This window comes from Bos grunniens, chromosome 2 (genome assembly GCF_055505025.1).
Source record: "Bos grunniens cultivar Pamir isolate PY7600 chromosome 2, Bosgru_T2T1.0, whole genome shotgun sequence".
In the NCBI taxonomy this organism is placed as follows: Eukaryota; Metazoa; Chordata; class Mammalia; order Artiodactyla; family Bovidae; genus Bos; species Bos grunniens.
This window is the reverse complement of record NC_141166.1, coordinates 16,714,228-17,264,281: the sequence shown is the minus strand read 5'-3', so window position 1 is coordinate 17,264,281 and position 550,054 is coordinate 16,714,228. Positions and strand designations below refer to the sequence as shown.

Sequence of the window (550,054 nt, the reverse complement as noted above, 5' to 3'; positions counted from 1 at the left end):
CTTCAGCATCAGTCCTTCCAATGAGTATTCAGGACTGATTTCCTTTAGGATGGACTGGTTGGATTCCTTGCTGTCCAAGGGACTCTCAAGAGTCTTTTCCAACACCACAGTTCAAAAACATTGATTTCTTCAGCATTCAGCTTTCTTATAGTCCAACTCTCACATCCATACATGACCACTGGAAAAACCATAGCCTTGACTAGACAGACCTTTGTTGGCAAAGTAATGTCTCTGCTTTTTAATATGTTGTCTAGGTTGGTCATAACTTTTCTTCCAAGGAGCAAGTGTCTTTTAATTTCATGGCCTCAGTTACCATCTGCAGTGATTTTGGAGCCCCCAAAAGTAAAGTCAGCCACTGTTTCCCCATCTATTTGCCATGAAGTGATGGGACTGGATGCCATGATCTTAGTTTTCTGACTGTTGAGTTTTAAGCCAACTTTTTCACTCTCTCACTTTCATCAAGAGGTTCTTTAGTTCTTCACTTTCTGCCATAAGGGTGGTGTCATCTGCATATCTGAGGTTATTGATATTTCTCCTGGCAATCTTGATTCCAGCTTGTGCTTCATCCAGCCCAGTGTTTCTCATGATGTACTCTGCATATAAGTTAAATAAGCAGGATGACAATATACAGCCTTGATGGACTCCTCTCCATATTTGGAGCCAGTCTGTATGGATCACAGCAAACTGGAAAATTGTTAAAGATGGGAATACCAGATCACTTGACCTGCCTCTTGAGAAATCTGTATGCAGGTCAGGAAGCAACAATTAGAATGACATGGAACAACAGACAGGTTGATCTGTTAGGGTTGAGAACTTTATCCTTTGGTTAAGGATGAAACCCACAATGAAGTTAACTGGGAGAGCAAAGTTCAGAGGCAGCCCAAATTTTGGGGTCACTTGTTCCTGTCTTACATTGTTTTTTCCTAGCAAAACCCTATTAAGGTCTCATCCAGTTGGTTACCTTTCCAAATTTTTGAGTCACAGGAAATGAAGTGTCACCATGGGCGTGGATCATATAAGCTGTGGAGAATGTATACAAGTAAAAGAAGTCACAGTGGAACCATAGAAGATGCTTTGGTGGATTCTAAAGGAAGTGCTATCCCTGAAGAAATGTTACAACAGAGCGCCCATGGAATCTAAGGAGAATGGGGCCTCATACAGTATCTCATACAGGCACTGGAGAAGGCACACAGCTGCGGGGTGGTGCCTCTTGTCTCTAAACGGGCTCCTCAGAGCTGTGGGGCCATCCCATCACACGCCTCTTGTCAGCTCTCACTCATTCCCTAGAGCTAAGTTTCATTTTTTTTTAATTGAAGGATAATTGCTTTACAGTACTGTGTTGATTCACTGTTCTTTTAAAGTCATTTACTCCATCTTACCCCTCACTTTGAGCAGAAGACTATTCTACTTCAGAGTAGAATAGTGAAAATCTCACCAGATGGGGAAATGCCCAGTTTCTTGTCTTTCATCTACAGAATCGCCTACATCTACCCTTTACACGCAGCCTCCTTCCACAGGAGTGTACTTTGTCCACCTGTGTGGTAGGGATCCGCCTCACCTCTTCTCCCAAGAGTTTTCACTTGTGTCTTTGGCCTCTCCTAGTGGCTGTATGTGATGGAGACCCTCTCTGAGCCTGATGTCTCTTTCTGACCACCACTGCTCTTTCTCTTTAACAAGTAAGTTTCTTGAGAGTTGTGTACACTTTGTTTCTACTTTCTCCCTCATCCACACCTAAATCCTTGGCCACATGGCTCCTATTGCCAGCCATCTGCTGGTGGTTTTCTTCCCAGGTCTACTCTCATAGACAGTAAATGATGCCCACAGTTCATCAAATGTAGTGTTTTATAGGGCTGTCATAATGAAGCGCACAGACTAGCTGGCTTAAACAACAGAAATTTATTCCCTCACAGTTCTGGAGGGAATCAAGGTGTTGGCAGGTTTGGTGTCTCCTGAGGCTTCTCTCCTTGATGTGCAGACAGCCACCCTCCCCTGTGTCCTCACACTGCTTTTCTTCTGAGCCTATGCATCCCCGGTGTCTCTTCCTCTTCTCATAAAGACATCAGTCATATTAGATTAGGGCTCCACCTTTATGACTTCATTTAACCTTAATTATTTTAAAGGACTAGTACAGTCATATTGGGGTTAAAACTTTAATATATATAAATTTGGGGAGAACGTAATTCAGTCCCATAACACAGCTACCTGAGCCAGAACTTGGGGGTTCATCCTTAATTTCTCCCTACCTCACATCTGATATACCACATCCTCACTATTCTATTTTTATTGTTTTTTGAACCCATCTTTTTCCCATTTTTCTGCCTCTTTGAAAATTCATTCATTCAGTGTACTCTGTGGATATCCACTATGTGTTAATAGTAGGAAGGCAGCCAAAGAAAAGTTAAAAAATATGAAATTAAGAAAAGTATATGGAAGGAAACTATAAAGATAAATGCAAAAATAAATTAACTGGCCAGATCAAAAGTTAGTTTAAGAGGGCTTTTTAAATAATGAAAAAGATATATACCTGGCAAATCTAATTAATAAAAGGCAATAAATGAATAAAGAGAACAGTATTTTAAAACTAAGATGTTACATCAATCTATTTGAAACTCAGTGATAAAGAGAATTTTCTGGAAAATTGAGTGACCATAATTCAAGAAATAAAATGCTAGAACTGGCTAAAAACCAAGAAATGAAACTTAAATGCTACTGAAGATGTATCTTTAACAAGGCTCTGAAAGTGAGTTTCTCTGTTGTATCTGACTCTTTGTGACCCCATGGATTTAGGAATTCTCCAGGCCAGAATAGTGGAGTGGGTAGCCTTTCCCTTCTCCAGAGGATCTCCCAACCCAGGGATCAGACCCAGGTCTCCCACATTGCAGGTGGATTCTTTACCAGCTGAGCCACCAGGGAAGCCCAAGAATACTGGAGTGGGTAGACTATCCCTTCTCCAGTGGATCTTCCTGACCCAGGAATTGAACTGAGGTCTCCTGCATTGCAGGTGGATTCTTTACCAACTGAGCTGTCAGGGAAGCCCCTAACAAGGCTTCACAAGGCTCTGGGTTCATATTATTTACTGGGTGAATTCCTGTTATTAAATGATTCAGTGATTCCCTTCATCATTATAGGCTGAACAGGTTTTTGTTTAAAAAAAAGGAACTGAAAACAAAAGTTTCTAGGTTAGTCCTATTAACCCAAATCTAAGATAGCTTTTATTTTTCTTGGTCTCATTTCATTTATGAATGTAGATGAAAAGAATTTTATAAAATTAGATATACAATCCTAAACAACCTTTTAGGAATCTAAGAGAAGGATGCTTCCTTAACAGGATAAGGAACCATATATATTAAGTCCAGGGACCACATTGTCATTTCAGTAAATATGCCAGGATTTTCCCACTAAACCACTGGTCTTTCTGTGCTGCTGGCCATTGAGAAGGAGTTGTGAATCGGAGTGTTCTGGCGGGTGCTGATGGTTCTGGCGGGAAGAGCACCTTCACTCACCTCATAAGCTTCTCGAACACCTGAGGTCTTGAGTGGGACAGGGCCATGGAGAGGCAATATGGCCTGCTGGTTGGGGAAGAAACTCTGCAGCAGGCAGTGTGGCTGGCCCCTCTGGCTTCTTCCTTCCTCTGTAAAGAGTCATGAGAATTACAGGAAGCAAAGCCAGATTGCTATGAGCACAGGTGTTAGTGCTGGTTAACTGACTTTCATATTTTGGTTGTAGATGTTTGCATTCCAGTGGGGTCAGGATCATGAAAAGAAAATGAAAGTGTTAGTCTCAGTTGTGTCCAGCTCTGCAACCCCACAGACTGTAGCCCACCAGGCTCATCTGTCCATGGAATTCTCCAGGCAAGAATACTGGAGCAGGCTGCCATCCCTTTCTCCAGGGAATTTTCCTGACCCAGGGATCGAATCCAGGTTTTCTGCATTGCAGGCAGATTTCTTTACCCTCTGAACCACCAGGAAGACCAAGAATTTCTAAGCAATACCTAGAAGTCACCAGCAGAGGACAGCAGTGCATCAGGATACCAAGGGGATGGTGCTGGAACCTGAAGCTTAATAGTATATTTTGGACAAAAACACAGCCTAGCCCCTGGGGCCTTGGCATCAGTGGACTAGGGAAACTTAGAACAAATAATGTGGTTAATTTCCTCTCCAAGTTGAATTATTTGTCTGAAAGTCTATAGGTGGGCTAGGAACAAGAAGAGGATAAACCGGTAGGTCCCAGAGTATCTGATGGGAGACTCAGGTTATCGCAAGAATAATGGGATATGTGTGTGAATAAAAATGTACACCCACCCTCCAGAAAGATAGCTGAATAAGCTTCACATATACCATCCTCTCTGTCTGAGCTGGCTCCTCCTCTGTCTCAGTGAGAAATTGAAGCGGCTTGATAGGCAGGGCCTGGGTGGTCACGTAGGCATGGGGGGGCGGGTCCTAGAAGGGGGCCAGCCGGTGGGTACTTCTTTGCCTCTCCCTGGAGGAAGCTGGATGAGCCTCAGGGAGATGTAAAACCCCTGAAATCATATGCAGAATTGTCTATGTACTTACATTTATGTGCTTGTTGCTTAGTTGTGTTGGACTCTCTCTGACCCCATGGACTGTAGCCCATCAGGCTCCTCTGTCCATGGAATTCTCCAGCCAAAAATATTGGAGTGGGTAGCCATTCCCTCTCCAGGGGATATTCCTGACCCAGGGATGGAACCCGAGTCTCCTGCACCACAGGTGGGTTCTTTACTGTCTGAACCACCAGGGAAGCCCTGGTAAAAAACATTTAATTTTTAAATAATTTTAGATTCAGACACAGTTGCAAAAACAGTAGAGAGGCTCTGTGTACCTTTCACCCACTTATCCCCAATGATAACATCTCATGTAACTTTAACCAGGAAATTGACTTTGGTTCAATTCAGGCCTTATTCCGATTCATGCGCGCGCGTGTGTGTGTGTGTGTGTGTGCGTGCACGTGACATTTCTGGGCTGTGTGAGAAGCTCTGGATCTCCATCTTTTGGGCTTTGTGTAAAAGGGTACCCGTATTTGTTTAACTTATCGTTAGTAGAGCTTTCTGTACTTGAAGCCTTAACATTCCTAACCATAACATCTAATTATAACGTACAGAAAACCTCATGTAAACTGGCTCAATTTAAAAAGAAAAGAAAAAAGAAAGGGGGAGGAATATTGGTTCATGTAATGAAATCCAGAGGAATGACCTAACTGGTGCCAGTGGTTCAGGAGGTCATGCCAGAGCTCACTCCTTTTTTCTGCAGTGACCCCTCTCTCTGCACGTCTCAGTTCTGGTTTTATTCTCAGACATCCTCCCTCAAGGTCCCAGCAGTGGCTGTGGCTGTGATGATTCCAGACTTTTCATCATCATCCCATACCACAGAGGAAGCGGGGTTGGTGGGGCGGGGTTTCAGGGGGTGAGTCTCATCATTCCTATAGAAGTTGTAGGATTCATTCTGATTGGACTAGCTTGGATCCAGTGCCCACACCTCAACCAATCACAGGGCCAGGAGAATGAGCTACACTAGTTGGCTCTTGCCTGGACTCCTAACCCCTCCATGAACACCTGGTGATTGGGATAATTTATTGGTTTACTCTAATCTCAGACGGAAGGTTGGTTTATTCCACCCTGACCACATGGGACAGGGAAAGTGTCTGAAAATAAATTTGGGTATTACTAGAGAGTGGGAATAGATGCTGGCAGTAAACCATAGGTGTCCCCCATCTTTGGCATGGAGTCTGTCCCTCCCTGATCAAATCAGCTGTGACCGGGAGGACTGGACCATGTGGTACAGACATGTCTCCTGGGATAGGGGTCAGTTCTTGGTTCAGGGGAGTGAGTGTTGGACAGGTGCCCCAGGAGGTCTCTACCACAGTCAGGGTTTTTGTGTCTAAAACAGTGTTACTGCCCATCTCCCCTCGCCTTAGGATGTTAACCTGGTCATGGCATTTCTAGCCACTCCCGCTGGCCTGCTGTAGGTCTTCGGGGGCCCAGGGAACAGCAGAGGAGATGCTGTGTTTGAAGCAGGATCCTGGGTTTCAACTGTATATGTTGGGCTTGGGATGTATTTAGGTAGGACTCCCCAACAGCGCACCATGCCCACTGGCTGCCCTTTGTACCTTCCTGCTGTCCAATGTAGACATCAGTTTTCTGCTCTGCCCCTCCATGAAGTCCATGCATTCCCAAGGCTACGGGAAGGTGGGCAAGGTGGCTTCTAGGGTCTGAGTCACTCAGGTTTATGGAAAAGGTCGGCATTTCTCCAGGCATGCTGTTCATACCATTCTAGTTTGTGACTTATTTTTATAGATATGCATTAATTTGTAAACAGTCCTTATTTTGAACATCTTTTTGTGAAATAAAATACAGAAAAAGCTATGAGATAAACATAGAGTTTAATAAAGTTTAATAGGGCAAATACCCGCAGTGCTCTTGTAACCCAAGAGATGGAACATTGCAGCCACCCCAGCAGCTCCTCCATGTTGCCTGTTCCAGTGGTAGACCCTCTCTGCCACAGCTGGAGGAACCACCACCTGGCTTTCCCCCCGTGGTCAGGTACTCCTGTCTGCTCTCCCCTGGTGTTCTGCAAGCTCTTCCGTGTCTGAAGGTGTATTCCTGATGTATCCATGGAGAGAGACGTACTCCACGTCCACCTACTCCTCCACCGTCCCCATTTGACTTTTATTGCAGTCACTTCCCCCTGTTTCTTGACAGTTGCATCATCCAAGTGTGCATCTTTCAACTATGGTTCAGTCTTGCCCCCTTTAAAAAAACCAACGTTTTACCTCTTATAATGCACAAGTTCTTCCTGCATTGCTTTCTTTTCCTTTCATTTTACTGCTTGAGGAAACCAGGCCATCTGACTGCAGTTTTCCCCACAATCTGGATTTTGCTGGCTACCCACTCTTGGGACAGTCAGCTGGATCTAGAGGCTCCACCAGACCCAGCTTCTGTCCTTTTGACAAGGCTCTATGGGTTCCTGCATCAGCTGCCTCTCTGCTGGATGTTCTTAGCCGTGGAGGCTCAGGCCCTGGATCCATTACTTCACTGGGGGGCCAACATGGTGACACATTCTTTTCACTGTGCTGTGGTTCACATTTTATTGCTTATTAATTTTGTCATTGCACACAATTTGTAAGTAAATAGGCTTTGAGAAAAATATACTTGAGTTCAACAGATGATGGCAACGTTGATGAGACTGTTCCCGTGTTTTACATAAGGTAATGAAAAGCACTACAGCTGCCACCCCTGCAAAATGATGATGCTATTCTAATTCCATCATTTCTTTTTCATTTATTTGCTGGAATTCTTCATAAACAGATGCTTTCTTTCGTCTATCATGAGGTTACCCAGTGGTATAGCTCACAGAAGAGAGGCAGGGTAAATGCTCCCTTCTTTTCCTGTATTTGCCAGTTTGCAAAATAATAAACTGGTTCCTTATTATCCTCTGGTGGAGACCATTTCATTTTTTCAATATCACCATGAACTCATGGATTTAAATAAATTTGGTGAGTTTTTGTTGTTGTTGTCAAATCAGTCATGTTCGATTCTTTGCGACCCTGTGGATTGTCACCTGCCAAGCTCCTCTGTCCCTGGGATTCTCCGTGCATGAATACTGGAATGGGTTGCCATGCCCTCCTCCAAAGGATCTTCTCAACTCAGGGATTGAACCACGTCTCTTTTTTGTCAGGCAGATTCTTGGTGGGTGCTTGTGTGTGTGTGTGTTTTTTTTTTTTTTCTTCTATGTGGACCATTTTAAAAACCTTTATTGAATTTGTTATAATATTGCTTCTGTTTTATGTTTTGGATTTTTGGCCACGAGGCATGTGGGATCTTAGCTCCTCAACCAGGGGTCAAGCCCACACCCCCTGCATTGGAAGGTGAAGTTGTAATCACTGGACAGACAGAGAAAGGCCCTTCTGTGTTCTTTTGGCACTGCTCCAGTCTGCATGTGGCTTATCTGTGGTGGCTTGTGTGCTGTCGTTTATGTCAAGATGCTCCAGGCTGCTTTTGTACATTTTTTCCTCAGACCAGCAATCAGTCACTTCTCCACACAGCCCTGACTTTTAGTGGGAAATGATGTTTCCTGACCACAGTGTGGACTCTGGGTATTCTCAGTGCTACTCAGCGGGTCATGGTTCCTAGGTCCTTTCAGTGGTTAGAGCTAATAGATACAGATAGAATGATAGATCAAATACCTTATAAGGTCGTGCTGTTATTTTCAATTAAATTTCAGGACTACAGATTTTATATTTAATCTTTAAAAAAAATTACTGCTGTATCTCTTTTCTTCCATACTGAGAATCCTAGTTTTAGGACACAGGGGATAACATTTAAAATATCCCGTAATTACTCATTTGTTTCAGGCAACATTACACACACAACAGGGAATACTAATGCTACCACCACCAGAATGACAAGTGAAAATAGTTTTAAAGTTCTCACCCCCATTATAGTTATTGAATATCTACATCAATTGAGCCTATAGCCTCTTATACCATATTCTCTTATTTTTAGCTTATGTTTTTTATTGAAACATAGTTGGCGTATGGGGTTCCCAGGTGACACAGGTAGGTAAAGAACCCACCTGCCAATGCAGGAGACATAAGAGACAAGGGTTCGATCCCTGGGTCGGGAAGATCCCCTGGAGGAGGGCATGGCGACCCACTCTAGTATTCATGCTTGGAGAATCCCATGGACAGAGGAGCCTAGTGAGTTATAGTCCTGCTGCTGCTACTGCTAAGTCACTTCAGTAGCGTCCGACTCTGTGCGACCCCATAGACAGCAGCCTACTAGGCTCTGCCGTCCCTGGGATTCTCCAGGCAAGAACACTGGAGTGGGTTGCCATTTCCTTCTCCAATGCATGAAAGTGAAAAGTGAAAGTGAAGTCGCTCAGTCGTGTCCAACTCTTAGCGACTCCATGGACTGTAGCCCACCAGGCTCCTCCGTCCATGGGATTTTCTAGGCAAGAGTACTGGAGTGGGGTGCCAGGGCCTTCTCCGGAGCTATAGTCCATGAGGTCACAAAGAGTTAGACATGACTGAAGCAACTTAGCAGACATGCATGCATAGCTGACGTACAATATTACGTTAGGTCAGGTGTACATAACGATTTGACATTTGCATACATTTTGAAATGATCACCACAGTAAATCTGATAACCATCTGTCCCCATACAGTTATTACAGTATTACTGACCATATTCCTTATGCTGTGTACTACATCCCCGTGACTTACTGACTTACTTATTGTTTAATTGGAGGTTTGTATCTCTTAATCCCTGTTGTCTATTTTCCCCCCACCTCTCTTCTGGCAACCGCCTGTTCTCTGTGTCCAAGAATCTGTTTTTGTTTTGTCTTATTTGTTTTGTTTTTTAGAGTCCACATTTATATTCTCTTCCTTTTACTTCTCATATTGTTTTGGTACTCCAAGTAATGTATTTAATGGTCCCTACTAGTTTTTATGCTTTCTTATGCTGATGTGTCTAGTAATTTTGGCAGCCTGAGGCTTGTTTTCCAGTAAATTCTTCAGGAAGGGTTCTTAGGAACAATGTTCCCTGAGTTCTTGTATGCTGATAACAGTTTGTACCTTTTATACTTGATAGTTTTCCTGGATATAAAGTCAGTTTTCCTTGGCTTACTCTTTCACCCTCTTAGATAGGTCACACCCTTTTCTTCTGGTGCAAAGCAGTGTTGTTGAAAAGTCTGATGATAATCTAATTTTCATTTTCTCATAAGTCACTTATTCCTTTCTCCATAGTTGTCTAAAGGATTTTTCCCCTTTACTATCCAGTAAATTTACTAAAATTTACTAAGATATGACAGTGAAAGACGAACTCCCCAGGTCAGGAGGAACCCAATATGCTACTGGAGAAGAGCAGAGAAATAGCTCCAGAAGGAACAAAGGGGCTGAGTCAAAGTGAAAACAATGCCCAGTTGTGGACGTGACTGGTGATGGAAGTAAAGTCCGATGCTGTAAAGATTCATGTTAGGTCCATGAATCATGGTAAATTGGAAGTGGTCAAACAGGAGATGGCAAGAGTGAACATCGACATTTTAGAAAGCAGTGAACTAAAATGGACCTGAATGGGTGAATTTAATTCAGATGACCATTACCTCTACTATTGTGGGCAAGAATTCCTTTGAAGAAATGGAGTAGCCCTCTAGTCAATGAAAGAGTCAATGCAATACTGTCATAATCCCAGCTGGCTTCTTTGCAGGGACTGACAAACTTATCTTAAAATTCATATGAAAACTCAAGAACATCAAAACAATCTTCAAAAAGAAGAAAGTTGGGGGATTTATCAATTTCAAAATTTAATAAAAAGAACAATGATTAAGACGGTGCGGTAATGGCTTAAGAATAGACATGTAGATCAATGGAAGAGAATTTAAAGTCCACAGATAAACCTCATATTTTCAGTCAATTGATTTTTTACAAGGTTGCCAAGACAAGTCAGTGTCTTTAACTAGTGGTGCTGGGACAACTGGAAATTGAAGTACAAAAAAGTTGAAGTTGTAAACCCTCAGCACACCAGATACAAAATTAGACCCAAATGAATCATGGGCTTAAATATGAGCTAAAACTATAAAATTCTTAGGAAAAAATCCATAGGAATAAAATTTCATCACCTTTATTGGTAATGGCTTCTTAGATATGACACCAAAAGCATAAGAAACCAAGAAAAAAAAAAGGTAAATTGGACTTCTGCAAAAGCTTTTGTGCTTCAAAAGACACCAACAAGAAAATTAAAAGACAACCCACTGAATGAGAGAAAAAATTTACAAATTACATATCCGCTGCTGCTGCTAAGTCGCTTCAGTCATGTCTGACTCTGTGCGACCCCATAGACGGCAGCCCACTAGGCTCCCCCGTCCCTGGGATTCTCCAGGCAAGAATATTGGAGTGGGTTGCCATTTCCTTCTCCAATGCATGAAAGTAAAAAGTGAAAGTGAAGTCGCTCAGTCGTGTCCAACTCTTAGCAATCCCATAGACTGTAGCCTACCAGGCTCCTCCGTCCATGGGATTTTCCAGGCAAGAGTACTGGAGTGGGGTGCCATTGCCTTCTCCATATATCTGCTAGGGGACTATATAAAGTACTTTTATAGCTCAATAATTAAAAGACAGTGCAACTGCGGTCTAGTAAGAAAGATGTTTGGTCCTAGTTCCTGGCACAGAGCTCCTAAAACCTTTGACATTTCCCAAGTGATAAGGGTAATAGGAACATCTTTTGTTACTACTGAGGTGATTTTGGGTGTACCCCTAGGTAGCTCAGGATGGGAACTGGTTCCCAGAAAGACCAAGCCTCAATTGTAAGCTTGGAACTTTCAGCTCCATACCCCAACCTTTATGGAGGAAAGAGCTGGAGATAGAGTTAATCACCAATGGTCGAGACTTCTGTAGTGGCCCTGTGGTTAAGAATCTGCCTGCCAATGCAGGAGACACAGGTTCAATCCCTAGTCCAGGAAGATCCCACATGCCATGGAGCAACTAAGCCAGTGTGCCACAACTACTGGGCCCGAGAGCTACAACTACTGAAGCCTAAGTGTCTAGAGCCCCTGCTCCTCAACAAGAGAAGCTGCTGCAGTGACAAGCTCACACACTGCAACTAGAGAGTACCCTGTGAGCAGCAAAAGAGACCCAAAAATAAAAAATGAAAGTGTTAAAAAAAAAAAGCCACCAATGGGCACATTAAGTTCTCATAAGAACACCTAAATGATGCTGTTAGGAGAGCAGATTTGTAGGTGAACATATCCATATGCCAGAAGGGTGTACACAGGGACTCTACAGGGACAGAGGCCCCTGTGCTCAGGATTCGCTGGCATTCTCCCGAGTTCTGTGAGTTGTTCTAGCAAACTGTTGAACCTGGGGCAGGTGGGAGCCTCTGACTGTAAGCCAAGTTAGACAGAATTACAGGTAACCTGGGAACTTGATCCTTGTGGCTGGTATCTGAAATGGGCCAGTCTTAGAGGACTGAGTTCTTAAACCTGTGGAATCTGATGCTCACTCCAGGTAGTGTCAGTGTAGGGTTAAATTGTAGGACTCCCTTCAGTTGGTGTTGGAAAGTTGGAAAAGTGAGATTGGAAAAGATACCGTGTGTTTGTGTCAGGAAAAAAAAAAAAACCACTCACCAATTGAAAAATGGGCAAAGGATCTGAATAGACATTTCTTCAAAGAAGATCTACGAATGGCCAATAAGCACATGAAAAGGTGCCCGACATATTTTATTGGGGAAATGCAAATGAAGACCACAAATAGATACCACTCTACACTTACTTGGAGGAGGGCATGGCAACCCACCCCAGTATTCTTGTCCAGAAAATGCCATGAACAGAAGAGCCTTGTGGGCTACAGTCCATGACATCACGAAGAGTTGGACACAACTGAAGCGACTTAGCATGCATGCCACACTTACTAGAATAAGCTATCATCAAAAAGGCAGTTAATGCCAAGTGTTGGTGAGAATGTGAAGATATTGGAGGCTTCATACACTGCTGGTGGTGATGTGAAATGGTGCAACCACTCTGGACAATATGGCAACACTCAAAAAGTTTAACCCAGAGCTCTCATTTGATATGGCAATTCCACTCTTAGGTATATACCCAAGAAAACTGAAAATACACGTCTGCACAGAAACCTGTACATGAATGTTAGCCCTTCTTTCAATTGAAAGGCGGTGATCAAAGATGGATCAGGCGGACTCCTGGTTGAGTGTTCTTTCCAGGCTGTTTTTGATACCACTTAGAGGACAGTCTTTCCCCTCTGTCTTCTACATTACTGGGGAGGTGGGAAAAGCCTTATTGTAAGCCCCGAGGAGTGCTGTCAAGCACTCATCCATAACTAATCAGGCAGTATTGCAGGGCCTCTGGGTATGGGGCCTGAAATGTGACTTCCAAACCATGAAGACAGTGGGTATGGTGACAGGCACATGCACGTCTTGTTGTTTGGTCCAGCGTCCCAAAGGAACAGGAGGGTGGTCATCAGTGCTTTTCTGCCACGAAGAGTGAGTCCGTGGGCCTCCACATTGGAAAGTAAGTACTCTAACACAAGAATGGCAGACGCTAGGTGGCTGTCCCCCTATCTGGGCTTTCCTCTCAGAAGCATCTGGGAGATTAAATTCTATCCATGATATAGTTCACCAGAGACATTAGTCAGCTCTGACATTCTGTGACCTCATAAAAATGCGAACACTCTTTTTCTCATCCATATGTAACCCTAGAAAAAAATTAACCTGGCCTCAGCCATAATTTATATGGGCATTTAACACCCCACTTATACTTTAACACTGTCATTGAAAAACTTCCTTATCTTTGTCAGTAAATGGCACAATGGAAGTTTATTATCTGGCTCGGAAGCTTTCTTTTTATAGCTCTTTGAAGATGTATGGTCCTTCGACACACACAAGAGAGTTAAACAAACCAGCCGAACTTTCACCAAGAATGAGCTCCCATCGTAGCGAAATTCCTTTATAAATGATACGCTTCCAAAACCATGATTCTTATCAGCTGTCCCCTGAGACCTGGTGCTCAGACCCCCGAGGTAGAGGCCTTGGTAGGGTGGGACTTACTTCGGGGCAGTGGGCATGTGGCTGGTATGAGGCCCATAGGTGCCTTTGCAGGACAGGGCAGGATTGTTTCTTAGGGAACTGGAGCCTGGGTGTGAGTTTGACGCCCTCTCCCATATGCTCTGCCCCACCCCCTGTGTGAATATATGTGCTGCAGGATGGCCACCCCTCTCTCTCCTGCTTTCTCTCTAACAACACTTGAGCCCACATGAATATTCTTCTGTCATCTAGTTCTCCCTCCTGCTGCTAGTTGTCCCTGTCCACAAATCACCTTCCTTCAAGGCTAAGTCCTCCCTGAAAACTTCTCCCCAAACGTAGCCTCCACCCAGTGCCTCTCTCCTTCTGTACCTCATCACGGGGCCTCTCTTAAAGCACTTACCTGATCCCTTCTTCACCCACCTGTGGGTGCGAGGCTCCCCGAGGCTCACTGGACTCCATTCCTCTTTGGGTTGCCTCTAGCCCTGCCCTTAGTGGGTGCTCCGTTTGTAATTCTTTTTTAAAAAACTGAATTAGTTAATTTTTAAATGTTTTGGCTGTGCTGGGTCTTCGCTGCTGCAGGGCTCTTCTCTAGTTGCGGCGAGCGGGGGCTTCTCTCTAGTTGTGCTGCGCGGGCGTCTCATGGCAGAGCCCAGGCTCAGGAGTTGTGTTGCTCAGGCTTAGTTGTTCCGTGGCACGCAGGATCTTCCCGGATCAGGGACTGAATCCGTATCTTCTGCATCGGCAGGCAGATTCTTCACTACTGAGCCACCAGGTGCTCTATTTACAAGACGTGAGAAATGGTCTCTTGTTGCTGGTTTAAGTTGTGGATGTTTTTATTTCCAGCTGGAATGTATTTCCTATGCTGTGCTTTCTTTTTTGAGAAGGACCAGTTTTCACCCCTTGCCCGTCTGTTTTTAAGGGCTTAGTGTTTTTATCAGTCTTTATGAACTCTTTATATAATTTTGTTGTAAATATTTTCTGTACTTGGATAAGCCTTATGATTATGGTAAGGTAAAAGAGGAAAAATACAGAAGTTATAAATTCCTATATAATCACATCTGTTCATGTTTTCCTTTGTGATTTCTTCCTTTGCATCTGAGTACAGTATATTCCTTCTGTCAGCAGAGTTTAACTTGACAGTCGATCAGGTTCTTTTGGTCTTCGTTCTAGTTGTATTCTGGGTAACACTTCCAGTGCTGATGTGCTAATAACCCAGGAGAAACTGGGGGTAACAGGCCTCCCTGTCCTCCCCCAGGAAAAGGGGCCTGGATGGTCCTGAGAAGAGGGACTCTCCTATTGTTCAGGGTTGTTCCTAACCCTTTGTCTTTACTTCCTCAGTGTTTAAAGGTTTCTGTGCTACTGCTGCTAAGTCACTTCAGTCGTGTCTGACTCTGTGTGACCCCATAGACGGCAGCCCACCAGGCTCCTCCATCCCTGGGATTCTCCAGGCAAGAACACTGGAGTGGGTTGCCATTTCCTTCTCCAGTGCAGGAAAGTGAAAAGTAAAAGTGAAGTCGCTTAGTCGTGTCTGACTCTTAGCGACCCCATGGACTGCAGCCTACCAGGCTCCTTCGTCCATGGGATTTTCCAGGCAAGAGTACTGGAGTGGGGTGCCATCTGTATCTTTCCTCAAACCAATAGATTGGAGACTCCTAAAAGCAAGGACCATTTTTGCCTTGTTCACTGCTATATCCCAATTGTTAGGAAAGTAACTAAAAATAAATGCTCCTTCTGCTATATGGTTTTAATGTCTGTGTCCCTTCCAAAAAAAAAAAAATTCATATGTTGAAACCTATTGTTGTTGTTCAGTTGCTAAGTTGTGTCTGACTCTTTGTGACCCCATGGACTATGGCACACCAGGCTTCTCTATCCTTCACGGTCTCCTGGAGTTTGCTCAAACTCATGTCTACATTGAAACCTAACCCCCCAGGTAATAGTAATAGGACGTGAGGCCTTTGGGAAGTGATTAGGTCATGAAGATGGAGCCCTCAGGATTGGAGTAAGTGCCCTTGTGAGACCCCACACAAGGGTGGTGTCTAACTAGCTCATCCCTTCCACCAGTGGGGACACAGAGATCGTCTGTCTGCCACCTGGAAAATGGTTCTCACTAGAACCTGACCATGCTGAACTCTGAACTATTTTTCCTCCAGAATTGTGATAAATGTTATAAATTTATGTTATTTTGTTATCATAGCCCAAATGGACTAAGATACCTGCCAACTCAGAAAAACTCTCCACAAAGGTGGAAGAGAAAGAAAACAGTTTTACTATTGAATAAACATTGAACAAGACTGCATGAACATTACAGGTATCCACCAAAGAGATTGGAAAGACAGAAAGAAATCTCAGCCTTTCATATAGCCAGGCAGAGCCAGCCCATACATGTTAACGGTCTTTATCTGAAGGAAAGGTAAAACAGCTCAGATCCTTTACTTTCTTTCTTCTTATTATTTTTTTTAAATGGGAGTATAGTTTCTTTCCAATGTTGTGTTAGTTTCTGCTGTACAGCAAAGTGAATCAGCTATACATACACATATATCCCCTCTTTTGTGGATTTCCTTCCCATTTAGGTCAACACAAAGCACTAATTAGAATTCCCTGTGCTATACAGTTGGTGAAGAAGGCTGAGTGCCGAAGAATTGATGCTTTTGAACTGTGGTGTTGGAGAAGACTCTTGAGAGTCCCTTGGACTGCAAGGAGATCCAACCAGTCCATTCTAAAGGAGATCAGCCCTGGGGTTTCTTTGGAAGGACTGATGCTAAAGCTGAAACTCCAGTACTTTGGCCACCTCATGCGAAGAGTTGACTCATTGGAAAAGACTCTGATGCTGGGAAGGATTGGGGGCAAGAGGAGAAGGGGATGACAGAGGATGAGGTGGCTGGATGCCATCACCGACTCGATGGACGTGAGTTTGAGTGAATTCCAGGAGTTGGTGATGGACAGGGAGGCCTGGTGTGCTGCAGTTCATGGGGTCACAAAGAGTCGGACACGACTGAGCAACTGAACTGAACTGAACTGATACAGTTGGTTCTTATTAGTTATTTATTTTATACATAGTAGTGTATAATTGACAATCCCAATCCACCCCACCCCCACTTCTCCCCTTAGTATCTATATGTTTGTTCTCCATGCAAAACAGCTCAGATCTTCTCAATCAGCAGGAAGTTGCATCTGGAGTCAAGCACCTAGGCTAAAACTCCCATAGAGACAAACAGAAGGGGGTCCCCTTTATTGATGGTCACATTTCAGAGATGGCTTCAAGACCCCCAAGAAAGGCATTCCAGCGGCTGCAAAACAACAGACTCATTTGGCTTTTAAAAAGATTTACATACATCTCAGAGACATAGAAAGCATTCCAATTTCACATTTCTAAAGGGGATGCTAAAGAGGAGGGACATTCCCTTTCCTGGTGGCTCAGATGGTAAAGAATCTGCCTGCAATGCAGGAGACCTGAGTTTGATTCCTGGGTTGGGAAGATCCCCTGGAGAAGGGGATGGCTACCCACTCCAGTATTCTGGCCTGGAGAATCCCATGGACAGAAGAGCCTGGTGGGCTGCAGTCCATGGGGTCCAAAAAAGAGTCAGACACAACTGGCACCAAGGGAAATCAAAATTAATTTTAAATTAGATTTGTATCTAACCTTACAGAAGCACCCAGCAGAGTACATGGCACACAGTAGGTGCTTGATGAATGCATGAATACACGATCTACTGCTTCCTTTTGGAGAGTGAGACTTGTCCCGAGCTTTCCAGGTTCCAGGAATGAAGTCCTGGCTCTGGCTCTGGGTGTTATCCTTCTCTAGGGGAAGGTGATAATCCCCTGGCCTCCAGAGCTCTTGTCTCCCCACCTACTGTTCCTGACTTTTCCCCCGGGACTCAGAAGGCAGGTGAGACCAGGGGAGGCAGAACCTTTGGGGTAGGGAGTCTGGGTTGGGTGGGTGAAGCCTCTGCAGTGGTCTGGGAACCCTGGTGAAATCTGGGAGCTTAGGTCTGGGCCCAGTCGAGAGAATCTGTCACCCCCTCTTTGAGGTCCTTGGCTTCTGAGAGTCCTCCTGCTAGTCACTTGGAGTCTCCTGGATGGGTGCCTAAGGAAATCCAAATAGGTAGCTGTCAGTGTGTGGGCAGCCCAGTCAGATCCAGGAACAAAGTCCATGGCCCCCAGCCCGAGGATTCCAACAGGGACTAGCTTGGAACTGGAGGGTGCTGGGAGTTTCCACACAGGCGCTGACACTGGTTTCTCCCTTTGGACCAGTACAAAGTCCAAAGCTGTTCCCTGGGCATTTTCTTCATCTGTTGAGAGGGGGCAGTAGGTGTGAAATCCAGGATTTTGAGGCAGCAGTTCTCCTATAAACCATTAAAAACCTACCATTTTAATACTTTTCCCACACAAAAGGCTTCCCAGGTGGTGCTAGTGGTAAAAACCCTGCCTGCCAGAGCAGAAGACATAAGAGACAAGGGTTTGATCCCTGGGTTGGGAAGATCCCCTGGAGGAGGGCATGGCAACCTACTCAAGTGTTCTTCCTGGAGAATCCTGTGGACAGAGGAACCTGGTGGGCTACAGTCCATAGGGCTGCAAAGAGTCAGACACGACTGAAATGACTTAACACACACCCAGACAAAAATTTTTTTTCTGCAAGAATCTGCCTCTTCATATGAGATCACTAGGGCTTCCCCAGTAGCTCAGCAGTAAAGAATCCACCTACAATGCAGGAGCTGCAGGACATGCAGCTTAAACCCCTGGGTTGGGAAGATCCCCTGAGTTGGGAGAAGGGCATGGTGACCCACTCCAGTATTCTTGCCTGGAGAATCCCCATGGACAGAGGAGCCTGGTGGGCTACAGTCCATGGGATTGCAGAGTTGGACATGACTGAAGTGACTTAGCACACACACATCTGATCACTAAATGAAGAGCATTTCAAAGCAGAAACCAACGTGAGGTTTTAAATTGAGATGTAGCATGATTTCTGAACTTGTCCATTGTTTGCTGAGGACAATCACTTGTACTGAGACATCAGGGTCCACATGGAGGCCCCCTCCTTGCCCCTCTCTTGACCATTCTGCCGTCATCAGCCCTTTTTCCTGCAGGAGAGAGAACAGTGAGGGCAGCTGACTTGAAGGTCCTCCCTCCACTCTGTTCACTCTCAGAATAAGCGAGCATGAGATTTTGTTGTTGTTCCTGCCAGACTTTCTGCTTTTGGAGCTCTACCAAGGACTTTTTCCACCACTTCTTTTCCCTCCATGACAGGACTCCCTCTGCAGGTCAGTCAGCTTCTCGAGAATGTTAACAGTGCGCAGTGATGAAAGTCACTGCTTTTGTTTGGGGAATGCAGAGCTCCAGGTTCAGCATTTGCAGATTGGATGTGAAGTGTTGAGGCAGCCCAAGCACGGGTTGAAAAAGAATTTCCAGACACAGAGCATTTCAGAATGGAGGGAGTTTATTAAGAACAAAGAGCAGAGATAATGTGGGCATTGTGAACACAGTGGGCCAACCTCCTGACAAACCAGGGAAAGTTGACAGTTTTTGTGGGTTAGTAGTCAATTTTTATAGCCTTAAAACAAAGAAAATTTCTGCTGGAGGTTGGCGTTAGGTGATTGGTTGGAGTGCTATAGGGTGTTTACTGGAGTGGGCATCTTTGCCAAATGGGGAATCAGGAAGCTTGTTAGTGATGGTTAGTGAGGTTTTGGCAAAGGGGCTCAGTCAGCTTCGGAGGTGTCCTTGATTCTGGGCTCTGCCTCTGTGGCCTTGGTGCAAGGCCTCGCACCTGCGGCCTTGGAGCAGGACTCAACATGAAGGAGAGGCACCTCGAATGCAGTAACACAGCCAGAAGACACCACTGCTTCACTCCTTCAGAATCTGATTTGTGTGACAGGAGAGATGAGGAGCTGGCAGTCGGGCTTGATTTATGTTTCAGAAGCAAAACCGAAGTTACCCTTTCGTGGTTCGCAGCTGTGTGTGTTAGTCGCTCAGTTGTGTTTGTCCCTTTGGGACCCCATGGACTTACCCCCCCAGGCTCCTCTGTCCATGGGATTTTTCGGGTAAGAATACTGGAGTGGGTGGCCATTTCCTTCTCCAGGGGATCTTCCCAACCCAGGGATTGCAGGTGAGTTCTTTACCATTAACACCACCTGGGAAGCCCCTTGCAGCTGTAGATCATGAAACCATAGGCTATTTTAAGGAGCACATACTGGGCATAGAGGGTACAGGCCAATAGGCTCTGTTAGACACTGCTGGTATCAACTGGTAAAACCTTCTTTCCTCAAGTGGGGAAGTCCTTTGGCATGAACATTGGTGTTTTAACTTTCTGACCCACTAATTTCCAGGCATTCAATCCTAAGACAATAATTCTATACATGGTGAAAGCTCAATGTCCAACTATATCTAGTATAACATTATTATAATAGAAAAAAGCAGAAACAGCCTCATTATACATATGCATGGGGTTAGGTAAATATTTCATCTACTTGTACTTTACTTTGGTTTTTCCAGCTGCAAGGAAGAGACTCACATGGGGTTTGTTGCAAGGTGGCCAGGGGCCCGGGACAGGCTCTCATCCTTCCTCTGGGGCTTCCTGCGGTCTGCTCCACTTTCCTTGTGTGTCTGCCCTAACCCCCCAGCTGCTCTTGACAGCCTTCATGTGCACCTAAGATCCACCAGCCCTTTCCCCCTTGCTTACAAATTCTCCTCCCTCCCTCTGCCCCAGCCTCCCAGATCTCCTTTCTATTTTCTCTCCTCTCTGTTGCTCTGAGGTAGAGGCACACTGAACATTCCTTAGAATACCACAGAAAACAAAATCAAAACTGCTTTTGCATCTTGTAAAATGTTCCATGAAATACAAATTGTCAGCTTTATACACAGTGAGAAGCCACGAGTCTGTACATCCGTACATCAGCTAAACTTATCAGATTGGTCACTCAGAGAAATTGGTATGAGAATTCTAACGGTGCTAAATATTGACAAAACAGAAGATAACTCAAGAGAATTCAAGAGAAATCAGTGTAAACTGAAAATTTCTATATGAATTGTTTTAAATTTGGAGTATCTTAATATAAAGAGTGAAGTCAAAAGGTTAATTTGGGATAGTTTTCAACAATTTGAACATTTCTTAAAATGATGGTAAGATATTAAAAAAAGAATATTAAACATTTAAAAAGCATATTCCCTAAAACAGTGCTTTGAAAATCAATGTACATGCTAAGTTTGGTGAAGTGATTACTTGGGGACCAATTGATAAAAAAGAATTGAGAGACCCACGAAACTGAGAGTCAGGGGGCCCTGGAAGGTCATGGGTGGTTTCCCTGTTTCCTTGTTTCTGTCTCTCTTTTGTCCCTCTGTCTCCATCTGCATCTCTCTCTTTCTCTGTCCCCCTCTCTCTCTGTCCCTCTGTGTTTTTCTCTGTCTCTCTCTTCTGGGGACAGCCAAGTCCCTGCTTTCCCTTAAACAGCTTCAGCTGCCTTCAGCTCCCACTCCTCAGCTGGCAGGTGGTCCAGCCTGTCCACTGCCCCTCACTCCCCACCCCCCACTGCTCAGCGCCCCTTTACTCAAGGATTCTGTTCAGTCAATGTGTCTGATTTAAAATTCCCTGAGAGAGACTGCCTGGCTGTCTCAGGTCCGGTGTCTCTCTAACTGGGCATGGCTACACCTTCCAAGGCAGCGAGGCTTCTGTGAAAAAGGAGTGAAGCAGGAGGGAGGGGATGGCCAACCCAGCCCTCCCCTGCCCGGGTCCTGCCCCTTGCTCTCATGGGTCCAGTTCTGGCGATGCCCTCACCCTGCATGACCGTGCAGCAATGATCCCACCCCCCATGGGTGCCTTCCTGCCCACTGGCTCTGACTCAGGTCCATACAGCACCTTGATGTGCTAACACAAGTTCCTGGTCTGTGGTCAGCCTCCCCAGCTAACATCAACTCCTCAGGGCAGGGTTTTGTCTTGTTCAGCACTCCATCCCTGGTTCCTACAATCATACCTGAAGCTCAGTGAATATTTGCTGAACAACTAAAATAAACTCACACCCTCCTCAGTGGGAAAAACCCAAAGTCTCCTTTGAAAGCTCAGGCACAGCTAGACCTCAAGTGACAGCTAGTCCTCTGTCCTCATTTGTCCCTCCCACTCCTGCCATTAGGCCCCCTCACGCAGCCCAGGAGGAGAGGTAGGGAAAGGTAAGTCTCTTGTCTCTTTATTTTTCCAGATGAGCTTCAGAATTTTTTGGGCATGGTTCCCAAAAACTTCCACTGAGATTGTGATGGACATTGTTTAAATATATACATCAATTTGAAAAAAAAAAAAATGACATCGTTACAATGTATGGTATCATTGATGTATTACAATGTATTTCCTTGTCTTCTTTTATGACTCTCAGTTTTCATATAGTTCCTGCATATTTACTGCTAAAGTCATTTTCAGGGTACTTTACTCTCACAGTTGCTATCATGGCGGTATCTGCCCCCCTTCCACCCGACTCTTGTTTTCTAATTGTTCGTATGGAGGAAAGGAATTGATTTGTGAATGTTTACTTTGTATCCATTCACTTTAACTAAAGTTTTATCAATCCTAAGAATTTTTCATTTGATTATCTTAGGAATAAAATCACATTATCAACAAATGACAATTTTATCTCCTTCCTTCCCTTCCTCTAGTTGAACCTCTTTTTCAGCTGTTTTTTATTGCGTTTGGCAGAGCAGATACTTTCTTAAATAAACCTTTCATTAGGGAAGACATTTAGGACTCCACAGAATATTTAAAGAATAAAAGCATGCAAGTGACATATCTCGATTTCTGGGAAACTGCCAATGCAGTACTTAGGGGAGATTTATTGTTCCCAGGGCTTATATTAGGGAGGGAAAAAAAAAAGAGCGAAACAATAAATCAAGTCGATACCTGATGAACTTTGTTCCCTTTAAGTTAGAAACCAAGAGAAAGGAGAAAAAGGAAGTAATAAATTTAGGCAAAATGGGGGAAGAAGAGAGAGAATTGATAAATTTAATCAATAGCACATGGGAAGAAATGGCCCTTCAGCCAAGTGGGGCAAAGAGGGATAGGATGGAGGAAGAGACTTGGGTCCCACCCGGCAGCCTGGCTCTTCCTTCTACTCAGATGCCGGGGGTTGGTGGGGAGCGGCGGGGAGGCAGGTGGGCTTGAGCTAGGGGGTTCTGTTGACCTTGTGGCCACCCACTGGCCATGAACTCTTGACTGGAGTTCTTGCCCCAGCCAGCCTGGAAGTTCGTGGGGTGGGGTAGAGAATGCTCACAGTTAGGACAGCACCCGGTGGACCCAGTATGCAGGGAGAGCGAGGTGCAGAGCTTGCGGTGAGCAGGGTGTGTGTCCTGGGTAAGCCCCTCTAGCCTCACGCTGCTTGTTGTGTCTTCCTTTCCCTCTGTCTCCTTGGTTTTAGTAACAGTCCAAAAAATTTCACCCTGATGGAGAAAAGGTTTTGCCTGCTCCCCAACCAGAGCAGGTGGGGGTCAGATACCCTGTGCTGGGTATAGTTGGGGCACAGGTCAGCCAGTGTGGGCTCAGAGAGGGGAGACTGGTTATGCTGGGCTCACAGGTTCTTTGGGGACTGGTTCTTTTGAGGATTTAACGTTATGTTTATCTGAAGGGGCCATTCCCCTTACAGTCAGCCTTAAAAAAAATTAACAAGTCATTAGCCAAACTCTAAATAGGAGCAAATGCAAATTAATATACTCTGGAAAAAGGAAGGAACTAATACAAAACATGTTTTACAAACAAAATGAGGGGATCAGATTCTCAGCAACCTGCTTGCATGTTTTTGTAGCAAAATGGAAATTAATCTCTTCCCAGGGGCTCATCATCCATTCCCTCGGCTCAGTGTAATATGCAGAATTTTTTTTTTTAATAGAGAAGAAAAAGCTGCCAGCTGTTTTTTTTTTTTTTTTTTTTACGAAGCCAAGACAGAAGGACATCTTGGAGCTGGGTCTGTGGAGAGTCACTGGGTGGCCCCTTTGTTTTATGATGGAAGGAGAGTGATCTCTCATTTTCCAGGTGGGGGTCAGTGAAGAACATGCTTAGCAGGTGCTGGCTTCCCCTGTGTGCAGGGATCTGGCACAAGCAAACCAAGGGCGTCCTGAGACCTCAGCCCCTTCTCCCTGAGATTTTGAAGTTAGGGAGGCCTATAGAGTCATGTAACGGACTCTGGCCAAAGTTGCTTGACTGACAGGGCTATGCAGTTCCTGGTACAGTGTGGGCTGAGCCCGGAAGTCCAGCCACCCTGCTGGTGTGGAGGTTTGTGAAGATGGCCTAAGGAAACTGAGGCTTTGGAGCCCCAAAGAGGGGTACCCTTGGGTTAGAACCTACAGCGGCATCACTGCAGTGGCCCTCAGCATCCTGCAGACTTTGGGACGAGTTTTCAGCAGTGATGCTGGGTGACAGCATCTGGCTGCCCTCATCTGGGGCATGTTAGAGAGGCCTCAGGTGGAAGCACTGAGTTTCCTGCTAATAGAAGCCTGTAGACACGAGATAGGAAATTCAGAGAGATGTGACTCCTTTTTGTATGCTAAGCTGGTGGAGTGAAGTGCCACTGTTCCTCTCGGCACACTTAGTTGCTTCAGTCGTTTCTGACTCTGTGTGATCCCACGCATTGTAGCCCTCCAGGCTCCTCTGTCCATGGGGATTCTCCAGGCAAGAATACTAGAGTGGGCCCTCCTCCAGGGGATCTTCCCAACCCAGGGATCAAACCCAGGTCTCCCACCTTGCAGGTGGATTCTTTACTGTCTGAGCCATGAGGGAAGCCCATACACTTAGCACCATAGACTAATTTTCAGTATTTTGCAAAATCGAATTAGTTTGAGCAGCTTTTAGGAAGGAAGCAGATGTTTATCACAAACACATCTAAGTTTCAAAGTTTAGAATAGAACCACATTTTCTCTAATGGTCAAATATATCTTCCAGCTGGCTTTCCTTCCAGCTTTTACTTTAAAATAATGCTAGTGGCTATAACAAACAGACATCAAAATACCTAGGGCTGAAACATCTAGGAAATCCAGGTGGGTATTGTGCTTGGCTCGCTGGCTCTCTTCCAAGCACTGATGCCTGCACCCAGGATTCTGATCTCTGCAGCATGTCGCTTCTGGGGTCATCATGCTTGTCCTGAGGGTGAGGAGTATGAAGACCCATACATGGGAGCTTTCCACAGGCCAGGCCTGGGAGCAAGACATGTCATTTCTGCCCACAACCTACAGACTGGAACTCAGCTGCAGGGCCGCACCTCACCACGAGGAGACTGGGCAGAGACAATGAGAGATGCCTAGGAGGAAGGGAACACTGTTTGGTGAACAGATCACAGTTTGTGCCCCAGATGGCACACTGATTATCACAAGACATCCAGAGCACCCCTCACAGAATCTGGACTGGAAATGCCAGGTTCAGTGTAAACCTGGCGGAGCCCTTGGAACAGGTATGTTGGATGAATAAGTGAGCCATTGCTCTGTAGAGGAACGAGCTGATGACCGTGACCCTGGAGCCAACTCGCTTGTGGTGTTGAAGCTGGCTTGAGCGCCTTTTCAGTTGGTGGTTCTGATAGCTTGGGTCAAGGAGCAGAATGACATTCTTCTTTTTGTTTTGACCTCACCATGTGGCTTGTGGGATCTTTGTTCCCTGACAAGGGATTGAACCCACACCCCCTTCATTGGAGGCAAAGTCTTTACCTCTGGACTATTAGGGAAGTCCCTAGAATGACACATTCTTTAAGACTCACATCTGAACCATTGTTCTGGGCATGCCTCATAGCCCTTTGAGTGCCATCTGCCCAGGGGACACTGATGCAGCTCTGGCCCTTTGAGGCATCCAGAGTATTGCAGGCTGTGCTGAAGGGAGACATCTGTGCCTGCCTAGAACAGATGGGGTGGCTGTCACACACCCCAGGAGCTCCTATGTAACCTCCAGGGGTTCCTAGAGCATGCTTGTGGGGAACTTTGCAAAGGGGAGCATTCTTGGGAGTAGATGGGGGTTATTCCCCCAGAATACAGATGTAGGGAAAGAGTAAATTAGCTAAGATGACGGTGGTCAGGTTCTCTTGCCCCACGTTTTGTAAATACAAGATTATGTAACAGCTGAGATCACTTATATTACTGTGCATGCATCATGGTGGACCTGCTTGACCATGGGCCACTGTGTTCTATATAAGCATCACCTGAGAAGCCCTTGTGGCTGCGTTACAGCTGTGTCCACTGGGTTATGCACGAGAGGAGAGAATACAGCATGTCTGCTGCTAAGGCTGCCACACCAGCCAGGAGAGAATAAACATGTCTGCAGTTCCTATGGCTCCTCGAGTTTTCTTCCAACTTCCCTGCTCATCCCCTGTCTACCCTCGGTTCAGTGAATGGTGTGCACAGTGAGGAACAGCAAGACAGTTGGCATAGGTCGGCAGGATTCCCAGCAGGTGGAGAAGCCTGAGGCGCCAATGGATGGAGGAAGCCAAGGGCCACCACATGGCATGTGGTACCAGTGGCTGTGGCCCTCTCGGCATGGGCCCAGTGGAAGACTGGGAGGTAGTGGACGGGTCACTGGAGAACATTGAAAAGGTGTTACGGGCAGTGAGTTCCCATTTGCCAGACAAAGTGGCATGGACTGCTGCTGACACTGTGGTGCAGATTTTCCAGACTTCTCTGAAAGCAAATATGGACAGTGCCCTGTGTGAAACCATGCAGGCGTGTGATGCGCAGAGACGCTTGGAAGAACTAGAGCAACGTACGCTGACATTAGAGCAAGAACCCTGTGGCCCTGAAGAGCCCAGCGTCTCTGAGAGTGAGGCAGTAAGGGACAGTGATGATAAACATTATGGAACGTTTTGAGACTGCGGGTCCCCACTGGTTAGCGAGGCCTGTTCTGCAGCAGGATGGGGCCAAGAAGGCATGGAAGCCCTGGGAAGCCCTGGGAGGCCTTGGGCACTGAGGAGGCCAGTGCCCGACTCTGCAGCCACGAGGAAGTAGGCTGACAAGGAGCAAGGACCAATCCCACTGGAGAGAGAGAAGAAAGGAAAAAGGGAAGGGAAACCACAGGGGAGAGTTTAGAGCTGGATCAGGGCCTGCCGAGCCCATCCCTGCAGAGCCCAGAGGAGTCCACTGGGTCTGCAGACAGAAACATCACTCAGGACGGCAAATGAAGTTCAGAAAATACAGTGAGGACCTGGACTTCAGGGTGGTGGACGACGATGGGGGAAACTATTGCAATGCTTGGAGCTGGCTGGAGGTCCACCCTCTCAGCTTCTACACTGGCTGGGCAGGCGGAGGAGCCTCCAGCAGATGGCGGGTGTTTTACAGACATCACACGAGATGTCATTTTGAACGATGCCCTGTCCACCTCTTTTTGGTTCCCTAACTGCTACCTCGATAGTGGCAAGCTTGGGGAGAGGTCGAGGGACGGCAGCAGGCAAAGGGGATAAGGAGTGAGATACACTCCGAAGAGGGCCGAGCTGGTAAAGGCCCAATCCGGGTATCGCAAATGTGGACAGATTTTCTGACAGCGGGAGTTGACAGGAATAAAACTGATAGACAGCCCAACGCTCTGCTCCTGGAGCTATGGAGGCAACTGAGGCCGGAGCAGCAGTTTACCAAGTTTGGGAAGCACCCACAGCAAGAGATACAGGCGGTTCAGTTAGAAGATCACGTGGCTCCCAAGGATGTTCCTTTAGATGTCCTTTTCCGCTTTGAATAGGGCTCAGACCATGGTGCCCACCCAAAGAGCCCAGGCCAGGGACTGGAGGCCCCATGTAGAACTTGCAATTCACTGGTCACCGGCTGATGTACAGAGAGTAACAGCCCTGGTTGACGCCGGTGCTGAACGTGGCCGTGCTTTCAGCAAGCTGAAGCAGTTTCCTGGCCCTAGAGCCTACATTGCTGGCTCTCGTGGCCAGATGATGTAGATTTAGTAGACAGTGTGCTGTAAAGGTTGTGCGTGGTGTGTTACTAACATCTGTTTCTCTTGCAGATTTCGGACAGTGTGAAAGCATTTGGAATCACGTGGTGGGCTGTGAACACCACAAAAATCCCCTCCTTGGAGGGGTGGGCCTCGTGCCTGTGGGGGGTTTTTCAGTCCTTGGGGGGAAAAAAAACGAAAGGCGGGGTTGCCCTTGTGGGGGCTTTCCTGCAATCTCACAAGGACACATGGTGGACTGGCCTTGCCCATGGAAGATAAAGGCACTCCAGTCCCAGTGGGGCTGTTCTAGCCCCATGAGGGCAAGGACTGCAACAGGAGTTCCAGGTGATACCTGGCATTGAGTTTTGCTATGTGTTGGGGGTGTGACTGTTTGTTGTTGTAGCATCTACTGCTGTTGCAGAAGGGGGGTTCAAAGGTCGGTGTTACTCACCAAAAGAATATTGCAAAAGACGGACTGTGCGTAGGTTGTGAGGCGAGAGACCCTGAAGGGGTAAGAGCAAATTAGCCAAGATGGCGGTGGTCAGGCTCTCTTGCCCTGCATTTTGTAAATACAAGGGCATGTAACAGCTGAGGTCACTTATACTACTGTGCATGCATGTCATGATGGACCTGCTTGACCACCGGCCACTTTTGATCTATATGAACACCACCTGAGAAGCCCTTGTGGCTGTTTCAGCTGTATCAACCACGAGAGGTGAGAATACAGCATGTCTAATGCTACAGCTGCTGTGCCAGCCTGCAGAGAATAAACATGACTGCAGTTCCTATGGCACTTTCTTCCAGCTTCCCCGCTTGCGCCTTGCCTACCCCGGGTTCAGCGAACCATGTGCACAGTGAGGAACAGCGAGACACCAGGTAACTACCACGGGGTCTGGGGAAATGGGCCATGCAAAATCCAGAGCACATTGGTGTTTCAGGAGGCACAGTGGTCCCTTTGAGGCATCTAGCATCTGAGGAAGATGCTTTAGGGGCATTAAATTTTCTCCTGACAAATGCACCTGCCCTCTCAGTCCCTAGGTCAACAAGGCTCTTGCTTATCTCAGTAAGATCATTGCATGTTCCTCCCAGTGGATACTCTGGAGCTGGTCCTGGTTGACCTCTGTGTGGTATGTGCGTTGGGCTCCTGCTCTGGGCCAGGTGCTGTGTTGGGCACTCAGTGGACACTGTTTCCTGGGTCCATGCAGCCCATGGTGGGCAAGGTTCTGCTGCAGACTCTTGGCTCCAGGAGCAAGAGGCTTACTCTGGCTGCCGTTGGCTGCGGGTGCTCCTTGAGCGATCTGGAAATTCCTAGGTACTGTCTTCTGCAGTATCTTTTAAATGGCCATTTTGTACTATTTTACTGAAGGTGTTGGATGTGGAAAGGTACAAACTGCTTCACTGTGAATATTTTTATAGTCTTAAGAAGGCTTTCTGTCTCCATCACAAGGAATTTCCCTGAATCCCTCTTAACTGCCTGTAGCCTCCAGAGTGCCAGAGAGGTGCCCCCAACCTAAGTGGATTCCACTTTGCTCCCTTAAAACTCGATCCTTCTCATTATGCTGAGCAGTTTAACTCCCCCCACACTGGGTCCTGGGCCTCCCTGGGCACCCCAAACCCAATAATATTCTCTGCTAAACAGAGAGCTCCCCTAGCCCACATTTTGGAAGCACCGAAGAAGTGCCAGAGGCATTACCCTTCCCACTTTTTTTTTTTTTACCTCCCCCACAAGCAGGTTGTGTCCATCACCTCCTCCTCCACCCCAGGCAAAGGTGGTTTCTTTATATAACAGGACAGAGAAGTGTCCTGCCACACTCCAAGCACAGGGACCCTGGGCTACCCCTGCTTGAAGATGAGCAGTTGTAGATTTAGGGCAACTCCAGGACCAGATATCCTGTCATCTGTTCCAAAGAGGAGCTTCACAACATGGATGGACCTGAGAGTGTCACGCTGAGTGAAGTAAGTCAGACGGAGAAGGAGAACTATCATGGCATCCCTTATAGGTGGAATCTAAAAAGAAATGACAGAAATGAACTTACTTACAAAACGGAAACAGACTCACAGACTTCAGGAAAGAGCTTACGGTTGCTGGGGGGAACCACAGGGGCATGGGATGCTTAGGGACTTTGGGAAGGTCATGTACACACTGCCATATTTAAAATGGATAACCAACAAGGACCTACTGTAGAGCACAGGGCACTCTGCTCAGTGTCATGTGGCAGCCTGGATGGGAGGTGAGTTTGGGGGAGAATGGATACATGTGTACGTATGGCTGAGTCCCTTTGCTGTTCACCTGAAATATCACAACATTGTTAATCAGCTATACCTTAGTACAAAATAAAAGGTTTTTTTTTTTTAAAAAAAGAGTTGCAGCTGGCCAGGCTTTCTGGCTGCTCACCGGTGCCTGGTCCCCAGCCCACCCCTTGACCAACTGAATGACTTGCTCCTTGTTTTTCGCAGTTAAGATTTCTGAAATGAAGTCTGATTGGTTCTCCTTTCATGCCAGGCACTCATGGGTCAGACGCCCACTCTGGCCAATCGGCTGTGGTCAGTGTAACACTGCCCGTGGGCTCCCTTACTAGGAACCGCTTCTTTCAGAAAGGACCCAGGGGTAGAGTGTGTTCCCTTTAGAACAGGGTTCCCTGCTGCTCCCAGGACTGACTGTAGTACAGCCCCTACGCATACAGTTACAAGTGCCAGAGGCAAGCTGCAAATCTGAGCATGCTCATGCCAAAGCCACTCAGTCCCTTGGTCTACACTGGGCTTTCAGACGTAGATATGGGAGATACAGGAAGAATAGCCAGAAAGGTAGAAATAAGAAAGTGGTATTTTTTTGATTCTCTCCTTTAGTATTGGGTTGGCCAAAATGTTCATTTGAGTTTTTCCATACCTGAACGAACATTTTAGTCAATCCAATAGATACATTGACAACCCTCCTATCAAGGGCAGTTATTAAACAAACCAAAAAAACCTCACACTGCAGAATAGCAAAAAAAAAAAAAAAAAAGGCCAATAAATTGTTACCTGAAGTTTAGAAAAGTGACGTGAATTGCATATTGAAAAGTCAAGGGAATGGGGTGAAGTCATCTTAAGATGGTGGAAGGCCCCTCAAATTAGAGCCAGCTGTGCTCAGCTCCACACCTGGCTCCACACATGGGTCTGTCAGCGTGAGAGACGAGTCAGGAGCAGAATACAAACCAGCTCGGGAACCCACAGGAAGCAAGAGTCCCTCACCAGGTAGGAGTTGAAGTGGGAATGAAATGATATTAGCAGCTCTTTCAACTCTCCACAGTTCAACACTTCAGAGAAATCCTCAAAGGTTTTTTTTTTTTTTTTTTTTTTAAGCTTTCCATCCTTTTATTTTTTGAATTTTAAAAACTGCATTCTCCCAATCTCTGTTTCCTTTGGTCTCATGGTTATTTCCTGTTCCAGGCACCTGCAAAATAGTCCCTGTTTCCCTTGATTCAGACCTCTTGAGTATTTGTCCTGAGTTCCTGTGGCAACCTCTGAAGAAACATTAAATGATATTCATGGAAATATTAAGTGATTTCAACCAAGACTATCTGGGTTTGAATCCCCATTCAAATTCTCCTCAGCCTAGTGATGCTTTGCTTTTCTCATGTATAAAACAGGGCTAAGTATAAGAATCTCCTTAACACCCAGCTTTATTCTTCCTTCCTGACACTTTGCAAATCCAGTCCCCTCTTTCCATTCCCTGACTGCATTCCTGCACATTCGTCTCACAGGTCTCCCGCCCCTGGTCTCTATGCCTCCTGAAGCCATCAGGCTGGTAGCAGATGGAATTCTCTGAGTACTGAAGGTTCATGATGGCCAGAGCTGGAGGAGATCTTGGGAACCCACCCAAACAACCATCGTATGTGGAGGAGGAGAATGGAGGTTGTTGATGAAATGACTTGCAAGCTGGGGTTAGAATCCAGGACCCCAGACCTCTCCCAGCACTCTGTTATACTACACAGCCACTCATGAACCAGGAGGGTAAAGTTGAAGAAGGTAGGTTGGTGATGGCAGTAAACAAACCTTTGTTTCCAGTCTCTGACCCACGCCCTTTTTGGGGGGATGCTGAGTCATCCCCACTAGAGTAGGCACAGTGTGATTCTCTGCTCTGTGGCTCTTGGGTTTGGCCATGTGATTTTCTTTGAGCATTAAAATATGGGCAGAGGTCAGTTCAAAGAGCATCTGTGTTGCCACCCACCCCTCTTGCACTTTCTGATGTTTATCATGGAAAGAACAAACTCCAGGTGGCCACTGGTCCCAGAATGTGAGACATGGAGAACTAAACACCATCAAGAGCCTGAGGTAGAGCTGCTACAGCCAACCTGCAGACCTGTGAATGTGAACTCGATGGCTGCCGCTCTCAGTCACTGAGATTTTTGAGTATGTTTGTTACCAGCAGGACTCAGCAGGAACCTGTCTGATAACAATGTTCTCAACCTCAAAGGCTGAGTAGTGTCAATAGCAGAGTTCTGGCTGCAGGCATTGCCAGGGTCTGTGGAGTGAAATCCACTGTCCTTGGCGAAGGCTCCTCTCACCTGAAATGCAACCAATTTTTCAATCTGATCTCTTCTTTTCTCTGCCAATACCTAAGCCACCTGAACATTCCTCCCCAAGCCCAGACTCTCTACTCCACCTAATTCAGCCCCAGACCTCATGAAGACAACCAACCCAGTCCCATTCATCCCTCCTTCCCCTGAACACAGGTTGTCAGACAGCAGGTCACTCAGCCATGCAGTCGAATTCTCACCTCTCTCTCACCCCAGTGCCCTGCCCTGGCCCCTCCATCCTTCTGTGTTAGAAGCAGGGTCTGGCACAGCCCTGCCTGCCTCTCACCCAGATTCCCCTGTTGCATAGTCCTGGCTGCCTTGCGTCACCCCTCTGCCACTCTGTATCCTGGTCCATCCTCATGTTAGCAGGACCCAGGTGACTCCTTGAATGGAGGAGAGGATGTTGGAAGCTCAGGGGAAAAGCCCTCAAAGTGGCGAACAAGACAAAGCCGCTGGGGGCTTTGACCAGGCTGAACCTGGATGCCAGGCCTTTCCTGCCACCTGAACCTGGAGAGCTGCTGGTGGGGACCCGGGGAAGCCCAACCTTGACACTGGGAGGTGACTTAGAGCTCACGAAGGCCCTTCTCTTCCTGGCAGGTGAGCATCAGGACTTCAGTGCATTCAGAGCAGAGTGGGAGGGAGGACCTGCCTGATCATGGCGAAGGAAAACAGCCCACTGTTTCATTGGAAGTATTTTACTGAGTAAACTTTTTCCTAGCTGGCCAGAGTACTCTAGAGGTGGATCACTCGGATCACAGAGGAAGTCCTCTGGAGGTCAGGGCAGCTCCTGATGCCCTGACTCAGAGAGTTGAAACCACCACCGGGAAACCTGACCCCTCGAGACCCCTGTCTGCAGTGCAGTCTAGAGAACCTTCAGCCCTCCAGGGCCCAAAGCTGGAGAATGTGCCTGAAGAGAGTTTTATTGCAGGAACCAAAATTTAACCAGTGGAAGGTCTTTTTAAACAATATACTTAAATTGTGCCTCCTTTAGCAGGCATTAAAATGGAAGATGGGACAGTGTTCTTGGCTGCGTTGGTCCGAGTCCAGGCTCCTCTTCAGGACTCCTCAGCGTGTGGTAGAGCGGATTTATTAATGTGCACATGTGTTTCAGGCCTGACAGTCTGGGGGCCCACATGTCTACACAGCAACAGCTGCCAACAAGCTGAATGGCACGTGGAGAAGCCTTTCCGAAATGAGGTCATTCTCTCCTGACCTTCTACCAGATGCCTGGAGGGAGCAGGGCAGTTAGAAAAGAGGAGTTTTAAAATGCTCAACGGATTTACCAAATATCTGGGTAAGAGACACTAAAATACTTTGTAGAGTTATAAAAGTTAAAATAGTGTGAAATGATTTTAAAAAATGAGCCAGTTCCAACAGATCAGTTTTGTTTTTTTTTTCACAATAGACTTTAGTTTGAGAATGATGTCAATACAAAATAAAGGGGAAAAGAGAATCATTTTTTGAAAATATCAACAAATGATGAAATTTGCTGGCCAGTCTTACAGAGGAAAAGTCCTCAGAATTAGAAATGAATGTGGAGACCCAGTCCCTGAGGCAGCTTTGATACCAAAACCTGAAAAAACAAACTTTTACCAAGATGGCAGAAAGTTACCAAAGAAGAATTGAATAAATGAAGAGATGTATTCTCTTTCAGGATGGAAAGTCTTTGTGGATGTTAGTTCTACCCCAAATGAATAAACACATTTAACACAATTCCTATGAAGAGCCATGAGAAAAATTTAACTTTATATAGGTATTGTAAAATTCATCTGGAAGAATAATAATTATCAGTTCAGTTCAGTCGCTCAGTCATGTCCGACTCTTTGCAACCCCATGGACTGCAGCACTCCAGGCCTCCCTGTCCATCACCAACTCCCGGAATTTACTCAAACTCATGTCCATTGAGTCGGTGATGCCATCAAACCATCTCATCCTCTGTGGTCCCCTTTTCCTCCCGCCTTCAATGTTTCCCAGCATCAGGGTCTTTTCCAATGAGTTCCAGGGTTTTTTCCAGTCAGTTCTTCAAATCAGGTGACCAAAGTATTAGAGTTTCAGCTTCAGCATCAGTCCCTCCAATGAATATTCAGGACTGAGAATAGAAAAGCATTTTTTTGGAAACAGCAATGAAATAAGAAGGCTTACCTTGTCATGTATTTTTAATTGAGATAATTTACATACGCTATAATGAACACATTTTAAGTGTACAATTGAATGAGTTTTGACAAATGTATACACCAACCCAGTCAAAATATAGAACATTTCCATTTCCCCAGAAGGCTCCCGTGTGCCCCTTTAGGTTAACCTTCGTCCAATCCCCCCAGGTCCCAACACTAGACTTGACTCAGGTGACCACTGATCTGACATTATAGGTGAGTTTAGTTTCACCTGCTCTGGAATATCATCTGACTAGGAACTTACAGAATGTTCTCTTTTGCATCTAGTTTCTTTCCCTCAGTGTGATTGATGTCTGTGAGATTCATACACTATCAGATATAAAAATTTATTGAGCCTGTAGAAATCAAAGAACTGACTCATTTGAAAAGACCTTGATGCTGGGAAAGATTGAAGGCAGGAACAAAAGGGGATGACAGAGGATGAGATGGTTGGATGGCATCACTGATTCAATGGACATGAGTTTGAGTAAACTCCAGGAGTTCGTGATGGACAGGGAGGCCTGGAGTGCTGTAGTCCATGGGGTTGCAAAGAGTCAGACAAGACTGGGCAACTGAACTGAACTGAATAGAAATCAAAACAGTGTCAGGTTAGCATAGGAATAAACAGATTGATCCACAGAATAGAAGAGAATCCAGATCTGACTCTAAGTTACAGTGGGAATTCAGCAGATAAAAAGATGGCAATTCAGATTAGTCTGGAAAGTATAGGTGAGTCAATAAATGGCCTTGGCTCATCACTGGGGGAAATGAGATTAGATTCCCTCCTTTCCTCTTGGGCTTTCCAGGTGGCTCAGAGATTAAAGCATCTGCCTGCAATGCGGGAGACCTGGGTTTGATCCCTGGGTTGGGAAGATCCCCTGGAGAAGGAAATGGCAACCCACTCCAGTATTCTTACCTGGAGAATCCCATGGAGGGAGGAGCCTGGTCCGGACACGACTGAGTGACTTCACTTCACTTCACTTTTCTTCTCAGGCTTTCCAGGTGGCTCTAGTGGTTAAGAACCTGCCTGCCAAAGCAGGAGATGTAAGAGATGCAGGTTCGATCTCTGGGTCGGGAAGATCCCCTGGAGGAGGGAATGGCAACCCACTCCAGTATCCTTGCCTGGAGAGTCCCGTGGACAGAGGAGCCTGGCAGGCTGCAGTCCACAGGGTCTCAAAGAGTCAGAGTTGAGAGTTGCAGAGTCGGACATGACTGAAGCCACTTAGCATGCATGCACTGTTCATCTTATGCTGAAATAAATGACAGATGGATTAAATATTTAAATAAAAACAAATCTGTCAAAGAAAAAAAAATAAGTAAAATACTTTATAGCCTTGAAGTTGGAGACATTTCTTTAAGCATTGATCTAAAGCCTATAAATATATATGTAAGACTGATAAAGATTCATTGTAAGATTTATCTGGCAAATTAAATCATCTGGGGAATGTAATTGCTACATATATGACAGATAAGGAGTAAATATGCTAAACAGCTTAAGAGCTACTGAAATCAATTAGGAGGCAAATACCCAAGAGGAACAGAGAAGGCAATGGCACCCTACTCCAGTACTCTTGCCTGGAAAATCCCATGGGTGGAGGAGCCTGGTAGGCTGCCGTCCATGAGGTCTTGAAGAATCGGAAACGACTGAGCGACTTCACTTTCACTTTTCACTTTCACGCATTGGAGAAGGAAATGGCAACCCACTTCAGTGTTCTTGCCTGGAGAATCCCAGGGACAGGGGAGCGTGGTGGGCTGCCGTCTATGGGGTCGCACAGAGTCGGACACGACTGAAGTGACTTAGCAGCAGTAGCAGCAGCACCCAAGAGGAAAATAGGCAAAGGATAAGAACAAGTCCTTCACTGAGGAAGAAATCCAAGTGGCCAATAAACAAGCAGTGAGGTTCAAAGAAACACAAATGATAGCAGTTGTTTAGTACCTAATTATTATTTTTTAACTATCTGATTGACTTCAAAAATGTTTCAAAGATTTCGCCGCCGATCCAGTGGTCAGGACTTCGCCTTCCAGTGCAGGGGGTGTGGGTTCCATCCCTGACTGGGGAGCTAGGATCCCACAGGCTTCATGGCCAAAAAACCAAAGCATAAAGCAGAATCAATATTGTAACAAATTCAATAAAGACTTTTAAAATGGCCCATATCAAAAAAATCTTAGAAAAATAAAAGACATCCATTTTTGGTATGCAGATTGAGACATCCATACATATTCTTCAGAAGCCTTAGTTTTGAGTGGTATTTTATGAAATGCCCTTGTGTGTGACCCTACTTGATCTTTAGCAGCTCCATACAGTAGGAAGGTGAGGTCTGATATTATTTTACAAATAAAGAGCCCTAGGTTAAGTGAAGTTACTTTCCTGATGTCACAGAGATAGTAAGTAGTCAGGGGTTCATTTGTAGTTCTCTGAATGTTTATTATATCATGGCTTCTTCCTGGATATCTCAGTTGGTAAAGAATCCTCCTGTAATGCTGGAGACCCCAGTTCAATTCCTGGGTTGGAGAAGGGATAGGCTATCCACTCCAGTATTCTTGGGCTTCCCTTGTGGCTCAGGTGGTAAGGAATCTGCCTGCAATGTGGGAGACCTGGGTTTGATCCCTGTGTTGGGAAGGTCCCCTGGAGACAGGAAAGGCTACTCACTCCAGTATTCTGGCCTGGAAAATTCCATGGACTGTACAGTCCATGGGGTCGCAAAGAGTCGGGCATGACTGAGCGACTTTCACTTTCAGTTTCTTAGAGCCAAGCTGGCTAAATCTTTCTTCAGTGAATTTCCATCAGTTCATACGTTTCAGAATTATTAATGCTAATATACGATGCTCTCATTTCAAGGAAAATAAATTTGATGCCGTAAGAATTTCCAAGCTTGTTTCTTTTTAAAAATAACTTTATTTATGGCTGTGCTGGTCTTTGCTGCTGCGTGGGCTTTCTCTAGTGGTAGTGCCTGGGCTTCGTATTGCTCTGGCTTCTCTGGTTGCAGAGCACAGGCTCTAGGTGCACGGGTTTCCATAGTTGGATCACGTGGGCTCGGTAGTTGTGGCTCTCTGGCTCTAGAGCACAGGTTCAATAGTTGTAGTGTTCAGGCTTAGTTGTTCCTTGGCATGTGGGATCTTGCCAGATCAGGGATCGAACCCTTGTCTCCTGCATTGGAAGGCAGATTCTTTACCCCTGAACCACTAGGGAAGCTCCAATCTTGTTTCTTAATAAAACATTGCATCCATTTACTGTAAGACACAAGGGGCAGATTAAACATCTTAAGAAGAATGTGAGGATGACCGTCTTGTATTACTTCTGTAGTATGGCAAAGAAGCTATGAGTTATAGTGCCAAAGGTATTTTAAATTTGTGAAATTGATTAATTGGATAATCCCCTCCTTCAGCGAATACATATTGCACACCTGCTCTGTGACAGGGCTCTTTTCCCGACACTTGGGGAAGCAGAGATGAACAAGATAGGCAAAAATCCCTGCCTGCGTGGAGCTGAGGTTCTACATTTACTTTTCACATATTACAAAGCAATGTTTGTGCTAGTTTATAAAACACATGATGACTGCAATGTCTTAAATAATCTAAGTAGTATAAAAAGCAGATAATTTAATAAACATGAATTGTAGTGTAAAGTATACAAAAATGTTCACTATTTTTATTATGTTCAGTGTTCCTTGTTAGGGGTTATGTTTGCATTTTGTTCCTCTTCTCCTTGAGAAGGTATCAGAAAGCCTCCTTGGATTCGAGGGCAGTCCTCACCCCCATTAGAGCAGGAAAGGACACGTGGGTCCCTAGACTGAGTTTGCAGGAGAAGAGGGGTCAGGCGAGATGACTCCAGTCCTAGAGAAGGAACATAACAATGGCCTGTGCAAAGGGGAGGTAACCAGACCCTCTTGTTTCAAAGGTTTAAAAGAAAAAACTCTGACTAACCTCTTGGAGAATCCCTGAGAGACAGAGGACCTTAGTTGTAGGGCTTCTGGGAAACTGGCTTTGGAAAAACTCTGGGCATCCTGAACCAGCTCGTCCTGGGGGTGTGGTCAGGTATGTGCCCCAGACTGAGGTCCACCTGGTGGTGCTCTGCTGGCTGGAGGTGATGCCAGCCAAAGCTCCAGACCCCTATGTGCCCAGTGCCACCGGCAGCCCAAGCCTCTGTACACCTGGTCGTTGCTGAAAGACATGATGCCCTGCAGGCTCCTGGAGCAGTGGTGGTCAACCCCAGTCACACCCCAGAGCTTGACAGTCTCAGGGGCCACATGGAGGGGAACAAATGTTAGGGGTGCAGGTACCCGGACATCTGTCCATGGGACAGAAACACAGAAGGGAGCCAGGAGGACACTGGTTACTTGGTGATTCAAAACACTGACTATTTTGACATGGACACATTGGCTCAAGAAAGCTAAAGAGCTGTATGATGCATCTAGAATGTTGCGGTCCTTTCCCAACTGTGTGCCTGTGAGCTCGGCTGGTGTGCGTGTCAGCTGGCGGTGTCCTTTGCGCCTTGGATTTGACAGAAGCTTAGCCTGGAGCCCACCACACATGCTGAGCACTCTCCCAGGAGACTGCGCTAGATTCCTGCAGCGCCCGGTGGGGCCTGCTTTCCCCAGGTCACTGTGAAGTGACCCAGCATTGCAAGCAAAGTTCATGGCTGGGGCTCAGGCCTTCATCCCTCGTCCCCTCAAAAGCTGAGCCATGGGAGGTGGATTTATGTCTCAGCAAAACATCTTCAAAGGTTTTGCATCAGTGTCCTTCCTCATCACGCCCCTCCCCCGCCCCCAACCACCACAAACGGAACAACTCAGGCAGCTCAGCCTCCCAGACGCCTGTCACCTTCTATGTTCTGAAATCTCACCTTTCTCTCAAAATATCAAGGTGTTTTTCTCTATAAGACAGCGCCTCTCCCATGGGGTCTCTGCTGCCAGCTGTTAAACTGAGAACAAGTTTACTTCCTTTCACCTGACATTGAACCTCTGAATCAGGAAGCACGACTGGACAAGGATGAGCTGTTTGATATCAACTGTTAATTTAAAAACCAGCTATAGTTATGAAAATATTTTATGTAAGCCTCTGGCGATATACTTGGAGTTTGTTAATGATGGATATTTCGGAGGTTAAAAGGTGCGTGCCAGGGACTTCCTAGGTGGTCCAGTGGTTAAGACTCTGAACTTCTGCTGCAGGGGGCATGGGTTCGATCCCTGGTCCCGGAACTAAGATCCCACGTGCAATGTGGTGTGGCCAAAAAACAAACAAAAGGTGGAGGCTGTGTCCAGAGGTGGTAAGGTAACCTTTAACATTCTATGATGAATTGTACACTTTAAAAGGCAAATTGTACGATAGCTCAATAAAACTGTTACAAAAAGATCTTTAATTCTGGGATGGCTCCTGGTGAAGAAGGACCTGAGGCCCTCCAAGAGCTCTGTACTCCTGGGGGATCGTTCACTTGCTCTGGCACCACAGATGGAGGGGCCACTCCACTCTGATGAGGTGGCATAGAGCCCCCTGGAGGCACTACATTCTTGAGCACCCACCTGCTTCAGGAAGGGGCAGCACAGCCTTGTGCAGAGCCCAGCTGGGAGGAGAGCAGCCATGGAGGGAGGGAGCTTATGTCTTGGCAGGGGCGCTGCCTTGGCACTGGACTTGAACTCCAACCCCTGGGAGCCTGGGGAATAGTGTATGCCCCCACCAAGCTGCTGGGACCTTTGCTTTGTCTGCCCTGTTCCTCAGGAGGGTGAATCTTGTCCCAAGCCAAATTGTCCTCATGGGCAGAGGTGGCTCTCATGAGACCTCTGAACTCTGGCTACAGTTAATTGGCCCCAGGTAGGTATTTGACCCCTGCTAGGCCAGTTGGGGTCCAACTCTTGGACTTTTCTTTCCAGAGTGACCCCTGCCCAAGCCCCCAGACCCTCTGTGATGGTAGACCTGGGAGGGGGAAGGTGTGGGAACATCAGTTCTCATGGTAGAGCTAAGTGTAGCCCAAGCCTGACATCAGCAAACAAGTGGGACGGGGACTGGGGGTGGTGGGAGGAAAGGCATCTGGAGTCCTGGAAGAAGGTGAGAGATGGCTCAGAGGAAGAGGTGGCTCCTCCGGGGGACCAGCCCTCATTTGGGGTGTCAGCCCCACAGCATTGGGGTACAGCCCTCATCTACCCGTTGGGCCTTTGCAAGCACAGCGCCTTAGACAGAAGGCTTAGAGTGGCCAAGAAGGGCCAGACTGAAGTGCCCAGTCCATCTTCACAAAAGTAGTCTGTGCTCGTCTCTTGGGAGGGCACTATCGTAACAATTCTTCAACAAGAGTAATGGACTTCGGGTCTTCTTGGTTTCGCTAAAATTTTTTTTTTAGAGTCATGGCCATGGTACAAAATTTAGAAAAATCAACAAAAGCGTCACCCATAAACTACTACTGACATGTTGAAAACTGCTGTTTTAATTAATTTCCTAGCGTTCTTTAGTCACTAAATCGTGTCCGACTCTTCTGTGACACCATGGACTGTAGCCCTCCAGGCTCCTCTGTCCATGGGATTCTCCAGGCAAGAATACTGGAGTGGGTTGCCATATCCTTCTCCAGGGGATCTTCCCAACCCAGGGATGGAACCTGCGTCTCCAGCATTGCAAACAACTTCTTTACCACTGAGCCACCAGTGAAGCCCCGTTTCTTAGCACGCAGTTTAGTATGACACAAACAAGGTGCTGGGATGGATAAACCTACACCAGTGGTTCTCAAAGTGTGGCCTCAGGAACGGCAGCAGCAGTGGCAGTGTCAGCTGGGGACTTGTCAGAAATGCTGAGTCTCAGGCCTCGCCTTCCAAAATAGAAACCGGGGTGGGGCCCAGCCAGCTCTGCTTGAATAGATTTGATGAACTCCAATTGGGGAACCATGGGTTTGAGCAAACTCCAGGAGATAGTGAAAGACAGGGGCGCTGGGCGTGCTGCAGTCCATGGGGTGGCAAAGAGTCCGACACGACTTAGCCACACTGAACGACAACAGTTGGGAAACCGTTGGTTGGCACCTTTGTGATCCCAACGCAGCCCTTCTACGTTACCACCAGAGGGCACCAGCAGGCTGTGATTTTCCCCTGCCTTGCCAACTTTTTCATTCTCTAAGGACCTGCGACAGAGACCTTGCAACACTTTCTTCCTTTTTAAAAATTGGAATAAAGATTGCCTGATGATATTTCGGTAATTATCGACAAACTTTAAATGCCACCGTGTTTGGGCCAAACTGAGCTGTCATTCTGGTCCTTGCTTGACCGTGGACCCAGTGTTTTGGCAGTGGTAGAACATACTTGACAGCACTCGTTTTGTTTGGAGCATCAAGAAATGCAGAAGCATTATGGGTCAGTAGTAAAGATGATCACTTAAGCTTTTCATGAAGATGGCGCCGAAGGCGAAGAAGGAAGCCCCTGCCCCCCCTAAAGTCGAAGCCAAAGCAAAGGCTTTGAAGGCCAAGGAAGCAGTGTCCACAGCCTCACACAAAAAATAAGATCCAGACGTCACCAACCTGCCGGTGGCCCAAAACACTGCAACTCAGGAGGCAGACCAAATATCCTTGGAAGAGCACCCCTAGGAGAAACAAACTTGACCACTATGCCATCATCACCATCAAGTCAGCCGTGAAAAGAATAGAAGACAACACACTGGTACTCACTGTGGATGTCAGGGCCAACAAGCACCAGATGAAACAGGCTGTGAAGAAGCTCTATGACATTGTTGTGGCTAAGGTCAGTACTCTGATCAGGCCTGATGGAGAGAAGAAGGCATATGTTCGATTGGCTCCCGACTATGATGCTTTGGGGAGAAGGCAACGGCACTTCACTCCAGTACTCTTGCCTGGAAAATCCCATGCATGGAGGAGCCTGGTAGGCTGTAGTCCATGGGGTCGATAGGAGTCGGACACGACTGAGTGACTTCCCTTTCACTTTTCACTTTCATGAATTGGAGAAGGAAATGGCAACCCACTCCAGTGTTCTTGCCTGGAGAATCCCAGGGACGGGGGAGCCTGGTGGGTTTCCATCTATGGGGTCACACAGAGTCGGACACGACTGAAGTGACTTAGCAGCAGCAGCAGCATGATGCTTTGGATATTACCAACAAAATTGGGATCACCTAAGCTGAGTCCAGGTGGCTAATTCCAAATATAAAAGTTTTCACTATGTTAAAAAAAAAAGATGATCGCTTAAGAAATGTTTGTATTCTATAAAAAGCAGGAGACAGCTCTTCCTTTTTGTTTCTCTGCATTTCCCGACTTTCTATAACCATGGCTGGGGGAGTGCACCCTGGGCCGAGAGCCTGGCTCTCATCAGTGTCCCTTCCTCCCTCTGGTTGCCTCTTTTTTCCCTTGTTGTTATTTTCCAATCAATTGCACTGAGGTGTAATTTACATATGGTGAGTGTACCCACTGGAAGTGTACAATGAATTAAATTCAATACACTTTGAAAAATGTAGTCACTGCCCCCATGGATTTTTTTAAAAGTGAAACTTACAGTTCAGTTCAGTTCAGTTGCTCAGTCATGTCCGACTCTTTGGGACCCTGTGGACTGCAGAACGCCAAGCCTCCCTGTCCATTACCTTCCTGGAGTTTACTCAAACTCGTGTCCATTGAGTCGGTGATGCCATCCAACCATCTCATCCTCCATTGTCCCCTTCTCCTCCTGCCTTCAACCTTTCCCAGCATCAGGGTCTTTCCAGTGAGTCAGTTCTTCAGATCAGGTGGCCAAAGTATTGGAGTTTCAGCTTCAGTATCAGTCCTTCCAATGAATATTCAGGACTGATTTTCTTTAGGATGGACCCAATTATTTCCCTCTCTCCATCTTCCTTCAAACACAGTGTTTGGTGGCCATTAAATCACCTGATAGGTCTTCCGTGATATCAGGGCTTCCCTGGTAGCTCAGTTGGTAAAGAATCCGCCTGCAATGCAGGAGACTCCAGTTCGATTCCTGGGTTGGGAAGATCCCTTGGAGAAAGGAGCGGCCACCCACTCCAGTATTCTGGCCTGGAGAATTCCATGGACTCTATAGTCCACGGGGTTGCAAAGAGTCAGATACAACTGAGTGACTTTCACTTTCAAGGCACCTGAGGGCCTCCAAGTGCACTTCAGAACTCAGATCAGTGGGCCCTGGGCAGGGAATCCCTTCTTGCAAGTCCCAATAGAAGGACAGGGTCCAGCAGTGACTCGGTGGGTCCAACTTGGTGACACCTCGCAGGAGCGTTTGGCTCTCTGCCTCATATGGTTGCTGACGTCCTTTTTCTGAGAACAATTCAGACCTCAGCAGTCTCTCTGTGTAGTTTGCAAAGCCCCTAGACACCTCCCTCGGGTACCCAGGTGCTCTTCCAGGTCACAGGGCTTTGCAGGGTTTTGAACAAGATACAAACGTAAAAGAGAAGTCTAGATTTTCAGAACTGGATAAATTTTATGTATTCAAAAAATTTTTTTAAATTTATTTATGGCATTCAGGATCTTAGTTCCTCAACCAGGGATTGAACCCATGTTCTCTGTAGTGGAAGCATGGAGTCTTAATCACTAGCCCACCAAAGAAGTCCCAACTTGCATATTTTTTTAAACCTACTTGTAACCGAATGTTTATCTAGGACTCAGCTGTCAAGTACTCATTTGACAAATATTTATTGAGTACTTATCATATTCTAGATGCTAGGCTTTCAGTGTAAACACAAATCCTGCCCCTACAAAATTTACATTTTAGTGCAAAAGGCAAGCAATAAATAAGCACAGAATATCATCAATCAGTTCAGTCTCTCAGTCGTGTCTGTCTGTTTGTGACCCCATGGACTGCAGAACACCCGGCCTCCCTGTCCATCACCAACTCCTGGAGTTTATTCAAACTCCTGTCCATTGAGTCAATGATGCCATCCAACCATCTCATCCTCTGTCGTTCCCTTCTTCTTCTGCCATCAGTCTTTCCCAGCATCATGGTCTTTTCCAATGAGTCAGCTCTTTGCATCAGGTGACCAAAGTATTGGAGTTTCAGCTTCAACATCAGTCCTTCCAATGAATATTCAGGAATGATTTCCTTTAGGATGGACTGGTTGGATCTCCTTGCTGTCCAAGAGACTCTCAAGAGTCTTCTCTAATACCACAGTTCAAAAGCATCAATTCTTCAGCGCTCAGCTTTCTTTATAGTCCAACTCTCACATCCATACATGATTACTGGAAAAACCATAGCCTTGACTAGATGGACTTTTGTTGACAAAGTACTGTCTCTGCTTTTTAATATGCTGTCTAGTTTGGTCATGACTTTTCTTCCAAGGAGTAATCATCTTTTAATTTCATGGCTGCAATTACCATCTGCAGTGATTTTGGAGCCCCCCAAAATAAAGTATGCCACTGTTTCCACTGTTTCCCCATCTATTTGCCATGAAGTGATGGGACTGGATGCCATGATCTTAGTTTTCTGAATGTTGAGCTTTAAGCCAACTTTTTCACTCTCCTCTTTCACCTTCATCAAGAGGCTTTTTAGTTCCTCTTCACTTTCTGCCATAAGGGTGGTGTCATCTGCATATCTGAGGTTATTGATATTTCTCCCGGCAATCTTGATTCCAGCTTGTGATTCATCCAGCCCAGCGTTTCTCATGATGTACTCTGCATATAAGTTAAATAAGCAGGGTGACAATATACAGCCTTGACGTACTCCTTTTCCTATTTGGAACCAGTCTGTTGTTCCATGTCAGTTCTAACTGTTGCTTCCTGACCTGTATACAGATTTCTCAAGAGGCAGGTCAGGTGGTCTGGTATTCCCATCTCTTTCAGAATTTTCCACAGTTTGTTGTGATCCACACAGTCAAAGGCTTTAGCATAGTCAATAAAGCAGAAATAGATGTTTTTCTGGAACTCATCTGGAACTTACAGAATATAGTGTCAGAAGAAAAATAAAGCAGGGTGAGGGCATAACCACTGTGTGGGTGGTAAGATGGGAAGATATTTCAAATAAGATGGTTCAGGAGATTACAGATAAGACAGTTGGGACGGTCTGGCTAAGACGTTGGCATCTGAGCAAAGACCTGAATAATATTAATAAGCGAATCTATCAAGAGAATATCAGCCCTGAGTATTCATTGGAAGGACTGATGCTAAGGCTGAAGCTCCTATATTTTGGCCACCTGATTCAAAGAGCCAACTCATTGGAAAAGACCAAAATGCTGGGAAAGACTGAGATCAGGAGGAGAAGGGGAGTGACAGAGGATGAGCTGGTTAGATAACACCATTGACTCAATGGACATGAATCTGAGCAAAGTCCAGGAGATAGTGCAGGACAGGGGAGCCTGGTATGCTCCAGTCCATGAGGTCTCAAAGAGTCAGACACAACTGAATGACTAGACTCACACACATGCCAATAGCTGAGACATTATTCGGACATCTAGCTCTCTCACAGAGCTCTGAATTAGGTCTTATCTCAATTTTACAGAATAAGAAACTGAGACTCAAACAGGCAAAGATATTTGTTTGACCACACGTCTCCTAAGTTGTTATTCATAAGTCCAAAGGATCAGAGAGACTTAGCAGATTGGGAACATTGTCAGAAGACAGATGGAAACCATGAGCCAGGGAAAATGGGCTTCGCAGAAATTAGCCCTGAATATTCACTGGAAGGACTGATGCTGAAGCTGGAGCTCCAATACTTTGGCCATCTGATCTGAAGAACTGACTCACTGGAAAGACCCTGATGCTGGGAAAGGTTGAGGGCAGGAGGAGAAGGGGATGACAGAGGATGACATGGTTAGGTAACACCACTGACTCAATGGACATGAGTTTGAGCAAACCCTGGGAAATAGTGAAGGACAGGGAAGCCTGGCGTGCTGCAGTCCATGGGGTCACAAACAGCCGGACACGACTGAGCGACTGAACAACGACAACAGGGGTCATAAAGGCAGTCTTGAAACTTTGGTGGTGGCAAGGACGGAGACTGAGCAGCCATTTCTATTGCTCTTGAGCGGCGATGTGCAGGGAGTAAGCCCAGTTCTGAATGGGGCTTTTCCTAGAGGCCTCTCTCCTTTACCACGTGACTTGGATGCGACCTGTCCTGAGCACTCTGATTCTGGGACCATCTCAAGGGACAGATGCTCACATCCCCAGGCCAGCCACTTTGGCTTCGCTTACTGGAAATAAGAGTGTGATCTGCTCACAGCTCCCTGACCCTTCTGTGAGACCCCAGGGGTTTCACCCATGAGAGTCACTCATTTTCCCATCAGCAGGGATCAGCGCTGGAATCTTGAGCCTGCTCTTTGTTGCCACAAACTTTCAGTGAGCGCCTGTGATGTGCCAGTCACTGGGCTGGATGCTGGGAACATCAGGATGAGAAGACCTCAACCTTGCCCTTGAAGAACTTGCAGCCACTCTGGGGGAGCATCTTGGTTCTGCCCAAATGGGATTGTTCTCACTGGGAGCTAATGATGCCATCTGACTACCTGTTAGTCGGTGTCAATAGGCACAAAGACCTTTACCGCTTGGCTGAAGGAGAAAGAAGTCTGGGAGGGGATTAGTGCTAGGAGGTGTTGGATGGCCTGTAAGGACAAAGCAAAGGACGAACACAACAGTGTGATGAGAAGAGAGGCGAGAACCTGGGGTCACCGGCCACCCTCCGCCCCTGCCCCTCCCCCTATGGATTGACTTCAAGACCCAAAGACCAGAGCGGCTGGTAGGGGCAGCTGAAGGAGGGGTTCATGAGATCCGACCCAGCAGCACCGCTTAGGGATCAGAGCTTCCCACACCTCAGCTCCAAACAGGAACGCCCAGCAAGCCTCAGAGTGGCCTCAGGGGGCAGTTTCCGTGTCCAGCAAGGTGGCATTCCTGGGGGCGGGGGCTTCGACAGTGTGAGGTGGCCAGTGTCCCCTTCGAGGGCTGTGAGCCATCGATGGTCCATCTGGAGGATGGGGAACGAAAGTGTTTGGAGATTTCCCTGAAATTACTGGGGTGACTGTGAGGGGAGGCACAATCCTACAGGCTGCGGTAATTCAGGTTGATGAGACCTGGCTTTCGTGTGCAGTTTGGGAAGCCTGGGCGCTCGTGTGTTAGAGCGTGCCTGCACCTCGTCTTGTACTGGATTGGCCAAGAAGTTCTTTTAGGTTTTCCCATAAGACGGTGCAGAAAGACCCGAACGAACTTTTTGGCCAGCCCAGTACTTTCTGCTTCTAGAGATTCACCTGTTCTGGACCTTTTGTGTATATGGAACCATTCAATACGTGATCTTTGTGTCTGACTTCTTTCACATGATGTTTCTAAGGTTCATCTATGTTGTGGCACGAATAAGAACTCCATTTCTTTTTATTTCCAAATAACATCCTGCTGTGGGAATAGACCAGGGGCTTCCCAGGCGGTGCTAGTGGTAAAGAACTCACCTGCCAATGCAGGACACGTAAGAGACATGGGTTCGATCCCTGGGTCGGGAAGATTCCCTGGAGTAGGAAATGGCAACTCCAGTATTCTTTCTTGGGGAATCCAATGGACAGAGGAGCCTGGCGGAATACGGTCTGTAGGGTTGCATAGAGTCAGACAGCATTGAAGCAACTCAGCACTCAAGCGCACACATGTGGCTAGACCACATTTTACTTATCTATCCACTAATTGATGGACATTTGGGTTGTGATGGACTTTAAAAATTTTTTTAATTATTAATTTATTTATTACTCTGATAATTAAATGTTAGATAGATCAAAACATTTCCTTTTACTCATAGAGTGGTTCCAAGATCTATTAATCAAAATAGTTTTTACTAAATGGCAAACTTAAAATATAATAATGGCTTTCTTACTATAAATTAACATTATGAAGCTAGACTATTAATTATTTAATATTAATACTATAATTATATATTATAGTATTTATTATAGTAATTATTCATATATGTGGATAAGATGCTAAGCTTGGTATTAGAGCTAAATTTGATTCATTTCTTAGTATTAAATTTTTCACAAGCTTTTAAAACGCTAGTAGTATATCAGAACAAACTGAAGAAATTCATTTGAGATTTTTTTTGTTGTTGTTATTATGAATAATGCAGCTGTGAACACCTGTGTGTGTCTATATGCTTGTGTGTGTGTGTGTGCTCAGTAGTGTCTGACTCTTTTTGATCCTATGGACTGTAGCCCGCCAGATTCCTCTGTCCATGGGATTATCCTGGGAAGAATACTGGAGTAGGTTGTTATTTCCTCCCCTAGGGAGTTTTCTTGACCCAGGAATTGAACCCGCATCTCCTACATTGCAGGCGGATTCTTTACCACTGAGCCACCGAGGAAGCCCCTATATACATGTTCATACAAATAACATATATATGTGTATGTATACACACACACACACATACACACATATATATATCTTCATTGCAAACAAGTACAACCAAAAAGTACAAGAAATAAAAGCAGCCACCTGAAATCCCTCACCTAGAGGTAATAGCTGTCATCACTGGCAGACATCCTACCAGATGTTATCCCATTTCTAGTCTCAGAAATTATCTAAAAGGTTTCTTTGAGTTTGGGCACTGCTTCCTCCTCGCTCATGGGTCATGGATCACACAGGAGAGGGACACCTTCCCCCCAGCAGGCCATGGATGCAAAGTTGCTGAAGGTTCTTTGGGTCAGTGCTCTGCAAAAGGAGTGTGAGTGCATCCCATGGCCTGGGAAGAAAGTATGTGTGTATACACACAATACTATCATACTTTTATTAACACAGAAGTGCTTGTATTTATTTGAGCCCTCAGTGGTAAAGAATCTGCCTGCAATGCAGGAGATGCAGGTTGGAGCCTTGGGTCAGAAAGATCCCCTAGGGGAGGAAATGGCAACCCACTCCAGTATTCTTGCTGGGACAATCCCACGCACAGAGGAGCCTGGAGGGCTACAGTCCATAGGTTTGCAAAGAGTCAGACGTGACTGAGCATGCACATGCTTGCACTTAATGTTCAAATAAATAATTATACTCAACCTTTTACTGATGGGGTATGTTCAGTGATGAAAAAGAGGTAGATTCGAGTGGATTTGGCAGCCTTTCTGCAGACGGCCGTCCAAAGGCTCCCAGTCCTTCTCCGAGCTGCCTGAGCCCTGGCGGCACTACAGCTTGCCTGCCTCTCTTTGCTTACATTCACAATTCACACCAGCCCTGGTGTCCACAGACCCCCCAAGTGACCCGAGCCCTAAGCCAGGAGAGGGAGCCCCGCAGTGCTTCTTGGGTCTCAAAGCCCACCTGGGGTCCCCTACCCCAGCCCAGGTAGAAGAGATGCCTTGGAGAGCCGGACAGCCCCAGAGATGACTGGTCTGTCCATTCTCCAGCTCCGGACCCACTACTCTTCGGCCAGAGGAGGACACGCTGCAGCTGTGAATTTCTCTCAGGAATGCAGTGCAGAGCTTGTGTCTGAACAGCCACTGGAGAAATGAAAGGTTTGGCTGACTCTAGTGGGGAAGCACACCTGTGCTGCCCAGTGTAACGCACAGCACTTGTACTGCCCTGAGACGCACACACGTGTACACACTCACACTCCATACACTGAACCTGAAATTCAAACCTCCGACACACACACACGCACACACACACACACCCCATACACTGAACCTGAAATTCAAACCTCCAACACACACACACACACACACACACACTCACACCCCATACACTGAACCTGAAATTCAAACCTCCAACACACACACACTCACACACACACACACACACCCCATACACTGAACCTGAAATTCAAACCTCCAACACACACACACACACCCCATACACTGAACCTGAAATTCAAACCTTTCTCTCTCTCTCTCACACACACACACTCACCCTATATACTGAACCTGAAAATCAAACCTCTGACACACACACACACACACACACACATGCTCACAACACCCCATACATATACTGAACCTGAAATTCAAACCTCACAATCGTGGGATGGGCCCGGCTGCCATGGAGAACAGGCCGTGGAGCGAGAAGCTAGCCCAGACTAAGATGTGTGCAATGGGGCCCTGTCTGGAGAAGTGGGTTTGGGTGGAAAAATCAGAATCTTTGATGAACCTGGGGGAACAAAAAGAAAGCTGAAGGTGTTTTGGAGAGAGGGTGTTTGGTAGCTGTAACATCCAGTGAGGGAGCTTGTCCTCAGATTATGTTAATAGAGACCCAGAGATGGCAGAGGAGGCAGGGGGAGGAGCAAATGGGCTGAATTCTTGTCCCTCATGTGAAGGAGCTCAGTGTTTGTTTGTGATTTTGATTTTGATAATAATATAAATGTGTGTTTAATAATTTTCATGAAAAACTAAATGGAACTGCTAACAGAATTAAAAACAGGATATCTACTTTCCAAATCATTGCAGAAGATAAAAGCAAGCACCAGAGTCTACAGAAGAAAAAAAATTAAATTAAAAGGATCAAAAAACTTTAAAGAACCTTAAAAACACAAAGTCAAAATTCAGATGAAAAAGTTGGGCCAAGCATAAGCAATAATGACAATAACTGTGAACAATCTAGTTTCCTTATTAAAAGGCAAAATGTCTCGAATTACATATTTTTAATCTAATACATTATAAACACACCTAAATTTTAAAAAAATACCAGAAAGGGAAAGAATCAAAGCTTGGGCAAAGATATCAAGCACAAATAAAAATTAAGTAGGGCTGTTACATTCACACCAGATAAAGTAGAATCTGCTAGGAAGTGGACAGCTCACATCAAAGGAAGGATTTAAGTGGTGCCTACATGTGGGTGCAGGCACTCGCTCCTGTTCCCTGAAGTCCAGGTCTCCTCCAATTCTGGGCACAAGGGAGAACTGTGCTTCCTCAGCTCCAAAAAGTAAGTTACGGGCCACGTGACTTGTTTTGGCCAGTTAAATGTGACTGTAAGTCTCACATCCTGGGTAGAAGCCTTCAGTTCCTTGAACTCCCAGCAGGCTCTCTTCTATGTCCCATCAACTGAGGAAAAATTCCTTGGTTTGGAGGTGCCACACTGAGCCATTGAATGGTAAGGAGCTGCCCTGGAGGGTTGCCCAGCCCCACGACAGACAGTGCAAGCAGGAAATAAATATTTTAACCCACTGCAATTTTGTGTTTGTTACCACAGCAAGACCTCACATTTCCTATCTAATATAAATACTAAAATTGAACCTTAACGTACTGAATAAATAACACCTATATGACTATTAAAATATAAGGACAAATAAACACCGTATCATTTCACTTATATGTGGAATCTAAAAAAATAAAACAAATATAACAAAACAGAAACAGACTCATAGATATGGAGAACAGCCTGGTTGGCGGGGGTTGAGGGGCGCTGAGTGAAGGATGTGAGGGGTGCTGAATGAAACAGGAGAGGGCGATAAGGAGGTACAAACTTCCAGTTATGGAATAAATAATTCACAGGGATATGACGTACAGCATAGGGAATATGGTCAATGATATTGTAATCCTTTTGTACAGTGACGGATCGTAACTAGACTTATTGTGGTGATCATTTTGTAATATATAAAAATACTGAAACGCTATGTTGTACAGGGCTTCTGTGATGACTCAGACAGTAAAGAACCTGCCTGAAATGTAGGAGACCCAGGTTTGATCCCTGAGTTGGGAAGATTCCCCTGGAGAAGGGTATGGCTACCCACTCCAGTATTCTTGCCATGGGGTGGCAAAGAGTCAGACATGACCGAGCAACTAACACTTTCACTCGCATGTTGTAACGCCTTGTAAATCAATTATAAATGATAATATTAATAATAAAAGAAAAAACAAGGATAAACAGAAAAAAATCACGTGAATTTTTCTAACAACATTATCAGTCTTCAGGGGGCAGGAGGGCCGTGAAGGGTGTAGATGGTGTGGCGGGAGCCCCAGTGAGCCTCCAGACAAGTTCAGTAAAGATATGAATGTGGGACCATTCCTAGAGCGGAAACTGCCGGTCACACAGCACCCACACTTCATTTTATAGTTTTTTTAAATATTTTTATTTGTTTGCTTGGCTGTGCCAGGTCTTAGCTGTGGCCCGTGGGATCTTTGATCTTCATTGAGGCAAGCAGGATCTTTAATTGTGTCAAGCGGGATCGAGTTTCCCGACCAGGGATTGAACCCAGGCCCCCTGCATTGGGAGTGCGGAATCTAAGCCACTGGATTAGCTAAGCCCACAGGAAGGTCCCCGTGCCCATACTTTGGACCCAATCCTCTGTCTCCTACAATCAAGACAATCAGTGGCCTCCGGGGAGGTGACATCACCCCCATACCTCCTGCAGGACTCATTCTTGCAGGAAGGAGGTGTATGCAGGACCCCTGGCTCAAGCAACATCCCTCTGGTGCTTTGTGATTCTGTCTGCCTCCCACCCTACCCACCCTGCAGGCTGCAGGACCCAGGCTCCCCTGCTGGCTGGCTTCTGGTGGGTTTAGCCACCAGAATACTGCCATTCCCTCCTCCAGGGGATCTTCCCGACCCAGGAATAGAACCCAGGTCTTCTGCATTGCAGGCAGATTCTTTGCAGTCTGAGCCACCAGGAGAAATCCATCATGCATGTTGTTTGCAGCTGATTCAGGGATGAGAGCTACTTAGGAGGAGACTCTGTGGTGCTTGGGCCCCAGGATCCCGGGTGTCCGGATACCGTCCGCGGAGAAAATTTTTTTTCTTTCGGTGGCAGCTCCTTGAATCCCAGAATTCTCCATTCCTTGTATCTGGGCTTTGGAAGATATGCCCGCTTCCCTACCAGTGAAGCCCACAGTGGACCCGCCGCCTTCCTGCTCCTCCTACTCTGGCAGCACCCCTAAGCATCCTCTGGCAAGGGGTCGGCAGGCAGCCCAGCAAACTGAAGCACTGGCGAGCCCTGGGTACGGCAGCCCCTCACCCTCATTGACCTGGCATCTGAGTTCTGAGCTACGGAAGCGCGGTGAGACCGAGTAAGAGAGACAGCTCCTAGTGAACTCGGCTCAAAGAAGGGCCCCCGACAGTGGTGGAAATCAAGGGGTGGGAAGAAGGTCCCTTGTGTCCCCAGCTGGAACATGACTTCAGAGCTGTTTCCTTACCTAGGTGAGGTCACTGTGTTGGCCGTCCGCCCACCTGAGAACCCACTGCTCAGGGAAGAGAGGTCAGGGGCTCCGATGTCCGCAGAAAAGCCAGGTGCCACAGGTCACTTCCCTACCCTCAGTAGCAGCAGCATGGGGCTTCTTGGGTGGCTCAGACAGTAAAGAATCTGCCTGTAATGCGGGATACCTGAGTTCGATCCCTGGGTCAGGAAGATTTCCTGGAGAAGGGACTGGCAACCCACTCCAATCTTTTTGCCTGGAGAATTCCAGGGACAGAGGATCCTGGCTCCACTGGCCACTTTGCTACCCCCATCCCCAGCCAATTTTCCTCTGGAGACACTTGGACAGGCCTGCTGACCCCATGATCTTGGGGCCACAACCACTCTGGATCCCCCTGAGAGGAGTCATGCCCGCCTGGCAGAACCAGCCCAAGAGGCTCTATTTGTCCTTGTTTTCACCAAACTAGGGACAGAAGGCAGACGGGGGAGCTGTCCAGGAGAGGCACATATCAAGGATAGAGTAAGATTAGCTTGAAATGATTTAAATTTCCTGATGGCTTCAGGAGAAGAGGTTCTAAATATTCATAATTTCTCATGCAAGGCTCCATGGGGCGTATGAGCCAAAATTGTGAACAGCTTCAGGTGAAAAGAAAACCCACATCCCCCTCAAAAAGCACATCACACACACACACACACAAAAGCACATCACACGATGCAAATAGGAAACCAACCACAGAATGTGTTCTTTCTGAGATCCTTGGCCTTACCCCGCCAAGCCTGGAGAAAACCACCCACTCCATAATTCCCTGAACTGAGATTCGTAAGGTAACCGGACCCACTCCGCAAGTTACACAGGAACCTTCTGAGTCTCCAAAGCAGAAAGGAAATTTTCAGTCATTTGTTTCCTCTGATAACAGAGAGAAGATGGAGTAGAATTAGAGGGCCCTCTGTTAGCTAAATTTAATTTTAATTTAATTCACCACATCTGACTTCTCAGCTGTCCAGTGTCCTGAGCAGAGCTTCCTGACATGGCCAAGATGATCAGAATCACTTGGGACAAAAGCCACATGGCCAATCCTATCCTCGGAGACACGGATTCACTGGATCAGGGGGTGGGTGGGGGAAGGAATCTGTATTTTTAACAAGATTCCTGGAGGATTTGGATACAAATCAAACCAGAATTGGGAACATGGCTGTTAGATCCATTCAGAGGCAAAATCCTTGTCTCCACCTCTTCCCTCCTCCTCAGACTAATTACTAAAAAAGAAGTGCCGTGAGTAAATAAAGACAGCTTTCAAGATGTTCACGGAATGAATTTTTTTTTTTTTTACATTTTTCAACTAGTTAAGACAAAAACATTACAATGATTGACTTCTTTCATTTAGTTACATAAATAAAATTTTTATAAATATCTCTTTATAAACAATATAAATAGCTTTACAACATAAATACATTTATGCATGACATGAATTTACAAACAGCAATGTTTTACAGCTGGTTTTGTCAGTCTCTTAAAAACTGTCCCTTGTCATCACGTTGGTGTAGGTGTGTGTGTTTCATGTATATAATATATATATAATATATAACTTTTTATTTTTCATTAAAAAAAAAAACAAATGACAAAATCATACCCCCCTCCCTAAATAATCATAAAACAGCTGGTGTTGTGTATCCCCAGTACCAGGAAAAAAAAAAAAAAAGAAATGTAAAAGCCACATTGCGCTGGAGGTGCTTCCAGATGCGAGGAGGCTGATGACCAAGGGTGACCTCAGCAAAACGCAGCAAGTCCCCAGTCCTGAAACACAGAGGGCCAGGGGAACTCAGCTGAGCAAGCCCAGCCTGCAGGGCATATCTAGAACCTTCCTCCCACTCCAGCTGTAGCAGGAGGCGTAGTCCCTCCACCTCTGCCCTACAGGCCCTGACGGAGGCCTTGCTGCAGAGGGATAAGGCCCTTCCACTCAGGTCCTCCCCAGGCCCTCAGCCGTCACCTGTCCAAGCACAGGTGGAACCAGAAAGTCAGCCAGCCCTCCGCCCCCTCTGTCTAAGCGCAGGCGCTCAGTGGGACACAGTGAGGGAAGGGAAAGGGAAAACGCCCCTGCCCAATCCCCCCGCCTCCCAATTTTAGCTACGATACAGACCCTCGGTCACGTGCTTGCCTTGGCTTTGTAAGTCTGGGGGACAATGGAGGGAAGGGGGAGAGAAGCGTCTGAAGAGTGGGGAATTCTGGGCCCAAATCCCGACTCGGACAAGTACTTCCGGGACAGCTCTGGAGAGCTTTTTAGGCTCGCTTTCCTCACCCATAAAATGGGATAATAGCCACCTCCCAGGGCTGCCACACAGGGCACTGGCAGGGTGTCTGGGTCACAGCGGCCCAGTAAATAGCACTTCCTTCCCCGGCTGGCTTCTCCTGAGAACATCTCGCACCTGCCCTGGGGAGATGAGTGGTCGTGCTGGGTTAGCAGAAGCGTTTGATGAGGGCTGCATCCAGTCTCTGCTAGTGGGTATGAGGGTGAACGGGTGTGAGGGTGCCGCAGGACTGGAGGAAGGCCGCCTCGGAGGCAGGGTGGTGGACAGCGCGAGCAGAGGGTCCCTGGGTCTCAAGGCCTTGGTGAACTCTCCCCCAGCCCCCTTCTCTGGCCGTCCCATGTGTTTAAACAGATGACAGATGTCTGTGAGGTGTTCATTCAGGCACCCTCCACACCTCGTCTCTGTCATTAGCATTTTATAATCAAGGCTATAACCATCAGCGATAGTCATTTTGGCGGCTGGTTAGAGCCAAAGTCAACTCCTGAGTGGAGGCATGGCCACTGCTTCGGAAGAGCTTTCATCAATGGGGAACCCTAAGCTGTCTTTCTCTTTTTAGCCCAGACAGTGAGATAGCTTGGGCATCGCCACTAGGAGGCTGCTGGCAACAGGAAGGATGCTCTGCCTTCTCACGGAGATAGGGGTGAGGGTGGGGCTGAGATGGTTGTGGATGTTGGAGGTTAGTGTTCAGCTAAAAGAGAACTTCCAGGAAGTTGACAAACTTCCTCATTCAAAGGGGTCAAGAAGTCTTAGCAACCTCGATTCCTCCCTCAGGGTCCTTCTCCCCACCCCCACTTGATACCCACAGACAACCACATCTGAGAACAAGGAACCTACGGGATGTGCACGGCAGGGGCTTGACCTGATGCCAGGACCTTATCCCATCCTCTGCTAACTCATAATACCATTTGTTTGGATTCTCAAGTTGGAACTTGATGCTTAAATCACAAGTTGAAAGTCTAAGGCCTGTGGCTCCATCTCTTCGTTGCTGAGATAGGAGAGAATAGAACAAACCCATCACAAGGGTAGCTTCTAAAGACTGGGGCACATGTGCTAGAATCACAGCAAGTTAAGATCTCAGACAAACGAAGCCCTTGCAGGAGGAGCACACAGCCCAGCCATGTCTGGCTGCAGAGAGGAAAGATACCAGCTAAATGCTAGGGCAGGTGGGTGAGGAGTGCCCCTAAGTTGGGTGAGGCAGGTTTTGTGGATCATTGACAGACATTTTTCAGAGCCCCTTTGGGCATCTTACAGGCCCCAGACCATCTTTGGCTGGCATCTGGCCCTTAACATGCTCATGAGTTCATTTGGGGAGGTTCACAGACAACTATAGCTCAGGTGAGGTTTTCAAAATTTTTTTTTTTTTTTTTTTTTAGGTGAGGTTTTCTGTATCGAAGCCTCAGGCGTTGTGCTGGAGAGCTTCAGAGAGGGGCGCTCTTGTCCTCTGTGGGGGAAGACAGTGTGGACACTGATATGGCTTCTGGGATGAGAGAACAGCTTGGTCTGGAGTGGGACAGAAAGGCTGTGGGACAGGGAACGACAGCAGCTGGCCGCAGGCAAGGCTGGACACCGGAAAGGGTCAGATTCTAAAGCAGCTGAATGTCAGTTCCAGAGGTTGGATGTTGTTTGTTGTTCGGACACTGATGGGCAGCGGGGATGGAGAGGATGGGGAAAGGAGGGAAGGACCTTGGCCCAGTATCTTGCCAGGATGCAGCGCTCGGCAGGGGCAGAAGGTAGCACGGGGGTTTCCAGCCTGGTGCAGGGGTAGAAGGCCATGCCAGAAACCCGGGTGTGGAGCCTCCGCATGGTGGGGGTGGCGGGTAGCGGGTGGGGAGGAGCTCAGTTTGGGATATGTTTGAGTTTGAGGTTGGGGCAAAAAAAGATTTATTTTAGTTTCTGTTTCCTTGCCCTGAAATAGTGCCATGAACACTGAGGTTGGATCCTGAAGTCACATGGATTGCAGCAGCGTCAGGACCCTGGACAGGCCAGCTTGCCCACAGCCACGGTTTAGAGACCAGACAAGAACCAGAATGCTCTGGGACTGAAATGCTCCCTGGTGGTGCTAACAAGTGGCTATTCTGTATATTGGGAGGGGGCAGGTGTCACCCCAAGTCTGTCCCATCACAGGGACAACAGACCCAGGGAGCTGTCCTGACCCCTGGGCTGCTTACTACCCAGCACCATGATGCAGTGGCTGGCAAGTGAATTTACCCTTGACTTGTATGTATGCCCTCCTCCTTTGCTCCCACAAACCCAGGATCACCCCTCAACCTCGCCCCTCCCCCACCCCCAGTTGGAGAACTGGGGCCAATGCTGCTGGTTGCTCTGTGGTCCTGGGGTGGTTGGGACCCCACCAAGCTGTCTCTGATTCTCCAGAGGAAGTCAGATGGGTTCATCTATGCTAAGCCATTTCTGACCTTGCCAAAGTTCCCCGACTACTTTTCCCTCACTTTATCCATCTGTAAAATGGGATGATAAATGTTCCTGGGGTAAAAGTCAAGCACACACACAGTCCTATGTCCGGATGGGCTGGTCGTGAGGAGGAAAGCTCCCAGGGCTACGGGATCAGGGGGGAACCGGCCTGCGGGAGAGGGTACAGGTTTGGTTCTGGGGGCTTCGCGGGGGTGCTGGGTGTGCAAGAGAGCCCGGAGGCCAGGGTTGGTGGTACTCACCGCCGCCAGGGGTCGCCGCACTAACATCCCAGGCCGCTCATGGAGCCGATCCTGTCCAGCTTGAGGCCGAAGCAGCCCTTGGACAAACCCTTCTTGTTGCCTCCTTTGTATTTGCGCGCGTTGGGGTGCTCGTGCAGGAGGCGGGTCCACGCCGCCCGGGACTTGGTGTCCACGCGCAGGTCCCGAAGCAGTCGCGATCGGTCGTCCTTGAGATTGGCGCCGCCGCCCCCGGGAGTCTTGTCGCCTTTCTTCTGACCGCCGCCCGCAGCCTGGGGCTCGGCCACCTCCTCGCCGGACGGAGTTCGCGGGACCTCCAAGGGAAAGGACGGGTAGGTGAAGGCACGCGCCGCGGCAGCACGGGGGACTCTGCGGGGCCGCCGATGGTCCGGCGCGGAGTCCTGAGAACGCCCGTCACAGGTGCCCGGCAGCTCGGCCCTGCGTCCACCTGCCTCGAGGCCGCCGTGGTCCGCTCCCTCGGGGAGCCCTTTGCCCTCCTCTCCTTTGCCCCTTGCGGGGCTGACCACTCTGTGGTCGGGGCTGCGCATTTTTGGACGCTATCCTGAGTCCGGGCTTCGAGGGCCCCCCAGCTGTCCCCCGCGCGCATCTCAGGGGAGAGAGCCGTCTTTCCGCCCCCACTGCTCTCACCCCTCACCCCGGTGCGCCACACCCTCCTAGACACCCCAGCCCTCCCATTGCCCCTCACAGGTTCCGACGTCCCCGCGACAGTACCCACCTTTGGCGGCGCCCCGGGCTTGGCTTCGGAGGGCCGGAGCGAGAGTAGCGCGAGCAGCAGGGCGCAGGCCAGCAGCTGGGAGAGGTGCATGGTGCCCGTGGGGTGCCTGGGCGCAGACGAGCGGCAGCGAGGGTGCGCGGGGCCGGCGAGCCGACAGGCAGGCGAGCGCGGAGCAGGCTGGCCGGGCTGCGAGGCGGACGCGGGTCCCAGTGCTGCGCGGCGCCGGCTGGGTGCGCTCTGAGTCCGCGGCTCCGCTCGCGCCTTTATAATCCAACCTGCCGCTGATGTCATCCTCCCGCCCACAGGGCCGTCCGGGCCAATGGCACACGCGCCGAGGGCCGGGAGGGGGCCGCGGGGGCTCCCCCTCGGCCCCCACCCTCACCCTACCCTGGAGGGATCCCGCGGCTCGGCGGGCTCCCTCTGGACTGCTCTCCAAGCTGCAAAGCGGCGCGCACAAGGGACCAAGGATTGCAGGGAGCGCGCCCTAGCATGCCAAGCGTCCGTGCACCCGGTGCCCTGCGCACAAGCTTGGCCCTCAACCCACACGCTCGTCCTGGAAAGGATCAGTTTTCCTCTTTGCAGGTGCAAAGATGGGCTCAGAGGAATTAAATCACTTGACCAAAAGCACACAGCCAGAAAGTTGGCACAGTCCGAAATCCACCCAGAGCTGCCTTGTTGCCAATCTCTTCCCCGGGGCACCTGACGGGCGAGAGGCACCGATGCCTTGAGACTGAGGAGGCGGATGGTGGAGCGGGAGGTCGGGGAGGGAGGCGCAAGAAGACAGGGATTTGCCCGGGGCCGCAGGGGGGGAGCGCAAGCCCTACACCACAGAATGCAAGCTTTTCGCCTGCGGGTGAGAGCAAAAAAACAGAAAACTGCGGGTGTGTTTGAGATGCGAGTGTTCCTGCGTGTGTACCGAAGCCCCGTGTGCCGGACGCGGTGACTCTAAGTGCGTCCTCAGCCCGGGTCGGCTGCACAGAACGTCCCCGGGTCTGACCCGCCAGATGGCTCCCGTCTGCACCGGCGGGGGCGCGCCTGACCCAGTCTGCACCCACGCGAGGATCCGCAGCGCGGGGCTGTCGCTCCAGTGTCCTGTGCACCTGCACAGTCTGGGGCGCGAGCTTCACCCAACCCCGAGCCGGGTCCGGCTTCTGTGAGCCGTAACAGGTGGTCGCGTTCGCGTTCTCTGCCCTGAGTGGTTCCCGTCGTAGTTGTCGGTACACGCCCAAGTATCCCTGCCGCCCACGACTCCTTCTCCTGGAAAGGGCGTCTCCGCAGGCTGAGGAGTCATTCGGGATGGGCGGCGGAGACAGAGGATCCTAAGAACTGAGTGAGGTGTGGGAATCTATGACTCCGTGACTGCCTCCGAACAGGACTCAGCTGCAGAGCAGAGACCAGGGGAGGGCGCGCTGGCGGACCCCTGCGGCCAAGACGACCCGGAGGGTTGGAGGCACCAGGATGACCTTTTTCGGGGAAAGGAAGCTGCTCCCCATGCCTGAAGGCTACTGGAGTCAAGAGGGACCGGGAGAACCAGGTGTCTTCTGGTGGATCCCACAGCAGAGGCTGATGCAAAACCATATGCTCTCTCTTTCCCACCCTAGCATTCTGCGCTGGAAAGTGCAGGTGCCTTTGTTTAGGAAATAACCTACGTGTGAGGCCTGAGCTTGGGGTAGCAGATCTCCTGAATTCCAAGATGACCATCAGCAGTGTGTCCTTTGTGTTTTGATGAGTTGGCTCACCACCTTCAGGCAGCCACCCTGATTGCCTGTCTATAGTTGCACCAGGACAGTGGCACCACTCTTTTCATTTGAAGAGAAAAGAAGAGATACTGAAGAGGAAAAGGGAGGGATCGCCGGGTGGAGGATGGAAGTTCCCTCTCCTTTTTGTCTATTGGACAAACAGGATTGTTACCAACCTGGAACTTCTTTGAGATTTGCTTTGTTTATACAGGTTTAAGGAGCCAGGCAGATTGGGCCAGGCATGGGGTTGGTTTCCAGGGAGCAGCAGCTACATCCTCTGAAACCCCTTATTAAGGACAGGTTGGGAGCTTCATGGGCACCTCCTTCTGTCTGAATATCTGTAGGCTGGTTCTTCCTGTCTTCTTTGTCCCTTGTTTGTACTTGGTGACGGCTGGGTAACCATCTAGGTAGGTCTCCTCTCTCTTTGAGCTTTGAGATTACATGCAGTAAATCAACCCTGCCCCACCCCCATCCCAGGGTGGACAGAATCAACACCTTGGGCTCTACCTGCCCCCGTCTGTGGAACAGTTTTCTGGTGAGCCCTCACTTCTGAACACTAGCCTGCGGTCCTTTGGGGCAGGTCAGATCCTGGAAGAGTTACTTGTGGCATGAGGCTTCCCTGGGACAGATTAGGGTTCAGTTCCTGCTTCCCTGGGGCCTGAGAGGTGGGATGGATAGAAGTGGGAGGATGGTGCTGGAGGGACCTCCAGGGAAGGAGGTAGTCAGCACATGACTGCCTTGGCGATGGAAGCTCCCCACCCCTCCTCCCCGTTTCCTTGCTCAGAAAGCTGCAGAGAAGGCTCTCTCTGCCTCCTGGGCTAGACCTGGGACTCAGATTCCTTCTTCCTGTTTTTTCCTCCATAAGGTCTGCTCCTTCTTGCTCTGGCCCCAGAGGCCAGGCCTGGGAAAGTTGGAACCACTGAGCAGCTGAGCGTGAGCTGTTTGTGGCCCTTTATTGAATGCCCAGTGTGATAACTCCTCTTGATGGCAAAGGAGAGAGAAAAGGTCACTGGGTCTCAGGAGCCTGGCCGTTCTGTAGGGACTCTTGTCATTTGTCACTTCTCCATCCACTGATTCCCCCAAGTATTCACTGAACATCCATGCAACCTGTAGGGTTCCATCCTGGCAGGACCCCCTCCCCCCAATCCCCAGGCAGCAGACACTAGCTTTGTGGGCTGAAAAGGACAATGGCAGGGAGACAGGCAGTTTCCCCAGCTTGGGCTAGGAGGGCAAGCTTCCTGGAGAAGGAAAACTGTGTGCTGAGCCGGGAAAGGTCACCTGGCAGGCAGGAGGAGAGGAAGGAGAGGAGGGAGACGTAGATGGAAAACAGAGTGACTCCCTTTGGGTTAATGGAGGGGGCATGCACCCAGGCTTAGAGCGGGCAGTGAAAGAAAAACACGAGTACTCAGACCTAGGGAAAGAAAGAGGGGGAGATCTTTGGGTGGGAGTGCCCAGAGGAGGGCAGACTTAGGAGAGAGGCAGGTAGAGACAAGGAGCTGGGGTAAAGAGGGGGAGGGGCTTGTCTTCCAAGGGTTGGGGGTGTTGTGCTCCTGAGGATGAGGAAGGCAAGCAGCTTAGGGGGTGGGGCTTGATTGATGGGGCCAAAGGAGAGTGGTCAGTTGTGGAGGGGACATAGAGAGGGAGTAGGAAAAGTCAGAGCCAGGCTGGATTGTGCCAAGCTCCAGGCACCCCAAAGTGGCATGCCTGGGACCTCTTCTTCCTCCTGAACCTCTGAGAGGTGGGGACATGGAGAGAAAAGACTCCATTATTATTGGCCCTTCTTCCTTTTTTCTCCTTCCTCCACAAGGGCAAGGTTAGATCCTTATGCCTACCATTGGTCGGCCCTTCCAGGGGGCAGTTGATGTTCAGTCCTTTACTAGGACCCTGTAGAAATGGGTGGCTCAGTGGTAAAGAACCCGCCTGTGATGCAGAAGATGCAGGAGACCCTGGGGTTCAGTTCCTGGGTGGGAAGATCCCCTGGAGGAGGGCATGGCAATCCATTCCAGTATTCTTGCCTGGAGAATCCCTATGGACAGAGGAGCCTGGTGGGCTACAGTCCAATCCACTCCAGTATTCTTGCCTAAAGAATCCCATGGACAGAGAAGCCTGGCATGCTACAGTCCATAGGGTCGCAAAGAGTCGGTCGCGATTGAGCACCCACGCGCAGAGATGAGAGGGGGCCTTGATGAAGTAAGAAATGTGTGTATAACCTTTTAGGAGGCTGGGGAATGTGTGGCTAAGAGAGGATTGTCCAGCCCCCTCCCCAGGATTGGGGAACAAGCGCCCCGTGTAACAGCGCCCCCTCCTGGTCCTGCGGAGGATTCTCAGGCACACAGAGGAGGGAAAGATTGCTCCGAGGCCCATCTGTTTTTCTCTGCAATTATTTCATCCCGAGGGGGCCCCCTTCCAGTTGCATAACTTCCCAGAGAGGACACTGAACAGGCGGTGAGCAGATCTCAAGTAGGCCGGGCCGGGAAATTGCAGTGGGACCCTCGCCAATCCCATCACTGCATGGGGCCTTCAGTTTCACCACCTGAATCAGGGGGAAAAGCTTTCCTTGCCTCCTGGATGGGGGCAGATGAGTCTGGAGGCCCCTTCTAGAAGTTTCGGAGTCCTAGACGAAGGCAAGAGGAAGCAGCCAGGGCAGAAGAGGGTTCTCAGTGTCAGTGCACCAGACACACACCCCCAGGTGGGAGGGCCCTGCAACCCTGAGATTCTCAGATCTGTTGGTGATGGGGACCCACGGAGGGTGCAAGGGCACCACATGGCCAGGTCTCTTTGAGCTTGGACCTCTTCCATGAGTCCTGCACCTATAGGGCCTGGGTTTAGGAGAGGAGCCAGAGGCCAAGGAAGTATCATCCATCCTTCCCAGGCCAGAAATTCCAGAAAAGCTTAACTTCATCATGCCGTGAGGTCTTTGTCTGACCCCAGGACACCCCCCACCCGGTGAACCAGCTGCCCTCTCTCTCCTTTCCCAGGGGCCCTGCCAGCACCTGCTCCAGATGGCCTCCAACCCCCATGTCCGACGCCGGCCCATGACGTCAGAGTTTATCCCTTGCAACCCCTCCTTTTTTTCCTTTTCAAAAATAAGAGACAGACAAGCCCTGCAGATAGGCTCAGTTCCCTGGGGGTAGTGGGTGGTGGTGGGGGACAACTGTTCCCTCTGTGGCTATCAACAGGCAGGTAAGGGAGGAGAGGCTAAGGCCTAAATCCTGAGAAAGTGAACGGGGTGGTGAGGGAGAGGGACCTTCCCAGCAGAAGACAGTTCAGCATCCTGACCTCAGCGTGGTGCATGCACCAGATGTTTGCAGAGGGAATGGATTTGCTCCCAGGCTCTGTGCCCTGGGGACTGAGCTTGCCTTGGCTGGGTTTCTGCTATAATATTGGTCATATGGAGCTTTTCCAAGCAGGGAGCTACTTCTTGCTGGCCTGGGGGTCCCTGCGTGCAGTGAGCCCACCCCCTTGGTGGGTACCAGAAAGAGGCTGTCTACCATGTGGTCTTGGAGACAGGGTTTCAGATTTGTTGGAGGCCACAGTCTTCAAGGAAGGGGGTTTCTCCCAGGAAGAGAAGGGGCCCCAGGTGACTTCCAGAAGCCTCTTAATTTTGCCCTTTGGCAGAAGGCACTCTAGGATGGGCCTGCTGGGACCCAGGGCCACCAGGCAGCTCAAGGAGTCACCTCTCTGGATTTTCCAAGCCAGAAACTCCTCTGCAGATTTCTGCCCTCAGAGTGTGTGATCACCAACTACTTTCTGGTGAACAGTCAATTTATGAAATGAAAATGACCAGAAAACCCTAGCAACAGAGGGTCATGACCAAGCCAGATGCTCACAAGGCTTGGAGGAACATACTTTTTTGCAATCTGGTCTCCACAGGGATTAGAAAACACTTTTAAGCCCAAGGTCCATAAATTGTTTGAAAACCACCCCAGTGCCTGTGTGAATTTTTTTCTGAGCTTCATGTGCAATAATACCATACAACAAACCTTTTCTCTTGGATCGCCTGGGAAGGTCCCTGTGTCCCAGTTCAGGCTGGGCAAGGAGAAGAAGGGTCTTGCCCTACAAATGACAACCTCTTTTCCTTGTGGGTGAAGTAATTTAAGAGAGCAGGCCCCCGCTTTGAGTTGAGCAGGGTTTAGAACTTCAGATTAAGCAATTGATTTGGGGGCTTGGGGTGCTTGGAGATGGTGAGGAGGGGAAAGAGTCTGTGTGTAGTTGACGCAAGTCAGTGGGTGTTTGCTGCCTGGCTCTCGGCCTGTTGAAGAAGCTGAGATGCCAAATGCTTGTCCCCCAGCCCCCACCCCCACAGACTGCACTGGTGTGTGACCTGGAGTCCCCTAGCCAGATGGGCCAGCCCTAGTTTTTAAACGAGGAGCCATTCCTTCAGAGAAGCCAGGGCCATGCAGAACAGTCTTCAACATGCTGCAGGAGCACTTCTTTGGGCACCTAGGTCACACCTCCACTGTCCTGTGTCAGGGTTGTCATTGTCGCAGTGCTATTATACATGCTGGTGGCAGTGGCAGCCTCGCCAGATCCATTCTGTCCTGGCTTAGTCCTGGATAGGTTGTTTCCAAGCCTTCTCCACTACCTGATAGCCACCTGCCCCCCTGCCCCGCCCCGCCCCGCCCTTTCCATGTGCTGTGTAGCACGTGGAATCTTAATTCCCCGACCAGGGATCGAACCTGTGCTCCCTGCATTGGGAGCAAGGAGTCTTAACCCCTGCACAGTCAGAGAAGTCCCTACACAATACCCTTTAAGTAGATTCTTTTCGTACTTGACCTACAGCCAGAGTCAGGATTCTTTCCTTGTAAGTAAGTACCCTGAAAGGCTTCCCAGGTGGTCCTGGTGATAAAGATCCTGCCTGCCAAATGCAGGAGACAAAAGAGATTCAGTTTCAGTCCCTGGGTGGGGAAGATCCTCTGGGGGCATGGCAACCCACTCTAGTATTCTTGCCTGGAGAATTCCATGGACAGAGGAGCCTGGCGGGCTACAGTCTAAAGGGTCACAAAGAGTCGGACACGACTGAAGCGACTTAGCATGCACACACAAGTACCCTGAATGATTCTCAGGGTTACCCAGGTGCTGGTGCCCACAGCCCGACCTCTCCAACATTTCATTCCTGGAATAACCAGTCTGCCAGAACCGCCCCCTGCACCGCCACCCCCTCGACAGCACCTGACGTGAAGGTAAGGACATCTGGGAACATTGGCCTTCTTCCTGTACCTTCAGTGATGGATACAAGGGTGAAGGGACAACACGGAGAGAAGCATGAGGAGGAGAGATGGAGTGGTTCCCCTATGGAAACAGAAAGCAAATAGTCAGGACAACGTTTGATGCTTGGGTCCAAGCTGCCTGTGCTGGCTGGGTTGTCCTGAAAAGTCTGTTTTAAATTATTTTATAAGATGACTAAAAATATCACCCTGATTCTGTGGGAGTAGACAGTCTCTGACCTGAGCTCACAGCCCGGTGGGGGAGAGTTAACTTCGGGAGAATGGATGTGACATAAGCACATACATATTACTAAATTAAGCAAATATTTCTAACTTCAGCACCTTCTTACCCTGTTAGATCCAAATGTGTTTCTCAAGCAGAAAAGTCTTCATGGAGCTAAAAGAAACACGGGGTGGTGAGTGATGTGTTATGAGAAAATCCAGGAAGCTGGGTGGTGGCTGAGTCAGGAAAGCAGGGGGTGGAGGGCTGAGAGTCTGCGCTCTGGGCTGGGAGAAGGGGCGCCGGGCTTCAGAGAACAGGGCCTGGGTCAAGGAGCCCAGAGGCTGGGGTCCTGCCCCTTCTTTTTACCAAAGGATCTTGACTCAGAGGGATTAAGCATCGTACGCTGGCCATCCTGGCCCCAGGACCCCAGGTGCTAGGCCCCACGTGGACCGTGGGCATGCCACCTCCTCTTCGTCCTCTTCGAGTTTTCGTATGGTGCGGCCTGCAGGGCAGCAGAGAAGCTGTCAGACAGGGATGGCCTGGCCAGGGCTGCTTACTGAGAACCGGCTGGGAGGTGAGGGTCATGGACGAGGGTGTGTGACCCTTGGGACTGGTTTCTGAGCCCTGCTGGGGCAGGACATGCTGTAGGACTGCCTGGTTTCAGACAGAAGGGCCTGGCCTGGACCTGAAATGCTGTGGGGTCTTGGTGTCATGACTCTGCAGAGCACTGTCTCTTCCCGGGCCAGTTGATGCCCACGGGCCTCTCCTCAGGTTCAGCACGGACAGTGGGGACCCAGCCCTGGCACCTGCAGGGCTTCCTCCTCTGCTCCTATCAGCTTCTCAGGGGCCTCCCGTGTCTCTCAGTAGCCCCAGCCTCCTGCCTGTCACAGAGTGGGCACTCCATAAATGCTCAGAGATGAGCGGCCAGCACTGTCCTAGGCCAGGGCAGGGGGGCAGCCTGGGCAGACACAGCCTCTGACCTAGTTGGGGGGAAGGTGCTGGCAAATGGGGTCGTGGAGGCATTGACCAGCTACTCGCTCTGCCCTCAAGCCATACTACTCGGGGCTCTTCAGGCTGCTCCAGTTTAATGGGTGAGCTGGCCAGACTCTACGAGTCACGGGGATGGGCTGGGAGCGGGCGCCCCCTCCCCGCAAGCATCTGCTGAGAGGAACAGCTGTCTCCACGCTGCGCTCGGGCTCCCGTGGGAACGTGGTGAGCAGCTTGGCAGAGGAGCGGACACGGCTCCCTGGCCACTCTGGGGCCAACCATGGGGTGGGAGTGGGACTTCGAATCCTGGGGCCTTTGTCGTATCTGTCAGCGGCCAGTTTTCCAGGACGGTACTGTCCCTCTCCTTATTCTTTTCTATTTAATTTCTGGGAGGTCTGGACGGGACAGGCCTGGATCGCTTGGAAACCCTGGGGTCATAAGGTCTGGGGAAACAGAGCTCTAATGTCAGGAAAGCAGCTTCGGTGTGTGTGTGGGGGGAGTGGGGTGGGGCAGGGAGTCGTGTGCAATTAGGTGGTCTGGGGCCACAGCTGGCCAGCATGGGAGGTGGGTTCTGAAAGTGCAAAGCAAGGAGCCGCCTGCACAGGAAAAGAGCCAGGCCAGGGAGACCCTAAGGAGATGATGCTGGTGGGCAGTCTGGGGGGGGTGGGGAGTGCAGCTGGTGGAGCAGAAAGACCCACCCTGGATTTCCAGCAGCGGGGGGCCTGGCCCAGAGTGAGTCCCTCACGCCCGAGATCCATGAGTGAACCGCCTTTGACCCACCTGGAGAAGGAACCTCGCTGTACTCCCCCAGCCATGCTCCCCTCCCCTGCAGGCTGCCAGGGAAACCACCCTTTCTGCCTCTAGCAGGGGTTCTCCCAGCCTCTGACCCCCTCCCCCAGCATCTCCTCTGGCTGACACCCACCTGGGAGGCTGGGGTTCAGGGCTGCTGTGGAGTCTGGGACTGAGACAGAAACAAAGACGGTGGCGCAGGGGTGGGCAGGGGTCTGTCTGGTCACAGAGGCTGAGCAGTTCTCAGAACAGGCAAGGCCATGACAGGGGTGGGGGGGCAGACTGGGAGGGCCTGTTCACCTCCAGGACCTTGGCCGTGCTCACACAAGTCTCTGTTCTTGTGCGGAACCACGGAGTGGGAGTCAGGGCAGCCCTGTGTCTCCTGGGGGCACGGGGCAAGGAGCAGGAGGCTGGGAAAAGAGCTGTCCCTGGCAGTTATCTGACCTCAGGAGGACTTGCCCAGCAGCGATGAGCTCATGGGCACAGGGGCAGAGCTGGGTGGTGACAGGAAAAGGATGGCAAGTGTTCGCTGAAGACCTGGAGGCGTGGGGTTTTCACATGAGCTCATGAGATAAGACGCGCCCCAGGCCAGGAGCCGGCGGGCAGCTGTGTCCTGCAGAAGGAGCCCCTGCTGCCTGCCCTGCTAGCCCTCTACCCTTCATACACCCGCTCTCACTTGCTTGGAAATCTCGGGCTGAGACCTAAGAATCCAGTCTGGAGATGACCTGGGCAGCATCCAGCTTACGTGGGTAGAATGCTGAAGGTTCTTCCTAGTTTTGGTTTCTTAATTTTTATGGTGTATAGTTGATTTACAAAGTTGTGTTAGTTTCTGCAGTACAGCAAAGTGAAACAGTTATATGATACATATGCATAGATCCACTCTTTTTTTTTTTAGATTCATTTCCCATATAGTTCATTACAGAGCGTTGGGTAGAGTTCTCTGTTATACAGTAGGTTCTTATTAGTTCTCTGTTATACAGTAGGTTCTTATTCCTATCTGAGGGGATATTCCTGACCCAGGGATCAAATCCACATCTCCTGCGTCTCCTGCATCAACAGGTGTATTCTTTACCACTGCACCACCTAGAAAGCCATTTTATATGTGTATGTCAATCCCGATCTCCCAATTTATTCCTCTTCCCCACTTTCTTCCTTGATAACCATAAGCTTGTTTTCTACATCTGTTTTGCAAATAAGTTCATTTGTGAAAGTTCTTTTGTGAAATCAATCCTTTAAAAAAATAGAATATTTACCCAATGATACAATGTGAGATCACCAAAAATGTCAAACTTACAGCAAATGAGCAAATACCTCTACTATTCTCCTAGACTTTCAGATACTTCTGGCAAAGATTATGCTTAGTTAGAATCAATGTGCACTTATTACCTTGTGATCAACTTTTTCATGCAGTGTTATTTTGTATAATTTTTTCCATGAGTTTTTCTGATGCAAAGAGTGACTCACTCATTGGAAAAGACCCTAATGCTGGGAAAGATCAAGGGCAGGAGGAGAAGGGGGCAACAGAGGATGAGATGGTTGGATAGTATCACCAGCTCAATGAACATGAGCTTGAGCAAACTCCAGGAGATATTGAAGGACAGTCAAGCCTGGTGTGTTGCAGTCTATGGGGTCACAAAGAGTCGGACATGACTTAGTAACTAAACAACAACAAGTAGTCTGAAATAGTAATAGTTCACAGGATGTGGGCTGTCTTAAGTGTTGTGTGCCTGCAAATCATATAGGTAAAAACATCTTGATACGAATAGGGTTTTTCTTTGTTCTCCTGCCCTCCCTTCTTTCTTTCCTTTCCTCCTTCTCTCCCTTCCTCTCTCTCTTTCTTCCTTCAATCAGGGGAACTGCTGGTTGAAAGGTTTGATGGTGTCAGTGTGTTGTGGTTGGTAGCTCTTCATCAGCTCTGGGCCAATGGGCATGATCTGGTATATGTGCAGTGTATTCTTTTTCAAGTCCTCTGCTAACTCCACATCTGTATTTGTATTTGCCAGAGACTGGGCTTTCTTAAACTTTTAAAATCAGTTTCATATATATTTTGATATTATTTTTCATATTTATCACGAAGTGTTCTTCCACTCCATTGCTTTTCTTTATGTTTATATAGAGATGCTTGCAAATTTTAAAAATGTGTTCTATTCTTATAGCCTCCCATACTTTTTTTTGTTGTTCGTAAGTATTTTATTATTATTATTTTTAATTTAAATTTATTTATTTTAATTGGAGGCTAATTACTTTACAATATTGTATTGGTTCTGCCACACATCAACATGAATCCACCACAGGCGTACACGTGTTCCCCATCCTGAACCCCCCTCCCACCTCCCTCCGCATACCATCCCTCCGGCTCATCCCTGTGCACCAGCCCCAAGGATCCTGTATCGAACCTGGACTAGCGATTCATTTCTTATATGATATTATACATGTTTCCATGCCATTCCCCCAAATCATCCTGCCCTTTCCCTCTCCCACAGAGTCCAAAAGACTCGTCTATACATCTGTGTCTCTTTTGCTGTCTCGCATACAGGGTTATCGTTACCATCTTTCTAAATTCCATATATATGCGTTAGTATACTGTATTGGTGTTTTCCTTTCTGGCTTACTTCAATCTGTATAATAGGCTCCAGTTTCATCCACCTTATTAGAACTGATTCAAATGTATTCTTTTTAATGGCTGAATAATACTCCATTGTGTACATGTACCACAACTTTCTTATCCATTCATCTGCTGATGGACATCTATCTAGACACTAATAATGAGAAAATAGAAAGAGAAATTAAGGAAATAATTCCATTCACCATTGCAATGAAAAGAATAAAATACTTAGGAATATATCTACCTAAAGAAACTAAAGACCTATATATAGAAAACTATAAAACACTGGTGAAAGAAATCAAAGAGGACACTAATAGGTGGAGAAATATACCATGTTCATGGATCAGAATAATCAATATAGTGAAAATGAGTATACTACCCAAAGCAATCTATAGATTCAATGCAATCCCTATCAAGCTACCAACGGTATTTTTCACAGAGCTAGAACAAATAATTTCACAATTTGTATGGAAATACAAAAAACCTCAAATAGCCAAAGCAATCTTGAGAAAGAAGAATGGAACTGGGGGAATCAACCTGCCTGACTTCAGGCTCTACTACAAAGCTACAGTCATCATGACAGTTTGATACTGGCACAAAGACAGAAATATAGATCAATGGAACAAAATAGAAAGCCCAGAGATAAATCCATGCACCTATGGACACCTTATCTTTGACAAAGGAGGCAAGAATATACAATGGAGAAAAGACAATCTCTTTAACAAGTGGTGCTGGGAAAACTGGTCAACCACTTGTAAAAGAATGAAACTAGAACACTTTCTAACACCATACACAAAAATAAACTCAAAATAGATTAAAGATCTAAATATAAGACCAGAAACTATAAAGCTCTTAGAGGAGAACATAGGCAAAACACTCTCTGACATAAATCACAGCAGGATCATCTATGACCCACCTCCCAGAATATTGGAAATAAAAGCAAAAATAAACAAATGGGACCTAATTAAAATTAAAAGCTTCTGCATACTTTTCTTTAATTACATACTTATATGGTTACTTGACTCAAATCTTTCTCCCCAAGGGCATCTATTCTCAAAGATGCCCTCTTGCAATCCCAGTACCCAGTCTGAGGAAGTCCACTACAGAGGTTAAAGTGGGGGCCATGAGGTGGCTTTGATTCTTGTGAACTGGGTATTTTTACCTACATTGTGGAGCTTCCCAGGTGGTGCTAGTAGTAAAGAACCCTCTTGCCAGTGTAAGAGACATGAGATGTGGGTTTGATTCCTGGGTTGGGAAGATCCCCTGGAGGAGGGCATGGCAACCCACTCTGGTATCGTTGGCTGGAGAATTGCTTGGACAGAGAAGCCTGATGGGCTACAGTCCATGCAGTCACAAAGAGTCAGACACGACTGAAGGGACTTAGCACACATGCACACACGAACTTACACTGAATAGATAAGGAACTGAGCTCACAGATGTTCAGAGGTCTGTTTCCTCTGAAACCCACACTTTGTCCTGACACCAGTGTCTCAGTAGACAGAGTGAGAAAACATTTTTATATTCTTCTGCTGTTGGAGAAGGCAATGGCACCCCACTCCAGTACTCTTGCCTGGATCCCATGGACAGAGGAGCCTGGTAGGCTGCAGTCCATGGGGTCGCTAAGAGTCGGGAACAACTGAGCGACTTCACTTTCACTTTTCACTTTCATGCATTGGAGAAGGAAATGGCAACCCACTCCAGTGTTCTTGCCTGGAGAATCCCAGGGATGCGGGAGGCTGGTGGGCTGCTGTCTTATGGGGTCGCACAGAGTTGGACACGACTGAAGCGACTTAGCAGCAGCAGCAGCAGCTGTGGGTTTATTTTTTTAATGGTTGTGTATGTGTACATAGCACAGGTGGCTGCAATGGTGCACAAGTGTGGCCAAGAGGAGCTACCCCACGTCCGAGGTCAGGGGTGGCGGCCGGGAGGAACAACCCCACGTCCAAAGGGCGGTGGCTGCGTGGGCACAGAAGGGCCTAGAGGAGCTATTCCACGTTCAAGGTCAGGAGGGGTGGTGGTGAGGAGATACTCCTCGTCCAAGGTAAGGAGCAGCGGCTGCGCGTTGCTGGAGCAGCCGTGAAGAGATACCCCACGTCCAAAGTAAGAGAAACCCAAGTAAGACAGTAGGTGTTGCAAGAGGGCATCAGAGGGCAGATACACTGAACCATAATCACAGAAAACTAGTCAATCTAATCATACCAGGACCACAGCCTTGTCTAACTCAATGAAACTAAGCCATGCCCGTGGGGCAACCCAAGATGGGTGGGTCATGGTGGAGAGGTCTGACAGAATGTGGTCCACTGGAGAAGAGAATGCAAACCACTTCAGTATTCTTGCCCTGAGAACCCCATGAACAGTATGAAAAGGCAAAATGATAGGATACTGAAAGAGGAACTCCCCAGGTCAGTAGGTGCCCAATATGCTACTGGAGATCAGTGGAGAAATAACTCCAGAAAGAATGAAGGGATGGAGCCAAAGCAAAAACAACACCCAGTTGTGGATGTGACTGGTGATAGAAGCGAGGTCCGATGCTGTAAAGAGCAATATTGCATAGGAACCTGGAATGTCAGGTCCATGAATCGAGGCAAATTGGAAGTGGTCAAACAGGAGATGGCAAGAGTGAACGTCGACATTCTAGGAATCAGCGAACTAAAATGGACTGGAATGGGTGAATTTAACTCAGATGACCATTATATCTACTACTGTGCGCAGGAATCCCTTAGAAGAAATGGAGTAGCCATTATGGTCAACAAAAGAGTCCAAAATGCAGTACTTGGATGCAATCTCAAAAACGACAGAATGATCTCTGTTTGTTTCCAAAGCAAACCATTCAATATCACAGTAAACCAAGTCTATGCCCCAACCAGTAATGCTGAAGAAGCTGAATGGTTCTATGAAGACCTACAAGACCTTTTAGAACTAACACCCAAAAAAGGTGTACTTTTCATTATAGGGGACTGGAATGCAAAAGTAGGAAGTCAAGAAACACCTGGAGTAACAGGCAAATTTGGCATTGAAATACGGAATGAAGCAGGGCAAAGACTGACAGAGTTTTGCCAAGAAAATGCACTGGTCATAGTAAACACCCTCTTCCAACAACACAAGAGAAAACTCTACACATGGACATCACCAGATGGTCAACACCGAAATCAGACTGATTATATTCTTTGCAACCAAAGATGGAGAAGCTCTATACAGTCAGCAAAAACAAGACCAGGAGCTGACTGTGGCTCAGGTCATGAACTCCTTATTGCCAAATTCAGACTTAAATTGAAGAAAGTAGGGAAAACCACTAGACCATTCAGATATGACCTAAATCAAATCCCTTATGATTATACAGTGGAAGTGAGAAATAGATTTAAGGGACTAGATCTGATAGATAGAATGCCTGATGAACTATGATCGGAGGTTCGTGACATTGTACAGGAGACAGGAATCAAGACCATCCCCATGGAAAAAAAAATGCAAAAAAGGAAAATGGCTGTCTGAGGAGGCCTTACAAATAGCTGTGAAAAGAAGAGACGTGAAAAGCAAAGGAGAAAAGGAAAGATATAAGCATCTGAATACAGAGTTCCAAAGAATAGGAAGAAGAGATAAGAAAGCCTTCCTCAGTGATCAATGCAAAGAAATAGAGGAAAACAACAGAATGGGAAAAACTAGATCTCTTCAAGAAAATGAGAGATACCAAGGCAACATTTCATGCAAAGATGGGCTCGATAAAGGATGGAAATAGTATTGACCTTACAGAAGCAGAAAATATTAAGAAGAGGTGGCAAGAATATACAGAAGAACTGTACAAAAAAGATCTTTACAACCAAGATAATCACGATGGTGTGATCACTCACCTAGAGCCAGACATCCTGGAATGTGAAGTCAAGTGGGCCTTAGAAAACATCACTATGAACAAAGCTAGTGGAGGTGATGGAATTCCAGTTGAGCTATTTCAAATCCTGAAAGATGATGCTGTGAAAGTGCTGCACTCAATATGCCAGCAAATTTGGAAAACTCAGCAGTGGCCACAGGACTGGAAAAGGTCAGTTTTCATTCCAATCCCAAAGAAAGGCAATGCCAAAGAATGCTCAAACTACCGCATAATTGCACTCATCTCACACGGTAGTAAAGTAATGCTCAAAATTCTCCAGGCCAGGCTTCAGCAATACGTGAACGGTGAACTTCCAGATGTTCAAGCTGGTTTTAGAAAAGGCAGAGGAACCAGAGATCAAAGTGCCAACATCTGCTGGATCATCAAAAAAGCAAGAGTTCCAGAAAAACATCTATTTCTGCTTTATTGACTATGCCAGAGCCTTTGACTGTGTGGATCACAATAAACTGTGGAAAATTCTGAAAGAGATGGGAATACCAGACCACCCGACCTGCCTCTTGAGAAACCTATATGCAGGTCAGGAAGCAACAGTTCGAATTGGACATGGAACAACAGACTGGTTCCAAATAGGAAAAGGAGTATGTCAAGGCTGTATATTGTCACCCTGCTTATTTAACTTATATGCAGAGTACATCATGAGAAATGCTGGGCTGGATGAAGCACAAGCTGGAATCAAGATTGCTGGGAGAAATCTCAATAACCTCAGATATGCAGATGACACCACCCTTATGGCAGAAAGTGAAGAGGAACTAAAAAGCCTCTTGATGAAAGTGAAAGTGGAGAGTGAAAAAGTTGGCTTAAAGCTCAACATTCAGAAAATGAAGATCATGGCATCTGGTCCCATCACTTCATGGGAAATAAATGGGGAAACAGTGTCAGACTTTATTTTTGGGGGCTCCAAAATCACTGCAGATGGTAACTCAGCCATGAAATTAAAAGATGCTTACTCCTTGGAAGAAAAGATATGACCAACCTAGATAGCATATTCAAAAGCAGAGACATTACTTTGCCAACAAAGGTCCGTCTAGTCAAGGCTATGGTTTTTCCAGTGGTCATGTATGGATGTGAGAGTTGGACTGTGAAGAAAGCTGAGCGCCGAAGAATTGATGCTTTTGAACTGTGATGTTGGAGAAGAATCTTGAGAGTCCCTTGGACTGCAAGGAGATCCAACCAGTCCATTCTGAAGGAGACCATCCCTGGGATTTCTTTGGAAGGAATGATGCTAAAGCTGAAACTCCAGTACTTTGGCCACCTGATGCGAAGAGTTGACTCATTGGAAAAGACTCTGATGCTGGGAGGGATTGGGGGCAGGAGGAGAAGGGGACGACAGAGGATGAGATGGCTGGATGGCATCACTGACTCGATGGACGTAAGTCTGAGTGAACTCTGGGAGTTGGTGATGGACAGGGAGGCCTGGCATGTTGCGATTCATGGGGTCGCAAAGAGTCAGACACGACTGAGCGACTGAACTGAACTGACTGTGTATGTGTATACATGTGTTTATTTAACTTTAATCTGTCTGGAATGTTCTGTGGTAAATGGTCTGAGTAAGCATTTGCTATTCACATGCCATTATTACCCATTTCCCTTATGAATATAGTGATAATTATTTCTTTCATCATTCTATTTTCACCTGATTTATTACATATTAAATATAGATAAGTGTGTTTACATCCTCTACCAGAAAGTTTTCACAACTGCCACATATGTTCTGTAGACTGGTACGTATTTCCCTGGTTTTGCCTTCAAATTAAAAAAAATTCCTGAACAGTTGCTTTTCCATATAAATGTTATTATAATATAAACTTTTATAAAATTACATTTAATTAGTTGTATTTTATTTCCATTTAAACTTTTCTTCCCATGTGGCTCAGATGGTAAAGAATCTGTCTGCAGTGCAGATGACCCGGGTTTGATCCCTGGGTTGGGAAGATCCCCTGGAAAAGGGAAAGGCTACCCACTCCAGTATTCTTGCCTGGAGAATTCCATGGACAGAGGAGCCATGGGGTCACAAAGAGTCAGACACAACTGAGTGGCTAACACTCTCACTTTCCAACTTTTCTTATGGATTTTTAATTTTATTGCATAGTGGTCAGAGACTAGAACTTACAATATTTCAAAGATTTGACATTTTCTTTATATTTGAATACATGTTATTTTCATAACTATTTCTTGGGCACTTAAAAATAGGACTGTTTTCTGTAGCATACAAAGCTTAATATATGCAATTTAATTAAATTTTCTATGTCCTTTTTCTTGTCAACTGATTTGTGATAAAGTACTAGGAGTGGATAAAACCCCCATTTATTTGATCAGTGACATTTCCATACTTGACTAGTCATTACTGTTGGCTGTGCCCCTCGGCAGCAAGTCCTCCTTTGGAGAAATCTTCCTCTACTCCTACCTTGTGGTTTTATTAGGGTCTACTAATCTCAGTGAGGAGAAGGAAATGGCAACCCATTCTAGTCTTCTTGCCTGGAGAATCCCGTGAATGGAGGAGCCTGGTGGGCTGCCGTCTATGGGGTTGTACAAAGTTGGACATGACTGAAGTGACTTAGCATGCACGCATGCATTGGAGAAGGAAATGGCAACCCATTCTAGTCTTCTTGCCTGGAGAATCCCAGGGACAGGGGAGCCTGGTGGGCTGCTGTCTATGGGGTTGTACAAAGTCGGACACGACTGAAGCGACTTAGCATGCATGCATGCATGCAATCTCAGTGACCTGTCTGTTTCATCACAGATAAGGGCACATGGTTTAGATCTCACCAGGCTCGGGCCTCTAAATTGGCCAATGACAGAAACCCAGCTCAAGCTGGAAAGGACTTTCTTGTTTGCATAGCTGGGAAGCCCAGGGAGGGTGGGCTGTTAGCTAATCCCAACCAGGTCAGTTCAGTTCAGTTGCTCAGTTGTGTCTGACTCTGCAACCCCATGGACTGCAGCACGCCAGGCCTCCCTGTCCATCACCAACTCCTGGAGTTTACTCAAACTCATGTCCATTGAGTCGGTGATGCCATCAAACCATCTCATCCTCTGTCATCTTTCTCCTCCTGCCTTCAATCTTTCCCAGCATCAGGGTCTTTTTCAGTGAGTCAGTTCTTTGCATCAGGTGGCCAAAGTATTGGAGTTTCAGCTTCAGCATCAGTCCTTCCAATGAATATTCAGGGCTGATTTCCTTTAGGATGGGCTGGTTGGATCTCCTTGCTGTCCAAGGGACTCTCAAGAGTCTTCTCCAACACCACAGTTCAAAAGTATCAAGTCTTCAGTGCTCAGCTTTCTTTATAGCCCAACTCTCACAACCATACATGGCTACTGGAAAAACCATAGCTTTGACTAGCTGGACCTTTGTTGGCAAAGTAATGTCCCAACCAGGTAAAGGGATTCAAATAGTGTCTCTTTCTCCCCACACCTCTCTTCTGCCTCTGTGGAATGACTATTCTCTCCCACCATGGGGGACCTTTCTTCATATGCTGGGAGATACCCTCAGGTATCTTCCTCACTTTATTGATAGAATATTATAGAAGGACCACCTGGTCCCATTTGACTTGAGCCTCCAATCACTGTGGCCAGGAAGATGGTTTTTCATAGACTGGCCAGTTTTAGCTCAAGTGCTCATTTCTGGGGCCAAGAGGTGGGGTGTGGAGATGCCAGCCCCAACAGAAACCTGTGAAATGAGGAAAGAATGAGTCTCCAAAGGAAGTCTGATACTGTTACCAGAAGAGGGAGGGAAAGGGGTGGTGAGAATTGAAGAACAACAGTGTCTACCACAAGTTACCTCACCCTGGCTATATGAATGACTGAGTGGTGGGCATGTGACTCATGCTAGGCCCTTTCAGAGAACTTGCAGGGATTTTCCCTCTCTGGAGCTGGCAGGGAAGAAACCTCTTTCCTGTAGTGCATAAGGTGGTCAGCCTTGAGCTGCTCGTGGGTGTTCAGTTTTGGGGGTTCCCACTGTACTGAAGCTGGGTGAATTTGGGGAAAAGGCTGAGGGCATTGGAACTTTCTATAGAAAGGAATTTGGTCCCCTCCAGCCCAGAGGGGTGGTGGTGGGGTTGATTTCCCATAGTCATAGTCCCCCAAGTGAGCCTCAAGCATTGTAATGTTTAAAAAATTATGAAGGTTTTTCATTATATTCTAACTTTTGAAAAATGAAAATAGTTTTTTTTTCCTGATTAATATGTGACTGGTATTGCATCACCAAGTTCACATGTCAAGATTTTTTATGTTAAGGTTGACCAGAAACTTCTGGAAATCTTCTTTCTTGTCCATTTCCTGAACCAGTCTGAGAAGATAAAGTCTTAAGTGGTCACTATAACACGAACAATGCAATGATGCAAATGGATGTGTGAGCCACCACCTCAAAACAGGCACTGTTCACATTTTAGGTGATATCCTTCCATATGTTTTTCTACATATATACATATAAAGAAGCATATATATATATATATTTATTATTTTAAACATTTTTTTCTGTTATTTTTTAATTGGAGGATCCTTGCTTTACAATTACTGTGCTGGCCTCTGCCATACATCAACATGAAGAACAGCATGGAATCATATACATTATTACCCTATGTAAAATAGATAGCAAGGGGGAATTTGCTGTGTGACACAGGGAGCTCAACCCAGTGCTCCGTGACAACCTAGAGGGGTGGGAGATGGGAGGGGAGATGGGAGGGGGTTAAGGATGGGAGGGGGCATCAGTGACTGATACCAGTGACTGATTCATGTTGATGGATTTTAAACTTTTTACTTTGTGTTGGGGTATAACCGATTAACAGTGTTGTGATAATTTCAGGGGAATAGGGAAGGGACTCAGCCATACACATACATGTATCCATTCTCCCCCAAACTCCCCTCCCATCCAGGCTGCCACATAACATGGAGCAGAGTTCCTGGTGCTATACGGTAGGTCCTTGTTGGTTATCCATTTTAAATATAGCAGTGTGTACAAGTCCATCCCAAATTGCCTAACTATCCCTTCCCCTTCCCCCCAGCCCCCTGCCCAGAACCATAAGTTTGTTCTCTAAGTCTGTGAGTCTCTTTCTGTTTCGTAAGCAAGTTCATTTGTAAAAGGTGCATATATTTTAATAACGAAGTGCTTTTGAACCATAACACTGTTTTGTAGTTTCTTTTCCCGCTTAACCACAAACTCTTGAGCACTCTGTGTGGCGGGTCGTGTGCTGAGCACTTGGATTGACTCAAGTCACCTTCCCATCCTCTTCATTTCACATGACTATATATAGGCATATGTCATCATTCTCTATGCATTCTATGTGAGGAGGTCTCAGCTTACTTAGTCACTTTCTTAGTGATGAATGTGTACGTTTTCGTATTTTTACTCTCATAAATGTAAGAACAGGACCACAGTTGAGCTTAGATCTTGCAGTATAGTGTGATTATCTTAACGGGATCAGAGACTCAGACCCCAACCCTGGAGAGGCTGGAGAGGAGAGGCCCCTGCAGTGAGTGGGTATTTCCTGGGGCAGGAAGTGAAGAATAGGGAGGGTAGTGGAAAAACATCCTTTCTCTGAACTCATGGTTGCGTCAGTGGGGCCTGGCTCTGCCGAAAGGAGAGGGCCCGAGCCCAGTTCTGAGGAGGGTGATGACTGCCCTTGGCCGAATGGAAGCAGGGGCTTCCGGTGAGTGACCCTGGCCTGGGGCTGGGCCCGCAACGGTCATTATGCTGCTGTCTGTACTGTGCTTGTTGTTCAATTACGGGCACCTTCAGGCAACCTGACCTCTGATCTCTGGGGGAAATTAGGAGGAGTGGGTCCCATGTTCTGGATGGCGTGCGTGGCCTAAGGAGACTGTGTCCCTGCCCTCAAGGCCAGATCAGGAGTAACAGGAGCATTATTAGGTTACAACATATCCATTTAAAAAGGCTTCTGATACATATTGAGCAACTGCTCTCCAAAAAGTTCCAGTATACTTAACACCCCTGGCACCAGCAGGGTGAGAAGCCCCTTTCAGAACCCTCACCCGCACTGGGTGTTGCAATCTTTTTTCACCTTTGTTCTTCTGGGGTGTGAGGAAGGACCATCCCACGAGCTTTGTTGTGGTGGCAGCATGAGTGGTTTTCTTTTTCCCTTTCTTCTTTTTAAAATATACCCTCGCCTACCGGGGAGGTTGAACATCCTCTCGTGAAGTCACTGCTAAGTCACTTCAGTCGTGTCCTACTCTGTGCGACCCCATGGACTGTAGCCCACCAGACTCCTCCATCCATGAGATTTTCCAGGCAAGAGTACTGGAGTGGGGTACCATTGCCTTCTCCTGTGAAGTCCCTGGCCATTTGCAAAGCTTGGTCAATTTCCACTTCATATTCATTGCTCATCTTCCTATTCAGTTCCGTTCAGTTCAGGCGCTCTGTCATGTCCGACTCTTTGTGACCCCATGGACTGCAGCACACCAGGCTTCCCTGTCCATCACTAACTCCCGGAACTTGTTCAAACAGTATTCTTTTACTCCTAATTGATTTGTAATGGCTCTTTGTGTGTGTGTGTGTGTGTGTATGCTCAGTCGCTCAGTAGTGTCTGACTTTTTGGGACCCCATGGACTGTAGCCTGCCAGGCTCCTCTGTCCATGGTATTTTCCAGGCAAGAATACCAGAGCAGGTTGCCATTTCCTCCTCCAGGGGATCTTCCCAACCCAGGGATTGAACCTGGGTCTCCCGCATCTCCTGCGTTGGCAGGCAGATTCTTTACCACTGAGCCACCTGGCTCTTCAGATGTCAGGAACATTATGCCTTTGCTTCTCACATGTAAAAATGCTGCTTTTCAGTTTCTGCTTTGACTTTTAAACATTTGTGAATACCATATGGAAGTCTCAGATTTTCATATAGTCAAATCCATCATATTTTGTCATGGTTTCTGGCTTTGGTGTCATTTTTAGAAAGGCCTACCTTTTCGCCTCCCAAGATTAAATAAACATAGCCTTCCCTAGAACTTTTATGGAGTTTTGTTATGTGTTGGTGTATGCATACATTTTTACTTCTAATACATCTGGAATTTATTAGGGTGTGAGGTAGGGATCCAGCTTTACTTTTTAATATGGAAAAATTTAACACAGGTGTTACCAATCACCTACCACAATCATTTAAAAAATCCAAATAAAGCATAAAACATCTAACTTTAGACAATTATTATTTTTTGATGAAAACTCCAGGCTAGCATTATTTGCAGAACACACTGCCAGACCCAGCAATTAAATTTTTTGAATTCCTTTATTAAGTTGTTTAGCTACAAGCCTGTCATCAGTTGAGAAAGTTTTGTCCGGAAAGCACTATTTTTAAGAAAAAAATTACTGATGCTTAGCCATGTTTTCCTGGCAGTACTTAGGTATGTACCCTAGCCATTAACTGGGTCCACACTAGCTCGTGGCAGTCAGTCCCTGTCACAGGAGGGTGTGTAACTTTTCACTCTCTCTAGTGCAGTATTGTGTGGGGCACAGTTGGGAGAGGTGAGCATCCAGCTTACCCAAAGAAGACATCAGTTTGGCAGAAACCAACACAGTATTATAAAGGAGTCATCCGTCAATTAGAAATAAATAAATTTGAAAAAAGACATCACGTCATTAAAATACAACTGAAGAAGCTTCATTGACGGGCCAGTGGTTAAGACTCTGCCCTTCCACTGCAGAGGGCATGGGTTCAATCCCTGGTCAGGGAATTAGGATCCTGCATGCTGTGCATAGCCCTGCAAAATTATATATATAATATAAAATTATATAATTTAATTTATTTTATATACTATTTAATATAAAATATTGTAATATTCTATAATATACTATGTGCTATGCTGTGCTTAGTCTGACTCTTTGTGACCGCGTGGACTGTAAGCCCACCAGGCTCCTCTGTCCATGGGATTCTCCAGGCAAGAACACTGGAGTGGGTTGCCATGCCCTCCTCCAGGGGATCTTCTCAACCCAGGGATTGAACCCAGGTCACCTGCATTGCCGGCAGATTCTTCACTGTTTGAGCCAGCAGGGAAGCCCAATTTTATACTATACTATAAAATATAGTATAAAATATTTATTGTATATATGTACACACACACACAAAACTTAAAGAGAAAGGAGAGCCGTATCCAACTGTTTTACTTTGCTTGAGATTCTATCCGATCAGTGTTTCTCTTTGTAACCAAAGTAGCCTGGTCCAGGGCCTTGGGTGGTTAAACTCTAGATCTGTGTGAGGAACTGGGCTCCTTCTGAGCACCTGGGGCTCAGATCCACACTGATTCTACCCCTGGAGCCGAAGCTAAGGAGAGAGCTTTAGACAAAATGATAAATGGTCAAAGCCACCTGAAATCTCTTCATGAAGTGATGAAGAATACGAGAGGACTCTGAGAGGCAAAGTGACCGAGAGCCCAACTGCTCCCAGAGGCCAGACGTTGGGTCACAGTGTGGATTTGCTCTGCAATACTAGCGTGCAAGAAATGCTACATTTTTCTATTTTTCTGGATCAGATTAAATGTGGTTCAGCCTGCAGCTCTTCTACTGATAGGGTGGTCAATTTCATCATTGTTGGGAGTCAGTTGTCTACTCTAGGACTCCTCAAGCATCCTGGGGTGGGAGCCACTGGAGTCAGGCTCATGGCAACTCAGAGGGTTAAACTGGGAGAATTTAGTGAAGGGACTATTCACATGATAAAGTAAGTAATAGGGGATAGTGACAGAGAGCTAGTACATGAAAGAAGAGCCTTTCAATACTACTTTTAAACAAAGAAAGTAGCTACTGTCAGAATCATGGCCAAGCAGGGCAGAGAATGGAGAGGACAGATTTGGGAGGTGAGCGGGTAAGTGGAGAATAACCAGCATGAGGACCCGTGGGATTGCTGAAAGAAACCCTCCCCTCAGGCTGTGGTCACTCCGGGTTCCCGTGCCCTGTTGTAGGGAATCGAGTCCTCCCAGGCAGGACTCACTCCCATCTCTGATCATCCAGGTCGAATGGCACCTGCCCAGGCCCCCAGGGCTTGGCTGTGTGTGCACAGGAAAGGCTGCACTTCCTTGGGGCGCTGGTGCTCTCCCTGGACACTCCGGCAACATGGGGAGGCAGCCCCCCTTCCCTTCTCTCTCAGGGACCCCTGTGGGAGAGCTCACCTCCAACGTGGCAGCAGAGGCAGTAGAAAGTTTGCACTAGCATTACAGGGACTGTGTTTCGGAGCCACTGCTGGGGCTCCCCTGGTGTCAGGAGCTACAGTTGTACCACGGCCTGCAAGGCCAGGGGCTGGGTCCACCTCGGCATAGGGGCTACAGGGTGGGAGGCACCAAGGCCCGTGAGTGAGGCTGAAAGTGGGAGCAGAGGTGGGGTGGAGATCTAAAGTGGTTAAGGATTCTGGTCTTGACGGACTGTATTTCTGCTTCCCCAGCAGGTTGCCAGAGGGGAACCAGGAGGACAGATTCAGGATGTAGGCAAGCACCCCAGGAGGCCCTGACAGATTAGGGAAGGCTTCACCCTCAAAGCGACTGGCCTTCCTGCTGGCAAGGCGGGGAGGCCCCAAAGGCAGGGTGACGTGGCGCTGAATGAATATGGGATCTTCCTTGCCTGCCAAGCAGGCCATGTCTATGGCTTTCCCATTACCTTGGTTTTGATATTGTGAAAATAATCAGTGTTTCTTGGGAAAACAGAAATGGATGCATGAAGTCCATGAACTTGCCTATATAAACCTGAAATTGAACAAAACCTGGAACTGTAATTGCCTTTTGAAAAGTCACCTTATCTGGTGGAGAGCTTTGAGTTTAGCCAATCACAAGGAAACCTCCTTTTTATGATATTGTCCCTGTGAAAAACAGAGTGCCAAATTTTTATCATAAGTCTACGCTTTGGACAAGCTTACATCTCTGGAAGGAGAAATTCACTTGGCATTTTGAAAAGTTGCCCCAGAGGCAAGAAATCTTCTCATTTTTCAGTGACTCAATACAAGTTTATAGAAATATTACAGGCACGCTTCAGAGATATTGTGGGTTTGGTTCCAGAACACTACAATAAAGCCATATCACAATAAAGCAAGTCAAATGAATTTTTTGATTTCCCACTGCACATAAAAGTTATATTTATACTATACTGTAGTCTATTAAGTGTGCAATAGCATTATCTCTAAAAAAAAAGTACATACCTACCTTAATGTAAAAATACTTTATTGCTAAAAAGTGCTAACCATCATCTGAACCTTCAGTGAGTCACAGTAATAACATCAAAGATCCCTAATCACTGATGCCTAGACTACAGCAATGATGAGAAAGTCAGTGGTATCATGACACCAGAATGTGACCCAGAAACACGCATCTGTACTGTGTCTGGAGAGAAGCGAGGTAGTGTGGTCCCTCTCAGGCCTGGCTGCCTGTACCTGCAGACCTTGAGCTGGTGGGGAAACCTAGCTCAGGGTGAGGGGGAAGAAGCCCTTAGTTTCCTCCAGAGGCTGACTGATTTGGGGTCAGCATGGTCACCTCACAGGTAGCAGCTCCCTGGGGGCAGAAGGAACCAAAAGCAGGAATGGAAGGAGAGACTGGCCTCCAGGCTGCAACTCCCCCAAATGTGGGAGTTTCTTTGTCTTCGTCTCTCCCAAGAATCCCTCCACTCACCAAAGATGCCCCTCCCCAGAGTGTGTTTTCTTAATATGTTCAGTGGCAAAGTGAGAACACTGTGTTAAAAAAAATAAACCCACTGGCAGTTTCCTGGCAGTCCAGTGGTTATGGCTGAATTCTCACTGCTGAGGGACTGGGTTCAATCCCTGGTCAGGGAACTAAGATCCTGCAAGCCACGCAACATGGCCAACAAACAAACAAACAAACAAACAATCACCACGCATGCTAAGTTGCTTTAGTTGTATCCAACTTTTTGTGACCCTATGATCTGTAGCTCACCAGGCTCCTCTGTCCACAGGAATTTCCCAGGCAAGAATACTGCAATGGGTTGCCATGCCCTCTTCCAGGGGATCTTCCCAACCTAGGGATTGAACCTGTGTCTCTTATGTCTTCTGAACTGGCAGGCAGGTTCTTTACCACTGGCCCCGTCAGGGAAATCCAAACAAAAACCCCATGTCTGGAAATAGGTATTTTCAGACTGAAAACTTGTTCTTCTCTGCAGATAGATGGCCTGGCTGGTAGGGAAGATGTTGGCCAATATTTTCGAACAGAGTTCAGGGATGATTTTTCTTCAAGAAGAACAAAACCATGACGCCTGAACCAGGTGAGTGAGTTCACTGTCTATCTTTTCTCTCCATGGTTGAATACTTGCCATCCATAATGTTTAGACAAAAGTATAAATGCTTTTACAGCTTCTGACAAGATACCACTGGTGAATATGATGCTTGATATTTAGTCAAAAATTCTCAGGGACAGAATCAGGCAGTGGGAAGCCCCAGGCTTCCACCTCATGCCTGTCTGCAGGGCCCAGCCCTGTGGATGGACTCCTTGCAGTTGCAGGAGAGATTCTAAGCTGGTAGCCAGAAAAACAGCCTGATCCAAAGAGGGGAAAACAGGAAGGGGGAGCTAAGATGCAGATCTGAGACGGGTGCTTGAACAGAGCTCTTGAGGACAGGGTTGACATCTGAGGACAGCTCTTGATGACATCTGGCTTCATGGTGGTATCCATAGCACCCAGGCCTCTGCTAGGTACCTTGTAATATATCTTCTTGATGATGTATAAGGTAATTGTCTTTATCCTCATCTCACAGATGAGGAAACAGAGACTTGACCAAGTGGTCTGCTCGAGGCCATAGGATGTCAGTGGTAGACGTGGGATTCAAATCTTCCTGATCTACTGTACCTGGTTGTCTTCACACAGAGCAGACACCATGAAAATGTTAGTTGGATGGATGGATGGATGACAGATGTTGGGATGGAGGAAACTGGTAACAGAGAGAGGAGCTGGGTGCCGTTGGGAGACTTATTCACCAGCTTCTCTTTAGTATCTCTTAAATTTTGCACTAGGTGAATGCATTAGTTTATAAAATGAATATATGAAATAACAAGGATTAATATCTTCCAGGTAGAATATAGGCGGCACTAGTGGTAAAGAACCCATCCGCCAATGCAGGAGACAAAAGAGTTATGGGTTCGATCCTTGGGTTGGGAAAATCTCCTGGAGGAGCGCATAGCAACCCACTCTAGTATTCTTGCCTGGAGAATCTCCATGGACAGAGGAGCCTGGAGGGCTATGGTCCATACGGTTGTAAAGAGTCAGACATGAATGAAGCAATGTAGCACACACACAAGTAGAATAAAAGGCCACTCCTGAAAGATTAAAAATCAGCATAGCTTCAGTTTTCATTTCTTCCCAAAATAGTCTAAGCAGCAAGATGCCCTGGCTGTTGTTTCACTCCTGTACATTACGAATAAATGAGACAAACAGAGACAGGAAATTGTTTATAGCAAGAATGACAGAAAATGGTTAATATTACACTTAAAAAATAATCTCATTGGTCTATTTATTTTTGGCTGTGCTGGGTCTTCGTTGCTGCACAGGCTTTTCTCGTTGCAGCAAGCAGGGGCTACTCTTCAGTTGTGGCGCAGGGGCTTCTCACTGTGGTGGCTTCTCCTGTTGCAGAGCACAGGCTCTCGGGCACGTGGGCTCAGTAGCTGTGGCTCCCAGGCTCTAGAGCACAGGCTCAATAGTTGTGGCACATGGGCTTAGTTGCTCCGTGGCTTATGGGGTCTTCCTGCATGAGGGATGGAATCCGTGTCTCCCACATAGGCAGGCAGATTCTTTACATCAAACCTCCAGGAAAGCCCAATATTACACTTTAATAGGAGATTTTACAGATTATTTGGATTGAAGGTCTTAATAGAGAATTGGGTAAACTCATGAAAAAAATATACTCAGAAGAAAATACATTTATAGTATCTAAGATAAGCCTAATAAGTAAAAATTAAGTTATTTATTAGAGCAAAAGGTTGGAAATAATCTATGAATCTAACAATATGCTATAATTATTCTGGTCAAATAGCTACTGGAAAATTCATGTAGGATACTACACATTTACTTAGACTGATGCCATAGAATTGTATTTGTTGACATGTTGATGTGAATATCTTCAAGTTTTTAAAGTGAAAAAGTTACAAAACACTGTTGAAGTATATTCTACTGGAGGACTCACTTTTCAGTTTTCAATTTCAGAACTTACGATAAAGCCACAGTAGTCATGACAATGTGGCACAGGCATGAAGATAGATCAATGGACTAGAATTGAGCCCAGAAATAAATCCAAATGTGTTAATTGATTTTGACAAGGATGATAAGATCATTCAATGGGAAAAAATAGTCTTTTGAACACTGGGACAACTGGATAACTGTATTCAAACAAGTGAAGTTAGACCTCTACCTCACTTCACATACAAAAATTTATTCAAAATGGATCAAAAATCCAAACATGTGTGCTAAAAGCATAAAATACTTGGAAGAAAACATAGGTATAAATTTTCATGACCTTGCATTAGGCAACAGTTTTTCTTAAGATATGATACACTGCTGCTGCTGCTGCTGCTAAGTCGCTTCAACCTCAACTCTGTGCAACCCCATAGATGGCAGCCCACCAAGCTCCCCCGTCCCTGGGATTCTCCAGGCAAGAACACTGGAGTGGGTTGCCATTTCCTTCTCCAATGCATGAAAGTGAAATGTGAAAGTGAAGTCGCTCAGTCGTGCCTGACTCTTAGCAAGCCCATGGACTGCAGCCTACCAGGTTCCTCCGTCCATGGGATTTTCCAGGCAAGAGTACTGGAGTGGTGTGCCATTGCCTTCTCCGTATGATACACTAAGGACAAGCAACCAAATGAAAAATAGATAATTTGGACTTCACCAAGCTTAAAGCTTACTTTTCATCAAAGGACATTATTAAGGTAGTGAAAAGACAACAGTCCAGATGAGAGAAAATATTTGTAAAAAATATATTTGATAAGAACCTAGAATCCAGAATACATAAAGAATTCTTACAATCCAGCAACCAAAAGACAACCTAATTAAAAATGAGCAAAGGACTTGAATAGAAAGTTCTCCAAAGAAGATATACAAATGGTCAATAAACATCATTACTAGCTGTTATGGAAATGCAAATTAAAACTACAATGAGATGCCACTTTACTAGATAGTACTGCATTCGAATGACTGCGTTTAAAAAATGGAAAATAACAAATGTTGTTGAGGTTGTGGAGAAATTGGGACACTTACACATTGTTGGTGGAAATATAAAATGGCACTGTTATGATATGACCCAGTCCATATGACCAAGCAATTTTACTCCTATATGCCCTAAAGAATTGAAAATGTATGTTCATGCAAAAACTTGTACTTGAATGTTCATAGTAGCTTTATTCATAATAGCCAAAAACTGGAAACAACTCAAATGTCCATTAACTGATGGACAAAGAAAATGTGATATATATATATGAATATGATTTTACGATAAAAAAGAATGAATCAGCGATCATATTATAATGTGGGTGAATCTTGAAAACATTATGCTAAGATAAATGGTTTTTCCAGTAGTCATGTATGGATGTGAGAGTTGGACCATAAAGAAAGCTAAGTGCCGAAGAATTGATGCTTTTGATCTGTGGTGTTGGAGAAGACTCTTGAGAGTCCCTTGGACTGTAAGGAAATTAAACCAGTCCATCCTAAAGGAAATCAGTCCTGAATATTCATTGGAAGGACTGATGCTGAAGCTGAAACTACAATACTCTGGCCACCTGATGCGAAGAACTGACTCATTAGAAAAGACCCTGATGGTGGGAAAGATTGAAGGCAGGAGGAGAAAGGGATGACAGAGGATGAGACGGTTGGATGGCATCACTGACTCAATGGACATGAGTTTGAGTAAGCTCCGGGAGTTGGTGATGAACAGGGAAGACTGGTGTGCTGCAGTCTACTGGGTCACAAAGAGTTGGACACGACTGAGCGACTGAACTGAAGTGAAGCTAAAGAGGCCAATCATAAAGGGCCATATATTGTATGATTCCATTTATATAAATGTCCAGAATAGGGAAATTCATAGAAACAAAAAGTAGATTGTGATTGCCTAGGGCTGGAAGGATGGGAGGGAAATGATGGCATGGGATTTCTTTTTTGGTGTGGTTAAAATGTTCTAAAATTTATTGTGGTGATGGTTGTACAACCCTGTGACTATACTATGAAGAACCAAATTGTACACTTTAAAATGGTGAATTTTATGTTATGTGAATTATATCTGTTTAAATTTTCAAAAAAGTATATTTCAATCTAAATCCAAATGTATGTGTACCTACCTACGAATGTATGTATGTGTGTTTGTACATATGTATCTACCTACAGGGACTTGCCAGGTAGCTTAGTGGTAAAGAATCTGCCTGCCAATGCAGGAGATGGAAGAGATGCACGTTTGATCCTTGGCTGGGGAGGATCCCCTGGAGTAGGAAATGGCAACCCACTCCAGTATTCCTGCCTGAAAATTTTCCTGGGCAGAGAAGCCTGGTGGGCGAAGGTTCTCGGGGTCACAAAGAGTTGGACATGACTAACACACATTCACTGGAGAAGGCAATGGCACCCCACTCCAGTACTCTTGCCTGGAAAATCCCATGGATGGAGGAGCCTGGTGGGCTGCAGTCCATGAGGTTGCTGAGAGTCAGACACAACTGAGCGACTTCATTTTGACTTTTCACTTTCATGCATTGGAGAAGGAAATGGCAACCCACTCCAGTATTCTTGCCTGGAGAATCCCAGGGACGGGGGAGCCTGGTGGGCTGCGGTCTATGGGGTCGCAGAGTCGGAGACGACTGAAGCGATTTAGCAGCAGCAGCAGCAGCAGCAACACACATTCACACATCTACTTACCAGTCTATCTCATTTTGGGTATTGGAATTACACCTACATTTTAAGTTGCTTCTTCATGTGAATATTTATAATTTATATAACAAAGAAAAAAATAAAAGAAAACCCTAAAATATACATGCAACTGCTAAGATACAATTTGTAAAAGAAGGGATGTAAAATGGTTGCACTTTGTGCAGCTCTGCAACATAAAGATATGGTACTAGTAACAGAATAAAGTGAAAACAAATGTGCAAAAGTGGTAAAACTACATATGAGGCAAAATTTGTTAAACTTTTTTTGTGTTATAATCTTTACCTTTACAAGCAGGCAGAAAGTGAACATATTTGTCTTAAATGAATTGAGGTTTTGTTTATTAACTTGCTACTGAAAATGTTAATGACAACAATATCAAGTCTAGATGCTTTTTCCAAAAAATTCACTCATTCTACCAATCTTCATTGAATAGGTTTTAGATATTTCTTTTTTTTCCCCTAAACTTGTTATTTTGTATTGGGGTATAGCTGATGAACAAGCAATGTTGGGACAGTTTCAGATGAACAGCGAAGGGACACGCCCATACATATACATGTATCCACTCTTCCCCAGATTTTCCATATTTCCTGTGAATTTTTCCTTTCACTCATCTTTTCCTGATGTTTTGAATTTTCTTCTTGTTTGGTTTTATTCAAAGTTATTAATTCCTTTTAATTTTAAAATGTATTCAATTTTAACTTTGAATTGTATTTCTTAATAATTGAAACATTTTTGCGTTTATATAGTCTTTAGGTTTTTGTACGTCTTATATTTTCTTGGCTACTTAATCGACTGTACTTGTAGTTTGAAAATATTATATTAGTTCATTTTAAATTATTTTGCATCTTAGCAGATATTCTTATTTTCCAATTAATTTATTTGATTTCATATTTATTCCTGTTCCTTTAAAAATTTGTTACTTATATCTTTTTAAAAAAATTTAGGTGTAAATTTAGTTGATATTTTTTTCCCTTTTTCTTTCTTGTTACCATAAGCCCAAAAGACACCAGAATTTTCTCAATGCAGCTTTAACTGTGTATCCAGTATCTCTTTTTTTGTTTGTCTTTTAAATAACATTCCCATATTTGGTGTTGCCTTTTCAACCTATTAATAATTGTTCCATCACAGAACTTTCTTCCTTTCTTGCCTGGTCATGTGCATACAGGTGGCATACCGGTTTTCTCCCCAATTTTATTGACTGAGAAAGTATGTGTAAAATCTTTGTGTGCTAGGTCACTTCAGTCATGTCCGACTCTTTGCGACCCTATAGACTGTAGCCTGCCAGGCCCCTCTGTCCATGCGATTCTCCAGGCAAGAATACTGGAGTGGGTTGCCATGCCTTCCTCCACGGGCTCTTCCAGCCCAGGGATCAAACCCGTGTCTCTTATATCTCCTGCACTGGCTGGCGAGTTCTTTACCACTTGTGCTAGAATCTTTGTTTATCTATTGTGAATATCTTTATCTTCAAAATTGCAGTTCATTTCTGTGAAAGCCTAATACACATTTGAGAAAGCTCCCTATTTCCTAATTTTTCCCTTTTGGATCAGATCCTCTAATCACCGTTTTGTAGAAGAGAAAAGGAGGCCCCCTCACCACCACCCCAAGGTGTAGGGACTTGCTGACAATCCCTCAGCGGGGCTGGGTCAGAGCCTGTCTTGGGGGCCAATGAATGGAGTATTGTGGAGAGTTTCTGCCAGCAAGCTCCAACAGCACCCTGCCTTTGCTGGCGCTCCGTTCTGTTGAAAAGCTACAGAGCAGGGGGGCCTTGGGCCAAACAGCTTGTTTTGCCGGACTTCCCCTGCAGCCTCCCTGCTGTTCACAGCATTATACTGACCTGCTGTCTCAGGCTTCTCCGTGGCCCTGCCTGAACAAGGGATTATTTTCTAGGATGCTAGCTTCTCATGAAAACAGTCCTCCAGTGGGTCCTGCCATTGGTGTTCAGGGCATGTCCGGGTTTGCTGGAATCCTGGGATGAACACAACTTATTCAGTCAAGCTGGGACCCGCTACTCTTGCTTTTGTACAAGCCTGACTTATCTGAGCCAGGCTTTTAAATTATTCTCTCCCTTTTCTTAAAAAAAATTTTTTTTTTAAAAAAACAAGATTCATAGGTGTGGATTTGTCTTTTTAATCCAGTCTATTATTCTATTTTTTTAAATAGGAGAATTTAGTCCCTTTACATGTTATCTTATAATTGTTCTAATTGTATTACTCTGTATTTTTCTCAGTTAATAAAACTGTTTTCTCTTTAACTTAAAATAGGATTTCTTTTGGATGCTGTGTTTTTTGATTCATTTAACTAAGATCAAATGTAACATTTTCTGAACAACTCAGCTTCCCTGTGTTTTTACTATATTTTCATTTATCCATCAAGTGACCGTGCACATTTCTTTTTATCTGTTCTAATTTAAAAAATGTTTTTCTTATAAATAGATTCAGAATTCTTTTTGTCATTCTCTCAACTTCTTCAAGTCCTCTTTGGTCAAATCCTCTTGGTTTGGTTTTGGCCTTTAGAAAAGTTAAATATTTAAAAATACACTATCACTCTTAATGACAACCATAGCTTTATGTCATTGCTTTTCAGGCTAGGATATGCATATCCGTGGAGACAGGCTATAATACAGTGCATGAAACTATCACTTCTCCCTTCACTGAAATTTTGCTCCCCTCTCCTCCAGTAAGTCTGCACCATGCACACACACATACATTCCCCGCCCACTCCAGCCCCTAAGAAAGGTGTATACTTGAGTAGCCCTAATTCTACTGGGTGATTCTCTTTCCCTTGCTCAGCTGATTGGCTCCAGTAGACCCCTAGCCCAACTCATAGACTGGCCTGAGCCATTCAATAAGATGTTTTCTGTCTAGAATTTTAGAATTCAGAGAGTTAATCAGGGTTGGACACTGAAAAAGGAGAAACAGATTCACCGGTCACTGAAATTGTTCCCCACCCCCACCCCACACATAAGTCCTTGGAGAAGTGTTGATATCTGAAAAAAATATATATTGGGTTTGGTTAGGAAGAGAAAGTGCCAAGGAGAACTTTGGTAGGCTACAGTGTCTGCTCTAAAAGGAAGAATAAAAGCTTCTTATGTCAATTAAGACCATCATTTACAAGATACTTGGCTATTTTATACTCCTAAAAGCAACTACTATATAGGATAACTACGTGTTAAATAATATTAACAAACACATGAATTTTACTATGTGCCAGGCACTGTTCTAGGTCCTTTACATATATTGACTCATTCAAATCTCACATAAGCCTTATGAGATGCTATCGTCATCATCTACATTCTACAGGTGAGGAAAATGGAGACACAGAGAGGTTGGTTAACTTACCCAAGGTCACACAGCAAGTAATTGGAGGAGTTGGATTTCAACCCAGCAGTTTGGTAACCCATGCCTTAAGTGCTATGCCACACTGGTGCTGTATCAGAGTTGCAACTTGAGAGTGCCTTTTCTCTTACACCGGCTTCTTATGTGGCTGGTATCTAGCAGGACACAAGGCATAGAAGAAAAGTAAAATTCTGTCCTATACATATCTCCCTCTGCAGTAAATTCTCCAGCAAAGAAAAGTATGAGCATTCTGGATTTTGTGAATGAAATATGACTCTTTATTTTCTCATTTAAAGTGCAATGATTGTTAGATGACATTTGCAGTTGCTGAGATACATGTATAATTCAAGTCCAAAACCAGAAAAAATATGCAAGATGGAAGATCAGAGAAATAAAAATCAAAATAAGATGATGAGGGAGTATAAAAATTAAGACAAATTTAAAGCTAAAGATGTGGAAATAAAAATTTAGGAAGAATAACACTGTAAATGAGAGCATTTTCTGAAATTCGTATTTAAAGTAGCATATGTAAAATTAAAAAAAAAGAGATAAAAAGGCAAAAAACTATAAAAATTTAAAAAATGAACCTAAAAAGTTAAGAATAATATGTTAATTGAATCCTGATAAAATAAATAGTGAAAATATTTAAAAAGATGAAAATTTAAAGAGAAGTTAGTAGGTTAAAGAGACATTAAGGCAAAAGCTAACACCTATGAGGCAAAAATGGGAATATTATAGAAGAATTTATGTCTTAAAAATTAGGATAAAAATAATACTATGAAGCTAGAAGGAAGAGAAAAATGTAATTTTTTTTGAATTTAAAAAATCTTGTATTTTTACTTTTACAATGAAAAACTATTAAGTATTTTTTTTGTAACTGCTGTATCACACACATGCATAGAAGAAATACACAGAATCAGCATCAGGATTAACAAAAGACAAAGGTCAGTAGGTCAAGACAAGAATGATAAGACATTAGATTCATGGATCAATAAGAAAAAATTGTCAAATAGGAAAAAAAATGAGAAAAAGCAATTCACTGAAGATGAAATGCAAATGACAGTGAATATATAAAAAGCTGCCCAACCTCACTAATAATTGGAAAAATGCAAAGTAAAACAAAATAAGATTGTATTTTCAAGCACAGGACTAGCAGAAATTAAAAAGATTTATGATATCCAGAGCTGGCAGTGATAAGTGCAAATAAGCACTCTCATACACTGTTGGTGGGAGTATAAATTAATAAGCCTATTTTGAAGAGCATTTGGCAGTATCACAAAATTTCAATTTGTAACTTTTAGCCAACAAGAACTCTTTTCCACAGAAATACTTTCACATGAGAACAAACTTATGTACAGGATACTGAAAGCACCATTATTTATGATAGAGAAAATTGAATGCAAATGAAGTATTCTCCAATACAGTAATATTGAATCAATAATTACACATTTGTACAATAAAATATTATATAGATATTAAAAATAGTGAAGCTGACTTTCATGGATTGACTTGGAAAGATCTATAAAACATAGTGTTAAGGGAAAAAATTAAAAGCATATTGGGGATATAAATTTTTAAGACTAAATTTAAAGTGAGATGAGAACAGCATCAGACTATAGACAGACTCCAAGTTGGAAATCATGGTCTGGGTGATCTAGCTGCAGCAGTCTGGGAGGCTAAGAACAATTGATATGGTGATGGTGATATTTTCTGCTTACTCAGAGCCCTCTAAGCCCACCATACTCTGCCTGCACAGGTATGGACTTTATAATGCATCCCACAGCTGATCTGGGCTTGATTAGCTAGTGGTAAAGAACCTGCCTTCCAAGGCAGGTAGACATAAAAGATGCTGGTTCGATCCCTGGGTTGGGAAGATCCCTTGGAGGAGGGCATGGCAACCCACTCCCAGTATTCTTGTCTGGAGAATCCCATGGACAGAGGAGCCTGGCAGGCTGCAGTCCATAGGGTCTCGAAGAGTCAGACACAACTGAAATGACTTAGCATGCATACACGCACAGCTGAGCTAAGACCTTCCAAAGTCACACTCCCAAGCCAGCAAGCACTCTTTTACTTTGGTTGTGGGAATGTGTTCAATTCTCTTTTTTAAAAAAATATTTATTTATTTGGCTGTGCCAGGCCTCAGCTGCATCATGTGGGATCTTCGATCTTCACTGTGGCACGCGGGATCTTTAGTTTCCGCATGCAAACTCTTAGTCATAGCATGAGATCTAATTCCCTGCTGCTGCTGCTAAGTCACTTCAGTCGTGTCCGACTCTGTGCGACCCCATAGACGGAAGCCCACCAGGCTTCCCCATCCCTGGGATTCTCCAGGCAAGAACACTGGAGTGGGTTGCCATTTCCTTCTCCAATGCATGAAAGTGAAAAGTGAAAGTGAAGTTGCTCAGTCGTGTCCGACCCTCAGTGACCCCATGGACTGCAGCCCACCAGGCTCCTCTGTTCATGGGATTTTCCAGGCAAGAGTACTGGAGTGGGGTGCCATTGCCTTGAGCAAGGATCAAACCCAGGTTCCCCGCATTGTGGAGTGTGGAGTTTTAGCCACTGGATTACAGGGAAGTCCTGGAATATATTCAATTCTACCTTAGATTTTTCTTTAACCTATTTGGTAGTCCTTTCACTATCTTTTAACTTCCTTCAAGGTAAAATTAGCAGGTGAAAGGCAATCAAAATGTGTTGTTGAATGAATTTATTCCATCCTATCTCCTTGAAGTTTTTGTGCTGTTTGGTCAGTACGTTGTTCAGACACACACACACACAGCTTTAGCACCTTGCGTCATCTCTGAGGTTGTAATCCCTTCTTACTGAACCCAAGTTACTTGGTTATTTGCTCCTTTCACCGCAATTGGTGGCAATGGAATTGGGTGGGGGAAATGACACAGTCTATAGGACTTGTTCTTGGACTGGGTTATTAGGGTGAGAGTGTGGTGATGAGGGAAAGTGGAGTCAAGAGTGACTCCTGGGTGTCTGGCTTTGAGACAAGGTGGATGTTAGTAAAGGAGAAACCCAAGTTGGGGATGGTGGTGGTTAGAAATCAGGATTGGCACGGAAAGCTCTGGGGCAACAAAAACTTAGACTTCATAACAGACACAGTTCCTCCTAGGGCCAAAATGGAATTCTCCTGGAGGCAGCAGATGGCTCATCTCATATAAGAACCAGGCACAGTAACTCTGATCCTTCACTGATATCTTGGGTCTTGGGGGGCATTCCTCTAAGCCATTAACTGGCATCCATCAACCAGAGACCAGACAGACAACATCACTTGGAAACTTCCATGCCCATACCACTCTGAAAATACAGAGTTCACCTACAATTCCCTGCAGTTCTCTAAGAATATGCCCTTCATAGCAATGATAAATTTCTACCTCTTGAAGCATCATTGAGATGTCCCAGAAGCCTAGCCAACTTGAGCCTAATGAATTACCCTGGCCCTTCAATAGAACACAGTTCTTTAGAATAGATGCTATATTCAAGGTTGCCAGGAGAATGTGGGGTGGGCTTTATCTTATACTTCATGTATTTGGGTTTCCTTTTTCCAGGTTACAAGTTGACTTTGTCCCTCCTTTTCACAAAAAATTAATTGATTTAACTTTCTTTTACTGAGTTGTAACCATTTTCTGGGCTTCCCTGTTGACTCAGATGGTAAAGATTTCACCTGCAATGCAGGAGACCTGGGTTCAATCCCTGGGTTGGGAAGATGCCCTGGAGAAGGGAATAGTTACTCACTCCAGTATTCTTGCCTGGAGAATTCCATGGAAAGAGGAGTCTAGCAGGCTATAGTCCATATGGTTGAAATTTCCATGGGGTTGATGTTGCTTCTAGGCCCTCTGGACTGATATGTTGGGTGTCCTAAACTCTTCAGCTACACATTTAGAATTTCATGGTTTCTTTCCATGGATGCCTGGTCACATCCATTGTGGACAGATTTAGCAGTCTCTCAGAGAATTATATTTCTCTCTCGGGCATACACGTGCACACACACACACACACTGTAATATTTGTGATAACAAAAATTGATTGGAATTATGGACTGGGATATATGTTTTTGGGGCAAGCCTCTCATTTCAACTCACTCCAGAGTGTGTTGCGGTTACCCTTTGGCCCAATTGAAGAAGCCCAGGGTGCACTTCATTTAGACGACTTGGGGATATGTCTACCTAGCCCTGTAGCCTTCACACTGGCTGAAACCACACTTTCTGCCTGCAGCCCAATCTCAGTGAGATATCTCTGTTATGGACAAAAGTTGTCTTTCTCTCCTATTCCTGTTTCTAATTATTTTTGGCTTCACTTCCCATTTCTGGCCCTGAAAGCCCAGCTTCTATGTTTTCAGTCCTTTATCTTTCTTCTGGATCTTCCCACCTCTCGCTCCACTGGGCTCTCTCCCATCTACTGAGTCCCTGGGCCTCCATCACACTCTGCTTCCTACCCTTGCTGAGTTTCTTCCACCCTCTACAGTTTGAATAGACAAGTAAGTTCTGCCCACAACACACCTTTGCTGAGGGTTTGGAAGGGACTTGTGTGAACATTAAAAATCAGAGGCTCAGGGGTTCTTTTATTCTTTAAATAAACATCGATTGAGGCCTTTGCATGTGGCAGGCACTGTAGATGCAAGGTTAAATAACAATATCTTCCACCTTCAAGGAGATTGGTTATTAGTAGAGGAATTCTGAAATTTTCAAATACAGTGACAGTGCTTTTAGATACATCAGGCATTCAGGAACAATTTAATGTTATCTCTTTCCCTTGTTTCAACTAGGAGCATATGGTGGTGGACTCTTACTACACAGATTCAAGTCATTGTCAGCTTTGACAACCCAGTCCTGAATTTTGATTTTTCTATGGTCACCACTGGGCTCTGGATCCACACAGCATTTGACACTGGTGATCACCTCCTTACCGAAATTCTTCTGCTGTCTTCTCAGCAGTCTTTCAAACGAACAAGCTGCCTGCTCTTTGGGGGTTCTTTTTCCTTTGTGCACACCTACGATATGTTTTCTAGGTTCCAGCCTTAACCATACTCTCTTCTCTACAGTTTCCAGGGGAGGCCCGTACATACCTTTCTTTCAGTGGGTTTCTCAACAGGGAGCCTACTCTCCTCCCTGGATCACTCTTCCCTACCCTTTTAACTTGGCTGAGGTCCCTACCCCTGGCTTTTCCCCACCTGAGTCTGGGTAGGCTCGCCTCGGGCTGGCTCCCCTACCTTTCTTCACTCTGAGCATCCCAGTCTGCAGGATACTGCCTGCCTGCCTGCCCTCCCACCCGCCTGTCCGTTCAGCGGGCAGGAACCACGCCTGGGTGGTCCACCTCGGTATCCCAAGGCCAGCCCTGCACCTAGCTAGCTCTGAGCAGGTGTAACCGAGCGTGGAGTAAGTCAAGGGATGAGTTAAACAAACAAACAAACAAAAAAACAAAAAACCAAACTTGTCACAGGAAAGGACCGGCAGGCTACACCCGGGAGCTAGAAGCTGCAGCCCGGCGGCGTCGGGGGCGAGGATAGCGGGGGTTGGGGGGCTATAGGGGGATAGGAGGATAGGGGAGTGGGTGGTGTGAGACGCAGTTCAGCAGGGCACGGTACCGAAGACTGGGGCTGGGCGCGATCAGGAGCAGGGGCGGGAGGTCGCCCGCCAGCCGCTGGCCCGGGAGCAGAGGGCCGGCATCTAGAGCCACTGGCTACAGCCTGCTGCCGGGAGAACCCTCCGCTCGGGCTCTGCTGCCGCCGCCGCAACAGAGCTACCGCGGACCCACGGCCGCGGCCGCGCGCGCTCACCCCTGCGCTTCGCTTTTGGCCCCTCCCGGCCACCGTTGCTCTCTACAACTCGGCGCCCGTGACCCGGAAGAGCATTCTCCTTAGCAACTGCGGGACGGCGGCGGTGCTGGCCTCCCGGGAGCCACGGTGAGGCCTCCCCGCCCCCTGCCCCCACCCGCGTCCGCGCGCCCATCTCGACCCCTCCCCAGAACCGACCTCGGGGCTGCCCTTCAAGGCCACCGCAACCCTTCGGGGTGGTGGGGGCACCTGCGCCGGCGGCCAGGCGCAAGTGCTCTCTGTCTCTGGCATCGATTCTCCGGTCCTGGCGTCGTCTCTGCCCACCCAACGCCCCCGGCTCAGGGCCCACCTGGTCTCTCAGGCCCGGCTCCTCGCGCCTGAGCCTCGCCGGCCCTCCCTTGTACCCAGTATGATGCCCCGGGAGGAAAAGTAGAGTTAAACAGCCTGTTGCTGTCCAGGGGACGCTTCCCGAGGTTCGGGTTACCTGTGGACGCGTTCTTTTGGGTCCCGATACAGATGTTTGGGATTGACAGGGGAGGGACGCCTTAGGATTCCTGAGCAGCAGCGACTTTGCTGTAATACTTGATGTTTGCCTGTTGCTTTGCGCCTTCCAGAGTGGTATACTTTTATCTGCTTCGTTGATCGTGGAGACTCATCTAGTTCAACATTTCGAACTGATCCTTTAGCTGGGGATTAGCTTTCTGGTTTTTAGTTTATTTGTGCTGTGCTGAGTCGAGTCGGAGTCTTTGCGACCCTGTGGACTTGTAGCCCGCCAGGCTGCCCTGTCTATGGGGATTCTCCAGGCGAGAGTACTGGAGTGGGTTGCCATGCCCTCCTCCAAGGGATCTTCCCAACCCAGGTATGGAACCCAGGCCTCCCGCATTGCAGGCGGGATCTTTTACTGTCTGAGCTACCAGGGAATCCCAAGAATACTGGAGTGGGTAGCCTGTTCCTTCTGCAGGGGAACTTCCCAACCCAGAAATTGAACCGGGGTCTCCTGCATTGCCGGCAAATTCTTTACCAGCTGAGCTACCTGGGAATTTTAGTTTATTTAGTATTCTGTGAGTTAGATTTTGTGTCTTAACAGTTTTCTACAAAAGGAACTCTCCTTGGGACTGAGTGGATTTGGGGGAAAAAGACTGAAGTGACATTTACCACGTTGAAGAAGTAGGGACAGGTGTTGTTAATATCTCTGACTTACATTTGAAAACAGTTTCAACACAATAGTAAAATCCCAGCTGGCCTGTTTCTGACCCCCTCACCCCCACCCCCCGCCTCCACCCCAGAAATTGACAAAGTAAAATTTATATTAAAATACAAAGGACTGAAAACCTCCCTTAATTGAGTTTGAAGCAGTGGGACTAAGGATGCTCTAAGCCAGCAGTCGTAATCTTTTTGGCACCAGGGACTGGTTTGCTGAAGGTAATTTTTCTGGGGTTGCGTGGATGGCTTGGGGTTGATTCAAGTACATTACATTTATTGTGCATTTTATTTCTAGTATTACGTTATGATGTATAATGAAATGGGGCTTCCCAGGTGGCACTAGGGGTAAAGAACCCGCCTGCCAATGTAGGAGATGTAAGCTAAGACATGCCAGATCGATCCCTGGGTGGGAAAGAACCCCCGGAAGAGTGCATGGCAACCCACTCCAGTACTCATGCCTGGAGAATCCCATGGGCAGAGAAGACTTGAGGGCTACAGTCCATAGGGTCGCGAAGAGTCGGCCGGGACTTAGCACGAACGCACATATAATGGAATAGTTTTACATATAATGGAATAATTGTACAGCTTACCATAATGCAGAATCAGTGGGAGCTCTGAGCTTGTTTTCCTGCAACTGGATGGTCCCATCTAGGGGTGATGGGGGACAATGACACCTGAAGTGTGTTGCTTATGTCAGTCTACTCCATAGTCTTGTTTTGGTTTGAGCTCCTGTGAGAATCGCATGTGGCTGCTGATCTGACAGGAGGTGAAGCTCAGGCTGTAATGGGAGCAATGGGAAGCCGCTGTAAACACACCGGAAGCTTCGCTTGCTTACCGGCTATTCACTTCCTGCTGTGCTGCCCAATTCCTAACAGGCCACAGACCCGTACCATGGGGTTTGGGGACCCCCCGCTCTAAGCCTTATTCGAACGTTATTGGATAACGACATTATAATTAATCCAATGGTAATGGAGATAAAACTGAGGCATATGAACAATTTTTGGAAATATTATTTGGGACTAAAATGCAGGAGTTTAGTTATCAAAATCCATTATTCAAAAGAGTATAATTTCATTTCAGTTCAGTAAGTATTTATTAAGTGCTTAGAGTGCTCAGTATTTGCTTAGAGACAGAAGGGCCAGGGAAATTTATACAGGCATTTGAGTTGACTTTCTTGTTTTTTTAAAGAGTTGAGTAGGGACTTCAGGCTCAGTTGCTTTGGGCATCCTCCAAGATTGATTTGTGAAGATGCATAGACTCCTAAGGAGACATTCTGTGATATTTTATTATTATAGATTTGGTGCCCGTTCACTTATTCAACAGGTATTTGAGTGCTTAGTTGGTACTAGGCGCTGAGTTTAGCATTGGAAATGGGGGAAGGTGAATGCATACAAGACCGTTGTGCTCAGCGGATGCCAGCAGATTAACCACACGAATGTAAAACTGCAACAGTGACAAGTATTTGAGTTAGGGACATCCCAGAAGTGACATTTGATCTGAGATCTGAAGGATGCACAGGAAAGGAAGAACGTTCCAGTCAGAACAAACGCAAGGATAAAAAGACCCTGTGATGGCAGGGTTCATGGAGATGACTGGGGACTTAAGGTACAGGCCTATGTATGGATCAGGAAGCGTACAGAAGAACCTGGGGGGAGAGGGGGCTGGTGAAGTGGGCCAGAAGGTGCTGGGCCTTGCAAGCAGGTAGAAGAGTTTTTCTTTATTCTTGGTGTAAAGAGAAGCTTCCATACAGTTTTTTAAAGATTTAACGTAATTTTAATTTATTTGGTCACGCCAGGTCTTAGTTGTGGCACGCAGGATCTTTGATCTTTGTTGTGGCATGTGGGGTCTAGTTCCCTGAGCAGGGACTGAACCTGGGCCCCTGCATTGGGAGCACAAGAGTCTTAGCCATTGGGCCACCAGGGAAGTCCCTGTACAGTTTTCCTTTGAGCCTTAGACTAGATTGTGGGTGGGGATGGCTCCATTAGATTGGGTTTACTAGCCTGCTCTGTATTTTGTACCATCACTTAGTGTTTGTATTGTCTTCTTTTGGTTTTCTCGCTCCTTAAGTTTTATTGTAGTTGAGGAAACCTGCTTGTACCATTAGCAAGATACGTCTACTTTTTTTTTTCCCAATTAGGGACAAAAGGAATTTTAGAGATTAGGACTGAACACTGAAGTTAGTCAATTTGAAATATTTTTGCATTAGTATGACTGCCAGGGCACTAATTTTTGTGACTCTTTTTTTCTAATTGTAGTTTAAAAAAATGCGTAGTCTAAAATGGACCCTCGACCATTTTTCAGTGTACGGTTAGCTGTATTTACACTGTTGTGTAGCAGTGCTCACCCTTTTTCATCTTAGAAAAGCTAATCTCTGTACCAGTGAACAATTCCCCATTTCTCCTTCCCGCCACCTCCCGGCAGCCACCATTCTCCTTTCTGTTATCATGATTTTGACTACTCCAGATACTTCAGAGGAGTGAAATTATACAAGGTGTGTCCCCTGTACCTTCATATTCCTCCTCTGCACATGTCCTTCCTTCTCCCGTCAGTCAGTTCAAATCCTGCCTGTCCTTTTCCCTCTCGTTATGGCATGTATTTGCCCATGGCAAATACTTGGGTTCCCCTGCACAGTTTGATGAAAAAGCCATCAGAAAAGAAAAAGAACACGTTAAACTTTTTAGCTTGACTGATTTGAGACAAAGATTTGTGCTTATTTGTGAGTTTAATTACTGCTCAGTGGTTTTGAAAGAATCATATTTGTACCACATTTTATAGTGTTCACCTTGCAACACTTAGAGACCAGTTGATTTTAGGTATTGGATTGGAGATGATTTTGAGGTGGCTCGGTATTTTAAGTACAAAAAAGGTATAGCAAAGGATTTTCTTGTGTGGGGAAGATTTGTAAACTTTTGTTTTCAGTTTCCGCATTTATCCCAAACTTTGGTTTTCTGTAATGTTGACCAGCCTTAGAGGATCAGCCTCATAGGATCCAAGTTGCAGAGTGTCCTTTTATTTTAACCTTCAGAAGTATTTTGTTTTCTCTGGGGAGTTTCTGTAGGAAATGAAGCTCGTTTTCATTCAAATACTATTGAGCACATGTGCAAATCCCGCTATGGGCCTGGAATGGTTCTGTGACTCCCTCTGCGGTCTGGCCATCTGTGCCATTTTTGGCGATGTGAAGGAAGCGCAGGCAGAATTCTTGTTATCGCTGTTAGACTGAGGGTGGTGGGAGGTACACAGGATGCTCCTCTGTGTTGTGTCACGAGAGGTAGAGGATTTGACAACAAGAACTTTTCAGAGAGCATTTAATTTGGAACCGTAGCAAGAACTGGATGCCCCAGAGCTGCAATTAGGTGATTAACTCATAGATTTAGTCAAGTGCAATCAACCACTAGTCCAAAAACACTCCCCACCCCCATTTTTAAAAATTGTGATAAAATACACAAAATCCAAAATTTGCCATCTTATCCATTTTCCGTGTGCTGTTCAGTGGTATTAAATATATTCATAATGTCTTGCAGTCATCATCATTCATCTCCAGAACTATTCATCCTGTAAAACTGAAACTCTTTACCCATTAAACCATGACTTCCTATTCTTCCCAGCCTCTGGCAACTATTCATCTACTTTCTGTCTCTGATCTTGAGTACTCTAAGTACCTCGTAACAGTGGAATCACACAGTATTTGTCTTTTTGTGCGCTGTGTTCTCAGGGTTTGGGCTTCCCTAGTGCCTGCAATGCTGGAGACCCAGGTTCGATCCCTGGGTCGGGAAGATCCCCTGGAGAAGGGCATGGTACTCCAGTAATCTTGGCTGGAGCATCCCATGGACAGAGGAGCCTGGCAGGCTATGGTCCATATGGTTGCAAAGAGTTGGACACGACTGAAATGACTTGGCATGCACGCACACATGAACCCATGTCTGATTTCACAGTCCATAATCCTTCCACAACTCTGCATTATGCATGCTAAGTCGCTTCAGACTCTTTGCGACACTGTGGGCCATAGCCCATCAGTCTCCTCTGTCCATGGAATTTCCCAGGCAAGAATACTGGAGTGGGTTGCCATACTCTCCTCCAGGGGATCTTCCCGACCCAGGGATCGAACCCTCATCTCTTAAGTCTCCTGCATTGGCAGGTGGGTTCTTTACCACTTGGAGAAGGGAATGGCAACCCACTTCAGTATTGTTGCCTGGAGAATTCCATGGACAGAGGAGACTGGCGGGCTGTAGTCCATGGGGTCGCAAAGAGCTGGACATGACTGAGCAGCTAATACTTTTTTTTTTTTTTCACCACTACCACCACTTGGGAATCCCACACTGAATCATCCTACTTCTGTAAATCAGGTTCTGATTTCAGCATGAATGCTAGATGTGTCAACATCAACCTGAGATCTAAGGGAACTGTAAGGAAAAGGGCAAGTAATGAAGTAGGTGGATACAGTAGGAAGTCACCTGTTCCCTGTGGTTTGAAGAATCCTTCAAATGAAGGACAGTAATTGTTGGCGTATTTAATAGACTTGAGAGCTTGGGTGCCCAAACCAGGAGGAGGCAGGAAGTTATATAATGCTAACTGAGGAACTTTGCTCTTTAGGTTCCTTTGCAGGATTCCTTTAATGAAACTGAATTGTTTCTGTCTCCCATTAGGCTTTGATGAGGAAGAGGTTTCTAGTGATTGTTTAGGTGCTGAGGGATTTGCAGAGAATCTGCAAACATTTCTGTGTAGCTTCATGTCTTTTAGAGAGCATTTCTCTGCGTGGGAATAGTTGCTTCTTTCTCTCTTTGCCATGGTCCGCTTTAGTCAGTTTTAGAGTGTTGAATATGAAACTAGTAGCAATTGTACCAGGAAGGAGATAACAACACATGGTTATTTTTGTTTAATCCGATTTAAGATCCATAATTTACATGGTTATTCTTTTTAGTTATCTTACATTTAAAAAATGAAAATATATTTGCACTGTTCATATATCTTTTGCTGCATTAAGACATTTGTTACCATGATTTACTGAATTTTGTCAGTTCAAATCAGTCTTCCTTAATATTTTGCATAAAGATGCTCTGTGAATTTTATAACTATACATTATTCGGGCTTCCCAGGTAGCTCATATGGTAAAGAATCTGCCTGCAATGCGGGAAACCTGGGTTTGATCCCTGGTTTGGGAAGATCCCCTGGAGAAGGGCATGACAACCCACTCCAGTATTCTTGCCTGGAGAATTCCATGGACAGAGAAACCTGGTGGGCTACAGTCCATGGGGTCTCAAAGATTCGGACACGATTGAGTGTCCGAATACACATACATTATTAGCAGGAAATACTTTTAATGATTGAATACAAACCAGTTTGGATCATGAAGCATTATTAATTATTGGTTAAGACCATGTTTTTACAAAGCTGGTTTACTGAGATATAGTCAACATATATAAACAGTACTTATTAAAAATGTGCAATTTATAAAATGTTGATAGATATATGTACTTATGAGACTGTCATCACAGACAGGATAGTGAACATATCCATCACCCCCAAAACTTTCATTACATCGTTGGCTCCTTGATCCCCATCCATGACAACTACTGATTATTCTGTAATTATATATTAATTGTGTTTCCTAGAATTTCCTAGAATGTTATATAAACGGAATCATATAGTTTGTGGTTATGCTTCTTTCATTTAGCATGGTTATTTTGATATTCATTCTTTAGTATGTCAGTAGTTGATTCCTCTTTAATGCTGAATACTGTTCCTTTGAAGGGATATACTGCAGTTTATTGATACATTCACCTATTGTTGGACATATTGGTCATTTCCAATTTTTAGTTGGTAACAAATGAGGTTGTTATGAATATTTGTATACCAGTCTTTTTGTATGGATATATACTTTTATTCCTCTTGGTTAAGCACATAGAAGTAAAATGGCTAGATCATGTGGTAGGAACATACTTAACTTTTAAAGAAACTGTCAAAATTTTCCAAAGTGGCTGTACTCTTTTGCTTTACCACCAGCAGTGTATAAGAGGTCCAGTTCTTCCACATCCTTGCCAACACTTGGGATGGTCAGTCTTTTCAATTTTAGTCTTTCTTATAGATGTGGAATGGTATCTCATTGTGATTTTAAATTGTATTTCTCTAAGGACTAAGATGTTGTGTGTCTTTACATGAGCTTATTTCCTATCCATATAACTTCTTTGGTGAAATGGACAAAAAATGGTTTGTCCATTTTTGATTGGGTGTGTTTTCTTATCACTGATTTTTAGAAGTTCTTTATATATTCTGGATGTATATCCTTTTTCAGACACAGGATTTGCAAATGTTTTCTCTTCAGTTCAATCCAGTCTCTCAGCTGTGTCTGACTCTGTGAACCCATGGACTGCAGCATGCCAGGCTTCCCTGTCTATCACCAACTCCCGGAGCTTACTCAAACTCACGTCCATCAAGTCAGTGATGCCATCCAACCATCTCATCCTCTGTTGTCCCCTTCTCCTCCTGCCTTTAATCCTTCCCAGCATCAGGGTCTTTTCCACTGAGTCAGTTCTTCCCATCAGGTGGCCAAAGTATTGGAACTTCAGCTTCAGCATCAACTGAATATTCAGCTTCTAAGGAATATTCAGGACTGATTTCCTTTAGGATTGACTGATTTGATCTCCTTGCAGTCCAAGGGACTCTCAAGAGTCTTCTCCAACACCACAGTTCAAAAGCATCAATTCTGTGGCACTCAGGTTTCTTTATGGTCCAACTCTCACATGCATACATGATTACTGGAAAAACCATAGCTTTGATTAGACGGACCTTTGTTGGCAAACTAAAGTCCTGCTTTTTAACATGCTGTCTAGGTTGGTCATAGCTTTTCTTCCAAGGAGCAAGCATCTTTTAATATCATGGCTGCAGTCACCATCTGCAGTGGTTTTGGATCCCAAGAAAATAAGTCCATCACTGTTTCCATTGTTTCCCCATCTATTTGCCATGAAGTGATGGGGCCAGATGCCATGATCTTAGTTTTTTGAATGTTGAGTTTTAAGCCAGCTTTTTCACTCTTCTCTTTTACTTTCATTAAGAGACTCTTTAATTTCTCTTCACTTTCTGCCATAAAAGTGGTATCATCTGCATTATCTAAGGTTATTGATATTTCTCCCAGCAATCTTAATTCCAGCTTGTGGTTCCTCCAACCTGGCGGAGGAACCAGGCTGGAAGTTAAATAAGCAGGGTGACAATATACAGCCTTGACGTACTCCTTTCCCAATTTGGAACCAGTCAGTTGTTCCATGTCCAGTTCTAACTGTTGCTTCTTGACCTGCGTACAGATTTTTCAGGAGGCAGGTCAGGTGGTCTGGTATTCCCATCTCTTGAAGAATTTCCCACAGTTTGTTGAAATACACAGTCAAAAGCTTTGGCGTAGTGAATAAAGCAGAAGTAGATATTTTTCTGGAACTCTCTTGCTTTTTTGCTGATCCAGTGGATATTGGCAATTTGATCTCTGGTTCCTCTGCCTTTTCTAAATCCAGCTTAAATATCTGGAATTTCACTGTTCACGTACTGTTGAAGCCTGGCTTGGAGAATTTTGAGCATTACTTTGCTAGTGTGTGAGATGCATGCAATTGTGCAGTAGTTTGAACATTCTTTGGCATTGCCTTTCTTTGGGATTGGAATGAAAATGGACCTTTTCCAGTCCTGTGGCCACTGCTGAGTTTTCCAAATTTGCTGGCATATTGAGTGAAACACTTTCACAACATCATCTTTTAGGATTTGAAATAGCTCAACTGAAATTCCATCACCTTCTCTAGCTTTGTTTGTAGTGATGCTTCCTAAGGCCCGCTTGATTCTGCATTCTAGGATGTCTGGCTCTAGATGAGTGATCACACTATTGTGGTTATCTGAGTCATGAAGATCTTTCTTGCATAGTTCTTTTGTGTATTCTTTCCACCTCTTCTTAATATCTTCTGCTTCTGTTAGGTCTGTACTGTTTCTGTCCTTTATTGTGCCTATGTTTGCATGAAATTTTCTTGAAGAGATCTCTAGTCTTACCCATTCTGTTGTCTTCCTCTATTTCTTTGCGTTGATCACTGAGGAAGGCTTTCTTATCTCTCCTTGCTATTCTTTGGAACTCTGCATTTAAATGGGTATACCTTTCCTTTTCTCCTTTGCCTTTTACATCTCTTCTTTTCTAGCTATTTTTAAGACCTCCTCAGACAACCATTTTGCCTTTTTGCACTTCTTTTTCTTGGGGATGGTCTTGATCACCACCCTCTGCACAATGTCTTAAACTTGTGTCCATAGTTCTTCAGGCACTCTATCAGATCTAATCCCTTGAATCTATTTGTCACTTCCGAATAGAGTTCATGATGTGAGCCACAATCAGCTCCTGGTCTTGTTTTTGCTGACTATAGAGCTTCTCCATCTTCGGCTGTAAAGAATGTAATCAATCTGATTTTGGTATTGACCACCTGGTGATGTCCATGTGTAGAGTCGTCTCTTGTGTCATTGGAAGAGGGTGTTTCCTATGACCAGTGTGTTCTCTTGGCAAAACTGTTAGCTTTTGCCCTGCTTCATTTTGTGTTCCAAGGCCAAACTTGTTTGTTAGTCCAGTTATCTGTTGACTTCCTATTTTTGTATTCCAGCCCCCTGTGATGAAAAGAACATCTTTTTTTGGTGTTAGTTCTAGAATGTCTTGTAGGTCTTCATAGAACCTTTCAGCTTCTTCAGCATCAGTGGTTGGGGCACAGCCTTGGGTTAGTGTAATATTGAATGGTTTGCCTTGAAAATGAACAGAGATCATTCTTGCACCCAAGTACTACTGCATTTCAGACTCTTTGGTTGACTGTGAGGGCTACTCCATTTCTTCGAAGGGATTCTTGCCCACAAGAATTTAATTTAATTTAATTCATCTGAATTAAATTCACCCATTCTGGTCCATTTTAGTTCACTGATTCCTAAAATGTTGATGTTCACTCTTGCCATCTCCTGTTTGACCACTTCCAATTTACCTTGATTCATGGATCTAACATTCCAGGTTCCTATGCAGTATTGCTTTTTACAGCATCGGACTTTACTTCTATCACCAGTCATATCCACAACTGGGTGTTGTTTCACTTTGACTCCATCTCTTCATTCTTTCTGGAATTATTTCTCCACTCTTCTCCAGTAGCATATTGGGCACCTACCGACCTGGGGAGTTCATCTTTCAGTGTCATATCTCTTTGCCTTTTCATACTGTTCATGGGGTTCTGAAGGCAAGAATACTGAAGTGGTTTGACATTTCTTTCTCCAGTGGACCATGTTTTGTCAGAACTCTCCAAAATGATGACTTTTGAAGAGCAGTTCTTAATTTTGATGAAGTCCAACTTAACAATTTTTTCTTTTATGGATTCTGCTTTTCTTGCTTAAAAAGTTTCTTTGCCTATTTTCACAATAATATGTTTGTGATATGTTCTAGAAGCTATAGTTTTAGATTTTACCCTATATCCCTGGTGGCTCAGATGGTAAAGAATCCGCCTGCAGCGCAGGAGATCTGGGTTTGACCTGGGTCAGAAGTATCCCCTGGAGAAGGGAATGGCAACCTACTCCAGTATTCTTGCCTGAAGAATTTCATGGACAGAGAAACCTGGCGGGCTACAGTCCATGGGTTTGCAAAGAGTCTGACGGGACTAAGTGACCAATACTTTCACTTTACTGTAGACTTGTGATCTACTTTCAGTTCATTTTTATACATAGTGCGAGCTATGGATCAGAGTTCATTTTTAAGTATATGGAATCTGATTGTTCTAGAACTGTTTGTTGAAAAGACTATATTTTCACTAAATTCCCTTGTACCTAGGTTATACCTCAGTTGAAAATTTATATATATTTTTGGTTCCGTTTCTGGTCTTTTTTTGTTTTCATTCATCTGTTGGTCTGTATTGATGCCAGTACTACACTGATTTGATTACTATAGCTTTGTAAAAAAGACTTGAAGTCAGACAGTGTAAGTCCTTCAGCTTTGCTGTTCTTTCGCAGACTTTGGCTTTTTGAGGTCCTTTTCATTTCATATTAATTTTATAATCAGCTTGTCAGCTTTTCAAAAAACTCTGCTTGAGAATTTGATTCAGGTTGTATTGTGTCTATCAGTAATTTGGGGAGAATTGCCATCTTAATGTGGAGAAGCCAATGGCACCCCACTCCAGTACTCTTGCCTGGAAAATCCCATGGACGGAGGAGCCTGGTAGGCTGCAGTCCATGGGGTTGCTAAGAGTCGGACATGACTGAGCGACTTCACTTTCACTTTTCACTTTCATGCATTGGAGAAGGAAATGGCAACCCACTCCAGTGTTCTTGCCTGGAGAATCCCAGGGATGGGGGAGCCTGGTGGGCTGCTGTCTATGGGGTCGCACAGAGTCGGACACAACTGAAGTGATTTAGCAGCAGCAGCCATCTTAATGTAATCTCTGTAGTTGTGGCGTACAGGCTCAGTGGTTGCAGTGCATGGGTTTTAGTTGCTCTGCAGCATGTGGGATCTTAGTTCTCAGACCAGGGATTGAACCTGTGTCCCGTCCCCTGCATTGCAAGGCAGATTCTCGACCCTTGGACCAGCAAGGAAGTCCCCAACACAGCTTTTTTATATATCTTGTCATTTCAACTGCTGCATGCTTCTGATTCAGTGATGTAGACTTTAAAATTTCCCTTCATTCCTTAGTACAGTCTTGCACATAATTCATTCCTAGGTTTATTGATTGATTGATAGCAGTTTCTTACATAGCACTCTTCAGTTCAGTCGCTCAGTTGTGTCTGACTCTTTTTAAGACCCTATGGACAGAAGCACACCAGGCTTCCCTGTCCATCACCAACTCCCAGAGCTTGCTCAAACTCATGTCCATCGAGTCGGTGATGCCATCCAACCTTTATTAGTACTTGTGATTGCATTGCTTATTGTATAAGAAGTCTTAAATCTTGTGTTCATAAAATTCCTTCTGAAGAAGTCAGCATACTTTACGCTAATTCATTTATTGATTGTGTCAGCAGTCAGCTTACCATACCCTAAGAGTATCCCACTTTCTCAGGCATCTAGAATCCTGCTTCAACTTAGGGGTCATTGTATAATCTTGTATTGTTCTAATGAAAGGAATGCTCAGATGACAGTGTTGTGGGCAGAGCCCAAGCCTGTTTCTTTGGGACGTTTTTACTTCTGGCTGCTAGTAGGAAGGAGTACATGTGATACTGTCTTTGCACTCACAACTGCCCACCACATGCAGAATTGGTCCGGCCACTTCAAGTGCTCAACTGGACTCACTCTGATCTTTGTATCTCAAAGAAATTGAGAACTGAGGTTTCATCCAGGGTTTCATTATGTTTCAGTTGCTTAAAAAATAATTAATGGAAAAATGTCTTATTGTTCAAGTCACATCATTCTTCTTGCAGGGCTTTTAATTATCTTCAGCAAACCTTTTTACTCTTCGGTTCCAACAACTGCCCTTCTTTCTGGAGCCCCCTGAAGTGATCACTAGTGGTTCTCAGTGAGTTTCATCAAAGAGCACACACATGTCTTTTGCTGTTAACCCTCTCTACCCCCATGAATTCCTTGTTGATGCAACTTCAGAAGAAAAGATGAAAATCAAGGATTTCTAACTCCCTACCAGGTGACTGGGCTTCCCTGGTGGGCTCAGCAGTAAAGAATCTGCCTGCAGTGCAAGTAGACACAGGTTTGATTCCCTGGGTTGGGAGGATTCCCTGGAGAAGAAATGGCAGCCCACTTCAGTATTCTTGCCTGGGAAATCCCATGGACAGAGGATCCCGGAGGGCTATAGTCCATGGGGTTGCAAAGAGTCAGAGACAACTGAGTGATTAAAACCACCACCAACAGGTGTCTAGGAGTTATTTTCTAGATTTGAGTATGAATGAGCCTCATGATTTTGGACATCTTTTCATAAATTTCTTGGCTATTAATATATCTTTTCTGAAAGAATGTCTATTCACATTCTTTGCCCATTTTTTCTTCCATTTGATTTTTAAGATCAGCTTCTTAGTTTCTGTAAAAAAGTTGTGACTGGAATTCAATTGTGGTTACGTTGAATTTTTTTTACTGTATCTGACCTGTGCCCCATGCATTGGAAGCACAGAGTCTTAACTACTGCTCCGCCATGGAAGTCTCAATTCCTCAACATTTTGTGATTTTGGTTGCTACTTAGAATTGATCTTTTATCCTCTCATATTTTTAAATTTATTATTGTGGGCATATAGGAATTTTGTTGATAATTTTTTGTTGTTGAATCTGCCTTTTCTGTCATTCTTGCTGAAATCATTGGTCTTAATAATTTGTGAGTTTATCCTTTGAGATTTTTCAAGATGGGCAGTCATATTATCTGTAAATATTGAAAACCTCTTAAATTACTGAACCAACTTGATTTCTGAGAAAGCATAATTATTTTTAATTAACAAATCTAGACTGTTTTTATTATTAGTGAATAGAGGTAAAACTTTATGTGTACATATATATGTATATATAATGTTTGACAAAAGTAGTTCATGCTCTTATAAGAAAGAAAATACCAAACATTACTAAAATTAAAGAGATGGTTCATTGCTAGACTGCTGGCATTTTTAGGATGGTATAGGCCAGTGCCATATTTCGTTTGAGAATTTAATCCCCTGCTGTTTTTGGAGTGAAAATGTTACGAGAGAGTTGAATTTATATTAAAATAAAATGAAAGAAATTCTTCCTTTTCTTAAAAATGTATGCCATTCTTTGCTTCTCTAATAGGCTCCATGCTCTTCAAGAACTATGAAAATAATTTATTTTCTTCTATCCTTTTTGCTTCTTAACTGAGGATGTTTCTTGTTATCCTGGGAGACCTGGAACTTAGCAGGAATGTATAAGGACTCTGTGTAAGGACTGAGACATGGTCTTGGCTTTTACCTAGGATGCACCCCATAACAGATCCACCTGGAGGAAATGGATTGGGCTGATGGTGGTTTAGCAGCAGCTTGCATTTGCAGTGGGGGCTCGTGTGAGAGGCTCTGACTAGAAATGGATGGATTAAATGTGATTCTACTCTAGAATGAGGTTCACTGTCTGTGAAATTGGAATTCATAGGAGAGAGAAACCTCTTGAAGATGTTCCTGAGGTCTGCAGAAGGATGCACTCTTAGAGTCTCCTAGAGCTGACTGAAGGGATTCTAGCTCCTGGCAAGATGGAGATTGAGAGCTGGAAGAAACCTTAGATCCTCATCTCTATATCTGGCTTGGGCTTGTTCCAAGTACTTAAAGCTTTGGAGAATTGGAAAATAGGTTTGAATCTGCTTTCTAGAATCTTTGGGTTCTCAAGTGAAGTGTGGACTGGATACTGAGGAAGAGCAAATCAGAGAAAGATAAACACAATACTTAATGGGGGAGAACTGGTAATATGTTGTTTTGGAGAAGCTTATTAGAGGTACATAGTCTTTATATTCCTGGGGGAAAAATTTAAGTAGTAAAAAATAGTTGCAAATGACTTATGTAAACGATTTAAAAGTATATATAAATAGAACAAAATTCTTTTTTACAAAATTTTCTAATTGATTATTCAGTTCAGTTCAGTCGCTCAGTCATGCCCAACTCTTTGCTACCCCATGGAAATTGATTATTAGTGGAATATAATAAAAAGACTGTTGACTTTTATATACAGATCTTCCTTATGTTGGGATCCTTGTTCAGTCACTAAGTCACATCCCACTCTTTGAGATCCCATGGACTGCAGCACACCAGGCTCCTCTGTCCTCTACTATCTCTTGGAGTTTGCTCAAATTCATGTCCATTGAGTTGGTGATGCTCTTCCAACCATCTGATCCTCTGGCATCCCCTTCTCCTGCCGTCTATCTTTCCCAGCATCAGGGTCTTTTCCAATGAGCCGGCTGTTTACATCAGGTGGCCAAAGTATTGGAGTTTCAGCTTCAGTCCTTCCAATGAATATTCAGAGTTGATTTTCTTTAAAATTTAGTGGTCTGATCTCCTTGCAGTCCAAGGGACTCTCAAGAGTCTTCCCCAGCACCACAATTCAAAAGCATCAGTTCTTTGGTACTCAGCCTTCTTTATGGTCCAATCCTCACATCCATACGTGACTACTGGAAAAATCATAGCTTTGACTAGATGGACCTTTGTTGACAAAGTGATGTCTCTGCTTTTTTAATACCCTGTCAAGGTTTGTCATGGCTTTTCCTTCAAGGGGCAAGTGTCTTTTAAAAAATTTCATGGCTGCAGTCACTAGATGCAATGCTTTTGGAGCCCAAGAAAATAAACTTTGTCACTGCTTCCACTTTTTACCCTTCTATTTGCCATGAAGTGATGAGACTGGATGCCATCATCTTAGTTTTTTGAATGTTCAATTTCAAGCCAACTTTTTTACTCTTATCTTTCACCCTCATCAAGAGGCTCTTCAGTTCATCTTCACTTTCTGCCATTAGAGTGGTATCATCTGGGATTACTTCTCAAATCAGTGAACCAGTGAACTTGCTTAGTCGTGATCAACCCTTTGTAATCCCATGGACTGTAGCCTACCATGCTCCTCCATCCATGGAATTTTCCAGGCAAGAGTACTGAAGTGGGTTGCCATTTCCTTCTCCATTATTACACCTAACCTACCTAACTGGGCTTTCCTTGTGGCTCAGTTGGTAAAGAATCTGACCCCAGTTTGGTTCCTGGGTCGGGAAGATGCCCTGGAGAAAGGGAAAGGCTACCCACGAAGTATTCTGGCCTGGAGAATTCCATGGACTGTATAGTCCATGGGGTCAAAAAGAGTTGGACACAACTGAGCGACTTTCACTTAATTTCACTTAACCTACCTAACATCATAGCATAGCCTTGCCACCTTAAACACGTTCAGAACACTTATATTAGCCTTCAGTGGTGCAGAATCATCTAACACAAAGTCTATTTTATAATAAAGTGTTGACTAGCTCATGAAATTTATTGACTGCTGTACTGAAAGTGAAGAACAGAAGGGTTGTCTGGGTCCAGAATGATTGTAAGTGTATCAGTTGGTCACCCTTCTAAGGGTGTGGATGACTGCTTGCTGCAGCTCAGCAGCAAGCATCACAGTAGATCATCTCCCATATATGACTAGCCTAGGAAAAGACCAAAATTCGAAGTAGAGTTTCTACAGGAACTCTCTGTGTGTCGCTTTCAACCGTTGTAAAGTTGAAAAACCCTCAGTCAGTTCCAGATAACAACCATCTGTGTTGTATTTGGACACTACTGAACTCATATTGTAATACTTTATCACTTGATTATGTTGGATTTTCTAGGTAGACGATGATTTCATTTATAATTGATCATTTTGTCTCTTTTCTAATATTTATATTATCCTTTTTGTCATATGGCAGCAACTAGCTTCTTTAGAACAATACTGAATAACTATTATAGCTGGCAGCCTTTTCCTGTTCTCAGAATGCCTCTAGTGCTTTACCATTATCCATGAATTATTTTCTGGCTGTTTGTCATTTTAACTTTTATCCTTTTTAAACTTTACTTTTAAATTAGGCTCTTTATTTTGAGATACTTGTGGAATCACATGCAGTTGTAAGAGAGATCCTGTGTGCATTTCACCGAGTTTCCTCTTGTTGAGCTATAGTATATCACAACTTGGAAATTAATTATCAATACAACTCACCCATCTTATTGCAATTTTACCAGTTTTATTTGTACTCTGTGTGTGTATTTCATTCTGTCACATCTGTAGATTTGTATGATTACCACCACAGTCAAGACCGAGAATAATCCCTTCCCGAGGATCTCTTGTCTTGCACTTTCATAGCCGTAGTTGTTTCCCTTGCTCTCTGCCTCCCTGAACCCTGGCAGCCACTAAACTCTGTCTCTCTAATTTGTTGTTTCAAGAATGCATTGTACATGGGACGAGATACGTAGTACATAACCTCTGAGACTGACTTTTTTCACTCAAAATAGTTCCTTTGTGATTTCTCCAGGTTGTTGCATGTATCAAGAGTTTGTTCCTTTTTACTGCTGAGCAGTATTCCATGGCATGGATGTACCATCACTTGTTTAACCATTCACCTGTGGAAGGGCAGCTGGGTTGTTTTCAGTGTTTGGCTGTCATGAATAAAGTTGCTATAAACATGCATAAGCAGGTTTTTGTGTGAACCTAAGTTTTCAGTTCTCTGGGATAAATGCCCAAGAGTGCATATACCCTTTTTGTGCTTGCTCACCCTCCCTCTCTCTCATCCTCTACACACACATGCACAGGCACACACACATATATAAAATAAAAATTTTCTTGAGCTTCTTGAGGTTATTGTGCATGATTGCACACGATTACTCCTAAATACTTCAATGAGTATTTTCCAAGTGTAGGGATATTTTTTATACACCTAAAGAAGAGTTATCAACTTAGTTCATTTAACACTGATACAGCTTTGATCATCAGTTCAGTTCAGTTGCTCAGTAGTGTCCGACTCTATGCAACCCCATGGACTGCCGCACGCCAGGCCTCCCTATGCATCAGCAACTCCTGGAGTTTACTCATATATGCCCTCTATTACAAGTTGTCAGTTGATCCAGTAAAGTCTCTTTCAGCATCTTTCCCCCTCGAGGACAGGATCTGTTGAGGGATCACACGTGGTATTTACTTGTCGTGTTTCTTATGTCTCCTTTAATCTAGAACAGTTCTGTAGTCTTCTTTGTCTTTTATGACATGATAGTTTTTGAAGAAGACAGCCTTTTTTTCTTTTTAAATATAACGTTCCTCATCTGGTTTGTCTGGTGTTTCCTCATAATTAGATTCAAATTATGTATTAATTTGGTCTGAATGCTACATAAGAGGTGTTGCTTCCTTGAGATCTTATCATATCAGAAGAAAATTTCTTTTTAGTCCTAGTTACTAAGAAGTCTTAATTAAGAATGGGAGTTGGGTGCACATTGTTAGAGCTTGGAGTTGAGGCTGTTGGCTGGCCAATGAATTCACAGACGTAGGTCATGTACTGTATGAGTGGCAAGAGTGACTGGCCCAGAGAGTGGAGTTTGATAGTAATCCTTGCTCCAACTAGAAAGAAAATGAAATGGGTGTTGGACTTGATCAGTGCCTTTTGTCTTTTAGCTTGATGATAGCTTGATTCCATTGCGTTTATTTAATTTACTGTATAGTGAATATGTTAACAGATTTCTTAATGTTAAAATAAACATTCTATACCGTGCATGCATGGAATTTAATTTTTAACATTTAAATGTTGGATAGATTTTTTATTTTATTTTGGGTTTTGCATTTATGTTTGTAACAAAAATTCTTATGTAATTCTGTATGTGAAAGAGTGTGTGTTCTTTCTTTGTCACATTTGGTATCTAGTTTATTATTTATCCTTAGAGCATAAATCCAAAAATTTTTTTAAACCCCTCTCTCTCCCCAGCAGTTTAAATAACACTGAAATTACCTGTCTTTGAAACTATCTGAACCCGATGCATTTCGGGGAGGGCTTGTGGGTCTTTGGCAGCATTTTCTAGTTTCTTTTCTGGTTAAAGATCTATATAGGTTTTTACCTCTTCTTGGGCTTCCCTAATAGCTCAGTGGTAAAGAATCCTCCTGCAGTGCAGTAGTCGCAAAAGTTAATGTGGTTCCATCTCTGGGTTGGGAAGATCCCCTGGAGGAGGAAATGGCAACCCACTCCAGTATTCTTTCCTGGAAAATTCCATGGGTAGAGGAGCCTAGTGGTCTACAGTCCATGGGGTTGCAAAGAATTGGACATGACTGAGCAGAGCAGAGCCTCCCTGAGGGGACTTCATCTACAGAAGTGATCAACTCCGCTCCGTGTAGCTACCCAACGCTTTGCTCTTTTGTGACTATAGTTACATCTACTGAAACTATTTTTGCTTATGTCTTTTTCTATTATTTTCTGTGGTCTTTTAAGGGCAGACTCTGTGTCATCTTTGCATATAATGTTAGCACACTGCTTGGCTCCATAGATTCTCAGATCCTTGTTGAATGAGTACAAGGTGTATTTAGAGGACTGTGAGAAAATTAGTTGAAACAGAAGGTTCTTACAGGAGTATGCAGGATGTTGAGCCAGGATGGACCAGCAGAGATGATGGAGCAATTTGAGTGTTTGGCTGAGGAGTTCGGATTCTGTCTTTAATTACAAGACAGGTAGAGGACAGAGGCAAGAGGAGAGAAGGTCATTTATTATTGTTGTGCTAAAGAGACTGGTTAAAATTTCATTATAGTATTAAAATTATTTTTAGATTTTTAAAATCTGTTTGTGTGGGTGCTGGTTTATCAAATAAAGATTGCTGCCAAGGTGAAATAAATAAAAAGCTTTACATTAATAATGTGTGCTTAGTTTGCGACCTCATGGACTGTAGTGCACCAGGCTCCTTTGTCCATAGGGATTCTCCAGGCAAAAATATTGGAGTGGGTTGCCATGCCCTCCTCCAAAGGATCTTCCCAACCCAGGGATCGAACCCAAGTCTCCCGCATTGCAGGCAGATGCTTTATTGTCTGCGCCACCAGGGAAGCCCATGAATACTGGAGTGGGTAGTCTGTCCCTTCTCCAGGGAAACTTTCTGACCCAGGAATCAAAACAGAGTCTCCTGCATTGTGGGTGGATTCTCTCCTAGCTGAGCTACCGGGGAATGCTTATTGAGTGCTTACTGTCTGCCAGTTACTGCTCTGAGAACTTTGCAAATATTACCTCATTTAATACTCAAGACAGCTGCACATGCTAGGTTTTATTACTGCCCGTTTTAGATGGGGAAACAGGCACGGAGACATTAAGTGACTTGCCGAAAGCCACAACTTTTAAGTGGTAGAAGAGGATTCAAACCTGGGCTCTTTGGCTTCAGAAGTCTTTTAACCACTAAATTCTACTTTCTTCTATTAGCCTTTTAGCCTATTCTAGTAGTACTCAGCCCTCTGGAAACTGGCATTTTAACCTTAAATTAAGAACCAGGGAACCATTCTCTGTGTTAACTGACATAAGCAAGTATTATTTGACTTGTTTTTCAATAGATGATCTATTTAGTAATAATTTAAATATTTCATCTGTTGCTTCAAGTGAGAACTAAAATTGAGCCTATTCTGCATCTGATTAGCATTTGTTACTTTTTGAAAATATTAAATATTTGAAATGAAGTTCTAAATATCTAACAGCTGGTTGTCATAGCAAGTTAGAAGTGAGTGTTCAGAGGAAACCCCGTTAAGTTGTCTGGCCCTTGTCCTTCAGGCCAGGTAAGAATTGTTCCAGCATAATGTTCTTCAGTGCTTGGGCTAGTCTTTGTTAATTGTCTCAAAGAAAGAGCTCCACTCTCTCTGAAGGAAGGTAATTTCCTGATCTCCGATCTGTCTGGGAGTTTTTCTTTGTAATGTGCTTTGTTCTTTTTAAGGTCACTACCATCTGAAGTAGTTCAAAATACATGTGTGTGGGTTTGCCAAGATTACAGTTGCCGTGGGAATCATAACTTTGGAATTCCTCACATCTGGATTAATGCCGTGTACACAGAGGCTCTGTGTGAATATAGGTTTCCTATTTTATGTGAATCTGAAAGTAGCAAGGTCTTGATAGTGGAGCTTCCCCTAAGTGACAAGTTGAACTCTCATAGCTGAAGTTTTAAAGTAACCCCAAGATCCTGAACTTTGCTGTGGAGCTGCTGTCACGTGTTCTGCTCATCTGCTGGGAAGGCTTATGTCAGTGCTGGGAAACTCAAGCTCTGGAGTGGAAGTGGAGGCCTGGCTTATTTCCTGATACCTGTAGACTTTAGGTTTGTTTTGTCTCCCTGAGAAGCAAGGATTCCAGTGCTGCTGTTTTGAGTTCTGTTTTTGAAGCAGTGATAAGGAAGGCCGCAGGTCTGTCTTTGTTGTGTTTCAGTATTTTTGGAATTGTTTCAGTTATTTGTTTTCTTGGATTGTCCTGTTTCTTTGCTATCTACCTGAAGTTATTACTTATTAAATCCATGGTGATGGTCTTATGAGTGGTAGAGGTTTTTATGTTGGAAACAGAGTTTTGAAAAGACTGCAAACCCTAGAGTCACCATCTTTCAAACTTACGTTGAATGGTGTGAACATGGAACATAGTTTCTCTACAAAAAGGAGGACTGGCAGCAGTTTGTCTTTGTAAGGCCTCTTTCAGGTCTCCTGGTACAGGGTGATCACCTGACAGACCAGATCCAAAGTCCACAGATTGGCTGCGTGTCATTAGAGTGCCCTTGTCTTTCTATCTGTGGTCTGCATTTTGTCTTAGTCATTTTGCTGTTAAGGATTTTAGGTCTGGTATTCTTCCAGGTGCCTGGAATGATGCTACAGTTCTTCTCTGTGACTTTGAGGGGATGGTGTGATTGCTTCTGAGTTTGCATGTCTTCTTCTGGAATGTCCTGTGAGATGCCATGGCGACCTTGTGTTGGAGGCAGGAGCATGGTCCTTAGTGAGACCTTATCTTCCCTGGGGCTGAATCTGTAGGTTCAGTTCAGTTCAGTTCAGTCAATCAGTTGTGTCTGACTCTTTGCGATCCCGTGGTCAATAGCACGCCAGGCTTCCCTGTCCATCACCAACTCCTGGAACTTCCTCAGACTTATGTCCATCCAGTCGGTGATGCCATCCAACCATGTCTGTAGGTAGAAAGTTCCAGATGTTTGTGGCTGCAGCCCTGAGAGTAGGCATTGGTGTAGCAACACCTTCCTGAGAAGAAAGTCAGATAGAACCGACATTAAAAAAGAGTAAAGAACTAATAGAAGCCAGGTTAATGTTAATCTCTTGTTTAACGTTTAAAAAAAAGTAGTTTTCATGGAAACTGGCATTTGAAATAAAATGAACCTAGGGATGTGAGAGTTGGACTGTGAAGAAAGCTGAGTGCCGAAGAATTGATGCTTTTGAAGTGTGGTGTTGGAGAAGACTCTTGAGAGTCCCTTGGACTGCAAGGAGATCCAACCAGTCCATTCAAAACGAGCTTGGTCCTGGGTGTTCTTTGGAAGGAATGATGCTAAAGCTGAAACTCCAGTACTTTGGCCACCTCATGTGAAGAGTTGACTCATTGGAAAAGACTCTGATGCTGGGAGGGATTGGGAACAGGAAAAAAGGGGACGACAGAGGATGAGATGGCTGGATGGCATCACTGACTCGATGGACGTGAGTCTGAGTGAACTCCGGGAGTTGGTGATGGACAGGGAGGCCTGGCGTGCTGTGATTCATGGGGTCACAAAGAGTCGGACACGACTGAGCAACTGAACTGAACATGTTAAACTATCTAATGTTAAAAACTCAAGAGGAAAAGCAGTATAGTTTCATTTACCTATGAAGTTAATCACCATTAGTTACTTTTTACTTCTAAAAGTTCTGTTTACTTCTTTTAAAATTTGTCTTTTTTAAGGGTCTTTTAGTTGTTTGTATTTTTTCTTTTATTTCTTTATGCACAATATAATTTTAAAATATTATGTCTTGTAATCTTTATGACGCCACATTCCTTTGCATCACATTTTTCTGTTTTTGATTTCTGGTTGTGGTGGCGCTCTTCCTCATGTGTTTTGTAAGCACTTTTCCGGCTTTTGACTGTGGGAATATTCTGAAGTGAGTAGTTGTGATGATTTTTTTGGTTCAGCCAGCGCCCTGGGACACTGCCAGCATGGGGTACCTGAAGTTAGTGCCTGTGTTTGGGGTTAGCATGACTACAATGCATGAGTGCAGGCCTGTGGTTATGAATCTTCTGGGGCAACTCTCCTTTGCTCCCATTTGGAGCCCAGGTCAAAACAGGCATATCTCTTGACTTTTTTTTTTTATCAGTAGGTGTATTTTTTTTCCAGTCTACCTTTTCACTGAGTTGGTTGCCCCTCAGTGGTCTTGATTTTTTGCATTGGGGCTAATCTCTGCTCGTCTATATTTCATATCTTCAGGGCTTTGTCTCCTTTCCCCCTTGTAGCTTTATAGGCCTTTGGGTTCTTGGTTCTGATACCAGGACATGCTCCCACGGTCTCTGTAGCCTCAGCGTCTACATATACTGGTTTCTACCTCTCATTTGATTTTTAGCTCCAGGGGATTTTCTTTTCTCTCTTGAGAGCTCAGCTGTGCTCTCAAGTCGGTAATATTTTGTTCAGCAGTTGTAGTAATTTGGTATCAGAAGATTTTTCAGAGAATATTGACTCCAATATGTTACCAGAAATAGACTGTTTCTGACACATCATTTGATAGATCGTAGATGTTGGGATAGGGACCTATTCCTGGTTCTTTTAGAACTGGTTCCCTGGGACAAAGGTTGTCATCTCTCAGGCGGGGCTATGGATGCGACCCTTGCTCTTCGAAGGAAGAAGCATGGACGTCTGTAGCACTTCTGTCTTGTCTGCCAAGGAGGTGGAGTCTCAGGAAGAGGTGGAATTTTCATCTGTGTGTCAAGTGCTAACACCAAGGTCAAGTGAGATCAAGTCTGAAAACTGACAGGATTTCACAATCTGGAGACCTTTGCCAGAACATTCTCCAAGGAATGGAGGGGAAGAAGCCTATTGTGTTTTTTTAATCTCTGGGAGGATTATCCTTAGTTCAGGCAATTCCTGTTTTTCTCAGAGAGAATGACTTCTTGTTTATCAGTATGTGGCTGTTTATTTTATAGTCTCTCATTTTAATTCTCTCTGGGTTCCAAACCTGCCTTAGATAGTTTATTTCTGTTTGTTATAAAAACTGGACTCAGCCGTAGAGTGTCAGACCTGTCTAGTGTGTACTTGTTCTGAAAACTTTCCTTTATGTCTCTTCAAATGAGGTAATCAGGATACAGAACTGCAGAGGTAAGAGCTGAGCTGAAATATTAAAGTAAGAGAAAGAAAATATGAATGAGGTTTTGCCATTTTTTGCATGAAGTTTCTGTTATGTGGAGTTTTCTAAAATAATTACAAAAAATTTCAAACATAGAAAAACTAGAAAGAGTAGTTCATCAGCCTTCATTTTTTACCAAAATCAAGAATTTTTTCACTTTTGCCTTATTCATTCATATTTTATATCTCTTTCCTTTAATGAAATATTTTCAAGAAATCTCTGATGTCGTTTATTCTATATACACATACATATACATATGCAATATGTAAATTGTCATACAGAGTCACGGTGCCATTATCACACCTGATACAGACTTGACAATTCTGTGGTATCATCTACTGTATTGAGAATATTAATGAGATCCGTTTTTAAAAGTTCTTTGAACATTCTGAGATTGTTTCTCCTTTGTTGTCTTTGCGCTTGTCATTCCCTCAGCCCAGAAGGCCATACGCTGAGACCTTCACATGGATTTTTTGTCATTCAGATCTTTGCTTGGAATTAACTTTTCACTCGAGGCTTTTTCTAATTGCTAGAGGTATAGTTGTGTCCTCTTTCCCCATCTCATTTGTTACTACCTCATCATTCTGTTTCACTGCCTTGTTGTCTGTTTACTTGTTTATTGTCTTCTCCATCCCCTAGATTATAAGTACTATGAGAGGAGAGACCTTGTCGGTCATGCATTTATTGCTCTGTGCTCAGGGCCTTACAAGGTCCCTAGGATATATTAAGTTGGTGCAAACATAACTGGGGTTTCAGACTGTGACTTTTAAATCACTTTCAAAAGCATCTTTAATAATTAAAATAAGAACCGTTGCAATCAACACATTTTTGCCAACAAGAACTAAGTGTGTTTATTCCTATAGCATAAAAATCTGTGCTTCGGGATTTAACAAACTCTTGGAAAGCGTTTTCTGTCTCCTGCTGGTTGTGGAAGTGGTTTCCCTGCAAAAGTTGTCGAAATGCTGGAAGAAGTGGTTGGCAAGAGGTCAGGTGAATACGGCCGATGAGGCAAAACTTCGTAGGCCAATTTGCTCAGCTTTTGAAGCGTTGACTGTGTGACGTGTGGTTGGGCGTTGTTGAGAAGAATTGGGCCCTTCCTGTTGACCAATGCTGCCTGCGGAGATTGCAGTTTTTGGTGCATCTCATCACTTGCTGAGCATACATCTCAGATGTAATGGTTTTGGTGGGATTCAGAAAACTGCAGTGGATCAGACTGGCAGCAGACCACCAAACAGTGACCATGAACCTTTTTTTGGTGCAACTTTGGCTTTGAGAAGTGCTTTGGAACTTCTTCTTGATCCAGTCACTGAGCTGGTCATCACTGGTTGTTGTATAAAATCCACTTTTCGTTGCACGTCACAATCTGATTGAGAAGTGATTCATTGTTGTTGCATAGAATAAGAGAAGATGACACTTCAAAACAATGATTTTTTTGATTTTTGGTCAGCTCATGAGGTACCCACTCACTGAGCTTTTTCACCTTCCAATTTGTTTCACATGCTGAATAACCGAAGAAATGGTCAATGTTGAGTTCTTCATCAACTTGTCCTCTAGTTCTAAGAGGAACAGCTTCGATGATCCTCTTAATTGGGTTGTCAACCTCCAATGGCTGGCCACTGTGCTCCTCATCTTCAAGGCTCTTGTCTCCTTTGCAGAACTTCTTGAACCAACCACCACTGCACTGTAGGTTCATTAGCAGTTCCAGAGCCAAATGTGTTGTTGTTGAGAGTTGTCTCTGCTGCTTTACGGCCCATTTTGAACTCAAATAAGAAAATCACTTGCATTTGCTTTTTGTCTAACATCATTTCCCTGAAAAAGTGAAAGGGAAAGTTGTTCAGTTGGGTCTGACTGTGCAACCCCATGGACTATATACATCCACGGAATTCTCCAGACTAGAATACCGGAGTGGGTAGCTGTTCTCTTCTCCAGGGGATCTTCCCAACCCAAGGATCGAACCCAGGTTTCCTGCATTGTAGGTGGATTCTTTACCGGCTGAGCCACAAGGGAAGCCCTAGTCTAAAATAATTATAAAATAAACATCAAGTAATAAATCATTAGCAAAAAAACATAAAGTGAGAAATGCACATTAAAATGATGCAGAACATAATCACATTTATTTAAGGATGTATTTCAGTATCAAATGGCAAAGTTCAACAATGCAAAATTGCAGTTACTTTTGCACCAACCTAATAGTAATAAAGTACATATTTAGCAACAGGTCAGCTATTAAGGAGATTCCAAAATTTTCTTAGTATTTTATAACCATTATCTCTTTGTACAACTGATTCTCATTCCAGAGCTTTTCTTTTCTCAAGAGCTTTAACCAACAGCTGTGTTTGCAGAAAGTGCTGGGTTGTTGTCCCTTTCAGGACATTCAATCTTTTAAATCCTCCAAATATTTTGTAAAATTTAAGTGAGTAAAGTCACTTCTGACCTGTTGAGAGGCAGTGTTTTTACTGACATAACTCTCATTTGAGATCACTTTATTAGAGCCTGCAGCTAATAAATCTCTTGGCCCACGTGAAACAGGATGGAATGATTTTCTAGAACACATATCCTTTAACTGATTATTTGAGCTTCTTTTATTAAGTATATCATTTGTATAATGTTAGGGAGTGCTTTTCAATTGATATATTCTTAGCTGTTGGCAATGTTCTTTAGCATGATAAAATTATAACTCAATAAACAAATATGGTTTTATAATTAAAAACTTGGATTATTTTTGAAGATGTGTAATTTTAGACCAACAGAAAAGATGCGAGAATAGTACAAAATATTACTCTCTACTCTTCACCAGATTCCTCAGCATTAATATCTTACTGCATTTAGTTTAATAGCCCTTCCCACTTTACCTTTGTTTGGAGCTATTTGAGAGTAACTTGCAGATAGTCAAAACATAGCCTTTCTCTTTTGTGACCATTATGCAAGGATCAAAATCAGGAAATTAACATTGATATAATGCCATTAGCTAGTTTATAGATCGTATTCACACGTCTTCAAGTTTCCCAATTCTGGATCACAAGTTGCAAAGAGTTGTCATGTGTCTTTAGTTTCCTTTAACTTGGGAATTTTTCCTTTAATGAATTTAACATTTCTGAAGGTTATAGACCAGTTATTTTGTAGCAGGTCCCTCAGTTTGGGTTTAATTGATGTTTCACAAGCGACATGTTTTTCTTAATGTGTCGTATCAGGAGGCATATGATATTGATTTGTCCCATTACAAGTGTTTACTTTGATCACTTGGTTAAAAGTGATCTTCCAGATTTCTCCACCATCAACATATGCTTTTCCTCCTTGTTTTCAATAAGTATCTTTGAGACTATTTTCAGACTATTTAATATTCTATTATTCCTGAAATTTTCATCCACTAGTTTTAACATCCATTGATGAATGTTAATTAATTATGATTATTACCAATGGTAATTTTCCAATTCCATCATTTTTTTCTACATTTACTATTTGGGGTTCTTAGGTAAGGAGAGCTTCCCCCATTTTATTTATTTACATATTTGTCTTTATCAGTATGAACTCATGGATTCTCATTTTATTTAATGGGTTATATATAATCTGTTATCATGTAAAATTTTTGATACTTAAAAGTTGTCATAATTTTGGCCAGTAGGAGACTTTTTAACTGCCTCCTGTGAACTTTTGACATGTCCCCCTCATTTTTTGAGTCTTTCCTTACTTTCTGGAACAACAAGACATTCTCGGCCAGGGCTTGGCAAACTTTTTCTGTAAGTAGCCAGATAGTAAATATTTTTGGCTTAGTGGGCCATACGGTCTCTGTTGAAATTACTTGACTCCACCCTCACAACAGGAAAGCAGCCATAGACAATTTATAAATGAATGAGCATGGCTGTGTTCCAATAAAACTTTATTTACAAAGACAGGTGGCTGATTGGATTTGGCCTGTGGGCTGTAGTTTGCCAACTTCTTTTCTAGGCTCACTTTGTTCTTTCCCTTCTGCAGTCTAAGAGTTGGCCCTTTTTCTAAGGAGCCTTGATTCTTTTCAACAGCGAATCATATTTAAACACTGAGACATGGACCCCAGATATGCTCATTGCTACTGGAATATCACTGATTCCTGGCCCTCTTAGAAGACAGGTAATATATGAATATATACATACATACTTGTATACATTTGTGTGTGGGTATGCAATACAGACATATATATTTGTATATTATAAACCACTGAATTACAGTGATAGTTCCAATTACATCTCTGTACTGTGGAGTTTATTCTAGCCTTTCTACTTTCTATGTTTCTTTCTCCAACATTGAAACACCTCGCTCTTATTATCTGTAATAGTACCAACAAGTAAACAAATATTTAGTTATTTGTTCAAGCCTAGACTACACAGAGGAGAAGGCAATGGCACCCCACTCCAGTACTCTTGCCTGGAAAATCCCATGGATGGAAGAGCCTGGTAGGCTGCAGTCCATGGGGTCGCTAAGAGTCGGACACGACTGAGCGACTTCCCTTTCACTCTTCACTTTCCTGCATTGGAGAAGGAAATGGCAACCCACTCCAGTGTTCTTGCCTAGAGAATCCCAGGGACGGGGGAGCCTGGTGGGCTTCTGTCTATGGGGTTGCACAGAGTCGGACACAACTGAAGCGACTTAGCAGCAGCAGCAGACTACACAGAAAGTAGAGTTGCTAACTCATATCTCTGTGAAAAACTAATCTATGATTAGAATTTAATTCTCATTTACCCTTCTTTTTTGTCTTCAGCCTTAGGGCTTAGTTAAATAATATGCTTAAAAGTTACTTGGGTTAGTTTTGTCCCTCAATTCCTTTATTATGTTGTTTATTTTTCATTTTAAATATAGTAAGGATCACTTGTTTTTATTTGTACTGCATTTTAGCTATTTCCCCCATTCTTATTTTATTTTATGTTGCTTTTTTTTTTTGAGTACGTGAAACATGAGTATGATTTCAAAAGTTAGAATATACAAGAAGGCATATGCAGTAAAGTGTTAACATTGATTTCTTTTAGTGAGAAAAGAAATTCCAGTTCCTACTTTTCTCCTTTTTACCCTGTTCTCACCTACCCCCTGTAGTTATCTAGTCTCACTAGTTCTAATTTATTATTTTGTGTGTCTTTTTGCACAAATGAGCATATGTTTGTGTGTAATTTTTGTTTTTCCTTCTTTTTTATATATATAAAAGGAAGCATACCGTGCTTATAATCTGTCCTGTAATTAATTCACAAACTCATAAGTTGATGAAAGTATAACACTTGCGTGTGGAGAAATGAGTGACTTCAGCTGAATCAAGTTACTGCAGGAGTGAGTGGGGACTTCATCTGGTTATGGTCAAGTTGACCCAAGAACAGGAAGCAGACTGGATTCACTCAGACTTTCTGCTTTAGGTTAAAAAGACAATAGTGATTTTGGTAGCAGGGATCTTCATATCATTCTCTCTCTTGAGACTATTCTGATCTACTCTCTTGTCCTCCAGTCTAGCAGTTGCCCTCTATACCTAGTGCATTTGTGATCCTGGAGCCTCCTCTCTCTGTCATCCTGGGCTTTGTACTTCTTTTGTGCTGTGTTTCTTCCTTATTGTATCCCATGTCATCCTTTTCCTTAGTTTACTTTGTCATTTTGTGGAACATACCCTTTTTTAGCTTCATAAGAAAAAAATACATGAATTTTTTTAGATCTATACTTCTGAATGTCTTTTATTCTACTCCCCCATATTTGATTTTTAGTTTGACTGCATATAGAATTCTAGGTTAGAAATAATCTTCCTTAAATTTTTTTTAGTATTTTATTGAGATCTAATTTATGTACATTAAATATTTCTAATACTTAACAGTTTTTTGTGAGGATCTAGTTTTTGCTCTGGTATCCCTTACCTTCAGTCTGAAGAACTTCCTTTGGTGTTTCTTGTAGTACAGTTATGCTGGTGATGGATTTCCTTGGTTCCCCTTTATCTGAAAATTGTCTTTATTTTGTGTTCATTCTGAAGAATATTTTTAATGGATGTAGAATTCAGGTTCGATAGTTTTTTCTTTCAGCTCTTTAAAAATGTTGTCCTGTTGTCTTCTGGCTATCATGAAAGAAGATGATGTGTGCTATGTCACTTCAGTTGTGTCCGACTCTGTGCGACCATATGGACTATAGTCTGCCAGGTTCCTCTGTCCATGGGATTTCCCAGGCAAGAAATACTAGAGTGGGTTGCCATTTCCTTCTCCAGGGGATCTTCCCAACCCAGGGATTGAACCCAAGTCTCTTAGGTCTCCTGCATTGGCAGGCGGATTCTTTACCTGTAGTGTCACCTGAGAAGCCCCTAGAAGATGATAAGAAGATGTTTTACAAGTGTTGACAGTGTTCCGCTGTCTTCTGGATGGCTTGAAAGAAGACAGTAAGAAAGGATAAGAGGAAATTCCCTGGTGGTCCAGTGGTTGGGACAATAAGCACTCACTGCTGAGGGCCTGGGTTCAATCCCTGGTCTCAGAAACCAGATCACAACAGATCAGATCAGTCGCTCAGTCGTGTCCAACTCTTTGCGACCCCATGAATTGCAGCACGCCAGGCCTCCCTGTCCATCACCAACTCCCAGAGTTCACTCAGACTCACCTCCATCGAGTCGGTGATGCCATCCAGCCATCTCATCCTCTGTCGTCCCCTTCTCCTCCTGCCCCCAATCCCTCCCAGTGTCAGAGTCTTTTCCAGTGAGTCAACTCTTCACATGAGGTGGCCAAAGTACTGGAGTTTCAGCTTTAGCATCATTCCTTCCAAAGAAATCCCAAGGCTGATCTCCTTCAGAATGGACTGATTGGATCTCCTTGCAGTCCAAGGGACTCTCAAGAGTCTTCTCCAACACCACAGTTCAAAAGCATCAATTCTTTGGCGCTCAGGTCTCAGAAATAGGATCCCACAAACTGTGTGTCATGGCCAAAAGAAAAAAAAAAAAGGAAATCTGCTGCCATTTGAATGTATTCCCTTCTGTGTAGTGTACCATTTTCCTTTGCTTGTTTTAGATTTTGTCCGTATCTTTGGTTTTTAGCAGTTTGATTATGATGAGTCTATATGTAGTTTTCTTTGAAGTTTTCCTTTTTGGAGTTCATTGAGCTTCTGAAAGAGATGGGAATACTAGACCACCTGATCTACCTCTTGAGAAATCTGTATGCAGGTCAGGAAGCAACAGTTAGAACTGGACATGGAACAACAGGCTGGTTCCAAATAGGGAAAGGAGTATGTCAAGGCTGTATATTGTCACCCTGCTTATTTAATTTCTATGCAGAGTACATCATGAGAAACGCTGGGCTGGAAGAAGCACAAGCTGGAATCAAGATTGCCGGGAGAAATATCAATAACCTCAGATATGCAGATGACACCACCCTTATGGCAGAAAGTGAAGAAGAACTAAAGAGCCTCTTGATGAAAGTGAAAGAGGAGAGTGAAAAAGTTGGCTTAAAGCTCAACATTCAGAAAACGAAGATCAGGGCATCTGGTCCCATCACTTCATGGCAAATAAATGGGGAGACAGTGGAAACAGTGTCAGACTTTATTTTTGGGGGCTCCAAAATCACTGCCGATGGTAACTCAGCCATGAAATTAAAAGATGCTTTCTCCTTGGAAGGAAAGTTATGACCAATCTAGACAGCATACTGAAAAGCAGAGACATTACTTTGCCAACAAAGGTCCGTCTAGTCAAGGCTATGGTTTTTCCAGTGGTCATGTATGGATGTGAGAGTTGGACTATAAAGAAAGCTGAGTGCCGAAGAATTGATGCCTTTGAAGTATGGTGTTGGAGAAGACTCTTGAGAGTCCCTTGGACTGCAAGGAGATCCAACCAGTCCATCCTAAAGGTGATCAGTCCTGGGTGTTCACTGGAAGGACTGATGTTGAAGCTGAAACTCCAATACTTTGGCCACCTGATGTGAAGAGCTGACTCATTTGAAAAGACCCTGACCTAGATAGCATACTGAAAAGCAGAGACATTGCTTTGCCAACAAAGGTCCGTCTAGTCAAGGCTATGGTTTTTCCAGTGGTCATGTATGGATGTGAGAGTTGGACTGTGAAGAAAGCTGAGTGCCGAAGAATTGATGCTTTTGAAGTGTGGTGTTGGAGAAGACTCTTGAGAGTCCCTTGGACTGCAAGGAGATCCAACCAGTCCATTCTGAAGGAGATCAGTCTTGGGATTTCTTTGGAAGGAATGATGCTAAAGCTGAAACTCCAGTACTTTGGCCACCTCATGCAAAGGTTGACTCATCGGAAAAGACTCTGATGCTGGGAGGGATTGGGGGCAGGAGGAGAAGGGGACGACAGAGGATGAGATGGCTGGATGGTATCACCGATTCGATGGACGTGAGTCTGAGTGAACTCTGGGAGTTGGTGATGGACAGGGAGGCCTGGTGTGCTGTGATTCATGGGGTTGCGAAGAGTTGGACACGACTGAGTGACTGAACTGAACTGAACTGAACTGATGCTGGGAAAGATTGAGGGCAGGAGGAGAAGGGGACGACAGAGGATGAGATGGTTGGATGGCATCACTGACTCGATAGACATGAGTTTGTGTAAACTCCGGGAGTTGGTGATGGACAGGGAGGCCTGGCGTGCTGTGGTCCATGGGGTTGCAAAGAGTCAGACATGACTGAGTGACTGAACTGAACTGAGCTTCTTGAATCTATATATTTATGTCTTTTACACCAAATCTGGGATGTTTTGGTCAACATTTATTCTAGTTTTTTGGACTCATTCTCCATCTTTTGAAACTCCCAAGTACCTGCATGTTTGGTCTTTTAACATTATCCCTTAAGTCCATAAGACTCTGTTCATCTCTTTGTTCAATTTTTTTCCTCTATTTTTCAGATTGTATTATATGTATTAGTAAATTTAAGCTCATTGATTTTTTAATTATTATCTCTGTTTTGCTATTAAGATTATCCACTGAATTTTTAGTCTCAGCTATTGTATTTTTCTGTTTTAAAATTTCCATTTTTAAAGTAAATTTTATTTCTCTGTTGAGATTTTTCTATCATTTTATTCATTCACATGTCTTTTCCTTTACCTCAGAAAGCATAGTATTCATGGCTGGCTTAAAGTCCTTGTCTTTAATTCTAACCTCTGTGTCATTTGGAGATTGGCATGTATTAATCTTTTTCAGTTTAGAATAGGTCAGATTTTCTGGGCTCCTTATATGCTTTTTGATGTGGTTACCATGGGCTTCATCTATGATGACTTATAACTATACCTACTTGTTTTAAACTGATAGTCATATTAGTTCAGACACATTCTAAAAGATCTTCTATTTTTACTCCTCTCCGCCATATTTCATGTTTTTAATGTTTTAAACATTAAACATTTTAATGTTTATCCTTTGCTGTTTATTATAGTTATGTGTGCGTGCTAAGTCGCTTCAGTGGTGTCTAACTCTTTGCAACCCTATGGACGGTAGCCCTCCAGGCTCCTCTGTCCATGATTCTCCAGGCAAGAATACTGGAGTGGGTTGCCATGTCTTCCTCCAGGGGATCCTCCCAACCCAGGGATTGAACCCATGACTCTTACACCTCCTCCATTGGCAGGTGAGTTCTTTACCACTAGCACCATCTGGGAAGCTCTATTATAGTTGCTTTAAAATATTTTTATAAATATTTTAAGCTCTAAGTTATAGTTGCTTTAAAATATTTTTGTCTTTTAATCTTCATAACACTTTATTTAAGTGGTTGGTATCAGCCCTTACAATTAGTTTGCCTTTCCTAGTGGGATTTTCCTTTTCCTGTAAATTGTTACTTCTTGTTATAGCCTTTTCTTTTTTACTTAGAAAAGACCCTTTAATATTTATTTTAGGGTAGGTTTAGTATTGGTGAACTCTTTTAGTTTTTAATTGTCTTGAAGTTCAATTTTAAATGATAATCTTGCTGGGTAGAGTATCCTAGGTTCCAGGTTTTTCCCTTTCAGCACTTTGAAGGTATCAGGTCATTCCCTTTTGGCCTTGCAAAGTTTCTGCAGAAAAATCAGCAGATAGCCTTATAGGGATTCCCTTGTACATGACTCTTTTTCTCTTGCTGCCTTTAGGATTCTCTCTTTATCTTAAGTCTTGCTGTTTTAATTATGACACAGCTTGGTATGAGTCTACTTAGGTTCAACTTGTTTGGGTCCTTCCGTGCTTTCTGTACCTTCTTCAGGTTTGGAAAGTTTTCAGCTGTAATTTCATCAAGTACGTTTTTGACCCTGTTCTCTCTCTTTTCATTTTCTGGGACCTGTATAGTGTGAATATTGGTATTGGTATGCTTGGTGTTATTTCAGAGATCTCTTAAATTGTTCTCATTTCTTAAAGATTTTTTTTTTTTTTGCTGGTCTTGTTGGGTGATTTCCATTATTCTGTCTTCCAGATCACCTGTACATTCTTTTGTTTTACTGAGTCTGCTACTCATTCCTTATAGTGTGATTTTCCTTTCAGTTATTGTATTCTTTATTTCTCAGTACTTCTTTTTTATATTTTCTAGTTCCTTTAAAAAGAAGTCACTGTTTGTCTATTCTTTTCCCTAATTCAGCTAGTATTTTTATTTACTAATGCTTTGAATTCTTTAGTTGGTAAATTGTTTATTTCTGTTTCATTATTTATTTATTTATTTTTAGGTGTGTTCACTTGCTCTTTTAGTTGAGAGCGTTTCCTCTGTATTTTTATTTTGCTTAACTTTTTCTGTCTCTATGCATTTAGGTGAAATGGCTACCTATTGAGATTTTAAAATGTGACAGCGTTCCTGTACAGTCTCTGTTTACTAAGTGCCTTCAGTGGGAGAGCTGGATTTATTGTTAACAGGAGTCAACACCTTTCCCTGGGGTGTGCTGTCACCTTGGTAGGAGGTGGAGCTGGGTGGAGCCAGCTGTAAGGGCTTTCGCCTCTGTTCGGTAACCATTACTTCCTTATTGGGGGTGGGGTTGGATCTCAAGTTGATGAAGCAGAAGTCCTGGAGGTTCTGATCCAAGTGGCTCTGCTCCCTTTAAGTGTGTGTCTCCCCTCTCCCAGCACTGGCTCAGTTGCCCCAGAGGGGGTCATTGCTGGAGCAAGAAGGGCCTGTGTGGTCTCTGAACTCATGACAGGGCACAGGCTGTGGTGAGCTGGCTGCCGTCACAGATCAGAACTATCCCCATGTGCTGCCCATGTAAATGCCAGCAATGTCTGCCTTTGCCTTGCTGAGGGACACCACCCTGGTGTTACAGAGTCACCTCTGTGTCTCACAGCCAAACTCTCTTCCCACTTGTGGTAGCCTTCGCTCCTGTGTAGAGCTGCAAGGTGAATACGTGTGCCTCTGGTATTCACTTAGCTCAGGCTTAGGCACGTGCCAGTGCAGTTGTGGGAAACTTGGCAGCCACTGGGGCAGTCTTCAATCTGCCTTCTCCACCCTGCTTAGGATGCAAGCCAGCACTTGTGCACTCCTTGTGAGTGGAATCCAGGTGTCCTGCAGCTCTTCTGTTAGTCCAAATAGCTGTCCAACCAGCCAAGGAAACTTGTCTTCTCTGGCTTGGACCCCAGGACTGGGGCACCCTATATGGCTCGAAACACTCACTCCCCAGGGTGAATATCTGCCTGTCTATTCTCCCTTTTCCTCTGAATCCCCTCCCAGTGGCACAAGTCCTGACCTTATTGCTTCTCTTACCTTCCTACCCAAATCTGTGTGGATCTTTTTTACAGCCTCGGTTGTACAGGAGTCTTTCTGCCAGTTTCCAGTTAGTTTTCAGTGAGAATTGTTCCTCATGTAGATGTATCTTTGATGCGTTTGTCAGGGGGAGGTGGGTTCCATATCTTCCTCCTTTGCCATCTTGACTGATTCCCTCCCCACTTGCCCCTATTTGGTTTTAAGCTTTTCCAGCTTTGATGCCAAGCATGGGCTCTTCTGACTTATTTGTTTTCATCAGGAATTCACATGGTGTGATATTGAGAAAATCTTTAGTAAAGGATTATTTTGCCGAAAGTTTAACTTTCATTTTAGATTCAAAGTATTTGTTAACAAAAGAAACCATTTGTTGTACAAAAACATTTTCAATTTTTTTATAGATTATTGAGTTAATTTCAATATATGGGCATTAAAAGAAAAGAAATAGAAGCAATAGAGAGAAGTAATAGTGTGTACATCACCAAATTGGGACAGCAACCTACATCTAAACTTGAACAGTGCTGGGAATTTCCATGTTAACAGCAACCTGGAGTTTCAGTTGGAAAGGGGTCCTAGGAGGTGTGTCCACCCCATGGGCGAGACTTCAGATTGCAGCTTTGAGGGCTCTTGCTTATAATTCCAGGCCACAGAGTGGTATCATCATCAGTTTGCACTGCACATAAAAATAGCTGCTTTTCTTTAGCTTTTATAATGCTATTTGTTTCACCTTGTGAATCAGAAGATTTTGTTAGACCCCAGAGGGTTAGCCAGGCCCCCAGGGGCTTAAGCAATTCCAAGACCCATTCCCTTTCTTATCTTGGACTTGCTGGTAACAATTGATGTGTTTGCAAGTAGGCACATAGTCCAGGCAAGGTCCAGGCAAGCTCAGAAGTTGGTCAGAGGCCTGCTGCCCTACTTCTGAAGTCTGAACAAGACTACCTCTTCCTAACAAAGATGAGACCTGGAAGATAGATGCATTAGGGTTTTAAAGAAACAAAACTGCTAGGACATGGATATTGGAGGATATTTATTATGATGATTGGCTCATGCAGTTATGAAGGCTGAGAAGGCCCATGATCTGCTCTCTGCAAGCTAGAGACCTAGGAAAGCAGGTGGAGTATTTCAGCCTGAGATGAAGGACTGAGAACCAGCGGGGCTGAAGGCAAGAGAAAACCAGGATCCCAGCTCAAGTAATCAGACTGGAAGGGTCAAATTCTTCCTTTCTCTGCCTTTTCATTTCACTCAGGCACTCAACTTAGTATGATCCCTCCCCCTCATTTGGGAGGGTGAACTGCTTTACTGAGTCCATCAATTCGAATGCTAATTTCATCCGGAAACACTTTCACAGATGGACTCGGAAGTAATGTTTAGCCAAATTTCTGGGCACCCTAGGATCCAGTGAAATTGACAGATAAAATTAACCATTACAGTAGGTTAGATTAAAGAGTTGCATTGAAGAACCCTGAAGAGTTTTGCAAATGCTGTGCCTTCAATATATTTTGTATTTTTAAGTGAAACATGGATTAAAAAAAAAGAGATTAGTGGTTGAGAGACCTGTTAAACTGTTGTCACCTTTAGGCTTAGGCTACAACCTGAATTCACACAGTGCTAATCAAGTTGCAACGGAAGGAATCTGTTTAGGATACATTTTGAAGACTGAATAGACAAAATTTGGTAATAGAATATTCTTAATGGAGAGAAAGAAATTAGATGACTACTGTTTGCTGCCTAGAGATGATAATGATGTCATTAATCTGGATGCAGTAGAAGGCTGAAAATCTGGTTTGAAGACAATAATAACTTGAATTAGAAACATGTTGCATTCAAAGTGCTTGCCAATATTCAGCAGGAAGTTGGAAAGTTCAAGAACTGTAGAGAGAGGGGTTGGAGATGTAGATTTAAAACTTTTTAACAGAGAAGTGAGATGAGACTTAATAGAATGTTGCAAATGGTAGAAACTGAAGAGGTACAACAAAGAAGAGGAGTCAACAACAAAATCTGAGAACTGCAGAGAGAGAAGAGTGAAGAGACTGCTGTGTCCTGGATGTCAGTGGAGAAGAATGTGTAGTTCAAGGGGCTGATCAGTGGCTCCTGTTCTAGGCAGGGCCTGGAAGAGGAGTGAGACTGTACCATTGTTTTAGTGATGAGGATTTTCCTCCCTCAGAATTATGAAAGCCTTATTTCATTGTAGAGGTGAAGACAGAAGTCATATTCCAAGGGGGATTACAGAGTATGTCATGGGGAAATGGAGCTTATGAGTCTTGACCATATTTTCAAACTTTGGCGGAGATGAGAGTGAGAGAAATGGAATGGTAGCTGGTAGCTTGAAGTGTGCAGAATGAGAGCAGGGCCAGTCTTTTAATTCGAATGTATTCTGTTGGGGAGGCTGCTGTGAGAGAAAAATGAGTATGACGAAGTTCTAGAGTAGATAGATAAAAATTGGGTGAAGAACGCACATTAAGGAGGATGGGTTTTAAATCTGTAGGGATGTTTCTTCCTCTCATACAGGATGAGAGGATAGGATAGATGAAATCATAAGACAGCTTTTGTCAGCAAGAAAGAAGAGTGAGTCCGTATAGGTGTGAATTGGGAATTGAAGATATTGACTATGAATGAGAGAGTTAAGTGTCAGGTCGATACTTCCACTTCCAGTTATAGCATAGAAAATAATTTGAAACCGATCTTTCTTCTGAGAACTAGAAAAGCTCACTACTACCCTCCCTTCATCAACACAGGAAAAAAAAACACGACACTGAAAGGTATTTGAAAGGTCATAAATGAACATCTAGGAGAGAATAAAAGCTTATGTTTTGGATTGTTTGCCTCCTACAGATGTTTACTAATTTTTTTGGAGGGATCAACTGAAAGACTTAGAAGCTGAGAAGCTGAGTAGTGCATATGATAATCCCTTAAGGCCAGAGTGATAAGGATTAAAATTTAGGCCCTGCTCATGTGGGAAGCGTCTATCTACAATGCGGGAGACCTGGGTTCAATCCCTGGGTCGGAAGATCCCCTGGAGAAGGAAATGGCAATCCACTCCAGTACTATTGCCTGGAAAATCCCATGGACAGAGGAGCCTGGTTGGCTACAGTTCACGGGGTCGCAAAGAGTTGGACATGACGGAGAGACTTCACTTTCACTTTCTTTCACGTGGGAATCTGCCTGCAATGCAGGGAGACCCAGGTTCAGTCCTGGGTTGGGAAGATCCCCTGGAGAAGGGAATGGCAACCCACTCCAGTATTCTTGCCTGGAGAATCCCATGGACAGAGGAGCCTGGAGGGCTGCAGTCTATGGGGTTGTAAAGAGTTGGATGTGACTGAAGTGACTTAGCACAACAGAAGATTAGATAGAGCTGGAGAGAGAATTAATGAATTGGAGAATTACTGAAGTGATTGAGGGAGACATCAAAACATTGAGAAGGTCAAAAGTGTGTGATTGGAGTCCCAAATGAGGGGTTGAGAGAGAATGGGACAGAAATGATACCGAAGGAGATTTATTTGCTGGAAGCTTTCTATTGGGTTGACTGAAAAGTTCATTTGGGTTTTTCCATAACTTCAGCCAACCCTGCATAACTGTTGAAACTTATCAAGCAGTAGATTCTCAAAACCTTACTAACACCAAGCAGAATAAAAGTAAGTTCATATCTTGGTTTATTGTAGTAAACCTATAGATAACCAAAGACAAAAAAAAAAAAAAAAAAATTCAAAAGGCACCAGAGATGGGGAGAAGGAATAGAGTATATTTTCAAAGAACCAACAAGTAGACTAATGGCTAACTTTTCAACAGACACAGTGGAAGCCAGAATGCAATGGAATGGCTGACAATCTGGAATTTTAAAACCTGAAATAATGTCCTATAAAAATAAAGATGAAATACAGATAATTCAGAATTTAGTTTTTCAGTTGTACTAGCCACTCTTTAAAATGCTCGGAAGATGTATGTGGCTAGAGGCTACTGTATTGGGCAGCACAAATAATGAAAATTTCCATCATTTCAGGAAGGATAGCAGACTGCTATTGGTATTAAAAAGATCATGAGGATATTTTAACATCCATCACCACACCCACCCCCCCCACCCACCCCCACCCCGAAGAAAAAAGGAACCTTTAAGTGAAATTGACAAATGCCTAAAAAATGCAAATTAACAAAACTGATCTAAAAAGAAATTTAAAAATTGAAACTATTTAAAGTTAAATTTTTGGGATGTCTTTGTCTGCTTATAGTATTGGGGAATACTGTCTCCATAAAATTAATTGGGGAAATATTTCCCCTATTTTTTAGAAGAATTGGAAAAGGATTGGTATTATGTTTTCTTTCACTGTGAAGGTTCCTGGACTTTTTTAATTGAAAGATTTAAAATCACCAGTTTAATTTCTTTATTTTTTACATGTCTATTTAAAATTTCTGTTTCTTAAGTTGGCTTCAGTAATTTGTGTTTTTCTAGGAATATATGCATTTCACCTAAGTTGTCTAGTTGGCATAAATTTGCTCATTGAGTCCCTTATAATTGTTTTCATTTCTATAAAGTTAGTAGACCTGTCCCTTCTTTCATTCCTGTTTTGTGGTCAACCTATGGAGGTGGAACGGACCCCTTCCCAATTAGTAGGGTGCCTGTATTGATTGCACTCCATACATCAAGAAAGTTTGAGAGAAAATGTACTACTTACCCAGGAGACTCCTGGGCAAAGCAGGTCAGGTATAAGCATGTCTGGCCTGGCTTGAGCCAGGTGAAAGGAGTGAGTTACGCCTTTATAGTGGTTAGGGGACTGGAGATTCAAAGGTCCCATGTGCAGGCTGGGCATTTTGAAATTTGAATTTCCCCCTTGTGCCAAAAAAGGTGAGGATCAATGGATTTTCTTACCAACCTGTCCAGGATGGGTCAAAGGGGAAGGGGGAGATGAGGCTTAAGATGAGTTAGTGGTCATACATGAAAAAAATGGAGCCATATTCTTTATTACAAATCCTGAATTTGAGTTAATTTTCTTTCATTTTTGTTTTTTTTCTTCAGATTGGCTAATCTTGATTGATCTGTTTTTCCATGTCTACCTATTATTTCTTCTGTTAGCTCAAATCTGCTCTTGAGCTCTTCAAGTGAAATTTTCATTTCAGTTATTCTGTCTTTCAACTTGCAATTTACATTTAGTTCTTTTAAAAAAATAATTTGTATGTCTTTATGGATATTTTTGTTTGATGAATCATTGTCATCATGCTTTCCTTTAAAGACAGCTTCTTTTAGTTCTTTGAGCATATTTATAATAGCTGCTTTGAAGTCTTTGTTGACTGAATCTAAAAATCTAGACTCACTTAGAGATAATTTTTATTGAAACTATCCCCTGCCCCAGTGTATGGATCACACTTTCCTGTTTTTTTTTTTTCTTTTTTGCATATCTTATAATTTTTTGTTGAAATCTGGACATTTTTGATAATATATTCTTCATTCTGATTCCTTTTCCTTCAGAGTTGAAGGTGGATGCTCTTTTGTTTAGTGGCTTGCATGGACTAATTCTATAGAGTCTGTTTTCTCCTGTAGTACGTAGCCACGCATGTGTCTGTTCAGTTCTTTCTTTCTTGTTTTTTTTAAGCATGACTGTCTGGTAGTTGCCTCGGAGTCAGCATGTCTTAGCAGTCAGCTTATGATTAGTTAGAAGTTATGTTTTAACTCCTTGCAACAATAAGGCCCCCATCCTGTGTCAGTGGTCCTGACCAGACTTGGGAAATGTATTCAAAATTGAGGCATTATATGGCTGTGCCCTGGCTTTTGCTTTCTGTATTTGCAAGGCTCACATTCATCCAGGGATGAGCGCTCTAGGGCCCACTCATTTCTCTCCTGCATGTTTACAGTCTTTCCTGCACATAGGAGGAAAAAGTAGATTCTTAACAAGGCACCCATTGGTTGTCTTGTTGCCTGATTCTCCCTGTTAAATTTTTGGTTAGTCTATTGGTCTGGTACTTGCCCTAACTAGTATTGCAATCTCAGACTAGCTGTGATATTGGCCTTCCCTGTTTTTTTGCACCTTGAATCACTATTGATTTTGAAAATGCCCGTGGACATGGAATTCTTCTTGTTCTGCTCTAAACAAATTTAGTTCCTATGGCCATGGGCTTGCTGCCTTAGTAGGACTTCCACGTCAAGGAACTGGGAGTAGGTGTAGGATGGTGGGAGCTCCAGCCTAAACCACCACACATTCTCACTGTTGTTACTGAGATTCAGTAGATTTTCTTGAATAAACACTTCTCAATTTGTTGTAGCCTTTGGTTAGCATCTAGACCCTTAAAATGGTTGGTTTTGATGATTTTGTCCATATTTATTGTTGGGGGTATATAATATTTGTCAGACTCTTCATTCAGCCATCCTGGGAGATTCTTCTCCCTGCCTTCTCTGTGTTTCTCTGACTCATTTTTAAACATTTATATTTTATTTAAATCTTAGTTCAGAATATGTTATGAAGGAGGGATTTACTGGCTATTTATAAAAAATAATATTAAGTAGTGTTTTAGCATTACTTAACTATTTTAGTGAAAGTGAAAGTCTCTCAGCTGTGTCCCGACTCGTTGCGGGTCACATGGACTATATAGTCTACGGAATTCTCCAGGGCAGAATACTAGAGTGGGCAGCCTTTCCCTTCTCCAGGGGATCTTCCCAACCCGGGGATCAAACCCAGGTCTCCCGCCTTGCAGGCAGATTCTTTACCAGCTGAGCCACCAGGGAAGCCCAAGAATACTGGAGTGGGTAGCCTATCCCTTCTCCATTGGATCTTCCTGACCCAGAAACTGAACTGGGGTCTCCTGCATTGCAGGTGGATTCTTTACCAGCTAAGCTACCAGGGAAGGCCTTAATTATTTTACGTGTTTCCTAATTATTTGTAATGTTAATTTTCTATTTTTAAATGTGATGCTTATTATAATCCTATCTCTTTTTTTCTTTATTCCTTGAATTATATCCTCTTCATGTGTTTTTATGATCTCTCGCTTTCCATTGGCTCCATCTTAGCTTCTGAATAGGCTCAACCTTTCTTTCTTTAAACCTCTCATGACTTTATCTCCTTGAGTTTCTTTCCTTCACTACCCAGATTCATAACTTTCTTCTGTTCTTGCTACTCATAAGGCTGATGGAGACGCAGGGCTAAGGCAGGTGCGATACTCCGGGCACAAACACTTCAGGAGGCACTTCCTCTCGGAGTCCTGCAAGCATGGAGTTGGCACTTGTGTGACTTTGCCTTTATGAATATTGTATCCTACATACCTTGCTTGCCTCTCCCTAGTCCTGGTCCTGCTACTCATATTTCTCTCTAGTATATATTCATTTTAACCTGGTTTTTGTCCCAGATAGTCTTCATTTATTCAAAATTTTGAGCACTTACTCTGTATTGAACATTGGGTCTTAAGCCATCACTTCTTTCACCCAAATGCTTTCTTCATTTTCACTTTCTCAAGTCTAGTGCTTTTGCTTCCTCATTCCTACTTTTTTGTACCATGTAGCACTCTTGCCCAGTACTGCGTGTTCATCCTCATCCCAGCCCAACTTTTCAGAATGTGTAGCTATTTCCATGGCAAAACACCCTCTCTAGGAGCTGGTGGGCGGTTGGGCGGTGTATCGGTGGCATGTGTTCTGGAAGCTGGTGAGGATCAGAGAGTAACCTGTGCTTGCAGTGTGCTTGTGCTTTCAGGATAGGAGCATGCAGGTCTTCTGCAGGGGTAATGGGCTTCACGGTCGTATCACTGGGAAGGGAAGAGTGCTTGTTTGTCCACCTGCTGCTCAGTGTCTTATATTTTCGGAATCTTTCCATCTGCTTTCAGTACTTTGAAACCCAAAAGCAGACTTTGACTCTCTGCTCTGCTTAGCCGGTCTGGCTTATTCTTGCCAATGGGCTTTCCTGGTTTTTCCCATTCTTTGCTGACTTGTTTTTAGCATGGTTTCCCTGAATGACCTTGTTTTGCTTGGTGTTCTCACTGCTTGTTCATGAAAACAAAACTCGTCCAGTCATTTAAGGAATGATTATTGGGCACCTGTTCTGTCCTGGATACTATGGGAGCCAGTGGGGTTTACAGTAATGAACCCAACCAAACATTTCATATCTTCCTGAGCTAGAGAGAAAAGTTAGGTGCATATCACACCAACTGAGATATTTGCTGTGGAAAAAAGTTACAAAGGCAGCTTGCCTGTGGACTTTTGAGTTGAGATCTCTGTACCTCCATCTCACTGGACTGGCAGTACCTCCCTTGAATTTTGACCTCTTGCCTACATCTAGACTTGATAGGAAGTACCCCATTTTCAATTCTATCTCTTGTTTTTGAATTGTCTTTCTTCTGCTTGCAGCTTGCTCCAACCCCTCGCCCCACCCTAAGGCTACCATTTGTTTTCGTACCCTGGTGCAAACCCTGGTCATGAACCTGTCTTCCTTTGAAAGTTATTTTTCTCTTGTTTTCTTGTCATCAGACTATACTGGTTTTTTCCCCACTATATCTTTACTAGCTTCTTTTACATAGCTTTTACTATGTTTTCTACTTCTTCTTCCTCTTTGCATTTCCTAAGAGTTGCCCTAACCCAGATTTTGTCCTAGGCCCTCTTCTGTATCAGCTTACCCTTTTGGGGCAGTCTCTTCCATTCTAGAAAACTTTGGCATACCGTCTTTGTGCAAATGGCAGGCTAATTTATCTCTCTAAGTGATGCTCCAGTTTTCAAGTTTTTGAGGTAGAAGTGTGTAGTTCCATGTGTAGAGTATAAATAGAGGTATGTAGTGCCACATAGAGGGATGTAATACTTCACGTCGTTTATATCTCCCAGTCTCCTTACTTGAAATCTCACCCAACTGCCACCTCCTTGCTCTCTTTCAGATACGCCTGGTTGCCAAGTGGTGCTAGGCTGGCCTGTGTAAGGCCATGTTCACAGTCTCTTTGTTTCCATGTCTACAGCTGCAGCTCTAGTTCAGGCCTTCCTGTCCTCTTACCAGTCTGTTCTGGTTCTTTCCTAAGGTGCAGCTGCAGCCAGTCTCTCTGGACTCCAGATGACTCTCATTGCTCTGCCAGGTTAATCTTTCTTGAAACACAACTTTGATCTGTTGTTCTTCTCTTCCGTTCATTCACGCTTCAGAAACTTCCCTACTGCCTTTGAAAATAGGGCTGGTTTTCTAGACCTTCCAACTTGTTTTGTTTTCCTTGCCACTGCCTCCCTTCATATAGGCTGGACTCTGTCCAAATGGAATTAACGTTGCAAGAAGCTCCGTGTGTTTTTCTGTTTGCGTGTCCGTATTTCCCCCCCGCTTTTGCAGCAGCATGCATTTCTCACATTCTCAGCTCTTAAAATCTTTCCTGGCGCTCTCTCGGATTTCTGGACCTGGAGGTACTCTTCTTCCATCATACATACATATACCCATACTTTAAGAAAATAAAGTGCTTATCACTCCCCACCTGTATTACTTGTTATTTTAATATGATTTTTAAGTCTCCTTAACTTTTGTATCCCTCCTTGTGCCTAGCATAGTGCCTTGTGGAAACAGTTGTTGAATGAAGGAGTGGGTGAGCACATTTCTGAATAAAGCCAATGGGACAGCCTAGACTCTGGAAGGTGCCATTCCCTCTGCCTTGGTGCTTGTCTCAGACCATCTGTTTCTCTCCCTTCTTGAAACTTTTCGACTTTATCTCTGATTCTCTTCATGTATCTGAGTGGTACATGTACACTGAGTGGTTTGTTACTCTTGGTCTCTGTTGCTTGTTTCCTGAGTTAGTATTGATTTCGACTTAAAGAAGAATGACATCATTTTGGTGAAGGATATGTGTGGGAAATTTAGCAGAAATGGAAGCTAGTGTTCAGAATGACATCTTGATCCATTTTATTGGTAAGCAGGCTGCCCACCCGGATTTTGGAAATTTGCAAGTATAGGCTTGAAGCCTGGGCCGGTGGCCAGCAGAGAGTAGACAATGTTGTGATGACATGTTCAGTATCCAGGTGGAAGGCTGGGGTTGGGGGTGCTGGCTGCAGGGCCCCACATTCCAGTCTGCTGAGCCAGGCAGCTGCTTGTATTCCTTAGGAGTAGCCACCTGAGCTTCTAATCAGAGGACTGGTTTGAAGTGATGGCAGGTAAGAGAAGGGAAGTAGATGTCTAACTACAATATTTCATTTTTTTTTTTTGAAAGCTAGTGAATCATCCATGCATAGTTTTGGACATCTGGTTGTGGCAGTAAGTTAGGTTATGTTGCTGAACTCTAAGAAATTGATTTATTTGATTTCACAGAAGAACATCGTTTGTCTAACGTTAAATTTAGTAAATACTGCATCTCTTGAGCCCTAGTTTAGTACTTATTTCATGATAGCCTTTAGATTCTAGATCTTTATACCATCTTCAAAACCATATTCCCTCCTGCTCTTGTGCATTTTACTAGCTGAACAGGACCTCAGAATTCCTTAATTTTCACCCCATTACCCTATTTGTGGAGGTTTTTAGTAGAAGTGGTCCAAACAAGCAGGCTGTGATACCCATGAGGTTGAACGCTTTGAAAAGCAGCTCAGGACAGATGGTGTGCTTGACTAACTGCCGACCAGAAACTGACACCGGGATCCAGGGGGGGGATACCATGTTGCCTTTGCCATCCAAGTCCTACATTTCCTAGAGCACAGAGGAGGCTTCAGGTTAACTGTTTCTCAGTCACCTGTCTCTTTTTGGTTTCAGCTAGTGACACTTGAGCTGCTCAAGGCGGGAAGAATTCAGAGCAGTGGAGGCCCTGCGGGATCTGGAGAGAAGAGGTGACCTTGGAACCAGTAATGAGCCATCCTGACTACCGGGTGAACCTCCGGCCCCTGGGGACCCCCAGAGGTAGCACACGGAAAATGGAGTCTACTCTAGCAACTGGAAATAAAACTGGAATGGAGGCACAGGGCAGGTCTTAGGACTAAAGAGGGACTATAATTCTTTTGGTGATCTCTTAAATATTCTCCTGTAGGTTATTTACTTTAGAATTGTGTGGTTTCTTGTTGTCTTAATATATTGTTATATTGAGTACAGCTGTTTGATTTCCTCTAGAAAAGTGATGATCTTTTAGTAATTCCTATTTTTAAAAGTTTGTGTCTATAAACAGCAAAGCATACTGAACCCATTACTTGTTTTCTGTTCCATGTATATTGTGGTGCTGATTTAAAATTCAGGTCTCATCTGTGTACATTTTATTCATGTTTTCTTACTCAGTTTTCCTTTTTATGACTATTTTAAATCATTATCAGGGGATTTTATTCTTTTTTTGGTCTTTAATTTTTTTTTTTAAAGGTAAAATATCCCCAGTTTTAAAAATACAGAGATGTTTGAAGAAAAAGTTGATTGCTGCCTCATGTTTCTAGGTGTGTCCTCTTTGGTTGGCCCACATGGTGTTGGTGCTTCGCCAGGTGACAAAAAGTCAAAGAGCAAGACCACACGAGGGAAGAAAAAGAGCATATTTGAAACCTACATGTCCAAGGAGGATGTTTCAGAAGGCCTGAAGAGAGGAACACTTATCCAGGTGCTTAAAATATACTAGAAGGCTATTCCTTGAATATATGGAATCAGAAGTAATCAATTATTCATGAAACTGTTTATTTTTCTGTGCTGTGTGCATGAAAGAAATGATGCCATCACAGGCTCAGGGCTTTCCACTTCTTGGACCTCCAGAGTAACTAGAGGTGAGAAGTGTCACAAGGCCATCACAGAGTGCTCTGAGATTTGAGAGGAGGGAGCCATGACTTCCGTAAGGGTTGTCTAGGAGTGCTTTATTGGAAGGGGTATATTAGAGCCAGGCCGTGGACTGGTGCAGTTAAGTGAAGAGAAGGCGCTTCTCTTGGGGACCAGTGTGAGCTCCTGAGAGAGAGTGGGATATAGGGTGTGGCTGTAAGACACATTGTAGGTCAGTTTGCCTGGAGCACATGGACGCTGACTGCAGGGAATAAGGTCGAAGAGGAAACAGTTAACAGCAGCAGACAGTATTTGTTGAGAGCTTTATAGTTTGCTAAATATTTTTACAAGCTAGTTCAGCAGTTTGGCTCGGCAAACGCTGGGGTATGCACTGTGAGCCAGGAGCCGTTGTATAGGAGCACACCGCATAGGTGCTTCCAAGATGAAGGTGGGTGAGGCTGCCTTTCTGTACATTGAGCCTGTGGCCCCGTCGTGGAGCAGACATTTTTGTGGACAGATGATTTGAAGATAAAGGGTAAGTGCTCAGATAACAGTATGACCAGGGTGTATGGGAGAATGTTTGGGGAAACTGGGAAGCTGTAGCAGGTGACCCCTGCGGTGAATAGTGAAGGATGACTGTATTAAATGAGTGACGTGTGTGTGGGAGGGAGATAAGGAGAGGGCGTGACTCTAATGAAGCCGGGAACTGTGAAACAGTATGGAGCAGGACAGCTCAGGTCTTTTTAAGTGTGAAATCTGAGGCAGGTAGTCGGTAATGAGATGAACAGGCAGGCGAGGCCACATATCCTTTGAATTGAGTCTGTTTTATAAAATTCTTAGGTTAGTATACAAACATTGCCATGTGTTACTTGGCTCACTTGAAGATGTTGACTGTGTTCCATTTCTCTCATTCTGAGTGTCCGGCTTCTCTATTTGTATTTGGGGCTGGAGATCCAGCCAATTAACAGATCCTCTTATTTTCTTTTCCTTTTTTATCACCTTTTGTATTTACCTGTGGTCCAGTACATACGCTTAATATAGACTTTGAATGAAAAATTATTTTTAACAAATTAGTTGCTTTTTATGATTTCAGAGGTACCATTGGTTTTTTTTGTTTTTTTTTTAAGCATCCCTTGGTTTCTTTGATAAAGCCTCTCAGGAAAGTTAAAGCTTTAGCTGGACATTTGTTCATTCATTAATCCATTTATTTGCTGTTTATCGTTCAGCACACACACTGCACTCCATTCCTCTGCAAGTGTCTTGGCCCTCGTCTTGTTCCATGTATGAGGACCTGTTGTGCTTTTCCAAGTCTTATCTCCTGCCCTTCTCTTCCAGGTACGCTCTGCTCCATTCACTCTGATCTTCGAAACGTCCCCAATAAAGACTCTGCTCTTTGATTGCCCTGTGACTCTCTGTACACGCTGTTCCTGATGCTGGGAATGCTCTCTCCCACTATCTTGATATAATCATGCTTGACCTTACCTAAATGTTACCTCCTCTGTGAAGCTTTACTTAAGTCTCCAACCAGAATTGGTCATTACCACTTTTCCTGAAGCCAACCTTTTTGTTTACCCTTTATTCTAAACTTATTATCATTTCTTGGCATTTGAGTTTCCTCAAACAGATTGTTCACTTCCCTGTGGTCAGGGTCATGTCTTATTCCCACAGATAGGCCCAATGACTGGCATTTGATCGATGCTTAATACATTTATATCGAATGAATATTTATTTACTAACTGAATAAAGGATCAAGGTATAGTCTTGGAAGAAGAGTGAGCAGACCCTCAGTTGTTATGACTTGGAGGAAAAATCATTTATAAAATCCATAGAGATAGGCTGAGGGAAATATTCTGCAATGGTATTATTTTTGCTCCCTCATATTAATTTTTGCTTTTGAAACAACTCTTTGCTAATATTAAAACAAAAAGCTGATCAATATAACAACTCTGGTTCCCAGGAGTTTGTAAGTGATTCCTCCTGGCCTGTGACATCATGGGACTCTGCAGCCAGAGTATCCCCTCCACAGATGAGAGCAGTTGTTCTCTGCAGATGGGAAAAGAATGGGTTCCAGATATGAGGTCACCTTGTAAAATATACAACACTGTAAATAAGGGTTTCATAGGCAGAGAAACAGTCCATCTGTGCAGGCCCTGATGGGTAAGGTAAAAAGCTAGTCAAGGAAAGATACTTGAATGCTGTGGCCTTCAAATCTTAATGCTACATCTTAATTAGATGTAAGTGTTCGTTAACTTTTGTATGCAGGCTTAAGTATATCGTGACATCCTTTGTCTTTTCCCCATCTAAAGAAAATTTTATTGAAAGACAGATATTTTTTAATAGAGTAGAATAATTATTTTATTTTCAGTGCGTTCATTGTTTTGTCACGTGTGGTGAAGAGAAGTCCACAGTGACCAAAGAAATCTCTTTCCTGTGTTTGAACTGACCGGCAACAACAGATGGTCATGTACATGTAGTTTTGAAATTTTTTTTTGGAAAATGAGTTTTCGTGTTGAAGAACATATGTCCTTTTTCTCTCCATAGGTACAGTATTTGGAAGTTATTATGTGATGTATTGGGGAAAATGAGAGTCTGGGATAGAGCAGCCTGGAAGGAGTTCCGGTTTTGGGTGATGACCAAAGTGACATGGGTATAAAGATGGTAAAATTGGTTTGTTTCATATTCCTAGGTGGTTCTTTGGCAAAAGATGGTTCAGGCTGAGCCCCCAGAGCTGCCTGAGGCATGAAGTCAAGTTTCTCCTAGGCTAAAATGTTGGTGTAAAGTTGTTATTAGACCCTGAAAGAAATCCTTGTCCAGGAAGACAGGACAGGATGTCCTGTCTCTAGGACATTCACCATTTATTAAGAGGGAAAATCAGCTAGAGAACATTTAGATGTGAGTTAAAGAGAAGAATCAGTTCAGTTCAGTTCACTTGCTCATTTGTGTCTGATTGCGACCCCATGAATCGCAGCACGCCAGGCCTCCTGGTCCATCACCAACTCCCGGAGTTCACTCAGACTCACGTCCATCGAGTCAGTGATGCCATCCAGCCATCTCATCCTCTGTTGTCCCCTTCTCCTCCTGCCCCCAATCCCTCCCAGCATCAGAGTCTTTTCCGATGAGTCAACTCTTTGCATGAGGTGGCCAAAGTACTGGAGTTTCAGCTTTAGCATCATTCCTTCCAAAGAAATCCCAGGGCTGATCTCTTTCAGAATGGACTGGTTGGATCTCCTTGCAGTCCAAGGGACTCTTCAAGAGTCTTCTCCAACACCGCAGTTCAAAAGCATCAATTCTTCAGCGCTTAGCCTTCTTCACAGTCCAACTCTCACACCCATACATGACCACAGGAAAAACCATAGCCTTGACTAGATGGACCTTTAGTTGGCAAAGTAATGTCTCTGCTTTTGAATATGCTATCTAGGTTGGTCATAACTTTTCTTCCAAGGAGTAAGCGTCTTTAAATTTCATGGCTGCAGTCACCATCTGCAGTGATTAGTGGGTTATAGTGGACTGCCCAGTCATTTAGAAGGAACAGATGATATGCATGACATTAATACTGGTGTGGTGGGAGAACTTCAACTCTGCAGACATGAATTAATAAGCTTTAACAAGTGTTTCTTGACCACCTGCTAAGTGCCAAGCATATACCAGTGAGCAAAATAGGCAATTCACTGGGGGAGACAGGCAAAAACAACTGAAGAAATAAAGAGAAAATTACAGTCTGTGTTGTGTGCTTATTAGAAAGCAAGAATAATGAGAGAGAATAACTATGGGGTGCTACTCTACATAGGGAGGTTAGGCCTCTTTGAGGAAGTGACTTGAGTTGAGATCTGAAGGGTGAGATTGAACCAGACATTTGGAGAACTAGGAAAAGAACATTATAGGCAGTGATATAAGTTAGTAGAAGAATGGCAAGTGGTGATTGTGAAAACTGATAAACATCTTTTACTATTGTGATTATGTAACTATTACTCACTTAATACCATTGTATCATGATTGGTCAACAGAAAAAATAATAGAACTCTGTATCACAGAAACTGCCATTTAATGGAAAAACCTGTAATCATTTTTAAAAATCCAGATGCATATCAGAATTATCTTGGAAGTTTTTGAAAAATACAAATGTGCAGGTATTGCTTTGTTTTCACTAGAGCTCCAGATATGTTTCTGTGAGCAGCCATGTTAAAAACAGCTGGACTATATGATGATTTTTTACTTTTATCAGTTTGTTTCACTTTTTCTATTTCATATTCAGTGCTCCTATTTCATTTAGTTTACATTTTCCAATTTCTCTGTCTCTTCATTTTTTTTTTTTTTGATCTTCTTTCTCAAGACTTTATCAGGTTTAATACAAAAGCTTTTGTATAGCATGTACATATAAATAATATGTATACTATATATATTTTAGAAAACTTAATCAGTTTTTGCCTAACAAAAAATTATGACATTTCTATTCTGTTTGTTTGACTTAGTATGAATAGAATGCTAGATTTCTAATTAAAACAAAAAGATATGCAACGAGCAATAAAGGTTTACTGTATAGCATAGGGAATGATAGTCAATATCTTGTAATAACCCATAAAGGAAAATAATTTCAAAAATAATATATGTGCAGATGTATAACTGAATCACCTTGCTGTGTACTTGAAACATTGTAAGTCAACTATACACCAGTAAAATATATACATTAAATTAAAAAAATGAACCTATACAAGGGAACAGATTGGAAAGTAGAAACAAACCTAATCTTGAGCTGTCATTTTATCCTCACTTGAAGCCACATAATCTTGGATTTTATAAACACATAAATCAATAAATGCCTTTATTCTTTTTTTTTTTTTTAAGTATGGCAAATGGAAAAAGGCCTAGTATTTTTGAGGACTTAGAAGAAGGCCTGTTGAATATACTGAGCAAAGGGGATTATGTTGGGAATGAATGGGAGAGTTAGGTGGCTGCCAGTCCATGTAGGTTCTCTAGGCTGTGTTGGAGGGTTGGATTTTGTTTAAACAACTGATGGGGAGTCATGGAAGAGTAATAAGCAGGGGAAGGACATGGTCTATTTTATGCTTTTAAAACAACTCTCTGGCAATTGTGAGATGAATAGAGTAGAAGCTGGGAGATCACGTAAAAGGCTATCACTCTACACCAAGCAAGAAAATATGGCGATGTGAACATGGGTGGTGGCAGTGAAGTTGGAGAGAAGTGGGTGGACGTGGAGCTAGTGCTGGCATGACCTGTTGATGGGTGAATTGTGGAGGGTGAGGCAAAGGAGTCATAATGGATGACTCCGCAGTGTTTGAGTTGAGCCGCTGGATGGATGATGATGCCATTCACCAAAATAGGGTAGACTGAGGGTTGGAATGTGGTACTGGTTTTTTGGGAGAAGGGGACAGATGGCACAAACGAGTGAAGAGGGGTCTGGTGGTGGCTGTGGCAAATGGAGAGGAAGTCTGCAGTAGTTAAGACCAAGGACTCTAGAACCAGACTGCTTGGGCTTGAATGTGGTGTGCAAGCGGGCACCTCTCAGTTCAGTTCAGTCACTCAGTCATGTCCCACTCTTTGCGACTCCATGAATTGCAGCACGCCAGGCTTCCCTGTTCTTCACCAGCTCCCAGAGCTTGCTCAAACTCATGTCCATCGAGTCGGTGATGCCATCCGACCATCTCATCCTCTGTCTCCTTCTCCTCCTGCCTTCCATCTTTTCCAGCATCAGGGTCTTTTCCAATGAGTCAGTTCTTAATATCAGGTGGCCAAAGTATTGGAGCTTCAGCATCAGTCCTTCCAATGTATATTCAGAGTTGATTTCCATTAGGATTGACTGGTTTGATCTTGCTGTCCAAGGGGCTCTCAAGAGTCTTCTCCAACACGACAGTTCAAAAGCATCAATTCTTCAGTGCTCACCTTTCTTTATGGCCCAACTCTCACATCCATACAGGACTACAGGAAAAAACCATAGCTTTGACTAGATGGACCTTTGTTGGCAAAGTAATGTCTCTGCTTTTGAATATGCTGTCTAGGTTGGTCATAGCTTTTCTTCCAAGGAGTAAACACCTTTTAATTTCATGGCTGCACTCACCATCTGCAGTGATTTTGGAGCCCGCCCCCCCGCCCCCCAAAAATAAAGTCTCTCACTGTTTCAGTCATTTCCCCATCTATTTGCCATGAAGTGATGGGACCGGATGCCAGGATCTTAGTTTTCTGAGGCACGTCTCAGTGCCCCCATTTTCTCATTTTATAAAAAGAGGGTAATGGTACCTACCTCATAGGGTTGTTTTGAGGGTTAAATTAGTTGTTAGACATAAAGCCCTTAAAACAGTGTGACATGTAATAAGCCAGTATAAGTGTTATTTGCGATTGTTTTCATTGCTGTAAGAGAAGCATCTGTTATTCAATTCAGGTGGTTGCTGCCATGTGGCTGATTTTTCATGAAAATCTGGAAATACATATTTATGTGTGAAATTCCTCAGTTTTAAGCATTTTCAAACATCCTGTAAGCCAAATAAAACATGTTTGTTATTGCCAAGTTAGACTCATTAGCCCAGCTATATGGTATTTTTCTACAGTAATGTTCAGCTCCTTGGGTGTAGGCATGGAGACTCAGGCAGGTAGTTGGAGTCAACTGAGAGTGAGGTTTCATTAGCTGACTATAAGAGGAGAAGGACCCTTGGCTCAGGGTTTGCAGGGGTGATAGATAATGACAAGCCATGGCAACTCGGTAGCTGAGGAAGGAAATAAACATAGTGAGGGGAAGAGAGTGAGCTAAGAGGCAGAGCATTAGTAAATCAGGGATCTGACCAGAAGATCTGAAGATGACAGCACCAAGGTGCTGGAGCAGGAGCCAATGAATGAACTGCTAAGGATTCTGGGGATCTTGAGAGAGACTGGGCAAAAAAAGGATACTTTTAAAGTTGCAGTGGGGAAGCAAGGGGGGAAAGTTTTTCTCCTCTGGTCCTTGAGCTGTATGGGATAGGAGAGAAAAGCGGCTCCTTCTGAGAGGACTTGAAGGGAAGTGTTTCCGTGGTTTCCATGGAGGCCAGGAGGCACCAGAGCCTTCAGCAAAGAGATGGAGGATGTAGGAGCCACACATCCCAGGCCTAGGAGAGGGTTTGGGGGGGAAATGAGGGGTGAGGGTTTGGGGCAAATTAGGCAATGGTCATAAAAAGGTGGAAATGGAAGTTCTAGACTTACGTAGGCAGTGAGTAAGACAAGGCGTCTGCTAGACGTCTCTTTCAGTTACAAGGCCATTTCTTGACATGCTTTGCTGACAGCGTCTTCTGTCAGGCTGTGGGGATGACTGAGGTCCTCTCTGGACTCTGCTAGAGATTCTTGTTTCTTAGTGTGGTCACTCACAGGGCGCTGTGTTCCTGAGGTGCAGTTCGTAAAGTCTGCTCCAGTCGAATTGCAAATGCTTTTCTCGAAACAGGCTTCTGTCCCTGCTTGTACACTTTTATGTATCAGGAAGTTTAGGACAGACAAGAATAGAATCTTGGGACTTCCCTGGTGGTCCAGTGACTAGGACTTCAAGGTCCCAATGCAGAGGGGCCTGCGTTCGATCCCTGGTTGGGAAACTGGATCCCACATGCCACAACTAAAGATCCTGCGTGGCGCAACTAAGACCTAGCACAACCAAATAAACAAATCTTTTAGGTCCTTATAATATTTGTTCTTTTAAATAGAGCTGAGGTATTTTATAATAACTGTGAATGGAGTATATAACCTTTAAAAATTGTAAATCACTACCTTGTACACCTGCAACTTATACAATGTTGCACATCAACTATATCTCAATTAAAAAAAAATCACACACACACAAAATCAGGCCAAGATACAGACCTGAGCAAACCTGTTTCTTTCCCCTGAACCCAGTCATGGCATCTCTGAGTGCTCTATACGTAAAGGAACTTTCAAAGCAGAAGGTATTCTTAGCTCTATGCTTTTTCATGTACTAACTATTTACTGGAAAAAAAAAAAAAAAAAAGAAACTTGGGTCAGAAAATGAATTTTAAAAAATCAACGAGTTTACTTTTATTTATTTGGAGTGTTTATTTCCCCTCACTAAACAGTAAGCTCTGAGGGTAGAGACCCTCTTTCCATTGTGTCCTCATCACCTAGCAAAGTGTCTGGCATGCTAGCTGTCAGTAAATAAGGAAATATTTGTTGAGTGAGTGGATGAATATATAGGATAAATGTAATAAGCTTTTTCCTCCCTCCCCCAACAAGAAACAGCTGTCCTAAAAGTGAAGTTGTAATGACATTTATAAGAAGGGACAGGCCTCTGGGGGCTTTCCCTGCCTCACTTCCCAGTCCCTCTGTCTCTTACCCTGATACAGCATGGTGGTAGAAAAGTGTTTGTCCTGTTAATCACTCTTTTTAAAAATACATATATTTAAAATTTTTTTCATTTATTTACTTTTGGCCGCAGTGTATCTTTGTTGCTGTGTGCAGGCTTTCTCTAGTTGTTGTGCGTGGACTTCGCGTGGTGGTGGCTTCTCTTGCTGCAGAGCACAGACTCTAGAGTGCTCAGTCTTGAGTAGTTGCAGCACAGGCTCAGTGGTTGCAGCTCTTGGGCTCTAGAGCACTGGCTCAGTACTTGTGGCACACGGGCTTAGTTGCCCCTGGCATGTGGGATCCTACCCATGTTCCCTGCCTTGGCAGGAGGGACTCTTAACCACTGGGCCATCAGAGAAGTCCCCTCCTAATCAGTCTTGCCTATATTTCTCTTCTGACTTATCTTCAAATTTTGCTCCTCCATCAAGGACCAAATCGGACACCATCTCTGGAGCCTTGCTTAGTATCCCCAACTAAAAGTAAGCTGTCCCCTCACTTGCAGCTTTCTTCATGTTTTACTCTATAAATAAGGACTGAGCTTGGTTCTCATTGTCTCTTCCACATTGTTTGAGGATCTTGCATGTAATCAGAATTCAATAAATAATTATTGAATTAAGGGCTGAATGAGGGTTTGTAGTAGTCTATGTGGGATTTAATAGTAGTATAAACTGTTACATGGAAATTTGTAATTTAAACATGGTGTACCAGTGAAAGAAAGAATTACTTTCTGCTTTATTTTATGCCCTCACCTATTTTTTAATTGTGTATCTTTGAGTCTTTCAATATTTTAGGGGAGAAATGTTATTTAAAACACTTTCTCAAGACTCCCTTTGAGCCTAACTCTTAGGAAAACAACTGCCTCCATCATGTGTTCCAGTGGCCTTCCAGTGCAGCTGTAAGTGGGGAGGGTTACAGCTTCCTGCAAGGGCCTAAAATACTGAACTGCTATTGAAGACAGCCCCTACCTGCACCTCTGAGCATAAACAGAAGCAGACCCTGATTTGGTGCTGGAATAACATGAAATTGAAGGCAGACTGGGTGGCCTGGCTGTTGGAGCCAGGATTCCCATTTACATTAAGAGCTGGTTCTGGACCAATTTGAATTATTGACTCATTCAGCTCTGCAGAGGGGCCCAGAGTAAAAAATATACATCCAGTATCTTGAGACTCACTATTCAACTTGGAAGTCAACCTGTATCGCTTTGAAAATTGTCACAGAAACAAGCAGTTGTGGGAAGGCCCTGTAGAATTAAAAAAAGGGCGTTGTATAGTGATGCCTAATCTCCAGGTAACCTTGTTCTTTACACTTGAAGACTAGCATATAGGGGCACAGAAAACCCCAGTAGCTGCCACTTTCCCATTCCACGCCAAGCTCTGTTGCTTCTCACCTCTGCCCGTTCACTGCAAGGTGCCAGTGTGAGCTCTCAGTGTTTGATGGAACTCTGTGGTATAGACATCAATGTGAATCATTTTATGCATTCAATGAATAGTTCTCATACATCTAACTTGTTTCCTAGATCGAACTGTTTAATTAATTTTAACTTTTTTATTGAATAATAACGTATGTATGGAAAAATCCTAAGCGTGTAACTAGTTAAATTTTCACAGACTTTATTTTATTTTTTTATTTTAAAGGGTGTTTTGAGAATTAATCCAAAGAAGTTTCATGAAGCCTTCATTCCTTCCCCGGTAAGTTCAATAACTTTATAATAAACCTAATGTCACGTTTAATTTTTTAGATGTGCTATGAAACTGAAATCATATATTCTAACTAAAAAAAGAGTAGTGAAACAGAATTGAAGATGGGCAAGGATTTGTTTCAAATTTAAATAAACAGCATTTGCCTTGGGTTGACAGCCCCTTCTGCCAGTCTTAAAAATCACACTTCAAATGAAAGGGATGGCATTTGTTACTGGCTGCAAGGCTCAGCTGAACCCTCACAGACAGCCACCACTTCTTAAAGGATTTATGGGTGTTTCCACTGGTTTAAATTTAATCTTTCTTAAACAAACATGCTATCTACTTTCAATCTACTGCATGAGCTAATCTTCAGATATGTCCAAAAATAATGTGTGATGCTTTTTTTTTTTTTTGGTTAGAGTTTCTCACTTCACTTTTCCACAGGTGATAGGACTTGGTACAAGGCTCTTTACTGCTAAGTCTTTATATGTTTTCTTAATTCATGACTCATTTGAACCTGCTGTCTCTGATTAAAGGAAGTTCACTCTGACATCTAATTAGCAGCAGGTCTCTGGGTAAGGCTTGATTGTGCAAAGCTGGGAGAGCAGTATTCTTAAATTCTTGACTTATCTTTTCCAGGATGCCATAAATAGTATAGCCATAGAAGTAGGTTTTTCACAGTGGAAGAGATTATAGGAAGAAACTTTGGCTTCTACTTGAAGAAATGGAATACATATATTTCGGTTATTGCATTTCATTTTGAGAAATGACACATTTAACGAGCATACAAGTTCAGTGGTATACTCCATAGGTATTATTATTGTTGTCGTTTTCAGTAACCAAAGACCTATTCCAAAGCTCAGTTTAGTCCTTTTTTCCCTTGCCCGTGTCCAGAAGCTAAGGATTCATGTTTGTACCTGAAGTTTAGGTCTTACACTGGGTTAGATAAGCAGTATCCCATGTGACCTTGTGCTCTCGTAGTCATCTTCTATTCCCGTGACAGAACATGGTATGTATGTACTGACCGTGGTACTTAGATGAGAGAATTGAGTGTCAGCTTTGAGGTAGTAGCTTAGCTGTGGGAGCTGTTCCATCATGCAGTGGAAGCAGAGTTACATGGGTGTTAGATTTCAGAGTTTGCTCATAAGGTAAATTCATAGTCAAGATTGATAAAAATTACCCATGAAAACCTCTTAGGAATATGCAGTGTTGGAGATAGATTAACCATTTTTCAGAAATCTAGCATAACCAGCATTTTCTCTGCATTTGAAAGAAGGATTGTTTCTTCATTGGCACACCAGTTGGAGGAGCTCAATTGTATGAGGGGCCCCAGTGTGTGAAAAACATGGATTTTTAAGCATGAGAATCACACCTGTGCAGTAAGGAGTTGGCCCTGAGACGTACCTGGTTTCAAATCACCCATCTCCCTGCATACTGACGTTTGCTCTCTTTGATTTGAACGATAAGTGAAACTACATACAGCATTTTGAAAACTTCACTGCCTGCTTTCTCTCTCTCCTGAGTACACAGTATTGAATTTCTGTAAGTTAGTCCCCTGTGAGGCCGGTTCCTGATGAATGTATGGCCTAGGACCAAAGTACAAGTGGAGGCATGAATACCTTATATTAAATACGTAAAAGTAATACACCAGACAAACAAACTGTTAAGTGAAATATGTTCCTTGTTAAATATACCTCCATGTACTTGAACTTGGGTTCAAACGTAGAGTTCTCAGACTACTTGGAGCTCCATGCTGAAAGGTGGCTGCATGGAGAGGGTCCACCTTCTGGCCTGCCCCTCTTCCCTTCCCAGTCCTGGCTCCGTGTTGCCTCTTTGCTGCTTCCTGCCTCCTCCCCCCATTCAGTGACAGCCCTTGCCCTCTAGGTGGGCATCTCACCCCACATGTCCAAGATCTCCCCATACCCCTTAGAGATACCCACCTGTTAGCCGCCTGAGGTGTGTGTTTGGGAAGACAGACCTGGGGAAGATGCTCATATATGCCCTGGAAGTGGGCTTGGGGCTGATTACGATTCATCTGGCCTTGAAAACTCCTTACCTGATGAGGAGGGATGTGGTCAGAAGAGGGCCAGGGCAGGGGTTCTCTGAAGTGCGGGCCTACTTAGGGTCCCTTAAGTTAAATTCATGTGATTTAAATTTGCAAGTGACCTGCTGCCCCTGTTTAATCTGGCTTGTTAAAGAGAAGTCATTGATGTTTCAAGAGCTCAAGTTGTTCTACTTGAAATTGTGTTCCTGGCATGTCCTACTTAGAATTTTTTATAAAGTTGTGGTATTAACACTGGCTTATTTCTATACCTCTTTTATTCTCTTATCTGGCTATTGATGGAGTAATAAAATTGTCTCAGAGGGAGGGAAAAAGTGCTAAATGACTCACCTCTAAGTAATTAAGAACCTAGCATAGGGAGCTTAGCTTGGTGCTCTGTGATGACCTGGGGTGGGGGGTGGGGTTGGGAAAGAGTGGCCCACGAGGGAGGGGATATATGTATACCTATGGCTGATTCACTTTGTTGTATAGCAGAAACTAACACAACATTGTAAAGCAGTTATACTTAAAAAAAAAAAAAAAGCCCAGTTGTAACTGATTGTAGATAGTCTGGTTTTGGACACTGGAACAATCCTGCATTCCAGTTTTGTGGGTTTTCTGGTCAGTTTCAGGTTTTAGAAGCATTATAGAAGGCAGTTGAAGGAGGAGATAATAGAGGCAGTAAATTACATGCCTCTGTAAATCCCATCACTGGTCTAGCTTTCTGAGTGTATGTAGCTCATGTCCATGTCAACTGTGAACTTGTATGAACTGGAAACATGCTCCTAGCCTCCTAGATAGGCTAGGAGGTGGGCTATGAGATCAGGGCCTGAATATTACCTGCCCTCTGCTTTACCAGGGAGAATAGAGATAGGAATTGGTAGGAGATGTGGTTTCTGCTCTGACAATAAGAAACAGAAAGTTTGCTTAATTGTAAAATGAAGGGGTAGACTAAATATTGTCTAATGTTCCTCATAACTTTAAAATTCTGAAACTTTTTGAGAAACAAAATTAGACTAGATTTGATGAAATTTACTCTTGTTGACTCTGAAAACAGCTGAGAACTTACACAGTGTCACTTTCTGTGTTAAAATTGCTACATATGTCAACAGGAACAGTGAATTGATCGTCAGGTATAAAAAAAGTACTTTGTTTTGGGAGAATATGTTTTAGGTTTATTATAATTTCTACTGATAGAAAGTTGATATTCATTTTCTTATGACAAACTCAAGATACAGAAGTCATGTCTATGTGTACCTGCTGGTGTCCTGTTGTTCTCAGTGAAAGTAAGATATAGAATTAGAATAAAATCATGTGTCTTTTTCCAAAAGACCAAGATAAACTGATGTTATTGAGATGCTTTTTTATCCTCTTTGGGGATAAGATAAAGAGAAGAAATAGACTGGATGTCAAAACCTGGCTTTTTAGGTTTCAAAGTTTCAGCTCAGAACTATATTGCAAAAAGTTCTGTGCAGCTTTTTTGTGCAACTTATCACCAAGAGGCACTCTTTGTGTATCTGTAGAATTTATGTTTGGCCCAGAGGAAACTGTTGTATCGATGGAGGATGTTCTGATCATTATGGCATACTTGGGTTGCTTCCCAACTCCAGCCTCCTAAATACTTAGTTAGAATACCCCCAGATCCCTTTGTATTTCTAACAAATTGATCATTAACCACTTCCTCCCTGCCCAATCTTTCTGATGGGTAGAGCAAGTCTTATGGCATTCAAATAAAGGACTGAACTCTTCGGCTTTAAAAGGTAGTTAGAAGAGGTTGACTCAAACTTTAAATTTTGAGCTGCCTGTGAGTATCTTTAAAATAAGAGATTCTGTAATAGATGCAAACTCCTGAATGAATCAAGTATGAGCTGAGTTGTAATGCAGTCTACTCATAGATCTGGATTGTTTGAGATTCAGCTGAGCTCTTCAAATTGCCGTAGGTAAAATAGGTAAGCAACAAGGATTTACTATATAGCACAGGGAATTATTAGAGAAGGAAATGGCAACTCACTCTAGTATTCTTGCCAAGAGAATTCCATGGACAGAGGAGCCTGGCAGGCTACAGTCCACGGGGTTGCAGAGAGTCAGACACAACTGAGTGACTAACATTACACTACACTACAGGGAATTATTATATAATCAATATCTTATAATAACCTCTAATGGAATATAATCTGAAAAAATTACTCAGTCACTATGCTGGATACCTGAAGCTAACACTACAACTCTAAGTAAGTAAGTAAGTAAGTGAAGTCTCTCAGTTGTGTCCAACTCTTTGCGACCCCATGTACTGTAGCCTTCCATGCTTCTCCGTCCCTGGGATTCTCCAGGCAAGAATACTGGAGTGAGTTACCATTTCCTTCTCCAGGGGATCTTCCCGACCCAGGTATCAAACCTGGGTCTCCCGCATTGGGGGCAGACGCTTTAACCTCTGAGGCACCAGGGAAGATACCAACACTACAACTGTACTTCAGTTAAAAAACAAACCACGATTTGCTTTCTCTGCTGCTTTCTTCGGGGGCGGGGGTGGGGGGAGGGCAGGGAATATGCCGGCTTCCTTGTAGAGAGCCCAAATCCTGGAGCTGGTTGTTGTCCCTGCTTGTGGTTGGTTTACTTAGGGTTTTATATGTTGATTTTCTTCTATCTTTCAAACTGTCTGCTTTTTACCTTTCCCTTTGCTTAAAAAAATTCAGTATAGAACGGGTACCATCATGCTTTATTTTATTCAAAACAAAAAAGGACAACTTACTCCTTTCGTATTTTGGTTATGAAAGCATGCAATCCTAGTTTTTTGCTTTATATATTTTTGTTTTTGACCTGCCTATAGTAGATCTTCTCTTATTTGGTGATTTTTTAAAGAATCATGTTAACCTGCTCTTATGTGTTTATCACCAATTTTATTAGTTCCAAAGAGACTGAACTTCTCTAGGTCTGTTTGTGGCTAAATAGCAATACCAGTGTTCCTGTTAAGTCAATGGGCAGATTGTAGAGTCTACAGTTTGTAAGCCAAGGGAGTTATTTTTGATTCTAAGCCTTGGTAAGCTGACTCTTAAATTCCTTTCTCCAACCTAGGATGGTGATCGAGACATTTTTATTGATGGCGTTGTTGCTCGTAATAGAGCCTTGAATGGGGATCTGGTGGTTGTGAAGCTGCTTCCAGAGGAGCAGTGGAAGGTGAGTTAAGTTTTCCTCTTAAAACTAGAGACTTCTCAGGGCCTTTTGCATTCCATAGTGCGTCAGCGAGACAGCATAAACTGATGCAGTCCCAGACCCCTCAGGCCCTTCGTTGTCTCAGAAGCAGGCCACAGGACACTTGGGACGTAGATTCATTGGATGGGCACACACCTAATGATTTGAGTTCTCCTTGTTCCCGCCCCTGTGATCTGTCTGCCCTCTCACATGCTTTGCCTTGATTTCTGGTAATTTTTCAGGTAGAAGAAAAGCTTGCAGGGGACATTCAAACCTGGTAATGTGTTGTTATCCAACATTTAATCCTGGGAGAACTGGAAAGAAAAGACCATAGGGATGGTGGCCGTCTTCACACATCCCTGTTGCCTTTCCTGTAAACCCAGGCAGTACATGTCTAGTTCTGTGATGTCCGGTTTGGTGGTTGGGCTTCCCTTGGCAGGCAAAAATAGACTGTGTATTTTTATAAAACAGAGATTTGATAGCAGATGAAAATGTTTTTAATATGAGAATATTCTGGGTTTTAGTTTCTATCTATGTCTGTCAATTGAAAAGGAAGATTTGCTTTCGTTTTGACTATTGTTTTAAATAAGGGTCAGGCACTAGAATGATTCATAGCAGTTTCTTTTTAATTGTATAAAACTGGTAATGTATATCTAAATATTAATTTTTCTTCCTAGTATGCTTTATATCACATCTTTTATTTTATTTGTCTCAGTTTATTGCCACTGAGATTTTGGTGTCTTCTTCAGTGAGAGGTATTAAAGCAGAGTGCTTCATAGAGTGGGCTTTTAGGTGAGGCTACTTGGGTTTGCAGCTCATCTTTGCCACTTGCCTGTATAACCTTGGGTGAGTTATATAACCTCTCTGTGCTTCAAATGCCTCATCTATAGATTGGGAATAATCATAGTACCTACTTCATACCTACTTCCTAGATTTGTCATAGGATTAAATGTGAATATATGTAAAAATCTTAGAATAATTCTTGACTCATGGTAGCAGCTCAAGTTTTTATTATTAATTTTTCCAGGAATGTGGAAAGTACTACCTTATCTCAGAGCTTTGTTGAGGCATAAATTAAATTCTTTTTTGTTATCTCATAGGGCTATAGTAATTGAGTAAGACCTACGTGTCAGGGATTTGTAGGGTGCATGGACATTAGTAATGATCAAGGTGGACATAGTTGTTGCTCTCATGGAGTTTTTAGTTAAGTGCAGAGAGGGAATTATGCTAGTCCAGATCTACCCCCGACCCTGCCCCCAGCTCTCATCCGTCTGCTGTGATGTGCTTAGTCGCTCAGTTGTGTCCGACGCTTTGCGACCCCCTTGACTGTAGCCCGCCAGGCTCCTCTGTCCATGGGGTTCTGCAGGCGAGAATACTGGAGTGGGCTGCCGTGCCCTCCTCCAGGGAACTCCCATCCCTAGCTGCTGCCAGTTGTGCACAGTCTCCTTCCTTGATTCCTTGAAAGCGCCAACTAGGGGTTGGCTCCAGGTCCTAGGAATATAGATTGATGTAGGTCGTTTCCTCTTTTCTTGAAAGCATCATCTAGCACAGTGTTGACCAGGTTTAAGATGACAGGAAGAGTACATTACAGTCTGGTCCAACCAGAGGAAGTATTTCTAGAGGTCATTAGAGAGCTCTATAGATAGCTTTATAGCAAACAGGCAGCTGTACAGTAAAGGTAAACCAGAGAAGGAACAAGAAAGATGAAGTCTCCCAGCTGTTCCATTCCTGGATATTTACCTTAGAGGAATTAAGGTATTTGTTCATATAAAGATTTATATATGAAAGTTCATAGCAGCTTTTTTAGTGATAGCCCCAGACAGATTGGAAACTGCTGCGGACCACCTGCAGTTGTTGTAATACAGCAAGAGGAAACCACCCAAATGTCCATAAGCACGTCAACCAATTTTGTTATATCCATTCAATGGAATATGACTTCGCTGGTAAAAAAAAAAACAACAAAAACTAATGGTATTGATTGATATATGTAATATTTAACATGGGTGAATCTCAAAATAGTTGTGATGGGTGAAAGAAGCTAGACAGTATACGCTCAATGATTCCTTTATATGACTAGAAAATGCAGACTAATTTATAGTGACGAAAGGCAAATCATTGGTTGCCTGAAGTGGGAGCAGGAGAGATGGATTACCTTGGGGCCCCAAAGAGACTTGGGGCTATAGGCATGTTCATTTTCATGATGGGATAGTTTCATAATTGTGTATGTTAAGACCAATCAATTTGTGTACTTTAAATATATGTAGTTTATTGGATGTCAGTTATACCTCAATAAAGCTGTAAAAAAAATCCTGAAAATGAAGAAACCAACGAATGAAATAAGATATTTGGACAAATGAGTCTGGAGCTTCAAGAAGAAGCTTGAAGCTCGAGATGTCAATTTGGGAGTCATCAGCCATATAGTGAATGAGGTCACCTAGAGAGTGTAGTCAGAGAAGGCAGCTGAATACTGCGTTTTGGGGAAAGCCAACATTTAGAAGTCAGCAGGAGGATCTTTAGAGGTCAGCTAAAGAGCCTGGAGAGAGGACTCTGCTCCTGATAAAGTGGAGTGTGAACCATGATGATTAAATTCCAACTCTGCCTGGTTTAGAGAAAAGGCTGCTGCATTCTGAGGGTGCAAGGGGCAGAGGTGTAAGTGAAATGGTATCAACACACTCAGGTGTTCATAGTCCATATAACCTGCTTGAATCTGGGGAGGCATTTTTTGATCTACCTTGCTTGATGACTTTTTCAGCCCTCTTGCTGGCAAGAGGAAGCTTCATGGAAGAAGTCAATATACCTTTAGCCCTTAAGCATGGAGGAGGAAGATGTTTGGTGAAATCTGTTCTCAGGATTAAGCATAGAAGCCAAGTCTGAAGAGGGGCAGAGTCAGGATCTTTAGAAATCCTTTTAGCTGTCATTTGTAATGTTCTTCCTGTTGTATTTGCACAGTATAAAAATTGCTTTTCAGTTAACAGTTGCTGTTGTTTAGTTGCTAAGTCATGTCCAACTCTTTTGGGACCCCACGGATTGTAGCCCACCAGGCTCCTCTGTCCATGGGATTCTTCAGGCAAAAATACTGGAGTGGGTTGCCATTTCTTTCTCCAGGGGAATCTTCCTGACCCAGGGATCGAACCTGCATCTCCTGCCTTGCAGGCAGACTCTTTACCACTGAGCCACCAGGGAAGCTTGCAGTTCTTAAAATGCTAGTGCTCCTTGTTTATCCTTTATGTTGTCCACTCTTAATCTCTTTAATAGCAGTCTTGTAGTGAGAAATATTGCAGAGACTAGAGTGGACCGTGGCATCTTTCAAGTCAAAAGAAAAGGAGGCCAAGTCCCTAAATCTTGGGTGCTAGGTATTGGCTGAGACCCCAGAAATTGTGCTAGAGCTTAATTGTAGAAAAGCCTCTGATGATTTTCTTACCAATGCCTAAGACTTGTGAATCAGCACAGAAAGAGGAACTTTGGAGCTCTCTTGGCCCGGGAGGCTGCCTTCAGAGTTACTGGAAGGTAGGCCAGGCAGCTCATCAAGAATTAGGGCAGTCACTGCCCCGTGTGGGAATGCTTTCTAGGCAGATGGGTAGAGGGGAGTCTGGAAAGGAATGGTATTCATGAAGGAGGTTTGCAGAGCAAAGCTAAGAGTAGCTGTTAGATAAAGATAGATGCAAGACTATCTCATTAGAATTGAGGCCAATCCTATAGGCCAGTACTTGTCTCTAAGCTGCAAATGATTCAGCCCAGGGATTTTGTTAAAATGCAGATTCTAATTCAGTAGATCTGAAGTGGTGCCCCAAATTGTGCAAGGCTCCAGTCAACATTGGTGCTACTGGTTCTGGAACCACACTGAGTAACAAGGCTATACTATGTGACTCAGGGAAAAAGAAAGAAGAAGTTAGGGAGCTGGGGCTGAACTCTGTGGACCTAGGATCTGAGACTTGATTGGCGGAAAGATAGCTGAGGGAAGAAATGTGAACCTTAACACCTTATGGCTGGGCCATGACCTCCCCCTGGGACGCTGGATCCTTTATTAATGATATCTGCTGGGGTCCAGCCCTGGCTGATTCAGGGTATTCGAAGGGGAGACGGCGTCGGCGACTATTTAAATATTCATCAAAGATATAAAGAGTAATAGAATGAGGATAGCTCAGTAGTAAAATTCAGTGGAGAAAGGAGGCTGAGTAGCTTGGTTTACGCGGGAGACCAATAAAACTTCAAGACAAGAAGTTTGCACCACTTACGTAGGCCGCAGGCGTCCTTCCGTTCTCCCGAAGGAGAGGAGACACTGAGGCCTCCCCTGTCGGATCGTAGAAGCCCAGGCATAATTAGTAAGCATGGCAGGTTCCGCGCTCCATATGGAGACTCAGCCAGAGTGAGAGAGAGAGCGACATGGGGAGACCAGTATTTTGAGGAACTGATCCCCATTCTTTATTTTCCAGAGTCTGTTTTTATACACTGAGATGTTATACAAAAGTCACGTGGGGACAGCAGTCCTGACTTTTATTAAAGTCAGGTGCTTCATACAAATGTATACAGAGGTCTTAGGGGTGTTACATCATCTTCTGGCCAGGGGGGCCTGCTGACAATTTATGACCCTCTCCTTGTGACAGTGGTCAGTCAACCAGAACACTTTTTTCTCCAAGGGTGATTATTCTTAAAACAGACGCCACCCAGATAAAGTTACATTCCTATAGGGTGAGGGTGTAGTGGGTTTTAGTTAAGGAAAGAATTTACTTAGCCTAAGGTCTAATGTGATTTATATCAAAGGTTAATACTTATTTCTTCTATATATTCATTAATATGTGTAAGGGCAGGGGATGTGGAGTCTTAGCAACAAACAGTGGCTCAACAAATGAAAAACCCTTCACCAATACAATTTCTAATCAGCCCACTATACTTATACTAATGGTTTTCTAACTTTTCTAAGGAACCTGTTTTTAGAAGGTTTAAAGCATCTTGTGCCTCTCACGGTTGGGAGGCTGTGAACAATCACATGTGGCCGGACAAGCCTGTCAGGCAGGCTAGAGACCCTTCAGAGGAGTTTGTAGGTTGAAACACTCCTATCACGCCCAGGAATTATTATTAACTGGAGCTCTAAGTTAACTCCTTCTCCGAAAGAGGTGGTGGGGGACAGCCCCCCGTAAAGTCAGAGGTGTAGGGGAGAGCACAAAGTAGTAAAGTAGGCAGGGTCTGGTTGTGGGGGTAGATGCTCAAGGATTTCCAGGGGGACTCCTGAGGCTCGATCCCGCCTTTGCGATGTCGAGCCTCCTTCCTCATGACCTTTGCCATGGGTGGAGTGCCTCACGCCGGCCCCCAACAGATATCCTTTTGAGCAGAGATTGGCATGGATACAGAGAAAGATCTAGACTGGCAAGGGGGACCCTACCCTTGGAGTTGCTGCTTGAAGTAGAGTCAGGGCAGTGACATGGGGTCTGTCTGCCTGGGTATGTGTGTAGACCCTCTTGGGCTTTCAGAAGATTTGAAGTATGGAGGATGGCTCAGGGTTCCTTACTTGTTCCATTTCTTTGGAGTTCCTAAGGGTCTTCACAGCGGCTACTTGACAATGCTTTTTATATTAAAGTCAGCCCTGTCTGCCTACCAGTGTAGGAGACGCAAGAGATGCAGGTTTGACTCCTGGGTTAGGAAGATCCCCTGGAGTAGGAAATGGCAATCTGCTCCACTATTCTTGCTTGGAAAATTCCAGGGACAGAGAAGCCTGGCAGGCTCCAGTCCTTGGGGTTGCAAAGGGTCAGACACAGCTGAACGACTGAGCATACACACACTAAGTGCAAGCATTTTACAACTTCCCCTTCTGAAGAGGGGAGCTCTGTTGGCTGTAGCCCACCTGTGACAGTCGTTGGTGACAGGTTCAGATGAGAGAGAAGAGAATATTCAGACTGTCATCAAGAACCCCTGACATGTAGAATATAAACATCTCACAGCATACTGGCCAATTGTATTACAGGTTTGTTAGTACAAAAGCATATTGTTATCAAAGGAATCTGTAGTCAATGGTGTGAGCAAATGCGAATTAATTGGATTATTCATCTTTGCTTCTTTATGCTTGTGTGCAAACCCCTCTTGGGTATGTAAACAACAGTTCTTTTCGCTGTAGTAGTAAATAGTCAATTTATTTCACAGCATGTTTTTTGGCAAAATAGATAGCTGTGAAAGTATCAAGCTGTGGAGCAGTAATAAGAAATAATTTGCTCTTACATAACAATTTTAATTTTAGAATTCCTCCATGCTTTTAGTATGTATCTGTATTTTTTATTACAGAAATCTGGTGAAGGATAGTTGAGGCAAAGGATAGTTTCTTCACTTTGTCAACTGATAAGTTTAGTGACTTGTTTGAGAACTTGGAGTTTTGGGAACCAAAGGTAGACTACATATCTCTTGACTTAGCTTATTGCTTGTTCCTTTCCTTATGTTTGCTTTTGTTTTTTGTTTTTTTTTTAAAGTGCGAGTGTGTGTATGGATTCTTATAGGCTGAGGGTCCATAGCTTTCCTCAGGTTTTTAAGGTGGATGGTCATATTCCCAAATGGTTAGAACCATTGATATTGATGATTCTGCCTGGAACAGTGCAGGGTACTTGATGGCTTCTCACCCTCCACACATCCTGCCCTGTGCTAGACGCTGGAGGTACACGCTCGAACAGGTCACGTGCTTTGCTCTTAAAATGCTCATAGGCTGGTTGGAAAAGGGATGGGAAAAACTGTAGTATAGTTTGTACGATGGAGAAATACATGTTGTTGTGGGAGCACTAAACTCTTGAGATAAATGGGGAAGATTTCATAGAGGAGGTTTCATTTGAACTATGGTTTGAAAGATGGGAATGGAGAAGGAGAGAGGTTTGGCTTTTTTTCTCTGGGGGAGGGGGCACGGAATGAGAATGACTTGGGCTGAGAATTAATTTGTTAGCAGAGGGCTGTGAAAATTTCCACTTCCAGGGAGGAACACATGAAGTAAGGCTCTGTCTTCCTGCCATGCAGTTGGCTAAGTGCTGCAGCCTTTCAACCAGCTCTCTTAGACACTGGGAAGAGCAGGGAATTCCTAACTGTTATCAGGATTCCCCCCTCCAGGAAGACTAATGTCCTTGACCCCGTTTTACTGAAGCTCACAGAATCCTGCTCTTTGCTCTGTAAACTCTTCTGATTGCCATTTATTTGATCTTTGCCTCTTCCATTTCCTTTCCTTTTCCCCATCAAGTTCATCTTCCATAATCATAAACAACCTTGCCCTTCATCCTTTTTAAACTCTAATAAATTAATCCTCTTATTTTACTTCTCTTAATAATGTAATACAGTGCATTGCAAATAAGTTTATATAAACTCTGTGGCTGCTGCTGCTTGCTAACTTTTTAGTATTTACTGTGTACCAGGAATGTGTTTAGTGCCTCACACCATTCTTGAGTCTGCTCGTTTGTCTTTCTCGTTTCGTAAATGGGAAACCTGAGCTTTTGCTTAAACATCTTACTAATTTAGGTAACGTATAACCAGGGAGTGACAGAGTTGGGATTGAGTCACATCAATTCATGATTCCATTGCTATTTGTTATTCTGTAGATACAAAGGAGAGAGTTATTTGATCTAGATATGATACTGTCAGGTATCATAAAAATCAACATAAATCCAGAAAACAATAATACATACTTTAGCATAAGGCAATGTCCTGAGTTACCATCATGGGTAAAGAATTGACTTTATCATTTGAGATACCCAAAGGCCTAGTATTATTCTTATACGATAAAGAATTTAGAAATAGTTAATTAGAATTTGAGTGAATTGAGTGGTTGTATTCTGAAACTAGAGAGATATGATAGCTGCCCAGGGCATTATGAAGGCAGGTGTTAGGAATGTATCTTACTAGATATCTACCCTACATAGTAGATAAGAAACTGAGAGCGCTCACCCAATTATAAAGTCAAACCAAGAGATACAACCCGCTGGACAAGAATAGAATCAAAGAGGTTGCAGACCCCGATGCCATTCTGGCTCTTGGTACCAAGTCTCAAATTCATGGGGCATGTGACACAGGTATTCCGAAAGCAGGCAGGCATTTGTCATGTAGGGAGTACATCCTTCTGGGACTTTGGGACAGGGTTCTAATTCCAGAGATGTGGGACCATCTTATTACAAAAAGACTGGTAGATGCAGCCATTAGGCTGGGAGTCAAGGATAGTGTATAATCCCTAAGCCAGGAGAATTGGTTAGAGCAATACTGGGAACAGGAACCAACGCAGAAGACCAACCTTGAAAACCAGAATTCTGGGCCTTTTTTGACTGTACCAAAGGAGATTTGGGAGCCCAGAATTCAGCTGCAGTATCTTGGATCTGGGAGTTGGGTTCAAGCTAAGTCCTCTATAGGAGGAGCCAGAGTTGCTTAAATATTAACTTCTTTGCTTGATCGGTAACTAGGGTGAGCAGATTAGTTGATGCAGCCATAGTGAGTGACCCAGAGAAAATCAGAATAAAGGAGGCTGATAAGAGCATATTACAGTTAAATCAGGTGAAACTGAAACAAGAGTTGACTGGCTGATGAGTCAGGGGTGGATTTCAAGTGAAATTTCTTCTCATTGAAACTTAGCTTCTTTATTCTTTTGTCTGAATATTTAAAATATAGTAAGATAGACTGGAATAGGTTTGGTATATTGATGCCCCCTGGAAAACTATAATGTTATTCATTTATCACCTGGGTATTTGTTGAATACCTGTATTGTGCTGAGAAGGTAGGGTGAGAATAAATCAACCAAGCACTTTGTTAGCCAAGTCTAAATTTCTCTTGGGACAGGATTATTTTACTTAGTTTACAACAGAGCAAAGTTTATACATGAATTAAGGATGGAAAAACAGGGACAATTATTTGATGTTTTCTAACACGTCTTTTGTACAGTTGAAATAAGAAAGAAAACTTATTTTTATTCAGAATACTCATACTTCAACAAGGAAATAATAGAAATATGGATGGGTATTTTGGAAGAGATTGGCACAGAAAGAACTTGAGCTTGAAAGAATAAAGGAAGTGCTGATAGGAATAGCTACTCTTGTTCTACATTAAACAAACAAAAAAAAATCAAAGTACACATTTAATCCCTAATTTTCAATGGCTGTTCCAAATCTTCTTATGGTCACATGATCTAGTACAGTAAATTGTTTCCTTTGACAACTAATTTTTCCTTCAAGTGATTGTTTTAAAGTTTTGTCTTCCAAGTTCTTCTTTAAATATGCACCCATCATACTAGATTATATTTAATCCAATCTCTTATATAACCACTATCATTTTGGATTGTTCTCAATTCCAGTGGAATTAGGATTTCTTAGAACTGTTTGGTTTCTTGGCTGGTGTGGCAGGCCCAAAAAAGGCTTGGAAGGTATTTCATCTTGAAGGGCAAGGTCTCCGGAGCCTCCACCCATAACAGTATGGTAGGTAAGGTATATCTACTACCATGATCAGATTTCCCCCAAATTGTTATATACACAAACCTATTTTTAACAATCTTCTTTTCTTCTTCTTTATTGCCAGCTCTCGGATCAAATACTTCAGGTTCTTGCCTGCTTTAAACATGCCTTCACATCTCTATAATTCAAATTGAAATGTCTAAAATAAGGAATGTATCATTTAAGGATAGAGTCGCTTATTTGTGCTGGGGAACTCCCAATTAATATTTTAGGATTATTTGCTAGAGAACTAATTCATTCCTCCTTAGATCCATAGAGATGGTTTGGTGAATTCACATTCATTGTAAGGAATGAGTTAATATAGATAAAGTACTTAAAGCAATATCGGCACATTATAAATGCACAAGAAATGTCAGATATTATTATTCTTCTTTGAAACGAGGACTGGGAGTTATAATTTGGCCAAGATCATGTAATGACTCAAGTTTACTATTCCTAGCTCTTGAATTTACCAGTGATAACATTTACTCATAGCAGACATAAAATGCTCCTACAAAGTGTTGACATAAAATGTTAGTATTTCAGTATACATTCCTTTGAGGAAATTGCTGGATAATTGGATGGTAGGCAAGATTATGCAATGATGTGGTTTATTTCTTACTCATGCCCTTTGCCCATCACTGTCATCTAGGGTTGTGTTTTGCCTGATCATCACTCCAGAGTCCAGGCTGACTGAAACAACTGCCGTCAGGAGGAGTCCACTTTTCTGTGGCAGAAGGAAACAGAGCCTCTGAGGGGCCATATTTAAAATATGGAAGCAGCTTGTCAGTTCTGTTCACAGCTCATTGGCCAGAATGAGTCACCTGACCCTGCTCAACAAGAGGGCCAAAAAGTACAGTTCTCCAAAGTGTTTGCAATTTGGGGTGATCTGGTGAACTGCACTGATAACTGTCATGCTGGATTAATTAGATTCCTTATACTTGGCATTCCTGGCTAACCATCTGAAAAACGTATGCCACTGGTCATTAGGGAGATCGGGCAAAAATTTCTACATCACTTACTATAAATTCATCCCCACTAATGAAAAAAGAATTCAGAAATACCTGAAAATGATCTAGATGGGCTTTAAGATCACCCTTAATTATGTAATTCTTGCCTTAAAGTACAATGTGTAGTACAAAGTAAACTTATTAATCTTTGAATTAAGCTAATGATGTAATTTTTGTAATGAAAGGCAAGGAAATTTTAAGGCATTTATTTGGTAATATTTATAAACCATAAAGGGCTTCCTGGTGGCTCAGATGGTAAAGAATCTGCCCACAATATGGGAGACCCCGGTTCAGTCCCTGGGTTGGGAAGATCTCTGGGAGAAGGGAATGGCAACCCACTCCAGAATTCTTGCCTGGAGAATTCCATGGACAGAGGAGCCTGGTGGACTGCAGGTCATGAGGTCGCAAAGAGCTGGACACGACTGAGTGACTGACACACAGACACACACACACATAAAGAGTTTATCGTTATTATTAGTAGTATTTTGATCTTATTGCTTCCTACTGCTACTGTTAAAAATGTACATTTTTCATTTAAATTTTGTTAAAATTTTCATTTTTGAACAATTTTTCAATAGGCATATATTACCCTACCTTTTATAGAAACTAGTCATGATTTAGGACATAGACATAATTGTTTTATGAATTTAGGCAACTAGGGAGAGGAATGTGGTAGATTTGGAAACACCTACTATTTTAGTATTTTAGAGCTTAAAATGCAAGATAGAGATATAAAGTGGCAGGAGATGAGGCTGGGCTGGTAAATGGCAGGTCAGGAGAGCCACATCATGAAATGTCTACATACTGTGTAAAAGAGTTCTGCTGTTACCCTGTAGGTATTGGGGAGCCATTCAAGGATTTTGAGGAGAGGTGATGCAGTCAGATTTGAATAGTAGAATATCATTTTGGTGGTAGGGTGGAGAATTTAAAGGAAAGGAGTAAAATTGGTGGGAGATTGATAACAAAGTTATTAATATTTAAGAGTCTCAGTGCGAGATGGTAAGAGTCACAGTGGCCATGAGGGTTGTAAGGAGATGAATTTAAGCCTGTTTAGTAAGATAGAACATGGCAATTGGATGTAGTAGGCAAGAGAGAAGGAAGAAGCTAGGATGACTCCTACTTTTCAGGCTTGGGTAATTCAGAGGATGATGGCACCATGTGCTAAGTTAGGAAGGGGAGCAGGGACAGATGATGGGTTTGTTTGGATATGGTGAGTTTGTGAGGCCTGGGGATGTATACGTATGTAGAGCTGGGAGTCAGTTGGATATTAGAATTTGGAGTTCACAGGTGAGACCTTGGCTAGAGGTAGAGATTTGGGTAACCTCAATGACACTTGAATAAATTTCCTGGGGTTGACTTATGGAGAGATAAGGCCACCGAGAATGGAGTCTGAGGAATACCAACACTTCATGGCCTTGGAGAGGAAGAAAGATCCAATATAGGAGACTGAGAAATGGTGTCCAGAGAGGAAGGAGGAAAACCAGGAGAGAATGTTAGGCTGGGAGCCTAAACAAGGGACATTTGAATGAGGAGAAATAGTCCACAGTGCCCTGTTGCTGATGGACCCAGTGAGAAATTTTAATGAGAAGTTAGATTTGGCTAGTATGGAGCCATCTGTGGTACAGATCAGAGCAGTTTCAGTAGGGAAGAAAAGAAAAGGCAGAAACCAAGTCACAAAGAGTGAAGGACAGCACAAAGAAGGCTGAGAAAGGGTAGTAATTCAAGGAAAGAGACACAAAGATGATGGTTACCTTTGTTTTCATATGAGAAAGAAAAACTTGACCTAAATGTAGTATCTTACGTCAGATTTCCTAGAGGCAGAGCTTGAGATAGAAAATCTTGCCCAAGTTGTCTATTTTTAATGAAAGATTTCTGAAATATACCAAATTACTTAAAATTTATCAGTCAAATCATGACAGATTAAAAGTTCAGATTTGAGAACAGTGTACAGAGAATGAACTAGATTTAATGCTAAAAGAAGTTGGGACTGGCTGGTAAGAGAATGAATTGATAATGCAGAGCACAGAACCAAGGGTAGGACAGGGACACACTGTGAAGAAAACCAGATCAGGTTTAGAAGCAAATGCCCTGTGCCCAGTTGATGTCCCTATGGTACTTTGGGGGACATAGGCACCTTCGAGGGTAGGAATTGGCAAACTTCTAAAAAAGACAAGATAGTAAAATGTTTGAGGCATTGTGGGCCACATGGTTCTGCTACAACTTCTCAACTCTGCCATTGTAGCACAAAAGCAGCTATGTTCCAGAAAAACTTCATTTCCAAAAGCAGCTGGATGTGGCCGGTCAGCGGTGATTTGCTGATCCTCGTTCTAGGGGTGCATTAGGCCTCATGAAGGACTTTGCTCCTGCCCAACTGACCAAGAAACTGTAGGAGCCTTCACAGACTCCTGCTTCTCCTCTTAAATAGTGTGACAGCTATGCTGGGAAGAGTTTTCCTGTTTTGACTCCATCTCAGTATTTCAAGCTTTTAGTTCTTGAATCTTTTGATTTTGAATTGGAAGATGTTAGAGTCTCTGGGGAAGAATGGATTTGTGTATAGCTGAATCCCTTCACTGTTCACCTGAAACTATCACAATATTGTTAATCGGCTGTACCCCAATAAAAAATAAAAAGTTTTTTAAAAAAGAAAATGTTAAGAGTCTCTATCTCTGTGAGTTCTTGGAGATTAGCTTGCTTGGATTCTGTGTTTTGTTTTGATTTGTTTTCCTTATAGTTTTCTCTTGAACAATATATGTGAAAATTATAGTGGCAAAATTAACCTTAACTTTGTTTCCTTACTGCTGCTTATTCCAGCTTCATTCAGTTTCTCATCCAGTGTCCCTGGGCTCTACCCTTACGCTTCAGGTCTTTTTGCCATTTACTTGAGCAGTGGGTAGTATGCATCTGTGCTTGAAGTGATCAGAGAGAAGATAAGCAATTTTCCACTCAATCCGTGTAAAGTACCAAACGAGGCCTATTTGTGTTGCAGGAAAAATTGTCAGTGGCACGGTTAGAGGAGGCCTATAGTAGATCAGCTCAAGGTCAGTGCTTGAAGCATTTGACCAAAGATCAGTTAAGGGATGAGTATAAGGCTTCAAATGGGAAGTGAGCTCATGGTCAGGAACCAAGATTTCTAGCAGGTGGGAATATAGAATGAATGGTGGAGGTAAACAGTTTAAAATACAGACTGTCAGCAGGGTCAGGGTAGGGCTTGTCCACTCATGCAACTCCTCTATTACCTCTTTGCTTCGTGCTTACTGTGAGTCAGGCATCATGCTGTGCCTTAGAAATGCAATATAGAATGAGATCGGTGGGATCTGCTTCTGCATCTAAACCACAGACCATGGAAAATGACTTGAATTTTCTCAGTTCTCCCAAAGATGATGCTTAAATAGTGCCATTCTAAATTCAAAGTAGAGAAGGTAACTCATTATGTGTAACGGATGCCTCAGTGTATATGGGTTTAATTTTCTTGAGAAACCTGGGTTGAGAAGGTCAGTGTAGTAGAGCAGCCTTGAGTGCTGAGGGCAGTATATAGTAAATCCTGGAGTGTGGTGGGCCTCCATGATAGGGGTATCCTGTTAGGCTGCAGAGGGTCTGGGAATGCTTTCTGGGGGACATGAGGTCTGAATGGAAAGTAAGTTTTAACTCCATGAAGAATAAGGAAGAGAGATTGGATGGAAAGGAGAGCCTGCTGCTGCTGCTGAGTTGCTTCAGTTGTGTCCGACTCTGTGCGACCCCATAGATGGCAGCCCACCAGGCTCCACTGTTCCAGGGATTCTCCAGGCAAGAATACTGGAGTGGGTTGCCGTTTCCTTCTCCAGTAAATGAAAGTGAAAAGTGAAAGTGAAGCTGCTCGGTCGAGCTGACTCTTAGCGACCCCCATGGACTGCAGCCCACCAGGCTCCTCCATCCATGGGATTTTCCAGGCAAAAGTACTGGAGTGGGTTGCCATTGCCTTCTCCGAAAGGAGAGCCTAGCCTGCTCTAAATCCTAAAAATTGTTTATTAGCTGGAATGGAGGCTGGGAGGAGAAAAGTAGTGCCTGGAGATAAGTCCTTGTCACCCTTGTGGGCTCCTCCTCGCTGGGCACTGGCCAAGGCTGGTTGTAGACTATTAAGACCCTGATCTGTGAGCGTTAAGATGAGCTGGGTACTGTGGCAATTCTTAATGCATGGTTATTTCTTTTCCTGGAACTGCTGGTAGAATGAGTTTTGTAATACACTATGATGGAGTCATCAGCCCATAAACATAGTAGTCTCAGATACTTTGAGATAAGGTCGGGTTGTCTTTTGACAGTACAGAGTTTGGTTCTTGGCAGTCTGGGTGCATTGTTTTGGGGCCTTCTGTCTCTCCTCTTCAGTATGTACTCAGTTTTGGGTGTGGTATTCCTTTCGGGGTGATCTGGATCTTTGCAACTCAGAGTGTGGGATGTGTACCAGCAACATTACAGACTCTCCGGCTCTGCCCCAAGACCCACTTGGGAAAAGATTCCCGAGTGATTTGTGTGAACATTTTATTTTGTGAAGCACTGAGGTGGATGATAAGAGAGTTAACTCTTTGGTTTTTGTTTTTAAATTACTTTGGCACTATAGAGGAGGGAGGAAGAGATATATGACACCATTATAGGAGAGTCACAATTTCAGTGTAACTTGTTGGGGCTTCAGAAATTTGAAGTAATGTTTGCCGTGTTTTAACAGAATTAGACTTTGGACTTCCCCTTACACCCTGCTGTTTCCTCAGTTAGCTCTAGCAAATGAAGGATAGAGAGATTATTCTTGTAGCTGTAGTTAGAAAAAGTCTACTAATTAGTTTATTGAAAAAAGACTTCAGTCTGCATCTTGAGTTGTTTTTATGCCAGTGAGTTTTCTGTAGCGCCCTTCTCCCTCGTTTTTGGAGTTGAGAGGAGGGGACAGTTCTGCCTAAGGAAATTGGTTAAAATTTCTTAGAACAAATGACATTTGAATTTTAGTTTAAAAGGAGGGTTTGCCAAAAGAAAATTCAGGCAAGAAGAGAATCTTTTAGGCAAAGGAACTATATGTTTGAATGAATATAAGCATATAATTCCTCCCAGGTCTAATCTGGTGGGGCAAGCATTGTGTCCTATTTATGTTTATATTCATGGCATCTTGGGAAGAACATGTGCTTTTTGAGTTAGACTGGGACCTGCATTCTAGTGCATATGTGCTCAGTTGTGTCTGACTCTTTGCAACCCCATGGATGTAGCCTGCCAAGCTCCTCTGTCCATGGGATTTTCTAGGCAAGAATACTGGAGTGGGTTGCCGTTGCTTCGTCCAGGGGAATCAAGCCCTAGGCTCCTTTGTCTCCCGCATTGCAGGCAGATTCTTCACCCTGAGCCACCCGGGAATACTAGAGTGGGTTGCTCTTTCCTCCTCCAGGGGATCCTCTGACCCAGGGATTGACCCTGAGTCTCCTGCGTCTTCTGCATGGTGGGTGGCTCTTTACCACTGTGCCACCTGGGAAGCCCTGCATTCTAGGCCCTTTGCTTATTGACCTTGAGATTCAGAGCCCTCATTTACAAATATGATTTATACTTCAGTTTTTTGGTAAGGATTAATGAGCTACAGTGACCTAAAGTAGTGTCTGGGAAGTAAGTGCTTTAAAAAGTTCTTTCATTTCTTTCCCTTGTATCTAGTTTCCCAGTAACAGACGTACAGTAGGTACGGGATAAATACTTGAACGATTTTAGTGTTTCCAAACAACATGAGAAAAATGACTGATTTTGTTTCTTTTGATGTAAAATTTTGTAACTTAAAAGCACAGGGTGAATTCACTAAATTTAGTAGTCTTACAAAGCAAAAATTTGTTTTCTTAAGAATGAAGTTTAATTGTAGGAGAAAACAGCACTGGATCAAGTCAGGTTTGCTGGGTGTTTGAATATGGGAGCTGGATGTGATTTATACGCTCTGAATATCCAAGATGGACTGTGTTGATTGTAAATGTTTTCTATAATGTTTCTTCACTGCAGATGATTTTTTATTTATTTTCATCTTTGAAAGGTTTTATCTTTCAAACCTTCCTTTGGTTTGAAGAGTTAAATAAGTATGGTTGTAGAATAAATTGTTCCAGGGTAGTCTTTTTCTCCCCAAGGCCCAGATACTGCAGCTCACCTACTTCTCAGTTAATATTAGCTCAGACTGGAGTCATCCAGCCCTTTGTTCCAATTACATTCTTACTCCTTTGACATGAAAGCCGTTCATGACCTGCCCTCTGCCCTCTTGGGCAGTCTTAAGTGTACCCTTAGACTTTAGACATGGTAGACTGGAGGTCTTTAAGTAAGTACCATGCAACTGCATGCCTGCATTTTCTTTTCACACACATTGTTTCCTTTGCTTGCAGTTAGTTCTCTGCTTGTATCTCTCCCTCTCTCCCCAACTCATCTTTCAAGACTGGGTTCACAGGTTTTTGCTCCTGGGAATGTTTCCTTTCGACAGTTGTTACCCACGGTTGCTGTTTTACTCAATTGAAAAATCTTCAGGTTTTTTTATCCTTATTATGGAGCCTTTGTATTATTTTAGTTCACATTCCAATAGTATTTGATGTTTTCTTTTGGTTTTTATCTATGTTGCTTATTATGAATGATTCCAATTATATGGTGATGTTAAAATTCGCAGCTACCATTTATTGAGTCCTATTCCATAACAGGGAGGCCTGGCGTGCTGCGATTCATGGGGTTGCAAAGAGTTGGACACGACTGAGCGACTGATCTGATCTGATTCCGTAACAAGCACTCCAATAGGGCCTTTGTAAACATTGTATATTGCAAATATAAATTACTTTGTAAGGTGGGCTGAACTGTAGTATTTATTTTTCATTATTCATGTACTCATTTCTAAACAGGCCAAAGCATATTGATTTAATTCATGAAGGGGCAATGTGTGGCAACAGATGGAAAGTCAGTCCCTAAATCAGAAAATTCTTGAATTTAGGTTTTTGTTCATTACTTCCATCTTCAAGGTATTTCTGTTAAGGCTGAAAAAACTTAGAAAATAGGTTGGTATCAGTTTTATTATTAAATTATTTTAAAAGTAGTTTAAAGATGTGTTTTTTATAATAAGCAGGCAGATACTTATATATATGTTAGTGTCTCCTTTATTCTTAATTCATTGGTGTGATGATTCATTGTGCAAATACTATTCTGGACGTCTGTGGTGCACCAGATAAAGGAATAGATATGTCATTGAATATAACAGACAATGTGCTGCCCTCATGGAACATGCAGAAAGCTTATATCATCTGTTAGGCCTGAATGGATCCAGGGAGGCTTTTTTTCCAAACCTCTTTTTGTTTCTTTGTTTATGAACCCTAAGGAGATTTAACGAGATTTCCTAACATTTGAAAACTACTTTAACAAATGCAAAAATGAGAGGTGCTTTTTAACGGTTTCTAATTCAAAGGAAAATTCTGTTCTTTCATCAGAAAATAAGTTCTCTTTAGCTGAGTTCATTTGGGGAAAGAAAAACCAATACTGCTATTATATAGTTATAGTATGATTTTTGTCTTAGAATTAATAAATGACTTTCCTAAACTCATTCATTTTAGGGTTATTTGGCACATTTTATGAGGTGTAAAACTGATTAAAAATGAATCACCTTTCATTTTATTTTGCTTTCTTCCATTTTGCCTTGCAGCCTTCCACTGATAGCTTTTGTTTCTGAGAAGCTGCATTGGGAAAAGGAATAGCTCCCTTCCTACTTCCTTGTTCTTTAGGCCATCATCTTGAATCCCTAATGTGAGTTGAGAAACAGAATGTGCACTTATGTCTGTATGCATTTGTTTTGCCTAAAGTTTTACTTTTAAGTTCAATGGATTCGTTAACAAAAGAAACCACTCGTTACATACAGATAAACAGTTTCAATTTTTATAGATTATTTGACTTAATTGCAATATACAGTCATTAAGAGAAAAGAAGGAAAAATAATAGGGAGATGTAAAAGCATATATATCACCAAATTGGGGTGACAACTATATCTAGACTTGAACAGTGCTGGGAACTCTCAGGTTAACAGCAGTCTGGAGTCCCAGTTGGGAAAGGGTACTGGGCAGTGCATCCACCCCACTGGTGAGACTTCAAATTGCAGTTTTGGGGGCTTCCACTTACAATCCCAGGCTGCAAACTGGTATCATCATCATCAGCAGTTTGTGTGCAGAAATACATCTCTGGTTTTACTTTAACTTTTACAATGCTGTTTGTTTCACCTTGAGAGTCATAAGACTTCTTAGACCCTGGGGGCTTAGCCAGACCTCCAGGGGCTCAAGAAATTCTAAGACCCACTCCTTGTCTCATCTGAAGTACTGCTTGACTTGCTGGTAACAATTGGTGTGCTCACGGGCAGGCACATAATCTAGGCAGTGCCAGGCAGGTCACAGGCCTGCTCTCCTGTTTCTGAAGCCTGCACAAGGAGGAAAGGAGAGAGAGAATGAGACTCAAACAGTATATTAAGGAATAATGGCCAAGAATTTTCCAAAACTTATAAAAGACATCAGGCCCAGATTTGAGAGACTTGAAGAAGCCCAAACAGGATTTAATACAAAGCAAATCATATGTAGGCACACTATAATAAAACTTACCAAAGCCAAAGGGAAAATTCTTGAAAGGAGAGAGGAAAATAAGATACCTTCAAAGGAACAACAGGGGAAATAAACACTGACTTTTCAAATGAAACTGATGAAATCCAGAGGCTGATAGAATGGTATCTTTTAAAGTACAGAAAGGACATAATTGTGAACCTAGATATCTGTACTCAGGAAAAGTATTTTTCAAAAGTAAAAGAAAAATTTTGATGTAATAGATTTCTTGAAATGTCCAAGAAAATGTTTAGAAGAAAAATAGAAAATCTAAATAGTTTTATATCTAGCAAAAAATTGAATCTTTAATTCATTTTTTTAACAAGGTAAATTCCAGGGTCAAATAGCTTTACTGATAAATGCTTCCAAATATTAAAGGATGAAAAATAGCATCAATCTTAAAAAAATTTTCAGGGGAATAGAAAAATGCTTTATGAGGCCAACATATCCTTGATATTAAAAAATGACAAAGACAGTCCAATGTAAGAAAATTATAGGAAAATCTCTCTCATTAACAGAGATAGAAATATTAAAACAACAGGAAATTGAATCCATAGGTATATAAAAGGGATAACATATTAGGACCAAGTGGGGTTTATTCCAGGAATGCAAGGTTGGTTTACTATTCAGAACTCAATTAATAGGGGAGGTGATGGTCCAAGAATACAGAGTTATACAAGATAAATTCTGGAGATTTGTTCTATAGCTTAAAATTTGCTAAGAGGGTTGATCTTAAGTATTTTTACCACAAAAATAAAATTAAAGTGAGTGGGAAAAAACTTGGGAGGTGATAGATACATCTATGGTCTTCATAATGGTGGTCATCGTTTCACTGGATGTAAACTTATCCCCAAACTTACTGACTTACATACGCTAAATATGTAGAGCTTTCTGTATGTCATTCATCATCTCAATAAAGTGGTTAAAAATAGGGGGAAAAACTCAATAAAATCAACCACATTAATAGAAGAAAAGGAAAAATCATATGATTTACCTCAGTTTTTGCAGAAAAATGTTTGGTAAAATTCAGTACCCCCCCAACCCCTTTTTGGGGGCTGTCAGTCAGTTCAGTTGCTTAGTCGTGTCCGACTCTTTGTGACTCCATGAATCGCAGCACCCCAGGCCTCCCTGTCCATCATCAAATCCCGGAGTTTACTCAAACTCATGTCCATCGAGTCGGTGATGCCATCCAGCCATCTCATCCTCTGTCATCCCCTTCTCCTCCTGCCCCCAATCCCTCCCAGCATCAGAGTCTTTTCCAATGAGTCAACTCTTTGTATGAGGTGGCCAAAGTATTGGAGTTTCAGCTTTAGCATCAGTCCTTCCAAAGAACACTAAGGACTGATCTCCTTTAGAATGGACTGGTTGGATCTCCTTGCAGTCCAAGGGACTCTCAAGAGTCTTCTCCAACACCACAGTTCAAAAGCATCAATTCTTTGGCTCTACTATGGCAAAAAAAAATCTTGTGAGATCTTAGTTCTTGAGATCTTGTGGGATCTCAGTTCCCCAGCCAGGGACTGAACCTGGGCCATGGCACTGAAAGCCTAGAATCCTAACCATTAGGCCACCAGGGAACTCCCAGTACTCATTTTTTTATAGAAGTTCATAGCAAACTAGTAATAGAAGAAACTCCTTTAATGTGATAAAAACTTTTAACCAAAAACAGCTATAAAACGTCATAATTAATAATGAAACTCTGAAAGGTCTCCTTCTGATAGTCTAGGGTATAAAACAAAAATGCTCATTATCACAACTTCTGTTCCACGTTGTACCAGAAATCATAGTCAATGCTATAAAGCCTAGGAAAAAGGTATAAGGATTGGGAAAGGAAACCAGTGGTTGTTATTTTTAGACTGCTTGATTTTATACATGAAAAAATCCAAAACAGTTAAGGCTGCTACATGCAAAGTCAGCCTACAAAAATTATTTGTATCCCTGAATACCTATAACAAACCAATAATCATTAAAAAATGATACCCTTTACGTTAACATATAAAAAGGAATGCCTTAGGGTAGATATAATGAAAGATTTATAAGACTTACTTCAACATGAAAAATGACATGATGTTATCAAGAGAAGTTAAAGATGCCTTAGCTAAATGTTCATGAACTGAAAGGTTTGATGTAGTAAAGATATTCTTTCCAAACTGATGTATAGATTCCATACGATCCCAGCAAGCTCCCTGTACACTCACTCTGTTGAGATTTGTCTTCTTCTTTTTTTAATAATAAATGGATGTTGAATTTTGTCAAATGCTTTTTTCTCCATCTATTGAGGTGGTCAAATGGTTTTTTATTTTCATTTTGTTAGTATAACTTCAGTATTTTAAAGGTGAGGAAGCTAGGATATGTTTCCAGTTAGAAGTAATGTGACATGCTTCAAGCTAAGCAAATCCAGGACCTTAGCTCTTGAGGGCTCTACTTCTGTGACTGTCTCTTGAATACCACAGACGTTCTGGAATCCAGAGGGTATTGGTGCACGCTGTTTGGTTGCCATGTCATGCATCAGTTTGGGTCAGGATGGAGGATGCTGAGAGTGGGTGGATTTCTCTGGTTCTAATTAGAAATATAAGCTGATATTGAAGATTGCAGGGAGGTGCAGCCGAGAAATTCATTTAGCCATAAATGTCTACTATGCCTGTGTTAATGCTATGCCCTGGGATGTCCTTGTCATTGATTTTCATTGTTTTGGGTACTCACTTCCCAGAAATTGCTTCCTACTGTTCCAAGTTTTCTAAGACTCATGCTGGTTTATAGCCTTCCTTTTCCTTGAATCAGGATGAAATCAGATAATACCCTTACTTTTCCCAAGTGTGGAAAACAGGAACTGGACTCTATATAGTTGAATGAGTAGAAAGCCAGGTTGAAGTCAGTCATTGCTTACAAAGGATCTTTGGGGTAAAATGCCCACAGGTTGAAATACTGCCTAAATGGTTGAAGAAAGCTCTTGAAAATTAATGTAACAGGTGTTGCAAATAAATATATGTAAACATGTTTGATCCATAAAACATTTTTATTTGTGGCTGTTTTTAAAAAGACAGCTTTATAACTTAGGGTTTCTTCTTTTTTACATCTCTGATCCTGAGTTCATAGTACTGTATTTTGGAAAAGCTAGAAATATTAAATAATGCTTTGAGGGTAAACCTTCTCTCAGTATTTCCATTATAAAATGCAATTTTAAAGGGTTTAGAAGTCAACTATAAAAATTTGTTCTTGGCTGATACTTTGTATACAAAAATCTCTGCCCAGGGTAATTTTCAGAAGAATTTTTGCAGTGGCATAAACTGTGAGGTTATATGGTAGTACCAGCTTACATTGAACTCATTTTTTATGCTTCTATCAAAGTGGAGGAAAAATGACAGCTTTTAAAATGATTCAAATAAAACAATATGAAAATTATATTTCTAGCTCTTGGTTAAAAAATGTTATTCTACCAACAGAAGACTCACCATTGGCCTAAGTATCCAAACCCAGTGTAAGCCACCAATCAAAATGATTTTAGAGTAATTCTTCTAAAACCAGATCTTAACAGCTGATTTTGAAAGTAGCATTTGGCCCATCAGTGACTGTGTAACCCTGAAGAGATCCTTTTGGGCCCTGCTTGTTGAAAAACAAACACAAACCATAGGGCTTCCTTGGTGGCTCAGATGGTAATAGAATCTGCCTGCAATGCAGGAGACACGGTTTTGATCCCTGGGTTGGGAAGAGCCCCTGGGGAAGGAAATGGCTACCCACTCCAGCAATCTTCCCTGGAGAATCCTATGGACAGAGGAGCCTGGCAGGCTACCATCATGGAGTCGTAGAGTCGGACACAACTGAGCAACAAACACCTCACTTCACTGTTGAAAAATGGCTTTTTGTTTGGTACCTGAGCTTACCTGTCTGCAAATTAAGGAAAAAAGTACTAGTGGGAAAGCAAAGACATGTTTCTTCCATGATTGGAGAATTACCCAGTGAAGCTGGAAAACCTCTTGTTCTTGTAACATTCTCAAAGCTCTGGACAGGTCTTAGCTTGAAAAGGTCGACCACAATGAAGATAAGCTCCTTGCTCTTATGTTATTGTGAATACATGTGCACTTTACAGCCTGTGGCCAGGTTTCCTTTTTGTTTTTTTCCTACTTCTTCTTCAAAGTTAAATCACATAAGCAGATTTCCTCAAGGGATAATTCTGTATGTGGTGGCCAGACTGGTCCCAGAGTTCATAATAACTTTCTCTGGTATGTCAACTTGTGAATGTCAGAAGTACAGTTGTTGTGCATAGAGCCCATAGGGAACAGTAGAGGTCTTGTCAGTTTGAAATGAAACATGACTTTGTGCGAAATATGAATAAAAAATTGTATTGGGTATATATAATTGTTCAGAAATATAGTCTGCATGGTAGAGAAGGGATTACCTCATTAGTGAAAGTCTTCCCTACTCTATTGTCTAAAGTAATGATGCTATATCATACTTTGGTCCAAGCAAGATAAAAACAACAACAGGACCAACAGCAAAACCTTTTAGTTTTTGCTCAGCAAACAACTTTCTTAAACAAATATATTTATCAACATTTATTCAAAGATCTTGGGAGGTTTGCTTTAGATTTATAAGGTCCTCTTGTGTACCTGCTGGGGCTTGTAGGTCTGGGTGTGCCGAGGTAGAAGAAAACTTGCCTTGGCTTCAGAGGTTGAGTCTTGTTGCTTTCTTTACATATAGTAAAATTTAGCCTTTTTAACATTCAGTTCTATGAATTTTAAAGCATGTGTAGATTTGTGTAACCTCTACCACAGTCAAGATAGAAAACAGTTTCATCCTACCCACAAATTCCCTCATGTCTCTTTTTACTCAACACTTCCCCTTACCCCACAGCCCCTGCCAACCATTAATCTGTTTTGTGTCCCTGTGGATTTGCCTTTTGCAGAATGTCATATAAATGGAATTGTTTTGAGTCTGGCCCTTTCCTATTAGCATAATGCATTTGAGATTCATGCACGTTGTTTAGAGTTGCTGAATAGTATTCCATTGTATTGATGTTTCAGAGTTTGTTTACCCATACACCAGTTGAAGAACATTTGGATTATTTTCAGCTTTTGACCATTAAGAAGAAAACTGCTGTAAATGTTGCTGTACATGTCTCTGTATGAACATTTTTTTTTTTTTTTCCCCTCTTGGTCAAATGCCTAGAAGTGGAATTGCTGGGTCATATGGTAAGCGTATGTTTGTCTTTATAAAAAACCATGCAGCTGTGTTCCAAAGTAGTTGTACCACTTTTCACTCCCATTAAAAATACGTGAGAGGTTCTGTTTTTCCACATCCTCACCAGGATATAGTAGTAGTATTCTAGCCGTTCTCATGGGCGGATGGTGATATTTACTTTTTGTTGTTGTAGTTGTTGATTATCTTTTGTTTTTGTGTTTTCCTGATGAAAAAATGATACTAAACAATTTGTGGGTGTGCTCACTGGCCATTCATATAAATTTAGTTTTTTTCTGGGATGTCTGTGCAAGTTTTTTACGCATTTTGCAGTTGGTTTGTTTTTGTGTTAATGAACTGTAAGACTTTGTGTCCTATGAATAAAGACTTCTGAGAGGTGTGTATGTGTATATACATTTATTTATCTCAGGTCTTCTGTTACTGTTGTTGTTGTTTTTTTTGTCTAGTTGTTTTATTACCTGATAAATATCTGTGATTGAGGATCTTTTTTATTAGGTACATGTAACTTACAATTATTATAACTTGGTAATGCATTGACTCTTTAAAAATTAAAAAAAATTTATTATCTTTAAGATTTATTTGGCTGTGCCAGGTCTTAGTTGCAGTGCATGCGACCTCTAAGTTGTGGCATGTAGAATCTAGGTCCCTGACCTGGGATCAGACCCAGGCCCCCTGCATTGGGAGTGTGGAGTCTTAGCCCTGGACAATGGGAAGTCCCTGCATTGGCTCTTTCATTAACATGAAATAATCCTCCTTGACCCTTGTGATGCCTTTTTTTCTTGACTTCCACTCCGTGTGATTATTTAGCTACTTCAGTTTTATAAGAATGTTTTCCCAGGTGGGAAATGATAGAGAACATCTGACATGACATAAGAAAGATTAATCATGGAGGAGGAGGGGGCAGTGGCATAGTAGGGGAGAAGGTCCTACCCAGTGAGCAGAGCACTCAAGGGAAGAAAATAGGATTCCAAGCTGGATCACTCTGTCTGTGGTTTGAGGTGGGAGGAAGGAAAGGATGGTTGCAGATACAATTAGATTTTTTAGAGTTGGCCATACCTTAAATCTATTAAAAATCTAGCAGTAAGCACACAGATTATAGTGTGCCAGCAACCACTAATCAAACGTGGTTTCAGTTTTTATTATCAGTACATGAGTGTGGTAGTTAAGTGTTGGCTGACTTTTCAGATAATTGTGGTTAATCTGTTAGTAGTAAATTGGCTATATGGAACATCTTAGGTTCTGGGATTGTGGCCCTGTTTATATTAACGTCCTGAATATCCCTTGCTCTGAAAATTTTTTTATTGTATACTGCCTGGTTTTTTGAAATGGTGTCTACAAATTGAGCTTATTTTTCAGTGAGGGCCAGCATAGTCAAGTATGTCTCAAGGATGTGAAATTCATTTTGCTACAGATGATGTGAAGTGAAGGAATCTGAGGGCAGGCACTGCAGCTACGTCTCTGTACATGTAAAAACTTCAAATACAAATAATCTTTATTTGACATGTGCTCTACATCCATGAGCATGTTGTTTAAATTTTTTTAGGTTCTTTTCTTTCCTGAAGGATGTTATGTTCTTGCTTTGATTCTATATCAAAAATGATCATGATTCTAAAAAGGGAATGATCTTTGGTTCATGGAAACAGTTGAAAATTATTACTAGTAGGCTTCTGTGAATACAAATGCAAAGAAATTACCTTTAAAAAGAACCCTACTTTGATCATTTCTGAGGAGAACTTCAACTTTGTTCTTTACTAGGATTGAAAACTGGCCACAATCCTCAGACACAGGAGGGTATCAGTCCAGTCTACCTCCTTGCTGCGGGAATGGGCATGTGATTGATTCAGGAATGAACGTGTGACCCGAATCAGTCCCAGCAACATAGTCCTGAGACTTTTGTGCAGAGCACCTGGGCACGAATTTCTCTCTTTTTTTTCCCCCACTCTAGTCTCTAAAAGAATGGGATATATTCTAGAGCTATTGGAGTCCTTGACACATGAAGAGAGAGGCTGCCCTGGTTTTGAAATTAATATTGAGGAAATCTGAAATCTGTCTCTCTACCTCTCTTTCCCACCCTCCCCCACTTCCATTCCTCCCTCCCTTTGCAAATTCAGATGAGCCTCTCAGTCTGATCAGAATGACTCAATTATGTAAGCTAATCAGTTACTTTAAAAAAGCCAATTCAAGTTTTTCTGTCTCTTGCAGCTAAAACAGTCATTATTAATACACTGAGTATATTTTAGAGACTTAAGTCAACATACAATAAAGAGTAAGGTTAAGAGAAAAGAAACCACTGTACAGAGTTACCAGTAAAATGTGTGTATTCTTTCACTAAATCTCAATAATCGTCTATTCCTTTCATGAACTCTGCTCTTGGAAGTTCTTCTGTCCAGTTCTTCTCTCTCTTAGGAACTCTTCCCTAGGGTTTGCTTTCCCACTTTTGCTTCTATCTACCTCTTGCCTGACTGTATTTGTTCCTGAGTTTCAGAACTTGGTGTGATAGTCTGCCAAATTCTCTTCCCTACCTCTGTACTCTTTCCTGGCGTCTAAATATTTGATATCTTGCTATGGAGAGTATTCTTGGTGGAAATCTGCTGAGTTCTGTGAATTGTCCCCACTCTAAGGGGAAGTGTGCCTGCTTCCTACTCTTCTTGGTGACTAGGCACAGAGGTTTGGTTGCATCAGGGTGAGGTTGTGGGTAGTTAGTTTCTTGTGGTGGCCATGAAGAAAAGAAAAGAGGGCATGTGTTACGAGACACCCAGAATTCTGTTTCAAGCCCTGCGATCTCTTAGGAACCATGTGCAGAAACCCTAAAGCCAGCCTCATCAGACCTCTGCACTCTGAGAGAAGTTCTTATCCTGAGCCCAGGCCTGCCACTGTATAGGCTCCTTGATGAATACAGATCGTTTCTCCAAGAGCCCTTTTTCCTTTTTTTCTTAAAATATTAAAAAAAAAAAAAAGCTGAACAATTTAAAAAGGGAGTTAATAGTTCTCCTAACTGCTCACAGGGAAATAGAAAGGAGAGATGGATCCTACTGTTCTGAGTTGTTAGAAACCTGTGTTTGAGTTGCTGTGATCTAAGCCAGGAAGCAGTTTGAAGTCTGAGTGGTGTCTAATGGAACGAATTGGCAGATAAGATTAAAATGGTTAAAAAATGTCAGTGGATACTGAGAAGGTAAGGTCTTTGAATGCTAAGTCAAAGAACAGAGAATTAGTTTCTTTAGGGAAGAAAAAACCATGAAAAATTTTGAGTAAGAAGGTAATTTAATCAGATTTTTTTTTTTTTAATTTCCGGAAATCTGTAAGATGGTGGCACTGAGAATACCAGGGAATTTGTGGAAATATAAGCACTCTTGTAAAAAAGACAAGTGAAGGACTTGGCAAAGCAGTATGCTTGGCAGCAGAAAGAGTCAAATTTGGTTGTGAGGTTTTGAGTTTGAAAGGCCTGGAAGAAAATGCTTGTGGTATTAATAAAAAAAGAGAAGAGGAAGGGGAAATGCTTTGAGGGGAAGGACTAGAGTGGCTTTTGATGGTTTGAGTTTAGGTGATAGTAGCGCATGAGAGTGGAATCGTGTTGGAAACATTGTGCTAGGTTCTATGTTAAGTGCTGGGAATACAACATTGACCAAATGGGTGTGAAAAAGTCCCTGCTCTCATGGAGCTTGTGTTTCACTAGGAAAGACATAATAATGTACATACAATGCCATGGTCAATAGTGATAAGGACTGAAGAGGAAAAATAAAATAAGGAAGAGAGATGTGAATTTGGGGGTGGGGTTGAGATTTTACATAGGGTGACCAAAGAAGGCTTCATAGAGAAAGTGATGATGAGTAAGCACTGAAGGAAGTGAGGGTCCTTGTGAGGATCTTGGAGAACAGTGAATATATACCTAACTTGCTCAATGAGTAGTAGAGATGCTGAGGAGGGGAGTAATTGAAGTTGAAGTCTGAAGGATCACCAGGTAGGGGTAGAGCTCAGGTACGGCCTCTGCATCACTCAGGATCTGCGATTTAGCTCTGAGGGAGTCAGAAAGCCTTGCAGGATGTAGAGCAGAGAATTGACCTGATTTGACCACCTTTCATAGGCTCACTCTGACTGCTGTGTTGGGAGAAGACGAAAAGAGGACAAGAGTAGGAGCAGCCCCCTTACGAGGCTCTTGCCTGTATCTAGGTGAGAGATGATGGACCTGAACCAGGATGGAGGCCGTGGTGGCCACGAAGCTAGAGCTGATAGGATGAGTTGATGGCTGTGATGCAGGTTGGGGGAGAAGAGGAAGGAATTGATTCATTGATAAGGCTAACAAGAGTTTTGGCCTGAGTAACTGGAAGAAATGGGAATAGTTTTTTCTACTCTTGTTAACTGAATAAAAGGTACTTTTGGATTAACTACTATAGGCAAACAGAATTCCCAATTAACATATATACCTTTAAGAACATCTGTAATATGTCTTTAAATTGATAGGATCCCTGGTCCTGTTTTAAAATGAAAGAAGCATATTGGCAAGCCTTGTCAAGAACTCCCTGTGGAAATATCAATTGCTTTTCTTGGCTCCAAGGTATTTCCTGAACAGTGTATTATACTTTGTCCCAAGTGTGCCATTAAGGGATTTGAAAGTTTGTTAAAACATGTGTGGCAAGTGAGTGCCGTCACTTAAGCCCAGCCAGAGAAACCAGGAAACGAAAAGCAGCTCCTCGTGGACTTTGTGACATGCATTACCTGTGAATCAGAGGCTCAGGTGGGTTAGGCAGGGCAGTATCTCCTGTGCACAAAGCCTCCAGCAGACTCTTGTAAACAGCCCTTTCAGTAGAAAGTGCCCGAGGACATAGGGATATGTAAATCTTCTCAGAGAAGCTCCATCCTACCAAGTTGATAACAACTCCCTGCCCCCCAGGAATGTCATAGAATTTATTTGCTTGAAACAGAATTTTCCAGTACTAATATAGACTTGCTCTTTTATGCGATTTAAAATAGTACTCTTCAGTGATGGCTTTTGTGTTCAGGGAACGGTTTTTTCTATATCGGTACACAGGGAGGCTATGAAATGTTTCATGTGTGGAGCTTGGGTAAGCCATCAAGATGAAAGGTTACTTGGCATTTTTCTTTAGGATTCTGTTTAAATTGGTTACAGGTACTCTGTTGCTCACCAGTTTTGAAATGCATTATATTAATTCTAAAAAAGATGGGGAAGAAAAAAACTAATATGAGTTTTGAAGTCACAGGTTTCTTCATTCTGGTGAGTTTGGGTTGCTCTCTGCAGTTGATCACGTATACCACTCAGTGTAGACATCACCCACCCCTCTTCTAAAAAACAGAGACATCACTTTGCTGACAAGTCAAAGCTATGGTTTTTCCAGTAGTCACGTATGAATGTGAGAGTTGGACCATAAAGAAAGCTGAGCACCAAAGAATTGATGCTTTTGAAGTGTGGTGTTGGAGAGGACTCTAGAGAGTCCCTTGGACTGCAAGGAGATCCAACCAGTCCATCCTAAAGGAAATCTGTCCTGAATATTCATTGAAAAGACTGATGCTGAAGCTGCAACTCCAGTACTTTTGCCACCTGATGTGAAGAACTGACTCATGGGAAAAAACCCTGATGCTGGAAAAGGTTGAGGCAGGAGGAAAAGGGGACCACAGAGGATGAGGTGGTTGGATGGCATCACTGACTTGATAGACATGAATTTGAGCAAGCTGTGGGAGTTGGTGATGCACAGGGAAGCCTGAAGTGCTGCAGTCCATGGGGTCACAGAGAATCAGATACGACTGAGCAAACTGAACTGACTGACCCCCTTCTAAGGGATGGATTGGTACTTCACACTGCGGGAAGCGGTGCTTGCATCTTGGCTTTCTCTTCATCTAGGCATTCATGGTTTTTCTAGCTAAAACTGTTGTTTTCAAATTGGTGACAGTGTACTTTATGGTTACATTTGGGTTTATATTGAAACTGGGGTTATAATTTAGATATAAAGGTTTAGAATTATTTCAGAAAAATGCATTTATGTAAACATCTTATGGTTTTATTCATTTGCATGTATACTTATGTTTGTGTCTTGTGATAAGTTTCTTCTCTGGTAAAATAACCAAGTTTCCAGACAGGGCAGTCATGGAGGGCAGTGCAGTATGGTGTAGACAAGCATACTCGCTTTTCCTGAAGGAGAACGTGCATTCTCTTGTCTCCCTCTTCTGCACATGTGTCCTTCCCCAGCTTAGTCCCCTTTTCATGTGTTCACCTGTCCGAATCCTGAGGGAGGTGGGGTGTGAAGTGAATAAGCCAGGTTGGGAGTTGAGTGAATCTGTTTTCTACTTTTCCCTCAGTCTTGATCTGTTTCACAAAGGGCTGGACCAGTTTATTCATTTTGCTGTACATTCTTGCTGATATTTGGTGTTATCAGAATATTTAGATTTTGCCCATCTGTGGGTCTGTAGGGATATCTCATGGTGATTTTAATTTGTATTTCTGTGATGACTTAATGAGGCTGAGCTTCTTTCCATGTTTATTGGCTGTTTGGCAATAAAGATTCACTATTTTGTTAAGGGCCTTTAAGCCTTTTCCCCATTTGTCTATTGGATTGTCTTTCACTGATCTATAGGAGTTCTCTATGTATTCTGGATTATGAGCACTGCCATGGCTTATCTTTTTAAATTTCTTTTACATTACTGTAGGATAAAAGGAAAATTTAATTTTAATGGAGTTGAATTTATCATTATTTTCTTTCATGGCAGTGCTTTTTGGTTATGTTTGAAATGTATTTCCTTATGTATTTTCTAAAATTCTGCCAGCCTTTTAGATTAGCGTCTTCCTTAGCCATTTCCCCATCACATGGTTGCACAGGGTCTCTGATTTAGCAAGTGTTCTTGTTTTCAAATTAGGGATGTTCCTTAAGGCCTTTTGCCATTCCTTTGTTAACACTGGGCTTGTGTTCCCTTTAAATTACATAAGTCATGCTGTACTCACTGTCCTTTTCCAAAACGTGTATCTTTTCTTCTCTTTGTCTCTGGTCTCAAGATTCTGGGCTTAGGCCTATTCCTTTCAGAGGTAAGCTTCTTGGAACCTCCTCTCAATTTCATCCCTGACGGGTTCTCAGGGTCCAGGTCCTACTGAAGAGGCCACATTAATGCTGTCCAGCCTCCAGAGATTGCAGCCTGTTGGAAAAAGGGGATCACCTTTTCCTTTCATTACACTACCACCCTGTCTCCAAAAGGAGACAATAGGTAGATTACAGATGTATCCATGGTAAAACTAACTGCAGGGTGTGTTTGACGAACATTTCTCTGTGTGTGTGTATGCACGTCCTTTTGTATTTTTACTGTTTGCTTTTATGAGCAGAGTTTTGTCATGCTCATCCTATCCCGTTTATGGAATAAGACTGAAAGTGAAAAAGTTTTGTGTGACCCAGTGATTTGGTTCCCGCACAAACCTGTTTCTGTCCTGTCCTCCAGAGACTAGACTAAACCTCCAAGAGAGAAATAGCCCCAGTTGCAGTGTGCACCGGAGAAGGCAATGGCACCCCACTCTAGTACTCTTGCCTGGAAAATCCCATGGATGGAGGAGCCTGGTAGGCTGCAGTCCTTGGTGTCGCTAAGAGTCAGGGACGACTGAGCGACTTCATTTTCACTTTTCACTTTCATGCGTTGAAGAAGGAAATGGCAACCCACTCCAGTGTTCTTGCCTGGAGAATCCCAGGGACGGGGGAGCCTGGGGGTCGCACAGAGTCGGACATGACTGAAGTGACTTAGCAGTAGCAGCAGCAGCAGTGTGCACTCTCAGAATAGTAAGTGCAGGCAGCTGCCTTGTTCCCTCAGGTCTGTGGAGGAAACCTGAGGAAGTTTTAAAGTCCTCAGTTAACCAGGTCAGTAATGTATCCATTTTCCTAAGGCCTCCCTCCTTTCACCCTGAGCTCAGAGCTTTCCAAAATACTGATCAATCTAAACTAGTAGCCTCCAGCACTAGACATTTCATATTGTACAAATATAAATTGTATTATATCCTCACAGAGCATTTACTGTCTACTTGTAGATGTGTGTTTTTCTGTGGAGAAAGGGTTTACAGCTTTCACGTGATTATCAGAGGGAATGAAAATTATCACAGGGAATTCTTAGTATGTCATCTCTGTGAAACTTCAAAATTGAGAACCGCTGAACTAGACTTTTCCAACTTTTTCAAGATCAGTCCCACAGAAGAAGGCCTGTAACTTTACAGATCCAGGAAAAATTGGGCTGCTATTTTCTAACCCTCGTACTCTTGTGTCTGGAAACTATTCTGAAAACTCTCTTGCATCCTGATAGTCTTTTATATTCCTTTTTTCAATTTTCTACCCTTTTATCCATCTGTTTATTCCTTAAACATTGAGCACCTAGATTGACTATGCAAGTTGCTGTAGAATAATCAGATATATAATTGGCGAACATATAATCTGAGGAAAATCACATGCATAGATAATACCTGTGCTTGTGTTCAGTCACTAAGTTGTGTCCACTCTGTGTGACCCCAAGACTGTAGCCTGCCAGGCTCCTCTGTCCATGGGATTTCCTGGGCAAGAATCTTAGAGTGAGTTGCCATTTCCTTCTCCAGGGAATCTTCCTGACTCACGGATTGAACCCTCATCTCCTGCATTGGCAGGCGGATTCTTTACCACTGAGCCACCTGGGAAGTCCATAGATACACTGTAGTGAAAGAAAAGGAAAGTCCAGTAGAGGAGGTGCGTATGAATTGCTTTTGGACTTTAGAAAAGGATACCTGCCTCTGTTCTGGGGCAAGTACCAAGGCGTGAGGAGGAAGTGAAAGACTATGTGGTGGATTCTAGGGTTATAGAATCCAAACGATTTGGGTCTTTAGAGATGGGTGGATTTTAGATATATGTAGATGTTAAAGAAACCTGAGCACCGAAGAATTGATGCTTTTTAACTGTGGTGTTGGAGAAGACTCTTGAGAGTCCCTTGGACAGCAAGGATATCAAACCAGTCAATCCTAAAGGAAATAAGTCCTGAATATTCATTGAAAGGACTGATGCTGAAGCTGAAGCACCAATACTTTGGCAACCTGATGTGAAGAACTGACTCATTGGAAAAGACCTTGATGCTGAGAAAGAATGAAGGCAGGAGGAGAAGGGGGTGACAGGGAATGAGGTGGTTGGATGGCATCATCGACTCAATGGACATGAGTTTGAGCAAGCTTGGGGAGTTGGCGATGGATAGGGAAGCCTGGCGTGCTGCTGCAGTTTATGGGGTTGCAGAGAATCAGACACGACTGAGCGACTGAACTGAACTGAGATGTTAAATGCAGTCATCTCTGGTTCTTTATTCATTCAAATGTGACTTGAGTATATATGTGACCTAGCCTTGGTCACTTTATGGAGTTTATATTTATCAGGGCAGGTGGATTCTGAACAGGTCATTTTCTAATTAATTGCTATTTATTCATTCATTCAACAAATACTTGAGTGGCTACTAAATGTTTTTCCCAACTCTTAGAATATAGCAGTAAAGAAAATAACCTCTGTGCTCATGAAACCCACATCCTAGTTGAGAGACAGAAAGTAGGTAAATATATAATAAATTGCCAGGTAGTAATAAGTGCAGTGATGAGAAATAACAGTGAGGTGGGGCTGTTTCAGTTAATGTGATTAAGGTAGGCCTCTCTGAGAGGAGGATATTTGAGCAGAGACTTAATCAGAACGAAGATAGCAATTCCTGTGAATAGCTGGACAGAGAGTTTCTTGATAGAGGGAATAGCAAATGTTAAAATCTCAAGATGAAGATGTTTATGTTCTAGGAACAGCAAGGAGATCTCTGGGATTGGAGTGTAATTTGCAAAGGAAGAAACTGTAGAAGATGAGAGTGGAAAAGTAGATATGGGCCAGATTGGACAAGACACCATGGCCTGGTGATGGATTGATGTTGGGAAGCTATTGGGAGAATGACATGGCGTGATTTGTTTTAAAAAGACAACTCTATCTCCTTTGGTCCAAAATAGAAGTCGGGAGACCGGTTGTCATAGTAGTTCCACAAGGACATAAAGGTTGCTTGGATTTGTACAGTGACAGTTGAAACATCACGAAGCTATATTTTCAGGGAAGGATCAGTGGGCTATCTTGTTGGATTGGATGTGGGTGTGTGAGGGAGACAGTCAAGAGTGATGTCCCAGTTTGGTGCCGTCTGCCAAGAGGCAGCACTGGGAAAGGGGTGGGATCAGGTGGGGACCAAGGGTTCTTGTTTGAGGTGCCAGCTGACATCCAGATGATGTTAAGTAGGCAAATGGATATGAATCTGGAATTCAGGGAATGGTTGAGGCTAGGGTTTTAATTTTTTGGAGTTAATGGCATATAGAGAGATTTAAAGCCAGGAGACTGGGTGAAATCATCTAGGGAGTGAGTGTAAATGATCCCCTCCCTAGTGGTGTTTAATATCTTCCTCTGTTCCTTAATCACGTCAGATTCAAGTTCAACTAGGGGAAAATACTTCACAGATAGTGGTATGTACTTCCTAATTATAGTACATCAGGAAGCAATTTGGTTCTTTCTCTTTTTTATGATATTTGTATTAATCAGTGGGTTCAGGTATTGCTGTTGTGGTCTATCTGTTATAAAATTCCATCCCCATCAGCATTTAGCAACCATTCATGATCATTTTTGGAATCCATCATGTCAATAGGGATAGCAGAAAGGTGTTAATGGATGTCTTTCCTTCCTTCTTAATTAGCTGAAATTCTTCTGTAAAGAAGCACTTTACCTCATCAGCTGTTTGGTTAGCCTGAGGTACAGTTTGTACAGGAAAGGTAGGATGAATGTTTAGAATTTCCTAAGGTTGACCAGAGACACCTCTTTCATGATGATTTCTGAGTCCTTTTGATGAGACTCCAGTAGCCTGTAAGTGCTTCCTTGTTTTTCACATATGACAAGATCTTCCAGGTTCATCTTGTTGATTTCTTTTTCTAGACTTGAATTAGCCATTTCTCTAAGGAGTTGCACAGCCCTCACTCTTAATCAATATGTGGTATGGAAGGGTTAGAGTGCCTTTTGTATCCTATGACCTTCAGGTGATCTTTTCCCCCCATAACATTTATTCTAATGGGTACTGTGATAATAAAAATAGAATGAAAATACTTTAAAAATGCAGTGTATTGATTTATATTTTAACTTCACTGTTTTGAATGACTTGATTTATACACTAAACCCTACTACCTTAACAGCATTTTCTGCTTTAGTAACTCAAAATTGAAATTAGTGCCTAAAACACTAATTCTTGAGTATAGCTAATCTAAACCATGGAGATTATCGCAAAATCAGAACTGGGTTGATTTTGAAATGTGCTCTTCAGTTAAGCTTGCTGTACTCTGGTTATTGTTTCCCACTGGGCTCTTCTTCCCATTGACTCTTCCTTGAACTTAGCGTGTATAAGCCAAAGCATAATTCTTCATATGTAGGTAGGCAGAATCATGGTGATTACAGAATTCTTTTTATAGATTACTCACACACTTATATACCCATACAAAGACTACGTTTCAGTGTGGGATAGTTAAGCCTTCACACTGTATAAAGTCCATATTCTGGTTAGCCCTCTAATATTTTCTCCATGGTCTATAGGAACCAAATCCTTTGTGGAAACCATTAGCAGCAGAAATAAAAACATAATACAGTGTAATTCAGGTATGACCTAAATCAAATCCCTTATGATTATACAGTGGAAGTGACAAATAGATTTAAGGGACTAGATCTGATAGATAGAGTGCCTGTGAACTATGGACAGAGGTTCGTGACATTGTACAGGAGACAGGTATCAAGACCATCCCCAGGAAAAAGAAATGCGAAAAAGCAAAATGGCTATCTGAGGAGGCCTTACAAATAGCTTTGAAAAGAATAGAAGCGAAAAGCAAAGGAGAAAAGAAAAGATATACCCATTTGAATGCAGAGTTCCAAAGAAAAGCAAGGAGAGAGAAGAAAGCCTTTCTAAGCGATCAATGCAAAGAAATAGAGGAAAACAATAGAATGGGAAAGACTAGAGATCTCTTCAATAAAATTATAGATACCAAGGGGACATTTCATGCAAAGATGGGCTCGATAAAGGACAGAAATGGTATGGACCTGACAGAAGCAGAAGATATTAAGAAGAGGTGGCAAGAATACACAGAACTGTACAAAAAAAAAATCTTCACGACCCAGATAATCACAATGGTGTGATCACTGACCTAGAGCCAGACATCCTGGAATGTGAAGTCAAGTGGGCCTTAGGAAGCATCACTACAATCAAAGCTAGTGGAGGTGATGGAATTCCAGTTGAGCTATTTAAAATCCTAAAAGATGATGCTGTGAAAGTGCTGCACTCAATATGTCAACAAATTTGGAAAACTCAACAGTGGCCACAGGACTGGAAAAGGTCAATTTTCATTCCAATCCCAAAGAAAGGCAATGCCAAAGAATGCTCAAACTACCGCACAATTGCACTCATCTCACACGCTAGTAAAGTAATGCTCAAAATTCTCCAAGTTCCAGATGTTCAAGCTGGTTTTAGAAAAGGCAGAGGAACCAGAGATCAAAGTGCCAACATCTGCTGGATCACTGAAAAAGCAAGAGAGTTCCAGAAAAACATCTATTTCTGCTTTATTGACTATGCCAAAGCCTTTGACTGTGTGGATCACAATAAACTGTGGAAAATTCTGAAAGAGATGGGAATAGCAGACCACCTGACCTGCCTCTTGAGAAACCTATATGCAGGTCAGGAAGCAACAGTTAGAACTGAACATGGAACAACGGACTGGTTCCAAATAGGAAAAGGAGTACGTCAAGGCTGAATATTGTCACCCTGCTTATTTAACTTATATGCAGAGTACATCATGGGAAATGCTGGGTTGGAGGAAGCACAAGCTGGAATCAATATTGCCGGGAGAAATATCAATAACCTCAGATATGCAGATGACACCAAGTGAAGTGAAGTTGCCCAGTCGTGTCCGATTCTTTGCGACCCCATAGACTACAGCCTACAAGGCTCCTCTGTCCACGGAATTTTCCAGGCAAGAGTACTGGAGTGGGTTGCCATTTCCTTCTCCAGGGGATCTTCCCGACCCAGGGATTGAACCCAGGTCTCCCACATTACAGGCAGACACTTTACCTAGTGAAGAGGAACTAAAAAGCCTCTTGATGAAAGTGAAAGAGGAGAGTGAAAAAGTTGGCTTAAAGCTCAACATTCAGAAAACGAAGATCATGGCATCTGGTCCCATCACTTCATGAGAAATAAATGGGGAAACAGTGGCTGACTTTATTTTTCTGGGCTCCAAAATCACTGCAAATGGTGATTGCAGCCATGAAATTAAAAGACACTTGCTCTTTGGAAGGAAAGTTATGACCAACCTAGATAGCATATTCAAAAACAGAGACATTACTTTGCCAACAAAGGTCCGTCTAGTCAAGGCTATGGTTTTTCCAGTAGTCATGTGTGGATGTGAGAGTTGGACTATAAAGAAAGCTGAGTTCCAAATTGATGGTTTTGAACTGTGATGTTGGAGAAGACTCTTGAGAGTCCCTTGGACTTCAAGGAGATCCAATCAGTCCATCCTAAAGGAGATCAGTCATTGGTGTTCATTGGAAGGTCTGATGTTGAAGCTGAAACTCTAATACTTTGGCTACCTGATGCAAAGAGCTGACTCATTTAAAAAGACCCTGATGCTGGGAAAGATTGAGGGCAGGAGAAGAAGGGGATGACAGAGGATGAAATGGTTGGATGGCATCACCAACTCAATGGACATGAGTTTGGGTGGACTCCGGGAGTTGGTGATGGACAGGGAGGCCTGGCATGCTGCAGCTCATGGGGTCGTGAAGAGTCAGACACGAATGACTGACTGAACTGAACTGAACTGAACTGAAAGGCCTGGAACCTTTGTTTACCATCTTTCCAGAAACTGCATTTTACCTTCTAGTTTAACTCTGGCATGTCAGTTGTTTTCTCTCACCCCTGCCCCCAGCACTCCTCTCTCTGAGATGAGGTGTGTAAGGCATGACTCTTAGAAAAGAACAGTAGACCAGTGATCGTGTGTAGCCACCATGCTTAGATACGGGGTACACATGTGTACCTCCTGCCTGTGTTTTGGGCTGTTCTGACAGTGCCTGAGGTTGTGTTAATTCTGAGGATGATCAGGGGCAGATCTTCCTAAATGTTATTGAATTTGCTGGGCACGTTTAAGGAAATTGAGTGAGTCTGCTGATTTGAGAGATGACAGGTTCTTTTTCTTCTCTAATTTGTTAGTGAGTACTGTCTTTTGAATGATATGCTCTGGGTCAGGTGTGTAACCAGGACTTACGTATCAAGGTGAAGTGCACATAGAGGAGAACTGGTTTTGTAAATTGTGTATTAATTTCAAACTTAGCTGTTGCTTCAGTCTTATATATTCTCATACAGTAAAGGGTCTGAGGGGTATCTCTTCAGCTAGTTCTGGCTTAGCCAGTTGAGCTTTTCTTTTCTTTTTTTTTACTATCAAAGAAAAAAAGTCTTGTTTGTTTGGAAATAATGAACAAACGTGGAAATAATGAACAAATTAATGAATGACCAAGTGAATAAATCAGTGAATCTGACAAGAGTCAAAACAAGGCAAGAGTTGAAAGAAAATTTCATTAAATATATTCAGAAATTGGAAATCAAGTTTTCAAAAGATTTTATTAAAAGGCACCATTTGCTCAGAGAAGTTCACCATTTCTTACAATTATTTCTGTTATGACGTTTTCATGAAGTCAAATATTTTAAAACTTTGGGAATATATTTTTAGAGTCTATATTTTGATGGTGTGAATATCTTTGGAGTATTTTATTTTGATTTTTTTTGGTGGATATTATAATATTCTTTGTCTGGGGACAGTTGTGTTAATTGGAATCTGTCACATTATAGTGTTTGGAGAGAGATGTTTTTTGATAACTTTTTCTGCCTGTATAAAATGAAGATCTTTCATTAAGTGTGATCTTTTTGTGATCTAATTTGAACATTAATCTGGTTTGTTGAAAGCAAGCATTTAATTTGAAACCTCAAAGTTAAACTCAGGAAAATATTCAGTTTAATCGCTCAGTCGTGTCTGACTCTTTGTGACCCCATGGACTGCAGTACCCCAGGCCTCCCTGTCCATCACCAACTCCCAGAGCTTGCTCAAACTCATGTCCATTGAATTGGTAATGCCATCCAACCATCTCATCCTCTGTCGTCCCCTTCTCCTCCTGTCTTCAATCTTTCCCAGCATCAGGGTCTTTTCCAATGAGTCAGTTCTTCCCATCAGGTGGCCAAAGTATTGGAACTTCAGCTTCAGCATCAGTCCTTCCAATGAATATTCAGGACTGATTTCCTTTAGGATTGACTGCAAGGATTGATCTCCTTGCAGTCCAAGAGACTCTCAAGAGTCTTCACCACCACCACAGTTTAAAAGCATCAATTCTTTGGCACTCAACTTTCTTTATGGTCCAACTCTCACATCCATACATGACTATTGGGAAAACCATAGCTTTGACTAGATGGACCTTTGTTGGCAAAGTAATGTCTCTGCTTCTTAATACGCTGTCTAGGTTGGTTATAGCTTTACTTCCAAGGAGCAAGAGTCTTTTAATTTCATGGCTGCAGTCATCATCTGCAGTGATTTTGGAGCCCAGGAAAATAACGTCTGTCACTGTTTCCATTGTTTCCCATTCTATTTGCCATGAAGTGATTAGACCTCTCGATTATAGACACTTAGGGAAACCGCTAGAAGCTCTCTCACTTCACTCAGGTCTCTGCTCAAATGTCGCTTCATCCAGGGGGCACCTACCCTAACCACCTTACTGGTAAACCAGCCTCAGTCTCCAGTGTCTATGTATGCTTTTTCATTAGCGTTAAACTTTTTGCTGTTTACACTGCTGCATCTTTGCCACTTAGAATAGTGCCTGGCACCATGAAAGGTATTCCATAATGATTTGTTGAATGAGTAAATTGTTTACCGTCTGTCTCCCCAATAGAATTCAGGCCTCATAAGGATGCCTGGCACAAGTTTGGCCTTCTAGCATTTGCTTGAAAGAATGAAGTGAATGTAATACCAATAGTATTCAAATTCACGTGTGTGTGTGTGTGTGTGTATGCTGGTCAGTCGCTTCAGTTGTGTCCGACTCTTTGCGACTCGATGGACTGCTGCCCTTCAGGCTCCTCTGTCTGTGGGATTCTCTAGGTAAGAATACTTGAGTGGGTTGCTGTGCCCTTCTTCATATATATGTATATGATATGTATATGTATATATATACATATATGATCACATCTTGGTTATATGTTTAAACTGCACATAGGTTTCTCATCCAGAAATGGATTGTTGGAAGGATGTAGTCTCTAAGTAAAGTCTAGAACCAACACAGTCTGCTATCTTTTTTGCTAATGTGGATGGGCAGGTTTACATACAGGGTCACCTTTTTTTCAGTGGCTAAATAACACTGGTATATGTTAGTATCATGCTGATAGAAATCAAAGGGTACTGTCATGTGAGTATCACGTGACCAACTCATTGAATGGATTAGTAGTGAATTCTTTTCTCTTTGCTTCATTTTTTAAAGTTGAAAAAGTTTGTCATTCTTATTTCTAGTGTAAATGTCTGTTAGTTGTGTGCTTTCTATGCTGATCTCAGGTCTCAAAATGGAGGTTGAGGGCTTATATTTTTTATGAGAACATTTCATAAACTCTTGTTCACATTGGATTTTGTTTCTGTTTCATTTTACATTCTTGTGGTTTCATTTGGGAATGCAGTAACATACTGTGTTGACTTCTATCATTTCTCAACATCGTGGTTGGTCCCATGTGATGAACCCTTGTGAAGCAGGGTGGTACTTCTGGTATTCAGGTCCTTTGTGGGAGAGGGGATGAAAGTATATGTCAGAAAACTGAGAAGTGGATATAGCATTAATCTTGGGCATATTGAAGAGCTGGGTTGATCATAAGGCAGTCTGTACATCTGGAAAATAAAGATTCTTTTTCAAACTACATGGTGAGTATCTACTGCTTTCAAATGTGCAGATTTTTCCTTAGGAAAGAAGAATGAAGACAGAAGAATCTGCACTTTCCCTTTTTCTCCTCCAGTGATTTAGCAGAACATTTCAATTTTCTTCAGGTAATTAAATCGGAGAGCAATGACAAGGAAACAGAAGGTGCCTATGAGTCCGATCTCCCTGAGGAGCTCTGTGGAAGCCAGCTTCCGCAACAGTCCCTGAAAGGCTATAATGACAGCCCTGATGTCATTATAGAGGCGCAGTTTGATGACAGCGACTCAGAAGATGGACATGGCAACACTCAAAATGCTCTGGTTGATGGTGTTAAGAAACTCTCAGTGTGTGTGCAGGAAAAAGGTGAGTACAGGACGGCTTTCTGACATTTTATTTGGTAGATTGTCTTAAGTATTGGAATTCTTTCTGTGCCACAGAATTCATCACACAGTACCATTGGTGTCTTTCTAGTTTTTAACCTGTGGCAGCTTTTAGGAAAGGGGGATCTTTGACAGGCTTCAGCTGCTGTTTATGAGGCAGGAACAAACTGCTGCTGGTGATTTGTGTGGTCAGTGGCTGCTGTTGTCACAACAGCTGTTGTCCTAGGGGGCTTTGCATTGTGTTGATAGCTCACCTTGATTTTCCTGTGATGAGTCCAATCCCACCCTGTGGTTGATGGGAACAGAATTAAACCATTAAATCCTTCCCCCCAAAAAGCACTTCATTTTACCCTAGAATTTGCTTTAATTTTAACTCAGAACATTTTGTCCTTAGTGGTGGGAATGAAAAATGAAAAGTGTTTGCAAGTGAAAATGTTAGTCACTCAGTTGTGTCTGACTCTTGCAACCCCAGGGACTATATAGCCCACCAGGTTCCTTTGTGCTTGGAATTCTCCAGGCAAGAATACTGGAGTGGGTAGCCATTCCGTTCTCCAGGGGATCTTCCCAACCTGGGTCTCCTGCATTGCAGGGAGATTCTTTACCATCTGAGCCACCAGGGAAGCCCAGTGGTGGGAATGGATCACTTTACATGTGATAAGTAGATGATCCTTACAGAGTTTCGATTGTAAACTTTTAGAAAAGCTAGTCTTATTTTCTCTGATCAAAATTTAAACCATGAGTCCCCTGGATGCTGAAAAAGCAATTGCAGACATTTAGGGGAGGAGCTGTGACCAAAGGCCCTACCTGAGTGCACTCTGAGAAACTTAAGGGAAAGGAGCAAAAACTGGAATATTTCAATGAATAGATTTCTAGAAGGTTTTAAGTGCAGGGAATCTGTTTTCTAGCCAGATTGAGTTTTATGTATGTCGTGAAATGGAAAAAATTGACCTGGCTAGGCCAACTAGATTATGAGGTTTTTTTAATCAGGAAGAAGTTTCTGGCACAGCCCCCATGAAAGGCTGGAAGAAATGCCAGAAGATTACTAAAGGAGGATGTTGAGCAGACACGCTGTGATAGAGACTGGTGAGCACAGTTCTCTGACTCCTGAAGAAAGTTGGAGGTGATTTCAGGAAGTGACTGCATATAAGGATCGTCCTGTGTCTCCACTGCTGATGAGGGAGTGATCTGGGGCAGCAAGCATTTTCTGAAAGCATATGTTGTGTTCTGGTGCCAAGTACTGCTCATCCAGAAGGACTTTCCAACTTTGAAATTCTGTCTGAATGAGGAGGCCACTGCTTCCTCACTGCCCTACCAGGTGTGCTGACCTGAGGACACCCAGGTTCTTTCTGTTTTTTTGTGGCCTGTTTAGAGACAACTAGTGGTTTCACTGTTCACGGCCCAGCCGATTTCATTTGGATGTTATTCCTTGAAAATTCATTCTTCTGATGTTTCTTCTTTTTTCTTTCAAAAATAGTTGGATACTGTGACCCTCTTTTGAGAGTACATGTGTATCATAATGGCATTAATACTGTGAGTCATGTCTTTGTGGGAAGACCCTAAATAGTTAAATCGTTTATCAACAAGGTCACCGAGAGAGATACTTGAAGGACAAAGCCAAGGGGGGTTAGTACTTTGGAATTGAGGGGGTAATTATCCCAAAACTACTTTGTGGAATCCTTGCTCAGGTGATTGAAGTTGGTAGACCTCAGTAGCCTCTTTTCCCCCAGGCTCCAAGTTGAAGGGTTAAGATGCCTCAGTTTCTCATTAGTGGTTGGTACCAATACAAGGACAAGGAAGTACTGATGGATGGAAGTGATGGCAGAATTGATGCCTGGGGTGGATATTAGTAATCCACTTTGCTCTTTGTTTGGGAAATTCTGATGCTGGACCTACTCTTGATTTGTCATCTGGTCCCTCCATCTCTGTTGCAAGTAAGTATCATTGAGTGTTTTGCAAGTCCACTGTAAGCAGTGTTTTCCTTACTCTTTTTATGGTCTTCCTATCCTACTGTTATTTATATTGCTTCCTTACTGGCCCTGACTGAGGGAACAGCCTTAATCCTTCCCTCAGTATCTGGTACCAATTTCTCTTTCCCGCTAGCCTCTAAATAGAGAGAGTTGGTGAAACCGCATGGCTGTTTCTCATTTCTTGCCCTCTTGATATTTAGGAAAATTGCAATTTGCTCTTTTAAATATCATGGTGTTTTTAGAATATTTCAACCAGCTTCTCTTCTCTGGATAATATAAAATCTGGTTACAGTTAGGATGTTAGTACTTTTTGCACCATTTAAGGGTTTGAAATTTGTTATTGAAACAAACCATAACCTTAAGAACATCATAAACTTTTCCTATGACTTCTAGAAAGGTTCTTTGCTTTGTCTTCTAGTTACAGATTGTGTATTATCCTAATCACACTTATGTGCAGAAGAGGGGTTTTTATTTATTTTTGTTGTAATATCTTTTTTTTAAAACCTGAAGCAAATGCTATATATTACAGTATGCATTGTATATCCCTCTTTGCCCAGGAAACATTCATATCTTTACTGTAACTACCAGTTTCTCTGGTAAGTGAGCAAGTAACCTCAGCTGTCTGCAGCAAATACTTTGCATTCAGAGAAAAGTTTCTCTGAGCATCTCAGACCTACATAGTAGTTTCTTCTAGAAAGACAGCATGGATCTGGATCAGCCTCAGCCCTTGAGAGAGAATGGGCCAAAGACCTAGGGCCCTTTTCTAGGTCGAGCCCCACAGCCTCTCAAGGCTAAGCTTTTACCACTTTCTAGGCAGTGGCATTATCAGCATAGGAAATGGCCATCTGGTCGAGACCAGGGACAACCCAAATAAATATCTTTTGGTATCAAGTATTTGAGTAACAGTCACCTGATTAGCCAACTCCTAAGGAGAAGAAAAGTCATGACTGAGTGGCGCAGTAGCTCTTTATCATACATCTTTGGGAACTTTAAGAAGAGTTTTGAATCTTAGCATTGGTGACTCAATCAGGCTGTGACATACTTTTCCTGTTCTCTACCTTAGTAGGGTCTGTCAGAGATCTTGTTCAGTTTCCTGGTCTGGAAGTAGGCTTCTGCAAGTACCCTGAAGGCTGAACATGGGTTTGAATGTAGAGTCGGTGACATTTTCAATTCTCTCTTTTTGTCTCTGGCCGCCTTTAGCTCTTTCTTGAAGGGAGAATCCACAGGGAATCCTTGTCCCTTTATGGGGTTTGACTCAATCTGTTACTCCTCCTCCTGGGGCCTGCTCAGGTCAAGCTCAGGAATCAGGAAGAGCCCTTTCTTTCACACTTAAAATTCATCTCCTTCCAATGACAGCCCTGTTCAGTGTCTAGGTTTAAGTTGCCTTTCCTTTGATAAAAAGTAACTGTATTTCCCTTTGGCTGAGAAAAGCAGGTCTGTATGATTATTCATCTGTGATACTTTGAGGTTACTGAAATCCCAAGATCCCTAGCTGTTTGGAAACCCTTCTTTCCTTCACAGAGAGGAATGGTTGGTCTAGCATAGGATTTGGGTCTTAGGTAGACATTGTAGGTCCTGACCATCTTTCTCTGCCTGAATCACACATGATACGAATGCAACACCCATTTAGTCTAAAAAGCAGGGAAGCAAAAATCCCCACTGTACCCTTCTAGCATAGGTTTGGACAAGACTTTGCTCTCTCTTTCTTTTTAATGATACTTTAAAACACTGGCAGTCTTTTGGACTCTGTGGGAGAGGGAGAGGGTGGGATGATTTGGGAGAATGGCATTGAAATACGTAAAATATCATATATGGAATGAGTCGCCAGTCCAGGTTCGATACACAATACTGGATGCTTGGGGCTGGTGCACTGGGACGACCCAGAGGGATGGTATGGGGAGGGAGGAGGGTTCAGGATGGGGAACACATGTATACTTGTGGCGGATTCATTTCGATATTTGGCAAAACCAATACAATATTGTAAAGTTTAAAAAAAAACAAAACACTGGCACAAAACATTATTCAAAAATTAAATAGATGGCAGTTGCCCATCAACCACAATTTTTGACTGAGTGGGCAACCATTCCTCCCCGTGAAGTCCTCAAAAGAAATATATGAACCAAGGATAGAGCAATGCAGAGGAGCACTTCTTTATTAACTAAGGTTTTGACCAAGGCAGAGTGATTACACCAGTCTATACTTTCACCAGCAATTCATGAGGCTTAAAAATTTTTTTTTATTTTATTGAAGTATAGTTGATTTATAGTGGTATGCTAGTTTCTGCTATACAGTGGAGTGATTCAGTTATACACACACGCATATATATGTGTGTGTCTATATATATATATTCTTTTTTCATGTTCTTTTCCATTATGGCTTATTACAGGATATTGAATATAGTTCCCTGTGCTATATCATAGGACCTTGTTGTTTATCCATTCTATAGAAAATAGTTTGCATATGCTAATCTCAAACTCCCAGTTCTTCCCTCTTCCGCCCTGCCTCCCCCTTGGCAACCACAGGTATATTCTTTGTATCTGTGAGTCTGTTTTGTGGCAGTTTATTTATGCCATATTTTAGAGTCCACATATAAGTGATGTCATATGGTATTTGTCTCTCTTTTTCTGATTTTCTTCACTAGTGTGATAATCTCTAGGTCCATTGATGTTGCTGCAAATGGCATTATTTCACTCTTTTAAAAAATATTTATTTTTTAATTGAAGGATACTTGCTTTATAGAATTTTGTTGTTTTCTGTCAAACATCAACATGGATCAGCCATAGGTATACATATGTCCCCTCCCTACCTCACTCTCTTTTTTTTATGGCTGAGTATATTCCATTGTGTGTGTGTGTACACACAATATCTTCTTTATGCATTCATCTGTTGATGGATATGTCTTCCTATGTCTTGGCTTTTGTAAATAGTGCTGCTGTGAACAATAGAGGTACATGTATCTTTTTGATGTATGGTTTTGTCTGGATATATGATCAGGAATGGGATTGCTTGATCATATGGCAACTCTGTTTTTAGTTTCTTAAGAAACCTCCATACTGTTTTCCATAGCGACTGCATTAATTTACATTCCCACCAACAGTGTAGGAGGGTTCCCTTTTCTCCACACCTATGAGGCATCTTCTGTTTTTTTGTTCCTGCCAACAGTTTTCAAGTTTTTATCCTCTAGAGATTAAGTTCTGTAAATTGCCTTTTCGTATTGTTTGCCCATTGTTCCATCAGAGTTACTGTTCTATCGTTGATTTGCAGGAATTTCTTGTCTATTCTCCATAATGATCACTTTTCCATTTTAGGCATTGCAAACAACTTCTGTTTTTCTGTCCTTTATTCATTCATCTATTAACTTTATGGTGTTTTCATTGAACAAAATTTCTTAATTTTACTGCAGGAAAATTAATCAAATACTTTATAGTTTTTTTTAGTTTTTCCCTCTGCTGAGGTCACATATCCCACACAACCTTTATTAACTCCACAGTATTACCTTTTGCTGAACTTTATGAAGCTAATTCTTTACTGATTGAGAGTATTATTTGGTTTCTGTCCTTTAAATATATTTTTGTTATTGAACCATCCTTGAATTCCTAGGATAAATCCTACTTAATCCTGATATATTTTTATTTTTTAAATATAATACTAGATTTACTTAGGTAATATATAGTGTAGGGTTTTTAGTATTATGTTAAATGGCCCTATCATTTTCTTATCAGTATCTGATTTTTAGAATCAAGATTATGTTAACTTCATGAAGTGTCCTGATCAGTTTTTGACTGTTTACTATTTTCCCGGAACGACTTGTATAAGAGAGGAATTAAGTGTTCCTTAGAATTTGGTAGAACTCATTGTAAAATTGTCTACACCTGCTGTTTTTCAGAAGGCGAGATCTTTGCTCTTTCAGTCTTTTATACTAATTGGTCTGTTTAATCTCTCTCTCTATTTTTGGTGCCAATTCTGGCATAATTTAAGGGGAATTTATCCATTTGAATTTATGAGCACATAAATATTCTTAATACTCATTGAAAGTAAAAGTTGCTCAGTCCTGTCCGACTCTTCATGACCCCGTGGACTATACAGCTCATGGAATTCTCCAGAGCAGAATCCTGGAGTGGGTATATGTTCCTTTCTCCAGGGGATCTTCCCAACCCAGGGATTGAACCCAGGTCTCCTGCATTGCAGGGGGTTTCTTTACCAGTTGAGCCACCAGGGAAGCCCAAGAATACTGGAATACTGGAATGTGTAAGTCTATCCCTTCTCCAGGGAATCTTCCTGACCCAGGAATCAAACCAGGGTCTCTTGCATTGCTGGTGGATTCTTTACCAGCTGAGCTACCAGGGAAGCCCATTAATATTCTTTAATTGTTAAAAAATTTCCTTGTATCTGTACTTTTGCCTCCCTTTTCATTCTGTATTTTAATTGTTTGACCCTTCTCTCTTTTTTCTTAACTCTTGCTTGCCAAAGATCCATCTTATTGTGTTGCTAATCCTTTCGTGACGCCAGTTGTCATGCTCTTCACACCATGCACACTGTTCGCTGAACCCATGGTAGGAAAGTTGCGAGCTAAGAGGCTGGAAGGAGACTCAAGGAACCGTAGGAACTGCAGACATGTTTTTTCTCTCCTGGCTGGCATGGCAGCCATAATACAGCCTCTCTGCTGGCTGATGCAGCAGCTGTAGCAGCAGCCACAACATAATTATAACATAATAATAACGAACTTTCACTTTTCACTTTCATGCATTGGAGAAGGAAATGGCAACCCACTCCAGTGTTCTTGCCTGGAGAATCCCACGGATGGGGGAGCCTGGTGGGCTGCCTTCTATGGGGTCGCACAGAGTCGGACACGACTGAAGCGACTTAGCAGCTTAGCAATAATAACAAAGCCATAACATAACCTCATATAACATAACCATGATGTTGCTCCAATGTAGCCCTGATGCAGTTCATACTGGCATCCCGCACAAAGTAGCCCATGACCAAGCGAGTGCCTTGTGATGTGCATGTACAGTGCTGTAAGCAATCTCAGCCTATACACAACTGTGCAAAGTCATTGTTTACAGAACATGGGGCCAGAGGGCATGAGAGTGTGGGGTGAGAGAGCCTGACTGACGCCATCTTGTTAATTTACCCACATTAATCTTTTCCAGGAGCATGATTTTTTGTTGTGTTATTCTTCTGTTTATTGTTGATGGGATGTTGTTCTTTGTATCATTGATATTTACCCTTATCGTAGTTACTTAATTCCTTATTTGGGAGGGTTTCCTTTTTTGCCCTTTTCCCAACTTCTTTTTTTAAAAATTCTTTTTATTTAATTAATTTATTTGGCTGTACCAGGTCTTAGTTGCAGTATGTGGGCTCTAGTTCCCTGACCAGGGATTGAACCCAGCCCTTTGCATTGGGAGCACAAAGTCTTCGCCACTGGACCACCAGGGAAGTCCCTTCCCAACTTCCTCAGTTCAGTAACTCTTTGCAACTTTTCTTGTTTCCTTTGAAATGCTTTTAAAGGTATAAATTTCCCTCTGAATACTACTTTTGCCATATCTAGGATATACCTGGATATATTTTTGTATACATACTAACCATATATGTAGTTACAAATAATAATCACTGATATTTATTGAGCATTAGCTATGTTCTAGGACCTAAGTACTTTATAATTAGTGATTATAACAGATTTCTATATATTAATATTGTATCCTGTAACATTACTGAAGTCATTAGTCACCATTGGGTGTGATGTTAGCTGAGAGTTTGTCATAAATAGCCTTTATTATATTGATATATATTCCTTCTCTACCAACTTTGATGAGAATTTTTATCATGAATGGATAATGAATTTTGTCAACTACTTTTTCTGTGTCTATTAAGATGATCATGTGATTTTTATCCTGTTTGCTAATGTATCGCATTGATTGATTTGCAGATATTGAACCATTCTTGTGTCCCTGGAATATATCCCACTTGATTACAGTGTATGATCCTTTTATATATTGTTGGATTTGGTTTGCTAATATTTTGTTGAGAATTTTTGTATCTATGTTCTTCCCAGATATTGGCTCGTAGGTTTTTTTTTGTCGTTTCTTTGGTTTTGGTATTAGGGTGATGGTGGCTTCATGGGGGTACTCTGTCCTCTTCACTTTTTTTAGACTAGTTCAGGGAGGATATTATATTACTACTTCTTTATATGTTTGGTAGAATTCCCTTGTGAAGCCATACAGTCCTGGACTTTCATTGGCGGGAATTTTTTTAAATTACAAATGCAGTTTCACTACTAGTAATCAGTGTATTCAAATTGTTTGTTTCTTCTTGATTTAGTCTTGGCAGTTTGTATGTTTCTAGAAATTTGTCCATTTCTTCTAGGTAATCTGTTAGTGTATAAGTGTTTATAGTATTTCCTTATGATTTTTTTTTTTTTGGTATCTCTGTGGTATTGGTTGTTATTGTTCCTCTTTCATTTCTAATTTTGTTTGTTTGAGTTCTCATTTCTTCTTGGTGGGTCTGGTTAGAAGGTTATCAATTTTGTTTATTTATTCATTTAAAAAAAACAGCTCTTGGTTTCATTGATCTTTTCTGTTGTTTTTTCATCTCTATTTTATATCCTCTGTGATCTTTATTATTTCTTTACCACTGCTGACTTTGGGTTTTGTTTGTTCTTCTTTTTAGATGGTAGGTTAGATTGTTTATTTGAGATTTTCTTGTTTCTTGAGGAAGGCCTGTATTACTATAAACTTCCCTCTGAGAACTGATTTTGCTGCATCCAGTAGAGTTTGGAAGTCATTTCCATTTTCATTTGTCTTGAGGTATTTTCTGTCTTCCCTGTTGACCCATTGGTTTTTTAGTAACATGTTGTTTAATCTTTACATGTTTGTTCTTTGCCCACTTTTCTTTCTGTAATTGACTTCTAGTTTCATACTGTTGTGGTTGGAAAAAGTGCTTAATATAATTTCTATCGTCTTAAATTTGTTGAGACTTGTTTTGTGGTGTAGCATGTGATTTATCCTGGGGAGTGTTCCTTGTGTTCTTGAAAAGAATGTGTATTCTGCTGCAATTCATTCTCATTTTCTCATGTCTGTAAAGTAAGGATCAGTAAGCTTAACTGGCCCCACAGGCCAGACCCAGTCATGGCCACTCATTTACGTATTCTCTACATCCACTTTCAGGCTACAAAAAGAGTTGAGTAGTTGTGACACAGAAGTCTGTCTCTGGGTATCCCACAAAGCCAGAAATACTCACAACTTATTTAAACCTGTAATTCTCAGGTTATTTGGTCTCAAGACACTTCTATGTTCTTAAGAATTACTGAAGACTCCAAGGTGCTCTTATGTATGTAGGTTATATCTATTAATATTTCTGTATTTAAAATGAAAACTAAGAAAGCTTTAAAATATTGCAAAATTCTGCAAGTACACAAGTCTACATTTAAGAAAAACTTCAGGTTTTAAAATAGTGATTTAAAATTGGGTATTAGTGAGGTTAATGAGATTATGGTAGATAAAACAATAGTCAAAATCCAGAGGCAAAAAATGGAAGTAACATCTAAAATGTGCTTGTTTATACTTTAAATTGATTATCTTAGAAAATTCTAGAAAACACAGGATACATCAGCACACATTCCAGTAGTCATTAGAGCAGTGGGTAGCAGAGGTATTCTGTAAAGGGCCACATTGTAAATATTTCCAGCTCTGTGGGATACCCAGAGACAGACTTCTGTGTCACAACTACTTAACTCTTTTTGTAGCCTGAAAGTGGATGTAGAGAATATGTAAATGAGTGGACATGACTGGGTTTGGCCTGTGGGGCCAGTTTAGCTTGAAGTGAAGTTGCTCAGTCGTGTCTGACTCTTTGCGATCCCATAGACTGTAGCCTATCAGGCTCTTCTGTCCATGGGATTTTTCAGGCAAGAGTGCTGGAGTGGATTGCCATTTCCTTCTCCAGGGGGATCTTCCCAACCCAGGAATCGAACCCGGGTCTCCCGCATTGCAGGCAGACGCTTTACTGTCTGAGCCACCAGGGAATCCCCAGTTTAGCTTACTGATCCTTATTTTACAGACATGAGAAAATGAGAATGAAAGAGACAAATAATGTCTTAGTATTATTACGAAGAGTCCTGACCGTGTGAATCCTTTGGCAGGATCTCAGACCACACTTGAAGAACCACTGGCTTAAGCTATTGAAATTGATAGTTGATGCTGAACAAGACTTTAGTGAATGTTTTAATTATATATTGTTAGGAAATGTAGCACCGCTTCATTTCCTTAGTTTCTTGTGGTTATTGGATTGGTTTTTTGTCCATGTATTGGTACTTAAAATAATTTGGATAAAAATTTATTGCCTCAATCCTTTTGCTCAATTGTGTGGTCCTTTTTGGGGACTGTTTGTGCCCTGTTTTGACTACAGCATGATCTGTATATGTCTTGGTTTATCAAACCTGTTCACAGTGTGAATTGCAGAATCTTTACATCCTCTTAATATGTTTAATAGTTTATAGCATTATTGTACTTTAGGAAAAACCAATGAGTATTTTGTGTTTTTTAGTATTAATTTGAAAGGAAATTTTCCAGCAATTTCCTACATATAATCATTGATACAATAAGAAAGCTATTGGTGTTGTTTTGTCTCTTTAAACTAGATACCTTAATGAATGCTCTAATATTTCCAATAATTTTCTCATTGGTGGTTTTGATTTTCTAGGTATAAAACAATTTTATCTACAAATAATTTTGTCCTTACCATTCTAATTTTGTGCTTTTCATTTATTACCTCATTGCGTTGGCCATTACTTTAAAAACTGTATTACATAATGGTGGTGGATGCCTTCTTCCGGACTTTAATAGGAATGCTTCCAGTATTAAACCCTCAAGCACGGTGCTGGTTGTTGGCTTGAGACCTAGTTAACCAAGTGTCCTCTTTCTTTTCTACTTAAAGTTTATATGGGAATGGATATTGAATTTTTATTTTAAGTGCCTGTTGAGCTTCTTTCAAGATTTCATTTTTTCCCCTTTGGCTTGTTTACTTGATAATGTATATAACATTGAATAATTCTTACATCCCTCATACAACCGTGACCCTCATTTGGTCATGGTGTATAGCATGTTTTAACATGTAACTCAATTTGGTTTGCTAATGTTTATTTTTGATTTTTGGATTTATAATACAAGATGTGAGTTTCTTCTTACTAGGCAGTCTTTGTTATGTTTTGGTGTGTGTGTATATATGCTCAGTTGCTCAGTTGTGTCTGACTGTTTGTGACCCTATAGACTGTAGCCTTCCAGGCTCCTCTGTCTGTGGGATTTCCCAGGCAAGACTACTGGAATGGGTTGCCATTTCCTCTTCCAGGGAATTTTCTCCACCCAGGGAGTGAACCTGCGTCTCCTGCATTGGCAGGCAGATTCTTTACCACTGAGCCACGTGGGAAGCCCTGTGTCTTGGTATCAGGCTTTGTTAACTTTGTGGGAAGAACTGGGAGTCTTTCTTTTTCTCGCTGCTTTGGAGCACTTAGAATAGCATTCAGGAGGATGAAGTGTTCTGGTACTTGAACCATTTAAAGCACTGATGGTTGAAACATGGGTTAAGACTTTATCTGGCAGCTTTTTCCATGTCTAATGATTGTTTGTTTCTGTAGGGTTTTCCCCTCTTCTTGTGTTAATGTTGATAATTTGTATTTTGCAAGAAAATTATACATTTTAGCACCTATTCTAATATTAATATTTTAGAATAGAGTTGTACAAAGTTTTTTTCAATTAATTTCCTCTGCATCTATAATCAAACCTTTCAGTTTGCCCCTAATTTTTTATTACACTAGGAAGTGACGTGTCTGTGTTTTAGTAGAGATTTATTTCTCTATTTTTATTTATTGTCAGTAATCTCTACTTTTATCTTTAGACATGTTAAGTCTGAGGTAGTTAGGTGTAGTTGGAAATGTAGGTTGAATTTCATGTCATAGTTTGGGTGGGAAATGTAATTTAAAGAATCATTGGCATCTAGTTAGTTCCTTGAAGAGAACCCCTCCGTTCTAAGGGTTTCTTTAAGGGACTGTCAGAGTACAGGGCCTACCTGTTCTCTCCTGCCACCTGAGTTTCCTTCCTTGAAAGAAATAAATATTATCGCACTGCTCCCTGCCCTACAGACTCCATAAGAAACTCTTATAGGTTTAAAAGTCTTCCGTGTGTGTGATGAAATATATATAGCACAAAATTTGCCTTTCTAATCATTTTAAAGTTTACACTTCAGTCCTGCTAATTACATTCATGATGTTCAACAGCCATTACTACTATCTAGTACTATCCCCACACTTTTTAAATCATGTTACACAGACACTCTAACAGTTAAACAGTAACTCCCTGTTTAATCCACCCCAGCCTCTGCTAACCACTAATCTGCTGCTGCTGCTAAGTTGCTTCAGTTGTGTCCGACTCTGTGCAACCCCGTAGATGGCATACTTCTTCTCTTTAAGTGGTCTCTTCTTTTTTTTGTTTTGGTCTATTCTCGATATGTCATATGTAAATGGAGTCATACAACATTTCTCCTTTTGTGTCTGGCTTATTTCATTTAGTCTAATGTCTTCAAGATTCATCTATGTTGTCACATGTATGAGAATATCATTCCTTTTCATGACTGAGTAATATTTCATTGAATATACATTTTGTTTATCCATTCATGTTAATGGACACTGTTTTGCTTCTACCTTTTGGCTCTTCAATAGTGAATAATGCCAAAATGAGCCTTGGTGTGCAAGTATTTGAGTGAAAGTGAAAAGTGAAAGTGAAAGTCACACAGTCGTGTCCTATTGTTTACGACCCCATAGACTGTACAGTCCATGGAATTCTCCAGGCCAGAATCCTAAATGTATTGTAAAAATGAGCATTGGTGTGCAAGTATCTGAGTACCTGTTTTCAGTTCAGTTGGAATTACATTCAGGAGTAGAATTGCTGGGTCATATTCTACTACCAGCATATTCTACTACCAGCATATTCTTCTACCAGCATATACTACTACTGCATTCAATATACTACCATATACTACTACCAGCATATTCTACTACCAGCATATACTACTACTATATTCAGGAGTAGAATTGCTGGGTCATATTCTACTACTACCTACATCACACTACCTACACTACCTATATCAACTGTTTGAGAAATGTGGGTATTTTTAAAAGAATTTCCACATGTACACCCATGGTGGATTCATGTTGATGTATGGCAAAACCAATACACTATTGTAAAGTAAAAATAATAATAAAGGATAAAAAAATAAAATTTCAAAAAAAATCATTAAATACCTAGTGATTAGAAGGGTTAACAAAGATAGAAAACCATGAGGAATCTTGAAATAATAACAGTTGCATTTGTTCCTTATTGAAATATACCTGGAGCTTGTCTAGTTCTTTCTCTGGCTTGTTGTTTTCACTTTCTCCTCTTTCCATTTTTTATAGAGTCACTCCTACCTATTTTCTCTTTGATGTTTCATTGGACCTAGGAAATTGGAGCTTCAGAACATTTTTCTAACATTTTAAGTAGTTAATTTTATAGAATATACTCTGCTCCAATCCATTCCTTACAGCACCTAGGAATAGGCACACTTGTCAGCCTTTTTGCTAGCACTTAAACACTGAATTACTGGGATAGAAATTTAAATAAAAGGAAATAATCTGTATTGAGTGCAGTTCATGCTGTTACCGAGAAACAGAAGTTCCCCGGTCTCTAGCAGTCAGTCTCTATGTGTGCCTGCCCTTCTCCCAAGTAGAGGTGAATGAAGACTTGAAGGTCTCTGGAGCCACCCACTGCCCCCTGGTTCTTTTAACATCTTTTGTGGTATTACGTTCCTAATTCTCTTGTTTGACTTTTAGCTTTATACTTGCCTACCTGGATTACTTAATAATCTACTTTGGGGGAGCTTACAGATCAACATCTTTGTGTGATGGTATCATTTTCTCCCTTTTTCCAGTCATCCTTGGAATCTTTCTTCCAAGTATGTCTACTTAAACCCCTCTCTGGTACTTTTAGGTTAGGCAAGTCCATGCTAGTGACAAGAATCATATCTGTTTACAGTTACATTAGACATCATAAAATTTTGGACCTACTCGAGTCCTACAAGATCAAGTACTCTCCTTGACATGTGTTAGTCTATCCCAGGGGCTTCCCATGGAGCACTGTTTCATGACAGTAAATGAAAATAGTTCATTTACTTTAAGTAAGATGGCAAGGTCAACTTATTTTACTTTTGATACAAATGATACCAGCCTACCATGGTAATATAGACTTTTCTTGCTGATCAGAGGCTCTAATGAACAGTTGTGTGCTTTTGGTTAAGAAGTAGGATAACATTAGTTTTTGATGCATGTAAGTTACTAAAAACACTTTAAAGTGTGAGATCTGAGGCAAAAGTTAATTAAAAATGTATTGTAAAAAATTCTGCTTTGATTAAAAGGTTAGAAACAACTGATCTAGTTCACCCCTTTTGTTTTACAGACGAGGAAACTGAGACTCAGAGAAGTTACTTGGCATGTCCAGTGTCCCGCAGGAAGTTAGTGAGTTCATAAAAGAAAAACACCTTATACCTCTAATTACAACAGATAATTTCTCCAAATGGGTTGCATTTTTTGAAGAGCAAATCGTGCCAGATCAGTTTAATTTCTTTCTACAAGAATTTGTTGAGCATTGTTCATTGCCCACCTAGAGTCTATTTCCCTCTTTCCCTTTTGCCTATATACCCAGATTTTCATCTGGACATCTGCCCATTCCCCGAATTCCTTGGACTTTGAGCTAAGTTGACCCCAGCTGCTGAATTTTGGTTGCCTTATACCAATTGGTTAAGTTGCTTGGTCACCTTGTGCCGATAGGACTTTCTGTACTGTTCAGTACTGTCTCTAGCCACTTAGTCACATGTGGCTATTGAGCACTTGAGATATGTGACTGAGAAACTGAATTTTTAATTATATTACTTTTAATTTATTAATAAATAGCTGAATGTGGTTTGTGACTACTGCATTGGGCACATTGTAGTGTCCTACCATTTCCTCTTCTCGTAGGCACATGACCTAAGCTGTCTAATCAGGGTGACTCCTGTTTAGAATTCTGGGATGTAAATAGTGTCCTGGTGGATGTGAACATGAAACACATATCCCTGATTGGTACTGGAAGCTGTCGTATGACTTGCCAAGTGTCGTGGAGAGAAGAGTGAAGAAGCAGAAAAAACTCTGGGCCCCTACAACCATCACTGGGCTGAGCCTTGGATCAACTGACTTAAGGCTTGCCTTCCTTCTGAACTTCTAATTTCATTAGCCAGTGAATCACCTTTGAGACATAAGCCAGTTTATGTGGAATGTTCTGTCATCTCAACTAAGAGCATTCAGACAGATACAGAGGGAACGACCAGCCAGGCATCCTGCCACTTCCTCGGTAAAGAAAGGTGAATGAAGAGTAAAATCCAGATGCTTGTCCTTGAGGTGAAATTATTCCATGAGAGGAGATAAAGGAACAGACACGTGTTCTGGATCTTGACGGCCCTCTTCCCCTTCCATGGGAACTGCCTTTACTAAAGTGGTCAATGTGCTCTGCCCTGTCCCCAGGACTTATTTGGATCCTGAGTGGACATGTGACTTAAGTCATATCAATATATTGGCTGCCAGGGACCCATTAGATTTTGTTCTCCACAGCTTGAGGACTCTAGGGAATAGCACAGGATGCACGGGGCGGGGGATGAGGGGCAGTCTGGAGAGGAGGCTAGAGAAACAGGCTGTGGTGAACTTCTGTCCAGTTATCTGTGTTTGCTAAGAGATCTGGGTAACGGGAAGTCACCCAGCATTGTTAAGGAAACGAGACTGATTGTTAGGAAGAGGGGAGAGATTGGGGCATGGCAATGGAACCAGTTAAGATGTTTGAAGACCTGGCTGAGAGCAAAGGCAGCTGGCATGCAGGAGAAGGGATAGGGAGGCAAGATATTTTGGAACCAGAATTGACAGAGTTCGATAGTAGATCTGATATGGGACATAAGGCAGAGGAACACTCAAGAATTCAACTAACTTGATATCTAATTAGGCAACTGCACAGGTGTTGACATCTTACATGAGAAAAATAAGACCAGGTTTGAGAAGGACGATGAATCTAGATTCTGATTATGTGTTGAATTTGAGTTGTATGGGGGACATTCAGGTTGTGACATTCAGTGAGTGATTGAAAATAGAAATATAGACCCAGAGGAGGACTGATGCAAGTTCTAGATCTGAATATTGTTAGTTAAAGCTGTGGGAAATAGGAGAGATTATCGGGTAGATGGTCCACAGTTGGAATTACCTGAAGTAGTCAATGGCACCCCACTCCAGTACTCTCGCCTGAAGAATCCCATGGACGGAGGAGCCTGGTAGGCCGCAGTCCATGGGGTTGCACAGAGTCAGACACGACTGAAGCGACTTAGCAGCAGCAGCAGCAGCAGTCATTATCCTATAAACCAAGGCCTGAGCTGGTACATATGGAAAACTCAGGGTCAAGGGTGATGTTTGGTACTTAACTCTCATAAAGATTTTGAAAGCCTTGCACGGGGCCTAACAGAAAAGTGTATAGAAATAAGTGATGACTGTTTTCTAGAAATGAAGGAATGTCTTTCTTACCTTAATGAATATCAAATGATTAAAGATTATTTTTTAAAAAAAGGCTGATTCTCACAATTATTTAAAGTAACTTTTATTCCTATCCACTCCAGTATTCTTGGGCTTCGCTTGTAGCTTAGCTGGCAAAGAGTCTGCCTGCAATGCGGGAGACCTGAATTCGATCCCTGGGTTGGGAAGATCCCCTGGAGAAGGGAAAGGCTACTCACTCCAGTATTCTGGCCTGGAGAATTCCAGGGACTGTATAGTCCCTGGGGTCACAGAGTCAAACACGACTGAGTGACTTTCAAATTATTCAGGAAGGGCCTCTTTTTTTTTTTTTTTTGCATTTAACCATTATTTTGAAAGAATGGCTTGAAAGAGAAAAGTTTAGTTTTGTACTTATTGAACTGGAAAGTGAGAATCATTACAGGTGGGGATGGTTAATGTCTTCATCCCCACTTAGCTCGACCTGGGGTTCTGAACAGTTTTGTCTGTGAAGTTAGTTTTCAGGTCCTCAGACTCCAAGAAGGGAAGGCCCTGTCAAGACACCCTTCCTTGTCCACCCCTCCCGTCAGCGTATGCCAACTTTATTCAGTCGAGTAGTGAAGCCTTTTTTGTAGCTTAGTGTTTAACCTGCTTTCATAAGGTTTCATTTGGCTTTTTGCTTTGATGGAGACTCTTTCATTGCCACTCTGCAGATTTATGACTCATCTCTCTGGCATTGGTTTCCCCTTTTAGTTTGGTTCAGTTGCCCAGTCGTGTCTGACTCTTTGTGACCCCATGGACTGCAGCACGCCAGGCTTCCCTGTCCATCACCAGCTCCTGGAGTTTACTCAAACTCATGTCCATCGTGTCGGTGATGCCATCCAACCATCTCATCCTCCATTGTCCCCTTCTCCTCCTACCTTCAGTCTTTCCCAGCATCAGGGTCTTTTCCAAGGAGTCAGTTCTTTGCATCAGGTGGCCAAAGTATTGGAGTTTCAGCTTCAGCATCAGTCCTTCCAGTGAATATTTAGGACTGATTTCCTTTAGGTTTGACTAGTTTGATCTCCTTGCAGTCCAGGAGACTCTCAAGAGTCTTCTCCAACACCACAGTTCAAAAGCATCAATTCTTTGGCTCTCAGCCTTCTTTATAGTCCAGCTCTCACATCCATACATGACTACTGGAAAAACCATAGCTTTGACTGGACAGACCTTTGTTGACAAAGTAATGTCTCTGCTATTTAATATGCTGTCTAGGTTGGTTTTCAGATACTGCTTTAAAAAAGAAACCTAAAAAATGAATGAGTCACCTCTATCAGTTTAAGTGGAACCATCCTCCCACCCCTGCACACCTTTCACTAGGCCCCTGAGTCAAGCTCAGCTGCCTTAGTGAAGTCTCTCAGCTCTGCCTGCAGTTAGTTGACCCCTGTCTGGCCAGTCCCCTCCACTCTGACTCATTTGCTTGAGCCAGAGGCAGCAGTCGAGTATGAACTTGATAGGCTCGACTTGGGAGCTGATGTTCATTTCTACCCTCCTCATTTCAAGGCTGTCTTAATATCCGCTTCTGCAGACTCAACTACTATATTCTCAATTCTGCAGTTCTCCTAGGTCTCCCTGTACCTACTATTACAGGTATAAATGCTCCTTGAGCCCACCCTGGAGCACTGAGGCCAGGATCCAAACCTGTCTGGCCAGTCCTGTTTGCATCTCCACCAGGGAAGGAAGAGCCAACAAAATGTGGCAACACTCCTAGTAGGAAACAAAAAAGTACTGAACAAAAGCTTTTGCCAGTCATTCTTGCCTCTTAGTGCTTCACTTTCCTTATTTGTTAAAAAAAAAAAAAAACACTTGAGAATAAATACCTGCCTTGAGTTCTTCACAGGTTCTTACATAAATCAAATGAGGTAATGGAAGGGAAAATACCTTGAAAGGGATAAATCGTAACATTGAGTTACGGGCCTTTTCCAAATCTTTTTTTTTTTTTTGAAGCCTGTTGCCTCTTAAAGCAACAAGTGTCAAATGAGTTTTCCTGTAGAAAACTGATACCACATGATGTCAGTGATGAGCTCTAACGGCCCTTTACAGCTGTCCTTGTCCACCAGGGGCCTCCTGCTTGTCTCTCCAGCTTATGTTCTTGGTCCTGCCCACTCAGACCTCACCTCCAACCAAAGTGGACCTTGTATTGTCCCTGAGCACCCACTTCCCTCTTCCATCTTGGTGTCTGCATGCCTCTTTTCTGCCGAGAATGCTGCCTAATTCCCCAACTCTTCCTCTGAAAATTCCTCTAACCTTGACATTCCTCTAATGTCAACTGTCATTTGAAGTATATATTAATTATCACTGTGTAACAAATTTGCCACAAGCTTAGTGGCTTAATAGAACATGTTTACTATCTCACATCTTCCTGTCCCACTGACTTATCCCACTGTAGGTCAGTAGAACATAGTAAGAAATATGTACTTGGCTTCTGCCTCTGGCTCCTGATGGGCTTCCCTGGTGGCTCAGCTGGTAAACAATCCACCTGCAATGAGGGAGACTGGGTTCAATCCCTGGGGTTGGGAAGATCCCCTGGAGAAGGGAACAGCTACCCACTCCATTATTCTGGCCTGGAGAATTCCATGGATTTGTACGGTCCATGGGGTTGCAAAGAGTCGGACATGACTGAGCGACTTTCACTTCTGGTTCCTGACACAGAGCTCCTAAAGACCTTGGAATTTCCTGAGTGATAGGGGTGCTTGCCCTCATATTTGGCCTTTGACCCTAGTTCCTTGACACAGAGTTCCTAAAACCCTTGTAATTTCCCAAGTAATGGTGGTAATAGCATCTTAACAGAGCTCCTACATCTCTTGGAATTTCCCAAGTGGTAGGAGCACTTACTGTTCTATGCGGCAAGTCTTGGTGGACTCCTGGATAGCTTCAGGATGGGGCTGTTCATGAAATGATTCTAACCATTTCACACAATGGTTAGAAGCTTGACATTTTCAGCCCTACTGCCATCCTTCAGGAGCAGAGAGCAACTGAAGGTTGAGTTAATAATTGCTGATGCCTACGTGGTGAAGCCTTCATAAAAAGTCCTGAACTGTGGGGTTTGGAGAGCTTATGGCTTGGTGAATACATCCACGTCCTGGAAGGGTGGTGCACCACTCTACTCCATGGGGACAGAAGCTCCTGTGCTTGGGGTCCTTCTGGGCCTCCGGTGTCCCTCTCTGGCTGTATCCTTTATACTAAGCAAGTCAGTATAAGTTAAGTGCTGCCCTGGTTGCTGTGATGACTCATCAGTCATAATGATGACAGATTATCAGACCTAAGGGTGGGCCATGGGAACCCCTCCATTTGTGGCCAACTCAGAGTGTAGGGTATCTGGAGACCCACAGCTTGTGTTTGGTGTCTGAAGTGGGCAGGAGCAGTTTTGTGGGACTGAGCCCTTCACTTGTGAAGCCTGTGCTAATCCCAGATAGTTAGTGTCAGGACTGAATTAAAATGTAGGACGAGCAGGCAGTGTCCACAGAGAACTGGAGACGTGCTTGGTGTGGAAACCCATACAATTGGTATCCTAAGTGTCGTGAGTAGAGGAAACGAGGTTCCCCTTTGGTCAGGAATCCGGGCATGGCCCAGCGCAGTCCTCTGCTTCAGGGTTTCTCACAAGGTTGCAGTCAAGGTGCTGGTCATCGGAAGGCTCTACTGGGGAAGGGTCTTCTTCCAAGTTTATGTGGTTGTTGGCTGACCTCAGTTCCTGGTGGGCTTTTGGACTGAGCACCAGTTTCCTTGCCAGCTGCTGCCATGGGTCTCTCTGAATGGCAGCGGGCTTCATCAGATCCAGCAAGGGACAGAGTCTGTTATTAAGTGGACATTACAGCCTCTTGGAACCTAATCATGGACGTGACACCGTGTTGTCTTGGCCATGTTCTGTTGGTTAGAAGCAAGTCATCGTCCTGCCTACTCTCAGAGGGAGGAGGGAGTTATGTCATAGTGTGACGAGCAAGAGGTGTGAGGGTCCTTGGGGGCCCTCTTTAGAGTCCACTCACCATAAGAGGTTTTCCCCATGAGCCTCTACTTACTTCTTTCAACTAAATGTGTGATCTTTCCTTTCTGTGACTTCTTTTTTTCTGTGTGTGAGTCTTCTTTACAGCTACTTTTTTGTTTTTCTTCACTTTCCATGACTGATATTATTGGGGTTGAATATTTCCTTTGTTTCCCTCATATAACTATTTTTGCTCACCTTTCATCTACTTCTAACCTCCAGAACAAAGTCTTTTACTCAGGAAATGTTCTGCAAAAGATTATTCTTTCCTCCTTTGAAACTGAAGAAGGACCAAACTAGTTGCTCTCCTGTCTAACACCTGAGTCCTTTTTCTCCGTAGCAGCCACACAGGATCCATTATCAAACCTTCAGATTTGCCAGTTAGGCATCAGAAGCAGTGACTCATCCATGTCTATATAACCTGGCAGCAGTGATCTGCCTGATTTGCATTTAGAACTATTCTTGTTACCTTATTAAGGAGAAGAAATTTTCCATTAAAGAAGCTTCAAACATTAGCTACTTTTGAGTGGTGCATTGTTTCATTTGCTGGGGGCTTGATGGTTCTCAGGAATGACGTAACCTCTATGAATTTTTTTCTTCTTTAAACTGTTTTCTTTTGCCTGGTAATGATTATTTTGGAGCCCTGCCATTTTTAGGTATTTAATAATAACAACTGAATTGATAAAGGGGGCTGGTTCTTTAGAAGCAGCATTTTAATTCTTCCCTTTTGCCCAAGCAGTGAGCTGCATCTTATTATCCCTGTTGGAAATGTTCAAGAGGATGAAATGTCATATGTGCTTTAAGTGACTTAGAACATGAGATATATATGTATATATATATGTTTGCTGTATGTGGGGTCCGGGTTCAAAACACAGGGAAACTCATTTTCTTTAGCTGCCTATGCTTTGAGGCCAGTCTCTACCCTCTACAATAGCACAGCACCTTGTTCAGTTTTTGAAGTTTTGATGGATAGCTAATCTTTAGAAGGCAGGTAAAGAAACATTAGTCAGACACTGTTATTTCAGGTACTGAAAAGTAGCAGGTCAAGCTTGGTGCCTTTAAGAAAAACTCAGATGGAAGTCAGCTTAAACTTGGAGGAGTCATTCATCTGTGGGGAAAAATGCAGAATTAGATGGGAGCACATAAGTATGTGTGCCTACATTTTGGGTCTTTGGGGAGCCATGAAGCTCAAAACCAATTAAAGCTTTAGTAGAGAGAAATTTAAAAGTGGTTTCTCCTAAGGCAAGGGAAAGATTTGGAGCAGAGCGTATTCAAAGAAAAGCAATGTTGATGATGTAATTAATACAGTTAACAGCTGGAAATGGGAATTGGTGCAAAGCCCCATTTGAGAAGACCCTGTGAAGGATTCAAGTTTGGGCCCCCAAAGTCACTGTATCCAGGGCACAGCTTCAACTCAGGAACCTGAGCGTATCTTCATGGTCAGCCTGGTGAGAAGGGTGACCAAGTCCTGCCACAGTGAGTCCCCCCGTTCTTCATCTCTCATCAGTCTATGAATTAGAACAAGGAAGGGAACTGGTTGGTGAAGGAATTTTGTTTTTTTCCTTTTAATGCTGGAGTATTAGCATTCTTTTCATTCATTTATTCATCTTGTTACTCTTGTGTGAAATCCTTCTTTTCCAGTCTATACACATCTGTCTACTTTCAGACAGTGTTATCATCTGATTGATAATCCCAACCTCTGCCCCAAGATGTAGAACTGGATCTCCAGCTTGAGTGGAGGAGGTAGTCACACTTATATCCCATAGTCACCCAAACTCAGGATGGGCCCAGGAGTTGATCAACTTCTCCTAGTATCTTATAAAGGCACATCTCTCTAAAATCATGTTTTCTTTTTCATTCTCCCTCCCACTGTTGTTCAGTCACCCAATCGTGTTTGACTCTTTGCGACCCCATGGACTGCAGCAACTAATCACTTCCATTAATGCTGTTCAAATCTTGAAAGTTCTGAGGCATCATGGGAAGAGGGTGAGATTTAGGATTGAATCCTGCCCTTGTCATTTCCTAGCTGGTATCCACAAGCAAGTGTGTTATTTAATTTTCGTGATCCTCAGTTCCTAAACGATCTTTTAGAGCTTCATCTCTAAAATTGGCATGATAATCGTACCTACCTCATTGGAATATTGGAGAATATTACATGGGAGGGCATATAAGCCCCCTAACCCAGTGCCAGATGTGTGCCACAGGTGCTCAGTAACTAGTTACCATCACTGTTTTGAATTCATGGAGCACAGTGCCCGGCATGTTCAGGGCTGCTGTCTGAGGATGCCGTTTGTTTGTAATCCCCCCCTGGGGTTGTGAAGCCTAGCTCTGAACGTATTAGGTATCCTCTGCCTCCCCTAGCACTTTTCAGCAGATGAATTGGCTTCTGTGTTTCAAAAAGCAAGAGCTGTCACCCACCGACTTCCCCTGTGGAACCCCCTCAACTTTCCAGCGCCAGACAGAGCAACTGGCTTGTGTCCAGGCTCATCCCCAACCTGATTTATTTTGATGCAGGGAAGGTGGACTCTCTCTGTCCTGCTGCCTGAGGTTAGTCCTTCCCTCTGGTTCTGGATCCTATCCCTTCCTGCCCAGGGTCCCCTCCCTTTCTTCATGGTGCCCTCTTCAACCACACCTTCCTTACTGATTCTTTCCTATCAGCAATTAACTGTGTTCAGGCTTCTCTTATCTTAAAAGCATAAAAGGAACCGTGTTGTGATTTCCTTCTCCCTCACAGCTTCCACCCTGTGCCGCGCCCACCTTCACAGCCAGCCTTCCGGAGCCTGGTGCATGCACACCCTCGACCCCCCAGTTCCCACGCCCCGTGTTCTGCTTCACTCCATTTCCTCCTGTGACCTTGTCACCACGTACACCCTACCGACCATACTTTCCTTATTGAGAGGCTTGCTTTCTTTGGCTCCTCTGACTTCACATTTGCCTGATCGTTCTCCTACCTTTTCTGATCATGCCTTACTTTCCCTTGCAGACTCTTCTACTTGTGCTTTCTTAATGCTGTTCCTGCTGTTGTTCCTAGGACTGCTCTGCTCTGGACTCTCTTCCCTTCTGATTCTGAACCATTTCCAAGGGAACTGGTCTATTCATCAGTCCTATGTACACGTGTTCAGTTCAGTTCAGTTCAGTTGCTCAGTCGTGTCTGACTCTTTGCAACCCCATGAATCGCAGCACGCCAGGCCTCCCTGTCCATCACCAACTCCCGGAGTTCACTCAGACTCACGTCCATCAAGTCAGTGATGCCATCCAGCCGTCTCATCTTCTGTGGTCCCCTTCTCCTCCTGCCCCCAATCCCTCCCAGCATCAGAGTCTTTTCCAATGAGTCAACTCTTTGTGTGAGGTGGCCAAAGTACTGGAGTTTCAGCTTTAGCATCATTCCTTCCAAAGAAATCCCAGGGCTGATCTCCTTCAGAATGAACTGGTTGGATCTCCTTGCAGTCCAAGGGACTGTAAAGAGTCTTCACCAACACCACAGTTCAAAAGCATCAATTCTTTGGCACTCAGCCTTCTTCACACATGTAATATGCTCTTTTCTCTCTCCCGCCCAGACCTCTCTCTCTTAAGCATCAGATCTCATAGCCGTCGCCTCAGACTCACCAAGTCCGACTGCACTTAGGTCCCTGCCTGGTTGCCTGAAGACTCTTCCTCTAGCTGGTCAGCGCACAATCGTTTAGAGCAGTGGTTCCTCACTTTAGGGGCCATCAGAGTCCCCTGGGAGGTGTGTTCAGTGGCTCGGCCCCATCCCTGGAGGGTCTGAGTCAGTAGGTCTGGGGTGGGGGTCTGAGAATATGTCTTTCTAAGAGTTCTCAGTTGATGCTGATGTTCCTGGTCGGGGAACTATACTTTGAGAATGTCTATTCCAAGGAAATGAGGCAGTCTTTTCCCATTCTTTATTGTTGTTGTTTAATCGCTGAGGCATATCCAACTCCTTTGCGACCCCATTGACTATATAGCCCACCAGGCTTCTCTGTCCATGGGATTTCCCAGGCAAGAATACTGGAGTGGGTTGCCATTTTCTCCTCTAGGGGATCTTCCCGACCCAGGGATCAAACCCACGTCTCTTGAATCTCTTGCATTGGCAGGTGGATTCTTTACTACTGAGCCATAAGGAAGCCCATTCCCATTCCTTACTCTACCCCATGTAATCTCCCCAGCCTCCAGTTTCCCACTAGCATCTGAATAATCTGGTAAGTTTTGCCTTTTAAATACCTCTCTATTCGGAATCCTCCATTCCCTTTGCCACTAGTCCAATTTATTGAAGTCACCTGCTACCTGGCCTTTCTGCCTCCAGTTTCACTTCTAAATCTGTTCCCCATTCAGCCACCGGTTAAACCATGAGCTGATTAAACCGTGTCATGTTAGTCCTCTGTATGCTTCCTTCCCTAGCTCTCCATTGCCTTTGGGATAAATCCAAACTTCATGACGTTGACCTCGTCTCTGCCTACTGATGTAGCACCATTTCTTCTCCTTCCTTCCTTTGCACAGAATGCACCCAGCATACAGAAAAGTGCAGGCAATTTAAATACATATTATATAGCAGTTACTAAGTGCTTGCTGTGCTCTAGCCACTGTATATACGTTAATTTCATTTACCATTCCCACTAACTCTGTAAGATGGGTTACATTTTACAGATGAGGAAATGTGACCCATTTTGTAATGTTGCCATTGTCCTGCATACCAGTCCCTGTCCAGTCAGTTGTGTTCAGGGTAACAGGGTTGGATTTACTCAGAACTGACTACCAAGAGCTAATGATAATGACTGTGACAACAGTAACATTAATAGTAATATCTAACAATTTTTGTTAATGTACTTTCCGCCAGGACACTACATGTAAACATAACTTACGTGTACTGTTCTTGATTTCCAAAGGAGGAAGTTGAGAGAGGGAGTAACTTGTTCAAAGTTACAAATTCAAGATCACAGGACCTAGATTTGATTTTAGGTCTTGGGACTCCAAAGCTCATGCTTTTAACCACTCTTGTCATTTCTGTGAGTGGAAGCAATGAAGTTATTTAGAGAGCTGTTTATCACTTGGCACCTTCTAAAATTTAAAATCCAGAGGTATCTTTCAGTGAATTATACAACTTTTGGCAACCTTCCTATCTCCTCATTGGAACCCACCCACATTCACCTGTCTTGCTTCTAGATCTTGTCATACTGTGGTGAGAAGACTTTAGACTTGGAGTCTTACTGGGTTCTGATGCCACCTCTACTAACCATCTCCTTGGATGAACCCTGGGATAAGTTATTTTACCTCTGTGAACTGCTGATTGCTCTAAAAACCAGAATAGTAATGCTTCCCTCATGGGGTTGCTGAGAATCAGTGTGAGAATACCTGGCTCTTCTCTCCATCCCTTGTGATTCTGCTTAATGTAGCACTGGGCCCTGTCACAGTACACTCCTTGCTGCGTTTCCTGCTCAGGTTACATTGTCGCTCTCCTGTTCTCACTCCTGTCACTGCTCACTAGGCTCTACGCTGTTACCTGAAAAATATTTCTAAGATACAAACCTTAGTGACTTTCTGTTGATAGTAATGGTTGATGGTTACTCAGTCATGTACGCTCATACTGAAACAACAAAAAATATTTGGATAAAATATAAAACCAAGACCAAACCAAACCCAATCTTCTTCCTAAAGCATTAGAGAGCTCATAGGCATTACCATCTTAAAATTGTAATGGAGAACTCATGCAAGAGTGCAGATTTGCCCAGCGGCTGTAGGGGACAGAAATAAAGCCCAGATTTCTCATAAGAAACTGGGACCCCAAAGGACTACACTATCAGGCTGAGGGTAGACCTGAAACATACCAGCTCTCTTGTGAAATTGCAGCCCAGGTTCAAGCTGACTGGATCAACCAAGGAATCGAGTCTTGAACTGGTTTATGGGTTGGTTGTACCTCGGGGTATCTGGCAAAATCTAGTGGAAACTCTTTCAGAAGGAAGGTTTCTTCAGCCTAGGCCTCAAATTATTCAGTAACCAGCACATAAATATAACCAGGTACCCAAGGAAACCATACTCAAGGGCAAGAATCATCAGCAACACAGACAACAGAAACAGCCCTTCATAGATGTCATCACATATTGGAATCATTACCATCTATAAAAGCTACTGTTTAAGGAAATAAAAGATAAGCTTGAATATATCTGCAAAGAATAGGAAACTGAAATGGGACATAGCAAATTTAAAAAGGAGCCAAATAAAACTTCTAGAAGTAAACATAACTAATGAAATTTAAGACTCAGTGGATGAGGAAAGATATATTAATTAAAAGTTTAAAGAGAAGAACTCAATGGATGAATTTAACAGAAGATTGAATAAAGATGAAGAGAAAAATTAACAAACTGGAAGACAGAAAAAGTTATCCAGAGTAAAGCATGGCGAAAACAAATAGAAAATGCAGAGGGAGAGGGTTAGAGGCATGGAGAATAGAGAGGTCTAAATAAGAGACCTGGAAAGGGGATGAGAGAGAAAATGAGCCAAGGTGAAATTTAAAGGTAATCATGGCAATTTCCCATAACAACTGGGACACCAAACTTCAGATTTATGACCAATGATTATATGTAGAATTAAAAAAAAATTAAAACTTAGATACATCAAGATGAAGTTACAGAAAACCAAAGGGAAAATCTCAAAAGCAGTTAGAGAAAAAGACAGATTATCTTCAAAGGAGCAATAGGCTGACCCTTGACTCCTCATCAGATATAGTTCTGATTACGTTATTCTCAAATCTTTCCATCCCTACAGGTAAAATACATGCGGTTCAGTGTGAGGCCTTTTGTAGTAGTCTGGTCCCCGCAACATGTTTAGACATAGAGAACCTTTGTTCTCCTCATTTTAGTCTTGATTGTGTACCTTTACACTTGGTTTTCTCCCTTTCTGGAATGCTCTGCATGCCCATACATCTAGCCAGCTCTTACTTAGCCCTCCCGTTTCAGCTCAGGGCTTCACCATCAAACTCCCTAGCCCCCTTCTTACTGTACTCACCAACTACGTGTACTTTCAGTAGTGTTTACATTTTGCTTCCCCTTGTGGCTCAGCTGGCAAAGAATCCACCTGCAATGTGGGAGACCTGGTTTCAGTCCCTGGGTTGGGAAGATCCCCTGGAGAAGGGAAAGGCTACCCACTCCAGTATTCTGGCCTGGAGAATTCCATGGACTGTATAAGTCCATGGGGTCGCAAAGAGTTGGACACTGAGCGACTTTCAATTTCACTTTCCCACACATGAGCTTTCTGAGGACAGAGCCAGGGTCATTTGTAGTGCCTGACACCCTACAGGTACCCAGGACCTTCACTGAGTTGATGCTTCAGGGAACGTTTCATACTCAAGGGCATACCATACTTGCCTTGAGTGGTATGCCCTTGAGCATTTCAGGGAGTCCCATGGCCACTTAAGCAATGTCTTTTTTAAAAAACATGGAACTGCGGGGTTTGATTTTTTAATTTAATTTATTTCATTTTATTTTTGATTGTGCTGAGTCTTTGTTGCTGCACGTGGGCTTTCTCTAGTTGTGGCAACCAGTGGCTACTCTTTGTTGAGGCGCACGGGCTTCTCATTGCAGTGGCTTCTCTTGCTGCAGAGCACAGACTCTAGGGCACTTGGGCTTCAGTAGTTGCAGTAATGGTGGCTCTTGGGCTCTAGAGCGTGAGCTCAGTAGTTATGATGCACAGGCTTAGTTGCTTCGTAGCATGTGGAATCTTCCCAGACCTGGGATTGAACCCATGTCTCCTGCAACTGACAGGCAGATTCTTATCCACTGTAACACCAAGGAAGTCCTTAAGCAATATCTTGACGTAGGTTTTCATGGCATTTCCCCTGATGCTCTGATTCCTGCTTAAGTGGAGAATAGGCTGCCACAGCACCAGGATCTGCCTGTCGTCATCGCCTGCTCTGCCCTTTCATTACCCCCATTTCCCTGATGAACCTGGAATAACAATGTCCGCTCTACCTATTGTGTGAAGTTATGTTGTGGCTCAAACGAGGTCATGTGTGTGAACACACTGTGGACATTCTCTGGCACCAGGTGATTTCAGTAGCTTTACTTCAGAGTGAGAAACTTGCTCGGGCTGGCAAACTTGCAGCACAGAAAATGGGGATAACATGAGTGTTACCTGGCCTGGTGAGGACCTCTGTTGTCATTCCTACATTTCACTGGGGCCTGTAAAATAAGTTATCCTCATTGGCTCATTTTGAGAGATCTGAGGGGAATTGTTTTCATGTACCAATTTATATGACAGTTTTCATTGAATTCTTGGTGGAAATTGTAAATTTCTGTGACCACTCAGAGATGGAAAAGCTTAGATTTGTCAGAGTTTGTCACTCTTTGCATTGGAAAGGTTGAAACACCTTTTTTGCCCAATTTCTTGCTTTTTTCTTCACATTGCTTTCACTTATCATCACAGTCTAATCATCTGAAAAGCCAATGAATTTGTCAAGTGTTCAGAATCATCAGCCTTGTCGATCTGTTGCTTATGTATGAGAAGGCCAAATCAGAATGATTTTTAAGTAAGTGACAATGCCAACTCCAGCAGACCATGGTGTTTTACTTTTTGAATGTTTAAAATAGAAGTTTCAGATAATCAGCATAAAGAGATTAGGATTTCACTGGATTTTTCCTCAGAGTGTTTCTTGGAGAACATCATGAGCAGTTGCTGTCCTTGTAGTGTGTCTAGTTTTTAGAAAGTTCTCTTTTTTAGATGAAGAATATTGGTAGTCGCTAGTTTCTAGACATTTTAAGCTAGAAGGGACCACAGAATGCATGGGGCCAGCTCTGCCTTCAGTATGGCAAAACTGAAGACTGTGGGCCACACAGCCTTTTCCTTTGTTGAGGACTGCCAGCAACTCTGCCCTATTCTGGTAATTGATCAAGGAGTTTTATTGTTCTGTCAAAGCATTCTTCCTGATATTCAATCAAAGGTCTTTTAACGTAGCCCCTTTTCTGGTACTAAGTCATTCATAGTGATGCAAACACACTTAGCAACATCCTTCTCAGAAATCTCTCTCAAATTTTGCCTCTGTTCACTCCCACTGCCACTATCTTAATTTAGATTCTGATTGTGTCTTGCCTAGCCTGTAAACCCAGCTTTCAAAGATCTCTTTAACTGTTGTTTCTCTGCTCCAGAATACCACCAAATTCAGAGCTATAAAATGTATGTGTCCCTGGCCTTTATAATGCTTGGTAGATTAGTATCTAAACTTATCAGTTTCACTGTAAGGACCTGTGTGTTCGGTTCGGTTCAGTTCAGTTGCTCAGTTGTGTTCGACTCTTTGCAACCCCATGGACTGCAGCTTGCCAGGTTTCCCTGTCCGTCACAAACTCCCGGAGCTTGTACAAACTCATGTCCATGTGTCTTAGGAAGTATGTTCTGCTGAGAGTGACATTAAATCCTAAAATATCACTGACTTAAATAAGAAGGTTTTTTTTTTTTTTTTTCTAGCTCACAGAAAAGAACAGAGGTAGACAGGTCAAGTCTTGTAGGATAGCTCCATAGTCTTCAACTGTGCTGTGCTTCTCTGCACAGTAGAATGCACACTTGTCTTATAGCCTCTAGGACCAAGATGAGTGCCCGAGGGCCAGCTCTCACATCCAGATTCCAGCCAGCAAGAAGAAGGAAAGGAGAAAAGGCTGTGCCTCCATCCTTTAAATTACAACTTTAATCTTCATCTTCCTTTACCACGTCAGGCTCTTTCACAGCTCTGGGCCACTGTACCAGGGCTGGCCTTTACCTGGAATGCCTTTCAACTTTCTTTGTTCAAAACATCTGTATATCCTTCAAGTCCCAACTCACTTCCTCAGTGAATTGTTCTTTCTTCCTTAACAGTGACAGTACATTATTCCATACTTGAGCATGTGTCAGTGGTTGAGCTTCATGAACTTACCAGCTGAAGTGACTTGGGTTTGAATTTCTTCTCTGTGGCTTGTGCTGTAAAGTATAAATATGGTTTAGTTTAGTTCAGTCACTCAGCCGTGTCTGACTCTTTGCAACCCCATGGACTGCAGCACACCAGGCCTCCCTGTCCATCACCAACTCCCGGAGTTTACCCAAACTCATGTCCATTGAGTTGGTGATGCCATCCAGCCATCTCATCCTCTGTTGTCCCCTTCTCCTCCCACCTTCAATCTTTCCAGCATCAGGGTCTTTTCAAATGAGTCAGTTCTTTGCATCAGGTGGCCAAAGTATTGGCATTTCAGCTTCAGCATCAGTCCTTCCAATGAACAGCCAGGACTGATCTCCTTTAGGATGGTCTGGTTGGATCTCCTTGCTGTCCAAGGGACTCTGAAGAGTCTTCTCCAACACCACAGTTCAAAAGCATCAATTATTCGGCGCTCAGCTTTCTTTATAGTCCAACTCTCACATCCATACATGACTACTGGAAAAACTATAGCCTTGACTAGATGGACCTTTGTTGGCAAAGTAATATCTCTGCTTTTTAATATGCTGTCTAGGTTAGTCATAACTTTCCTTCCAAGGAGTAAGTGTCTTTTAATTTCATGGCTGTATCACCATCTTCAGTGATGTTGGAGCCCCCCAAAATAAAGTCTGCCACTGTTTCCCCATCTATTTGCCCTAAAGTAATGGGGCTGGATGCCATGATATTAATTTCTGAATGTTGAGCTTTAAGCCAACTTTTTCACTCTCCACTTTCACTTTCATCAAGAGGCTCTTTAGTTCTTCACTTTCTGCCATAAGGGTGGTGTCATCTGCATATCTGAGGTTATTGATGTTCTTGGCATATAAATTATACTTTGAGCCAGGGTCCAGATCTCTTTTCTTGAGTTCCAGAACTTCATGTTGAACTGCTTACTCAATATCATCACTTGAAGGTCTCATTGGTGGCTTCTCAAATGGAACCTCCTCCGTAATACTGATTGAACTCCTGATTTTCACCTCCTCTAGTCTTCCCTGTGCCAGCAATTCCTCTAACAACCTAGCTGCAGATATCAGAAAGCTGAAGTAATCCTTCATTTCTTATATGTAATAATCCTCACACTCTCATTTAATTGCCACCAAAGTCTATTAGTTCAGCCCCAAAACATGTCTTAAATTGATCCTTTTAGTTCCATCTCCAGTGCCGGCCTTATAGCACTATCCTCTCATGTCTGAACTTGGCAGTAGCTCTTCACTGACCTCCCTACATCCACCCTCTTAGGTTGGCCCAATCTCAAGTCAGGCAGTCACTTTCTTGAACAGAATCCTTAGCCAGCTTCCTAATGTATGCAGGTTTAAACCCAGGATCCTTAACTTCTGCAGGGCCCCATCTGACTTGACTCCTGTCTACCTCTCATTTCCATTTCTTGCCACGCCTTTTCTTGCTCACGTGCTCTAGCCTATTGGTCTTTCCATTCCTTGACCGTGCCTAGGACTTCACACCTCCACCCCTTCCCAAGTACCATTCCCCACCCAGGGTCCCCTTCCTCACTCCTATGCATACCTCCTCATGTCTCAACTCAAATGTCACTTGCACACAGGGCCTTTCTGTGACTTCTTAATCTAAATCGTATGTTCTCTGTTGTTCCTCCTTGTGAGTGTTCATTCTTAGCATTTATCACAGTTTATAACTTCATATTGATCAAGTGTGTATTTATTGAATATCACTTCAGTGTTAAACTGTATGTTCCCTAAGAGTTGGGATCATCTTTCTTTTATTCACACTGAATCCTCAATGCCCAATGCTAATAAATACACATGGAATAAGTATAATAAACAAATGGTCTTGTGATTAAACAATGCAGTAGGTTCTCTCATTAAATTGACAGCTTTGCTATTTGATATGCCAAGATGTAGGTTTGTTGGAAACTTATTAAGGTGACTCACTTTTCTAACCTGGCAGTGTGTTTCTTTACATTTATTGAACACATTTTTGGTGCTTACCTGTAAGGCTACAGGCTTCAGTTTACCTTATAATATTAGAATGCATCTTTGTCTGAACAAGCCTTATTTCTGCCAGGATATCCAATGCAGCATGCAAGTCTTTTTTGTCCTTCATTATCTCCTGGAGCTTGCTCAAACTCATGTCTGCTTGGTCAGTGATGCCATCCAACCATCTTATCCTCTTTTGTCCCCTTCTCTTTCTGCCCTCAGTCTTTCCTAGCATCAGGGTCTTTTCCAGTGAATCAGCTCTTTGCATCAGGTGGCCAAAGTATTGGAGCTTCAGCTTCAGTATCGGTCCTTCCAATGAATATTCAGGGTTGATATCCTTTAGGATTGACTGGTTTGACCTCTTTGCTGTCCAAGGGACTCTGAAAAGTCTTCTCCAGCGATCCTTATGAACATAGACCCTGAAAAGGTCATCTCTGAAAATCACGATTGGCCACTTCCTCTTTTTTTTTTTTAATGCAACTTGGCATAACCATTAGAACAGAAGAGTTGCTTATGGTTGGAATGGAATCTGAAGCAATAGTTATTTTAAGATGGAGCCATCAGTGACCATCACAGAAAGCTGCCTGCCCAGGATTTTGGGCTATCTTGGAAACCCCCTCACTACCTTTTCTTGATTGCCAGATCTTGATATCAGACATCTGGGTAGAGTATACTTGTTCGTGGTAATTCCAGCCTCCTAATCTTTCCTGAATTTACCTTGTTCTGCAGAACACATTGACAAGATATGTTATGGGATAGGTCAACAATTTGTATAGGTCTTTTTTTTCTCCCTAAGAGTGTCAATCTTCCCTGGTAGCTCAATCAGTAAAGAATCTGCCTGCAGTGCAGAAGACCTGGGTTCAATCCCTGGGATGGGATCCCCTGGAGAAGGAAATGGTAACCCACTTCAGTATTCTTGCCTGGAAAATCCCATGGAGGGGAGGAGCCTCGTGGGCTATAGTCCATGGGGTTGCAAAGAGTTGAATACGACTTAGCAACTAAACCACCAAGAGTATAAAAGAGGTTGTTCTGGAAGCATCTGATGCATTTGGAATCCTGAACTTGGTCTAAAATAAAAGATGAACTTAGATGATGTCCCTCTTTTACTGATAAACATGGTGATTGACAACGGGAAAGTTTTCATTTGTTTTTCTTTTCAGAAAACAGTAAGAATTCTGCTTTCAGTGGGCACTAGGTAGGTAGATTTTAGCATAGATGGAAAAGCATACAGTTGATGGTTCTTAAGCCCCAATAGGTCAGATCATGTCAGTGTTTCCAGAGTACGCCCAGAGTAAAGTTGGCTTTCAGCTAAGCCTTTGCTAAGAGGCCAGTCCTGAAAAGGATTTACTTATTTATTTTGGCCATGATAATGTCTAAATGATGATAAGTACAAGTCTCTCTCAGCTAGCTGGAGTGGGTCCCACATGAATTGGTTGTGACCCCTAACATCTAGAAACTCCAGGGTAGTTGGATAAGAATATTTTGTGGGGGAAATCTAATGTAACACATGAAAATATAAAATATTAAATGTTCAGAAGTGTGTAATTTGCTGCTTTTTTTTCATGAGTGGTTTTAATACTTCTGGTCCAGAGCCTAACTCCCTCTTTACTGGAGAGATGTGGTTTCAGTTTTTTGGGTGAATGTGCATTTTATAAGTTTTTTAAGAAAGGAAATTAAACATTAAAAGACTTTAAGTACTTTACTCTTTATATAATGTCACTAAGAAAAGCCAGGAAAATCAGGGTTGGCTTTTTTATTTGTTTATTTAATAAATATAATCTATTTTCCACCATTTTGTTTGTTATGGCTGGTACCAAAGTACTTTTAACAGTTAACATTTATTTTGCTTTTGTTTTATTTCAGCAGATGTGCATATAAGTTAACATGTCTCTCTTCTTCCTTACGGGTAGGGACAGTGTATAGCATTTAGTTTTTTTGGCATTTTGACACAGGTGATTTAGTTTAATTCAACGTAACTCCACTTATATGATGCCTAATATATGAATAATGTTAAACAGATAAAATGTGGCCTGCTGAGTGTGAGCATTAATATAAGTTGGTGATGTAATTGACCTTAGCCAAGTCACCTAACCACCGTGGGCCCGGGTTTCCTTTTCTGTAAAATGAGTAGTTTGGGGTAAATGGTATCCAAGAATCCTTGCGGCTCTGAGTTTAAAAGCACCATAAGTCTGTATGCCTCATAGCTCTGCATCTACGTCTCCTCTTCTTCTGTTCTCTTGTTTTAAATTAGGCAAAGAGGATGCTGGTGCACCAGCGATAAAAGACGAGAACACCTTCACGTCACAGGACTCCAGAGTGTTACCAGAGAAGTCGCTGCAGAGATCAGCAAAGGTCTTTGCCTGTTTCTTTCACTTGTCTGACTCGTAGCTGCTTCCTCTTGCAGGCCTCGCGTACAATTCAGTTAGGACTGAAGTTGCTCAGTTCATAAGAAAAGTCAGTGGAAGCAGGGAATCATAAAAAATGAATCTTTTAAATACATACATACATACATATATATATATATATATATATATATATATATATATATATATGAGCTTCCCTGGTGGCTCAGACGGTAAAGCATCTGCCTGCAATGCGGGAGACCTGGGTTCGATTCCTGGGTCAGAAGATGCCCTGGAGAAGGAAATGGCAATCCACTCCAGCACTCTTGCCTGGAAAATCCCACGGACGGAGGAGCCTGATAGGCTACAGTCCATGGGGTCGCAAAGAGTTGGACACGACTGAGCAACTTCACTCACTCATATATATATAAACTGTAAACATATACCTATATATTCACTTGCCTGTCTTTGGCTGAATGGCCAAGGCCCTTTCTTGGTGTATGGAGGTATTTATTGAGGTTCTGTGTTATCTTTCTGCATAAACTGCACTATAATTTCTGGTTTGGTTTATTTAAAGCAGCGTGAGAATTTAGGTACTGGTGAAGCAATATGAGTGTAGACGCCTAGATTTTTATTGTTGTCATGACCATATATAATTCAAAAGTAAGTTTTTAATAAGGTATTTTCTAGTTCCTCCAAAGTATTTAATTTAGGTGTCATAGTAACAAAACCAATTTGTTTGTTTGTGGTTTTTTTTTTTTGCATAATTCAACTTTATTTTTTAATGATATATGCTGGTGACATATTCAGATATGGGATTAGATCCAGCTGATCCTCGCTATGGGGGTAGCTCTGGGTGGAAGGAGTGGTACCAAGGGCGAAGTGTGTGAGAGCACGTGGTCTCCTCTCTGTTGGTACGTGTACCCTGGGAGTGCAGTGTTGACGCTCAGTCTAGCAAGTTGGCTAGGAGAGTGTCTCCTGAATACCAACATGGGGAATTTCTAAATTATATTACATGTATATTATTGCCCCCCACCCCACCCAGCCAAGTGCCCATTCAGTTACCTAGATCTTTATTTTAAGAAGCATTTTGAATACTAACCATACACTAGGCAACATGATAAGTGTGAAAGATTATAACAAACGGAAAGACCATGGGCTGGATCTGGCTCACAAATTTGTGCCTTTAAAAAAAAAAAAAAGCTTTAGTTTTTTAATTTTTTTGGCCACACCACGCAGCTTGTAGGATCTTAGTTCCCCAACCCTGGATTGAACCTGGGTCCTCAGCAATGTAGTGGTAGTGGAGTCCTAACCACTGGACCACCAGGGAATTCTCACAAATTTGTTTTTTGTTTGACCTATGCAATGTTTAAAAATTTTGAGTTAGTAGCTTTCATTTAAAAAAAAAATGGAGTGGTTCGAGTTAAAAAAAAAAAATCAGGCTTCTGGCTTCTGTTGACAAAACAAAACATCTGGGAACACTGGGCCGCCTTCTTAAATGGCTTTGACTTTGGTCAGAACTGAGTAGAAGCAACCTCTGTAGATGGAATTTGTGTTCTGCAATTTGCTGCTGCCCCCCAATGGTGCGCTCTCTATTTTTTGTGTGTGTGTGTGTAGTTTCTTTGTTTGATCTAAAATTACCAGGCAAACAGCACTCATATGCAAAACTGACACTGTGGTAAAGTCATTTAGTCACAGAGCCTCACTGAGAAGTAGTATTTCAGTAGGTCTTAGGAAAACTCTTGGACCCAGCGAGGTGACCAGGTAACGTTCTGCCTTCTCCCGACTGTTGTCTAGTTACTGTAGATAAACAACACTAACCATATATGTATCCTCGGTATTTTCAGGTGGTTTACATCTTGGAGAAAAAGCACTCACGTGCAGCGACTGGCTTCCTCAAACTCTTGGCTGATAAGAACAGTGAACTGTTTAGGAAATACGCCTTGTTTTCTCCCTCGGACCACCGGGTGCCTAGAATATATGTGCCTCTCAAGGACTGTCCGCAGGACTTTGTGACCCGGCCCAAAGACTATGCCAACACACTGTTCATCTGCCGCATCATGGACTGGAAGGAGGACAGCAACTTTGCCCTAGGGTAGGTGACCTTTGGCGAGAAAAACTACCGAAATCAGACACAATTTGGTTTAGGTAGCATTTAGATAAACGTTTTTATGTGTATTTTAATTACTATTTCTTCATTAAAGCATGGGTCCTAGGCATATTTTGCTCCTAGTTCCTCAGAAATGGCCCTTAGCTACCACCTCAACTGGTCACCTATAGGTTCCTTGAATTGCCACCCTTTTTGTTTGTTTCTGTTTTTTGGTGTAAAACGTAAGTACATTCTAAGCCTCGACTTACTTCCTGTTATGTTACAAATCCTGTTTGTACTTGTGAATTTGCAAAGAATTCATCACATCCAACAGTCACACCCCTCCTTTCATACACTAGCATTCAAATATGTGAAATTGGAGGTATATTCATGGGACCTCAGTTTCCCGGGCTTATAAACTAAGAATGTAAAGATATGTTTGAATGATATGCTTTTTTGGTATTGATCCTTCAGAGGTTTCCTGGAGGAAGAAATGGCAACCCACTCCAGTATTCTTGCCTGGAGAATCCCATGGATCCAGGAGCCTGGCGGGCTACGGTCTATGGGGTCGCAAAAAGTCAGACACGATTGAGCGACTAACACTTCAGAGGTTTCACTTAATAGCATTAAATGTTAAATCTTCCTGCCAAAAGCAAGGGAAGGGTGCCATGTTTTTAGGGAAGCTTTCAGAAACCAGTCTCACTTAAGTATAGATTCTGTAGCCACAGAGCATCATCACCAGCCACTTCATTATCATCTGAAGAAGCTGCTGGAACCAGCTGTTTGAGCAAATGCTGTGCCTGTTTCTTTCTTACAATTGATGTTCATTTTGAAAGAGAAGCAGTATTAAGTTTTAGCTAAATTTGTAGCCCTTTATTATGGGTGGCATGCTTCACAGGAGATGAAAATGAAGGCATAAAAGCTAGAAGAGTTTGCTCTGATGCTACTCTCAGCCTGATTTGGTGCCTTACTGTTGTACAGGACGGACCCTCCTGGGAATGTTCCTTGGTTATGAGTGTCAACACAATGGATGGCCACCAAGTGCTGCCTTGATGAAGTTTATTCTCTGCTTAGCCTTTTATGGTTAGTGAAGTAAAGCAGGTCAAATCTGTGTGTCCTAATAATGCAATTTAAAATATACTATCCTGGGACATCCCTGGTGGTCCGGTGGCTAAGACCCTACACTCCCAATGCAGGGGGCCCAGGTTCGCTACCTGATTAGGGAGCTAGATCCCACATGTTACAACTAAAAGTTGGCATGCCACAGCTAAAATTTCCACATACAGCAACTAAGATCTCCTGGCACAGCCAAATAAATAAATAAAAATATACACTATCCTGGGCCACTTTCTCAGTGATTTGATTGATATGTTCTCAGAGACACTCAGGAGCAGTTGCACTTTCTTTTCTGTTCTCAAGTGATGTGATTGCAGTGTCATCATTTTGAAGCCTAACTCATTATCCAAAAGTGACGTCAACCCCTTGAGCCCTAAATAGCCCTTCTCAGCAGCTTGCCAGTTTCTCACCATCCGCTCAAAAGGCTCGATAATGGCTGTGCCACCTGGCCCTGGTGGTTGTGCCCGCCACACTTTGCTTGGCAGTGAAAAGGGAACATTTCATATCAAGGCAGGAAATCCAGCCTTGTCTTTATCTGCCTTTCTGTCATATCCCATTGTGTATACTTGATTGGGCTACTTCCTTAGTTTTTGAGCTGTAAGGGTGTAGTCAGGGTATAGTCAGGAAATCTTCACAGACTGAGTTTCTTATTGTTCAAATGGCCCTTCAGGTGCCATTACTTCATCAAATGATGAAGACTTACTTCATCAAAAACTCTTTTCTTGTGGGTAAAGTACAACAGTAATCAAAAAAGGAGTTGAGTCTTTGAAGCAGCAAGGACATTTGCTGAATCCAGAAAAATAATATTTTAAAATAATAACCATATGTTAATTGTCTTTTACGTACAAAAAATTGAAGATTCTCCTACTTAGATGGAAAGGTGTGCTTTTTCTCTACCTTCTTACTATAAGGATATTAAAAATTGTCTTTTATGGAAGTAAGCCTGTTAAAAAGTCTTTGTGGAAAAGAGAAAATTTATCTTCGGAAGTAAAGTGCGGCAAGTTTCCACGATGAAGTTCTCCGCTGACGTCTGTCTCACAGGGGGTGTGGGCCGCAGCTGTTGCACGTTGGTGGTCGCCTTGCCGTTTTGTTCTGGCTATCAGTTACTGATCTTCAGGAGCTGAGGTCACCGTTTCCCAACCAGAGCGTGCTGTGCTGTGACTGCCTGGGTTTCCTTTCTCATCCTTGCTAGGTTTTGACCAGGAGTGTGGAGGTAGTGCTTGCTACGGGTGTGAATATGTGTGGTTTGCTTCCATAGAAATCATGCCTCAAAACCAAGTTTAACCAAAAAGCCTTCCTTTTGAATTTGTTCTCTGCCCCAACACTCTATCCTTGAGAATTATTGAACCTCTACCTGTACAGTTGCCACGGATCATCCAAGTCCAAAGCCATTTACTTCATCTATAGTTAAATTCAGTTCACAAGACAGGTGTTAATCGTATGTGTAAGTCACTGCTATATGATGTGAGAAATACAAAGGTAAACAAGCCCTGGTTTCTTTAGAGAAATTATAGCCTAACGCAGAAGGACTTTACATAAATGTCATAGGATTAATTATTTTCTAGGAAATAGACTTCTGCTTGTACTAATTGAAGTGAAAGTGGCAATTGGTGTAAGGAACTGGTGGTTTGCCTAAAGCCCAGGGCAGCAAGTATAGCACATCTCATGGGGAACTCAGAACTAACAAAGTAGCAAGGGAAACACAGCTTCTGTCTAAACCACCCTGACCAGTCCAGCCACCACATGGTATCTTTTCTTTACCCCGTTCTGCACATGAGCTGTTTTTATTCTGCTCTTTTCCACACAGTAGCCATTTAACTTCTCAATAACATACATGGCCCCTAAATGGTACTGCCAGTCCTCTGCAGGTCACACACTGAAGTCTAGAGCACAGAATTTCTAGAGTAGAAAATCTTTATTGGTCTATTGAGACCGTTATTTGCTCAACAATTTTAAATAGAGGAGGCGGGGGTCCAAGGTCCCACAATCCACTACCTGATTATCAGGGACCATGGGACTCAACTCTCTGGCGTGGAATGTGAACAAAGCAGATGGATTGAATGGCCTGTCTTTTTAGCTCTATGTATAATACAAGGCAGAGTGCTATATGTTCTTCCTTAGGAATAAAATACTTTCCTGAAAGTGTAGAGAAGGTGGATGAAGGGGGAAATCTAGAGTTGTTTTTTGGAGAGTGGAAGCCTCTTTGCTAAAGAATCACTCTGATAAAAACCATATTTGACCACTAAAAAAAAAAAAGAATCACTCTGACTAGGAGTCCAGAGTAGGTGGGACGGGCCATGGCTGGAAGCAAGCTAGATGTCACTATGAGATGAGATGTGAGAACCTGAAGTGAAGGAGCTATACAGAGGGAATCAGAAGGAATGAAAAGAGTCAGGGGAGAGGAAGAAGCAAATTTTATCAGACATGGTGACCAGCTGGAAATGGGGCATGAAGGAGAAGGACAGAATCTTGAATGAACTCTCAGGCTTCTGATTGGGTGACTGGATAAATAATGATGATGGCATTTAATCACGATTCACTAAGAGCATCTTTATCTCTTGCTGTTCCCTTCACTTGTGCCTCATTGCTTGCTATTTCATTGTTAACTCTGTTCATAGCTCCAAACTTCTGCACATAGCACTTCCTTTCTCAGCAGTGGCTTTCTCCTCTCTGTAGTGTTTAGTGAAATACTCAACTTTTAAACTTACGTCAGTTATCTGCTCAGAGAGTGTTCCCTGACTGAGTCTTCTGTCATGGGTACTCCTGTCATTTCTAATAATACCACTCTTATAGCTCTTGTCTGTATTACAGTTGCTTGTGTAAGTTACTTACTTAGCCATGAGCTTCTTTAGGACAAGGATACTCAGTGAATGTTTACTGGCTGGTCAGATAGGTAGATGAAAATGATTTGGTGACCCCAGGGTCTTTAGCCATGTTGACTAGCAAGATATTGTACCATAAATCAAACTGGAAAACACGAGTGGTTTAGAACAGAAGGTGATGAGAACCAAGGTTCCTTAGCTTCAAAATCAACACTTGATAACAACATCCAATCAGTATATAAACTCAGGGGGAGAACCCCAAGTTTCGAATTTTTAACAAAAAGGTTAAGTAGAATATGCACATTAATAGAATACATAATTTCAGTAGCTTTGGAAGGGGCCTTCAGGAGGCCATCAGTCTTAGTGCCTCCATCAGTGTAAGCATGGCTTCTCTGGCACTCCCAGTAGCACCAAAGTGCCAATTAAGAAAAAAGAAAGAAAGAAAGTGAAGTTGCTCGGTCGTGTCCGACTCTTTGCGACCTCATGGACTGCAGCCTGCCAGGCTCCTCCATCCATGGGATTTTCCAGGCAAAAATACTGGAGTGGGTTGCCATTTCCTTCTCCAGGGGATCTTCCTGACCCAGGGATTGAACCCAGGTCTCCCACACTGCAGGCAGACTCTTTACCATCTGCACCACCAGGGTAGCCCATTTAAGGGGAGCCCAAAGAGTATTACAGTACTAGAGACTTCTGGTTGTTAAAAAGTTATTTTTTATTTTGTTCTTGGAATGGTCATGAGAGATTTCAGTTGAGCCCTATTCACCTATGTGTATGTATATATATCATATACCACACTTCCATGAATCTTAATCCTGTAATGCTATCAAAAGCCTAAAGGTAATCTGTTCTTAAGGAACTCTTACTGGCTTTAGGCATCACTGCTTTTTGCTATGCATCACAACATACTTAGTACTTTTTCTATTTAGTATTAGAACTCTTGTCCAAGATACTTAAAAAGCCACATTTGCTTCCTTGCTGGAATGATTTGTAACTATATAATCAGACTTACAGATTTAAGAGCTTCCCAACTCTCATAAAGGGATAACTAGAAAGTTTGGGATGGACATGTACACACTGGTATACTGAAAATGGATAACCAACGAGGACCTACTGTATAGCACGTGGAATTCTGCTCAGTGTTATGTGTCAGAGGGGAGTTTGGGGGAGGATGGACACTTGTATATATGCGTGTATGGCCGAGTCCTTTCACTGTCACCCAAAACTATCATAACATTGTTTGTTAATTGGCTACACCCCAATACAAAATAAAAAGTTTAATTAAAAAAAAAGAGCTTCCCAACTCTCTTAAATAATTTTTTCCTTTAGAAACTCTTACAGTGAAATCATGCCTGTATTATTTGTGAAATCTGTTCTCCTAAAGTCTAGAGTTTACAGTCCAAGCCTTTCCTCCCAGGATGTCATAAGCATGGAAGTACCAAGATCACTTTCTCCTAGATTGGTCATAGTTTCTTCTTCTGGAATATTTAAAGATAAATCTTGAAGAAGATGGAAAAGTTTTACAGCAACTACTGTGAAAAACATAACAGTGTCTCTTGGCAACACTGAAGACTGACTAAAGATCTATGGCATGAATTGACCTAGAACAAACTGACATATTTTATTTTATTAATACTATAAACTAGCAAAGTTTGGTAGCTTTGAGGCTTGAGAAAGAGGAAAATGAATAGGTCAGTGCATGTGCCGCATGGTTGAAAAAATTGGTGTTGAACATGGGATTGTCCAGGCTTAATGTCGTAGTACTACACATTTAAAGAGAGGGAATGGACGGCAGCTTGCACTGCAGAGAGGGACTGGGTGAGGTGAAAGGAGAAGGGGAGTTCTCATTGACGACGCGTGTGGTGGGGAGGGAAGTGGTTGATGGGGAAGGGGGTCTGTTCTGGTATCTTCTTCAACTCTTGCCTTTGTACCCTTAAGATTTCAGTAATCAGACCATCAGATACATTTGTTGACTGACAGAAGCAAATACTTTTACTCTTCTATTTAGGTTTGATAGATGCAAAATTTCTTATGTGGTAGATACGAATTTAGGAGGTAGACATTACATTAACGTGTATTTAGGAAGATGAAACAATAACTAGGTTGGTAGAAAAAAACAAACAGGATACATTGGTTTGTTTCATGGAAGCATAGCCTATAAGGTTAGTAAATTGAAAAAATAGCTCCATCCAGTCCTTCCCCCTGTGCGGAGTATTTCACCTTTTCAAGAGGATGTTCGTTGTCTGAAGACTTTCCTGAGGAAGAGGCTGTGTTATGTAATTCTGAAAACTTGTATTACCAAACTCAGACTTTGTAAGACCTTTTCAGGAGGAGTGACTCTGTCTTGGCTGGTGGACATGAAGCAAATTAGGCTGAGGAGGGAGCTCTTTCTGTGTGACTGTTGGGCTCTACCTCGTGGCTTCTGAGGACCCACTTTGGAAAAAGCTATGTAAGCAGCACTGAGAGCATCTTGGTCCAAACCAAACAAAAATAAAAGGAGTGGAAGAGAGTAGTCCTGATGCAGGCTTTGCTTCCGAATTGTTCCCTCCTTGCACCACGTGCAGTCATTAACACTTCTTCCACGGTTGTCAGCTTCATCCACAATCTTCTTGAAAATATTAAAGTACTAGAGAAGCTTAGCTACCATCAGCCTTCTCCTTTACCCCTTAAATGCTTTCAGCCTCCTCTTTGCTCCCTTCACATTGACGTTAAACTCTTTACTGTCAATCTTCTGGGCCTTCCCTAAAATCAAACGTTGTTGAGCCTTACTTCTCTTCCGCATTTTGTCATCACTGATCCGCCCGAGCTTTCTCTAAAATCCCCAATTCCTTACTTACTGACTTTTGCGGCATCATAATACTGAGCCAGAAAAGGGGAAATGATGTGTTCTTTTCTCTTGATTTTAGGAAATAATACCTAAAATAATACAGCCCAAGTATTTGCCACACTCTGTTTTCACTGTGTCTTGTTACCGAAGTTCTGAGCCCTAGATGAGGCCATGTTTATTGTTTTCCACTTGCAGGTTCTCAGGGATCGGATACCATTGTATCTGTTTGCATGGGGTTTCCAACATGGGCCAGTATGCGTGAAGGCGTGTGAGGGTGATAATGATAGTGACAATCACTGCAAGAGGGCAGGGCTGCCTTGCTGTGTGTAGCCGAGTTTTAAGGCTAAAACTTGATGAGAAGTTGTGATGGAAAAGGAGGATGAATGGCTTGCAACACCAGTGTTGACTGTTACCTTCCCAATTTTCTTTAAGGCCCAGGGGCCAATTTGTAGGACTTTCTTATCTTAATTTCTCCTGCCTGTAGCTGGTCTTTTCCCTCAGTAAGGTTTTAATGGCACATTACCCAGAACAGTGAACCCTAAAAATGCTGATGTGTATAGAATGTTTACATGTACACATAGCTCCCAACTGTAAGGAGCTAGAAATGTTTCAGCTCTGTCCTGATTAATTTTATAGTAGGACCCAGTTGTCATATCATGGATTGTGAATGGGAGCAGTATGTGTGGAAGAACTCTGGTGAATGAGGAAAATTGAGGTAGTGATCATTTAGATTATTCTAACTAGGAAAGCTTTCTCACATCTATTTGTTATTGCAGTAGCAAAAATTTTAGAAAATTTTAATTTTTTCCAGGACATATATGCTATATACTTAATATTATTTAAAATATATACTATAGAAAGTGAAAAATTTCCAGAATTTCATCCCCTGAAATAATCACTATTAAGGGTTTGGTATATATTTGTCTAAAATATTATTTTTAAAATATTTACTAACATCAATTGCAAAATATGTTTCACAGTTAAAAGAATACATGTAACATTTATGTGATTTTTGAGTTCTGGTATTTAAACCAACCCTTGAACTCACCACCCAGATTAAGGAATCTGTCACAATAGTGTTGAAGCTCCTTGTGTATTCCTCTCTATCCTAACCCTTAATGTTTTCCTAAGAGGTAACCATTGTCTCAGACATATGCTTTTCCTTATAATTTGCTCATATTTATATCCCTAAAAGTGTTAGTTTTGCTTGTTTCTGAACCTTATAAAAAATACAAGGCTACACATATTCTTCTGTGACTTGCCTTTTTTTCTTTTAACATTATGTTTCCAAGATGCATTCATATATTTCATTCATTTTAATTCATAATATTTCTATTTGCAGAAATATAATTTATTTATCTAGCAGTAAAGAGTAGGACTTGACTCAGCAACTGAACAAATGACAACAAATTACTAATGAGATTGAGCATCTTTTCATATATTTATAGTCATTATGTTTCCTCTCTTAGAGACTATCTTTGTGTCTTTCCTCATATTTTTTCCACAGTTAATTTTTTGTTTAGATAATTTAGATTTACAGAAATTGCAAAAATGGTAGAGAGTTCCTATGTTCTTTACCTAGCTTTTCCTTATGTGAACATCTTATTATAGAATATTTGTCAAAACTAAGAAATTAACCCTGGTACAATACTATTATATAAAGTATAGAATTTATTCAGATCTTATCAGTTTTTCTACTAACCCCCTTTTTCTGTTCGAGAATCTGGTAGGATTCTACTTTGCAGTTGTCATGTCACTGTAGTTTTTCCAATTTGTGACCATTTCTCAGCCTTGTCTTCCGTTGACGATTTTGAAGAGTACTGGTCAGTTTTGTAGAATGTTTCTCAGTTTGTGTTTGTCTAATGTTTTCTCATGGCTGGATTCAGCTTAAGCATTATTGAGAAGGATACCACAAAATGAAGTGCAGCATATCAGTGGGTACATGATATCAGTATGTATACTGGTGATGTTGACCTTGATCACTTGACTAAGGAGTTATCTGCCAGGATTCCTAACTTTATTATTTTCCCTTATAAATATACTATTTAATATACTTGGGACTTTGTAATTCTCTTTTCTTAAAATTTTACCCACTCATGTTAGCATTCTTTTTAAATTGGCCTCTTTGTCATTTGATTTTCTGGAGTTAAAAAAAAAACCTAGAAAGTAGCCTTTTAGCAGTTAATAATATGGAAAACACCTTTTCCTTGGTTTGTGAATTGTCTGTTCATGTTGTTAATGTTGACTTCTGAAAAGCAGGCACTTAAATTGCATTTTTTAGCTTTTTGGTGCTTGTGTATAAAGTTATAATTAATTTTTAAAGTTATAATTAATTTTTGTTTATTAATCCTTTATCCAGCCTCATTGCTAAATCCCCTTATTAATTTTAATACTTTGGATATAATTTCCTTTGGATTTTTTCTGTAGGTAATCATATCATTGGTAAACAGATTTGTTTCTTTCATTCAAATCCCTAAAATATTTCTTTTTCAAGTCTTCTTGAACTGGCAACTCATAATTAAAGAAGTGATATTTTCCACATCAGTAAGTAATGTCAGGTCAATTTTGAGTGAAAGAAATAGTAGCAGGCATTTTTTTTCTTGTTCTTGGTTCTTTGATATGTTAATATTAATAACTTTGCTAATGTGGCAGCTGGTTATCAAAGGACTCAGGTGTTTACTTAGGTCCACGACTTTGGGTTTTATTTGGTTGTATTTTACCATCTTCAGTTTTCTTCTTTTCCTTTGGAGTTTCAAGTAAGGAATAGAATACATTTTTTCCAGGCTCGAGAGCATTCATTTGTTTATTTATTCATTCAACCATCTTTTACTGGGCTCTTAAGATGAACAGAGTCTCAGTGTAAGATACAGAAACAAAGAAATGTGTATTCCCTCTAGGATGATTCTCCTCATCTATTAATAAATAAGAGATGTACCTAAAGCATTGTTAGGCAGCTGGAAAGAGGCATGTTCCAGAAAGGAAATAGAACCAAAGGAGAGTAATAGTTCTGAGGAGAGAGATCTGCTCTGGGGGAGGAATGACTCCATAGCCTTGCTGCTATATTCTGTGAAGGTGAATGAGCTTGTTTTGTTTTGTGGGCCTAGTTCAACATGGAAGTCATAAAGGAAGTGCCTTTAAGATAGAGATACATTGCTTAAGGAAGGAGCTGTATAGCCCTTTTATGCTCTAGAACCAGCAGTACCATGTCAGTATGTCATGGATTTGTTGTTCAGTTGCTCAGTTGTGTCCAACTATTTGTGACCCCATGGACTGCAGCACACCAGGCCTCCCTGTCCATCACCAACTCCTGGAGTTTACTCAAACTCATGTCCATTGAGTTGGGGGTGCCATCCAACCATCTCATCCTCTGTCGTCCCCTTTTCCTCCTGCCTTCAATCTTTCCCAGCATCAGGGTCTTTTCTAAGGTGTCAGTTCTTTGCATCAGGTGGCCAAAGTATTCTAGGTTCAGGTTCAGCATCAGTCCTTCCAATGAATATTCAGAACTGATTTCCTTTAGGATTGATGGGTTTGATCTCTTTGTAGTCCAAGGGACTCGCAAGAATCTTCTCCAGCACCACAGTTCAAAAGCAGCGCTCAACCTTCTTTATAGTCCAGCTCTCACATCCATACATGACTACTGGAAAAAATCATAGCTTTGGGTATATGAACCTTTATTGGCAAAGTAATGTCTCTGCTTTTTAATATGCTGTTTAGGTTGGTCATAGCTTTACTTCTAAGGAGCAAGCGTCTTTTAATTTCATGGCTGCAATCACCATCTGCAGTGATTTTAGAGCCAAAGAAAATAAAGGTCTCTCACTGTTTCCATTGTTTCCGCATCTATTTGCCATGAAGTGATGGAACCGGATGCCATAATCTTTGTTTTTTGAATGTTGAGTTTTAAATCAACTTTTTCACTCTCCTCTTTCACTTCCATCAAGAGGCTCTTTAGCTCCTCTTCACTTTGTGCCATAAGGGTGGTCTCATCTGCATATCTGAGGTTATTGATACTTCTCCTGGCAATCTTGATTCCAGCTTGTGGCTCCTCCAGACCGGCATTTCACATGGTGTACTCTGCATAGAAGTTAAGCAGGGTAACAATATACAGCCTTGATGTGCTCCTTTCCCAATTTGGAATCAGTCAGTTGTTCCATGTCTGGTATTAACTGTTGCTTCTTGACCTGCATACAGGTTTCTCAGGAGGGGGTAAGGTAGTCTGGTATTCCCATCTCTTTCAGAATTTTCCACAGTTTGTTGTGATCCACATAGTCAAAGGCTTTAGCATAGTCAATGAAGCAGATGTTTTTCTGGAATTCTCTTGCTAGCAATTTTCGATGATCCAACAGATGTTGGCAATTTGATCTCTCCTTTTCTAAATACAGCTTGAACATCTGGAAGTTCTCGGTTCATGTACTGTTGAAGCCCAGCATAGAGAATTTTGAGCATTACTTTGCTAGCATGTGAAATGAGTACAATTGTGCATTAGTTTGAACATTCTTTGGCGTTGCCCTTTTCTGGGATTGGAATGAAAACTGACCTTTTCCAGTCCTGTGGTCACTGCTGAGTTTTCCAAATTTGCTGGCATATTAAGTGTAGCACTTTAACAGCATCATCTGTTAGGATTAGAAATAGCTTAGTTGGAATTCCATTACCTCCGCTAGCTTTGTTCATAGTGATGCTTCCTAAGGCCCACTTGACTTCGCATTCCAGGATGTCTGGTTCTAGGTGCATGATCACACCATTGTGGTTATTTGGGTCATTAAGATCTTTTCTGTACAGTTCTTCTGTGTATTCTTGCCACCTCTTCTTAATATCTTCTGCTTCTGTTAGGTCCATACTGTTTCTGTCCTTTATTGTGCCCATCTGTGTATGTATGAAATATTCCCTTGGTGTCTCCAATTTTCTTGAAGATATCTCTAGTCTTTCCCATTCTATTATTTTCCTCTATTTCTTTCCATGTTCGCTTTGGAAGACTTTATTTCTCCGTACTATTCTTTGGAACTCTGCATTCATATGGGTATATCTTTCCTTTTCTTCCTTGCCTTTTACTTCTCTTCTTTTCTTAGCCCTTTGTAAGACCTCCTCAGGCAACCATTTTGCCTTTTTGCATTTCTTTTTCTTGGGAATGGTTTGATCACCCCCTCCTGTACAGTGTCACGAACCTCCATCCATAGTTCTTCAGACACTCTATCAGATCTAATCCCTTGTCTCTATTTGTCACTTGCACTGTATAATTGTAAGGGGTTTGATTTAGGTCATACTTGAGTTTCCTGGTGGTTTTCTCTACTTTCTCCAATCTAAATCTGTATTTTGCACTAAGGCATTCATGATCTGAGCCACAGTCAGCACCTGATCTTGTTTCTGCTGACTGTATAGAGCTTCTCCTTCTTCGGCTGCAAAGAATATAATCAGTCTGATTTCGGTATTGACCATCTGGTGATATCCATTTGTAGAGTCATCTCTCTGTGTTGTTGGAAGACGGTGTTTGCTATGACCAACGAGTTCTCTTGGCAGAACTCTGTTACCCTTTGCCCTGCTTCATTTGGTACACCAAGGCCAAATTTGCCTGTTACTCCAGGTATCTAGGAAATGGCAACCCACTCCAGTGTCCCCGTCCAGGGACGGGGGAGCCTGGTGGGCTGCCGCCTATGGGGTCACACAGAGTCGGACACGACTGAAGTGACTTAGCAGTAGCAGCAGCAGCCAGGTATCTCTTTACTTGAACAACAACAATAAAGTTGGTTTTTAAGAGAATGGGCCAGACATTTTGATGCAACATTGAGTCATATTGTCCTAAAGCAACTGTTTCCATTTTTGCAGACAGTGAATGAAAGACAGAAATTACTTAGAAAGCTGTAATATTTGAGCTCTAACAGATGAAAGTTACTTTCAGTATTCATATAAAATAAAATTTACAACTGAAATAAAAATATAAAACAGATCCTTCTGTAAGAGGAAAATATACAGTGTATAAATCGATTCTCTACTAGATTCTGCTTTTGTTTAGATCCTAAGACATTATGGATTTTAGAGTGACAGCAGAATTCATAAGTAGGCAGCATATGATTCTTTCTGGGGCATCTAAGTTCTGAATGCATCTAAGTTTAATGCTGACCTGTTAGATTTTTATCTCCTGCAAGCTGTTTAGTCTATGCTGCTATCACATATATCTCAAGTGAATATCCATAATAAATTATTTAAATATGGCACTTGAGAAACGTTTTCTGGAACTTAATAAAAATAAATATTAATTACTACTAATAGAAACTTGGATGCACGATACTGGATGCTTGGGGCTGGTGCACTGGGACGACCCAGAGGGATGGTATGGGGAGGGAGGAGGGAGGAGGGTTCAGGATGGGGAACACATGTAAACCTGTGGCGGATTCATTTCGATATTTGGCAAAACCAATACAATATTATAAAGTTTAAAAATAAAATAAAATTTAAAAAAAGAAAAAGAAACTTGGAGTCATTGATCGCAGTTGGAGGCCCTAATCAAAATATAATTTCATCTTTATGAGCCATGTTCCAATTTCAATGAACAATTCAAGATTCTTTGGACTTAGAATAGAGCCTGGTGAAAAAAATATTGCCAGAACACAAAGCAAGAATAAAATTAAATGAGATGAAAGATAAAGTGTTTTTTTCTTTAAATGTCAGCAAAGGGCCGATGATTGCTGTGACTTGTTCTGACAAATACTAGGTCCATCATCACCTGCTTGCTTTTGTCCTTTCTTTTCACCTTCTCACCCCAGTGGAAGTGGATACAGCACTCAGCACTAGTCTTTTTTTATTTTATTAATGTTACATTTATTAATATGATACAGTAACATTATATATTGTTATTTTTTAAAACTTAATTTGACAACCAGGAGTCTAATGATTTTGTATTAAACAGCTTCTTACCCAGAATGGCACAACGTATAATACTTTCTAGTATTTTTTATGCAACTTTGCTTTGTTTTTGCAATGGTTTCTTTAGCAGATTTTCACCCAATTCGTGGCCACAGTCATAATTATGCTTATATACGTATCTATAAAGATAGAGCATAGGAAAATACTCTGAGAGCAGAATAAGTACAAAACAAGAAACTATGTTGAAATACATAGAAATAACATATGTGTGCATGATACAGATGGAAAAGTCAGGGCAGATGACTTGGCAAACATTTACAAAACATTTGTTTTCATCCAAACATAAGGCACAATGCAAAAATGTTAGCACTAGTCTTCTTTTGGAAAATTTCTCCCTCTCTTGGTAGACTTGTTTTCACTTAGTAGTCTTTCAGAAAGGGTTTGTGAGAATTATATTCCCTGAGTTCTTGCGTGTTAAAAAACCCCCAAAAACTTCATCTTTAAGTCCACAAACTTCAGTGATAATTTTCTGTATTAGTTTTTCCTGAGACATGGCATACCATGTCTGTAAAATTTCTTTGATTTCAGGGAAATGGTCTTATGATATTTTGGAAAATGCTTTCTGTTTCATATATGTAGTTCCTTCCTTCAGGAGTATAAGTCATGCCAAAATTTGTTCTCCTTCATTTGCCTTTCATATCTGTTTTCCCTATAATCTTTTCACACTCTTTGCATAATACTTTCTAATTTCATTTTTCCCCCACTTCTTTCAGACTTTTCTCTATGAGTCTTATTTTTTCAGATAGTGTCAGTTCTTCATTAATTTTATTTTTCCTTTCTACTTATTTCCTATTTCCTAGACATAGTTAGAAAACTAGAAATCACACTAGTTTTTATTTCCTTTTGTGAAATTTATTTCTTATGCACTTGGATCTTTACTTTGAGCTGTTCTTTAGTGGTGATATTTTCATAAAATTTTTGAGTTCTTGCTAGCATCTCTGGTTGTTAGTAATTTATGTGTCTGCATGCATGTAAACTATGTTTTATTCTTCTCCCATTTCTCTTGCCTCTTTCTTCCTGTTTACATGAAGTATTTTTTTAATAGAACACCTGGAATGGCTCTTCTTCCTGCCTCCCACCCCATCTTTAATGAGTTCTTAGATTTTAGTGTTATATTTTTAAAGTTGGATATTACAAAATGCCTTCTGCTCAGGCATTTAAGCCCTCCATTACAAGCATAAGATAATTAGTTTTGACCACTGCAACCTCACCAAGTAGGAATAGGATGGCCACTGTATTTAAAGGCAGCCTCACAAAAACTGAGACTCTTACCACGTGTCAGAATGTGTTTCTTTTCATATTCTCTAATAAATGCTATATGATCTGCTTTGTTGTTTATGCTTCTCCCAGAAACTGTGTATGCTGTTGGATTATATGTATGGTTAATTATTTTACATGGTATTTAATACTATGGGGAGAATCATGTGAAATTGTGTTTTCTAGGTAAAACATGGTCAAATATATTGGTAATTTCATGTGTCTCAATATATGATTATCTTCTTTACATCATTACTTGCTACCTTTGAATCCTTATTTCTGAATCATCTCTCAGCTGACTTGAATTGCAAATAGTTTTTTTAGAAAATATTTTTTCGCTGTGTCTGGTCTTAGTTGAGGCAGAAATTGTTGACTACAAAATATTGAATGAGATAACATAATAAGCTTGAACAGTATTTGATAAATCTATGGATTATGATGCTTATATAAGCAGGGTGGGTAGAACAAATGAAGACGGTCAAGCCAAACCCAGGTTTAGTGTTTCTTTTAATGGAGAAAGATTACTGCCCTCTCCATCAGAGAAGAGCTCAGCAAACTTCATCTGCCTTCAGCAGGTTGGTGGGTCCTCCTGCCATGGTTCTGTATTGGAGGCTCAGAGTTGGTTGCTGCTGCTGGAAAACTGGCATCCTCTAAGTGTGGTGGCCTGGTTGTCGTTGGTGAGAGGAAGCTCATGTGTGGAGCTCATTTCCTGCTACCAGGTACTTTGTTCTGATGCCAGTTGAGCAAACACTGCAGTGCCTGGGGAAGGGGGTTGGTTGACATTTTCAAGGTAGATCATCTTGCCCCCACAGTGAGAGTCTTATGCTGAGCATTCTCATGGAACACAAATAGCTATACTCTAGGCCCATTTCTCCATGTCTGTCCCTCAGATGTCTTTGTCACCAGTCCTCCAATCTTTCTTCTTTCAGGTCCCTATCCATCTGGCTAAACTTGTAGCCACTGCCCATCAGGCCATCTTTCTTCAGCCAAAGTAGCCCATGGATGTATTGCTTCAAGTTCTACCTGCAGGGAGGAAGTTTCTGCTCCACTGTCTTTTCAGAGACCATCCCTTAGAATGGATATACTACCAGAGTCCACTTATGATTCGTGACAATGAAAGGTCAGTTGGAACTAGGCATCCAAGGTACTCAGACCTTTCTGCATCTTCCTGTATCTTGTATTTCTTAATCTTGTATTTCATGTATATATATATATATATATATGAAATATATATCATATAATATATATCTATATATACATATATAGATAAATATATATGGTTTGGTTCTTTTGAGGCTTACTCTTTCTGATAAGTATTCCTACTTTTCATGTAAGAGATTTGGTGAGACTCTGAATTTAATGATGGTAGTGATTTATCACCCTTTGATTTTTGTTTATTTGCTGTCTTAGCCTGGAAGCTGCAATAGACTCAGAAAACTTTTTTGATATACATAGGAAGTCACTGAGTTTCCATCTTAGCCTGAAATTAAGACTTTAGAGGTTGAGCACATAGTTCTTTTGTTTCTATCCTCTTTTCAGGTTTTCCACATCTCTCACTGTTTCTGTGAGCTTTTGGTATCTTTCCAAAAACTTTCTTTTCAAACCAGAGTTAGTTTCTCATGCTTACACCAAGAACCAGACAAACATGTTTGTATTAGGAAATGGGTGTAGAGAACAGAACCTTAGGAACCTGTGAGAATAATTAATTCTTTAAGTGGGTTGGACGTAACTCATGTCCCACTTGATTTTCAAAATACGAATCAGTCTCCAAAATGTCCTTTAAACTTAAAAGGCGTTGACAACAGATTTCCCAGATCCTCAACAGGAACTTCATTCTAGAGAATGAGGATAATACACAGATAATAATGTTGTCATTTTGAAAATTAGTGAGACCTGAGTTTTTAACTATCTGGATCCTTGGTTGCAAAATAAGAGAAAACAACTGTGGTTGAAAAAGGAATTTATTAGAGGGATACTGAAGGGTTCATAGTAACAGTGAGAGTCTTGAATGTCCTGAGAAAGTTATGGGAAGGAAGAAAGGCCAACCTGGAAAGCCAAGAGCAAGGTCTAGCCATTGTCTTTTATCAGGATTAGTTTGGTCACGATGGCAGTGGTTCTTACCACTTGCAAGACAGCATTGCCACTGGGCACTGCTGCCACCACTGCTTTCACTGGCAGCCCTGTAGCCACCACGAATGGGTCCTAAGCACCCCTTTGTCTTTGTGTCACTCTCTTCACATTCAAAGCCTTGAGCTGAAGCAGAGTCTAAGTAGGAAGCTGCTCATTTCTGTAATGGGAATTATACTCCTTTGGCCCACTCACATGCAATGTGGAAGTCTTTCTCATTTGCATTCCTTTTCTTCATTTTCTTGCCTTATGGTTCTTACTGGGACATCTGATACCATGTTTGGTACTATTGGTGAACAGTACCAACCGAACCAAAGAGAGTGAACTTGTTTTCTTCCTGATCTTGAGGAAAGCATTTAGACTTTCTCTGTTAAATTGAAGATGTTCCTGTTCATTACTCATTTGCTGAGTGTTTTGGTCATAAATAGATGTTGAATTTTGTCAAATTTTTTTTTTATTCTGTTGAGATGATTGTATGTATTTTTTCATTGTTTGCTAGCTGAGTAATTAAATAGAGTAAATTTTTGAATGTCGGACAGATCTTGAATTATTTGGCCCTTTTATATATTGCTGAACTCTGTTTGCTAATATTTCATAAGAATTTTAAGTCTGTTTTTCATGAGGGATATTGATCTCATGAATCTTTTGTCTCATTTTGGTATCAGAGTAATGCTGGCTTCATAAAACTAGTTAGGAAGTGTTCCGTCCTATTCTATATTCTGAAAGAGTTTGTGTGAAGTTAGTATGAATTCTTTCATAAAGACTTGGTAGCATTCTCCAGTGAAACCATTTGGGCCTGCATTTTGTCTTTGTGGAAATATTTTAAACTATGAATTTGGTTTCTTTAGTAGATGAAGGGATATATAGTGTTGGTATCTCCTTGACTAGTCTTAGGCAGTGTGTGTCTTTCATGGAATTTATCCATTTCATCCAAGTTATTGGATTTATTGGCCTAAAGTCATTTATAATTCCCTTATTATTATTTTAATGCTCAAAAGATCTATAATAATGAAAACTTATTCCTTATTTTTCTTGATCAGCCTCACCAGAAACTTACCTATTTTATTTTCTTTTCAAAGAATCAGCTTTTGATTTTATTGGTTTTCTTTATTATTTATTAGTTTTCTAGTCATTGATTTTTATTTCTTTATTATGTCCTTCCTTCTGCTTACCTGGGATCTAGTTTGCTTTTCTTTTTTCAGTTTTTTAAGATAGAATTTTAGTTCACTGACTCATTTCTTCTTTTCTAATATGAGCATTTAATGCTGTAAGTTTTCCTCACAGCACTGCTTTAGCTGCATCTCACAAATATTGATATATTGTATTTCATTCAGTTCAAAATATTTTCTAATTCTCTTTTTATTTCTTCATTAACCCATGGGTTATTTAATTTTCATATATTCATGGATCTACCAGATAGCTTTCTTTCATTTTTTTTCCCATGTATTTTTGCTGTCTTTTTGATATGATTTGTGGGAAATCACCACCTAACTTTGAGAAGAGGCACTGGTCTGAGCCACCATTGTATGTGAAATGCCCACAGGCTGCCTCAAGCCTGTGCTGGTGGGCAGGTGTATGTATCAGCAGTGGGCTGCTCTCTCTTGGCTGGCATATGAGAAGTGGGGCCAACCGTTCTACCACCACTGCCATGTTCCAGGATTGAGGCCGAAAATTTGTTAAAAGTCTGCATATAAGGCAACCACGTTCCCAGTCCTCCTATACCACTGTGTACCTATGAACTCTAGTACCCAGGCATCTACCCTCATATAAGGAAACAGAATCTTCTTCAAAGAAATCACGTGGCCCCAGAGAAGGCCCTAACGCCAGAGCTAAACTCCTTGCAGGAATTACTGAAGGTAGATTCCTGGGTCACCCTGGTGGATGAATAGACCTATGCAGTGGAGGAGGTAGCCAACTCTGGTCTCCTCAACACTCTCAACAAAGGCAGCTGATTTAAGACTCATTTCGTATTTCCTATTGACTATCAGCATTCACCACTTAACTTTAGACTTGGCTGTATGTGGCATGCCAGTACTTACAAGAATGGAGGGTTATCAGTTTTGATGTTTGTGTAGATGACTCACAGATAAAGAGTAAGATCAGCCTTCTAAAAGATGGAACCCTACTCATAGTGACAGGACTGTCCTGTTCAATACAGTCTTACTTTTAATGGTCCAGGACCCTAAAATGTGAATGATCATTTGCTGGGTGACTGGATTAAAGATAACTTCAGTTTTCTTCTTGGTATATTTCTATCTTTTCTATTAATAACTTCTCTAAAGTGAATATATATAGCTTTTGTGTTCAGACAAAACGTCTTAAACCATTAAGGCAAAAATTAGTAGTTGTGAAATAAATGAAAACATCAGATCTGATTTAGTGAGCATGACGTAAGGTATAATCAGTGTGAAACTAGTGATTTAACAGCAAACTGGGTTGATCAGAATTGTCTCTAAAGGTGTTTACAAGAGAAGTAATTGACAAAAGCTTTCACTTCTCCACGAAGAACAACTGCAGGAGTCCCACAGAGGGTTGTCTGGCCCTTCTCCGTGGGTCAGCATTCCTGAGGAAAGGTAACAGTACACTGTAATCATGGCATTAACAAGACAAGAGTATCCTAAGCTCTTCGGCTTGGCCCCCTGTTCATTCACTGGTGATGGTGTTCCTGCCGGGGGAGGGGCAGGAGAGTTCGAAAGACAACCTTAACTTGAGAGAGGAGACAGGTTGCCCACGTTCCATTACTAACACAGTCTTTCCTGTCCATCCCGTACACAGGCAGCTGGCAAAGAGTCTTGGACAGGCTGGTGAAATTGAGCCTGAAACAGAAGGGATACTTACAGAATATGGTGTGGATTTCTCTGATTTCTCTTCAGAAGTTTTAGAATGCCTCCCTCAGGGCCTGCCTTGGACAATACCACCAGAGGAATTCAGCAGGAGAAGAGATTTAAGGTAAATATCTGAAACCCTTTAAAAAATGACACGTTTTCTACCTTTCTGTCTTCTGACTTAACTTTCTGAGGAGCTGGCCTCAGATGTTGCCATCTTTCCACCAACGCTCAAGTTCCGTACAATTGAAACTCAAGTGCTCTGTACCAGAGGTTGACCAGTCATGCCTTGTGAGCTAAACCTAGCCTATTGCCTGTTTACTTACAGCCTGTGAGCTAAGAAGGCTTCCTAGGTGGCTCAGTGGTAAACAATCCATCTGCCAATGCAGGAGACACCAGAGACGTGGGTTCCATCCCTGGGTCGGGAAGATCCCCTAGAGAAGGAAATGGCAACCCACTCCAGTATTCTTGCCTGGAAAATCCCATGGACAGAGGATCTTGTTAAGCCACAGCCCATGGAGTTGCAAAGAGTCAGACGTGACTGAGCACACTTGCATGCACTTGTGAGCTAAGAATGGTTTTTATATTTTTTCATGGTTGCAAAAAATTAAAACAATAATTTTTTATGAAAATTATATAAAATTCAAATTTCAGCATTCATAAAGTTGTGCTGAAACTTAGCCATGCTTATTTGATTATATATTGTCTTTGGCTGTTTTTTTGCAATACAATAGCAGGGTTGAATAGTTGCAACAGAGGCCATATGGCCTGCAAAGCCTAAGATATTTGCTATCTAGCCCTTTATTGAAAATGTGTGCTGACTCTTCTAGACCATTCTAATTTCAACAGGTACAGTTGCCACCTTCTTTTTTCATTGCTAAGCCCCATAGGTCTGGTCCAATAAAGACAGTGTTATCTTGTTAGAAGTGCCCTCCTTTAAGTGGGCCTCTTCAGACACAGAGCAAAGGATTCAAAACTTCTGTGCTTGGAGCTTCATTTTAAAGCTTTACTTTTAGGTCTGGAATTTGTTGGAAAGTACTTTTGTGGTATTTTTTTTTAACAACATCTTCTTTGAAGATGTTTCTTCATTGTGGGATGTTAGTTCTTTTCTGATATTTCTCTTCAGAATTTGGTTTCAGTGCTGGCATTCATTTTGGATGCCACATGGAGATATTCAGAACCAAGAAACTTTTCATACAACCCACTGAGGCCGTGGAAGGTTTTTTGCTAAGGTCATCCCGTGTCAGAGTCTTTTCCACCACCACACTTGCTCGCTTCATGCAGCTGAACTTATGGTACCTTAAGCTTGTGGTGCCCATTACTCCACCTAGTTTGAGAATCCTCCTTTCCGGCTCCCTCTCGCTTTTGTATCTTTTAGGAATTTACTTTTTTTTTTTTTTTCCTTTTCTTGCCAAGGGTAGGCAAGGAAAAGGAGTTGATGGTTCCCTTTCCTACTTGTTAGTGACTCAGATGGAACACACATTATATTTGAAGTCAGTTAACTCAAGTTGCTTTCTTGGCTTTCAGCAGTAACCATTGTTCATAGAACTGCTTCTGGTCAGTTATCTTGTCAAGGGTTTTGGGATCCTGAGGCCATAATCTTATTCTCTCTGAATCTTCATATTCTCATATATAAATGGAGGGACTTGTTTTCTGAGATCTTTTCCTAAATCTAGGAATCTATTAAAAAATTAATAAGAAAAAGATAGAATGGATGACTGAATTTTGTTGTTTGAAGTGTAAGTTAGTAGAGCTATTCCTCCGTAGCTATCGACATTTTAAATGTACCTACCCTTTCAATTCATGCTATTCAAGGAAGTATATTAGGGCACATGTACTTGAATGTTTGTTGCTACCTTATTATAAAAGTGACACTGCTGATGTCCGCTAGTAAAGGAATGGTTACATAACCTATGTCATATCAGTAAGCTAGCATTCTCTGTCACTGTGAAAAAGAAGCTAGACCCATGTGGACTTTCCTAAAAGAATGGCTTATTGCAAAGTGAAAGAAGCAAGTTTCAGAACAGTAAGAATATGAGCCTAGTTTTTAAAACTATGTAAAGGTATATGTATAATATACATGTATACATGAAAGTATATATATATATATTTTAAAAAGTCCCGGAAGGAGACACAGCAAACTGCTGACAGTGATTATTGTGCATGGACTCAGTGAAGTGGTAAGAGGCATGGAGGCAGTATTTTACTTTTCATTTTATAAATTGCTCTATTATTCAAGTTATTTAAACAAATAACCTTTATAACTTTTTAAAATTATGAATGGAAATATCAGAAGAGAGAGGTGCTCAATCTTTCCAAGCCTGACTCCTAGTGTGCAGGTAAATAATAAGTCATGCCAGTAGTCCCTGCAGCCAGTATTGCTCAGTTCCCCTCTCATGGCCCCACATTACCTTTTTCTTCTGCCCCTGTTACCTTCTGAGTTAGACCACAGACTGGGAGGTCTTGCTCTGCAGAAGGCTTCTGTTAAAATATACCTATGTGTCCTGCACAAGGATCCAAAGATTCAGGGAGCCTGTGGGATGCTCTCTGCTGTTAGCATAGTAACAGGGATTTTTTTTTTTCACTTTTGTAAATATCATTTTTGCCTATCACTATCTATTTTATTTTTTTTTAATTTTATTTTATTTTTAAACTTTACATAATTGTATTAGTTTTGCCAAATATCACTCTTTTTTTAAAATTTTTTATTTATTTATTTTAATTTGGAGGATAATTACTTAACAGTAGTGTGATGGTTTTTGCCATACATCAACATGAATTGTTACAGGTATACATGTGTCCCCCCATCCAAACCCCCCTCCCACCTCCCTTCCCACCCTATCCCTCTGGATTGTCCCAGAGCACCAGCTTTGGGTGCCCCGCTTCATGCATCGAACTTGCAATGGTCATCTGTTTTACATATGGTAATATACATGTTTCAGTGCTATTCTCTGAAATCATCTCACCCTTGCCTTCTCCCACTGAGTCCAAAAGTTTGTTCTTTATGTCAGTAACAGGGTTTTTTTTTTTTTAAAAAAAAACACTTTAATTTCTAGGAGCTGTTTTCCTGTCCATTATCCTCTAGAATTATTTTTCTAAAATTCAAATCATTCTTTTGTTTCTACTCCTTTGGCTTAAAATCTTTCACCTGCTTCCTGATGCCTAAAGTGGTAACCTCTAAACTTTGTTGGACATGCATTTCCTGTAACTTCTGCGCCTTTATTCTAAAATTACAAGTGTACATACTACTTCACTAATTTATTATGTGTTATTAACATACATAAAAGTGGAAAAATAAGAATGAAACAAATTTTAATGTATTTTATTTTACTTTAAAATGGTAGAGAAAGATGTTCATATTATCATTAATCTTTTGGTGAAAGCAATGTGATTGAATATTTTAATTTTTTATTTTGCTTGAGCAACTTGCAATATGGAAATACAAAGGTCTGCTGCTAAATCGCTTCAGTCGTGTCCAACTCTGTGCGATCCCATAGACGGCAGCCCACCAGGCTCCACCGTCCCTGGGATTCTCCAGGCAAGAACACTGGAGTGGGTTGCCATTTCCTTCTCCAATGCATGAAAGTGAAAAATAAAAGTCAAGTCGCTCAGTCGTGTCCGACTCTTTGCGACCCCATGGACTGCAGCCTACCAGGCTCCTCCGTCCATGGGATTTTCCAGGCAAGAGTACTGGAGTGGGGTGCCATTGCCTTCTCCACAAAGGTCTGAGTGTATTTTGTATTTTGATACTTAGTTTTGGTTTTAATGGTTATCATAACTGAAAAAGATGCCTCATATCTTAGGAAGAAATGAGTTGAACTCACTAAATCATTTTTCAATCCTATTCACTGATCATATTCAGATTCATTTTGAAATCAGTCCTTTCTTTTGAACAAATTGAAAGGTGCTACATTTTTAGAGTTTTTAAAAATGGTTTCATTATCTTCAATTATTTTTCAGTTGGCATCTTTAAAAACTAGTTATAAAATTACGTGAGAAAATTTAAGTGTACGGATATGAGCAGTTTGGTAGCTTATAAGATTAGGTCATTTTAGGTCCCCAAATTGTATAATAATGAAACATTTCAAAACATCCAATTTTAGAATTTTATATTAAAAACTTGAGTTTCTTGTTTTATTTTGCTTTCAAAAAGCAATAACTTTTAAAAATCATTGTTAAAAGATCACATTTACTTGAAGGGACAGATTAAGTGTATTTTTTTTTTCTAAGTATCTGCTAGGGAACATATGATTGACAGTCATTGTTTTGGAATCATAATGTGGCTGATGATGAATTCATGTTACGAGCAGAAGAAAATGTCAACTTTGCTATTTTCATGGTATTACTATTATTAGTTTAATATTATCTTCAATCTGGATTTTTGCAATAGTCTTTTTTTAGCCACGTACCTATTTTGTAAGGATTAACTTCGCTAAAACCATAAATCCATGGTACTGGGCATGTATAATTACCCACTGTTCATAGTTGGCTGAAAATAAAAGAACCAACAAACGTGCCAATATCATTGCCTTTTGTGTTCTGGAACACCTGAGGTTCACCTCATTTACCACCTGATCCACACATCTTGTGAGTATGCCAGGGTTAATTCATGTGTGTATGTAGCCACAGTAAATAATTTCTCATTTTTTTACAATAAAAAATAGAGAAGTACTTAGTATGCTGAAGCGTTTGGATCTTATTACCTTTTCCTCTCTTTGATTGGTCTTGTAATAAATTTATTTCATTTTTCTATCAACAAATATTTATCGAACACCATCCACAGGCAGTAGAAATTCAACATAAGTAAAAGTAGATGATGGTTTCTGTTCTTGTGGAACTCTGTCTTGGAGCAATAGTCAAATATGGAATTATAATGGACGAGAGATACTTGGTACAAGAATTTATAATACTCTTATTTATTTTGCTCAGAGGTTCAGTGCCCTCAAAGAGGTTTTGCCAATATTTTTCTAGGAAAGTCAAAAGAACTAGGACTGAATCCTAATATACCCTAAGAAACATGCTATGAATAAATAATACATATTCTGTAAACTCCTAAATCAAACTTTTTTTCTTTTCCTCTCTTCTTCTCTCTATGGTGGTTTAGTCGCTAAATTGTGTCTGACTCTTGCAACTCCATGGACTGTAGCCCACCAGGCTCCTCTGTCCATGGGATTCTCCAGGCAAGAGTACTGGAGCGGTTTGCCATTTCTTTCTCCAGGGGATCTTGCCGACCCAGGAATCAAACCCGGGTCTCCTGCATTGCACGCACTCTTTACCAACTGAGCTATGAGGGAAGCCTCTTGTGTTTACATATATATATATATATTTTAATATATATATTATATATATATATAAATATATAAAATATATATGTACATATAATATATACCAAGTATACTAAATCAGTCACTGGAAATGCAAGGCAAGTAAGGCCCAGCCCTTGTTCTTCATGACTTTACTGTTCACAGGAAGGCAGATTTATACTCAGATAAATTATAGCAGAGAATAGCAAGTCCTATAATATCCGTATGAACAAATTTCCAATGTCATTGGTGCTAGAGCTGAGATCTGAGAAATGAGCAGGCATTTCTAGAACTAGAGTGACTAAGTAGTCTTCAGTTTAGTGGCAGGCTATGGCTGCAGAAAGGGTAGGGTGTTCCCTTAAGCCTTACAGATCTACTGTAACAGGGCTCACAGCTCCTATGGTTTTGATGGCTTCTTGACCCCCTCTGCTGGGCCGCCCTGCCGTGGAGCCTGTGATGTTGCCCTGGCTCTAGCTATGTAAGGACTTCTACATACCCGTTTAGGTTTGGTATTTGAACAATTATATTTGGAACAGAAAAGTTCCATCAATCTTTAAACCTCATAATCCAATTATGTCAGTAAAATTCCAGTTTTTTAGTCCAGTGGAATTGGGGTAATATTTTGCAAACTGAAGTTGAGAGAAATAGTGTTTATTTTGAAAAGAAAAATGGTTGGTTAGCAATTTTCAAGAAGGAAGGCTGGTGTGAACTCCTAGGAGGAATCTGGCCCTTCTGATTGGGAGCACCATTTTTCTGGACCTTGGGCTTCAGTCTCTGGAGAATTGGTGCTTGCATGGCCTAACCTGCAGCTCTCCTTAGCAGGGCATTTGAGGTTAAAAAAAAAAAAAAAAAAGGAACGCCAATACTGCAAGCCTTTGGGGATCAGGAGGAGAATATATCCAAGGAAACTGCTTAAAGGGGGTTGCACCAGAAGCCCAAGAAACCCCAAGGTTATTTCTGAGACTGGCTCCAATTATTTCCAATTTCATTCATATTGTTTTGCTTCCTTTGTTGCTAAACTGAAACCAAAGCTTAAAAGCTCCATTAAAGTAGAAAGTGAAAACCTAAATTATTGGAGGGGGAAAATACCATGCTAAACTGATTTTTATACTTCAGTAGTATTGTAGAAGTTTGGATCATGTCACTTTTCAGTAAAACTATGAGCTTCCTTTAAGTAGAGGTGATTTCTATAGTTTTTCACAGCAGAACTTGTAGATATCTATTTCTTTACTATTCCCTCAATAAAAAGGAAGCCCAGTGACCTCCACTGGACCATTACAAATGCAAAACTTGGCACTTAAAATTGCTTGCTCTAAATTTTCCAATTGCTTTCCCCCCTCCCTTTTTTTTTTTTTTCCATTTAATGTCGTTCTGCCAACTAGTGATTTTATTATTATAAACAGGACATTGTATTCACTTTTAAGAAGAAATATGAAGCTGGAGGTAAAATTACAAACTGCACCTTCTCAGCTGCCAAAATAGAAAACAATGAGCTAAAAATACTGATCACAGAAAGGGTGTTGTGGTGAGAAATATTGAAATATCTTCAGGATGGAACTGTTCCAGATAGACAGAAATTTCCTCTCACTCCAGGTAAAACCAACCTTGAAATAGCAACTTGAAAGGAGAGACATATAATACTAACCTCTTTCAGGTCAAGCCTCTTGTGGGAAAGCTTTCAAACATAACTAACATTAAATGACTAATGATCTTGCTGTTTATCAGGAAGTCCAGTCTGATTAAATTGCCATTTAGAAAAGGTCCCTCTGGTGAGGGAGTGTGGCAGTGTAGAAGGAGCACTGGAAGTTAGGGACTAGCTGGGTGACCTTGGGAAAATTAATTACATTTGGGGAGACAGTGAACACAGATGAAACTGAAGTTTCATCTTTGGTAAAATGGATTATTTGACCAACTTAGGTTTTCCAAAAGATGTTGGTAGGCTGCAAGTTCTTTGGGATTTTAATATGTGCTATGGAGAAAAAAGATTCCGTGGCCATCCTGTTTCGGAAAACGTTGGGTTAATACATTTCTTACAGCACTTTTTTGTGGATCATCTCATGAAACTAGTGTTCCTTAGTATACACTATGAAATTGCTAAACTAAATATTTCACAACGTAATAGGTCTAATGGTGTGTGACTGTGTTTGGGATGTCCTTTCTGAATTATTCAGAGCAAAATTCTTGGCTTTGAAAGAAAGTGGTATTCCACTGGTGATTATCTGCCACATTTATCTGACAAATATTGACTGTGCTTCTCTGTGGGCAACAGAAGGAATTCAAGAACTGTGCTTTAAATTAAAGCATAGTCTTTAAAGCATTCTCAGCTCTTCCATTGCCAAGGGAACCCCTTCTTTTCTTGCCTGGTGGGAAGCAAAGTTTAATTGTATTAGTTGCTTAGTTGTCTCCGACTGTTGCAACCCTATGGACTGTAGCCTGCCAGGCTCCTCTGTCCGCGGAATTTCCCAGGTGAGAATACTGGAGTGGATTGCCTTTTCCTTCTCCAGGGCATCTTCCTGACCCAGGGATTGAACCTGGGTCTCCTGCATCGCAGGTAGACGCTTTACCGTCTAAACCACCAGGAAGTCTGGGGGAAGCTGTCATTGTCATTTGAAACAGCAATGCTATTCCCTTCATATAAATCCCAACTCACTGTTTATGAAAATACAAGAAACTCATAGATAGTAACAAAGATGAATGGGTCTGAAAGTAGATCCACAAGTGGATATTCTTAACTATAAGTACTTGAGTAGTTTGTTAACATAAAATTTATATTGATAAGTAGCACTAAATCTCAAAGAAAATAAATAGCCAAAGATTAGTAGATTTTATCTGAACAGGTAGAAAAATGCCTGTTGACAGAGAAGACAGTATTTGAACTTATACTCAGAAATAATTTTGTACCATTTTGCAAATATGAATGCATAGCAAAGATGATTAATTTCTATATATTCTAAATACATGAGATTTGTTTGGAAGTTATACTGTAATGATTAAAAAAAACTTATTTTTATGTGGGTGGCTGAGGATTTAGAGTAAACTAGTAGGATTTAGAGATAACTAAATGTCAGAGTGGCAAAGTCTCTGAAATGTTTTTTATGTTGAGATATTCAAATACCATAAAATTCATCTTTTTAATGTACAATTTGACAATTTCTTGGACATTCTTAAAATTATGCAACCATCACCACTAATTTCAGAACATTTTCACCCCTCGCAAAAGAAATCCTAGACTTACTGGCAGTCGGTTCCTGTTCCCTCTCCACCCTAGGTCCTAGCAACAGTTAATCTACATTCTGTCTCTATGAATTTCCCTATTCTGGACATTTCATATAAGTAGATTCATGTAATAAGTGGCCTTTGTATCTGGCTTCTTTTACTTGGCATAATGTTTTCAAGGTTCACCCGTCCTGTAGCATGTGTCAATATTTCAACCCTTTTTATGGCTGAATAGTATTCCATTGTATGGATATACCACATTTTGTTTACCCATTTGTTAATGGACATTTAGGGTGTTTCTAGTTTTTAACTGTTATAAATAATGCTGCTGTAAATATTTGTGTACAGATTTTTGTGTGGACCTATGTTTTCAATTCTTTTGAGTGTATACCTAGGAGTGGAATTGCTGGTTCATATAGTCACTTTATATTTAACCTTTTGAGTAACTCAACTTTTTTCCAAAGTGACTGCACAGCTTTACATTCCTACTAGCGGTCTGTGAGTGTCCTAATTGCTCCATGTTTTCACCAACACTTGTTATCTGTATTCACAATTACAGTGATTCTTACAGGTATGGAATAGTAGCTCTTTGACAGTATCTTGCTGATAACATTCACTGGGTGGATTGATTCTATTATCATTATAAACTGTCCTTTTTGTCTCTAGTAACAGTTTTTATCTTGAAATCTATTTTGCTATTAGTTTAGGTACTCTGCTCTTTTTGATTATTGTTTGCATGCTGTATCTATAATCAAAAAGGTATACCTATATCTCTTCCATTTTAAATGATATAAATGAGAAATAGATTTAAGGGACTAGATCTGATAGACAGAGTGCCTGATATACTATGGACGGAGGTTCGTAACACTGTACAGGAGACAGGAATCAAGACCATCCCCAAGAAGAAGAAATGCAAAAAAGCAAAATGGCTGTCTGAGGAAGCCTTACAAATAGCTGTGAAAAGAAGAGAAGCCAAAAGCAAAGGAGAAAAAGAAAGATATACTCATTTGAATGCAGAGTTCCAAAGAATAGCACGGAGAGATAAGAAAGCCTTCCTCTGTGATCAATGCAAAGAAATAGAGGAAAACAACAGAATGGGAAAGACTAGAGATCTCTTCAAGAAAATCAGAGAAACCAGAGTAACATTTCATGCAAAAATGGGATCAATAAAGGACAGAAATGGTAGGGACCTAACAGAAGCAGAAGATATTAAGAGGTGCCAAGAATACACAGAAGAACTGTACAAAAAAAATCTTCACGACCCAGATAATCACGGTAGTGTGATCACTCACACTCACCTAGAGCCAGACATCCTGGAAAGTGAAGTCAAGTGGGCCTTAGGAGGCATCACTATGAACAAAGCTAGTAGAAGTGATGGAATTCCAGTTGAGTTATTTCAAATCCTAAAAGATGATGCTGTGAAAGTGCTGCACTCAATATGGCAGCAAATTTGGAAAACTCAGCAGTGGCCATAGGACTGGAAAAGGTCAGTTTTCATTCCAATCCCAAAGAAAGGCAATGCCAAAGAAACTCAAACTACCACACAATTGCACTCATCTCACATGCTAGTAAAGTAATGCTCAAAATTATCCAAATCAGGCTTCAGCAATACGTGAATTGTGAAGTTCCAGATGTTCAAGCTGGTTTTACAAAAGGCAGGAACCAGAGATCAAATTGCCAACATTCACTGGATCATTGACAAACCAGAAAGAGAGTTCCAGAAAAACATCTATTTCTGCTTTATTGACTATGCCAAAGCCTTTGACTGTGTGGATCACAATAAACTGTGGATAAGTCTGAAATAGATGGGAATACCAGACCACCTGACCTGCCTCTTGAGAAACCTGTACGCAGGCCAGGAAGCAACAGTTAGAACTGGACATGAACAACAGACTGGTTCCAAATAGGAAAGAAGTACATCAAGGCTGTATATTGTTACCCTGCTTACTTATATGCAGAGTACATCATGAGAAATGCTGGCCTGAAAGAAGCACAAGCTGGAATCAAGATTGCTGGGAAAGAAATCAGTAACCTCAGATATGCAGATGACACCACCCTCATGGCAGAAAGTGAAGAGGAACTAATGAGCCTCTTGATGAACGTGAAAGAGGAGAGTGAAAAAGTTGGCTTAAAACTCAACATTCAGAAAACTAAGATCATGGCATCCGGTCTCATCACTTCATGGCAAGTAGATGGGGAAACAGTGGAAACAGTGGCTGACTTTATTTTTTGGGGCTCCAAAATCACTGCAGATGGTGATTGCAGCTATGAAATTAAAAGACGCTTACTCCTTGGAAGGAAAGTTATGACCAACTTAGACAGCATATTAAAAAGCAAAGACATTGCTTTGTCAACAAAGATCCGTCTAGTCAAGACTATGGTTTTTCCAGTAGTCATGTATGGATGTGAGAGTTGGACTATAAAGAAAGCTGAGCACTGAAGAACTGATGCCTTTGAACTGTGGTGTTGGAGAAGACTCTTGAGAGTCCCTTGGATTGCAAGGAGATCCAACCAGTCCATCCTAAAGGAGATCAGTCCTGGCTGTTCATTGGAAGGACTGATGTTGAAGCTGAAACTCCAATACTTTGGCCACCTGATGCGAAGAGCTGACTCATTTGAAAAGACCCTGATGCTGGGAAAGATTGAGGGCAGGAGGAGAAGGGGATGACAGAGGAAGAGATAGTTGGATGGCATCACTGACTCAATGGACATGGGTTTGGGTGGACTCTGGGAGTTGGTGATGGACAGGGAGGCCTGGCGTGTTGCGGTTCATGGGGTTGCAAAGAGTGGGACACGACTGAGCGACTGAACTGAACTAATGTGTGAACTCTGAAAATCACCTTCCTATCTCCCTAAGGTTTGTTATTGTTACTGTTTTTATTGCCCTTGTGACTTCACTGAACTAATTCTAATTGTGTAGAGTCTGTATTCTTTGTTGTGTGAAGTCACTAAAATTTCTGCTTTGCTAGCTTAATGGTCAGCTAATGAATGAACGGAGATTTTCTTAAATGCTTTGAACCAATGGTCTCCTAGCCTTTGCTGAGAGCCTCTGTGCATATACTGATTGGGTCATACCTCCAATGTTCAAACATGCACTTTACAGCTCTGCCTTAGTCTTCACTTCCTGCTGTGCAGAGCTTCAAGGTCAACCAGAGGTGAGAGCTTAAGTCCTTTTCTGGTGTCTGTTGGCATGTACGCAGCCTTATGCATGTATGCAGCTGTCTCAACCCCCAGGAATATGTCAAGTCTTTGCAAAGGCCCCTGGGGACTCCTTTAACTTTTTTGGTCAGCTTCTTATTTTCCAGCTGTTACTGCTATCTCAGAAATCTGTGATGTTAAATAATTGCTGCTGACTGTTTTTAGCAAGCACCCCTGAGGCTATAAGGCTTTTTGCATAGGAGTTAGGTATGAGTCAGGTCAAAGTAACATGAATGGGGTTTTTCAGAGAACTGCCAGACAACTTCCATAATGACAAGAATGCAGATTTTGGTGAGCTTCTGAACCTGCTGTGTCCCCTCCAGTGGCTGCTAGGCTGTTGATTTTCACCAGAATTAGAAAGCTGTTGGTTTTCAAGGCCACCTCAGAGCTGGGGAGTGGGCCGTGAGAATTAAGGCAAGTAAAAAACGCACAGAGCTCACTATTCTAATTGAAATTCATCTATTTCTCTTGAATAAATGTACATCAGATTTTTATAGGCCTCTGGTTAATTTCTGGAATTATGAAAAGGTTCATTTTAACCATTCCACCGGTGTTACTAATGCCTGTGTGGAGAGGTCCATACTCTGCCAGTCCCACTGCCGTCATTCTCAAGGCTCTTCACTTTTTCATGCCAGGGATGGGGCTAAAAGGAGACAACTTCCAGCAGAAAGTTTTGAGAAAGAAGCAAACCCGCACTGAAGATAATAGTGAGAAGAGAAAGAATTTGAAAATAAGGGCCATGAGAAGTAAATAATTGTATGGGCAAATCATTCTTAAGATTTAGAAATGTTGGACAGCTTGACATCCACATCAGTGGCGTGAAATTAACAACTTTATTGATAATAGGAAAAGAGGGGGATAAATGTCTTAGCTTTCTATGAGGTATCTTGTTCTGTACTTAACCCTTCATCTTTCCCCAAAGATCTTACTCTGCTAGTTCTGTCTCTTGCCCTTGCCCTGTACTGCATTTCATCCACTTTTCAGGACCCATCTTCACTACTGTGAATCTTTTGACATCTCACTCTGAAAGTATTAGTCATGCCCCGTTCTTCTTTCCCTTGACCATTTGTTCATACCTATGTTATAACACTTGCCATATTGTATTTCTAATTTACCTGTGTACAGCTCTCTCTTTCTGATGGAGAGCAGTGTCCTCAAGAACAAGGACTAGATCTTTCTGTTTCTAGAAACTAATTGGTATATAGTAAATCATATATGTATATATATGTATAAGATAAGGGAGAAAAAGACAAAAAGGGTTTTATTTAGAAGTTTGCAGAATGTGTTAATGTATTCAGAACTGAACTGAATGTGTTTTTAAGCAACAGTAGGAATCATTCCTATTTCTTTTTGATATTCCTAGGCAAAAATATAGATAAAACACGGTGCAGTGCCTTCAAAAAAGAAGTTGTTAAGATGTTTTCCTATCTGATTTTCACACTAAAGAGTAAAGTGTTAAAATTACTGTAATAAAATACGGCACAACTTATATTTCTGACAAAGATGGAGTAAACGCATTCTTTCCTGGCTCTTTGTATTAACAGCTGTAAACGTGGAGCATAACACAACAAACACGTGTAGGAAGATTCTGAAGGAAGGGGAAGAGAAGGTGGATTGCCTAGGGGGGTCTCAGGACTCGAGGGCCAGCATGACAGTGATCCCCTGGTTTTCTTATTGTCTCCTACAAATCCTAAATAGGGTACTGTGGAAATTGCCAACCTAGAATGGCCAAAAAGCACAGGAAAAGTGGTCTCCAAGAGAAACCTTTCTCTTCTAGCCAAAAGACCAAGAAAAGGATAGTCTAAAACAGAAAAGCTTTTAAGCAGTGCTCACCATACTCCAACCAAATGCCAGTGGAAAAGACACACACACACACACACACACACATACACACACCGTGGTTTCTGTGGGCCTGGGCACAGTGTTCACAGTCTACACCCCACCCCATCCTATCTCATGAAATCACGCAGCAGTGCTCCAATTGCTCCCTCCCTCCACCCCACTTGGTGATGTCTGTGGAGCCATGCAGGGACTTAATCTTCCATTCTGCCTGCCACATTGCAGGTGACACTGATTCCTGCTTAGGGAGATGTCTGTGGATCTGAGCAGGGGACTAATCTTCCCTCCCCTGCCCAGGAGAAGTGGTTGGCGGTGCTCTAGTTCCCCTGCCAGAGTGGTGTCAGTGAAACTAAGCATGAAGCCGTTCTTCCTTCCCCTCCTAAGTAGAAGCAGGCATGCTCCAATTCCCTAACTGCGATAGTGTCACTGGGGCCAAGCAGAGAGCTCACCTGTTCCCATCCAGTGGAAGCAGACTTTTCTGTTTCCCCTGCATGGGTAGAACTGACAGAATCAAGAGTGGAACTGACCTTCCATCCGCTCTCCAGTAAAAGGAAGCATTTTCCCACTGTCCCCTGAGAGCAGTACCAGCAGCTTCCAGTGATGAGATGAGCCTCCATTCCTGCCTGGCAGCAAAGAGACTATTGGTCAGGGCCGCTTACCATAACATCCTTGCCTGGTGTCAGTGGAGCTCAGGGCAAGCTGAGCCTCTGCCTTCTGCCAGCATAAACAACGTGGTGAGAGAGGGATATTTAGCACTTAACCTGCTTCCCTCTCCTTGTGTCAACAGGGATTTGAACTTGTGCCCCCAAATTATAGTGACAAAGTAGTATACACCAGACTTTAGCTTTTCCTATTCCTGATGGCAGTGGGGCTTAGTGGGGAACTAAGCTTATACCCAGCTAATAATGGTTGATAACTTCCCGAATTTGGCCAAAGACAAGCCCACAGATTCGGTAAGCTCTGCATACCTATAAAGAAAAGCACGTTCCTCCTTTGTGTCTTCTGCTCTCCGTGCTTGCGTGCCTCTGACACCAGATGTGTGTAGGAGTAAGTCTTCGTCACCTTTGGTCAGGCAAAGGAAAAGTGATCACAGAAAAAGACAGATTAACTAGGATAGCTATGGTCAAAAATACAGATAACAAGTGTTAATGAGGGTGCAGAGAAATTGAAATCCTCACAGATTGCTGGTGTGAATGTAAAATGATGTAGCCACTTTGGAAAACTGTTTGGCAGTTCCTCAAAGGGTTAAACATAGAGGTAATGAGCCACCAATTTGGCTGTTAAAGAATTAGAAACATATGCACCCAAAAAGTTAAATGTGGATGGATGTTCATAACAGCATCTCCTTAATAGCCAAAAGATGGAAACAACCTAAATGCCCGTCAGCTGTAAACAGGTTAACACTACGTGGTGCATTCATTCATTGGAATATTTTTTGGCCGTGAAAAGAAATGAAGTACAGATACATGCTGCAACATGGATGAAACTTGAAGACATAATGCCAAGCTAAAGGAACCAGACATAAAAGGTCGCATGGTGTCCTACAGATAAGAGTCACATGGTGTTGGCTAGGGGCTACAGGGAAGGGGAGATGTGGAGTAAGTGCTAATGGGTACGGAGTTTCTATTTTGGGTGATGAAAATATTATGAGGGTAGGTAAGGGAAATGATTCTGTAACTCTGAAGTGTCCATGTGATTATTTCCAATTAGCAGTAATCATGCCTTGAATAAACCTCACTGGTTGCAGTACTACAGCTGTGCAAAGCTTGAATTGTATATTTTAAAGGGTGAATTTTATGGTGTGTGAATTATCAGATCAGATCAGATCAGTCGCTCAGTCGTGTCTGACTCTTTGCGACCCCATGAATCGCAGCACACCAGACCTCCCTGTCCATCACCAACTCCCGGAGTTCACTGAGACTCACGTCCATCAAGTCAGTGATGCCATCCAGCCATCTCATCCTCTGTCGTTCCCTTTTCCTCCTGCCCCCAATCCCTCCCAGCATCAGGGTCTTTTCCAATGAATCATCAACTCTTCGCATGAGGTGGCCAAATAAAATTATTATTAAGGGCTTCCCTGGTGGCTCAGTGGTAAAGAATCAGCCTGCCAATGCAGGAGACATGGGTTCAATCCCTGGTCTGGGAGGATCCCACGTGCTGCGGAGCAACTAAACCTATGCACCTCAACTATTGAGCGTGTGCTCTAGAACCCGGGAACCACAACTACTGAACCTTCTTACTGCAACTGCTGAAACCTATGTTCTAGAGCTCATGCTCACAGCAATGAGAAGCCTGCATGCCACAACTCAAGAAAAGTTTGGGCAGCAATGAAGACCCAGCACAGCCAAAAAAATATAAATAAAAAAATTTAAAAACCATTGTTAAAAATCAATACATGTAATCTATCATGTCAACAGAATAAACAAAAATTTAAAATTGTAAGATCCCGTCAACTATTACAGAAAAGGCATTTGGGAAAAATTCAACACACATTCATACCAAAAGCTCTCAGCAAACTAGACAAAGAGAAGAACATTCTCAGCTTGATAAAGATCATCTACAAAAAACCTATGGGCGATAGGCACGTCGATAAATGAAACAGAATAGAAAGCTCAGGATTAGTTCCACACAAATATGCCCAATTAATTTTTGATAGAGGATCAGAAGCAATTCAATGGAGGAAAGATAGCCTTCCAGCAAATGATGTTTGTTGGAGGAATTGAGCATATATAGACAAATGAATGATCCTTAACCTAAACCTCATGCTTTAGGCAAAAATTAACTGAAAATGGGCTTCATTATAAACTATAAAACTCACAGAAATGTGTATAGAATACTTGCATGATAGAAGGTTAGTAAAGGGATGGCTTCTACTTTGCCACTTCCCTGGTGGCTCAGTGGTAAAAGAATTCACCTGCCAATGCAGGAGACACAGGTTTGATCCCTGGTTCAGGAACATCCCCTGGAGAAGGAAATGGCAACCCACTTCTGTACTCTTCCCTGGGAAATCTCATGGACAGAGGAGCCTGGTGGGTTTTAGTCCATGGGGTTGCAAAGAATCAGACACAGCTGAACACACGTGCTTCCACACTTCAAAAGAGTTATTAGACTTGACACAAAAAGCACAGTCCATGTCAGGAAAGATGGATAAATTGGTTCTCAATGACATTAGAAATTTTGTTTTCCTGTGAAAGACTCTGTTAAGAAGATGAAAAGACAAGCTAGACTGGGAGAAAATATTTGCAAACCGCATATGCAACAAAGGAATAGTATCTACAATATGTAGAGAACCCTTAAAACTCAACAGTATAAAAGCAATCCAGTTAGAAAATTGGCAGAAGACACATGCTGCTTATGGCAAATGCATAAACAAAAAAACATCTAAGAACTTCCCTGACTTTGGTCCAGTGGCTAAGGCTCCACACTGCCAATGCAGGGTGCCTGAGTTCAATCCCTGGGCAGGGAACTAGATCCCACGTGCCACAACTGTGAGTTTGCAGGCTGCAACTTAAGATCTCCCTACTGCAGTGAAGATCAAAGAACCTGAGTGCTCCAGCTATGACCTGGTGCAGCCAAATGAATAAATAAATAATAAATATTTTTTAAGTTGAATATCATTAGCCACTAGAAAATGCAAATTAAGTCTACAATGAAAATACCAGTACTTACCTATCAGAATGGCTAAAGTAAAAGCAAAAACCAAAGTCTGTGAGAAGTTCCAAGCAGAGAAAGTGATTCATTCCCACACTGCTAGTGGAAATGTAAAATGGCACAGCCACTCTGGAAACACTTTTTGCAGTTTCTCAAAAAGCTAAGTGCAACCACCATATAGCCTGGTAATTGCATTCTTAGGCATTTATCCCAGAAGAATGAAAACTTATGTTTCACACAAAAACTTATGCACAGGTTTTCATAGCATCTTTAGTTGTAGCATCCTCAGACTGGAAACAACCCAGATTCCCTTCCATGGGTGAATGGTTAGACAAGCTGTGGTACATCCACATCATGGAATGGTACTCAGCAACAGAAAGGAATGGACTGTTGATATACACAACAATTGCATGAATCTTCAGGAAATAAGCTGAGTAAAAAAAAAGCCAGTCTGCAAGGTTTATAGCTGTATGATTCTACTGATGTCACTTTTTAGGAAAGACACATTTTGAAAATGGAGAGGTTTGTAGTTGTCAGGGACTGAGGCGTGCAGACGGGTGGGAGTTAGGTATGATTATTATTAACAGACAACTTGAAGCATCCTTGAGATAAGATAGCATTCTTTATCTCGACTGAGGTGGTGCTTATATGAACCTCCGCGTATGATGAAATTGTTGAGGACTTCATGAATACAGGTACCAATGGGTTATCTAAATAAGATCAGTGCACTGTCTCAACATCAACATCCTGGTTTTGATATTGTACTATAATTTTATAAGATTTACCATTGGAAGTCACGTAAAAGGAAGATGTGTGTCTGCTCAGTTGTGTCCAACTCTTTGTGACCCCGTAGACTGTAGCCTGCTAGGCTCCTCTGTCCATGTAATTTTCCTCTCCAGGCAAGAATACTGGAGCCAGTTGCCATTTCCTCATCCAGGAGATCTTCCCGACCCAGGCATCGAACCCACATCTCTTGCATTTGCAGGCGGATTCTTTAACCCTGAGCCACCTTGGAAGCCCCAACAGAAAGATAGCATCTCTCTATTATTTCTTACATTGTGTATTAATCAATGATTATCTCAAAATAAAAGTTTAAAATTTTTTAAAGGGGCACCAGATGAACACAGATGAGAAAGTAATTAATTTTGCATGAGGAAACTTTAAAGCCAGGTAATCTTTGAACTTGATCATGAGGGATGAATAGAATTTCCACAGGCTTTTGTCTTATTATTATTTTAAAAGGAAGAGGAAAAGGCAATTAACACTGTCACTGACATCGTCTGAGAAGACCTCTCAGTAGGAGGATATGTCTGTATGTCAGTAACCTTAGGCCTAGGTTAAGTTCAGGAAAATCTGAGGGTGTGAGTTAGAGGGCGAGAACAGAAAGTTTGGATGGAGGAAGATGAGTAAAATTTGGGTATTAAGTGCCTAGGATAATCAATAGGAGATGTCCAAGAGGCAGAAAGAAACAGCTGGCACTCATGAATGGAGTCTGGGCTGCAGATACCTACTCAGGTACATGAAGTAGTAGTTAAAGCCACAAAGTGAATGCATATACCTGGTAAGCCTATAGTCAGAAAAGGGAAAGAGGACCAGTGATGGACTGTGAAGAGCTCCGACATTTAAAGGGTGGAAGCTTCTTAGGAAAAGGTGAGGAGCGGGCTACAGAAAGGAGGGTGTTAGAAGAGGTAAAGGGAAGGCAAGTTCCAAGCAAGGGTGAGCTGCCCTGGGCTCTGGGACAGAAGTCATTGCATTTATCTATCAAGCCCTTTTCTTTGTCTTTGGACTATCTCGTGAGTTGTTTCAGTGGCACCACCAGAGCCAAAAGAGTGGAAGGGACATGAAAAAGTGGGGACGCTAAATACATACATGCCTTTCAAAGAGCTTTGCCACACCAGAGGCTGTGACAGGGAGCTTGACAGAAGCAGGGTCCTGAAGATGTTTGTGAGAATGAGGAGGGTTTGAGCCTGCTGGCAGGCAGCGGGTAAGGAGCCATACACATTTTTGGACTCCTCTTCGGAAATTGCCTTCAGAGCCTAAGGCACATTTTCAACAATGGCAAATCTTCATCTTTTGAGAGTACATTTGAATTTTGGAAACAGCTAAGTCAGTTTGGAGCCAAGAGTGGTAAATCAGGTGGGTGATCAGGCTGGATAATACGACTTCAAAAGAAAAAAAAAAGTATAATTATAAAGTAGTAAAACTGATTTTCTTGTGAAGCTTGTGAATTGGCTTAGAAAGTAGTTCTTACAGAATTCCAAAAACCTCTTGAGCAGTTGTGGCATGATGTGAGCAAGTGTATGAAGTCTCTTTGTAGGTTTCAGAGGAAGATATTGATGTGCATAGAGGTCCTGTTACATGTGTGATGGTTTTGTTGCATATATTTACTCATATTTGTTACATATATTCACTCAGAGTTTGCAAATGTAAAGTTGCCCTGTATTCTTTTTGCCTGAGAGGTGACCTAGTGGAATTATACCAAAGTTTGTATGTGGGAGAATCCAGAGTTTCAAATTGTGATTGTTTAAACAGTTCTCCTGTGGTCTTACAGATGTAATTAGAATTCCTAGGATAGGAGTGTTCCCACAAGCATAATAATGCTTTAAATGTGTGTTCAATTATCCTTTTCTATAGCCATATTTAATCGTTTCTTTTTGAAATAGAGCTACTTTGAAAATATTAAATCACTCGCATGATCTTGACTGTTGGTCAGACCTGACGCAGTGCTGGGCACGGAGGAGGTGCTCATTGGGTGTCCCTTTCCTGTTGTCTCTGCCTTGGGGCTTGATACACACCAAGGACACACCAAGAGAAAGACCCGTTCCCTAGTAATAGATCATCTCCGTTACGTTCTGCCAGACATATCCAGGATAAGGGAAATTAACACATGGGAAAGTCTGAAGTTTTCATTTAGCCTTGTTGTTAATGTGGCAAATAAACATATGTGCTAAGTTGCTTCAGTCATGCCCGACTCTTTGCAACCCCATGGACTGTAGCCCTCCAGGTTCCTCTGTCCATGGAATTCTCTAGGCAAGAATACTGGAGTGGGTTGCCATTCCCTTCTCCAGGGGATCTTCCCAAACCAGGGATCAAACCTGGGTCTCCTGAATTGCAGGCAGAGTCTTTACCATCTGAGCCACCAGGAAAGCCCAAATATACATATACCAAAATATAATTTATTGACTGCATCCTTTGTACTTTTTGATAGGTATAATTATTTTATACTTAAGCATTACCCTATTTAATCATTAAAACAACCCTGTGAAATATTGGATTGGCCAAAAAGTTAGTTTGGGATGGTACAGAAAAACCCAAATGAACTTTTTAATCCAATAATCACCCCTGTTTGACAGATGAAGAAACTATGGCTCAGATGAGTGTAGTCACTTGCTCAAAGTCACATGGCTGAGAGGGGCAAAGCATGGACTTGAATTCAGTTCTGCAGTCTAGGAACCTCTTACCACCATCTCCGTATGTCTCCACATTAAAACTCATACCCTTGATAAAACATTAAAAAAAACAAGGAAAACATCAAATCAAAACAAACAAACAAACAAACACCACATGCTTCCCCTCCCCATTTTGAGAAAGGAGAAGTTAGAACCTCCTTCAAATCTCTGCTGGCCAAAAAAATGTCATAGCATTCATTGTACTTTGTGTAATTCTAATTACAGAAGCAATCCTAAAAATTAATTTGTTTTTGAAATAGAAACTTGAGGGACTTCCCTCGTGGTCCAGCAGTTAAGACTCTGGGCTTCCACTGCAGGGGGCAAGGGTTCGATCCCTGGTTGGAACTAGATCCCGTGTGCTATACAGTGCGGCACTTCCCCTCCTCCCACAATAGTAACTCAATATTGATACCCTGCCATGCCCTCCCTCTGCTTCCCAGCACCTGGTGCTCCCAGGAGTGGGCAGTGTGGAAGCATCAGCTGTAACATTCTGTCATGGCTTGCTAATGAGAAAGCCTTGGGGAAAGCCACAAGGAGTTAGCCATTCTAGGAAACTTTCCACAGCTGTTGCATTAATTAAGACTTTTGGTCCCAAATAACAGAAACCACTGGAGCTCACTTAAGCAGAAAGGGGAATTTGTTTTAAGGATCCTGTGATGACTCCCAGAATTCAAGGGCAGGGAACCAGGGACTGCAGTGAGGCAGGAAACCCAGAAAGGTTTCTTGCTTCACCTCCGCCCCTCACGCCCTCTACACCCTGGCTTCCCCTAATTCACACCAGCCTCTCTTGCTTCCTGTCCCTGAGGGGGATGGCTGCTACTAAGAGCTACCACAGCTACCCAGAAGGAGCCTTGCTTCTCTCTCCCTCTCCCCGCCTCACATGCCTTCCTCTTTCTTTCACTCTCCCTGTCCTGATTCCAAATTCAAGGGTGAGAATTAAATTTTGTCCTGCTTTGGGTTACGTGTTGGTTTGGGAGAGGGAGCGTCAAGCCAGTTAACAGTCCACCACAACTCTTGTTTCCTCCTCCCTTTATGCCATGGTGCCACTGGTTACTTTTCTATCCCAGGAGTTTGAAAATGTTAATGGCCCTGATAGCATAGGAGTGAAATATTAGAATGTAGGTTTTAGAGACAAATTTGGCTAGTGTTATCACTCTGCCACTTACTAGGTATGTGTTCTTGGGCAAGTTACTTAAATACTCTGAGCCTTTCTTTCTGTACAAGTTAAAAGGAATGTACAGTTGCTATATTTCTTATGAGGTCGTGGCAGGGATTAAATATAACACGTATAATGCTTAGCCCAGGTCTAGCATACATTATGCTTGATAAAATACTGCCCCTTCCTTCTTTCTGGTGAGCATTAAGATGCATTGCCTTGGACTTGGCAAAGGACTTGGGTTTTAAACCTAGAAAAGTTTCTAGGGTTGTATTCTCAGGCCAGAGCTAGAGGTCCCTAGGTATCACCTGAAGTGGATTCCACTCTCACAGATAGATGGTACTTCCAGTCAAGGGGGTATCAGCTCTACCACAGCTCCAGCCTTTTTTCCTGTGGTTAGAGCTGAAGGAGCCTGATTAAAGATTCAATTCAGTAAATATTGATTATCTTTACTATTTGCAAGACCCTGAACTCTAGGTTCTAGATCCAACCAGTCAATCCTAAAGGAAATCAGTCCTGAATATTCATTAAAGGACTGATACTGAAGCTGAAACTCCAGTACTTCGGCTACCTGATGCGAAGAGCTGACTCATTGGAAAAGACCCTGATGCTGGGAAAGATTGAGGGCAGGAGGAGAAGGGGACGACAGAGGATGAGATGGTTGGATGGCATGCCCAACTCAGTGGACATGAGTTTGAGTAAACTCCAGGAGTTGATGATAGACAGGGAAGCCTGGCGTGCTGCAGTCAATGGGGTCACAAAAGAGTCAGACACGACTGAGTGACTGAACTGAACTCTAGGTATTGTTGGAACTGAAAAATATGTAATTGAAAGAGATAGTCCTTTCTACCCGAGAGAATAAAATCTAGAAAAAGAAATGATGGATCTACACAAGTCATTAATTCAGGATGCTGGTAGAACTGGCTTACTAAGGCACTATGTTGATGAAGATAGGTCATCTTAAGTAAGGGGGGGCAAAGTAGTTTGAAGCCAGATCATGGAGGATATGGAATGCCAAACTGAGGACTGTAATGTCAGGGTGGCTGGAAGCCAGTGCAGATTTTTGAGAAAGCATACATTATGAGAAAGAAGCATAATCTAACGGTGTGTTTTAGGAACTTCATCCTGGTAGTCAAATGCTAAAGGATCTGAAAGGCAGGAAGGCAAGAGAGGAAGGAGACTGGAATCCAGCTGGGGAGCTGTTTCAGTAGGATGTGAGGGTGGGATTATGAATTCGTGGTCAGTTCAAAATGTCATAAAGGCTAAAAGATGGGGATTGGGCTGAGATAGAGGAATTATGCTGGATAACTTGAACCCTGAAAGTGCAAGAAGAAGTGTAGGCTGTGGATGAGGTCATTGGGGATCACTTCGGGGCTCCTCGTCCCCTGAAGTTGGAGTGGGAATGAAGGGAACATTAATGGTTCACTGCACCCTGAAGGAATACCTCCTGTGACTAGAGGTGCTATATTAGAGCTTGACTTGCCTGGGGAATTTTTGGGTGGTGGTGGTGTTTTTTGATAAAGGAAATCTAGATAAATTTCAGTGCCTTATTTGGAAACTCTATGGCGCAAACAGTATTTTGAACACATTTTCATCCAAAATCTAAGTATTCTATATTAAAATCGGCCAGAAAGTTACTACCAGGCTGCCTTTTTTTTTTTTTTTAACTATGGAATCAGTTCTGTGAACAATGAGAGATAATTTTGACCTAAAATTAATATTTAAAAGACAAGACTAGAATTTGCTTTCTCCATTACTCTTTTCTGTTAAAAATTACAAAATCCTACTTATGTTGGCCAAAGTGATTTTTAAAGAGTCCCTGATCATCATGAAATACAGCTGAAATTTTTGACATTTTAGTTTGCTGTATTCATGTTATTATTATTTTCTACAGTAAATTTAATTAAAATGCTTATGTGTTTTCTTAAATCTCTCACTTTCCTGAACTGAGACTCTAGTAAATGTTCTCTGTACTTTGCAGAACTGATCGAGGTCTAATAAGGCTCATTCATGGTGCTCTTATTCATGCTTATAATAAAATCAGTCATTTAGGGGAATACATTTTCCAGGCAGTTCCCCTGCCTCCCAGGGGAAATATTTCGAGGCCTCCCAGTGACCATGGGATTAAAAGGCTTGACAGGGAAGTCCTAGAATTCTTGAAGAACTGGGCCTTTGAAAGATTCATTGTTGTGGACTCTCCCTTTGAAAGAGACCACTTTATCTTGCTCCTAAACATCTATAGGACAGACATAGCACTTTCTGAAAAGAAATTCTGGGTGATGCGGAAGAGCAGACTATGTAGGTAATCCAGTATGGGTAGTGTGTAATTTGAAGAATGATAGTTCCATTTTTATGGTTGCCATAACAATCATACAGTTGTGCAGAAAATGTGTATAGCTTTTATAGAAGGGAGCTGGCACCATTGTAATGATTCTTCTCATATCAGAACAACTGTTTTCAGATCTGAAAAATAGGGGTGGCTTAACCCTTCCCCAGTTAGCTCAGCATGCTCCCTGAGAAGGCTCTTTGGAGCTCCAGTGCTGTGGAAATGTATTCACCACTTACATTTGCATTTTAGCCTGATAAATGGATTGAGAATTAAGGATGATGATCCTTTCAACAGCAGGTTCTGAATTCCTGGCTTGGGAATTCAAAGGATGACTGTTCCTCAAATAGAAATCTAGGAGAGATGTCTAGACATAGTGAATTCCTTGACTTTGTGACTATTCTTAATTCTGTCCACTAGAATTTAAATCTGTCCAATACTAGCCTTTACCATTGTGCTTAAGTTGCTAATAAAGTCATATTAAAGTTTGGTTTACATTTTCTGTTTTATTTTAATATATTAACTATGGCTTTTCTGGAAATTGCAAAGCCAAATTTAAAAGAGTGGTATTTTAAAGTAGTATACTTTATGCTCCTCTTTGGCTACCTTTTCCTGCTTTTGGATACTTAGAACTTGACTTTCTCTGGCATACTAAAGAATATTCATTTTGAATAATAACTTGATGTCAGAACTCTGTATGTGGATTTTCAGGCTGAGGGTAAAAAGTTGTCACATTTAGATTTGGTACCTAAAAATGAAGTCATTGTCAATTTAATCAACCATAGAGAAACATTTCTCAAAGAAATTTGGGGTAATTATTGGTTCCGCCAAAATGCTTCTGGGCTGTTTAAATCTTAAGTTAAACTATGGAACCAAGGGTGACTAGAAGAGATTTCAGCTCCATTTGAAATCAAACTTCTTGGTCTAATTAACTTCTTTTAACGCCTTCTCTTTTGAATTCTTGTTCCTTTAAGTTAAAGTTCTGCAGTTCTGTGGTGTTAGCAAGTTAGTTTAATTCTCTGAGCCTTAGTTTCCCATCCATAAAAGGAGAGTGAAAAATCACCTCTCATGAGATGATTTCTAGGTGATGTAGGGGGAGGAAAAAGCATTTTTAATGAGTGTGAGATTTCCTGTGTCTTGAGCTGAAGACCTCAGATACATTTTACACATAGGAGAACTTTTCATGCCTAAACTCTTAATCTTATATTTAGGGGTTTAGATATTTGATCCCCCTATGAGAACATTTCCTGTAAGCTTACTGCTACTTCATTTTGTCTGATTTTAAAACTTATTATGTATCAATCACTGTTCTTCCACTCTGTTTTAAAGCAACCCCAATGTGATATTTTAAATCTGGGTTATAAGAAAGCTCTACTACCAGAGGTCAAAGAAGAGAGTGAGATGTTCAGTGAGCATTTCTGGTAGAAAGACTTTCTGGACCCAGAAAGTGGAACTGGGCTGTTCTTGTTACTCCCTTAGCTGTGCAGAGCTGCATTCTGAACATCCGCAAGCCTGGGTTTTAGACTTGGACTGGAAGTGAAAGAGCGAAGAGGACAAGCCATTCCTGATCTACACGTCAACTGTTTTGGTTGAATTGTGCCCAGTAGTTCAGGGCTTTCAGATAAACTAATTGGTGGCTTCCAGGCCTTTGCACTAGCTCTTCCTTTTGCCCAAGTCTTTCTTCCATATAAAGTCCGTGGCTCACTCCTCACCTTCATGTCATCTTCAGATGTCACCATCTCTTTTGAAGCCTATGTTGACTTTCCTATTTATAATTGTTATCAGTACTTCCAGCCCTCCTTACTCTGTTCTAATGTTCTTTTTTTTTTAACCTCCATCACACTTAATCACAATACTGTTTATTTTCTGCAGCCCTCTCCCTCACTAGAATGTAAATGGGTAAGATTCTTTACCCTGATGTTGGGAAAGATTGAAGGCAGGAGGAGAAGGGGACGACAGAGGATGAGATGGTTAGATGGCATCACCGACTCAATGGACATGAGTTTGGGTAAACTCCAGGAGTTGGTGATGGACAGGGAGGCCTGGCGTGCTGCGGTTCATGGGGTCACAAAGAGTTGGACACGACTGAGCAACTGAACTGAACTGAACACTCAATTACAATACTGTTGATTTTCTGCAGCCCCCTCCCCCACTAGAATGTAAATGGGTAAGATTCTTTGTTCTCAAATGTGTCCCAGACACCTAGAGTAGTAAATGCCCATAAACAATGAATGGAGGAATTCTGGCCTTCTTTCTGTTAACCTATGATAGCTTCACCTCTGATAGCTTCACATTGACATTCTACTGGTTCCTACAGCTTCAATTTGTTCTTGACACAAAATAAGTGAAAATTTATGAAAAGAGCTGCACCTATACATAGGTATCAACCATTTAGTACAAGAAAGTCGGACACAGCTTAGCGGCTGAACGACAACAAAAGCAAAATATCTAAAACTGACGTAAGACAATAATAAATGGTCCTAATGTTTATCAGATGTGTGGCATCACCACGCGGAGGAAAAAGTAACTTTTGGGCACTGTGCTGGACCTCCTTTGTGCCTGTGTTCTAAGGATAAAGCTCCAAAGAAATCTTAACAGATACTTTGTTGCTGGCAGATATTGGGATTGTAATTCTGAAACTGTTTTGAATATTGAAGCCATGGGGAGCTGAGGTTCTCAACGGGAGAATAAAAATGTAAATATGGAATGGGAGAAGATGAGGAAGAACTCTGTAGTACTAGAGTACAGTTGGAGGTATAAATATGACTGAAACAGTATATACTAGGTTCTACCATATGAAACTACCAGTTTTAGGTCATAAGTAGTCAAATATCAGCAATTTCACATGACTTAACTCAGTATTTTCTAATTCTGCTTTTTAAAAGGGCCAAGTAATAATGAGCATAGCAATCTCTAGGACCCTATCTTGGTTTCTAAATAGCGTTCATTCTCCACTGAAAGAAATTTGGGCTCCTTAGGGACGTGCTGATTATTAGTCTGGGGCAGGAAATGTTTAAGGTGAACCTGAACTATTTACTGTGCCAAAAAGCATAGAAGTGCTGGAAGACTTAAGGAGACACAGCACAAGCACATAGAGATCACTGGAAGGGCTTCCATCAGCCTAATTTGGGACAATTTGAGTATTAGAATGAATAGTAATGGTAATGGATTATACTTCATATCATTTTTTTTAAAGTCAGTGCACCTGTAATAATACTCAAAGAGAAACCAGAAACAAACAAAAAGTAGGGAGCAGAGCAGGAAAAGCTCTTGACAGGAGAGTGTCTGCTAATAATACAGAAGGTTAAAGCACCATTTTATAGCTTGCAAAGCTATGATTGATTCAGGCAAAATTCATCAGTGGAAGCTAAAATCACTGGCTGAAAGGTTATTTGAACCTTTCTTTAATTGTTGTTTTTGTTGTTTAGTTGCTAAGTCATGTCTGACTCTTTTGTGACCCCATGGACTCTCACCTACCAGGCTCCTCTGTCCGTGGAATTCTCCAGGCAAGAATACTGGAGTGGGTTACCATTCCCTTCTCCACAGGATCTTACCCACGCAGGGACTGAACCCACTTCTCCTCCATTGATAGGTGGATTCTTTACCACTGAGCCACCAGGGAAGCCATGAAAAGTTGTTTCCGAACAGGATATTCACATGATCTAAAACTTTTATTCCACAGATTAGTTATTAATTAATAAAGAGTAAAAGGAAGCCAGAACGATCTGGCTCTTAGCACCTTAGCAGATCAAATCTGGCACCCTGACAGCTTGTACCTTCTGAAGGAATGCGGTACAAAGCACGCCGTCACCTGTGAAGGGTTCATGTCAGAAGTTCCCCCTGAATCTAATCAAGACTTAAAACCTAACTTTCTGTTTCTTGGAAATTTAGACATTAGTTTTGCCACATTTGATTTATTTCTGTCCTTTCCTCTCTTCCTCCTTCCATAAGCTGATAAATCTAGAACATGAGACATTCTACAAAACAACTGGCCTGGACTCTTCAAAAAAAAAAGGCAGTGTTATATTTATAAGAAAAAAAAAAAAGAGGGATTCATATACACTAAACAAACTAAAGAGACATGATTACCAAACACAATGTAAACCTTGATTAGAGCCCAGATCAGGAGGAATACAAAAAGCTAAAGAGCCTCTGTGAGACAACTGAAGACATTTAAACATGATCTGCAGACTGTATATAGGGAAGTACTGTTCATCTTAACTGTGATAGTAGTACTGTGGTTCTGCAGAAGAATGCCTTTATTCTTGGAAGACACATGCAGAAGGATAAAGGGGTAAAGTTTCATGATCTGTACTATGTAATTTAAAATAGTTCATATGTTTAAGAAAAGCTAAGTATATGAAAAGAGGGACAGAGGGAAGAGAAAGATAAAAGAAATAGGTCAAAGTGTTGACATTTGATGAGTCTTAATGAGAGGTATATGGATGTTAATTTTACTATTCTTTAAACTTTCCTGAAAGTTTTACATTTTTCAAAATGAAAATTGAGAAGAAAGTTAATTTTAACATCTCTAAGATTTTAACATTTTCTTTAAGGTTTTTAAATTTTGTTTTCTTTATTGTTAATTGGTGGAAAATTGCTTTACAATATTGTGCAGGTTTCTGCCATACATCAACATGAATCCATAGATTCTCCAAGGTTAAACCATGGCTTTCCTGGCCTGTGCCGTGACCTCTGGCTCCCAGGGTACCAGTCTAGCCTCATCTGCTCCATGGTGTTGGGTTTTTGAAGTGTAAAAGGAGCATAGAATGGCGAGAGGTTCAGTGAATGGGTGAGTAAACAAATACAACAATGGAGACCATTTCGGTCATTTCTGACCCAGTTCTTGTCATATCACAATCCTTTGGAAAGTAATCTAACAACTACATTCATGTGGTCCTGGATTTTGCTAAAGCTGGAGGTAGACCTTCTGTGGACCCTAGATTAAAACCCTCTAGGTGGGTGAACAGATGCTCAGAGCACTGCACCCTTTCTTTATGTTCACTCTATGGCCTCATGGACTTCCCTAGTGGCTCAGATAGTAAAGAATCTGCCTGCAATGCAGGAGACCCAGGTTCGATTCCTGGGTCGGGAAGATCCCCTGGCAAAGGGAATGGACCCACTCCAGTATTCATGCCTGGAAAATTCCATGGACAGAGGAGTCTGGCAGGCTACAGTTCATGGGATCACAATGAGTCAGACACGACTGAGCGACTAACTCTTAACAGTATGGCCTTGTATGTGTCATTTCATCACTTAGGGGGAGTGGAGGGACAGATGGACCAAGATCTCTTTCTGCTTTAAATAGTCCTTAGTCTTTTTCTGTTCTGAAAAATCTGTGATTTGTGTCCGGCTTTTTAGCATCTGTTGTGGTAGTAGTCGTGAGTGAAAGAGTATTAACATATCCGCAGCTGCCATCAGAAAAAAATAAAAGGTCCAGCCCGGCTGTACTTAGGGGGGCTGATTTAGGTTTGAATGGTGCTCCCAGCTCCTTTTGCTTTTGACAGGAGAAGTCGGCCTGTCCTGGAGGAAAACCAGTGTAAAGTAGAAGCTCGGATGAATTCAGCATCTGACTTGACTGGTTCGTCCTAGCAATCATCTGGCTGGACTCTGTACATGATGCTCCATAGAGATGCATTATCATAGTGGAGTGCTTCAGCTCCGTAGTTATTTTTTCTGCTCCAATTTACATAAAATTTTCTGCTTTCTATATAAACTGTGTTGTTGTTTTTCAGTCACTGAGTTGTGTCCAACTTTGTGACCCCAGGGACTGCAACACACCAGGCCTCCCTGTCCATCACCAGCTCTTGGAGTTTGCTCAAACTCATGTCCATTGAATCAGTGATGCCATCTAACCATCTCATCCTCTTTTGTCCCCTTCTCTTCCTACTTTCAATCTTTACCAGCATCAGGGTCTTTTCCAGTGAGTCAGCTCTTGGCATCAGTTGGCCAAAGTACTGGAGCTTCAGTTTCAGCATTAGTCCTTCAAATGAATATTCAGAGTTGATTTCCTTTAGAATTGACTGGTGTCCCATCTAATCTAAGAAGGCAAGTAAAAATAGTACTCCTTATCCCTTTAAGTTTATTTCTTAAATATTTTCCATCCCTTTCCATCCATTCACCATCATTGACCCAGATCTTCCTCACAGAATTGCTTGCTAGCAAGGAGACAAACCCAGAGTCACGGACAGAGGAGGGCCTCTATAAATTTTGTTAGTCTGGAAATGGTCCCTGAACCGCAGTTTGTAAAACACTGTTTTATGAGAAAAGAAGATGGGATGAAGACAGAAAAGGACACCCTTGGAAACAATAACAACTGTGGTGTGACCACAGGGTTGGACGCCAGGAGGTCATGAGTTCTAATCCTAAATGTATTTCCCAAGACACAGTGGCAAAACTGCATGGAAAAGTGCTCAAGGGAGCCCTTTTGGTCATTTTTTTTCATTCACTTATCCATCAGCTATTCATTACATGTGTGCCTTCAGTGTGCTGGAAGAGATCTACAGGTTGGTCAGTGTCAGAGCCAGACCTTGAGGAGCTCCCAGTCTTGTCACAGTGCTGAGGCATGCGTCCATAATTAACCCCCAGCATGCCGGTTGTAGTGGTCAGTGCTGTTGGATCGGGCCCAGTTTCAGGCTTGGGCAGGGCAGCTGTGGGGAGGTGACTTCTACTCTCTGGAGCCACAAAGCTTCCCTGGATAAAAAAAACAGAGCATTGCAGCCAGGCCTTTAAAAGCTAGGTAGGTCTTAGGCCTTGGAGACCAGTGGGATAAATGTCCTAATGTTAGGAACTTCACCAGCAGTGTCTGAGGGACCAGAAGGTGTAGAGAAAAGGTTGGCACATAAGGTGCACTTTGGGAGTATGCAATCTGATTAGAAATATACGAATAGGTGCCATGTCATGAAAGGCTTTGAATTCTAAGCTGCATTTCTCTTTTCCTCAGTAAGGAGTTGATGAAGGTTTTTGACCAGACTCATGCTCTAAGATGATTAATCTGGCAGCAACCATGACCTTGGGGAGAACAATTTCTGTGATGTGGTAGGGGCCACGGCCCAGATCCAGGGAGGTAAATGGTGACAACATGGTGAGTAAGTGTTGCCGTGGAGACTGGACAGCTGCTTCCAGCTGCAAGGAGGCAGAGCGATGGGTGCCTTGAGGAGGAATAGGACTTAAGGTCAGAGGAAGAGCATGTGAGTGACAGAGGGGCAGAGGTTCTTTCTATGCTTCTGCTGTTTCCTGGGATCGTTGGCCAGGTTGTAAGAGATTGCAGAAGGCTTCTAGTTATTCTTCATGTGTTCTTTTCCAGGACCAATGGCCTTGAGCAAAACAGTCTTCGAGGTTTTCTGTCACTTTAAAAAGTTTGACTAAGCCCTTGAGTCACGTGCCTTCAGAAGCTGGTTACATAACCCGGCTCCGGATTGGGTTTCTGCAGCCTCATGCACTGCAGCCCCCGTCCTCTCCCTCCCCCACCTGGCACTTGATTTTCTGTGGGTCAGGGTTAGTTTCTTTCTAACCATTGTTGCGGAACTCTTTAAATATTTGGTCTCACAGGTTCTAAAAACTGGCAGGCCAGGCTGCTCCCTGCAGGTTGTGAGACCAAAGGCTTCCAGAAGAGGAGCCAGTACAATCCCAAGCATGTTAACCGAGTGTAACAGCTGCACGGAGCACCACCCCTGCAGGGCCGGGCTCCCAGGGCTGAGGCCAGCAGCTCCCAGCCGCTGTGGCCCGCAACCAGGAAGAGCCCTCCTGCACCACATCGTGGCCGAGTCATAATTGTGGCGATGACAACAGATTAAATCCCTGGCTCTCAGCACTGAGGACTGGGGTTTGTCAGGGTCACTCACTGTTCCCTCTCTTCTCCCAATTTTCCATAGTGAGAGAGCAAGCTTGGAGTCCACTGCTACAGTGCAAACACTGGCCCAGAGCTCTCTGAGTTTTACTCTCTCTAGAAGTTAGTTCTCTTAGTAGCCTAGACTGCCTGTCTCTCTTTTCTTCCAGCACCCCCTCAACACATGATTCCGAATGTTGTAACCCCTCAATATATGTGCATATGTTTTTATACACTGTTTTTTTTTTAATAATTTAAGACCACTTGAAGATACACATATAATGCAGTGAATAACTTTTATATCAGGTTTCAGGGCAAAAGGAATATATGAATAGGAGAATAGGCACACCCAGGATAAAGATTAGTTCATAAAGTTCAAATTATAAATAAGATTCTCTCGAAACAGATCACACATGTTTTTTTCTGAGTTTCCTAGCAGCCAAAGCAAAGAAGGAAACTTAAAAAGGATAAAATTCACACGTGTGTGAGGTACAGGCAGACTGTCAGCTCAGGAAAAGAAGAGGGAGTCTTTGCACTGCATAAGCTTGTTGTGTAAGTGCCCGTGAAAGGGGCACTGAATGAGCAAGAGCAAGGCCCTCACTGGCTTCCCTGCAGTGAATAGCGCAGCCATTTGGTTGACTTCTTGTGGTGTCCCATGGGGTAGGCTTGGTGGTGAGGCCCTGTATGACGAGATTCCACTGTGATGGGTGTCTCAAGGGTGCATTTATCACCCCTCAAATCTGGGAGATTCTCTGCCACAAAAAAAGTACCAAGATCAAATGAGTCTGGCAAGGATTATGCGATTCCAGCATGTTGAAGGCTCTGAGAAGTTCTTCAATTAAAAAATTGGCTCAAAAAAAAAAAAAAATTGGCTCAGCATTTACCAAAATGATTTAATTATATGACCTTTAAAAAAAATTAAAACACTTATTTTGCAAACACTGAAGGAAATGGCAACCCATTTCAGTATTCTTGCCTGGGAAATCCCATGGACAGAGAAGCCCGGTGGGATACAGTCCATCGGACAGTCCACGTGTCCACAAAGAGTTGTATACAACTGAGCGACTAACACTTTGACTTGATCTAAAACAAAGATCAGCACACTTTCTGCTAAGGGTCAGACAGATATTTTAGCACACAGCCCCTGCCAAAAGTACCCAGCTCAACTCTGCCATCGTATCCTAAAAGCTTGATGTTTTGATAAAGCTTCGTTTCTGTATGCTGAAATTTGAATTTCATACAATTTTCACATGTCATGGAATAACATTTTTCTTCTTATTTCTTTTTCAATCATTTAAAAAGACAAAAACCATTCTTAGTTTGCAGACTGTTCACAAACAGGTGGCAGGCCTAGTTTGGTCTGAGAGCTGTAGTTGGCCAAACCCTGATCAAGATACTGTTTGGATGGTACATCTTCCAGTAACCCTTCCTGAATACCATTCCTCAGAGTTGTTTTCATTCAGACTTTTATCTTTCTGGTTTAAGAGCAGATTTTCTTGAAAAAGTGTAATGGAGCATTGGTTTGAGTGCTTATGGGCTAGTCTTAAGATTTTTCTCAAAGGTTGTTTGGGCCCTCTCAGACATATACAAACTAATAATTGAAGTCTTAAAGTTTTATTCTGTCACATATGGCTGAATCAGTTTGAGGCTGGAAATGTTTTAGCGAGCCTTATCTTTCTTTCATAGAAATAAAATTCTCAAAGCACCTAGAGACATTTGATTTTAAGAAAACTTAACTTCCCGGTTAAATCTCTAAGTAAACTAGTAAACTGCGGCCCTCATCAAGCTAACAGAATATCCTTTTTGATTTTTACTAGAGGAACGTTCTTTTAGTTTCTTATGCTGCCCTTACGGTGATTGTAGGTGGGTCAAAACTTTCCCACCACCAAGTTGGACATTTCAGTTTCAATTTAAAAAGTATTTATTGAGTACTCAGGGTTTACAATGCAGTTTGCTGACTTTTATGGAGGATACTAAAAGGAACAAGAAATAGACAGCTTTACCTTGTGAATCAAGTTCAAGAGCCTCACCGATTTAGAGCCCATTGCCATGGTATCAGGATTAGTTTCACCTCGTTGTCTCTTCCCATAAGGTTACACTTGTTACTTCCTGTCAGGATGCATTCATTACTTCCCATCAGGTGGCATGCATTACTTCCTGTCAGGATGCACTCATTACCTCTGGAGGAGAGTCCAGTGGGAGTGGGGAGTGCTGACTCAAATAGCCTGCCTGTGGGGAAGGGAGGGTGGTTTCTTCCAAATACCCAAACCTCCAGGCCAGTGCCTGGGTAGATGGGGCGGGCGGTGTGGGGAACTAGACTGCCCAAATATTAGATATTTACATCGTAGGAAGGGCTGGGTTAGGTGGGGCATGTTACTTGGGAAATTATAAAGCAAAATGAGACTGTCCAGGGGCTTCACAGATTAGGAATGAGATGTGCACAGGGATACTGTGGTGATAAATAGGCGTGGGGTGTACTTAAGTGTATGAGCTTGGGGGAAGTATACAATTATTTGAAGAGAAAAAAAAATTGTTATTAGGGCCATTTCCAAGTAGAACTGCGTCACAGCCAACTAAATGGGCCCAAAGCTTTTCACAGAACCTACTCTTGGGGCTCATCCCTGTGTCACGAGTCAGGCCATTTATTCTTAGGCACATCCTGCTTTTGCAAGGCCGGAGAAGACTCAGTAAATCTTGCTCATATAATCCTTGAAGGACAGACTCCCATCAGCCATCGAGAAAGAGGGAGGCGAAGAAAGGACAGCCCATCAGAGAGTTAATTTACCGAAGGGACTTGCCCCTCTTCAGATGGACTTCCTGGGAAGCCTCACTCCCAGAGGCTGCCTCACCTCCACGTGCCCGCACCTGTTTCTCAGGATCAAAGAGAAAGAGGGGCCAGGCCACAGAGAGGAGAAGGGCCCTCAGAGACAGTACAGAGCCTTGTTACCCTCCCTAGTTCACAGTTTACTAAAGATCCCCTTCTCAGAGAGACAAGAGAGAAGTTCCTCCCCACTTTGCCTACTATTTATACATTTGCAAAATAACTATTCTTTAAAGCTGCTCTCCGGTGGGGTCAAGTTTCGGTTATTTGTGGCCTTGCTAATTATGTCTTCAATCTTTCCTAGAAAAGACTGTATCTTCACCATTGACCCGTCAACCGCCCGAGACCTCGATGACGCCCTCTCCTGCAAGTCCCTCGCTGATGGTAGGATGGGATTTCTGTGCACTCTGGGTGGCAGGCAAGGGCGCACAGTGTAATGTGCAGGATTAGGTTTGCTCTGTCCCTGAACTTGCCCCTGGCCACGGAGCCTCCACAAGTATGTGACTTCAAGACTGTGCTCCTGAGCCGACTTTGGTGAGAGGTGGGAATGAGAAATGTCCTCTTAAGGGATCCTCCTCAGGCCTCAGAAGGGGCAGCAGGGAGGGCGGAAGAACTGATTTCAGGCCTGGCCCTGCAGGAAGTGCCAGTGTGGGCATGGCGTGTTAGAGAAGAAGAAGCCCCTGAGCCCTGCCTGGGAGAAGCACGGAGTTCTTCATCTGAACTGAACGACACACAGTGGTGATTCCAGGCCCAGCAGGGTAGCAGGACAGCCCCTCTGAGGAAGCCCCTCAGGGCCAGTGCCGCTCAGCAAGGGTCTTCAACCTGCCCAGTAGGCTGTGGAAGGCAGTTGTTAGTGGCTCTTGAAACCTTCTTTGGGGACAGAGATAGGTAGGAAAAAGTAGGATTTGAAAACTACAGTAGCGGGAAGGGAAAGTGTGTGAGGTGTGAGAAGAGTAACCCTGCTATCTGCTTCTTCACGCCCCCCACCCCAACCACCATCATGTGCTGCTCCAGCTTCTCAAGCTGCTTCCTGCCCTGCTCTGGGGTGGGGAAAAGGGTGTCTGGTGACTGCTGTGGCATGAGTCATTCTCCAGTATGGCTTTCGCCGGCCTGCCCCTGATGGTATCCACCTTTGGGACTTAAATATACTGCAGAGTGTTGGTGGCCCAGCGACCTGGTCTTTGCAAACCCTGCAGAGATGTTCACATGTTCTATTAATATCCAGAACTCCATGGGTTCAGTGTGTTGTCTCTTCTCCATAATAGACAGGGAGGCTCTCAGTAGATGGAAAGCTGAGAGACAGAAAATACTACTGCCAAAAATGCTCTCATCTTCTTCTAGTAAGAGTTCTCCTTGAGATTCTGGGCCATGTTGCTTGGTGTTTTCAACCACAGAAAACTCAAAGGACGAGAAAGGATAAAGAGAGAGGAAAGGTCTCATGGGAATTTCAGACGAATTACGTATTTTTACAGTCCAAAGTTAGAGCAGTCTACTTAAAAAAGCAAATAGCACATTGGTTTCTTATATCTGAGCAATCTTTGCTACATGCAAAGGCTTGGGCTTTCTCACACTCACGTCCACTCCCCTGAGCTGCAGCTGAAAAGTGTCCCCAGGGAGAAAGCCCAGTGACACTGGACCTCACTTCCTGTATTTCCTTTCTCTCCAGGTTCATAGCCCTGCTCTATTTGTAGCCAAATGCTTGGAAACTGTTGCTTCATTTACTTTGGCCGCTTCTGTAGTTAATGGTGGGAGGGTGGGCCTGGTCCCCATCTCCCCTGTCTCAGCTGGCCCGCATGGTATCCCCCTTGCAGGGACACTGGGGAGCAGGTGCGTGTCCTGCCCCCACTCACTCCACACGCTATGTGTCCTGTCTAGGGCACCAGGTTATCAGCAGAGGCTTCGTGTAGGAAAATGGTAAAAGATGGGGCCAGAAGGGTTGACTGGGGACAAGTTGTACATGTTTAGAAATTTCCAGCGTATTCCAAAGAATATGCTTCATCAGACAATCGAAAACCGACTGTTTTCAAACTGCTCTTCAGGGAAAGCAGTCCCAGTGAGGGAAGTCATTTAGCAGCGCAAGGTAGAGGAAAAGGACAGGAAATAGGAGCCGAGAAACATTGTGATTGGTTAGAGAGACAGATTGAAGCGCCTGGACTGGAGAGGAGAGAAGTCTTAGTTGCTCAGTCATGTCTGACTCTTTGCGACCCCATGGACTGTAGCCCTCCAGGCTCCGGGTAGCCATTCCCTTCTCTGGGTATCTTCCTGACCCAGGGATCGAAGCTGGGTCTCCTGCATTGCAGGCAGATTCTTTACCATCTGAGCCACCAGGGAAGCCCGGACTGGAGATGCTGGCATTATTATTAATGGGGGTGGGGAGGACAGCTGTGAAAAAAGCGGTAATGACAGAAGATCAATGGGGTGGATATTGGAGTGGAGGGAGGGGAATCCAAGATGGGGCAAAAGTTCCAACCTGGATGATGAGGACATGGAATCTGTGTGGTAGAAACTGGGAAATAAGGAGGACAAGCTTCAGAGAGAGCATGTCTATATGGAATCGCTGCCTGACGACATGTGTTTGGGTTTCCCTGTAACCTGCTGCAGATCCTCTGCAGAGGAGGTGGGGGACAGGTGGGCTAAATGTGTGTGGTTCATCTCGTCATATCCAGGGAGCCGTGGAGATGAGTAGATAATGCAGCAGAACTCAAAGGGTGATTTTCTTAGGATGATGGGACTGTAAGTGATTTTTCCCTTTTCCCTAGTTTCCAGATTTTCATAATGTGGTAATAATAGCTTTATAATGAAAAAATTTTGTAATAAAAAAAATTATGAGGTGCCAGAAATTACTGGCTGCCCGGTAGCCACCATCCCAGGTGATGAGATACCTTCCATCTGCTTCACTACTCCTGCATGCCAGAGGAGTAAGGAACGTCTGGTCATTTGGCAGAGCAACAGAAAAAGAACATGGAAAGGAGTCAGGGAAGAGTCTGAAAAGACCTGAGTTGGGTAGTCAAGCATTTTTTTGGTGGCACTTCTACAGTTGGCCTTTGTGACAGCAGTTTCTGCCAAGGCCATTTATCCAGGGGGATGAAAAGTGAAAGTCAATTCCAGTTTGGATTGGGGACAGGTTGGCTAAGTTCAGGTTCCGTTAGTTAACAGTTCGTGTCAGTTCTTGCTTAGAGGAAAAACTGTTTAATGTTTCAAAAAGCAAGTGATGTTTTCTGGGCATATGTTCATCATCTGCAACCATTTTTATGTAAAGAAAACGTAAAGGCTAAACTTGCCTTTGGTCCCATTGAAATCGTCTGAATGACTCTTCTGTGAAAATGAAACACACAGTCCGAAGTAACTTATTTAGTCCTTACCCTCCCTTTCTGTAGAGTTCAGAGGCCCCCCAGGACTTGTTACGAGTATCTCTCCCATAGGTATGAGATTTAGGCATTACAGTCTGCAATGAATCCTGCAGAAATGCTATGACACCTGCTCCCCAGTAGGCTTTGGTCAGGTTGGGAGGCTGAGGAGGAGGTGCCCTCTCCCTTTGAGGGATATCGGCCTTGGAAAAGATTCTGCTAGTCAACTCGCTTGGTAGTTCCCCACTTCTTACAGCCTGTGAACACACTCAAGGGCCCCATGAACACACTCGAGGCCCCCAGGAACACACTCGAGGGCATCATTCCCGCAAGCATTACCAGCCCGCCAACTTTAACATGGAGTCTTTCAGCTTAGCTCAAGAAAGTATTTAAAAGTGCAAATGAGAAAGACTGGTGTCATAATGATAACCCAGCACCTAAAACCAGTAAATCACATGCTGCAGTGTTTGATGGCTGTAGCAGATCACTCACCGCACACCCCACAGTTGACCTCACCAGTCAAGTGTGGGAACGTCACAGTTGTCACACTACCCTCTGCTTTTCAGATTACTTCTCCAGCGTCTGCTTATTGAATATCCAGATTGCACTTTTGACTCTCTACCTGACAGGCAGCCCATTCAGCCTTAAGATTGTGTGACTATTGGGAAATCCTTCCCAGTAATGATCTCAAATACTCTTTCTTCCTGTGACTTTGCACTTGTTGGTCTCATGTGTGGCCCTTGGGGTCCTATAGAATAAATCTTGTCTCTCATGTGACAGCCCTCAGATACTATATAACAGCTGTCCTGTATGTCGAACCACAGCTTCTCAACTGAGCATCCGGTATATTTTTCTATGTCCTGTAGCTTATGAAATTTGAGCCCATTTCCCTTGTCACAGAATTACTTCTGCCTCTGTGAGTTCTGAGGTAGGTGGCTGCCTGTATTCGGACTTCTCCGTGTCTGCCAGAGCACGGTGATTCTGTTCCAGCCGGTTCCAGCCACCCATTTTATTCAGTTAAACCTGCCTTATTGCTTTGCTCTAGTCTCTGAGAGAGGAAGTCATCAGCCAGACAAGTCAGGACTTTTATTCAACTTTTATTCAGGCTCCCAACAGATCCTACAGGAAATTGCTGTTCTCTGCTTCTCTGGCTCTCTTTGCTTCTCTAATGTTTTATTCTGCAGTGAGTGCTCTGCCATTGAACATGGCAGGAGCAGCCTTGCCAGATCTTAGAGCTGAAGGACTGGGGAAGGAGTGGGGGGTTGGGACTGACTGCTAATGGGTTTGGGGTTTCTTTGGGGGGAGATGAAAATGTTCTGAAATGACTAGTTATAGAACTCTGTGAATATACTAAAAACCATTGGAGGAAAAAGAGTGAGTAAATGAATAAGAATAAATACATAAACAAATCCCTTCATCCTTGAGGCTTTCTGGAAATGGGAATTCACACCTTGACGATCACTGAACAGAAGTCTTGATGGAATGAACACCTGGCTGGATTCCCATAGTTGCATCCCTCTTGCCTGTCTCTCCTCCTCGCTGCTTTCAACCATGAACCATGAAAATCTTGCCCAAGGAGCGAGCACACATCTTAGGTACTTAGCTGCCTGTGCCTTTTCTCCACCCCCTCAGAGGGCAGCTGGCCAACTCACAGAAAGGAGGAACCGTCCAGCTGACCGGGTGTGAGAAAGTGCTCCGTGAGTGGACGGCGTCCTGCCTGAGGGACCCTAGGAGAGCACTGTGCCTACGCTGCTGTAGGGGGGCACCAGTCTCCCTGCCACTTTGTCTCTGTGATCTGGCTTTCGCTTTCCCTTCCCTGAGGAGGGAGGACTCGGGAGCTCTGTTCCTGGGAGCCCTTCTCACTCAGGGAATAGGAACAAGACACTAGGAGAGAGCCTGTAAGAATTCCATAGAAGTCCTACCCATGTGGTTACATGTGTCACTTGCTGAGAGTTCTTGTCATGACCTGTCACCCTTGGAGGCAGTGAGGAAGTAGAAGCTGGAAAGACTCTGCCCCTGCTGTGTGCCAAGCTTAGGCCAGAGAACCTGAGCCATAGAAGGGGGCGGGGGTCGTAATTTTAATGAGTGGAGAGTGGCCTTGAAGGCTCTGGGTCTGCTGCTGGAAAGGAAGAGGGCATGGGAGTCCTGAAGGTATGAGCACAGGGTTCTGGCGAATCCTAGCACCCGGACTGGACCCTATTCCTGGGTTCAGTCCCACGTCTAGAAAGATCTCACCCCACCAGTCGCTCTCCACGGCCCCTTCATGTTTCCCTTTAGTCTGGCTTCCTCCTCTCACAAACTTAAGTCTCCATCCTGTAAAACCTTCCTCAGCCCCCTACAGCCTCAGGAGCAGCTGTGTTCCCTTGCCCATCAAAGAACCGTCTGTACTTGCTGCAGTCACTCTCCAGTCTCCCACTTTTTTCTTATTCCCTTTGCTACATGGCTCCAGAAAGTTCAGTGGCACAGGTTGTGCCTGATTTCAGTTCAGTAAACGTGTGCGTTGTTTTGCTTTTCACCTACTCTTCTTTGGGCTCTGGCGGCTCTAGTTGCTCTTGGTCATTGGACTCTTTTTCTCTGGTTGTCCTCTTTAACTCTTCTCTATCTTCCCCCTTCTCTGTCTGCCTCATGGGAGTCTGTGGGACTTCCGCTCCAGTCCCCTTCCTTCCTAGTGCCTCAGCCTTTGTGCCCTGTTCCCTCTGCTTGATTGCTCTTTCCTTGGAGAGCTGCGTGGCTGATTCAAGACAGGTGGCTGTCTTCAGAAAGACCTTCCCTAGCCATCTTGCCTCTAATTTCTCCACTCCCCTCAGCCCTCTCCAACATCCTTGCTGTACTATTTTCCTCATCACTCATCACCCACTGACATGCTGTTGACTATCTTGTTTCTTATCTACCTTCTCACCATCCAGCCACCCCCTTGCAGTGCAAGACTCAGAGCAGGTGCTCAGTGAATCTCTGTACCTGTGCTGATGTTCATAACCTCTCAAGAGGGGAGGGGGTTCTCAGGTAGAGGGAAGATTGTGTGAAGAGCCCCAGGTGCCAGACACGTGGTAATTTGGAGGGAAACACACAGAATTGGGACTCTCTGGACTGTGAGGTTCAAGTAGGGTGGTGGTTGTAGATGAAGCAGGGAGGAGACTCAATTCTTTCATAGGTCCTGCTAGAAAGTTTAGACTTTATGGAGAAGACAGCATTTAAGTTGGAGAGCAACATCATCCATCCATTCAAGAAACGAGAAATGTGATTTGAGGAGCAAGGGCTCCTCTTTCTGCTGGATCTACAACAGAGGAAAAGCCCTGACAAGCTCCCTGTCCTTCCCAGTTCAATGTCAAGTAACTGTCAACCAGAAGTATGGGAATGGCCCATGGTTGAGATGCGAGAGTGGTGTGAGGGACAGACAGTAGTATTTAAACCTAGATTTGAAGAATTAACGGAGTGAGCCACACAAAAGAGTGGGTAGAAAGAACGTTTCAAGCAAAGGGAACAGAGCATGTGGAGGCCCTGAAGTACAAAGACTTTGGTATGGAAAGGAACCGGAAGTCAGCATGGCTGAACTGTGGCGGGGTGGGAGGAGCCTCTGAGGGCTGGCAGGCTCTCTTCCAGAGTGGGAGTTTTATCCCAAGTGTAATGGTAAGCAGAGAGCTTTAAGCAGGAGAGATTCAGGATCCAGCCTGCAGGTTGGAGAGCTCGCTCTGGCAGCAGTGAGGAGTCAGGATGGAGCATGGGGTTAAGATAGTCCAGGTGGGAGATGGCAGTTGCCCCAACCAAGGCAGAGGCTGCAGAGCTAGAAGTGCGGGAGGCACTAGCCAAGGGTGACATCGGGGCAGCTGCAGGAGCCTCTTAAGTGCTCTCTCGTGACGGCCCTTTTCTTCCCACTCATGGAAACCAAGGCAGTCCTTATAAAATGAAGATCTGATCAGGTTGTTCCCCTACCCCACCCTTTCCAAGACGTCTCATCCTGCTGAGGATAAAAACCGAAGTCCTCACTGGGACCTACTGCTCTCTCTCTCTAACCACCTCTCCTCCAAGTCCTCAGCGGGACCTGCTGCTGTCTCTGGTTCTAACCACCCCTCCACCCTCCTTTCCTGCAGTCACTTTCTCACCCAAACTCCTCCAGCCATCATGGCCTCGGTGCTGTCCTTAAGATGGGCCAGGCTGCTCCTAGCTCAGCACTTGTGTACTTCCTGTTCCCTCTGTCTGGATCCCCTTCTCCCAGATCTCTCACTGCTCTTAAATTCTGCTCAAATTTCATCTGAAGGAAACCCTTCCTGACCACCCTGTCACTACAGTCTTCTCTCCCCACCCATTTGTTGATTTTCCTTAAGGTACTTGTGTGGGTCTGTCCCCCTGGAGGTGAGCTTTACGAGAGAAAAGACTGTCCTGTTGTTCACTGTTGAACCCTCAGTGCCCTGTGTACTGTGTGTTACATAGTTGACACGCGTGGCAGTGTTTGTAGAATGAGCAAGTTAGTAAGCTTTTGATACTGGAAGTAGGAGAAGAATCTAGAATGTCATCTAAGCTTCTGCCTTGGGCAGTAGGTGGAACATAATAGAGGAAAACAATAGAATGGGGAACACTAGAGATCTCTTCAAGAAAATTAGAGATACCAAGGGAACATTTCATACAAAGATAGGCTCAATAAAGGACAGAAATGGTAGGGACCTAACAGAAGCAGAAGATATTAAGAAGACTTGGCAAGAATACACAGAACAAGTACCAAAAAGTACAAAAAAGAACTTCACAGTCCAGATAATCATGATGGTGTGATCACTCACTTAGAGCCAGATATCCTGGAATGTGAAGTCAAGTGGGCCTTAGGAAGCATCATTACAAACAAAGCTAGTGGAGGTGACAGAATTCCAGTTGAGCTATTTCAAATCCTGGAAGATGATGCTGTGAAAGTAGTGCACTCAGTATGCCAGCAAATTTGGAAAAGTCAGCAGTGACCACAGGACTGGAAAAAATCAGTTTTCATTCCAATCCCAAAGAAAGGCAATGCCAAAGAATGCTCAAACTACTGCACAATTGCACTCATCTCACACGCTAGGAAAGTAATGCTCAAAATTCTCCAAGCCAGGCTTCAGCAATACATGAACCGTGAAGTTCCAGATGTTCAAGCTGGTTTTAGAAAAGGCAGAGGAACCAGAGATCAAATTGCCAATGTCTGCTGGATCATCGAAAAAGCAAGAGAGTTCCAGAAAAACATCTATTTCTGCTTTATTGACTATGCCAAAGCCTTTGACTGTGTGGATCACAATAAACTGTGGAAAATTCTTCAAGAGATGGGAATACCAGACCACCTGACCTGCCTCTTGAAAAACCTGTACACAGGTCAGGAAGCAACAGTTAGAACTGGACATGGAACAACAGATTGGTTCCAAATAGGGAAAGGAGTACGTCAAGGCTGTATATTGTCACCCTGTTTATTTAACTTCTATGCAGAGTACATCATGAGAAACGCTCGGGCTGGAGGAGGCACAAGCTGGAATCAAGATTGCCAGGAGAAATATCAATAACCTCAGATATGCAGATGACACCACCCTTATAGCAGAAAGTGAAGAAGAACTAAAGAGCCTCTTGATGAAAGTGAAGGAGGAGAGTGAAAAAGTTGGCTTAAAGCTCAACATTCAGTAAACTAAGATCATGGCATCTGGTCCCATCACTTCATGGCAAATAGATGGGGAAACAGTGGCTGACTTTATTTTTCTGGGCTCCAAATCACTGCAGATGGTGATCGCAGCCATGAAATTAAAAGACGCTTACTCTTTGGAAGGAAAGTTATGACCAAACTAGACAGCATACTGAAAAGCAGAGATACTACTTTGTCAACAAAGGTCTGTCTAGTCAAGGCTATGGTTTTTCCAGTGGTCATGTATGGATGTGAGAGTTGGACTATAAAGAAAGCTGAGCGCCGAAGAATTAATGCTTTTGAACTGTGGTGTTGGAGAAGACTCCTGAGAGTCCCTTGAACTGCAAGAAGATCCAACCAGTCCATCCTAAAGGAGATCAGTCCTGGGTGTTCATTGGAAGGACTGATGTTGAAGCTGAAACTCCAGTACTTTGGCCACCTGATGCGAGGGGCTGACTCATTTAAAAAGACCCTGATGCTGGGAAAGATTGAGGGCAGGAGGAGAAGGGGATGACAGAAGATGAGACGGTTGGATGGCATCACTGACTCAATGGACATGGGTTTGGGTAAACTCCGGGAGTTGGTGATGGACAGGAAGGCCATGCTGTGGTTCATGGGGTTGCAAAGAGTCGGACATGACTGAGCGACTGAACTGAACTGAATGCTGTTCAACAAGAAATACTGAGAAGAGCCAACTTTAGAGGGGAGGATGGTGTGTTCAGACAAACACATGTTGGGTTTGCAGTCTGAGAGTCATTCAGATAGAAATACCAAGAGGACAAGTGAAAGGAGTCACTTGTCCAAGGCTGGAGATGGAGATATGGGGTCATCAGTGCATGGGTCTGGGAGAGATGGCCCAGGACAGGTCACAGGCAGAGAGAAGGACCCTAGCTGGACTCCCGGGAAGATGAGGAAAATTAACCAGGAGATGAGTCCAGGAAGACTGGAGGTGAAGGGGAGTGGGTAGAGGAGGCTAAAGTCAGAAAGCCTGAGTTAAGTCAGGTAGAAGAGAACTGGAGAGTCTGGGCTTGGCAACCAGGTCACTGACGACCTTGATGAGACTAATGTCAGGGACTTTGAGGAGGGGAGGCCAGACTGCAGGTGGCAGAGAAGGGAGTGGAAAACAGGACTGGAGATGGTAATGGCGATGGAGGGTGAACAGCTCTCCTTTTGAGACAGAGAAGCAGGACATAAGGAGTGGGATGCCTGCTGAGTATTTACAAAGGATAATACTTCAGTCATGAGAGGAAGTGGCTGGCCTGTTGAGGGCAGAAGGGGTGGGGGCTCTGCGGGGAGCAGGGGACAGTAGAACGGCTGGATGGGAGCTGACCAGGAGCCCATTGCACCCAGCTACCCTGGACTGAGCTGGAATACTGCCAAGCCTGGCTGATTTCCTCTAGCCTCTTAGATGTGGGAGCAGAAGTTGCAGTGATCCAAATTTGGGGGTTTGCTGCGAGGGAGGACATGGTGGGCACCAGGGGAAGGGCGCTGGGACCTTGCTTCCCCTTAAATCTGTTTCTTCTCCGTCCCCTGCTTTTATAAAGGCATCATCACCTGCTACCTAGTCAACCAAAGCTTTTTTTCAAAAGGGAATCCTGAAATCACAGTTAATTCCTTTTCCTCTCAGCACTGTTGTCATGGCCTTGTCAGTAATCTTCCCCCTCCTCCCTGTCCGTCCTGCACTTGGCTACCCAGCTAGTGTTCCTTCATGTACACGCAAATACCAGCTCATGTCACTGTTCTGCTTGAAAACCTCCTCATTCCTATAGCACAGTCCACGTTTTTCGGCAGAGCTTTGTTATCAAAGCCCTTTACTTTAAGATTAGCACCCAGCCTCCTTTCTCTCCTTCCCCACCTCCAAGTGCCACTTCTCCCAACACACACGTGCGCGTGCACACACACACACACACCCTAATGAGACTTCTCCCAACACACACACATGCACAACACCCTAATGGGATCTGGCCACTCCTCGCTTTGCATGTCTACTGCACTCTACCCTGCGTCCTGGACCCCGCTTGCCCTCTGCCCTCCCCTTAGAACGCCTGGCCTCCCTGGATACTCCTGTGTCAGAATTTCATTCAAGAGCATGATGAAACCTCTGTGGAGCTTTCCTTTCCTCCTGGCAGAATGAACTGTTCCTACTCTATTAGCAGATTGTCTTCATGTGCCTAATGCAATAAACATCATGGCTTGTGGATGTAATTCTCCTTTTTGCTTGTTTCCTAAAAGCAGGGCATTCCTCAGACATCTCTGTATCCTGAGTATCATGCATGGTACCCTGCATTTGAAAACTGCTTGATCTAGTCAGCCTAAGCATCTTGTTACAGACTTTTCATCTTTCTCTCCCCTTTTTCTGTTTCTTGCCTTGCCCTTTTTATTTCCATCATGCTTCAGCCCTTATTTGTAGGTTGCCTGTATACTTAAAAGCTGACATATAAACTTATACCACATGTCCTCCTGTGATGTCTGTTTCTTTAGAATTAGGTTTTCCTTTCCCTCATCACAGTCAAGGTTTTGAGTCCATCTCATCATGTCTCAGTGATCGTGTAAGATCACTGAATTACATCCATGACCATGACATTTGTCCCTGTACCTCTAAGAGTTGGCATATCTGAGACTCACTTCTTCCCCAGTATTTTCTTGCATGAGTCTGTTGTATAGCCTGTACTACTCTTCTCATTTCATACCTACAGGCTTCCATAGTAACTTGTTTATTGCTTTTATTTGTCGTTTTTATCCATCTCCTTCTTGTTTGATCCTTACCATTTCCAAATTCAATGAGTGCTAATTTTCTGATAAAATTTACCTACTGAATGAGCCTTAACATGATAGTGAAAAGCAACAATAACAAAACTGGTTTATGATACAAAAGCCAGAACTTTTTCCCTTTAATTATTTTGACAAACAGCCTTGCTAGTTAAGAAAGGGCTTTTTAGCAGCCAAGCACATCTGCAGTGACAATATGATCATCTGTTAGTTTGGAGAAATGGGAAGTTGGTATTACAAAAATCCAAGTGTCCCTTTGGTAACAGATCTTAATTAATGGTATGTTTCAGTTCAGTTCAGTCACTCAGTTGTGTCCAACTCTTTGCGACCCCATGAACCTCAGCACACCAGGCCTCCCTGTCCATCACCAACTCCTGGAGTTCACTCAAACTCATGTCCATTGAGTCGGTGATGCCATCCAGCCATCTCATCCTCTGTTGTCCCCTTCTCCTCCTGCCCTCAATCTTTCCCAGCATCAGGGTCTTTTCAAATGAGTCAGCTCTTCGCATCAGGTAGCCAAAGTATTGGAGTTTCAGCTTCAACATCAGTCCTTCCAAAGAACACCCAGGACTGATCTCCTTTATTTATTTATTTACCAAAAAATTCATCATTTTATTTTTTTTTAATTTTATTTTATTTTTAAACTTTACAATATTGTGTTAGTTTTGCCCAACATTGAAATGATCTCCTTTAGGATGGACTGGTTGAATCTCCTTGCAGTCCAAGGGACTCTCAAGAGTCTTCTCCAACACCACAGTTCAAAAGCATCAATTCTTCAGTGCTCAGCTTTCTTCACAGTCCAACTCTCACATCCATACATGACCACGGGAAAAACCAAAGCTTTGACTAGACGGACCTTTGTTGGCAAAGTAATATCTCTGCTTTTCAGTATACTATCTGGGTTGGCCATAACTTTCCTTCCAAGGAGTAAGCGTCTTTTAATTTCATAGCTGCAATCACCATCTGCAGTGATTTTGGAACCCAAAAAAATAAAGTCTGACACTGTTTCCCCATCTATTTGCCATGAAATGATGGGACCGGATGCCATGATCTTCATTTTCTGAATGTTGAGCTTTAAGCCACCTTTTTCACTCTCCTCTTTGACTTTCATCAAGAGGCTTTTTAGTTCCTCTTCACTTTCTGCCATAAGGATGGTGTCATCTGCATATCTGAGGTTATTGATATTTTTCAAGTGGAAGTGAGAAATAGATTTAAGGGACTAGATCTGATAGAGTGCTGATAAACTATGGATGGAGGTTCGTGACACTGTACAGGAGACAAGGATCAAGACCATCCCCGTGGAAAAGAAATGCAAAAAAGCAAAATGGCTGTCTGAGGAAGCCTTACAAATAGCTATGAAAAGAAGAGAAGCGAAAAGCAAAGGAGAAAAGGAAAAATATACCCATCTGAATGCAGAGTTCCACAGAATAGCAAGGAGAGATAAGAAAGCCTTCCTCAGCGATCAATGCAAAGAAATAGAGGTAAACAACAGAATGGGAAAGACTAGAGATCTCTTCAAAAATATTAGAGATACCAAGGGAACATTTCATACAAAGATGGGCTCGATAAAGGACAGAAATGGTATGGACCTAACAGAAGCAGAAGATATTAAGAAGAGGCGGCAAGAATACACAGAAGAACTGCACAAAAAAGATCTTCACGACCAAGATAATCACAATGGTGTGATCACTCACCTAGAGCTAGACATCCTAGAACGTGAAGTCAAGTGGGCCTTAGAAAGCATCACTACGAACAAAGCTAATGGTATGTTTAGACTTCAAAAATTGAAGAAATTTGTGTCTAATTTCCCTCCATTGGAAATGTTTGGAGGTTAGGTTGGTATATGGAGGTAATGCCAAGGTGATACCAGGTTGTAGAAATCAGGTGACATTTTGAAAATGGGAATCAATTTTTTAAAAAAATTATCTTATTGAAGTATAGCTGATTTCTAGTGTCATGTTAGTTTCAGGTATACAGCACAATGATTTAGTTATACATTTATATGTATATAATCTCTATATACATATAATAGATATGATTATTTTTATATATTTAGTATATATATCAGAGAAGGCAATGGCACCCCACTCCAGTACTCTTGCCTGGAAAATCCCATGGACGGAGGAGCCTGGTAGGCTGCAGTCCATGGGTTCGCTAAGAGTCGGACATGACTGAGCGACTTCACTTTCACTTTTCACTTTCATGCATTGGAGAAGGAAATGGCAACCCACTTCAGTGTTCTTGCCTGGAGAATCCCAGGGATGGGGGAGCCTGGTGGGCTGCTGTCTATGGGGTCGCACAGAGTTGGACACGACTGAGGCGACTTAGCAGCAGCAGTATATATATTATATATATATTTATGTGTGTTTTCTTTTCAGATTCTTTTCCCTTATTGGTTATTACAAAATATCACATTTAGTTCCCTATCCTATACAGTAGGTCCCTGTTGTTTATCTCTTTCATATATAGCAATGTGTATATGTTAGTCCCAACCTCCAAGTTGAGCTTTCTCCCTCCTTTTCTCTTTGGTAACTATAAGCTTGTTTTCTTTGTCTGTGAGTCTATTTCTGTTTTGTAAATAAGTTCATTTGCATCTTTTTTCAAGATTCCACATCATAATGCTGTTTGTCTGGTTTACTTCACTTTGTGTGATAATCTCTGTGTCCATCCATGTTGTTGCAAATGGCATTATTCCATTCTTCTTTATCAATTCAGTTCAGTTCAGTTGCTTAGTTGTGTCTGACCAATGCCCGGAGCTTACTCAAACTCATATCCATCGAGTTGGTGATGCCATCTAACCATCTCATTCAGTCTTTCCCAGCCTCAGGGTCCTTTCCAATGAGTCAGTTCTGTGCATTAGGTGGCCAACGTATTGGAGTTTCAGCTTCAACATCAGTCCTTCCAATGAATATTCAGGACTGATTTCCTTTAGGATTGACTGGTTGGATCTCTAAAAAAACTAAATTCTTTTTTACACCTGAGTAATATTCTATTATGTATGTGTATGTTTGTACACACACACATACCATATGTTCTTTATTCATCTGTCCTCTTGATTAAGGTGAAAGAGAAGATGAAAAGATTGGCTTAAAGCTCAACATTCAGAAAACTAAGATCATGGCATCCAGTCCCATCACTTCATGGCAAATAGATGGGGAAACAGTGGAAACAGTGGCTGACTTTATTTTTCTGGGCTCCAAAATCACTGTAGATGGTGATTGCAGCCATGAAATTAAAAGATGCTTACTCCTTGGAAGAAAAGTTATGACCAAACTAAACAGGATACTGAAAAGCAGAGATATTACTTTGTCAACAAAGGTAGTCTAGTCAAGGCTATGTTTTTTCCAGTGGTCATGTATGGATGTGAGAGTTGAACTATAAAGAAGGCTGAGCACAGAAGAATTGATGCTTTTGAACTGTGGTGTTGGAGAAGACTCTTGAGGGTCCCTTGGACTGCAAGGAGATCCAATCAGTCCATCCTAAAGGAGATCGGTCCTGGGTGTTCATTGGAAGGACTGATGTTGAAGCTGAAACTCCAGTACTTTGGCCACCTGATGCGAGGGGCTGACTCATTTGAAAAGACCCTGATGCTGGGAAAGATTGAGGGCAGGAGGAGAAGGGAATGAAGAGGATGGCATGGTTGGATGACATCACTGACTCAGTGGACATGGGTTTGGGTAAACTCCGGGAGTTGGTGATGGACAGGGAGGCCTGCATGCTGAGGTTCATGGGGTTGCAAAGAGTCGGACACGACTGAGCGACTGAACTGTCTGATGGCTTGGCTATTGTAAATAGTGCTACAGTGAACACTGGGATGCATGTATCTTTTTAAATTATAGTTTAAGACTGGAAATCAACTTTAAATGGTTATCTTAAAATTTCCTCTATCCTGGAGATCTGTAAAACATAAGATAAAATTTGCTACTTTAATTTGCATAAGGTTGAAACAGAATGTATGCTAGTGGTTTTAATCTATATTTAGAGTCACAGTCTCTCCTCAGAAAAAAGTACACAAATGTATATATTCACTACATTTTGCATAGGACTTACATTTCCAGTGGACTTCCCTGGTGTCTCAGACTGGAAAGACCCCGCCGGCAATGCATTAGACCCAGGTTCAGTTCTTACACTATATCACGTATGGGTCAGGAAGATTCCCCTGGAGAACGGAATGGCTGCACTCTCCAGTATTCATGCCTGGAGAATCCCAGGGACAGAGGCTCCAGTCCATGGGAGTCACAAAGAGTTGTACATGATTGAGTGACTAACTCTTTCACTTTACATTTCCAGTAATATGATAGAGTGGATAGCCTGAAAAACTCTTCTTCAATAAAAACTCTTTCAGATGATGCATCTTTTAGAAATGTATGGCTAAGGTGGCAATAAAGGGCTTGCCAGCCATTAGAAGCCAGTAGTGAAACAGGAGCAGATAACTGAAGAAAGAGGTATGTGCCAGCAGAGCTAGTGGTATCGTCTAATATCTAGTGACCTAGAAAGTTTGCTCCAGACCTGAATTAATACTCCCTGCATGGTCCATAAAATTCCAAGCCAAGCACGTCTAGTTTAAAATGGCACCAGATGGATGGTGTTTCTAGAAATCAGTCAGAATCATAAGCATGTCTTTCCAGAAGAATTAACTCTTAGCCAGAGCCTTAAAGATTTGCCAGAGATAAAGTTCTAGTGAAACTGAATGTACAGAAAAGTTATGAAACATGGAATGATGCAGCTAAAGCAATACTTAGAGGAGATTTTATAGCTTTAAGTGCTTATAATGAAAAAGGAGAAAGTGTAAAAATTTGAGCCTATAAAGGTTAGCCTCACAAAGGTTCGGAGCTCAGGAAAGGTAGAAGATGACTTGCTATAGGAACATAATTGTCGGTACAAGTACTGAACCAAAATATGAGAATTATCTATTATAACTGTAACAGTAGACATTCCCTCTACTCCCCAAAGAAACACAGCAAATAACTCAACTCTACTGTTCCTTTCATGCATGTCGTTGTGAAAGGTAGGATTCATTTACTTGAATAATAGAAGTTCCTGTTTCTACTTTTGGCCCTGCCAAAATGGAAAGCTTAAAAAGTAGAAACAAAATATCAAACATAGCTATTAGATCTCATTTTCAATTTTATAGTATTAGAGTTACTATTAATTGTCAAATTAAGGTCTTTTCCGAAAAGTCATTACTGTTTGAAAAAACTTTGCCATGTTATTGTTAACTTTGTAACAGACTTGGAAGCATATAAACATATGATTTTAAATATTCAGTTTCTGTGTTATTTTATATTTTATATCATATATATTATATTTATAGTGTTCATGTTCCATAAATGTTTCAACTATCTTTTAAATAAGAATAGAAATACAGTAAATAACTTGCAAAGTAGTAGAGAGTGCAGGAAATATAAAAAGCACATATTAAAGTACCAAAAAATTAATAAGCACATCAAATTTAACTGCAGTTAAAAAGCAAAGATTGTTAGACTGGATAAATCTAGCTATATGCTGTTTATAACTACGCACTTAAAACATGAGGATGAAAAGATGAAATGTAAAAAGATGAGGAAAGCTTTCAATAAGGTACTAAGCAAAAGAAAGCTAGTATATTTTTTTATAATGTCTGACAAATAGCTCTTAAAATAGAAAACATTACTAATTGTAAGGAAAGTATCTAAATGATAATTAGAAGGATCAGTTCATCAGAAAAGATAATGTCTAAACAGTGTGTCAGGCCTTCTATAGCCTCTTGGAATTTGACTTCATCTCTGACAAGGTACCTTAATTTAAGCCCTTAGATTCAGTCCCTCATATTCTCTTAGCCCATTGGTCATGTATGCTTGTCTCTGTTTCATTCACTTCAACAAGCTGAACCCTGAAGTACCATGTTTCTAAGGGATGTCCTTCCTAACTACTGATTACTATACTGTAAGAGGCAACTCACACTTAATTAGGAAAATTTCATTTATTAGCCATTGGAAATATATACCACACGTGGTTTAAAAATAAGATTTATGGGAATTCCCTGGTGGTCCAGTGGTTAGGACTCAGCAACACTTAATCAAAAACGGTGTTCTAAATCCATTCCTTGTTTTCTAGAAGAGAACCCCTGAAACTCTTAACACAGATTTTGGAAAAGAAAAATTGCACTTTAAGGCCATTTTCTACTTGGATCCATTTCTGGGTTTTGTCCCTGACATCTTTATGATGCCCAGCACTTCAAATACTATTCCTCCTACACTCCTCTTCTATGTGAAATAATTTCTAATCCTGGTTTTGAAACACTGATTATTGCTCTTACTATCATTTATGTCAGAGGTCATTCTGACCTCAGGCAAATCCAGGCAACCCAAGTACTTGATCACAGACAAATCCTATTTTCATAGTATGGCTCTTGATAATGAACCTGGGAAGAGAAATGGAAAATTTCTGTAGAACCATCAGCTCATAAGAAAGTGCATGTCTTCTCCGTTCATTTAGGGCACTGGTGAGTGAACAGTTTTAACTGTCCATGTTGAATGGTCATTTCTAAATTGAATTGTACCTTGACTCAAAAAATCCAAGTAACTGAATAGTCATGCAAAGCCTCTGGCATGGAAGTGGGCTTCTGGGATGCTTGCCAATGAGTTCCTGTTTTGAGGACACAGAATCGAAGTGGAAAGATTAAGTGGAGAGGCAGCTCCACCCCTCTAAGTCTTATTCCTATGTTCCATTCAAATCTTGCTTGCCTGATTCCTGTGGGGTCTGGGCTTTGGAAATTCTCTTTTTTCATGGATGTCTCAGTGCACCTTGTTAAACCATATTTGGACTGTGGCCTGTTCATCTGCTTCCAGCTCTGCTGATTGGTTCCAGTTTCCTTGCTCATTAAAGCCAAGATAATCTGGCACCCACTACTCAGGCATCCTCAAGGACCTGGCACCAGGGTAAACCTGGAGGCCAGCTAAGAAGCCTCCATGATCCAGCACACTTGACTGCCTGATGAGAGGCAGTTGTGGTCCCAAAAAGAGCACTGAAATAGGAGCAGAGCTGGGTTCTTGTCTCATTGTTGCCTCTACTACATCACGTAAGTTGGGGCATATCTGCAATCTCTCTGGAAGTCTCTTTCCCCAACTATATATGTGTTTGGACTGGGCAGTTTCTCAAGTGTCCTGCAGTTCCAAAATACTGAGTATATGAAAAGCTAAAGGAGCAAAACTTCATTTGTGCCTGTTGTTGCAAAAACACAACCTAGCTTTAAAGGTTTTAGCAATAAATGCCTAGAGTTGCATAGGTTACTGATGCTTTTGCACAAAGGTAGATAGTGTGGCCAAAAAATAAGAAGAGCACAGTTCATATTCTAGAGATTAGAATTAACCTCTCTAGGCCTGTAAAACTTGGATAATAATGCCCAATTGGAAATTGCCTAGAAGATTAAATGAGATAATCCTTGGTACTTAGAACTGTGCCAGACAAAAAGTAAGTGCTCACTGAAAACTATCATTAGTATAAAAATGGAAAGTTTAAAATTGGTGCAGAATTTTAGTAAGCTTGTGCTGAAATAATAAATACTCAATTGCTGTTCAGAAGTCAAGGTGAGAACAGAATAGAGAATCCAGACACAGACCCACGTGTGTATGATCACCTGGTTTGCAGCAAAGGTGCAGCATAGTGAGGAAAGGATGGGTCCATCACCACCTGGATCAGTTGACTGTCCATATGGAAAAAAATGAACTTGGACTCCGACTTCGTGCCATATATAGAAATCAGTTTCATGTGACTCATAGCATGAAAGGTAAACATTAATGCTTCTGGAAGTGTCAGCTCTTCTCTAGAACATTACATAGAAAAATAACCTCATGACCTTAGCAAAGATTTACGTGAGATACAAAAAGCATTAACTTCAAACAAAAAGAGTGGTAAATTAGATTTTGTTAAATTTAAGAACTGTTCATCAAAAGACATCATTAAGATAATGAAAAGGCAAGTCACAGAGGAGAGAATGTTTGTTTTACATATATTTGTGTGTGTATATATGTTTGTGTGTGTGTGTATCGAGCAAAGGATTCTTATTGAGAATATGTAGAGTTAGACATTTTATAAAAGAAGATAGCCAGTGCCAAAAACATATGAAAAAATGCTTAACATCATTAGTCCACAGGGGAAATGGAAATTAAAACCACAATAAGATATACTATGTTCCTACAAGAATAGTTGACAAATTTTAGAGCTGACAATACCAAATATAATGGGAATATGGATGGATCCATGGATCTAATGGATACATTAGAACTCTCATACACTGAAAAAGCTGACTTAAAGCTCAGCATTCAGAAAACTAAGATCATGACATCTGGTCCCATCACTTAGTGGCAAATAGAAGGGGGAAAAAGTGGAAACGGTGGCCGATTTTATTTTCTTGGGCTCCAAAATCACTGCAGATGGTAACTGTGGCCATGAAATTAAAAGACACTTGCTCCTTGAACGGAAAGCTATGACAGACCTAGACAGTCAATTAAAAAGCAGAGATGTTACTTTGCTGACAAGGTCCATATAGTCAAAGCTATGGTTTCTCCAGTAGTCATGTACAGAACTGAGAGATGGACCATAAAGAAGGCTGAGCATTGAAGAGTTGATGCTTTCGAATTGTGGTGCTAGAAAAGACTCTTAAGAGTCCCTTGGACTGCAAGGATATCAAAGCAGTCAATCCTAAAGGAAATAAACCCTGAATATTCATTAGAAGGACTGATGCTGAAGCCCCAATACTTTGGCCACCTGATGCAGAGTGGACTTATTGGAAAAGACCCAACTCACTGGAAAAGACACTGATGTTGGGAAAGATTGGAGGCAAAAGGGGAAGAGGACAGCAGAAGATGAGATGGTTAGATGGCATCACTGACTCAATGAACATGAATTTGAGCAAATCCCAGGAGACAGTGAAGGACAGAGGAGCCTGGTGTGCTGCAGTCCATGGGGTTGCAGAAAGTTGGATACGACTTAGCGACTAAACAACAACAATGCTGAGTAGGGAAAAAGTTAGGTACAACTACTTTGAAAAACTGTTGTACAGTATGTAATAGATCTGGATAGATTTATTCTCCATGACCCAGCAGTTTCATTCTTAGATAAATACCCACAGGAAGAGTACATGTGATGTGTAGAAGAATGCTCATAGCAACATTATTTATAATAGCAAAAACTAAAAACAGCCTAAGTCTCTATCAACAATAAAATGGATAAATTGTACTGTGGAATACTGCACAGCAATGACACAGAGTAAATTCAGACACAACATGGATAGATCTCAAAAGCACATTGAGAAGAAGCCAAATACACACATACATACAGAATACATACTGTACAAATCCATTTATATAAAGTGCAAAGACAGGCAGAAATGACCTATGGTTATAGATTATAAAGATCAGAAAAGCAGTTATCTTTGGTGTGTATGGAGACTGAGGAGCGCCAAGAGAAGCTTCTGGAATTCTGGTTACGTTCTAATTTTTGAACTAGGGGGAGGTTCAGTTCAGTTCAGTCGCTCAGTTGTGTCCGACTCTTTGCAACCCCATGAACCGCAGCATGCCAGGCCTCCCCGCAGCATGCCAGGCCTCCCTGTCCATCACCAAGTCCCAAAGACCACCCAAATCCATGTCCATTGATTCAGTGATGCCATCCAACCATCTCATCCTCTGTTGTCCCCTTCTCTTCCTGCCCTCAATCTTTCCCAGCATCAGGGTCTTTTCAAATGAGTCAGCCCCTTGCATCAGATGGCCAAAGTACTGGAGTTTCAGCTTCAACATCAGTCCTTCCAAAGAACACCCAGGACTGATCTCCTTTAGGATGGACTGTTTGGATCTCCTTGCAGTCCAAGGGACTCTCAAGAGTCTTCTCCAACACCATAGTTCAAAAGCATCAATTCTTCAGTGCTCAGCTTTCTTTATAGTCCAACTCTCACATCCATACATGACCACTGGAAAAACCGTAGCCTTGACTAGATGGACCTTTGTCGGCAAAGTAATGTCTCTGCTTTTTAATATGCTATCTAGGTTGGTCATAACTTTCCTTCCAAGGAGTAAGCGTCTTTTAATTTCATAGCTGCAATCACCATCTGCAGTGATTTTGGAGCCCAGAAAAATAAAGTCTGACACTGTTTCCACTGTTTCCCCATCTATTTGCCATGAAGTGATGGGACCGGATGCCATGATCTTAGTTTTCTGAATGTTGAGCTTTAAGCCAACTTTTTCACTCTCCTCCTTCACTTTTATCAAGAGGCTCTTTAGTTCTTCCTCACTTTCTGCTATAAGGGTGGTGTCATCTGCATATCTGAGGTTATTGATATTTCTCCTGGCAATCTTGATTCCAGCCTGTGCTTCCTCCAGCCCAGCGTTTCTCATGATGTACTCTGCATATAAGTTAAATAAGCAGGGTGACAATATACAGCCTTGACATACTCTAGGGGGAGGGGTGATTACCTAATTGTGTCTCTTTTATAAAAATTCACTGAGATTTGTACTTAAGGTGTGTATACTTTATGTATTTTATGCCTCAATAAAAGTTTATTTTAAAGAGTAAAGGAGTGCCCCCAAAGTGGAAACAGCCCAAATGTCTAGGAACCAGTGAATAGTTAAATAAATGTGGTGTAGCCACATGACAGAATATTATTCAGCCATGGAAAGAAATGAAGTACTGATGTAGGCTACAACATGAATGAACCTGGAAACCATTATGCTAGATGAAAGACAATCACAAAAGACTGTGCACATATCGTAAGATTCCAGTTAAGTGAGATGTCCAGAATAGACAGATCTACACAGACAGAAAGTCAATTAGTGGCTGCTTGTGGTTAGGACGGTTGGGAAGAAGCAGAGAGTGACTGAAAACAGATATGGGGTTTCTTTTGGGGTTGTTGAAATGTTCTAAAATCAATTATGGCAATGGTTGTGCAACATTGAATATACTAAAAACCATTGAATTGAACACTTTGAGGGAATTGTATGTGAATGAAATCTCAAGCTGCTATGAAAGCAAAAGCCAAGGGATACCAATTACTGTGGAATGATTAAACCCCTTAGGAAAAGGCTGTCCCATGTAGACCTGTGGCATGATGGTGAAGAACAGGATTCTAGAGTCCAACATTGCTCCAGTCCTAGCTCTGACGTTTGCTGTGTGGCATTGGGCAAATCATCACACCTCTCTGAGCCTGAGTGTTTTCATCTGTAAAATATGAATATTAATAGTATCTGTTCCATAAAAGTTTTATGAAGATGATTCATTTAACTGAGAATTATATGAGTATTTTCTGTTTGTCAGGTCAAATCAGTGATAACTGCTGTTATAGTTGGCCAGGAGGTTTTGCATCTGAAGAGTCTTTACTCCATTTTAGTGATGGGGGTGACAAGTAAATTTGAGTGTGTGTCCTGAGGCCAGGACACGTTTGCCCTATTGTTCTACACCAGCATCTATTGCAAAATGCAAAAGAAATGTTCATTTTAGTGACCCTAAGTTATTAATATTGAATTATATTCTGATATTGAGAAAAGGAAGTATATAATACATTTATAGAGGTTCCATCCAGAAATACTAAAGCTATAAACAATTATTAAAAGTTTGTCGTTCAGTTATCTAGAAGATTTAGCAATTCAGAATATTTTATACGAAAACTGAGTTATAACCACAATTGACATATCCCACCAGGTTCCTCCGCCCATGAAATTTTCCAGGCAGGAGTAATGGAGTGGTGGGGTACCATTTCTTACCCCAGGGAATCTTCCCGACCCAGGGACTGAACCCATATCTCTTGCATCTCCTGCATTGACAGGTGGATTCTTTACCACTAGTACCACCTGCTGCTGCTGCTGCTAAGTCGCTTCAGTCGTGTCTGACTCTGTGTGACCCCATAGACGGCAGCCCACCAGGCTCCCCCGTCCCTGGGATTCTCCAGGCAAGAACACTGGAGTGGGTTGCCATTTCCTTCTCCAATGCATGAAAGTGAAAAGTGAAAGTGAAGTCACTCAGTCATGTCCGACTCCTAGAGACCCCATGGACAGCAGCCTACCAGGCTCCTCCATCCATGGGATTTTCCAGGCAAGAGTACTGGAGTGGGGTGCCATTGCCTTTTCTAAGTACCACCTGCTGCTGCTGCTGCTGCTGCTGCTAAGTCGCTTCAGTCGTGTCTGACTCTGTGCGACCCCATAGACGGCAGCCCACCAGGCTCCCCCGTCCCTGGGATTCTCCAGGCAAGAACACTGGAGTGGGTTGCCATTTCCTTCTCCAGTGCATGAAAGTGAAAAGTCAAAGTGAAGTCGCTCAGTCGTGTCCGACTCTTAGCGGTACCACCTGAGAAACCCACAATTGATACATGGGTAATTCGGAAATAGAAAGTGATTATTGATTACAGAAGTGCATGACAGGGTTTTTGTTTCAGTGAATATGTATTGTTCCCAAAAAAGTCACATTTAGTCATGTTGAAAGTGATACTCTCTTTTAGTTGTCTTAAAAATGTATGTTCTGTGAAGTTAATGTATAACCCCTTGTAAACGTTGCATTGAGAGTGCTTGTAGCCCATAGGAGTTGAGAAAGAAGCAATTACAAGTTAGGCAAATACCTGACACTAAGGGGTAAATCCCATAAAGTACAGGTTAAGAGTTTAGTTTCAGGAGTCTGACCTGCCTGGGCCCAGTGTCCTTATCCTTATCTAAAGAAATCTGTCTCACAGCGTTGGGAGCATCGACTGAATTAATACAAATGAAGTGCTCTAACAAGCAGGCAATTGACACGCTGTTATTATGGGAGAACCAATATGGTGGGTTCACACTGTCAATGTGCATAAATTACAGATACAATTTTTGGTTAACTTTTGTGAAGCTTTGGGGAATTAGAAAACAGTTTTTCCTTAATGCAAAGAGATTAATTCATAAAATTGAGTAATTAGATCTCAAAGGAGCTGATTGGATATGGTGAAAAAAAATCATGAACCCCAAAAGAGTTCTCCAGAATGAGAGAAAAGCCGTGAAAGAGTTTTGTCACCAGGATATATTAAAAATATTTTACAAGCTTTTTATACCTCAGAATTCAAGGTGACTATGAAAGGTGCTTTGGGCTTCCCTGATAGCTCAGTTGATAAAGAATCCGCCTGCAATGCAAGAAACCCTGGTTCAATTCCTGGGTTGGAAAGATCCCCTGGAGAAGGGAAAGGCTACCCACTCCAGTATTCTTGGGCTTCCCTCGTGGCTCAGCTGGTAAAGAATCTGCCTGCAATGCAGGAGACCTGGGTTCAATCCCTGGGTTGGAAAGATCCCCTGGAGAAGGGAAAGGCTACCCACTCCAGTATTCTGGCCTGGAGAATTCCATGGACTGTGTAGTCTGTGGGGTTGCAAAGAGTTGGACACGACTGAACAACTTTCACTTTCATGAAAGGTGCTTTACTTTTAACTGAAAGGATGTTTGGGATTGAAGTAAGCAGTTGTCTTCTTAAAAATTTGTTTGTTTGGCTGAGCTGGGTCTTAGTTGCAGCACACAGGATCTTTTGTCTTCTAGTTACAGCACGCAGGATCTTAGTTGCGGCCTGTGAACTCTTAGTTCACCGGGCTCTATTTCCCCCACCAGGGATTGAACCCGGGCCCCCTGCATTGGGAGTGTGGAGCCTTAGTCATTGGAACACCAGGAAAATCCCTGGATTAAGCAGTTGTTGATAACAGTTAACATTTTGTAAATAGTCATTTAAATACTCATGGATGTTTATATTTTAAACTTGTTGAAGATTGTTCATCTCTTTAAATTTGTATTTTGAGACACTAGTTGATTATGTTTTGTTAATAGCGAGGCTTTTTAAAATAGAAAAATCCATAAGTGAATGTGCAAACATGCTAAAATTTGGTTTTCAGACTTGTATCTTTGGGAAACCAGTTTGCTGGACTCCTGCAAGCCTTGTTACGCTCTTGCGGGCAAGAGAAATAGGCTCTTCAAGCGAGCCATACACACCAAACCTCCAAAGTGGTGGCAGAAGCCTGGGAAGTCACCTTTCAGCCATGGGAATGGTTGTTTCCTGTTCCACAGGGGTGGGGTAGGCCCAGCTCCTGCTGCTTCATTTACTGAGCACACCTTCTAAGAGCTTGCCTGCAGAGTGTGGAGGTCCACTCTCCTCCAGGACAGTGGCTCGCGAGCTGCCACTGGCTCCTTCCTGCCTCCTGCCTGGGGTGGCCACTGGTGCTTTTCTCTTGCTGTGTGGTGAGGAGCCAGGAATGGGGGGCAGCTGCTGAGGAGGGACCCAGCATTTTGTTAGTGTGCATTAAAAAAAAAAAAAAAAAAAACAACAAACTGTAAAATAAGTAACCCACTTACATAAAAATTAGAATTTATGTATCAGCAGAAAGAGAAGTCAGGGTCCTGCCCCTCAGAGAAAACGACTCTTACCATCTTGATATATTTCTTTCCAGACATTTTTAAACTGGTTTACATTTTTTTTTTACTTTAGACTTTTCATCTTTATTCCCTTTCCAGCCTTTGGAAGCTGGAAACATGACAAATGTGTATGATGTAGGAAGGAACAGTCCCCGTATCCTCAGGCTGCAGAGGTCGTCACTGCGGGCGTTTTTAATTCTGTTCCTCATAAGCGGTAACCCTCTCCTGCCTCTGTTGGCTGGCCTTCCTTTGAAAACTTGTAGCTAGTTTTACTTAACTGGATTTTTCCTTTTTAAACTTTTTTTTCTTTCCTTAGCTTCAACCTCTACAGTTGTGTTTTTTGTTTTTGTTTTTTTTTTAAATTTTGGATAGAAAATGTTGAACACGCACAAAAGCAGACAGAACAGTATAATGAAACCCCTTGTTCCCCTCTCCCAGCCCTGGCAACCCTGAAACCATGGCCAGTCCACCCCACTCCCAGCCCACTCCCAGCCCTTACATGGACCTGCGAACCTTGTAACTGCCTTTGAGGGTCCTTCTCGGCCCTTCTGACCTCACTCTCTTCTGGCAGTGAGGAAGGACGAAGTGCCTGCCCTCCTGCACTCCAGACTTCTCGTGAGCCTGTGCTCTCTGTCCCAGGTCTGACCTGGGCTCTCCCCGCTCCTGAAACGCCTTGAAGTTCCCAGACGTTGGGTGTGGCAGCCTCCCATGCTCAACTGCTCATTCTCTTCCCTGTTAATGAAGGAGGCCATCGCTCAAATCATTTGGAAGGGGAAAAGTGGAATTTACTACCTGGGTGTTCCTCTTCCATGCTGTTCGTATAAATTTAAAACTTAGATTCCTGAGAATTAGATTGAACATGACAAAAATTGCTGTGTGGGCAGTTTAGTGAGCACTTGCAGATTGATAGAGCCCTTTGTAATAATGAAGGAAAAAGGTTCTGTAGGCTGCTTGGTTCCAGAAGGTGAGCTCACCAGTTACGGTGCTGCAGCTAATACTTCTCATTAACCCTTTGCTGGATGGCCAAAAGAAAATACAAGAAAGACAGTCCCAGACTCTTCAAATCCTAGCCTTCAGGAGAACCTAAGAAATCATCTTGTACAACCCTCTTCTTATGCACAGGGACCTTACATTGCATTCAGATTTACTTATCCTAGAATTTTTTATGTTGCCTCCTTTTAAGCTTATGAAATATTCTCAAACCATCACTATGTCATGGCCATGGACTTCTGCCATGGCTTGCTGTACCAGTGGTCAACTTTTGCATTTGATTACATAACCAAATACCACACAGAACTGGAAGACGTCAGACTTTTACTTGCCCCTCTTACCTGGCAGCCCAGTCAGTGTTTCCACCAGAGTCAGAGGGAATTTTCTTAGCCCAACTAAAAGATGGAGTTGGTTGTGTGACTACACGGTGATCCAAGCCCAGTTGTCCCTAGGAAAGGGAGTTGGTCTCTAAAATTTAGTGGGACCAAACTAAGGTCTTAGTTTAGTTTGGCTTCCCTCGTGGCTTTCCTGGTGGCTCAGATGGTAAAGCATCTGCCTGCAGTGCAGGAGACCCAGGTTCAATCCCTGAGTTGGGAAGATCCCCTGGAGAAGGAAATGGCAACCCACTCTAGTACTCTTGCCTGGAAAATTCCATGGACAGAGAAGCCTGGTGGGCTACAGTCCATGGGGTTGCAAAGAGTTGGACATGACTGAGTGACTTCACTAAGGTCAGGGCCTGCATTCCGACTGGGTTGCTGCTGTATGTGAGGCCCCTCCCAGCTGGGGATGTCTGGATGGCAGAAAGTCCCTTTCTCTCCATCTTCTCGACTGGCTCACCATTTCTGAGCTTCCAGAACACTGTTGTTGTTGTTGTTGTTTTTTTTTTTCACTCTCTTAAGACATGTTTTTAGGAAAACCGACCACAAGGTCAAGAGAGTGACCCTAGCCAGAGCAGTGTGTTCCCGTCACGTGGACCAGATGGAAAGCAGTCTGCGGGACAGGAAGCCCGACACCTGCTGCATCTGTCAGTGTGTCTAGTGGGCTGTGCTCCTTTTCATCTCCCTCTGTTTATCACACGTGTGACGTCACCGAAGGATTGCTCAACTTTGTTTGCCTGTTGGTGTTGTTCCTGAGAGGTTGTGACCTCCTTCAGGCCTGCTGTTTTCAGTCCGGTCTGACCCTGGGTGCATCAGTAGAACATGGTACGAGGACGAGGTCACTGGCAGCATGAGGAGGTGAACGTGGCATATCCAACATGTGTCGCTTCTCTGCTTAAAACTCCCTGCTGGGTTCCAATTACACGCGAAATATAAACACTTCCTCCTGGCCCATCGGGGCATCTCTCACTGGGCCTCCTCTCTAGCCTCCTGGCTTCCAGTTCCCTCCTTTCCTATCTTCTTTCTGTTTCTGGAATGCACCCAGCCACCCCGCACTGCCCACACCCCCAAACCTTTGCTCTAGTGATTTTCCTCCATGGGATGCTCTCCACTCTGTCAATATATGACTTCCTTTTATATACACAAATCTCAGTCTGTTTCCTCAGGGACACCTTTCCAAACCAAATCTGAGGTAGGTCCCAGGCGTTCTCATCACTCACTGTGTTTTATTTTCTTCCAAGTCGTTTTTGCTATGGTAAGCAATCTTAGCATTTATTTGTTTGCTTATTGTCTTTCTCTCCTCTTCGAGAGTGTAAGCTCCACAAGAGAAGGAACCTCGTCAGTCTTGTTTACTTGTATGTCTCCAGCGCCTAGGAAAAAAACATGCCTGTCATATAGTAGGAGCCTAATAAGTATGTGTTAAGTGGCTAATTGAGTGAATGAAAGTGGTTATTAGGAGCACGTTTGGGAGGAGGGTGTTGAGGATTCCAAAGTGACTTGATCCCAAGCCACGTGGCTGTTTCACTGAGAGAAGACCCAGGGGCGGCAGACTCAGGGGGTAAACATTCGGAGCTGCTGCTGCTGCCCCCCAAGGAGAGCCCCTCCCCCTCCCCCCCACCCCCGGTGAAAGAGATGGGCCACTTCACTCATTATTGAAGGCAGAGTGCTGTCCCTGGAGGAGATGTGGCGGCCCCGTAGGGGGTGGAACTGGGCCGTCAGGCGGGGATGCTCAGCAGGTGTTTTGGTTCTGAGGGGAGATTTGTCTACATCGTCATTGATGTCTGAGGGTGGAGTGGGCTGCACTAGCAAGTAGGGGTTTGGCAGGCACGTCGGACGTGCAAATGGAAGGTTGGACACTTTCAGGGAAGAACCTGGTGTGGGGAGGACTCTGCACAGTTAGACCAGGCAGGGTTTACAGTCCCTTTCCACCCAGAGTGGCAGCGAATCTGCCCTGTGTTTTTATTTTCTTGCGTGTGTGCTCAATCATGTCTGACTCTTTTGCAGCCCCATGGACTGTAGCCCACCAGGCTTCTCTGTCCGTGAGGTTCTCCCAGCAAGAGTACTAGAGTGACTTGCCATTTCCTTCTCCGTGTCTTTTCCCGACCTTCTCTTCCTGACCCATGGATCAAACCCCCGTCTCTTGCATCTCCTGAAATGGCAGGCAGAGTCTTTACCACTAGCGCCACCTCATGTGCCAGCCGTGCACTCTATCTTTTCCTTGCTCTTTGTGCTGATTACAGAGGATAGGGGAGATACCTATGTCAGGACCTCCTTCCAGTGGGGGTGGGGGCTGCAGGGAGGGTGTAAGATTCTGTGGGAGACACCAAATTTGGGAGGGGGGCAACCTGGTCTAGATCATTGGGAAAGCCAGCCAGAGGGAGTGGGTTTTACACAGGGGTCTACAGGACTGGTGGGGGTCATCAGGAAAAGAAACAGGAAAGCGCCCTGCAAGGGAGGTGATGGGTTTGAACAGTTTAAGAAGTTTGGTGACAGTTTGTGGTACTCAAGGGCTTAGGGCCAGGAAAGTTGAACGTGCACAGGGCAGACCTACATGATGACAAATTTTGTCACGATTACTGCTTTGTGATACAGTGACAGAGCACAGCATGCAGAGAGAGGAGTGGAAGAAACAAGCCAAAGGGCAAGAACGCTGGCAGGAGCCAGGCTAGTAAGACCTTAGAAGCCAGGACTGGGCTGCATGCTCAGGGCTGTGGGGGCCTGCAGGGTTTGCGCAGGGGGTAAAGGTGAACACTGGTGACCCACGTCTGGAAGGCCCTGCTCTCACTCCTGGTAAAGGGACGCTTGGTACTTTCCCTTCTGCAACAGGCTTGACCCTTTCAAGTACCTAGGACAGTCACTCTGCCACTGCTAAAGATGACTGCAGAGCAGAAGTGTGGAAAGGAATGGTTCCATCTCAGGGACTTTTAATTGAATAGGACTAGAGTTGATGGCTTAGAGGTTGTTCTGCAGTCAGTCCCTGTGACAAGAGGCTAAAGAGATGGCTGTGGGAGTAGGGATGTGGCTGCAAACAGCACTGGGAAAAGTCCCTGACAGGACTGCTGAATCCAGAGCCAAGAATGTGGCTTCTGCTCAATGAGAAGAGACAGGGAGGGACTTCCAGCTGTGACCCACTGAGATGGAAACATGGGCTGTGTTGGCTCGTCCTGGAGTTACCCCGACAGCGGTTGCTGGCGAGGGCGGTCATAAAAGGGAGCAGAGGCTCTGGATCTGCCCCAGTTTTGAATCCAGGGTTTATTGCATTACTAGCCAGGTAACCTTAGACAAGTGACCTGGAACCTCTCTGAGCCTCAGATGACTCATCTGTGAAACACGGTTTATATGGCTATTGTCAAAGCTACATGAATGTGTGTGGAGCCCCTGGCACAAAATAGATATTAAGTAAATGGTCACTACTGCTATCCTTATCATTTTTATGATCATCATTGTCAACGTTATGTTCATGTTGTTGTTCTAGATTGCAAAACACTTTCACGTGTTCTCAGTGAAGTTGAAACAGATTTCATCTCAGCTCGCTCCCACAGAATGAGGTTTTGCAGCCTTCCTCTCTCATAGCCCTGGTCACACCAGACCGCCACCGTGTTAGCATGCCTGCCCGCCCCATTAGACTGCGGGTGCCTTACGCAGACGGATCCTCTCACAGATGCCCAGTGCTAGAATAATCTCGTGGCCCCATTTCTGTGTATCCTGGGTCTGTGTAAGGAAGCTCTTGCTCACGACCAGAGCTCCTCAGAGCAAGTGGCTTCAGGATGTGAGCTCCCCACCCAGGAGGGCCTGTCACGGGCTGCCTGACAGGGACGCAGTCGGAATGTGGCTGACTGACTGGGAGGCCAGCTTGGAAGAGAAGACGCTTAAGCCCCTGTGTTGTGTTCTGTCAGCGTTTTCATTGGTGGAGCGCTGTGGTGTTCACTCAGGTTCATCCAAAGGGGCAGTCATGGAAGTCTGGGAGTGTGCACAGTGAGCCACACACGGCTGGCCTTGGGAACTCTCCCTTCCTCTGCTTCCGCAGCTCTTCACAACTCTCAGGACTCACCTTAGCCCCAGCAGATGAACATTTTTAATGTTTAAAAAAAAAATTAAGGAATACTTTTGTATGGAAGACTACTTTTTGAAACATCAAATTGGTCCTAGATGTTTGGCAGCATATACTACATAACCTTTTGGATTTGTATTTTCTCTTTCATAGAATAAAAACTCAAGAGTTCTGCAAGTTCACATTATGTAAATATATGTAATAAAATATTTACTTAGGGTTTCCATAAAAAAAGGTCCAAAGGAGAGAGTAAGAGAGCTCCTCTTTGCTGGTTTTAGAGGCTCTTCTGGGAATCCCGAGAGAAATTTAAGCCTCTCAAATCTGTTTTGATTGGCCCCTGCATGTTTTATCTCCTGTAATGAGCTCTTTGTCAGTTTGTCAATTTTGACTAAGGACAGAAAGTTCGTGTGTAGTAACAGCACACAGACTGAATTTAAAATGATGGTTTGTATCATGATGTAATAATCCTCTCTCTTTTCCTTTAGTCAATATTGACCTGGTAGGCCAGTATATTACAACTCTGACTTCAAAAGAAGACACTTTATTTTACCTTCTCCCAGTGTTGGTTTTAGATACTGGTAATACGGAAATTGGGAGTTGAGCCGTCTGAGACGCTTGGCCACGTTCTCTCCGGGCTGAGTTCCTCGATCTTTGCAGGCAGATCTCTCTGCTCCTGGTGACCCAACAACACAGCTGCGAAGCTCACACAGGGAAGCAGCTGAACTTTGAGCCACACTGGTTTTCCTCAGCTTTCCAGACAGCCCCTTCCTCTGTGGGAAATAGGCCTGTTCTGTGATCCCATAGCGGCCAATATTTCTTAGATGGGTTTGGGTTTCCCCTAAAGTATTAATGTTACAGGACTGGGTGGAAAACCCCAGTGCTGCCCTGTAGGAGGGTGGGCCCCGAGTGTGAGACAGATGAGAGTGGGGAATCTTAAATTCTTTTTTTCCCTGAACCTCTTATTTTAACCACCCCAAGTTTAAACACTTTTCCATTTTAAAAAATTGAGGGAAAAATCTTCCCCCAGTTAAGAAGAAATAAGGGAAATAGCTACAACAGCAAGGAGATCAAACCCTTCAATCCTAAAGGAAATCAACCTGAATATTCATTGGAAGGATCGATGCTGAAGCTCAAGCTCAAGCTCCAATACTTTGGCCACCTGATGCAAAGAACTGACTCATTGGAAAAGACCCTGATGCTGGGAAGGATTGAGGGCAGGAGGAGAAGGGGACGACAGAGGATGAGATGGTTGGATGGCATCACCAACTCGAAGGACATGAGTTTGAGCAAGCTCTGGGAGTTGGTGATGGACAGGGAGGCCTGGCGTGTTGCAGTCCATGGGGTCACAAAGAGTTGGACACAACTGAGTGACTGAACTGAACTGAAATAGCTACAGAGTTTGCAGCTAAAATGTGAGATACCTTAAGACTGATTATCCAGGTAAAGCAGAAGAAAAAGTGGTGACATGTTAGCGAGCGCCTCTGAGTCAGCTTGGCTATCAGGCTTGGTTATTTTAGTGAGTCATAACCAAAAGGAAATTGATCGACACGTGAACTTCCAAGTCTCCAGGTAGGCTGGTTTCATGTTCAGCTGTGCCCTCAAGTCCAAACAAGGCCATTGTGCATCTCCCTGTGATTCTCAGCCTTGTTGTTTTCTCTGTCAGCATAATTATGGAGCAAAGGTGTTTCCTTGACAGTTCCAGACTTATTGTCCAGAGTCTGGGGAGAGAGACCCTCTTTTCTGAAGTCCATATCAACCCCTGGAAACAGGCTCAGACGTAAAGAATAGACTTATGGACATGGGGAGAGGTGAGGAGAGGGTGAGATGTATGGAAAGAGTAACATGGAAACTTACATTACCATATGTAACATAGATAGCCAACAGGAATTTGCTGTATGGCTCAGGAAACTCAAACAGGGGCTCTGTATCAACCTAGATGGGTGGGATGGGGAGGGAGATGGGAGGGAGTTTCAAAAGGGAGGGGATATATGTATACCTATGGCTGATTCATGTTGAGGTTTGACAGAAAACAGCAGAATTGTGTAAAGCAGTTATCCATCAATAAAAAATTAATTAATTAAAAAAAACAGGCTCAGAGTAAATCTACTTGGGTCACATGCCTATACCTAGACCAGTCACTATGAACCGGAATGGGGTATAGTGGAATTCCGTCAAGCACATATTTAAATGGTGAGCAGTTCCCCTCTGTGCTTGTATCATCAGTGCCCATGCTGCTCACTGTCTCCAAGTCAAGGGCCATTTCACAGGTGTGCTTTTTTCCATATTCTGTCCACTCTGTGCATTTTCACGTGTACATGTTGGTGTGTATGTGTGTAATCACATACAGTATATCCGATAGATGATGTAGAGGATGTTCAAGAGTAAATCCTAAATGTATACCCTAACTAGCCCCCAAGCCCACTTTGATGCAGTTCCCACCAGCCTGAGTCCTTGGATCAGGTCTCTGGTAGAACTGATAGAGCAAGCGGGACCTGCTGAAAAAACAACTCCGCCAGGAAGGGAACAGGCAATTCTAAAAGGGAAAGAAAGTAGGTCTTTTACCAGAACAGCAAAGACAACAGGCAGACACACTAATTGTTGATTCATTCACTCAGGAAGTATTTATTGAGTGCCTACCATGTCAGGGATTTCCCTGGTGGCTCAGATGGTAAACGCGTCTGCCTACAAATGCGGGAGACCCAGGTTCGATCCCTGGGTCGGGAAGATCCCCTGGAGAAGGAAATGACAACCCACTCCAGTACTCTTGTCTGGAAAATTCCATGGATGAAGGAGTGTGGTAGGCTGTAGTTCATGGGGTCGCAAAGAGTCGGACACGGCTGAGTGACTTCACTTTCACTTTCACCATGTCAGGCATTCTTCTAGGCACTGGGCCCACAGCAGTGGACTTGACACTAAAGGCACTGCCTTACTGCAACCTTCACTGTAGGGGCAGACAGTGAACACAGGAGCCAGTAAAGATGCCCTGTGGTGTCTGGGAGTGATGATAGCTCTGAAAAGACCACGATAAACATCTTCAGCTGTGGGTTAGGTACTGTAGTGGTGCAGGTGGGGGAAACAGGTCAGAGCATCTTGTCTTGTTCTGGGATTCTGTCTCCATCGACCCTTATATGGTGAGAAGGATTTGGGTGGGCAAATCCTGTTGCAATTATTATCCCAAGTGTACGAAAAAGCATGAGCCAAGCAAGCATCCAAATGGGATGAGGTAAGATACATTCTGGGAGTGGGAAGAGGTTTCCCACGACGTCTGTGTAGAGAGTGCGTGGAAGATGAGCCATAAGGCTGGCAAGGTGGATTGAGGCGAGCCTGTGCAAGGGCATGAGTAAGAGGCTCGACATCACTGCACCTGTGGTTCTGCCGGGTATTAGCAGCAGTGTGGAGGGTGGGATGGGGGGAAGGGTGAAATCAGGTAGGAAGGCCAGCCCTGGGGCTGAGTGAAGGCTGGCATAGACCGAAGGGGCAGTGCTTTCAGAGGCTTTAGGGACTAATTCCTTCTGGTGAGCTGAGGATTCGTTAATCATCCAAAATGAGTCTTCTTCTGCAAGTGTACTGATGTTTACTCAGAGACAAAGAAAACTTTAGCAGTGGTAAACATCTTGTAAAAATGGTTAGTGTCGTCTATTCAGGATAAAAAAATCTCATCTGTTGGACTAGTGAGGAAAGTAACCCTAGCGTACTCCGCAGAGGGTCGGTGGAGAGCCTGAAGGAGGCAGCCTGGGCTCCCCGCCCCCTGACCTCGAAGAGCGACCTGCCTTCTCGGGGTAGATTCCCAGGAAGGGTCACCCTGGCCTTCAGTTCCAGGCTGATCAACCTTCTTGTGCATTTACAGGCAACTTTGAAGTGGGCGTGCACATTGCTGATGTCAGTTACTTTGTTCCTGAGGGATCCAGTCTGGATAAAGTGGCTGCTGAGAGAGCTACGAGTGTCTACTTGGTTCAGAAGGTAAAAATCAGTCTCTAGTTTCTTGGGTTGAAAAACATGCTTCTGTTATGTTATCTTCCTTTGTTTGTTTGTCCTTTTAAAAAAAAATCATGAGGAACAGCTCTTGTGTGTGCTGCTCACTCTGGAAATGCCCCACCCCTGGGGTCCCAGGAGCTTGAGCCCATGCTCGTATCATGAGTGGGCCATGGCCATAGGACTTAGCCTAGGATGTCTAGTATTTACCAAGTTCCTCTGGCATGCCCAACTTGTCCACCCCAATCACTGACCCCCTCAGAAGGGAAAGGACAAAGATTAACTCAGGTGGACCACAGACCTAAAGGGAAGGACTCGTGTCATCCTGGCAATGTGAAGGGTGGCAGTGGGTCTTTTTAAGAGGCAGTACTCTACTGGGTCGTTTTTTACTTGGTAGAGACCTTAAAACTGTCACTGACGATTTCATGTCAGTTTTCCCGCGTGTCCCTGTGGCACCACCATGCCCACTGCCTCCCCATCACATCATTTCCCAGATCGTGCCATCTGCCAAGGGTGTGTCTTTTCAGACACAAAGACAGAGGAGCCACATTCCAAACGCGTGACTGGCGTGGGGCCCAAGGCCTGTAAGTTCGCCCCACTATTAGAGTATACATTCCTTTCAAGTCTGAAACCAAGGCTCTGTACAAATAGAGGCATCAGCTGTGTCAGGGATTTCTTAGCTGCTCTCTCTTGTCTCTGGAGCCCACTTTGACCAGGGTCGCTGCAGCTTCAACATGGCTGTCATCTGAGGCTGTCACCTTGGATAATGGTGATATTATATATCCCATCATTCCTCAGCTCCAGGACCTTCTAGAGCTGTGCTCTGAGGCCTGAGCACCTCAGCCATACCTGGCAGCATGGGTGACATGTGGAAGATAGACTTCCAGACATGTCCCTGCCAGGGTCCAATAAGCCATGTCATTTGGCCTGTGAGTGCCCCAGCCGTCTGCTAACAGTAAGAATCTCTGCTGGGCAGAAGGGTTGTTGCATAGTTGAATCCTCATTCATTTCCCCAACCCAGTCCTGTACAGTCCAGCACTCCACCTGCCCCCCCCTTACACACATGGTCTTGGATAACTTATACCAGCAGTCTCCTTGCCAACCCCAAGAGGGGTACATTCTAGAATCCCTGGAGTCCGGTTTTAGCAACGTGCCTGTGTTGTGCTTACAAAGGTGCTGGCAGTTCTAGAACAGGAGTCCTCAGGGACAATCCAAAAGGTCCTAGGATGTCTAGTATTTACCAGGTTCCTCTCACATGTTCAACTTGTCCACCCCAATCACTGACTCCCTCAGAAGGGAAAGGACATAAATTAACTCAAATGGACCACAGACCTAAATGTAAAATGTGAAACTATAAAACTCCTACAAGATAACATTGGAGAAGATTTAGATGCCCTCAGTTTGGCAATGACCTTTTTGATGCAGTACCAAAGACACACCTCTGAAAGAAAGAATCGATAAGCTGGGCTTAATTAAAATTAAAAATCTATGCTCAGCAAAAGACACTGTCAAGAAAATTGGACATCTGGTTTATTCAGGTGTTCAGCTTTGCCTGCCATTTATAGTAGGTGCTCAGAACCTCCATGTAGGTGTTTTCTGCTGCTCCAGATATGAGAATACTGAAAGAGAGAGGGATGGAGTTGATCATTGAGCTGTGAAATTCTGGGTCAGATGCTGCATAATCATTCAGACCCAGTTATAATTAACAGTGTGTTATCAGTGACAGGTAACCTCTAGGCATAGTGGTACTAAAAGACCCAGAACCTTCAGTCACCCCTCAGTGGGAATGGAAAGCTGTATCCTCTTTTGAACAGGAGGTGTTCTACCCCAAAGACTTAGCTTATGTCCAAGCATCCATGCCCATCTGGCCTCTGTGGCCTGTTCAAACCTAAATGTGGTGTTTGAGGACTTCTGTTTGACCCCCATCCCACATGATGTCTGTGACACCTGTGCCCAAGCCGAGGGCAGGTATAGGTGGCCTAAGAGAATGCAGCCCAAATGCACCATCCACACAAATCACTGAACATCAACACGTGAGGCTTGCCGCCTGACCTCCCCTCCCCTGGCTGTGAAACCTGAGCCATCACCATTGCACTTCTATCCATGTGAATGAACAGTGCTGGCCCTCAGTGCGTGTTTGTGTTTTTTGGAGGGTCTACTCAACATTTTTCAAGTTCATATTCCACTCAGTGTTCACTTACAACCAAATAAGACCTATCAACTGGGACCAGAAGAAGTATTGTTATTGTTACACCTATTTCTACTGATGACATTCCTTGTTTCCTTTATGAGTTTCCTCATGCCTTTATTTAATATCCTCATTCATAGTAGCCTCAATTTCTGAGCTTCCCCAGTATAGGGTAGCCCACTAGTACCTCAGGAGCCATGAGTTACTTAGGAGGATATTGCATTTCTGGTAGGCTGACCTGAAGTGAGAAATATATCATCAAGCCTGGGTCTCATAAGGCATCCATTCAGAGTTATGGACTGAATGTTTGTTTCCCCCTCAAACTCATGTATTGAAATCCTAATCCCTAATGTGATGATCTTATGAGGTGGGGCCTTTGGGAGGTGATTAGGTCTTTAGGGTGGAGTCCTCATGAATGAAATTAGTGCCCTTATAGGAAGAAAGCCCAGAGAAGGCAATGGCAACCCACTCCAGTATTCTTGCCTGGAGAATCCCAGGGACGGAGGAGCCTGGCGGGCTGCCATCTATGGGGTCGCACAGAGTTGGACACAACTGAAGTGACTTAGCAGCAGCAGCAACAGGAAGAGAGCCCAGAGAGCTTTCTCATCACCATATGAGGATCCTGCAGGAAGGTGTCATCCCTGAACCAGGAAACGGGCCCTCCTAGACATTGATCTGCCATCACCTTGATTCTAGATGTCCCAGCCCCCAGAACAGTGAGAAATTAGTATGTGTTGTTTAAGCCACCCGATCTGAGTGTGATAAGATAGGCAGAATCTTTTAAAGTTGAATGGCCTGACAGTTTTACTTCTAGGTATGTACTTAACAGAAATGCATGCATGTGTTAGAAGGAAAACGTATGACAATATTTGTTGCAACACTATTAAAGTAGCCAAAAAACTAGAAACTATTCAATCCCATCAGCTGTGGTATAGGCACTCAGTGGGATGCTGTACAACAATGAGTGACAGCTCCACACACGAACGTAACGGGGAAAGAAAGCAGACACGAGAGTACACACTGTGTGAGTCCATTTACATAACGTTCAAAAACAAGCAAAGCGAGAAGTCAGGATAGTGATGGTGCTCAGTTGCTTCCGTCATGTCCAACTCTTTGTGACCCCATGGACTGCAGCCTGCCAGGTTCATCCGTCCACAGGGTTCTCCAGGCAGGAGTACTGGAGTGGGTTGCCATGCCCTTCTCCACAAGATAGTGATTACCCTTGAGGAAAGGGGCCCATCTGGTGGGGGCTTCTTATGATTCTTGGTCTGGGCCCATGAGTGTTCAGTTTGTGAAAATGCTTCAAGCTCTTCCTTATGAATTGTGTGTGGGGGGTGTGTGCGTGTTGAAATCTTTTTTCTTCTGAAGCTTGTGGGGGTGACTTTCAGCATTCCACTCTGGTTCCTTTTAGCGTATGCAAGCAGCCTACTCAGGCAAAGGAACTGACCTCAAAATCCAAGACCCCGACTCAGACTTGGCCCTCCTGAGAACACAGCTCTGATGTTTGTACCTTGACGACACTTATAACCTCAGGTTGGAGACATCCCGTCTACACCTCCTGCCCAGAAATGCGGTTGGCTCAATCCAGCCTTTGTTTGGCCCAGAGCCTTACTTAGGGAAGGGAGATGAGACTTTAAAACCCCTTTTATCTGCAAAAACTGTAACGTTGTGATGGAAAGAGAAATAGAGGTAGCAGTCAGACTCCATGAGGTGAATAAATGTGAAACGTTCTTCCCCTATAGATTCAAATGTTTAAGAAGTTTTGACCCAACTAGAAGTTCTTATTCCAAGCAGATGGCTTTCTCTTATCTAGCAGCCACACTCTCCTTTTTATAGCCAGGAATTACATTTCAAATTCAGAAAATGAAAATTGAGTTAAGTAACTAATCAGCCTGTTTCCTTTGCTCTTCTCTTTCCTTTGGTTTTGTGACTGTCACCGTTCTAGCATTTCTCTCTGGGACTGCAGAGTTGGGGCTTCTTGGCCCTGAAAGGCCAGGAGCTGAGTGGAGGGAGGGCTCCTGCTGCCGGACCCTGCCCCCAAGCTTGGCATTCGTGAGTGGTGCCGGCCGCAGCCTTGGGCAGCAGCAGCTGTGCTTTCTGATTCCTTTGAACTACTGCTCTGACCTTTCTTCCTACTCATTTGTGTTTCTTAAAGGACCGTGTCCAGGAACTTTTCTGCTGTTTTCACTTGACTTTGCCTATAAACGTCTGCTTCAAAGCTGCTGCTCTCCCCACCCCCCACCCAGGTTCCCTCTGTCTCATTTGGCAAAATCGTTTCTCTCTCTCTCAAGTTCATCAGACTGGGGCAGAGTGTGTGTGTTGGGGAGTGGGGGAGGGCATACCATCTGTAGGGAAGGTGGCATCAGTCTCTTTTCATTCCATGTTACTCACCTATAAGTAACTGACGCCAGCATTATAGTCTAAGCTTGATTTGGGAAATTCTCCCATAGATTAGGATAGTCTTCAGTGAAATAGATCTTGGGTCCAGATACTATGTTACTATCCAGATTAGCATCATGTGCATGCATTCTAAGTTGCTTCAATCATGTCCCACTCTTTGCAACCCTATGGCCCTGTAGCCTGCCAGGCTCCATGTGGAGTCCATGGGGATTCTCCAGGCAAGAATACTGAAATGGGTTGCCATGCCCTCCTTTAGGGGATCTTCCCGACCTAGGGATCAAACCCGCGTCTCTTATGTCTCCTGCATTGGCAGGTGGATTCTTTACCACTGGCACCACCTGGGAAGCCTCAGATATCACCATACTATCTTATACATGAAATTCTTTTTGTTGGGATTTTACTCACACTAATACAGATTTAGTTACTCGTTAACATTAGGGTACACTTAGAAGGAAAGATAAATTTGTATATTGTATTTAAATCCTATGAAAAAGCACTCTTTTTGACAAAAGATAGATATCTGTTAGGATACGGGACAACTGTCTATCTCAGCTTAGTCTTGTCCTGCTCAGAAGGATGTGACAGCTAGCTACTTAATATCCCCAAGCTATTTTCTCTGAGAGGGAAATACAAGGCAATAATAGAATTTAAGGTAATGTTTAAAAAATAAGTGAAGAAGTTTTTAAAATAAAACCTAAACAGTTGAAACCTAAACCTAAATTTTCTGCCTGTTGGCTCAAGCACTTGTGTTATTTTAGGTGTGAAACAGCTCAAATGAAAGTTCTCCCATAAATCTCTACGATATTTTATTGGTACTGCTTTATAATAGAGATCAAAGATGGGGATTGGAAGCCCGACTTAATATGGAGTCCAAAGAGTTTTAAGATGTTCCTTTATGACCCCAGCAGGTTGTCAGAGTGTTGATGTTTTGTTAATGTCAAACTGTGGAGCAAAGAGTTGATCAAATTCAGAATTCATGGAAGTGTTGATATGAAAAAGAAAACTCTTTAAGCAGAGATGTTGGCTGGCAGATGAATTATCTCTTCGCTGTAAGTCATTTCAGCCTGTGAGTGGGGAGCTAGCTGAATGTACCTTATCGTTAAAACCTCGAAGTCCTGAGAGAACAGGAGGAAAAACTCACCAAGTTCTCAGGCTCTCATAGCCAGTGGGCACTGCCGGTGGGAGAGAGGTTTGGGAGCTGGCAGAGGCCTGGGGTAAAAGGGGCAGAAGAAGCCCCTGCAGCCTGCCTCCACCCCCGCACCCCACCCGGCGCTGGAGAACCCCCAGTGGGCGTTGCCATCTGCCCCCTGCGAGCTGTTGTGACCCCTGTATCACGGCTAGTCCTTCCTGTTCCTTTTTTCCTAGATGATTGATTCTCCCCTGTCTGTGGCCCTTTCCGCTGGTCACAGGGCTGTCCTGGCTAACCCATTGCTGAACTTGGCCAGCCTGCCCGCTGTGGCTTTAGCAGATGTTTCTGCTCTGTGAGGCTAACAGAAGATTTTATAGTCTTGATGGTACCCCCACCCAGCTGCCTTGGGCAATTTACCTAAGTGATCCATTTCTCTCCACTGTCCTAAGCCCTGGTCCACAATGCTTAGAAAGTCAGTGTGGGATCTTCAGTGTCCTTTTTTCCTGTAACCGGCTTTTAAGATCTGCCCTGACCCAGCTTTGATTCTGGCCCTGAAACAGGCGTAAGAAGACTTAGCACCCTTTAAGCCCCTTTCCTTTTCTGCTGCCTGAAGTGTCACCAGTTAGCATTTGTTGAGTACTGGCTGTGTACCAGGTCTGGAAAGACAAGAGAGAGGCTGCTCTTGCCCTGGGTGGTCAGGGGAGGTAGGCAGGGAACAGTGACAGTACCCTGCACTGCCTGTGGGTGTGGAAGTGCTCCGCAGAGAGGGAGCATCAGAGGAGAGAGGAACTGTCTCTCCCTGGACTGGTGGTGGGAGAGGAAATTTTTTAAGAGCCAGGAAGGCTTCATCAATTGATTTTTGAGCAGTGTTTCAAATTGTGAGTAGAAAATTCCTTGGTAGACAAAAGTGGTTGGAGAGAGCATCTCAATTAGAGGTTAGAGAAAGCATGGAACATCCAAGGAACAGTACGTAGTTTGGAATTGCTGGGGTATGAACTGCAGGGGGAGCCAAGAGATGAAGTTTCAAAGGCAGACCAGGGAGCTTGGGTTTCATCTTGCGGTCAAGCAAGGAAGTGACATCATCTCCTTTGACTAAGATAGAAAATCACCTTAGCCACTGTGTGGTTGAGGAACAGTGAGACAGAGCAGAAAGGTACTTATCGGTACGAGGGCCCCTCCCCTCAGTCATGGCCCCTTGAGGCTTTGAGTAACCACCCCAAAACAGAGAGAGATCTTTGCTCACAGAATCATAGGCGAGTTGAGCACCGCAGTGGTATCCAACTGGACCCCAGAGAATAGAGCAGTAGATGTCTTCAGCCTGGTGGTTGAGGAACATCCTGAACAAGGAGCATTCACATCCGCCCCCAGACTCGTCTCCTCCCAATCTAGCAATCACATCCCACAGCAGAGCATGGCCAGGTACGTGGGAGAGGTTAGCATCCCCTGTCAGCTCTGCCATCTCTTTGGAGATGGATTCTGTGGGCCCTCTGCCGGCTTCCTCTTGAGAGCTCCTGGCCGCTGCCCATGGAGGATGCAGGCTTGTACTGAAGACCTCTTGGCCTTCATGATGACGTTTGGGCCTTTGCTCATTAGCGGGATGAGCAAAAAAATAAAATTTCTGAATTCAGCTCATCAGCCATTGGGGGAGATAAAGACAATGTGTCCCAGTGTAAATAGGATTGCAGATTATCACTGGGTGGAATTTAGTAAGAAGATTTGAAAGTCTGGAAAATGATATGGAAATCTTACCCAGAGTAATTTCAACTCTCGAACTCTGCTGATGGTTTAGGATACTTAGGATATGTCCCAAGACAGACGAAGGTTCCACATTCGAACAGCAGAAGAGGGAGAGGAAAAGACTCAGAGAGATTTTGAATGCACAACTTGCGGGACCCGGAGCTAATTGGATGGAGTAGGGGGGGAGGACCTGCCCCTCTTGGTTATTTTCTCCATCATTGTTCAGCCAGGACCTGTGCAAGACTGTCAGAGGACTTGTGGATCTGTAGAGTTGGGACAGGGAAAGTGAGAGCGTTTGAGAACTTAGAAGGAACTCTCCACGTGGGCCACACTGAGTAATGAAGCTGAAAAAGACACTGTGGAAAACTCTCCAGGGATGAGGGATGCCTATGCGTTCACAAGATGCTGGTGACGGTCAGCGGTTTCTCACCTGCTCGAGCACTCACTTCTCTTTTCCAGTCAGACATTGTGTCCTGTACTTAGCACCCTACCCCAGGGTCTCTCCAGGACCGTGGCAGGTCTCAAGTAGCCAAGTGTGGGGACCACTATGCTGTCTAGGCGAGTCTCCCCCGAAGCAACAGAACTGGTACGTGCAGAAGCCACTTTCCGAGTGGCTGTCTCAGCCTCCCTCCCACAAGGTCCCTGACGTGCTGCGCACTCGACACACGTGCCGTGCGCCGCGGGGCAGTCCCAGCACCACGGGCGGAGAACAGGCCCAGTTTATGAGAGGCCCTGACATGCCGAACCACGGATGTGCTTGTAACATCTTCATTCCTTTGCTTTTCGGAAATAACTGTCTATACAAAACTATATGGATATAAAGACTGTTTTCTCAGAAGTCCACCTGAATCCTGCCTTAAGATCTAGTGAAAGCTTATTGAAAGGAATGCCCTTTAAAAATTAGGCATAATTATACTACCCCAAAAGTTTTAATGTTTAGCTTGTTTTCCTCTGTGTAAGACATAGGATATCAAGCAGTGTTTATAACCTTGGTCAGCTGCTGAGTGTACCGATAGTTTTTAAGCGAGAATAGCCAGAACAGTTTAATAACAATAACAATAATAATAATAATGTGTGCTCAGTCATGTTCAACCCTTTGCATCTCCAGGGACAATAGCCTACCAGGCCCCTCTGTCCATGGGGTTTTCCAGGCAAGAATACTGGATTGAGTTGCCATTTCCTTCTCCAGGGGATCTTCCCGACCCAGGGATCCAACCCTGGCCTCCTGCACTGGCAAGTGGATTCTTTACTACCAGCACCACCTGGGAAGCAGGCTTATCATACACTTAAAATACTAGCTGCCTATCAACTTGTTAAGTACAGATGTTCAAGTGGAAGTTTACTATGTAGTTCATAAAATGTTTCATGTGATAATGATAAACAGTTAATTAAAATAGACAAAAATAGGTGATTTGTTTTCTGGGCAAAAGTCAGCCATTCATTTGTAAACTGTAAGTGCCTGCTGTGTGTCAAAGCGCTGGACAGAGAGACAGAAACAGTCCTCATTCCTGAAGATTCCGTGGTCTAGTGGAGAGGAGAGTCACATAAAGGAGCAATTAGGCTGAGAGCAAGAGCCGTAGATGCGTCATGAGAGCTCAGGGGGATACAGTGAGTGACAGTTCAGAACTGCCTCAAGTCCTTTTGGAAAGAACAGGAGCAGGTCGGAGGGAGGTATAAAACACAGTGCCTGGTCCCCCTAGGGGAATCTGGATAACTGTTTCAGAGATGCTGATGAGCTGAATCTTAAAGGATGTACAAAAGTCGGCCACATGAGAAACTCTCAGAAAGGTGCTCCAGAAAGAGGGAACCACAGGTGCACGAGTGGAGCAGCAGGCAGGTCCGGGGCTCTGGTTACTGGAGGGGCCCAAGGCAAAGGCTTACGAAGAACGAAGGTCCCCTGGGAGGACTGAGGGACCCGGCAGACCGTGGGGTGCCCAGTGGGCTGACTTTGAGCATCTCCAATATTAGTTTACTAATGACAGAGCCAAGACTCGGAATTACACTAGGTTTCCCAAATTACACAGGGCAAGACCCCTATGTCTGTCTTTTTTGTTTTTTTAGTGGTAAAGCCCTTTTTGCAAATCAAATCTTAACCCCAGTCTCCAGTATGTAAAAATAGATTGTATTTCATTAACATAAACTTCTTCCACATTTAAATGTATAACAACCTCACACCAGTCACAATGACCGTCAAAGATTTAAAACAGTTATGAGATCAAGTAATGAAAACCGGTGGCCTTCTTTTTATAAACTCTTCTGTTTTTGTAATAAATTTAAATTTACAGAAAAGTTGCAAAGATAGTACAGAGAGGTCCCGTATACCACACACCCAGCTCCCCCCACCCCTTCCTAACATCTTACATTACCATGGTACATTTGTCATAACTGAAAAGTTGACATTGGAACATTGCTATTAACTAAATCCATACTTTATTTGGATTTCCCCAGTCTTTCCACCAATTATCTTTCTGTTCCAGGGTTCAGTCCAGGGTACCACGTTGCATTTAGTTGCAATGACTTTCTTTTCACAAACACTAAAACACAAAGTCAGGAAATATGTTACATTCTCAGATGTTCAGCTGTATGATTGAAAAAAGATACTGCCTTGAACCCTTAGAAAAAATACTGCTGCTGCTGCTAAGTCGCTTCAGTTGCGTCTGACTCTGTGCGACCCCATAGACAGCAGCCCACCAGGCTCCCCCGTCCCTGGGATTCTCCAGACAAGAACACTGGAGTGGGTTGCCATTTCCTTCTCCAATGCGTGAAAGTAAAGTCGCTCAGTCGTACCCAACTCTTAGCGACCCCATGGACTGCAGCCTACCAGGCTCCTCCGTTCATGGGATTTTCCAGGCAAGAGTACTGGAGTGGGAGAAGAAATACTAACTCTCTGTAAAAGAAAAAAAGGTACTAAGCTTGGACTGCAAGCATGCAGGGCGAGCAGCTTGCTACTGAAATGGTGTGCTGTGCTTAGTCACTCAGTTGTGTCTGACTCTTTTCGAGCCCATGGACTGTAGCCTGCCAGGCTCCTGTGTCCATGGAATTCTCCAAGTAAGAATATTGGAGTGGGTTACCATGCCCTCCTCTAAGGGATCTTCCCAACTAAGGAATTGAACCCGGGTTTCTCACATTGCAGGCAGATTCTTTAACATCTGAGCCACCAGGGAAGCCCAAGAATACTGGAGTGGGTGGCCTGTCCCTTCTCCAGGGGCTCTTCCCAACCCAGGAATTGGAACCGGGGTCTCCTGCATTGCAGGTGGATTCTTTACCAGCTGAGCTACCAGTTGGTATAATTGTCTGGTAATGCAGTGCAGAGAAGAACCCAACAATGCTCACTCAACAAACTCGATTTACTCTGTTTTACTCAGCTTGGGCCGCCATACAGTATACCATAGACTGAGCATTTTTTTTTCACAGTTCTGAAGGCTGGAAGTCCTAGAAGAAGGTGCTGGCCAGTTCAGTTCCTAGTGGAGACTCTCTTCCTGGCTTGTGTAGGGCTGTGTGGGTCTTCACAAGGCTTTCTTTCTGTGTGTGTGCAGGGCAGGGAGCCACGAATGACTTCTCTACTTATCAGATCAGGGCCCCACCCTTATGACCTCATTTAACCTTAATTACACCTAAAGACCCCACCTTTGGGAGGTGACTGTATTGGGTACAGTCACATTGAGGGTTAGGGCTTCAATGTAGGAATTAGGGGGTGGGGGAGACATGATTCAGTCCATAGCCTAGTCCAAAGGCTGAAATTATGTGAAATCTTTACAATTCAATCCTGAGACAATATGGTATTAAAATTTTCTCCATTTTTATAGTACATTTATGCAAGTTAATAAGTGTTATTTTGCAAAGCACTCAATGCATGCAAGAAAATGTTAATTATTTAGATCACTTTTGAATACTCATTAAACAAGTTAACAAAGAAAATACAGTGTCATCTGAACAGATGGTTCAGAAACAATAGCAAGAACATTTTTTCAAAAGTAGGTGCCTTATAAAAAGCTTTTGGGCTTCCCTGGTGGCTCAGTGGTAAAGAGCCTGCCTGCCAGTACAGTAGACGTAGGTTCAATCCGTGACTCAGGAAGATCCCACGTGCTGTGGAGCAGCTGAGCCCATCTGCCACAACTGTTGGGTCTGTGCACTAGAGCCTGTGTTCTGCAACAAAAGAAGCCACTGCAATGAGAAGCCCACCCACCACAGCTAGAGAAAGCCCACACAGCAACGAAGACTGTGTCCCAAGATTAAATAAATAAATAAAATTAAGTTTTTTAAAAAAAGCTGTTACCAGAAGTCTTCAGGTGGTCATTAGGTTTTTATATACAAAAGATTCAGCATCCTTCAGAATAATGCTGAGTAATGCCATATAGTTACTACCATTTTTTGTTACTGGTGTGGGCTTTTCCATATCAAAGGTTACTGTAACGTATTAAAACAGAATAAATGTCCAAATACTCTTCACACAGAGTAAGATACCACTGGGGTTTGTTTTGCTTTTGCTGAGGAAGGATCTTGACTAGCTAACTTGACCTCAGCTAGTGCACAGCTGCCGCTCCGTTACAGTGCTCCCTGTGCCTGACACTGCACATCCTGGAGGCCTGCAGTAAGTGTGCTGGGTAAACATCTGTTAATACGGCTGTTTTTAGTTTGGGAGGTAGATGGGAGTCGATGTCATTAATCAAAACTATGGGAGAAAGAAAAGATTTAAAGGCAGGAGGGAGACAGTCAGAAGTATCCTCAGGACATCCAGGAAGAGCCACTCATTTTGTCTTTGGAATTTTAGAGAAAACAAATAACATTCCAGGATGGCTGTAAGTCATCATTTGAAAGTACGTTGAAGAGGATTTCTTTTTTTTTTTTTTTAATTGAAGAGGGTATACCATTGAACTGAGATAGTTATATCCAAAAGTACAAGTCATTCTTGAGTCTTGAGCTTCAATTTTAGTATATAGTAAATGTAGTTATTTTTTTTATTGCTATCATGTATTTTTCCCTGTATTACCAGTTCTCAGCTTTCCGGTTCACATTCCCATGTAATGTTAAAGCCTCACGGAAAAGTATCAGATAATGTGGTCTTTCTGCTGAATTTTCAGGGAAAAGAGCTTCCACCATGTTCATCTCACTCTGGAAGCTCAGGCTATTCCCCGGAAGGAACCCCCCCTCCCTGGGCTGCTTCTCTGCTGGCAGGTAACTGCTGCAAATCTGGCAAAGCCACTCATAGCCTGTTCCCTGTCCATAGGTTGTCCCGATGCTTCCCAGGCTGCTGTGTGAAGAGCTGTGTAGCCTCAATCCCATGACTGACAAGCTGACCTTCTCCGTGATCTGGACGCTAACTCCGAAGGGCAAGGTAAGGACTTAACACACATGTCCCTTCTGTTTGGTGACTTCCTCATAAGCACCCACCGTGTTCCTGGCGTTGGTCTGGAGCCCCGTGGTGGGAGGAAGAGGGCAGCGAAGGAGCCTCCCCAGCAAGGAGGACGTGGGAGAAAAGCTCTCAGTCTGTTTAGAAGGCTGAACCTCAGTGGTTTTCAGTGTGTCACGTGAAGGAAGAAACGGTGTAAGCAGAGTCCCGTGGGGGAGGCCTCGCGCAGCAGAGGGTGTCCGTGAAGGGGACAGTGGGCAGGCCCTGGCTGCAGTTAGGAGAGCAGACGGGGTGAAGGGGGTCATTTGGGGAAAGGGTGGCGAGTTTGGGTAGGTGAGGTGGACTCAAACCATGGGGACCTGCAAATGCCAGGCCCCATGAATGATGGCTGTTAGGGTTCCTCTGAAGTGTCATGAGAAAGGATACATTTTAGATTAGTGCTGTGACTTCCCTGGTGGTCCAGTGGTTAAGAATCCACCTGCCAGTGCAGGGTACATGGGCTCACTCCCTCGTCCGGGAAGATTGCACATCCTGCAGAGCAGCTAAGCCTGCGTGTGCCCAAGAGCCTGTGCTCCACAACAAGAGAAGCCACTGCAGTGAGAAGCCTGCGCACCGCACCTAGAGAAAGCCCACGTGTAGTAACGAAGACCCAACACAGCCAAAACTGATTAAATAAATCTTTTTTAAAAAAGAAAGATGGGTGCTGCATCATGGTGCTGTTTGAAGAGGAGCAAAATTTGCATGAGGTCGTGCTGTAATCAAGGCCCAAGGCGACGAAACCATGGACTGAGAGCAGAGGGGAGCAGGATGTCAGGAGCCATTCCCTAAATATAGGGAATAAATGAGACAGATAAATGAAAGATGACTCCAGAAGAAACTAGGCACCTCCCCCACAACAGAAGCAACACTGAACTTCTGAAAATAGGGTAATGATTGGGGAAGCTATGGTACCAGCTCAGTGCAGTGCTGCACAATTTCTAAAGCTATTATGGAGACCGTGTAAGAACATGGGAACTGTTTATGCTGTAATATTAAATAGAAGTTAAAAAAAAAAAGATATTTAATTGTAAAGAGGTTCCAAATAAAGATGGAGGATCAAATGCCCACATTTACTTTCATTCCCTCCCAAAACCTCACTAAAACAACAGTGAAGAGATTTTTTTTAAAGACATAAACCCACAAGGACAAAGAGAATGGGAGAGGAGACAACAGCAACAAAAATTTGGAAGCCGGGAAGCAGATGGATGAGTGGTAACTGACTTAGCAGTCCCGAGAAAGCCAAATCCTGAGCCAACAATAGCGAAAGCCAAGAAACAACCCAGTTTACACAGAAGAACCCTGAAGAAGTTCAGAAATTGACAGCAGCAGCTATCTCTGGGAAGTAGGGGAGAGGTGGGCGAAGAGGAGACTAACTGTATTGGTTGAAGGTTTACTTTAAAAGATTGTCGCTTCCATAACCTAGTAGAAGATCAGAAATTTGTCCCCAAGACAGGATAAAGGAAAGGATGCTGAACTGGGGGCCACCAAACACAGCTGTGGTCATGACCCACTGCAGGAGGCTGAGTGAACGCTGGCACACCAAACATTAAGAGGCCCATCTTTTCTTCCCCGGCAACCTCAGAATTCTAGTAGCCAAGCCTATACCCTTGACTCAGAAGATAGGAAAATCTTTCTCTGAGGAATCTGAGTGGTGAAGATTTAAAGATAAAAACCTCAAGGATTTCCCAACCAGCAGCCCAGCTGTATTTCCCTACAGTAAACCCTGTGGACAACAAGCTCCACCCACTCAAGCAGAGCTTTTTAGGATTTCACTAAAAATCAGCCTTTTCACATTTCACTCTCCTGTATAGAGACAAGAGGAAAGCCTCTAACATGGAACAGGAAAACCAAAGTAAACAAGTGGGGAACAACTGGAGCAAAACAAACTACACAAGGAATGGAGGAGGAAGTGGCTACCGCTCTAGTATTCTTGCCTGGGAAATCCCATGGACAGAGGAGCTTGGCAGACTACAGTCCATGGGGTTGCAAAAGAGTCAGACATGACTGAATGACTAACAACACATAAGGAGAAGAAACTTTTTTGTATCCTCAGAGAGTCCCTTTCTAAAAGAAAGTATCTATACTACAAGATCTAGGTACTTTGAAAAAGAAACATTCAGAAGGGGGCAGGGGGAGGAGCTCTTTTTTAAAAATTCCATTAACAGCATGAAATTAAAAACATGATAGAAGAAATGAAGTCTCAGGGTTCAGATTGGAAGATAAAGTTGAAAAATTGTCCCAGAATAAGACAGAAAAGTAGAGCACCAGTCCAAGATATCCAACATCTATTCAGTGACCATTCCAGAAATAGGGAACAGAGAAAGAAGAAATCATCAACACGATCATTCAGAGAGATGCCCCATCACCACAGGGTGTGACCCTCCAGGCCAAAAGAGCGCACTGCCCAGCACGGTAATGGGAACACTGTCTCCAAGCCACATTGCCATAGAATTTCAGAGCACTGAGGATAAAGAAAAGATCCTATAGGCTGCTAAGAAGAAGAATAAAAAAGAAAGAAAGAGGCTCATACAGTAGATCAGAACTCAGAAAAAACTTCAGACTTTTTTGTTAGAACCCTAGAAGTTAGATGACAATGAAGCCAAGTTCTCTAATTTCTGGAAGACTGTGACCTCCGTGCTAAAATGCTGTACCTAACTAAGCCATCGATATAATGTGAGAGTAGGAAAGGACATTTTCAGACTTGCAAGGTCTCAAACAAAAAATGTTCATCTTACATACCCTTTCTCAGGAAGCTTTCACCAAGAAGAAAGAGTAAATCAGGAAGGAGGAAGACATGGGACTCGGGAAACTAATAAACCCATACAATAAAGAAGTGAAAGACTTACCTAGATCACAAGTCACCAGACTTCCTTGTCGGGGACCAGTTAGTAAACCTGTTTTTGGACACCATGTGGTCTGTTAGAGTTACTCATGAAAGAAGACTATATAAATAATGTGAGCAGGCTGTGACCCACTAAAACTTCTCTTAAAAACAAGTGACTGACTGAATTTGGCCCACAGACCATAATTTGTTGACCCCTGACCTAGATGATGGTGAAGAAAATTCCCAGGGTACCAGCTCTATGCAGATGCAGAAAACAGGGGATCAGATTGGAGCAGGTCAGAAGGTGACCATCTGCAAGTCAGGAAGAAAGCTGGCACCAGAAACTGAATTGATTGCCATCTTGGTCTTGGATTTCCCAGCCTCCAGAACTATGAGAAAGAAATTGTTCAAGCTCCCCGGTCTATGGTATTTTGTTATGGCAGCCCCAGTAGACCAACACCACATCAACTTGAACTTTTATACTGGGTTACATTAAAATCTATCCATCTGTTTTACACTTTGAATGGATTTTTATTCATGCATGATTTTTTATCCAGTAGTCACGTATAGATGTGAGAGTTGGACCATAAAGAAGGTTGAGCACCAAAGAATTGATGCTTTCGAATTGTGGGTTGGAGAAGACTCTTGAGAGTCCCTTGGACTGCAAGGAGATCAAACCAGTCAATCTAAAAGGAAATCAATCCTGAATATTCATTGGAAGGACTGATGCTGAAGCTAAAGGTCCAATACTTTGGCTACCTGATGGGAAGAACTGACTCATTGGAAAAGACCCTGATGCTGGGAAAGATTGAGGGCAAGAGGAAAGGGGGGCAACAGAGGATGAGAGGGCTGGAAGGCATCACTGGCTCAGTGGACATGAGTTTGAGCAAACTCAGCCATGAAGGACAGGGAAGCCTGGTGTGCTGCAGTCCATGGAGTTGCAGAGTCAGACACGACTAAGTGACTGAACTGGCTGGTATTTTCAGACTAGTAGTCTGATTTTTTAAATGTGGACACATTTCATTATATTAAAAAGTCACATTTATTAGTGTCTACTTGTCTACAGATCCTAGACAAGTCTAAGTATTGGAAAACATGTATCATTTACATGGGTATATGATACAAGGTTTCCAAAATTCTAATTTTTATGACAGCTTGAATTTTATCATTAGCAATGGATAACGTTCATTGTTTTTCTTGACGTGCCAGATAACCATAATGTGTCATTCTTCCTCCAAGTAAAAATGGTGTTCTGTAAAAAAAGATGGTCATTTCACCTCACTACAAAGTATGTAAGTGCTTTTCCCCAAGACAGCCGTCATACTTGGCCATGCTGCTAAGTGGAAAAGACAAGTACACAAGAGTTGAGCCACAGTAAAAGCAATAAACGCGGTAAGTTCCTTACCGCTTCATCAGGAACATGCTTAAGTGAAGGAGGTTTTTACTTTCCTGTCAGTGTGAGCCAGTGACGAGACCCTGACCTCTGGCAGCACTTGCTGTTGTGTGATTCATGCCAAGCATCAACAGTTTTCCCCACCAGTGCTTCTGGGCCATCAATATAAATGGAACATACACAGAAAAGGCCACCTGATGCCTTAGTATTAATACTATTACGAAAATAGTTTTGACCTCATGGATCCCTGAATGGAGTCCATAGACCGTACTTCAAGAACCACTGTTTTAAACAATTGATGGAAAGCTTGAAGTGGATTAATGTACAGAGCAGACAGAAAAACCAACCAAATTGAAACAAAACAGTTACTAATTTCACTAAAAATAAAAAGCTGTATAGGGAAGAATAGTAACCTTGAGTATTTACATAGTTGTAATAGTTAATTCTCATAGTGATTATGTAATTTTATTGGTAGGATGAGGGCCTGGGAATGCTTACATGTGTGTGTGTGGTTGGGGGAAGGGAGCATGTGTGGCAAGAAGAGTTAATTTGCCCCTTCTATAGTGAAAAAGTTTGTGAATGATGCCTAAAACTGAAAAATCAAGAAGTAATCCGGCAGATTGTATAGAACTGTGAAAGTAAATACCAAAATAATCTACTGAGAGATGACAGTGGTTACCCCTGGGGAGGGGCAGAGGACTGCTGTTCTTCTTAACAAGCCTTTAAAACCACTTCACTGTTTGAAATGTGGCCACTTTAATTTTTTTATTTTTATTTTGAAAAATTTCAAATATACATGAAAGTGCAGAAAATAGCACAATAAATCCACCATCCCTATCTCCTAGATTTAACAACCGTCTTTTCTTTGCTAAAGCATTTTAAAGCAAACCATAGACATCACGTCATTTCATGCATACATATTTTCATATGTGGCTCTAAAAAATTTGGATATTTCCTTATATAACCACAATGCCATTGGCACACCTAACAGTTAATATTAGTGCCTCGGTGTCATTTAAAACCTAGTTCATAATTTCATTTCCCAGATTGTCTCCAATTGAGAGACAATCCACTCCAATCCACAGGGGAATCAAAACAAGTTACCTACATAACATTTGGGTTTTGTGACTTTGAATATCTGATAATAAGTTCCTTTTTAAGAGTTAAGAAGCAAACACTACCTGAAATACGAAGAAAGAAATGTGAAGACAGTAGGCCAGCAATCATATTTCTGTGAAAGTGGGAACTTGCATGGGGGAAAAAAAATGAATGGAAAAAGACCAGAAGGAAATAAAATAGAATGCCAGTAATGGTTGTGTTTGGGTAGCAAGGCTATGAGTAACTTTTTCTACTTTTTTGTATTTTCTAGTGTTTTTCAAAAATATGTATTACTTCCATATTTTTATAAATGTTTATTTTTGCAAAAGTTTAACTAAACAGAAAAATAAAAGCCTGAAAGTTAGAGGAAAACTAACTTGAGTCAACAGAAAAGAACTTTGAATCTGAACTAAGCCTGCCAGGGTCAGACCCAAGAAATAAAAAGCTTCCTGATCTAACAAGCTTCTAAAATATGAGGGTCATAAAAGAAGCACTCGGAAGAGGTAGACTCTGAAAACTTGGTTGGTCTGTAGGTTTTCTGTCGGAGGCAGTGTCTGGTGACCAAGCCTTCTGGCACGAGGGGCTGGAGAGCAGGTGTGAAGGAGGCACAGGGTCCAGGAAGGGATGCCGGGCCTCTGGCAAACCCAGTCAAAGAGGAAGTGTGAGGCTTTGGACTTGGGACAGTCATGGAGCAAGACTCACTAACCATACTCCTTATGCTGTAGTCAAACATCCTACTCAGAACAAGAGGCCACACGGTGGGTTGACCTGATCAGTTAGTCCTGGAGTGTAGTGACAATAAGTGTCTTCCTGCTCACAGTCAAGATACATGAGAGTTCAGATCCCAAACTCGTGTCCAGGAGCTAGTGCTTGTTCAGATCCCAAACTCGTGTCCAGGAGCTAGTGTTTGTTGAAGACACTGGCAAAGGAGAGCCTGAGTTGGTGGGGTTGTTGTTCAGTCACTCAGTCATGTCCATCTCTTTGCGACCCCATGGACTGTAGCACGCCAGGCTTCCCTATCCTTCACCATCTCCCAGAGCTTGCCCAAACTCATGAGTTGGTAGGGAGGGGTGGGAAAAAAGATGGGGTGGTTCAGGGGGCCAAAGAGAACTTCCCAGGTGGTGCTAGTGGTAAAGAACCTGCTTGCCAGTGAATCCATAAGAGACATGGATTCAGTCCCTGGGTTGGGAAAATCCCCTAGAGGAGGGCATGGCAACCCACCCCAGTATTCTTGCCTGGAGAATCCCATGGACCAAGGAGCCTGATGAGCAATGGTCCATAGGGTCTGAAAGAGTCAGACATGACTGAAGCGGCTTAGTACAGGGTGTCAGAGAAGGCTGGTAAGGAGGAAAGCAGCACGCATCAAGAACCCAGTAAGCCTGAGACTTGGTTAGTACACAGTGGTGGCTTCTCATAGTGCAAGGGCTTGAACTTCAAAGGAGCTGGGGCATGGCCAGCAGCATCAGGCATGGCTGCCAGTCTCCCCTGGAGCTGAAGTGGAGAAAGGTTTTGTTTTTTTCCTTCATCTACTGGAATGCCTTACTTTGTAGAGCTATAGAAAGCCTATTCTAACTGTTTTTAAACACCCAGTAGATTTTTTTAAGTATCTACTAGGAAACCTTGGTGTCATATATGTTAATAGTTTCCTTAAGCCAGTGTTCAGGTTTTTAGAATGAAAAACTCTGAAAGATCTGGTTTTTGGCGTGTTTCTCACATATTGGTGGTAAGAGTGTTGTCCTCTGATCTAGATAGCTCTGATTCTATGTTTTCCTAAGGGAAACACACCCAGCTGAACCTTGTGCTTTGGAAGTCCAGCTCTGGACCCATGGAATCCTCTCCGACCATGTCAGTGCAATCTCATATCTGGTTACCTCCAGCACGTCTGTCTCACTGGGCACCAAGCTCCTGCAAAACAGAGACCATGTCCACAGGCCCTGGCTCATCAGAGGTCTCAATTTGAAGTCACCTTTGGGAAATAAACACCAATGTCACACTTTAAAGAAGGTCACAGACAATGAATCTAACTTGATACCTAAGTCCTAAAGCCTGGGAACCCTAAAATCTCAGGTCAGAGGTCAGAATAATAAAGGAAGAGTCTCGCAGTTACAGTAGCAATTCACAGCCTGTGTGTCCTGGCTGTGCTGTCTGGCTCAGGCAGAACGCAAGCATGTACTCCAGGGGGAGCCCAGTTCAGCCCCAGTCCATGGTGGACCTCTTTCAGCCACTTCTGTAGCCCCCAGCCCCAGTCATTGTTGACTCCGGTCATCTTCTGACCCCTCACCTCCTGGCCAGCAGTGAGTCACCTCAGCTTTGTCTCCAGCACCTCCTCTTCCTCACCACTGTCAGCACTGACGACTGCCTCCAAGCTGCCACCCTCCTCCACCTGGACTCCAGGGGCCTCCCAGCTGTCCCCCGACCTTCGGCTCCTACCCCACCTCATCTTCTCCCTACACAGCGGTCCGAGGGAGTCTTCTAAATCAGAAATCAGGTCTCATCTCTCTGTCCTTTTTAATGAGCCTCCAGTCTCTCATTCGGAATAAAATCTAGGAAACCTTTAAAGTGGGAATTTTTTTCCTATTCTTTTTTTTCCTCTGTCTTCTCTGCTAGAAATGCATGGATTCCAGAGAGTTCTTGGGACTCGAGTCTTTCCTCGTTCCTGGACCATCTTTACTCACATGGGAAGAGTGGCTTTTAGGGTGTGGCTGAGCTTTCCGCTGTGTGGCAGCTCCCCAGCCCACCTTCCGGGACCTGACCTCAGCAGGGGTCAGCCCTTCTCAGCCGCCACCTTAGAGCACCCTGCAGGTCATTGGCCACTCCTCGTGGCTCTGGGGAAGTGTTTCCAGTCCCCACCTAACACCTCTTTCTGAACAGCAGACATTGTAGGGGCACTGTGGGATGTGCCAGTCCAGGCTGCCTTTTTTCAGCTGGACCTTCAGTGCTGCTTAGAGGGATCCTTTTATTTGTTGCTTATGTATTTGTTTCAAGCCCTTATTCTTGGACATCCTCGCAGTCCAGTGGTTAAGATGGTGCTCCCAGCTCAGGAGCACGGGTTCTATCACTGGTTGGGGAGGATCTCACATGCTGTGTATGGTGGCAAAAAAAAAAAAACAAAACCAAAAAACGAATAACTTTGCAGTTAATAATAAAGATAAATAAGTGTGAAATGGTATTAAAAAAAACTTTATTCTTGGTTCTGGCTTCCAACTTTGCTTCCATTCCTCTCTACTTCGAGACCAATGATTCCCCCAGGTGACTTTCAGTTTTCCTTCTGGGAAACCAGAGAGATCAGCCAGCTGGGTCTGCTGAAGTTCCTCCCTTCGGAGTCATCCTTCCCGTCTCGTGATGCAGAAAAAAACACTCCTGCTCCAACCAGAGGGTAAGCCCTCCGTCCTCAGATCTGAAATGGCATCAGCATCCCTCTGAACCACTCAGATCTTCACTGTCTAGCCCACCTCACCCCTGCCACATCCCGGCAGTTCTAAGTGATAACAGCTCTACCTTTGCCAAGCGTCTCTCATCAGTTCTTCCTTTCCTATCGCCACAGTCACTGTCCCTACTCACCATCCTCCCTGGGTGACAAAGGCTGTTTATGGCCTCTTCCTTCCATTTCCCCAGTGGTGTTAGGTGACTTTTAGAAGCTGAATCTGGTCCCATTACACTACTACTTAGTATCCTCTTACAGTGGGACAGTGGGTTATGATTATCCACGAAAGTCCGTAATCTCCAGAGCATGACCAGCGCAGGCCTCCACCAGCCCCTTCTCGCATTGCGTGGCCATCCTTCAGCCCCTCAACCTCTGCTGACCGGTTCATTTGTCCTCATACAGAATTGTTCTACTACTGAGACTTTGCATATGCTTTTTCCACTTCCTAGAGTGTCCTTCCCTTCATCCCTACTAACATGAATCCTACTTATCCTATGAGACTCAGCTAAAATGTCACATCTTCCATGAAAGTGTTATTATTCCTTCCTTCATTCATTTAGTAAATACTCATTGAAGATTTGCTATGTTGAGACACTATACAAGGTGTTGAAGATATAGGAATTAAATATGCACCAAAATAGAAATAGTAGTTAATTCCCAATGGTGGATTCATAGGAGATTTTTTTTTCCTTCTCCTTTTCCCACATATATATATTTTTTTAAGTTTTCTGCAATGAATTGATATTGTCATTGTAGTAAAAATAAGATTTTGAGGGTTTTTTTTCCTGTTTTTTTTTTTTTTAAGTGAGGCGGGGGGAGATATTGGAGTATGTTTGTAGGCTGCATAGGGAGGCGAATCAGAGATGTTGCTGATGAAGAAAGAAGGAACAAAGCTTTGGAACCATGAAGGAAGGGGCTTCCCTGGTGGCTTAGACCTACAGTACAACCATGAAGGAAGGGGCTTCCCTGGTGGCTTAGACCTACAGTACAGGAGACCCAGGTTCGATCCCTGGGTCAAGAAGATCCCCTGGAGAAGGAAATAGCAACTCACTCCAGTATTCTTGCCTGGAAAATTCCATGGACAGAGGAGCCTGATGAAAGAAGTGGGAATTTCAGGACCTAAACTCCAGGAGGGGAGATTAGCTCCCACTAGGAGGATGAGGACCACAGACTTCCCTAGCGCAGAGAAGGTGCAGCGTGGGGTCCCTGCTGAAATCTGGAAAGGAGGCAGGTTGGCCTTTCTGAGGATGTGCGTAGATGGGAAGAGCCCCGCCCTCCCTGTCAGAGCCCATTTTCCCACCTCGCTGCCCCTACAGCACCTGTCAGTGCCATTTGTATGCACATCTATCATCCGACCGGACCTTAACATCATGCTTAATTTTTTTAAATCTCTTCTCCTCATATACAGCACAGGGTCAAAAGCCCAAAAATGCTTAAAAATTACTTCATAAAGTGAATTGCATATCCATTTTCCGGGACTTCCCTGGTGGCTCAGTGGTAAAGAATGCACCTGCCAAGCAGGAGACATGACTTTGAACCCTGGATCAGGAAGGTCCCCTGGAGGAGGAAATGGCAACCCAGTCCAGTATTCTTGTCTGGAAAATTCCATGGATAGAGGAGCCTGGAGGGCTACAGTTGATGGGGTCACAAAGAGCTGGACACTAGTTAGCGACTAAAACAACAACATACCCATTTACACAGTTCTGTTTAGCCTGCTTTATTAGAATGGTGTTTCCTTGGTAAGGCGTTTTTATCGCAGCAGCCTTTTCAGCACCCTGAGCTGTATCCTGGGGTTGAGGAGGGTCTGACACAGCTGCCCGAGTGTCTTCCCCCTACTGCCTTCCCTGCTCACCTTGCTGCTAACACACCAGCTGCCACCCATGGAAATGCTATAGAACTTGAAAATTAAAACTATGATCCTCCCGGGTCATCTTGTGTCTGCAGCAAGCCCACAGAGCCAAGCACAAGCACAGGACTGTGTGACTGGGGGCTGCAGGTCATGATAAAGAAACAGTGCTGGGTTTTATGTCTCCTCTTAGGACACTTCAGTGCAAATCTTGCCCAATCAACTCCCAGTGAGAGACCATAGCTCCCAAGGCTGATTCTGAAAATAATAGAAAATTTCCCTGAATTTTAATTTTTAGTCCTCAGCAGAGCAGGGCACAGTCGCTTTATTTCAGACCTATAGAGACAGCCGGGGCAGAGGAGCCTTTGGAAGAGCTCGGTTGTGTCCTTTGTGTCCTGGTTTGCTAACGAAGATAGCAGGCAATTAGGGGCTGACCTGAAGTGAGGTCACTTCAAGGGAACAGCAGACCTGAGCACAGATTTTGCTATGAATCCTTGAGTTTAAAGTAAAAATTCAAAATAAAATATTTTCAAGACATAACAAGACGTGTATCATTCATAGGATTGTTGTCGCTGTTGTTCAGTCACTAAGTCGTGTCCGATTCTTTTGCAGACAAAAAAATTTTTTTTTTAATCAGCCTTTCCTGCATTTTGAGGTTACTAATCATGAAGTTGATTTAAAGTTAAGGACTTGGGCTCTGAGGTTAATAAACAATGTGTTGCTGTGCTGCCTGCCTTTAAAAGAAGGATGGACCTCGTTTTTGGCGAGATAACTTCGTTTGGTCTTTTTGGAAGGTTGGGACTGAATTATCCTCACTGGCTTTAGAAATCTGTGATTCTGTTTTTCCTGCATCTTTCTGAACCCAATCCTTAGAAGCTTCCTCCATGGCTCTCCTGTGCTTTCCTCCCTCTCCCCTACCTGCAGCTTCCTTCCCACAGCCCTCAGGCCTCCCAACCAGTCCACCACCTCCAAAGATTCCTCCTGCCCCCGCAACCTGCCTCTCAACTGTCTGCAGTAAAGGGAACACTTTTCAAAGACTTCCCTGGCTTCCCTGGTGTTTCAGATAGTAAAGAATCTGCCTGCAGTACTGGAAACCCAGGTTCAATCCCTGGGTCAGGAAGATCCCCCGAAGAAGGGAATAGCAACCCACTCCAGTATTCTTGCCTTGGAGAATCCCATGGACAGAGGAGCCTGGCAGATTCCTTGGCATTGCAAAGAGTCAGATGCGACTGGGCGACTAACACTTTCCAAAGACTGCCCAGTCGGGGTCCCTCATCCTGTGTCACAGGAATGGAATTCTCGTCTCTTAACCATATCCTGCCTTCAGACTCTTGTGCCATTCTAAGGTTTACAAGGCAGACAGTTGAGGGAGTTGCCTTATTTCTTTCATCTTTGGATTTGAAGTTTAGACTTTTAGGTCAAAATGCTGGAGGGGAGTAAAATTTGGCATTCCAGAATATCTTTTGGGCTTCTCCTCATAGCTCAGTTGATAAAGAATCCGCTTGCAATGCAGGAGACCCCTATTCAATTCCTGGGTCGGAAAGATCCACTGGAGAAGGGAGGAATAGGCTGCCCACTCCAGTATTCTTGGGCTTCCCTTGTGGCTCAGCTGGTTAAGAATCTGCCTACAATGTGGGAGACCTGGGTTCAATCCCTGGAGAAGGGAACTTGCTACCCACTCCAGTATTCTGGCTTGGAGAATTCCATGGACTGTATAGTCCATGGGGTCACAAAGAATCAGACACGACTGAGTGACTTTCACTTTGACTTTCAGGATGTCTCTTGGGCATGTGGATTGTTTCAAGCTGAAAACAATCAGGATCCAAAAGACTCAGGAAGAAACTCTGACTTTACCTTCACTGTCTAAAGAATGTAGATAGATGACCTGCTTCTAAAAGGGAGAGAGCTATCATCACAGATAACTCTAGGATGGACTAGGTATGGTAGACAGGAGGAACCTTTCAAAATCTGTTTTGTTTTTTTAATTCCTGTGTGTGTCCCATTGTCTCTGCCCAGTCCGTACGTTGTAAACATTTGTTTATCAAACATTTGCTTTTCCACCTTCATGTGAATTTCCTTCCTCCCCTTCTAAGTCCTGAATCACTAGCCCAACATTCTCTTTTGTCATTAGCTGAAGATGGTATTTAAAGTGAAGCTTTCAGCCATTTTAGTGAGTTACTCAGCTTTCCTGAGTCTCTCCCATGTTTTGTTTGATTTTCTCCTGTTAATCTATCTCATGACAGTTTAATTCTTAGACCAGAAAAACCTGGAAAGGTAGGAAAAAATTTCTTCCTTCCCAACAATAGGAGTAGGCCTGATTATAGTCTGAGGGGCAACAGACTAGGCTGGCAGCAAGTGAGCTCAAACTGTAGATGAGAACACAGTTGACGCCATACAAGTTACTCTTCCAGAAAATTCTTGTACATACACTGCCTTATAAACTAACATTAGCAAACACATGGCCCTCTGGTACCCATGCTCCCTCCTCAGCTTCTGAAAACCGGGTTTGCCTCTTGATGGGTGTCAAGCCAAAAGACACCACTAATCCAGGGTGGGAGAAGGAAGGATTTATTACTTGCAGCAAGTAGGAATAACATGGGGGATCTTTCCCAAAGCAGTGTCTCCCCAGATAGCAAAATTGGGGACGTTTTAAGTTAGGATGCATGCAGGCTCCTAAAGGGGCTTCAGCCAAGGAGGGTTCAGCATAGAATTGGGGCAGAAGTTGGCAGAGTCCATATGATAGTTGATTGAAGTCACAGGCATCAGAAAAGGTCAACATCATCATTCATAGGTTCCAGTTAACCTGGTAGTTGAGCATTGTCAAGGGTGGTTGAATTTTGCAAAACAGCTTCAGGCTAATCTTTACCATTGGAACAGAACTAGGAGTCTTTACAACTGATGTATCATCTCCAATCTGGTGAAGTTAGCTCCCTGGCCTGGTAATAGCTGTTTGTTTTTACCTTCTTTTGTTCCCTTAAAATCAACTACTGAGACCCATTCTTCTGCAAGAGCAAGCACTGTGGCCAGGCTCAGATCATCGAATGGCTTAGGGCTGAAGTGGCTTCTCTTATTTAAGAAAGTCGTGTCTGGCTCGCTACCTCCAGGGACCCCTACCCAATCTACTTACACAGCACCCCCAACACTGAGATATTTCACTCTTCTTTCTTGAGGGGCACAGAGCCAAAGGTCATTCTTCTGTAACTACTTCCTGCTGAGAATGAGCATTGCCATCTCCCTAGTTAGAGGAGTGAAGCTCTGTCTGCTACAGCTAGAGAAGTTTGGGGGTCCACAGAGTAGTGGCTGGATGTACATAGCATTATTCTAGCAGGTGTAGGTGAGGCACAGCAGGAGAGGCAGTTAACAGCAACTTTGCAGCTTCACTGGCAGAGTCTTGTGCCAAGAGCCCCCTGACCCAAACCGTTTTCTCTAAACTGGGAAGAGGATCCTTCAGAGGAGATTTAATTTTTTTTTCATATACATCATGAGGTTTGTCACATTAGAAACTCATCAGGTATAAAACCTAGCATTCAGTATGTCTTATAAGTTCCTCCTTGAACAGCTGTTAAAATATCAAGGGCCGCGCAGTTGTAGAGGATGACTTTTTGTATCATAGAAACTTCTGAGTTCATCAGATTGACAGCCTGATTACTATCATTGTAAGTATCGTTCTTACTGAGTTCAGTTCAGTTCAGTCACTCAGTCGTGTCTGACCCTTTGCGATCCCATGAATCGCAGCACACCAGGCCTCCCTGTCCATCACCATCTCACGGAGTTCACTCAGACTCACGTCCATCAAGTCAGTGATGCCATCCAGCCATCTCATCCTCTGTCATCCCCTTCTCCTCCTGCCCCCAATCCCTCCCAGCATCAGAGTCTTTTCCAATGAGTCAACTCTTCGCATGAGGTGGCGGAAGTACTGGAGTTTCAGCTTTAGCATCATTCCTTCCAAAGAAATCCCAGGGCTGATCTCCTTTAGAATGGACTGGATGGATCTCCTTGCAGTCCAAGGGACTCCCAAGAGTCTTCTCCAACACCACAGTTCAAAAGCATCAGTTCTTCAGCGCTCAGCTTTCTTCACAGTCCAACTCTCATATCCATACATGACCACAGGAAAAACCATAGCCTTGACTAGACGGACCTTTGTTGGCAAAGTAATGTCTCTGCTTTTCAATATGCTATCTAGGTTGGTCATAACTTTCTTCCAAGGAGTAAGCGTCTTTTAATTTCATGGCTGCAGTCACCATCTGCAGTGATTTTGGAGCCCCGTGTGCGTGAATGATGATGTCCTCTAGTTTTTTTTTTTTTTTTATGCATTTTTTTTCCTTAATAGCAAAAGCAGATATACATTCAAGAGGCCATTAAACAGGCCACTTCGGTCACTATAAACTTTAAGGTAAATCATGTATTAGCTGGAATGGCTTCCCAATACCTAACTCAGTTCATGAAAATTTATTTTATCATTTTTCCTTTTGATTACAAATCCCTTGGTAGGTCAGATTTGTCCCTCAGTGCCAGGGTGATTGCTGCCTGGCATCCATCATGTCCCTTGGTGCCACGCCTCCTTTTTGTTTATTAATAGTGGCCGAGTTGTCCCTCTTGGGGGACAACTCATCAGATACAGTGAACAAGCTCAGTTCAGTTCAGTTCAGTTCAGTCGCTCAGTCGTGTCCGACTCTTCGTGACCCCATGAATCACAGCACGCCAGGCCTCCCTGTCCATCACCAACTCCCGGAGTTCACTCAGACTCACGTCCATCGAGTCAGTGATGCCATCCAGCCACCTCATCCTCTGTCATCCCCTTCTCCTCTTGCCCCCAATCCCTCCCAGCATCAGAGTCTTTTCCAATGAGTCAGCTCTTCGCATGAGGTGGCCAAAGTACTGGAGTTTCAGCTTTAGCATCATTCCGTCCAAAGAAATCCCAGGGCTGATCTCCTTCAGAATGGACTGGTTGGATCTCCTTGCAGTCCAAGGGACTCTCAAGAGTCTTCTCCAACACCACAGTTCAAAAGCATCAATTCAGAGGTATGTTAATAGGAAAACATTTTATAAGCTATATGTTGTATCAGTTATACTGAATTGTCACACAGACATCATACATGTGCTTTTAGCAGTAAACTTAAAGCAAGCAATGATATTTGTTGTTATATGTCACACAGTAGTTATACTCTGTGACAGTTTCACTGGATAATTTTCTTTAGTTTTGTTGTGCGTGCACTAGTTAAGAGTACTTGATAAGGCTGCTGGGAATCTAGTCTTCCATTTTTAGAGGAATCAGGTAGAGACAAAAGAGTAATGTCTCAATCCTACCCTCAAAGGTATAATTTACTAAGTTGGTGTAGGTTATAATTAGCTTAAGGGGAAAGGTATCTTTATATCTGGAAAACAGATTAAAAGCCAACGATATTTCTTTGGGAAAGATCCCCAGTGATCTCCTTACTTGCCGCAAGTAATAACTCCTTCCTTCTCCTGTCCTTTGGCTTGGTTGCATCTTTTGGCCAACATCCACCCAGAGGCAAACCCAGCTTTTGGGTAACAGGCCCAGCCGGGCCACAGCGCGAGAGGACACAGCTAGGTCTAAATGTGGCTGACAGTGTCTCCATATTGTCACTTACTCTTTGATCCTACCATGGTCTTCTCTGTTCTTTAGGAAGGGACCTGTGCCTCACTCTGTCACCACTGGCCTGGCCAAGAGTGGGCCCAGCAGAGGATACCCCTGCTTGCTCCTCATGAGCCACCGCCCTCACTGCCTCTGCCCTCTGCAGTCACCAGCACCTCCCCATCACAGACATATTGCCAGCGGCCTTTCCTCACTGTCTTCGAGCACTGCCTTTTTCTGCCCAGTTTCTTTTTGGATACGTTTCTCTTGGTACCTTTGACTTTTTTCACCCCTGGGCCCTCCCTACCCCAGGGGGGTTGCCTCGTGTTCACAGTAAGAAGAAGCAGAAATCCATGCACCCCCCTACCCCTGATCATCACAGCAGCCTGGTTTTGTTCCAATCAGGAAAATGTTTCTTTCTTCCTATTATGTTTTTGTTTTTATTGAATTATAGTTGATTTACAATGTTGTGTTATTTTCTGGTGTATAGCAAAGTGGTTCAGCTATATATATATATATATATATGAATATATGTATTCTTTTTCATCATAGGTTATTACAAAATATTGAATATAGTTTCCTGTGCTATATAGTAGGACCTTGTTATTTATCTGTTTTATATACAGTAGTGTGTATCTGCTAATCTTGAACTCCCATCCCTCCCCTGCTTTCCCCTTTGGTAACCACAGATTTGTTTTCTCTGTCTGTGAGTCTGTTTTGTAAAGAAGTTCATTTTTCTGATATTGTTTTTTGAACCAAATAGTTTATATACAGAAGCCCAAAGCTGTAGTGGAAGTGATTTTGTATCTAATTAAAATTAAAATTACAAATTAACCCCATTAGCAGTTTTTTGAACCAAATATTTCTTAATGAGACACTGACTTTTTTTAGAAGATTAAAATTTTAAATACATTTGAATGGAAATTAATAGTTTTCAAATGATATGGTTTCCTCACGACTTTGTATCTATTAAATAGAAAGTCAATATTGTATTTTCTTTACTTCACTGTCTGTCTCTTTTGTGACCTTTAGCAAGATATAATAAAAAATAACACTTGATTTTGAGTCTTAGGTCTTTAGCACAGATCTGATCCTGGCCATCACTTAGGAGTTAGCATGACTTCACAAATCCCCAACCTCTTCTCTCAACGTAAAAGGGGACAAATAACGTACTTCAGGTGTGTTGGACTTCCTAGGTGGCAAAGAACCTGCCTGCCAATGCAAGAGATATAAGACATGCAGGTTAGAGTCAGCAAGATCCCCTGAGGAGGGCATGGCAACCCACTCCAGTATTCTTGCCTGGAGAATCCCATGTACAGAGAAGCCTGGTGGGATACAGTCCATGGGGTCACAGAGAGTCAGCCATGACTGGAGGGATTTAGCATGCACGCACATCCAGGTGTGTTAGAGAGATTTGAGACGGTTGGAGGTGTGAGAGCTCTGCCACTGAGCAGAGCCAGGTGGTCCGTGGTGTCAAGCCACTTCCTGTCCTACCTGGTACCAGAAAGTAGGTCTTGAGGTAGACAATATTTTCTCCTTTCTAACTAGGTTTTTTTTTCCCCCACGAGCCGGATACCTTCAGTGGATATTGGCACGTTGTTTAATCCAACATCCTAAATAGCAGTGTCCTAGAGTGTATGCAGGAAGCTTGCCGCCTGCAGAAAGAGAGTGACCCAAATCCTGTGATGAAATGAATGGTAGAGGAAGGCCATGATTCTTCTCTGAAGGGTTCTGTTTACGAAGCTCCTTGTGGCTTTTTTGCTTTTTCCATGAAAAACTCTTTGTCTTTTTGTCTTCTGCCACTGGCCCTGGTTACAAACAGGGCGTTGATGTGAATCCAGTTTCCAAATTGGAAATTAATGAGGTGTCCCATCCCGAGAGGCCTTCCTCCCGTTCTGTAGGGCGCGCTGGCCCCGGGAGCCGATGCCCCCGCCCAGCCAGGTCTCTGCTTTCCTGTTGACCTTCGCTGGGTGAGGGGGCCATGGGCATCCTTGCCGCTTCACCACAATCTGGTTTCTTGGCCTGAGAGTTTTTTTAGTCCGTGTGTCAGGTGTGACTTTCAGAATCAATGGGTTGTTTTTAAGCTGCCTGACCGTCTCTGGGCCAGGAAGTTCTTACTGGCTCTTCAGAGCTCCTACTTCAGCCCTTCGTATGTTCAAAAAGAAGGTGCAGATTTTCTGGAACGGAGGCATTAAGGGAGGGGCGGCCCAAGTAAGGTGACAGAGTTGTGGGAAGCTTCTCATCAGTGCTGAGTCCCAGGTTTGCTGGTGTTCAAGTTCTCATTGACAGATAAGGAGACAAACCGAAGGGGCAGTGGGACCAGTGAGGAAGAAGAGGCAGACTGAGCAGTGCCACCCTTGTGAGTGGCTAGCGAGTTTTGATCAGGAGTGGGGGATTTCAGGTTTTGCCAAGTTACAGTGAACATGTTTTAAGAACTCCTCGGGATTCAAAGTGGCCCCTGGTCAGGGCCCAGCACTACAGAAGAGGGTTCAGAGGGAGCCACTGAGCTGTTTAGACCCAGGATACATAGACATTGGGGTGGCAGAGTATCTAGGAACCTCATGGAACTTACTGCAAAAGTTTGTCCATAAATACTTCAAGGGAGAGGGTCTGGACCTGTCACTAGCTTTTTAAAGTAGTTCTTGACTCACCAGTTTGCGTGAAAATGGATGCCCAGTCACGGTGATCCGAGTCTCCCCACCCTGTGTGCAGTGGTGACCCCTGGTACATATGTAGGACTTTCCTGTGTCTTCTAGGAAAAGGGGACAAAACCCCCAAGAGGCCAGATACCCTCTGACCCGGATGCCTGAGGGAGTGTGTGAAAAAAAGAGCAGTGGAACCGAATGAAAAGGGACATTTCCCCAAGCTAAAGACAGACTGTCCAGCAAAATGTTGACACACGGAAGGAGGAGGATTGACTGACTGGGTTTGGAATGAGTCGTAGAAAAGGAAACAAGCTGAGTCTCCAGGGGAAATCTTTGAGACCACAAGAATGAAGAGGTCGTGGCCCCGTCATCCTAGAGGAGGTTGGAGCAGCTCCACGAGTGGGAAGTTTTCAGGAAATATGGCTGTGACGGAGGGACAAGCATGGGCTGACCTTGAAAGGGGCTCTTCTGGGGACCTGCACACACTGCTTCCCCTAGGACTGCTGGGCAGTTGCTCTAATTGCCCTTACAATTTCTTCTGCATTCAGTGCATGCACGCATGTGTGCATACACACACACACACACACACACACACACACACACACACACAGAGTCCCTGGAATTGCCTCTACAGTTTCTCCTGCGTTCAGCACATACACACACACATCTCCTGAGAGCCAAAGTCAGGACCCGCTTGCCACAGCAGAAGAGTCATCAGCATAATATTTTGAGTTGCTTGTATTTTGAGATGAGAGTAGTTTTTAAAATAATTCAGAAAGTATATTTTGAGGGTTTCCTTTTTTTTTTTTAAGAACATTAAAGTCTGATATTCTAGATCAAGACTCTTCATAATAAGGCTCTTTGCACTAAACCAAAGAAAAACGTGAGTGGTTTCTATTGTTCACTTCCCCGTGCTTAATGGTTGCCATTATAAAGAGTAGTGGTTCTTCCTTCAAGGGAAGGAGAGGGTGTCAGAGTGGTCTCTCTAGCTCTTCAGGTAGGAGCTGTGTGCCCTCGAATTCTCATGGTATGGACAGCTGTGGGCCGGGCCCTCCCTGTTCCCCACCGGGGAAAACCTAATAACCCTTCAGACAGGTGTTTTCAGGAAGCCTTGTCTCTGGAGTTGCGACCGGAATGGTTTAGCTGGTAAAGGGGGAAGGGGGCGGGGGGGGGGGGGTGCTCAAGTAAAAAAAAAAAAAAAGCTGGTACTCGTCCCTCCTCGTTTCCTCAGTCTCTGTAGAATGTGTACAGCTGAATGGTTGCATGAAAGAAAAAGCTGAAGGAAAAAAAAAAATTCTCCCTCACAATCCGTCCATCTCTGCAGATTCTCGCTGAATGGTTTGGCCGGACCATCATCCGCTCCTGCACCAAACTGAGCTACGAGCACGCGCAGAGCATGATTGAAAGCCCGACCAGGAGAATCCCGGAGAGGGAGCTGCCTGCCATCTCCCCCGAGCACACGTGTGACGAGGTGCACCGGGCTGTCTTGAACCTCCACGGAGTAGCGAAGGAGTTACGCCGACAGCGGTTTGCGGACGGCGCACTGCGTCTGGATCAGGTCAGTCGCTTCCTCTTTTCAACGCCGCCTACAGACCTGACTTCTGCCAAAGCCACGTGTGTGCGAGAATTAGCATAGCAGCCCTGGGGCTTGCCCCTCTGTCCTTTCCTCAGTCTCTGCCTTCAGATAATGGCCTCTGAGGCAGGCGGGAACCGCCTTCCTCGCGACTCTGCAGACACCCGGGGCCTCATGACGTGAGCCTGCTGGTCCTGTGGCAGAAGCCTCTTCCCTCAGCTCAACTCTGGCATTCCCTGAAGTTTGCCCACCCTCTTGTTTATTTCTCTTTCCACAATCCCTCCCTGAATGAACCCCTGTATTCTTATTTTAACTTCTTCGTGTCCAACTCTCTGTGACCCCATGGACTGTAGCCCACCAGGCTCCTCTGTCCATGGACAAGAATACTGGAAGTGGGTAGCCATTCGGTAGCCATTCTCTTCACCAGGGAATCTTCCCGACCCAGGGATCAAACCAGGGTCTTCCGCGTCTCCTGTTTTGCAGGTGGATTCTTAACCGCTGAGCCACCAGGGAAGCTCATTTCTTATTTGAGCTATCAGTTGTATGCTGAGGACACCAACATTAGTTTCTCCATCCCTGCCCTCCTTCCCCAGGCCCTACATCTGCCACCGGAAACTCCTCACCTGGCGCTCGCTGTCCCTTCTGCCTGACACAGTGACCAATACCCACAGGGAGCTGCACATGTGGACTGTATTCCCTTCCACCTCGGCTCCCTCCAGGGGAGCTGTGTTTCAATGGTCAGCCTTCTTTACCCCCATCCTGGCTATGCCGGTTGTACATGTTGTAATTACTCACTGTAACTGAATATTAGATACACTGATCAAATAAGAACATTTTTAAAAGCTGCCGTTCCTGTGAAAACTAAGTTAAATTGTTTGCAAACACTTGATGAAGATAAATCTTCAGAAGTTGTGCTGTTTGGGTGTGATGACTATAAAAAGGAGGGGGGGAAATCAAAATTCACGAGGAACTTTGTACTCAGATTGCATTATAGATATCTAAGCTCTCTCTTAATGAAACAAAAATGATAAATTATAGGCAATGAAGTATGCATAGTTTATCGGAAAAAAAGTATGTAAAAATCCGACTAGCATAGTCTTTTGTAAAAGTGAGGGTGAATTGAAGTGAAGTTGCTGTCGTGTCCAACTCTTTGTGACCCCATGGACTGTAGCCTACCAGGCTCCTCGTCCATGGGATTTTCCAGGCAAGAGTACTGGAGTGGGTTGCCATTCCTTTTCCAGAGGATCTTCCTGACCCAGGGATCAAACCCAGGTCTCCCACATTGTAGGCAGATGCTTTACCGTCTGAACCACCAGGGAAATCCTAAAAGTGAGTGGATGTGCATTTATATAAATTTGTTGTTATTGTTCAGTCACTTAGTCATGTCCGACTCTTTGTGATCCTATGGACTGCAGCACGCCAGGCCTCCGAGTCCATCACCATCTCCCGGAGCTTGCTCAAATTCATGTCCATTGAGTCAGTGATGCCATCCAACCATCTCATCCTCCTTCGTCCTCTTCTCCTGTCTTCAATCTTTCCCAGCATCAGGGCTTTTTCCAATGAATTGGCTCTTTAAATCAGGTGGCCAAAGTACTGAAGCTTCAGTTTCAGCATCAGCCTTCCAGTGAATATTCAGGGTTGATTTCCTTTAGGATTGATTGGTTTGATCTCCTTCTTGTCCAAGGGACTCTCAAGCATATTTTCTAGCACCACAGTTCAAAAGCATTATATAAATTAAGTTAAACAAATGTTTAGTTATGTATGATTCCCCTCCTCAGCCAGCTTCTGGAAAAGCTAACCCACCACCACTTCAAGCACATCAAATGAGAGAGTTCCGTTACACCATTTTAGAGACCCTTCCCCATCAGATCGTTATAAAATTGGATTAATTAAATATGTTAAATACTCTAAATACTGTAAAAGACCATCAGTGATCTCAACTTGCATTAGGAGGTGTCAGTGTAGAAGAATGATCACAGTTTCAGATTGCTGCTGATCTGTTGGCATGTCTTAGAGTGAGAATTTTATTGCTGAAAATAACTTTTTTTTTTCAATTATTTTTATTGGAGAATAGTTGATTTACAGTGTTGTGTTAGTTTCTCCTGTTCAGCAAAGTGAATCAATTATACATATACATATATCCACTCTTTTAGATTCTGTTCTCATATTGTCATTACAGAGTATTGAGTAGAACTTCCTGTGCTATACAGTAGGTCGTTATTAGTTATCTGTTTCATATATAATAGTGTGTATATGTCAATCCCAATGAAAATAATTTGAGATACTTGTTTCATCAGCCCTCTCAACTTGTAGATTAGAAGCTGAAGTCCTCAAAGGTTAAATGAATTTCTTAATATGCAAGCAATCCAGATAGCCAACTCTTCTTTCACTTTTCTTCCATTTACACCATGCTGACTTGAGAGAAAGAAGTTTCCCTTCCAAGTGAGAAGAAAACCCTGAAGTCCTAATTAGGTTCCAGGTAATTAAGGTTTGAAAATAATGGAATTGCATCCTTGGGGCTGATTCCTTGGCTCCAGCTCAGTGGGTAAAGAACCCACCTGCCAGTGCAGGAGACGCAGGAGAGGCAGGTTCGATCCCTGGGTCGGGAAGATCCCCTGGAGGGGGAAATGGCAACCCACTCCAATACTCTTGCTGGGACAATCCCATGGTCAGAGGAGTCTGGTGGGCTACAGTCCATAAGGTCGCAAAGAGGAGGATGCAACTAGACTTATGGCACACCAGAAAACAAGTTTGTGGACCACAGCTTTGGAAGAAGGGGCACATTGGTCTCCTGCGGCAGGTTCCTGGCAAGATCGTTGATTAATCAGCCAGACAGCCCATCCAGCAGTCCCTGCGTTTGTTCCCCTTTGCCTGCTGCCTGCATCTGCCCTCACAAAAATCCATTTTTCCCCAGTGCCTTCAGCACAGCCTGCTGTTTGGAGTTGCCCTCTGATGCTTTGTGTGCCCCAGTTCACTGTGTCCACATTTTTGGTGGCAGGTCTAAAAAAATATGTCCTTCTAGCCTCCTGTAAGAGGAGACAACATCTGTGTCCTGCTGCATGGCCTTGAATGCAGAACAAACCTGCTAAGCCAGAAATTTCCCCTTTCCAAGACATGTGTTTACCCTGATGATCTCCAGAATGAGTGAGGTGGAGGACACCAGCATGGGGCCTGTTTGTTGAGTCGAGGGGAGACTGGTTCAGAGGTCACAGTAACTACACAAACACAGAGCAACTTGATCACCAGGTGACTGCAGGCAGCAGCTTAGTCCAGAGCTGCCTGGCCCACATGTGAGACAGTGTATTCCCCGAGTTACAGGCTGCCTGGGCTGGCTCCTGTCCCCTGGGACCCTGGGACCACCTGCCTGCAGTCCTGTGCACTTACCCAGTGTACGCTCAAGTATTAGCAAGTTCTGTGTGACCTGTGGTGTGAGACACACTGGGAAGCACTGCCTTTGGGTCGGATTGCTGAGAGGTCCTAGCTCAGGAAAGTGACACTCCGATGTTTCTCTGCCCCAAAGGTCAGGTCAGGTGCCAAGTGTGTTCTATTTGCTTTTTGGTTGGTTGAGTTGAAAAATATCCCCTTTTCTGCTGCCATGTTAAATCTAGAATTTAACACAGATACTTGTGTTATTTATTTATGACAAGTGCTCAGTTGCTAAGTTGTGTCTGACTCTTTGTGACCCCATACGCTGGAGCCTGCCAGGCTCCTCTGTCCATGGAACTTTCCAGGCAAGAATACTGGAATGGGTAGCCATTTCCTTCTCCAGGGGATCTTCCTGACGCAGGGATCAAACTCGCATCTCCTCCATTAGCAGGCAGATTCTTTACCACTGAGCCACCAGGGAACACACACCACTCTTGTTTCTTAAAAAGTGTTCAGTTTTGGTGGCCTGCTCCCTCCTAGGGGTAAAAGTGACCCTGCCTGACTCCAAAGTGATAGGATGACAAGGCCTCAACACCTTTTGGAGTTGTGGCCTGAGCCATTTCCTTTAGAAAGGTCGGCAAGGGAGGATAGTGGGGTGCCAAATAGAGCCCCCAAACAAAGACATCTTAGGGAGTACTGACTGTTTTCAGGAAACTACAGCTTTCTGGTGCTTTTCCTTCAGCCTGCCCGTCCTCAGTCAGGTGAGAGTGCTTAGATGCCACCCTGTGTGAGGGCTTCTAGAGAAGCAAGCATGACTGCAGGAGGGAAACAGCACCGCGTCCGGAGTCCCTGCAGGCAGGCAGGGCATGTGAACAGCTCCTGCTGAGCCGCTGACTTTCTGGGTTTAGAGAAAGTTGTAGTGAAGAAAGTTTGATGTTTCCATCTTCTTAACTTTGGAGGCAAAGTTGTCCAAACTAATGGAACCTTTACTAAATTCTCAGCTGCATCTTATATGGATCCCACATAGTACAGTTTTGAAGCCCAAACTTAAAGCAGTTTCTTTGAGTGGACTTGATTATAAAGATCAACTTGGTGGAAACAGTTTTTAAATGCCTTGGGACCCAGGCTGCCGTAGAAGGTATCATGGATGACCTTGACCCTGCCCAGCCTTTAAGGCAGGCTCTGCAGACTTCCTGTAGGGAAGCAGTTTAGGGAAAGAGCAAGTTAGCCAAGACGGCATGGTCAGACTCTCTTGCCTCACAGACTCTTGCTCTTGCCCCACGTTTTGTAAATAATGGTTCCGTAATAGCTGAGATCGCTTATAGCACTGCACGTGTGTCACGAGTTACTCACTTGGCCACTGGCTACTTTTGTTCTGTAAGCATATATAAGCTCCACCTGGAAAGCCCTTGTGGTTAGGTTAGGTTATGTTCTGTCTGCAGTTCCTACGGCTCCTTAAGTCTTCTTCCAACCTCTTAGCTCATGCCTTGCCTACCTTGGGTTCAGCAAACAGTGCACACAGTGAGATACAGCATGGCAACCAGATAGAAACTCTTGTTGTCATTCAGTCACTCAGTCGTGTCTGACTCTGCATCCCCACGGACTGGCAGCACACCAGGCTTCCCTGTCTCCACTCTCTCCTGAAGTTTCCTCAAGTTCATGTCCACTGAGTCAGTGATGCTATCTAACCGTCTCATCCTCTGTCACCCCCTTCTCCTCCTGCTCTCAATCTTCCCAGCATCAGGATCTTTTCCAGTGAATTGGCTTTTCACATCAGGTGGCCAAAGTATTGGAGCTTCAGCATCAGTCCTGATTTAGGCTTTGTGGGCAAAAACAAGACCAGGAGCTGACTGTGGCTCAGATCATGAACTCCTTATTGCCAAATTCAGACTTAAATTGAAGAAAGTAGGGAAAACCACTAGACTATTCAGGTATGACCTAAATCAAATCCCTTATGATTATACAGTGAAAGTGAGAAATAGTTTTAAGGGCCTAGATCTGATAGATAGAGTGCCTGATGAACTATGGTCGGAGGTTCGTGACATTGTACAGGAGACAGGGATCAAGACCATCCCCATGGAAAAGAAATGCAAAAAAGCAAAATGGCTGTCTGGGGATGCCTTACAAACAGCTGTGAAAAGAAGAGAAGCGAAAAGCAAAGGAGAAAAGGAAAAACATACCCATCTGAATGCAGAGTTCCACAGAATAGCAAGGAGAGATAAGAAAGCCTTCCTCAGAGATCAATGCAAAGAAATAGAGGAAGACAACAGAATGGGAAAGACTAGAGATCTCTTCAAGAATATTAGAGATACCAAGGGAACATTTCATGCAAAGATAGGCTCAATAAAGGACAGAAATGGTATGGACCTAACAGAAGCAGAAGTTATTAAGAAGAGGTGGCAAGAATACACAGAAGAACTGTAAAAAAAGATCTTCACGACCAAGATAATCACGATAGTGTGATCACTCACCTAGAGCCAGACATCCTGGAATGTGAAGTCAAGTGGGCCTTAGAAAGCATCACTATGAACAAAGCTAGTGGAGGTGATGGAATTCCAGTTGAGCTATTTCCAATCCTGAAAGATGATGCTGTGAAAGTGCTGCACTCAATATGGCAGCAAATTTGGAAAACTCAGCAGTGGCCACAGGACTGGAAAAGGTCAGTTTTCGTTCCAATCCCAAAGAAAGGCAATGCCAAAGAATGCTCAAAGTACCGCACAATTGCACTCATCTCACACGCTAGGAAAGTAATGCTCAAAATTCTCCAAGCCAGGCTTCAGCAATACGAGAACCATGAACTTCCTGATGTTCAAGCTGCTTTTAGAAAAGGCAGAGGAACCAGAGATCAAATTGCCAACATCCGCTGGATCATGGAAAAAGCAAGAGAGTTCCAGAAAAACATCCATTTCTGCTTTATTAACTATGCCAAAGCCTTTGACTGTGTGGGTCACAATAAACTGTGGAAAAGTCTGAAAGAGATGGGAATACCAGACCACCTGATCTGCCTCTTGAGAAATTTGTATGCAGGTCAGGAAGCAACGGTTAGAACTGGACATGGAACAACAGACTGGTTCCAAATAGGGAAAGGAGTACGTCAAGGCTGTATATTGTCAAGCTGTTTATTTAACTTATATGCAGAGTACATCATGAGAAACACTGGACTGGAAGAAGCACAAGCTGGAATCAAGATTGCTGGGAGAAATCTCAATAACCTCAGATATGCAGATGACACCACCCTTATGGCAGAAAGTGAAGAGGAACTGAAAAGCCTCTTGATGAAAGTGAAAGAGGAGAGTGAAAAAATTGGCTTAAAGCTCAACATTCAGAAAACAAAGATCATGGCATCCGGTCCCATCACTTCATGGCAACTAGATGGGGAAACAGTGTCAGACTTTATTGTTTTGGGCTCCAAAATCACTGCAGATGGTGACTGCAGCCATGAAATTAAAAGACACTTACTCCTTGGAAGGAAAGTTATGACCAACCTAGATAGCATATTCAAAAGCAGAGACATTACTTTGCCAACAAAGGTCCATCTAGTCAAGGCTATGGTTTTTCCTGTGGTCATGTATGGATGTGAGTTGGACTGTGAAGAAGGCTGAGCACCGAAGAATTGATGCTTTTGAACTGTGGTGCTGGAGAAGACTCTTGGGAGTCCCTTGGACTGCAAGGAGATCCAACCAGTCCATTCTGAAGGAGATCAGCCCTGGGATTTCTTTGGAAGGAATGATGCTAAATCTGAAACTCCAGTACTTTGGCCACCTCATGCAAAGAGTTGACTCATTGGAAAAGACTCTGATGCTGGGAGGGATTGGGGGCAGGAGGAGAAGGGGATGACAGAGGATGAGATGGCTGGATGGCATCACTGACTCGATGGACGTGAGTTTGAGTGAACTCCAGGAGTTGGTGATAGACAGGGAGGCTTGGCGTGCTGTGATTTATGGGGTCGCAAAGAGTCAGACACGACTGAGCGACTGAACTGAACTGGGCCATCTGGTCTCTGTCTCAGCTACTCAGCCCTGCTGCCATGGTGTGAAAACAGCCAGGGACAAACAAACAGATGAGCACAGCTGTGTTCCAATACAGCTATAAGGACACTAAGAAGTTTGGATTTCATATAATTTTCATGTCAAAACATAGTATTCTTCCTTTGATTATTTCTGAATCATTTAAAAATGTAAAAACCATTCCTAGCTCATGAGCCATGCAGAAAGTAGGTGGTAGGCCACAGTTGACCTCTGGTCCATAATATGCTGAGCCCTGCCTAAATGAAATCCAGCTCTCTCCTCAGTCAGCTTTCAGCAGCACGTCACCACTGCACTGGGAAACTGGGCTGGGTCCTGGAGAGCGCTTGTGCTAAGTTACCTCTCGGGATGGTTCCATGCAATTAAGCAAATTATTCCTTTGATTAGTACCATGCTTGGCAGGTCCAGTTGGAGGCCTAAAGGAACGGATCTGTGTAGCCCCAGTCCCCTTACCCTGTTTTCAGTCGGGTAGCTTTCATTAGCCTGAAGCAGAAAGAGCAGTGGTTCTTAATTTCCCACCTCTACAAGCTTGGCAGCCTCTCACAGTCAGATCTCATCCCACCCACCCCGCCTTCCTGAGCCCATGTGCAGAGACGCTGGCTCCACCGTCTGGTAGGGTGTGCCGAAGTGGCAACTGTCAGAGTGAAGCTTGACTCTGAGCAAGCTCAGTGGCGTTTCTTCCCCAACCCTACCCCTGCTGCTGTATGCAGCAGTGTATTTTGTTGAATTATGCATTTAAAACTACCGTTAAGCATGTTTCTGTTCCTTCTCTGTAATATGGTTGTTCTTAAGAAATGAGCATTCCAGCTTTCTGCTGTTTAATTTTTGTACAGTGTGATAATACGTTCCAGAAAAGGAGAAGGAAATGGCAACCCACTCCAGTGTTCTTGCCTGGAGAATCCTGGGGATGGGGAGCCTGGTGGGCTGCCGTCTATGGGGTCGCACAGGGTCAGACACGACTGAAGCGACTTAGCAGCAGCAGCAAGGAGGATGGAAAATTCAAAGACGCTTGCCCCTTGGAAGGAAATCTATGACAGACCTGCTGCTGCTGCTGCTAAGTCGCTTCAGTCGTGTCCGACCCTGTGCGACCCCATAGATGGCAGCCCATCAGGCTCCACCGTCCCTGACATTCTCCAGGCAAGAACACTGGAGTGGGTTGCCATTTATTTCTCCAATTCAGGAAAGTGAAAAGTGAAAGTGAAGTCACTCAGTCCTGTCCGACTCCTAGTGACCCCACGGACTGCAGCCTACCAGGCTCCTCCGTCCATGGGATTTTCCAGGCAAGAGTACTGGAGTGGGGTGCCATTGCCTTCTCCTGACAAACCTAGACAATATATTAAAAAGCAGAGACATCACATTGCCAACAAAGGTCCATCTAGTCAAAGCTATAGTTTTTCCAGTAGTGATGTACGGGTGTGAGAGTTGGACCATAAAGAAAGCTGAGTGCCATAGAATTGATGCTTTTGAACTGTGGTGTTGGAGAAGAATCTTGAGAGTCCCTTGGACAACAAGGAGATCAAACCAGTCAGCCCTAAAGGAAATCAGCCCTGAGTATTCACTGGAAAAACTGATGCAGAAGCTTTGATACTTTGGCCACCCGATGCAAAGAGCCCACTTATTGGAAAATACCCTGATGCTGGGAAAGATTGAAGAGAGAAGGAGAAGGAGGCAGCAGAGGATGAGATGGTTAGAAGCATCCTGACTCAATGGAAGTGAATAAAAGCCAACTGCGGGAGATAGTGGAGGCTAGGGGAACCTGCAGCCAATGGGATCATGAAGAGTCACACACGACGTAGCAGCTGAGCAACAACAAGGAGGATAGACATAACCATCCTGCCTGGCTCTTCCTGTCTTGTTCCTTATGTCCTCACTTACACACAAGAGACAGCTGTTGATCAGGCGGCTGGATGTGTTGGGAGCCTTGGTCTGTATTTTCTTAGTCACAGGGTCCTCTATTCAGCCTGTCTTCAGGAGATGTTTACTAAGTACAGAAAGCAGGTATGTGGTGGGTGCTGGAAACGAACAGTCCCCGTTCTCAAGTTTCCCGTGCAGTGCAGGAACCAGCAGACCACACAGTAAACGCACAGTGCAGAGCCGTCCCAGGGGGCATGAGACCGCATGCGAGAGGACGGGCCCCGTCTCGGGATCCAGGATGACGTCCCAGCAGGGATGGTGTGCACAGCAAGACTTTAAAAAGCTTGAGGGGCAAGCCAGGCTCTGGATGCAAGGGGGGTGCGTTTCAGGCAAACTGCTATTGCAGGCATGGAAGAGGTGCGAGACGGCACCTTTGGACAGCGTCCAATTGTTCCAGATCGTGGAGTGTGATGAGAGAGGACAGCTATGGGAGAGGGCAGGGGCCAGGCTCGAATTCTGCAGGAGCGGGCATGGGAGCCGTGGGACCATTTCAGACACAGAAGGGACATGAACGGAACTGTGTTCTAGAAGAGCTTACTGGCTGCCTCATGGAGAGTGGACTGAAAGAGAAGAAATAAAAAAGAAAGCTTATATTTCAGGAGAGGAATGATGAGGGCTAGACCTGAGATTGAGAATGTGGGGAGGTAGAAAATTACAGATCAAGAGAGGAAGGAAGATTGGCAAGCCTTGACAAATTGGCAAGCCTTGTCCTAATTAGATGTGGAAGGAAGGGGCGCGGGTGCTGAGGGAGGAGACGTGTTTTGTTTTGTTTTTTGGCTCTGCTGCATCTTCTTTGCTATCGAGGCTTTTCTCTAGTTGCGACGAGAGCTGGGGCTGCTTTTCTATCAGAGCGCAGGCTCTAGGGCGTGTGGGCTCAGAAGTTGTGTGGTTCCCAGGCTCCAGAGCACAGGCTCAGTAGTTGTGGTGCACAGGCCTAGTTGCTCTGAGGCATGTGGAATCTTCCCAGACCAGGGGTTGAACCTGTGTCTCCTATACTGGCAGGCAGATTCTTTACTACTGAGCCACCAGGGAAGTCCAAGGGAGGAGAGTTGAATCAGGGACTCAGGCTTCAGGTTCGGGCACGTGCATTGATGCAGTACTACAACTGACAAGGACGTACCTTAGATTAGGAGAGCTGAGAAGTACCTGAGTACCTTTGGAGAGGAGAGTTGAGTTTGAGGGGCCACCTGGAGACAGAACAGGTCGAGATGTGGAATAAGCATGTGGGCATAGAGGTCTGGAGGTCGGTCGGTCAATCGGTCGGGCTCACCTAGAGGTAGCCATATGGGAGCCATGTCATCTCTGCCACCATAAGAATCGCTACCCTTCTCTTTCGGGTAGTGATAAACAGCACAGGAGGCTTCTACTAGAGGTTCAGGGTTCTGGTTGAATGTGGACAAGCCATGGAGATCGTTCTAGAACCAGGGAGGCTTGAAGAGTATTTATCACCCTGTCAGATTTCCCCCTCTTTTTTCCATTTACCAGCTTCATGATAATCATATAAGCAGGATTTTCATTTCCATGTGTACATCTCATTTATAAGTAAATCCACAGCCCAGGGTCTGTGCTCTCTTGAGAGGCTCCGGGAGTGAGGTTGGGGAGGGAATAGCCTCGGGCTCCAGCTCTCGGGGGGCATGGGGCACAGGACTTCCCAGTCAGAGGGTGTTGCAGTCCTTCCTTTGAGGGAGAGAGTGACTTAGCGATCACACTTTAATTTCATGTGGAATCAGGGAAAACAGTCCACATTTATGCATCCCAAGGCATGGATGAGACTTGAAAACTTGACCTGGTTGTATATAAACAACACTAATTACACCCACTTGTGTGAGCTGATCACTGTTTATGTCTTGTTAGCATACACATAAAAACTAACGCATATCATTAAGTGTTGGAGTAGGTCTGCTGAGCAGCTTGTTATTATAACCCTAAACTTTCATGTGCTCACCCTCCCTTTAGGCATGTCACATAGTCATTTACTCATAATTTTCAAAAATTAGAAGGAATGCAGGGAGTAGTATTCTGGAAGTTGTTAAAAATACAGACTCAGACATGATTTCTAGCCCTCACTGGACAGATGTTTCTTGGGCTCCTATTGTGTTACAACTACCGCTTCTAGTCCTACACAGGAGCCTGAGGGCTGTGGAAGACAAACTTTCTTCTACCCTAGAGGTGTTTAGTGAATTTGTGAAGAGCTGAATTTGTGAAGAGCTCTGCACTTACAAGAATCTTCAGCAAGATAAAAGCAAGGGCGTAGTAAGTTGACTTCCCTGGTAGCTCAGTTGGTAAAGAATCTGCCTGCAGTGCAGGAGAACCTGGTTCAATTCCTGGGTTGGGAAGATCCGCTGGAGAGGGGATAGGCTACCCACTACAGTATTCTGGCCTAGAGAATTCCATAGACTGTATCATCCATGGGGTCATAAAGAGTTGCATACGACTAAGCGACTTTCACTTTCTATGTGCTTATGAGAAACTTCAGTAAGATAAAAGCAAGGGCATAGTAAGCTGACACAGGGCTAAAGGAATACCCAGCCTCATGGTTCTTAGGTAGATGGAGTTAGTGAAAGCAGGCTGCTTGGGAAGGGCAGTCCAGAATCACAAGATGATCAGAGTGAAAGGCATGCTTGGTGAAGAAGAGCTGAGGGCCAGCCAATGCCCACTCCATCGAGATTCAAGGGATGTGTTCCATCACACTCCTCTCCCATCTGAGTTCTGGACCCACTGAGAAATAGACACACAAGTCAGATTGAGATCAAAATCGCCCAACTATTACTGGTGAAGTTTGGATTAGAGAAAGGCAGCCTGAGCCACTTTAGGCATTTGGAACAGCTCAGAAGTTAATGCTGTAAAAGGAAACTCTGATGGGGCGACTCGAGGGAGGAGGGGTGTATGCTCTTCAGACAGGGAGCTGGGCACCGAGTGCTGGGATGGCCTTTGCGGCTCGGCACCCTCCATTGAGCACCGGTAAGTAGCTGATGCTTCAGCTCTTGGTCAGAATAGCTAGGACGCATCCTCAGCAGAAGGCTGAAGACTGGTGTTTATATAACTTCAGAAAGTAAACATGGCTCCCACTCAACCTCTAGAAGCTTTTCAACTTGCCCTCTGGCTCTTTCTGCTTGCCTGTTATCCCGGCTCATCTCTTACAGAAGGGAGGACCTTCACCCCTATGCTGCTGCTGCTAAGTCATTTTAGTCATGTCCGACTCTGTGTGACCCCAGAGACGGCAGCCCACCAGGCTCCCCCATCCCTGGGATTCTCCAGGCAAGAACACTGGAGTGGGTTGCCATTTCCTTCTCCAGTGCATGAAGGTGAAAAGTGAAAGTGAAGTCGCTCAGTCATGTCCGACTCCTAGTGACTCCATGGATTGCAGCCTACCAGGCTCATCCGTCCATGGGATTTTCCAGGCATGAGTACTGGAGTAGGTTGCCATTGCCTTCTCCGTCCACCCCTATAGACCTGTCTTAAGTTTTCAGGCAGCTGAAAACTGAAACTCCAAATCCTGCTGCAGAGAAGCTAGCCTTGGCCAGCCCCTCCTGCCCTCCCGCTTAGGGCTCCCAGAGCATCTTATTTACACCCAACACCTGTCTGGATCATGTTTTCACATTGCTTTCACGTTTTCACATTTTCCATTCGCTTCCCTGTCTCCTTCTCTGAAACTATGAGTTCCCTCGGGCTAAGGACAGCATCTGTTCATCTTTATGTCTCTAGCCGCTGCCCAGTGCTTGTTTTTAAGGGTGTTTCAAGGTCTCTAAGCATCTCTATACACACTGGTCTTTTTGAAAAAAAACAATGGTAGTTATGATCTGGGAGAGGGACTAGCTCTGGAAGAGAGGTGTGCTTATGTAAGAGAAGCAAACACACGTTATGAATCAGAGAGGCTTCCTCCTGTTTTGAATAAAAGGCTTGGGTGTTTGACTACTTGCCAGGGCATACAGGGTTTAGGACAGGGTGTAATGAGGCCTTTCTCATGGAGGAGCTGCCTGGACAGGTATGAGGAGCCAGGAAGCTTTAGCTCCCCAGGGGGCTGGCAATGCTTCTAAGGCTTCCTGAGCACTTCTGTGTGCACCTCTGCATCCTCAGCCCTCTGTGCCCTCAGGGAGCCTGGCAGAGTGGCTCTCAGGGGAAGGCACAGAGGCTCCCAGCGTGCCAGTCTGGAGATGGAGATGCTCAGGCTTGTCCGCAACGTGATTTGCCAGCCTAGAAAGGTGGGCCAGGCACCCAATCCCTCCCACCTGCACCTGCCTCTCGAAAAGCGTCCTTCCTGGGTTGAGCTAATACCAGCTGTCATCCCCCATCTCCCTGGTGAGATGGAAATGATTCTTACCCCACGGTGGGATCCCCAGCCTAACACTTCCTCCATGAATTCTGATCAGAGCCTGGTTTCGCTTTTAATGGAAATGATTTCCACAAGACAGGGGTTGTGTTAGTTGCTGCTGGGCTTTCTGAGAAGAGAACTCACATCACAGCTGGGGTTGAGAGTGTGCCCAGATGATTCACACCTAAGTCCATAGCATCTCCAGGGGGCAGTGAAGTGAGATAGTGGGCTCTCACCCCAACCAAACGATACATGAGAAACTTCTGGGGGTCGAGCAGGGCGGTGGCCGATTCTCTCTGAGACGCGAGCCTTGCAGGTTAGTGGCCTTGACAGACAGAACGGATTTGGCTCTCCCAGGACCCTGGCTTTTGGGTAATTGTGCTCACAATGAGGAAGCTCTTGGACTCTCCCCTTCTATTCACAGGACACTCTGCACGTCCTCCTTCTGCCCCCATGTCAAATCCCACGTCACTCGAACATGAGCCAAACAGCTCCGTAAGAGGCATGGAATCCTTTGACGTTAGTAAAACCTGCACTGGGGAAAGGGAGCCCTTGCAGCTGATCCTTAGATTTCAACCATGACTGCTTCTTGGGGCAGGCCCAGTTGATTTCGATTTCCGTGGTTCTGTGAGCTGGGGGCTCCGCTGCTGCTGTTCGGTCAGCCATCTGTGCTGAACCCCTCTGCCAGACCCCGCTCCCCCAATGCCGCGTTCACCTGTCACTCAAGAACCTGCTGTCTCCTCCAGCAGATTTCACGGGTAGTGAGATTTTCGTTAATATTCTGGGATGAGAAATAGGATTTGGGGGTTACAATTTGCCAAACGAGAGCGTTTTCTTTAAAAGCCAGCAGCTGTCTACCACCTCCACGATTTTATAAATGAAACAATTTAGCACCAGTACAAAGGAAGACTTCATTTCACAGCTCAGGGCAGTCTCTTCCATTGACCTGGTTGAGCTTCATGGAAAACCTTCCTCTCGTGTTGTAGATCTTAGACCAGCCTTTGAGAGCTGCTGGAGAGTTCCATCAGATCCACACATCCCCTGGCTTTGGAGGCCCTCAGCAGTCAATTCCCCGTTTCCCACCCAGCTGTCTCCCTTACTCACTCATCCTTCCCTGCCTTTGCATAGCCCAGGCCTCTACTCACTTCCCCCAGCTCCCCTGCACCCCACTTCCTCCAGAAGCCCGCTTCAGAGAGGCCGCTTCCTCCTCCATCCATGTCTCTCGACCTCCTTCCTCATCTCCCCTCTCGGTGCCTGATGCAGTGCACCCTAGGTCTTCATTCATGTCACCCTGTCGTCTTGTCTCTTTATTCCCTTCCCCTCCCTCGCCGCAGAAGGCAGATACCTCGCTGACACTTCTCGCTCGCCATAAATCTGCAGCGTTGGTATGGAAGAGGCAGGCCGCAAGGTGTTCCTAGCACTCGAAGTGCCCCTGTGGTCAATGTACCCGTGGTCAATGGTGCTCCAGGACACGGTGCCCGTTTTACAGTCTAGAACTTGAAAATATAATCCTGTTTGTTATTCCTCAGGAAATTCCCACGTTTTTCAAGAATGGCATTATTGTAACCCAGTTGCTGCATTCTGTAACTGCTCCTGTTCCTGTTTTAAATGGCACACGACAGACGTCTTTAACCAAAGAGAACTTAAGAGCTTTAAAAGTATTTTATAACTTTAGACCATCCCTTTTGACTTCTGTTTTTAATTTCTCATATTAAAACATGTCTACCAGTTGGAGAGTACTGTGCTGGATACTGGGACCAAGAGATTAGAATGTGGCCCCAGCTCTCAGAGTAGCTTAATGTTTCACGGAGGGAACAGGAACACAGACAGAACAAGCAGGTGCACAGGGCAGGTTGGTTCGGGCTGAGTGTGGAAGTGGCTGCCGTGGTATTTTGCCTGAGGACTTTAGCTGTGATTTGAAGGGACCACTTTAAAACAAGGTCATTCTGTTTTTTAAGAGTTTTCTCCTGTACAAAATAAAAACTAGCAGTTTGCTATAAGAAAATGCTAGAAATGCTGAAAGTAAATTAGAAATGACTTAATTGCTTCCTGGAGTTGTGACACCCCCCCCTCCCCAAACCCCACCCCACATGTAATAGCTATGCTACGAGGATGTTGTTAGATTAAATAACTTGTGGTCATAAAACACTTAGAATGGTCCCTGACACATAACAGCAAATGGATGTTAGCCGTGTGCCGGGATGCTGAGAAAGGACATGAAGCAAAGGTGCAGGGGTGAGGAAGGCTGGGCTCCCACTGCTTGGTGTGAGTGGTCCGGTTAGGTTGGGTGTGTGAAGGGAACACTGCAGTAGGAGGTGAGACTGGGGGTATCCTGAAGCACTCAAGAGCCAGTACTGATGCTGGAATCACAGGGAGAGCTGGCAAGATTTGTGAGCGAGGAAGGAAGGAAAGTCACACGTCACCCCCCACCTCCCATCACTCAAACGTTCCCTTGGTACAGACATACCACCGTTTACATAACCCTTCCTAATGCTGTTACTGTTAGTGTTATTATAAATAACACTCCAATTAATATTCTTATGCATTGTTAATCACAGTTGTTTTGGATTATTTCCTTGGGAATATATACTTAGAATGACCAGATTAAAGGAGAGTAGCTATTTTTCTGTGATACTTTATCTTTTTATTAACTTTTATGATTGTATTATAAAAGTAACACATTTGCGCTATGAAAATTTTAAATTAGCAAGTAAACGCCAAAACAAAAGCAAAAAACAAGTAAGCCCCAAATAGCCGTCACCTACTAATAACATGTTTCTAGGTATCCTACAGCGTGCACGTTTTTTTTAGAGCTTTTGACACAAGCCATAGGATGATTTTCCAGAGAGGTTAGACTAATTTAGATCTTTCCCCGGCAGGAAACAATAGCACATTGTCCCTGCCTCTCACCAAATTGAGAGTTTGTGGGTTTTATTTAACCTTTGTTAATATGGTAGCTTGGAAATGGTATTTTATTATCATTTTGGCTTGCCTTTGTGTTAACCGCTTGTGGGTTCAATCCACTCTTGAGTCTTTCTATGAAATGAAGAAGCTTCCTTCTGCTATCACTACTCTCCTAAACCCTAGACACAAAAGCCACAATTTTAGCCAGAATTACTCTTTTTTCCCCAAGTAAGGTAATAATTTATATACAGTAAAATTTACTCTTTTTAGTATATGGTTCTGCAAGCAAAATCATTGTGGACAGTGACTGCAGCCATGAAATTAAAAGACACTCCTTGGAAGAAAAGCTGTGACAAACCTAGATAGTGTATTGAAAAGCAGAGACATCACTTTGCCAACAAAGGTCTGTATAGTCAAATCTATGGTTTTTCCAGTAGTCATGTATGGGTGTGAGAGTTGGACCATAAAGAAGGATGCTTTTGAACTGTGGTGCTGGAGAAGCTCTTGAGGGTCTCTTGGACAACAGAAAGGTCAAACCAGTCCATCCTGAAGGAAATCAACCCTGAATATTCATTGGAAGGACTAATGCTGAAGCTCCAATACTTTGGCCACCTGATTCGAAGAACTGGCTCATTGGAAAAGACCCTGATGCTGGGAAAGATTGAAGGCAAGAGGAGAAGGGGGTGACAGAGGATGAGACGGTTGGATGGCATCACTGACTCGATGGACATGAGTTTGAGCAAGCTCAGGGAGATAGTGCAGGACAGGGAAGCCTGGGGTGCTGCAGTTCATGGAGTTGCAAAGAGTCAGACACGATTTAGCAACTGAACAACAAGCTACACACACCACAACCAAGACACAGAACAGTTTCCTCAGCCCAGAAAATTCACGCACACCCCTTTGTAGTCAGCCCCCTCCCCTACCCTGGCAACCACTCCTCTGTTTTCTCTCCCTGTACTTTTACCTTTTCCAGAATGTCACGTAAGTAGAATCAGAATGTGGGTAGCTTTTAAGTCGAGCTTCTTTGACTTAGCATCACGCCCTTGAGGTTCTCCCCTGTGTTTTGTGTGTATCAGTGTTCATTCCTTTTAATTGCAGAGTAGTATTCCATGGTATAGATGTTCCACAGTTTGTCCATTTATCAGTTGAAGGATATTTGGGTTGTTTCCGGTTTGGGGCCATTATAAATAATGCTGCCATAAACATTTGCCTATAGGTTTTTGTGTGATGGTTAAGTTTTCACTTGGGTAAATACCTTGAAAGTGGGACTTGCTGGGTCATGTGGTCAGTGTATGTGTAACTTTATAAAAAATTGCCAGTGACGTGGCGCGCAGCAGGCAGAGAGGATGTGCTTACCCTTTCTCAACTCCATCTTTGCGGTAGCGGCGGTGGTGTCCATGATCTAGTCGCCAACACACAGCTCTTAGTCCACGCCTAGGAGCTATACACTCTCGAGGTGACCAGCCAGGAGATGGTCGCCCAGATCAAGGCTCCTGTAGCCTTGTCGGAGGGCGTCACTCCAGAAGATCAAGTCCTGCTCCTGGCAGGCATGCCCCTAGAGGATGAGGCTACTCTGGGGGCCAGTGTGGGGTGGAGGCTCTGAGCACCCTGGAAGTAGCTGATTGCATGCTTGGAGGTGAAGTCCATGGTTCCCTGGACCATGCTGGGAAAGTGAGAGGTCAGACTCCCAAGGTGGCCAAGCAAGAGAAAAAGAAGACGACAACAGGCCGGCCCAAGAGGCGTGTGCAGTACAACCTGTGCTTTGTCAGTGTTGTGCCTACCTTTGGCAAGAAGAAGGGCCCTAATGCTAACTCCTAAGTCCTCTGTAATCTTGGCTTTCTGTAATAAAGCCACTTAACCCAAGCAAAAAAAAAATTGCCAAACTGTTTTCCAGAGTGGCTGTACCACTCACCAGCAAAGTATGATAGTTCCAGTTTCTTTACCTGCTTATCAGCACTTGATATTATCCAGGTTTTTGTTTGTTTGTATGTTTTAGCCCTGCTAATAGGTGTGTAGTGGTATTTCATTGTGGTTTTAATTTGCATTTCCCTAGTGACTAAAGACCTTGAGCTTTTTCATGTGCATATTTTCTTTTTTTGGTGATGTGTCTCTTTGTATCTTTTGCCCACTTAACTGAATTGTTTGGTTTCTTATTACTGAGTTTTATGAGTTCTTTTTATATTATGGCTATAAATCCTCCATCAGATTTGCGAGATCTTTTCTTCCTGACTTTGTCTTGTCTTCTCATTCTCTTGTTTCTTTATTCCTTCTCGCTTAATCGTTTTAGACTCTTTTGAAGAGCAAAAGTCTTAAATTTTGATAAAGTCTAACTTACTGAATTTTTAATGGATTGTGTTTTGGTGTCACATCTAGGAAATCTTTGACTGACCCCAGGTCACAAAGATTTATTCCTATGTTGAAGTTTTATAGTTTTAAGATTTACATTTAGGTTCCTCACTTATTTCCTAGCCCCAGAAGTTTTCTTTTAGAAAACATTTCCATTAAAGAGACAGACACCCCTGGGCAGATGTGGGATGGATTCAGTCCTGGCAGCCTACCCAGGTATGGTGCCCTTCAGGAGCCATCTGGAAAGGAGTTGTGGGCCTCAGAAACTGCCCAGGAGTGGCTGTTAAGCAGATAGGAGTTTTCTCTGGCTTAAGACTGGGCATAATAGTGAAGGTTGCATCTTATAAAGGAGAGTTAGGGTGCTAAGAGAAAAACCTCCAAACTTTCTGGATAAATCCTCTGACTGCTGCCCAGAGTCCGGACGGTGAATGGTGCCAAGCACAGGACTTTGTCGATTACATGCAAACACCCATGTCAGTGACTCACTCGATCATGCTTTAATCTCATAACCGAGAGAGAGAGGCTTTTAAAAATTATCGTCAACAAGGCAGCTCGCTGGTTATGACTGCCATTGAAGTCGGGCTTTCCTCAGAACAGCTGGGGTGTAATGTGGTGGGAAGAAAGCCTGATGTGAGTGAGAGGCCAAGGACTGCTTGCCTGGGAAGGAAGGATGTGCAGCTAACATTTGACAGAAATCTGTGAGATGAATGACTTCAGCCAAGCTGAGCAGAGGCCTGCCATCTTTCATCCATGGGAAAATACACTGCAGCAAAAGAATTCAGAAAACAACACTGATTGTCAGTTTAGTGTCAGTCACTGCAGGGCAGGTAAGAAACAGTAGTCCAGAGCATGTGCCAGCCAATAAAGTTGATGGGAACCAGGAGAAGATTCCTGTCCCAGTAAAGGAGAACACATAAGAGTAGGCTGGCCATGGCTTCTCCAAGGGTCTTCCAGGCAGAGCAGTGTGGGGGTTGGAGTGTTCTGGCAGGTGCAGGCCATTGGCCCAGCTGGGTCGTAGGAAGCACTCACAGAGACAGTGGGAAATGCTATTAGAAGTGTGTGTGCATGCTAAGTCACTTCAGTCGTGTCCAACTCTTTGCAACCCTATTGACTATAGCCTGCCAGGCTCCTCTGTCCACTGGATTCTCCAGGCAAGAATACTGGAGTGGGTTGCCATACCCTTCTCCAAGGGATCTTCCAGACCCATTAATCGAACCTGTCTCTCATATCTCCTGCATTGGCAGGCAGGTTCTTTACCACTAGCGCCACCTGGGAAGCCCCATTGGAAATGTGAAAAGTGAAAGCGAAAATCACTCAGTCGTGTCCAACTCTTTGCGACCCCATGGACTATATAGTCCATGGAATTCTCCAGGCCAGAATACTGGAGTGGGTAGCCTTTCCTGTCTCCAGGGTATCTTCCCAACACAGAGATCAAACCCAGGTCTTCCGCATTGCAGGCGAATTCTTTACCAGCTGAGTCACAAGGGAAGCCCATTGGAAGTGTAACCAGGGTCAGTCTCACAGGATCTTGTTTGTTCTACCCTGGTATACGAGTTCCTTCTTGAATTCAACTTGGTACCACTGAAGTATTTCTCATATGGGCATGATAGAACAGGACTTTCTTTTCAGAAAGATCTCTCTGGAAGCTCTGTGGAGAATTCAGAAAGATCTCTCTGGAAGCTCTGTGGAGAATGAATTAGAAAGGGCCAGTTGGATGGCTGCAGTGGTCATCTGAGGGAGACCCCATAACCTGCAGTCATACAGCCAACGGGAAGCCACAGGGAAGCCACAGGTGAGGAAGACCCTGAGGAGGTGGAATCAGAACCCAAGAAAGGGAGGGGCACCTGGATGGATGTTCCTGGATCTCTGGGCAGCGGCCTGATTGTGGCACCACCCGGGAGAGTCCCCCCACCATCGAGGGACCAAGAGTAGGACTGAGGACCCTCTGAGCTTGAGGTACACCGTGGCCATCCCGTTAAAAGACACCCGTGTGGCAGCCGGCCTCAGAAGCCTGGTACGTCTCCACCACCCTGCCCCAGGGGAACTATGCATGTTCCTGGAAGCATTAGAAATACACGTGCCTTCCCAAGTGCAGTGAGCAGGACAGGGAACATGCTATAAAGCTAGTGAGGTGGTGCGGACGCACAGAGCGTTGAGGAGCGACACGTGGCACAGCGCAGAAGCCTCTGTCCCTGACCACGAGCCAGGGCGCTGGACAGGGCTTCCCCAAGGCACGGAGCCGGGGGAGGGCAGCCATCCTCTGGACTCAGCCTCCGACCGCCACTGCCACCAACCCCTTACCTTCTCTCTTCCCAGCCCAGCTCTTCTCATCTGTTTTTTGTTTTTTTGAAAAAAGTGAATTCACTCTCAGTCCTTTTGAAACCCAACATGTCAGTGATAGATGAGGCAGTATTCTTTAACTTCAAAGGAGAAGGAGTGAGTGAGTGAAAGCGGTCCAGGGGAGTTGAAAAGTCCAAGGGAACAGGAGACGCATGGGGTGACCCCGCCGTCAGGAGGAGCGCCCTCAACCCCACCCCTGCTGGTGCCCTGCGGAGGCCCAGACAATGCCACTTTCAATAAATCATGAAGGATCCTGAATACCCGTTTTTGTCCGTTTTCAATGAACCCTGGGCATGTTGCTTAAGATATGGCCAGCCATTTGTGCTGGGTTCCCAGCTACTCAAAGCCTCGAAGTCAAGTGCTCTCTCGACTGAATAATGGAGTCTTTGCATATGAGATTTTGGGGAGCTTTTTTTTTTCTTTTTTTTTCAGATTTCCATAGCTAGTCATGGTAAAGGTGACCTTGTGGGTAGTGTGGGCCATTGTGACCCTTCACACATCCATCCTTTGAGTGATGCTGAGCTTTGTGGGGTATCCATGCAGCACCTAATTCAATCACACGTCTGACCCCTGCCTCTCTTTGGCACTGTCCTCTCCTCTGTGCTCCCTGTGCTGCTGGCGGGGTGGGGTGGGGTGGGGGGGCTCTGCACAAACCCTGGCTGTCCTTGGGAGGCATTCTGTGCTAAACAGAGAGCTCTTGGCCATCTTTCCCACTTTGGGAATTCTAGGCCCCCTGGTGACTCTGGCCTGGGGAGCGGGTGCTTGTTCTCAGGAGGGTTTGCTCGTGAAGATGCCTGCTGGAAGCGCCTTTTAAGCGTTCCTGGGTAGCTTCCACACTGGAGTCTTGAGAAGCAATGAGAAGAATAACCTGGGGTCATTTAAGGGCTGGCTGGTCATTTCCTTAATCGTCTGTGACCGTTAAGAGCCTGACTTTCTATAAAGAAGCACAGAGGCTTCCTTGACTTGTTATTAATAATAACAAACAGCTAGAATTTATTGAGCACCTGCCATTTGCCAAGTGCTTTCAGATGTTACCTCATTTAATCCTTAAACCTTATACCCATTTTTACAGATGAGGAAACTGAGATTTTTGGTTAACTTGTCAAAAGTCACATAGCTAGAAACGGCAGAACCGTCATAGAAACATTTCTTATTCTGCTTAATTTTTATCGTCATGTCTTGTTTTATATTCTTTTATCAACCTAAACAATGGATTAAGGGCTTCCCAGGTGGTGCTAGTGGTAAAGAACCCATCTGCTGGTGCAAGAGATGTAAAAGATTCAGGTTCGATCCCTGAGTCAGGAAGATCCCCTGGAGGAGGGCATGGCAACCCACTCCAGTATTCTTGCCTAGAGCATCCCATGGACCGAGGAGCCTGGCAGGCTGTAGTCCATGGGGTTGCAAAGAATCTGACACGGCTGAAGCGACTTAGCACACACACACAGCACGTGAACCTAAACGATAGATCAAGTCCTACTAATAGGATAACTTTGAAAGGTTATCTTAAAATACCATGTGACCTCATTTATAAACATTCTTAAAATGAAGGAATGATAGAACTGGAGGACAGAGTTGTGGTTGCCAGGAGTTTAGGGATGGTGGGGGACAGGGAGGTTGTCTAAGGAAGACCTCAGTGGTGAAGGAAGAGTTCTATATCCAGGCTGCAGTGAGAGTTACACGAATCTACACGTGACTAAGTGACATAGAACTAGACACGCATGTCATGCCAGCGTGTTGCCTGGGTTTGATACTGTGTTAGGATCGTAGAAGATGTCACCTTTGGTGGAAGCTGGGTGGGGCCTCTCTGTTCTGTTTTTGCTACTTTAGTAAATCTGTAGTCATCTCGAAAAGTGTGTAGTTGAATTCACCTGAGTGGGACGTCAGCCTCGCACCTGGGAAGAGGCCAGGTCTCAGCTCAGAAGTTGCCTGCTCTCGGAAGGCAGTCCACCTCAGAAAGCTGCAAGTGGCCTAGCAGAAGAACCTACACCAAGAAGAGGGCCCGGGATTCAGCCTCCATCAGAGGTGATCTGAGCCTCTGTCATCTCACAGGAAAGGACTGAGCTGAGAGTCAGGGCTCCTGGGCTCAAGTCCCAGGGCTGCAATTACGTGACTTGGGGCAGGCCTCCCAGTGTCTGTGAGCCTCCATGTCCCCAGCCATAAAGTTGGGTGGTCACAGCACTCACCCTCTGAGGTTGTTAAGAGATCCACTAAGAGGACGCATTAATGTGCACATGTTTAGCACAGAAGGATTTACTGTGCGTGTTCATCCTGTTACCATCATCAGCGTGATTTGATCTGTTCCCAGGTGTGCCCTCTGCTTCGTAGTCAGACCAGTCTTGTACGTATTCACAGTGAATGTTCTCTCTTATTTCTCTAGTTTGGATCACTTATTCTTCCAACATTTATTTCTTGAGTGCCTACTTTGTCGAAGACTCTTGGGGACACAGTGATGGATGTGACCTGTGTGGTCTGCGCCCAGACAGAGCCGAAGTCCTGTTTCCTCCCCTTCCCTGCAATCTCCCACTCAAATCAGGGTGTCCTGCAGACTCACAAGGCCTTTTCTCTCCCATGCAGCCACGCTACCAGCCCCTTCTCTGAGCTCCAGCAGCGCTAGAGTCAGTGTGACTCGGTCACCTCTGCCAGCCTGGACTGCCCTTTTCCCTTGTGCCTCCTGGGGTGCCTCGCCTGGTGCTGAGCAGAACAGGGAGCATGTTTAGCAAGTAGTTGCCCAAAGAACTGTAAAGTTCATGGCTAGAGGCGCCCAGGACAGTCTCTCTTCTGAGGCCTTCACTTTACAGATGACGTGAGGGACAGCCCGTGGTCTACATAATGGAGACTGGCTCTCTGGGTCCCCAACACATTTCTTCAGTAGGATACTAATAGATCCTGTATTAATCTTAGTTTTTGTTGTTGCTCTTTTTTTTTTTCATTCCTGCTATTCAGTGTTTTGACTAGCTGGCTGGTACTTCCCATTTTAGCAAACCCGGAAAGCCCTTGGCTGCAGTTTTGCTCTTCTAACTGTGCGACTGAGCCGTGTCAATCAGAGGGCAAGTGCATTGAACTGGAGAAACAGAGCCAGCCCACGTGGCTCTCTCTCCCTTGCCTTCAGTTGAGTGGGCTTACCCGGCACCCCCAGTCTGCCAGCAGGCTCTGGCCTCTGGCAGGCCCACCCAGGAGTCTCCCTTCTGTGGTCCAGCTTCTCCACCTGAAGCTGGGCGGACGGTCTGCACAGTTTCTCACTAAGGCAGCTGGCCTTCAATTTCGGTTGTTCTTTGGTCAGACCTTTGCCAGTGAGCCCTGCAAGACTGACGCTCTGAACCCCAGTTACTGTCCTCTGTCTCTTGGAATCTAGAAGAGAGAAGAACATGGTTGGAGCCCCAGCATCCAGCTTAGTGCCCTCTTCACAGATGAAGGAATAGCAGGTGTGGCCCCCGGGACTGCCCAGACTGCAGTTAGGTGGGTTTGGGGTCCCTTTCTGGCTCTGCCAAGTGGGTTGATACAGCACCCAACCCTGGGTAGGCAAGCTACTCAACCTCTCTACACCTCGGTTTCCTCGCCTGAAATGGCAGTAACAGAACCTGTACATGTGGTGTGCTCGGTGCTGTGTCTGGTTGAATATTGGGACCTCTTATTTCTGCTGCTAATGGCACAGCCCTACAGCCTCTCGGAGTTCTTTTTTTTTTTTTTTAAGGTTTGTGGGGATCAAAAGCAGAAATCGATGGGGCTGTCTCTGTTGCAGCTGACAATCTAGTTGGACAGTGTGAGAGTTAAACAAATATACAGCTGGAGACATGTTTCAACTTGAGAATAAATGGGAAGAATCCGACCACGATAGAAGCAGTTTTCCCACATCCGGACTGTCAGAAGCCAGCCTCCGCCATGCTCTAGCAGGTCGTCGCGGCCTCTTCCCTTCCCAGGCAGGGATTAACAGACAAGTTGTTGCTGGTGCAGAGATGCCGGGCAGCTCCACCTTGAGACACATCTGCCACCCTGGCGGGGCCTTGGGAGCTTTTCTGTTGAGGCGCGAGCCTCGCGTTGGGGTACCGTGGCCTCCCTGCCTGCTGCTGCAGTGGGGAACAACCCAGGAGACCTGGGACACGGTCCAGTAGGGCTGCCTGTGACGGACGACCCCGCAGCAGCACGGCCTCCCGGCCACCGCAAGAGCTGGCAGGGCTCCTGAAGCCAACAGGGAGGCCATGAAGCGTGTGTCCTCTTGCAGAGTACCCCCCTGCTGCATGTCCTGCGCACAGAGAAGGGGCTTCCCAAATACCACCCCAGTTAAGAAATTGAACCCTCTTACTGTGGAAATGCCTCTGGTATTAGAGGGATCACATCTGGAACTGTTGAGTCTCCCCCAGTCGCTTGTTCCAGTGTGCTGTCCTCTAAATTTGATCTCAACTCATTATGAGGAATAACTCTAAGCCTTATTACATCAGGAACATTTATTTTGCCATAGCCAGGTACTGTTCTAATGTGCTTTCTCTCCTGTGATTTCCACACAACCCTGTGAAGTAGGTACCATTATTGTCCCCATTTTACAGAGGAGGAAACTGAGGTCCAGAGAGGTAAGGTAACTTGCCTGGGGTCGAGTTGCTCATAGGAAGTAAAGCCAGGATTTGAAACCAGCTTCTGAAGTGTCTGTACCCATTCCTTCTCTGCAGTGTTGCTTGTTGTTTAGAGGGACCCCCACTCACAGGTGAAATGAACTCCTTTCTAATATAAGGCCTGTGCCCAGGCAGGAGGGTCACTGCTAAAGGTGACCTTTTAAGAGTGCTGGAAAGAAAACCTGTCCAATGCTCTGGACAGTTATCCTAGAGGATCCCCAAGGTCCCTGCAGTCTGTGGGGGGCCTCTGACAGCCCCCCAAGTTCCAGCCCAGAGCCCCTTGAGAGATTACACAAACATTGGAGGGAAAACACATTTCTGCCCATTGAAACTGTTTCTTTAAGATTATTGTGAAACTTATTCTTTTTAACATTGAACATTACGTCTAGTTTCTTAAAACGATTTTCAACTCTGCGAGATTATCCAAAGATTCTGTATTACCAAAGCTGATTTTTCAGTTAGCAAGGCAAATAGAAAGTTTGCTCTGCTGGATCCGAGCCCTTTCTAATATCCTCCCCTAACCTCCTTAGATGTTTTTAATCTTTGTATATCATCCTAGCTATAAGCTACTTTCTGTATTTTCTTTAAAGATCACAGTGCTCATCTGTTCTCTGGTTTTTACCATAGAATGATACCTATTTGAGTGATATATTGTTCAAAAAGAAAAACCTGTTTAAGACACTAATCATTATTTTGGATGAGAACAGAGAGCTCCTGTAGCCCCAGGTATGGTTCCCCTAGGTGTCCCTTTCAGGCTGTTGTGAGCAATAGAGTAAGTGTTGTCCGATCAATAGCCAATTTGTGACTGGATGGCTGTGAACAGTGATGGTTTTGCCAGGAGGCGCTGCTAAGCCACTGCTGTAGTGAAGGCAGGAGCAGGACAGTGGGGCAGATTGGCAGCCCTCAGACCAGAAGGGACCTTAGAATGTTGTCCTGGAATACGTTGTCCAGACACTTGGCCTCATCTGGGTGGAAGGAAACACAGTGGTGTGGAATCAAGTCATGAACTTTGACAGTTGCTCTTGGCCACATAAGACACCAGGATGCAAGGGGATTCTTCTCTGCTGCCTCTTTATGAAACATCTAAAAATGTGAGCGCTGGGCCTCCTAAAATCTTCAGAGCTTCTCTTCTGACAGATTTAGCAGGGATTTATTACCATGGCTTTCTTCCAGTAAACCTGGAAAGTATCTCACATTCATCCATAAAACAAACCATGGGGATGACCATAAAGGAACTCAGCCCCATTTTACAGGTGGGAAGGCTAAGGCCTTCAAAACCCCACACCAGCCCGGAGTCTGGGGAGGAACAGAGGCAAGGCCAGGGCTGCTGGCTTCCAGCGTGGGGTTATATAACTGCAACTCCTCAAGTCCCTGGAAACTGAGGCCAATTCCCTGGAAGATCATTCTGTTCTCTCCTGTTTTTTCAAGAATAGAGCCAGCTTGATCACTGGCTCTGAGGCTCGTGTCCCGTTTTCTTTCTTCCACAAACTGAGTGCCTACCATCATGATCCTTGTTCAGTCAAGTTGTATTCGAACTTGCCCGGATCTCCTATTTTTACGTATGTTTGGCTTTTATTTTATTTATGTGTACTCTTAACTGTTTCCAAAACAGATTTGAGGAGACTTACAACAAATGGAATACACAGTAAAATGAATACAGTAGAAAGAAAAATGGAAAATCAGAACCAAGGTGAGGAGGCAGGAGTAATAGGACATCTAGAAGAGTGAGCGTAATTCCTGTGATCGGGCATCATGTTTCCTGGTTTCAGTATCGGAAATGCAGAGGTAGCTTCCTGCTTTGCGGAGAAGAGAGATTTCATAACATTATTTCTTAGAACAAATCTCATTAAAAGTCAAGGGACCCTTTTCCTGGCACTACAGGCAGTTCTTCACATGAGGCTTGATATCAGGTCCTTATGTATTGTAGTGGACAGATTTTACATGTTCGGCCAATGAAGAAAGGAGGTGTGATAAGGTTATTCACAAAAACACTCAGATGAAAGTTGGATAAAACACAGCTTGAAGAAGGCAGATAAGTGAGCAAGCTCATGTCATCTATAGATGTCACTTCCCTGCAGCCTAACTTGACTCAAGGGCAAAGTTGAGTCGACTTCCCTGAGTGAGCAGGTAGCCTGTCACTTAGGCTCCTTAGGAGGCAGAAGTAATAGGACATCTAGAAGAGTGAACATAATTCCCGTGATCAGGAATTCCTGTGATCATATATCCTGGTTTCAGTATTTAAAATGCAGAGGTAGAAACTAGGTAGCAAGGATGCCGAAGTGGGGGCTCTGCTGAGGGGATTTTCTCCACAGTTTGGGGTCAGCCACAGGCTTTAGAAAGCAAATGGCTAGGCCACAGAACTGATGACATATTCTAAATGCCAAGGGACCCAGACAGTCTCTCTCCAAAATGCACAGCCAGCTCCATGCACATGGAGGGGCCACGTGCAGCCCGCCACCGTCCACAGGGGCACTCCTCTGTGGAAGCAGCTTCAGGCAGCTCCCATCCCAAAGAGTGGTTGGCTTGAGCCCTAGAGCTGAGCAGAGATGGTTCTGATCTGGTCATGTCCAACACAAGTCACCCTCTTTGGCCATGAAGACCCTCAAACTAGCTCCTGCTGTGGGGGTGTCGAGCACCTTCGTGACACCATCCCCACCTCTGACTGCGTGTGACAGCTGTAGACTTGCTCCCCATGCTTTGTGTTCCCTGTTGTCATATTTCTCAGGGATTTGAGGAGCCTAAGAGGAGGCCCAGTGACCAGGGAAGGGCCTGGTCAGGAAGGCTGGGGCAGAGGAGTGCCTTTTGTGCCAGCCCAGGTGCTGGGGAAGGCAGTGAGCACTTCTGTGCTGGTCTTATCCAGTGAGAAAGGCAGAGGTGCCATGGGGTCACGGCCGGCAGAGCGCCAGTGGCCTCGCCAGGCTGGTGAGCCATGAGGTAACCCTTGCATGGCGGACAGGACTGGCTTGCTGACTGAGGCAAACCCAGAGTGAACCAACCAGTCTGGCCTCTGTGACTCCCAAATAAGAGCACCCTTCCCCATGGGCTTCCTTTGTAGCTCAGTCGGTAAAGAATCGGCCTGCAGTGCAGTAGACCTGGATTCGATCCCTGGGTCAGGAAGATCCCCTGGAGAAGGAAATGGCACCCCACTCCAGTATCCTTGCCTGGAAAATCTCATGGACAGAGGAGCCTGGTGGGCTGCAGTCCATGGGGTAGCAAAGAGTTGGGCACGACTGAGCGACTAACACTTACTTACTCCCCATGGGTTGACCATAGCTGTGGAGAAAGGCGGCTTTTCTGAGCAAGTAAAAATACCTCAGCTTTGGAGAATCTTTGACTTGTCATTCTCTTAAATGAATATTTATTGGAGTATAAGTGCTTTACAATGTTGTGTCAGTTTCTGCCGTACAGCAAAAGTGAGTCGGGTATATGTTTACATATATCCCCTCTGTTTTGGATTTCCTTCCCATTTAGGTCAACACAGAGCACTGGGTAGAGTTCCTTGTGCTGTGCAGTAGGTTCTCATTAGTTATCTATTTTATACACAGGAGTGTGTATATGTGGCCTGGTAAAAGAGTTCACCTACCAATGCAGGAGACCCAAGAGACGCAGGTTCAACCCCTGGGTTGGGAAGATCCCCTGGAGAAGGAAATGGGGAACCAGTATATTCTCCAGGCAAGAATACTCACTCCAGTATTCTTGCCTGGAGAATCCCATGGACAAAGGAGCCTGGTGGGGTACAGTCCAGGGGGTCACAAAGAGTTGGACACGGCTGACTGAGAACACACACATGGTGTATATATGTCAATTCCAATCTCCCAATTCATCCCACCACCCCTTCCCGCCTTGGTGTTCATATGATTATTCTCTACATCTTTGTCTCCATTTCTGCTTTGCAAATAAGATCATCTATACCCTTTGGGCTTCCCTGGTGGTTCAGATGGTGAAGAATTGCAGGAGACCCAGGTTCAATCCCTAGGTCAAAGGGAAAATCCCTTGGAAAAGGGAATGGCTACCCATCTGAGTATTATTTCTTGGAGAATTCCATGGACAGAGGAGCCTGGTGGGCTGTAGTCCATGGGGTCACAAAGAGTTGGACACGACTGAGAAGCTTTCACTCACATACCCTTTTTCCAAATTGCACATACACACGTTAATATACAATATTTATTTTTCTTTTTCTGACTTCACTCTGTGTGACTTGACCTGTCATTTTGAACCTTAATGAGGATAGAATGAGCCTCTGGAACAAGGTGCGATGGAGTCAGGAGAAGTGGCCTTAAGTGAAAACACAGCTGTGGGGTTTATAGACGCCGCTGCAGGGAGGCGTCATCCAGTGGGATCGGCCAGCCTCGCTATAGACTTTCCAACACTAATGAATCGGGAACTCCATGCTGAACAGGATTTAGTTTGATGGGTCGCTGTGCCAGCAGATGGATGTATTTTTCTTGAAAGACCAAGGTGCCAGAAACCTCCATGATTACGTTACTGGAGCAAGCTTCTTTTTTGTGGTTTGTGCCGTTGAGCGTCAGGACTGCAGGATTCTCTTGCTCTTTCTCACTCTTATTTTTTCCAGGTCAGAACCAGAGCTTGGGGTGGGGAGGAAAATCCTGCTGAATGAGCAAGTTCTTTCTTAAAAAGCTCTCTCCAAGTCCAAAAAGACTTCAGTGGACTTAGGAGAAAGAAACTTAATACATTGCCATAGAATCACTGTGAACCAAGTGAAAGCCAAGTCCACAGCATCTTTGTCTTATAAAAGAAAGCACAGAGGAGATGGAAAAAAAGGAAATAATGCTGAGGAAATCCAAACCAAACAATGAAAACTAAAGAAGAAAAACTAACGATCACCTCAGAGAGAACGTGAAGATTTCCTTCTAATAAGATTTTCTCAGTTTGCAAAACTGAGGCTCAGGTAGAAGTAGCTTTTCTATTCTTTTTTAAGTGTGCCATAAATAGCATACCTGAGATGTTTGAACTGTGATGGGATTTGCCACTTTGGGCTTCAGGAAGAGTTGGACACCCTGCAGGACCCTTGGACTGTGAGGGAAAAGTCAGCCATGGAGAGGCTGGAGGTGTCCCAGCCTGGTCCCTGACCTGCGTTTGAACTTTGGTCCTAATAGCTAGCAGATTGAAGCAAGCTCGCAGGCCTCCTGCAGAACCCATGTTGGTTTGAACCAGAGCAGTCCTGGCCCCAGATCCAGCACTCTGCTTTCACCAGCTACCTCTCTTGTTACACCCCTGTGAGAGGAACTCAGAGTGGGGTCATGGGGGTCGCCCTTATTCAGTCACCGAGCAGCCTGCGGAGAGGGAAACCGCTCTCTTCTGCATGGCCTGCAGGTGCCATCCAGACCATGGCCAGAAAGAGAGCTGGGTGCCCATCAGAGGCCACCTTGGTTCTGGACAAGACAGGCCATTCCTAAACTTCTTAATGCGTCTCTTACCCTTCTTAGATCAGGCCAGCATTTTCAAAAGCACTGGAGTCTCTGAGATATTACTTAGCCATTTGGAGTTTAGTACCACATGGCCTGTGTGTCTGTTCCCCAGGAGTGTGGCTGTTTGGGAATGCCAGCTGTGCACCTGAGCGGACTAAAGACCAATTTGCTCATCAGCCTGGGGGAACATCTCACAAGCCACCCTCAGCCGTCTTTGTTGAACAGTCCCATTCCTCTCTTCCAGTTATTCTCATGAATGTAATCCAGCCCGTTGACTTCCCTGGCCTGATGTACAAAGAAAGGTCTCTTTCTTTTCATGGTTACATTAAATGACTCCGTGGACCCCTCTGCTGCTTGGCCTGGGGCATTTGTTCTTCCCCTGAGATTCACCCGAAGGCCCTTCCTCAAGTGGTGTCTGAGAGCCCTGAGGAAGCCTGCCTCAGTCCAGAGTCAGTCAGTCTTAATGCTCACCTATTGCACCAGCTGGGAAGATGGCCCTGTCCTCTTGCTTGCCAAGACCTGAGGGGGCTGAAGGAGGACCTTCGCAGGCCCAACAACTCCAACAGGGCCTGCACCCCACATTCCCACAGTCTGTGGGGGAGGCCTCCAGCCTCTTTTGCTCACCGCAGCTCCTTCAGATCACCCACAGTGCTGGTTTTCCTAGGGCCCACCCTGAAGCAGGCGGGCAAGGTCAGAAGGGGTCCCAACAGGAGTCTCTGCCCTCCTTTGGGGTCCAGCCTGAGCCCCTGGGCGCCATAGGCTCTTCTCTTCCTGCTAGAGAGACTGGCTCGTCCTTTGTCCAAAAGAAAACCTTACCTCTAAGCAGACCCATTTAAAGCCTCCCTCCTCTGCTGGTGGAAGTCGACAGAGCAGCCTTGTCACTTTCTCGTGGTTCCTTTGTTGCCTTCCCTCCGTACGCAGTACAGGAATGTCGTGCAGTTGGAAACTGTCCTCCCAGGGAGAAGGTTGACTCATAGCGGGCTCTTCTGCTTGACATGGCACTGCTTCTGGAAAGGGAAGGCCGGACCGCATGACGTCTCGGAGCAGCTGTCATCCTGGCAGGCCAGCGGCCCAAGCCGAGCCACTTGGTGGACGGGCCCTGATTAGAGCCAGCACTGGCACAGAGAGTGGCTTCTAGGCCTGCCTGTTTCTTCACCACGCTCAGCTCGTGAGGTGTCTTCTGTAAGTATTGTGGAGCAATGGACTGAGCGCCTCTTCAGAGGCGCTGTGAGATGGGAGCCCCTAGGCACCGGAAGGACTTGAGCCGCTGCTGGCAGTCTGGAGGTACAGTGACCAAAGGCAGGCAGATGGGCACAGGCTGTCTTTACAGAAGTGAGGACTTGCAAACTCCATAAAGTGGGGTGACTTCAGGAGCCTACAGGGGGTGTGATTCTGTGTCTGTAAATGAAATGACCTGAGCAGTTTGTGGTTGACAGGTAAACAAGATGCTCTGAACCTCTGCTCTGCAGTTCAGCTCAACACCAGGCTTTGGGCACCTGCTGTGGACAGAGCTAGGGCACCGAGTGCCCCGGGTACCTGGTGAAGCTCCCACTCCTGATCCCTTGGACGCCCTGGGGAAGAGCAGCCATGCCTCCAGTCCCCCGAGGAGGGAATTGGAAGATCCACTCTTACAGAGAGAATCTCGAAGGATGCTTGAGATCTTGCTGGGACAGACCAGAAGGACTCCTTCAGAAGCACATGGAAGGGCCTGGAAGTCTGACGTGCCTGGCACTGTCCAGGCTCGCAGTGAGCAGTGTGGTGTGGAAGGAGAGCGTGGAGCCTTCTGGCAGGAGGAGGCCAGGGTGCTCTTCCCATCAGGCTGACTCGAGCTTTTCCTCCAAGACTTCCTCGTCTCCCCTGAGGCCCTCCCTGGTGGGCGCACCCACTTCAGCACTTGCCACCTCACTCGACCCTCGGTCGCAGTCCACGTTCGATTATGCGGCAACCAACCTGCAGAAGGACTGGACTGTGTTTCATTCATTTCTGTACTTTCAACGTATAGACAGCAGGAGAAGCCATCAAAGGTCCTTACAGAGGGCCATGTCATCAGGCTTGTGTTTAGAAGGATGACTCAGCTGTGTTATGGAGAGTGGATTAGAGCAAGCGGAGCCAAGGAAGTGGAGTGTGTCGGTGTCCTCCAGAGAAATAATGAGCGGTTACAAAGAGCAGCCGAGGCCCGGGAGGCTGGCAGGGAGCAGGCTCGGCTCTTGTCGAGGCCCTGGCTCTGCTCTTCTCAGGTCTTTTGAGTCTGCTTCCTTCCTGAGTTGGCTTCCTCCTCGGGCTGGTAGCAAGCAAGTTGCAACAGTTCTGGCCCTCGCGCTCGGAAGCACCCAGCAAACATTGGCCTCCACTGGATCACATGTCCATTCCTGAACCCATTCCTAGGGCCAGGAAATGCCATGCACTGACTGGCTTAGGTTCCTGATCAGTTACTGGAAGATGTGTGAGGTCACCTTAGAACCGCCAGGCCCAGCCCTGGAGACTGGATCTGATTCCCTCTGAATCCGCTGGCCTGGGGCAGGAGAGTGTAGCTGAATGAAGCTAGAGTCTCGTGAGGAAGGAGAAAGTGACTGCTGGACATGCTCTTACATCTGCAGAGGGACCAGTTGGACTGATTCATTCATGTATAGAGGAACCAGTTGGACTGATGCATTCATGTAGAACTGTTCACACAGTAGGTGCCTACACACACCCACACAACCTGAACACCTGCAGGACACGCCTTGTGAATTGGTTTATCTGGGAAACAGTGTATCATCATCCTGAATTGATATCTGACCTCTCACGGAGGACCCCACCCCCCACCCCCTCAACCCCGGACTCTCCATTTCTTGACCTTTCTTTCGATCTTGTGATTGACTGTTCCGTCTCCAAGATCATATACAACCTACTCTCTGACCACAGCCCCCAGTCCCTCCCACTCCCTCATCCAGTTCAGTTCAGTTCAGTTCAGTCATGTCCAACTCTTTGTGACTCCATGGACTGCAGCACACCAGGCTTCCCTGTCCATCACCAACTCCCAGAGTTTACTCATAATTCATGTCCATTGAGTTGGTGATGCCATCCATTTCATCCTCTGTCGTCCCCTTCTCGTCCTGCCTTCAATCTTTCCCAGCATCAGGGTCTTTTCCAATGCGTCAGCTCTTCGCATCAGGTGGCCAAAGTATTGGAGTTTCAGCTTCAACATCAGTCCTTTCAATGAACATTCAGGACTGATTTCCTTTAAGATGGGCTGGTTGGATCTCCTTGCAGTCCAAAGGACTCCCAAGAGTCTTCTCCAACACCACAGTTCAAAAGCATTAATTGTTCGGTGCTCAGCTTTCTTTATAGTCCAGCTCTAACATCCATACCTGACCACTGGAAAAACCATAGCCTTGACTAGACGGACCTTTGTTGGCAAAGTAATGTCTCTGCTTTTTAATATGCTGTCTAGGTTGGTCATAACTTTCTTCCAAGGAGTAAGCGTGTTTTAATTTCATGGCTGCAGTCACCATCTGCAGTAATTCTGGAGCCCCAAAAAATAAAGTCTGACACTGTTTCCACTGTTTCTCCATCTATTGTCCATGAAATGAAGGGAACAGATGCCATGATCTTTGTTTTCTGAATGTTGAGCTTTAAGCCAACTTTTTCACTCTCCTCTTTCACTTTCATCAAGAGACTCTAGTTCTTCTTCACTTCCTGCCGTAATGGTGGTGTAATCTGCATATCTGAGGTTATTGAGATTTCTCCCAGCAATCTTGATTCCAGCTTGTGCTTCATCCAGCCCAGCGTTTCTCATGATGTACTCTGCATAGAAGTTAAATAAGCAGGGTGACAGTATACAGCCTTGACGTACTCCTTTTCCTATTTGGAACCAGTCTGTTGTTCCATGTCCAGTTCTAACTGTTGCTTCCTGACCTGCATATAGGTTTCTCAAGAGGCAGTGCAGGTGGTCTGGTATTCCCATCTCTTTCAGAATTTTCCACAGTTTATTGTGATCCACACAGTCAAAGGCTTTGGCATAGTCAATAAAGCGGAAGTAGATGTTTTTCTGGAACTCTTGCTTTTTCGATGATTCAGCAGATGTTGGCAATTTGATCTCTGGTTCCCCTGCCTTTTCTAAAACCAGCTTGAACATCTGGAAGTTCACGGTTCATGTATTGTTGAAGCCTGGCTTGGAGAATTTTGAGCATTACTTTCCTATCGTGTGAGATGAGTGCAATTGTGCAGTAGTTTGAGCATTCTTTGGCATTGCCTTTCTTTGGGATTGGAATGAAAACTGACCTTTTCCAGTCCTATGGCCACTGCTGAGTTTTCCAAATTTGCTGGCATATTGAGTGCAGCACTTTCACAGCATCATCTTTTAGAATTTGAAATGGCTCAACTGGAATTCCATCACCTCCACTGGCTTTGTTTGTAATGATGCTTCCTAAGGCCCACTTGACTTCGCATTCCAGGATATCTGGCTCTAGGTGAGTGATCACACCATCGTGATTATCTGGGTCTTGAAGATCCCTGTCATCTTACAATACACAAGTCCCTGTCATCTTACCATACACTCATCTTTGATTCTATCTCCTATTATTCAACCCCATTCCATTCCATTAGTCTTGGCTCTTCCCTGCCACTCTCGAATGTGCTGAGTTAACACACTCAAGATCCCCATTTCCGCACATGCTACTTACTCATCTTTCAACCTATCACACCCTGGTCTCTGCTCCCACCAAAGTCAGCTTGTCCAAAATGTCCTGAGAGTTCTTGTTGCTAAATCCAACAAGCTCTTGGCATGTTCCTGTCTTCCTTGACCTCTTAGCAGGATTTGATGCTTCTGACTGCTCCCCTCTTAAGATATGTGCCACCTTGGCTTCTGTGACATCATAATTCAGAACTCAAGGCTACCCATCCTCAGTCTCCATTGTCCAGCTGTCAAATACAGTTGTGCTGTCAAAAACCTCATTTTTACTCCACATACGCTCTTGGGACAGTCTCGTGGCTTTGGTGCCATCTTCCTTTCCACCCAAAGCTTCCCAAATATGAACCTCCAGATAACAGTCTTGCTTATAAAATTCAGAATCACTTATGTAGTTCATCCTGGTCATCTCCACTAAGATCCCTCTTAGGGACCTTAAAATCAGCACTCCTGACCCAGTTATTCCTCCTTGTCACAGTAACTAGCAACACAATCTGGGCTTCCCTGGTGGCTCAGCTGGTAAAGAATCTGCCTGCCATGCAGGAGACCCTGGTTCAGTTCCTGGGTCGGGAAGATTCACTGGAGAAGGGAACGGCTACCCACTCCAGTATTCTTGGGCTTCCCTGGTGGCTCAGATGGCAAAGAATCCACCTGCAGTGAGGGAGACCAAAATTTGATCCCTGGGTTGGGAGATCCCCTGGAGGAGGGCATGGCTACCCACTCCAGTATTCCTGTCTGGAGAATCCCCATGGACAGAGGAGCCTGCAGTCCATGGGGTCGGACACAGCTGAGCGACTAAGCACACATCACAGCAACACCACCTACCCTACTGTCCACAGCCAAGAACCTCAGATGTTGTCTTTGCCACCTCCCTCTCAGTTTACATCCAGGCCATCACCAAGTCCTATAATTCTGGTAAGGTGGAAAGAACATAGGTTTTGGCTGAAATCCTAATTATGGTTTGACAACTTACCTTTCTCCATCACAAGTTCCTCACCTGTTAAAAGGAAATAGTAATACTGATTTCAAATAGTTGTGATCAGCATAAAGAAAGGCCTTTACTTGGTAGCATTTCAATAAATAGGAGCTCTCCATTCAATAAATATATGTGCTCTTCTGTCCCTGTCTCCTCTCCCCCCTCCCCCTCACCACCTCTACTCACTCACCATATTGAGTTTGTTCTTTTTTTTCTTAATTTTGGCTGTCCTGCATCTTCATTGCTGCACACAGCCTTTCTCTAGTTGAGGCACCTGGGGGCTACTCTCTAGTTACAGTGCAGAGCAGTGCCTTCTCTTATTTGCAGAGCATGGGCTTTAGAGTGCTTGGGCATCGGTAGTTGTGGCACACAGGCTTAGTTGCTCCTCAGCATGTGGATTCTTCCCCGATGAGGGATCAGACCTATGGGCTCTGCATTGGCAGGTGGATTCTTAACCACTGGACCACCAGGGGAAGTCCTCACCATATTGTTGAATTGTAGATAAATAGTTTGTTAATTAAGAATTCAGTTCAGTTCAGTTGCTCAGTCATGTCCAACTCTGCAACCCCATGGACTACAGCACACCAGGCTTCCCTGTCTTATCACCAACTCCCAGAGCTTGCTTAAATTTGTGTCCAACTGTCTCACCCTCTGTCATCCACCTCTCCTCCTGCCTTCAATCTTTGCCAGCATCAGGGTATTTTCCAAGGAGTCAGTTCTTTGCATCAGGTGGCCAAAGTATTGGAGTTTCAGTTTCAGCATCAGTTCTTCCAATGAATATTCAGGACTCATTTCCTTTAGGATTGACTTGTTTGATCTCCTTGCAGTCCAAGGGACTCCCAAGAGTCTTCTCCAACACCACAATTCAAAAGCACCAATTCATTGGCACTCAGCTTTCTTTATAGTCCAACTCTCACATCCACACACGACTACTGGAAAAACCATAGCCATGACTAGATGGGCCTTTGTTGGCAAACTAATGTCTCTGCTTTTTAATGTGCTGTCTAGATTGGTCATAGATTTTCTTCCAATGAGCAAGAATCTTTTAATTTCAAGGCTGCAGTCACCATCTGCAGTGATTTTGGAGCCCCCCCAAAATAAAGTCTCTCACTGTTTCCCTATCTATTTTCCATGAAGTTATGGGACCAGATGCCATGATCTTCGTTTTTTGAATGTTGAATTTTGAGCCAGCCTTTTCACTCTCCTCTTTCACTTTCATCAAGAGGCTCTTCAGTTCCTCTTCACTTTCTTCCATAAGGGTGATGTCATCTGTATATCTGAGGTTATTGATATTTCTCCCAGCAATCTTGATTCTAGCGCTGGAATCAAGGGCTCGTGCTTCATCCAGCCCTGCATTTCTCATGATGTACTCTGCATGTAAGTTAAATAAGCAGGGTGGCAATATATAGCCTTGACGTACTCCTTTCCCAATTTGGAACCAGTTAGTTGTTCCATGTCTTGTTCTAACTGTTGCTTTGACCTGCATACAGATTTCTCAGGAAGCAGGTAAGGTGGTTTGGTATTCCCATCTCTTTAAGAATTTTCCAGAGTTTGTTGTGATCCATACAGTCAAAGGCTTTGGCGTAGTCAATAAAGTGGAAGTAGATGTTTTTCTGGAATTCTCTTGCTTTTTCTGTGATCCTACAGATGTTGGCAATTTGGTCTCTGGTTCCTCTGCCTTTTCTAAATCCAGCTTGAACATCTGGAAGTTCATCGTTCACATACTGTTGAAGCCTGGCTTGGAGAATTTTGAGTACTACTTTGCTAACATGTAAAATGAATGCAATTATGGATTAGCTTGAACATTCTTTGGCATTGCCTTCCTTTGGGATTGAAATGAAAACTGATCTTTTCCAATCCTGTGGCCAATGCTGAGTTTTCCAAATTTGCTGGCATATTGACTGCAGCACTTTCACAGCATCATCTTTTAGGATTTAAAATAACTCAGCTAGAATTCCATCACCTCCACTAGCTGTGTTCGTAGTGATGCTTCCTAAGGCCCCACTTGACTTCTCATTCCAGGATGTCTGGCGCTAGGTGAGTGATCACACCATCGTGATTATCTGGGTCGTGAAGATCTTTTTTGTACAGTTCTTCTGTGTATTCTTGCCACCTCTTCTTAATGTCTTCTGCTTCTGTCAGGTACATACCATTTCTGTCCTTTATTGAGCCCATCTTCGCATGAAATGTTTCCTTGGTATCTCTAACTTTCTTGAAGAGATCTCTAGTCTTTCCCATTCTGTTGTTTTCCTCTGTTTCTTTGCACTGATCACTGAGGAAGGCTTTCTTATCTCTCCTTGCTAGTCTTTGGAACTCTGCATTCAGACTGGTATATCTTTCCTTTTCTCCTTTTCCTTTAGCTTCTCTTCTTTTCTCAGCTATTTGTAAGACCTCCTCAGACAACCATTTTGCCTTTTTGCATTTCTTTTCCTTGGGGATGGTCTTGATCATTGCCTCCTGTACAGTATCACAAACCTTTGTCCATAGTTCTTCAGGCACTCTTTCTATCAGATCTAATTCCTTGAACTTGAATCTATTTGTCACTTACACTGTATAATCATAAGGGATTTCAAATCCAGTAGTCATATGTGGATCTGAGAGTTGGACTATAAAGAAAGCTGAGCGCCAAAGAATTGAGGCTTTTGAACTGTGGTGTTGGAAAAGACTCTTGAGAGTCCCTTGGAGAGCAAGGAGCTCCAATCAGTCCATAAAGGAGATCAGACCTGGGTGTTCATTGGAAGGTTTGATGTTGAAGCTGAAACTCCAATACTTTGGCCACCTGATGCAAAGAGCTGGCTCACTGGAAAAGACCCTGATGATGGGAAAGATTGAAGGCAGGAGGAAAAGGGAACGACAGAGGATGAAATGGTTGGATGGCATCACTGACTCAATGGACATGAGTTTGGGTAGGCTCCGGGAGTTGGTGATGGACAAGGAGGCCTGACGTGCTGCAGTTCATGGAGTTGCAAAGAGTCGGACACAACTGAGTGAACTGAACTGAACTGAGTGATCTGGTGGTTTTTCCTACTTTCTTTAAATCTGAATTTTGCAATAAGGAGTTCATGATCTATGCCACAGTCAGCTCCCAGTCTTGTTTTTGCTGACTGTAGAGAGCTTCTCCATCTTCAGCTGCAAAGAATATAATCAATCTGTTTTCTGTATTGGCCATCTGGTGATGTCCATGTGTAGAGTCGTTGCTTGTGTTGTTGGAAGAGGGTGTTTGCTATGACCAATGTATTCTCTTGGGAAAACTCTATTAGCCTTTGCCCTGCTTCATTTTGTACTCCAAGGCCAAACTTGCCTGTTACTCCAGGTATCTCTTGACTTCCTACTTTTGCATTCCAGTCCTCTATAATAAAAAGGACATCTTTTTTTGGTGTTAGTTCTAGAAGATTTTGTTGGTCATCATAGAACCGTTCAGCTTCAGCTTCTTCAACATTAGTGGTTGGGTCATAGACTTGGATTAAGAATTAAGTTTTCCAATTTTCCTCTGTGACTAAGGACAACAGATTTTAGCTCATCATGTTTCTCATAAAGACTTTGGAAAATGCAAAGAAAGTCAAGCCATCACTGTTGCAGTCTTGAGAGTCTCTTGGACAGCAAGGAGATCAAACCAGTCAGTCCTAAAGGAAATCAACCCTGAATATTCATCGGAAGGACTGATGCTGAAGCTGAAGCTCCGATACTTTGGCTACCTGATGAAAAGAGCCGACTTATTGGAAAAGACCCTGATGTTAGGAAAGATAGAAGGTAGGGAGAGAAAGGGATGACAGAGTTCAAGATGATTGGAGGGCATCACCAACTCAGTGGACATGAGTTTGAGCAAGCTCCTGGCAATGGTGAAGGACAGGGAAGCCTGGCATGCTGCAGTCCTGGGGGTTGCAAAGAGTTGGACATGAATGAGCAACTGAACAATGACAACAACAATTGCTGTTGCCATTTTGACATTGTTCCTTCCAGTCTTCTATGCCATCTGTGGTTTTTTTTTTTTTTTTTAAATGTACTTTTTTGGGGTATGTGATCAAATATGATTATATTCTTTGCAGCCAAAGATGGAGAAGCTCTACACAGTCAGCAAAAACAAGACTGGGAGCTGACTGGCTCAGACCATGAACTCCTTATTGCCAAATTCAGACTTAAATTGAAGAAAGTGGGGAAAATCACTAGACCATTCAGGTATGACCTAAGTCAAATCCCTTATGATTATACAGTGGAAGTGAGAAATAGATTTAAGGGACTAGATCTGATAGATAGAGTGCCTGATGAACTATGGATGGAGGTTTGTGACATTGTACAGGAGACAGATCAAGACCATCCCCAAGAAAAAGAAATGCAAAAGAGCAAAATGGCTGTCTGAGGAGGCCTTACAAATAGCTGTGAAAAGAAGAGAAGCAAAAAGCAAAGGAGAAAAGGAAAGATATAAGCATCTGAATGCAGAGTTCCAAAGAATAGCAAGGAGATAAGAAAGTCTTCCTCAGAGATCAATGCAAAGAAATAGAGGAAAACAACAGAATGGGAAAGACTAGAGATCTCTTCAAGAATATTAGAGATACCAAGGGAACATTTCATGCAAAGATAGGCTCAATAAAGGACAGAAATGGTATGGACCTAACAGAAGCAGAAGACATTAAGAAGAGGTGGCAAGAATACACAGAAGAACTATACAGAAAATATCTTCACAATCAAGATAATCACGATGGTGTGATCACTCACCTAGAGCCAGACATCCTGGAATGAGAAGTCAAGTGGGCCTTAGGAAGCATCACTATGAACAAAGCTAGTGGAGATGATGGAATTCCAGTGGAGCTATTTCAAATCCTGAAAGATGATGCTGTGAAAGTGCTGCACTCAATATGGCAGCAAATTTGGAAAACTCAGCAGTGGCCACAGGACTGGAAAAGGTCAGTTTTCATTCCAATCCCAAAGAAAAGTAGTGCCAAAGAATGCTCAAACTACCACACAATTGCACTCATCTCACACGCTAGTAAAGTAATGCTCAAAATTCTCCAAGCCAGGCTTCAACAATACATGAACCGTGAACTTCCAGATGTTCAAGCTGGTTTTAGAAAAGGCAGGGGAACCAGAGATCAAATTGCCAACATCCGCTGGATCATCAAAAAAGCAAGAGTTCCACAAAAACATCTACTTCCACTTTATTGACTATGCCAAAGCCTTTGACTGTGTGGATCACAATAAACTGTGGAAAATTCTGAAAGAGATGGGAATACCAGACCATCTGCCCTGCCTCTTGAGAAACCTATATGCAGGTCAGGAAGCAACAGTTAGAACTGGCCATGGAACAACAGACTGGTTCCAAATAGGAAAAGGAGTACGTCAAGGCTGTATATTGTCACCCTGCTTATTTAACTTCTATGCAGAGTACATCATGAGAAATGCTGGGCTGGAAGAAGCACAACCTGGAATCAAGATTGCTGGGAGAAATATCAATAACCTCAGATATGCAGATGACACCACCATTACGGCAGGAAGTGAAGAAGAACTAAAAAGCCTCTTGATGAAAGTGAAAGAGGAGAGTGAAAAAGTTGGCTTAAAGCTCAACATTCAGAAAACAAAGATCATGGCATCTGGTCCCATCACTTCATGGGAAATAGATGGGGAAACAGTGGAAACAGTGTCAGACTTTATTGTTTTGGGCTCCAGAATCACTGCAGATGGTGATTGCAACCATGAAATTAAAAGACACTTACTCCTTGGAAGGAAAGTTATGAGTAACCTAGATAGCATATTCAAAAGCAGAGGCATTACTTTGCCAACAAAGGTCCATCTAGTCAAGGCTATGGTTTTTCCAGTGGTCATGTATGGATGTGAGAGTTGGACTGTGAAGAAAGCTGAGCGCCAAAGAATTGATGCTTTTGAACTGTCGTGTTGGAGAAGACTCTTGAGAGTCCTTTGGAGTGCAAGGAGATCCAACCAGTCCATTCTAAAGGAGATCAATTCTGGGTGTTCTTTGGAAGGACTGATGTTGAAGCTGAAACTCCAATACTTTGGCCACCTCATGCGAAGAGTTGACTCATTGGAAAAGACCCTTATGCTGGGAGGGATTGGGGGCATGAGGAGAAGGGGACGAGAGAGGGTGAGATGGCTGGATGGCATCACCGACTTGATGGATGTGAGTTTGAGTGAACTCCGGGAGTTAGTGATAGACAGGGAGACCTGGCATGCGGCAATTCATGGGGTCGCAAAGAGTCAGACACAGCTGAGCAACTGAACTGAACTGAACTGATCAAATGTGCATCTTGCTTCTTTTCATCTAACCCAAATATTTTCCCAGGTTAATAAAAATTCTTTATAAACCATTTAACAGCCATATGCTATTCTACACCTGACTCTAGTATGGTTTATTTAACTATTCTGCTATTTCTGGTTTTTCGGAGTCTTTCCAATAAATAATACTGAAATAAATAGTTTTTTAAAAAAGAAAACTCTTTCCTCTACATTTATGATACTTTCCCAAGCCATAAATTTGTAACTTGAATCACTGAATCGAAGGCTTTGAAAATTTCTAAACAGTAGAGACTTTGAAATGGACTAAATGTATAGAGACCTGAATTTAGCTACAAAAAGGAAAGTAAAGAAAAAAAAAGGGGTTGTAATTAACAGATATTTGTAAATAACTGTTTTCTGTTTTACTGAACGAGGGCTGGGAAGATCCAAGCGGTGCTCTGTGGGGAAAACATGCCTTTGACTTGAAGTTCCTGGCTCTATGCTGGTGAAGCAGGGCTTGTTTCTGCTTTTGTATTTTCATCTGGGTCAGTGAGAGGACAGGCCATTCCTACAAGCTCATGTCCCTCTAAGGAAGAGGAAAGGCATCCAGAATCTAATGATGCACATCAGTAGTTGTGTCAGCAGCTTTCAGTAAAAAAAGAAAAAAAAAGGTATAATAATGTATCCTCCTAACGTGCAGTTAATTTTAGTTAAAAAGTTCCCTGGTGATTTTTTAAAATTTAATTGAACTATTTTGGCCACACTGTGTGGCTTGCAGGATCTTAGATTGAACCCCAGACCATCACAGTAAAATCACCAAGTCCTAACCACTGGACCTCTAGGGAATTCCCTCCCTAGTGATGTTTAAACCCAGGAAATTTGTAAATCTGATAACTAGCTCTGCATTTGGAAATGTTAGAGCTGCCCTAACCGTCCGGGCCCCAGCAGGACAGACACATCTCACAAAGCTCTGGCTTCTCAGCCACACCTGAGCACTCCTCTCAGAATCCGGAAAGAAACCAAGACATCATCACCAGAATCCTTGTTCCTGATCTTCCCTAATCAGGAAAAAGCTAAGGAGCGCCTCCAAGTCAACATGGCCAAAATCAGACGTTGGACTGTCTGCCCGTCCCCGCTTTCAGTCCTCCAGCTCAGCAGTGGAACCACCACCTGCCTGGTTGTTTACATCAAAAATCTGAACCATCCTCAACTTCCTGTTTTCTGTCCTCACATTCTCCAGCACTGAATCCATCAGCATATTCTGTCCATTCTGTTCCTGAACCTTTACTGGAGATCTCACATTGTCCGTTTCTCTCCATCTCGCCCACGTGCCGTCTGGTCCCAGCCCCATCACCACTCACCCCCACTGCTCAGTCGCCTGCCACAGGGTCTCCTACTTCTGCTCTCCCTGCTGCGTTCTTTTCTCTAATAGACAAAGGTCTTTTCTGTAATAGACAAAGAGATCCTGCTAAAACATAACTTTGGTCGTGTCATCTACCCCTTTCTTAAAACATGTCAGAGGCTTCCCTTTGCTAGTAAGGTAAAGGTCAGAAATTCCAACATGGCTGAGAAGGCCCTGCATACCCTGCCCTGGCCTTCCTCTCTAGCATCATTGCCCAATATATGCCCCCCACTCCCAATCCATCCTTCAGCTCCTGCAAGTCTTGCACCCAGGGCTCTGCCAATGAGGGCCCTCTTCTCTCCCCTCCATCCTTCCCACTGTCTAGGTAACCCTGTCTTTGCACTTTCCCAGTCTAGGTCAGGTTATTTACCCCTATAGAAACAAAGGAAGTTTTTTTTTTTCCTTCTTCAGAGAACCTATTTAAAGTTTCATATATATATATATATATATATATATATATATATATATATATATAATATATGTATATAAATGTTTTTTCCATTCATCAGCACAATTATGTGATGGATGTCTGTCTCCTACTAAACCATAGGATCCTCTCTGCTACTCTTCTCTGCTCTTTCCCCATTAGCTCACTCAGGGTCTATCACCAAGTAGGGGCCTTAATAAAAGTTGGTTGCTCACCGAATGGAGAACTTGAGTCCTGGTGACAGTTCTTGACACCCGTGTCCCTGTAAGGTGCAGGCTCTTCCCGGGGCGGGCAGGCCAGGTTCTCCACAACACATCCTCTTGAGGGAAAGTGATTTTGCTTGTTTTCTTGTTGTTTTTCATTTCAGCTGTCAGAATGAACAGAGCACACTGCCTAAAACGTACTCGTTTTTCTCTTCTCTCCTTATGCAGCTAAAGCTGGCTTTCACTCTGGACCACGAGACTGGGTTGCCTCAAGGATGTCATGTCTACGAGTACCGAGACAGCAACAAGTAAGCCACTCTGTGGGAAAGTTTGTCGCCTGACCCTGTCCTGTGGAGGTAGCACCCCTGGGCTTCCGTGTACGCGGCCTTCCTGACTAAGAGATTCTCAGGGAGGCAGTCACACTTTTTGTGACTGTACTAGAAAAGAGCTGGCACAGAAGTATTTCTCCTGTAAAATCTCTTTTGCCCTTCTGTATAGGGTGTGAAAATACTTGTGTCAGAACAGATGTAATGTATTAGAAGTATTGGGTTGGCTGAAAGATTAGTGCAGGGCTTACAGGAAGACCCAAACGAGGTTTGTAGCCAACCCAATATATTCCAAAGCGAACCTTCCTTTCCAGGCTCCAGCTCTTCTTGACCCCACACCCCTACTTCATCTCTAATCATGTGCTTGCTTACTGGGTTCACTGTGTGCCTTTTGTTGTAGTTCAGTCTGACTATACTGTTTATAGGAGTTTGTTGCGATAGTCCGCCTGCCTTGTGAATTTGTTTTCAATTTTTTAAAATAACTTTTAATGGAATATAGTTGATTTACAATGTTGTGTTAGTTTCTGCTGTCCAACAAAGTGAATCAGTTTTCCATATACATACATCCACTCTTTTTTTAGATTCTTTTCCCATATAGGTCATGACGGAGTAATGAGCGGAGTTCCCTGTGCTATATAGTACTTTCTTGTCTATTTTATATATAGTAGTGTGGGTATGTCAATCCCAATCTCCCAATGTATCCCTCCTCCTTACCTTGGGAATTTTAGAGATGGGCCATTCATGGGTACCTACTGAGGTTTAAGTTTGTGACCTTGTTCAAAGATGGCTCCTGGCATAGTTTTATACACTTCTTTTCTTCATCACAGACTGCCTCCTTGACTGCGTGTGTTTGTCTGTGGGACAGTGAAAGTGGTGATGAGTGAGGTGAGGGGTGTGCCCTGAAGAAGACAGTGAGTGTGATGAATGGCGAAGGCAGCTACCATTGAGCACCTACTGTGTGTATCACGGACGAGGGATCAGTCAGTTCAGTTTCGTCACTCAGTTGTGTCCGACTCTTTGCGACTCCATGGACTGCAGCACGCCAGGCTTCACTGTCCATCACCAACTCCCAGAGTTTACTCAAACTCATGTCCATTGAGTCGGTGATGCCGTCCAACCATCTCATCCTCTGTCATCCCCTTCTCCTCCTGCCCTCAATCTTTCCCAGCACCAGAGTCTTTTCCAGTGAGTCAGCTCTTTGCATCAGGTGGCCAAAGTAGTGGAGTTTCAGCTTCAATATCAGTCCTTCCAATGAACACCCAGGACTGATCTCCTTTAGGATGGACTGGTTGGATCTCTTTGCAGTCCAAGGGACTCTCAAGAGTCTTATCCAACACCACAGTTCAAAAGCATCAATTCTTCGATGCTCAGCTTTCTTTATAGTCCAATTCTCACATCCATACATGACTACTAGAAAAACCATAGCTGTGACTAAACGAACTAGTCGAGGGATAGTACTGTAATTAAGTGTTATCCCACTTAATTCTCATGATAACCTGAAGAATTTTCTTCTATTACTATTGTATTTGCAGAAACTGAGGTCTAGGGAATGTAAGTAACTTGTTTAAGGTCACTTGCCACAGCTGAGTGAGGCAGAGTCAACATTATCACATTAACTCTGGGAAGAAAATAGATGAAAGACAACCGATGTCCCAAGGTGCTACTCAGTGATGACAAGAACCCAAACCGGTTAGTTTTGGGTCAAATAGGCACATGCCAATGGAACCTTCTAGAAGAAAACTTGCATCTTCCTCAAGAACTCTTGCTCTGTTATTGGTGGCAGATGGGTTACTGAGTGCCTTCAAGACCAAATCTCCATTCAGATTACTTTCAAAGTGTTACTCGTCTTTGTAATTTATCCTTAGGCGAATGCTATCCTAAGCTATCTTGTACCCGCAATTCCCACCAAATCAGTCATTCAGGAAAGTTGACCAAGCATCCTTTAACACCATCACTCTTATTGGATGGCTCTGTTTCTGGAAAACAGTTGCAGGATTTCTAGGCCATTGTGTGAGAAGGCAGCCATTCACATGACAGATTGTGGCCCCAGAAACACAATGGTGTCAGGTTCATGGCCTGACTCTCTGCTCTTTGGAAATAAGGTTGGCAGAGTTTCTGTTCAGTGGGAGAAGGGCAGTAGCTTGAAGTCCGTGTCTGAGCAGTTCAGAGGTCTGGTGACAACAACTTACATTGGCCTAATCCCCAATTCTGATAACTAGCATGTTATCAGACAAAGCAATGTAGGAGAGAATGTAGGAGTTGTGAGTATTGATAAGCTTTGACTGAAGACCTGTAAGAGAAAGCCTTTGTGTAGGAAACTGGGTAGGAGCCATGATCTCAGGAAGTGTGACAGATGCCTCGGTGGCCCCCTCTGCAGTTTTCTCTTGCTCCTCTTAGAGGCAGACTTGGGGTTCATTCTCAACCTGTGGACAAGTTTTCTAGCCTCCCTGAGCCTCAAGTTTTTTTTATCTCTTAAGAGCAATGGGATTAATGATACTTTTCTGATATGATTGTCTTGGGGATTCAATGGGGTGACATTGTAGCCCGCCTAGCACATAGAATGCCTGCAGTGTTGATGGCCTCTCCTTCCCAAACAGAAAAATCATCTCGTGACTTCCCTTCTGTTTTCCCAGTGCCAGCAGGGCTGCCTTCGTGAGCTACGGCTGCAGCTTGCAGAGTACTGACTGGGGCAGAAGCTGGTGCACATGCCTCTTGCAGGCCTCAGCCGTGAGCACTCTGTCTGAAGGCAGACTAGACTCCTCTCCCCACTGTGACCTTGAAGTCAAGTGTGGAGAACCCCCTGAGCTTGGCTGAGACATTCTCCTCTCTCCCCTGGCTCTGCCCTGTCTGTGTTTCTCTGTTCACTTTCAGGGACAATTCCTCGACTGCCTGAATCTCAACAGTGGTGTTTAGGAAGTGAGATTTCAGCCCAGCCCCTAAGGGACTCATTTTGTCTCAGCCAAAAAAATGAAGGCAACAGCAGCAGAGAAATAAGGTTCTATGTATAAAAGAAACTAGTGAATATTGTTGTTGTTGTTTCAGTCCATCAGTCTCGCCCGACTCTTTTTGTGACCCCGTGGACTGTAGCCTACCAGGCTCCTCTGTCCGTGGGATTTCCCAGGCAAGAATAGTGGAGTGGGTAGCCATTCCCTCCTCTAAGGGATCTTACCGACCCAAGTATCAAATTCAGGTCTCCTGCATTGCAGGCAGATTCTTTACTGCTAAGCCACCAGGGGGAAGCCCCAGCTGAATATTAGTTGGGTACAATTAATTATTAAAACTCCTACTTTTATCTGGGTATTCCCTGCAATATAATTTGCAATCATTTTAGTATTTATCACTGCCAAATGCAATCCGTAAGCACTGAGTAATGCAATCTGAGTAAGTACTGAGGCTCTCAGTTCTCCCCAGTGGTCTTTCCCATCAGATGGAATAGCTTTGAAAATAGGCACTCTGCTTTTCTGCTCCCTGGGCTCTTGTATCCACGTCCTTTCCTAGAACATCTTAGTAGCCCCAATCCATGATTCCACGTCATGCCATTCTCCTTCTCCATGAAGAAGTTCCTTTTGGCCTCCAGGCTCCAGGGAAAACAGACCCTCAGACTTGTCCAATATCCAGTAGGACTTCAACTCTGGAGGGCACAATTCTCAGGTAAATATTCTTTTTTTTTTTTTAAGTTTTCCTTTTCAATATTCGTTTTATCTGGCCACACCAGGTCTTAGTTGCGGCATGTGGGATCTTCAGTGGTGGCATGTGGGATCTAGTTCCCTGACCAAGGATTGAACTTGCATTGGGAGCATGGAGTCTTAGCCACTGGACCACCAGGGAAGCCCCCAGATAAACATTCTTAAAGCTCTGAGATCATTAGGGGAAAGAAGCTGCCCTCTTGTGCCTCAGGTTAGATTAGTAAAGCCTTCTCCTCCAATTATTCTGCCAGCCTCCCGAGGCTGTTCAAATCTGCATCTAAGGGGTGTGAGGCCTCTGTCTCCCCACTGCCCTTCACAGCCCATACACCTGTAGACCACCTTCTTTTTCTCTGTTACAGAAACTTCACCTGCCTTTAGTATGAAATCCAGTGAAGCCAGAGCTGATTCAGTCATGTTCCTCAAACTGGGTTTTGGAGATCTCTTCCTAGAGCAAGGAACAGGCCTCAAAGGGTGAACAAGTGATTGATGAGAATTCAGTTCAACATTTAGTAAGCCCCTACTCCAGGCAGTATATGTGTGTGTGAGGCGCTACGGAAACAAAGATAAATCAAGCCTGGCCCATGACTTCAAAGCGGTTGTTGCTTAATCGCTAAGTCATTTCCAACACTTTTGCAACCCTATGGACTGCAGCCTGTCAGGTTCCTCTGTCCATGGGATTTCCCAGGCAAGAATACTGGAGTGGGTTGCTATTTCCTTCCCCACAGGATCTTCCTGACCCAGGGATTGAACCCACATCTGTTACATCACCTGCGTTGGCAGGCAGGTTCTCTACCACTAGCACCGCCTGGAAAGTCCACTGCTCTGCTGATAGCTGTTTATAGTCTGCTTTTTGAAACTCCATTCTGATTTGAGTGTTTAGTTTTTTATTTTTAATTTTTAGGTGTTATATTTGGAGCTTTTTAAAAATCAGCCTATTTTTTTTTCCTGTTCTTTTTGTGTGTCCTAGTTTTTCACTATTTCTATTCTTTCATCTCTTCTAGTTATTTTGATTATACTTATTTTATAACCCCTTTCTGATTCTTCACTTATTTCTACTTCTAAGAGTACCTGTTCTCCCAAACGTGGTCGCTGAGGATTTGGCTTTAGGGTGGTTCATTTCCTCACATGGTTTGTTCTGTTTTTTCAGATCATCTTAAGTGGGGATTGTGTTCTCTGCGAGAGCCCCATATGTTCCTGGGTTGTGCGTGTGTCTTTTGCTGCTTTGGCGTTTATTCTTCTGGGACCCCAAGAGTTCCATAGGTCTTGCCAGTTTGACATTAACCTCTTGGTTTAGGATTCCCAGAAGTTGGGTGGTGTGCATTCAGCCTCCACACCCACAGGCGGTCCAGGCTTGCTTGGGATCCCCACCCCAGAAAGGAGTGCCTCCCCTCTGCTTCACCTACAGATGTTCCTCTGGGCTGCTCAAGAGGGCTTCCTGATCCCTGTTCGAAGACCAGCAGCCCTTCCTGGGTCCTGGCTTTCTGCGGGCCTCTCAGTTCCAGCTTCCAGCCAGATGGTCTCCCTTCTATGGGCATTAAAACCTTCGCTCCTATAACTGTATCAGGGTATCATACTCCCAGCTCCCCTTTGCTCTGGTAATGATTACTGCTTTGACTTAGTTTCCTCTTCATTTCAAGCAACTGGCCATTTTCCCTTCTTTCTTTCATGCTCAGTCGTACACTTCAGTCAGTTCGGTCGCTCAGTCATGTCCAACTCTTTGAGATCCCATGGACTGCAGCACGCCAGGCCTCCCTGTCCATCACCAACTCCCAGAGCTTGTTCAAACTCATGTCCATCGAGTCAGTGATGCCATCCAACCATCTCATCCTCTGTCATCCCCTTCTCCTCCAGTCATACACTTAGATGATTCTTTTGGAGTATCTCGTCCATCTTTTCCATGCGTTTGTGTTGGGAAAGAGGTCTACCTCAGTTCAGTCTTGTCAGAAACCGTAAGTAGAAATAAACTTTGTAAAATGTGACCCATTCATTCAACAAGCATACAGAGAGTTTCTGCGGGACACCAGTACAGAACTAGTCATTGAGGCTAGAGAGCTGAATGAACACTCATGTGATCCTGAGGGGCTAGTGGGAGGGACTGGGTACCACCAGCTCTGTGATGGGATGCCTACCCACTCCAGCAAACCCATCTTCCAGCCCTGCCTGACACCTCAAGCCTGCCATGTCCATGGTGTCTCTGGGTGATGGGGCCACGCCCTGCTTCTAGAACACAGCTCTTTCCCACCACCCCTTACGCCCATCTGGGTAACTTCTACTTCTCCTTTCACCCTCAGCGAAGCGTCACTTCTTCGGGGAAGCCATTCCAACCCCTGACAGCCATCATGAAAGGCTGAATCACAAGTGCCATCTGAGTGGTCCTGTGCCCCTCCTGCCTGGCTCTGCTCCAGCCTTCAGTGCACTCCAGGTGCTGGTTGGCTTGTCTGCTGCCTCCTCCTGGGCTGAGTCCTTTTAAGGTCGAGGCCTTGATTGGTTTGTTTCAGCACCCCTAGAGCCTAGCCCAGGACCTGGCACATACTGCTTGACGAAGGGATTGGGGGACCTAATTGAATCCTTTTAGAGAAGCAACCTGGCTCCTGAGAAGTCAAATCTCTTTCCAGCCTTTGTCTTTTCTTTCTTTCTTTCTTTTCTTTTTTTTTTTTGTGGGATTATCTTGAGGATTACATCATGTCTGACGTCAGGGAAAACTGTCTCCTTGGATAGTTTATGAATTCTGAAGAACTAACACATAGAAGAAACAGGCTGCAAAAACTTCACTTGACTGTGTAAATATAGAGTAATTATAGTTACTTACATCACTCCGTACCATTTTTTGCCTGATGGGGGGGCATAGTAATCATTATAAAGAGCATTAAATATGCCAAGCATACTTGCAGAAGCTGAGCTGAATTGCAAGGCTGCACTTCACTCATGACCTCTAGAGTTTCTGATCCATGCAGCCTGACTATGGTAGAGGCGACCACCTCCTGAACACCCACAGCACACCTGCCCTGGGCTAGGGGCTGTGACCCCAAACCATCCAAGACAGATCTTAATTTTTATACCTTTACAGATTTTTTAAAAAGTCAACGAGGTTATATTATTTTCACAGTTTTAGCAGATTAAATAAAACAAGGCTGAGAGAAAGGTTAACCTGCCCTGGGTCGCACTATGGTCAAGAGCAGAGCCTGGATTTCACTCTAGTTCTAGCAGATTCCAGAGCTCATTGTGCCCTGTTCCTGTGAAGGAGAGGGGTGGGGAAAGGAGGCCAGGTGGGCAGAGTGTAGCCCACAGGGCCGTCCTCAGGGGCCAGTCTGCCTGGGGACCCCTGCCCTGCCCAGTCACCCCTGGGAACACAGAACCAGAGGGCCAAGACGGGGCCCTGTGTCTGGACGGGGCTTCTGGTGACAGCCACTGCTCACCCCTTGCCCTTTTAATTCACTTCTTCCTCTGCTCAGGACTCGTCCTCATCCCTCACCTAAATAAGCAGATGGAATATTTCCCAGCAGCCCTGACAACTTCAGATGAACACAAACCCTTCTCAGCATTTCCAGGACCTTGGAAATGACACTCTGTGTCTGCACCTCGGACCCGAGGCCAGTTCCTCGGAGCAATGTAACGGGCGGGGGCCGGGGGGAGGGCGGGGCGTGGCCTGCAGACCTCACACTGACACTGCCTGTTTAGAATGAAGAATGCCTTTCTTGTTCCTGGTGAAGCCCTTGTTGAGGAGAAAGGGGAGCTGGAAACCAAAGGTGACGGGGGCGGGGGGGGGGGGGTCGGGGGTGGGGGGGCGCGGGTGGTGAGGAGAGGTCTGGGGGGAAGTTGGAGGCAACTGAGCCAGAGAAAGGTGCCAGCAGTGAGCTCACAGGGCAAGCCTGCAGCTGCGGCGTGCGTGTTGGAGTTGGCCACTTGCAGGGCAGGTGTGCACTCACTGCCTCCATCGCAGCCTGGAGTGTCGGCCTGTGGTTCCTGCCTCAGCCTCTGGAGTAAAGATGGTGATGGGCGAGGGCTGTGCTCCTCTGCTGTCACACCGCACAGAGAGATTGGGGCGGGGTGGGGGGCTCCTTTCCCTCCCACCACCCCACTCCGGGCAAGAATGATACCCTGGGTGCCCAGAGACAGTGTTTTGTTGGACCTCAGTCTTCCCTATAGGAAGGAAAGGGGGTATGAACACTCCCGCCTAAGACAAAAGGAAGCCAGGTCCCTAAGAGGTGCCCCGCCCCGGGTCAAGCTGTAAACTGGAGGAGAGCCAGCCAGCCGGCTCCTCTCCCTGGGAATCTGCCTCAGCCACGTGATACACAGCAGGGTGGGGCCTGAACAGCTGCACAGAGTGGGCCCTGGGGCAGGGAGGGCAACCAGGCCTGGGTCAGTGAGGCCGCCTCCCACGTGGCTTATGTTACCTCTGGGTTACTGTCACCTGCTCTCCTACCAAGGCAGTGCAGCCCACAGGTGGCAGGGCAGGGCACCTCTTGCTCAGCTGTGTTGAGTCAGCATCCTTTCCCTACCTCCAGGGAGAGTGGGGGAGGACTGGAGCCTGAGGCCATGCTGTGAAGCACTGAATTCTTCAGCAGAGATTTCCTGGGGCGGCTGGGCCAGGGCGCTCAGCCCCTGATGGAAACCCCCAGCCCTTCGGCTCCTGCTGGCATTCTAAAGGGCAGAAGCAACTGGAGTGAGGAAGCGTGGAAGCCAGCGGCTGTGGGGACATTGCAGTGGACAGCGGCCGGGTGCAGACACAGCCTGTACACTGGCCCATGTCTCAGCGTGTAGTGTGGCTTAATCCCGCTGCACTATTGTCTTCCATAGTCCACACACTGGAAAATAGATTCTTACATAAACTCATTTTTGAACTTTGACATGCACAGAGAAAAGTGCACAAGCCATGTTCATCTGGTTCGTAGAGTATTAAAAAACAAACACACCACGTAGCTATCGCCCGGATCAAGAACTAGAACATTTTCTGCATACCCCTCTGTCCTCCAGAAAGGAATCCACCATCATACCTTCGAACACTGTAGATTAGTTTTGCCAGTTTTGAACTTCATTGCTCAGTTTCTCAGTTGTGTCCGACTCTGCTTATCCCGTGGACTGCAGTGCACCAGGCCTCCTTGTCCTTCACTATCTCTGAGAGTTTGCTCAGATTCACATGCATTGAGTTGCCGACGCCATCCACCTGTATGAATGGAATCATTTGGCATCTTCTCTTCTGCGTCTTTCTTCTTTCACATTTATGTTTGTGAGAATTCATCTTTGTTGCTGCACATGGTTCTAGTTCATTCATTTTCATTACTGTAAGACTTCCTTTGCATAAATACATTGTAATTGATCCAATCTGCATTAATTCAGTCAGCATTTGGGTTGCTTCCAATTTGGTCCCAATTTGTATAAATTATTATGTTTATACATGTCTTTTGGTGCACACATTTCTTTGGAGCATATACCTGGGAGTGAAACTGCTAACTCAAAGGAAATCCCCACTTTGGTGGGTATTATCAAACAATTTTCCCAAGTGGCTGACCAGTGTGACACTCCCACAGCAGCATATGAGATTTCATATATGTATTGGAGCGCCTTTTCAAATTTTGTGCCCATTACTCTTCTGGGTTTTCCATTTTTCTTGTTGACTTACCCTTCTCTCTATTCTGGGTATGAGTCCTTTGTTAGTTATCCATGTTGCTAATATCTTCTTCTACTCACTCTCTTTGGTGGTGTTTAAATGAACAGAACTTCTTTATTTCAGTGTAGTTCAGTGTATCAGTTTTTTTCTTTATGGTTAATTCTTCTTATATCCCTTTTAAGAAAACTCTGTAAAAATCATGAAGACATGTTTGTGTTAGAGTTCTCTAAGGAAATCCATAGGACATATATATTTATATTTGCACTTATATTTGTACGTATGTAAAAGAAGATTTGTTATGAGGGATTGGCTCATTTGATTATGTAGCCTGAGAAGTCCCATGACCTGCTGTCTGTAAGCTGGAGATCAGAAAGGCTGGTGGTAGAATTTAGTGGAGTCTGATGGGAGATGGGGAAACAATGTCAGACTTTATTTTGGGGGGCTCCAAAATCACTGCAGATGGTGATTGCAGCCATGAAATTAAAAGACGCTTACTCCTTGGAAGAAAAGTTATGACCAACCTAGATAGCATATTCAAAAGCAGAGACATTACTTTGCCAACAAAGGTCCATCTAGTCAAGGCTATGGTTTTTCCAGTGGTCATGTATGGATGTGAGAGTTGGACTGTGAAGAAAGCTGAGCGCCGAAGAATTGATGCTTTGGAACTGTGGTGTTGGAGAAGACTCTTGAGAGTCCTTTGGACTGCAAGGAGATCCAACCAGTCCATTCTAAAGGAGATCAGTCCTGGGTGTGCATTGGAAGGACTGATGCTAAAGCTGAAACTCCAGTATTTTGGCCACCTCATGAGAAGAGTTGACTCATTGGAAAAGACCCTGATGCTGGGAGGGATTGGGGGCAGGAGGAGTAGGGGACAACAGAGGATGAGATGGCTGGATGGCATCGCCGACTCAATGGACATGAGTTTGAGTGAACTCCGAGAGTTGGTGATGGACAGGGAGGCCTGGCGTGCGATTCATGGGGTCGCAAAGAGTCAGACACGACTGAGCGGCTGAACTGAACTGAACTGAACTGAAGGCCTGAGAACCAGGAATGTCAGTGGTAAATCACAGTCTGCAGACAGGAGTAGATGAGATGGTGAGCAGTGAGAGGAACGAACTCACTTTGCACACTTTTGTTCTATTCAGGCCTCCCACACTGGGGAGGGCAATCCACTTTATCCAGTTCTGCTCACAGACAACCAGAAACACACCCTCACAGACACACGTGGAATAATGTTTCATCTGGGCTGTCTGTGGTCTGTCTGGTTGACACATGCAATTAACCATCTAAATGTTCTTATATTATCTTCTAGAAGCTCTATTGTTTTACTTTTTCTATTTTATACCCATAATCTATTCAAAATTGAGTTTTGAATATGGAACAGCAAGTTTCTTTTGTTTCCATATGGGCATCTAATCAACCCAGCAGCATTCCCACTGCTCTCCAGGGTCACCTTCATCAAATGGAGGGTCCCTATCCACACAGGTCTGTGTCTGCACTCTGTTCTGTTCCACTGATCTACAGGTCTCTTCCTGTACCAATACCACACTGTCTTAATCATTGTACCTTTGTTAAAAGTCTCGATATTCAGTAGAGTTAGACTTTCCACCTTGCTCCTCCTCGGTTAAGAGCACTGAGGCTATTCTTGGCCTTTCCGTTGCCATGTAAATTATAGAATCAGATTTTCAGTTGCCACACATATGCACACACACTTGCTGAGATTTATTTTGAGATTGCTTTGGATCTATAAATCAATCTGAAGAAAAAATGAACCCTTTTATGATTGTCTTATTCTCCATGGTATATCCCACTCTTTACTTCAGTTCATTTCAGTTCAGTCATTCAGTCATGTCTGACTCCCCGTGACCCCATGAATCACAGCACGCCAGGCCTCCCTGTCCATCACCAACTTCCGGAGTTCACTCAGACTTACGTCCATCGAGTCAGTGATGCCATCCAGCCATCTCATCTTCTGTCGTCCCCTTTTTTCCTGTTCCCAATCCCTCCCAGCATCAGAGTCTTTTCCAATGAGTCAACTCTTCGCAAGAGGTGGCCAAAGTATTGGAGTTTCAGCTTTAGCATCATTCCTTCCAAAGAACACCCAGGACTGATCTCCTTTAGAATGGACTGGTTGGACCTCCTTGCAGTCCAAAGGACTCTCAAGAGTATTCTCCAGCACCACAGTTCAAAAGCATCAATTCTTCGGCGCTCAGCTTTCTTCACAGTCCAACTCTCACATCCATACATGACCACAGGAAAAACCATAGCCTTGACTAGATGGACCTTTGTTGGCAAAGTAATGTCTCTGCTTTTGAATATGCTATCTAGGTTGGTCATAACTTCCCTTCCAAGGAGTAAGTGTCTTTTAATCTCATGGCTGCAGTCACCATCTGCAGTGATTTTGGAGCCCAAAAAAATAACGTCTGACACTGTTTCCACTGTTTCCCCATCTATTTGCCATGAAATGATGGGACCAGATGCCATGATCTTAGTTTTCTGAATGTTGAGCTTTAAGCCAACTTTTTCACTCTCCTCTTTCACCTTCATCAAGAGGCTTTTTAGTTCCTCTTCACTTTCTGCCATAAGGGTGGTGTCATCTGCATATCTGAGGTTATTAGGTCTTCTTTAATTTTCCTCAGTAATTTTTTATAAACTTTTATACAGTAGTCTTCTTGATTGTCTCTCATTAGATTTATTCCTAGGTATTTAGTATTTGTGATACTATTTAAAATTTAAAATACTATTTAAAATTTATACATGTCCTTTTCTGTTTGTTGCTGAGGTATGAAAAGACAGTTCATTTTTATTGACCCTGTATCCAGTGACCTTGCCAAATTTGTTTATTCAAACTATTCATTTATAGATTCTTTCTGGTTTTTTCTGTGCCCAGTCTTTTTTCTTTCCAGTATCAGACCATTTGTTTCTTTTTCTTGCCTTATGGTGCTCAGTTCAATTCAGTTCAGTCGCTCAGTCGTGTCCGACTCTTTGCAAGCCCATGAATCGCAGCACGCCAGGCCTCCCTGTCCATCACCAACTCCCGGAGTTCACTCAAACTCAAGTGCATCAAGTCGGTGATGCCATCCAGCCATCTCATCCTCTGTCGTCCCCTTCTCCTCCTGCCCCCAATCCCTGCCAGCATCAGGTCTTTTCCAGTGAGTCACCTCTTTGCGTGAGGGGGCCAAATTGCTGCACATGTTTAATAGACATGATGATAGCAGGTGTCCATGTCTTGTTCCTGATCTCAGAGAAAAGAGTTTTTATCACAAACTCACTTTTAAATTACAAAAACTTATGCTAAAATTCCCTTTGGTATACATTTGATTTTACTTTTCCCCAATTCAGGACTACTTTTGAGTTTGAAATGCGGCAGTGGCAGTCTGTATGCCACTGCTGTTGTTCAGTTGCCAAGTCTTGTCCAACTCTTAGGAACCCCATGGATTGCAGCACACCAGGCTTCCTTGTCTTCCACTGTCTCCCAGAGTTTGCTCAAGTTCATGTCCATTGAGTTGGTGATGCTATCTAACTATCTCATCCTCTGTATGCTAGGAGGTAGGCAGACGGGATTTATCACAAGACTGTAACCCTTTATTTTAACCTTGTGAGACACATTCTGCCCTGTCTGTTGTACAGAAGGATCACATGGCTGATAGAGCTGAGCAGGGATTCTAACAGGTGGTGTTGGACCCAAAGCCCAGGCTCTTCTTCTTACCCTGGGACTTCCTGGTAGAATATTGAATGTGTAGCCCTCAAGTTCACAAAATAACCACTTGTCCTAGATCTCCAAGAGAAGAGTTGTTAAGCTCCCTCACAGGCCATCTTTTCCTTTTCCCTCCCCACATCTCCTCCACCCCTGTCGTCTGCACATCCCACTTTCTCTCGTTTCCCTTGTCATGGATGCAAACTGGGGCAGCCACAGTGTCGTGCTGAAAGGAGCCCTCTCTACCTGCCTGTGCCCCTGAAGGGCCATACCTGCAGCCCTCCCCAGCCCCCTGGCTGAGCCACCCACCACGCCAGGTGCAAAGCCTTCCCTGGCCTCTGCTCCCGTGTGACCTTTTGTCTGATGCCAAGGAGGTGTGGGCGGTGAGGACTGAGGGCTTTCCTTCGGGTCAGGCTGCTTGGGTTGCTGGTAGAACTTTGGATCTTTAAGCCACCAGCTGTCCCAGTTTGAGGATTATGACCTGTGCAGACGCACAGAATCTTTATTTGCTGAAATGTGGGAAGAGGAAGGAGGAGTGCAAGGAGACTAGAGACCCAAACCCAAACAGGCCCTGGGGCTGGCAGGGGCTCCCAGGGCCCAGCCTGGCTGAGAATGTCCGTTCCTGTAGCCAGATAACTACCCAAGGATGACCCCAGACAGAGAATTCTAGGCCACCAGGAACTCTTGACACTAAGTACTTTGAAACTCTCAAAGACCTTATAAGAGAGAGTTCCCTTGGCTGACTTTACACAGGGCTACATTAAGCAAACAGCTCTTTTTCCCGTGTTAAATTTCCTTTGTACAACGTCCCCGTTCCCGTTCCACCTCTTTCTGTGACGGGCTGCCCTTCTGTCTACTCTAGGAGCCTCGGGGCTGCAGCCATCCGGTGTGACTTGAAGCTCTTCAGTTGTTTTCTTCCAAATGCCTTTTGAGCATATGGTGACATGACTGAAATAAGCATTTTTGTTTTCTCTGTACCTCTCTCCATCTGCCATATATATACGTTTTTCCAAAATTTCTGGCACAATCTATGTCTCTTCTGCCTCTCGGGGTGTTTGTCCATCCACAGATTCCCATTCTAGAGGAAAGACTGCTCTTTGGCTCCCCACAAGGCTAACCTTTCTAAATTGATGGCTCAGCCAGTTAGTTTTTAAACCCAATGAGGCCTGCCCCTATCCAAGACTTCAAGGAGTTCTAGAAGCTGATAGTGTTCAGGCCCGGCCCCTGCTTGATGAGCAGGCCCACTCCATTCTGGCACGGGCTGCCAGTGTGCCGCACCAGCCTCCAGGACACCTTCAGGTACTTAAGTAGCAAATGCCCCTGCAGTCAACACCCCTCTCAGGGAACTGGAAGCCGGAGCCCAGGCCCAGGCTGCAGGGCCTGCAGTGCTCTGAGGGAGGTTAGCCCAGACAAGAAACGGGCCACGGGACTGTGTGCTGGCTCTGAGCCTGGAGGAGGTGCCCGTGGCTGTCACCTCCTGCAGCTGCCTGGCAGGTAACCAGAACGTGCTTGGCTCTCTCCGCGTTTGGCTGCGCTTTCTGTGGGGAAGTGTTTCTGATCTGTCTTCACTCCCACTCCCCACCTCTCCCCTGGGCCACTGTGGCTTTTTCTTGGTGGATGGGCAGGAAGCCTCCAGAGCCTGAGGGAGTTGCTGTGCTTGATGACAAAGGCCATCAATGGATATAAATCACTGAGATATAAATCACTTTATTTATTGGAGAGGAATTGAACACAGTTTACTCTCCCCTCTGGGCTTCCCTGATAGCTCAGTTGGTAAAGAATCAACCTGCAATCCAAGAGGCCCCGGTTCGATTCCTGGGTTGGGAAGATCCCCTGGAGAAGGGAAAGGCTACCCACTCCAGTATTCTAACCTGGAGAATTCCATGGACTCTGTAGTCCATGGGGTCGCAAAGAGGTGGACATGCCTGAGCGACTTTCACTTTCACTCTCCCCTCTGAGCATACTTCTCCAGTGGCGGACACCCAAGTGGACAAGGGCCTCACAGAGTGACCAGACCAAGTTCCCAGCCCATGCCCACTGAGTCAGGTAAAAAGCACATGGCCAACTTATGCAGTTACTCTGAAAACCCAACCCAGCAAAGCCTAGCTGAGATGCAAGACACATAGCACTCTGCTGACCGCAAGCTGCCCGGGCCAGCCCCATGTGACCCCATGACCCAGGGACATGCTGGGGACTGCAGGCTCCAGGTCGGCATGGCAGAGGGCGTTTCCTGAGGTTGAGGACCTCCCTGTCATCACCCTGGACCTGACGGGCTGTGGGGAGCGCTCAGAAGCAGAGCCCACAAAGGCAGTGCCACTGCTCTCCAGGCCCTGGGGGCCCCGGCTCTCCCCCCAGCTTCCTTACCCGACGCTTCTCACTGGGTGTCTCACTCAGTGGTGGGCCAGCCACGATCCTTCTCTGGACACCTTCATGTTTGAACTCCCTGGAACCTTCCAGAAGGAATTGCTCTCATTTTAATTTATAAATCTGTTGTTTGCTTTAACAGTGTCAGTTGGACATCATGTATTCCTTTTAGTAATTTAGGATTCTTCACACTGTGTATATGGTGATACCAAAGCACTTTTCTTGGGCTCTGCCGCGCCACGAGGCTTCGCCTCTACACTAAGTACCCCCACAGGGCCTTGTGCTTTCATTTGACTTTATCGAGACTCTGCCCCAGCTGCTCTTGTATCCACCTCGACAGCCCCAGCCCCTTATCACTTCCCCACCACTGTCCAGAGGAAACCAGTAGTACCTCTCAGCCTGGTTGTGAGCATGAGGCCCAGTAAGGGAATGGAATTAGCTGGGAAGCCAGGTCTAGTAGTCATAATTGTTGATGGAGAAGAGGAAAGGGTCTGAGTGAGGAACCAAGGAGGGACTTGCCTGCGAGTCACACTTGACGCCTGGCTCCAGCACCTGTCTTGGCCACCACAGGCTTTGTTAGCTGTTTCTTGCTTCTGCCCCGTGTATCAGATACTCAGAATTGCGTATGTGGTTGAGTTTTAGATCAGTGAGTTGGTGTTGTACTTTTTAAATCAACTGGAATTAAATCATTTAATGCATTTGTCATGTTGAGAAATTCTTCCTTAGTTCTAACAGCCCTCCAGTTTCAACTCAATCTCTTTCTTCTTGTTAGTCTTCAGTGCAAATGAAAGACCAGTTAGCTGGTCGCCATCTTTTTGTGTCATAAATATTCTAGGAAACCATCAGTGTTCTGTTCTTGAAGCTGAAGGAACCCTTTACTCCTTTAGGCTTTTTTCCTGTTGTATTTTCCAACTGTTAGATTCATCAAACCTAACTTGTATGTTTCTGCGTAATCATTTGCCTCAGAAACACCAGCACTTTGCTGTGTGCCCCGTGAGGCAGGCTGCACCTGAGGCTTCGTGGCCCTTGCCTCCTTGTAACAGAATGGAGGTGGTTTTGAGGGTAGAATGTGGAGGAATGAGTGTGAAACCACCTTCCTAAGATCCTCTGAGGGATCCATTGCCCAAAGTGCTGGGAACACCGCTGTGGGAATTCAGTAAATAAAAGCCAACGCAAAGAGCCAGTTCATGACTAAGAAAAGTCTTACAGGGGCATGGGAGGGGGTGGAGGGGAGTGAGTATGTGTCCATCTCCCACTCCCTGGGCCCAAGGGTGAGGACGGTCTCTCTGTCCCAGCCCCCCACACAATTGCTAGCGCCCACAGGGGCCCAGCAAGTGCTGAATGCTTGTTTCCAGGGAGCAGGCTGCATTTGTTCTTTCCCCCTTCATGTTGTGTGTTTCCGCATTCTTCAGTATTCTAACGACACCAGACTCTTGTCACCTTAAGGTTTTCATATATAATAATTACTAGTATTTATGGAATACTTAACATGCCGGACCCTGAGATAAGACCTTTACCATCACCCCATGGTGTGGGAAGTGAAGGTGAGGAAGTTTAGCTGTCAGGCTACGCAGGCCATGTGTGGTGGACCCCCCACCTCCCTCTTGACTTTAACAAGCAAGAGCACTAGGAGGTTGCTGCTGCCCTCTATGCTTTGTTCCAAAGCGAAGCTGCCCATCCACGGGGAGAAGCCTGCCTTCCTGCATGTCCTTCCCATCCAGGCCATACCAGGTCCTCACAGAGGGCTGAGGTCAGCGCTGGTCAGAGCCCCGAAAAGACTGAGCTCGTGCCAGGGGACCACAGGATTCTTTAAGAAGCCGTTATACATTTAGAATCATGTTATATGCAGAATGGATCATTTCCCACTGCCAGACTTAAAAAGTGACCCCTGGAAATTCCTCAGCAAGGGGAGGAGGTCTGCCCATGTGCCTTGTGGGCAAAGCATTTGCTGGGTGTTTCCTGGATCAGATCTAGACACCTTTCCTTTGTCTAGCAAACTATCGGACCCCTGCTAGTGCCAGCTACTGTGCTTCCCCAAAGCACACAGCCCACTGAGGCAGACACACGTGGAAGACAGCATTCACAGGTGGTGACAAAGGCCGTGGTGGAGGTGAGCGCACAGGCTCTGTGTGAGGTCAGCAGTGGACACTTCCCTGAGCTATGTGCTGCCTATAAGGATGTTGTGGTGAAGTCAGCAGCCAAGCCTTTGTGTTGCTGCAAAATCACCAGTGGGCAGTGATTCTGCAACACTCAAACGTGATGTTGGGGGAACTGAACTTGAGTTTCCCAGGGATTTGCTGGGAAGTGGACTGGCATAGACACCACTGGGCAGGGAGTGTGGTCCCTCTCCACAGTGGCTGTGGAAGGTCGGCCACAGCCAGGGGACCACACAGGGCCCTGCAGGGCACTGGGCAACTATGGGGGCAGCTGGGCTGAGGCCAGAGAGCCCTGGGTGCTGTGGCCTCTGCCTGCAGGAACAGTTCTCACCCTGAGGGAGGCCCGGATGGAATGGGCTGGTCGTCCTAGTCCTGATGGCTGCCCAGGCCTAGCCTGAGCCACCTGTGAGAAGCTCCCAGAGGGCATTGCGGATGCAGAAATCTGGTCAGCTTCCCAGTTACCTAGAGGCCTCTTTTAGAGTATTGCTAGGTCCTGGAAAAGCAGGACTCTCTGCATCCTGGGCTGTCCTAACAGATAGACTTGGCCTGCAGAGTGGTAGTTCGAGAAAGCAGAACCACGGGCTCCAGGCTGGCTTTAACATCCACTGGCCTAGACCCCGTCAATCCAGCTCACCTGGAGGAATAAAGGCCTAATCCAGGCTGTTTAGGCCTTAGCTCTAAGATGGCATTGAGGTTAGCCCCTGGAAAGGACCGAAGTCTTCATACAGCCTGTATCTGAGAGCTTCCCTCAGCCCAGGGGGAAGGGTAGGGTAGAGTGGGGCTGAAAAGAAGCAGACTTCTTGCTCACCACCCCCACCAGTGCACCAGTGTACACAGCCTGTGTGTGTGTGTCTGTGTGTGTGTGTGTGTGTGTGTCTGTGTGTGTGTGTCTCTCTCTAGGCGGGGACATGATGGTGTTGGGGAAGCCCAGAGACCCTGGATGGGAACAAATCCACTTGACCACTCTGAACCCAGTTCATGAAACTATAGGTCAATATTTGAAGAGCCACATAATTAATAAGAGCTCTGCCAGACTCAACACACCGCATCCCAGTGGGAGATAAGACAAGTGTTAGTTCAACAGAAACAGCCCAATAGGAGAGAGATTCTTTTTTTTTTTTTTTTTTGTAATATGTTAGGTTTCATATTTAGAGTGAGGTGGTCTGCTCTGGACAAGAGTGTTCATCTATCAGGTGACCAGCAAATGAGCCCCAGCCACACTGACACCCTGTGTTGGATCTAAATGATGACTCTCTACAGGCAAGGAAGAACTGCATTAAAGCAGATTCAGCAGGTCCCATCAGGCTGGCAGAATCTGACATAGTTTCTGTTTTGTTCCCGTGCCTGCCTTCCAGCAGGGAAAAGCTGAGGGAAGCTACAGGAACCCCACTCCTAGGCCCTTCTCCTGAGGGGGATGCTGCTTCCACTCCCTCCCCCTCAAAGCAGGCCTCCTTCCCTCTTTTCCCTGGAGCACCAAGCAGATCCTGTCTCAGAGGTACCTGGTTCGTTCCCCAGACAGGCATTTGACTAAGCCAGGTTGAACAGCGTCTATGTGTGCCCCCTTGGCCTTGAGATACAGAAATGGGCAAGGCCTGGTCTCCAGACAGGAAAACTGGCCTCAGAAGAGACAGTCTCAATCAAGTGATGAGTTCTGGGGCTAGAATCAGCTGAGAGGACCATGGGCTGAGAAGAGTGATGCCTGAACCGAGCCTTGAAAACTCAACCATGATGCGTGGAGGTGGACTAGGGCGTGGTAGGCGGAGGGAGCAGCCTGGAAACCCCAGGGTGGGGTCCTAAGAAGTGTGAGTGCGCATCACCCAAGAGGAAGCCTAAAGAGAGTGCCGGTTTCCTCCTGGCGGCTGGGGGAGCTGGACTGAGGCCAGCTGCAGGTCAGTGAGAAGTGCAGGGGCCAAGGGAGCTACAGCCTTTGAAGCTAGACGCCAGCCCACCCTCAGCTCAGCCCCTCTGAGGGCCCTTTACACAGTCAGGGGCGGGGCAGTTCTGACGGTATGGAACTCCCCAGAGGAAACAAAAAAAGTACCTGAATTCTTTGCCCAGCTCAGAGTTCAGTGAGGAAACACCCTCTTGGGGCAGACTTAGAAAGGCTTGTGCGAGGCTTGTCGAGGTGTCTCAGCGGCTCCCAGGGCAGGCTTCCAGACCAGACTGTCTAAGGGTCAAGGTGGCCACAGCCCTGTGGACAACTCTCCCTGGCGTTCTGGCCCACTGGGCCAGCAGGTTTCCACAGGTGGAACAGGAGCAGTGTTTGCCAAAAAGAGGACCACAGGTGAAAGAGGCAGAAGCTTCGAGTCTTTAGCCAGTGATAGGAGAACTAGAGCAGTAGAAGCAAATATGCTCAGCACCGCATTCATCCCAGAGGCAGCACCAGGAAGCTGGAGCCCCAAAGGCAGACGAGGGGAAGCGTTCATGTGGGGAGGTGTGGCGTGGGGGAAGTCCTGTTCCTGTCCTCTTTGGCCCGCTGAGCAGGAGACAGGCAGAGGTAAAGCATGGGCTAAAGATAAGACCTCCAAGGTTACAGAAATGTCTCAGCCCAGCCGAGCCCCGAGGCAGGCTTGCGTGTTTGCTGGCGCAGCATGGCCGGCCTCCAACATGGGGGCCAGGAGCCTCAGGGAGACGTTCTGTCTCTCTGAGGTTGCTGGGGAGCTGGCGAGCCAGGTGGAGATGAATGACGATGGCTCCACAGCCGCTGCAACCCTTGCTGAAGGCCAGAGGTGCCCTTGACAGGAAGGAAAGACGGCAGTGGTAGTGACGCAGCATACCGCCCCAGGTGGCTGTCCCCTCGGGGGCCACCGTGGCCTCAGGGCAGGCCCTGTGCTCACCCCGCACTGTCAGCAGAGCCCTGGGTCGGGCACTGCTCAGGAAACCCTGCTGCCCAATCCTTAGAAAGCTTAAGGCAGCAACACGGGGCCACCTGAGGAAAAGCAGTGGGCAGGGCACCTGGCGTCCTTGGTTGGCGAGCACAGGGAGTGGCGGTCACGTGACCTCTCGGAGCCTCCCTCGCTCATGTGAACAATGAAGGGTCTAAGACTCACTGTGAAACTTGAAAGGGCCAGCAGTGGAACTGCCCAGAGGCATCTCTGCTCACACCTGCAAGACTCAGGCCAGGCCCCCACCCCACAGTTGGGTGGACAGTGGCTGCACCTCCAGCCTGTCCCCTCTTCTGTGAAATGGAGATCTCAGAATCCCTTCTCTCTCCCTGTCCCTCAACTGTAACGAGGGTCATGTGGCTATCACACGTACAGACAATGTAAGTTCAGTTCAGTTCAGTTGCTCAGTCCTGTCCTACTCTTTGCAACCCCATGGACTGTAGCACGCCAGGCTTCCCTGTCCATCACCAACTCCCAGAGTTTACTCAAACTCATGTCCATTGAGTTGATGATGCCATCCAACCATCTCATCCTCTGTTGTCCCCTTCTCCTCCTGCCTTCAGTCTTTCCCAGCATCAGGGTCTTCTCTAATGAGTCAGCTTTTCGCATCAGGTGGCCAAAGTATTGGAGCTTCAGCTTCAACATCAGTCCTTCCAATGAATATTCAGGGTTGATTTCCTTTAGGATTGACTGGTTTGATCTCCTTGCAGTCCAAGGGACTCTCAAGAGTCTTCTCCAACACCACAGTTCAAAAGCATCAATTCTTCGGTGCTCAGCTTTCTTTATGGTCCAACTCTCACATCCATACATGACTACTGGAAAAACCATAGCTTTGACTAGATGACCTTTGTCAGTAAAGTGATGTCTGTGCTTTTTAACACGCTGTATAGGTTTGTCATAGTTTTACATCCAAGGAGCAAGCATCTTTTAATTTCAAGGCTGCAGTCACCATCTGCAGTGATTTGGGAGCCTAAGAAAATAGTCTGTCGCTATTTCCATTGCTTTCCCATCTGTTTGCCATGAAGTGATGGGACCAGATGTCATGATCTTAGTTTTTTGTACGTTGAATGAACCACTAGACCATTCAGGCATGACCTAAATCAAATCCCTTAACGATTATACCGTGGAAGTGACAAATAGATTCAAGGGCTTAGATCTGATAAGAGTACCTAAGAAACTATGGATGGAGGTTTGTAACATTGTACAGGAGGTAGTGATCAAACACTGTGAAGCACCATAGAAACGTAAGGGATTGGTCTTGCATAGGCAAGGCAAAAAACTGCAGATAAAAAACATACTTAGTGAGTGCCTACTGTGTGCCCAACACTGTTCCAGGCCCTGGGACTCAAGGCAAATGGGACTGGCTGAGCTGGCCAGAATGAGGCCAGAGTGGGACAGATGACAGTGGGACAGCAGGAAGGGGGCCTGGCCAGTAAAGGTGCAGGTGAGTGGAGACCTGGGGGAGCAGAAGCCAGCACAGGGCCACGGAGGGAGAGAGTAGGGTTTGTGTCAGCTAGGAGCTGAGGGGCGGCATCAAGGAGGCATCTGACAACACAATTCTTGGTTGCTCTCTGGGCCAGACTGAGCAGAGGCTGTGGAGCATGGAGACCTTCACTGGGCCCACAGCCCTGCCCCTGCCCCGGCATTGAAGACTTGTGGCCCTGGCTCCACAGGTCTGCCTTGGGTTCAGGGTGAAAAAGAAGGACTGATGTTTTCCCAAAAGATTTGACAAGAAACGCTGTCTTCAAAGAAGCTGATCCCACCCACCTGCTTGGCTAAAACTGTAGTTCACTCTTGGGCCTTGTTCCCAAACAAAGCCAAAAAGGGCACGTCAGGGTTATGAGGAACCCCACGGGGGCCTTTGCAGGGACCAGAACCCCGGCCCATCCTGCCCAGGCAGTCTCCCCAGGTGGTTTTATACCAGATCTGCCTGCCAGTGTGCATTCCTTCTGCTCCTTCCACCTGTCCGTCTCTTCCCAGTGGCCTCAGCACTGGTACCCACAGGAGGTCACTGTGTCGGGGCTCAGGCCCCACCCCTCCTCCTGCTGCTGCAGCGGGGCAAAGCAGCAGCCTGTGCAGAGCTCACTGCACCCTCCACCGCCCCCACAGCACTGCAAGCCCAGATTGCCTGTGTGCCCTGGGCAGCCGCACCCCCCACACACAGAAGAAGGCTGGTCACCCGACAGAAATCCAGAATCCCACAGGGCTCGCTGGCAGCGGAGCTGATGTCCTGGGACCAGGGGGAGGAGAACGTGGAGACTCAGGTTCCTTCTTTATGGCAGAGGAGCCACTACTTACCAAAAGACTCGAATTCACAATCTGCCGTTCCAGAAAATCCTTTTCACCTGGACACATTACCCTTTCCTGCCAGTTGCATCAAGTAGGCCTGGCAGCCCCTCTCATCAAGTTGGGGCTGAGGACAGTCTTCAGAGTCAAAAAGGCTAGTGTCCTGACCACGGTCCTGCCACACCCTCGCTCTATAATCTACATGGTAAAAAAAACATCACCTTGCCGACAAAGGTCCATATAGTCAAAGCTATGATTTTTCTAGTAGTCATGTACAGATATGAGAGTTGGACCCTAAAGAAGACTGAGCACTGAAGAACTGATGCTTTCAAATTGCGATGCTGGAAAAGACTCTTGAGAGTCCCTTGGACAGCAAGGAGATCAAACCAGTCACTGCTGAAGGAAATCAACTCTGAAGATTCATTAGAAGGACTGATGCTTAAGCTCTAGTACTTTGGCCACCTGATGTGAAGAGCCAACTCATTGGAAAAGACCCTGATGCTGGGAAAGATTGAAGGCAGGAGGAGAAGGGAACGACAGAGGATGAGATGGTTGGATGGCATCGTCAACACAATGAACATGAGTTTGAGCAAACTCTGGGATATGGTGAAGGACAGAGAAGCCTGGCGTGCTGCAGTCCATGGGGTCGCAAAGAGTTGGACATGACTTAGGGATGAAACAACAACAGTCTCCATGGTCACCACACTTGACCTTTCAGACACTCGGTTTCCCTCTGTGCAGACTGGGGCTGACATCCCACTTTCCAAGCAAGGTTTGTGAGGATCTGATGAAATCATGTGTCCAGCCTAAGCCTAGCAGTTGTTCTTATTTCCTTGCAGCCTTTAGTGGTCGTGTGGCTGGGGTGGTGGCCCTGCCCAAGGGGAGCTGGCTGACTGGAAAGTGAGCACAGCACGCTCTTAACTTGCAAAAGCAAAGGAGCTTGAGTTCCCAGGGACATGTGTCCTGTCTTCTCTCATCTAGCTGCCTTTTGTAGTATGTGTGAGAAAGACCTGTATGTTCCAGAACACCCCATCTCCCATGTATTTCTGTACCCAAAGCCTAATTTCTAAATCATAGTTGAGCCCTCCCAGGATCAGTGATGACCCAGTCGGCTCTGACTGCGCTTGTCCAAATTCTGTCCATTATCCAAGGCTGACCAAGCAGCCCCCTCTGTTGGGCTGGGGCATTAAAGGGGCCCCAACCAGGGGGTCCAAGCCAGGCAGATAAGCCATTGCAGGGGGCACCTCGGTGGCCCCCAGAGGTGGCTGGGCTTCTGTGTGGCTTCGCCCTTTCTCCTCTGGTCAGCGGCTCTAATTCTAGTTGGATAGCCACTGCAAGTGGAGGAAGACATGTGTGTCATCAAAAGGCAGAGCGAGCAAGCCCTAATTAAGCCCTAATTACTAGCTCTTCGTGGCGGCACAGCACAAACTGCCTCCTAGTTCTGCTTTGGGGCAATTTTTCGCCTCTAGTGCAGCCCAGGGCACTGGCCTGCCAGTGCCTCCCAGAGCTGAGCCCTGGGCCTAGAGAAGGGAACGAGGCTTCTCTAGCTTCTTTGCGCTGACAAAGGGCTTTCTGCCTGTCAGCCCAGCTCCAGGCAAGTCCCCTCCCGACTCCCTACCGCAGCCACTGGGCCTCCCTTTTGGCAGGACCCGACACTCGAGGCTCAAGGGCCCTGATGAACTCCCAGCCTCTGGAGACTTCTCTCAGAGCTAGAAAAAACAAGCAGCTGAAACGTGCCTCCTCACTGCAGCTGGGCCTCGCCCGCTGAACCTATAGGAAGGCCCTGGAGGGGATCCAGCCTCCCCCGAAGAGGAAATCTGGCTCCGGCCTCACCCGCAGGGCCTGTTATGTCTGGCTCCAGAGGCCTTCTCCTCTGGGGTTTTCCATGCCTGTGAACCCGGCCCCATTCATTTCCCTGTGGTTTCATGGGAATGTCCAAAATGCTCAGCAGGTTGCAGCGAGCCCAGGAGGAGAAGGGTCAGCGAGAGGCCCGGGCCGCGGCCGAAGCACCCTCCACTCAGAGGCCTGCAGCGGGGATCCAGGCCTGCTGTGGGTGGGCAACCACCTGTCAATCAGCTGAGTTTTCCTCTGGTGCGATCCGCCCCCAGCCACCCACCCACCACCCAGGCGACTCTGCCTGTGGTTCCCTTTCTCCAGGCCTCCCCTTTCCAGCTCTCCGGGGTATGAGTTCCCTGAGTTCCCCCCACTGCCACCCTCCCATCCCATCCCTAGCAGCTCCCACTGTTGCGTTATTTAGCCACTGACTCTCCACCTCACCCGGGCCAGGCCCTTGCGTTTTCCACCTCACTGCACTCGGTTAGGGGCCGCAGGGAGAGCCCCCCGACCCCCTCCAGAGCTGCTCAACCTCAGAGAAGGGGCCATGCTCGGGTGCACAGCTCTTACGAGAGGCCCAGCGGCTGCCTCCGCGGCCCACGCGAAGCCCAGGGGCTCCCAGCCCCACAGAGAGGATGTGCCCAAGTGGAGAAAATGTATAGTCTTCAGAAGAAATGAATTGAAAACTGGCTGGGAGCAATTCTTATCCAATTTCCAAGTTAGCAGTTTTCACCAAGAGCTAATTGAAACTGCTCTCTGTAAGTGGCCCGATTTCCATCTGCATGAGGCTCCCGCAGAGTGTCTGCGACAAGGGCCCTGGTGGCTCAGGGCAGAAGCAAAGTAGAGCTGTGCTCGTTGCCCCGAGTTGCTCTTGAGCTTTGAAAATGGATGCACTTTCAGGTTTGGGCAGCGGCCACGCCACTGTGCCCTGGCTGCCTGGCTCCCCAGTCATTTCCAAAGCCGCTTTCTGAGTGTTCTGGGTAGGGAAGGGGTGGGCTGAGTTCCTCACCTGGTTAGCCTGGTAAAAATGTATCTGGAAACGGAACATCCTAGGAGGCCCAGCCACTCTCGCCAGGCAGGGTTCCTTGGATGGGCGCAGAGGAGTGCGGGGCCCAGGGGCCTGCCTGCAGGTCGGCACAGTGCCCAGGCTGAGACCCCACTGCCAGTGCCAGCCTCGGCCATTGTCTCTGGGAGTTCTGTGGGAGCGCAGAGTAGCCCACCCAGCGTGCCCAGCCCCGCTCTGACCTCAGTCTGGACCACGGCTGCCTTTTCCATGGTGCAGAAGACAGCAATCCCCACCCCGGGTCAGCCCATGGAGGGTGCCCTGTCCGTCGTCCCTTTTCAGGGGGCAACCCACTCCAGTATTCTTGCCTGGAGAATCCCATAGACAGAGGAGCCTGGTGGGCTGCAGTCCATGGGATCACAAAGAGTTGGACACGTCTGAGCGACTGTCACTTCACTCTCTGTTGACCCAGATGGGTATGGACCCTACTCTTCTCTCCTGCACCCAGTAGCCTTGAAACAATTTTAGGGACAGCGCCTTGGGCGAAGCTGCAAGGTTATTCAGTGCTCCTCACACAGGATCTCCCCCCGGGTCCTACCATCTTTTGGAAGCTTAAAGCAACAACTGGAAAAAATTACACAAGCCCTTCACAACATTTCTGCAAACTAACTCTTGCCTGTCTCACCCACACACATGCTGAGAGGAGTCCGCACGTGACCTCCCTCGCCCTTCAGTCTTTGGTTTTCTGAGCCTACGTCCCCAGCCTCACGGCCATGGCTGGCTGCTCCTTGCCAAGTCCAGGGCTCTCTCTCTCTTGCCTCTTCTTCCCTGGCATGAGGTCTGCACAGCGGACGCTTGCCCACCTGCACCTTGCTCCCTGCTTTCACGCCCCTCGGACCTCCTCACCCCCCTCTGTGCCCCTGCCCCCTCCGCCCTCTGTGCCCATGACCAGCTCACTCCCGGGGCCTCACCTGCATGCAGCTCTGAATGTGGGCCTGCCCTGTCCTCCTCTGTCTCTGCTGCTGCCTGCAAGCCTCAGCCCCTCCGCTTCCGCCTGACTGCCCCGGGCCTCTGCTCCTTGCACCCCAGGGCCATGTGTGCTCCTTCCTGACCGTCCTCATCCAGCATCTCCCCCAGCTCCCCCGTGCGCCCCCATCCTGGAGTCTGGCTCCCCAGGCTCTGCCCTCACCTCTTAGCCCTTCTCCCTCCATCCCTTATTTTCCAGACACGCCTGATGCTTTCTTTGCTCTCCTCCATAATTGACTCTTTCATCCTTTTCATGTAAAGTGTTTCCCACCTCTCGGCCATTGCTTGAGATTGATCTTGGATTTGTCAGCATATCCTACCCCCACCCTCGCGAGGTTGGGGGCTCCTGGAGGGCAGGCTGAGGCTTCCTGAGCAGTGCCCGGGACACAGCAGAGGCAGCAGGGCCTCCAGGTCACACAGGTGGGCGGTGAAGCCCAGCTGCTGGTTACAGAGCTGTGGGACCTGGGCCTGATCACCTCTTGTTTTTGCACCTTAAGCCTCGCCACGCATCAGAAAGGGGTGAGAGCACTTCCCAGGCTGCAGGAGGATTTGATTGGTCTGTGGCCTGTCCACTGTCACAGGTGCTTAACGGATGTCTCTTCCCTTTCTCCTTGCACCGACCCACAGCAGCAGCTCCAAAGAAGTTTTAGAGGGTGAGGCAGTGAACAAATTAATGGCTGCAGATGGGAGACACCTTACTTTGGTTGGTTGAAATGACAAGGCCACCAGCTTCCTCTAAATAGGAATTGGTGCTCTGTAGACTTGGAAGATGGGTAAACAGCAGGAGAGGGCTGTAGGGGAATGATGTCAGTAGAGCTCTTCTCTTTGTTTTTGTTCAGTTGCTAAGTCGTGTCTGACTTTTTGCAACCCATGGACTATAGCACACCAGGCTCCTCTGTCCTCCACTGTCTCCTGGAGTTTGCTCAAATTCATATCTGTTGAGTAAGTAATGCTATCTAACCATCTCATCCTCTGTCGACCCCTTCTCCTTTTGCCTTCACTCTTTCCCAGCATCAGGGTCTTTCCAGTGAGTTGGCTCTTTGCATCAGGTGGCCAAAGTACTGGGGCTTCAGCTTCAGTATAAGTCCTTCCTTTGAATATTCATGGTTTTTTTTCCTTTAGGATTAACTAGTTTGATCTCCTTGCAGTCCAAGAGACTCTCACGAGTCTTCTCTAGCACCACAGTTCAAAAACATCAATTCTTCAGTGCTCAGCCTTCTTTATGGTCCAGTTCTCACATCCATACATGACTACTGGAAAAGCCGTAGCTTTGACTATACAAATGTTTGTCAGCAAAGTGTTGTCTCTGCTTTTTAATATGCTATCTAGGTTTGTCATAGCTTTCCTTCTAAGGAGCAAGTGTCCTTTAATTTCATGGCTGCAGTCACCATCCATGATGGTGATTTTTGAGCCCAGGAAAATAAAATCTGTCACTGTTTCCACTTTTTCCCTTTCTCTTTGCCATGAAGTGATGGGACTGGATGCTGTGGTCTTAGTTTTTTAATGCTGAGTTAGGGGATCAGAAATAGATGCATGAGGGCCGTGTACCCATGAAGAAAGGGGGCATTGTGGCAGGGGCATGGCCCTCTCGACTCCTGACTGTGCCCCTTCCTGGGAATCCTTCATCATGCACAGGCTTATTGAGCATCTACACTGTGCTGGATTCACACTGGGCTCAGGGTAGGCGGCACAGGGTAGAGAGGGGAGACACAGCCTGTGATCAAAGGGTGATGATGGTGCGGGCTGAGTGCTGTGACGGGACAGGTCTGGGTGCCCTGGAAGCACGCAGCCGCCAGGTGGGCATCTCATGCTGCCTCCCCAGAGGAAGGGACATCAGAGAAAAAGAGATTCGAGGAGAAAGGTCTCAGATTCCAGGCTCAGGGAACAGCAGTGCAAAGGGACAGAAGCAAGAAAGAGGCCCGAGAATGAGCTGGAGTGTGAGGGGTGGGGGACAAAGAGGGGGAGGTGATGCTGGCACCAGACAAGGGGAAACCTCATTTTACCAAGAGGTGGAACTGTCCCAGGACAGTGGTCACCACTGAAGGGCTTCATGTGGGAGAGGGGCGTGACCAGATTTGCCTTCGAGAAGGAAAGCGTCTCTCTGGATGTGAAGACAGAAACAGCTGGGAGTGGCCAGAAGTAGGGAGGCCAGTTGCTAAGAGATGAAGGCTGTGGACCGAGGCTCTGGCATCAGGGTGGGAAGCCTCTAGGATCTTGCTCTGTTCAGCCTGCATCTTAGGTTTGGGGCACCCAGGCCAGTCACTGCTGTAGTATGCATGATAATAATGTAATATTTAAGACCAGGTCAGTGCATGCCCATTTTTTCAGGTAAGTAAATTGAGATTCAGAGAGGTTAAGAAACGTTTCTGAAATCACACTGCTTGTGAGTGGCAGAGCTGCGACTCAAGACAAGCTCCTGAGCTGATACCACTAACTTCCCCCTTCTCCTGTTGCCTTGGGCTGTCCACATGCGGGATATCCTGTAGTAAAAAAAAAAAAATCACGTAAAATTAGACCTTAGTATTTCATACATGTTTATACCTTTTCTTTAAGTAACGTACTTCGGCAAACGTTATGCTAGACAAGGCGTCGTTGCTGCGTGAGGAGGGCGTGTCCTTGTGTGTAGGTTGCTTGTGGTCTTCCCTGCCGTCTGCTGTAGCAGGTGATTGTGACACCTCTAGGCTTGCTCACCTCCCTGGGGTGAGACGCCTTCCCCTCCGGCACCCAGAGGCCCAGAGCACAGGTGGGTGGGGTGTTGTGGACTGAGTGCTGCTGAGCTTGCATCCTGGCACGGCCCCGGTGAGCCGTCCATGTGTTTGTCACTGCAGAGCCTGCCCCGGCCCTCCAAGTCACGGGGCCCCTGGTGGCAATGGGCTCAGATAGATGCTCAGCCGATGCCAGGCCTGGTGCCTGGCTCTGTCCATGTGGCCTGCTGTCTGGAAGATGCTCCCAGCTGGTGGCCTTTCCTGAGCCCTATTTAGGGCAGTTGTCAGGTGAAAGCTGAGATCCAGCATGCAGACACACACACACACACACACCGCCTTCCCCGCAGAGGTAGTGATCTCACACCTGTGTCAGGCTGGGGCGGGGGCAGGGTTACCATCAGGGCAGGGGCCCCGACCAGGGAGCATGCCCAGCTCCATCCCCACTTGGATATCAGACCCCAGTATGTGCAGTTTGCTCTCAGAGGATGTCCTAACCACCCAGGGCCTCTTGCAGCCCCATCTGAGCTCTGGCTACTGGCCTGGGCCTGTAGCTCTGCCTCTCAAAGGTGGGAGGAGATCAGGGTCAAGGGTGACAGGTCAGCGGCGGGAGCTTCTTCTAATAGCCTATTCCTGCCCGAGCAAAGCCCTCAGCCCAGACCTGGCCTTGGACAAGGAAACACACATTGACTGGGAGCCCAGAGATCCCTGGGCCTCGATTCGCAGGGCTGCAATTTACAAAGCAAGACTGTCTCCTGCCCAGAAGTTCGTGGGTTCTAAGCGGCTCCTGCCACATCCTGGGTCCTGTGGGAGGAAGATGCTGGCCGCCCCCTGCAGGCCTGTCCAGGAACTGACCCGCGAGGGGCCCAGAGAAGCCCTGAGAGAGGGGCCCCTTCGCTGGCCCAGATGAGAGCCCCCAGGACTGGCCAGCCGCCTCCCATTCCGGGTGCCCAGCCCCATTGCTGACTGTGAATCTGAACTCACTAGAATCTGACTGCTGAACGCTGGCCTTCCCCTTGGCCTCCTGTTCCCCGACTGCACAGGGGACCCCCGCCACCTGTGCTGCACCCTCCAGCTCCCCCAGGGCTCTACTGGCTCGGGCTCCAGGCCCCCGCTCTACTTTCTCATGTCCACACACTTGCATTTCCTCTCTCCCCCGCCTCCCACCTGCAGTGATAAGGACAGGTTGTGGGGAAGTGGCCCCTGAAGCTGTCCTAGACACTAGGGGTCTGTGTCCCATCCCTCCCAGGGGACATTGATGTTTTCTCTGGCAGGAATGCTCTGCCTCTCTGAACCATGTTGGAACGAGTTCCACAGGCTGCCTCTTAACCCCTGGCCCCTGTCCTGAGGGAAGCACGGAGACACCCAGGGGTGGGAGCCCCCCAAGGCACCAAGGGTCTCGTCCAAGGTCAGCCCCCGTGACCAAGGCGTCCCCGGACTCTCTTCTCAAGGTAAACAGCAGCACACTTGTCTTTCTCTTACCACCCCAGCTGACGCATGGGACAGTACCAGGGCCCAGGGCAGACAAGTAATGGGGTGACTGGAGAAGCGGGGCCTAAGGGCTGTTGTCGCTGCTGGGGCTCCGGGCTTCACCCCCACCCTCCTGTCCCTTCCCTTCGGGGTCTCCTCCTTAAGATGGGGCTGAGGGAGGGGCCCTTCAGGAAATAGGGGCACGAGCACAGCCCCTGACTGGGGGGTCCCTGCACATTCAGTTCCTTTGACCCAAGGCCTTGTGGGTGGGAGCTCAGGCTGGAGCCCCCAGCCCTGCCCTGCCGCGTGCAGGTCCTGGGCTGAGCTCACACAGCCCTGTCATGGGGCCATGCTGTCCCCTGCTGGCCGCGCCGTGAAATGCATCCCAGATCAGCCCCAAGGTGCAGGATGGAGACACGGGGCTCCGAGGAGCAGGCCGGGTGCCCACCCTATCCCCACCTACCCCAAGCCACAGCGACACTTGGACTGCATGAGGAGACATGTATGGATCCACCTGGCACACAATTGTATGTGCTGAGCGGGCAATGGATAGATGAATGAACTGTGTCTGAAACATTTAGGTGATAATGCTCCACAGGGTCTGACCAACAGCAGTGTGGGGAGAAAAGTGTTAGTGACTCAGTGGTGTCTGACTTTGCAACCCCATGGACTGTAGCCCGCCAGGCTCCTCTGTCCATGGGATTCTCTAGGCAAAAATACTGGAGTGGGTTGCCGTGCCCTTCTCCAGGGGATCTTCCAGACCCAGGGATCGAACCCGTGTCTCCTGCATTGCGGGCAGATTCTTTACCATCTCAGCCACCAGAAAGCAGATAAGACATATCTAGCAGGACTTGAGACTCCTCTTCCGGTGACCAGAGCTAAACATGAAAACCAATGTGAGGTGTCACATGGTGCTAGACTGTGACATAGGTGGCCCTAGACAGGCTCAGTCGTGTCCAATTCTTTGTGCCCTCATGGACTATACAGTCCATGGAATTCTCCAGGCCAGAATACTGCAGTGGGTTGCCATTCCCTTCTCCAAGGAATCTTCCTAACCCAGGTCTCCCACATTGCAGGCAGATTCTTTACCAGCTGAGCCACAAGGGAAGCTCCCTAGACAGGCTGACCCTCGTCAAAGTGGCTAGTCGTGCAGTAAGTGCCCAGGAGTGATGGAGATGGCCTTCATAGAAGCATAGAGAGGTCAAAGCGGGTGTCAGATGGCAGGGATGGAAATCACAGGACCCCACGAGGAGACCCCAGGCCATTTAGCATGGAAGGTAGAAAGAGGGAAGCACCTCTTGTGTTTTTTTCATTTTTTTTGGCTTGGCCTTGCTGCACCAACTGCGGGATCTTAGTTCCCCAATGACCAGTGCTTGAGCCATGCCCTTGGCAGTGGAAGCATGGTCCTAGCCACAGGACCTCCAGGGAATTCCCAGCACCTGCCGTGTCTTTGATGTTGATGTCACACCAGGCACATTTTCCTCCTGTTGTTTCACAACCATTCTGTGAAATAAGTGCTATTATTATCCCTGAAGAAAATGGATCAGACACGGTCAGTGCCTTGTTCGGGGTTCTACAGCAAGGACGTGCTGGAGCCAGGATGCAGGCCTCACCTCTCAAGACTTGGTGGTCAGGTTCCCATGTGTGAACTCAAAGGTTTTCAGCAGGAAATGATGTGCTCAGGACAGATGATAGGGAGGTCGGATGGCCGCTTGAAAGACTATTGCTGCAACCCAGTAGGGAAAGGAGAAGCTCCTTATTCCACACACAGGCCTCCTAGATGGCAGAAGGGCCTCTGAGACCAGACCTGTGGTCTCCTTTGCCCAACCTCTGTCCTACGGTGGGCGGTGGGCTGGAGGCGGCCCAGCAGGGTACCCAGAGAGGAGGATCTGGCAGTGCAGGCGTGGGTGGACCTCCTCCCAAGGTCCAGGCCTGGCACCGGTGGTGTCTGGCCTGGGGCATCCCACCACTCTTTCTCAGAGGGAGGCCTTTGTTGAGGGGCAGACATGCTGTGGGGGGCAGCTTGTTAGACCAGAGCCAGTCCTCAGCAGGGAGACCCATCAGGAAGGCGGGGCTCTGCCTGCTCACACTCTCTTCCCCCCTCACCGGCTGTGACTTAAGAGCTTGGGGAGGGGATGGGGCTCACCCCAAGCACTGCCTGCACCTCCAGGAAGGGGACGCGTATCCCCCAACTGCCGCCCAGCCTCCCGGGGCTCCTCCCCGACCTCTCCCGCCCCCATGGGAGCAGCACGGGCTTGACGTGCAGCCCAGTGTGGGCTGCACTGAGGAGGATCTCCCCTAGGCTGGGCAAGGGCCTGCGAGTCTCCCCTGCGGTGGTGGCCTGGAGGGGGAGGGGCAGGCTCTCCCATACAGTGTGTTTGGGCTTCCCAGGCGGCACTAGTGGTAAAGAACCTGCCTGTCAGTGCAGGAGACATAAGAGATATGGGTTCAGTCCCTGGGTTGGGAAGATCCCCTGGAGAAGGGTATGGCAACCCACTCCAGTATTCTTGCCTGGAGAATCCCACGAACACAAGAGGCTGGTGGGCTACAGTCCATAGCGTCGCAAAGAGTCAGACACGGCTGAAGCAACTTAGCACGCATGCACACACACTATGTTTGCCTTGTCCCCAAATGCCTGAGTTTCCTCTGCCACCTGTAACTCTCCTGTTCATCCTCAGAAACCCTCATCTTTCCAGGGAGGAAAAAGAGCCAAGCGCTCCTGGGAACAGGGAGCCCTGGTTCTGCACACCTGCCTCTGCACAGCCCCGCAGAGCCCCCTGGGTTCTCCTGGCCCGCCCAGGCACAGGAGATGCCCCCAGTGTTCTGGGAGACTTTGTCATTCATCAGAGATCTTTACTAATCACCTTCTCTGGGTCGGGTGAGGTCCCAAGCACTGGGGCTGCAGCCGGGAATAAGACAGGCACCCTCCCCGGACCCCTATCTGGTGGGAGACGCAGCACACGAGCTGACCCATCAGCAGAGAGGAGTACAGACTGGTTAGTGCAGTGACAGGCATGAGCAGAGGGATGAGGGAGAAAGCAGCTTGCAGGAAACAAGCTGGGATGCGTGCTCCGGGATGATCTAGAGAGATAAGGTGGGAGGTGGGTAGGAGGGCAGGGAGGCTCACGAGGGAGGGGGGTTATATGTATACTCACAGCTGGTTCATGTTGTTGTACAGCAGAAACCAACACCACTATTGTAAAGCAATTATTCTCCAATTAAAAATAAGTTTATAAAAGTATATTGGATGCCAGGAGGGCATCTTTAAGCCAAAACAAGGATACAAGAGAGCCAGCCAACCGAGAAGCGAGAAAGAATGACCCCCCACGTTCCCACCCCACCCCCCGCTGCAGGCTCGTGGAGGAGTTCATGCTTTTGGCCAACATGGCCGTGGCCCACAAGATCCACCGCGCCTTCCCTGAGCAAGCCCTGCTGCGGCGGCACCCCCCACCCCAGACCAAGATGCTCAATGACCTGGTGGAATTCTGTGACCAGATGGGGCTGCCCATGGACTTCAGCTCTGCAGGCGCCCTCAACGTGAGTGCTGGGAACATGGGGGCTGGGGAGGCCCTGCTGGGGAAAGCAGGAGGCAGGCCAGGAAGCCAGGGTTCAGCAGCCAACTGCATCCCACCAGGGTCCCTTGCCCTTCAGCCCGGTCTCCCCTGCAAGGGAGACAAAAGGCCCTGGGGACAAGGCCTTCATCTTGCAGGGCCTGGCGGGGAGCCCAGGAGACTGAGGGGGTGCCCTCAGGCCTAGCTGTGGGCAGGGGTCCTGTGGGCAGGAATGGGCTGAGCTCAGGCTCTCTCAGGGCACCAGGATTGGTGGAAACCAGAGGCTGTTTTTCATGGGGGGCTTTCAGATACCCACCCCCCGAGAACTGAGCATCACATGACTCAGGAATCCATGGCCTCCGCCCTGATTCCACAGCAGGGAGACTGGCCCCATCTGCTCTGGGCCTGGGGTGCCCGAGGTCAGACAGGAAGCCAGTCTGTCCAGGCCAGCCAGCCAGATGTGGAAAGACTTCCCTCGAGCCAGGACCCTCGAGGCAGGCCCAGCCTGGGACACAGGCTGGGGGCTGCTGGCCGTCCCCCACCCCACCAACAAACCCCTGCAGGCCACCGTGGCCATCTGAGCAGGGCTGGGGCCCTCGGCTGGTCTTTCCTCCCAGAGCCAGGTCTCAGGTGATCAGCAGGGGACAGGGCCTCCGAGCCTCTCTCCCCAGGCCTGACTGCCTTTCACGTGGTTCTTCTAGAAAAGTCTGACCGAAATGTTCGGAGATGACAAGTACTCCCTGGCCCGGAAGGAGGTGCTCACCAACATGTGCTCCCGGCCCATGCAGGTAAGGCAGGGCCAGTCCTCCATCCACCCCGCCTCCCGCCCCGGGAGCACACAGGACCTCTCCGGGCTTGGAGAACCTGAGGGGAGGTGTGGGGAGAGGGGCGATGTGGGGAGGATGCCCCCTGGGAAGCATCCAGAACAGGTGGCCCCTGGGCTCCCTACCACCCCTGGCTCCAACTTGCCAACCTGTCCTGCTCAAGGGCCCCTTGTCTGGGCCTCAGAGGAGCCAACTGAGCCTTACTTCTCCCCCTGCACAGCCCCTGGGGCTCTGTTTCCTGACAGCAGGAGGGGAGCCAGCCCAGGCATCCCCCCCTCCAAGACTCCAGGGCCTGGTCCCCACAGATCAGACCAGCTTGGGCTCAAATGCGGCCTGGTCAGCAACTCATGGGCAGATGGGGACCTGGAGCAGGAAAGTGTGTTGGTCTCCCTGAGTCCTCAGCCCCCACTGTGGCTTGGGGACCCCAGCCAGAGAAGTCTCCTTGTCCCAGATGACCACGAGAGAAGGAATCAGGCATGGGGCTCTGTCTGCAGCTGGAAGACAGGCTGGCCACCCAGGAGGTAGACAGTGGGCTGGCTTCTGGCCACCAGTTTCCGCCCTCCAAGGCTGAGCTTGGAGGCCCTGGGGGGCCAAGCATTTTGGGAAGGACCCCTACCCCCTGGCCCCCAGTGCCCTGTCTGGTCAGCAAGTGCTGCCAGTGTGAACAGGAGCAGTGGTGGGCCCAGGGCAGCCTAGGGGTGCTGTCCAGAGGCTCCGTCACTGGGCAGATCCAGTCTGTCCACAAGAACCTCAGCAGCTCACAGTTGACTTCTGAGGCCTCTGGCGCTGCCAGGAATGGGGCCATCAGATCCATTTGGGTCTGGTCGGAGAAGGCAATGGCGACCCACTCCAGTACTCTTGCCTGGAAAATCCCATGGGTGGAGGAGCCTGATAGGCTGCAGTCCATGGGGTCGCTAAGAGTTGGACACGACTGAGCGACTTCACTTTCACTCTTCACTTTCATGCACTGGAGAAGGAAATGGCAACCCACTCCAGTGTTCTTGCCTGGAGAATCCCAGGGACGGGGGAGGCTGGTGGGCTGCTGTCTGTGGGGTCGCACAGAGTCGGACACGACTGAAGCGACTCAGCAGCAGCAGCAGCCATAACCCTGCCCCCACTCACAAATGTCTGCCCCACACCGGGCACCATAAAGCACCCCCACCACCAATGGAGAGGGAGGGCGTGCATCTCTGGCCACTGGGCTTGACACCACAAACGAGGCCAGTGGGGACCCCATTTCCTCCACCAGCCTCTGGAAGCCACTCACCCTCAAGGTAAACCCAGCCCTGAAGCTCCAAGGGAAGGGGTCCCGTCCTCAGTCACCCAGAGCCTGACAAAGACCAGACTCACCCTGGCCTCGCCTGCAGTGACCTCAGAGACCAGCCTCGGCCTGGGATCTGATCTCAGGGAGGGACCAGAGAGACCAGGGTGCCTGGTCCTCTGTCTCTGCCCCATTTCTGGGTCCTCATCCATCTCACCCTGCCCAGAGACACCCCCACTGCCCAGGAAGGGGGCCAGGGCCCTCCGTCCTCCTCACCCAGCTCATCTGGGGACCTGGGCCACTGCTGATGACAAAGGCCAAACGTGGCTCTCGGGGGAGGCGGCTCCCACCTCCCTCGTTGACTCACCCCAGACGTAACCAGGGCCCAGGGGGACCAGAAGGGAAGCGGAGCTGGGCAGCAGGGCAGGTCTGCTCCAGCTGCGTCCTGGCTTCCAGGACCTTCGATCACAGAGTAAGTGGAGCTGGCTGTGCGTTTGTCCCAACACACAGGAGGGTATGAGAGAGTGTGAGGGTGTGAGTGTGAGGCAAGGGAGGGAGCGAGTGAATACACGTGGGTGTGACTGAGTTCCTGGCCGAGAAGCCTGGTCACTGGCTCCCGGGCATCATGGCGTCTCCAGGGACCGTGGCCCAGGCTATCAGCACAGCTGCACCATGGGAGCCGGGCTGTTTGCTGTTTCCCCACCGACACTCAGTGTCTCCCCCTGAGCCTCAGTCCTAACTCCTGCCCTACAGGAGGCCCTTCTGACCTCAGCACTCAGGGTCTTGGTCTCAAGACAAGTTGTTAGAGACAAGAAGGGCCAAGGTTGGGAGGCTGACCAACTGCTGCCTCCCTTGGCTAACGAAAGGTCAAGCCTTGGGGGCACAGGGGTGCCAGGGTGCAGGCGTGGCCGTCAGCAGGTCAGGAGTCAGGGCCAGAGGGCTGGAGGTTGGTGAGTCATGACCCAAGTCAGGGCCAGGGCCAGAGAGGACAAGCCAGGCACCTGTTTTGCTCTGGGTAGGGGCATCCTGGACCTTCTCTCCTACCTTGCACTCTGGCCACATGGGGCCATCGGGCTTGTGTCCTGATGAAGGACACTTCTGGCCCCTGGCCCGGCATGGCCATGGTTTCCCGCATAGCCACCCCCAGCCCCGTCCTAGGGAGGGGCAACCAGAACTGTTCCTTCCTCCTGGGTCCTGGCAGTAACAGCCCCTAAAACCCAGCAGTGAGCTCCTGTGCACGAGGATGAGTCCAGCTCCTCCCTGAAGTCCTCTGACTTCAGCCCGTGGTCCCCCTGTCCTTCTCCCCACCTCCCCGAGGGCTTGCACAGCTGCTCCCCCAGGACTCTGAGAGAGGAGGCCTTTCAACATCTTAAGGGTTCCTAGCAAGAAGCACTGGAGAAGGCAATGGCACCCCACTCCAGTACTCTTGCCTGGAAAATCCCATGGACGGAGGAGCCTGGTGGGCTGCAGTCCATGGGGTCACTAAGAGTCGGACACGACTGAGCAACTTCACTTTCACTTTTCACTTTCATGCATTGGAGAAGGAAATGGCAACCCACTCCAGTGTTCTTTCCTGGAGAATCCCAGGGATGGGGGAGCCTGGTGGGCTGTCGTCTATGGGGTCACACAGAGTCCAACACGACTGACGTGACTTAGCAACAGCAGCAGCAAGAAGCACACATCCTTCCCCCGCCACCCCCCACCCCAGTGACTCCACTTCCAATCCCCAGCAGAGGGGTCTAGGTAAGCCCCACACTGGGCCTCAGCAGGAGAGGGGTGAGGGCCCCCATGACTCCAGTCAGCCCCATGGCAACCCCAAGGATAACCACCACCACTCCACCCCCACCTCCACCCCCCTGCCTCACATGGAACAGTCCCTGGTCTCTGCAGGCCTCCCCAGCTTTGTTCAGCTGTCCACAGCCTGGCAGGTGGGCCCATGCCCCCAGCGCCCCTCCTGGTGAGTCTCCCAGGCTTGCAGAGTATACCGGGCCCCAACCTGGTCCGGCCCAGCCCTGAGGTTCCCCCCCGTTTCTCCCCCCACCCCCCAGATGGCTGTGTACTTCTGCTCAGGAGCTCTGCGGGACCCAGCCCAGTTCCGCCACTACGCCCTCAACGTGCCGCTCTACACGCACTTCACCTCCCCGATCCGCCGTTTCGCGGATGTCCTGGTTCACCGCCTTCTGGCCAGTGCGCTGGGTAAGGGGGCAGCCAGGGGGGGCGATGCCAGCCATGCCCAGAGTGGGTGCCTGGCGGCTAGAGACCACATGCCATCCCTGGGGAGGCCTTGCTGGGTGGGGTGGGCACCCTGAGCCGCAGGGCAGCCTGTGCCCAGAACCTCTCCCTATGAGCACATGCTCGGGGCCCCAGGGCCTTGACCGTGGCCACACCCCGTTCTTGGCCCTCCTGAGCCCAGCACAGGCAGGCCTCACTCCGCCTGGGCCAGTGGCACTGTGCTGCTGCTCCCCGCGCCTTGACTGGTGCACAGAGGGCGCCCTCCCGTCAACCCCAGACCATGCTCTGTCCAGGCTACCGGGAGCTTCCAGACGTGGAGCCCGACTCCCTGCAGAAGCAGGCCGACCACTGCAATGACCGCCGCATGGCATCCAAGCGCGTGCAGGAGCTCAGCACCGGCCTCTTCTTCGCCATTCTGGTCAGGGTGAGGCCACCAGCTGTCCCCGCCCCTTTCCCTCCCTGCGCCCCACCACCCCGCCTGGCGCCTACACAAGGAGTCCCCCTGGGAGTCCAGGCCCTTTAGCAGCTGGGGTGGACCCCAGGGAAACGCCACATTCCTTGGCCGAGCCCTGGCTGGAGCCCTGCCCCCGCAGGAGAGTGGCCCCCTGGAGTCAGAAGCCATGGTGATGGGCGTCCTGAACCAAGCCTTCGACGTGCTGGTGCTGCGCTATGGGGTGCAGAAGCGCGTCTACTGTAACGTGAGTGCCGGGCTCCTGGGGAGTCGGGATGCTCTGGGCCCCAGGGAGGAGTCGGGATGCTCTGGGCTGATTGAGGACGCTCTGGGCCCCAGAGGGGTTGGGATGCTCTGGGCTGATTGAGGATGCTCTGGGCCCCAGGGAGGAGTCGGGATGCTGTGGGCTGAATCAGGATGCTCTGGGCCCCAGGGGAGTCAGGATGGGAGGGCAGAGGGAGCACCAAGCTGTGTCCACTCAGCACACTTCCTTCCCACCTGCCTGTCCCTGTTCCCGCTGCAGGTCTACTTCATTTTCCCAGCATCTGCTGTGGTCTCGGCCCAGGGACAGCCCTCATTAGACTCAGGAGCAGGCAGGATGGGAGCCTAGGCCAAGAGCCCCCATCCCTGTCCACATGAGGTGGTGACACTGACCTCACTTAGCTGTGGCAGCACCAAGTCCACCGAATGGGCCTACTGAGACACTCAGGGGTCCTGCCTGGGGCCAGGGGTCCAGGTCAAAGGTCGGCCTTGGGCCTCTTTCCCAAGGACTCGAGCAACCAGAGACCAGGTCCGTCCCAAACCAGTGTAGGCTGCAGGGAAGGCAGGTTTAGGAGACATTTTTTTTTAAGGAACATGAGAAAAGGAAAGATCAGAGAGAATGGCCCGAGGCCACGCTGGAAGCTGTGTCTCCTGAAAAGAAGGAAAAGGCCAGCCTTTGTCTCTGTCCCACTCTGGGGGCACTCTGTTTGAGGTTCTTTCTGAGGGTAGTTGGTGCCAGTCCAAGGCCACCTGAGGAACCTGTTCTAGCAGACCTCTGACCCCGGCTGTGATTTCCTGACACCCAGAGCACTTTGGGGAGTGCAGAGCCCAGCATGGAGTGTGGAATAAACACAGTATAAATAGAATGGACTAAAGCAGGGAGACAACATGGAGTCCAGCAGGAATCAAGTCGGGCTCCTGTTGGGAATTCCCCTGGCTGTCCAGTGGTTAGGGCTCTGCACTTTCATTACTGAAGGCAAGGGTTCGATCCCCAGTCAGGGAACGAAGGTCCCACAAGCTGCACGATGCAGCCAGGAAAAAACACTGGGCTCTTGTCCTGAAGTTCATCGACACAATGGGATTCAGGTCTCGGTTGTCTCTGCTCACAGCCCAGCCCCTCCTCTGTCTGTGCTAACAGACCCAGGCTGGGAGGGGTGGCGGCCCTCCAGCCCCAGGTGCCCGGTCCACCTCCACCTGCATGAACAGTCCCTGATGAGGTGGACAGGGCTGCCACCTGCCCCAGCAATACACGGAGCCCCCAGCCCCTCCCCGCCCCTGCCCCTTGGCGAAGGTGGCCTCCCGGAAGTGCGCCAGAGGCAAGAGGCGAAGGTTGGGGGGTCCTCCCCCATCAAAGGTCAAGCAGCCCAGAGCCGGGCGGCAGGGCGGAGAGCTCCATCACGGGTCAGTCAGAGGTGGGCCAAGGCGGGGACTGCTTCCAAGCACTGGGGGGAGAGGAGACCTTGCAGGGTCAGAGGTTAAGAGGTGGTGCCTGGAGCCTGAGTCCTGAAGCACAGGCGTGTGCACCGCCCCTGCCCCCCCACACACAGATGCTGCCCCTGCGGTCCCACCATTTCCAGAAGGTGGGCAAGAAGCCGGAGCTGACACTAGTCTGGGAGCCCGAGGACTTGGAACAGGAGCCAGTACAGCAGGTGAGGCGAGGGTGGGGCTGCCTTCCCAGATCCGCGCCGCATCCCTGTCTGCCCAGCTCTTTGGCGAGCCCCCTCCTGCCTCATGGGGTATCCTCTTCAGGGCTCCCCTCCTAGGTCCCCCTGCCCCCACCCTGAACCCAGCTCCCCTCAACCCTGGGTGGGAACTCAGGTTCCCCCCTTCCCCACCCTGTGGGCCCGGCCTCCTGGGATCGCCACTCTGGGGAGAGGCCGGGCCTCCGCCTGCCCCTCTAAAGCAGGGGGTCCTCAGCTTTGGGGTCCTTTCGAGACTCTGATGAACGCTGTGTAGACCTCCTACCCAGGAGGACAGATTTCACCTACAGCGGGCCTCAGAGGCCAGACCCAGATGGTGAAGTTTTCTCCCTGGCACTGCGCGGCCTCCACTAGGCGTCGCACACAGCAGCATCGGGCTCCTTCCCTTCTCACCAGGACCCCACGGCCTCCTCAGTCCTTGAACGAGCACGGCTTACTGACGGGCCCGTGGAGGCCGAGACAGGCAGGGCCAGGGCCCCTGGGGCCCAGCCGGGTGGACTGGCAGAGCTGGGCTTTGCCTGAAGCCCCAGCCCCTGCTGTGCCCCTGGCCGGGCCCTCCCCAGTCACCCTGCCGGGCCCTTCTCACCCTCAGGTCATCACCATCTTCAATCTGGTGGAGGTGGTGCTGCAGGCAGAGGCCACCGCCCTCAAGTACAGTGCTGTCCTGAAGAGACCGGGCACCGAGGGCCTCCTAGACCCGCAGGACCAGCTGGGGTGTGGTAACCACAAGGAGGAGCAAGACTGAAGCCACCAGCCTGGCCACACCCCTCTCCACCCCTGCCCCTCCGCCCCTGCTGGTTTTTAGGAATAGGACCTTTTGACACCAACGGGGATTTTTTTTTTAATTTGGTTTTTAACAACTCAGGGTTTTGTTTTTATTTTTTCATCCTGTTCTATTTCTGCAGCGCAGTTTTTAAGCTGGAGGGGGTAGAGGGTGGGGCTGGCCGGACAGAAGGCTGAGGCCTGGCCGGTGCTCAGCTGCCCAGAGCTAGACCCGGTCCTCCCGGAGGCCAGCCCGCCTTCTGCCCGGTTACCCACTGCCCGCCCCTGCCCAGGAAACCAGGGGTTTTCAGCAAATCAGTGTCGTGGAATAAAATCAAGTGTGAAGTGCTGTCTGGTGTGTGGGGCAGCTGGGTGCCCCTTAGACCCAGGACGTGGGGCCTGGCCTGGCTCCACCCCTCACGGCTCAGCCAGGGCAGCCGCCCTCAGGAATCTCCCATCAGGTCCAGGAAGATTCACGGAGCTGGCCGCATGGCAGATGGACGCCAGGGCCTCAGTCTGGCTGATTAGAAATGGAATTAGAATGCCAGACAGCAAGCGCACCCATCTCCCTGTGTCCATCCCCACCCCCCACTTCCTGCACCCCATGGCCTCAGAGAGGGGCCGGGATCCTGTGACACCCCCACTGCCAAGGCCGGGGCTCTGGAAGGGAAATAGGTGAGGTCTGGTGGTTTGGTGATGGGTGAAGGGGTTTCTGCAGCCCGGGCAGCCTGACTGAGAGCCCGAGGGTGAGACATCTCCACCTGCCCCCCACACCCTGCCCGGGGGGATCAGCCCCCTCTCCTCCAGCTGTCCCCGAGGGCCACCCACGGAGCCTGGGACCCGAGGGCAGAGGAGAGCCTCCTCAGAGGGACACCCTCAGGGCAGAGCTGGGTCAGCATGCTGGGTGGGTCCAGGGCAGCATGGCCCCAGGCTGGACACCCTTCCTCACGGCCCCAGAGCCCCGGACCCCGGTGAAGCGTAGCCAGCTTGTTCAGCAGGCAAGGTGTTTGCTGCCTGGACTTGCCCTGATGGGCCCAGAGCTGAGGGACCCGTAGCAACCCTAGCACCTCCTCCCATTTACAGAAGGGGAGCCGCACCCAGAAAGGGGGCAGGTCTCCAGCCAGGCCCAGCGTTTGGCACCTGCCCGCCCCACACCCCTGGCCTGAAGGCCCAGAGCAAGTGGCCCAGTACTCTTACCACCTGACTGCAGCCGTGTCCTTCATCCACATCTGCTCAGATGGCAGGTGTCGTGGACACCACCCGAGTGCCGTGCGCTGGGGACACACCCCCAGTCTCAGTGAGAGAGACTGCCATTGTGGCCCCTCACTTGGGGTTAGGGGGCTGTGGATAAAGGCGGTGACGAGACACAAAGCTTGTCAAAGAGACTTTCTGGTGGTACAGTGGATAGGTACAGATTCCTGGTCCAAGAAGATCCCACATGCCACAGAGCAGCTAGGCCTGCCAGCCACAACTCCTAAGCCCACATGCTGCAGCTCCTGAAGCCCGTGCACTCTGGGGACGGTGCTCCCAACACAGAGTAGCCCTGCTCGCAGCAACTAGAGAAAGCCCTCGCAGCAGTGAAGACCCAAGACAGCAAAAAAAAAAAAAACTGTCCAAAAGGAAGCCTGTCATTCCTTCAGCTGCCCCAGAGCACCTGCATGTCTCCTCAGGGACCCACCTCAGGGCACTGCGGGCAGGGACGTGTAGATGCAAAGGATGTCACCGCAGGACAAGGTTCTAGTGAGGTTCAGAGGCTGAGGTGTGTGTTTCTAGCCAAGAAGGGGTGGCGCTCAGAGAAAGAAAGCGCCGGCCCCTGGCCTGCGTGTGTGAAGGAGCTGAGACTCCAAGCTTTCTGACATGAGCCATGAAGGGCAGGGGTCACCAGGGTCGGAGGGTGCCCAGAGGACGGGCAAGGAGACGCTGGTGAGGTAGGAACAGGTAGGTCCCCACGGGCCACCTTCACCAGCCCGAGAGCTTGACTCTGTGCTAAAGGCCGTCAGAGTCAGGGGAGGATCTCATCGGGGCTGTGACGTGATGTGACCTTTGTCCTTCACTCGTTTGTCAACAACCGTTGAGAGCCTCCCTGTGCTCATGTCCTTGGGGAGCGTGGGGTTGGGAGGGGAAGTTGTTTCTAGAGTGGCAGGTGGTGAGTGTGGTGTGGACGGCGGGGGAGGAAAACCAGCGCTGAGGAGGGGGCATGTGTGGCTGAGATGCCCAGGAGCTGCCTGGGGCCACTTGTAGGCACCCCTTAAGGCCGGAGTGGGCTTGGTCAGTGAAGGGGGCCTCTAGGGCTGTCTCCCCAGTGGACTCATGTCTTTGTGGGACCTGCTCCCCAGCTTCTAGCCCATTCCTCCCACCTTCTCAGGTTACTAGGAGCCACCATTCTGTACCATGACATCTCTGATGGGACTCCAATGGAGTGGACACCTGGCCCATTTTGGGGGTCTCCTAACTAGAATTGGGGGAAGGGGTCAGTCTCTCCCCAGGATGGTATGCTGCAAGATACAGAAGCCTGAGTTTCCAGAAAGTCACTGTGAAGGAAGCAGTGGACCCCAGGAGGAAGGGAAGCGGCTCAGAGAAGGGAGACCGAGAGCCACGGAGGCACCAGGTTTCCGCCCCAGGAGACCTGGAGGGCCGCCACGTGGGGGGCTTCTCTGCCGTCTGGTGGTTCACCCACCACCAGGAGCCTTCCCGTCAATTCCCTTCCCCCGAAGCTGCTTCACATTAGGTTTTTTTTCTTCGCAATCAAGATAGGAATATTCTTAAAGCCTCAGGATGTTACCAAAGGGAACTTGGCTCCCCTCCCCCAGTTCAGTTAGTTCAGTTCAGTCGCTCAGTCATGTCTGACTCTCTGACCCCATGGACTGCAGCACGCCAGGCCTCCCTGTCCATCACCAACTCCCGGAGCTTACTCAAACTCACGTCCATCAAGTCAGTGGTGTCATCCAACCATCTCATCCTCTGTCGTCCCCTTCTCCTGCTTTCAATCTTTCCCAGCATCAGGGTCTTTTCAAATGAGTCAGTTCTTCACATCAGGTGGCCAAAGTATTGGAACTTCAGCTTCAGCATCATTCCTTCCAATGGATATTCAAGACTGATTTCCTTTAGGATGGACTGGTTTGATCTCCTTGCAGTCCAAAGGACTCAAGAGTCTTCTCCAGTGCCATAGTTCAAAAGCGTCAATTCTTCAGCACTCAACTTTCTTTATACCAGCGAGCAGCAAAGCCCATCTACTGACATTGCTTGGGGGAAGCAAAGTTTTTTGCAGGTGCCAAACAAGGAGGAAGGGCAACTCATACTCAAAAGACCCATACTCCATGATGGCTTTCAGGGGAGGGTTTTAAAGGCAACATCAGGAGTGAGGGTCTGAGGTGCATGATCTGCTCATGGACCTTCTTCTGATTGGCTGGTGGTCCAGGTGCTGTTTTGGGAATCTCAGTTATCAACCTCCTGGTTCCAGGCAGTCTGGGGTCTGACTGCTTGGAGTCAGCATGTGGTCACCATCCTCCACCTGGGCAGGGGCGGGTAGCAGGCAGGCTTCATTCCTGCAGAACAACTCAGAGATTTGTGTCAGGTTGTTAGGTATAACCTTGAGGAGGAACTAGGTGTTCTGTGACTGTTGTTTAAGCTCGTCTTACTTTTCTGTTTTTAAAATTTTATTTATTTGGCTGCACCAAGTCTTAGTTGTGGCATGAGGGAAAATCAGTTGAGGCATGCGGGATCTACTTCCCTGACTAGGGATCAAACTCCAGCCCTCTGCATTCAGAGTGCGGCGTGTTAACCACTGGACCACCGGGGAAGTCCCTAGGCACTTCTTACTTTCCTTGCTTGACTGCTTCCTCTGTTTCCACATTCCCTCGCCTGTCTAGTTAGTAACTGCTTGAGCCTGTTCTTTGGAACTCAAGGAAGGCCTCGGAGACTTTACTCCTACAAACAAGAAATGGGGGACACAGTGGGGCTTTTGTACCCAGAAAGACTTCACAGGGTCCGGCTCAGTTTCAGTTCCCGTTTCCTTTGATCCTCTGCAATCCTGAGGGGAACGGGGACAGAACGAGAAAAGGAATAAAGGACTGGGGTGGGGAGGTTTGTCATAAATACGGCCGAGGAACTCGGTTTTAGGGGGCCTTGGTTTCCGGAAGCTGCCTGTTCTGACCCCATGTCCAGTCCAGCCACCCTGGCTAATGGTTCCCAGAGTAAACCCAAGCTACTCCCTCCAAGTCCCGCCCAAGTCTCAGGTTTGTGATCGAATTAACTGTTGTTCTTCCTCAAGGCTGTTTTGGTTTGTGACACAACCGTCAACCGCAGAATATCAATAAATGTAGTTTCACATTGAAAAATGGGGATTCCCTGGTGGCTTGGTGGTAAAGAGTCAGCCTGCCAATGCAGAAGACGCCAGTTTGATTCCTGGTCCAGAAAGATCCCACAAACCACGGAACAACTAAGTCCGTGCACACGAACCACTGAGCCTGTGCTATAGAGAACGGAAGCCGAAACTGCTGAAGCCCGCTCCCCCTAGAGCCGGTCCTCAACAAGAGAAGCCACTGCAGTGGGAAACCCAGGCATGTCAACGAGAGAGTTGCCCCTGCTTGTCACGACTAGAGAAAAAGCTGGCAACAGCGAAGACCCAGCACAGCCAAGAATAAATAAATAAATTTTTAAATTGAAAAATATATAATTTAGAAACAGTGGTAAATATCAAAACTAAAACCCAACAGAGGGGAAACTGGTTGCCTCGGAGATGGGGAAAGGCAGTGGGGGAGACAGGAACCTGCTGCTTTGCTTTATCGTAACAAACCTTGTGGAGCATTGTGATATGTCAAACTACATTAATGTATAACTTGGATAAAAATTAAAGCTAAAACTCAATTTTTTTTTCCTTTTTTGGGTTTCTTTTTCCTTAGCAGAAATGGACCTACAATGGGTTTAAAAGGTTTCTTGTACACTCAGCAAGGGGTGTATTAAACAGTCCATTATTCCAGTAACTAAGATAAAATTCTTGCTGACAGGATACCTGGTATTGCCACTTGGCTAAAAAATGCTGCCTAAGGTCTTTCATTTAAAGATTCAGGTGACAGTCTGGGTGGTGACGAGTCCCGGTTGCCTCAGTGGAGCCCCTAGGTGCCTTGTCTGTTCTGTGTCTGAGCCCAGGCCAGGGCGGTCCCTCAGGTGAGGCTGCCGGCCCAGGGGTGGCGGCTCCACAGAAGAGCTGTGCCTCGGGGCCCTGGCTGGAGGAGTTGGTGGGTCAGAGTTATGGACTCCAGGGTTAAATGGAGTGGGGGGCGGGTGGGTGTGGAAGCAGATTGAATGGAAGGAGGAAGGTGCCTCCCACTACATTTCCTACCACCCCCCAGAGGGGAGCCTGCCTCTGCCAACTGCCTGGCCTAGCCTCCCTTCCGCCCAGGCCTCAGCTGCACCCCAGCCTGTGGCAGGCTGAGCCTGAGCTCGGTACTGAGATGGGGCTCCACGGTCATCGAGAGTCCTCCCCAGGGCCTTCCATGGTGGTCCAGTGGCTGACTCTGTGCTCCCAATGGAGGGGGCCTGGGTTCAATCCCTGGTCAGGGAACTAGATCCCATGTGCCGCAACTAAGAGTTTGCAGGTGGCAGCTAAAGCTCCCACATGCCACATCTAACACCCAGCACAGCCAAAAAAAAGAATCCTCCCTAGGAATTGGGGAGTGGGCTGTCCTGGTCTGTCTCCTGCCTTGGTGGTAGGGTGGTCCCCTTTCCTCTCCGCACTCCAGGCACCTGAGCCAAGTTCCTCTGTGGAAGAGAAATGCCTGGATGTTTCTCCCTGGTTAGGAGGAATGAGCCAGAGGGAAACTGTTTATACAGACCTTGATTAGGAATTGTAAAACATTTGTTTTCTGGAAATGAGCCACTTCATTTAACATTTGGCCACTTGTGTGTGGCTTTCTATGGACTTCCCAGATGGTACAGTGGTAAAAATCCTGCCAATGCAGGAGATGCAAGAGACGGGTTCGATCCCTGGGTCAGGAAGATCCCCTGGAGAAGGGAATGGCAACCCACTTCAGTATTCTTGCCTGGGAAATCCCATGGACAGAGGAGCCTGGCGGGCTACAATCCGTGAGGTCTCAGAGTCAGATGCAGCTGAGCACGCACACACTTGGCTTTCAGACACTCAGCTTACAAAAGTGCCTTCAGAATATCAAGTCCTGCCTCAGGTTAGGGTTTCACCCCTTCCTCTGCACCAGGCCCGCACTAACGGCCCTGTGACACAGGTACTGTTATTTTCCCCATTTTGCAGATGAAGACATTAAGACTTGAAGAGGTTAAGTGACAATATCCGTAATAATTGGTGGATGTTGAATGAGCTCAGACCCAAAATCTACTGATTTCTTTCAAATCAATATTTCTCAAAGCTATAGCTATTCATATATCACTTTTGGGGGGCCATACTACATGGCTCGTGGGATCTTTGTTCCCCAACCAGGAATCAAACCTGAGCCCTAGCAGTGAAAGGGCCAAGTCCTGACCACTGGACCACTAGGGAATTCCTCACTTATCACCTTAATGAGTGTTTGCCATGGCCACAAGCTGCTTGTACTATTCCTAATTTAATTTTTAATTAAATTCTGTTTGTTTTTTAATTGAAGTATTGTTGTTTGGGCTCCCCTGGTGTTTCAGGTGGTAAAGAATCCACCTGCAATGCAGGAGACCTGGTGATCCCTGGGTTGAAAAGATCCCCTGGAGAAGGGAATGGCTACCTACTCCAGTATTCTTTTTTTTTTTTTTTTCTAATTTTATTTTATTTTTAAACTTTACATAATTGTATTAGTTTTGCCAAATATCAAAATGAATCCGCCACAGGTATACATGTGTTCCCCATCCCGAACCCTCCTCCCTCCTCCCTCCCCATACCATCCCTCTGGGCCGTCCCAGTGCACCAGCCCCAAGCATCCAGCATCGTGCATCGAACCTGGACTGGCAACTCGTTTCCTACATGATATTTTACATGTTTCATTGCCATTCTCCCAAATCTTCCCACCCTCTCCCTCTCCCACAGAGTCCATAAGACTGTTCTATACATCAGTGTCTCTTTTGCTGTCTCGTACACCGGGTTATTGTTACCATCTTTCCTGGAGTATTTCATGGACAGAGGAGCCTGGTGGGCTACAGTCCATGGAGTCACAAAGAGTCAGTGCTGTGTTTCAGGTATAAAAGCCATTCAGTTTTTATATATATATCATATTTTACATAACTATATATTCTTTTTCAGATTTGTTTCTGTTATAGGTTATTATAAGATTGACTGTAATTCCCTGTGCTATACAGTAAGCCCTTGTTGTTTATCTATTTTATATATGGCAGTGTGTATATAGTAACCCTAACCTAATTTATCCCTCCCCCTCACTTTACCCTTTGGTAACCAAAAGTTTACTTTCTATGTCTGTAATATATATCTCTTAAGTAACTTCATTTGTAGCTTTTTTTTTAGTTTCCACATATCAGTTCAGTTGCTCAGTTGTGTCTGACTCTTTGTGACTCCATGAATCACAGCACGCCAGGCCACCCTGTCCATCACCAACTCCCGGAATTTACTCAAACTCATGTCCATCGAGTCGGTGATGCCATCCAGCCATCTCATCCTCTCTCGTCCCCTTCTCCTCCTGCCCTTAGTCCCTCCCAGCATCAGAGTCTTTTCCAATGAGTCAACTCTTCACATGAGGTGGCCAAAGTATTGGAGTTTCAGCTTTAGCATCAGTCCTTCCAAAGAACACCCAGGATTGATCTCCTTTAGAGTGGACTGGTTGGATCTCCTTGCAGTCCAAGGGACTCTCAAGAGTCTTCTCCAACACCACAGTTCCAAAGCATCAATTCTGTGCTCAGCTTTCTTCACAGTCCAACTCTCACATCCATTATGACGACTGGAAAAACCATAGCCTTGACTAGATGGACCTTTGTTGGCAAAGTAATGTCTCTGCTTTTGAATATGCTATCTAGGTTGGTTATAACTTTCCTTGCAAGGAGTAAGCGTCATTTAATTTCATGGCTGCAATCACCATCTGCAGTGATTTTGGACCCCCAAAAAATAACATCTGACACTGTTTCCACTGTTTCCCCATCTAGTTGCCATGAAGTGATGGGACCAGATGCCATGATCTTAGTTTTCTGAATGTTGAGCTTTAACCCAACTTTTTCACTCTCCTCTTTCATCTTCATCAAGAGGCTTTTTAGTTCCTCTTCACTTTCTGCCATAAGGGTGGTGTCATCTGCATATCTGAGGTTATTGATATTTCTCCCAGCAATCTTGATTCCAGCTTGTGCTTCTTCCAGCCCAGCATTTCTCATGATGTACTCTGCATAGAAGTTAAATAAACAGGGTGACAATATACAGCCTTGACGTACTCCTTTTCCTCTTTGGAAACAGTCTGTTGTTCCATGTCCAGTTCTAACTGTTGCTTCCTGACCTGCATACAGATTTCTCAGGAGGCAGGTCAGGTGGTCTGGTATTCCCATCTCTTGAAGAATTTTCCACAGTTCATTGTGATCCACACAGTCAAAGGCTTTGGCATAGTCAATAAAGCAGAAATGGATGTTTTTCTGGAACTCTCTTCCTTTTTCCATGATCCAGTGGATGTTGGCAATTTGATCTCTGGTTCCTCTGCCTTTTCTAAAACCAGCTTGAACATCTGGAAGTTCACAATTCACTTATTGCTTGTTGCTGAAGCCTGGCTTGGAGAATTTTGAGCATTACTTTACTAGCATGTGGGATGAGTACAATTGTGCGGTAGTTTGAACATTCTTTGACATTGCCTTTCTTTGGGATTGGAATGAAAATTGACCTTTTCAAGACAGGCGGGTCATGGTGGAGAAGTCTGACAGAATGTGGTCCACTGGAGAAGGGAATGGCAAATCACTTCAGTATTCTTGCCTTGAGAACCCCATGAACAGTTTGAAAAGGCAAAATGATAGGATACCGAAAGAGGAACTCCCCAGGTCGGTAAGTGCCCAATATACTACTGGAGATCAGTGGAGAAATAACTCCAGAAAGAATGAAGAGATAGAGCCAAAGCAAAAACAATACCCAGTTGTGGATGTGACTGGTGATAGAGGCAAGGTCTGATGCTGTAAAGAACAGTATTGCATAGGAACCTGGAATGTTAGGTCCATGAATCAAGGCAAACTGGAAGTGGTCAAACAGGAGATGGCAAGAGTGAACGTCGACATTCTAGGAATCAGCGAACTAAAATGGACTGGAATGGGTGAATTTAACTCAGATTATGTCTTTCTACTTTGTATCTACTACTGTGGGCAAGAATCCCTTAGAAGAAATGGAGTAACCATCATGGTCAACAAAAGAGTCTGAAATGCAGTACTTGGATGCAATCTCAAAAACGACAGAATGATCTATGTTCGTTTCCAAGGCAAACCATTCAATATCAGTAATCCAAGTCTATGCCCCAACCAGTAATGCTGAAGAAGCTGAAGTTGAATGGTTCTATGAAGACCTAGAAGACGTTTTAGAACTAACACTCAAAAAAGATGTCTTTTTCATTATAGGGAACTGGAATGCAAAAGTAGGAAGTCAAGAAACACCTGGAGTAACAGGCTAATTTGGCCTTGGAATACGGAATGAAGCAGGGCAAAGGCTAATAGAGTTTTGCCAAGAGAACGCACTGGTCATAGCAAACACCCTCTTCCAACAACACAAGAGAAGACTCTACACATGGACATCAGCAGATGGTCAACACCGAAAACAGATTGATTATATTCTTTGCAGCCAAAGATGGAGAATCTCTATACAGTCAGCAAAAACAAGACCAGGAGCTGACTGTGGCTCAGACCATGAACTCCTTATTGCCAAATTCAGACTAAAATTGAAGAAAGTGGGGAAAATCACTAGACCATTCAGGTATGACCTAAATCAAATCCCTTATGATTCTGCAGTGGAAGTGAGAAATAGATTTAAGGGACTAGGTCTGATAGATAGAGTGCCTGATGAACTATGGACGGAGGTTTGTGACATTGTACAGGAGACAGGGATCAAGACCATCCCCATGGAAAAGAAATGCAAAAAAGCAAAATGGCTGTCTGAGGAGGCCTTACAAATAGCTGTGAAAAGAAGAGAAGCGAAAAGCAAAGGAGAAAAGGAAAGATATAAGCATCTGAATGTAGAGTTCCAAAGAATAGCAAGGAGAGATAAGAAAGCCTTCCTCAGCAATCAATGCAAAGAAATAGAGGAAAACAACAGAATGGGAAAGACTAGAGATCTCTTCAAGAAAATTAGAAATACCAAGGGAACATTTCATGCAAAGATGGGTTCGATAAAGGACAGAAATGGTATGGACCTAACAAAAGCAGAAGATATTAAGAAGAGGTGGGAAGAATACACAGAAGAACTGTACAAAAAAGATCTTCACGACCCAGATAATCATGATGGTGTGATCACTCACCTAGAGCCAGACATCCTGGAATGTGAAGTCAAGTGGACCTTAGAAAGCATCACTACGAACAAAGGTAGTGGAGGTGATGGAATTCCAATGGAGCTGTTTCAAATCCTGGAAGATGATGCTGTGAAAGTGCTGCAATCAATATGCCAGCAAATTTGGAAAACTCAGCAATGGCCACAGGTTTCCACATATAAGTGATATCATTTGATATTTTTCTTCTCTGTCTGACTTACTTTAACTGATTGTGATAATCTCCAGGTCCATCCATGTTGCTGCAAATGGCATTTTTTACTCTTTTTATGGCTGAGTAATATTCCACTGTACATATATACCACATTTTCTTTATCCTTTCATCTGTTGATGGACATTTAGGTTGTTTATGTTGCTATGAACATTGGGATGCATATATCTTTTCAAATTAGAATTTTCTCCAGATTTATGCCCAGGAATAGGATTGCTGGATCACATGGTAAACTTAGTATTTTTTTTTTAATGAGCTCAGTTTTTCTTTGAATGTTTAGAAGAGAAAATGTATAACTACGAGAAATGGAAGACTACCATCTCTAGTCATAAGGAAGGCAACTGTATATTTCAAACAGACAGAAAGGCAATGTCAAACTCTGTTTAGATCCTGTACCTGCCTGGCCTCTCTGTCTAAAGCAGGCTTTATCCTTGTTTAAAGGAATATGGCAACATTAGGTACATTTGGTCATTATAGGATTAACTGAGATTGTCTCCTTGACATCAGAGGGGTTGGAAGAGAATAGAAGAGATAGTGATGTTCTCATTTTTGAAATTCAGTGCTCTTCTGTGTCTTGTCTGGATGCCAGGTAAAGCACACCCCATTCCACCTAAAATAATCTAGAATACCACACTGTGGAAATATGTGTATCCCACATTTTGGGGAATTCTGGTTGAAGTGAAAATAAGAAACACCGCAGGAACAGATACACCTAAATCTTAGTCAGATTTCAATGTCCTTCCTCCCTTTCTTCAATATGTGAAATGTTCAGAATAGTGCATAATACATAACAGTATAGCTTAAAGCATAATAATAGAATTGAACGCTGAAATAACCACCAACCAAACCAAGAAATAGATAAAATAGCCAAACCTGCCAACCACACGCCATACCCTTACCCCCAAACAACCTATCCCTTCCTTTACCACCAAAGGGAACCACTGATTTTTTTGAAAATCATTTTCTCATCAATGTTGTATCTGCAGTTATGGTTTAGTTTTGATTTGTCGACTTAAAGGAAAAAAATAACATAGGAGTTATGAGTTTTAGTTTGATTCAAGGACATTATTGAGGACTATAGCCTGGGAAACACCTCTAAGATTATCCTGAGGAACTGCTCTGAGGGGCTGGGGAAGAAGTCAATATATATGTGAGAAATTTTTGCCTATGAAAAAATGGCAAGCATACATCTTGGTAAAAGTTTACTGCTCATCAAGAAGAACAGATACCTCAAGCTAATCATTTTAGTTGCTTTTCTATGTATGGCTCATTGGAATTATTCCTGAGGCGTGCATCTTAACAGTCTTAAAGAGCCAGCAGTGAGTGGGGGCTTGGAGTGACATGTTAGTTCTCTTGAACCTGGGTAGCCTGGATGAAAACCAGGAATCCTAGCTGCTAACCCACCAGGGGCTACAGGCTAGAAACAAAATTCCCCTGGCTCATACCTTCTTTGCGTAGGTTTGATCCCTGGGTTTGGAAGATTGCCTGGAGGAGGAAATGGCAACCTACTCCAGTATTCTTGCCTGGAAAATCTGATGGACTGAGGAGCCTGGCGGTCTACAGTCCGTGGAGCCTTATAGAGTCGGACACAACTAAGCCAATGAGAACATACCCTCCTTGAAAATTGCATTTCTCAAGGATGTAAAACCTATAAAAACAGGTATAAAATTTATTATTAGAGACACAGCAAAAGTAGGGAGAGCACTCAGAGAAATTGCTTAGTTAAGACAGAGGCAAGGCAGAGATGCACACCTGGAGAGAAAGGTGCAGACATGCCCCTAGGGAGGAGGAACGCAGTAAAGAGGTGGTTAAGTCATTTATAGAGGGCAGTTCTTCTGGGTCTTTGTTTACCTTTGGCAAACTATCTGGTTTCTTTTCCCACACCTGACCTGCTCTAGGACCCTCCCCAATATGTGTGTGAAAAATTTTTCCAAAATGGACTCCAGCCCACAGGCCTATGGGGGGCTTTGGCATCACTTATTCTGGGGTGGTGCCCCTCTTTTTGACCCCCAAGAAGCCTTTTATGCACATGTGCAATGTCTGCCTTGCCCCCAGGATGGAAAATATATGGATCTTTAACTCAAACAAGGGTTTAGCCCCTCTCCATTCCTGCCATGACTGTTACCTTACAGTGTCCACAGGAGACAAAGCCTGATTATTTACTCTGTTTCTGTTGCTATTTCTGTGTCAAAGTGCACACAGGAGGCTGATAGTAAATGCCTAACCTGGAGCCCACCTAATCTCTTGACTCTAGAAGTGTAAAAAGGAGATTCCTATCTGGTCTGAAGCCCATGATTTTGCTGCCCAAAGAAATGTAATCAAGAGGACAGTTGTAAATGGAGCCTGGGGTCCATCTATCTCCTGCCTTACTAACTGTCTGAAAGAAAAAAAAAAAAAAAACAGTGAGGGGCTTCCCTGATGGCTTAGACGGTAAAGAATCTGCCCACGATGCAGGAGACCCGGGTTTGATCTCTGGGTCAGGAAGATCCCCTGCAGAATGGAATGGCTTAGGAATTAACTGAATAGAGACTCGTTTATCCAAAATATCAAACCCCTCACCCTGTTTTTTCCATCATGAACTCCCCTGAGGACACACCGTTGTTAGATGACTGCAGTAGATTTCGGTTTAAACCTCTGTGTAACTGGATAGTGAGTTCTCTCTGTTCCTTTGCTGTTGTTGTTGTTACAGTCTCTCCCATTTGTGGTCATAAGTTCAACCAAAGTTTGGGAGGCAGCATCTCATGGCAAATTTGTCCAGTGGCGCTAGGAAGTCATTCCTACGTCAAATGAGGACTCCACTGATAGGTCATTCATGTGCCTTGTCTGGATTAGGTCATGTTAACAGCCTAAAACTTCTCTGTCTTCCTAGTCTGTGATGATCCAGGAAATGTTTCTCCATTGTTACTCCTTCCCATATCTAGAGTTGTTGCTGTTTAGTTGCTAAGTCATGTCAGACTTTTTTGCTATCCCATGGACTGTAGCCCCCAGGCTCTGCTGTCTATGGGTTTTCCAGACAAAAATACTGGAGTGGGTTGCCATTTCCTTCTCCAGAGGATCTTCGCAGCCCAGGGATGGAACTCCTATCTCCTGCATTGGCAGGCAGCTTCTTCACCACTGAGCCACCAGAGCTGTACCACTACGATGAATTTTATGGAGAGCTACGTATGTGATCAATTGCCTCAGGACACTTAATCATCATTAATTTGGTCAGAAAACTGGTTACCTATCAGGTAACATAAGAAACAACAATCTTATGAAACAGACAGGATATAAATAATACAGCTAGCTAGTACATTAAGAAGGAACAGAAGCAAGAGAAAGAAGAAGCAAGGATTTATTACTTGTGGCAAGTAGGGAGAACACAAAGATATTCCCCAAAGCAGCTTCTTCTCAAAAAGCAAAATTGGGGAACTTTTATGCTAAGGGTACATGCTTATTCATGGAAGGGGCTTGGACAGAGTTCAAGATGTAGTTGATTGAATCATGAAGGTCCACGAAGGCCATCATACATGCCTTAGATTCCAATTGATCTGATGGTTGAGCGCCTTAGGAGGATGATTTAAATTCTTCGAAAACTGCTCAAGATGGTGCTTCAGGCTAATTTTTACCATTGAAATAGGATTGTGAGTCTTTATCAGTTCAGTTCAGTTACTCAGTCGTGTTCTACTCTTTGCGACCCCATGGACTGCAGCACGCCAGGCTTCTTTATACAAGCCATGGAGTCTTTATACCTGATTTCTTACATTTACAATTGTTACTTCTCTTGTCTGATAAGTTTGCCCTTCTCCTGAGATCATTACTACCAAGACCTGTGCAAGGGAAAGCACTGTGTCCAGGCTTACATGACAAAATGGCTTTGGGCCAAGACAGATCTCTCATGTCAGAGAAGAGATATAAGTCTCTCTGGTTCTCTTTCTCCAGGGACCCCTACCCAATCTGGGTACACCATCCACAGGTAGAGACATATCAGTAACATGTACGACAAGGAAGCAGAAGCAGAGATCTCACAATTTCAAAACTTACACATGTATCAGGTATTACCATATAAAACCAATTTATAAATGGACTTTCCAGGTGGCACAGTGATAAAGAATCCGCCTGTCAATGCAGGAGATGCAGGAGACTCAGATTCTGTCCCTGGGTCAGAAAGATCCCCTGGAGATGGGAATGGCAACCCACTCCGGTATTCTTGCCTGGGAAATATCCCATGGACAGAGGAGTCTAGTGGGCTACAGTCCACGAGGTTGCAAAAGAGTGAGACACGACTGAGCAATTCAGGACAAAAACACACACAACAAATCAACAGAACCCAAAATCTCATATGCATGCTTGGTGGCTCAGTAGTGACCAGCTCTTTTGCAACCCCATGGACTGTAGCCCACCAGGCTCCTCTGTCCATAGGATTTCCCAGGCAAATATACTGGAAAGAGTAGCCATTCCTTTCTTCAGGGGATCTTCCTGACTCAGGGATCAAACCCAAGTCTCTGGCATTGCAGGCAGGTTCTTCAACATCTGAGCCACCAGGTATAGTATATTGTAATATAAAAATATATAATAAAATATATAAATATATATTATAATATAAAACTAGTTTATAAACACCAGTTCAAATAAGTTTATCTGCTCAAATGGCTAAGGCTTTTACTAGTTTCAGAAAACACTTTTAAGATTTGTATTCACCTTGACAAATCCTCCCCAGACATTTCTTTTCCATGGGGATGGTCTTGATCCCTGTCTCCTGTACAATGTCACAAACCTCCATCCATAGTTCATCAGGCACTCTATCTATCAGATCTAGTCCCTTAAATCTATTTCTCACTTCCACTGTAGAATCATAAGGGATTTGATTTAGGTCATACCTGAATGGTCTAGTGGTTTTCCCTACTTTCTTCAATTTTAGTCTGAATTTGGCAATAAGGAGTTCATGGTCTGAGCCACAGTCAGCCCCTGGTCTTGTTTTTGCTGACTGTTTAGAGCTTCTCCATCTTTGACTGCAAAGAATATAATCAATCTGATTTCGGTGTTGACCATCTGCTGATGTCCATGTGTAGAGTCTTCTCTTGTGTTGTTGGAAGAGGGTGTTTGCTATGACCAGTGCATTTTCTTGACAAAACTCTATTAGCCTTTGCCCTGCTTCATTCCGTATTCCAAGGCCAAATTAGCCTGTTACTCCAGGTGTTTCTTGACTTCCTACTTTTGCATTCCAGTCCCCTATAATGAAAAGGACATCTTTTTTGGATGTTAGTTCTGAAAGGTCTTGTAGGTCTTCATAGAACCGTTCAACTTCAGCTTCTTCAGCGTTACTGGTTGGGGCATAGACTTGGATTACTGATATTGAATGGTTTGCCTTGGAAATGAACAGAGATCATTCTGCCGTTTTTGAGATTGCATCCAAGAACTGCATTTTGGACTCTTGTGTTGACCATGATGGCTACTCCATTTCTTCTAAAGGATTCCTGCCCACAGTAGTAGATATAATGGTCATCTGAGTTAAATTCACCCATTCCAGTCCATTTTAGTTCGCTGATTCCTAGAATGTCGACGTTCACTCTTGCCATCTCCTGTTTGACCACTTCCAGTTTGCCTTGATTCATGGACCTAACATTCCAGGTTCCTATGCAATATTGCTCTTTACAGCATCAGACCTTGCCTCTATCACCAGTCACATCCACAACTGGGTATTGTTTTTGCTTTGGCTCCATCCCTTCATTCTTCTGGAGTTATTTCTCCACTGATCTCCAGTAGCATATTGGGCACCTACCAACCTGTGGAGGCCTTACAAATAGCTGTGAAAAGAAGAGAAGCAAAAAGCAAAGGAGAAAAGGAAAGATATAAGCATCTGAATGCAGAGTTCCAAAGAATAGCAAGAAGAGATAAGAAAACCTTCCTCAGTGATCAATGCAAAGAAATAGAGGAAAACAACAGAATGGGAAAGACTAGAGATCTCTTCAAGAAAATTAGAGATACCAGGGGAACATTTCATGCATAGATGGGCTCTATAAAGGACAGAAATGGTATGGACCTAACAGAAGCAGAAGTTATTAAGAAGAGGTGGCAAGAATACACAGAGGAACTGTACAAAAAAGATATTCATGATCAAGATAATCACGATGGTGTGATCACTGACCTAGAGTCAGACATCCTGGAATGCAAAGTCAAGTGGGCCTTAGGAAGCATCACTACGAACAAAGGTAGTGGAGGTGATGGAATTCCAGTTGAGCTATTTCAAATCCTGGAAGATGATGCTGTGAAAGTGCTGCACTCAATATGCCAGCAAATTTGGAAAACTCAGCAGTGGCCACAGGACTGGAAAAGGTCAGTTTTCATTCCAATCCCAAAAGAAAGGCAATGCCAAAGAATGCTCAAACTACTGCACAATTGGACTCATCTCACACACTAGTAAAGTAATGCTCAAAATTCTCCAAGCCAGGCTTCAGCAATATGTGAACTGTGAACTTCCAGATGTTCAAGCTGGTTTTAGAAAGGCAGAGTAACCAGAAATCAAATTGACAACATCCACTGGATCATGGAAAAAGGAAGAGAGTTCCAGAAAAACATCCATTTCTGCTTTATTGACTATGCCAAAGCCTTTGACTGTGTGGATCACAAGGAACTGAACTGTGGAAAATTCTGAAAGAGATGGGAATACCAGACCACGACCTGCCTGTTGAGAAACCTGTATGTAGGTCAGGAAGCAACAGTTAGAACTGGACATGGAACAACAGACTGTTTCCAAAGAGGAAAAGGAGTACGTCAAGGCTGTATATTGTCACCCTGCTTATTTAACTTCTATGCAGAGTACATCATGAGAAACGCTGGGCTGGAAGAAGCACAAGCTGGAATCAAGATTGCTGGGAGAAATATCAATAACCTCAGATATGCAGATGACACCACCCTTATGGCAGAAAGTGAAGAGGAACTAAAAAGCCTCTTGATGAAAGTGAAAGAGGAGAGTGAAAAAGTTGGTTTAAAGCTCAACATTCAGAAAACTAAGATCATGGCATCTGGTCCCATCACTTCATGGCAACTAGATGGGGAAACAGGGGAAACAGTTTCAGACTTTATACTTTTGGGCTCCAAAATCACTGCAGATGGTGACTGCAGCCACGAAATTAAAAGACACTTACTCCTTGGAAGGAAAGTTATGACCAAACTAGATAGCATATTCAAAAGCAGAGACATTACTTTGCCAACAAAGGTCCTTCTAGTCAAGGCTATGGTTTTTCCAGTGGTCATATATGGATGTGAAATTTGGACTGTGAAGAAAGCTGAGTGCCGAAGAACTGATGCTTTGAACTGTGGTGTTGGAGAAGACTCTTGAGAGTCCCTTGGACTGCAAGGAAATCCAACCAGTCCATTCTAAAGGAGATCAGTCCTGGGTGTTCTTTGGAAGAAATGATGCTAAAGCTGAAACTCCAATACTTTGGCCACCTCATGCGAAGAGTTGACTCATTGGAGAAGACTCTGATGCTGGGAGGGATTGAAGGCAGGAGGAGAAGGGGATGACAGATGATGAGATGGCTAGATGGCATCACTGACTCAATGGACATGAGTTTGGGTGAACTCCGGGAGTTGGTGATGGACAGGGAGGCCTGGCATGCTGTGATTCATGGAGTCGCAAAGAGTCAAACACGACTGAGCGACTGAAGTGAACTGAACTGACAAATCCTTAAAGAGGCTGTGAATTAGATTTTGGATGATGGAGTAGTTTGAATTTTAAAAGGCCTCTTTGCCTTTTTCCCCCTTTGGTTTCAAGTTCTACCTGATAGAGTTAACTGGGCTCAGTTTTAGGCCATTATGGACTGTATTTCCGTTTCTGATTTCTAGAGGTTTGCAAGACGAGGACAGTTGCTTTTGATTCCCAAAGGAGCTGGCCTGCCACCTAAATGATGTCAAAAGATTGATTTGCCCAACTACATTATCTTTCATTTTCTACTTTATATTACTTAGAGTATTTCCAACTAAAATGGAAATAAAAGGATTTCTATATTCTAGAACTTTAGGATTCAAACTAGCATGCCTTCAAGAGTTCGCACAGGGTGTTCAACAAAGGCCATTATTTCTGATCTGGATTTCTGCTCAAACTCAGACCAATTCACCCTAGGAGGGAAAAAAGTCTCCATCATTGCTTTTATTAGTTCCTGGCTTTTTGCCAAATACTGAATGGGCTCAGGTAACCCTATTGATTTCCTTTAGTATTTTGAACTAACATTTTTGAGAGGCAGATTTATATGGGCTGTCTTACATGCCAGGCAGGGGAAATTTTCCCAGTGAGATATAGGTCCATCCCCACAATATAATCCAGAAAAGGAGAAGTAGCCATCTTATATAAAGCTCACTCAAATACACCAATTTTATGTAAACTTGCATCTCTCAAACAAGTCCACTCCACTAACCCCAGTTTAGAAAAATGTAGAGGCTGGAAGAAAAAAGTTACACTTCAGATATATGACCAGCAATGACTTAGGGCAACAGTTAGACCAGTTAATCAAATTCAAGATTGACAAGAGGCCCTGGATCCCTTGGCTCACCACTCACTGGGGGACCCCAAAGCCTTTTATATAAGAATGGATAAGATGGTGGAGTAGGGGGATAAGAAAGGTTTCTGGGACTCCCTGCATGATGGAGATTTGTTAAGAGAGTCCTGATGGAGGCTAAGGGTAGGGGTATAAGAGTTGATGGAACTGAGATATGCCCTACTGTTTGCCTTCTTTTGTGATTGGCATCTTTCATTCTAGATTGTTGGTGAGAATCTGTTGCCTGCAACAAATGTCTCCTTATTCCCATTGCTGTGCAGTGTTCCATGTATCACAATGGGACAATTTTTTTTTTTTTTTTTTCCGAAAGTTGAGCTGTTTCCAACATTTTGTGTGTGTTAGTCGCTCAGTCATGCCCAATTCTTTGCGACTCCATGGACTGTAGCCCACCAGGCTCCTCTGTCCATGGGGATTCTCCAGGCAAGAATACTGGAGTAGGTTGCCATGCCCTTCTCCAGGGGATCTTCCTGACCCAGGGATCAAACCCAGGTCTCCCACATTTGCCATTTGAGCCACTAGGGAAACCGTTTCCAGTTTTTTGCTGCTTATTAAATGGTGCTGCTGTAAATGGGTTGGCCACACGTGCCACAGAGTCTGCAGGACGTTTTACCCAGAGTAGAAGCTCTCCATCCTGGGACGAGTGGGTCCTGATGTCACAGAGAAGGCTTGTGTCTGCAGTGAGTGCAACTCCCATTCCCTCACCTTCTCTCCAAGGCTCACAGGGTGGGGTTTTTGCTCTTTGCCCACCTGGAGGTCTGTAAGAGCACCGTGTGGTTGATGCTACCTCACTTGAATGCCTTTCCACTGTCTCCCTGGGTGAAGAAGCTCTCCAGTGGCGGGTGGACAGGCGGCTCAGGCAGAGGGGAGAGTGGCTGGCAGAGAAAGGACAGTGGCAGAAGAGGGAGTGGGGGAGGAGCTGTCCAGGAGCACTAGCAGGAGGGAACCAGCTAGGAGGGCAGGGGCCAAGCAGAGGGCTGATTCTGAGGGCCAAAGTACCTGCCACCTTTCTCAGCCATGACTCCCCAACTGCCTCTGCCCAAGCGCCCCCTCCTCCAGTACCACCCCTCCAGCAGCACCTTGCAGGCAGATCTCATCTGTGGATGAGGATGGTGGAGGGCCCAGCATCTCCCTACCTCTATACCCTCTTCTAGCCCCTGAAGTACCAATCTCGTGACCTCATCTTGGGAATTATTCATACATTCAGGTCCCACAGGAACCCACTCGACTTCCTGCTCCTCTCCCATGGGGGCCGGACATTGTAAGCAGGGGAGGTCCCTGGGCTCCAGCCGGTAAGGTGTCCACACTCTTCCTATTGCCCAGCTGAGGGGACCTTGATCCTTCCCCAGGACAGTGTTCAGGAGCATGAATGGGTCACCGCACCCGGACACTCCTAGACAGGAGGCCCCACCCTGGGTGGGTCTGTGGGGGCCCCTCTGGGCCTCAAGGATGCTTTCCATGTGGTCACTGCTCAGGAGACTTTAACTGGAATCAAGTGTCTCCTTCAAAGAACAAGTAGCCGCCCAGCTTCTGATTTCGGTCCCTGAGGCCCTCTCTGAGCAGGGCCCCTCTCCACCGGCTCCCTGCGAGCCTCATCTCAGCCCCCTCCCCTGATCTGTGCCCAAAACCAGTATCATGAGCCCCCTCCACTAACAGCTGCTTCTGGGGCCTTCCTTTCAGCTTTGCCACCTCCCCCTGACCCCAAGTGCCACCACTGGTGCTGACTCTTCTGCAGGTAGAGCCCAGTGTGGGGGCAACTGCGATCCCTGGGGTCCCCGGGTGAACCCCAGTGTGCACTGCCCAGCTCTGCTGAGTCCGGACGTTTCCCCCCGGTGAGTCCTCGGGTGCCCCTGGGGCAGTGCTGTCTCTGGGTCCTTCCATGGCCCCCAAGACTGGCCCTTCCCAAGGCCGGTCTCCAGTCTGCCCTTCGGAACATGCAGAGCCTGATCCTAAAGTTCATGAACCAGAGCTGCCAGGGCCTTCACCTTCACTGTGACCTTGGAGACTCTGGGCAGCTGGCCTCCACAAGAATCCCCGGGAGCCCATGACCGCACGGGGCGGCAGCACCCTTACTTGCTCTCACATGAGCCATCCTTCCTGAACCATCAGTCGCTCCGGAGCCACGAGGCCACAAACTGCTGTGCAGCTGTGATCTCCTTCTGACCAACTTTCCTGATGGCCTTTCACAGGGGGACTGGGAGGAGGGGTGGGTGGCCTGGCCTCCTCTCCTGGCCTCAGAACTGCAAGGACTGGCCTGGCTGGAGGCAAAGAAACTTCATCAGAAATCCTAGGATGGCTGGGCATGCATGGCCACTCTTGTCCTGGCTAGGCGGCAATGACGTCCTCCAGCCCAGTGCTCACTCAGCGTCCTCTGACCTCCCAGTCAGCCCCCTGGGGGCTCTTCAGGAGGCTCGGAAATGCCCCAATCCCACGTGGCCCCCCAGAAAACAAGGACAAAATTAAACGTGTTTGCTTCCTGCACCCGAGCTCCAGTGGAGACATTCATACCATTTCTACGGGGCTGGTGGAGGAGGAAATGAAAGGTGGAGAGGAGGGTCCAGGGAGCCACGTGCCCTAGAAAGGGAGCCTCCATTTCTGCAAACTTCTGGAGTGTGGGGGCTGGGGGTGGGGTATCAATAATCAAAGCCTTCCTGTTTCCATCTGTTGCCTGCTCTCATCTGAGTGACAAGACTGTCACTACGTCTCAGGGAATATCCTGAGATTGGGTGGGCAGGACACAGGCAGAAGACATCCCCCCAGGGATCCTTTGGTGCCACTGTGGGCTCTGCACTGCCCCCTGCTGGCAGTGCCTGCCGTGGGCCGCATGCTGGGGGCTGAGACAGGGCCCAGAGAGCCCAGCGTGGTAAAGGGGACAACGGTAGAAGGTTCTGGGCTCCAGATGAGACCCCGCAGGACTCTGTTCTTCCCAAAGAACAGAGAGACTGGGACAACCGTCCCCCACAGAGCAGGCTCCATGGAGCTGGCCATCCCCTGGCCCCAGGCAGCCATAACCCCTGAGTACAGGACCAGAGGTGTTATCTCTTACTGCAGAGCAGAAGCCATGCTGCCTGCTGTCCGGTTATCACAGGCCCCAGGGGAGGGAGTGGAACAGCTTTTCATCTCAGGTGATTCAGGCCCAGAAGTAGGGAGCCAGATGCCCTGGTGGGAACTTGGACAAACACGCTTTGTTTACCGCAAGTGACACCTGGTTTGTATTAGGTCTTCAGTCCTGCTCAGGAACAGGAGAAAATTCACAAGAAACCAAGAGAGATCACAGTGCCTGATCATTTAATGTTGTCATAAGAACGTTGACGAAAACTTTATGCTCCACACCAGGCTAAATTAAAAACAGTGACAAAACTAAATGGTGGTGTGGATGCAGAGAAACGGTATCCCCCATAAGTTGCTGGTGGGGATGCAAAGTGCTGCGGCCGCTCTGCTGAACTACACATGCAGCAACCCTATGACCCTATGACCCGGCAGCTCCACTCCTGGATATACATCCCAGAGAAATGAAATGCAAACAAATATTCACACAGAAATGAGTCCCAGAAGATTCCTGGCTGCTTTACTTAAAACAGTCAAACCTGGAATCGGCCCAAAGGTCTTTGCACATGTGAATGCTTAAACACGCCAGGGCGGTGGGTAGGGGCAGTGGTCCACTCACCCCGAGACTCTTCTCAGCAACACAAAGGAGTCCTGGCCCTAGTGAATCTCCAGGGGATTAGTCTGAGTGAAAAGAGGCCACTCCCAAAAGACTACCTGATTCCATTCATGTAGCTTAGAAGGCAATGGCACCCTACTCCAGTACTCTTGCCTGGAAAATCCCATGGACGGAGGAGCCTGGTGGGCTGCAGTCCATGGGGTGGCTATGAGTCGGACACAACTGAGCGACTTCACTTTCACTCTTCACTTTCATGCATTGGAGAAGGAAATGGCAACCCACTCCAGAATTCTTGCCTGGAGAATCCCAGGGACAGGGGAGCCTTGTGGGCTGCCATCTATGGGGTCGCACAGAGTCGGACACGACTGAAGCGACTTAGCAGCAGCAGCTTACTTAGAAACACAGGAATGGGTTAGGGAAAGAGGGCAGGGTGGTTATAAAGGGGCCCTGGGGGTTGGAGCTGTTCAGACTCCTGACTATGGTGTGTTTACATGAATCTACACATGTGATAAATGGTACAGAACCCACACAAATGCAAGTGAGTACAGGTAAAACAGCAGACTCTGAACAGAAATGTGAAAATCTGTGAGTTATTCCGTCAGAGAAGATTGGAGAAAGCATGCAAGGGATATCTATATTCTTACAATCACGTGTGAATCTACAGTCATTTCACGTCAAAAATTTGAATTTAACAAAGGGACTGGGAATTAATCTTGCAGTAACAAAAATTTAAATTATGGCCTGATGAAAAGAACCAATCAGCTAATTAAGCACCTGCCCAGGAGTTAGTCCCTTCTGACCTTTAGCCAAGAATTTTCCAAGCACAAGACTATGTGGGGGACAGAGGCAGCTGACGGGGCGGGGAGGGGGGAGCAGGAAGGAGCCCCCAGCAGGCAGGTCTTCTGGGAGCTGGAGGGTAACCTGGGTCAGTGTGGTTAGTGGGTGGAACAGCAGGTCAAGGAAGAGGAACCTGGAAGCTCTGCCTGAGGGGAGGGCACCTGGGCAGGGGGCTGGGCAGGAAGATGCTGGTGGCCAGTGCAGTGTGGCTCGGGGGTGAGGGGGCCCGAGTTGGGAGGGGGCTACCCAGGTCCACTGGGATGGGTGAGGCAGGAGGGAAGGGGTTTCTTTCCTTTGAAAAAAAAAGTCTTAATTGTGGTAAAATAAAACACAATATAAAAGTTAAGAACTTGGGACTTGCCGGGTTGTCCAGCATTTAAGACTCCCCACTTCCACTTCAGGGAGGACAGTTTCCATTCTTGGTCAGGGAACTAAGATCTAGAATGCCCATGGTGCAGCCAAAAAAGAAAAAGTAAAGAAAAATAAAAAGTTACAATCTTAGCCATTTTTAAGGCCCAGTTCAGTAGTGCTGAGTATTCACACTAGGTTGGTCACACATCTCCAGAACTTTATCATCTTATAAAACTGAAAACCGTTAAACAAGTCCTTAGTCTCCCGCCTCCCAGCTCCTGGCGGCCACCATTCAACTTTCTATTTCTATGCATTAGACTACTAGAGATACCTACGGAAGTAGAACCACACAGTATTTGTCTTTTTGTGAGTGTTTTTTTTTTTTTTTTTTTTCACTGAGCATCATGTCCTCGAGGTTCTGAAAGGTTGTTGCTGAGTTGTGAAAGATGGCAGGATTCTTGGCCTCCAGAGGAGATGAATTCAATCCAGAGCCAGTGACAGGCTTGATTGCTCAGAGCTTTTGTGTGATAAAGTTTTATTAAAATATAAAAGGGATAGACAAAGCTTCTGACATAGACATCAGATGGGGGCAGGAAGAGTGCCCCCCTGCTAGCCTTTAGCAGTATGTTATATACCTATCAGCAAACTGTTAATTAGAAAAAGGAAATGTCTCAAAACTCAGAGTGGCACCAGGCCCCTCACCCACAGCATGCATTTTGAGATAACATTGGCACAAGGTGAGCCATCCCAGGCCATAAAACGATTGACGTGAATCTTGAAGGAAGGCAGGTTTCCAAGTAAATATATAGTTTCATTAACACAGATTAGGAGAACAATGTATAAGTAAAACATACTTTACTCCAAACCAGTAAAACACACTGGCTTGTTGAGCCCTTATTGGTTCTGAGTCTTAAGCGGAACTGACTTGAAGAAGGACAGTCCAGGGCAAATACATAGTTCATTAACAGAGCTTAAGAGAAACATTTCCAGAAGAAAAATGCATTGTTTAGCTCCAGGTTTGAGAAAAGTTAAGTTCAGGTGGAACCAGGTGTTGTCATGGCAACACAGAATTTTAAGAGAAACCTACTTTTAATTTTGTATAGAGGAAGGAAAAAATCTGACACTTACAGTTTGTTTCCTCCTGCCACTTAAGAGAGAGAAAAAAATGTCTGACACACTTGCAGCCTATTTCCCCTGTTTAGAGACCCCTAGCCTTCCTGCCAGGCAATGGCACCCCACTCCAGTACTCTTGCCTGGAAAATCCTATGGACGGAGGAGCCTGGTAGGCTGCAGTCCATGGGGTCGCTAAGAGTCCGGCATGACTGAGTGACTTCACTTTCACTTTTCACTTTCATGCATTGGAGAAGGAAATGGCAACCCACTCCAGTGTTCTTGCCTGGAGAATCCCAGGGATCGGGGAGCCTGGTGGGCTGCCATCTATGCGGTCTCACAGAGTTGGACACGACTGAAGCGACTTAGCAGCAGCAGCAGCAGCGGCCTCCCTGCCTGTTACCCTCTCAGTTCATCCGTGTTGTAGCAGGGGTCAGACTTTCCTTCCTCTTTGAGGCAGCACAGTATTCCACCGTATAGCTCTATCATGCTTTGTTTATCCATTCATCTGCCAGTGGACTGTTGAATTACTTGCAAGTCTTGGCTATTGTGAATAATGCTACTACAAGTGTTGGTGTGCAAAACTTCTAGATCCTGCTTTGCATTCTCTGACACTATTTTGGCTGAGCCACACAGCTTGCAGGATCTTAGTTTCCTGACAAGGTATCGAAGCTGAGCCCCCTGCCATGAAAGCATGGAGTCCTAACCACTGGACCACCAGAGAATTCTCTCTGCCTTCAAAGCTTTGGGGATACACACCCAGAAGTGAGATTGCTGGATTGGAGAAATGTCTTTTTAACCCAACCTAGGGCTGCTGAAACCTCTTAGCTCCTATCACAAGCTATTCCTGTGAGTGTGGGTGGCCTGGGGAGAGAACAGATTCATCTCTGCCTTCCACCTACCTGTCTAAGCGAGCCGAGGTCTACGTCATGTACGAGGCACTGGGCCCGCATTCCTGGCCCTTCACAGGAAACACGCACGCAGAGTGCCGGCCGAGCTCAGCCCTCAGTAACTGAAGACACAGACAAGGCTCTGCTGTCACCTCAATTCGCCACAGAAGAAGTTGGGCCCAGGCTCCCAGGTGCCCCGCTAGCCCAGTGCCCACCCCACCTGCCCAGGCCAAGCCTGGTGAGGAGCTGCGTGGTGGGCAGGGCTCCCAGGCCACCCTGTCTCTGTGCCTCAGGGCATCGGGAACCCAAACCCAGGCCCCCGCCCAGTCTGTATGCTTCCAACCCCACCTCCCTCGGCACCCAGAACCAAACCTGAACACAGGAGGTGAATAAAGCAGAGATGATTCTCTCACAGCACTTGCTGAGCGAGGGTTAGAAGTAGCCTCTGTCAGGATCATGTAAATATTCCTCAGGCGAAAAACATCTGCACCCTAATCCCACCCCACTCTGAGGAGATGGCTGGGGACCATCCTGTGAGGGAGGGACCTGACTCAGATGCTTGGCCACATCTACCAATTCTGATGGTGACAGGGCCTAAAGTCATAGGGCAGGTGAGAGGCAGGGTGTGGCCCCCTAAGGCACTGGGAGGGACATGGAGACTTCACAGCAGGAATTTAAGCCAGTGCTGCAGCCAGTTCCTGGTGCCCCAGCCTTGCCCGAGACCCAGCCTCCCCAGGTCCCATCCTGACCCTCCGCCATCACACAGCCATGCAGGGGGCCTGCGTGATGCTGCTGCTGGGCCTGCAGCTACAGGTCTCCCTCGGCCTCGTCCCAGGTAACCAGGCAGCTCCCGGTGCCCTCTACTCACAGGGGTGGCCCCAGGCTGACCTGACCTCCACTCTCCCCTTGGGCAGTCGAGGAGGAAGACCCCGCCTTCTGGAACCGCCAGGCAGCCCAGGCCCTCGATGTGGCTAAGAAGCTGCAGCCCATCCAGACAGCCGCCAAGAATGTCATCCTCTTCTTGGGCGATGGTGAGTGCGCTAGGCTGGTCCATACCCTGTCTCCCGACAACCCTGGAATCCTGGGCTGCCGGCTGACCCAGGCTGGCCCCAGGGACTCAGACCTGACACAGTGTACCTTCAGGGATGGGGGTTTCCACGGTGACAGCCGCTCGGATCCTAAAGGGGCAGATGGCTGGCAAGCCGGGACCTGAGACACCCCTGGCCATGGACCAGTTCCCATATGTGGCTCTGTCCAAGGTAAGGGCCAAGTGGCCTCAGGGTGGTCTACACCAGAGGGGTGGGTGTGGGCCTAGGGAGCAGGGTAGGAGGGAAAGCCCCAGGAGGGTCTCGGGCTGAGATAGGGGCCGGGGGCTGTGAGGATGGGCCCAGGGCCTGGGTCAGGAGCTGGGTGTCTACCCCAGCAGAGCTGAAGGCATCTCTGTCCCCAGACATACAACGTGGACAGACAGGTGCCAGATAGCGCAGGCACTGCCACTGCCTACCTGTGTGGGGTCAAGGGCAACTACAGAACCATTGGTGTAAGTGCAGCCGCCCCCTACAACCAGTGCAACACGACACGTGGGAATGAGGTCACGTCTGTGATGAACTGGGCCAAGAAACAGGTGGGCTTGGGTGTCAGCTTCCCGGGCAGGGACGGGCTCAGAGACCTCAGTGGTCCCCCGTGACCTCTGCCACCCTCAGGGAAGGCAGTGGGAGTGGTGACCACCACCAGGGTGCAGCACGCCTCCCCAGCCGGGGCCTATGCGTACACGGTGAACTGAAACTGGTACTCAGACGCCGACCTGCCTGCCGATGCCCAGATGAACGGCTGCCAGGACATCGCTGCACAGCTGGTCAACAACATGGATATTGACGTACGACATGAGGGGCTAAGGGCGGGGCTGGGCAGAGGGGGTGGGACAGACATCTGTCACAGACCCAGGAAACTCACAGCCCTGGGGACTGACAGCCCCTCCCATGTGTGGAGGGGGAGGAGGTGGGGACAGACCTTTCCCACAGACCTGGTGGGGGAGGTAGGGGCTGTGTGAGAGGCGTAAAGGGCCAAGTAGGCCCTGAACCCACCTGCCCTAATCTCTGGCTCCAGGTGATCCTGGGTGGAGGCTGAATGTACATGCTTCCTAAGGGGACCCCAGACCCTGAATACCCACATGATGCCAATCAAATTGGAGTCCAGAAGGACAAGCAGAACCTGGTGCAGGAGTGGCAGGCCAAGCACCAGGTGATGGGGGCTCACGGATGCAGGGGGTACAGTGGGGCCGGGCCTGGGGTGTCGGGCTATGGGCTGAGGCCTGGTTCTGCCCTCCCAGGGAGCCCACTATGTGTGGAACCGCACGGAGCTCCTTCAGGCAGCCAATGACTCCAGTGTAACACACCTCATGGGTAACAACCCCACCCACCCCCACTGTCCTCCCAGGGATGGGTGCCACGGGCCCCCGGTCCCCAGCTTGCAGGTCTCCACTGGTCCCCTTTCCCACAGCCCTCTTTGAGCCAGTTGACATGGCCTATCAGACTCAGTGAGACCACACCAATGACCCATCCCTGGAGGAGATGACTGAGGCGGCCCTGCAAGTGCTGAGCAGGAACCCCAGGGGCTTCTACCTGTTTGTGGAGGGTGAGTGGCAGCCCCTTGGGGAACAGAGGAGTGATGAGGGCCATCAGAGCGGGTTTAGTATCTTATATGTGACTTACCTGCAGGAGGCCGCATTGACCATGGTCACCATGATGGCAGAGCATATAGGGCGCTGACCGAGGCGGTCACGTTTGACAATGCCATCGCCAAGGCTAACGAGCTCACTAGCGAACTGGACACGCTGATCCTTGTCACTGCAGACCACTCTCATGTCTTCACTTTTGGTGGCTACCCCCTTCGTGGGAACTCCATTTTCGGTAAGCCCAGGGAGACTGGCAGGTCCTTGTCCCTAAGTTACGAGGCACAAAGTGCTCTGAGCCAGTTACCTCCTCTGCAAAGTGGAGCAACTGCCCTGTATCACTCTAGTGAGGATTAAGCCAGTGAACAGACAAGACGTGCCTGGGCTCAGCACACAGAAGGCACCCAAAAGGATTGGGTCAGTGTGATCACTGGGTCCCCTCCTCCTTGCAGGGTTGGCAGATGACAAAGCCAGAGATGGCAAGTTCTATACTCCCTCCTCTATAGCAATGGCCCCGGGTACCAGATGAACAGGGACTCAAGACCTGATGTGGATGAAACCAAGAGCAGTGGGTGGGCCCTGGGGTGCAGGGGAAGAGGGATGGGAGGATCCTGGCTGGGAAGTCAGAGGAGGGGGAGGCCGCCTCCCTGCCGGCTCTGAACTCCCATTCTCTGCCAGGGGACCCCTCACACCAGCAGCAGGCTGCCGTGCCCCTGGTTAGGGAAACCCATGGGGGCGAGGATGTGGCGGTGTTTGCCGCGACCCACAGGCGCACCTGGTGCACGGCGTGCAGGAGGAGACCTTCGTGGCGCACATCATGGCCTTTGCGGGCTGCGTGGAGCCCTACACCGACTGCCATCTGCCGGCCCCCGCTCACCCCACCAATACTGCATGCCAGGCCGCCTGCCCACCTTCTCTGGCACTGCTGGCCGGGGCCCTGCTGCTGCTTCTGGCCCCTGCCCTGCACTGACCCCCACCAGCCCAGGCCCAGGGAATTCCTGCTCCCCTGCCCAGAAGCTTCAATGGACTCGAACCACCCTGGAGGCTGAGGCCCTGACTTTCCTGTGAGAGCCACAGTCTTCAGTGCCCCCGGCCTCGGTGTCCCCAGATTTTGTTGGAGCTGCCCCAGACCCCAGGAAAGGCAACGGCTCAGACCACCCAGTCTCTTCTCCCCACCCAACAGCCCTGCCTGAGGACCACACTGGCACCAGAGGTGTCCCCCATAAGGTATCAGGGCCTACCAGACCCCCACTGGGGGCTTCCGGGAGGCATGGTTTCTGGTTGCCTGACTTCCAGGAGGCGTGGCTCCCGGGGAGCTGTGGCTTCCCATCCTCCTGGAACCCACCCTGTGGGCATCTCGCCGGCCAAGGAGGTGTCTGGGGCCAGGAGCGCCGGGGGGCCCCTCGACACAGAGTCCTCAGCAGTCCCTCCTAGGAACCCAGCGGTACCATTACAGACAGGAGATAGCGACACAGAGGAGAGGAGACTTGTCCCAGGTCCCCCAGCTGCTGTGACGGTGGCCCCGGTGCCCCTTTCAGGCTGGGGCATCCCAGTAGCAGCAGGGGACCTGGGGGTGGGGACACAGGCCCCGCCCTCCTGGGAGGGAGGAAGCAGCCCCCAAACTGTTGTGAGTGTGATACAGGAGTGACACGTGTAGGAAGAGAAGCCCTTAGGTGGGGGCACAGAGCGTGTGTCTGTGTGAAGGGGGGTCAGGGTCACATCAGGGACGGGCTGATGAAGGGCTGACGTTGAGCAAAGACCAAAGGCGGTGAGGGCGGGAGCATCGCATAAAGACATCGGTGCAGGAGCCCCGAGGGGGCATCGGCAGGGCCAGGTGAGGCCAGCATGGGACCGAGTTGGGGGGAGCCGCAGGGTAAAGAAGGTCAAATTTGAGGGGACGGGAGGATGGGGCAGGAGCTGGTATTTCATCCAGAATGTGGGAGGGGAGTGGAAGGCTGTGGGCAGGGACATAACAGGACCAGAAGACTCTAGAAAATATCCTGCTGGCTACTGAGGAGAGAAGACTCTATTCTGTTTATGTGTTGTTGTGGGGGTGGGGCAGAGGTAGGAGCTGGGAAACCCGCATTTCTGACCTCTCTCTGAAAACATTCCAGAGCGCCTGCTCCTATGTAATTACAGAGTATGTAATTACCCCTAAAGGAACGTTTCAAAGAATTTTATACAAGTGAACAGAGCCCTTTTTTTCGATAAATTTTACAAAATTACAGATTTATTTGTACTTTTACAAAGGTGTCAAATGGTATTTTGCTCTCATTGGAAATGTTAACATGATTGAGTATGCTTCCTTATTTGCTAAAATTTTGATTTAAAACTATAAACATCAATTTGAAGGCCAGGCTCTCAGTGCAGTTTATGTAGCTCTGGGTTTTATTAGCTGTCACAAATCTATGGAGCTGAATAGAACAAGGGCATCAGTAGCAAGATTTACTATATCGATGGACTCATTTTTTTAAATTGCGGGACAGTTGCTTTACAATGTTGTGTTAGTTTCTGCTGTACAACAAAGTGAATCAGCCATACAAGTGTTACTAGCTCAGTCGTGTCTGACTCTTTGTGACCCCATGGACTGTAGCCTGCCAGTCTCCTCTGTCCGTGAAATTCTCCAGGCAAGAATAACCATGGTGGGTAGCCGTTCCCTTCTCCAGGGGATCTTTCCGACCCAGGGATCGAACTCTAGTCTCCTGCATTGCAGGCAGATTCTTCACCATCTGAGCCACCTGGGAAGCCCTTATGAGTACATATATCCCTTCCCTCTTGGATCGCCCTCCCACTCCCATCCCCATCCCACCCATTGAGGTCACCACAGAGCATGAGTTGAGCTCCCAGCACTATACAGCCGGTTCCCACTAGCTGCGGTGACCACCCAGTAAAGTCCCAATCTCCCAAGCGCCACCCACCAATTGTGCAAAGGCATTTTGATACAAGGCAGCTTGCCTGGTTCTGCCTTCCCTGTTGTCAGTTAGCTGGTCCAACAAACCAAAGAGAAGGGGTTGCTTGTTTATGTTTCATAGTGTGTTGGTCGCTCATTCATGTCCAACTCTTTACGACCCCATGGACTGTAGCCCCGCCAGGCTCCTCTGTCCATGGGATTCTCCAGGGCAAGAATACTGGCGTGGGTTGCCATTCCCTTCTCCAGAGGATCTTCCTGACCCAGGGGTTGAATCCAAATCTCCTGCCTTGCTGGCAGATTCTTTACCGTCTGAGCTACAAGTAAATCCCCTGGGTTCAAAACCCAAGGGAACTCTGGGAACCATGGTTTCCCTTGGGCAAACCATGAGTTTTATAAACAGATTATTCTGGAATACATGGTGATCTTTGCACAACTTTGATTATCCTGAAAATCACTGAACTGTACACTTGAAAAGGGTGAGTTTTGTGGTATATAAATTATACCTAAATGTTAAAAAGTTTCTGTTTCCAAGTTTTTTCTAAATTGTGTAGGTATGAGGGATTTTATCAGTCAAATACAGTGTTGGCCACAAGAGCAAGGACAGATTCTCCAGCATCAGTTTTAATGTCTTGACCTTGAAGGGGCAGATGCAGGGGAAGTGTGCTTACTATATTCCAAGATTTTTATTTTATTGGGTGCTCAAGATGGACAGCACTTGTCACCTCAAGAAATCTCAGCACATGGGTCTTTAAGAAAGGAAGGGAGTCAGGAAGAAAGAGGGCAGGAGGACTCATGCCAGCTCCCTTCAATACCTTGCCAATAACATGGCTCATAATGTGGGGCTGATCAGGAACATTCTCATGGCCACCCCCAATCTCATTACCAAGTATCTATCATAAAACTTCTCCTTTACTCGGACAATCTTGGTTTTAGAAAGTTAGCGACGAGGGAAGGCACCAAGATGGCGGAGGAGTAGGACGGGGAAAACACTTTCTCCCCCACAAATTCATCAAAAGAGCATTTAAACGTCGAGTAAATTCCACAAAACAACTTCTGAATGCCGGCAGAGGACATCAGGCACCCAGAAAAGCAATCCAACTCCTCGAAAGGAGGTAGGAAAAAATATTAAAGACAATAAAAGAGACAAAAGAGGGAGGGACGGAGTTCCGTCCCGGGAAGGGAGTCTTAAAAAGAGAGAAGTTTCCAAACACCAGGAAACCTTCTCACTACCGAATCCGTGCCGAGCTTTGGAAGCACAGAGGACAACATAACAGGGAGAAAAAATAAATAAACAATTAAAACTCGCAGATTGCGAGCCCTACGGTAACTCCTCCAGCGGAGAAGCAGCGCAGACGCCTGCATCCGCCATTAGCAAGCGGGGGCTGGGTAGGGAGGCGCGGCGCGGGCTGCATCGCTGAGAGTAAGAATCTGGCCTGAATACCCTGACCACTATCTGACCGAAATAATTTGGGCTAGCAAACCAGACTGTGGGATATCTACCATGCGAAAAGCCAGCCCTAACCTAAGACTCCGCCAGCCCGCGCACGGAACAAAGGACTAAACAGAGGTAGCCGGCTGCAAACCTTCCCCCTCCGGTGATAGGCAGCCAGAGCCGGAAGGGGGCAATCGCAGCCCCAGAGAGACATTATCTATAAAACTGGCTTCTTTGCTAACTAAAACTTCTTGGGGGTCTGGACGGTCAACATCTGCTTGAGAAGGTGCGCCGGTTTTACACCCAGATAACCAAGTGGCGGGGAGGCGATAAGTCGCAGCATTGGTGCTCGCCAAACACCTCATCACCTGAGCTGCTCGGACCTGGGAAGAGCACAAAACGCAGCCCCAACTGAGTCTGCGCCTCTGAGGACTACCTGAGTGCCTGAACCTGAGCGGCTTGGACCTGGGAGGTGCATGCAACCCAGGGCCAGCCTCGGATTGTTCCCGGCGGAACAACCTAGAGCCTGAGCAGTGTGGGCAGGGAGGCTACACACGCCGTGAGCGGGGGCAGACCCAGTGTGGCTGAGGCACTGCGAGCACACGCCAGTGTCATTTGTTCGCAGCATCCCTCCCTCCCTCCCCATAGCGCGACTGAACAAAGAGAAGAAATACAGCTCCACCCACCAGAACACCGACACAAGCTTCCCTAACCAGGAAACCTTGACAAGCCACCTCTACATACCCACACACAGCGAGGAAACGCCACAATAAAGAGAACTCCACAAACTGCCAGAATACAGAAAGGACTCCCAAACTCAGCAATTTAAACAAGATGAAGAGACAGAGGAATACCCAGCAGATAAAGGAACAGGATAAATGCCCACCAAACCAAACAAAAGAGGAAGAGATAGGGAATCTACCTGATAAAGAATTCCAAATAATGATAGTGAAATTGATCCAAAATCTTGAAATTAAAATGGAATCACAGATAAATAGCCTGGAGACAAGGATTGAGAAGATGCAAGAAAGGTTTAACAAGGACCTAGAAGAAATAACAGAGGCAGAAGATAGGATTAGTGAATTAGAAGATAGAATGGTAGAAATAAATGAATCAGAGAGGATAAAAGAAAAACGAATTAAAAGAAATGAGGACAATCTCAGAGACCTCCAGGACAATATTAAACGCTACAACATTCGAATCATAGGGGTTCCAGAAGAAGAAGACAAAAAGAAAGACCATGAGAAAATACTTGAGGAGATAATAGTTGAAAACTTCCCTAAAATGGGGAAGGAAATAATCACCCAAGTCCAAGAAACCCAGAGAGTCCCAAACAGGATAAACCCAAGGAGAAACACCCCAAGACACATATTAATCAAATTAACAAAGATCAAACACAAAGAACAAATATTAAAAGCAGCAAGGGAAAAACAACAAATAACACACAAGGGAATTCCCATAAGGATAACAGCTGATCTTTCAATAGAAACTCTTCAAGCCAGGAGGGAATGGCAAGACATACTTAAAATGATGAAAGAAAATAACCTACAGCCCAGATTATTGTACCCAGCAAGGATCTCATTCAAGTATGAAGGAGAAATCAAAAGCTTTTCAGACAAGCAAAAGCTGAGAGAATTCTGCACCACCAAACCAGCTCTCCAACAAATACTAAAGGATATTCTCTAGACAGGAAACACAAAAATGGTGTATAAACTCGAACCCAAAACAATAAAGTAAATGACAATGGGATCATACTTATTAGTAATTACCTTAAATGTAAATGGGTTGAATGCCCCAACCAAAAGACAAAGACTGGCTGAATGGATACAAAAACAAGACCCTTACATATGTTGTCTACAAGAGACCCACCTCAAAACAGGGGACACATACAGACTGAAAGTGAAGGGCTGGAAAAGGATTTTCCATGCAAATTGGGACCAAAAGAAAGCAGGAGTGACAATACTCGTATCAGATAAATTAGACTTTAAAACAAAGGCTGTGAAAAGAGACAAAGAAGGTCACTACATAATGATCAAAGGATCAATCCAAGAAGAAGATATAACAATTATAAATATATATCCACCCAACATGGGAGCACCGCAGTATGTAAGACAAATCCTAACAAGTATGAAAGGAGAAATTAACAATAACACAATAATAGTGGGAGACTTTAATACCCCACTCACACCTATGGATAGATCAACTAAACAGAAAATTAACAAGGAAAAAAAAAAAAACATGTATCTATAAAGCTCACTAAAGCAAAGCACAGTAAAATGAGGTATGGCAATAAAAGGCGTTAAATTTATCAAATAAAAAATAAATAAATAAAGTGCTGAAAAATTAAAAAAAAAAAAGATCATATCCCAACATGTATGCCACCATCTGCTGTTAAGAGAATCTACATTTGTTGTGCTTTCCACTTTTCATATACATTATATCATGTAGAATGCATTAATCCTTGAAATGAACCCAACCCACCTCTCTTTAATTTCTATTCATAGATACTAATTATGAAGACAGACCTGTAAAACTTTGCAATTAGAAGAAAAAAAAATAATAAAATAGTCTTTTCACTTTTTCAAAACATTTAAAAATGTGAACACCTTTCTTAGCTTGTGGGCCATACAGAAACAGGTGGTGGGCTGGATTTGGCTTTGGATTTGCAGGTCACAGTTCAATGACCCCTGATTTAAAGCACCCAGCTCATCCTATGTGCAGCCAAGATTGAGAACCCCTAGCTTATAACTTTCAGTTTCTCAAACAACTGTCCTAATTCATAAAAAAAAAAAAAAAAAAGGAAAACTAAAAATAAAAACTACAACATGATCCATTAATTCCACTACTGGGTATATATCCGAAAAAAGCAAAACCACCAATTTAAAAGGATACATACCCCAAAAAAAAAAAAAAAAAGAATTCAGATTATCAAAACCACTTTCAAGCCCTAAAATTTTATTACTGATTTCAGATGATGCAATTGCCATCAAAGAAGTAAATAAAAAGCTTTATTTTGATATGCAAATTAGAATATCAAACTATCAATTTTGTGCATACTTCACATATTCTGAAATACCATAAAAAGGAACATTTGAATTGTAGAAGGCCAGGTGTGCAATCAGAGATAGGCTTTTTACCCTAGCAAGAGTGATCAATATGACTTAATACTTTGACTTGATAGATAGGAACTTGGATATATGATTCCATTCCAAAAAAAAAAACTAATCCAAAAGGTCCATGTTAGCATGTGCTTTTTCCTAATGCTCCAGGTTGTTAATAGTAGAACTAATTAGATCTTTACTTCTTGAGTGTACTTTTTTGTTTGCACAGTTAGGAATGGTTTGTGTTTTGAAATACTAGAAATGAATCTTTTTCTATAAGTAAAGAATTGGTATACTCATAATTTTGGAAATGGATGAATTATTGATCTGTGAATTTTTGAAGTAGATTGTACATATCACAGTAATAATAGGCTCTAAGAAAGACCTTGAACCCAACTGAAGACCATTGAGGATATCGCAGAATGGTGGAGTTTTACAGCTGGAAATTACTTTAGTGGTTGATCTAATTATCCCATCAGTTTACAAGTGAGGCAACTGAGGCAGTAAGAAATGAAGTGGTTTGTGTAGGGCTAAACATCTACTGGTCAAAAAGTCAGAACCAAGACCCTAGGCTCTTGACTTGCGGTTCAGTTCTCTTATCAGCCCAGCAAGGTAGAGCTAAAAGAAAAAGAAGTGACAGTTGCTGTTGTTCATGGGACTTATAAAACCTATCTAGGAGAAGGCAATGGCAACCCACTCCAGTACTCTTGCCTGGAAAAATCTCATGGGCGGAGGAGTCTGGTAGGCTGCAGTCCATGGGGTCGCGGAGAAAAAAAAAAAAAAAGAAAGCGACACTTACGGCTCCTACAGCTTGTTATGTATCCTCAAGGTTTCTGGATCTTCCCTGCAATGGTTGACTGTGGATGGACCAGTGAGTGAGCTGGGCAGGTTCTGCTGTGTCTGCAGCTCTTATCATCCAGAATCCTTTAACATCACATCCTGTGAAGTAGCTATTACATCAGGGGTGCACTGACAGCGTTCTCCCCACATTACATTGCTTTCATTAAATAAATAAGAAATTAAATGTTAGAAACATATTTTCCCTGCTAGATCTTTCCTTTAGTGGTTCACTCACAAAAAAATTAGTATATTTTATCATTTAAATATACATTATTATGTATTTCATCCAGCAAATACCTTACACTGAGATATGTAGAAACACCTCTGCTTTCAGCCAACTGACTATATAGCAAACCTCCCACACTGAATAATCTGCTCTAAGACTTTTGTTTCGATCTACAGCAATGTTTTCTCTACATCTTCCAAAGACATTTGTGGATGAAGAAATGCCTTTTAGTTTTGTGACAGATCATTTTCTGTTCATTGTTTCTGCCATTTTTACTGCAGCAGAAAGAATAAATGTCTGCCTGGTGGTAGGTGTTTTATGTCTTATGGTATTATGGAAGAACCTTTAAAAGAGCCTTCCAAATATTTATCATTGCTTAGGGAAAAGTCATAAAGTACTAGATGGAACTATGTATCACTTTAAACTTCACTGGGAAAACACTATGGGGGGCTGTCTCATGTTCTGAAAGCTTAGTTGCTAACCAGGAGGGCTTCTTCCAGTTGTTGTTGTTGTTGAGTCACTCAGTCATGTCTGACTCTTTGCAACCCAATGGACTGCAGCACACCAGGCCTCCTGTCGCTCACTATGTCCTGGAGTTTGCTCAGACAGATGTCCATTGAGTCAATGATGCCATCCAACCAACTCATCCTCTATCGCCCCCTTCTCCTCCTGCTCTCAATCTTTCCCTCATCAGGGTCTTTTCCAATGAGTTGCCTGTTCACATAAGCGGCCAAAGTATTGGAGCTTTAGCTTCAGCATCAGTCCTTCTAGTGAATATTCAGGGCTGATTTACTTTAGGATTGACTGGTTTCATCTCCTTGCAGTCCAAGGGACTCTCAAGAGTTTTCTCCAGCACCATAGTTCGAAAGCACAAATTCTTTGGTACTCAGCCTTCTTTATGGTCCAACTCTCACATCTGTACATGACCACTGAAAAACCATAGCTTTGACTAGATGGATCTTTGTCGGCAAAGTGATATCTCTGATTTTTAAGAGGCTGTCTAGGTTTGTCATAGCTTTTCTTCCAAGAAAGAAGAAAATCAGACTTTAATTTCATGGCTGCAATCACTGTCTGCAGTGATTTTGGAGCTCAGGAAAATAAAATCTGTCACTGTTTCCATTTTTTCCCCATCTATTTGCCATGAAGTGATGGAACCACATACCATGATCTTAGTTTCTGAATGTTGAGCTTTAAGCCAACTCTTTCACTTTCCTCTTTCACTTTCATCAAGAGGCTCTTTAGTTCTTCTTCACTTTCTGCCATTAGAGTACTATCGTCTGCACATATCAAGTTATTGATATTTCTCCTTGTAATCTTGATGAATGCAAAAGTAGGAAGTCAAGAAATACCTGGCTGCTGCTGCTAAGTCACTTCAGTCGTGTTGGACTCTGTGCGACCCCATAGATGGCAGCCCACAAGGCTCCCCGGTCCCTGGGATTCTCCAGGCAAGAACACTGGAGTGGGTTGCCATTTCCTTCTCCAGTGCATGAAAGTGAAGAGGGAAAGCGAAGTCGCCCAGTCATATCCGACTCTTAGCAACCCCATGGACTGCAGCCTACCAGGCTCCTCCATCCATAGGATTTTCAGGCAAGAGTACTGGAGTAGGGTGCCATTGCCTTCTCCTTTAGTAACAGGCAAATTTGGCCTTGGAGTACAGAATGAAGCAGGGCAAAGGCTAATAGAGTTTTGCCAAGAGAACGCACTGGTCATAGCAAACACCCTCTTCCAACAACACAAGAGAAGACTCTACACATGGACATCACCAGATGGTCAATACCAAAATCAGATTAATTATATTCTTTGCAACCAAAGATGGAGAAGCTCTATACAGTTAGTAAAAAACAAGACTGGGAACTGACAGTGGCTCAGATCATGAATTCTTTATTGCAGAATTCAGACTTAAATTGAAGAAAGTAGGGAAAACCACTAGACAATTCAGGTATGACCTAAATCAAATCCCTTATGATTATACAGTGGAAGTGAGAAATAATTCATGGGATTAGATCTGATAGAGTGCCTGAAGAACTATGGACAGAGGTTTGTGACATTGTACAGGAGGAAAGGATCAAGACCATCCCCAAGAAAAAGAAATGCAAAAAAGGCAAAATGGTTGTCTGAGGAGGCCTTACAAATAGATGAGAAAAGAAGCTAAAGGCAAAGGAGAAAAGGAAAGACATCCATTTGAATGCAAAGTTCCAAAGAAAAGCACGAAGAGATAAGAAAGCCTTCCTCAGCGATCAATGCAAAGAAATAGAGGGAAACAATAGAATGGGAAAGACTACAGATCTCTTCAGAAAATTAGAGATACCAAGGGAGCATATCATGCAAAGATGGGCACAATAAAGGACAGAAATGGGATGGACCTAACAGGAGCAGAAGATATTAAAAGAAGTGGCAAGAATACACAGAAGAACTGTACAAAAAAGATCTTCATGACCCAGATAATCACGATGGTGTGATCACTCACCTAGAGCCAGGCAGCATGGAATATGAAGTCAAGTGGGCCTTAGGAAGCATCATTACGAACAAAGCTAGTGGAGGTGATGGAATTCCAGTTGAGCTATTTCAAATCCTAAAAGATTCTGTGACAGTGCTGCAGTCAATGTGCCAGCAAATTTGGAAAACTCAGCAGTGGCCACAGAACTGGCAAAGGTCAGTTTTCATTCCAATCCCAAAGAAAGGCAATGCCAAAGAATGCTCAAACTACTGCACAATTGCACTCATCTCACATGCTAGCAAAGTAATGTTCAAAATTCTCCAAGCCAGGCTTCAACAGTATGTGAACCATGAACTCCCAGATGTTCAAGCTGGATTTAGTAAAGGCAGAGGAACCAGAGATCAAATTGTCAACATCTGTTGGATCATCAAAAAAGCAAGAGAGTTCCAGAAAAACATCTACTTTTGTTTTATTGACTATGCCAAAGCCTTTTGACTATGTGGATCACAACAAACTGTGTAAAATTCTTCAAGAGATGGGAATACCAGACCACCTTACCTGCCTCCTGAGAAATCTATACAGATTTTTATTACAGAAATCTATGCAGGTCAGCAAGCAACAGTTAGAACTGGACATGGAACAACAGACTGGTTCCAAATAGGAAAAGGAGTACGTCAAGGCTGTATATTGTCACCCTGCTTATTTAACTTACATGCAGAGTACATCATGAGAAACACTGGGCTGGATGAAGCACAACCTGGAATCAAGATTGCTGGAGAAATATCAATAACCTCAGCTATGCAGATGATACCACCCTTATGGCAGAAAGTGAAGAAGAACTAAAGAGCCTCTTGATGAAAATGAAAGAGGAGAGTGAAAAAGTTGGCTTAAAATTCAACCTTCAGAAAACTAAGACCATGGCATCTGGTCCCATAATGGCAAATAGGTAGGGAAGCAATGGAAACAGTGACAGACTTTATTTTGGGGGGCTCCAAAATCACTGCAGATGGTGACTGCACCATGAAATTAAAAGATGCTTGCTTCTTGGAAGAAAAGTTATGAACAACCTAGACACCATATTAAAAAGCAGAGACATTACTTTGCCTACAAAGGTCCATCTAGTCAAAGCTATGGTTTTTCCAGTAGTCACGTATGGATGTGAGAGTTGGACTATAAAGAAAGGTGAGCACCGAAGAACTGATGCTTTTGAACTGTGGTGTTGGAGAAGACTCTTGAGAGTCCCTTGGACTGCAAGGAGATGCAACCAGTCCATTCTAAAGGAAATGAGTCCTGAATATTCATTGGAAGTACTGATGCTGAAGCTGAAACTCCAATATTTGGCCACCTGATCCAAAGAACTGACTCATTTGAAAAGACCCTGATGCTGGGAAAAATTGAAGGCGGGAGGAGAAAGAGACGACAGAGGATGAAATGGTTGGATGTCATCACCAATTCAATGAACTTGAGTTTGAGTAAATTCTGGGAGTTCGTGATGGACAGGAAGGCCTAGCATGCTGCGGTCCATGGGGTTGGAAAGAGTCAGACATGACTGAGCGACTGAACTGACTGAATCTTGATTCCAGCTTGAGCATCATCTAGCCCAGCATTTCACATGATATACTCTGCATAAAAGTTAAATAAGCAGGGTGACAATATACTGCCTTGATGTACTCCTTTTCCAATTTGGAACCAATCTGTTGTTCCGTGTCCACTTCTAACTGTTGCTTCTTGACCTGCATACAGATTTCTCAGGAGGCAGGTCAGGTGGTCTGGTATTCCCATCTCTTGAAGAATTTTCCACAGTTTGTTGTGATCCACACAGTCAAAGAATTTGGCATAGTCAATAAAGCAGAAGTAGATGTTTTTCTGGAACTCTCTTGCTTTTTCAATCATCCAATGGATGAGATGGTTGGATGGCCTCACCGACTCAATGAACATGGGTTTGGGTAGACTCTGGGAGTTGGTGATGGACAGGGAGGCCTGGCGTGCTTCGGTTCATGGGGTCACAAAGAGTCGGACACAACTGAGCAACTGAACTGAACTAAACTGAATGGATGTTGGCAATTTGATCTCTGCTTCCTCTGCCTTTTCTAAATCCAGCGTGTACATCTGGAAGTACTGTTAGGGCTTGAAGAATTTTGAACATTACCTTGCTAGCATGTGAGCTGAGTGCAATTGTGCGGTAATTTGAGCATTCTTTGGCATTGCCCTTCTTAGGGATTGGAATGAAAACTGATCTTTTCCAGTGCTGTGGCCACTGCTGAGTTTTCCATATTTGCTGGCCTATTGAGTGTAGCACTTTCACAGCATTGTCTTTTAGGATTTGAATTAACTCAGCTGGAATTCCATCAGCTTCATCAGCTTTGTTCATAGTAATGCTTCCTAAGGCCCACTTGACTTCACATTCCAGGATATCTGGCACTCGGTGAGTGATCACACCATCGTGGTCATCTGGGTCATTAAGACCTTTTTTGTACATGCTGTTACTTTTTTTAAAATATGTATTTATTTTCAGCTGCATAGGGTCTTCGTGCTTTATGGGGGCTCACTCTAGCTGTGTTGCGCAGGAAACGCTCTCTAGTGGTGCTGCACCGGCTTCTCATCGCATCGGCCTCTCTTGCTCTGGAGCAGAGGCTCGAGGCATGTGGGCCTCAGTGGTTGCAAGTCATGGGCTCTAGAGGCAGGCCCAGTAGTTGTGGCACACGGGCTTAGTTGCCCCACAGCATATGGAATCTTCCAGGACCAGGGATCAAACCAGTGTCCCCTGCATTGACAGGGGAATTCTTACCCATTGCATCACCAGGGAAACCCAGTTTTGTGTTGTTATTGATGAAGACCTCCAGGCACCCAGGGCAGCTTCACCAATGACAATGGAGGTGGGGGTGCTTCAAACAGTTTGGTTTTGTTTAATGTTTTATGTCTGGGGCTGACTTGTGTCAGCTCTGTACCGTGGGTGATGAGTATGTTTCAGGAGGGAGGAAGTGGCTGCCACTTCTGTGGCTGTTCCCCTGGTCTGGATTATAGGTATTATTTGTATTACAGTTTCTTTACAGGAATTTTTGGTAAGCCACTTGATTGTTTGGGAAGATTCATTCGTTTAACACTACAATAGATCATATAGTCTATAAACTTTCTTAGCTCAACACACTCAACCCTACTCTGTCCCAATCCACCAGAAGTGAGCAAACGGGGAGGAGATGCTGTGTCGGCTCTCTGCCTGTAGCATCCGTATTCTCTTCCCCAGGACACCTGAGAACCATGCTTGAGGGTGGGTGCCCAGTTGAGACCGTTGTTGATAAAAAACTAATCAGTGATGATCTAAAGAGATAGAGAATTTTATTTAACCCATGAAAATTATAACTTGGGAGAGAATCTTAAAAAACTCCAAGGACTGTCCATACACATTTGTGAGATAAAAGATCATACATTAAAATGGCACACTCACATATTATACAAAGTTCATATAAGATACAGGGTTCAGATAAGCACATACAAACTGAACAACAGGTCCCAGGACTCCTTATGGGATTTGGACAGAAAGGTAACATTAAAGGAGTTACATCACTTGTGTCAGAAAAGATAACAAGAAACCCTGATCTTCCAGATACAGCAGGTGACCGAAGCTTCCAGAAGTACAGAGTCCTAACTACTTATAGCTTATGGTGAACAGTGACAGATTTGTGATCTCTGAAGAAGATTTCGCTTCAGGACCAGGGACCAGGCTTGATCACCCAAGAGCTTTTGTATAGCAGAGTTTTATTAAAGGAACAGAGAAAGCTTCTGACATAGACATCAGAAGGGGCTTGGAGAGTGCCCCCCTAGCTAGTCTTATCAAGGCCATATATACTTTTACAACATACATCTGAAATTAACAAGATTAGAACTAGCAATAGGGAGGTCTTAATCAGATACACTCCCACAATATAAGTCTTAAGATAACAAGATTAGTCAGAAGGTTCATGTTAGGGAGAAACATGTCCTGGAGCAAGATACTTTGTTATATTGACTAAGACAAAGCAATGTAGGAAAAAAAAAATCTTTGTCCTTTTCTCCTTGAGAGCCCCAGACCCCTTTCTCCTTCTCAAGGGCTCTGGGCCCCTTTCTCCTCTTTGGGGACCCTGGACTTCTTATCAACCTACCTAGAAATGACTGTCTCACTACTGGACTGCCAGGGAAGTCCTAAAGCAGAGAATTTTATATCACCCAAGTGAAGATTATAACCCAGTAGGAAGTCTTTCAGAAAGCTCCAAAGAATGCTCCTACACATTTTTGAAATAAAGGGATCGTACATTAAAAAGGAGACAGTCATATTCTACACAAAATTCACCTAAAAATACAGAGTCCAGACAAGCACATACAAAGTGAGCAACAGGTCCCAGGACTCCTTATGTGATTGGGAAAGAAATGGAACATTAAAGGAGTTACTGGTGTCAGAAAAAATAAAAAACAACACTGATCTTCATGATAGAGCAGGCAAAGAGCAGGTGCTCACAGCTTCGAGAAGGTCAGCTTTATGTATAATGCAGGTGCAAGCTGAAGTTTGGAGAGGGCCCACTACAGCAGGGAGTGCATTATGCTTAGATTGTCTTGAAGAGTGAAAGTGAAAGTCACCCAGTCCTGTTGGACTCTTTGTGACCCCATGGACTATACAGTCCATGGAATTTGGACTATACAGTCCATGGAATTCTCCAGGCCAGAATACTGGAGTGGGCAGCCATTCCCTTCTCCAGGGGATCTTCTCAACCCAGGGATCAAACCCAGGTCTCCCGCATTGCAGGCATATTCTTTACCAGCTGAGCCACAAAGGAAGCCCAAGAATACTGGAGTGGGTAGCCTATCCCTTCTCCAGCGGATCTTCCTGACCCAGGAATTGAACTGGGGCCTCCTGCATTGCAGATGGATTCTTTACCAGCTGAGATATAGATTGTCTTGTCCTTCACTAAACACAAGTTTTATTCTATCAGGATAAAGGCTCCAGCATGGAGATAGACATTAAATAGGACCAGGGCTGAATGCCAGGGTTGTTGTAGCAAGGCTGGAATGAGATAAAGCCTGGGAGAACCAGGCACAAAGTAGGCACACTGGGAGGCCTGATGTCCCTTCAGCCAACCCACTGAGATCCAAATGGGAGACCTGGAGCCCTTGGGTGCCAGACAAGACTCAGGCCAAACAATTCCCCATGACTACAGGTGCATCACTCCCTGCAGAGTTCAGACTGGGCTCTAGGGGACACCCCAGGTTCAGTCCCAGCCAGACCTGTAGCACAGCCCATCCTTGGCTCCTGGAGTTCCTCCTTTCTCCCACCCCTGGTCCCTGCACCAAGCCCAGAGGGGCTCTGGTGACCACACAGGATCCTTCCTGATGGGTAGTCACAGATGCTGCCTGGAAACCTTGGGAGACCTCAGACGAGATGACCTTCATCCTGACCTTGCAGCTGATGCTCCCATCTGAGGCTGTGACCCCCCTGCTTCCAGACACAGGTCTCCCCACCTGCTCAGCATCTGCATGACCAGCCATTGTCCCTTTCAGGATGCCTCCCCCATTCCTGTCTCCGGTAGGGGTGGGGTTAGGGGTCCAGAGACCTGCAGGAAGCTGAGTCATATTCTTAGTTGCACCCTCTGATCTAAAGTGACCCAGGGCCTGCTTCCTCCAGGTGAACAGAGCTTCAGGGTTGCTCCTGCATACACACCAGGCCACAGCCCAGAATCCCCTCAACATCCCCTCGCCACCAGGGATGCCCAATCTATGCCAATGTGCCAGGCACAGTGTCCAGGAGCCAGTTGTGTGTTTCTGGAAAGGCCCCTCAATGAAACTATGAACCATGCCATGTAGGGCCACCCAAGACAGCCAGGTCATGGAGAACAGTTCTGACAAAACATGGTCCACTGGAGAAGAGAATGGCGAACCACTTCAGTACTCTTGCCTTGAGAACCCCATGAACAGTATGAAAAGGCAAAAAGATATGACACTGAAAGATGAACTCCCCAGGTTGGTAGGTGCCCAATAGGCTACTGGAGAAGAGTGGAGAGATAACTCCAGAAAGAATGACGAGATGGAGCCAAAGTGAAAACAACACCCAGTTGTGGATGTGACTGGTGATGGAAGTAAAGTCTGATGCTGTAAAGAACAATATTGCATAGGAACCTGGAATGTTAGGTCCATGAATCAAGGTAAATTAGAAATGGTCAAACAGGAGATGCCAAGAGTGAACACTGACATTTTAGGAATCAGTGAACTAAAATGGACTGGAATGGGTGAATTTATTTCAGATGACCATTATATCTACTACTGTGGGCAAGAATCCCTTAGAAGAAATGGAATACCCATCATAGTCAACAAAAGAGTCCAAAATGCAGTACTTGGGTGCAATCTCAAAAACGACAGAATGATCTCTGTTAGTTTCCAAGGAAAACCATTCAATAACACAGTAATCCAAGTCTAGGCCCCAATGAGTAATGCTAAAGAAGCTGAAGTTGAATAGTTCTATGAAGACCTATAAGACCTTCTAGAACTAACACCCAAAAAAGATGTCCTTTGCATCATAGGGGACTGGAATGCAAAAGTAGAAAGTCAAGAGATAACCTGGGGTAACAGGCAAGTTTGGCCTTGGAGTACGGAATGAAGCAGGGCAAAGGCTAAGAGAGTTTTGCCAAGAGAATTCACTGGTCATAGTAAACACCCTCTTCAAACGACACAAGAGATGACTAGGCATGGACATCACCAGATGGTCAACACTGAAATCAGATTGATTATATTCTTTGCAACCAAAGATGGAGAAGCTCTATACAGTCAGCAAAAACAAGACTGGGAGTGACTGTAGCTCAGATCATAGACCCTTTATTGCCAAATTCAGACTTAAATTGAAGAAAGTAGGGGAAACCACTAGACCATTCAGGTATGACCTAAATCAAATCCCTTGCAATTATACAGTGGAAGTGACAAATAAATTCAAGGGATTAGATCTGACAGACAAAGTGCCTGAAGAAATATGGACGGAGGTTGGTGACATTCTATAGGAGGCAATGATCAAGATCATCCCCAAGAAAAAGAAATCCAAAAAGGCAAAATGGTTGTCTGAGGAGGCCTTACAAATAGCTGAGAAAAGAGAAGCAAAAGGTAAAGGAAAAAAAAAAGATATACCCATTTGAATGTAGAGTTCCAAAGAATAGCAAGGAGAGATAAGAAAGCCTTTCTCAGTGATCAATGCAAAGAAATAGAGGAAAACAACAGAATGGGAAAGACTAGAGATCTCCTCAAGGAAAGTAGAGATACCAAGCGAACATTTCATGCAAAGATGGGCAGAAACAGTATGGACCTAACAGAAGCAGACGATATTAAGAAGAGGTGGCAAGAATACACAGAAGAACTATACAGAAAAGATCTTCATGACCCAGATAACCATGATGGTGTGATCACTCACCTAGAGCCAGACATCCTGAAATGCAAAGTCTAGTGGGCCTTAGGAAGCATCACTACAAACAAAGCTAGTGGAGTGAGAGAATTCCAGTCAAACTCTCAAACCCTAAAAGACGATGCTGTGAAAGTGCTGCAGTCAATATGCCAGCAAATTTAGAAAACTCAGCAGTGGCCATGGGACTGGAAAAGGTCAGTTTTCATTCTAATCTCAAAGAAAGGTATTGCAAAAGAATGTTCAAACTACCACACAACTGCACTCATCTCACACGCTAGCAAAGTAATGCTCAAAATTTTCCAAGCCAGGCTTCAACAGTACGTGAACCGAGAACTTCCAGATGTTCAAGCTGGATTTAGAAAAGGCAGAGGAACCAGAGATCAAATTGACAACATCCGTTGGATCATCAAAAAAAGCAAGAGAATTCCAGAAAAACATCTACTTCTGCTTTATTGATTATGTCAAAGCCTTTGACTGTGTGGACCACAACAAACTGTGGAAAATTCTTCAAGAGATGGGCATACCAGACCACCTGACCTGCCTCCTGAGAAATCTGTATGCAGGTCAAGAAGCAACAGTTAGAACCGCACATGGAACAACAGACTGGTTCCAAATTGGGAAAGGAGTACATCAAGTCTGTATATTGTCACCCTGCTTATTTAACTTATATGCAGAGTACATCATGAGAAATGCCGGGCTGGATGAAGCACAAGCTGGAATCAAGATAGCCAGGGAAAATATCAAAAACCTCAGATATGCAGATAACCACCCTTATGGCAGAAAGCAAAGAAGAACTAAAGACCCTCTTAATGAAGGTGAAAGAGGAAAGTGAAAAAGCTGGCTTAAAACTCACCATTCAAAAAACGAACATCATGGTATCTGGTCCCATCACTTCATGGCAAATAGATGGGGAAACAGTGGAAACAGTGACAGACTTTATTTTTGGGGGCTCCAAAATCACTGCAGATGGTAACTGAAGCCATGAAATTAAAAGATGCTTGCTTCTTGGAAGAAAAGTTATGAGCAACCTAGACAGCATATTAAAAAGCAGAGACTTTACTTTGCCAACAAAGGTCCATCTAGTCAAAGCTATGGTTTTTCCAGTGGTCATGTATGGATGTGAGAGTTGGACTATAAAGAAAGGTGAGTGCTGAAGAATTGATGCTTTTGAACAGTGGTGTTGGAAAAGACTCTTGAGAGTCCCTTGGACTGCCAGATCAAACCAGTCAATCTTAAAGGAAATGAGTCCTGAATATTCATTGGAAGGACTGATGCTGAAACTGAAACTCCAATCCTTTAGTCACCTGATGCAAAGAATTGACTCATTTGAAAAGACCCTGATGCTGGAAAGATTGAAGGCAGGAAGAGAAGGGTACAACAGAGGATGACATGGTTGGATGGCATCACCAATTCAAAGGACATGAGTTTGAGCAAGCTCCGGGAGTTGGTGATGGACAGGCCTGGTATGCTGCAGTCCACAGGGTCAGAAAGAGTCGGACATGACTGAGCAACTGAACTGAGCTTCAGTGGTCCTTCAGGGAGGAAACGGCCACCCTCCCATCCAGATATTGAAGCCACCGTCCACCTCAGTAGGGAGCACCCAGCTCTATGCCAGTTCTGGTCTTTTCTCTGCTCACCAGATGTCCCAGTTCCTGGTCATCAGCAGCAGGGCACCCCCTCCGCCCCCACCCCAGCCTGAGTTCCTTGAGCAACAAGAAAGTCGTTGCCTTCAGAGCTCTGTCAGCGGTGACCACTATGGTTTGGTCCCATGGGAAGCTAGGAGGGTTTTTTATTATTATTTATGCAAAGTAGACAAGGAGAGATGTGGCTTTGCAGCACCAGGGGACCACAGCTTGGGGATCTAAGCTGCCTGCTGCCCAGTGAATTGGCCTGAGCAGCAGCCAGAGACTCACAGGTCCAGGCCCAGCTGAGGTCGGGGTGGAGGGGGGCCAGGCGCCATGTCCTTTTCCTCTGACCCGGTGAGCTCATGCTGGCCCGCAGCCCAACTGCAGGGCTGCTCAGAGGGCTGGACCCAAGGGATGGGCGGTGTGTCCCCCACAGCCCCTGCAGTGGGAGCCCCCCACCCTGTGCAGGAGGCAGGGAGCGTGGGGAGGAGGGAGGCATCCATGAGCCTGGCTGAGCCAGGCCCTTGTTGAGGACAGCGGGCCACAGGGCAGAGAGGGACTGAAGGACACCCCCATACTAGTGTGGGGGGGATGCGGTCAGTGGAACCTGAGGGTTGGTGCCTCAAGGGTGGCCTGTAACCGAGTGAGGGCTGAGAACCCCACCAGGGCCAACAAAGAGGCCCCAATGAGCCACAAGCCGTGTCCTATGAACAATGTTAGGGACAAAGTCTGGTGTTGGGTCTGCAGGGTTAGGAGCCTGGGATCCCCTTGAATATATGGGGCAGGGACCCCACCAGGACACCAGGGCTGAAGACCAGTTCCCAAGAGGGCTCTTCAAGATGGGTCAGGACAGAACAGGGCACAACTAGCTTTCCCCAAAGGTGAAGGGGACTAGGAATGTGGGTCCCCAGCCCCTGGTGGTCTTGGACATGAGGACAGTGGCTCTGTGGCTGCTGCAGGGGCCAGTCACCCAGACCAGCCTCAGGGTGAAGTCCACCCTGTCAGAGTCCTGCTCAGCTACATGCTGTCCAAATTCAGGGTCTCCTCCAGGAAAAGGGAGCCTGCAGAGCAAGGACTTCTAGGGGGAGGATGGGCTGAGATTCATACTGTTCTGAAACCGTCAATAATCCCATGAAGGAATTTTAAATAGCATGCTCAGAGGCCTGCATTTTTCTGTCTACAGTCTTGGACCTATCTGGTTCTAATCAGTTTATGTGGTCCCCTCAGGCTATGTCATTCTGTTAAAAGTTGTCCCCTGCCCCCTTCCTTCCTGTTTCAAGACCAGCTAGGCAGAACATAAAAAGATTACTGATAATTAAAGAAAATCAGACATCTCATCTTAATGAAAGTTGTGATGTGATGGTTGATAGGCTGCAACATCTTTTGTTTACTGATTTGACATGGAAGGATGGTTTTCATTGACATGGACCAGAAATTGCTTAGGGCAACAGTTAAGCTGGTTAATCAAGTGCAAGACTGATAAAAGGTCCTGGGTCCCTTGGATCAACCCTTCATCAGAGAGCCCTAAAGCTTTTTATATAAAATGGCCAAGTGGGGGGGTGGCGATAAAAAGAAAGATTTCTGGGACTCCTTGCAAGATGGAGACTTGTTAAGGGGGTCCTAATGGAGGCTTCCCTGGTGGCTCAGTGGTAAAGAATCCACTTGCCAAGTAGGAGATGTGGGTTTGATCCCTGGGTCAGGAAGATCCCTTGGAGGAGGAAATGGCAACCCATTGCATTATTCTGGCCTGGAGAATTCCATGAACAGAGGAGCCTGGTGGGCTACAGTCCATGGGGTTGCAAAGAGTCGGACATGGCTGAGTGAATAACACTTTCTAAACGTATTGTAATATACCTCTTGGGGCACATGTGCCATGGATTTTCCAGGACATTTACCCAGAGTAGAACTGAAACAGGAGAAAAGAGGGCAGGCCACAAACTTGAAAAGAATGACATAGCCCAAGGACATGACATAGACTGTTTAGAAGCAAACATGTCCAAGATGAGTTCACTTACAGGAGGACGTGAGCCTCAGTATACAATCGCTGTAACATGTACACACATACACAAGCTATGAGACACACCCACAGGCACCTTGACAGCTCTGAGGCCAACCATCAAAGATGAAAAAGTGGAGTGGCTGTTGGCTCAAATCCTGGAAATCATTCCCTTGCTCCTGAAGTAGATAAATAAACCTCCCCCCTCTTTGGACTATGAAATTACCCAGCCCATAAAACTAAACACACCATATTTCAGGTCCATGCTCACCTTCTGAGATGGTTAACACTCTGTCTGGAAGGTGTGTTTCTCACTACATGAATCCGCTACTAACCTATCACTTTGTCTTTCACTGAATTCTTTCTGCCATAAGATATTAAGAACCTGAATTCATGAAGGATCCTGCTTTCAAATATTTAGGATTGTTGTTGCTGTTGTTCAGTCCCTAAGTTGTGTCCAAATATTTGTGAACTCATGGAACGCAGCACACCTGGCGTCCCTGTCCTTCACTATCTCTCAGAGTTTGCTCAAACTCGTATCCATTGAGTCAGTTAGCCCAGTCACTCAGTTGTGCCCAACTTGTTGCGAATCCATGGACTGCAGCACACCAGGCTTCCCTGTCCATCACCAACTCCCAGACCTTGCTCAAACTCATGTCCATCGAGTCAGTGATGCATCCGACCATCTCATCCTCTGTCATCCCCTTCTCTTGACTTCAGTCTTTCCCAGCATCAGATCAGATCAGATCAGTCGCTCAGTTGTGTCCGACTCTTTGCGACCCCATGAATCACAGCATGCCAGGCCTCCCTGTCCATCACCAACTCCCAGAGTTCACCCAGACTCATGTCCATCGAGTCAGTGATGCCATCCAGCCATCTCATCCTCTGTCGTCCCCTTCTCCTCCTGCCCCCAATCCCTCCCAGCATCAGAGTCTTTTCCAATGAGTCAACTCTTCACATAAGGTGGCCAAAGTACTGGAGTTTCAGCTTTAGCATCATTCCTTCCAAAGAAATCCCAGATCCCTCCCAGCATCAGGGTCTTTTCAAATGAGTCAGTTCTCAGATGGCCAAATATTGGAGTTTCAGCTTCAACATCAGTCCTTCCAATGAATATTCAGAACTGATTTCCTTTAGGATTGATCTACCTTGATCTCCTTGCAGTCCAAGGGACTCTCAAGGGTCTTCTCCAACACAGCAGTTCAAAAGCATCAATTCTTCAGCACTCACCTTTCTTTATAGTCCAACTCTCATATCCATACATGACTACTGGAAAAACCATAGCTTTGATTAGATGGACCTTGTTTTCAAAGTAAAGTCTCTGCTTTTTAATATGCTGTCTAGGTTGCTCATAGCCTTTCTTCCAAGGAGCAAGCATCTTTTCATTTCATGGCTGCAGTCACCATCTGCAGTAATTTTGGAGACCAAGAAAATAAAGTCTGTCACTGTTTCCATTGTTTCCCCATTTATTTGCCATGAAGTGATGGGACCAGATACCATGATCTTAGTTTTCTGAATGTTGAGCTTTAAGCCAACTTTCTCACTTTCCTCTTTTACTTTCATCAAGAGGCTCTTCAGTTCCTCTTCACTTTCTGCCATAAGAGTGGTGTTATCTGCATATCTGAGGTTATTGATATTTCTCCAGCAATCTTGATTCCAACTTGTGCTTCATCCAGCCCAGTGTTTCTCATGATGTACTCTGCATGTAAGTTAAATAAGCAGGATGACAATACACAGACTTGATTTGGAACCAGTCTGTTGTTCCATGTGCGGTTCTAACTGTTGCTTCTTGACCTGCATACAGATTTCTCAGGAGGCAGGTCAGGTGGTCTGGTATGCTCATCTCTTGAAGAATTTTCCACAGTTTGTTGTGGTCCACACAGTCAAAGGCTTTGACATAATCAATAAAGCAGAAGTAGATGTTTTTCTGGAATTCTCTTGCTTTTTTTGATGATCCAACGGATGTTGTCAATTTGATCTCTGGTTCCTCTGCCTTTTCTAAATCCAGCTTGAACATCTGGAAGTTCTCAGTTCACGTACTGTTGAAGCCTGGCTTGGAAAATTTTGAGCATTACTTTGCTAGCGTGTGAGATGAGTGCAGTTGTGTGGTAGTTTGAACATTCTTTTGCAATACCTTTCTTTGAGATTAGAATGAAAACTGACCTTTTCCAGTCCCATGGCCACTGCTGAGTTTTCCAAATTTGCTGGCATATTGACTGCAGCACTTTCACAGCATCGTCTTTTAGGACTTGAAATAGCTCAGCTGGAATTCCATCACTTCCACTAGCTTTATTCATAGTGATGCTTTCTAAGGCCCACTTGACTTCGCATTCCAGAATGCCTAGCTCTAGGTGAGTGATCACACCATCATGGTTATCTGGGTCATGAAGATCTTTTTTGTATAGTTCTTCTGTGTATTCTTGCCACCTCTTTTTAATATCTTCTGCTTCTGTTAGGTCAATAATTTTAAGTTAGTAATGGCATCCAACCATCTCATCCTCTGTTACACCCTTCCTCCTCTCCTCAATCTTTCCCAGCATCAAGGTCTCTTCCAACGAATTGGCTCTTCACAAGAGGCGGCCAAAGCATTGGAGCTTCAGATTCAGCATCAGTCAGTCCAGTGAATATTCAGGGTTGATTTCCTTTGAATTGACTGGTTTGATTTCCTTACAGTTCAAGGGACTTTCGAGAGTCTTCTTCAGCACCACAGTTAGAAAGCATCAGTTCTTTGATGTTCAGCTTTCTTTATGGTCCAAATCTCACATTCATACACAACTACTGGAAAAACCATAGCTTTGACTTGATGGACCTTTGTGGGCAAAGTGATGTCTCTGCTTTTTAATATGCTGTCTCAGTTAGTCACGACTTCCCTGGTGGCTCAGATGGTAAAACATCTGCCTACAATGCGGGAGACCGGGTTCAATCCCTGGGTTGGGAAGATCTCCTGGAGGAGGAAATGGCAACCCACTCCAGTATTCTTGCCTGCAGAATGCCATGGATGGAGGAGCCTGGCAGGCTACAGAACATGGGGTCGCAAAGAGTCGGACACGACTGAGCAACTTCACTCACTCAGGTTAGTCACAGCATTTCTTCCAAGGAGCTAGCATTATTTAATTTTGTGGGTGCAGTCAGCCATCTACAGTGATTTAAAAGCCCAAGAAAATAAAATCTGTCACTGTTTCCACTTTTCCCTCGCCTATTTGCCAAGAAGTGATGGGACTGGATGCCATGATCTTAGTTTTTTGAAGGCTGAGTTTTAAGCTAACTTTTTCACTCTCCTCTTTCACCTTCATCAAGAGGCTCTTTAATTCCTCTTTACTGTCTGCCATTAGGGTGGTATCATCTGCGAATCTGGGGTTGTTGATATTTCTCCCAGCAATCGATTCCAGTTTGTGAGTCATCCAGTCTGGCATTATGCATGATATACTCTGCATAGAAGTTAAATAGGCAGAGTGACAATGTACAGCCTTGATGTACTCCTTTCCCAGTTTAGAATCAGTCTGGTGTTCCATGTCCAGTTCTAACTGTTGCTTCTTGTCCTGCATATAGGTTTCTCGGGAAACAGGTAAGGTGGCCTGGTATAGCCACACTTTAAAATTTTTCCACAATGTGTTGTGATCCACAGAGTGAAAGCCTTTAGCATAGTCAATGAAACAGAAGTAAGACATTTTTCTGGAATTCCCTTGTTTGTCTATGACCCAACAGATATTGGCAATTTAATCATTGGTTCCCCTGCCTTGTCTTAATCCAGCTTGTACTTGTGTAAGTTCTCGGTTCGCCCCTGCTAGCCCTTTATAGAAACCCTACACACACACACACACACACACACACGCAAACAGCCCAGTGCCCACTCCAATGTCTCCCTGTCTCCGGGCCTCAGGGCAACAGGAAAGCAAACACAGGCTCTGGCCCCATTGCGTGCTTCCAACCCCACCTCCCTCAGCACTCAGAACCAAACCAGGCTAAAGCTGACTTTCAAAAACCACAGAACATATGAGGAGAAGAAAAGATGGTTCTCCCACAGGACTTGGCGAGCAGAGGGATGGGAGGAGCTCCTGACAGGACCTTGAAAATGTTCCTCAGGCCAAAGCCAACTGCACCCTAATCCCCACCCCACCCTGAAGAGACCACCTGTGAGGGAGGGACCTGAATTCTCAGGACCCCTGCTGGCTCAGCCACACCCACCACGTTCCTCTGGCAACAGGGCTCAAAGTCATAGCAGGTAAGGAACAGGGTGTGGCCACCTGGGGCTCTGGGAGGGACACGGAGACTTTTATAGCAGGGAATTAAGCCCAGGCAGCCAAGCTGCAGTGGGTCCCTGGTGTCCCAGCCTTGCCTGAGACCCGGCCTCCCCAGGTCCCATCCTGACCCTCCACCATCACACAGCCATGCAGGGGGCCTGTGTGCTGCTGCTGCTGGGCCTGCGGCTACAGCTCTCCCTCGGCCTCGTCCCAGGTAACCAGGCAGCTCCCGGCAACCCCTACTCACAGGGGCGACCCCAGGCTGACCTGACCTCCACTCTCCCCTTGGGCAGTCGAGGAGGAAGACCCTGCCTTCTGGAACCGCCAGGCAGCCCAGGCCCTCGATGTGGCTAAGAAGCTGCAGCCCATCCAGACAGCCGCCAAGAATGTCATCCTCTTCTTGGGCGATGGTGAGTGCGCTAGGCCAGTCCACCCCGTCCCCCCACAACTCTGGAGCCCTGGGCTGCCGGCTGACCCAGGCTGGCCCCAGGGACTCAGACCTGACACAGTGTACCCTCAGGGATGGGGGTTTCCACGGTGACAGCTGCTCGGATCCTAAAGGGGCAGATGGCTGGCAAGCTGGGACCTGAGACACCCCTGGCCATGGACCAGTTCCCATACCTGGCTCTGTCCAAGGTAAGGGCCAAGTGGCCTCAGGGTGGTCTACACCAGAGGGGTGGGTGTGGGCCTAGGGAGCAGAGTAGGAGGGAAAGCCCAGGAGGGCTGGGGGCTGAGATAGGGGCTGGGGGCTGTGAGGATGGGCCCAGGGCCTGGGTCAGGAGCTGGATGTCTACCCCAGCAGAGCTAAAGGCGTCTCTGCCCCCAGACATACAACGTGGACAGAGATGTGCCCGACAGCGCAGGCACGACCACTGCCTACCTGTGTGGGGTCAAGACCCGTATGAAGGTCATCGGTGTAAGTGCAGCCGCCCAATTTAATCAGTGTAACACGACATATGGGAACGAGGTCACATCTGTGATGAACCGGGCCAAGAAAGCAGGTGGGCTTGGGCATCAGCTTCCTGGGCAGGGACAGGCTCAGAGACCTCGGTGGCCCACCGTGACCTCTGCCACCCTCAGGGAAGTCTGTGGGAGTGGTGACCACCACCACAGTGCAGCACGCCTCCCCAGCCGGGGCCTACGCGCACACGGTGAACCGAAACTGGTATTCTGATGCTAATATGCCTGCCGAGGCCAAGAGGGAGGGCTGCCAGGACATTGCCACACAGCTGGTCTACAACATGGACATTGACGTGAGTTGTGACGTGAAAGGCAAGGGGCAGGGCTGGGAAGAAGGGGTGGGACACACACCTGACAGTCCTAGGTAACCCACAGCCCTGGGGCCTTGGAGGTCTCCGTATGTTTGCAGGCAGTATTGTTGGCAGAGGTTGGGGTGGGGTGGGAGTGGGGCACGATGTAAGAACTAGAAGTGGGGACAGGCCTTTCTCACAGACCTGGTGGGTAAAGAGTCTAGGGGCTCTGTGTAAGAGGAGCAAAGGGCCAGCCAGGACCCAAACCCACCTGCCTTAATCTCTGGTCCCAGGTGATCCTGGGTGGAGGCCGAATATACATGTTTCCTGAGGGAACCCCAGACCCTGAATACCCAGGCAATACAAAACAGAATGGAGTCCGGAAGGACAAGCGGAACCTGGTGCAGGAGTGGCAGGCCAAGCACCAGGTGATGGGGGCTCACGGGTGCGGGGGGGTACAGTGGGGCTGGGCCTGGCGTGTCGGGCTATGGGCTGAGGCCTGGTTCTGCCCTCCCAGGGAGCCCAGTATGTGTGGAACCGCACGGCACTCCTTCAGGCGGCTAATGACTCCAGTGTAACACACCTCATGGGTAACGACGCCACCCACCCCCACTGTCCTCCCCAGGAAGGGTGCCACGGGTCCCCCCACCCCATCCCCAGCTTGCAGGTCGCCACTGGTCCCATTTCTCACAGGCCTCTTTGAGCCAGGAGATATGACCTATGACATCCACCGAGACCACATCAAGGACCCATCTCTGGAGGAGATGACGGAGGCAGCCGTGCGTGTGCTGAGCAGAAACCCTCGGGGCTTCTTCCTCTTCGTGGAGGGTGAGTGGCAGCTCCTTGCAGATCAGAGGGAAAGGGGTGGCACTCAGGGTGGCTTTTGCATCACCCACCTTCCACATGACATTCTTGCAGGAGGCCGCATTGACCACGGTCACCATGAAAGCATAGCTTATCGGGCACTGACCGAGGCGGTCATGTTCGACAATGCCATCGCCAAGGCTAGCCAGCTCACCAGTGAAGCAGACACACTGACCCTTGTCACCGCCGACCACTCCCATGTCTTCACTTTCGGTGGCTATCCACTTCGTGGGACCTCCATTTTTGGTAAGCCAGGGAGAGTGGCAAGTTCTTGTCCTGAGTTACATTGCACAAAGTGCTCTTGAGTCAGCTCCCTCGTCTGCAAAGTGGAGTAATATTAATAATAGCAGCTGCCCTGCCTGGCTCTGGTAAGGATTAAGCCAGTGAACAAACAAGAGGTGCCTGAGCTCAGCACGCAGGAGGCACCCCAAAGGATCGGGTCAGTGTGATTATGGGGTCCCCTCTTCCCTGCAGGGCTGGCCGATGGCAAGGCCAAAGATGGCAAGTCCTATACCACCCTTCTCTATGGCAACGGCCCGGGGCACCGGCTGGTCATGGGCTCACGACCTGATGTGAATGAAAAGGAGAGCAGTGAGTGCAGTGGGTGGGCCCTGGGGAGCAAGGTGGGGGGCGGATGGGAGGAAGGGAAGACCCTACTCTGGAACTCCTGGGAGGGGGAGGCCGCCTCCCTGCTTGCCCTGAATCCCCTCCCTCCTCTCAGTGGACCCCGAGTACCAGCAGCAATCCGCAGTGCCCCTATGGGGCGAGACCCACGCCGGTGAGGACGTGGCAGTGTTTGCACGAGGCCCGTGGGCACACCTGGTGCACGGCGTGCAGGAGCAGACCTTCGTGGCGCATGTCATGGCCTTTGCTGCCTGCGTGGAGCCCTACACCACCGACTGCCACCCTCACCCCCATAGCGGTCCCTTGGACACTGCCCACCAGGCTGCCTGCCCATCCTCACTGGCACTGCTGGCCGGGGCCCTACTGCTGCTGCTGGTGCCCACCCTGCACTGAGGCCCACCCACCCGGGCCTCAGGGCCTCCTCCCCACCCCCAACGTTAGTGGACCCAAACCACCCTGGAAGCTGAAACCCTGACTTTCCTGTGAGAGCCACAGTCCTCACTGCCCCCACCTCGGTAGCCTCAGATTTTATTGGAGCTGCCCAGACCCCAGGAAAGGCAGGGGCTCAGACCACCCAGTCTCTTCTCCCCACCCAACAGCCCTGCCTGAGGACCAGGCTGGCACCAGAGGTGTCCCCCAGGGAACCAGGACCTACCAAGACCCCCACTGGGGTCTTCCAGGAGGCATAGCTTCTGGGTGCGTGACTTCCGGGAGGCGTGGCTCCAGGAAGTGTGGTTTCTGAGCAGGCGTGGTTTCTGAGAGGGCATGGCTCTCAGGGAGCTCTGGCTTCCCGTCCTCCTGGAACCCACTCTGTGGGCACTTCGCCGGCCAAGGAGACGTCTGGGGCCAGGAGCGCCGGGGGACCCTGGACATACAATCCTCAGAGGCCCCTCCTAGGAACCCAGCAGCACCATTACAGAGAGGAGACAGCGACACAGAGAAGACGACACTTGTCCCAGGTCCCTCAGCTGCTGTGAGGGTGGCCCCAGTGCCCCTTCCAGGCTGGGGGATCCCAGGAGAAGCGGGGAAGCTGGGGATGGGGACACAGGCCCCGCACACCTGGGAGGGAGGAAGCAGCCCTCAAATAAACTGTTTCAAGTGTGATATGGGAGTATATGTGTGGGATGAGAAGCCCTTAGCAGGTGGGGACACAGTGTGTGTGTTGGGGGGGACCGGGGGTGTGATTCACATCAGGAGGTCAGGGAGGGGCTGATGAGGGGCTGACATTGAGCAAAGGCCAAAGGCGGTGAGGGTGGGAGCTACTCAGGACAGAGCAATGCTGACGGCTCTGAGGGAGTGTGAGCAGGGCCAGGTGAGGCCAGCTGCGGTACCAAGTTGGGGCTTTCCCCTCCCCGAAGCCAGGCTTTCACCTTCTCTGAAAACAGGAAATTCCCGAGCCCCAGTGCTCACCCCTCCTACCTCCCTGCCTGACGCCCAGGTGGTCATCTGGTGGCTTGTCACCTCCTTGGTCCTGTGAGGTCCACTAGATGCAGCCCTCAAAAGACAGAGACCAACATAAACTTGTGTTTGCTTCTTGCTTCCCAGCTCCTGGGGGGAGGGGGGTACATTCTTACCACGCCCTACAGGGCTCAGTTCAGTTCAGTCGCTCAGTTGTGTCTGACTCTGTGACCCCATGAATCGCAGACATCAGGCCTCCCTGTCCATCACCAACTCCCGGAGTTCACTCAGACTCACGTCCATCGAGTCAGTGATGCCATCCAGCCATCTCATCCTCTGTTGTCCCCTTCTCCTCCTGCCCTCAATCCCTCCCAGCATCAGAGTCTTTCCCAATGAGTCAACTCTTCACATGAGGTGGCCAAAGTACTGGAGTTTCAGCTTTAGCATCAGTCCTTCCAAAGAACACCCAGGACTGATCTCCTTTAGAATGGACTGGTTGGATCTCCTTGCAGTCCAAGGGACTCTCAAGAGTCTTTTCCAACACCACAGTTCAAAAGCATTAATTGTTCAATGCTCAGCTTTCTTTATAGTCCAACTCTCACATCCATACCTGACCACAGGAAAAACCATAGCCTTGACTAGACGGACCTTTTTGGCAAAGTAATGTCTCTGCTTTTCAATATGCTATCTAGGTTGGTCATAACTTTCCTTCCAAGGAGTAAGCATCTTTTAATTTCATGGCTGCAGTCACCATCTGCAGTGATTTTGGGGACCCCAAAAATAAAGTCTGACACTGTTTCCCCATCTATTTCCCATGAAGTGATGGGACCGGATGCCATATCTTCATTTTCTGAATGTTGAGCTTTAAGCCAACTTTTTCACTCTCCATTTTGACTTTCATCAAGAGGCTTTTGAGTTCCTCTTCACTTTCTGCCATAAGGGTGGTGTCATCTGCATATCTGAGGTTATTGGTATTTCTCCCGGCGATCTTGATTCCAGCTTGTGCTTCTTCCAGTCCAGCATTTCTCATGATGTACTCTGCATATAAGTTAAATAAGGGCTCAGTTCAGTTCATTCATTCAGTCATGTCTGACTCTTTGCAACCCCATGGGCTGCAGCATGCCAGACTTCCCTGTCCATCACCAACTCATCACCATCACCAACTCATCACCATCACCAACTCAGCTTGCTCAAACTCATGTCCATCGAGTCAGTGATGCCATCCAGCCATCTCATCCTCTGTCGTCCCTTTCTCCTCCTGCCTTCAATCTTTCCCAGCATCAGGGGTCGGAGGCAAAAACAGGAAGTGGGGAGGAGGTCCAGGGAACTCTTCTTCCTAGAAAGGGACCCTCCATTTATGCGAAGTGCCGGGCTTGGGGGCAGGAGTGGTGGTAGTGATTTAGTCGGTAAGTCGTGTCCAGCTCTTTCAACCCTGTAGCCCGCCAGATTCATCTGTCCGTGGAATTTCCCAGGCAAGAATACTGGAGTGGGTTTCCCACAGGATCTTTAACCCAGGGGTCAAACCCAGGTTTCCTACATTAAAAGCGGATGCTTTACTGACTGAACCACTATGGAAGCTCCCCCCACCAGTCGGAGAGCCTTTCTGTTCCCAGCTGCTGTCCTGCTCCCCCTCAGGATAGAATTCTCACTGGATCCCTCAGGGGACAACCTGAGAGTGGGTGGTGGGATGCAAGCAGAAGACATCTCCCCATGGATCAGCTGGGCTTCCCTTGTAGCTCAATTGGTAAAGAATCTGCATGCAATGCAGGAGACCCGTGTTCCATTCCTGGGTTGGGAAGATCCCCTGGAGAAGGAAATGGCAACCCACTCCAGTATTCTTGCCTGGAGAATCCCATGGACAGGGAAGCCTGGCAGGCTACAGTCCATGGAGTTGCAAAGAGTCAGACACGACTAAACCACCACCACCACCTATCAGCTGGTGCTGAGGTGGCCTTAACATTGCCCAGCCAGTGGCAATGCCTATGTCAATGTGAAAATTTTGTCTCACCTCTTGTTGAGTGTGGAGCCAATAGACACCACCAACCCAAACATGTGAGAAGTAAGGTTTTATTATGATTAGCAGAAAGTAAGAACCCTGGATCTTTCCCAAAGCAGTGTCTCCTTGAACAGAAAAACTGGGGGAATTTTTTAAAATCTTTTAAAATAAATAATTGTTTTTAATTGATGATTGGTTTACAATATCAGTTTGATTTCTGTCATACATCAACATCCCTCCTTCTTGAATCTCCCTCCCAACTCCTACCCATTCCCACCCCTCTAGGTTATTACAGAGCCCCAGTTTGAGTCCCCTGAGTCATACAGCAAATTCCCATTTAAGTCAAAGGGAGTTTTAGGCATATTCATGAGGGGCTTCAGCAGACGAGAATTCAACATAGGATTGGAGCAAGTTCTACAGTTAGTGGTTCAGTCGTGTCCAGCTCTTTGTGACTCCATGGACTGTAGCCATCAGGCTCCTCTGTCCATGGAATTCTCCAGGCATGAATAGTGGAGTGGTTGTCATTTCCTTCTCCAGGGGATCTTCCCGACTCAGGGATTGAAGCCAGGTCTCCCGCATTGCAGGCAGATTCTTTACTGTCTGAGCCACCAGGGAAGCTTCATTGAAATCAAGAGGGTCAAAACCATCATTCCATCCTCCACCTAGTAGGGGCCTTAGGACCAGCAATTCTCCAAGACTTATTTGTGTAAATCCCTTAAAGAGGGATTAGAGCTGCTTTATCTGTACTACTATTTGACTGCATTTTTTCCTGCATTCCTTTGTTCTCTTAAGATAAGTAATTACTGAGACCTTTTCAAGGTCAAGCACTGAGCTCAGGCTGAGACTGAAAGTAACTTAGGTCAAACTGGCTTCTCTTATGTCTTAAGCCCTTGGACAGCAAGGAGCAAGGTTTAATACCAGCCAATTCTAAAGGAAATCAACCTTGAATATTCATTGGAAGGACTGATGCTCAGGCTGAAGCTCCAATACTTTGGCAAACCTGTTTCCAAGAGCCAACTCATTGGAAAAGACCCTGATTCTGGGAAAGATTGAGGGCAGGACAAGAAGGGGGTGACAGAGGATGAGATGGTTGGATAGCATCACTGACTCAATGGACATAAGTTTGAGCAACCACTGGAGATGGTGAAGGACAGGAAAGCCTGGCGTGCTGCAGTCCATGGGGTTGCAAAGAGTTGGATGTGACTGAAAAACAACAATAAATGCCAAGAAAACCATTCCTAGTCTCTTTCTCTGGGGACTCCCTAACCTATCTGCTTACACCTACACGGGGCATCATGCTGGGGGCTAAGACAGGGCCCAGAGAGCCCAGGGTGGTAAATGGGGACACTGGTGGAGGGTGCTGGGCAGCAGATGAGACCCCGCAGGACCAGGCCTTCTTCCCACAGAACAGAGAGACCGGGACAACCGTCCCCCACAGAGCAGGCTCCATGGCGCTGGCCATCCCCTGGCCCAGGCATCTTTAACCCCGGAGTGCAGGACCGGAGGTGTTATCTCTTACTGCAGAGCAGAAGCCATGCTGCCTGCTGCCTGGTCATCCCTGGGCCCCAGGGGAGGGAGCATGACAACCTCTCATCTCACTCAGGTGACTCGGGCCCAGAAAAGGGGAGCCAGGTGCCCTGGTGGGAACTTGGACAAACATTTTTATTTGCTGCAATGATATGTGGTTTGTGTCTGGTCTCAGGTCCTGCCCAGGCCCAGGACAAAATTCACAAGAAATCAAGCAGGAGCATAGATGATGATCACTTAATGTCATTGTAAGAAAAACATTCAAAGACACTTTAGGAATTTCCCTGGTGATCCCAGTTGTTAAGAATACTTCTGCCTATGCTAGGAACCTGGGATCAGTTATCTGGTCCAAGAAGTTCCCGCATGCTGCAGGGCAACTAAGGCTTTGTGCCACAAGTACTGAGCCAGCGCTCTAAAGCCTGCTAGTCAAAACCGCAGAGCCCACAAGCTCCAGAGCCTGGGCTCTGCAACAAGAGAAGTCACCACAATGAGAAGCCTCACATCACAGCTGGAGAGTAGCCCTTGCTCAGCAACAGAGACTCAGTACAATGAAAATAAATACATTTTTTAAAAAGAAGAAACTTTATACTCCACACCTATCAGAAGGGCTAAAATTTAAAAATGTTCAAAAACAAAAACAGGGTCAACACCAAATGATGGTATGACTGGAGAGAAGCTGAATCCCTCATACATTGCTGATGGGAATGCAAAATGGTGTGGGCACTGCAAAATGGTTTGGCAGTTCCCTTTTTTGAGTGGGGCTCGGGATCAGGGGGAGATATCCTAAAAAAAAAAAATCAAAAACAAAAACTAAACATGCAACAACCACGAAAGTGAAGTGAAAGTTGCTCAGTCGTGTCCGACTCTTTGCGACCCCATGGACTATACAGTACATGGAATTCTCGGCCAGAATACTGGAGTGGGTAGCCATTCCCTTCTCCAGGGGATCTTCCCAACCCAGGGATTAAACCCAGGTCTCCCACATTGCAGGCAGATTCTTTACCAGCTGAGCCACCAGGGAAGCCCAAGAAGACTGCAGTGGGTAGCCTATCCCTTCTCCAGGGGATCTTCCTGATCCAGGAATCAAACCAGGGTCTTCTGCATTGCAGGTGGATTCTTTACCAACTTAGCTATGAGGGAAGCAATTGCACTCCTGGGGGCTTACCCAGAGAAACTGAATGCAATGAAATGCTCACACAGAAACCCATTCATGAAGATGTGTGGCTCTTTTCCTTTTTCTCTTTGGGCCTCACTGTGCAACTTGCAGGATCTTAGTTCCCTGTCCAAGAATCGAACCAAGACCCACAGCAGGGGTAGTGCCCCTTCCTAACCCCAGGACCACCAGGGAATTCCCACAGCAGCTTTATTTATAACAGCCAAACCTGGAATCGGCCCAGAGGTCCTTCCACATGTGAACAGTTAAGCACGGCCTAGGCTCCACTCCATCGCAGACACAAGCCCTCCTCCAGTGAATGCCCAGGGAATTAGGCTGAGTGGGGGGAAAAGCCATTCCCAAAGATTGGGTGATTCTATTTCTGTAACTTACTTGAATTGACAAGGTTTCGGGGTTTTGTTTTGTTTTTTTGGTTGCACCATGCAGCATGCAGGATCTTAGTTCCCAGGCCAGGTATGGAACACCCACTGCCAGCAGTGAAAGTGTGGAGTCTTAACCAGTGGACCAAGAGGGAGTCCCTAAAATGACAACATTTTACAAACACAGGAAGCTATTAGGGACAGAGGGCAGGGTGATTATAAAGGGGTTGGAGCTGTTCAGTGTCCTGACTATGGTGTGATTACATGAACCCACATGTGTGATAGATGGTACAGAACCCACGCACACGCAAGTGAGTGCAGGTAAAACGGCCAACTCTGAACAGAAATGTGAAAATCTGAGTTATACCGTCAGAGAAGATTGGAGAAAGCATGCAAGGGATGTCTGTATTATTTCTTAAAACCACCTGTGAATCTACAGTCATTTCATGTCAAAAATTCAAATTTAACAAAAGGACTGGGAATTCACTAGACTGAAGACAAATCTTGCAGTAATAAAAATTTAACCTATGGACTGATCAAAAGAATCAATCAATTAATTAATGGCCTACCCAGGAGTTAGTTCCTCCTGACCTTTAGCCAAGAATTTTCTGAGCACAGGACTATGAGGGGGACAGAGGCAGCTGTGGGGTAGCTGACAAAGGCAGGAAGGGTGACCCCCACCCCCAGCAGGCAGGTCCTCTAAAGCAGGGGTCTCCAAACTTTTCAGGACCAGGGACCAGTTTCCTGGAAGATAAACTTTCCACAAACTGGAAAGAAGGGGGATGGTTTCAGGATGATTCAAGTCCATTACATTTTATTGTGCACTTTATTTCCAATCAAATTCTGCCGCTGATCTAACAGGAGGTACCAGTCCTCAGTCTAGAAGGGTTGGGGACCCTTGCTCTAGAGGGTAAGTAGAGGATACCCTGGGTCAGTGTGCTGAGTGAGTGAACAGCAGGTCAAGGGAGGAAGAGCTCAGAGGCTCTGCCTGAGGGGAGGGCACGCTGGGGAGGGGGCTACCAAGGTCCACTGGGGTGGGTGGGACTGGGAGGAAAGGCTTTTGTTTTTTAATTGTTTTTTTGGACATGTACATACTGCTATTTATCATTTAGTTATTTGTTTTTGGCTGTGCTGGGTCTTCCTTGTTGCATGGGGTCTTCCTCTAGTTGCAATGCAGAGGCTTCTCATTGCGGTGACTTCTCTCGTTGCAGAACACAGGCTCTATAAGCACAGCTTCAGCAGTTGAAGCACTCGGGCTCTGTAGTTGCAACTCATTGGCTCTCCTGCTTGCAAGCTTCTGTAGCTGCAGCTCAGGGGCTCATGAGTTGTGGCTCCCAGTGACTCCAGTGTTCAGTGGTTGTGGCACACAGCCTAAGTACTTGCAGCTCCCAGGCTCTAGAGTGCCAGCTCAGTAGCTGTGGCACCCAAGATTAGTTGCTCCACGCCAAGTGGAATTAACTCACCAGGGATCAAACCCATATCCCCTGCACTGGCAAGCAAATTCTTATCCCCTGGGCCACCAGGGAAGTCTGAAAATTTTCTTAATTCTGACAAAAAGCACAACATAAAAATTACCATCGTGGGACTTTCCTGCAGTGCAGGGGTAAAGATTCCACTGCAGATAGCAAAGGCGCCCACCTCAGTGCTCCTGCCTGGAGAAGGCGATGGTGCCCACCCCAGTGCTCCTGCCTGGAAAACCCATGGACGGAGGAGCAGGGGAGGCTGCAGGCCAGGGACGGCAGAGCCTGGTGGGCTGCCGTCTCTAGGGTTTCACAGAGTTGGACACGACTGAAGCGACTTAGCAGCAGCTGCAGCAGCAGCAGCAGATGGCATAGATTCCACCCATGCTTGGGGAACTAAGATTCAGAATGCTCTGTTGTGCATTAAAAAAAAAAAAAAAAAAAAATTTAAAAGGGAAAAAAAGTTACCATCTTCACCATTTTTATACCCAGACCGTTAATGTTATGTCTATTCATATAGTTGGCCTCAGATCTACAGAACTTTGTCATCTTGTAAAACTGAAAGCCTGTATCTTGAACAAGTCCCCAGTCCCCTCCTTCCAACTCCTGGTGCCACAATCCAACTTTTTGATTCTAATCATTTGACTACTTGGGATCCCTAGTGAAGTAGAACCACGCAGTCTTTGTCTTTTCTGACTGACTTTTTTCACTGAGCATCATGTCCGCAGGTTCATCCATGTTGTAGCAGGTGTGAGACTTACCTTCCTTTTTAAGGCAGCATAGTATTCCACTGCATAGCTACATCACAATTTGTTTATCCGTTCATCTGCTGTGGATGCTGGACTTGCTTGCTCCTCTTGCTACCATGAATAAGGCTGCTACAAATGTGGGTGTGCAAATTCCTCTTCCAGATCTTGATTTCAGTTCTTGGGGATACACACCCAGAAGAGAGCTTGCGGGATGGGAGGATTGCTTTTGAACCCAACCTGGGGTTACTGAAAGCTTTTAGCTCCTAGGCTATTCCTGTGAAAGTGTGTGGCCTGTGGAGAGAACAGACTCACCCCTGGCTTCCATCTACCTGTCCAAGGGAGCAGAGGTCAACGTCACGTACGGGGCACTAGGCCCACACCTGTCAGCCCTTTACAAGCACCTTATACACAAACAGCAGTGCAGACCCAGCACTTTAGTAACTGAAGACACGGACAAGGCCCCCCCTCTGCTGTCACCTCCAGTCCCATCCTTCTCCACAGCAGAAGCTGGGCCCAGGCTCCCAGGTGCCCCCACTAGCCCAGTGCCCACACCTCCTGCCCAGGTCAAGTCTGGTGAGGAGCTGAGCAGGGGGCAGGGCAGACAGGCCTCCCCGTGGATCTCTGTCTCAGGGCACCAGGGAACTAACCCAGGCCCCTGGCCCAGGCTGTGTGCCTCCAGCCCACCCCCCTCAGCACTGGGAACCAAACCAGGCCAAGGCTGAGTCTCAGAAAACGCTGAACACGTGAAGGAAGGAGAGACGGGTCTCCAACAGGACTTGGTGAGCAGAGGGCTGGGAGGGAGCTCATCAGGACCCTGAATATGTTCCTCAGGCCTAAGACATCTGCACCCTAATCCCCACCCCACCCTGAGGAGACAGCTGGGGACCATCCTGTGAGGGAGGGACCTGCCTCCTCAGGACCCCTGCTGGCTCAGCCACACCCACGACCTCCCCCTGGCAACAGGGCTCAAAGTCATAGGGCAGGTGAGGGGCAGGGTGTGGCCACCCGGGGCACTGGGAGGGACATGGAGGCTTTTACAACAGCAACCATAACCTCCCCAGATTTAAGCCCAGGCAGCTAGTACTGACCTGGTACCTGGTGTCCCAGCCTTGCCCGAGACCCGGCCTCCCCAGGTCCCATCCTGACCCTCCGCCATCACACCGTCATGCAGGGGGCCTGCGTGCTGCTGCTGCTGGGCCTGCGGCTACAGCTCTCCCTCGGCCTCATCCCAGGTAACCAGGCAGCTCCCGGTGCCCCCTACTCACAGGGGCGGCCCCAGGCTGACCTGACCTCCACTCTCCCCTTGGGCAGTCGAGGAGCAAGACCCCGCCTTCTGGAACCGCCAGGCAGCCCAGGCCCTCGATGTGGCTAAGAAGCTGCAGCCCATCCAGACAGCCGCCAAGAATGTCATCCTCTTCTTGGGCGATGGTGAGTGCGCTAGGCCAGTCCACCCCGTCCCCCCACAACTCTGGAGCCCTGGGCTGCCGGCTGACCCAGGCTGGCCCCAGGGACTCAGACCTGACACAGTGTACCTGCAGGGATGGGGGTTTCCACGGTGACAGCCGCTCGGATCCTAAAGGGGCAGATGGCTGGCAAGCCGGGACCTGAGACACCCCTGGCCATGGACCAGTTCCCATACGTGGCTCTGTCCAAGGTAAGGGCCAAGTGGCCTCAGGGTGGTCTACACCAGAGGGGTGGGTGTGGGCCTAGGGAGCAGGGTAGGAGGGAAAGCCCCAAGAGCGTTGGGGGCTGAGATAGGGGCTGGGGGCTGTGAGGATGGGCCCAGGGCCTGGGTCAGGAGCTGGGTGTATACCCCAGCAGAGCTGAAGGCATCTCTGCCCCTAGACATACAACGTGGACAGAGATGTGCCCGACAGTGCAGGCACGACCACCGCCTACCTGTGTGGGGTCAAGACCAACATGAGGACCATGGGTGTAAGTGCAGCTGCCCGCTTCGACCAGTGCAACACGACACGTGGGAATGAGGTCACGTCTGTGATAAACCGGGCCAAGAAAGCAGGTGGGCTTGGGCGTCAGCTTCCTGGCAGGGACAGGCTCAGAGACCTCGATGGCCCACCGTGACCTCTGCCACCCTCAGGGAAGCCCGTGGGAGTGGTGACCACCACCACAGTGCAGCACGCCTCCCCAGCTGGGGCCTACGCGCACACGGTGAACCGAAACTGGTATTCTGATGCTCAAATGCCTGCCCAGGCCAAGAGGGAGGGCTGCCAGGACATCGCCAAACAGCTCGTCTACAACATGGACATTGATGTGAGTTGTGACATGAGGGGCTAAGGGCGGGGCTGGGAAGAGATGGTGGAACACATGTCCCAGTCCCAGGCAACCCACAGTCTGGGGTCTTGCAGAGTCTCTGTGTGTTTGCCAGAATGGGGGAAGGTAACCATGTAGGAGGTACAGGTGGGGACAGGTCATCCCACAGACCTGGTGGATAGAGTTAGGGGCTGTGTGAAGGCAGAGCCAAGGGCCAGCCCCAAACCCACCTGCCGTAACCTCTGGCCCCAGGTGATCCTGGGTGGAGGCCAAAAGTACATGTTTCCTGAGAGGACCCCAGACCCTGAATACCCAGAATATAGCAGACAGAATGGAGTCCGGAAGGACAAGTGGAATCTGGTGCAGGAGTGGCAGGCCAAGCACCAGGTGATGGGGGCTCACGGGTGCGGGGGATACAGCAGGGCTGGGCCTGGCGTGTCGGGCTATGGGCTGAGGCCTGGTTCTGCCCTCCCAGGGAGCCCAGTATGTGTGGAACCGCACGGTGCTCCTTTAGGCGGCCAATGACTCCAGTGTAACACACCTCATGGGTAACCCCACCCACCCCCACTGTCCTCCCCAGGAAGGGTGCCACGGGCCCCCCACCCCCATCCCCAGCTTGCAGGTCACCACTGGTCCCATTTCCCACAGGCCTCTTTGAGCCAGGAGACATGGCCTATAACATCGACTGAGACACCACCAAGGAGCCATCCCTGGAGGAGATGACGGAGGCGGCCCTGCGAATGCTGAGCAGAAACCCTCGGGGCTTCTTCCTCTTGGTAGAGGGTGAGCGGCAGCTCCTTGTGGATCAAGGGGAAAGGGGTAGCACTCAGGGTCGGCTTGGCATCACCCATCTTTCACGACCTTCTTGCAGGAGGCCGCATTGACCATGGACATCATGCAAACATAGCTTATTGGGCGCTGACCGAGGCGGTCATGTTTGATAATGCCATTGCCAAGGCTAACGAGCTCACCAGTGAAGCAGACACACTGACCCTTGTCACCGCCGACCACTCCCATGTCTTCACTTTTGGTGGCTACCCACTTCGTGGGACCTCCATTTTTGGTAATCCCATGGAGACTGGCAGGTCCTTGCCCAAAATTACCTGGCACAATGTGCTCTGAGCCAGTCCCCTTATCTGCCAACTGGGGGAGTATTAATACCAACTGCTCTTCTGAGCTCTGGTGAGGATTAAGTCAGTGAGCAGGCAAGAAGTACTTGGGCTCAGCAACAGAGGAGGCGCCCCAAAGACTGGGGTCAGTGTGATCACGGGGTCCCCTCCACCCTGCAGGGCTGGCTGATAGCAAGGCCAATGTCAGTGGATCCTACACCTCCCTCCTTTATGGAAATGGCCCTGGACTCCAACTGTACTGGGGCTTACAACCTGATGTGGATGAAACCGAGAGCAGTGAGTGCATTGGGTGGGCCCTGGGGGTGCAGGGGATGGCAAGAGGGGAGAACTCAGGCCTGGAGCTCAGGCGAGGTCATGGCCACCTCCTTCCCACCCTGAATCCCCTCCCTCCTGCCAGTGGACCCCAACTACAAGCAACAAGCCGCAGTGCCCCTATGGAGCGAGACCCACGCCGGTGAGGACGTGGCAGTGTTTGCACAAGGCCCGTGGGCACACCTGGTGCACGGCGTGCAGGAGCAGACCTTCGTGGCACATGTCATGGCCTTTGCTGCCTGCGTGGAGCCCTACACCATGGACTGCCGCCCTCAGCCCCCCACCAGCCCCATGGACACTGCCCACCAGGTTGCCTGCCCATCCTTACTGGCACTGCTGGTTGGGGTCCTGCTGCAGCTGCTGGTGCCTGCCCTGCACTGACCCCCCGACCGGCCCAGGCCTAGGGGTCTCCTGATCCCCTGCTTGGAATCTTCAGTGGACCCGAACCACCTGGAAGCTGAGGTTTGACTTTCCTGTAATACCCACAGTCCTCAGTGCCCCCATCTCGGTGGCCTCACATTTTGTGCAGATCCGCTCCAGACCCCAGGAAAGACCAGGGCTCAGACCACCCAGTATTTTCTGACCTAAGAGCCCTGCCTGAGGACCAGGCTGGCACCAGTGGTGTCCCCCAGGGGGCCAGGACCTACCCGATCCGAGGTGGGGGCTTCTGGGAGGTGCAGCTTTTGGTTGCATGGCTTCCGGGGAGCTATTGCTTCCGGGGAGCTGTGGCTCCCTGTCCTCCTGGAACCTAATCTGTGGGCACCTGGCCGGCCAAGGAGGTGTCTGGGGCCAGGACAGTCTTGGGGCCCTTGACACAGAATCCTCAGCAGCCCCTCCTAGAAACCCAGTGGTACCATTACAGAGAGTAGACAGTGACACAGAGAAGAAGACACTCGTCCCAGGTCCCTCAGCTGCTGTGAGGGTGGCCCCCCGGTGCCCCTTCCAGGCTGGGGCATCCCAGGAGAAGCGGGGAAGCTGGGGGTGGGGACACAGGCCCCGTCCTCCTGGGAGGGAGGAAGCAGCCCTCAAATAAACTGTACTAAGTGTGATACAGGAGTGATACGCGTGGGAAGAAAAGCCCTTAGATGGGGGCACAGAGTGTGTGTCTGTGTGTGGGTATGTGGGGGTGTGATTCACGTCAGGAGGTCAGGGAGGGGCTGATGAAGGGCTGACACTGAGCAAAGACCAAAGGTGGTGAGGGCAGGAGCAACACAGAAAGACAGCGGTGCAGGGGCCCCGAGGGGGTCAGCAGGGCCAGGTGAGGCCAGCAGCTGGACCAAATTGCAGTTTTCCCCTCCCCCCAAAGCCAGGCTTTCACCTTCTCTGAAAACAGAGAGACAGTCTCCAGCCCCAGTGCTCATCCTTCCTACCTCCCTGCCTGATGCCCATGTGGTCATCTGGTGGCTCGTCACCTCCTTGGTCCCATGAGTTCCACTAGATGTGGCCCTCAAGAAAAAGGCCTTCCCTGGCAGCTCAGCTGGTAAAGAATCCTCCTGCAATGTGGGAAACCAGGGTTTGATCCCTGGGTTGGGAAGATCCCCTGGAGAAGGGAAAGGCTATTCACTCCAGGATTCTGGCCTGGAGAAGTCCATGGACTGTATAGCCCATGGGGTTGCAAAGAGTCAGACACGACTGAGTGGCTTTCACTACTTTCACTATAAGCTTGTGTTTGCTTCTTGCATGCCAGTTCCTGTGGGGACATTCATACCACTCCTACGGGGCTGGTGGGAGACAGAAATGAGAGGTGGACATGCGGGCCCAAGGAGCACTTGCCCTAGAAAGACAGCCTCCATTTCTGCAAAGTTTGGGGAAGGAGTGGGTTGGTTCCAGATCTTCAAAGCCTTTCTGTTCCCAGCTGCTGCCCTACTCTCATCTGAGTGGCAGGACTGTCACTACGTCTCCAGGGGAACATCCTGAGATTCAGAGGGCAGGAAGAGGGCAGAAGGCATTCCCTCCCCACCCCCATGGATGCCCTGGTGCTGCAAGGAGCTCAGCATTGTCCCCTGCTGACAGTGCCTACAGTGGGGGCTGAGACATGGCCCAGAGAGCCCAGGGTGGCAAATGTGGAAAATGATAGAGGGTGCTGAGCTCCGGCTGAGACCCACAGGACAAGGCCTTCTTCCCAGAGAACAGGGAGACTGGAACAACTATCCCACACAGAGCAGGCTCCATGGAGCTGGCCTGGCCTCCCAGGCATCCATAACCCCAGAGAACAAGACCGGAGGTGTTATCTCTTACTGCAGAGCAGAAGCCATGCTGCCTGCTGCCTGGTTATCCCTGGGCCCCAAGGGAGGGGAGTGTAACAGGCTCTCATCTCACTCAGGTGACTCAGGCCCAGAGTAGGGAGCCAGGTGCCCTGGTAGGAACTTGAACAAACACCCTTTGTTTACTGCAAGTGACACGTGGTTTGTATTTGGTCTTCAGTCCCACTCAGGCACAGGAGAAAATTCCTAAGAAACTGAGAAGGATCATAGCTCCTGATCACTTAATGTCATTATAAGAATAATATTCAAAGAAACTTTAGGGACTTCCCTGGTGGTCCAGTGGCTAAGAATCCTTCTGCCAAGGCAGGGAACCTGGATTCAATCTCTCATCCAGGAAGTTCCCACATGCTGCATGGCAACCAAGTCCTAGTCCCACAACGACTGAGCCAGCTCTTGAGAGCCTGTGCTCTGCAACAGGGAGGAGTCACCACAATGAGAAGCCATCCCACTGCAACTAGAAAGGAGTCCCTGATCACGGCAACCACAGAAAGTCCATGCTCAGCAACAAAGACCCAGGGCAGCCAAAGTAAATAAATACTCCATACCTATCAGAATGACTAAAATTAAAAACAGTGGCAACACCAAGTGGTGTGAACAGAGAAAAACTGACTTCCTCATACATTGCAAGTAGGAATGCAAAGTTGTGCAGCCAGTCGACAAAACAGTTTAGCAGGTTTTTTTTTTTTTTTCCGGGGAAGGTGTTGGGGGGAGGTGAGATCCTAAAAAAAAAAACAGCTACACACACAGCAACCATATGACCTAGCAATTGCACTCTTAAGCATATACCCAAAAAAATGCAATGAAATGGAATGCTCATACCTGTAAGTGAAGATTTGTGCTGTTTTTCTTTTTTCTCTCTCCTTTGGCATTCTTGCACAATTTGCAAGATCTTAGTTCCCTGACCAGGAATTGAACCCAGGCCCACAATAGCAAAAACATCCATCCCTAACCCCGGGACCTCCAGGGAATTCCCACAGCAGCTTTATTTACAACAGCCAAACCTGGAATCCGCCCAGAGGTCCTTCCACATGTAAATGGTTAAACACGGCCTAGGGTCCACTCAACCCCATATACAAGGTGTCAACTACTGAGCCTTGTTCCACTAAATCCCCAAAGAATTAGGCTGAGACTTAGGAATTAGGAAAAAAAGACCATTCCCAAAGATTGGGCAATTCCATTCCTGTAACTTATTTGAAATGACAGGGTTTTATTTATTTTTTGGTTGCACCATGTAGCATGCAGGATCTTACTTAGTTCAAAGGCCAGGTATGGAACATCCACCGCTGGCAGTGGAAGTGTGGAGTCTTAACCAGTGGACCAAGAGGGAGTCCCTAAAATGACATTTTAGGAGCACAGGAAGCTGTTAGGGACAGAGGGCAGGGTGGTTATAAAGGGCCCTGGGGGTTGGAGCTGTTCAGTGTCCTGATTCTGGTGTGTTTACATGAACCCACACATGTGACAGATGGTACAGAATCCACACAAACGCAAGTAAGTGCAGGTAAAACGGCTGGCCCTGAACAGAAATGTGAAAATCTGTGAGTTATACCATCAGAGAAGATTGGAGAAAGCATGCAAGGGATGTCTGTATTGCTTCTTAAAACCACGTGTGAATCTACAGTCATTTCATGTAAAAAACTCACATTTAACAAAGGGACAGGGAATATACTGGACTGAAGACGAATCTTGGAGTAACAAAAATTTAAGCTATGGACTGGTCAAAAGAATCAATCAATTAATTAAGGGCCTGCCCAGGAGTTAGTTCCTCCTGACCTTTAGCCAAAAAATTTCTGAGCACAGGACTATGAGGGGGACAGAGGCAGCTGTGGGATGGGGGACAGAGGCAGCAATGATACCCCCCACCCCCAGCAGGCAGGTCCTCTAAAGCAGGGGTCTCCAACCTTTTAGGCACCAGGGACCGGTTTCCTGGAAGATAAACTTTCCACAAACTAGAAAGAAGGGGGATGGTTTCAGGATGATTCAAGTGCATTACATTTTATTGTGCTCTTTATTTCTTATCAAATTCCACCACTGACCTAATGGGAGGTACCAGTCCTCAGTCTGGAAGGGTTTGGGACTCCTGCTCTAGAGGGTAAGTAGAGGATACCCTGGGTCAGCGTGCTGAATGAGTGAACAGCAGGTCAAGGGAGGAGGAGCCCAGAGGCTCTGCCTGAGGGGAGGGCACGCTGGGCAGGGGGCTACCAAGGTCCCCTGGGGTGGGCAGGGCTTGTAGGAAGGAATTTTTTCTTTGGAAAAGAAATTTTTTTTGGACATGTACACATTTCTGTATTTATTTGTCTGCATGCTAAGTCCCTTTAGTGGTGTCCAACTCTTTGCAACCCTATGAACCATAGGCTGCCCCCCACCTCTCCCAGGCTCCTCTTTCCTTGGGATCTCCAGGCAAAAAATACAGGAGGGGGTTGCTATTTCCTCCTCCAGGGGGTCTTCCTGATCCAAAGATCGAACTCGTGTCTCTGAGGTCTCCTGCATTGGCAAGTGGGTTCTTTACCACTAGCACCACCTGGGAATCCCGTATTTATTTGTATATTATAGGCTGTGCTGTGTCTTCCTTGCTGCACACAGGCTGTCTCTAGTTGCAGGGAGTGGGGCCTACTCTTTAGTTGCGGTGCACAGGCTTCTCATTGCAGTGACTTCTCTTCTTGCAGATCACAGGCTCTAGTGGAGCAAGCTCCATAGTTATGACTTGCCGGCTTTAGGGTGGGAAAGCGTCAGTAATTGCATCACTGGGATGAATTATTTGGGGCTCCAAGGCTCTAGAGGGGCAAGCCTCAGTAATTATGGAGCACAGCCTAAGTAGTTGTGACTCATAGGCACTAGAGTACAGGCTTAGTAGCTGTCTCGCCCAGGTTTAGTTGCTCCAGGGCACGTGGAATCTTCCCGGATCATGGATCGAACCCGCATCCCGGGCACTGGCAGGCGGGTGGATGTTACCAACTGTGCCACCAGGCAAGTCCAAAAAAAATTTCTGATTTAAAAAAAAAAAAATGTAAATTTCACCATCTTGGGACTTAACCTGTGGTCCAGGGGTTAAGATTCTCCACTTCCACCACTTAGGGCAGGTTCCATCCTTTCTGGAGAAACTAAGATCCTGAATGTCTGGCTATGCAGGAAAAAAATGAAAACTTAAAAAGGGAGAAAAAAGTTATCTTCTTCACCATTCTTATGACCCAGTTCAGTAGTGCTGTCTATTCATATAGTTGGCCACAGATCTCCAGAACTTTTTCATCTTGAAAACTGAAAGTCTGTATCCGTTAAACAAGTCCCCAGTCCCCTCCTCCCAGTTCCGGGAGGCCACCATCCAACTTTCTATTTCTATGCATTTGACTACTAGAGCTACCTAGTGAAGTAGAATCACATAGCATTTGTCTTTTTTGTGAGTGTTTTTTTTTCACTGAGCATCATGTCTACAAGGTTCATTCATGGTGTAGAAAGTGTCAGACTCCTTCCTTTCTAAGGTTGCATAATACTCCATTGTATAACTGTATCACACTTTGTTTATCCATTTGTCTGCTGTGGATGGTTGAGGATGCCTGCACCTCTTGGTTACTGTGAATAATGCTGCTACAAACATGGGTGTGCAAATACCTCTTCCAGATCCTGCTTTCAATTCTTGAGGATACACAGCCACAATTGGGATTGCCAGATGGGAGGAATGCTTTTGAACCTGACCTGGGGTTACTGAAACCTCTTAGCTCCTTATGATGAGCTACACTTGTGAGTGTGTGAATGACCTGTGGAGAGAATAGACTCACCCCTGCCTTCCATCTATCTGTCTAAAGAAGAGGAGGTCAATGTCATGTACTGAGCACTGGACCCACCCCTGCTGGCCCTTTACAGGCACCTAACACACTAACTTTTGACTGTGTGGATCACAAAAAACTGTGGAAAATTCTTCAAGAGATGGGAATACCAGACCACCTGACCTGCCTCTTGAGAAACCTGTATGCAGGTCAGGAAGCAACAGTTAGAACTGGACATGGAACAACAGACTGGTTCCAAATAGGAAAAGGAGTACGTCAAGGCTGTATATTGTCACCCTGTTTATTTAACTTATATGCAGAGTACATCATGAGAAATGCTGAACTGGAAGAAACACAAGCTGGAATCAAGATTGCTGGGAGAAATATCAATAACCTCAGATATGCAGATGAAACCACCCTTATGGCAGAAAGTGAAGGGGAACTAAAAAGCCTCTTGATGAAAGTGAAAGTGGAGAGTGAAAAAGTTGGGTTAAAGCTCAACATTCAGAAAACGAAGATCATGGCATCCGGTCCCATCACTTCTTGGGAAATAGATGGGGAAAGAGTGGAAACAGTGTCAGACTTTATTTTTCTGGGCTCCAAAATCACTGCAGATGGTGACTGCAGCCATGAAATTAAAAGACGCTTACTCCTTGGGAGGAAAGTTATGACCAACCTAGATAGCATATTCAAAAGCAGAGACATTACTTTGCCAACAAAGGTTCATCTAGTCAAGGCTATGGTTTTTCCTATGGTCATGTACGGATGTGAGAGTTGGACTATAAAGAAGGCTGAGTGCCGAAGAATTGATGCTTTTGAACTGTGGTGTTGGAGAAGACTCTTGAGAGTCCCTTGGACTGCAAGGAGATCCAACCAGTCCATTCTGAAGGAGATCAGCCCTGGGATTTCTTTGGAAGGAATGATGCTAAAGCTGAAACTCCAGTACTTTGGCCACCTCATGCTAAGAGTTGACTCACTGGCAAAGACTCTGATGCTGGGAGGGATTTGGGGCAAGAAGAGAAGGGGACGACAGAGGATGAGATGGCTGGATGGCATCACTGACTCGATGGACATGAATCTGAGTGAACTCCGGGAGTTGGTGATGGATAGGGAGGCCTGGCGTGCTGTGATTCATGGGGTTGCAACGAGTCTGACACGACTGAGCAACGGATCTAATCTGATCTGATCTGAACACACTAACAGGGAGAAATATCAGCAACCTCAGATATGCAGATTATACCACCCTTAAGGCAGAAAGCAAAGAGGAACTAAAGAGCCTCTTGATGAAAGTGAAAGAGGAGAGTGAAAAAGCTGGCTTAAAACTCAACATTCAAAAAACAAAGATCATGGCATCTGGTCCCATTGTGAAGTGAAGTTGCTCAGTCGTGTCTGACTCTTTGTGACCCCATGGACTGTAGCCTGCCAGGCTCCTCCATTCATGGGATTTTCCAGGCAAGAATATAGGAGTGGGTTGCCATTTCCTTCTTGTCCCATTACTTCAAGGCAAATAGATGGGGAAACAATGGAAATAGTGACAGACTTTATTTTCTTGGGCTCCAAGATAACTTCAGATGGTGACTGCAGTCATGAAATTAAAAGACGCTTGCTCCTTGGAAGAAAAGCTATGACTAACCTAGACAGCATATTAAAGGCAGAGGTATTACTTTACTGACAAAGGTCTGTCCAGTCAAAGCTATGGTTTTTCCAGTAGTCATGTATGGATGTGAGAGTTGGACCATAAAGAAAGCTGAGTACCGAAGAAATGATCCTTTTGAGCTTTGGTATTGGAGAAGACTCTTGAGAGTCCCTTGGACCGCAAGGAGATCAAACCAGTCAATCCTAAAGGAAATCAGTCCTGTATATTCATTGGAAGGACTGATGCTGAAGCCAAAACTCCAGTACTTTGCCACCTGATGTGAAGAACTGACTCATTGAAAAAGACCCTGATGCTGGGAAAGATTGAAGGCAGGAGAAGGGGATGACAGAGGACGAGATGGTTGGATGGCATCGCTGACTTGATGGACATGAGTTTGGGCAAACTCAGGGAGTCTGTGATGGCCAGCATGCTGCAGTCCATGGGGTGGCAAAGAGTCGGACACAACTGAGCAGCTGAACTGACTGACTACACACAAACATCAGTGCTCACCCGGTCTGGCCTTCAGTAATTAAGACAAAGACAAGGCCCCCGCTCTGCTGTCACCTCCAGCCCCATCCTTCTCCATGGCAGAGGGGCCCCATCTAGCCCAGTGCCCACCCCACTGGTCCAGATCAAGCCTGCTGAGAAGTAGAGTGTCTCTCCGCCTCAGGAAACCAAACCTAGGGCCCCAAGCCCAGGCTCTGTGCTTCCAAGTACACCTCCCTCAGCACCCAGAACCAATGCTGAGGCTCAGAAAATATACATGAGAAGGAAGGAGAGATGGTTCTCCCACAGGACTTGGTGAGCAGAGGGACGGGAGGAGCCTCAGTCAAGACCTTGAAAGTGTTCCTCAGGCCTAAGTCATCTGCACCCTAATCCCCACCCCATCTTGAAGAGACAGCTGGGGACCATCCTATGAGGAATCCTCAGGACTCCTGCTGGCTCAGCCACACCCACCACGTCCCTCTGGCAACAGGTCTCAAAGTCATATGGCAGGTAAGGGACAGGGTGTGGTTACCTGGGGCACTGGGAGGTACACGGAGACTTTTATAGCAGGGATTTAAGTCCGGGCAGCCAGTGCTGCAGCTTGTAACCTGGTGTCCCAGCCTTGCCTGAGACCCGGCATCCCCAGGTCCCATCCTGACCCTCCACCATCATACAGCCATGCAGGGGGCCTGCGTGCTGCTGCTGCTGGGCCTGCAGCTACAGCTCTCCCTCGGCCTTGTCCCAGGTAATCAGGTGACTCCTGGCGCCCTACTCAGAGTGGGTGGCTCCAGGCTGACCTGACCTCCACTCTCCCCTTGAGCAGTTGAGGAAGAAGACCCCGCCTTCTGGAACCGCCAGGCAGCCCAGGCTCTTGACGTGGCTAAGAAACTGCAGCCCATCCAGACAGCCGCCAAGAATGTCATCCTCTTCTTGGGCGATGGTGAGTGCGCTAGGTCGGTCCACACCCTGTCTCCCCACAACCCTGGAATCCTGGGCTGCCGGCTGACCCAGGCTGGCCCCAGGGACTCAGACCTGACACTGTGTACCTTCAGGGATGGGGGTTTCCACGGTGACAGCTGCTCGGATCCTAAAGGGGCAGATGGCTGGCAAGCCGGGACCTGAGACACCCCTGGCCATGGACCAGTTCCCATACCTGGCTCTGTCCAAAGTAAGGGCCAAGTGGCCTCAGGGTGGTCTACACCAGAGGGGTGGGTGTGGGCCTAGGGAGCAGGGTAGGAGGGAAAGCCCCAGGAGGGCTGGGGGCTGAGATAGGGGCTGGGGGCTGTAAGGATGGGCCCAGGGCCTGGCTCAGGAGCTGGGTGTCTACCCCAGCAGAGCTAAAGGCGTCTCTGCCCCCAGACATACAACGTGGACAGAGATGTGCCCGACAGTGCAGGCACGACCACCGCCTACCTGTGTGGGGTCAAGACCAACATGAGGACCATTGGTGTAAGTGCAGCCGCCCGCTTCGACCAGTGCAACACGACACGTGGGAATGAGGTCACGTCTGTGATAAACCGGGCCAAGAAAGCAGGTGGGCTTGGGGGTCAGTTTCTTGGGCAGGGACAGGCTCAGAGACCTTGGTGGCCCACCGTGACCTCTGCCACCCTCAGGGAAGTCAGTGGGAGTGGTGACCACCACCAGGGTGCAGGATGCATCCCCAGCCGGGGCCTACGCGCACACTGTGAATCGAGACTGGTTCTCTGACGCTGACCTGCCTCCCGATGCACAGACGTATGGCTGCCTGGACATTGCCACTCAGCTTGTCTACAACATGGACATTGATGTGCGACATGATGGGCACAGGGCGAGGCTGGGCAGAGGGGGTGGGATACACTCTCAATACAGTTCCAGGCAACCCAGTCCTGGGGTCTCGCAGGGTCTCTGTTGGTGGGGGTGGGGGTCACCCTGTAGAAGTTAACTGGTGGGGACAAACCATCCCACAGACCTGATTGGGGAGGCAGGGACTGTGTGAGGGGGGGTGAGTAAAGGGCCAGCCAGGCCCTGAACCCATCTGCCCTAATCTCTGGTCCCAGGTGATCCTGGGTGGAGGCCGAAAGTACATGTTTCCTGCGGGGACCCCAGACCCTGAATACCCAGATGACAATGGAGTCCGGAAGGACAAGCGGAACCTGGTGCAGGAGTGGCAGGCCAAGTACCAGGTGATGGGGGCTCATGGGTGCGGGGGTACAGCGGGGCTGGGCCTGGGGTGTCGGGCTAATGGACTGAGGCCTGGTTCTGCCCTCCCAGGGAGCCCAATATGTGTGGAACCGCACGGAGCTCCTTAAGGCGGCCGATGACTCCAGTGTAACACACCTCATGGGTAACGACCCCACCCCACCCACACCTGCCCAGGATGGGTGCCATGGGCCCCCCATCCCCAGCTTGAGGGTCACCATTGGTCCCATTTCCAATAGGCCTCTTTCAGCCAGGAGAAATGGCCTATGAAATCTTCAGAGACCACACCACGGACCCATCCCTGGAGGAGATGACGGAGGCAGCCCTGAGAGTGTTGAGCAGAAACCCTCGGGGCTTCTTCCTCTTCGTGGAGGGTGAGTGGCAGCTCCTTGTGGATCAGAGGGGGAAGGGGCTGCACTCAGGGTGGGTCTGGCATCACTCACCTTCCACATGACTTTCTTGCAGGAGGCCGCATTGACCATGGACATCATGCAAACACAGCTTATTGGGCGCTGAATGAGACAATCATGTTCGACAATGCCATTGCCAAGGCTAGCCAGCTCACCAGTGAAGCAGACACACTGACTCTTGTCACCGCCGACCACTCTCATGTCTTCACTTTTGGTGGCTACCCACTTCGTGGGACCTCCATTTTCGGTAATCCCACAGAGAGTGGCAGGTCCTTGCTCTTAAGTTACCTGGCACAAAGTGTTCTGAACCAGTTCTGCCAATTGGAGTAATAATAGTAACTGCCCCACTTCACTCTGGTAAGGATTAAACCAGTGAACACACAAGAGGTGCCTCGCTCAGCACACAGGAGGTGCCCCGAAAGCTGGGGTCAGTGTGATAACAGGGTCCCCTCTCCCTTGCAGGGCTGGCCGATGGCAAGGCCAAAGATGGCAAGTCCTACACCTCCCTCCTATATGGCAATGGTCCGGGGTACCGGTTGGACGTGGGCCCACGACCTGATGTGAATGAAAAGGAGAGCAGTGAGTGCAGTGGGTGGGCCCTGGGGAGCAAGGCGGAGGGATGCGAGGAGGGGAAGACCCTACTCCAGAACTCCTGGGAAGTAGAGGTCGCCTCCCTTCCTTCCCTGAACCACCTCTCTCCTCTCAGTGGACCCCGAGTACCAGCAGCAAGCTGCAGTGCCCCTAGACAGCGAGACCCACGCCGGTGAGGACGTGGCAGTGTTTGCACGAGGCCCGTGGGCACACCTGGTGCACGGCGTGCAGAAGCAGACCTTCGTGGCGCATGTCATGGCCTTTGCTGCCTGCGTGGAGCCCTACACCACCGACTGCCACCCTCACCCCCATAGTGGTCCCTCGGACACCGCCCACCAGGCTGCCTGCCCATCCTCACTGGCACTGCTGGCCGGGGCCCTGCTGCTGCTGCTGGTGCCCACCCTGCACTGAGGCCCACCCACCCGGGCCTCCTCCCCGCCCCCAACCTTGATGGACCCAAAACACCCTGGAGGTTGAGGTCCTGACTTTCCTGTGAGAGCAGTCCTCAGTGCCCCAGACCTCAGTGGCCTCAGCTATTTTGAGGAGCTGCCCCATATTCGAGGATATTGCAGGCAGGGCCTCAGACCACCCAGTCTCTTCTCCCCACCGAATAGCCCTGCCTGAGGACCAGGCTGGCACCAGAGGTGTTCCCCACAGCGGACCAGTTCCCCACAGCGGACCAGAGCCTACGAGACCCCCACTGGGGGCTTCCGGGAGGCGTGTCTTCTGATTGCCTGACTTCCAGGAGGCGTGGCTTCCGCGGAGTTGTGGCTTCCGTCCTCCTGGAACCCACTCTGTGGGCACCTCGCTGGCCAAAGAGACATCTGGGGCCAGGAGTGCCAGGCGGCCCTCAACACAGTCTTCAGCAGCCCCTTCTAGGAACCCAGCGGTATCTTTACAGAGAGACAGCGACACAGAGGAGAGGAGACTTGTCCCAGGTCTCAGCTGCTGTGAGGGTGGCCCCGGTGCCCCTGGGAGATCCCAGGAGCAGCGGGAGAGCTGGGGGTGGGGACAGAGGCCCCGCCCTCCTGGGAGGGAGGAAGCAGCCCTCAAATAAACTGTTCCAAGTGTGATGCAGCAGTGATACTTGTGGGAAGAAAAGCCCTTAGCAGGTGGGGCACAGAGTGTGTGTCTGTGTGAGGAAGGTGGTGATTCACATCAGGAAGTCAGCGAGGGGCTGATGAGAGGCTGACACTGAGCAAAGACCAAAGGCGGTGAGGGTGGGAGCAATGCAGGACAGCGGTGCAGGGGCCCCAAGGGGGCCAGCATGGGGACCAGTTGGGAGGAGCAGAGCAGGTAAAGAAGGTCAAAGCTGAGGGAATGGGAGGATGGGGGAGGAGCAGAAACTTCATCCAGAATGTGGGAGAGGAATGGAAGGCTGTGAACATAACATGGACATAACAGGACTGGAAGATTCTAGAAAATATCATGCTGGCTACTGAGAAGGGAGTGACAGAGGATGAGATGGTTGGATGGAATCATCAAGTCACTGGACATTAGTCTAAGCAAGCTTGGGGAGGTAGTGAAGGACAGGGAAGCTGTGTTTTTGTTTGAGAGCTAATGGATGGGGTGGGCATGGGGCAGAGGTGGGAGCTGGGGAACCAGAGAGGAAGTACAAGTGAAAGTGAAAGTTTCACATTTCTTCCTTTCTTCTGGCTGTGTTGGGTCTTTGCTGCTAGTGGCCTCTCCCTAGTGGTGAGTGGGGGCTACTGTCTAGCTGAGGTGTGAGGGCTTGTCGTGGTGGCTTCTCTTGTTGCAGAGCACAGGCTCTATGGTGTGTGGGCTTCAGTAACTGCAGTTTGTGGGCTCAGTTGTCCCACAGCATGTGGGATCTTCCCAGACCATAGATTCAATCCCTGTCCCCTGCATTGGCAGTCGGATCCTTAGCCACTGAACCACAAGGGAAGTCCCTAATATTTCTGAGCTCTAAAAACATTCCAGAGCAACCACTCCAAAAAAACTACACTGATTGCGTATGTAACTCATCCTAAGTATTTCAAAGAATTTAAAAGGGTGAAAGCAGCCATATTTTCCAATAAATTTTACACAGAAATTTTACAAATTTCTTTGTACATTTCCAAAGTTGCAAGAAAGCCTTTTGCCTTCACTAGAAATGTTAATATAACTGAGTATGCGTCCTTATTTACTAAACTTTTGATTTAGCAGTGTAAAACATCGATTTGAAGGCCAGGCTCTCAGGGCTATTTACTGAAACTCTGGGTTGTTGTTTAGTCACTCAGTCATGTCTGACTCTTTGTGGCCCCATGGACTGTAGCCTACCAGGCTCCTCCGTCTATGGGATTCTCCAGGCAAGAATACTGGAGTGGGTTGCCATTTCCTTCTCCAGGGGATCTTCCCAACCCAGGAATCGAACCCAGGTCTCCCACGTTGCAGACAGACGCTTTAACCTCTGAGCCACCAGGGAAGTTATGAACACATTTATGTTTCATAAATGTGTTCAAAACCCAAGGGAACTCTGCATTTTCAAGCCACAGGTTTTAAAAGCAAATTATTCTGGAATTCATGGTGATCTCTGCACAGCTTTGAATATCCCAACAACCACTGAACTGTACACTTGAAAAGGGTGAATTTTGTGGTATATAAATTATACCTAAATGTTAAAAAGTTTTGTTTCCAAGTTTTTTCTAAATATGTAGGCATGAGGGATTTTATTAGCCAAACACCGTGTTGACCACAAGATCATGGACACGTTCTCAAGCATCAGTTTGTTAAAAGTCTTGACCTTGAAGAGGCAGATGCCGGGGAAGTATGCTTTTCCAAATTTTATTGGGTGCTCAAGATGGACAGTGCTTGTCACCTCAAGAACTCTCAGCACATGGGTCTTTAAGAAAGGAAAGGAGTCAGGAAGAAAGAGGGCAGGAGGACTCATGCCAGCCCCCTTCAGTACCTTGCCAATAACATGGCTCATAATGTGGGGCTGATCTGGAACATTCTCATGGTCACCCCCATTATCATTACCAAGTATCTATCATAAAGCTTCTCCTAGACTCAGACAATTTTGGTTTTAGAAAGTTAACACCATCAATTGCTTCCCTCATAGCTCAGTTAGTAAGGAATAGGCCTGCAATGCAGGAGACCTTGGTTCCATTCCTGGGTCGGGAAGATCCACTAAAGCAGGAATACGCTACCCACTCCAGTATTCTTGGGCTTCCCTGGTAGCTCAGCTGGTAAAGATCTGCCTGTGATGCAGCAGACGTGGGTTCGATCCCTGGGTTGGGAAGCTCCCTTGAAGAAGGGAAAGGCTACGCACTCCAGTATTCTGGCCTGGAGAATTCCATGGATTGTATAGCCCATATGGGGCCACAAAGAATCGGGCATGACTGAGCAACTTTCACTTTCACCACTGATGGCTCTCACAGCAGTTTATGTGCTCTCAAGGTTTCTGGATCTTCCCTGCAATGGTTGGCCATGGATGGACCAATGAGTGAGCTGTGCAGGTTCTGCTGCCTCTGCAGCTTTTTATCATCCAGAATCCTTTAACATCACAGCCTGTGGAGTAGCCATTCCATCAGTGGGCGCACTTACAGAGTTCTCCCCAAATGACACTGTTTTTGTTAAACAAACCATGAACTGTTGAAAACATATATTCCCTGCTATATCTTACCTCTAGTGGCTCACTCACAGAAAAAAGGAAAAGAAAAATCTGGTCTGCGTATTTCATTATTGGAACAGAATCCAGCAAATACCTTAAGCTGAGATGTGTAGAAACATCTGTGCTTTCAGCCAACTATTCCTCCCACACTGGGTAATTTGCTGTGACACTTTTTTTTTTTTTCAATCTACAGCACTGTTTTTTCTACATCGTCCAACAGTAATCATTGATGAAGAAACGCCTTCTGGTTTTTCCAAAGACCATTTTCTGTTCACTGTTTCTGCCATTTTTACTGCAGCAGAAAGAATAAATGTTTGCCTGGTGTTAGGTGCTTTTTGTCTTATGCTATTATGTAAGAAACTTTAAAAGAGCCTTCCAAATATTCATCATTGCTTAGGAAAATATCAAAAATACTAGTGGAACAGCACATCACTTTAAACATCACTGGGAAAGAACTCTCTGTGTCTGTCTTCATGTTGGGATAGCTTAGTTTTTGAATGTCTTTCTAAACAGGAGAGTTTCTTGCTGTTATTGAGAATACCTCAAATTGTGTAGAGCAAACTTCCCCCAAGCAGCAAGCTCAGAGAGGTACTGGGGTTGGGAGGGGCTCACAAACACCAGAGGAAGGGCACAGGCCTAGGTCCAAAGGCTGGAGGCCACCCGGAGTCCCCAACAGCGAGTGGGTCTGGGGCCTGGCCTCCCTGCGCCACTCGGGGTTGGAGGGAGGGAGAAGGCTCCGAGCGGCCACCAACCACTGTAGGCACTGTCCGTCCATTACCGTCCCCTGTCCCCGCACACACGTGCCCGCCGCAGGCTGGGGAAGACCCCTGTAATAAAGCGCCGGGCACCGGGCTTGGTACATAGTAGGCAGTCAATGAAAGGCTGTTTCTCTTCTCTTCATTGCTTGCCCCCGACCTGCTACAGCCAAGGCCAGATGGGGGGAGGGGGGAAGCGGAGGCCGGGAAAAGGAGGTGTGGTCAGTGCGGCGTCTATGCGGGCCCTGAAGCCGACTTCAGCTTTCCGCACTGGAACCAGACGCTCAAGAAGGCGCCTCGAGAACCAAACTTTGTCCTCGCGGATGTCCGCAGAGCCATCCCCGGCCCTATCCTCTCTATTCAATGGCCAGAACCCTCACCAGTCCCTTTGCCAAGCCCCCGCGCCGGCGCGCCGTCCCGCCCTGGATCAGGGAGAAAGCCCCGACGGCCCTGGAGGACCCGGAACCGGTTCCGTCCCGCGTCCTCGCCCCACCCCCGCCCTGCCTCGGCCCCTCCCGGCTTCAACAGGTTCTCCCCGGAACCCGGACGAAGTTTCATCCCCGGCACAGAGCGAGCTGGCCCGGTGCGCCCCGAGCCCTTGGTGCGCAGCCTCCCGCGTCGCGCCGGGCAGCCCGCGGAGCCCGAGCCCCGAGCCTGCGAGTCGCCGCCGCCGCCGGAGCCGGAGCCGCGAGGACGCAGACAAAGCCTGGAGGCTCGGCGCGGCGGCGGGGGTGGCTGACGGTGGCCGCGGCGGCGGCGGGTTCGAGTGCCACTTACCCGGCAGGTGCGCGCTCGGGCGGCGCGGAAACAGCGCAGACGGAGCCCGAGCCGGAGCCAGAGCCGGAGCCCGGGCGGAGTGCGGCGGCGACGAGGGACGCCCACCGTCCTCCGCCGCCCCCGCACCGCCTCCTTCCTGCCTGCATCCCGGCGGCAACTCGAGGTGGGGGGATGCGGAACACGCTCCCCAGGGTCTGGCACCGGCTCTGGGCTCGAGGACTCCAGACTCGGCCGCGTCTGGAAAGGAGTGAGACATCTGGTACCTTAGGTTAGGAGTCTCCGCAGACCCACCCTATGCCTCTACTCAGGATGCTGAGCAGGGCCTCAAACCGAAAATAAAGAAGCCAGTGGGCCAGTCCAGCCCACAGGACTGGAGCGCCGTCCAGGGAGGACTCGCAGAAAGGCTGTGGGGGTGAGCTGAAATAGTGCCCATACCTCCTGGCACACCGCCTGGACCAGAGTGGACTTTAAAAAGGGGCTTTCTGGGTCCTTCCCTTTAGCTCCTGCTCTTGCTATTAGCCCTCCCCCACCCCACCCACCCGCGGGCACCTGGAGTGTTGGCAGTGGTGGGGAAAGGGCCCCGGATACTGCTACAAGAAGGGGCCATCTCACCCTTGGCTGACCCTGGTACCAACTGCTCTGGAAGCCCCTGATGGGAAGGGGACGGTGTGCAGGGGGTGTACAATGACTAGAGGCTGATGAAAAAGCCCATCTTTAGGAGTTGGGGGGGATGGCTGGAAGGTGGGGACTATGAATTGATCCACCCACTCCCTTCTTCAGGTTCAGTTTGCTCACCACTGTACCCACAGGGATACAGGAACTTGTGTTTTCTTGGAGGAATGGTATGGTTTCTATAACCCCTGCTTTCTCTGCCTTACCCTACCCATCCTCTCTGCTTCTAACTTTCTTAGGAGGGCACCCCACAAAGCACCCGCTCTCCATTGCCAGCTGGATGGTTCCAGCTTGCAGGGCTGGCCTAAACAACCTGAGAGGGACGTCCCTGGTGGTCAAGTGATAAGAATCCACCTTACAATGCAAGGGACAAGGATTCAATCCCTGGTCAAGGAATTAACATTCCACATGCCACGAAGAAACTAAACCCCCAGGCCCTTGTGGCTCAGCCTGGGCGTTGTGGAGCCCGTGTGCCACAACTGAGACCCAATGCAGCCACATACACACATACATAAGAATTTACAAAAAAAAACCAGGAAACAAAAACCAAAAAAATAACCTCAGAGACAGCCCAAGACTGCTATGGAGCCCCATCTGATAAAAAACCACAGCGAGGCAGGGACTAAAGTACCTAACACCCTGTGCCCTCCTTGGGGCTACTCATCAGCCTCACTACTGGCCACCTCTGTCTCCATTCTGCCAGACCCTTGTCTGTCCACGTGTCCACCTCTGCTCTACCACTTTGGATATTCGCTGCCTCCATCTCTGGGCATCTCAGGGTCTTCCTTTTACCTGTGAGTTCTTCTTTCAACAAATTAATTCTGCCTAGGGAAGGTGGAGTTGTGTAGAATGTTGTGATTCCATAATGGAGGACAGAAGGGCAGTGTCTCTTTGTGGTTTTAATCTGCATTTTCCCCTCAACATTTCGTCTCCAGGAGGATAATTTCCCAGCCTTTTCAGGCCCTGATTGGTATCATTTCTCCAGCAATGACAGCTTTTATTTTCCCTGAAATGAATGCCGTGAAATTTCCAAGAAATATAAAAATGGATATTGTCTCAGGGAGCTGACTCTCTTCCGACAGAAAGGCACAAAGGTAAACATGCTTCCCCAGGGACTCTGCCACTCCAGCCACTGGGGGGTGGGGGACCCAGGCCCTCGGCTCCTCCTCCATCCCCCCTCCCTCCCAGGTCAGCATTAGGACCTCCCTCACAGCCAGCCCTCATGCACATGCTCAGCTGCCATTGATCCGTTCATCTGCCTCCCAACTGCCCTGCCAGCCGCCTTGTCTTCCTGGCTCCATCTCTTCTCTCTGTACAGCACCTCACCCCCACCCCCAGCCTAGAGGCTCCCCCAGGCCTGAGCACAGCCACCAGGGCCCACGGGGGCTGAGTGGGGGCTGGGCCCAGGACCCTTCAGTCCTAGACCCCCCTGCACCGCCCACCAATAAAGAGTGACCAGCCCTGCCTCCCAGGCACTTCTGTCCTCCTCAGAAAGCAGAGCTGAGTGGAGGTGAGTGGAGGGCAGTGGGTATCTGGCTTCCAGCTCTCTCACTCAGCCTCCCAGTGTCCAGTGTCCCCTCTCATCAAAATGACTCCCTGACTGAGAAGCAAGAGGATGCCAGGACACAGCAAAGCCCAGAGGAGGCAGCTGGATGCCCGGTTTGGGGGGTGGGTGGGCAGCAGGGGTGCTGGTTAGAGAGGGAAAGGGGGAAGCGCTAGGGGCAGAGGTAGGGGGACCCTACCTCTGATTAGAAAGATATATAAATACATTCTTGTTTTATAGAGACAGCATATTAAAAAGCAGAGACATCACTTTGCCAACAAAGGTCCATATAGTCAAAGCTATGGTTTTTCCAACTGTCATGTATGGATGTGTGAGTTGGACCATAAGGAAGGCTGATTGCTAAAGAATTGATGCTTTTGAACTGTGGTGTTGGAGAAGACTCTTGAAAGCCTCTTGGACAGCAAGGAGATCCAACCAGTCCATCCTAAAGGAAATCAGTCCTGTATATTCATTGGAAGGACTGATGCTGAAGCTGAAGCTCCAGTACTTTGCCACCTGATGCAAAGAACTGACTCTTGAAAAAGACCCTGATGCTGGGAAAGATTGAAGGCAGGAGGAGAAGGGGATGACAGAGGATGAGCTGGTTGGATGGCATCACTGACTCAATGGACATGAGTCTGAGCAAGCTCTGGGAGATGGTGAAAGACAGGGAAGCCTGGTGTGCTGCAGTCCATGGAGTCCCAAAGAGTCCAAGATATGACTGAGGACTGAACAACAGCAACAACAGCAAAATGGGACGCCACAAGCTGTGTGATTAGTGCCCTGTACCCACAGGCAAACACGTCTTCCACATAAAAGCCCCTAGGCCCACCATCCCGTACAGTGGGACACTAGTTATCTTGTCCACACCCATTTGGTCTCCAAATTCTGGCCTTATGTGGTGTCCTTCCTCTTATCCTAAGCACGGCCCACCCTGCCCACCCTCCCTGCTCCAGCTCTGCTCCATCCCCTGGGGGCTGTGCCCAGGTGGTGGCCCAGCCTTGCAACTCTGCCCTCTGGCTTCAGGTCCCACCTGTAGCTTCTGGCTCAGGAGGTGCCCTGCATTCCAAACCCAGCTCATGTTTACCTTTTCTCCTCTTCCTCATTCTTTCTTGTTGTTCAGTAGCTAACTCCCAAAGAGTCACTTTGGGACCCCATGGACTGTAGCATGCCAGGCTCCTCTGTCCGTGGAATTTCCCAGGCAAGAATCCTGGAGTGGGTTGCCATTTTCTTCTCCAGGGGATCTTCTTCACCCAAGGATCAAACCCTGTGTTTGATTTCCTGTGTTCTCTACTCTTGAGAGTCCCTTGGACTGTAAGGAGATCAAACTAGTCAATCTTAAAGGAAATCAACCCTGCATACTCATTGGAAGGAGTGATGCTAAAGTCAAAGCTCCAATTCTTTGGCCACTTGATGGAAAGAACTGACTCATTGGAAAAGACCCTGATCCTGGGAAAGATTGAAGGTAGGAGGAGAAGGGGACAACAGAGGATGAGATGATTGGATGGCATCACCAACTCAATGCGTATGAATTTGAGTAAACTCCAGGAGATAGTGGAGGACAGAGAAGCCTGGTGTGCTGCAGTCCATGAGGTCACAAAGAGTTGGACACGATTGAGCGACTGAACAACAACAGGATGCCAGGGCTCCCAGCCCCAGACAGACACACAAGCAGGAACCCTGGCTGCCAAGGGTCTGCCTCCCCTCCACCCCTTACAGCCCGAGGCAGGTGCTGTGTCCCCACAGAGGTACCAGCAGTGGGCACACACCCACAGGTCACAAGTAGCAGCCACACCTGGGGCCTCCCTCAGCCTGGCACCAAGCTCCCTCCTAGTGGGATGTCCCAGGGCCTTCTGCCCGAACTGCCAATGTGGGTTCTTGGTTTTCTATTACCAGATAACAAATCACCACAAACGTAGCAACGTAAAACAGCACAAGTTTATTGTCCCCGTTTCTGCAGGTCAGAAGTCCGGGCGCAGCATGGCTGGATTCTCTGCTCAGGGCCTCAGAAGGCCGAGGTCCAGGTCTGCTACGGCCGGGTCTCCTCTGGGGCCCGGGCTCCTCTCCCAGCTCAGGGGTTGTGGCTGAACTCTGTTCCTTCCGCTGAAGAATCAAAGTGCCCCTCCTTTGCTAGTTATCAACGAGGGGTCTCCTCTGGGGCCCGGGCTCCTCTCCCAGCTCAGGGGTTGTGGCTGAACTCTGTTCCTTCCGCTGAAGAATCAAAGTGCCCCTCCTTTGCTAGTTATCAACGAGGGGTCTCCTCTGGGGCCCGGGCTCCTCTCCCAGCTCAGGGGTTGTGGCTGAACTCTGTTCCTTCAGCTGGAGAATCAAAGTGCCCCTCCTTTGCTAGTTATCAACGAGGGGCCGCTCAACTTCCAGAGGCCACTGTGTCCCCTGTGTTGAGGCCCCACCCCAACTCCAAAGTCAGTATCAGAATTCCCCCACGTGGAATTCTTGTCATACTTGGGATCTGACTTCCTTCATCCTCCGCCCAGAGAAGCTGTTTTTAAAGACCCTTGTAATTAGGACTGATAATCTATTTTAACATCAACTGCTTTGGAATTTTACTCACCCTCGGGTCTTTTTCCTTTAACTTGTTTGCCTCTGATCCTCAGATCTTTTGGAAACTTAAAACAGCAATCAGAAACAGTACAGAGGCTCTTCTCAACTTCTCTTCAAGCTGACTCTTGCCTCTCTTACCAACTAATGTATTTTTGTTTGTTTGGTTTTTGTTTTGGGTTTTGTATTAGATAATATTATATAAATGAAGCTTATTTGCACTTTATTTTCATGTTTTTCTTGTAAATAAACCATTATTAGGGGGAAAGTTAAGTGAAAGTCGATCAGTTGTGTCCGACTCTTTTGTGACCTCTTTACAATGCATGGAATTCTCCAGGCCAGAATACTGGAGTGATAGCCTATCCCTTCTCCAGCAGATCTTCCCAACCCAGGAATCGAACCAGAGTCTCCTGCATTGCAGGCAGATTCTTTATCAACTGAGCTACTTGGGAAGCCCATATTATTAGGGTAATAACATTTATTATTAAGAGGAGAGTGAAAAAGTTGGCTTAAAACTCAACATTCAGAAAACTAAGATCATGGCATCCAGTCCCATCACTTCATGGTAAATAGATGGGGAAACAGTGGAAATAGTGGCTGACTTTATTTTGGGGGGCTCTAAAATCACTGCAAATGGTGCCTGCACCCATGAAATTAAAAGATGTTTATTCCTTGGAAGAAAAATTATGACCAACCTAGATAGCATATTAAAAAGCAGAGACATTACTTTGCCTACAAAGGTCCATCTAGTCAAGGCTATGGTTTTTCCAGCTTATAGCTTATAAGCTGAGCTATAAAGAAAGCTGAGCGCCGAAGAATTGATGCTTTTGAACTGCGGTGTTGGAGAAGACTCTTGAGAGTCCCTTGGACGGCAAGGAGATCCAACCAGTCCATCCTAAAGGAAATCAGTCCATGGGATTTCCTAGGCAAGAACACTGGAGTGGGTTGCTATTTCCTTCTCCAGGGGATCTTCCCAACCCAGGGATCGAACCTGTGTCTCCTGCTTGGCGGGTGGATTCTTTTACCACTAAGCCACCAGGGAAGCCCCTTATAAAACTTTATAGATGTAAAACAAAGAGTCCCAAAAAGCCTTATTTCAAAAATTATAAACCAAAAATCAAAGTATTGACATTGGAAGAAAACTTAATAAGCCTCTTAGAGTCTATAATTCACATGACAAAACATCATGGAAATGACCAGTAAATGTGCTGAGAGGAGTCCGCACATGACCTCCCTCGCCCTTCAGTCTTTGGTTTTCTGAGCCTATGTCCCCAGCCTCACAGCCATGGCCGCAGGCTGCTCCTTGCCAAGTCCAGGGCTCGCTCTCTCTTGCCTCTTCCTCCCCGGCATAAGGTCTGCACAGCGGACACTTGCCCGCCTGCACCTTGCTCCCTGCTCTCACGCCCCTCGGACCTCCTCGCCCCACTCTGCGCCCCTGCCCCCTCCACCCTCTATGCCCATGACCAGCTCACTCCCGGGGCTTCACCTGCATGCAGCTCTGAACGCAGACCTGCCCTGTCCTCCTCTGTCTCTGCTGCTGCCTGCAAGCCTCAGCCCCTCCGCTTCCGCCTGACTGCCCTGGGCCTCTGCTCCTTGCGCCCCAGGGCCACGTGTGCTCCTTCCTGACCGTCCTCATCCAGCGTCTCCCCCAGCTCCCCCGTGTGCCCCTATCCTGGAGTCTGGCTCCCCAGGCTCTGCCCTCACCTCTTAGCCCTTCTCCCTCCATCCCTTATTTTCCAGACACGCCTGATGCCTTCTTTGCTGTCCTCTGTAGTTGACTCTTTCATCCTGTTTGTGTAAAGTGTTTCCCGCCTCTTGGCCATTGCTTGGGATTCATCTTAGATTTATGGGTGTATCTCCACCCTCACCCCTCCACAAGGCTGGGGGTTTCTGGCAGCAGCAGTGCCCAGGACACGGTAGAGGCAGTGGAGACTCGAGGTCCAACAAGCAGGTGGTGAATCCCAGCTGCTGGTTATGGAGCCAAGGGACCTGGGCCTGATCATCTTTCCTTTTTGCACCTTAAGCTTCCCCACGCATCAGAAAGGGGTGAGAGCACCTCCCAGGCTGCAGGAGGATTTGAGGGGTCTGTGGCCTGTCCACTGTCACAGGTGCTTAACGGATGTCTCTTCCCTTTCTCCTTGCACCGACCCACAGCGGAAGCTCCGAAGAAGTTTTGGAGGGTGAGGCAGTGAACAAATGAATGGCTGTAGATGCGAAACACCTTACTCTGGTTGGTTGAAATGGCAAGGTGACCAGCTTCCTCTAAGTGGGGATTGGTGCTCTGTAGACTTGGAAGATGGGGAAACAGCAGGGGAGGGCTGTAGGGGAGTGATGTCAATAGAGCTCTTTTCTTTGGCAGAGCTTTTTGTTTTCAGCAATCTCTAGCAGCAGGTGTTAGTGGATCAGAAGTATAAGCATGAGGGCTGTGTGCCCACACAGAAAGGGGGCATTGTGGCAGGGGCATGGCCCTCTCGACTCCTGACTGTGCCCCTTCCTGGGAATCCTTCATCATGCACAGGCTTATTGAGCATCTACACTGTGCTGGACTCACACTGGGCTCAGGGTAGGCGGCACCGGGTGGAGAGGGGAGACACAGCCTGTGATCAAAGGGTGATGATGGTGCGGGCTGAGTGCTGTGACGGGACAGGTCTGGGTGCCCCGGAAGCACGCAGCCACCAGGTGGGCATCTCATGCTGCCTCCCCAGAGGAAGGGACATCAGAGAAAAAGAGATTCGAGGAGAAAGGTCTCAGACTCCAGGCTCAGGGAACAGCAGTGCAAAGGGACAGAAGCAAGACAGAGGCCCGAGAATGAGCTGGAGTGTGAGGGGTGGGGGACAATGAGAGGGGAGAGGTGACCTTGACACCCAACAAAGGGTGGCCTAGAAAGCCTCCTTTTACCAAAAGGTGGAACTGTCCGGAGGACAGTGGTTGCCACTAAAGGGCTTCAGGCAGGAAAGAGGCATAATCAGATTAACCTTTGAGAAGAAAAGCATCTCTCTGTGATGACAGAAACAGCTGGGAGGGGCCAATAGTAGGAAGGCTTGTTGCTAAGAGATGAAGGCCTGGACCCAGGTGATGGCATTGGGGTGGGAAGCCTTTGGGATCTTTCTGTGTTCAGCCTGCATCCTAGGCTTGGGAAGCCCAGGCCAGTCACCCTCAATATGCATAAGGACCAGGTTCTTGTCTATTGCATGTCCATTGTTTCAGGTAAATAAATTGAGATTCAGAGAGGTTAAGAAATTTATCTAAAATCACACAGCTAGTGAGTGGCAGAGTCAGCCCTCAAGGCAAGCTGCTGAGCTGGTACCACTAACCTCTCCCCTTCTCCCTTTGCCCCAGGCTGTCCACATGCAACAAGGAAGGAAGTGGGTCAAGTGAAAAGCACACACTCCTCACCATAGGGCACTCCCACCCACCCAGCCAGAGGCCTTCTATGGCCAGGGACACACCCAATTCCTTTCTGGACAAAGATGTACAGCCTTTCTTTGAAGCAGAAGACATTTTAGCCCATTCCTCATTTAGCCACTAGAGCTTCATAGGTGGCTCAGATGGTAAAGAATCTGCCTGCAATGCAGGAGACCTGGGTTCAATCTCTGGGTTGGGAAGATTCCCTGGAGAAGTGAATGACAACCTATTCCAGTATTCTTGCTTGGAGAATCCCACAGACAGAGGAGCCTGGCGGAGTCCCCGGAGTCACAAAGAGTTGGAATGACTGAGCGACTAATATTTGCACTTTCATTTGGCCACTGTCTGACCCCTGCCAGGCACAGTGGCCTTTCCCACATGTAATACAGGACTTCTCTTGTGGTCTAGAAGTTAAGAATCCGCCTGCTGACGCTCGGCACACAGGTTTGATCCCTGGTCCGGGAAGATCCCACATGCCTCGGGGCAGCTAAACCCGTGCACCACAATTACTAAGCCTGCGCTCTAGAGCCCACGAGCTGCAACTACTGAAGCCCATGAACTCTGAAGCCCCTGCTCTGCAACAGGAGAAACCACTGCAATGAGAAGCCTGCACACCGCAACTAGAGAGTAGCCCCTGCTTGCTGCAACTAGAGACAAGCCCTCACACAGCCATGAGGACCCAGTGCAGCCAAAAATAAATAAATAACAACCTTTTTAAAAAAGATGTGATACAGTGAATGCTGCCTCCCTGTAGCTCCTTCTCAGCAACTCCTGATGCACGTTAACAGCGTAAAGGCAAAGGGTCCTATGATTAAAAAAAAAAAAAGTCACGTAAAATAAGACCCTAGCATTTCATACATGTTTGTATTGAAGTTTTCAAACGCAGTGCTGGAGAAGACTCTTGAGAGTCCCGTGGACAGCAAAGAGATCAAACCAGTCAATCCTAAAAGAAATCAATCCTGAATATTCATTGGAAGGACTGATGCTGAAACTGAAACTCCAATACGTTGGCCACCTGATGGAAAGAACCGACTCACTGGAAAAGACTCTGATGCTGGGAAAGGTTGAAGGCAAGAGGAGGAGGGGATGACAGAGGATGAGATGGTTGGATGGCATCACTGACTCGACGGACATGAGTTTGAGCATACTCCAGGAGATAGTGAAGGACAGGGAAGCCTGGTGCGCTGCAGTCCAAGGGATTGCAAAGAGTTCAACACAACTTATCGATTTGTTTTTATCAAACAATAAAAACAAATACCTTTTTCATTAAGTAACATTATCAAACTTTGGTAAAGACCATTCTAGACAAGGCGTCGTTGCTGCGTGAGGAGGGCGTGTCCTTGTGTGTAGGTTGCTTGTGGTCTTTCCCTGCCGTCTGCTGTAGCAGGTGATTGTGACACCTCTAGGCTTGCTCACCTCCTCCCTGGGATGAGACGCCTTCCCCTCCGGCACCCAGAGGCCCAGAGCACAGGTGGGTGGGGTGTTGAGGACTGAGTGCTGCTGAGCTTGCATCCTGGCACAGCCCCGGTAAGCCGTCCATGTGTTTGTCACAGCAGAGCCTGCGCTGGCCCTCCAGGTCACGAGGCCGCTGGTGGCAATGGGTTCCGGATAGATGCTCAGCCGATGCCAAGCCTGAGACCAACCCCAGCTCTGACCATGTGGCCTGCTGTCTGGAAGGTGCTCTTGGCTGGCAGCCTTCCTGAGCCTTATTTAGAGCAGTTGTTCCAGGTGGCTCAGACAGTAAACAACCCACCTGCAATGTAGGAGACTCAGGTTCAGTCCCTGGGTCAGGAAGATCACCTGGGGAAGGAAATGGCAACCCACTGCAGTATTTTTGCCTAGAGAATCCCATGGACAGAGGAGCCTGGCGGGCTACAATCCATGGGGTCACAAAGAGTCAGATACAACTGAGTGACTACCACACACGCAGAGGAGATCCAGCGACCCGCCCTCCTTCGCCCCTGTCTTCCCTACAGAGGGGAGTGATCTCACACCTGTGTCAGGCTGGAGCGGGGGCAGGGTTGCCATCAGGGCAGGGGCCCGGACCAGGGAGCATGCCCGGCTCCCTCCCCATTTGGGTATCAGACCCCAGTGTATGCGGTTTGCTCTCAGAGGACGTCCTAACCACCAAGGGCAGCTTGCAGCCCCATCTGAGCTCTGGCTACTGGCCTGGGCCGGCAGCTCTGCCCCTCAAAGGCAGGAGGAGATCAGGGTCAAGGATGACAGGTCAGCGGTGGGAGCTTCTTCTAACCAGCCCGTTCCTGCCCGAGCGAAGCCATCAGCCTAGAGCTGGCCTTGGACAAGGAAACACACACTGACTGGGAGCCCAGAGACCCCTGGGCCTCGGTTCGCAGCGCTGCAATTTACAAAGCAAGACTCTCTCCTGGGTTCTAAGCGGCTCCTGCCACGTCCTGGATCCTGTGGGAGGAAGATGCTGGGCTCCCCCTGCAGGCCTCTCCAGGAACTGACCCGCAAGGGACCCAGGGGAGCCCTGAGAGAGGGGCCCCTTCGCTGGCCCAGATGAGAGCCCCCAGGACTGGCCAGCCCCCTCTCCTTCTGGGTGCCCAGCCCCGTTGCTGATTGTGAATCTGAACTCACTGGAATCTGACTGCTGACCGCTGGCCTTCCCCTTGGCCTCCTGTTCCCATGCCGCACAAAAGGACCCCCACCATCTGTGCTATGCCCTTCGCTCTCACTCCCTACCCCTACCAGGGCTCCACTGGCTCGGGCTCCCTGGACCCCACTCTAGTTTCTCAGGCCTGCATGCTTGCATTTCCTCTCTCCCCCTCCTTCCCACTCCTCGGAGATAAGGAAGGCTTAATGACAGGGAGGGCAAGTTATGACAAACCTAGACAGCGCATTAAAAAGCAGAAACACCACTTTACCAACAAAGGTCAATCTAGTCAAGGCTATGGTTTTTCCAGTAGTCATGAATGGATGTGAGAATTGGACTATAATTACAGAAAGCTGAGCGCCGAAGAATTGATGCTTTTGAACTGTGGTGTTGGAGAAGACTCTTGAGAGTTCCTTGAGCTGCAAGGAGATCAAACCAGTCAATCCGAAAGGAAATCAGCCCTGAATATTCATTGGAAGGATTGACACTGAAGCTGAAATTCCAATACTTTAGCCACCTGATGCGAAGAGCTGACTCCTTGGAAAAGACCCTGATGCTGGGAAAGATTGAAGGCAGGAGGAGAAGGGGATGAGATGGCTGAATGGCATCACCGACTCGATGAACATGAGTCTGAGCAGGCTCCCGGAGGTGGTGATGGACAGGTAAGCCAGTGTGCTGCAGTCCATGGATTGCAAAGAGTCGGACAGGACTTAGCAACTGAACAGCAAAGGACAGGTTGTGGGGAAGCGGCCCCCGAAGCTGTCCTAGACACTAGGAGTCTGTGTCCCGTCCCTCCCAGGGTACACTGATGTTTTTCTGGGAGGAATGCTTTGCCTCTCTGAACTGTGTTGGAACGAGTTACACAGGCTGCCCCTTAACCCCTGGCCCCTGTCCTGAGGGAGACACGGAGACACCCAGGGGTGGGAGCCCCCCGAGGCACCAAGGGTCTCGTCCAAGGTCAGCCCCCGTGACCAAGGCATCCCCAGACTCTCTTCTCAAGGTAAACAGCAGCACACTTGTCTTTCTCTTATCACCCCAGCTGACACATGGGACAGTACCAGGGCCCAGGGCAGACAAGTAATGGGGTGACTGGAGAAGCGGGGCCTAAGGGCTGTTGTCGCTGCTGGGGCTCCAGGCTTCACCCCCACCCTCCTGTCCCTTCTCTTTGGGGTCTCCTCCTTAAGGTAGGGTGGGGGGAGGGGCCCTGCAGGAAATAGGGGCACGAGCACAGCTCCTGACTGGGAGGTCCCTGCACATTCAGTTCCTTTGACCCGAGGCCGTGTGGGTGGGGGCTCAGGCTGGAGCCCCCAGCCCTGCCCTGTGACATGCAGGTCCTGGGCTGAGCTCACACAGCCCTGTCATGGGGCCATGCTGTCCCCTGCTGGCCACGCCGTGAAATGCAGCCCAGGTCAGCCCCAAAGTGCAGGCTGATGACGCCAGGCTCCGAGGAGGCCAGGTGCCCACCCCACCACCACCCCCAGCCACAGCGACACTTGGACTGCATGGGGAGACACGTCTAGATCCGCCTGGCATACAACCGTGTGCCCCCATCCCCACTGCCAGTTTCTGGAAGCCACCCAGCCCTGGAGCTCCAAGTTAAGGGGTCCCCTCCTCAGTCACGCAGTTCAGTTCAGTTGCTCAGTTGTGTCCAACTCTCTGTGACCCCATGGACTGCAGCATGCCAGGCCTCCCTGTCCATCTCTAATTCCCAGAGTTTGCTCAAACTCATGTCCATTGAGTCGGTGATGCCATCCAACCATCTCGTCCTCTGTCGTCCCCTTCTCCTCCCACCTTCATCAGGGTCTTTTCCAATGAGGCAGTTCTTCGCATCTGGTGGCCAAAGTACTGGAGTTTCAGCTTCAGCATCAGTCCTTCCAATGAATATCCAGGACTAATTTCTTTAGGATGGACTGGTTGGATCTCTTTGCAGTCCAAGGTACTCTTAGTCACCCAGAGCCTGACAAAGACCAGACTCACCATGGCCTTGCCTGCAGTGACCTCAGAGATCAGCCTCTGCCTGGGATCTGATCTCAGGGATCTGATCTCAGAGAGACCAGGGTTCCTGTTCCCCTGTCTCTGCCCCATTTCTGGGTCCCCATCTGTCC

General features: G+C 45.4%; 5 protein-coding genes, 3 long non-coding RNA genes, 1 other non-coding gene and 4 pseudogenes across 21 annotated transcripts; 10 read left to right on the top strand and 3 right to left on the bottom strand.

Moving 5' to 3' along the window:
• The first annotated feature begins 41,478 nt into the window (after positions 1 to 41,478).
• On the top strand, positions 41,479 to 42,220 carry LOC147377669 (large ribosomal subunit protein uL23 pseudogene; annotated as a pseudogene).
• Positions 42,221 to 54,401: 12,181 nt separating this feature from the next.
• NPPC (natriuretic peptide C) lies at positions 54,402 to 59,114 on the bottom strand. Of its 3 annotated transcripts, none has more exons than XM_086335424.1 (3): positions 58,809 to 59,114; positions 58,076 to 58,386; positions 54,402 to 54,894 (listed from the first exon to the last, which is right to left on the bottom strand). In XM_086335424.1, the coding sequence occupies exons 1-2, from the start codon at positions 59,097 to 59,099 to the stop codon at positions 58,096 to 58,098; spliced, it is 582 nt and encodes a 193-aa protein (XP_086191550.1). In that variant the 5' UTR covers positions 59,100 to 59,114; the 3' UTR covers positions 54,402 to 54,894; positions 58,076 to 58,095. The 3 variants fall into 3 exon arrangements, with proteins under 3 accessions (XP_086191550.1, XP_086191565.1, XP_086191555.1); XM_086335439.1 differs by lacking the exon at positions 54,402 to 54,894 and adding an exon at positions 54,917 to 56,925; XM_086335429.1 differs by lacking the exon at positions 54,402 to 54,894 and adding an exon at positions 54,918 to 56,847.
• A 27,473-nt stretch (positions 59,115 to 86,587) lies between these two features.
• LOC147377667 (uncharacterized) lies at positions 86,588 to 93,539 on the bottom strand. The gene is made up of 2 exons (XR_015140230.1): positions 93,387 to 93,539; positions 86,588 to 86,893 (listed from the first exon to the last, which is right to left on the bottom strand). It is a non-coding gene; the product is annotated as an uncharacterized LOC147377667 (long non-coding RNA).
• A 5,699-nt stretch (positions 93,540 to 99,238) lies between these two features.
• On the top strand, positions 99,239 to 455,513 carry DIS3L2 (DIS3 like 3'-5' exoribonuclease 2). Of its 6 annotated transcripts, none has more exons than XM_086335377.1 (21): positions 99,239 to 99,291; positions 145,371 to 145,514; positions 146,033 to 146,190; positions 156,299 to 156,352; positions 161,457 to 161,558; positions 202,879 to 203,113; positions 237,819 to 237,919; positions 239,757 to 240,004; positions 259,835 to 260,008; positions 294,976 to 295,055; positions 330,055 to 330,167; positions 342,861 to 342,968; positions 363,173 to 363,406; positions 408,792 to 408,871; positions 442,959 to 443,142; positions 443,858 to 443,944; positions 447,290 to 447,437; positions 447,767 to 447,897; positions 448,067 to 448,171; positions 449,733 to 449,834; positions 450,478 to 455,513. In XM_086335377.1, the coding sequence occupies exons 2-21, from the start codon at positions 145,463 to 145,465 to the stop codon at positions 450,628 to 450,630; spliced, it is 2,649 nt and encodes an 882-aa protein (XP_086191503.1). In that variant the 5' UTR covers positions 99,239 to 99,291; positions 145,371 to 145,462; the 3' UTR covers positions 450,631 to 455,513. The 6 variants fall into 6 exon arrangements, 5 of the variants coding, with proteins under 5 accessions (XP_086191503.1, XP_086191514.1, XP_086191524.1 ...); XM_086335388.1 differs by having other exon boundaries at positions 99,239 to 99,635; XR_015140204.1 differs by lacking the exons at positions 449,733 to 449,834; positions 450,478 to 455,513 and adding an exon at positions 439,410 to 439,586.
• Positions 117,224 to 117,357, top strand: LOC147377666 (small nucleolar RNA SNORA62/SNORA6 family). Its single transcript, XR_015153703.1, has one exon. It is a non-coding gene; the product is annotated as a small nucleolar RNA SNORA62/SNORA6 family (small nucleolar RNA).
• On the top strand, positions 375,651 to 381,817 carry LOC147377665 (ubiquitin-like FUBI-ribosomal protein eS30 fusion protein pseudogene; annotated as a pseudogene). Its single transcript, XR_015149807.1, has 2 exons — positions 375,651 to 375,687; positions 381,262 to 381,817. The product of XR_015149807.1 is annotated as a ubiquitin-like FUBI-ribosomal protein eS30 fusion protein pseudogene (transcript).
• On the bottom strand, positions 393,383 to 397,598 carry LOC147377664 (uncharacterized). The gene is made up of 2 exons (XR_015140225.1): positions 395,478 to 397,598; positions 393,383 to 393,818 (listed from the first exon to the last, which is right to left on the bottom strand). It is a non-coding gene; the product is annotated as an uncharacterized LOC147377664 (long non-coding RNA).
• Positions 455,514 to 477,368: 21,855 nt separating the features above from the next.
• Positions 477,369 to 480,327, top strand: LOC147377662 (intestinal-type alkaline phosphatase-like; annotated as a pseudogene).
• A 25,286-nt stretch (positions 480,328 to 505,613) lies between these two features.
• On the top strand, positions 505,614 to 509,416 carry LOC147377661 (intestinal-type alkaline phosphatase-like). Of its 2 annotated transcripts, none has more exons than XM_086365465.1 (11): positions 505,614 to 505,788; positions 505,868 to 505,984; positions 506,095 to 506,210; positions 506,401 to 506,575; positions 506,655 to 506,827; positions 507,118 to 507,252; positions 507,342 to 507,414; positions 507,518 to 507,652; positions 507,743 to 507,934; positions 508,163 to 508,279; positions 508,912 to 509,416. In XM_086365465.1, exons 1-11 carry the CDS (start codon positions 505,722 to 505,724, stop codon positions 509,052 to 509,054), a joined length of 1,443 nt encoding a protein of 480 aa, XP_086221591.1. In that variant the 5' UTR covers positions 505,614 to 505,721; the 3' UTR covers positions 509,055 to 509,416. The 2 variants fall into 2 exon arrangements, with proteins under 2 accessions (XP_086221591.1, XP_086221590.1); XM_086365464.1 differs by having other exon boundaries at positions 508,410 to 509,416.
• An 8,868-nt stretch (positions 509,417 to 518,284) lies between these two features.
• LOC147377660 (intestinal-type alkaline phosphatase-like) lies at positions 518,285 to 520,130 on the top strand (annotated as a pseudogene). The gene is made up of 7 exons (XR_015135759.1): positions 518,285 to 518,403; positions 518,514 to 518,629; positions 518,821 to 518,995; positions 519,074 to 519,246; positions 519,499 to 519,633; positions 519,722 to 519,794; positions 519,895 to 520,130. The product of XR_015135759.1 is annotated as an intestinal-type alkaline phosphatase-like (transcript).
• A 49-nt stretch (positions 520,131 to 520,179) lies between these two features.
• LOC147377659 (intestinal-type alkaline phosphatase-like) lies at positions 520,180 to 521,069 on the top strand. The gene is made up of 3 exons (XM_086323485.1): positions 520,180 to 520,309; positions 520,536 to 520,652; positions 520,774 to 521,069. The coding sequence occupies exons 1-3, from the start codon at positions 520,180 to 520,182 to the stop codon at positions 521,067 to 521,069; spliced, it is 543 nt and encodes a 180-aa protein (XP_086179611.1).
• Positions 521,070 to 529,419: 8,350 nt separating this feature from the next.
• Positions 529,420 to 533,084, top strand: LOC147377658 (intestinal-type alkaline phosphatase-like). 3 transcript variants are annotated; one of them, XM_086365460.1, is made up of 11 exons: positions 529,420 to 529,577; positions 529,656 to 529,772; positions 529,885 to 530,000; positions 530,192 to 530,366; positions 530,446 to 530,618; positions 530,869 to 530,994; positions 531,083 to 531,155; positions 531,250 to 531,384; positions 531,476 to 531,667; positions 531,883 to 531,999; positions 532,127 to 533,084. In XM_086365460.1, exons 1-11 carry the CDS (start codon positions 529,511 to 529,513, stop codon positions 532,420 to 532,422), a joined length of 1,587 nt encoding a protein of 528 aa, XP_086221586.1. In that variant the 5' UTR covers positions 529,420 to 529,510; the 3' UTR covers positions 532,423 to 533,084. The 3 variants fall into 3 exon arrangements, with proteins under 3 accessions (XP_086221586.1, XP_086221587.1, XP_086221589.1); XM_086365461.1 differs by lacking the exon at positions 530,446 to 530,618 and having other exon boundaries at positions 530,192 to 530,281; positions 532,127 to 532,557; XM_086365463.1 differs by lacking the exons at positions 529,420 to 529,577; positions 529,656 to 529,772; positions 529,885 to 530,000; positions 530,446 to 530,618 and having other exon boundaries at positions 530,238 to 530,366; positions 532,127 to 532,557.
• Positions 533,085 to 537,451: 4,367 nt separating this feature from the next.
• Positions 537,452 to 542,156, top strand: LOC147377657 (uncharacterized). Its single transcript, XR_015150748.1, has 3 exons — positions 537,452 to 537,568; positions 538,764 to 538,922; positions 539,612 to 542,156. It is a non-coding gene; the product is annotated as an uncharacterized LOC147377657 (long non-coding RNA).
• Positions 542,157 to 550,054: the final 7,898 nt, after the last annotated feature.

Bases quoted from the DNA above. Each gene is read 5' to 3' on its own strand.
- DIS3L2 (XM_086335377.1), top strand. From the start codon at position 145,463: ATGAGCCATCCTGACTACCGGGTGAACCTCCGGCCCCTGGGGACCCCC. The intron at 161,559-202,878 runs GTGAGTTAAGTT...AATTTTCTTCAG, and splicing joins TTCCAGAGGAGCAGTGGAAG to GTAATTAAATCGGAGAGCAA. The intron at 449,835-450,477 runs GTGAGGCGAGGG...TCTCACCCTCAG, and splicing joins AACAGGAGCCAGTACAGCAG to GTCATCACCATCTTCAATCT.
- LOC147377658 (XM_086365460.1), top strand. From the start codon at position 529,511: ATGCAGGGGGCCTGCGTGCTGCTGCTGCTGGGCCTGCAGCTACAGCTC. The intron at 529,578-529,655 runs GTAATCAGGTGA...CCCCTTGAGCAG, and splicing joins CTCCCTCGGCCTTGTCCCAG to TTGAGGAAGAAGACCCCGCC. The intron at 530,367-530,445 runs GTGGGCTTGGGG...TGCCACCCTCAG, and splicing joins AAACCGGGCCAAGAAAGCAG to GGAAGTCAGTGGGAGTGGTG.
- NPPC (XM_086335424.1), bottom strand. From the start codon at position 59,099: ATGACATCAGCGGCAGGTTGGATTATAAAGGCGCGAGCGGAGCCGCGG. The intron at 58,387-58,808 runs GTGGGTACTGTC...TTTCCCTTGGAG, and splicing joins AGCCCGGGGCGCCGCCAAAG to GTCCCGCGAACTCCGTCCGG.
- LOC147377661 (XM_086365464.1), top strand. From the start codon at position 505,722: ATGCAGGGGGCCTGTGTGCTGCTGCTGCTGGGCCTGCGGCTACAGCTC. The intron at 505,985-506,094 runs GTGAGTGCGCTA...GTGTACCCTCAG, and splicing joins CATCCTCTTCTTGGGCGATG to GGATGGGGGTTTCCACGGTG. The intron at 506,576-506,654 runs GTGGGCTTGGGC...TGCCACCCTCAG, and splicing joins GAACCGGGCCAAGAAAGCAG to GGAAGTCTGTGGGAGTGGTG.
- LOC147377659 (XM_086323485.1), top strand. From the start codon at position 520,180: ATGTTTGATAATGCCATTGCCAAGGCTAACGAGCTCACCAGTGAAGCA. The intron at 520,310-520,535 runs GTAATCCCATGG...TCCACCCTGCAG, and splicing joins TCGTGGGACCTCCATTTTTG to GGCTGGCTGATAGCAAGGCC. The intron at 520,653-520,773 runs GTGAGTGCATTG...CCCTCCTGCCAG, and splicing joins TGTGGATGAAACCGAGAGCA to TGGACCCCAACTACAAGCAA.